We start from the raw sequence: 558,272 nt of genomic DNA on the forward strand, positions 1-558,272 counted from the left end.
CGTACCCATGGAGGCAGCTCTGCTTCACATCAGAAGATCCTGACTCCTGCGCAGCCAATGTTGCCGAGACCATACTGCTGGGAATGGATTGTTTCATTCCCAACACGGTAATAGCAGCGGGAGCAAAGCGACGACCTTGGTTTAATCGGCCTTGTAAAGAGGCTACAGTTCGCAAGCAAGCCGCTTAAAGGGCTTGGACCAAGGCCGTAGCTAATAAGGATCCGAACGTTTCTGATGTGAAACGCGACTTAAACGCTGCCTCGAGGTCCAGTAAAAAAGCCATTGCCAGGGCTAAATACGATTTCGTCGGCAGAATTGGCGACAAGCTAGCGGGCTATCCCTCTGGGAGTCGCGCGTTCTGGTCGCTCGCCAAAGCTGCCGAGGGAAATTTTTGTCAGTCGTCGTTACCACCTCTGCGAAAAGCTGATGGTGATCTGGCCCACAGTGCAAAAGAGAAAGCCGATCTTCTTGGTACTCTTTTTGCCTCGAACTCGACCTTGAACGACGACGGTAGCGCCGTGCCGCCCACCATCCCGCGGTGTGCATACTCCATGCCCGAAATCTCATTCACGCAGAGGCATATTCGGCGGGAGTTGCTATCCCTAAACGTTCATAAGTCGAGCGGGCCAGACGGCATTCCAGCACTTGTGCTTAAGCAGTGTGCTCCTGAGTTATGTTCCGTGTTGGCGCGTCTCTTCACACTCTCTAGCAACAAACGGCATGTTCCATATTCGTGGAAGACGGCCCTTGTGCACCCTGTGCCTAAAAAGGGCGACAGATCGGACCCATCGAATTACAGGCCTATCGCTATTACCTCCCTTCTCTCTAAGGTCATGGAGCGTATAATCAACGCAAAGCTCCTGAGATACCTAGAAGAACACGACCTGATCAGCGACCGTCAGTATGGTTTTCGCCACGGTCGCTCGACTGGTGATCTTCTAGTGTATCTCACTCACCGCTGGGCTTCGGCCATTGAGAGTCAAGGTGAGGCATTGACAGTTAGCCTAGATATAGCGAAGGCGTTCGATCGGGTCTGGCATCGGGGTCTCCTGTCGAAGTTACCATCTTATGGATTGCCGGAGGGACTATGCAAATGGATCGCTAGCTTTTTGTCTGGCAGACGCATACGAGCCGTAGTAGACGGAAGCTGCTCCAATAGCATGGACATTAACGCTGGCGTTCCGCAAGGCTCTGTGCTATCCCCAACGCTGTTTTTGCTGCACATCAATGACATGTTGTCTATCGACGACATTCATTGCTATGCAGACGACAGTACTGGGGATGCCTATTACGCAGGCCGTGCCAACATCCCTCGTTCCGTGGTGCTAGAGAGTCGTGAAAAGCTTGTGTCGGATATTGAGGGCACTCTATCCAGAGTTTCGGTGTGGGGCCGGGACAATTTAGTGCGATTCAACCCCACCAAGACACAAGTTTGCGCGTTTACCGCTAAGAAAACCCCATTTACTGTGGTCCCACAGTTCGAAGGCACAGCCCTTACCATGTCAGGGAGTATTGGGATCCTCGGTGTCGACATCTCCAGTGACGTCCAATTCCGTAGCCACCTGGAAGGGAAGGCTGATCTGGCATCCAAAAAACTCGGTGTGCTCAATAAAGCACGGCGATACTTTACTCCGGGGCAAAGACTGCTGCTATATAAATCGCAAGTCAGACCCCATATGGAGTACTGCTGTCACCTTTGGGCAGGAGCACCTGGATGCCAGCTTGGACCCTTCGACTCAGTCCAAAGGCGCGCTGTACGAATCGTCGACGATCCCAAACTCACAAGCGGTATCGAACCTTTAAGTCTAAGGAGAGACTTCGCCTCCTTGTGTGTGTTCTACCGCTTGTACAATGGGCTGTGCTCTGAAGAATTGTTTGACATGATGCCAACGGCCGCTTTCTATCACCGCACCGCTCGCCATCGGCAGGGTGTTCATCCTCACACCCTAGCACCTAAATGGTCGCGTACTGTGCGGTTTAAGAGGAATTTCCTCCCGCGTACGCTTCGGCTGTGGAATGAGCTCCCTGCCGAGGTTTTCCCGAGGGGCTACAGTATGGGGTTCTTCAAAAAAGGAGTGTACAGGTTTTTAAAGGGTCGGCAACGCGCGTGTAATATCTCTGGTGTTGCAGGCGTTCATAGGCTACGGTAACTGCTTACCATCAGGCGGGCCGTATGCTTGATTGCCACCGACGTGGTATAAAAAAAAAAAAAATAATAATAATTAATTAAAATTAATTTGGGTATAGTTTACACCAGAGTTTAGTAAACTAAAAGACTGCTGCTATACTAATCGTCTCTTTGATTCACGATATATATATTTTTATTATCCTTCATGGCTTTAATATTTTTTATTTATCGTATGGCAACATTGACTTATCTTGACTTATAATTTAATAAACAATTAATAAGGATAACAAGTATTTGAATAATTTAGATTAAGATATGGGGGGCCAAGTCTCATTTTGGGTCGCTGAGCCAACGGAGTAAGTAAGTAAGTATGGGGATACATTGCTATGCCACACTATTAATTGAGTTCTAACTCGAGACGAGAAATATTTCAAGCGTCGCTTCTTAGACTCTTAGGGAAACAAATATTTTTCAATAAGCTTCGGTTTGAAGTAGGTATAAAACTGGCTAAGTGCGTGTTGGACCACGCATAATAGAGGGTTCCGTACTTTCATACAAGCAAAAGAGCGAATCTTTGCGGCACTTACATCGTTTTAATAAGAACTATTTTTTTAAATCTCATTAATTGCTTAACCGATCATATTAAACATAATTTTCATGGAAAGTTTTTATTAAGCTGTATTTTGTGAATATTTTGCTCGCCCGATTCAAAAGTTAGGGAATATTTTTGACTCTCGGAGCGAAAACGTTCTCAGCAATCTTAATATGTGTCATTCTCAAGTAAAAGGTACCACATTGTCGCTTACCATAAGGGTGAAATTTGCTTGCATCCCTATACGAATAACCTGTCAGAGCGTCCTTGTGGTAAGCGACAATGTAGTACCTTTTACTTGAGAACGACACATATTATATAAAGATCTATCGAATTATTTGCTACACGTTGATTTAAAGTGATATTTTTACTTTTATTTACATGCATGGTGCATGGAGTGCCCAATAAAACATTTGTATAAATTTTAACTTCTAAACTATGTAGCGGCTCACAAAGTACACATAAGTACATTTCAAATGTCGCTACATTATGTCAGACAGACGGATGGAAAGACGGGCATGACGAAACTACAAAGGTTCCGTTTTTGTCATTTTGGCTAAACTTGGCCGGCAAGTTTTTGACAAGATCTTTTACACCAATGTGGTGGGTAGGTACTTTAACATCTTTAACAAAATGTATCAAAGGGATATTAACTATTACCAATTATATAATCTAGCTACGCTTTCTCTTATATCGTATACAGAATGAAATTGTTATGTTTGATCATACGCTATCTAGGCAAAAATATAGGTAATACTGTAGTGTTATTTTTTTTAATGCGGGCAGTTTAACCTAACCTTGTAACACATTCTTAACATACTGTTTTGGATAGACATAATTTGTCAGTGGTTTTGCAATACATTTGTAGTGGTTTTGCAATACATTTATTTGAATAAAAAAAATTCGGGTAAAGATATTTGTGGACAAAATAACATTGTCCAGTGATTTATTTGACAAAAATAAATTTGAGCGAACATTTATAGTTCAAGTAAACATTTGGGAAAAATACAGTTGGTCTTATAAAAGTTCAAAGTAACAGTTTGGGTAATGATCATTTGTCGGATTTTAAGTTTTTCAAATGTTTATATGAGAAAGATTGAGTTGATAAACGTGCAGTTGGTAAAATTCGATTGGGAAACGAAATTTGGTCTAAAAAGTTTCGGTAAATTAAAAGGATACCGAGTGAACGTAAAAGTGTTGCCCAAACCACAATCACTAAGTTTATTTCACCACTAAATCGCGCACCAAGCAAGTTGTTGCGAATGCAAATAAGGAACGAGTAAAATAAAATCCGCTCTCTAGAAACTATCAAATGAAGTGTAAATGCATTGAATCGGAACAATTCATACAATGCAGTATAACCGCCGGCATATCATTTCGTTACAAAATATGGGACACGGCGCGCGCTCAGCAAAATGTGTTGCATTGCTCTTTGTGGCGCCTTCTTTTGTTCGCTGATCTAGGTACTACGGATAGTACGGATGCAGTTTGTTTTCCATTTGGATACGCATTTCATGTGTAGATAAACATACCTAGCTGAAGTTTGAGACAGCTTGAAATGTGGGGGTTTTTAAATATGAATACTCTAGTCGTGTAGTAGATAAACATTTTTGTTAAATACAACACATTACCAGCGTTTGTATTTAAATTTTTCACCAATCTGGTGCAGGTTCTTTAAAAGAAAATAAAATAATGGTGAAATCTTGAAACTTGACTCGCTAGAACATGTTAGTTTATACAAAACTGAGCATCTTTTCAATTGATAGATTTCTACCAATCCTCGGTTTTTAGGATAAAAGTATCTTGAGAACCTACTTAATAATAATGAACAAAACTTTTGACGTTATTTGGCTGCTAAATAAAATAGGCAGTCTTCTTACCAGCATGGGACACGATTTTGATCGACACAACAAAACGAGCACATGAACTTTGTACTTCATTCTCTTTATTATTCACAACGACGGGACTTAATCGCGTAAAATAAGTTTTAAAATTCACCTCCGACGTTTAATAATGAGTAAAAATCGTGAAAGTTTAAATCAGTGTTTCATTCTCTTTGTAAAACATAATATAAAACGTCCACTTATCTGAATGTGTTAGGTTACGTTAGGTAGGTACCCCATTTTTGGGCTCATAAATAGTGGTAGAAGCCGATTTTAAACGTCCTGACTAAAATATCCTTCCGGCTATTAAACCTAGGAAACTAAAATTTTGTAGAGCCTCCGTAGAGAGTATCATTTCGTTCCATTTGGAGTTGAAAATCTAGGTAGTCTAGGTCCATGGGGTCCCAGCGCGCACAAGTTGTTTGCAGAAATCGCGAAGCGTCTGGTTGACGTAACTGGTGACCGAAGAGCTGGCGGCTTCCTCGCACAACGTATCAGCATTGCGATACAGCGAGGAAATGCCGCCAGCATCCTTGGTACAATGCCTCAAGGGCCTATTTTAGATTTAAGCTAGTTATTAATTTCGTTTACGTAGTACCACTGTATATATCTTGTATGTAAATAAAGAGTATTAAAATAACTTGTAAAAAAAATTAGTACCAGTTGATATTTATGTATCCCCAAGGTATGTAGTAGGTATGTACCTTTGTACTTAAGTGAAAAGTCCCACGGGGTGTGAGTTACTACATAAATTCGTCCGGGAGAATGCTTATAAATATTTAAAAGGCAAAGATTACCACTGATCTCTTTGTAGGTGGTCGAAAATAAATCTTTATTCTCTGTGGAACTCGATTTTATGTAATTTATTCACTTTGCAAAAAAGCGCATGTAAATATTACTTTATTTCTCTACCGACAAGTGTTAAATGCATTAAGTCAGTTAACAAATATTTTATTTTTAATTCATGATTATAATATAACAAGTAGGTGTTATATTTAAATCATTAATTAAAAATAAGATAACACCTAGGTATTATATTTAAAAGACGTAATTGAACATACAGTTTGCGTAATCGGATTTCCTTTTTATTCTGAATACTCATCGTTCTTAATTCCTCTAGGTATAATTTCGATAACTGAATTCGAATAAGCGTGGCTCTTGTCACAATATAGTATACGCCACGCATCTACATGCTTATAATTAAGTCTACATTAATAATTAAGTAAGTAAGTAAATATTCTTTATTGTGCACCTTAATTCTGCTTAGATGAAACTTCAAACATCCATCAAATAGAACAGTAACAAACGTTACTAAATACGTATTAAATAGCGTTATAAAGATTAAGTTCTTAAAGTTTTAAATTCAGTAATCTTTGTTTATTGCAGAATACTAAAATCATTGAAATTCTACCCTTGAGTTTTCTATGAAATGGCAAAGTTTGTCTTTCGGCCTTTTATCAAAAAGTTACTCTGACGTAATTTCATTATTTAAGCTACTTGACTTGAATTATTCCTTTTTGAAATGCAAAAAACGTTTCACCTTTCAACAAAAAATCGTGAAATAATTATTTAGTCGTCACCTCACTTTATTTGCCACTTCCGCAAATACGGATATTTAACCATATCGCACGGAATCACAGGAAACGCTGACAAATGGCTATTAGCTTAGAAACGATGTCGCTGTTTCCTTCGTACGGAGGAACTGGATAATAACTATAACCTGAACATAAATAATGCGGAAACACGCGCGAGTGCGGACGTCCTCCATCCTGCTAATATAACGGAAAAGATGTAATGAAAGGGATCATTTCTGAAACTCCAATATCTGTGAGATTGGGAACACAGGCTAAATTGAGGGATTATACGTTTTGTCTGTGTCAATATGATAACAGCTGGGAAAGGCGGAGACGGCTCGATGTGAAATGCAAATAAAGGACAAAGAGCGGTTCCGAAGATTGGCTGAACGCTATCGGCAACAGCTGCGACTTACGAGTACAATCCGGACTCGGCGCGGTGCTGCTGCGACCACCCTATACGCGCTGTCGGCCGCTATAGATAGACAGACCTGTCTCGTTCATATAATAGCTACTACAACTATATAACAAATTTTCAAATATTTGGATATGTGTTAATTGAAAGTAGAAACACTACTGACAAAACAAACACTGATTTAACTGTGCAAACAAAAATCCAATTAGGCGGGTTAAATCTAATTTAGACGTTAACATCGAACATTTTGTACCTAAGTTACGAGTATAATGGGAAATTTTTATACCTATATGTACCGATTATTTACTTCCTACAAATAACTAATTTAGGGATACAACGTGTAAAAAGAAAGAAATAAAATAAAAATACATTAATAATACATGAAGCTTAAATAATTATGTCGAATAAGTATGTTTTATAAGCAAGGAGCTATTGTGTTACCAGTTTTATTGAAGAAAAAAAAAGACCGAAATCCACACGTATCATGATATTCATGATACAGTCAAGTGTGAAAAATATGGGTGCATGAAACTTTTTAAAATTATGTCCCATAGTTCTCAATTCGCTGACATAAGAGCTATGGGACATATTTTTGAGTATGATGAGTTTTTATACTTGGCTACAAAGAAAAAAATGGGGTCAATGATAACGATAAACTCAGAGATAAAAGCTTTGTTCCCGTGATATAGTGGAAGCTGAATGACAATATATTTGTACAATAGGATACCTAATAATATAAAAATCGCGCCGTATAGACACGTCAATGAATAATAAAGCTGGTTCGATGCGCGTGAAATTCAGGAGCATCCTATATTGACGCGCTCTGGCTTATTGGCTAACGATGTCATGACACAGTGATGGCGGGAAATGATAAACTTTTCCGAGTTCAGACAAAAATAGTAAACGGGGCCAATATCGAGGACTAATGAAGCCGGCTATTAGTGTATTAGGTCATCTTAAGCGTTGATTTCTTCTCCTTCTCACTCACCTCAAATCGTATGTACGAAGCATATTTATAGGTATATTAGGTATAAGCTTCTTTAGAGACTAATAAGTTGTACATTTATGTACCTCTAGCGGTAATCCTATTTTGTTAAAATAATTATCAGAGAGCCGTAACTACAACGTGTCGAGATTAACGCCGAAGAGGTTAAATAATCGAAGCGGAAAAAAGAAGAAAACTGGTAGAATTCCAACGTAATTCGCACCCAATTGGTACTCGTATCTCATCGGAACAAGAATGGGACTTTATTCTCTTGCTTCATGTGTACCAAATTCATATCGAAAATGTATTGGATTGGTGTTGGTTTTAACTTCAGGTAATCGGAGCATAGATGCTTTACTATTAGGTAGGTACGATGTAAAAATATGTTAAGTTATTACAATTAAAAACCGATTTGTACAATCGAGGACATACCTGGTGAACCTTAAGGGCAAAAATCATTTAACACGTTCACTGCGTTACGGGGCTTTTGAACCCCGTACGATGTCATCATTCAGTGCGGAGGCTAAATAATCGTGTTTAATCGCTGGAATGGAATGGTGCAGAATCTGTATCTTGGTTATTTTTATGACTACGATAAAGACAAACATACATTTGAGTTTGAAAGTATAACTAAGTGTCTCAGGAACCCCGTACCGACCAGGGGACAAAAACTGCCTTCTAGTGCGATACGGGTTCCAGTGAACCCCGTTTAAATTTTAGCTAGCCCGTACGGGGTTATGACCACAGAGTCACTATAGTGCAGTCATCATTGCAAGACTTCTTATTGGCAAATTAAAAATAACTAATGTGTTCGAGACGCATGCTAGAATGGTCATGGAATTGCGCAGTAGTCAATTTTGACACCAATCAGTTCCAGACATGTTGTGTCCGAAAGTGACATTTTTAATATTAAAACTTTAGGTTTCAACCTGAAAAACGATATCTAATCATTAATATAGGTAAGCACTAAAATATCATTTGCTTTATTTCCCATCACTAGATAATTCATAATTAATTTATTGCATTTATAATCATGTGTTTACATAAGGTCTTACAAAGAGCATTTTACAGCTAAAGTGTTCACATGAACCCTGTTAGGGTATATAGCGAATGTACTTATTAAGTAAAACTTAATACTAAATACTAAAGCAATAATATTTCAACATTTATTTTTATATATATTGCATGCAACATGACACGTCAAAAATACATATTTTTCATTTTAACCAGATTAGGAACCATTTAACATCGACAATAAAATGATTAAATTTATATATAATAATAAAATTTCATTTTTAATATTTTACATAATTGCTTAAAATCTAAATTGATTCAATGTACAAGAAAATATGATTAACATTTTATTAACATTTACATATATATATTTTAATTCGATAAGGTTGTATCATTAAAAAATTCATCAATAGAGTAATAGCACCTTTTAATTAGCAGATCTTTAAGTTTTCGTTTAAACAATTCATCCTTGGTTTCGTTTTTTATTTCTTCGGGTATTTTATTTGCTATTAGTATACATCGGTAATACGGACCATTTCTGAACATTGCTAACGTTGAAGTTGGTAATTCTAGCTGGTTTATTTTATTTCGTCTCTGCGATTTTATTACTTTTTGTTCAAATAAATTCATGTTCAGATCAATATCTATCGACATAAATAAGGTATGTGCGTTACGGGGTTTGCTAAGCCCCGTAGGTTTTCAATTTTAGTGCGATGCGGGGATAAAATAACCCCTTTTTTTCCATATAATTTCATGAATTTTTATCGTGTCTACGTGCGAAGGGAACAAGACGTAGGAAATTTCATACTCTTTTAACTTGTAAAAAAAAAGTAACGGCCGCTCCGAATGGCAAAAATCTTACTCAAAAAATCAATTGAGTATCCCAAAACGGTGTGTTAATAATATTAAAGAGCTTCGTACATATTATGTAAATATGTTAGATTCTTATGAAGCCGGCTTCTTAAATTGATATTTTATTGGTGTTGAATTTTTGTTTCTGAATACAGGCACTGATCGCATAGCGGGGCGGCTTTGTCTAAGTCACCATATCTTAATGGCGGCTACTTTAGTCTGCTAGTATAGTAAAACTATTGAAGTTATTTTTGCCCATAAATTCTATGTCTAGGTTATTCACGTGAACTTCGTAACTTCAAGTTCTTCATGTGAAATTTAAATCGACACGACTATATTATAAGTAAGTTATAATTATCTTACCAGATTTAATTACACCTTAATCTCAGACGGTTGGCAAAGAAGTTGCGCGGTAATTTACTATTTAGAATTACTAGATAATACAAATACCTAAGTCAAAAACCATTTAAGTATAAGTGAAGGTTATGCTTCTTCACATCATAAAGTAAATGTACTTTACAACCTAATTTTCTTACTGAAGCCTTATATGCATGTTTAAAAAACCTTCTACTTCTTAATAGCTCTACGATGAAAAGCCTTAAAAGTAAAATGTATCCGAAATCATTAACTTTCATAATGTCCATCGGGAAGGCGCCCGCAGCCAAGTCCATCCGTAGTTGACCATAATAACTTCTTAGCAACTGCCTCAGTTAAATGGTAGATATAGTTACTCAAATTAGTTACAAGTTAAGTTAATATAAGTGTGTTAATAACCAGCCAGCCACCAGGTTTGTTGACCTTTTTATTATTAATCCTATTCGATTATGTCTAGGTTGCTGGAGGCGCCATTGCTTCCGCAATACATAGCGAATAGGATATTAATGAGTAATGGTGATGGCATGACTGGGTAAAAGGCTCTACTAACATAATGGAGGAAACTAACGTCCCTATACAGAGCTGCGTGTGATTTTTTGCTCTTATCGTAGGGGCTAGTAGGGTGGGTCGCTTTTGTATGGGGAATTTTTATTTTTATAGTTTTTTTTTCTAATAGTGATAAAAAGTTGACCCACACATAAAGGTTCAAAATTTAGAAAAAAAGTTTTGTAAGTCTGGTCCCAACCCGCGCAACGACTGAAATTTCGAAAATTTCAGAATTTCACTAATGTCTGAGTTAACATTTTTATAAGAATTCTTTCACAAAAAAGTGTATTATTATATAAAATGCAACGTACATGTTATAAAAAGTATATTTATTCAAAAACACATAGTATATTATGTTTGTGAAATTACCATACAATACGGTCAAAAAGCGTTAAAATCCTTATTGGCTCACAGTATTATTATTTTAGATTGCTATTGTTATTATTGTAGATGTAAAACTAGATAGGAATAATTTTTTAAACTGATTTTGACACCTATTTTCGAAACTGCGTTATAGCGATTTTCGAAAAATTTTAACGCAATAAGTGGGTAGAAGCCGTCATCATAAAAAAATCTAGTGTTTGTTTTTGTCAGGATCACCAATCCCGTACTATTAGAAATCTTAATAAATATTTTTATTTTTCCACCCACCCCTAAAGAATATTTAGGTACTTACTTACTTAGTCTATATATACCAATTTTCCTTGGTTTAAGTGTAGGGATTTAAATTTTTGCGTAGTGGTTGTGCCTTCAAATGTCCTTTTACTTACACTAATACATTAAACTTAACCACTACCTAGGTACGTTCGTAATGCGGTTGGTACCATTTTCATTCCAACGCACTCCGCTACAACGACCTATCACGAGGCCGAAATTATTGTGGCATTTTTGAAGTGGGAGTTCTCATTTATCGACTTCCGATACACATACATCGATAGGTACAATGCAGTCTTTAGTTAAGTATTTGCATGCAACATTGTATTTAAAAAAAAAACGTACTGACCAATAGTGTTATATACCTGTTTACAAATAAATCATTTGAGTTTGAGTTTCGCTAATGACAATTCAAACTGTCACGAGCTCACGAGAATCCCGGCCCCTTCTTATCACTTACTGAGTACTCGTCTCAACCTTGTTTCATCAAGAAGATTACAGTGATATCGCCCGAATGAACGCTGCAGTACCTTCGTAAAAATAACGTTGGCTGGTTCGCTTTAAGCGATTGCACTGCAAGCGATAAAAGCAGCAGCCCAGCCACGAGCAGTCGCGGCAATCAGACCCGATTGATGTATTTCGTACACAAACGAGGGCTCATGCACTCGTAAACCGACACGCAAACATGAGCTCCATACTATCGCGGATTCAGAAACCATATTGTTTGAAGTAAACGTTTGCCATGGGAAAATTTACTTGTCTGTTATTTAGTTAGTGGTGAGATGCTATTATGAAAAAGTATCTCTTTGTTTTGGTTTTTGTTTTATACATGAGATTTGATGTGATAATCTAAAAAAAATCTTACCTATCAGTTTCTCTGAGAAGACATCCAAAGATAGGTGTAAACATAAACCGAAAATTAATAAAGTTTTCCCGTTATCCTAAGTAGGCCGCGTGATACCATTGTTTCGTTTGATAACCATACTTTTATTTTATCGAAAAAGGTTTGGTAGGTTTATTGAATCGACTAATAACTAGGTATTAATAATAGCTGGAACTGGGCATTTATTTATACATTTCCTAATTAAATTGCTTGTAAACTCTTTAATGAGAAGAAAAGCGGTTCGTAGGTATTACATTAATATTTATGAAAAGGGTTATTGGGTAAACATTTCTGAATAATTTTAAAGTTTAATATAATTTTGTTTGTACTGGCACTAGGGGGAATTAAGTACGAAAAATAAAAAGAGTGTGACCTAAGACCTCTGCTTTCGTAGGCAGGGACTCTCACTATCGACTAGAGTAGGTATAGTCTGTTTTTTATTCACTTTGAAGCACTGCCTATAGGAAACACTTTACTTTTGAATATTGATTACGGTAGATAACAGCGTTAATAGTAAACGGAAACACGCTGCATTACATTTTAACTCATTGGATTCCCAATTTTCATTTATTTAGCAAACACGTAATAAACTGAAATAGATGTCATATACCAAAGAAAAAGTGACCAAGTCCACCGGTAGCCGAGGCAAGAATCGAACCCGCGTCTTCAGCTTACGCGGCTAACCACCACCGCCACTGGTGGACTCGGTCACTTTTTCATTGGTTTATGATATCTATTTCAGTTTATAATTTATATATAAGTAGTAGTGCGACTACTTAAAAAACACAAATCAAAATATTTCATAAAATAATTTGATTTGTTCCCTAGTTACGGAATAATTCTAGCCTCATTAATTATTACACAATTAATTTAAAATGTATTCACGAAATAAACCTTAACTAAGCTAAATCTAAGGTGCAGCGTTTATTTTCTTACTAGTCTACCTATATTTCAAATGAACATTGCCGAGCCCAAGCCGCGAATGCAGTAGTTAAACCATTAAAAACCTAGATACCTATCTAAAAATGCCAAACTGTGACTCGCACACTGAGCGTTCTGAACCGTCACAATTTTTTTGTAGATTTTTTTTATAATCTGGCCTACTCACGTTTGACCGGTTTGTATTATATCAGTTAATCGAGAGGTCGCAGTCTGTGGTGTCGCAGGTGTGGGGCTATAATATTAGTGTACTAGATCAGCCCGAGCCCAGCGCCGGTGACGGGCGCGGGCGCGTCGTCATGTCTGTCGATATGCAATGCAGTTTATTGCTTGATGACACAAGTTTGATGATTATATTTATTACCGTTCGGAGGTGCATAGCAATTTTCAAAGTATGTTTCATTTCAGTTTCATTTTTAGAATTCCGTACCAAAAAGCTACAAAAAGAACTCTTATGGTGCGGCTCTGTCCGTCCGTCCGTCTGTCTGTCACATAGCTAAATGTCTCGAGAACTGCTAAAGCTATCGATTATAAATTTGGAATAGTCATGAACAACGCTAACCCAGACACATTGAAAGTATTTTTTTATTTTTTATTTTATATGTAAAACGCCCCATATGAAGAGGGGGCAAAATGTCAAAGTCTAGTTACTTGACCAAGTGGGTAATACATCGTTTGAAAGAGCTGAAATTGTTCATTTCAAAACAATTTTTGATTTCATTTTTCATAATGAAACTAAAAAATGTATTTATGAAGGAAAATGTAACAAAAATACTATTCCCCCTTTATCTCCGAAGTTTACCAATGAAAAATCATGAAATTTTTACATAACATTAACAATATCATAAATATTATAGGAAAAAAATTATCACGCCTCTATCTTGAAAACTTTTTTTTAATTATCAAAAAACCTTTTTGAATTGAATTTCTATGAAATTACAATAAAACACCTTTTTAAATAAAATAAAAATTGTTAAAATCAGTTCACATATACTATGTACTACAAAAGTACTTTTAACAAGCTAGTCAATTGTGTCGCTTTACTTCAAACTCGGGTAAATCAGTTCGACCCTCTCTAAAAAATCTACCCTATTACCTTAAAGTATTTAAAATCAAAGTATTTAAAAGTACCTCAATTAAAGTATTTAAAATATTGTACAGTTGTACACACGACAGGACAGGAAACACGAGGCAGTTGAAGTGATTATCAACTTTGTTAAAGGAACTGAAGTGAAAGAAAAGAAGACCGAGGGGCGAAATTATATTTCTTAATTAAACAACAAGGTTGGGCAATAGGTTAACGTTTTCCCTAGATCTTGCGATTCTGTTTCAGTAGATCTTGCGATTTATCATGTTTGGAGGAACCAAAACTTTATCTCTCTAAAACGCAGTTCAGTAGAAATGGGTAAAAGAGAAAAATACAAACGAATTTACCGTTATTGTACCATTATTTGTTACTTTGAATTGCGTGCACTCATACGTATGTGTTAAATATTCATTTCATTCATTTCTACAAACATTTTGTGTTAATATTTTGCTACCAATGATATAATAATTGAAGGTTCGGAAAGCACCGCGTACAACTCGACCTGCGTACATTTCATACTTCGGTTACGAAATACTATTGTAGAAAAGTAAACTAGTTTAAATCATAATATTCTGGAGGGAACAAAATGAAACTCAGTTCATCCTCACTTCCTCAACACGTGGCAAACCAATAACAAGCGAGCATCTCGCTCGGTTTTGCCCAAAACGTGCAAGTTGTGGAATGAGCTACCTTCTGAGGTGTTTTCCTTGCGCTATGACATGGGGTTCTTCATGAAGCAGGTATTTAGGGTTCTCAAAGTGTGGCAACGCATAAATGGCTCCTCTGATGTTGCTTATGTCCATGGCCGGCGATGACTGCTTCCCATCAGGCGGCTCGTCTGCTCGTTTGCTTCCTATTACATAAAAGAAAACCGGACAAGTGTGAGTTGGACTCGCCCACCGAGGGTTCCAAATTTCATAGTTCTAGGTCAATGGGAAGTATGTACCTACCCTATGAATTTTGATTTCCTCGAGTGTGAAAATATTTATACATTTTTTGCGGCATAAACGGCTGTATATATTTTTTACCTTAACTTAGAAGTTTGATTTTTTCGCAGCTTCAAGGGACTGTAGATCTGAGAATATAGTTTTAATTTCAACTCTACACCTCCACGCGTTTCCGAGATAAAGGGTCTTGTACGATAGACAGACGGACGGACGGCCGAACGGACAACAAAGTGATAGTAGTAGTAGTAGTAGTAGTAGTGTACAAATTGTGTACATAAAATGAATGGTAAATACGAGTCTGTACTTACATACTCGTGTCTATCCTGTTTCTAAGATTTGAGCTTTACTATGGCTGTTGTCATGGACCGCTAATTATGTTGCAAGTTTACGACCGTCCGAGAGAGCCGTCACGGCAGTAACTCGAACATTACGCAGGTCATTTGCGACGGCAGTTGCACTGAGATGTACGATGTAGGAGCTTTATTGTTCAATAAAGTACTATCGTCCTATTTGAATGGCAAGGATAAACAGAGAAGTGTGGGGACAGGCGAGGGGGAAAAGTAAATGTAGCGAAAAACTTGGTCGAACGAGTATAGAACACAATGAATAGAAATTAGCCAACTTTTTGATTCAATGCAGCTGACACGTTTATCGAGACGTCAAAGACTAATCCAAATATGTAGATTTCGTATATGAAAGATCCTTAACGGCTATTGAGATACGAAAAATGGTTTTTTTAGACAATGTGTAAAAAAATCATAAAAAAAATGTATTAATTTCTTTCAAAATCCGGTGGACAAGAATGGAGATAAAATATTGAAGAATCGATAGCCGTTTGTCTTACAAATTTATCTGTAGTGAAAATGTAGGAGATACGACTCAAAACTTGTCAAAAATCGATAAAAACCGCGTGTAGCCCCATAAACTAAATGTTTTTGCATATTTTTGGAGCGCCAAATGCAAGTTTATTTTATTTTATTTTACATATCAACTATATAAAATGCCATACGCCATGCATAATATATTAGAATTCTGAAAATTTGAGCTCCCTTTTAATCGTAAAACAAAGTCCCTAGGAGCGTATCTTGAGAAATCTAACATTAATAGAGATACCGCAAGTACTCAGTTTAACTCAGGTAGGTACACTATTTTGACTTGGTGATTTAGTGAATTTCAAAGAATAAAAACTAGAATAGGTATTAGTTGGAGTTTCATTAAATTTTTCATATAAATTTACTGCGCTTTTGCAATGTTTTTACCCAGGAAAACTTAAGAAAAATAATAATTTCCTAATATTGATTTTTTTTTTACAAGATGTATACCTAACCAATCCGGCATCAACTAAAGATATAAAAAAATACCTCTATCATCTAGTAATTATGAATATATTTTATAAGAAAAATAACTTTAATATAACACGTGTGCAATATTATAACATACCTACCTATGTAGTGCATTTATTCCGAACTCTGGCTGTAAACAAGCCATTTTTGGCTTAGCAGTTAAGAAACATGAAACTGCGATTTATTTATTCTGATGCGCCCTAAGAATATGACTGGGGTTCACACGGCAATATGTCCCGTATGTTTTTGTTGCAGTATACGAATAAAATAAATAGTGTTACATACCTACTTTGTGCATAGAATCGTTCACACGTCGTTTGTACTGCAAAAAAACGTACACCGTCTATATAATAAGATAGAGCGGTACTGTCATAGTAAATTTTGTAACCACTGTAAATTCACTGCCATCTATCGACATACTTTAAAACTAAAAATGAAGATTTATAAATATACGTTAAAATGTATTTAAATATGGATAAATGATTTTTTTATTTGCATTAATTATTTTTATATGATTTTGACCCATGTTCTTTCACTGATATGCGTTAAAATTATAAATAACAAACGAAACTGTCAACGCCCTCTATACGAGAGTAGGCCAAAACTAGTGGCGCCATCTGATCGAGAATCAAATTTTCGTGATTTTCAAGGCACGTTTTTTCCTTAGACTGTATCCATCTATTACGGAGTTATATCTATCTTTGTTTAAACGAATACTCACCGAACTTGTCAAGCAAATCTAATTAACTTTAGATACTGTGACAACAGTGTTATGTGAAAACTGTGATAATTCATTTTTACTCGAATAGAAATTTAGCGCGTGAACACCTGGTTGATTGTACCTACGTTTATAATCGAATATAAAAAAAACATGCAAGACATTGCCGTGTGAACCCAGCCTCTGTTCTGATAATAGACAGCCCTGGTAGGTATCCTGTTTGTTTTACCTAATTGTAGAAATCTAATTTTCATTAAATTATGGTTTTGCGGTTTTGCGTTCATGGAAGTGGTTGCACAAATGCACACAAACCACTACAATTGTAATTTAATCCTAAAACGTTAACATTTCATAAGAATTAAGATTTATTAATTTGAAAAATATCCTGATAAAAACCAAATTACATTCGCGTACTAACCGCAAACTTGTTCAACATTGCCTACCATGCCCAACATTGCCTTGCTTAAAAAAACAGTGACTTTTTACCAAACCGCTGTCTTTTTATTTGCCGCTTCTCAGAGGGGAAACTTACAAAACCACACTTCAGAATTTTATATAACTTCTTATAATACTTTATTTGTTAAATAGTTTATCAAAATCGTCGACTTCATGACCACCTATACCGATAAATATTATAGAGCATCATCGTGAGGTTTACTTGAACTGACTATTTTATTTTTATATGTGCAATGTTGAAACACTTGAATATATAAGACTGTTAAATACGTGTTTTTGTGTATCGTGAAGTGAAAATTGTGTGTGTGTGCCACATGAGAGTTATCCTGAGGCTGACAAGCAGGGATGGCGCTTATTCCGTCAACGGGCAGTCGCATCTACGTGGCTTTCTTCGCGACAGTCTTCTGGGGAATGGGTGAGTAACAATCCTAAGGATAACGGATTGTGATATCTTATAATAGCTGTAAAGATATTTTTAATCGGTTTACCTATAGGCGTATTCAGAATCGTAAAATACTGCTACTTACTATACTAATACTAATTTGATTTTAAGAGCAATGGATACAAATGAATGGAAAATCGTATCATACCTAACTACGTTCCTGATTTCGCATCCCAGAGTTGCGAATGTCAAAGCAAAAGAGATTAGTAAAAATCCTCAAAAATCGGATATCTTTCGGTTCTTTTACCTACTCGTAATACTCGGTAAAAAAGAAGAACGAATCAAATACCGAAATAAACTCCGTCACAAAATTCTAGAAAAGGACAATACACGGAGGCTATAAGATACCCATTACTACAAAATATCGGTTGAAATGTGAGCCATCGCATTGGTTCAAAGCGTTCCATGAAGCCTTTGTTGGGAATCGTTTTATTCGAGGAAAAGAAACCTCTTTTACTTTCAAAGAATTGCCAATTATATTTACCCAGGTTTACCTAGGTAGTAGTGTTGCTATCGTATTTAATTTATTGTTCAAAATAGCTGACTAGGGTGCCAAGTTTAACCATACCTATGTAGGGTTCCGTAGTCAATAAGAAACCTTTATTATTTCACCGTGCCCACCTCTGTCCGTAGGTTCGTTCGCGGTTAGTGCAGATACCTACTCTAAGTATATACCTACTATTAGAAGCATATATCGGGGTTCTCGGTGCGGTGCGGGAATGATTTGAGCAAGAGATGAGATAAACAGATAGGTTAGTCTAAGAAAACGTCATATTATGCCTCATGAATAATTACCTCTCTGTGAATTTTAAACGCACTATGTTACATTTTTATTTTCACCATACAAGCTCATAAAGACCCTCTTTATCTTTCAAAAACGGAAGAGAAAGTTGCATTTTATCCACAAGTGTGGAAGTAATTTGATGCAAATTTTGAGTTGATTTCTGATGTCAGATAGTAGGATTGACTTTTAAATGGTGATTGTGAATGATAGGTATTAAATAACATTCATTTGGATTTGATTTGTAATTTATTACAGTTAGTATTTTCCTAGCGTTAGTTTGGTGAAAAAAATTGTGTTTCACTTGGTAGCAAAGTTGATTTAAATATAAAAAAATAATATATTTTAATTAATTTATTTGTTTAATTAATTATTCATTAGGTAGAAACTTAGTATTTTTGTACTTTTGCCCTTTGTATAAATTCAATATTAAAAACATCGTACGATTAGGTTAGATTTTTTTGCTGTCAAGGTAGAAAGTACAAGGGATTTAAACCATATTTCGCACAAACTAAATTTCATACCTGTGTATTTTTTTGGTTAACAGTCAGTAAATATAATTAAATTAAAATAGAATATTGTTATTACCTACTCGTATTTTACGTAATAGGTAGATCATTTAATATAACTTATTGGATTGAGTCGGGGTTCGAAATTGGAGCGTTTCATGTTGCTCAGCTGCCAGTGCTCAAATTATATTTAATGTAATATCCAACATTTTATTGACGTGCATTCTCGATGTAGACTCGCTCGTTAAGCATATTATCTCCATGCGTAAGCGTAACATATGGGTCGTAAGCAGAGCATTGTATACCGATCGCGTTAATTTCGCAATACTTATTACGAACCAAATAAAACGATACACAAACATTTTTTTCGTATTCTTTTACCCCATTGCTTTTACATAATATTCTAATATTGAGGATCATACATCACCGAGAAGACTTTCTATCACATTATGAGATTTCTCTCCTCGTCGTCAGATCGGCTTATGGAAATACGGCTATCATCCCACTCAACTACATACATACAGTCATAACGTACAATATTTCTGATAAAATTAATGTAACATTCGGTTCCTTTACCTACTGTTTGCTTCTCCTTTGGAATGAACCGATGGTTGGCTATTTGCGCATGAACCACACTAAAATTTGATTGGAACTGTAATTATTTTGTTTCTGCGCATAAAACTAACAGGCCTAAAACACATTTAGATATGAAGAAAATAAATTCAAAATGAAAAAGATATCGCTAACTCTTGTTAGGTTACCACCGGGTTGATGATGAATACTAATACTTTTACCAATATTTTAACTTTATTCGTTCGCTACCAACATAATAACAACCAATTTACAATAAATATTCCAAAACGTCTACACTATAACTCGTCTGTCCACGAACTGCCCCTTGTCACAGTGTACCCGCCTTTTAATAACAATTCAAGATGGCGGGAACCAGTGACAAGTAAGGGTCAACTGATACTCTTTTTTAAGCTAATCGTAAAAGTAAAAATGATCAAAATATAAGCTATTAATAAATAATGATCCTTACAAACAGTGTTGCTAACAGACGGCCATTCTGATGTAGGAATGTCCCTATTCCGAATTCCGATTAATGCTCGGCCATTCTACAAAAGGCGTATGGCCTCATACAATTATTTTGAATCTCTACAAAATTAAGGATTTAATTACAATAAACACGTCTAAACAAGACTAGTCTTCTAAAATGTAACTTTAATCTTATACATCATTAATTAGCAATAAGCATATAAAAATGAAACTAAAATAAAATAAGACTTTCTAGGACAATGTATCACTTTTATCATCCAATCCATTAAACATCAAACATTTATTCAGCAAATAGGCCACAGGGGCACTTTTACGTGTCAATTTTTACAAGCAATACAAAACCAAAATTTATAAAAAACTTACAAATATGGAATCAATAAAATATTAGATACTTTGTCAGAGATGTATCAAGTCTAAATGTCGAATTACACAAAAAAAAAGAAAACTAATAAAAAACAAAACATTATTTCAAAACTTGCACACTCATCGTCATCGATTTCTTTATACAATTTTGCAGCGTAGAGTCGATTCCTTGCAAGTGTGCACGTCACCTTAAACGTGATCACACGCTCCTTCTTTGGTGGACGTCACCGTAGACCAGGTCGCACATTTCTTCTCATGTGTCTAATTCACCGTAGACGAGATCATCTATACTTTCTTATGTGTACTCGTCACCGTAGACGTGATCACTCATACCTTCTTATGTGTACTCGTCACCGTAGACGAAATCTCACATTCCTTCTTATATATACGCGTCACGTCACCGTAGACAAGATCTCATGCTTAAAACGCAACTTGAATCATCTGATCATGACCTGGCACAATCAATTGCTTTAAACCTTTAATGAAATCAAGACTATTGTAGAGATAATATTAGAAAGTTTCATGATAGTATAAAGGCTCTCTCCTTTTGTGAGTTTATTAGCCCGAACAACGCTCAGGAAGCGTTTAATATCCTCTGTGACTTATTGAGACTTCTTTTTGATCTGTGTTTTCCCATCATTAAATTATCATCATCATCGACAAAAGGGAATTAAGTGATTATCTAAAGGTATCCGCCAGTCTTGTCACGTTAAACGACAGGTGCATTTCCAAAACAGAAATAATGATGATATTTCAGTACAAACATTCATTCTCATTTTGTCACAGATCACCGCATTACACGGCATATTTCAGAACAAACATTCATTATCGTATCATCACTGATCACCGAATTCACGGCATATTTCAGCATAGACATTCATTTTCGTATCATCACTGATCACCGAATTCACGGCATATTTCAGTTCAGATATATTTTCTTGTTTAATCACTGATCACCGCAGTATACGGCATATTTCAGCATAAACATTCATTTTCGTATCATCACTGATCACCGAATTCACGGCATATTTCAGCATAAACATTCATTTTCGTATCATCACTGATCACCGAATTCACGGCATATTTCAGTTCGGATAAATTTTCTTGCTTAATCACTGATCACCGCAGTATACGGCATATTTCAGTACCTGAATTGAATATAAATGTATTAAATATCACACCAACATAAATACTACATATAACGCAGACTATGTTGCGCTTATTCTAATCATGTAAATATTATTAGTATTATTTTTTAGTTACACTTTATTTAATGACATAAGTCAGCCAGTTTGAGTTTGTCATGAGTTTTTTTAACTATGTATTCTCAAATCGCCAGAAGTTTGCGATAGCAAATATATATCTTCTAATAATAATAAAGCAACCTGAAATAACATGTCCTCGCAGGTACCAAATAGAGATCAGACAACACATATACCTTATTATTAAAAAATGAATAGTAAGATCTAGAATAATTATCAAGACATATGTACCATCCTAAATAACCATTTCATTTATCAAATATTTTTAATAAGTTAACAACCAACCGTAACCAACAGTAAGGCAGTACTTAATGGTGACTATTGTCCATATTACGATGTTCCTATTGTCAACAGCAGTTAAGCAATAGTAAACCCTTTGGTATTGACGATATTTCAAGACTTCCTTTCAAATTATTATTGAATACTTAACTCGTGGTTTTATTAAATTGATTTATTTCATTTCTTGGTTTAGTAGTCATATCGATTTAAGCTTGTTATGGATTAATATTGCTACACGTTTCAGATATTTTCGTACATAAACGACATGGCTACCAAGTATTTTACCAAATTATTAAAGTCACATAGTCCACAATTTATTTGTCATTTAGTCATATATTATATCATTGTATTGTGCAATAACGTTTAATAATGAATGATTAACATAATAAGTCTTACACCTATATAAACAATGCATGGTTTTGATTTCATATCTTCGGGTCCAGCCCGTAGTCAACATGAATGCAAGCATATGCTGAGATAAAAACCTCTTGATAATAATAATAATTATTAGTAACCAATTATGTTGTTTGGTTTAGGCTACCGATTATTTGACAATATTTCATTCATATACTTAATAAACGGAAGTGTAAACGAGTAAGTCCCGTTTCAATATTAAAATTATTCGATAATTTCTTTATAATTATAGTACTTTGACGGTTACCCGCTTTAGGTTATTATTATAGCCATTAAAGACTTATGAATACTCAATCAAATTTAAGAACATCAAATAAACTAACGAGTGATTCATTACAAGAGCAAATTCTTTGTCACAAAAAAAAGATGGATTTAATTAATTACTTTATTAAAAGTATTTAATTTCCAAATATAATCGTATTTTTTTCTAAAAAACAAATTGTAATAGGTATTACGGTGCATTTGTTATCCTAATTCGTTATTTAGACTAAATTCCAGATTCCACAATCAATGCATGTGATTATTTCAATATGTATGCTTGGAATGTTTTTTTATTTAAATTATTTTGGCTTTACGAAAACAAGACTTTATTAATAATACTGTCATAATTCACGTATAAAACCCTGGACAAAATAGTGTGTGTATATATGTCGAATACCATTTTGTCTTGCAGATTATTTTTAATACTATTTTACTATATCGAGATAGGTATTCGTAAATAATTATTCAAACTAAGAACCGTTTTCTGAAACCTCATTAAATTGAGAATTTTTTTGTCAATTTATTAGTTGTATTGAAATTGACATTTGAATAAATGATACTTTCTTCTGAATTATCAGTTATCAAACACACTACATATTAGAATATAAAATATGAGACTAGAATTTACATCATGTTTACTTGTCAAGATAATATTGAACAGAAACAGCATATTGAAAGCTAAGCACCTTATCAATTACTATTTTATATGTACATAATTGCATGTCACTATGGTGATTTAAATAATGGAAGAAATGAGATTCTCTTATGAACGAAACTTATAAGATCATGTTATTTCTTTTGTAAAGATTTTATCATATCTCCTCAGTAATAAGCAGTTTTCATATATATATATATATATATGGAATGTCTCAACTCTATGGCTAACGCGCTCAAATTCAAATTGAATATTAAGAAAACAGGTATCACTAATGTACGCGTATATCGATTTCCTTTATATTTACGAACGAGCGATAATAACGCTGCGTTCCTTGTATTAGTCAAGTGTCTAATTCCTTCGTCTTATTTTTTTTAGGTGTACACAAAAATACAAGTACGAGTAATGTATAACACATGTAATATGATATTTCATTCACATAATCTGTAATTTATTCAGTTTTAATCTAAATTGCACTTAAATGATAACTCCACATATTAGCGTGTAGTGACATTATTAAGTTTTTCTTTTTATTATTATTGTTTATTTGTATGTTATACATATTTACATGGTTAACTCATTATTTTAGTGTTGTAAATATGTTTATGAAAGTTGTAATAAAAGTCTAGCGCCTTCATCCACGCACTTAAAGGTCTCACACGTTCATCCACGTGCGGTAACTATACACATCGATTTCACAAGATGTATGTTCGTATTTACTGACACTAGCGTCTACATGTACGCCATAATTTCTATTTATGAGAATTACTCAATATAGCTCTGACTGTACATATGACTCTACATGTGACTCTACAAGTGACTCTACATGTGACTACATGTCTCTACAAGTGACTCTACAAGTGACTCTACAAGTGACTCTACATGTGACTGCATGTGACTACATGTGACTCTACAAGTGACTATACATGTGACTCTACATGTGACTCTACAAGTGACTCTACATGTGACTACATGTGACTACATATGAGTACATGTGACTTGACTACATAACCGACTACATATTACGCATCATATTCTCTATATTTGTCTTTCATCTTAAGTTAGTGTTTTTATAATATGGATATTAAAGTAAAATATAAAAGCACTTACAAAACAATACAAAAAATATAAATATATGAACACATTATAAAAAAACCTAACCTGGCCGCCGGCAGCGGGGCAAAGCCCATTTTTTTACGCATTATATATATTATATGATTCCAATTAAGGTCCCTTATTTTTATTTTATTTACGTATGAATTAGTATTATTACAAAACAGAAATAATAAAATGTAGTTACTGCCATATAATACACTATACGACATTCAAAATATTATCAATAAATAATAGAAAACGGGTAAATGAGTTTTTAAATTTTCAAAATATGCGAGTTAATCCAATAATAATATCGACTTCCCAACTGTTTAATACAAAACATATAGAGTGTAAGCTTAGCTTAAGTATTTTTTTATATAGCAACATTTTTGCAGTTGCCTTTTAATTTGTATGTGGCAACTCGCTCTCTTCTGCTCCCGATCCGAACTCAACGACACGTACCGCGATCACTGTAAATTATTAAATGGAATAAAGTTCATTTAAACTTGAAAAAGCGCTTTTGTATTCTCCATGCGCAACCACCACCACCAGATATATTATTAACTAAATTTGTTACAATATTACATGTAGTACCTTCCTCGGGGATACTTCCTCCGACAATATATCCTAACATGGCATTGCTGGACACTGCGTCTCAAGGCAGTTTTATTAGATCAGATTTGGTAAGCAGGCTTGGCCTAAAACCTATGATTGAGCCAAATAATATTATTGGGTTCCGTAAACAACTATGTAAAGTAAATGAGTATGTAACTTTAACTCTTCAATCTTGTAAGAATAATGTTAAAATAATATTGAAATGTCATATTAGTGATGAAATTACTTCCAAACTGCCTCAAAGATCATTAGATGTATCTAAATATCATATTCCACAAAATATAACTTTAGCTGATGACACATTTTACATAAGAAATGATATTCCTCTGTTGCTTGCAGCCAACATCTATTTTGCTATATTGTTGCAGGGCTGCATAAAAACTGAAAATGGACCGGTATTCCAGAATACCATGTTAGGATATATTGTCGGAGGAAGTATCCCCGAGGAAGGTACTACATGTAATATTGTAACAAATTTAGTTAATAATATATCTGATGGTGAAAAATTGGAAAATGTAATGGAGCAATTCTGGCTCTCTGAAAAACTTCCTGAAATGGAAAAATCTACAAATGATGAATTTATACAAGCTGAAAAAATATTTCAGGACTCTGTATCACATAAAGACAATAGATTTTATGTTGATATGCCATTAGCTTTCCCTATGGAAGAGTTAGACCTTGGTGACTCATTTTCTGTTGCCTATAATAGATTCATAATGTTAGAAAAAAGGTTACAAAAAGATCCTTTGCTATTTGAACAATATAAAAAATTTATTGACCTATATCTGGAATTAGGACATGCAAAGATAGTTGATATTGAGGGTTATGATTTAAATGGTCCTGTGTTTTTTCTAGGACACCACTGTATTTTTAATCCATCGAGTCGAACCTCACATCATCGTGTGGTCTTCGATGGATCGATGAAATCTAGAAATGGGACATCGCTGAATCAAGTCATGCTGAACGGACCTGTTGTACAGAGTGAGCTCTTTGATATTCTTATTTTGTTCAGGACTTATCCATTTATTTTAACTTGTGACATTCAAAAGATGTTTCGCAATGTTTTTATAAATGAACATCAACGCGGACTTCAAAACATTTTATGGCGCGAGTCGCCCAAAGACCCTATCAACTGCTTGCAGCTTCAAACTGTTACATACGGTTTAAAATCGAGCACATTTTTAGCTACAAGAGCTCTAAATGAGCTAGCAAATATGCATAAGGATCAGTTTCCTTTGGCCGCTCAGGCTATTTATAAAAATACATTTGTTGATGATGTGCTTACTGGTGCTGATGATGTAGGGACGCTTCAGGAGCTGAAAAAGCAAATTGTAGAGCTTCTGAAATTAGGTAGTTTCTCGTTACATAAATGGTGCTCGAACCATGCTCCAGTCTTGAGCGATATTCCAGTTGAGCACAGACAAATTGATAGTGTAGAAATAGGTCAAAATGACACCGTGAAGACTTTAGGTCTTACACTCGAGGTAAATTCAGACAAATTGACTTTCTCTTGCCCTGCAATCGATGAGGCAAACATAATGAACACAAAAAAAAAAGCGGCTTCCATACGAACATTTGTTTCACAAATAAATCAACAGATGCATGCATTAAAAAATTTAGATGAACCCGTCGATAAATGGGACATGCTTTTAATATCAATTTTGACTAGAAAGTTAGATCAATTCACACACCGGGCATATCAATTAGACCGGGACTCTGACACCATGCCTACTATGGCTGGTTTCATTGAATATTTAGAAAAGCGTGCTATAGCGCTCGAAGATAGTCATCCAAATAAACATAGTACCTACTATGATGGTGCTACCAAACATGTTTATAATAAAAGTACTTGCTATGAAGGTACTCACAAATCAATACCTAAGGTTACAAATGTGGTATCGAAGTCGTTGCCGCCCTGTAGGTACTGTGATAACAAAGACCATCAGATATATAATTGTCCCATATTTAAAATGTTACCTATTGCTCAGAGGCAATCTTATGTAACTGAAAAACACATGTGTAATGTATGCCTCAATAACCATGATGGTAAATGTAAATTTACTTTTAAATGTAAAATGTGTAAACAGGGCCACAACACATTGCTGCATCAGGAGCGCAATGTGAATGTGGAGAAGCCCAGAATAAATAATGATGACAGTCAGCAGCCACTATCATCTGATGCTGGTGAGTTTGAAATTGCTGTTAATACTATTTTAAATTGTGTGTCCGATAATGGTGTTTTGCTTCCAACCATTAAGGTAAAATTAGCAACCAAAAATAATGAAGAGGTGGTATGCAAGGCATTGCTGGACACTGCGTCTCAAGGCAGTTTTATTAGATCAGATTTGGTAAGCAGGCTTGGCCTAAAACCTATGATTGAGCCAAATAATATTATTGGGTTCCGTAAACAACTATGTAAAGTAAATGAGTATGTAACTTTAACTCTTCAATCTTGTAAGAATAATGTCAAATTAAAATAGAAAGATGTGTAAACTATAAATTAGTATCACATGTAGAGCTAGTAGGGTATGCCGATGCATCTATTAAGGCTTTCGGGAGCTGTCTCTACCTAAGAGTTTTTATGACTGATGGCTCGATTCAAGTGAACTTAATATGTTCCAAAAGCCGTGTGTCCCCACTTTCTAAATCTCACACTATTCCTCAATTGGAGCTTTCTGCTGCTCTACTTTTAGCGCAATTGGCAAGTAGAGTCAGTAAGATTTTAAATGATAGAGTTCCTCATAAAATATTTCTCTATAGTGATTCCCAAATTGTTTTGTGGTGGATCAAGACTGAGGCAGCAAAAAGTACTGTATATGTAAAAAATAGAGTCAAACAAATTGTAGAGCTTACTAAAAACTCACAATGGCTGTATGTTAGGTCAAAAGATAATCCTGCTGACTCATTATCAAGGGGAGTTGAACCGCATAAGCTGCAGGAGTGTGATCTATGGTGGCATGGTTCGCCTAGTCTTTGTGATGTAAATTATACACATACAAATTTAGAAGAGTTTAATCATGACGATATCATGACACGCATAGACTCGCATAGTGCTTCATTGGATGCGTCTTCTGACGATGTAGAGGGAATTTTGTGCCATACCGCAAATTTAGAGCCTCTAGATTTATTAAGAAAATATTCCAACATAAATAAACTTCAAAAAGTGGTTGGTTTTATTTACAGATTTTATAATAACTGCTTGAACAAAGACAACAAAATAACAAGCAGAAACTTAACTGCAAAGGAATTGCGTGACTCTATGACGAAAATTTTACGTTGTACACAGGCAGAGCATTTTGATAAAGAATTAGTCCTGCTCTCAAAAAATAAGCCTGTGACAATTAGTGATCAATTAGCATTCCTAGATAAAAACGGAGTAATTAGGGCCGTGGGGAGGCTGCAAAATGCAGAGAACCTGTCTTATGACAAGCGGCATCCATCTATACTTCCAAAAAACTCCTTTATTACCGATCTTATTATAGAACGAGAGCACTTAAGACTTATGCATGCAGGCGCTAGGCTAGTATTAGGCTCTCTATCTCAGAGACACCATCTTGTAAATGGTATACGAGAGGTAAAAAAGGTGGTGCATAAATGTATAAAATGTATACGTATGAAGGCTGAAGCAGCAAAGCAGTTGATGGGAGACCTCCCTAAAGAAAGAATCACTCAGAGCAGACCCTTTCAGCATGTAGGAATTGATTTCTGCGGTCCGTTTAACGTGAAGGTCTCTCGCATTAGAAAACCTATTATTACTAAAGGCTATATCGCACTTTTTGTTTGCTTTGCTGTAAAAGCGATACACTTAGAACTTGTTTCTGATCTCACGACTGAAACTTTCTTAGCATGTCTTAAACGATTTATATCTCGGCGTGGCATGCCCACAAATATATTTTGTGATAATGCAAAAACCTTTAAGGGTGCTTGTAATACATTAAATGGCTTGTATGACCTATTCTCCTCCAAAGATTGTAGAGACTCTGTCAACAGATTTTGCTCAGACAAATATATAACATTTAATTGGATACCGAGTTACTCTCCAACATTTGGAGGAATTTGGGAAAGTGGTGTCAAAAGTGTAAAACACCACTTCAAAAGAATAGTAGGCAATCTATGTTTGACCTATGAGCAATTTAATACTGTAATCATAGATATTGAAGGAATTTTGAACAGTAGACCTATACTTGCTGCTATTTCTAATGATTGTGATTATATAACTCCTGGACACTTCATTTGTGGCGCAGCCTTAACAAGTTATCCAGAAATTGATCTCACTGAAACTCCAGTAAATCGGGTTTCATTTTGGAAAATGTGCACTAAGCTTAAGCAAGACTTCTGGAAAACTTGGTCTCAAAGTTATTTGACCCAACTTCAGAGCCGCCCCAAATGGAAATACCAACAAACTAATTTAAAGGAAGGTGATTTGGTAATAGTAAAGGATATGAACACCTCTCCATTAAATTGGCCAATGGCTCGAATAGTAAAAACGTTCCCTGGTAGGGACGGATTAGTAAGGGTAGCTGATGTTAAAATTAATAATAAGATATTTCGTAGAGCCATAACTAAGTTATGTCCTTTACCCGTAATGTAGTTTTAAGAACTTGTCCTATGTAGATTCCTAATGGCGGATCCAATATTTACCTGTATGTAATATTGCCTGGCCCCAACTATGTTTAATACAAAACATATAGAGTGTAAGCTTAGCTTAAGTATTTTTTTATATAGCAACATTTTTGCAGTTGCCTTTTAATTTGTATGTGGCAACTCGCTCTCTTCTGCTCCCGATCCGAACTCAACGACACGTACCGCGATCACTGTAATTTATTTAAATGGAATAAAGTTCATTTATACTTGAAAAAGCGCTTTTGTATTCTCCACCAACAACCTCGTATGAATGATGAATGATTTATTTGCATATGAATATTGGGTTACATAAGTAGGTGTTGGGTACAATATTTTGAGTTTGTTTCACCAAGATTTTACCTATACAGGTGTACATGCACTGTATATTGGCTTGATATTATTATTTCTCTATGATCAACATGGTTAATACACGTAGAATAGAATAGTTTATTTAGAATAGAAAAGCAACGTAAAGGAAAGAAACATGAAATATGGCGAAAAATAAATTACACAGTTTACACAAACTAATACAAAAAATAACGTAGATTTATATACATTGATTAAGTACTTGTGCCGAAATTACTGGCCATTATAAAGTTGTTATGAGGAAACTGATTATATTAGATAGCCAAAATAAGTGTTGTAGTGAATTGTTACATGTAGTAACTTACATTCGATAAACAAAAGGTGACCGATTATTAAATTGAATCCATTGAGATTTAAGTTCACGATGTCTAGTAGGTGTATAGGTACATTGACACAAAAATAATTGAATGCTCAGCGCATAAAGTTACGAGATATATATATCACGAGGAGTGTACAATATGGAAAATACGACATATGCTCTGCTCCATAACTTGGAGATTTAACATACCAGAGTTGGCAAAATTAGAATAAGGTTCGTTTTTCGACAGAAATATTTGAGGCTTATTTTAGTTTAAGAACAGATTACATTCGGGACTGACGCAAATCGCGTTTAACAACTTGGAACTCGAGGCATTTCTTATTCAAACGCAGCATTAATTAAGAGATATTCAATTGACAAGTTATAATTTTTAGTTTACTCATCGGTTTCACGGCTACTAAGTCAGTGTATTTATACAATAGGGATGATGACACATGTTAAATTTTATAACAAAATCTAATTTTATAACAAAAATAGATAGCAGTTCAGCAATTAATTGCAATAATATGGATATTAAAATAATATATGGAAATGATAAGAAAATACAGGATCTATGTTTCCAAATCTAAAGTTTTTTCAACTTCCAAAAAGGAATAAAGAAAGGGTACTATTCGATTCCTTACATTTTATCCAAAAAAAGATTTTATAGCAACGATATGCATAAACGCAATATTTCACAGACAAAATCGCAATTTTACTTATTTTCCATACATTCAAGTTGGGCTCCCAGTGACCTTGACGTCATGTTCATATCGTTTTATTATGACCGTTTCGCGAGTGAAGTACGACTGTCGGACTTTGACTATCAATTCTGACTTTTGTATTGCTTTAATGCAATGGGTCCCATATAGACATTGGATGAATTGTAATTAAACTGACATATGTTTACTCGTTAATATTTATGACATGTAAAATTTGTAATTTTATCAATAAAGGAATATGAATATAATCCAAAAAATAAACCTGATCGATTGATACCATTAAAGAAAATTTGTCATCTAGCCTATTTCAGTACCACAAACTGACCTCAAAGATGCAGCAGATCGTAAATTTTTAATGTCTATAAAACAATATCCTACTGTAGTCTGCTACTACACTACTGCTATGCTATGCTATTTTGCTACGCAGAAAACTAAACAATGAATCCTTAGCCTGAACTTGAAATAATCGATGTGTTACAGCATCGTACAATCGATTTTCATAAAATAAAAATAAGAAACATTCTTATGACACGATCGACTTTTCACTAACTCATATGCTGTATTCAAAAAAGCTTAATAGACAACTGTAGATTTTAAAATTTCATATTTTTAACTTTTAATTATTACTGAGAATACCTGTTATTTGTTCGTACGTTCTTTCTTCACATACATATGCCAAAATTACTACATTAAATGATATTGTCTTAGACGACGATAGATTATCTAACCAGTTTTATTTAAAATGAAAGAAGGTAAAAAAATACATAAAAATTATGACTGACTTACCATAATTTAACATACTTTCCGGTAAATAATGTTTTACTCACTGATACAAACGGAAAGAAAACCTACCGTCGTGGGGCGTGGCAAAACAAAATCTTATCGATTTTTGTTGGATCCAGCTTCTGATTGTTAGGTTACCACCGGGTTGATGATGAATACTAATACTTTTACCAATATTTTAACTTTATTCGTTCGCTACCAACATAATAACAACCAATTTACAATAAATATTCCAAAACGTCTACACTATATAATATTGTCTTCGGTTACCGCGATAGTTACTCATGAAATAAAACTATGAAAACGGATTATATCGCGTATATTGAATTTATAATACATCCCGACGTTTCGAACTCTTTACAGCGTTCGTGGTCAACGGGTGAACGGGTGGGTCTACACTATAACTCGTCTGTCCACGAACTGCCCCTTGTCACAGTGTACCCGCCTTTTAATAACAATTCAAGATGGCGGGAACCAGTGACAAGTAAGGGTCAACTGATACTCTTTTTTAAGCTAATCGTAAAAGTAAAAATGATCAAAATATAAGCTATTAATAAATAATGATCCTTACAAACAGTGTTGCTAACACTCTATACTCAAGATCTGAACAAGAAAACCGATTTTCTAGCCCTGAAAGTATAACAGTAGATATATTATATAGTATCACGCAAAGTTTTTGAGCATTTTAGCTCAATTGTATAATATTATACGTTCATATTCAACAACTCACTTTACTCTGAGACTGTAAGTGAACATAAATCGTTGCTTTTATCGCTAATTTACATGCTCCTTTTGTTTGCAAATGAATATGTAATGTTTTCAAAAGGTACGGGTAAGTCCTTACGGATTAAAATTTCAAACTCATAATCACCCCAGTAACATTGAGAGGCGGAAATCACTGTCAATAATAAATGAACAACTGATGTCGACGGGGGTAGATCCGGGGGTCGATTGGTTCAGAGGTGAGTAAGGTCAGTTTGATAGCTGTATTATATGAAAACAAACTAATCATTAAAGTAAACCTAAAGTACTAAGAAGGATATTAAACAAACTTACTCATGGTAAAGTATAGTCATACTTTAATTAAAATACATTGAACGTAGGTTACTGAGATCCTGGAAACCGACTCATGGGAACAACTATCAGAAAGGCAAGAAAAGAACTGAGTGCTCATTATAGATAATAAAAGCATTTTGCCAAAAGGTTGGCTAGTTCTGGCAGTATGTTTTTGTTATCTATTTACAATGGTGTTATTTATAAACGTCTGCTAAGTCTAACAGGCCACACGCATTTATATATGTATCTTAAATTGCTGAACTGATTTAGATGAAATTTGGTATGTAAATAGTTTGGCAGACGAAGTCGCGGGCAGAAGTTATGTTAAATATTTACGCTTGTACGTATGAAGAAGTTTACTACGAGTACAATTCTTAAGTTAATGTGTTAACATGAAATAACCAGACTTTTAGTAATAAATAGTTTAAACATTAACTTGACTACCTAGTCAAAAAACCTTTACGCATAAAATCTATTTAGAAATATAACCTTTTCACTCAAGACCAAAAAAAGACAAAATCAACATCTTATTCATCTACGAATGAAGTAGCTGTAGCAGCATAGTACCGGGTAGAAACATTACTATTACTAAATCGTTCTGTTTTACCGCTATTTAACCGTAGTTAAATGTTAAACGTACCGATCTCAAAACCAGAAGCCCTAAGGCGCCATGTACTATGTAACACCGAATACTCTGAATCTCTGAAATTCGAGAGCTCCGCTTGCATGCACCGAACATTCCCTTGAGGTGAACTTGCATTGTACTCTGTTTCAGCGGTGGCAGCATAGTTCCAATTCTATCGCCTGTCACTATGCCCGTCACTTTCGCACTTACATACTTGTTAGAACGTGACAGGCATGGTGACAGGAGATAAAAATGCGTCCGTGCTGCCGCCGCTGAACGCCTTACTGCGTCTATGGGGTATTGCCATTGTCGGAGATTCTTTACAGATGTTTCTCATAATCAAACACAAAGGAAGCTTACTAGATTAACCGAAAGTTTAGGGCACCACTCCCACTCTACGGTATATCTGCTGATATAACAAACGCGTGCACAAAAGAATTGGACACAATTTGCAGGGCCTGACACATCTTTGCCGTAGTTTCACTACTTATATTGACCGGGATATAGACCGTCTTTTGTATTGCTTATGAGCTCCCGATATTTCGACGTAGTTACATGCATCTTGTTCACGGGTTACTGAAGATAGCGGGTGGGTGTCAAAGTTGTGTAGACCGCGCTCCTGGCTCCCGGTCAATATAAGTCTAGTGAAACTAACCGTGAATCATTCAAAACTCTTTTTGCCGTAGTTTGTCTTGTAATATTTGCTGGTGACTGGTAGTCGTCGTCGTACTTATTTAATTTGATAAAATTACACGGCGCCTGCAGGCGTATTGTGGATGGATTGATCCACGTGATTAAATAAACGTCACTTTTTAACACCGCGGGATAGTAAGTGACGGACACCGTTTTATCACGCTGTCACGTAGACAAAAACGACCATCATATCTGTGATGTTCAGTACTTACGGAACAAACGAAAACCAATGACAGGTGACTTGGCTGGCTGGAAGAAATCCCTTATAGGGATAAGCTCGCCTTTGTACCTAAATTTATATGAATTTCATGTTATCAATTTTTGTTTTGTACAATAAAGTGATTTACTACTACTACTACTACTTTAAGACCTTTGACCCTTCTGTATGTTTAGCGAAATTAATTAGATTCGGAAAATAATCGATTTTGGTGTTCCTCTAAATTGTACTATTCTGCGGTATTCGTAATGTTATGTGTTAATTGTTATATTAGAAATAGGTAAGTACACATAGCAGAGCATTGTAATTATTAATTTACGTTGTATCTTAACTTGTGTGAAATATCTTTAGAAAGTTACTTGAGGGATTTCTAGAGATTTCAGCTTCAAGCTTATGTAGGTACCTACGTAAAATATTTACTTAAAGCTCTAATCTTACACCCATTTTCGTGCCATAAAAGGTATTTCTGGCATTTAACTTCGATATTTAGTATGGTACGTGAGCCCTCAGGCGTGCAAAAGTTTAAAAGCTATTTATTAAGTAAATGCGCCTCCACACTTCACATCGGGAATGCCCCGTGCATGCAGAACCGTATTCTGAATATCAATTGTGAATTTATAGGTACATTCCTTTATTCTGGTTTTGATATTTTCGAGTTTTCATATCGTAACTTGCAAGAATTGTAATCAGAAAGCTTTCTAGAATCACCATTACACCATGTTGTTGTTTGCGTTTATAGGTATCAACCTATAAACATTTAACTCTTACCTACCATGAAACAATTCATTATGGTTACCACACAATAGCGCAATTTGTATTATTTTCTGTAATGAGGACAGGTGTGCAATAAAGAGTATTTGTATTGTATTGTAATAGCGCTTACATGCTAATTGACTGAGCGAGCGCGAAACGCGAGCGAAGCGTCTTCGTCTCTATTTAGGTAAACATGCTTTCTTATATCCGGCTGTTCTCCAGGCGGCTGTTTTACAGGTCGCATTTCTAAATTAATTCTCGTGAAATTTTGCGAGCTGATTCGATACTTAAATTGTTTGTCGTATCCCTCGGAAAATTTTCAAAATGGCGGAGCGATGAGGATTTGATAGGTCCACAGCTCACTGAGTCACACAAAAACACAGAGTGCAGTGGCTGAAACTGAGAGCGATTCGGTTCGTTTAGTATTTTCGTCTACTGACAAGGTCTTCAAGTGCATGTTGTTTTATCTTAGGCACCTTGTAGTGTCCTTGTGACTGCTCCTGTATGTTAAATATGGGAATATTTTAACAAAGGATCTTACTTTTATTATGAGTACATTTTATACAGGATCTATTAAATTGAATGATTGCGGTAACGTAAGCGAGATATACAAAATTGCATACTTTAAATGTCAACACGATCGTTAAACAAAGTAAGCACACGTGATGAGATTACAGCGATAAGGTAGCATACTCGTTTTGACGACGGGAAATATTAGCATTTGTCTGGAGATAAATTTAACCCTTGTCTTGCTAAGAGTCGTTACTGTGACATTTGTATCACTCAAAGGCAGGAAACTACCAATTTCTCTCAGTCAGCGGCTGTTAAAGCAAAGTCGTCTTTATTTCAACATTGGCATAGTTTCGCGCGCTAATGTTTCAACTGTTGAAGAAAATGTATGTTGCTCTTGTATCTGATCTACATACCTTTGTGAAATGACTTCAATGCTAGCTGCATAAAGACTAATGACTGCTTACTTGTTGAACTTACTCCGTTTGGTTGTCTAAGTGTATCCTTAGTTACTATAAAATAAGAACCATAACGTTAATGTTGAAGGTGGCATATATTTCAGTGCACTACTGTAATAATAGATTCTGTCACAAGTAGGGGTCACAAACCCGGTTTCAACAAAATCGAAAAAACCGGAAAAACCGGATTTATAGCCAATTGCAAACACCGGGTTTCAGCTTTGATAAAACCGGGTTTTTCGAGTTTTCGATTTCAAACTGTAAAATCAAAAACTTACTTATTATGATGAGCAACAAGCACTTCAGAGTTTACGATTATATTTAGAACATTACTTACGCTCTAATTGTATAAATAAGCAGCTTACTATTTTCACTAGATACTCGTATCCCTTAATTTCCCGTACTACGTAGTTTAACAATGTAGTGGTAAAGCTAATAATAGATCTCTAGTTAAAAATGTTTATTGGAGTAATTATAACAAAAGTCAATCTATTATGTACAGGTTTTTACTTCTTTGTCGTATCATCATAAGGGGCAAAATTACATATTTGCGGCGTGGGCGTACATTGAATCCTAAGCGTAATGAGGAATTGAAGTGTTCATGCCCCATGTGGAAGCAATTTTGCTACCATGTGACACATACTGCTTTTCACATCACATATGAGCAAATTAGTTTCAAAATATTATTTAAGTAAAAAAGTTATGCGTTCGGTACCTACCAACTAATATGTTTGAAGTCGGTGCCAAGCTAAATTTTGAACCGAAATTAAGAACACACGGTCGAACCTACTTAACGCAGTCCGTACCATTTATTGCAGAGGTCAGGAAAGGGCAATTCGGGCAGTCTTGCCCCTCGAAAAATAAACTATGTTAGTCTTACCTAGCGCTGAAAACACCGGGAAAATTCCAAACGGCTCGTTTTTTTCAAGTTTCTTTCGAAAATAAACAATGTATTTTTCAATATACTTAATCAGGAATTTAAACATGTAGGTTAAGGATTTTAGGTAGATTTAAGGAAACTAGTGTCATTTTAAAGTTTTTTTAGTTGTATTTATTTACCTACAATATTTATGTACAGCTTTATGGCAAAAAAAGTTTACTTCAAAGAAAAAAAAATTGCTTGTCGTTTTAGTTAGCGGCTCATCCACCTAAACTAGACTTACCCCAATTAGACCCGAACCCCAGTCTACTTGGTCTTCAAACAGACAAAACGGAGTAGTTTTTAGTTTAATGGCCGTCTTGTCTAATGTAAAACATCACGGAATACGGCTATTTAGCAGCGTTTCAAATGAAAAATTACGTTGGTGTATTTCTATTTCTAAATGGAATACTTACCTGTAATGTTGTAGATTAATCAGAAATGCTCGTTTGCCGTCACTTTCAGGCTGTGTTGCACAATTGACTGTAGCAGCATACAATTTGAAGCAACATAAGTAATGTATATATGAAAGTTATTATTGAGTTTTGGGCAGAGTTATAACCATATTACAATTGTTGTTCGTAAGAGTAGGAAACGATTCCTCCGTACCAGTATAATCTGTATGACGGCAGGAAATACCACCACTCCCGGATCACATTTATCTATCTAAGTCTATACATTAGTACGCAGTACTTGTAATATATATATATGTATCATTATATACAGATAAAGAAAGAAAAAAAAATGTTGCAATAAAATGGTTGAAAAAAAAACAAACGGTAAGGGAAATAAGGTTTATGTGTATGTGTGTGTGTAATTGTCATCACTAGTGAGATTCTAAAGACCACCCGAGAAGCATGTATGGATGGATACGTGCATCCCTCACATATTATATTACATATAACTTAGATTAAAATACACACATAGACAGATAGTCCCCCATACGGCTAACCTGCCAAAAATGAAGCCGAAACACGATCGATGTGTGCGTGTGACGCTCGTGTTTTACGCTCAGCAACACACACACACACAAGGCGACATGAAGGGAAAGTACCTTATATAGATAGGAAATTTTGCTGAAAGAAGACTACGTTATTTTTAAAAGTTAGTATATAATACTGCATTCAAAGATTTTCTGAAAATTATTTGCTTCGTCTAAGAATCGAACCGACTTAAATGTGAAAAAAAATCACCTGTGTTTTTATGATGCCAATCGAAAGAATGGACAAAAAACCTAGAGCCATCACAAGAGCACAATTTTGCGGGTGTGTTCTTATTGACTTTCCGCGGCCGACGTACGTTATTCGTTGATAAAGTTGACAGAGTCTTTAGGATCTGATTTAATTTTAATTAGGTTAAACGGTTCAGTTTGAGGTTTTTTGATTTGACATATCTCTTTTATTATATTCCAGGTCTTTTAGGGTTCCGTACCTCAAAAGGAAAAAACGGAACCCTTATAGGATCACTCGTGCGTCTGTCTGTCTGTCTGTCCGTCTGTCACAGCCTATTTTCTCCGAAACTACTGGACCAATTAAGTTGAAATTAAGCATACATATGTAAGTTTGTGACCCAAAGACGGACATGTAACGTAAACAAATGAATTTTAAACACGGGGGCCACTTTAGGGGGGTAAATGACAAAATTAAAAAATAAAGTTTTTCAAACTATATAGTGTTACATATTAAATGAAAGAGCTTGTTGTGAAAATCTCAAATGTATTTTTTTTATAATTTTAGGATAAACAGTTTAGAAGTTATTTAAGAAAATAGGCAAAAAATGACCATTCCCCCCTTTATCTCCGAAACTACTGGGTCTAAAATTTTGAAAAAAATACACAAAATAAATCTTTACCTATAGATCACAGGAAATCCTATTAGAAATGTGCAGTCAATCGTGAGTCTGACTTAATTACTTAGTTTTTGATCCGACCCCCAGGGGTTTTTTAAAGACATTTCACTCACGTTTCACATAAAAAATACATTGTTTAAACTGTGTAATGTACGAAACCCTTGGAACGCGAGTCCGACTCGCACTTGGCCGGTTTTTTTAAGTCATTTTAGTGTTTATTGATCATGTCACGTTCATAATTTCGCTTTAGTTTATTAAGTATTTGATTACAAGTATGTCTATACCTCTTATATGAGTTATTGTAGTTATTATTATAAATAACTATATAATAACTTATTTATTATGGAAAAATAGCGCTAACAGGTCAGCCTAAATGCGTCGTCGTACTGTATTATAAAATTTGCGAAATGGATCCGTTCTAAAGAATAAAACGTGTTTACAATTTTACAATCTATTTGGACATCGATCCCGGCTCAGTCATGGACAATAAATTGCGACCGCCTTATCAGATCAGCGATTTTGTGCTACATTTTCCGTAAATCTTATTCTATAAATGTGTAATAGCTTAGAAGATATTTATATTCGCTGTCCAACAAACACGCTGACATTGGCCAAAAAAGCGGAGAGCAGGAAAAGCTAAAGCCCTGCAATGGAATCGGACAAGCGTGAGTAAAACAGTGATGAATGAGAAGGCAGCAAGAGTTACGTCAGCGCCAAAGCTAATTAAAATCCTTGCTGCCTATCTGTAGTGAGATAAACTAAAGCTGAAATTATTAGACAAAAATAGCACTACATAGTTCTATACAAAAAAATCGGTACGCTACCGTGCGTTGCGTTCCGCTAGTACCCATGAAAACGTGTAGCTACTCGTACTTAGTTTTACTCATTCAATATAGGTCTCTCATTTAAGTTTCTTCATATATCAAAATCGTAAAAATATTACGACACTCTTGAAAAATACAAATTTTATAAAAGTACTATTTTCGGCCTTATTAAACACTAGAAGGGTATTAAGGCCCGCAAAATGAATGTACATTTTGGAAGTTTTAACAGATTTTAATTGTTTTTAACTTTGAACTTATACAAAAAAACAATATTTGGTATCTTCACAATAGAAGGATGGTATTAATTAGTGAAAATAATTCGCTTTGGGCCTCACTATCTTAAAGGTATAGGAAATTGTCTATTTTACTCGAAAATACTAGGCTAAACCTAAAATTAAACCTTTATTAGGTACAGCTCTTTTAACATTAACTTTTGAAGAGAAATTTAAAAAAAAAACGCGAATTATCTTTCAATTAACTTAAATTTTCTGGGCTTTATTGAACTTAAAGCTTTTTAAAGATTAATAAAATCTAACAACATTGAGGCACTACACTTATACTTTTGTAAGTCAGTAAGTACTTACTTATAACTTCGGCCTGATCAGGAGTTAAAAAAAAACTCATAGGTAATTATCTTAAAATATTTAAATTTACTATTTCATCTCATACGTTCAATAAAGCCCGGAACCGGGCCTTGTTACCCGTACTGACAGTGGGTCTTCTTAGCCCTAGTACAAGTTCAAGTATAATAGGGAATACATGTTTAATTAAAAATATTCATAAAATTATAAATTTTCCCGTTCTTACAAAGTAACATTAATACTGTTCGCACCTATAATATCGAATAAATCATGAAACTCAATAAAAACACACTTTGTTTTCGTAAAAATAACATCAAGCGCAGTCGCAACCTCCCTTTCTGACTGTATGGATGCTATTGAGAAAATAGCGACGCGTGAGAAGACAAGCGTTCTTGCCAGCTCGTTATACCTGCTACTTCTATGTGTGCGTGATGTGTTGAACAAATAATACTAGTGCAACTGCTATTTTTAATACTGGGCCTTGTTACTGCCGGGCCTCATATGCCTCACCTACCTTATTCGTCCGATGTTTTATTTGCCAAATTTTAATGTGACCGAACGCGTTTTTTCCAAACCCCATCAAATTTCTAAACTTTTAAAAACGGCATCCTGTAGATTAATTTCTTAAGTTAGGTTACATAATTTGTGACCCTTACAAAAATACTATTAAAGAAAACGCGTTCTGTCAAATAAAACATCGGGCAATGTTGATATTGAGATAAAAATCTATGCGTGTAGGTACTTATTCTTACATAACTAAATTATGTTCGAAGAATGTGAAATATGAAAATAACAAAACAAATGTATATTTGTTTACAAAATTATCAATAAACTTGTATAAACTGTAATCCATAAAGTGTACACTACTGGCAATATAAGCCAAAGTCATCCCAGGCCCAACCTCATTGATACCCGGCCAAAGTGTCCGGTGGATTGATGGATGGACCAGCTCCATTCAACCATCGCTCTAGGGTGCTTAATACATTATTTAGATGTGAATTATACTGATAATATATTAATTCATCCAAAGTTCAATGGTAAAAGTGTATTAAATTTGTTAGTAGGCAATACTGATATTTTTGACATATGTACACATGAGACCTAGCGTAAATTTGTACTAATCTGTCAATATTTTGATAGAAGTTCAATGGCACTAAACACGAATAAATTCGTACATGTTAAAACGTTATTATTGCGTAGGTATTTAAGAAATAAGTTCACTTTACAAATAATAGGTAATCCTTCCCTTTGACGGAAGCTTGCTAAAATTAGCAGTGCCTACAAGTTAAATTAATTACTTATAGGTATACGCATTGTGTAATTTTCTTTTATATTTCAATAGGTACGAGTTGTAAGAGAAATTGAGAAATCTTTTTTTACGGTAAAGAATATTTTATTATTTTTCGGTGAAAGATTAAATTAACTCTGACGGAGTGGAAACCGCAATATCGCGCCTCCGCCTTGTCACCTCTTGTTCTGCTTTAAGCATTTTGATTGATATAAAACAGAGAAGAATTACAGGTAAAGACAGACAACAGTCGTTTTACAAACCTGCGTTTCTTATCAATAACAAAGAATAGCTTGGTTCGCACACGGTCTCACACCTTTATTATAGTATACGTTTAAGCCATGTATTGAAACACTCTTACAAACATAGTTTTTAAGGTACATATAAAAGGTATACTTAGGGTTAGATTTGTTAGAACTACATTGCCATGCGAAATTTCATTGTTACTTGTGACTTTGTTAAATAAACCTATTATTATAAATTTGTGATTTTGATTTGTAACAATGCCATCATCAAATATGATAAAACCCTTTTATTTAATAAAGATAAAAAAATATCGGTCTTTAATCTTTATTTGTCGTTGATATAAATTAAACATTATTAATGTACTTTCGCTTCGAAAGGCAGTGAGTGACGTGTGATTAACGATGCCAATTATTAATTCTGATGCTGTTTCAAATCGAATTGTTGTTTGGGTACATATTGATTAACAACGGCTTTCGTATTTGACTTCATAATTGTAATAGCATTATTTGTAAACATAGGTATTGATAGTGTGTAATAGGTACTTGATTACGGTGGCGCGTAGTACATTGTGTTGTGAGCTGGAGCCGTTATCTTTTGGAGCAGATAAGAGATCTCCGAAATCCAAAGCAAGGGTCGACACGCAGTTTTGAACCTAGTTACGAAACCACAAAGATTTATTCGTAGCGTTTTGTAATTTTAATGATTGTGTCATACATTTTCCAATATTAAGGCAATTCCAGGTAAGAATCCTGTGTAGGTAAGATTCAGATTCATGTTAAAATGATCACTTTGGAGAAGTTTGTCGTATCTAATGCTATATCAGAGCTCTCTAGAGGCCTACTCGAAGTTTAAAATGTTGACTTGATATTGATATGATATCAGCATGACAAGACTTGCACTGCATCTATTCTAGTCTAGCATGTATCGTATCTACCATACAGTCTACAGCTAAGTCGAAAAAGTGTAAAGTTTATATCATATAAATAACATACACATTCTTGCGAAATGTGACAGTGACAGCGGCAAACCGATGGAACGGCCTTAAACGAGTGACATTACGTCGTTTGATTATCGCTAAACAAGCTACAGTAAATGGTGTAGAGGGTATTTAATTATAACAACTAACTTGAACTAAATTCAAGAATTTTCTAAGCGTATTGATGTAATTACTCTAATGAATTAATGATGTTAACAGATTGGAATAGTTGATTACTTTGAATTCGAATAGTAGGCGACGAGTTCTGTGGTTTCAAAAGACCTTAGAGAGATCTCTTGTCATTGAAAATACTATTTTGGTATATCAATGTGGTGTGATCGTAATAGCAGAGAGATAATCCAAGTAGATAACCAAACTTTACATAGGTACTTTTTTCTCCAAAAATATACTCTTACTCTTAAGAGCATATATTTGTGTTCGAGTCGGTCTGATTCTAATCATTTCGAAGATTGAATGCAGGTATTAGAAACTACCAGTATAACTAGTTACTCCACAGTATCTTTTCGTCCAAATTGCCGCAGTGTCTTAAGTCAAAAGTCTTTGACCAGTGTGTGTTGCCAGTGATGACATACGGATCTGAGACGTGGGCGCTAACGATGGGCCTCATAAGAAGGCTCAAGGTTACGCAAAGGGCAATGGAGAGAGCTATGCTCGGGGTTTCTCTGCGTGATAGTCAGAAATGATGATATCCGCAGTAGAACTAGGGTTACCGACATAGCTCGCAGAATTGCAAACCTTAAGTGGCAGTGGGCGGGGCACATTGCTCGCAGAACTGATGGCCGGTGGGGCCGGAAGGTTCTGGAGTGGCGTCCGCGTACCGGAAGACGAACTGCCGGTAGGCCTCCAACGAGATGGAGCGACGACCTGGTGAAGGTCGCGGGAATTCGGTGGTTGCGAGCGGCACAGGATCGGTCGGAGTGGCGAGCCTTGGGGGAGGCCTATGTCCAGCAGTGGACGTCTATCGTCTGACATGATGATGATGATGATGATTAGAAACTATATCAAACTTACCTAGTGTTTTTTCACGTTATTCGTTGGTGTGTTAAATTTATACCATACGTAATGTTGTGGTGAAATTAAGTACCACGCCTTTTGTAAATTATTACATGCTATAAAAATATCTAGCAAGAACGCTATTAAACGATGACTGTCCATTGAGATTCCTCAGTTTCTAACAGAAACTAAAAACGGCGGCCAGTCGACCTAGTTTCACTGATTTAATATTTAACTAACGATTTCAATTTCGGGATCACCGCAGTTATTAACATTTAATAAGGAGTCGAATTCGCACCAGGGTTCAACTCAAACACTTATAGTATTTCTAGTTTTTAATTAACAGTCAAATCGGCAGATTTTTTTGATATAGTTATTCTTGGGTTATTCCGTTCAAAATAAAATAAAAATCGAAGGCGCTCGAGTAAGTCAAGGTCAAGTCAAGGCCATTTTTTTTTGCTACTGGGACCCTGCCACTCGCTTACGGATCGCTAAAATTTTCAGATTATTGAAATGGGCACTATTTAACAAGTAATTAATCCATCACATCTTAATCTGACGCGCTCGAGTATTTCAAGGTGGCGATTTTTTATTACTATTCTGACGGGCTGTCCTTGACTCCCTGCTCGGTGCTAAGGACACATACTTAGTGGAGGTACTTAACAAGATGCAAGGTATCCCCCATATTTTAATCTGACGCGCTCGAGTGACTCCATAAATCCCCTCTTGGGCTCCCCGACATAGAATGACGCTTACGCTTAAAGATAATTGAAGTGTGCAGCAGGGGATCAATCACCTATATGAACATTACATGAGTGCGAAAGAGATAGACTACAAATGAAAAATCGTGACCACTTTTGAGCTTCATTGTGGCCACTTCGCCGGCTTGAGTGCCGACTGGATTGGTGGAGATATTGGAAAATAAGAAAAGCTGTATTTAGGAGACACGGTGGGTGGTTATAAATCTTGGAATGTACTGTTATACAAGCAAATAATTTACACAATCACATATGGACGGCCGTTTCTCCATACAAACGTAATCCCCATTTTCCTCTCTGGATATTACATTATGGAAAATATTTTTACATAATTTGATGTATATTAACCGTAGCTATGCCCCTACGTTTAACTTTTTTAGATTTTTTGCTTATGTTAAAAATTACGAGCGCAAAACAGATTTCATACACATTTTTAAATGCTCCTAACACTTATAATAATTAAAAAAATCGAAAAAAAAAACAACGTAGGGCCATAGCTGAATTAGCTGTGGTTGATATACAATAAATAGTGTCAAAATATATTAAATGTTGTAAATATCAAGAGAAGAAAACGAGGACTACGTTTCATACAAACGCGATTTCGCGCGAGTGTTCCACTTTCGTCTTAAGTATTTCTTAATTAAATTCTTCCAATGGCACTTGACATCATTCCGATTTTGGTCGCACTTTTGATATTTGACAGGCAATCTTGTACATTCTAGACCTGTGGTATACACACACAACACAACATAAGTAATAACATGTCAATAACTATTCAACAACAGATTTTTGAAATTCGAATGTTGCTCCAAATCTTGGATGTTTGTGACGTTTTTCCCATTTTCAAATGGAGCTAAAGTTAGAAATAATAAATTACGCTACTTTACTGCCAATGTTTTGGCAAGCTAATTTTAAAACTAACACGGGTCTTAATCGCGTAAAAACTTACGTTTATTTATGGCCTAATGTTTCGAACGTGACGTTACGTTCGTGGTCACAGGCAGACTGGCGAGGAACTGTATCAACATCTTGCTGCGCGGGTTTTGCGAACTACCCGCACTTGATCTTGATTATTTACTGTACGCTAGGATTGTCACTGCCTATTTTTGCGTGTTAGTTTAAAAATTATGAGTGAAAATCGTGTTAGTTTAAATCAATATAGCACCAAGCTAGTCTGATGATGGGGAATGAAGAAGAATTTGTAGGAAAACAATGCAGCCTTATTGAGTATAGACTCGATAGAATCGTCTTGACGACTTCCTTTCAAACCCTTCCTTTCTTGATAAACTATGCTTATCTGAATAATACTATTAAATACTATTATTATTCTTATTTCGACAATGCTATTGGTAGACCGATTTTTGATTTAATATTTCAAATTCTAATTATACCTACCCATAATCCTGATTACTGTTACGTCCGACATTTTATGTGATTTCCGGAAATGAAATTATGTTTAATAACAACAACAGTGTTACCATGCCTCCATTAATTTACTAAAAACGTTTGTATTCCCAAACAAAAATTGTTTCTTAGAATTTAACAAAGTCCTTCCCACCAAATCCAAGGAAAACTCATAAGTTATTTACTGTGTAAGAAACGTTATTTGACATAGATTAAGCGAGTCAAGGAAAATGAAGTAGCACTGTGGACGTTGTTTGAGATCTTTTACATGAAACGGCCATAATTCCGCCCTGGAGGTATTCCGAGATTTTTCTTTACTTTCCTGGTGTTTGTTTCTAGGGTAACATTTTGTAGATTTTTTTATTAGGTATTAATTTTCTTCTTGGAAAAGTTGCGAATCTAAACCAAGATACAAAATACTTACAATTTAAATGAAAGTTGTAAGTAAGTAGGTAAGTTATATTTATTTGTGAAACACGGGTTATATACAGATAACAGTGAGTTGATACAGTGCTCTACCATGAAGGTGTACAAATATTTAGTCTTATAGATCTAACTTATTATCTAGATATTCTAGATAGCTTAGAAACTATTATACAGATTTACATCATAGCAAATTAGGTTGCCATGTATTTTTTTTAACAAATTAATAGAGAGGATACTTTTGGTCACGGGCGAAGTTTTTGTCAGATAAAAATTCAGAGATGTTCTAGTATGTTCCTTTGATGAGCTCTGTCTTTAAATTGGTTTTAAACATTTGTATCTCTTATATTTTAGGTAGTGAATTGTATATTTTAGATGCCATACCTAATATATACTTTGATACTTTGAGTCATAGCACGTAGGAAAAATATTTGCACATTTATTTAAAGTTAGTCTCCGCCCCATCGTACCGCAACAACTCGGATTCCCCTCGGGAACTGTTTATTTTTCTGGCACAAAAACTGTACTTACTCAGACTTATCTGCATATGCCAAATTCAAACAGCTGGGTCGATCTCGAGGCAGACAAGCGTAAATTCTATGGAACTCATTATATGGCAGCCAGATAAACAATGTCCTGGGAGTCATGCAACTTAAATAGTAGTATTGTATTGTTTGGAATCTAAGAGCTTTAGATTTGTAAGAATACTTAGGTATAAAAAGACGTTATAAACTGGCTAGCTATCGATTTACTTAGGTTGAATTGCGATTCAAATTAGCGACCTTTTTAGTAGTAAAGTACCACGTAGTTTTTGTGGCTTAATGTTTAGAGTGGGGTTTTAAAGGATGACTCACGTTAGACCGGGCCGTGTCCGGGCCGGAGCTTCCGGCGCTTCGTTTTCTATGGAAAGCATCACGTGATCACCTGTCATGTCATAGAAAAGTAAGCGCCGGAAGCTCCGGCCCGGACACGGCCCGGTCTAACGTGAGTCATCCTTAATAGTACATTGTGCAACGTGGGGGGGTACGTGAAATGTTGTGCGAGAGCTCATTTATAAATGACACTTGCTATGCACTAGCTGTTCGTCCCGAAGATTCCTTCAAAATTGCCTTGACTCCTCCCCGAAAATTAAAATCTTTGTTTTATATCCATAAAAATGTTGTCCTCAGGTGTCCGAGGCCTCCACAACCTCGAGATAAATGTGCCAGCGGCTGTGCTGGTGGGTGAAACCGTGACCTTGGAGTGCAGCTGGCAGTTAGAGGACGAGGAGGCGCTGTACAGCGTGAAGTGGTATCGCGGCAGAGAAGAGTTCTACCGATACATTCCCAAGGAGCTACCCCACACGAGAGTTTTTCCTTTGCCGGGGATTGAAGTTGACGTAAGTTTAAAAAAGTGCAAAAAAATAATATATTCTTTACTTAGGTAATACTTTCATGTCACTTTTTAATGACACTTTCAGAGTATGGAACACGCAATTAATGTCATTACCGGGTCTAACGCGATTAAATTCAATTATATTTAGGGAGGTCCATCGATTTTTCAAGGACGCTTTCATCATTGGCTTGACTAATAATTTAAATCATGATTGAAGAATTTTTCAATTTTCTGTTGGCAATGAAATCAACTTCATCAGATCACTCAAAGGCGGACCTAAAATTGTAGTACACTACGAAAGCTAATTAGTTAATATTGAAAGTATCCAAATAGGTAGGCTATTAATAGGTATGCCTTGCCTTTACTCAGTTGTCTTCCTTTTCTTTATACCTATAGATTCATTAGGAAAAATTTCGAAGCCAACTCGCAGTAGACATCTTTTTATATACAAACAAACATAACAAATACAGTCGCCTCCATAATTGGATGGACACAACTAGGTCGATTTTCGTATGCGTTCGCTTGCGCCCTAATGGCATAGGTTGTTCAAATACCAACCTAGATGGCGCTGCTGGCGAAACACATGAAGTATTTTGAAATTAAGAAAAACAAAAGCTATATCTGATACATCTTCTATATCTTCGAATACGTTTTAGTCATCAATAAGTCATTAATAAGTGCCTTGTGTTGTAACATTAACTAGTGTGCTTTTTCCTACCATTTTACGCTTCCCCACCATGCACAATAGCCGTAAAGTAATAATAAAATGTTACCGTAGCACAGTAAATTCCAAATTCCAACTACCTAGTTTCGAATGCAACTAGGAAACAAATCAAATTAATTTATGAATTTTAGTTTTTCTTTCCGCCTCTGGTGGACTTAGTCACTTTTTCTTTAGTGTATGTTATCTATTTCATTTTTAATTTCCAATGGCCGCCATGTCTGTAGTAATGCATGGTACGACGGTAAATTGTAAAATATAGTTAAGACGGAATGATTCCCATGACTCTTGAAAACTACTCGTAAACGATTTAACTCCCGTGAACTTGCTCTTTTGTTTCAATTCTGGAACACTGAAGGCTAAATGGTCCATTCAACGGTACAGATAAACCTGATATCGTCACGTACGATCTATCAAGCTGTTTGAGCGCTGAATAAACAATAGCACCTGCATTGCTAGATCGCTCTCTCTGAAAAGCAAAACTACCTTAGGCCTCATTCACAGATGTATATTTTACATACCAAAATTATATTGAAAACACATTGAATGCGTGCGCTTACCGGCGCAGCCATGTGTTATGCGAACGCAATGATCCGGTATTCACATTGAATTGGTCTTACATTGATATTATTTTCTTTATATTATGAATAAGGCTTCGTTTTTACTTCCTTCCCCTGAGAAAAGAGAGAAAAATGCGTTTCGTCACGTATTGCATACACTATCACAAAAAGGTACTGCTTCAAAAGGATCGTGCGTCAGCATTTTGCGAAAAAATAAATATTGGCGTAGTCTCTTTGAAGTATGTCTCATATTTCACCACATTTTTATGTCGTTTGACGCCATAGAAGAAAGAAAAACTGCCAGCCGTCCCTGATATTAATTATGTGGTAAACGTTTTTTAAATTGCGTTACTGATAGAAAAATTAAGATACTTAACTAAAACAATATTAAAACATAAGCTATGTAATAATATACAGAGAATAAAACGAAATAGGTTTTTAGGTTTAAGATTCTTTTTTCGTATAGTTAGATTCGGTAAAACGGTGAAAAATATTGCCCCCACTACGCATAACAACCGTAATATAAATATGAAAATAAATTAGAAAATCAGTTGGGAAAATACGGTAACAATCGAATTACTTTGTAATGTTATGCGTCGTCTGGTGGAAGCAAAATTTATAACTTTGTAGAGGTGTTCAAAGGTAATGATTGGTATTCAATAAAATCATGGGTTTTTTGATGTTTCTGAAGTAACTATTGCTTGCATACTATTGGCAGTGTGTAGAAACCTGCCTGGCGGCTAAGGGAAACATAAGATGTTTAGTATTGTGTGTAATAATTTTGAAAAGAATTTGAGTCCACATAATTCAATTCACATTTTTGCCATGTCGCACGCTAATCATACGTATTACGTGTTACCTACGTGTTATGTAAGAAAATTAAAAAAAATCTTCTACAGCAGACTTATCTTCCAATGACGGACTAGGTTGTTACTTTAAAATTATTAACTTATATTTTAATTAATATTTGCAATATTGATAAATCATATATAAAGTATTATTTACTTATTATTTCAAAATGTCAAAGCGATTATTGTGAAAAGTGTAGGAACATCATAATGCAGCAATCAACCCACTACGCCTCTGTTTGGTTAATATTAAACTCTGCGAAAATAAGTGTGTAACCTACATTTTGAATAAGTTTGTGCTTTACGACTAGGTACCTTCATTGATGGCATCTGAATGTGCATAAATGACTATATACCTACACAGGATCTCTATGAGTGACCACACATGCCTCTGCCGTTTCCTGCCTCTTTACCATAAAGTAATCGCTTTATCAAGAATCAGATGCTGTTATCTCAGCATCTACCCATTTTACATGTAAATGAAGCATATACGGTTATTTCAATTTAGCAATTACCAAATGCTCTGCCAATTAAAATTTAATGGATATTTATGTTTTACACCTAATTTTATTTATTTTAAATTTTTATTGCATTTGTAAAATGTAAATTATAGCTATGGATCAATGTTATCTGGAATAAATGATTTATTATTATTATTATTTCAGATCACTAAATAAAAGATAATGTAAATTTTTAACAAGCAGAAACGTCTGCGATCGATGCTATTAAGCTTAGAATAAATTGCTGACTATGGATGAGGTCTTGGTGGCTCAGTTGGCAGAGCGCTGGAGTATCGATCCAGAGGCCGTGAGTTCAAGTTTCACCCAAGGCAGTAATTTTTCCACTTTTAAATTTATTCTAAGCTTAAAAGATAATGTTGTTCTTAGTTTATTTCATGCATACTGGTATATTCCGTGCAATGTAACTCCCCAGAACTTTATCCATCACAGTTTTGTGCTCGTACATACGAGCTGGTAATTTCAGCAATTTTATTAGTGGTGCGTGATATTATAAACGGGAAGTTAAAAACTTAATTCCCCTATTACTAACTTGATAATTCGCTAAGTCTAAGCCCACGGACTGCAAGTTTTACGGGAATAACCAGTCATCGTAGTGTAAAACACCCCAGTCAAATAGCGTAATGGATGACTAAATAATGAGGCATATTTTTATATTAATTGAATAGGTACTAGAAAGTGTTTAAATATGTTAATGTCAACTATTTTACGTATGAGATAGTCAAATTATCGAAAACATAAGTCGCAATTGTTATTCTGGTGAAAAAGGACTTAAATTTTGACAATTTCAGGAATTCCATCTTAAATATCTTGTATATTATATCCGACTTTAGGTAATTAAGCGCCCTTTGTATAAACCTTTTCACTTCATTACCACATGCAAATGTTAGTCTTACATACATTATGATATTTACTGAAATCGTTTCTTTATACGTGAAATGATGAGAACGTAATCGAAAATGTAAGTATTTATTCATTTTAACCGCGGTAAGAGACATGGCAACGATCGTTCTGTTTTCTGTTTATCTAATTTAGATCGCTTTAATCCTTTGATTAATAAACCTTCGGCCAGAATGGAAAAAGCGGTGTTATTTGAGAGTTGTGTTTCCAAATTCTATTACGGTACACCTGGTTACCCAAATTACTTGACTATTATTCTTTTTTCTTCTTATAAGGACTATTGATTGATGTTTATGGAATCTAAACTGATGGTGTAAGTACTGAGCTACGCTAGCTATGGGATATAAATATATTAATAAGATTACTTATTAGTATATTTTAATTGCTCATCCTAAAACATGAATTACTTGATGTTATTTTTTTCTGTTCCAAATATGTAAGAATCTTGCCTTGTAAGATGATCGAGGCTGTTAAGAAGTATTTTATTGTATAGGTATAACACGTCAATGTAGTTTTGTCGAGTAACTGTTTACAATGAACATTGGTATAATATTAATTAGTGAACAAATTAATTTACTTACTTAATGTTAAATTGCACTCTTAATAGGTACACTAAATCGTAAAACAATATTGTGTTATTGTAGAGTAGTACGATTCTTGTAACATTGTAAATATTTAAAAGTGTCAAAGCATAATACAATCAAGAAAATAAACCAAGTTAAACACAACAGTCGGAGGTCCTCGTGGTAGTAAATATTTGAGTAGTTCAAGCAATTAAGTATAAAATAGGGCTGCAAGGCTTGAACTCTCTCGAGGCCAGACAAAACAACAGTACATCATCTGCCAGCAACGCGTTTTTGCGCGCATTAGTGATCTTCGTCCTGCTATTGAAACCTAGCATATTTTTTCCGTGTAAATAATTCGTCTTTCACAAAAAAGCTGTAAGTCAAGGGGTTCTGTTAACTGTTGTACCCTTTTTCATGCTATGTAATATAACGACGTGCCTAAGTAACGTGGTGATATTCGAGTCACGCGCGGGTTACGATTTTTACAACGGCAACGATAAACGCAGGGCTCATTGTTTTTAGAATTCACGATCTGTATTCCGTGATATTTTGTAATGTAGTGCCTTATGGCCCTTCATATGTCATTGACAATGTCAGATAATAACGTCCTACATAATTTCCGTTTAATTCACTGTAGAACATTAATATAACTTATTGCAGCTATTATTTATTTAGATAAGAGAGGTTACCTTGATAGGAGGTGTAACAATGTGATTTAGTTTCTGAATAATATTTACCTATTTGCTGCCCGTTTTTAATGTGTTATATGTTTCATACTAATTACTAATTAAAGTGTCTCTTTTAGTGCATATCTCACCTCCACGAATTAGGTTGAAGTGCCTAAAACTATTATTGCTAATGAAACGACAAATGACAAAGCAGCGCTTTGATCAATATGTCCTAATTTTCCAGTACTTTTTTTTCGTCCTTTCTATATTGCATTATCTGCAAGTAGTGAAAGTACCACACGAAAATAATCATTGCAATTAATCAACGCTATACTTGAATATTGTATGTATGTGTTGCTATTTTCCCATCTTAAAGAGCATTATCTAGTACCCTTGGTAAAACAAAGCCACATCTGCAAAATCTCTACTTTTGAGAATAACTTTTTGTCATTTAAATAAAATTCCTTATAATTTTGTATGACGTGTACTTGTGTAAATGCAACTAATTGGATGTGTTATATTCCTTTTTATTTAATGCATTATTTTTGAAAATTGTATGACGGATGTCCACATATGGCATTGTTTTACCAAGCAGTGATTTTATTATGGTCATGATCGAAACATTGTTATTGTTATTATTGAAACTTTTGACTTATGTATTTCTACAAAAAAATCCTTATCGTCGTATCTTGTTGTTGCATTAAAACACTGTCGTTTGATTAAGCTACATGTGATTAAAGTACTAATCATAACAAAGAAGTCTAGATGTCTTAACACATTTTTTTGCATTCCTTTCTTTGATCAAGATCTTTAGACGCAGATACATTGTGAATTTTTTGTAATTTCTTTGCGAACTTTAGGTGATCTCAGTTATTTAAAAAAGATTAGAAATAACAAATTATCTTTCGTTTTGCCGAATATATTAAGGTGTTTCAACTGGCCCCACATAGTGTTTCAATTAACACACCTATGGGGTCAATTAAACCACTCTTCCACATTCTCTTTAATTCCCTATCATTACGTAACCATGAGCGATAGGCTTTTCAAACACTTTTTATTTAAAAACTAAATAAATAACCTTTAATAATACAAGCACATACCCTTCTAACTTTAAACATAAAATAGTTACAGGCGCTTAAACATAAAGTGTTTCAAACGTCCCCGTCCTACCCGATGTAGTATGTATTATTGTATTGTTGTAGATTTAATATTTATAAGTATTTTCTTCGTAGCTTTGTAGTTTCCAATTTAGTTTTTTTGCACTTCCTAAATAGTAATAGTACCTAGTAATCACTTTATTGTACACAACACAGGTTTAGGTACATACATTATAAAGAAATAGAGTTTAGTTTAATTAATATTACCAATTCTCCACTACCTAAAGGTTGTCTGGGAGAGATCGCTCTTTAGCGATAAGACCGCCTGTTGTAACCACTGTCTTCATGTATTATGTGTGTTTCCCTGTAAATGTTTTTTTAGATTGTGCAATAAAGAGGTATTGTATTGAGCCATGTGAACGCAGTGGGAATGAGAGCGTTGAGAAGTGTGTGTGGTGTGAGATTACAAGATAGAATTAGGAACAGTGTGATAAGGGAAAAGTGTGGACTGAACGAAGAAGTAGTGACACAAATTTAGAAAGGTATGTTGAGATGGTTTGTACACGTGCAAAGAGTGTATAAGGGAGAGGTAGAAACGGGAGTTGGAAGGGGCAGACCTCGGCGGACTTTCTCTGATCAGATCGGGGAAATCCTGAAGAAAGGCCAGGTCAAGAGCACCCTAAACCGGCGAGCGTGTATAAGGAATGTTATGAAAGTGAAGGAAGCGAAACAGGTATGTCAGAATCGTAGCAAATGGATATTCGTGATCTCTGCCTACCCCTCCGGGAAATAGGCGTGATAATATGTTATGTGTATGTATGTATGTGTATTGTACTGTATAAGTGGCACATACCCAGCTCTTTCCTTGGGCCCAGTTGATCAAATCCTACCGAGATCCTTATCTATGCGTTAATATCTAAGGGAGGCTATCAACTAACGCTAAAATCAACTGCTAGATTTTCTTCTTGGGAAAAATCGTTTTCCGAAATTCTCTCGAGCATTTAGGTACGAGTATGGCGTAGGTAATATTCAGCACTGGTTGTCTTACATCAATTGAACATTATGTATAAACATCGCTTAAAGAAACTTAAAATTTATTTGAATAGAGAAATTAGAAATCATCGTCTCGAGCAGAATTCAGGCGTCCACCAATTAAACCGAACACCGCTCCGATAGCTAATATAAGTAATTTTGTTAGATCCACCTTTCTGAACATACATAGCCTAATTTATTTTTTCTCGTTCTTTTCCTATCTATTTATCTTATTTAGTTGCTATCTTCTTAACTTGTGACTGAATGTATCCAGAAACGATCATTAAAATGATATGTCAATTTTAAGGATGACTCACGCTAGACCGGGCCGCGGCCGGGCCGGAGCCTCCGGAGCTTCGTTTTCTATGGAAAGCACCACGTGATCAGCCGTCATAGAAAATGACATGTCGGACGCCTCGGCCCGAGCACGGCCCGGTCTAGCGTGAGTCATCCTTTATTCGGTTTGATTAACACATTCACTGCCTGTGACCTGCTAGGCAGGTTCTATGTTCGTGGGCGCTTTTCGCGACATACCTACGGTTTTCCCGTATTATCGGCTACGCTCGTAGCGCGTAGTTCGCACTAATGTGTTAATCAAATCTATTTAATAACCTACGTGTAGATATTCTTAGATATCTGAAAATCGCTATTATTGACGCCTAGCCTAGGCTCCTTTCTAGGTAGTGCAGGGATTCCTAAGTGGATCTTCAATGAAGACTTGTTATTTAAACTTGTGTACAAATATTTATTTTATAAATTAGGATTAAATTACAGTACAACTTTGTCCTTCAATATATTTTGAAATATTGTCGTTGGCTGCTGTCGGCGGACGTTATATAGGTACGCATCCGATGGTTACCGATCTTCGAATTTCGGACGCAATCGGCCGTCCGTGACGTGACTTAAGGGGCTCACTGACTATCAGTCCGCCGGACGATATCGGCCTGTCAATTAGGACAAAAATTTGACAGTTCCGAATAACTGACAGGCCGATATCGCCCGGCGGACTAATAGTCAGGGCCCCTTTAGGATGCGTTCTGAACAGCTGTCTACCTACAACTTTAGTAATTTTCTAGAGGTAACATAAGCAAAACGTTAGAGCAAACAAACGATTAATCAAAAAGTGGAGCAAACAGCCAATTAATTAAACCCCGAGCTTCATGAATTAAGTTTTTTTTTTCGTTTTTTCAGCACATACCCTTCTGGTTTGAAATATTTCATACAACAAATATAACATAATACCAAGATAATCATTTCGTGTCATTCCGGTGTAGGTTGTTTGTGGCTTTATGGCTTCAAAACCGTTCTGAAGGCAATGTTTATCTATTAGACTGTGGAGTTACTGGAAATTTTGTACGTCTTATTACGTGAGTTTTATTTTTTATCATTTCTAGTGTTTTTATATAACTGATACACGTATGAAATTATATTATTGACTATGTATGGGCTACCAACCGCGGGTTATTGTCTGTTTGGATCCTCATAATATTTTATAGTTAGCACGATGAATTGACAACTTCTGATGGACAAGGTTTATCACTCCCGTTGGATCTCCAGGGGACGTCAGTTCGATAACATTTATTTTGTAAACAAAAAACCTAATGCGAAATATGGAACCGATGTGTCTTCAATGCCCGTATCACAGTTTTTCTCAAGGGACAACAGTATAAGGTACGTTAAAAAAATGTACATGCAGATTTAGAAAGATCGGTAATCGGTAACACGCGTGTGATACCCCTGGAGTTGTTCGCGTCCATGGGATACGGTACGGTTTACCATCAGGTTGGGCTTTATGTTTATTTGCCACTAACGTGGTATAGAAAAAAAGTATTACAATTACCTTTAAGAGACCCCAGCAAGCTCGGTTCTCCATACAAACGTAGTTACGCTATCATTTTAAAACGACTGGCTAGATTGCTGTGAAACTTTGTACTTACAATTGGATAAGGTATATCTAGTCCTGCAATTACTTTATGCAGCTTCAGATACCATAGTTAAAAAATACAGCGAATTTTTTCATACAAAATATGTTTTTGCTCTATTTCGTTTGTTTTATAAACTGGAGCTATATCAACTATATACCTCATGTCTTTGTATGTGCAAAGTTTCATTACAATCCAACACGTAGTTTTAAAATGAGAATGTAACTCCGGTTGTATGGGAAGTTGAAATTCAGCCGAGCTTGCTGGGAACAACAATACCGACTGAACGTGGACTGAACTGTCAAACTTTCTGTCTTAAGAAATGTTAACAAACGTATAGGAGCTTTGGAACAACTGACACTCACAGTATTAACCTATAGGCTAAATGACAGGAACTTACATCAGAAAAAAAAATTTCACAATATTTGTAAATTTTTAAGTATTATAAAAAATCGAAAAAAATCAAACGAAGGAGCAAGCTACGGTGTAAAAATGTTATCTATAATATCAATATCCAGAGAGGAAAATAGGGACTACGTTTGTATGAAGAAGCGGTCCTACACTAACCTCTAAGTAGAACTCTAGCTTTTATTTTCAAAGCATTAATTGTATTGCTGAAAGCCATGATATTAAGGAAGTGTTATGTGGACAGATATCCCGATCCGGGGCGCGGCGCGTGGTGCTGCAGCAGGCCACGCCTGCGATGGCAGGCCGGTTCCGCTGCGAGGTTTCCGCGGACGCACCTACCTTCCACACCGAGATCCGCTCCGCGCCGCTAGAAGTTGTCGGTAAGAGAGATGAAGACAGATATTCCGGTCCGGAGCGCGGTGTATGGTGCTGCAGCAGGGCGCGCCAGCGATGGCAGGCCGGTACCGCTCCGCTTCGGCTGCGAAATCCTCTTCGCGTCGCTGGAAGTTGTCGGTAACATTAGCCCTTTTTATTTTGATAACCTAACTCTAATAGTAGAATTGTCGAGGCAGAAAGGAAAACCAATTAGGTATATGTTGTGTAACCCTGTACGACACAAACAGATAAATAGGCATGTATTTTGCAAACATCGTGAGCCACTGGGCTACACGGCGTACAACTGTTTAAAATTTACTAATCTCGACATTTAACTAACTTGATTTAAGGGAAGCGTTATGAAAACTGCGGTTGAAAACACAAAAGAATAAAATGTTAAAAGAAAACTCAAGAATCTTGGCAAATAATAAATAAGAGCTAGAATAATAAAATGCCGATTCCTGGTATAAATATGTTGAAGTTATTTAATTCGGACATATTATTTCATTAAATATCTCGTTAAAGTTGCGCTGCTATAGTTCTTTTGAGAAAAAGTTACGCAAGTACCGCAATAAATTGTTTTAACTTGGGGATTGCGGCTTGGTGATGTGAGGGTATTGTTCAGACATTTTGATACGCCCACCGCGGCGGCTTACGTACCTACTTAATTTGTGGTTCAGGTATCGCACCTCCCTTTACTCCCAGCTTCAATTAAACAACATATTATAACATTCTGGGCTTGTTGAAGTATATTATTTTCGTATTGTCTGCCCTCAGACAGTTTTAATAACTTGATTTTAACTTTTGCAGTCCTACAGACAACCTTTATCAGTTAAACTGTGTCTATTTTTAGGTTATTTCACATTCAAGTAAGTTACAGAATCAGGGAATCAGGGGTATGTCAGGATCGTAGCAAGTGGAAATCCGTGGTCTCTGCCTACCCCTCCGGGAAATAGGTGTGATTATATGTATGTATGTATGTAAGTAAGTTACAAGCCAATTGGAACGTACACCGACATCAGAACAATATTTGAATGATGTCATGTTATTTAGTTGTCATGCGTCTCGTGCGCCAATTTTTGTACAAACAAGTACGAGCAAAATGTACGACAACTGAATGACATCAGTTAGATTATATCAGAATGACATCAGTTAGATGTCGTTCTGATACCATTGTACGTTAGATTTGGCCTGTTAGTTATCAACCCCATTCAGATTTTTGCTAGATATTAAGAACCACAGATACTCGCTAACGGTCTACTTACTGGTCAAAATACCTCTGGTTTGCACAAGAATTATTTAATCACCATTTCTATTTTATATAAAACAATATACATAGTAAATCTTATTGAAATACCTATATGGAATTTAATTCTAAACTATAATCGTTCTGTAATCAGAACCAAATCCTTATCTAATGAGTATATTTAAGCTAGCTTAAGCAGTGATTATATAGTCTTGATGACAATGATCAATAAACCATGAGGCGTACGATACTGATTCCATCTCATATGAAACTAATAGACATAGACATGTCAAGCATTATTCAGTTTGTATAGTAAAACATTAAAATTTAATAAAATGTAAGGATTAAATTATTCAATTAAACACATTTATAATATTCATTGTAAAATTAAACACATTATTAAATTCCATTATAAAATTTAACACAATATGAAATTCAATGTATAAATTGTAATTGTAATATATTTTAAAACATGATGTTAATAATATAATTATGATTAACGCAAAGTAAGCTTCTGAAATCTAAATCCTCAAATGCTCAATATAAAAATTGTATCACGATCATTACATTTAGATTTAAGGCACTATGCATGAATAATTCAAGTCAGGGGTATAGTGCCCACGTTGCCAAAAGTGCTGTAAAGGGATGCGTGGGGTCGTGAGTCACCTACGGGCTACGGTACACCCAAGACATCAATAAAACGAGTAGTGTACTTTCGGTCATGGTCCATCGGTGAATATGTCTACGTGTCTTGACTTTGAATTAACATCGTATACATTGTATTTGTTCACGGCAAAAGTAAAGATTGTCATGCTAAAACCCCAACATTTACTCGAGATTTAGGATAGTACACGGTCCGCACGAGGAACCCGAAAGATTTTAACCACCCATTTCTGAGGCCAAAAGAAGGATAAACGATTTCTGATCGGGATAGACGCGTAATTGGGACCAATGAGCACGTCCAAGCTCAGCGATGTCTTAGGCAATTTACCCCATGTGCGCTATTGCCCTATTGTAGTAGATACGGACGGAAGGAAGGACAGACAGACGGACATGACGAACCTATACCTAAGGGTTCCGTTTTGCTATTTTTTCTACGGAACCCTGAAAAGTACACGTTAGGTAGGTACGCTTAGTAGATTTAATTGTAGTCTCAACTGAAACAATTCGATTACAATCGGGCAGATTGTTTCATTACGTATACAGTATTATTCCAGGCTTAGTATTCCGTTCAGGATTTATTACACAGTACACACGGCAAATAAATAAAGTCCAACCAAACCATCTGTCGTAAATTTATCTGCTAATCCATTCCCGTTTAATTTAATCCTGGTACAACTATTGATCCCTTGACGTTATAGTATAATTATGTACGGTCACGATCGCCAATAACAGCAGAAAGCAGAGAGGGTAGAGCAGAAATAACAGATCCTGAGAGGCAAGTCGGTTTAAATACTACGAATAACGCTTGGCACCTTATTTCGAGCACGTTTGTTTACATCCGCTGTACCTCCCTACGCTGCCTTTGCAAATGCCTACTAATTTCTCAATCATGTTCAGGTATCCCTAGGGAGAGGTGTGAATACCACACATACATACGTTCCAAATTGCAATACTACACACCTACATGTAATGGTAAATCTAGTACTTATAAATACGCTCTCATATCGGACAACCTCGTCAGTGGTCGTATACCCACTTTTTACGGGAAATAAAAAACCGGCCAAGTACGAGTCGGGCTCGCGCACGAAGGGTTCCGTACCATTACGAAAAAAAACGGCAAAAAGATCACGTTTGTTGTATCGGAGCTATTATTCTGTTTTTAGTATTTGTTGTTATAGCGGCAACAGAAATACACCATCTGTAAAAAATTCAACTGTCACGGTTCATGAGATACAGCCTGGTGACAGACGGACAGACAGACAGATATACAGACATACAGACAGACAGCGGAGTCTTAGTAATAGGGTCCCGTTTTTACCCTTTGGGTACGGAACCCTAAAAATCACCATAATTACAGCGTGGAACCGCTGCGAGTATGATCGGGATCTTTGGACCCAGCGGCGTGGCCAAGAACGAGTTTTAGGTTCTCACCGTTAATTTTAAAAACATTTTTGTATTGTAGGGGAAGGCCGGGTAATCACGAACGCTGGGTAATCGCGAACGCAGCTGTTTCACTATGTTACAGAGAGATAACATGATTTCACTCATCGCTATCTTAGAAATCACGACATTGCAACTTAAAGACTGTACACGATAAAACCCGGCCACGCATGATATGGTAAATCTTTTCAATTAATGTGCAGGGGTCCCTTTGTTTCACAAGTTTTGTCATAATTAATTGTTTGTCATATTATCATTAGTCCTAAAACTGAAACCGTGAACTTTTCAGGATTTTTGTAAGGTTATCCTATAAATATGTTAGGTTAGGTTAGGTTTGTTTTATGGCAACCCTGAAAAGTTACGCGGTTCTGAACCAAATAAATTATGACTAACGAAAATGCGGGAAAATGTGTTTTCGGCGGCTGCTGCTAAAGCACATTTCTTTAGCTTGGCGAGATAAGAACTATAGCGGAATTTTCGTATCGACGAAATAATAGTAGTTACATTGTCGTTTCGCTCGTCTAGCGACCAACTGGCGAGTATAACGAGATGCTGGTCGTGGATCTATTCCCATTCGCTGCGTGTGCGCGGTCACGCAAATTCTTAAGGACCAAGGTAATTCGACCTCCGGATGTCCAACAACTATGGTTTAATGGAGATCGCTCTTATAATGGCTCTTCCGACTTGCTGCGCTCGGCACAAGATTGGAATGGTTCCTGCTTTAGCGCAGCGGCGCGGCGATTCGTTATCCTGCAGCTTTTTGCAGGTAGCCCACAATCCTACTGTTCTTTTAGGTACAGTCGCCATCAGATATATCGGAGCGGCCAAGATGCTCATAAATATCTGAACAAGCCTCTATTGTCAAGGCATTAGAGTGCGTGTTCAGATATTATGTACACCTCGGCCGCTCCGATATATCTGATGGCGACTGTACTGTTGGCCTGCAGCCAAAATGTCACACTTCGATACGACAAATGGCATCCTTTTGTAGGTTATGATGGTAATACGTGTTTCATAACATTGTATGTAACCCCTTGGTAGTCTGCAGCGCTGAAATTACCTCTGTTATTAGGAACAAAACGGCCAATCTTTATATAATTGGAACGAAAATAGGTGCCCAAAGATGTACCTAATAAAGGCCGAAACTGTTCTTGAATAGCTGAAGGCTTACAACCGCAAGACACAATTTCGAAGTTTTTACTTGTACCAGATAATATTATTATTTATTCTTGCTCTATCAGCGAAATTCTTGAAGTAGTATTTTCACCAGTGGTAAGGATGATGGATGATATTTTTTTAAGATAATTCACTTAAGTTATCTTTTAGAAATTGAATGTCTACTTGGTTTCATCATTTGACCAAGCATTATTCATTATTATCCTTACAAGTCATTTCCAATTACATATTACATTAACTCCATTAAATCCTTACATACTACAAACTAAAACCTAAGGCTGCGTCTTACGTAGGCGAACAACTCGCGAACGCGAAGCGAAGCGGCGAGGAAGAAACAAACCGTTGATACGTATGGAAGTGTACTAGGTGAGCGTTCATCGCGCGAAAGCGAAGCGGCGCGCGGCTTCGCCATCGCGTCGAGATCGCTCACCTAGGCACTTACATAGGTATAAATATACTTATAAGAACGGGTTCCTTCTTCGGCGCCGCGTCTCGCCGCGCCGCGCCCGACGTTCGCGTGCAAATCGCAACGAGATCGCTTACGTATTTAGGACACTTCTATGAGTATCAAATAATTGATTTATCCGCGTCGCATCGCTTCGGTTCGCGTTCGCGCGTTGTTCGCCTACGCAAGATGCTACGTAACACAAAAACACAATACATAAAAAAAACACGAAAAAAAACTCTTACATAAGTATCGCTAACTAACCCTATTGTTGCCCGAGGCATTGTTCCGAAGACACTGGCCGCATTCCCTCTTTGCAGGGCTAAGCCTAGTCTTTGGGCAAAAAGCGCCCCTGCCCGGAGGTCGCCAGACACACCAGTAAGTTTCTGTGAAATTTCTTTCACTAGTTTTTTGGTGTCTGACGACCAAGGACCAAATGTCTCAACCGCCAGTGCCACAAATACATAATTGTTGTTCAATTATTTGCGGCACTTGTCGGTTTGGGCGTCGTCTGCGACTGTACCTGGCTTTCTGGCAGAATGCTGTACATAGGACGGGTGTACGCTCGACCAGCGTATCGACACACGTGACACACGTCACGTCCCATGCCAAGGGCCGCCTCAGAAACCATGGCACTAGCGAACACCCGTCAGGCCTTTTACCGTCCGCCGCGAACAGACCTACTGACCCTAGGGCCCTACGTATATATAAGGCCCTCTGATAAGGATCTCTTGTGATTCTGAGTTTCTACTCAGAATCACAAGTTCTATTGATTTAAAATTATGCCTAGTATTTAACGTCAATTTTTGTTTGGGACCCCTTTTTACATAAATTTTGTATGTACCGCCAGTAAACAGACACAAGTTTTTTTTTATTAGTATCTCCTCGTAAATTAGAAAAAAAAACTTAGGTAAAGTTAATTAATGATTCGAAAAATTTATGTTTTGTAATTTTGACGCTATCCGTTCCCGTAGTCGGGTATAAAATATTTGGAACATTACTGGTTATTTAGTGTCTGTAGTGGCTTTAGTGCCTTTTACAAAAACTTTTTCGTGGCAAAATACGCATCTGGTAAGTCGGATAGCTATGTATATCATATTGTATACGGAACCCTCAATATTGCCTGATCCGATACGCGATTAGCCGATTTATTTTAGGTTAGTTTGCAGATACATCGAACACATATCCAGAAAAACAACATCTAGCCTCATCCATATTGTCTTACTCGGCTGCAACACAGTAAAAAAAGCAAAGTTTCAGCGCCGAAGGTAAATTTAGTTTGGGTGGATTCTATCACGAGCAGACCCTGTATTCTCATCGCGTTCGGAGATTCTCGTAGGAACCAGAATAACCGTGACCTCAATATCTTAATGGTTGTTATTTATATAAGGTCACAACAACTTGGTTTCGCCGCCGGCGAATGTGCGTGCTTTTTCTCGGTAAACTACAGAAATAACAGTCCAGATCAGCAGTATCGTTGGGAAGGCAAAACCTACCGCTCTTTGTGGACTTTGTGGCTAAATCTTCTTTGTGAATTCTGGTAGGGTTTATTTAAAATTTAAACACGTTAGAACAATATCTGCTGAATATAATTAATAAGCCATGGTAGATATTTAATCTTATAATAATAAATAAAATAAATAAAATAAAATAAATAAATAATACGTAATGTGATAAACTCCTCATCTTAACGCTTTTTCAGTTGCTTCCTTGTAAACCCAAGATTTCATACCTAAACCAAAAAAAACGGTCGCAGGTAACTGCCAACTGACCTAAAAACACAGAGGAAACTAGACTTCATTGTAACTTTGTCATATGTGTTAAGCAATTTGCTGTGAGCTTTTAACCGGCCCGAAGGCTTCTGACTCGGGTTTACGACTGCTGTCATGAACAACCCGGACAAACGAAGCAAAGTTTCTTCCAAAACAGTGAAGCGCTTGTACTTTGAACTAACACCGGTCTAATATTCTATGCGCAAAGTGACCGCTTTCTGCGCGTCAAGGCTATGTCGTAAGCGTCTTAATTCGAGAAAGCTATTTGGATCATACACTGACAAAAACGAAAAATTACTACTATACCCGGCTGTTACTGAAACCTAATTCTGGTTGTGACCTATTTATCCCCAAACCGAAAGCGGTCCTAAAATAATTTTCGGGAGCATCAAATTTGTGGGAATTCATACCATCAATGTTCTCAATTTTCAGGCGCAGAAAAGACACATACATTTATTTATTTTTAAGTAAGTATATTTGAAGCAAGTGAAGACTCTTAGTTGATGAACCAATTTTTTAATGATTAACAATACTATTGTAGATTATATTCCATAATTATTAAAGTAACTAACTATAGTTGGGAAATTATTAATTTCATAAAATTTTGTACAAGTTTTTTTTAGAAAAGCTTCAATAGAAGTTGTCATTCTAAAGATTAAAAAATGACGTAAGTATATCGCTCAAAGAGGTGTTCTTAGTTAATCCCTATGGTAATACGCTAAGGTGCAAAATTGTTAAGATATATGATGACCATTATATATGTATATTAAACCCAACGCCAGTGCTCTATTTTCACCAAATCAATCAAGCCCGGCGCGCCGCTCTGCGGCAGAGCGATTTTCACTGAACATCCATAGTTAATTGAGCGATGCGACGGACGACCCTATGATACAATCATGCTCTCAATCACTGTTGATAATGCCATTGATGGTAGTGCAGATTACAAGCTGAGTCGTCTCTAACATTTTGAGAATAATGGCTTAGAACCATGATACTTACTTAATTTAAAATAGGAACGTCGGAGCAGATAGATGTTCATATTTAAAAATAAATGTTCCGTTTTTCTAAACAAAGTTTCGCACGGAACACTAAAAACGGATAATCTTATTTTGGTTGAGTCTCAGCGCATCACGCTCGTCTTCTTATCGTAGTTAGTTAACCTATTTACCTGAATTTAAGTAGCTTACACGTTCATTTAGCACAAATAGGCACTCAACTGTATACCTCTATACCTAAATATCATGTACGTGCGGGCGTATTAAATAAAATGATAATCTAACCGAGATGCTATTGAAATGTGTGTGTGGCCAATTTTTATGTGGAACAATTTTTTTATTTTCACTCATAACAGAACGGCCATCATAATATAATCGGTAGATATTAAGTTGGTACCTACAAAGCTGGAGGCCCTGGGCCTGAATCCCGATAAGGGCATGTTATGTCAGTAACTTGGTACCTATGTAGGTATTTACCCATAAATCTGTGTACTTAAGATTACCGTACCTATTGAATTGGTGTGTTGTTTCAGAACCCCCGGAGTGGCGGCCGAAGCTAGTGTCGGACCGTTCGTGGTACGGCGTGGGATCCACACTGCGGGCGACCTGTGCTGCGCCGCCCGCGCACCCTCCAGCCAACCTTACTTTAGCACTTAACGGCAGAGAGGTACTTTTTAGGGTTCCGTACCTGAAGGGTAAAGACGGGACCCTATTACTAAGACTCCGCTGTCCGTCTGTCACCAGGATGTATCTCAGGAACCGTGATAGCTACAGTTGAAATTTTCACAGATGATGTATTTCTGTTGCCGCTATAACAACAAATACTAAAAAGTACGGAACCCTTGGTGGGCGAGTCCGACTCGCACTTGGCCGGTTTTTTTTCAACTTATATTATCAACATTACACACACATACACACATTACACACGCATAGTATGCATATATTATGAAGATGCTAATTAGATAATAATAATAAAAAATTAAGTCCACGTAAAGTAAGTCCACGAAAAAAAGTGGTCGTGAATGATCTGGTATATCTTATTACCGTATGTACATTTTCAAGAAGTTTTTTATTTTAATAATTTGAATATATAATACTATATAACAAAAATTAAATCGTATTTTATCTAATGTATGGGTTTGTGGGAGTTTTCGTCAAATAAATTTCCTTTCATTGCTTGTACAGCGTTTTTTGACAATCTTCACTCGCTTCCCGCTACAATGTCACAACTGTATTTGTAAAATAAAATAATAAATAAAAAGTTGTTTATTAAAAGAAAGATTTTAAAATTACAACAGGCTCAGTGGTCCCACACTAGGCTAGGCCTGTATCGTGGTGACCGCTCTACAGATTTACTACATAACAAGTTTAGGGGTACCCTCTAAAAGTCTAAACTAAAGTAAGTCTCTTATCTTACAGTTCTTACATTGAATGAAATGAAATGAAATGAGATACATGCAAAACTAATACTAACATTACTTACTAACTAACAATTATTACATTGTAGTTACAATTTCAAGAGCGTACCAGAAAATCATGATGTGTGTCATGTGTGTGTGAGTATGATGTGTATAAGTGTAGTGATTGTGTCTGATGTCATTCAGTGCCTGTACGAGCGAGCCTGAAGGATTATTATGGAGTATAATTTAGACAACTCGTTTCATTATTTGCTCAGTTTCATGGTAGTTCTGGCTATTTAACCAGTTGAAAAGTTTTCTCTTGGCTTCGGATAGGGATGCGTTCTTAATGTCACAATATTTTGTGACCACATTGTATATGTATGGGTGGAGATGACTGGGGAAACGTTTTGCAAAAATTGTATTCGTGCTCGGAACTGGAATTTTGTACACTCTTCTGCTTAGCAGGTACGCATAGTTTTGGGAATCAATGGTGTTACGATGTATCATGATGAGAGTAACCCTTTGAAACATAACATTGTATTTTTACAAGCTGTTTTAGGCAGATTAGAATGTCATCTTATCAAAAAAAATACTACTTGATACTCATTTCTATTTGTGGTAGTCAGGAAGACTCTACTCCAAGCACTGAAAGTAGTTTTTATATGGGAGGCATTTTTTCGTCAAAAAGTCAAATTTACCAAAGTTAAAGAACCTCGGACTCAGAACTATCTCAATCTGAATACAATTAGAAAAATTGTTTCTTTTGTGAAAAGAGGACGTCATAAGGTATAATCTGGATTATCTAATAAAAAAAACTACATATTTTGCAGGAAAACTTTTTAAAGACTGCCAGAAGACGTTGTACAAGAAAAAATTGGTACCATGGGATATATATTGCTAAAATTCATAGAAAATCTAACGGTATATCATGTTTGTATAAAATTTTTAATATGTATTTTGATATCCACAAATTACGTACAAAACGTGCTGCTTGAGAATTCACATTCAAGAATTTTTCATTTAATATTTGACTGGTTGATTACGAGTTGCCTGACTTTATAAGTTTAATTCGTTTTTTTAAACATTGCATATTCGAAAATTAGTTATTATATTACCTACATGCTATAAGAAATTAGTGCGGAATAAGCAGGACTTAAAATGGCTTTTACTCATACTCGTATTTACTTATTGACAATATTCTTAAAATATTACATGTTAACATCAGTAAATACATTTATATCATTAAATCATTGCAAATAGTAACAAAATAGGTTACAATTTATTAATGAAAGTAATAATAAATCTACGGAAATAGAATAGGATAGATGTACAGTCAGCAATACTATTCGCTTAGCACCTTTGTATACAAGAAATTGCCGTAAAATGTATATATCATCTCGATTCAGAAAATACTAAAATAATAAAAATAGATAATCTTGCTTATCGCGTATCGCCCCTCGCGTATCTCGCTCACAGATACAAGTAGGTATGGGTGCGAGAGTGATGATTGATTACTTACTAACTATCATATTGGTATCTTATTTGTAAAACTGGATAGGTTTCTTATGGGTCCCCGGCAAGCTCGGTTCTCCATACAAACGTAGTTCCGCTCTCATTTTAAATCTAAGATTGCTCTGAAACTTTGTACTTACAATAGGATAAGGTATATCTATGTCTATAATAAAATTAGTTTATGTAGCTTCAGATACCATAGTAAAAAAATACAGCGAATTTAAGTTTTTTCATACAAAAGTTGTTTTTACTCTATTTCGTTTGTTTTATATACTAGAGCTATATAAACTAATTACAGACCTAGATATACCTCATGTCATTGTATGTGCAAAGTTTCATTAACACGTAGTTTTAAAATGAGAGCGGAACTACGTTTGTATGGAAAGGGGCAATTCGGCCGAGCTTGCCGGGGACTTAAATATATTTGGTCAAACACGACGTGGCCTAGTGGGTAGTGACCCTGCCTGGGTAGTGGGAAGCCGATGGTCCCGGGTTTGAATCCCAGTAAGGGCATTTATTTGTGTGATGAGCACGGATATTTGTTCCTGAGTCATGGGTATGTATTTATCTATTTAAATATGTATATCGTCGCTTAGTACCCATATTACAAGCTTTGCTTAGTTTGGGGCTAGGTCGATTTGTGAAAGATTGTCCAAAAAACAAGTAGGGTAAAGGTGTATGAGTTGATCCCAAGAGGTTAGGTGATCCTTTTCAATTGCGAGCAGACAACAAACTGCATCTACTAGGAGTTTATGCCATTAAATAGCTCTCGACACCCCCGCACCTCAGTCGAAGTGTCATGGCGGCGTACACGCTGTGTCGGATTTTTCGGCAAAATATATTTATTGTGATCGGTTGATATAAGGTAAGACGTAGGGGAAAGGTGTACAAGTTGATCCCATTAAGCGAGATTTGTCGTAAAATCATTATTTTAACTTGTAGTGCAGAAGTGTTATCGTTTATTACTAGCAGATTTATCTATATTTCTATTGTGAAACGACAAATATTAAATTTATTAAGGATTCATTACAATATTTATTTATTTTTTAAACCCCACCCTATGAAGGGATCATCTTAAACACCCAGGTGTTTAAGATGATCACTTCATAGGGTTTAAAAAAACTAAATATTGTAATGAATCTTTAATAAATCCTACGAACGATAACACGAGTTACCTAAATTATGTACAAATTCTTATACATAATACACATGAATGTAATTTAATTTGACATGACACAATAATATTAGACTACCTACTTGAGGTGTGTCAAAACAGTTATGCACAAAAAATACGTGACCTGAAAATAATAAAAACCCCAAATCTATTTTGCCGTATTCTATTTACTACGAGTATGTGCCAAATAGAGTCATGAATGGGTGAGTTATGACATCACTGACACAATATGGGTCGCAACGCATCCATTTGCCTAGGCTTCAGTTAGGCATTTACTATTTTCTCTTAAACCATCGTCATACAAGTACCTAATGGATGGATTGGATGCTATTACTAACTAGTTACACAATGTAGATGTTAGACCTAATTAGTAACATATAGAAGGGACTTCAGGGCATTATTTTCTAACATCCGCACTTTAAATCAATCACCGCGTGTCGCATAACCCATGGCATGACTTGAACAAGAATTATGTATAACAATAAGTCCGAAACGGCGTGGTAATTTTTGATTAACTTGCGCGGTTAAGCCTATTTCGTTTAAAATTATGCTTATTAAAATTACAAAGATTTTTCTATCAATGTATATTAGATTAAGATTTAATCGTAAACTTTGCAAACCTATTTGAAAACAGGATAATTACAATAAAGGCACAATATTTGGTCAATAAAATAACAAACAACGCCTTAATTCAGCCACAAACAATCAAATCAGAATTTAATTTAAAATATCTGAGAGACCGAGCTTCGCTCGAAAAACATATAAAAACTTAAAAATGCGCGTTTTCCTAAGAACCTAAGGAAGAATAAGACCTAGCTAGATCAATTTTTCGCCCCCAAAACCTCTATATAGAAAACTTCATCGAAATCGTTAGAGCCGTTTCCGAGATCCCCGAAATATATATATAAAGATATACAAGAATTGCTCGTTTAAAGGTATAAGATAAGATTAGCTGCGCATCACGTTCGCATGAATTCAGTTCCGTGTACATTTTTCAATTTAATTGTAATGCGTCAAATTTTCACGCAAGAATGACTGCAAAGCATTTCGTAGAAATTAATTTAATTTAATTTGTGATTTGATTGAAGAATCTTCGCAAGCATAATTACTTTAGCTAAAATCGAATGTTTTCGTAATTCAAACAGTAAAGCTTCGATGAATTAAGGCCGACTTAAACCAAATTTATTCGGAAAAGTGAAAATAAACATCCTCTCGAGACGGGATCGCCGATAGCTGCCCGCAGATAAATTGCTTTTCTTAAACAAAATGACGTGCGCGATTGAAAAAAGTTAACGAACTTCCATGAAGTATAATTTATTGAAATAAACTTTCGTCTCGCTTCAAACAATTTTCAATCAAATTGCCAAGAATATAGGTACATATCCTTTAGCGGCTCACCCCACCATACAAGCAAAATTGGCTAAGTTTGAATCAATGGTATTAGAAAATAGAATTGCTTAACAGGATGCGTATTAGGTATATCCGTCAAATTCAAACCAGCTAAAACGTAGGTATTTATAGTACTTCAAAATATAACCTTAAAATCACGAAATGAAACTCGATTATGTACGTTTTCCCGGGATGAATTTCAGAAACTTGGTAAAACATGATCTGCCCTTTATTTTCTTCATATAAACGGTTTAATGCGTATTCAAAGGCGGTATGACTTCCATACATAAAACGGCAATCTCCTTTACCTACTCAATTTTGTACATACGGTTGAAAAGCCTCAGCCCATTCATCTCCACGATTAAGGCATTCGACTCCCGAACATTTATTATTGCTAAAGACCAGTTGGAATTATAGATGGATATAGATCGGGCACTAAAGTGGTCTTCGGTAAATAGGCTATTTCCGTATTTAAACTTGTATGAAACCGAGTCGTGTTTTAGCTGCAGTGGAATTTTAAGTTATATCTACTTCTTGCATTATTACTCACGAATTCTAGTTGGTTCTCTAGAAAAAGACCCTAACCGTTTCGAATTTATTTATTTGTATTTCTTTCCCATCACGGAATAACGGTGTTCCGGACCTTTGGGAGGCGAGCGCGGAGCCGAAGCCAACAAGTAGAGGCCCCTTTGACACTTTAATGAATTGTAAGGGGTACACCGAGCGGATGCTGCCCTTACCCATGTCATGGGACGCACGCAGAGGCAGCACCCGCCAGGGTGTGAGGACTATTTGAAATGAGTTGAAATGACCTAAGCTGTTGGGTGAAAGCGATGGACTAAACTGGGCTATGGGATAAAAAACGGCCGCGTGCCTAATAAAACGGTATTCAATTTTATTTCCGGCAGACGGTGACTCGCCCCCACAAAAAGGGACATCTAGCATGGCATGGCTCAATGGCAACACCGGTGTGAGCGGCTCAGGGGTGTTGAGAGGTGTGCGCCGCTTTCTATAGATATAGGGTAACAGCCACTGTGCCAACTCGCGTCTTATGCATGTTTCACACCCTTGGAGCATATAGCTCTAACGACTCCTCTCTGGCCGGCCGACCAAGGCCAGCCAGAGGCAGAGAATTTATTTTATTATCAAATAAAGTTTTCAAAGCAACGCTGCTTTATCGTAAAACTTTTCCAGTCGGGATAAGTAAACAATGCTTTTGTTTAAACTTATTCTGTTTACTTCACTATTGTTCAAATAGTGACAGTGACCGGTATTATCGTTTGAAACTCTGTCGAGGTTTTGATATTAATATGATTGCTCGCGCTGATTTTTGCGCCCGAAATGCACTGCAAGTGGTATAAATGTTGTATGTCGAAACAATATCAAAACTTTAACATATTTAAAATCTGTACCTATATTGCTCAGTGTGGCAAACAAAAATGCTGAGTGAATAAAGGCGAAATATATGAGTGGGCAAGTTACCTCAAAAATTAGTTTAAATCCCAGACTTTAATAAAAATATTTGTCCACAAGTACAAAGTAACGGTAACAGTTCAGATGGGTTTGATCTGTAGCACCACTCTTGTATTATACGTGTACAAGATGTTTAAACGTATATGTACATAATTTTGACCAAAGAAATTATTTACATATCCAGATTTTACATTAAATTCACTATTATACGTATTTTGTGAGATGTGGCTATTTTGATTAAAAAAGAGGAACTTAAACATTGAGATACTGCTTTTAGCCTTAATTTAGTCATATACCGCTCCATACAAAAAATATATACATATTATTCGACATAAATACCTTGATGGTTGGTAAAAAAAAAATATCCAGTTATTGTTTTACAATTTTATTAGTAATAGCAACAAGGAACAGAAAAAAAACTAAGAATTATTTTGTTTTTTATGAAAAAAAAAACATAGTCAAATGTTGGCAGTCCCCGCCAAAAAGACATCCTATTAGCAGAGATTAAACCGTTTTAAAATATTTTCTTTTTTGTATAATATTTCCGCTGGGACTGCTTTATGAAATTGAAATTGAAAATATTTATTTCAGGCACAGAACAGAACCCATATAGTGTTAGTACAAAAATTATAATATGCTAAATTAATTTTACTTGGAGGTGGCAGTTTGTCTAATTTCAAGAATTTTGCGCCTACAATGTTAGCCTTAATGGATTCATCAACGAAACTACTTAATTCTGTAGCTAATTTCAAAACTGCCCTTGCTAACTTCCACTTATACAATGTCACTAATATAAGGTCGTGGTGACAACCGGGAAGGTTTGTATTGGGCCGTGCGTGTAGTCTTGCCACTCATAAAAGTTATCTGTCATCAGTTTTTTGGTGTTAACATTTTATTTTCAATGTGTACCGTCATGTCTAATGTGAAACGTAAGTGCGATGTGATTCTTAATATGAAAGACTTTACAGTCCATTTTAACACGTAGGTACGATGTATTGGTTTTGCCATATCTCAATTCTCAGAGAAAGAACAATATCGACAGTTACTAAGCGTAAAAGCGGTAACTCCGAAACGAGTTCAAAGGAAGAACTTAGCGCTTGTTGCTTTCGAAATTCTATAAAAATGTTATCGACCATTTTTAAGTGGTTTTAGCGTATGTCAATATACGGTTATTTGGCTTCATAAAATCGACATGCCGCCTACTCTCTTAGTAATTTAAGGAAAAATTGAGATATGCAAAATTTTCTTAGTGGTTTTATTTTATGTTTTAATTAAAATAGCCCTATTTGGCTTATACCATTAGACGCAAAATTGTAACAGCTATCGAATGGTTTAAAAAAAACAAAAAGGCGTATCTCAGACTTAACGCATTTCGGCTTAGCAGGGCAGTATAGTACATTTGCCAATATAGAACAATAGCAAGCTACTCGGCGAAAATATCTACTGGATCCCTTTATATCACAGTGCGGCGCACTTAAATGGCAATTCAGACAATGTACAAGGTTTGCAACTTTCATCCCCGATGAGTATGTACTGCCAAGCCAACATAGTTGCATTAAAGCGATACCTACTCGAGAGTTATGGGTTTAGCACTTATAGTTTGCCGACTAAAGCTGATCGAGCTGATCTATCGCTCCACTTGAAATAAGTGCTGATGTTCTGCAATATATGGTATTGCACTCAAATGGGGCAGTGAGGGAAAATATAAGAAATAGCAAATTATTAGTGTTCCGTGCAAAACTTTGTTTTGACAAACGGAACACTTATTTTCTTTGGAAATTCGAGGCTATTTTACAAATAAGACAATTTGACACCTTTATAATGCACAACTTTTCAAATATGGTCGTTTTCTGATATTTAAGAGTGCGAGATACCGTCAGCATCTCGTATATCAGTGCAATATGTCCAGCAGTAGCCGCCACGCCCCCAAGACCGCGTGATATGTTAGTAAAATAGTTTCCAATTGAGGAGATTTCTCCTTTCCGCTTCTTTTTATCTTGAATGTAGTTTACGATATGTGACCATGGGAGTAAATAATGTAAGTTGTTTGTCACCTTTTTGTATCTGACCGTGACAGTTTGTTCGTGATATGGCTACCAGGTGTCCGATTTAGTGTAAGTTAGGTATGGAAACCTCTAAATCCTTTTATAATTTTCTGTTCCTTTTTAGTTTTATTGGTATTAAATAATCCTCGGCCGGGTTTCGACTTGTCTGAAAAGTATCGTCCGTCGTATCAGCTTTCAGCATGCAGTATCAGCTTTCCTCGTGGCATCGTGACACTTGGACCGCAGAAGTGTTTAGGTAGGTGACGAAAGGGCAAAGGGCGAACTTTGGTGTGAGTAGAACCCGACCTGCAGGAGAGCTCGGACGCAAACTTACGGTTGTGTGTTAAAATTTTAACCCGTGGTCCACAGCCCGACGGCCTGACGGTGATTTTCAAGGTCCTACAAAGGCCAAAGGCCCAAAGCCACCGAATGTAATAGCCGTTAATACCTGCGAGGCCTAACCTAAGGGCGAACTACAGGATAGCCGAGATTGATCACTGGCTCTAGCGCGTTTCTCGTACTATCGTGGCTGCGCCCCAGATAACGATCTGTTTTCTTTACATAAAATACAAATATTTATGCTTATTATATAATAAAAGATCTTCTTAATTTTTTTTAATGTGAACAGCACTTGAGATTTACCGCTACGTCATCGTAACTCTAATGTCTAGAAACCGTTTTCGTAAAGTGAATATTGGCAAAGACTGCGAAGATAGCGTGAGTTCCGAAGTACGTTGCTTTAACGACCTGCTCAAGCTTTGAGCTGAGTACGCTAAAAAGGAAACTACTTAGTAAAATGTGTCACTAAGTAGTTTTTAGTTTTAGAAAGCTGAAATTTCGTTTAAAATTCTAACATTTACCTAAACACGCAGAAGTTGCCGCGTATAAAACAATAATACTTGAAGGTGTTTAAGAAGAATTGTTAGACACATTTTCGTAGAGCCTAACTAGGTATATCTCTTTCTGTCTCCTTTTTACCGTTAATAGTTTGACGAAAAATAGGTAATATACTTATAAAATTGTGATTTAGTATTTATTTTATAATACTCAATTGTGGCAGTAACATGGATATTTATTTCACCGGGAGACTTATGTTATGTTGTTGTGTTTATTTATGTGTATTGTGTACTTATTTTTTTTTGTTAATATTTTTTTAGAAGCATTACATATTTATTTTAACAATATATTTAGGCGAATAAAATTATTGAAATAAAATTAATAGTACTTAGGTAAACCATGAAAATAAAACTTAAATATATCTAATAATAAACTACAACTAGTATGATAAATAAAATATTGTATTGAAAAATATCCGCATGAGCTGTACCGGGTGTAAAGGTGCCCATCACACTTGCTACGTTACCAGGTTGAATGGCAAAGGACAACCTTTGCACCAGGTACGAACCCCCGCGAGCGTCGGAGGTCTTTTCCCTAATTCCATATCCCATCTCCCTTATAAACCCTATGGCGTCAGACTCCCAACACCCAGTTTTCTTGAAGGCGAGGGGTACGAAATAACAGTTCGCCTCAAAGAGAAAATTGCCAATATGATAATACCTATATATATATTATGTTTAAGCCAATATGAGACGATATTCAATATTAATAATGTGGTCGTGGTTACAAAAACGGCCGTTGTAACATTGGCCTCGCAACCTGCCCGCGTTTGGTAGTGCTGGAAAACAATGTTTCCAAATCCGGTTTCATTCTCTTTTTGTAAATATTTAATGTACCTACTTGTTACTGAGTTACTGTTTTAGCGTTATCGACTCCGTCTGTTTACTTTGTCATGTTCACTAAGTTAAACCATGGGTCTCATCAGCTTATATGAGAGTCCCACATAACCTTCCCAGGCCCGTACCCGCGTAGTATGCGTAACGCATTTCCCCTCTAAAAAAACAAGGTTAGTACTTAGTGAATCATGGGATATTTTACCTAACAGTATCATAGTTTCTTCATAGTTTAGGTACCGTCATTTCATTTACACAATCTGCACTTTTTCTAGATAACTGCTTTCTGGGTCTGATTCTGTCGATTCGAAAACGTATTTCAAAGCTGCGGCTGAAATGCGATTCGCATTAAAAGCTTGTTAAAGTGGCAGCGGACACAGACACGGGTCCGAGCCGCGAGCGAACAATGCCAGTTACTCCACTTTGACGTCGCTGTTGTTTTTGCTCGCTGCGTGGCGTGGGCAGTGCTGCAGTCCATTAATCACAAAACAGCACTGTCTAAACTAGATAAGCTTTACGGACCCTTTATCTATCAGAGATCGCTCTCCAGCCTACTTATAATATTACTATTTCTAATTCAGGTATATAGTTTTCCTCGTCTCGGCGTTATAATAAAGGGTAAATAAATTATCAGAATTCAACGTTCTAGACTGTATTTTATTTTTATTCCCATTGAGTAGGTACTGGCGGATATTCCAATTTAATAGAAATAACTTGAGTCTAAATTTAGTTAAGGTAATTAAATGTTGAATAGCAAAGAAGGAATTCAGTACAAAGTCCCTTTCATCATATCGCAGAAAGTTTCCCAAATGTAAAGTGACTAAATATTATGCCCATTACTCATTTAATTACATAATTATTTCCTTTTCCACCACTTTGATATCAAGTCAGGATCCTCTCTTCATTATAATGATGCCAGACGTGGCTAATACCGCTTTTATTACATTGTACAACTACAAGTACATGCGCAACCTATTTTTAACCAACTTCAAAAAAAGAAGGAGGTTATCAATTCAACTGTTTTTTTTGTATGTATGTTACCTCAAACTCCGTCATTTCTGAGCCGATTTGGAAAATTATTTTTTTGTTTGAATGTATAGTATAGTTCCTAGTGGTCCCGTTTTTGTAAATAGGTACATTTATTAAAATTTCTACTGCTTTTATTTACTAAACATTTAAAATTCATGTTGTTAGATTTCACCGTAGGTATACTTTATATATGTTTATTTATCCTACTGCCTCAGAAGGAGGGTAATGTTTTTTGCTTGATGGGTTAGAGGTGCTGTAAATATAAATAAATAAATAATACGGGACATCTTACACAGATCAACCTAGCCCCAAACTAAGCAAAGGCGACGATATACAGACTTATATAGATAGATAGTTGCCATTATCCCTTAGACAGTCCCAGTCGGTAGCATCACTCAAGGGAAAATTACATAAGTTGTGGCTTTCTGATGACTTGTGTTGTACATAGTTGAGTACTAAGATTATTTATCTAGTTGTGATAATATATATATATATATATATATATGTATATATATATGTATATATATAATATATATACATATATATATATATATATATATATATATATATATATATATATATTTATAGGTATATATTTGTGTTTATATGGATATGTATTGTATATATATATATGTTTATTTTATATTCTAGATTACAGGTTTTAATTATTTACGTTTGTAATAATTGAACCATAATTTACTTTCTGTTCATAGTGTTCGTTTGTCTATCTTGATCTGTTTATTGTTTCATTCTCAATTGCTCAACGGTTGACTGGAAGAGATCCCTTATAGGGATAAGTCCGCCTTTGTACATTGTACATATTTATGTTCTTTTATTGTGTTTGTAATCTGTCTTATGTACAATAAAGTGTTTACATACATACATACATAAATACATACTTATATACATAGATAACAACCAGTAACACCCATGACTCGGGAACAAATATTTGTGTTCATCACACAAATAAATGCCCTTACCGGGATTCGAACCGGACCATCGGCTTCACAGGCAGGGTCACTACCACTACCCACTAGGCCAGACCGGTCGTCGTACTAGCAAAAATGCTAGTTTGACTAGAAAGCCTAGCAGATCTTTATTGTTGCCAACGATTTCTCAGGACGGCTGTGATCTATAATTGTACCTACCGCTTTTCAGATCAAGTTATCTGTAATACCAAGGTTACAAGATCTAATCCAGGTAGTTTTGTTCCAGATTGACTTGGACTCCCTAGTACACGAGTTACCGGAGTGGTTCAAATGGGATTTGCCGCCAAAGCCGGAGACGACGACGACAGAACAGGCGGAGGATGAACACTTCAACGTATTCCACGACGAGGGCAACATCCAATATTTGGATGAGTCTTACATCAACCTGCATAAGGAGGAGATCCGACGACCTCCAAAGGTATGTAATATAATAAAATAAATAAATAAAATCATTTATTTCGGACCACAGAAATCCATAACAGGTTAGTCGAACATGCAGGAACTTAAAACTATGTTAGATAATGTGACAGAGTAAATTTTAAAGCTGATTAACGCTCGGATAATAAGTTTTCACCTTCGAAACAAATATTGTGGCAATGAAGAATGATCAGTGGATTTTCCAAAGAATGAAATCCAGACTGACACAAATTTTATTGAAAATTTTTACCACTTATCGTTGCTATAATGGTTTACTGATGTTTCGGCGAAAATCCGATCCACCAATCCGACAGAGCAGTACTATAGGTTCCTTTAAATCAAGACTCAAAGCGTACCTAATGGACCAACAAAGTTTTGCTGCCTGAAGCTAAATATTTAAAAAAATCCGGATCGTCATCGTCATTATTACCTATTCTGTTCTGTTCTTTAGTTATTCACCAGTTAAGTTATGTATATTTATATATATATATAAATTCGATGTATATATTTATATTAGTAGTACTCAATATTATTATGTCACGTCGTCCACAACGTGTCCCGTCCCGCACTATGCTGTCCCGCACACTCCGCTGGCTCCACAGAAAACCAGCGCCGTTGACCACGCTAGTCGTGCCAGCTGCATTGCTGAGTGGAGACCATTTCGGCTTCACATCTCTATTTCTACTGTTTCGTTTATCTTTGTCTTGTATTTGCTATATTTGTGTTGTATTGATGTGTTGTCTGAATAAATGATTTCTATTCTATTCTATTCTAAAATTACTTGACAAACTTTCAGTTCCCAAACTATTTATCCCATATTTTTAGTTGGGCGAAATTTCATTTCGCAAATTTACATAATCCAACCTAACCTAACGCAACCTAGTACGTCATTTTCATTTCGCAAGTATGGGGTTGGGAAATGAAATGGTTGCGAAGTAAGGTTATGCCAACGATTGGTTTGCCAAATGAAACTTTGGCGAAAAGTTGGTTGCCAAGTGAAATTTGGCGAAATAAATTTCGCCAAAAAGGAGGTACACCTGCTATAACAGTTGCCATTTACGTGGGCGACTTTTATCTGAGCGATCCTGAAATCTATCCGACTCGCATGTTGCTCTTAGAAACAATGTACCTAGTTTATTTTGTGTGTAAGATTACCTAATTAACCTATTATTATAATGAAACGCCCTCTTTCTCAAGGTATCACTCGCAAACAGTGAATACCAAGGATTACTGACCTCCATTCCATTTTGTTACAAAATTTTTGTTGTGTTATTTTTTAATATTCTCTATATAGAGTAATTTATAAATTGCATACCTTTACCACGCTTTTTTTCTAATCCCTACTAAGTAATATTATAAAGCGAATGTAATTCTGTCTGTCTGTCTGTGACCTCTTCGTGCTTAAACCGCTGAACCGATTAAGATGAAATTTGACAGCAGACAATTTGAGGCCCCGGGAAGGACAGGATAGTTTTTATGCGTAACACAGATTTCAGAACCTTACTACATATTTACCCAAAGTGAATCTTACGATAGTTTTCTTTATATTTAAGGAGAGTCCTAAGCCGGTATTCGAAAGAACGGGGCCGGACAACCGGCTGGTCTCAGTGGGAGAAGTATCATTCGTGGTGCGCAACGAGGCGTTCGAGCGCGGCAGCCTGCGCCTGACCTGCATCGCCAGCATATACAACTTGTATGCGGCGCGCGCGGAGCTCGTCTTTGATATGGAGCAGCCGGAGGTGGCCTCCGTGTTAGGAGTGCGAAATGGGGCCAAAGGTGAGTTATACCTACAGCAAAGCAAATTATACACCAAGTAGAAATTACTACTACCTACTACAAATTTACCGTCGTAAATTTTCCAGAATTGCGAAATTTCCACATTGAAAAATTACAGAAACTTTTCATACTTGTTAGGAGTCTTCTTTAAACGTATTTAGATATTATAGTTAACACTTTTTATAATATATAAAAAAATGATAGCAATTTTCATCAATTTCATTCTAATTCTAAAAACATCCATAATGCGGAATACAACACACCATTGAAGGATACAGATATGATATCGTGTAAGCTCTACGAAAATGTAAAACGTGTTTTTCTTTAATTTTCACAATGTTTATATTATTGGTAGACTCGTTGAACAACCGTTCTAGAATTTGAATATAATATTGTCATTGTGTACTTAAAAACTAAGCTGAACAACTTTGAATGAAATTGTTGTAGGTAATACTATCACAATTTCGTTGTTTTAAATATTAAAACAGAAAACACGTCTAAGTTAGTTTAAACGAAAAACGTAGAATTTTTCTAAGACCAGTTCCAGACGAGCTCCACTCTGATAAATTAAAATGGAAACCACTTAGCGCTGGTGTTGTTTTGGTAATCTTGTTAAAAATCTCAAGTATTTTCTCTTAGAAATATGTTGATGAACGATTCTCCACAAGTCGATCCGTCTTATTGCAAGATTTCGATTACTTTATCCACTTGACTCGATTCGGCAGTGCCTAGAAAAGTGGGTGCTATTTTTTACGTGGTTCGTATATTGGATTATTTTCTGAGGCTGCTGGACTGCATGCGGGTCAGTAGATTAGAGTACGAACGCTTAATTTTGTAAAACCGAATAAAAAAAATTATATCATAATTAGCACACACATATATAAAGTACAAAACTAATTATTAGGAGCACTACTTTAACTGAACTTTGGCAGTTATTTTTGTATTGAATACTGCTTCCTGAAAATAAGGTTGAAGGTGGCAATGGGTGGAGTGCTAATAATGGGTTTACGTAATACTTAATACAACACATATACAGTAGCGGCAAATGATCTATCATATTTTTTCAAATACATTTGCATATATTATTTAATAATTTCTCAAAAACGGCTACAGCGATTTCGATTTAATTTACAATATAGTATGAAAACGACGATTCGAGTAAGCTAGGGTTTATTTTGAAAATTATTAGTTGGCCCGAGTTTTCGCGGTAGCCCGGTGGGTACTCTAAATTGTAAAGTAGTGATGCGATTTAACTTTTAAACTGGAGGCTAACGAGGCAGAAAAATCGATCCATCTAGGTTTTATCGTTGGTAAGATTCGATTGTGAGTGACTGTTTTTGAAATAAGAAATACAATATTTATAAGTTTCACAACATACACTAATTGGGGTGTGTGAAGTCCCCAATCCGCATTGTGCTAACGTGGTTGCCCACATTGCCACGTGCAGTGGGACTTACGTATATATATATATATATATATATATATATATATATATATATATATATCATCACGACTATATATATATGGTCGTGATGATGATGCAATCATTGTTTACATGATATATATATATAGTCTAATTTCATGAATTTTCGGGTGAATGCCTGTAAAAAATTGCAGTATGATAGTTTTTGCCGCTACTGTATTGTTACTTAGTGAGCCGGGGAATATTTAGAAAATGAGCGATTTATGATGTACTTTTGTTTCAGATTCAAATATCTTCAGATCATGGCGGATACCAGCTGCGTTCGCCTCGCTGCTGTACAACATGCGGTAGTCATCTTCACGTTATTTTTAGTACAAAATCAATTCTAAGGTCTTCATACTGATTGTGATTCTCATTTTGTACAAACTCATAAAACATATCCAAAAGCATGAAATTTATCTTCCGTTAAGAATTCCAAGTTTGTTTTATATCAAACAGATCTTTAAAATAAGTATTAAATCTTAGTCATAGGTCACACTGGCCAAAGTATAGAATAAATATTTAGTAAATATAGGATGGAGACGGTTTTATTAAATGAATAGAAAGCTATGCATTTCAAACATATTATAGTTAATACATTGTGATAAATATAATGGTTCGTTTTTACGAAAGGTCTAATAGAACTTCCACCGACTGAAATCGCGCAGTAGTTATGTGCGATAAACGCATTTATGTTGTAGGTACACGAATTAATTACTACACCAATTGGTTTTAAAGACATCATTTCAGATAAGGGCCACGGATGCCACTGTCCTTCTTAATACCTATTTTAGTAACTTCAACGCAATGTAACTTTTTTTATCATTGTATTGGAATACATAACGCTGTACGGAAACTAAATAAATTCATTTATTTTCTACACTATTGATTAAGATTTTAGTATTTTTAGTACATGGTGAGTCATTTTATAACTTGTTATATAACCCATTGAAAATCTGAAAACACATTAAGAATCTCCTTCTTACTATACTCAGTATACACGGTACCTACGTTCAGAAACAAATGTGAAAGATAATTTTTTTTTGATCGAGTAGGAATATATGAAGGGAACTAAACATACAATTTTTACACTAATGACCGAATTTAAAATTGACAATTCTGGTTCAGAATAAAACAATCTGATGGATTTTCTATGGTTTTCAGTATCTACCAGTAACCAGTTTTCAGGACCAGTAGTCAATTAATGCTTGTCAGACGCATCGCACAATAAACCACGTACATCACAAAACAGTTTGTAATCGACCGTGACGTACGCCACTAAATAATATAATAATACTACGACCTCAAGGTTTCGTGGATGTGCCGTGCTCAACTAAAAGGGGTACGATCGCATAAGGTGCTCTTGCCATAAAAACATAATTAGAAATGATCCTTATCAACAACCAAAAGACAATGCCCTTTGAAAACCTCACCAATGATCATATTTATATTAGTTCGGTGATGGCGAGTAGTCGATATGAATATGTATTTGTATGTATGTGTTCTCGAAGAATTGTATTGGGATTGGCAGTGTTTAACCCTTTACCAGGCTGACAGTTCAAAAATGATAATCGAATGTCAGTCTTACTCATTGAAAATAGAACACATGTTTGAAGTGCCGTATGTGGGAAATATATATCCCTTAGCCTGGTAAAGGGTTAAAAAGTCTATTATGAATAGACGTTTCGTCTAAACAATAAAATTGTGTAAATAGTTTTTAGAGTCAGGCGTAAAAAGGTTCATTTTAAGTGAACTGACTTGCCTAAGTTTCTCTTGGCTGTTCTAAGCCACCCTTTGTTTTCGTAATACCCATCTTAAATTTTTTGGAACAATGGTAGCGAAGACTGATGGATTAAGTGGACTCTATTTTAGTATTTCTGACCAAAGTAAAGGGGAATTTGGTTTAACAATACTAAGAATTGACATAATTTAGTGAAATCTACGCAATAAATAATAACATTGTCACACAGTAGGCTAGCGAGAATGTTGAGCAGTTTGAGCATTATTGTGCTTTGTCATACTTTTTTTTTCAAACACTGCAGAACATGGTTGTCGGGTTCGCTAAGGCGCTCATATGTAGTCAACATAAAATATGAGTTTCATTGCCGCGGAGCTTTAATATTAAAAGAACAACCTTGTTGAGTTTGCTCAACATTTTCTCGGCCACTGGGTTGGCAACATAGTTCTGTCGAGAAACAATGTCAAATAGCGCTATCGGATAGCATTGCATATTGCATACATTAAGTCTGTGATTGAAAAATAATATTATACATTTGATTTTATATTACTAGAAGCCATCTTAAAGCGGCGTGTTTTAAATATTGTCTTTAATTCTGTCAAGATCGAAAACATAATGCAAAAAATAAAATATCATAAAACACTTACATTACTTGTAAAATGTTGCGAGCGCTACAAAAAGACACATGAATGTAAATCTGGTTCATTTCATTTCAAGCTATTTAACTTATAAAATCCTTAAAAGATTGAGTCCACATTTGGAGAAAATGTTAGTTCCATGAAATTATTATACTATGTTATGTGTTTCCCACACGTAACGTTTTTTGCTACGAGATTCCACTTTTAATTTAATGTCTAGTAATAGTTTTACCTAATTTATCTATATTGATTTAGAATAAATAGGTACCTATAGTTTGTATTAATAAATGGATTAATTAAAATGTGTAAATAATAATGAAACAGATCTATGTAAATTTAAATAAATACAGATTAGAAATTAAACGACGTTGAAATTATTGAAGTTTAATTTTCTCTATAATTTTACTTTCTACAAAATATAGGCAAGTATTTATTTAATTAAGGGAGTTGAAAATGGAGTGATTTAAAAATAAGGTATTTCTTGAATTCTCGGGTAGGTACATAGGTACTATTCATAATGGAGTTACGAGAATTATTCTTTCCTTTTACACAATGTAATTGCAATTACTAATTACAATTACTTGTAAAAAGTAATTGCATTTTCAATTATATTTATAAAATGTTTATTGTAAATAATGTTTAAATAAATGTTATTATTATTATTCCCTTTATTTATTATTTTTCTTACGTTAGGTTTTTTATAATATGCATATAAAAGTAAAATATAAAAACACTTACAAAACAATACAAAATACATATAAACAAATTATAAAAAACCTAACCTAGGGTGCCGCCAGTAGCGGGGCAGGGCCCAAGCTGCCGGTGGTTAGGGCCGCAGAGAGAGGAACCGGCGGACGCCGGGCGCCGTGTCCAAGATCACCGCCTTCTGCATCTGACCCTTGATCCAACCACCTAGCGAGAGTCTCTCAAGGTGTTGGTCGAGGCTCTTCGCTATGAGACCGTTCGCTGAAACGACTATCGGGACAACGATCGTCGAATCAACATCCCACATGGCGGTTATCTCCTGAGCCAAGTTTAGGTACTTACTGGACTTGTCCTTCTCGGCTTTCACGAGATTCTCATCATGGGGGATGGTGATGTCGACGAGCACGGCCCGGCGCTGCGATCAATCTATTATCACAATGTCAGGCTTATTGGCTACAATAGTCCTGTCAGTGATGATAGATCGATCCCAATAGAGCGTGGCACGACCATTCTCGAAAACTGGCGCAGGTAAATACTTGTAGTACGGTACTTCGCGGTCGACAAGGCCGTATAGAAGAGCAATCTGCTGGTGAATAATCCTGGCTACGAGATTATGTCTGTGCAAGTACTCGCCGTTAGCAAGATGAGAACAACCGGGAATGATATGCCTGAGTGACTCTCCGGGACGGCGGCATGCCCGACAAATGTCGACCGTACCGTCCTTCAGGATATATTTCCGATAGTTGTTCGTCATCATAACTTCGTCCGCAATTGCACAGGCAAAACCCTCGGTTTCTCCGAAGAGGTCCCCGAATCGTAACCAGTTCTCCGACGCGAGCAGGTCTACATCGGGTCCCATGAGGGCCTTGTAGAACCGCAAGTGTAGCACCTAACTCTCCCATACCGCCCTGCGGCCCGCACTTTGTACCACAGGTTTGTGCCAGTTCTCGTTTGCCAAGGAGAGCGGCGTGAAGTTCCTGTCCACTGCCACCACATCACGATGCATACCACACTTGTTGTTAAGGAAATAATTCCTGAGATTGCACACCTCGCGGTTGTGGAGATCTTTGGCGTTAAGGAAGCCTCGACCTCCACACTTCCGTTAGATGTACAATCTCATAACTGACGAGCGTGGGTGTAGCATACGGTGTGTGGTGAGCATTAGACGGACCCTCCGATCCAGGGCGTCCAGCTCGGTCTGAGTCCACCTTAGTATGCCAAATGGCCATGTAATGCGCAGAGACGAACACCACATGACGAGACTAGTTATGGCTATAGACGAGGGCAAGAGAGGCAGAGGCTGCCCGCCAACCAACTGGACTAGAACCATCTCCAAGGACATGACGGAGCTAGGCCTAACGCCAGCAATGACTAAAGATCGCAACAAGTGGCGATCAAGTATCAGGAGGGCCGACCCCAAATAGGGAATGCGCCAGGAGAATGGTGATGATTAAAATATTATAAATGCGAGCTAATGACTACTGGGAAGGTTTCGTCCATATACATCACACAATATTTAGATTTTTTACAACCAACCTAAAATTCAAAACATACCAATAGTCTGCACCCACCAATGGTCGATACCTACTAATAGTTGGCACATACCAATAGTTGGTACCTAGTCTACCTACCAATAGTCTGCACCTGCTAATAGTGGCACCTACCAATAGTCGACACCTACCAATAGTCGGCACCTACCTACCGATAGTCGATACCTACCAATTCTGAACTGATAACGACTGCTTGAATTTAACACAAACTACAAGATGATTTTTCTATGGATAATTCTCGGTTTGGTTTAAGTGTGTATTTGTGTGTGTGTGTGTGTGTGTGTGTTGTATGAGAAAGTAATTGAGTAATTTAATGACTAATTAATGTAATTGTAATTACAAAACTATATAGTAATTTCAATTGCAAGTAATTCAACTACATGTATTTCAATTACATGTATTTCAATTAATAATTAAATTACAGAAGTAATTAATTACACCCTACACTGGTACCTACTTCTTAAGTTCTAGTATCTATTAGTGGAAGTCTCCTTTCATTAGAAAGGAACTTTCTTTTGCTTTAATTGCTTATACAAAAACGTTATGGAAATAATTTCGTGTCAGCTCTTATGAATTCACCCATAGGCAATTAGAACACCCAAAGACTTCCCTAAATCTTAGCTCAATACATGTGTGTATTTCTTGCGCTTACAAAAATAACCCAGTAATTTCCCCTTGGACGAGTTCCTAAGCTTTAATCAATCATAGCTGGGGATTGAGTCCACAATAAACAGTAGAAATGCCGCTATTATCCGCGGAGAAAATCATTTATTGAGGAGTTACATTGTCGAGAGCAATGGATTACTCAGCTTAGTGCAAATGACGAGCGATTTTATTCATGCGAAGAACGCCAACAATAATGTGGCAGTCTTTTTGAATTACTTGAGACAATCTACCCGCGACCACAACATCACTCTCTTATATACAAAACCTTAATTAATGGTTTACTTATATTATTCGTCATTGTTTCCTTCTTTATTATCGTGAGTAGGTAGGTAACTTAAATTCACAGCCGTGACAATATATGTAATACTCGATAGCTCGAGTAGGTATTTATTCTAAAATATAATTATCCTTCTACTTTACCTCTGCTTGTCTGGTTCTACTTTACCCCTTGGCATTAAGCCCGACATTTGCTTGTGAAGATTTTATTTTGAGCACAATAATGGCCACATGGCTAATATATCCGCTTTCTGACTGAAAATAAATGCATTCATTATTTGATGCCTTCGGGAATAGTTATACATATATATAGATGATCACTGAAATGTAACATTAATATCATGAATAATGTACGAAGTGAGTATTGCATATTTCTGCCTTGTTATGTCCGTGCCTATTCATTCAGGAGTCCCTTGTGTAATAAATAATGCTAATTATTTCGAAGCAGCAATAAAATTAATTGTCGTAATTGAAGCAATAAAATTTCCCAAGCGCACTCAAACGTACAATCGTTAACGGAAAACGCATCTTCCAATATTTCCAATGGCGCGAAAAACAATAAACGGGAATTATTATTTGGTCGCGCAGCTCACAATGAAGCTAACAATTTATTTTCCATTACTTTCCATTGTGGGCAGCAACGCAAAACCAATAACAATCTGTTACGTTTTACAGTCTTAACGCTTTCGTCGACCACTATTGTTCGTCCCATACTTTGCACGGCCGTTCTTTTCATTTACTTCTACTTTATTGGAGAAAACCCATTACGCGGCAAGCTGTCACCATTCATGCAACGACTCAGTTATTCGGCTTAAAGATTTCCACAAAAAGAAAGTTTAAATTAAGTCTTACTTTATAAAGGAAGGTGTACACTGTACAGTCAGCAAAGGAAGTAACATAGAGCCTTATTACCTTTTTAATAACACTGTGAACCAGTCACTGACTAAATGAATAAATGAATCAGTTATATTTTTTTGCCAGAAAACATGGTAATAAATAAATAATAAAAATATTCATTTTCTGTAACTACTTATTGCTAAGCTACCTACGTTGTCTATTTTTTACATGCAGGCAAAATAAACTAAGTAAATATGCATATAAGTAACGAAGGAATCACAAATATTTTCACTTGTACTTTGAGGAAAAACTCGAGAAGCCCTAAATTGGCTTTTGACGAAGAATACAACCGAAATTCTTAAACCTGAAGACGAAATCGACACAACTGGTAAAACCGTCATGGACGCTTTGCTCCAAAAACATCCCCACGCAGTTAACGCCGATCCCAGCATGTTTACAACACCAGACGGCCTCTCCGAACTGCCCTCGCTACTAGAAGTAGACATTACATGCGAACACGTGGAATCAGTCGCTAGAAAACTACATGGCGGAGGTGACCCAACCGGCAGCGCAGCCGAAAATTGGAAAGACTACCAATAATTACGAGTTGGTGAGGCAAGCCAGCATTTGAGGACTGACGTAACTAACCATGAAACTTAATAACAGTATTGTATCGTGAAATCAAATACAAGCAATGGCAAGCCAACTTGTGGCTCGCGTCATGTTCTTGTTGTTGGTCATTTCTGTTTTTTATAATTTTAATTTTTTTATAATGACAATTGTAATAAATAGAATAGTAGTCATTAGACTATAATAAACATTAAAACATTAAAATATTACCTTTTTAATAAATGGAAATAAGTAACGAACATCCTGCTTACTTTTATTGCATTTCACTTTGAGTATTTACGTAACTAATTATATTTTACTGCTGACTATACTTACGTAAGCTTACTACAAATGGGACTGAATAAAAGACCAAGTTTAAGCGAGATTTAGACTAGCAAGAACTTGCATGCAATTTAAGTTACATTGCCGACTACTAAAGTAAACTGTATTCAAAAGTTTGATCAGATACCGCAATGTAACGAAAATAGCATGCGTTCTTGCTAGTCTAAACCTCGCTTTAGACTTAGGTTGCTTGCTTTCGTTTATTAAAAGCTAATATTACAATTTTCTTTATAAAGCCGCAAGCTCAAATTATTCATACAGTCACTACCTGTAAAGCTGAATAGGTAATATTTGTACTTAGTTTGCACTTTTCCATTTTCATTTGAATTTGCCATGACAAAAATTTTCATACTCGTATCCTAGGGCATAGAAAATTTGAAACAAATTGGAAAGTTTGATACAAAATGGATACAAGTTAACCTTCGTTTTAATATAGTTTTGTAACTGGGTCGCAACAACAAACTGACAAAATTGATTTAGTTTGGCAGTGTAATAGTACGAAAAGGTCGGTAATATGTGGTATTTTCTATAAAAAGGGACTTAATTGTGGATGGCGCTTACGCCATCATAAACGATGCTCCGATATAAATACAATGCCGCGCGACGCTGTGCGGCGTAAGCGCCATCGACAATAAGGTCCCTTTTCATAGAAAATGCCCCATATAACGAAAGATTAAATAAATTTATCCTTAAAAGCAAAGTTTGAGTTAAAAGGGCGGGTTCGACGCGAGCCGGGCCGCCTATGTCTTGCGGTCGGTTCCTAATGGATAATGCCTGTAGGGTCATTACTCTACCGAATTTATTTCAACTTGTTGGTTTGAGAAAATGTATCGTATACTAGTTACTTTGTCTGATTAGGGTTAATCATGATTTGCTTAAGGCGGATCTCAGGGGAGCCATTGTCGCATTAGCTTTGAGTTTCTAAATTAAGTATTGAGCACTTAAGCCAACCCGGAGCCCCTCGATACCTATTCAAGGATGAGTGCTCTTTTAACCGAAAGAAAATTCCTCAGAGGGAAGAATTAATCCACGTCTCGTTGAGAAAATTATACTTAAATCGGTTCACAATTTAGCCTATATTGCAATTTCCCGATTGGTATTTTTAACTGAGCAGCTTTATTAAAAATAGGTACCTTTGCTTCGTAGCGTTTTAGAATGCCGTTTAAGATATTCTTATTGGCAGACCTCTGTGGATATTAAATGTGCCAGTTAATAATGAGAAATATGGCCCGCGGAAGCAAATAATTTCCGAACAATAAATATAGCGCAGGCTCTGCTGAGGCGTATTCAGAAATGTAAAACCATTGATACCAATTTAACTTCAATTTCAATGCATGATGCCCATAAACGCCAAAGACGGATTAATCGGTCACAGACCGCAGGATAACATAGACCTATGTGCATGTGCATAAAGTTGAATTTCAGTTTAGACACTTTGGTGACGTGGCGTCCTAGTGACAGCTTTTGTGTTTGAGCGTCGAAAAGGTTTAAAGCGAACGGACGGGCATCCGGTTTCTTTTTGATGTTATGGATTTTTTATGATAGATTAGATTAGATATACATATTTATTTCACAACATATGATTACAGTACAAATTACATTAATGTCAATTTATAACAATCTACATTGTGATAAATTTAAATAATAGCAAAATAATCCAAATAAATTAATTTCATTAATTATACTCGTACATTATATGAAAAATTTACATTTAAATTTAAATTTAAATAATAGCAAAATAATCCAAATAAATTAATTTCATTAATTATACTCGTACATTATATGAAAAATTTCCCCTGAGAAGGAAGGAAGGGATATAGGAGGTAAATGAGCAAATCGCCTGATGATAAGCGATTACCGTCGCCTATGGACACCCGCAACACCAGAGGAGTTATAAGTGCGTTCCGGGCTTTAAGACGGAAGTGCGCTCTTTTCTTGAAGGTTTGGTTTAATTTAATGAATAAAATGTATTCGTACAGTTTTGGAACAATAATCGATTCTGCAGTCGTTATTGTATCAAAAATGTATTTTTGCTGGTCACTGCTCTATATAGCATTCAGGGTGCTGCGCTGATAAATAATAAATAAATATTTAGATCACTATACGGTTTCTCTCACTATTATTCTTAATCGCTTTTGGTGACATGTTTCGGACTCTTCGGGAGTCCTTCCTCAGGCACGAGTGTCCATGTTGCGGACACTCGTGCCTGAGGAAACGCGACTACAAATTATATTGAGTGAAACCGTAGTGATCTAAATATTTTGAAATACGTCTCACGATACTAAATTAATAAATAATAAATAAATAAATAATATAGGACATTTTTACACATATTTACTAAGTCCCACAGTAAGCTCAAGAAGGCTATACTTAGACAGCCATATATATAATATACAAATACTTAAATACATAGAAAACACCCATGACTCAGAAACAAATATTTCTGCTCATCACACAAATAAATGTCCTTACCGGGATTCGAACCCACTCACTACCCACTTAGGCCAGACCGGTCATCCGGTCGGCTGATATAAACGTTAAAATAAGATAATATTTTCTTAACATGCGCTTTGGTGTTTGAAATGGAAAGAGATAAATTTAAAATGAGCTGAATTCATTAACATGTGAAAAGTGACAATAAGGTATTTATAACTTTTTCACATCATCACATTTACCTAATACTCGTCGTAGGTACCGATAATATTGTGTTTTCATTGAACCATATTTTCTCGTTTCTCCTTTTACTGCGTTATAATCAATCAAGCAACATATATTTAACCAGTAGCAAAATATAGGGCGTGCTCTGGCCGTATTTACGTGGCAGAACTTCCAGTTACGAGTATGATATTATTGGTGATACAATTACGCGAAGTCGTCACACGGCTCCAGATTAACTAACGTCGAAGCAGATAAGTCACCCTTGAGACATGTACTCGAATTATTAATGCCGCAGTCGCGGCATACCCAATTTTTCCATTGCTGTTTTTTGGCGCGCGTCGAGCACACAGTCATTTCGATCTCGACTACTTATATGTTATAGTAGCGACCCGCCCCGGCTTCGCACGGGTCACGCAAAACCTTAACAAATTATACACTTAAACCTTCCTCAAGAGTCACTTTATCGATAGGTGAAAACCGCATGAAAATCCGTTCAGTAGTTTTTGAGTTTATCGCGAACATACTTTGGGACTTTGTTTTATAAGGTGTACGTGTACCTAAATAAATCTAGTAACTGTTAATATTGCTAATAAATGAACTTACTGAACTAGTGGAATAAAAACAATCACCGATAACAAAGTTGTTTCAGCGTTTCGTAACTTTCAGACTTTAGGTGGTCATCATTGTACACTCTTAATAAGAAAATAAATAATTAACCAGGACCAGGACCATACCTAAATTATCTCACTATAACGACACCATATGGTGAACACGATTATAGGTGTCATAAGAGGAACCTTGTTTACATACACTGTCATCATATTTAGTTCACCAAAAAAGCAATTTAAGGCCACTTGCACCATCCAACTAACCCGGGATTAAGCGGTTAAACCGTTATCCCAGTGTCAAATTGTACTGGTAACCATGGTAACTCCAGGTTTAACCGGTTAACCCTGGGTTAGTGAATGGTGCACAGTAGCGTTACTAGGGGGGGGGCAGAGGGGGCAAGTGCCCCGGGCGCAATCCAAGGGGGGGGGGCTAAATGGGCAAAAGGTAGCAGCAGGGAAAATTTTGTCAGTCGTCAGGGGGCGCAAATTTGGTGACTGCCCCGGGCGCCATATCCTTTAGCTACGCGTGGCTACGCCCCTGATGGTGCAAGTGGCCCTAAATTGCTTTTTTGGTGAACTAAATATGATGACATTGTATGTAAACAAGGTTCCTCTTATAACACCTATAATCGGGTTCACCATATGCCGGCAGAATATTACAGTATTTACAAGTGATGTATCTGACTTTGAAATCGCATAATCTGCAAGACTGACATCGCGGCGCAGGTCGCCCCCGGGGATTGCGGCTTTGGGAGGTGCGCGTGCGGCATAATACGACGCATGATTCAATCGAGCGAGACTATACTCGTACCTGAGTGTATCAATGGGATGAGGGTTCAATTGGTTTCCTGTGTTGAAATGAGTTTTTATATGTTGTTGCTGAAATATTGTGAAATGTACCTCATTGTTAAGTGGTATTTCAAGCGGTTAGAAATGTGAGCGGTAGGTAGTCTTTGAGAACATAATATAATTATGTGATTTTAACTTGTAAGTAATTAAGGGAATACGGGATAATTAAGGACTAAACAAAATATGATTGATAAAAAACCACCAACTAAGGAATAAACATATTATACCTAGTACGTATGCATACTTTTTAGGGTTCCGTACCAAACAGGTACAAAAGGAACGCTGTCCGTCTGTCTGTCTGTCACATTGCTAAATATCTCGAGAACTACTGAAGCTATCGATTTGAAATTTTGAATAGTTATTAACAGCGCTAACCTTAACAAACTGGGAGTGTAATTGTTTTATTTTATTTTTATTATTTATGAAAAATGCCCAATATAAACTGGGGGCAAAAAGTCAGTCTAGTTACTAGGTCGAGTGGGATATCATTTGAAAGAGCTCGAATTGAACATTACAAAACAATTTTTTATTTGTTTTTCATAGTGAAAAAAACACCCCCCCCCCCCCCCTTATTTCCGACGTTTACCAACGAAACTTTTTGAAATTTTTACATAATTATAACATTATCATTAATACTACAGGAAAAATATAATCACAACTCTATCTAAAAAAACCGGCCAAGTGCGAGTCGGACTCTCGTTCCAAGGGTTCCATACATTACACAATTTAATTCGTGAGTGAAATGTCTTTAAAAACCCCGTAAGGGTCGGATCAAAAGCTAAGTAATTAAGCCCGACTCACGCTTGACTGAGCATTTCCAGTAGGTTTTCCTGTGATATATAGGTAAAGATCTATTTTGTGTATTTTTTTTCCAAATTTTAGACCCAGTAGTTTCGGTGATTAAGGGGGGGAATGGTCAGTCATCATTTTGTCTATTTTCTTGAATAACTTCTAAAATTTTTATCCTAAAATTATAAAAAAATATATATTTGAGATTCTCACAATGAGCTTTTTCATTTGAACACGATATAGTTTGAAAAGCTTTATTTTTTAATTTTCTCATTTACCCCCCAAAAGTGGCCCCCGTGTTTAAAATTCATTTGTTTACGTTACATGTCCATCTTTGGAAATTTCAACTTAATTGGTCCAGTAGTTTCGGAGAAAATAGGCTGTGACAGACGGACAGACAGACAGACGCACGAGTGATCCTATAAGGGTTCCGTTTTTTCCTTTTGAGGTACGGAACTCTAAAAACTTTGTTTTAATTATCAAAAAACATTTTCTAATTTAATTTGCAATTTAAGCCCATTTGCGGGTGTTTGTTATACTTGAAATGTTTATGAGATTACACTAAAAATACCTTCTTTCAAATAAAACAAAAATTGCTGAAAACGGTTCAGATAATAAAGAATTAAGTACATATCCTTGAAAAACCAACATACATACAGGTCGCGCAAATTAGTTAGCCAATTTGCCGACAGATGGCGCTGTACATAATTATGCTTAGTATACTTCTGGCCAAGTCTTTCGTGATTATATTTACATGAGAAAATTTTAAGTTTGTACGGAACCCTCGGTGCGCGAGTTAAACGAACTCGCACTTGACCGGTTTTTTAATTTTAAGTTCTCTAAATATCAATATTTTCTACATATAATTCTGCCTACTGTTCTTTTCTTCTCATCTCAACTTGAACGACTTAATTTGCACGTTGGCTGGTGCGTTACCGGTGTGACATATGTGTTATATGATATAATATGTGGTAAGCACACTCGCAAGACTGATGGCGACAATAAATACATTTTCATAAGCTTAATATACTATCTTTTATTTAACATAAATCTGTTATTTCATATGAAACATGGTGTCAGGTGTGGGGTACGAACCCACGCTCCCTCTCGGGAACCAGAGCTTAAATCTGGAGCCTTTATGCTTTTCCGTTTCCGTCGTCTATAGTCTATACAGACATTCGTCATGTTATTGGCTAGGGAATAGCCCTTAGTTAATACATAATTACTGCAACAACGTTACCTTAGACCTGTTTTTACTTACATATGTAAATAATAGTATAGGTATTTAATAATGTTTAAATCTTCTCCTATGTCTAGGTAAGCTTATCATAAATGGGATATTCACACACAATAGTAAATTTACAGTCCCAATAAAGTATTTCACTTGTCACGTTAGCCATATATTCCCAACATTTTTTCTAAAAACATTTCCGAAATGTCTACCCGTGTCAACGGCGCCATCTCCCAAATTGCGCGCCGATGGCCGCAGGGTCTTTCATTATAAATAAATAACTGTGTATCGTATTGAAACGAGTTTCAATTTTCGTATTCAAAGAAGGTTAAATAAGATAGGTTTGCCCACATTTTGATAATTTTTCAACTGACACATTTATTTAATCAGTGCAATTTTTTATGCCGGTATTTTAGATATTTTATACAGGGTCTAGCTAAATAACAGTTCTACTTCAAGTTGTAATTGTATTTATTTACTGTAACGTCTTAATTAAGGGTCGCAATCCAAATTCAACTACTTTGGCTAAGCGGCTAGCGACTAAGCGCTGATGCTGGCCTAGTGGTAAGAGCGTGCGACTTGCAATCCGAAGGTCGCAGGTGCAAACCCCGGCTCGTACCAATGAGTTTTTCGGAACTTATGTACGAAATATCAATTGATATTTACCACTCGCTTTTCGGTGAAGGAAAACATCGTGAGCAAACCGGACTAATCCCAACAAGGCCTAGTTTCCCCTCTGGGTTGGAAGGTCTGATAGCAGTCGCTTTCGTTAAAACTAGTGCCTACGCCAATTCTTGGGATTAGTTGCCAAGCGGACCCCAGGCTCCCATGAGCCGTGTCAAAAATTCCGGGACAACGCGAGGAAGATAATGATGACATTATTTGCAAAAACATAATAAAATGGTTAGATTTTTACCATACCTGCTCTTATAAGGTGACCGCTTATTACGAGTAGGACGCAGATGTGGTCAAACATTGGTATTTACCAATTTTTAAAAAAACTTAAATTTTTTTTCGGAGAACATACGTAGGTAAAATATGCGTGGCGTAGGTTCCCGATTTCTCTAAAACGCTTGGGCCGATTTGGAAAATTATTTTCTTTTGTTTAAAAGGGCACTTCACAAAGTACCTACCATTGACATCAGGCCAGGATCTGACGATGGAATCCTGAAGAAATCAAGGGAACACTGAATGAGTGGTACGACTGGGTATTTTTGCATCGTGCATTTTCTCTCGGAGAGGAGGAATTACTGCTGATCAATATCATGAAATGATAGCATACCTACTGTTTTATGAAGTAGATTCGTTTCTGTTAAAATGTATTACTTAATACAGTGACTGCGATTATCATTACCTACAGTGACTTAAAGCGTACTTTTGTGTTATATTTATGTTTAATTAAACCAACCGAATTTTGCTTTAAACGTTGTATGCTTTAAGCAATCCGTTTTCTATTAAAATATAATAAATAGGTCCGGAATACTCATTACAAAAGTAAATTGAAGTTACCGGCACAATTGCTAGATGGCGCAATAGCGTACAAGTTGGCAAATTGGATTGTCGCCCCGGGGACGTCGGCCGGCGACATCGGCTAATCACGTTCACATCGCACTACGCCTGGGTGCTTGTTTATAATGCTCATATGAATATGTATCATAAACGGTCCTCTGACACCGATGTAGTTTATAGTAGGCCTGCGAAGCTTGTATCACATAATATATCCTAGCTGGATTTAGACAATATTGTAGTTTGCAGTGGATACCTAATGGCAAGTATAGATATTTGGCTATAGTGTTAGGAGGTACCTCTCCTTCCAAATGGAGTGTTAAAGGTACCTATACATAGGTAAATCTAAGAGTAGGGTAAGGGCGAATGTGTGTGTGTGTTTTTGTGTGCATTTTCATAGGGTGTTTGGTACCTAGCTTTAAGGGGGGGATTGATAGGAGTCAGGAGGTATTTTGGAAAATGTTATAGCTATAGGTATTTTATTCATACAAGATGATTCAGGAGGTGTGAGCAGGATAAACCCTAATATTATGCATTCAGTAAATGACAAGCTACTGTTTTGGTAACTAACGTAAATGTTTTATTTTTTGGAAAAAAATACGTTAAGCTCACTAATACTGGATTAGTGAGCTTAACGTAATTTTTTAGTGTTGAAAAAAAGTTCTACAAATGAGAACACTTCCGTCAACTTTGCTTTATCCGTGACGAGTGTCAAATTAAATGTATTCGAGTCTGGTTACTCTTGAGAAATCGTGTCTCACTCAAGTGTGACGGTGTGACTTCATTCTGAGAGTGTGACACTTTATTTTGTTCATATCATAATCAAAGTGCTATCATATCGGTAAAGAGGATGTTTTTTTTAATTAGGCGTTGTAGGATGAATACGATGAAAATCATTGTTAGAGAAGTAAACATTTAGACACAATAAATAGTTAAAAAACAGGAAAAAAACCGGCCAAGTGCGAGTCGGACACGCACACCGAGGGTTCCGTACTTTTAGTATTTGTTGTTATAGCGGCAACAGAAATACATCATCTGTGAAAATTTCAACTGTCTAATTATTACGGCTGATGAGATACAGCCTGGTGACAGACGGACAGACGGACAGCGGAGTCTTAGTAATAGGGTTCCGTTTTTACCCTTTGGGTACGGAACCCTAAAAAGGTTTGGTTGTTTTACTTAAATATGATGGTTATTATACTTATTATAAATATATTAACATTTAGTTGAGTGGGTGGGGTGGATGGTCCTGCTCACGTCTCTAGAATCAGCCCGTATATTCCAAATTTAAGCTTATAAAAATCAATTAAATCTATGAAAAATATTGCAGCGAATATTTCCATCACATATATCCTTATTGTTTTACATTAAATAGGTACTTTAAGAAAGCGCCTCGCGCATATAGTGTAACAGCATTATGTAGACTATTTAACGTCACTAATTTCTTAAATCTATCAAGTATGATTTTCGGTAAGTACACAGTATTTTTTCCCAGTTTTTATTAGGTTATTTTTCTATACAAATTAAAAACTCATAGGTAGGCGCTTTTCTAGGTACACCTATTCACATTTTGCTCTCACTTCATTTCTCTTGTAAGGTTGTGAGACCCGTTTTGCCCTAGAATAATTTTCGTAAAAATATTAGCTGCATTTTTTCAGTCCGCTGTTTTTGCTTCGCCTACGTACACAAGTTATGTTTAATTAATGGCAACATTCTCGCATTGTCAGCAGTAGCAAAAAATATAATAAAAAAAAACCGGACAAGTGCGAGTCGGACTCGCCCACCGAGAGTTCCGTACTTTTTAGTATTTGGTGTTATAGCGGCAATAGAAACACATCATCTGTGAAAATTTCAACTTTCTAGCTATCACGGTTCACGAGCTGCAGCCTGGTGACAGACAGACGGACGGATGGACAGACGGACAGTGGAGTCTTAGTAATAGGGTCCCGTTTTTACCCTTTTTTTTTAAGCTACTTTACCGAACGCCTTTGCAAGCTCCACTATTACTAAAGGAAATAATTGTTTCTACAAAATAGCCGTGAGAGCTTGGAGGGCTGTAATTCAACTACACTTTATATTTATAGCTTCTGATTGTGATATTGAGAATACAGTAAAATGGCTATGACACCTTTTCCTTCATATGATTGACGCTTAAGCAGGATTTAGGCCCACTTCCCACTTGCACCATTCCACTAACCCGGGGTTAAGCGGTTAAACCGTTACCCTACCCAGTGTCAAATTGTACTGGTAACCATGGTAACACCAGGGGTAACCGGCTAACACCGGGTTAGCGGATGGTGCAAGTGTCCCTTAGTTTCCAAGACATCGCCACTTTCATTATGGTCACAGTACCCATACGGTCCTAACATTACAAACTCAAATCGGCCTCATTAATTGTGAAAAACCAAATTTTACTTACTTAGTTGACCTAGAGATGTTTTTAGACTTACGTTTAGATTCAATCAAGAAAATCGCATCAGCTTGATAAACTTATTTTGTCAGAAATGCAAGTTAAATATTAACTTAAAGTCCCTTTGAGAATCAAGTAAGTTTGTATTTAAGAAGATTGACTGCCTAATGAGTTAGTGTTTAACAAAAAGTATTAAGTTACTTAATATGATTTTTATAACTCTGATGGACTGTATAAAAACTGGTTTGAATATTATGTATGAAATTCACGCAGTTTACAAATGTAACGAGCTGCATGGGATAAAATCAACCCAGCCGTTTAGCTGAATAGCGTGCCAACGATAAATAAATGTAGATGAAGTTCGATTTACCATTAAATAAAGTAAAAGGAAAAGGTAAGGTAGTGGGAGCCTGATTAGAATTACAATTTATTGCATATATTATAATGCTTATTAAGCTAATGTTTAACGCTCACACCCACACCAACCGTTTTTAAGTCAATGTATGTTGTTTACATGTTTACGCTAGTGGAAAGTTCTATTAGGCACAATAGAATTTCCCGCCATCACGCACGGGTGGCGCTGAGATGAATGCTGCCAGCATATATAAAGAACTACCGAACGACGAACTATCCGAGCAGCCGTCACACTATACGCCAGAAAAAATAAAACGAAGCCTTTACAAATAAAACAAAAGGGGCTCTTTCGCGTGCAAATTGTTACCTAACAAATTTTTTCACGTCTTGATTTATATACAAACATATATACAAGTATATATGCTGGCAAAAGTTAAATACTTTTATTAAAATAACTTGTAAGAAAATTAACGCATAAAATATATATTTGAAAAGGTATATAGGTACTATTGTCGAAACTTGAGACAGACAATAAAGGTCGACGAAGATGTCGTTGACTAAACTTGATGAGGGCCTAATAACGTTTACAATATTTAAAATGTAAGTACCTCTTTAAAAATACAATTATATACAGATTAAAAGTATGAAAATTGTAAGCCCATTATGTTAAATAATAATAATAGAAACTTGATTAATTAATCCCAGTAAGAGTCCAAAAATTTCCAGGTGGTTAAACATTTTGCGACAAGAATGTTCTGTCCACCAATCTACGAGTAGGTATATTATAATTTTTACAATTTTTCGCCTTATTCTATAGTAATAAGGCGAAAAAATACTTTTTTTACATCGACTGTGCCTTTTCCAATAGTCAGTAGCAAACACTAAATAAATCCAAACTCTCGTCAAGCCCAGTTTCAGTTTCCCAACCACTCAATCGCTGCAATGTTATTTTTGCAGTCCTATTTCAACGACGTATTATTCTACGACGTATAACTCATTTCGAGTTTAGTTGCGAACAAGCGTTTTGTTTGAAAACGCAGTAAACCAGATTGGTTGTTTTTGAAATAGATTTTTTTAATTTGAATTATAAATAATTGTTGAATTATTTATGGACAATATGTTGTCTCTCAAATAAAGAAATGTTATTTAATTTTAATTTAATTTATAAAGTATAACACACGAATAAGGGAACCTGGGACCATATGGATCCCTAATATGTGTGGTGATAAGTTAATAACGTAATAATACTAAAAACTTATATAGGTATGTATTCTAAAGTAGATATATAGATAGTAAGTTAAAGTAATCATTCATAATAATAAATACTTATTTTATCAGTACCATTTCTTCGGTGCCAACAGCCGATTAACAAAAAATACACAATGATTAAAAATTATTGTCTCGGTTACCGCTTCTGGTTCGAAACGTCGGGATGTATTAAATTATAAATTCAATATAGGTACGCGATATAATCCGTTTTCAAAGTTTTATTTCATAAAAATTATTGGTATCAGAGTAACAGTCTCCGAAATTCAATATTGAAGCAATTTTCCATCATAAGTAGTTCCCGTTTTAACTACGCTGCGAATAGTAACATAATAATATTATGTTATTACTAAAGTTTAAATACCGCTCATGTTCTATTTCGGAGTATTCATCAAGGAAAACTTTATTTTGTTATGATAATTTCGCAGATATCAAATATAATTAACACAAAATGACATCTTAATATCCCGGTTCACCCTCGTCAGACGAAAAGCTCATTTGTATATTGTTAGCATTTATTTTGAAGCGTATTAACAAAAACCTTTAAATATTTGTTAACAAAAGGTTATGTACCTATGTGCATATTATATGTATAATTAGTCGTTACTTTTATTTGATCATTAATTTTCTACCACTCTTTCCGGATTTGTTCTATCGGACGGAATGTATTGATTATAAAAATGTTTTTTCAGTGATATCGTTTAATTTTTATTACGTTATCGTTTATAAAATTAAATGAGCAGATGGATGGCTCCAAAGGGATTAAAGTACAAACTCTAATTAAAATTCAAATAAAACTCCTCTCCACTCAATCTCACAGCTAATCAGGGTTATGTCCACAACGCATTTATCCTGACTAATCCTTGAAACAAAATTAACAAAACATAATGGAGGATAGTTACTTTAAAAACAGCAGTAACGTTTAATTTTTATTGCGAGCCGTACGATAAATATGTTGTTCTTTGTTTCAACTTAAATTAGTGCTATCCGGGTATGTTTACTTACCTATTTGTCAGAGTTCTGTTAGCCTAGTTTACACAGAGCGAATGGCAGATTAACAAAAACTCCGAATTGTATTTGACACTAAAACTTCAGACTGCACCGGCGTTACTATAGCGGAAATATTAAAATCAATGTTGATCGCCTTGATAATTTACATTTCCTGCAGCAATACAGTCGGCAGCAATGCTGCACGGCAACTTTGCCGCAGTAACGCTGGCGCAAAATCAATCCTCATGTAACAATAATGATCAGCTCTTGCCTTTAAGTCACATTTTACAATAAATCAAAACATTCTCCTTATCACTTTCTAGTATTAATAGTTGTAATACTTGAATTACAGAAAATCTAAAATAAAATATTTTCGATACCTCTTTAAGACAAATTACAACAGTTGTAATTTGTCTTAAAGAGGTATCGAAAATATTTTATTTTGATTGACTGATTACCTACATAATACCTAATACTACCACCTGTATACCTAAGTATACTGAGACAAGTGATAATTTTATGATTTTCCGTTTTTTACAATATTTATTATTAAAATACGAATATTTACCTTCCACTGAAATTACATGCTGAAATTCGTATTAGTTTTGAAAATAAATTAACGTATATGGAGGCAACTAACTAAATTTTATAAACTCGAACATCGTATACTGAGGCAAGTCACTTGCACCACAGTACGGTACAGTTAATGCAGAGGAGGGTAACAAAAGTGTGGCATACTGATACAACTCACTGGGTCTACGTGGTAAAAAAACTGATAATAACAATTGAAATTACAATTATTTGGTGTATTTTAAATGTTTTCATAATTAGGTAATACATATATAATTCTACTTTGAATCAAATTTTATCGTAAAAATTGACATATTTTGACGTAGGAAACTGGAACAAGTGCTTGTTGGTTCGGCTAAAAAACGCGTGTCGCGTAGGAGGTATCGATAAGATCTTCCATCTAATCGACTCTAAACTAACAACAAACAAACGTTATACGTCAATCCAACTAATACGTGAGCCGAAATAGAGAGACTGGCAAATAATACTGATAAAACAGTTGTTGGCGGAGTTCCGTCGGTTCTTCATCAGCTATTGAAAAGCCATTGAAGTTACTTTAATCAGGTTACTGGCTCTGTGTAACTGGGCTTAAACTTACCACCCAGCGTGATGGATGCGCGCTCTCAATCTCTGTCTACTCCATTATTGAGAGCTTACCCAGCAACTTATAGCTTTTATAGTTTAAACGAACCTGGACAAACTCATAAATTGAAAAGTTTTAATAAAAGGTAAGAGTTAAGGCAGTTAACCGCTTGGATTTTTTGTTCAGCAAACTTGAGTCATAAATGCAAAATATAAAGGCGCCCTTTTGGTGACTTGTAAATTTAACCTTTGAGCTATGAGTCCAAAAAATATGAAAAAAATTGTGAAAGTAAAGACTCAAGGAAAACTATAGCGAACCTGATCGGTTGCCATTTTTGAGTTTTTGCAAAAAGTCTAATTTGGAGGGGCGGGTAACTACGGAAGTAAGTACGGAACCCTACACTAAGCATGGTCCGACATGATCTTGGCCAGTTTTATTTTTATTTTTGATCAACAGGTGACTTAGCTTGCTTATTCAAAACTAAAAATTTGAGATGATGAACAACTAGGAAAAAACGACGTTTTCTTAAATCGTCTATTTTTATCTCTTTGTTAACTTAAACATCCTGTAGCTCCTAAAGAATTAATCGTAAAGTAAAAATAAATATGACCTAATTTGTAGAAAATTTTATGTACAAACTTTTGTCCGAAGTAATTATAATGATATACGTCCAGGTATTCGAGATATGAACAGAAATCTGAAAAAAGGTACCTTCAACCCCCCCTTCCCCTACACGCTCAGCACACCCCCCACCCCCGAGGTCTTTTCGCATGTTCATCTGGACACCACGAGGTATAATTGTACCAATTTACAAAACAAATGAGAAGGGTACACGAGCTAAGCCAAGCAACTCTACATGTTATGCTACGCCGTAGCATAGTGTTTTCATTTTGCCGCTTGAACTCGCTATGAGTAAGTAGGTAGTAGGTACCTAGGTGTCATGAGCAAATTCTCATAAATACTTATATACTGATGATGATGTAAGCGAAAAGTCTAAATGGGATCAAATTGATCAATTTGTAAAATTCGATTGCAGCTCTAGGAAACATGGTCAGGTTTGTAAAATTAACAATTTGATTTTAAATTCACACGTGTATTTTTTTGTATTTACATATACATGCCGGTAAATAAAACAAAAGTTTTTGAAAAGATAGACGTGTTTTGAAAACATAAATGATATGCGGTTATTAAGTTAAGTACCGTAAAATGGGGTTAGTAGGGTTCGCGGGGAGAGTTGGGTTATGAATGGGGAGAGAAGGATTAAAGGGGGGTGAGATTGGTTTTTAAGGCTACTGCTACAAAAATAATGTATTCCAATTTAAAATGGAGCTATAGTAATACTCATAATAAAAAAACGATCCAACAATCTTCCAAAATCACCTTTGTATGAAAACCGATCTCACCCCAATTACGAGGGACTACGAGGTGAGGTGGGTTTTCCTTTTTATCGTCAAAGCTATGAAATGTAACTACCCAAAATAATATAAAAACTAAAATACAAACTTCCGGAACAATTATTATATAGGTATATACCATTCAGTTTACATATGTAAAAATAAAATGTTATCGAGGTTTGAATGTCAGTTTTGCTCCTACTCACCCCATTTTACGGTACTTAGGGCTTTTCTTATATTTTACCGCGATCAAAAAACAGCTTGCATCAAGACACAAGGCGTACGTGTCCCGCCAAGTTGGAAGAAAAATCCTTGAGGCACACATGAACCCCTTGGAGCCGCTTTTCCGACCTTTTTAACTTTTTACACGCTTAACACGCTTTTGTTTAGCTTTACTGCGTACGTATATATTTACATACCTACCTATCTTCTTTGTATACCTAGTAAATCTTGTAACTAAAATTTGAACCACTTCCCGCTATCTGATTCAGTTGAAATGGAGTACTATCGTAATTCCGGTGACAATGTAATATGCTAACATGGAGGTGATCTGATGATGCAGTCGGTGGGTAGCCAAAGGAACCCCTCGATGGAAAAACAGACACATCGAGTTTAGGCTCATTAGAAAGATCTCAAGAAGAACTCGATAGACATACAAATGAGAAGAAGTACAGCCAGCAATAAAATTGTGTCACAAAAGTATTTTTTTACAGTTACTTGTTTTCCATATGGCTTACGTAAGCCATCTGACACCGACGACATTTTAAAAGTTAAATATGATTTTACATAAAAATAGTGCGTGGAGTCCCTCCGCGCGGAAGAAGTGAAACTTCATAATGTATAAATGAAAATAGGAAGGGGTAGAAATTGATTTTTAGTCAAAAATCAAATATTATATTTGCATCAAAATGCACGCTACAAATCACGCTTGATTTGGAAGGAATCCAATCGGTTTCATGTCTGCATTTTCCTATAATATCTACAAGACGATTTGTCCAATCTTTATTTTCTTTATTAATCCTGCAATATATTAAAAAAAAAATGTTTTTTAAAGCCTTTATAAGTTTTTAAACCTGCGCAGCATAACTACTAACTCAAATTACATGCACTGCATGCAAACACTTTAAGTTCATAATATTTAAACATTATTTAATATACATAACAATAGTTATCTGTTATACAAGGGTGAAAGTTGTATTTTACCCGCGAGTGTCGAATTGAAACACGAGCAAGCGAAAGGATTCTATAGTTGAACCACGAGCGAAGTGAGTGGTTCTAAAATAGAATTCTGAGCGTAGCGAGTGTTTCAACACACGAGAAGTAAAATACATTTGCACCCGTGTGTAACACAAAACTTTTCCCCTCACTATAGCGAGGAAAGTGCAACATCCACAGGCGTTAGATCATCTTCATCACTCGAATCACTCATTTTTTTTCGATAATACGATATTATAACAGAAAACTGGAAGTTATGTAATTTTACGTGTCGGAGTCGGTGAGAAAATTTTTGTTGACAATGTTGATATTACTGACGATGCGTTTTGAAATTGCATCCACTCAACTTGTGCGTTCAGAATTACATTCAACATCATTTAAAAAAAAACAAATGTTTCTTATGGAATTTAAGGTTTATGACTTAAAATCATTAAATAAAGCAAAATTTGGTATTGTTTATTAAATTCTCAAACCATTTATTTAATGATAATTAATATCGAACGAACCATTATTATGAGCGTTTTACGTTTTGTTATCTGTCAAAAGCTACTTAAACACGCTCCATCCAAGGTCAAATTACTTTCCCCACTAGTGGATAAAATGTGTTTTTCCCCGCTTGTTTCAAAGGATAAAAGGCGGCTTTCCAAACTAGTGAGGGGAAAACAAACTTTCACTATCAAACATTATTCATGTAATCGTGTTTAATCTCCTTGTTATCGTGAAATTACCATACCGACCTAGTTTGAAATGCACAATCAATTATTTAGTAATTTACTTAAATGATCTCTTATATACATATACATATTGATTTAATAAGAAGAGCATCAATTACCCTACTTTCGGGAAATTATCCTTTTCAACTTACTGGTCACACTCTTGTTTCGAAGTGTGATAATTTATAATTTGAGCGTAAACCTCCTTCATAGTTATATTCGCCTGGTATGTACATGTAGTATGTATATTCAAACAAGTATTCACAGAGAGGGAGAGAGAGAGAGAGAGAGAGAGAGAGAGAGATAAGAGACACAGTGCTGGTCGAGCGAAAGTTAACTTTAGTGAGTTAATAATAGAGTATAAAATTAAATTATCTATAGGCATTTTCCCCTGTCACCTCTCCAGCTATATAATTCTAACTTCATGGAATGATTTGAGCGTTAACCTCCTTAATAGTTATGTTCGCCTGGTATATTACTAGTATATTACTATCTAAAAAGATTTAACGCAACAGTGCTTTCATACCCCCTCCATGGTTGCGTTAAACGTTTAAAACGTTAAACCTTGTTGGAAGTCGCATTAGAAGTTTCACTTCAATAAGTAAATACTCGTACCATACGAGTATGACACTCGGTAACATTGGCAATTTAGCTCAAATTTTCCCCCATATTCTTGAATATTCGCACCGTGATGTCGGAGTTTGTTATTCATATCATGTGCACGCGGTAAAAACATAATATTTCCATATATTTCATTCATGCTTTATTCTGCCTTTTAACACCTTTCGTCTTATTTTGATAAATAAGAAAATGATTGCGAGCGCTTAGTTTAAACATGTGTTGCCTTATTGCAATAATAATGACATTTTGTTGACAACCAGAAAGCGAACTAAAAGATGTGAATTCTCAAACACCTACTTGTATGTAGTTGGAATGTCGAATAAGTTTGAAGCGCTATTATTAAGCGTTAAGCAGGAACAACAGACCTAGCGTATTACATTACTTCCATTTTCAAGTACCTACGCAGCAAAGGCAAAAATACGACTGACAAGCTAAATAAAATAAAAAAAGTTATAGTGCATAATTATTTTCCATCGTATTTTCACGGAAACGTTCGAACGTGTCTTTCTAATATTTCAGTCAGTCTCGGTACAGAAAGTACTGAGGTTGACTGAAGTAGCAGCTGAAGTAGCTGACAAATACGAACGTTTCCGAGAAAATACGATGGAAACAAAATATTCTTGTATTCGTGCGACGTCACGCGTTGTCACGGGGTCACGTCATTCAGGACAATAGTTTAGCTCGCTGCGTTTTTGATTGCCCTCGATAAAAGTTTTGCTCATACAATTTAGAGATTTTTGTTTTACATTCCAGTTCTGAAAAAGGACGAGAGAACAAAGTATTTTATAAATTATTCATTGATCGAGTAAGTCTCCTGTCCTACTGACCTTATCAGTTCTATTGTTCATAAAATGAATAAGTATGCCAAGCTTCCTGAATTTGGTACGAGTAGAGATCCATTCTGCCGCCTTAAGGAGAAAAACCATAAGTGACAATTTTTGCGAAATTGAGTTATTGACACCCTCGAAATCAGGAAGAAAAATGTGATTTTTCTATCTAGCAGTTATTTCTTTATCTATAACAGGTCAAGATTTAGACAAGCATAACTACACGCCATTTTGGTAAAGTTAGTTCCTTTTTGAGAAAGAAAAAGCATAAGTATATATTCATAGACAGAAAAGTACTAAAGTGACGACTTGTGTTTTTTTCCCTTTTGTGTTGAATTTAAGCCCAACATCTATTTCATAAGAAGAAAAACCATAGTTTAGTATTACATAAAATTTCTATGTAAAAAACCCTTAAGTTGACAAAAATGTTCATTTTTGTTAATAAAAAAATATTATTAGCCATAACTCTTGGAACCTAAAAAAACATAAGTTGCACGTTATGTTTTTTTCTGTCTCGTATGACTCTTCCTTATGCTTTTTCTGCTTAGTGTCGATTTCAAAAACAGTGAACTTGTGGTTTATTTCTTAAACATTGTTGTCAGTTATGCTTTATCAGGCTAGTAGGTAGTCCCCCTCCGGTCTCCTCAAAGACAGATTTCGAGCGGTTCACTTGGCGCGCGCGGCTTGATCGGTTTTTTTCCTTTGGAAGAGGTTGCGAGTACGACGCAGTACGCACGTATTAATACTCCTGCCTATTTTGAAAAACATGAGAAGTGTTAACGTGTATTGGTGTACCGCATTCTGTTTCAACCTTAGATTTTAATACAAAAGGACATTTTTGCAGGTAAAAATTTTGGCTTGGCATTTGGTTTCAGTTTCAGGGTTATATTTGCCTTTTTAAAACTACCCCAGCCTGGTTCAAATACAAAAGAGCTCCCTTTTCATTTTCTCTAGATACGCTGTTTAGCTGTTTAGTTGGAACATCTAGACACGCGGCAGCGTGTCCAGCCAAGTTAAAAGAAAAAGCAGCAACCGTGTGTAATATTACACGAACCATTTCGAGCTACTTTTGACCCCTTCATAACTTGAAACCTTTATAAAAGCTGCACATATGAAAATTAGCACATTTATTCAAGCCCCTTAGCTTGTCTAGAGTACGAAATTTGGGTTGGGTATATTTGGAGCACCTAATGGCAATGTGTCATAAACGTTACTATTTAATTTTGTTATCAAGAGAGAGACCTTTTTTCTTCCGAAATGTCATGTATGTTCCTCGTAACTCCTCCAATTCCCACCACTAAATTTTTCTAAACTCGTAATAGGGAGCATGACTGGTGTGACATCTTAATGTTTTTGGTTTTTTCTTATTCTGGAAGCAATTTTCGTAAGTCGACGATACTCGAATTTGAGCCTGGCGATGATCGTAATTGTTTTATGAGTTGCGATAATGCATCCTTTGTTAATTCTTGTATTACCACTTGCAATTTTTATTTTAAATTCCTCTAGTAGTGACATTATCGATCTTTAGATTGTACCTCAGTTTCATTACATTATTACCTAACGATCTCTAAAAGCATCTGTACTTAGTGGAATCTAATTGTAATAAATTTGAGTTTTGTATTACATTATTACTATTATTAAGGGTATCTCAAAGAATTAGTAATTACTTAGTGCAATCAAATTGTGGCTAATTTTAGTTTTGTGTTACATTATTACTCAAAGATCTCTAAAAGTATCTTATTTGTTTTCTTTTAATAAATAATTTTGAGTCCTCATCGTATTGTTATGAATTCCTTTAACGAGATAAATCATAATTTGATTACTTTACTAAGCAAAAAAACCACAAAGTACCCAATTGTGCTTTTTCAGCTTCTAGATCGATTAGTAACATAAGCACAACTGTGTACTTGTGCTTTTATTTCTTAGACATCGTAGTGCAAAACTAACACAAAAAACATAAGTACGCACTTATGTCATTTAATCTTAGTAAAGATATTTTTATTCTGTTTGTTTTACGAGGTAGTAACTATTTTTTCTAAATAACTTATTTAAATAAATAGATAAGCGAATAAATTATAATGCATAAAAATTCTACACTATTACTTTGTTCATCAACAAAAGTTTCAACTTTGTACTTAGAATTTAACCTATTTGAACAGCGCAAAGTTTTTTGGCTTTTTCTCGAAACTTACTTTTTGTCAGTTATGGTTTTTTTCCTTGAGACGGCAGCATTAAGATACCACCGTAATAGTTCAATGACAACCAGAGGTAGACGTACCTACTTATATTACTTAGGTACTTACTTTATATTGTAAAACTTTATTAGTAACTTGAAGGTAAGTAGGTATACATGATTTTACGTCTAAACTTAGGATATCAGTTCGATTCCCTGGTTTAAACAACGTGTAGGTACCTACCCAAAATCCAGCTTGCTAATTTTATTCGATTTTCATATTTCATTTCAAATAGTGTGTACAGTTAAATAAACCAATTAACTACGTCACGATAAACACTGGATATTGTTTAACAGCAGAGAAAGTTTAAAATCAACTTCCCTTTACTCCAGCCTGAATATAATTATATGTACCTACATAAGTACCTATACGTATTATATGTACCTATACTCGCAGCCAGAGATTTGTCTTGGAAATTTTATTTTTTAATTCTACGTGTTTACGACGTGTAGAGGACATCAAATAACATACAGTACGCTTCTTCCCGTATTGTAGATTTTAAAAATATATTTATGTATCTACAATAGACACGCAATGGTTAACGTACATACAATTAATGTAAGTATCCACTCGGAGTACTCTTTATTATTTAATAAATGGGTTTTTTTTTGAAAGCTCGAGTTTTTTTTTTTTATAAAAGTAATTGCGTTTATTCAAATTTTTTTATGATACACAAAGCCCTCAGACCTTCTGTCTAATAAACTCGTCTTCAATTCAGCGAGAAACTTGGGTACTTACATAAGTAAGTATTTCGATTTATTTCGTGTTATTGAAACCTCTTCACGAGTAACAAAAAATCAACTTGCACAAAAAAATACTTTAAGGGTTAAATAACTTTAGATAAATAAGACTTACGAGTCCGTATAGCGTATAACTTTTTATTCGTTTTCTGCTTCTATTATGGAGATCATTAAAAATTGATTTATATCTAATTGGAATTTTCAAGGTCTCCGAAAGTTACTTTAGAACTCTTCGATCACTTAAAAAAAAGTAACTATGATATATATATGTTTTAAAATTGTGATTTGTTTTTTAGTCGTAGAGGTAAAAATGAGCTAATGGAAATGAGTCCTGTGAGGTATTGAGGAGGATTGATAAGGTAGGCAATTATTCCATTTGAAAAAGAAAACAGTAAAAAAATGTATTTTTGCCACTAAACCGTTTGATGATGATGTTATTTGTGTTTTATTTTATTTAAAGATTTGCGTTTACGGTTGCTGTTGTTGTAACGAAACTATGCGGAGCGGCCTTAAACCGGGAATGGCATGGTCTAGCGACTGTAGCGTGACGTAGGTACCTATTTCGCGACTCGATTAGACCTCAATTTTAGATCAAGGGCGTAAAGTACACTTTCAGCAATCGATCAATCTTGTAAAGGCTGTCGAGCGATAGCTCGCGCGTGATTGATACAGCGTCAATGCCTATTCTATCGTCCTCAAAGTGCATTACTGCGTAGACATTTCGTATCTTCACGATAGCCTAGTAGTTAAATAATTTAGAGGATAATTTAGTGATGATAAATTAAAACACGACTGAAGGGAGTGTTTTAAATCGACATGAGTTGGGAATTACCTATTTGCACATGTATCGTATATACAACGTTTTACAGTAGGCACATATGGCCCTTTAAATTTTCGACATAGTCACGTAATGTGCCAATTATCGCACTATTGCGGTAAAGTAGCACCATAATTATGTACTGTAAGGACATAATTATTCGCATTTTTAAATGTTCATAACATTTAGGTACATTTTATAAAAAGGAAAACTTACTCAGGCAACAGAAACACATTACGTGCCGTGTATTTTTATTCCCAAATAGATGCTTCGCCTTAAAAGTCCTATATTTTCTTAAAAGACTGGCTAGAATAGCTGAGTATATGCTAACACGCTATCATGGCGAGAGCTCTCGAGGAGCGAGTCGGCGTGCTAGCTTTTTGCCTGAAACATGCCACAAAGTGATCTTGCGTCCCTGTGCGGCACTGGATGGGCTTAATGCGTTTATTCAAATTTTACATAATGAAACATCAAATTCGAGGACTTACGAACAATCCATTTATTATGATTGACAATTTTATAGCTACTCTAGTTAGTTTAAGATATCCTAAAAAGCTGAAAAATTACAGACCGTTACCGTTTAGTACTATGAAATATCCAAGGGAAAAGAAACCCTAAACAGCTGTGACTGTACTGTACTGAGTAAATCAAAACAATTACACGTTTAATTGGAGTAATAGTTTGATCTTGTTTCGAATTTACTTGCAGTGTTTCTTGGTCGAATTAAAAGTCATATCAAATACATGCCAAAGTAAAATCAGATTTTTAAAGTTTCTTTGCCGTTTGTAGACATAAAATCATGCTTAAGTTGCAATTGACTCGAATAGCAACAGATAAATAAAGGTTTAATGACCAAATATTTTACTTTTATTTATCAAAATATGTAAAGAGGCGACTACAAAATAGGTACATTACGGTCCCATATTGGGATACCCTCCTCCAATTGAGGAGGGATTTAAATGCGTTTCGGGCAAAGGTACTTTTGATTTGACAGCTGTCAGATCAAACCCATAACAGTTTGAGAACAAAAAATTAAGGTCAGAATTAGGCTCCAGCTTGTTTTTTTAATGAAAGTACACGGAAATTTATAAAAAACTTACATCTCCATATTATTCGTTTATTTGGCCAGTAATCTTTTTTTTTTCAAGTATAAGTTAAAGTAAAAAAAATTAGATACTTGGATGATCTGGAACAAAATTAATATTTATAAACTTGCCAGTTTGATTTCAATTTCAGTGCATCGTGCAATCCGACAATACTCCCATTTCGCAACGAATAGTTTTACGAGTACCGATTAGCACTACGGTATTCGATATTCATGTGGCATCAATCATTATTACTTTTTACGCACGCCGAGCGTGATCGGCAAATTTACAGGCAGAGGGCTTTCGAATGTTAAACCATTATCGTAAATAGTGATTTAGCAACTGCCTACTAAATAATACCTGCTGCAAATTTATTATAATCAGATTGCTGATTAATGAAGTAAGCATTCAAAACTTCCCATGATAAATTGTCGTGTCAGTCTCGAGTCAGTAAATTAATTTGCTACACCACTTCTAACTATACGGCCAAACTTGAACAACTGAAATTATAAACTGAAATAAATGTCATATACGAAGGAAAAAATGACCAAAGCCTCCAGTGTCCAGAGCTGGAATCGAACTAGCGTCCCCCGTTTACCGGACAGGTGCCTGAACCGCTCGGCTATCCGGTCACGGTGGCATGGGTCGAAATTATCCATGTTAAAGAGTCATGTCGTCTCTAACATAATTTTCCCACATTTTCAGACAAAATCATTATTATGAAATAAAACTATGAAAACGGATTATATCGCGTATATTGAATTTATAATACATCCCGACGTTTCGAACTCTTTACAGCGTTCGTCCGTTTTCATAGTTTTATTTCATGAGTAACTATCGCGGTAACCGAAGACAATATTAAAATCATTATTAGTTAAAAGTCGATATATGTACACGTAATGTAGCTAACTTGTATGTGAACCGCACTTTTTAGAAGTACCCCTTCAGATATAACAAAAAATGATGAAAGTTGTTCAACATTCTAACATACCTATAGAATGTGTTTGTGTTTACACAATATGTTCCACACTTAAAATGTTACCTAACGACTTCGTCAATTTTCGAGCTATCAATCGCAGCTAGACTAAATTTCCAGACTTTATCTCCAATTCTCCTTGTGTGAAAGCTTCTGGAATTGTACCCCTAAGCGATCGTGATTCGAACAATACGAACATCCCATAATCGAATGACGTAATTGAAATTATGTAAGGGAGTTTACTTAGTAATAAGTAGTATCAACAAAACAGTCACGCGCCACACAGCACGCAGTACGAATACAAATAATCCGTTCAGACGTGCATCATTCTTGTTTGCTTTACTGAATATTTTACTTTTGATGTAATTTTAATTTCTGATGGCGTCGAAAATTTTATTCAGTGGAAGCATGGAAACGTTCTGTTTGTGGAATATTAAACAGAGTTAGATATCTTAAGTTTGATACTGTGAAGGGTTTGGAATTTATTCCAATCACACAGCTGGAGTAAGGGTTTGCTTAATGCCGAGTTGATAGGTAGGCAAGTAAAGTACAGGCGCGCTGTAAAGTACCTGTTTACCGCAGTAATGCGTATGACTATGTAATAATACAGGCTGTGTTAATTGAAAAAAAAAATGAAAATGGAGTAACATGAGTCCAGTGACTAGAGTCAGAGCGCAGTTGAGCGCAATGCTAATAGGTAAAATTGACGCGTATTTAGATTAACACATTTATAATAAGATATTAGTATCTGAATAGGCCTCATTATATTTTTGCTGCCTGTAATAAGTTACAAATAGAATAGAATAGTTTTTATTCGTAAACACAAAGACAATAGACATACATTAAAAGAACATAGTGAAAATAAAGTGTCACGAAATCGAAATCGCACCTAATTCAATTCAGCGATTTAAATGTAATAGCAATACATATAATAAACTTGATAGTTGATATTGAAGAAAATCGAACGTAAAAAAGCAAATGAAAACGTTTACAAAAGTATGTACCTACTTCAAAATGACATCTGCCTCGTGTTAGTTGTCCCGAAAGTCCCCGAGCTTAACACATGCATAAAATTTTCCACTCAAACAAAAAGGCTAATTTCATAATTCATAAGTCACCGAATCAACGAGTTCTCTCCCGGGGGATTAAATTTTATGGCTCCTACTTACACTAGAAACGGTACAAAAGATGTTATAATCTTATGTCACCAATTGTGATCCTCTGTTAAACAAAGCTCGTCCTGTTGAATTAGCCACGCATTTGTGGGGAATTAAAATAAACGTTTCCTCCCGCTGGCAACGTGAGCTCTGCTTTAAAGAGGGTGATTAGAGCTCACGTGCGCGCAAAATTACCTCAATACAACGCGACACGCATCGTCCCGGAGTTGCGGCTAGTGTTGTGCCTTCGGCTGATATTGCCCAAAAAAGACCCGGCAAGTTGCTAATTTAAATGAACGTTTTGAAAAATAGTATATTTTAGAGTAAAAGGCTCTTAATTCCAAAATAGGATTATTGATGGTGGATTTTGTACTTAATTAAATATCTACTAGCGACCGGATAGTCGATGGTAGTCCCAATCTCCCAATACAGGGAATGGCTATATAATAATAATAATGGCGAGCTGTTGGGGAGTGACGACCCCACGGACCCGAGTGCTCCAGAGAGTCGGTCAGGGTCTCCGTCTCCGGCGTGTCTTCGTCGGTCGGAGTGGACCCCAAGGGGACCCGCAGGACTCTCAGCTCTGGCTTGCCTTCATTGGCCGTCCAGAGGGGAGTCGTAAGAGCTATATGCTCCAGGGGTGGAAGTGAAAGATGCATAAGACGCGAGTTGGCACAGTGGCTGTTAACAGTCACTGGGTAGAAAGCGGCGCACACCTCTCGACACCCCTGAGCCGCTCACACCGGTGTTGCTCCTGGTCGTCTTCACGACGGCAGTTTCAGGGGCCCATCTAGTCAGCGGCAAGTCACCACCTGCCGCGATAACGTGTATTAACATTGTTATGGCAGGTGTCCGGAGTTCTTTACAATAGCCCAGTCTCATTGCCCACCCAAACTTCAATCCATAGACCGGTATACTGTTCACTTTTTCTGCAATAGTCCCAATGCCTGCTGCGACCGGTTCATGGGTGTCTATTGTTGCGCCTGTGAACGGGTTCCAGCAGGCGTTCTACATGACATTAAAGCTCTCCAAGGGGCCTCTACGTGTTGGATCTATATCCCCACGCAAGCCTATCAAAAGACCGGGATTTATAGGCCCGTGATATCCAAGGAGATACAAATAATAATAATAATAAAATACTTTATTGTGCACTACAAAGAAAAATACATGTAACTACTTTCCATGATTGAATGAAATTGATTTGTCACCTCTTGTACTAATAACGCGAGAACATAGATTAGATTAGATTAGATAAGTCAGATTTGCTGTTATTTAATAAGGAAAATATAGTACCCAAAATATAGGACGCTTCTATTTATCTGTACTGTTTATTTTTTGTACAGAAATTGTATTTAACAACACATAAAGACATGACGTTTTACGACAAAAAAAATTGACGGTAACGGTGACAGGCACAGTGGGAATGTTTTAATATTCCCAGCTACGGTACTAAAGTTGTGCCGTTCTCGATAACGTTCTCCGTTTTGTATGGCGAGTGTTCTCGCGCGAGAACATTCCCCATAGTAAACGGAGAACGTTCTCGAGAACGGCACAACTAACATCACTATAGTCTCGCCTCCCTCGCCGTCAAGACGGCTGTAAATGTATCACACCACGTAGCGAAAAACCTGAGCCTGCAGTAGCAGCGGCTATAGCGACACTTGTGTGGCGCTCTGTTCTATGGCTGGTTACTGAATAGAAAGGGGGAGGAGGGAGGAGACAACGTTGAAAGGATGTCAGTTTTCAGCTAATTAAGAGCAGGTTTAAAGTAATACAAAATCGGTACCATTTAAGAATGGAGTTATGCTAACGAGATTTTCTAACTAAAATAATTCCAAAATATATTTTTCTTTTACTTATTTATGCGCGAGAGATGCCGTACAAGTCGCGTCAAAGTCGTATAATATCAAAACTAACAAATTGTAAAAAATTGGATACCGCGTCTGATACTTACGCTATAATTGTAGCTGGCCACTGGTTAGGCCAAACAGTATGTCATATACAAAAAAAACTCAAAAGCGAAAACGTTACCCGATTCAAAAGCGCCTAAATGTCGCTAGCAAAAACCTGTGCTCGTAAAATGTGCAGTTGTATTGCTGGAGGCAGATTTGAAATTGAAAATACAGTCGGAGCGCTGCTGGTCGTTTATTTAGGCGAGAGCTTTGTTCTAATGCGACGGCCAGGCCGCAGGTACTCGGCTAATAGATTGTCATCGTTGGCTGCGTTAACTAACGCCTGGCCGAGTACTGCTTGCATTAAACAAGCGCTGGCAAGTCGAACACTAGACAAACTAGCGTACTGTCAGCCGAGATACCTATAACTACCTGTGCGTTAACGGACAGAGCTCTTACGTTGAGTGACTTGAAAGTTCGACTCAGTAGTAAATGGAACAGAACCTCTCCCCACAATTGTCAGAACGCTTCGGCCACAAATATTGAAACGTCCCAAGTTATTAGATAATGCCATAGCCAGCCAACAGTACTGTTGGATGTCGCTGTTGCAGCTCGGACAAAGTTAAACAACCGTTTTGCACCTCCATTGTTAATGACTTAATGCACTATTGGATATGTTTGATTTTACTCGGTTTATGAAGAATGTAATGTCGGGTAATGTAATTCGAATAATTTGTATATAATGTATACAAGTTTTTCTACCAATTTCTATCAGGCTAAAAAAGTAAAATAAAAGCAAATATGTTTTTTTTTCATTACATTCTTGTCGTTCACAACATAACTACTTACTTGTACTAGGATTTATTTGACTAGCTATTGTACTACTATTGTATTGTATTGTATATTAAGTTTGAGAGGCCGTGGATTCAGAACACTCAACTTCACTACTCCGGCTTAGTACAGGCCCAGCCAATCGAAACTTAAATAATGTATGAAAATAGTCACGTGGCTTTTCGTGTTCGTTTGGCGTTTGTCGATGTATGATTATTGGTATCTTGGCAAGGCCCTCTGAAGCAACTCAGCTACTGCCACTTTTCCGTCTGCGGCGAATTTATCACAAGAATACCACATTTTTTTAAATTTCAAACATTGCTATTGAGCAACTTTTTTTAATAATTACCTACTGTAAAATCAGCGTTATTCAAAAAATTCACGAAAGGAATAATTAAGTCATCACGCTAGACCGGGCCGTACCCGGGCCGAAGCGTCCGCGCCGGGCCGGGGCGAGTGATCACGCGGTGCTTTCCATAGAAAAACGAAGCGCCGGAAGCTCCGGCCCGGCCCCGGACCGTTCTAGCGTGAGTCATCCTTTACACGGTATAACTTCTAAAAAATTATCTGTTAAATTGTTCCAGTAATTAAATAAACAACCAAGTCTTAAATTGAAATATTTTCTTTAAAAGAACAACTCAGAGGCAGTTAATGCTTCAAAGCATTTTCTTCTTTTATAATTCATTCCGAGGCATCAACTCCCTAGCTAGTCCCTCTCGTCTTTTTTTTGTAAAATGTGGAATATCCATTATGTCATAGTCTTGGGACATTTTCTTGGCTGTAGTATCTATTTAAAGCAGCACTTACTCGTATAGTCTGTAGTTTGCACTAGTTATCTCCGGCATAGGCTAGGGCCAGTAGAACGTTTGTTGGACGGCTTAAATGTAACTTATTTTACTGACGCTTTTTAGGGTTCCGTAATACCCAAAGGGTAAAATCGGGACCCTATTACTAAGACTCCATTGTCCGTCTGTCTGTCACCAGGCTGTATTTCATGAACCGTGATAGCTAGACAGTTTAATTTTCACAGATGTTGTTCTGTTGCTACTGTAACAAAAAATACTAAAAACAGAATAAAATAAATATTTAAGTGGGGCTCCCATACAACAAACGTGATTTTTTTGCCATTTTATGCGTATCACAATGAACCGGAATCAAATTTGAAATAGTATTTTTCTGAGTACGACCTCCAATTTGTTTCCATAATTTAGACTTGGATTTCGCTATTCTGCACAGTTTCGCTTACAATGCTTTAAAGTTTATAGGTTTACTGACAAGTGTCAGAAGTGGGTTTAATTAAAATTAAAATTTAAGACCTAGAAATCACTTTTTATAATTATTTTACCAAAAAACTGTGTGAAAGAAAATATTGTTAATGCAAAATTCCATTTGCAAGTGATTAGAAAGCCTGGCTTCATAATTAAACCGCAAAAAAGTAGGTATAACAAAAAGAAATTTTATACAATGGAACTTATTCCATCATTTGAAGGTATTGCAACAAGTTAAAGCCTGCTACTTCCTAGTTTACTTTGCTTTTCTTCTCTCGGGAGCTCGTGAAAGTTCTGAAAACTTCGGGAAATTAGGTACAACGCGGCTTTGAAAACCTCGGTTATAATATGGGCATCTAATCAAAGAAACGGCGCGAAAGAACGAGGATTTATTATTTTGTTTGCATCCTGTTTATACTTCAAGGATTTTGGTAAAGTTACTGACAAGAAAGGCCAACTCGAATGGAAAATTTACGTCCTGCGGGCAAATTTTGAAGCGTAAAATGAGATAATAATTTTATTCAATAATCGCCATACCGCATAAAATATTGTTTTTTAATCAGTTTGATATTTTAACTGTATACGTGATTATAATCTTTAGATTCACATTGAATCGCTCGCACCTACATCTTACTTTATACATTTAATGCTGAGTGAATCGTCGCCGAATTTCATATTCAATGAGGTAGTTATTTTAATAGCACTGTTAATTTATCTCAGCCAATATTATTTATATAAAGTTATTGCCGGCTAATATTGCAGTCATTTTTTTAAATTACACTTGTGTACTTCATTTGGTTCCTTTGTTCTTGTTTTATTTATAATATAAATACTTAAGTACTATTTTTATATATAATTCAACCAATTCAATGATCATAGTAAATTATGTGCCTACATCTTAATCACCTAACTCTATAATACCTAACTGGACATCGTGGGTCAGCCGATAAACCATCAGTCCATCACCTATCTCCGGCTACTTAATTACAATGCATTAAATGCACGAAAGTTAATAAACACCATACAACGTCCTTGTATTGCTAAATCTCTAATCCAAATTACAAATTAAGTATTCAAAATTAATATTTGGTAAATTAATGCGTGCGTCCACACATGTTAACGGTCGACAGGAACTGTGCCACGGCACAGATTATATAATAGTTCTTGCCACGGCACCACCCGCGCTCGCCGGCGGCGGCGCTGGCGCAGCACTTGAGGTTAGATGACATCATGAGATTCATGAGGCTTGACCCGTGGTTTGTGAAATGGGTTCTTAACACATACAAATAATAATGTTTTAATTTGCCTGGATCTCACGAAAGTTTCGCAATTGGTTTTAATAGGTTGCACTACAATTTAAAGTGGATATTTTCACCTGCTCTATTCTTATTCAAAGAGTTCCATCGTCAGTCAAGAGGTGTTCACACTCTTATTAGAAGTTCGTATGTATACGAAAGCATTAAAAACTCACAAAGCGTGCTAAGTGTAACAATTAAAGCATCGTACAATCCATTACCAGCGCGCGAACCAAAAAATCTTTATTTTGGGTTGGGGAACCTGGAACCTAAATATCCGTTTTTTACCCTTCGGGGGAAAAACGCTTCTGTTTATTTGTCCATCATCTTTATACAGCACGCTGTAAGGCAAATATAGTTACCTACCATATTCTTATACAGTAATAAAACCTTTAGGTATTGTAATAACTCAAATTATAAGATCAATGCTTTAAAGTTTTCCTTGCTTTTCTCTATTGTACAAAATTTTACATCATAATTATAAGAGGAAGTCTGGCGCGCTAATTTCATATATACTTAGGTACTCGTATACGCGCTTTAGTTACGAGTATTTATAAGGCAGCACGCTCAGTGTAAAGGTAGTTTGGACCTAGATAGGCAGATTTTAATGCTTAGCGAGTCAGCTTAACGTGTCCTAGATACCTTGGGACAAAGCCCTACATGTTTCATCCACTATTGTTGTAGTGTATTTGTGACCTAATTACCTACTTATAGATATACGGACACGGACGCCCGAAGGAATAGCGTTGTTAAGTTTAAATTTGTAGTTTCTTTAATTACAAGCTTATATAAAGGAGAAGGGACCCTTTTTAGGGTTCCGTAGTCAACTAAAAATCCTTATAGTTTCGCCATGTCCGTCTGTCTGTCTGTCCGCGGCTTTGCTCGGTGGTCGTTAGAGCTAGAAAGCTGCCATTTGGCATAGATATATGTCTATTGTGCCGACAAAGTGGTAAAATAAAACCTAAAAAAATTTTTTTGTTGGGGTACCCCCTAGCTACACGTAAAGTGGGGATGTAATTTTTTTTTCGCTTTAATATCGGTATCATTGGATAGGTCTTTCAAAACGAATAGTGGTCCTCAACAATCATTTTTTGATAAAGTTAATATTTTTTTAAATAACCGCTCCGAAAGAAAAACGGGAAACTTTGATTCAAATGTTAAAAAAGTGTAACGTTATTTTGTGGAATCCCTGTCCTTAGTTAGGTGGCCCTTCTTGTCCATGTGACAGGGTTGTGCCCAGCAGTGAGACAGTAAATGGGCCACTGTATGTAAAAAATTCAAACAAAAGTGTCTGCTATCGTTCCATTCCCGTTTATTCAGATTACCTTAATGCCTGAACGGATTTCGCTGCCATTTTTATCATTGAAGAGCTTAATTTCCGAGGACCATTTTAAAATGTACAGAATTTAGTCATTATTATCTTTGTTAAGAACGAGCGGGTCGTTATTCTGCAATTAAGACAAATATTTAATCAAAGAAAGGGGTTGATGTTGGCACTTGCAATGTCATTTTGTTTGTCTATTCTGAACATAATAACTTTGGGCCAATTTAGTATTTTAAGCAGTAAAATATTGTACTGTAGCTACGCCCTACACGTGTTTATGTCTGGTCATTAACCATAAAAGGTTTTTTTTATCCTAGAGTCTAGGACCTAGACTAAAAATCCATAAGAGTGATAACTTGGTTATATTTTGACTGTTGCTCGCCTTTATCAAGAGAATGAATTTTAAATAAATTAATTGCATGAAAATAGGTGGAAATTATTTTAGAAGCAAAAGCTAGAAAAGTAAATCTTGATTTTGTAAATGCAGATATTTTTACGCTGGTGAAATATAAAGACATGAAGCCCTCTAGAAGCGTTTTTGATATCCTGCAAAATAGTTTCGAGGACTTTTTATCGAATGCCAATTAACAACTAGAATGTCAATATTCTTCCTTGTTTCCATATTGTCCTAGTTTCTCTTACGTCAACATGTTTTTAATCCGTAAAATTTATACCAGTATACACAATAACCTTTACATACAATCAAAAATATTAAGAGGTAAGGGGACGGCCGCTTCTCCATACAAACGTAGTCCCCATTTTCCTATCTGAATATTGACATTATAGAAAATATTGTTACATAATTTGACGTCTGTTTACCATAGATATGCCCCTACGTTTGATTTTTTTCGATTTTTGATTATTGTAAAAATTAGGAGCGAAAAAGAGATTTCATATCAAATTCAGATCAATTTCAAATCGATTCATATCGATTTCAAATTTTTAAATGCTCCTAACTTCACTACATAGTATAAAACAAAGTCGCTTCCCGCTGTCTGTCTGTTAATATGTATGCTTAGATCTTTAAAACTACGCAACGGATTTTGATGCGGTTTTTTTAAATAGATAGACTGATTCAAGAAGAAGGTTTATATATTATCTATAATACATCAGCATTGCACCCGTGCGAAGCCGGGGCGGGTCGCTAATTTATAATAATTAGAAATTCAAAAAAAATCAAACGTAGAGGCAAGCATGGCTGTGGTTGATACACAACTAATTGTGCCAAAATATTTTGAATAATGTTAATATCCAGAGGAAAATGAGGACTACATTTGTATGAAAAGGCGATTTCGCACGGGTCCTCCACTTTCGTCATAAGAAACTTTTAGAAGTATGGGAAGGAAATACCATCACTAGAAATTGAAAGCGAGAACTTTCCGGAAGAGGAGATAGTAGCTCAGATTGCCCGATTTTTTCATAAAGGAATGTTGTGGACATTTTATGATTCTGGCATGCCCGACTTTACTGTACGTTATTAAAATTGTACATGTACGTTTGGCTCTAAATAGAAAACGATAGGCAACACCATGGATGCTACATTTTGAGAAATAAAAAGTACCTATTTACTTTTCACTCGCGGATATTCAGTCGCGAAAGTGTTTCTGTAATTTATTGTTGGTATACCTATGTAAAAGTCACTAAATCCCAATTAGGTTTTACATAAAATCGACATTTTTTTTGCATTTTTAGGGTTCCGTACCTCAAAAGGGATAAAAAGGAACCCTTATAGTATCACTCGTGCGTCTGTCTGTCTGTCTGTCTGTACAGTCTGTTGTCTGTCTGTCCGTCTGTCACAGCCTATATTTTCTGCGAAACTACTGGACTAATTAAGTTGAAATTTAGTACACATATGTAAGTTTGTGACCCAAAGACGGACATGTAACGTAAACAAATTAAATTTAAACATGGGGGCCTCTTTTGGGGGGTAAATGAGGAAACTAAAAAAAATTTCAAACTACGTCGTGTTAATCAAATGAAAGAGCTCATTGTGAGAATATCAATTTTTTTTTTAATAATTTTAGGATAAACAATTTAGAAGTTATTCAAGAAAATAGGCAAAAAATGACCATTCCCCCCTCCCCTTTATCTCTGAAACTACTGGTTCTAAAATTTTGTAAAAAAATACACAAAATAGATCTTTACCTACAGATTACATGAAAAATTGCAATCAAGCGTGAGTCAGGCTTAATTACTTAGTTTTTGATCCGACCCCTACGGGTTTGCATTGCAAACATTTCACTCACGTTTCACATAAAAAAATACTTTGTTTAAATTGTGTAATGTACGGAACCCTTGAAACGCGAGTCCGACTCGCACTTGGCCGGTTTTTTTATTATTAGAAAAAAATTCAATGAACATTACCTATATATTATTATTTATCCTCAGTAGACGCTCAGTTAGTTCAGGTTATCTGCCCGGCTAATGCCACAGCAGTAACGGCACGTGTACATTTGACAAAATAAAATGATAGATATGATGAAATTTTAAGATATTTTCCTCATCCATACTCGGTTTACCATCTTTAAGGAAAACAGACACTCCTGTTAGCAAACTCGATTACGTAGATAGCGGTTTTATTTTCTTTTCCTCTATTGCTAGTAAAGAAAACAAAAGGTTGGGTTGTTTACAACCACTCAACTAAACTAATATGATAATCTGATTATTTTAACAGTTCTTTCAATTATCTTATTTTCTTTACTTGCTTAGGGCGTTTAAATCCGAATGAGGTAGTGCAAGAAAAATCTGAAACCAATATGAGAAATCGATTTTTAGAAGTAACGAGCCGAATTTTAGAAAAAAATGTAGGATAGCAAAAAAAACATACACCGCCTGAAAATGAAATGCGACAAGCTGTCAAACAATGGGAGTTCAATTTTCTCCGAAAATAAATAGTGTTTGCTGTACTATCTACGATTACATTTATGATGTGTGCTTATGGGGCTACCCGAGGTTTTCATCGATTTTTGACAAGTTTTGAATCGTATCTCCTACTTTTGCACTTCAGGTAGAATCTTTTATCTCCATTTTTGTTGACCGGATTTTGAAAGAAATGAATATTTATTTTTGTATGATTTTTTTTAAACATCGTCTTAAAAAAAACTATTTTTTCGTATCTCAATTGCTGTGAAAGATCTTACATATTTATACAAAATCTACATATTTGGGTTCGTCATTGACGTCTCTAAAAACTGGTCAGAGGTTTTAATTTTAAACTAATTATCACAAAAGTCATGGCCGGAAAACCAGTTTTTTGGCCTAACATTGTTCAACTTTAATGCCAAAAATCTCGAAGACAAGGACTTTGAAGTAAATATGGGATACTATATTGCTTAAAGTCGTTGCTGTTGATATGATAAGCTAAAAAAAACTTTAGAAAACTAAGGGACTCAGATCGAAGGTCATTGGGGCATGGGCTCCCCTTATCTCGTACAGTTTCCTATTTTCCCTCGCTGTCCAATTTGGAATAAACGCACTTTTTTTAGGTAAGTCGATTAACTAATACCACACAATGCCAACATATATTAGAATTGATATCCTATCAACCTCTAATCAGGTTTAAATAGAATTAATTTGGTTAATTAATTGGTTTTGAAATTACCCAATTGTAACCTAAATGCAAATGCAAATTTAAATGCCAATTCTGCTATACTACAAACAGAAAATACCTGTAAAGAAAAAGCAACATTAACACAAAGCGCTAATGTTTCGGTTTATATAAAAGCAACGCATTGTGTGGCATTCTGAACTTCAGGGTTCATTAGAACAGTAAGCTACTTTGTCAAACTCGTATTAAGTTTAACTTTGTTTTAGGAAATGCTACATTCGTACATTACCATAGAGTAATAAGTTTGTTGTGAGGTAAAAGTGTCATAAGATCTAATAATTGAGGTAGGTATTGTTTTCTGGGTTACTTATCTTCATTATCCTTATAGCAGCAGGATAGTGGCCAAACATGGCGACATGAGAAAGTGACGACGTGAGAGTAAGATCTAAAAGAGAAAGGGTGCTATTTGGAAAATGATGTGTAGGGCCAGAAGGGAGGATATTTTAGTTACAGGCATGCACCAAAGATTTAAGAGACCGGGACCGATGGTCGTTTTTGTGGAGGTAGGTATTAAAATCACGTTGCTGCGGAAGAGTGCTCCAGTGTTCCTGTGGCCTCGCCTTATAGCCCTGAGGCGGTCAAGAGGGGTTTTTAGTGGGTAAACCGTGGGTCCCATGAGCCTATACGGGAGTCCCACATAACCATCCCAGGCCCGTCCCCGCGCCTGGGTGGTATGCGAAAAGCATTTTCCCCTCTATAAAAAAAAAAAAAAAGGTATTAAAATCACAAATTAATGATGTGGTACTTTGATTACTAATTCAATAACTATTTTACATAGGTATCTGTTTCGTATTTTAACTATTTGAAGTTGCAACTTTTAACTATACATAATATAATATTGTCTTCGGTTACCGCGATAGTTACTCATGAAATAACAGCCAGCCAACCAACAACCAGCCTTAAAGTTTATAGGCTATGATTGTTCATTATTTTTAGTATGTGGGTATTTTTGCACTTTGTAATTTTTCTTCAGTCACCCGTTGACCACGAACGCTGTAAAGGGTTCGAAACGTCGGGATGTATTATAAATTCAATATACGCGATATAATCCGTTTTCATAGTTTTATACATAATATATCTATTATTTCTAAACAGAATTTGGTATCCAAAGACGGTATTTTCTTACTAAACTCTATTTGTCCTCAGAAACATTACCTACGAGACTATCGTACAACGCATTATGCACACAGACATACTTAATATTTAAGTAGACCACACACCTACTTTGAATGTTGACAGTCTTGCTCTTCAGAGAACTTTTATTTGAATAGTTTTAGAATAGAATAGAATAGAATAGAAATAATTAATTCGTTAGCACACACAAATAGAAAATTATACAAAACAGAGAAACATAAATAAAAAGAAAAAGTGCCACGAAATGGTCTCACCTCAGCATGTTGCTGGCGACTTCCAGCGCTGATCTTCCGGTGAGACCATCCGGTGAAACAATCACGACAGGTAACAAGAAAAACAACAAAATTAATATATAATATAACATACAAAAGACAGAGACAGAGATAGGTTAAAAATACATATTACAATAAACGCTTCACCACGTACAGCTAGCTGTTATATCCGGCCGAACTCAGCTTGGCCGTACATTATAACTAGCGCCATGCGGCAGATACGTAAACTAAACTAAAGTTACAGCTAAGTCAGGTCGATTTTATCAGAACTTCTCCTTGATTAGAACAAAAACAATACTGTATCAATCTAAATTTGACTGCTTAAGTGCTTACAGACAGTCGCAAGAGAGCGAGAACAGAGTTTTTTAAAGAAATGTGCCATGGCAATGCAGAGGGAACCTAATCTAAGTGGTAAGTAAAAGCAAAAAACTACAGGCAGCTCGTATCGTGTAAGCAGGTTTCCTGGTTAGCACTATATACGCGGCATAAAACGGTAGGGAGGATAAATTTGACGTAAATTAGGATTGTTCATTTTTTTTTAAATGTTCTATTTCGAAAACCATTTCGAGATATTAGGTTTTTAAACAGTTTCCGACATTTGCTGCGATATAATAATCGAGGATTGAAGATATTTCAACAAATATACTGATGACCTTAGTTTGACCTTCTCGCGAGGCTGAATATAATAATGTCATCGTATAGTAAAAGTTATCGAACCATAGTAAATAAATCCGTCACTCACGTAATTGTCAAAGATGTCATTGTCATCAATTGTCATAATAAAAAATTCAGTTAAACCGCTAGTCTCTTACGATTTGATTTATAATTTTTAATACCTAAACAGTAGATTTTGATTATTATATCAAAAACCTTGTTTCCACTTGTGGGAATGATTTACAAAAAATATAGTCCGCGAAGACCTACGTGAAAGACGGTGTTGTCGTGAAGTAAATGTGGAATGGAATACTTCGTGTTACACACAATATTGCTGTGAGGATCACGTCGATGTAAGTATAAAATTAATATTATTTTACTACGAATATTTAAAAGTCCATTTTGGTGGTCGGGTCACTATTACCTATTTATTTTCTGTGATGATGTGGCCAGAATATCTAAAGACAAACCGTTTAACACAGCTTGTCCGCTACTAGCTCCGTTTTACTAATTTGAAGTTAAATTCAACAAACAGACATACATATATGTAACTTATAACCATCTTGCAAGCAATAAATCATATACATACAAAAATACATAGTTATACTCAAAATACAACATGAAACTGAAAAGATAATTTCTAATTTCCAGGTACCTACAAGTTGCAGTTCAAGGCTCAAGCTGCTGATATCACGATCATGGCGGACAAAACTAAAGTTAATAAAGAGTTGTGAAAAATAAAACATGTCTTTTTTTTACTTTTTTATTAATTTACGAAAAACCTGTTTCCCAAAAAAGTGTATACATTATATGTTCAACATGTTCTGCACGTAAGGTTGACATTGAGGGCTTTGTTTAGTAGCATTCAGTTGAAGTTGATTTAGGTTCTACTCTTGTTGATCCAGAAAATAATTGTATAGTTTATTATTAAATCTATGCCCACGCCCAGACACTATTCTTGCTATAACTTTACATTCTCCGCCTTTTCTAGAAATTTGTACATTATATACATCCAATAAAACTAAGGTATATAACTTAAGGCAGATTTGTGGAATCAGCTTTCACAAATTTAGCGTATTTTGAGATTATTGATTTAGGGATTCAAATAATACGACGATATTATTTATAGAAAAGAGTTATACTAACATTAATGACATTAATGACAGATGACAATCACAATCAATTGACAACATAGAAGGTAGGATCCTGTAGAAGTGACAATAATAACGCTTTCTCTGCTACTCCTTCTGAAAGATACATAAGACTATCCCGTTCTGACAGTTCCCCCCACCACTCATGCCTATTCCAGATCTATACTAGATTCATGATTGACAATGACAACTACATATTTTTTAATGCTCGTTGTTGCTTGTGCTTTATCAACAGCCACGACATGTAATTTATGAGAAGTCGTATCTCATATTTTCAATAAATTATAAATATTCAACCGAGCCATGAATGACTAAATCATTCAAATTGGTATCTTAAATGAACCTATATTTTCAGAAAATAAAATAAAAATGGGGGGTTAAAAAAAATGAACAATGCTAATTCTCATTTAAGTAAAATGACAATAAGTAAAAAGTAGGTGTGTTCAGATATCGACACACTTATTATTCAAACCCAAATTAGAAAATTAACAATATCTTACAATATTGACACTAAAAATTAGTGCACTGATTGAATTACAAATGTTGTGTATGTATGACAACATGAGCGGTATTCAGATTTTTTATTAGCTTTTGATCTTATATATATAAATAAATTATAGCCTCTAGGATCCTAGTCAGGCACGGTTAGGTAGGGAACAGACAGTGTAGAGAACACCAATAAAATAATAAACAAGTACGACAAAACGACGCGACCCTCGCCATGATGGCGGCGGGAGCCTAGACTATCCGAAGGTCGTGTCATAACAAAATCAAAACCTTAACAAATTGTAAAATCAGAATACCGCTCCATGAATGTTGATGTGACCTTAGGTAGGTACATATATGTCTGTGATTATGAACTGTTACTACGCTGTATGTGCTTCGAAGCGTAGAGGACACGTTGGACTAGAACACGATTTATTTGCTTCAAATTCTCTTTGTTGAAATATTTAGACCGTAAATCTCGGAAGAAACTATATGTTCTTGAAATAAACTTTACATTTTAAGCCAGTATTATTCTCCATTATCTTCAGAAAAAAGTAGATGCCCCGAATAGTGGTTTTGGCCGAATACCGAATATTCTGCCCCTCTCTCGGCCGAAGCGCCGATTATTCGGCATATCATGCGTACATTTTGAGTCACGTTAATTATGAAAACTGTTCGCCAACAAAGCACAACGTTTGATAAAGTTTAACTTTTGTTGCTCAGAACTAGTGAATGTAGTTAGTCAATCAAATCAGACCTATGAGGCCATGATAAAAATAGAATTATTTGTAATCAACATATGCTGAAAAACAGGGTATTCGTATTTAATGTTCCAAGGAAACGTGTTAAAATTAAATATAGTGGTTTGCGGTTATTTTTATTGCGTATTTTTCTTTTTAGGTAGGTGCAACAGATTTTCGGTATTCGGCCGAATAGTACGCAACATTCAGCCGAATAGTACGCAACATTCGGCCGAATAGTGAATATTCGGAAAAATGGCGTTCATTTTTAGGGTTAAAAACGGGACCCTATTACTATGACTCCGCTGTCCGTCTGTCCGTCCGTCTGTCCGTCTGTCTGGCTGTCACCAGGCTGTATCTCATGAACCGTGATAGCTAGACAGTTTAAATTTTCACAGATGATGTTCTGTTGCCGCTATAACAACAAATACTAAAAAGTACGGAACCCTCGGTGCGCGAGTCCGACTCGCACTTGGCCGGTTTTTTTATTTATATTACCTCTTGTATTATGAGCTAATATATTTTTTCTTAATGAGTATAGGTATACGTTAATAACACAAACAAATATGATTCACTAGCTTTTTGGTAACGTAAAACATCGTGAGGAAATCTAGTAACATACATTCGCGAAGAAATTGAAAGGTGTAAGTGAAGTCCCCAACAATGAAGTCCGCATTGGACCAGCGTGGGGACTATAGCCCTCTCGTGTATGAGGGGAGGGCTGTGCCCAGCAGTGGGACGTATATAGGCTGAATTATTGCACCTATCATAATTATTATTATTAATATGTGTATGTCTTTCAATATCTCGGGACCATGGGGTCCCGGACCTTTGGGAGGCGTGCGTGCGTGGGGCCGAAGCCAACATCGCAGATGCCCTTTAAGATAAGTTTGATGTCATGTAGAACGCCTGCTGGAACCCATTCATGGGTACATTAATAGATACCCGTGAACTTAAATTATTCTTACTATGTTACTATTAACTAATAAGGCTATCCTTATTATTTATTTCAAACAGAAAACATTAATTTATACAAACCGCAATCTGTATTAATTTTGAATTCGTATTTTAGGTAATTAAATCATCGAATAATATTGATTATCTGTAGGTTACCATTCTGAATTAAGAAATTACTTAATTAATTAAATCGTTACAAGAAATACACGTTCCGTAACGCTGCTTTACTTTTCTCGTACTTATTCGTAGATGAGGCAGCTTACAATCCTTACGCAACGTTCAAAGGTCTGCCCGTGGAGTGCGTCAGCCTTGTCTCGAGCACACACTTCATATCACTACATCACACCGATGTATGGCACAACGATTTACAAAGATAGATGGCGCAAATAAAATCACATACATAATGGCCAGATGGCTCCCACAGTGGCTGTTATATAAAGTTATACAGTTATGTTGTATAACAGTGTGTGACGGGGACAACATAATAAAACACCATCAAAACTATCATGTCCCTGTCACACGATGTTATATAACGTTATGCAACAACCAGTTTGGGAGCACCATAAGCACAAGGTCTATTAAGATAGGTATATTATATGTATAGTAATTTCTTGTTATAGTTTGTTCGGAAAGAGAAGACTCGTGGAGTGTATTGGGCCCCATATATTGAGAATCTTTCCGCATAGACTCTCTCAAACCGTTATGGATTTGATCTGTCAGCTGTCAACAGTTACATTTCTAGTTTAATTGTCTGATAACAAGAAAATACTATCTGAATAAACCACCTAGATTGTTGTGTTTCAGATTTCTCCTATGTGTAGGGTGTAGGCGTTCCCTTGACATTTGGAGACTATAGTAGTACTCAAGTATTGCCGACAAGCATGGGATAAACAATTTAGTCAGGCATCTAAAACTTCGAGAAAGAGGTTTCTTCGAATACAATTCAATTGACAGCATTTTAGAATGCCATATCTGCTCGTCCAATATTGACCATGTTGCCAGACTAGAGAACAGGACATCCAGACTTCCAACTACTTTAAATGAAAAATGAACAACCCTGGAGTTGCAGGCGTCCGTAGACTACGAAGATCGCTTTCCATCAGGCGGACTTTATGCTTTTTAGGGTTCCGTACCCAAAGGGTAAAAACGGGGTCCTAATACTAAGACTCCGCTGTCCGTCTGTCCGTCTGTCCGTCTGTCCGTCCGTCCGTCCGTCTGTCTGTCTGTCACGAGGCTGTATCTCATGAACCGTGATAGCTAGACAGTTGAAATTTTCACAGATGATGTATTTCTGTTGCCGCTATAACAACAAATACTATAAAAATATAAATATTTAAATGGGGCTCCCATACAACAAACGTGATTTTTTTGCTGTTTTTTTCCGTAATGGTACGGAACCCTTCGTGCGCGAGTCCGACTCGCACTTGGTCGGTTTTTTTTACCACCGACGTGGTATTAAAAAAAAACAAAAATCCATATCGTATCGAAATCTAATTTTTGACGTTTATTAAAATTAGAATCAGGCCGATAGTTATCCGGTTTTGGCAGGCAGCAGTATTTAGATATGAGGGCTACCGCCCAAAAGCTTTTTAGGGTTCCGTACTCAAAGGGTAAAAACGGGACCCCTATTACTAAGACTCCGCTGTCCGTCTGTCTGTCACCAGGCTGTATCTCATGAACCGTGATAGCTAGACAGTTGAAATGTTCACAGATGATGTATTTCTGTTGCCGCTATAACAACAAATACTAAAAAGTACGAAACCAACTCACACTTGGCCGGTTTTTTTTATTTGATCAGCTGTAAAAGTTGCAGGAGTAATTTAGGCCGTTCGAAAACTACTTAACTAAAACAGTTAAAGACGCTGTTTATTATTTGCAGATGACCTTGAGTTATTTTCTTCTGTCGGACCTGTAAAGCGTCCATCGCAAAATCGATTATTGTGTCAAAACTACCTATAAAGCAGCAAATTCTCTTCAGCTCTTCACACAAGCGTTCCGCGGAGCAACAGTTTAATTGTGGCAAGAACAGTTTCACGGTAATATCAACAAACGCAGCATCAAAAGTAGCGAACCGGACTACGCGTCAAAAGTATGTAATATCTAAAAAAATATACTTATCACTGCATAGTATAAAAATATGTCGCTTTCCGCTGTCTATTCGTCTGTTCCTATGTACGCTTAGATCTTTAAAACTACGCAACAGATTTTGATGCGGTTTTTTTAATAGATAGAGTGATTCAAGAGGAAGGTTTATATGTATAATTTGTAAAGGTTTTGTGTAAATTTGTTGAACTACCCGTGCGAAGCCGGGGCGGGTCGCAAGTGTATCTATATCCTTCTAAGTCCCGATGTATTATAAAACGACAAAATCATATCGAATTTTGAACTATAATGGAATAAGAGAATACTTATATAATAAAGCAAACAAAACGCTTAATATAAACAACATTAGGGTCAATAAATAATTTCACGGTTTAGACTCACTTGTTTTAGTCACCCGCGCGACATGTTTCGGAGAGCCTAGACGTGAAATTATTTAATGTTAGTATGTCTCACAACAGTTTAAATTCGATTAGGGTCAATTTTCAATTAAAAATCTAAATTAAGATTTGGTTAATATCATTAAACTATACTGAAGCAGAAGAGTTATTACGAACGAAGCGTGTTCTAGTACAATCTAAAATAACCAGACACACTCGCGCGTAAACACACAGAAACACACACGTATCCCAAAAATCAGACACATAATACTCACTCACGCGCGCGTACATACACATCATAGTTAGTTTCACATGTTTGTTTCTTCTTTCTGTAATTTAATTTAAATATTGTTGAAATGTAGAGTAAGTTAGAGTAATAGCAATCATACAATTTGAGCATAAGCTAAATTGCTTGACATCAATTATCAGGCAACTCATCAAATCTCTCAATTTCACCCCCCTTTACACTCCCTTTAGGGATGATTTTCGACATAAAAACTATCCTGTGTCCTTCCCCGGGACTCAAACTATCTATGCCAAATTTCAACTAAATCGGTTCAGCGGTTTAAGCGTGAAGTAGTAACACACAGAGACAGACAGGCAGATACAGATACAGATAATTTATTCATAACGCCAAGTTACATGTCATCAGGTACATATTCAATTTAACTGTTACACAATTAGCACATTTTAATTGGTACATTTAATTTAACACATTTAATTTCACTATAAGGACAGACTTTCGCATTTATAATATTAGTATACCGACCGACGACCGGTCTGGCCTGGCCTATTGGGTAGTGACCCTGCCTGTGAAGCCGATGGTCCTGGGTTCGAATCCCGGTAAGGGCATTTATTTGTGTGATGAGCACAGATATTTGTTCCTGAGTCTTGGGTGTTTTCTATGTATTTATGTATTTGTATATTATATATATCGTTGTCTAAGTACCCATAACACAAGCCTTTGAGCCTTTGAGCTTACTGTGGGACTTAGTCAATCTGTGTAAGAATGTCCTATATTTATTTATTTATTTATTTATTTAGTATGGATTTGACATTTCTCACAACTCAGTCAGCATGCTGAGCCAAGTACGGTCTGTATTGTATGTCTGTACTGTATTGTCTTGTCTATTCGCTCGGCATCACTCGGCTCGGCTCGGCTATGTCATTGCTCTCACTGGTAATTAGGTCCTTATAGTGTCGCTTTAACCCTCGCCGCTAACAAGCAGTCTGATTTTTTAAGCAGAGCATTTTCAATTCAGTGGTTCCGTAGCGACATACAAGCATACGAAATTATTTGTGTGAGTTAGTGTGTATTTACTTACGTCATTATTTACACAAGGTGAATGTGTCAAAATGAATACCTAGAACTTACCAGAAAACTTCTATAAGTTTGTTTTACATTCACTACACATTTAATACTAAAAAACTTTAAAGAGATTGCACATAAATACTAAATATTCGGACATCATCAATCCAAATGGCTTAAATGATAAAAATTTAATACTAAAACTCATATTACTACGCTTTTGTTAATTTCTACGTATATAATACCAAATAGAAAACAAATTTTCCCTAGAATACGAAGTTATGTACCTAATTTAAATTGTTACCTTAGATATATATTTTATAATAGGGGACTAATTAAACCATTGAATACATATACATACGAATAGGTACCTAGCTATTTTTAAGAAAGCTTCTCGTCAAAAGCAGCAACATTATTACTAATTTCACAGACGCGCTCCACTTCATATTCCGTAAAGATATTCAGATAAAGATATCGCTCCGTGCAAAGCGGGTGGTGGGGGAAGCCGAAACGATCGCAGCGCTTGATGTGGCCAAAAATGGCAAGTTTGGTAGCAGTGTTTCTGTCAATTCCCATACTTCTCAGTTATTTTGTTCACGTTTTTAGCTTTAAAATCATACTTTCGATAAAAATGGGTCACGGTAGCTGTTGGGTGGTAAACCCAAATACTGGACGAAACAGTAATAGTAAATCCCACCAAAAACATTTTCATGTAAAATGTTGCCAAGACGAAACCATAAGGCTCGCACTGTAAAAAGTTATCAGATCTCTTGTAGAGCCAAGCTTCTAATTCAAGCCCTAACTTCACAAACTCTACACCTTAGTCAAAACTATGTGGCTTGGCCGTTGCGCTACCGTCACATGAACGTAAGGTGAAAACTTGATTAGTGATTAATAAATAAATAAAATAATGAATAGTGATTCATTATTTTTTATGATACAATAGTTCTTCTAGTAATAAAATGTGTTGATTAAAACCTGTGAAAAAGGGCAGTTTTTAAACTTGCAAGCATCATACGTATCCCCAGGAAGAGGATCACGAAGATAGCAATCAAAACATAATGAAACATACATTTTTTCATTGAAATTGTAACGAAACAACAACGAAGAAAATTGACCAAATAATATAAAATACACAGATAATTCTTACTATTTTCAGTAAAGCAAAAACCAAGTCACTTTAAAAATGAAAAGATTCCGCATTATTGTTAAGTGCATTATAGTATGGGCCGTATGCTTGATTGCCACCGACGTAGTATAAGAATTTTGTTGCGTTCATTATTTGACAGCGCCTACCTGGTTGCGAACGCTAGGCGGCGCTGCCATGGTGCACGGTCCCAATAAGAAAACAGCTTTTAATGTAAACCGCGGAGAATTCGTAATTAAGGACTTCATTTTAATTTCATGACGGCTGTCAACATCAAAAATTTCAAGCCATAAACCCATTGTGACGACTCAGTAAAATCTCACTCTCCGTTTTATGAAACATTTCTAACCTTTCCACGCTAAACCCGCCCTTAAATTTATTACATAAGGCTGTAATTTAGTTATACAAATTGCGCCTAACACCGGTTCGGGGAAATTTTAATTTAACGATATCGTAAACGCGTTCAGCTCTGACAGACAAAGAGCGACAAGTAAATTAATCGTGCCGTACAACCACATGTCGCTTTAAGTATGACACACTAGACCGGGCCGTGCCCGGGCAAAGGCGTCCGACATGTCATTTTCTATGACGGCTAATCGGTGGTCCCGTGGTGCATTCCATAGAAAACGAAGCTCCGGAAGCTCCGGCGCGGCCCCGGCCCGGTCTAACGTGAGTCATCCTTAATACTCACAAAGCTTAAAAATATTTACCTTGCAGTTTGCTTATAAAGTATTTTAAGTTTTAAAATTATGTAAGTAAATCATTTTAACTGAACCAATCGTGTACCTAAAGACAGGAACGAAGGAATATTCAGAGTAAAAAATCTAAACTTGATTTTTTTTATTGATATGATACTCTAGTGTGCGTAATAGGTCAGCAATGCTCTAGTCTAGTCTATTCTAGTGCATCTCGACTTCATTCATTCATGTCAATAACAAACCAAGTAAGATTTTTTTACTTCGAATAGACATTATATACTTGCATCAAACTTTATGAGTTTACGTACTTAATGCTTGCAAAATATATCGGAAGAGGCAAGCATAATATAGAAGAAGAAAATACCAAGATTGCGTTATTTGTTGACATAGTGAATAAATGTCAATGAAGGTTAGGGAAGTGGCGGTTTTTTTTTGCATAGACAAAACATAACTATGGAGCTTATCAGGGTATTATAAAAATAAAAAACCGGCCAAATGCGAGACGGACTCGCGCACGAAGTGTTCCGTACCATTACGCAAAAAACGGCAAAGAAATCACGTTCGTTGTATGGGAGCCCCACTTAAATATTTATTTTATTCCGTTTTTAGTATTTGTTGTTATAGCGATAACAGAAATACATCATCTGTGAAAATTTCAACTATCTAGCTATCACGGTTCATGAAATATAGCCTGGTGACAGACAGACGGACAGTTTGTTTCCCAAAGTCCGAGTCAAGATTGATTGAGCAGTTTTTGTTATTTGTTGTTTGTTGTTATGCAGTTTTTGTCACGCTGAGATTAAAAAGTGTATGTTTTAACCGTTTAATCAAAAAAGAATCAATAAAAATATCACAAATCACTGAGAAAATTTCAACTGTCTTGAAACTTTCTCAGTGATTTGTGAATTTTTATATTTTTGAGATCCGAGAGTCCTTTTGTCCGTCAGCGAGCCCTGCTGACGGACAAACGGACGGACGGACAGAATAATCTTAGTACCGATTATCATTGTCACCCATCAGATACAAAATCGTAAAATATTCGGATTTACATCATCATCACTAGGTACATAGTATAAAACAAAGTCGCTTCCTGCTGTCTGGATGGATGTCTGTCCCTATGTATGCTTAGATCTTTAAAACTATGCAACGGATTTTGATGCGGGTTTTTAATAGAGTAATTCAGGAGGAAGGTTTATATGTATAATACATCAGCATGATTGCACCCGTGCGAAGCCGGGGCGGGTCGCTAGTTTATTTAATTTTATAATTTTCCGAGATTGCACTTAAAACTGGTCCCTCTAGAACAACGCGCCTGGTTAGGGTCTAGAATAACAAGCATTGCCCCTTTAAATAAGCACTACGCCCACGTTCGGCGCGACTCCGTAGTTACGTTGATCAACGTCCCAAAATTAAATTAAGTTTACTTTGACCTTTAATTAAAGTTAGTAATAATTTCATATTGAGCTGTGGGCAAACTGTGCAATGTTCAATAAATAGAACAACGCTAAACTTCCAGGAACCTGGTTTAAGATAACAAGAAGAGGCGAAACTCATTAAAGTTTTATGTTCGGTGCTGGGCGCAGCGGCGCGAGCTGTTGATCTTATCTCCCGCTATTCGGGCCAAATTATAGCTGGTAAGTGGTCTTTACTATCCGGCTCCAGAAAATATACACTGCACTTCTTCGAGAACTTAGTGGGATCATTTGTAGGCAATAGCAAATTACATTTATTTCTTTAAGGCCCCGTAGGTTCGTGTTGTCCTCTCACTGGACATAGATGTGCGTGCTCGGAACCGGGGATATCATGTTTTTGAATTATAGTATTATAGTACCTACATAATCGATGAGTTCCCTCAAAAATATAATTGCGCATTTTAGAAGCAATTCTCATATGTGGTGTATATACAAAATATAGCTATATTGTGCAGAACAAAATGAACTCGCAATAGCGTTCAAATCATTGTACAAGTTCAGTACCGATGAAGGCATGGACAAAGTCTGGAGAACACATATTATGTACTTCTACGAGTACAGTCAGTAGCAGAAGTTGCTAAGCGGGCCAGGTGTTCAAAATGATCTTGACGCGACTTTATTGTTAAGAGAATAAGAGCCTGTGAAGGTAATTTTGAACACCTCGCCCGCTTAGCAACTTCTGCTGCTGTACTGCGTTACGAGTACATTTTCTGGATTTACATGTCACGAGTGACGGAATGAACCTTAAAACCGCGGCAGTAATCGGCGGCGAACGTCACGCATTTTAATATATTAAACCGGCCGGGACACTCACGTTTATAAATAAAGTCGATGATTGCTCGACATGTTTCGCTCCATAACGCAACATGACCACAGGGCGGACACGCTATACATCAAAAATCACTTGCGTTTATAGAAACGATTGACGGCCGAGCGAGGCGAGGGGCGAGGGGCGAGGTTTCGAGTCGGGGCGGAGCGGTGCGTGGCCGTTCTGTATGATAATACTATTACTTCTGTGACATGACGTCGAGCAATCATCCATCAATATTGAGTCTGCGTCGGCCCACCAACTCGAGCGCTCCTTGAAAATGCTCTTCGTTGTCACATGTCGAGTAATCATCGACTTTATAAACGTGAGTGACCCGGTTTAATATATTCAATATGTCAGTGCCTCACGGAAGTTTTGTTATTTAAGTCATCACGGAAGTTTTGTTATTTAAGTCACTCATTTTATCAAGGAAATTGACAGATAATACAGCGGCGGCAATAAGGATGCCGCAGCAGTAATGCAGCTGCAGTTGAAACGCGAACGTCACCTTTAGATCCTCCGTGAAATTGTTACCTTATATTATCTTTTACCATTGTATAGTTTCGCAACCAGTTGCCAAAAATAAAAATAAACTTGTTACTCAACCAGAGTTACTAAAGGATTAAACGTATATTTTTTAAGGCGAGCAGTATTCTAGTGCACGTCAGTTAATTTGTACCATTTGTGGGTCTACAGGTAGTTTATTTATACCATGGTCCCATGCACCGCACTGTTTCTTTTCAAAAAACATTTCCTTCACAATTTAACTAGACAAAGCCCCGCTTCGCGGGGCTCCTATTTCTGGGCGGTTTTCCTTTTGGGCATCTGAAGCTACCGATCGAACCTAACCTACCTACCTATTGATTTAGTGTCACGTCCGTGAAAACATTACACTGGGGAAAACGCGTAGGTAGGTAGGTAGGTTATTAGCTAGCCATACACGCACGGATTTGCCCGACGGATCTGCCTGAAAGATGTGTCTGGCGGACACATCCGTCAATGTGTGGCGAGAAATAGACACAGATGGGCAGCGGACGGGCATCCGGCGGACAAATCAAACTTGATTGAGTGATTTGGCTTTATCCATGACATGCTCACAGACTGCAGACCCAGGTCGACGGTGCTTGACATCAGCTATGTGTTCCTTCACCCGAGTGGAAATGGTCCGTTTCGTCTGCCCGACATATGATAAAAAAAACCGGCCAAGTGCGAGTCGGACTCACGTTCCAAGGGTTCCGTACATTACACAATTTAAACAATGTATTTTTTATGTGAAATGTCTTTAAAAAACCCGTAGGGTTCGGATCAAAAACTAAGTAATTAAGTCCGACTCACGCTTGACTGCACATTTCTAATAGGTGATCTATAGGTAAAGATCTATTTTGTGTATTTTTTTCAAAATTTTTGACCCAGTAGTTTCGGAGATAAAGGGGGGGAATGCATTTTTTGCCTATTTTCTTGAATAACTTCTAAACTATTTATCTTAAAATTATAAAAAATATATATTTAGATTCTCACAATGAGCTTTTTCATTTGATATGTAACACGATATAGTTTGACAAGCTTTATTTTTTAATTTTCTCATTTACCCCCCAAAAGTGGCCCCCGTGGTAATTTTACATTAATTTGTTTACGTTACATGTCTATCTTTGGGTCACAAACTTACATATGTGTACCAAATTTCAACTTAATTGGTCCAGTAGTTTCGGAGAAAATAGGCTGTGATAGACGGACAAACAGACGGACAGACAGACAGACAGACGCACGAGTGATCCTAAAAGGGTTCCGTTTTTTCCTTTTGAGGTACGGAACCCTAAAAATATAAACTATAAATTCAATATACGCGTTAGCGTATATTGCGGTGGGACCATGCTAAACATAAATTACCCACATTTTTTGGATAACTTTATGGTTCCTAGTTATGAACTGAGAATGTAATATAATTCCTGGTAAGTAGCAATACTTGAAAAATTCTAAGTTGACAACTATAGATGTGTAAGAAGAATAGTCACTCGTCTTTGGCAACTGGTTGTGTAGCAGGATTATTCATTACTTTCCAGCAACTGGTTACCAAAGTCATAGTAACAATAACGTTCAATTTCGTCTTATAAATCGATGAACACCGGTAGCATGCACGAATAAGTGTCACGTTGTGGATAGATCTCCATGGTAACGTTGTGGACAGATCTCCATAAATATAGATAGGATACAAGAGGATATAATAGGATCAAACGGTACTGTCATAGTAAATTTTGTAACCACAGTAAATTCACTGCCATCTATCGACCCACTTTAAAACTAAAAATGAAGATTTATAAAAATACGATAAAATGTATTAAAATATGGATAAATTATTTTTTTTATTTGCATTAATTATTTTCATGATTTTGACCCATGTTCTTTCACTGATATGCGTTAAAATTGTTAGATAACAAACGAAACCGTCAACGTCCTCTATACGAGAGTAGGCCAAAGGTAGTGGCGCCATCTGATCGAGAATCAAATTTTCGTGATTTTCGAGGCACGTTTTTTCCTTAGACTGTATCCATCTATTACGGAGTTATATCTATCTTTGATTATGACGTTATCACGCAAAATTATCGTCCGTAACCACTTCACAGACAACCATATTTTTTGATATCTAATTTGGATCAGAGTATTCTGTCGAAAGCTGAGTGTCGTAGGGCAATCCCTAATTTATATTTAACGAGTAGCACGTGTAGATATTTAATATTCCTTTGCCATTATAACTAGCTACCCTCTCAAAAGAATTTTCTTTCATGTTCTACGTAAGGGACATATTATTATATTACACTTTGTGTAGAAGGACGCTATATTTTTGCGGAGGAAGTAATACCCCGCAAAGGGCAAGAAAACAAAAACTTCACTTAGGAAACGCGTTTAGAAACCTTACATGTTATACCAATTTAACAGGAATAAATGCGGCATACCTGTAACAACAAAAACCGTTTTAGGATATTGATTAAATAAGTTTAGTTATTTTTTAAATACCTCAATAAGTTCGGCTTATTATTTAGTGTAGGTCTGCATTCTGTTATTCACACAGGGATTCCAACTGAACAGAAAGTAATTTATAAACAAACAGCAACTTCAAAAATCACAAATTTCCAAAATGTCTGTAATAATAATACTGACTTCTTATAACCGTTATTAAGATCACTGTCTTTGTCCACTTTGTTAAATACGAAGCCTTTATTTCACTATACCTGAAACTGTAATTCAAGATCAAAAAATCTACCACAAGGTTTCCATTGCATTAAAATGTTAGTGCAAGAGTATTTTCCTTTTTTACAAAAAAATACGCTAAGATAATTTATTTATTGGTAATTTTAATCCCATGATTAAAAGAAGTAATTGTATTTATTTATCCTGAATTTAAGTTCGTTAGATGTTAGTTGTCTGTTAAAAATAAATAAGAGTCGGCGACAAAAGTGTGTACCATTTTTTTGACAAAAAAAAACCTTATTTATCAATAGTGACAAAGCCAATATAAGCATATTGCAAAAAGGTTGACGAAACCTGAAATGTTTACTTGACAGTGACATAAGTGACTTTGACACTTTTGGCAGTGACGTATCTGTCGTAGATTTTTTGGTCCTGAATTCCAGTTTTGAGTACAAGTCACCTTTTGTTACCTTTGCACCCTGAAAGTTCTCTTGATAATTTTCAAATCGATATTGAATATTGCATTCATGTTAATTTATATGCCTTACAAACTGTTAAGAATTTATTTCAAAGAGAGTAAAAACTCGCATCACTCCGAATACTTCTCACGGCGCTCTAGAGATAGCTTGAAGATGACCTGACGGCCCGGGCACGACATCGCGCGGCGGCGTCAGCGGCTAGTGGCGGCCATAGGTTAGAGCGAGACACAGCTATCGGACCTTCAGTTCCCACCTATGGCTGCCGCCGCTCGCGCAACTGACTGGTAAAGTTGAAAGCATAAGGCCCTAAGAAATCCCAAATTAATGCAACCATGTCATTAAAACTGCACGAAGTACTTGGCAAGGGATAGAAGATTTCAGGTGCATGCATAATGTTTCGATTCTCAGGATTGAGGAACCTCTGATCATGGACGGCTGGGATAGGTTGTAACCGACCATTTAAAATATATCGGGATCCACAGCTCGCATTTAGGTACACTTCATATGGATGAAATCAATTCCACAAACAAACATTGTTTTTCGCATAAAATTTAATATTTGATTTATTCGATTTTACTTTCTATTCGATTGTTTATTGTTTATTCTGGCAGTTGGAGGTATATTTTCAGCATACATGTTAAATCAGAACGTTGATTGCTTAAAATCAATCTGGCGTTCACTTTGTTTTTTATTTGTTTTTTTTTTTTAATACCGAATAATAATGGATCGTTTTATGGGCTCCGTAGCCAAATAGCAAAAACGGAACCCTTATAGTTTCGTCATGTCCGTCTGTCCATCCATCTGTCTTTCCGTATGTCACAGCCATTCAATTTAACATAAAATGTATAAGGTAATTATATTTAAATTAAATTTCGAACGTAGGTGTATTTTTGTGAGCCACTAAAACTACTACTGCTAGAAGTTAAAATTAAGAAATAAATTATGCTTTTATATATAACCCTAACAACAAAAACTGTAACCCATAGTATAAAAAAACAGTTACATTGTGTAATAATTTTAAGAACTCTGAAACAAAATACCGAGCACAAAGGTCGACGTAAAACTGCGAATAAATAATATTTCCCTTGACTATTTCTTCTACATACCATTTATTTTAAGCGCCGCTTACTTGTAGAATGATAGCGAAAGGAACTAGGTCGTGAGAGCTGACAAATAATATAACAGTATATGAACAAAACGAAGTTTACAAAAGGTACAGACAAAGGCTTTTTGTGAATGGAGAAGTAAGAATAACAGTTCCTCAGGATCAGCATGCACTGAACAATGTAAAGCAAATGGAAATAGCCACACAGGTACCTACTAAGTTAACAAAGCGGGCTTGCTAAATGAACACTTGGGTGAATCAGTGTTTCAGTGTAGCTATGACCTCAGGTGATCCGTATCGACTGTGCGTATGTGAGCGTTCAGGAACATGACACCAATAAAGTGGTATTCTAAAAGAACTCAGTTTTATCTAATTTCCACGCTTTAACATTATTTCTATATGTAGTAAACATACATCAGATTATAAGGCAGGGAGCGAAACTTTGATGCCGATGACAGACGTATGACGTCAAGCATAATACAGTGTGTTTTTCTAAGTAAATGTAATCACTAACAAATATTTGGCCTCTTTAGTTTACCGATATTGACTCTTGACTGAATTGATATTGACACAATAAACATTAATATTGACATTATCATTATAGCATTATGAATGACGTTGTCATTGAGGTGTGTCGTAATGTTATTTATCTACATCAATATCATAAAATTACATTCAAATTTAGAACATCTCTGAGAAACAAAGAAATTTAATTTGGCCTATATTCTAATATCAGTTGAGATGACGTTTTTTTCGAAATGAAGTGTGTTGCATACAATTTTCTCAAATTTTTCATGTTACTTGATGTCGAACGATATGGCAGTCGGCACCCGACCCGACTCTAGTTTGTCTCCGAATATAAAAAAAACAACGGATGCGTGACATGCGCGAAAAAGTTTGCATTACCGCGATTTGACGTTTAATTAGTTTAATATTGTCTTCGGTTACCGCGATAGTTACTCATGAAATAAAACTATGAAAACGGATTATATCGCGTATATTGAATCCCGACGTTTCGACCCGTCACCCGTTGACCACGAACGCTGTAAAGAGTTCGAAACGTCGGGATGTATTATAAATTCAATATACGCGATATAATCCGTTTTCATAGTTTTATTTCATGTTTAATTAGTTTGTTAGTTTTATTGAAGCTTATGATATTAATGTAGATAAATCAGTGTATGTAACTGTACATAATTAGGCATTAAAATACTCGTGTGATCCCATTATGAAACTAATTTTATTCGTTTCATAAACCCACACTCGTATTGTAATGCCTTTCATTATGTACCAGTCGCGTAAACTACTATTATATAACAGCATCTTTTATATATGTGAATTTGCGTCATAATGATGTCGAAGTTTTTTTTATAATTAGGTACCTTATCAGTTAATATGACTCAGAGCATTCACCTGCTATCAATAAGTAATGTTTTCCCTTTCCGGAAAATATTTTCTATTGGTAAATTACCAGGATTTTTTATTCCCAGAAATATTTCCCTAAGAAGGTAATATTTATGAGGTTTTCAATCAATAGGTACCACATTAACTGCTGCTGCATTACTGCTTGTATCTTTATACGAAAAACCTGTCAGAGCGTCCATATGGCAAACGACAGTGCGACCTTTTGCTTGAAAACGACACATTTAATACATAGCCTAAACCTATTATCGACTTAACAGTCACCTGTTGATAGAAAAGTAGTAAAGCGCCATAAAAAAGCCGGCACTTACGCACAAATATATAGTAAAACACTACCTTGTAAGATAACGAAATAAAATACATAAATATATATTAAAACACTACCTTGTAAGATAACGAAATAAAATACATAAATATATATTAAAGCACTACCTTGTAAGGTAACGAAATAAAATACATAAATATATATTAAAGCACTACCTTGTAAGGTAACGAAATAAAATACATGAGCATGTCACAATATGCGGCATTATCAACACATTTAAATATGAGTTTTTACGTAAGCCGTTAAAAGTAATATTAAACTTTAGCGAGAAAATGGTACTTTTCGCCCGCCCAATTATTATTTCAGCCACGAAAATCTTTTAACAGACCGCGCGAAATGCAAAAACAGTGAGGCTTGTTAAGACTTATTTTGCCAAGGTTTAATTACCGTGGAAACTAACATAACAATTCACTTTCAGTTACGTATTTTGCAGTTTCGTTTTAAAATTAATGAGTAACATAAGAATTTAAAACGTCATACTTACTTATAATATTCAAAACAGTTATTCGTAATCGTATTGAAGACGAATTTCTTATAAATGTATAAATTCATTATGTATTTGATAAGTAAGTGATCCTATTATAGAACTACGATTAAGAAAGGTATGGGCACTGTGAATGTCATCTCGCTTTGTGTGGTATCCAGATCTGGAGCAGAGCCCAACTGAGGAAGTAAAAACCGCAGCCAAATAACACTAGACCCAGTAGGGTAGGGTAGGGTATGAGTAGTGTTGTGTTCCTGCTGGGGAGTAAGGTTGCCAGAGCTCAACGAGGAGGCGGAGTGTTAGGGTCGGCAACACGCATGTAACATCTCTGAAGTTGCAGGCGTCCATAGGCTACAGAGACTGCTCAGCATCAGGCGGGCGCATATAGGTATCATTTGAATTTGCCCCCAGTAAACCGATGTCTGTATGATATACCTATTGTTCAGTTACTTATTCAGTTGAAAAGCTATTTCGGAAACATTATTCATAAATGCAAATGCACAACCTCGAAACGTCTAATGCATAATGCTTCTTAAGATGCGCTCTGCTGAATAATGTTCACTGAGAACTCCATAAGAACGCTAAAACGTATAGACAAAGTCACAAAATTGGCTCGAAACTATTGTAAGAGCATCGAAGTTTCAAATCCTCCTCGACCTTAGACAAACACGGTTCGTACAAATTGCTAGGAGAATCTAGCGTTCCTTTTTCACAAGTTCATTGTAAAAAGGATAGATAGATATTATTTGTTCATTGAAGACTAAAGTTGCAGCAGTCGACGCTTTGTGTATCCCGACAGAAGTGTACGTTGATTGTTATTGGTTCCTGATGAAATGCAATGCTATTTTATGTATTTTTAACTCTGTATGTCCTACGGACCATCAGCTGCTAGTTTTTTTTTACTTTTTCTTTACACTAATTAGGCACTGGACCTCCCAACATCTTATTTTTCTTTTACAGATAGATTAATTGGTGCCATTCAATTTCGCGTTTTACCGAATTTAGATTTTTAAAACTCTTTTGTCTGATACCGAAAGTTATTCATTAGGTTCTTTCATTTATTTTATTCAAATAGATATCGTATAGGTTAGGTAAAGTTAGTGACATGCTAGAGGGCAGGCTTACATTTCTTCTTAACCTATTTCAACCGGCTAAAACAAATACAGTAAATTTTAAACTAGAAAACCGGCATCAGAAAATCTTGGTCCGAATTTACTAATACGCCAATAAAAAAAACTAGGTGGTTTATTATGTTTTCTCTGAAGCGTGCCAGAAAACTTGAACACTGCTGTTATATTCACTCACTAAATTTCAGAATCGCAATCGTGTACCAAATTCCAATGCACGTTCAGAATCAGAAGTCGAATCTAAAGTGTAATGTACACAGCGAGGTGGATAAAGACAGGCGCTACGCATACCTACTTATGGATAATACAAACAGTATGTACTTACGTCACCACCTAGTAAGTATGTATGTATGAATAGTCGTATATCAGACACATTTATAATTTGTAGCTTATCAAATGAAATTTTTACGAGTTGTTATCGATCGAAGAAGGAATGTAACCAAGGAGACCAATAAACATTTTTAAAGGTTCTTATGAATGTGATTGTGTTATACAAACTGCGTTTATTTCATTTAGTAACGAGTCAAACGAAGAATGTATGAAAAATACTGCAATTTTTAGTGACAATAGGCAAGTAGAGCGCGAGGAAGTAGTATCTACAAATGGACCAAATCGATTTTATTAATATCTATCATTACTATCATTAATCAAGTATCTCCGCTGGGTTCAATATATAAGATTTTTATTTTCGCCATACCAAGAGTATTTCTTGCGGGTGCGGGTGGTCTAATGCTGCTTATAAAAACTGGGCGGTTAATCAGTGTCACGGGACTACTACAGACCTTATGTCTAAATAGTTCACGCTAACATTCATCCAACGATATTGGTCGTAGGGCATGATGTAAAGATTTGTAGTTTGTCGTAAACTTCAATTAGAACATTTTTCAGTGTTGTTTAAACATGTTTTAAATGTTTTTGCCTGTGGATTAATAGTACAGCATAGGCCAGGCTGAGTTATATTTTTAATATATAAATATATTTTATAAAGTATTTTTGTTAGTTGTGCTAGTGTTTCCTCAACTTTCACAAAACAAACATATTCAATATATATATAGAACGGGTCACTCACGTATTATAAGTCGAAAAACGCTCGACATGTTTCACTCCGTAAATATATATAATATGTCTGTGTCTCACGGAAGTTTTTTTATTAAAATCTCACAAAACAAATTCAACAATAAGAGTCAATAATAAAAGTCAACATAAGGCAACTATTTAAGTATATGCCTGTGATCAGGACAAAAAGCAATGGAGTTGGCACGGACGCGTCCTAATTAGACCGCTCGTATCAATCTCTGTGTTGCCTTGCTTTTCGTCAACGGTTAATTGCCCTCTTACTATGGCATAGACATATTAATCCATTTGAACGTGAAACTTTCTTACTTATAGGATCAATTTAGGATATGCAGCAATTAGCTTGTAATTTTTACTGTTATTTTTGAATAGTGATTATTTTAGTTACCTACTACTTAAGCAATAAGAAATTATAATCGGTAGGTCAAAAAACATGACCCAGTTTTATAGAAAAAAAATATTCTACGGGCACTCGATCGGCTGTTGATGGATATCATCTCACCGCCGATTTATACAAAGTGTTTCTATCACTATCACAGACAGACGTTTCAGCGTCTTATAAAACATACCTAATTACGTCTTTTAATAACAGATACCTATTGGTTCTAAATAATTATAGTTACGATCGATGTTCTCAGCAGGAAAATTTATACACTTAATTTCATATTACCAACAATAAACCCAAAAACCCTTCACTTAGTAAGCTATAATAAATTTAATAATACCATATTACAAGGATTTCCAACCCAATAAATGATTTCCCCTAACTCCCTCTGAGGTATTTTATAAACCTTATAATGTACGTCCCAAACTAGAGGCGTTTTTAGATAATATATTTCAATACCAATCCAATAAGAACCAGTGCGTCTCGGCACAGAATAACTAATATTCGGCCCCACACAAATGTAGTTTGCTAGAAGACAAAAAAGGGAGAGCACAAACAAACAATTTAAATTTTGATACGTCAATCGCACATTCGTGTATTAGGCCCAAGAAAAGCTGAGCGTGGGATGGACGTAGCCCAAAATTCCTATTAAACATCGCAAACGTATGATACATAATATTATAAATAAACTTATACAGACAGTTTTAAATAAAAAGCCTAATTACGCTGTAATTAAAATGAATGCTATTGATAGATAGATAGATAGCGTTTATTCGTGGTAAAAAAGAGGAAAACACGTACATAGGAAACACAATATAAATAAATAATATAAGCCACGAAATGGTCCCGACTCAGCATGAAAACATAAAACAGGGAATTTTTGATTTGTGTTTTTAAAAAGTTACATTACTGGGTATACAGGGTGTATTTAGCCATTGGACAAACCCTGAAATCCCACATAGGGTTATTTCTCAGGAATGCTCTAACGTTAATATTTTTTAAATAGAACAAAAATAAAAATAAAAATTGAAACAAAAGTTATTTCCAATAATCGACAACAAAAAAAAATATACTGTATTAATCATTGGCAGTGTTTTTGACAATTTGTTAGAAAATGTGCGGCAATGATGACATTTGTCAAATGTCAGAATCTTATTAGTGTATTAAATAAAAAAGATGATTAAAAAGGTCGAAGAATTTCATACTATTTATTACCTCAGGCACTACTAACACATACAGGCTGCTCCATAGTAAAAAACGTGATTTGTTAATTTCTTCGTAATCGCTTTACCGGTCGTTCCGATACTTTGTATACTGGGTCTAAATACCCTAATGCATATGTACATTTCGGCTTTGTCCAATGGCTAAGGACATCCTGTATATAAATTGTAAACTCAAATTGATACCATATACTAAATAAATAGTGACCAAACCCTCCGTTGGCCTGGTAGTTTGGTCACTTTTTCTTTATTATACATATGACATCTTTTTCAGTTTAGATCATAAAGGTTCTTGGGGACAAAAAGACATGAATAATTCACATCCATTCAGAATTTATATTTATTTAAAAACTGTAATATATCCTTATGTATGTATGGTATATTTATTTAATTACTTAAGTAAGTATCACGTTTTGGATACATATTTATCTTGCATGTAAATTCGCGTCCAATATTCATGAGGGATAACTTAGTCACTGCTGAACCTGGTATAAAAGTATGCCGTTTGATTCCACTTGAATTAAGCACGAGCACAAAAACATGTTTAATACTAAGCACATCTGTTGCAATCGTCGCCGGCATCATTATTTCGTCGTCCCGTCGAGCGCATCTGCTGAACAGTCTGAACACTCTGAACCCAGCCTCGAACTTCACCGGGTTAGCCCAAAACTTACACAAGCACTATATTCTGTTTATCATTCGATTATTAGGATAAGCAGTTTATCAACCCATCTCGACCACATGTAATATATGAGGCTCCCCGAGTACTACTACAAAACTTTAGACCTAATAATTTATTCATTATATAGGCAAAATGCTCAAGGTCGTCTTCTAAGATCGCAATAATATATTATATGGTCAGAAGAGAACAACAATGTTTATTAGGTTGTATTGTAAACTTATATTTTTTTGTAAATTTGCATGTCGTTATGCGACTGAATACTGTACACCATATTTTAACAAAACAGCACCTGTATTTCAGAATTAAGTATTCTTGCAATTAAAGGAATTTTTATGTTTATCTTTATCTTTATCACTTATAAATAAGCTTTACAACTGTATACATGAAATTCATGTCGATTTTTAATTATTCATGTCATGAATAATTAAAAATCGCTACCTATTTCTTTTTATTCCGTGAAAACTCTGGTAAAAGAACTTAGTAACCAACTAGGTAAGCTAGAAAGTTAACACGCATTAGTTAGGGAGGATTTGCAAAATATTGTTAGGAACAACGAATGAAAATCGAAGTAGGAGGTATTTTCCTAACATCCAATAAAAAAACCACGTACAATATAACTGCACCAAAATATGAGGCAAAACAGAATTAACGAAGTAAGTAGGGCAAACCGTACACGTTGCGTTGGAGCCTTGCCCTAGATACTTGAACATGACTGGCAGACATCTCATACAGAGCCCATATCCAGAAAATTAATAATACATTTTAATTTCACGCCTCTTTGTTGGCCTATTGGGCTTTTTATAACGTTAGCTACGCATCATTTTCGGTATTCAGAAATGCTATTTTTACTTAATTCTTTCTGTTTTTTTTTGTATGCCTAAATAGGGTGAGCCCTGTGACACGACTACGAGGAAAAATAATCTTATCCATTTAATTCGTCATTATTTTAAAGCCGTTTAAAAAAGCTGTTGTTATAATTCATTAATCGCTGAGGCAATTAGTGTAACTCGTAATAATTAAGCATACTTCGCATGAGGACTTTCGTTTCGACCCCATCCCGCAGTGAACGTATTTTACAGTCCCCGTCCCCATCCTGTATAAGCGTATACTATAATTTAACATTATATGCGTATGCGTCAATGTATTTGACCCTTACGACTCTTTCATTACGAGTAGGTATATAGGTACCTAAATAGTAATCGATATATCTTTTTTTATCAGCATCTCATTACAAATTTTGTGACAAGTAAAATTTTTCTCTAGAGAGAAATGATACTACCGTGTTCAAATTTTTGACGATAATATAAAAATGTTAGTCATGGAACGTATAATTTTAAAATCTAATTATACCTACTTATGACAGTACCGCGTAATGACAGACAGTAAAATTTTTGCGATCTTTTTTATAGGGTGTCAGCTTAATCGCCATTTCCACGGGAGATTCACTGAATCCAACTAATTTGTCCTACATTATGCCAAAGTTCATATTTAGTCATTTTAATTTAGTATAAAAGCTCACCTATCAATTTCACCAACATAATAAGAATTCGGTTCTTACTTTTAGAATTCGCTTCAAAAATGGTGATAAATATACCAAACTAGCTTCTCATACTCTAAACGTAGCAATAACCATTTTGTTAGTCAGCAAGGCGTCAGGGCAGGTGCATTACAGCCTGACAAAGGCCTTTCATTTTCATCACTTAACGAACGCTCCTCTCAAGCAAACCAGAATAACCATGATCTCTGGATCCTTAATAACTATACACAATGAACTATTGCACTTAGACTGGTTCACGTAAGGCTATTCCTTCACCTGCGCTTCATAAGCCTAACGCGCTGTGGCTGTGGCCGGTCAAATATGCCGTTATTAGCCCGAAATTGTGAAAAGCCAGCCACGCGTACTTTGAATGGCCGCAAGAACTCCTATTACGTGTCTGACCTGGCTACGGAATGTGTAAGATCAGGAAGTCTTGGCGCTTTTACATCGTATTTTCACCGTACTTATAAAATAGGGGCAGTGTGCAAAGTTAGATTGTTATTAGCAAATCTTAAGTAGATACTTATGTAATTGTTCTCAACTATCCGGAACACTCGCGAACAAATTTCGTCACTTACTTTTTATTCACTACAGGATAATAGAGATAGGTGGCACATCGAATGCTTGTGACGTGAAAGCCCGTCAATTTGGCCGCCAAACTTCTTCAAAGTATCCCGGGCTATCTAAAGTTTGCTGCAGCAATATGCGCGATGCAAGTTACAGCTGTCGTATAAAAAGACAGTTGTTAATGTCAAATTGAACTCATCTGTCCATTATCTACTCTGCTTTAATATCCGATAAGCGTTCCTAAAGCACCATATTTATAATCATACGTATAATACAGTAGGTAGCAATCTTTTAGAAACTCTCACAATGGCAAAAACATTTAATCTCGCTTCAGCTAGGGGTATATTATATTGAGTATAGCCTTTCTAAGGCGAAGCCTAAAGCTTTTATAATCTAAAAAATAATGATTCGGCCAAGAGATAACTTTTAGTCTAGATCTGTGTCATAAAACGTGGTAGGATCTCAACTTGTATGAGATGTGGAGTTGTTAGTAGGTATATCTACCCATAGTAGATATATATATAGATACTTACACTGTGGCCTAATCATAAATGAAGCATAAAGTGAAACCTGCCGGGAAGTCATGTTCTCTGTAAATTAAATTACATAATTTGAAGCTGCTGCTGTATGTATATTAGAATAATAACATGATTGCCCCTTCATACTTTTACAATAAGTAGTCTCCATTTTTGATAACTAAGTGAATCGGCAACCGGTTTTCATATTTTCCTTTTCACAGCTTGTCCATGTCTTTACATGGGCCTCCGCTCCGCTTAAGCTTCCTTTACTCTTTAGTATTTTGTCTCTTTTCTTTAGGTACTCCTAGAGCACATTTTTTCATTCGGTTTTGGCATTTATTGTTTTTTCTTAATAATTTGCTCTTCGTTCAGTGTCCATGCTTGACTAGTGAGATAATCGAAATCAACTTGGCTCGAAATAGGCCGATAAGTTTCTATTATTCTTCTTAGCCAAATTATGTTTCGAAATAGCAAGACCCTATAAGGAAACCCAACTTTGGCAGCGGCAAGCCAACTACCTGCTGACCATTGTTAAGAGGCATTGTAAATTTAGACGTCAGGTATCCTGATTTATCTCAACAATTACAAAACTCATGAAAGTATTGTTTGGTGAACTGGTTATTATGGCATTGACTTTATTTCTGTGGTTGCCGTTACGATTGGTTAACATTTATAGCAGAGAAAATCGTATCAAAGATGCCTCTTTTTAAAGTTTAAACAAATATTTTCACTGTACCTGTGTTTCACTGTACAAGTGGGACCGATTCAAGCCTCTTAATTTTCCATGTAGATTAGTCTAACCTCACACGTCAATACTGTAGTTGTGATATTTCAATTAATTCTTCTTTTTTTACTTTAAATGGTAAAACCCGTTTTGCCGCATACGACGTTATATAATAAGCTAGCGCAAAAGCTAATTCACTATGCGCGAAGTGTCGGGATGAGCGCGGGTTTCGGGAAGCAAGCAAACGCCGCATTTTTAGATGCGTCACCTTAAGGGGCCCACTGACTATCAGTCCGCCGGACGATATCGGCCTGTCCATTGTTCGGAACTGTCAAATTTTTGTTCTAACTGACAGGCCGATATCGTCCGGCGGACTGATAGTCAGTGGGCTCCTTTTAAAGCTAGTCGAGTGCTCTGATGACGGAGTTCCGAAGTAACAAAAATAAAAAACGGTCGAATTGATAACCTTCTTATTTGAAGTCGGTTAAAAAGGGGCACGTACCTTAGTGTCGTAAGGACATCGTCACTACGTAAGTATGTGAACGAATATCAAGATATCAACCAACGACTGCACTTTAATCTTTAATGAGACAATTAGGATTTAGCAAAAAAGAACAAACGCAAATCCTCTCCCTTTTTGATATTCAAGCATTTATTTCATATCTTATCTTTTCGATATCTACAGGTCAAATTCGTATTTCAGTTAAGATGAAGAGCTTACGTTATTAATGAACACTCCTCTCAAAAGAGGACCCGAGGACCTTATTGAGTGCGGGTCTTGAATCAATCAATATCGCCCAATATTAATAATATCTTTTCTGGCCGTGTATTCCACCCGTTAAATGAAATAGCCGAGTCGATTGCTCAGTTAAACCAGTGCGACTGTAACTTTATATTGAAACGAAAATAAGTACTTAATACCTATTTTTTAGGGTTCCGTACCCAAAGGGTAAAACGGGACCCTATTACTAAGACTTCGCTGTCAGTCTGTCTAAATAAACCTTCAAGAGCGGATATCTCAAAAACTATACAAGATATCGATAACCTTGACTTAATAAAACTTGTAACAAATTAAATCTCTTTTCGTTTTGTATAAGTGGCCAAGTCGCTCAGACGCATAGTTTACGAGATATAATCGAAAAACCGAAAACTGAAACCTTCAAACCCCCCTCTCCCCCCAGCACCAGGGTTACGGCCGGGGACTTTTGATATGTTCACCTCCTAACTAATCCAAACAAAGCTACGAAGTCAAAAATTGTGTTCCAAGCATTTCCCTCTATAACTTATTTTGGGCATTCAATTCCTGGCCTAACTAGAAAGGTGCCAAATATGAAAATAGCGCGATACGATACGATCCGGCCCAAATCGTATCTTGGTGCGCGACACAACCATTGTACCTACACAAAAGATCTAAAAAGAGGCAAAGTGTACCCTTTGTCCAGTTTGTCCCTTTAGTTAGAACCATATAATAGTACAACCGGATTAAGTCTCACCTCGAAATCCTTCCAAAGATATGAAATTTGGTATGTATGTTAATTAAAGGTCTCTTTTTCATGTCCACACTATTTGACATTTGGGGACCTCGAGAAATCGCAGCCATCTTGGAAAATGTGTACCATCCTGGAGAAATTTGCGTTTTACTCTAAATATACGTTCTCTATGAAAATATGGTGTAAGGCAACATCAAAGCTTAATAAATTCTACACGAAATAGTCCTAGATATATTTGCGGAAAAAATACATCTTGTAATAGAAAATAATAGCTGAATCCAGATTTAGCGCTTATACACTTTCAGGGGATATTCTCTTAATATGAAACTTGGAGGAATATGAATTTCACTTTTGTCTATACATTTGTACACGTTCTACCCCAATATCAACATTTTACTCGACTACGACTTAAACAGAAAGTTTAAATACTGAAAATCAGTACATTCTGTAGCTCTGACAGGACAGGACAGATTTTTTAAATTGACATATCGGTAGATTCCTCTTGACCATCACAACCTGTTTACACCTGTTTTATTAAAGAAAGATCATCGCCATACACAGTATTCACATTAAACTCAGATATTTCGAGAAAAAGAGAAAAACCAAAAAGACATACTTTTCAAGATGACGTTTGATCCCCGTGGTCCCCGAAGCTCCAATTTTATGACACGCTAACAGGGATCCCTGAAATTGTAGGTGCCAAATTTCATTACTGTCACTATTGTTTAAACCCCATTTAAGACCTAAAATCTGTTTTTATAGTTACAATTTTAAGTTTTACACATTTTTCCTTCATTTATTTTAGTAAATTTGTATTGCATAGCACTCGTGTACCAATTATGGGTCTACTGATGTCTATTTTATTGAAATCCACTCAATAGTTTAGGCGGATTTTTACTTCTAAAATATGATTTACTATTCGGCGTCCTCTTAAGGCAGCTGTATTGACATTTCTTTAATAAAACAGGTGTAAACAGGTTGTGAAGGGCAAGACCGATATGTCGTTTTAAAAAATCCGTCCAGTATCCTGAGCTACAGGGTGTACTGATCTTCATTATTTAAACCCATAACCCTACTTTCTGTTTAAGTTGCAGTCGAGTAAAATGTTGATATTGGAGTAGAACGTGTACAAATGTATAGACAAAAGTGGAATTCCTACTCGTATTCCTCCAAGTTTCATATTAAGAGAATATCCCCTGAAAGGGTATAAGCGCTAAATCTGGATTCAGCTATTATTTACTATAACAAGATGTATTTTTTCCGCAAAGTTATCTAGGACTTTTTTGTGTAGAATTTAATAAGCTTTAATGTTGCCTTACACCATATTTTCATAGAGAACGTATATTTAGAGTAAAACGCAAATTTCTCCAGGATGGTACACATTTTCCAAGATGGCTGCGTTTCCTCGAGGTCCCCAAATGTGAAATAGTGTGGACATGAAAAAAAGACCTTTAATTAACATACATACTTACCAAATTTCATAACTTTGGAAGGATTTCGAGGTGAGACTTAATCCGATTGTACTATAAGTAACGATGTAATATAAAGAATGATTTCTGGGTCGTGATCCAAAACCACTTTTTCTGACTGCAAATGGTCCACATTATCATATAGTAGTATTTGATTAAAAGATAGTTTATTTTTTCTTATTTTTCAAGTAAAATTAATCTTATACTAAGTAATCATGGTCACCCTATGACTTTTGACAAACGCTGTATGGAAAGCAACAAGACGTCACATTAAGTAAGGTGACCAAATTGTATGCTTTTTGCATACAATCCTGAACTTTAATTACATCCCAAGCAAACTAGAACTTGGCACCCATATAGATCTCAATTCTTTTTCCGGCGAAGTCAACAACGACGCATATTCTTAATATTTAATTTGGCTCTCATTTCACGTTTATACAGGGTGAAATTTTAACCACCGTTCAAACTGTTAGTGACTTTATAGGTTTAGGTTACTTTTATTATGGGACCAATGCCGAAATCGCGAAAAATTATTTGACGTTCCCGTAGAAATCAGCGGCATAACATCAGCCGGAATGTATGAAACAGCCTAATTTTTTTCGCAATTTCGGCATTGGTCCCATAATAAAAGTTGTTCAGTATGACCTATAAAGTCACTACGTAGAGTATGAACGGTGGTTAAAATTTCACCCTGTATTTTTGATGGGATTTACATTACGCTACTAATCGGCATCCTTTGTAGGTATAAATATAAATAATATGATATCACATACGCATACGAAAACATACGAAGCGCTGGTGGCCTAGCGGTAAGAGCGTGCGACTTTCAATCCGGAGGTCGCGGGTTCAAACCCCCGGCTCGTACCAATGAGTTTTTTGGAACTTATGTACGGAATATCATTTGATATTTATACCAGTCGCTTTTCGGTGAAGGAAAACATCGTGAGGAAACCGGACTAATCCTAACAAGGCCTAGTTTCCCCCTCTGGGTTGGAAGGTCAGATGGCAATCGCTTTCGTAAAAACTAGTGCCTACGCCAATTCTTAGGATTAGTTGTCAAGCGGACCCGAGGCTCCCATGAGCCGTGGCAAAATGCCGGGATAACGCGAGGAAGATGATGATACGCATACGAAAACACTGTTTGTATACTTAAGTATTTATTAATTTCCATGTAAGTACCTATGTATTATACAATCAGTTGGTTTTGTACACAGTTATGCATATTAAGATTCGGTGGGCTCGCCAAGGGGCTAATTGAACCCCTTATTAGGCTTATGAGTATATTTCATAATCAATCAAAACCCTCCCGGTGCTTGATAAATGGCGACGCATTCTAGCCTTCGAACAAGAAAACGAAATTGCTGCATTCACACTTGTTTGTAAGCGCCTTTCGAAAGGGTTCATTTTAGTATAACGAGCTTACATTGTGATGAAAATTGCTTGCGATAGGCAGTTTATTTAATATCCAATTTTGACTTGAGTGTTATTGTTGGTGTTGGTAAATGGGTTACTTTTGAGGTTCCCGCCTAAAGTCCGTGACGATTTATCAGTCGACTAATTTAATTTAATTCGTTCTTATAAATTAAGCTTAGTTACTGATGAGTTGATGACATAAGTAGGTATCAACGACTGGACTAAAAGAACCTAATGAAATAAAGTTTGGTGGCAAATACTTCCACAACTAACTACAGGCGGTCTGACTTGAGTTCTCGCGCGCGCGTCCATACTTGAACCTACATCCGATATTGGATCGGACAATGTAAAAATGCTCTTAGAATAATTGTGTGACGATTCTGGGCGCAATACACGCGCAATACCTACCGGTTTAGAACCCACCTACTAAATACATAAAGAGTAGCGGAATATATTAATTCGAGGAATTCAACTGAAATTTATACATATTGGATTCAGTCAGACCACGCAATCTAATTACTTACTCTCTAATTCCAAAGTTTAGTATTTGCCAAAGACCACAAATAATTTGGCGACGTTTCAGTTCTAACGTCCAAGTACTTAAGTTAATGAGATTGAACTTAATGAGATTGGCTTTACGACTTTTATCTGATCCATTCACATGATTGAATTGTTTTAGATTGTTTATTAGGTAAAATCTGCTTGGAGCTACTAATTGTCATTAATATTTCGTTCCGGATTAATCCTAATGGCACAATTTCGAAATATCAATTTAATATAATAAAATGTAATGTGATAATTCGTAGAAAAATAAAATAAAGCCAATATTACTGTTCGGACACGGGAGTTGTTCTGTCTATGGGAATTGGATTTTGCTGGCATCGGAATTGGTTTTCTAAGATTTATTCCTAATTAAACTATGTTTTATTATTAGTAAAATATAATAAAAAAACTTATAGGATTATTAATGACCTAGTTCATATTTGAGATCTTTTTCATGTTTTTAATCATCGTACAAATAAAACTGATGACTCAAATAATTAAATAATGATTCAAGAATCAAATAATAATGAATGTTATTTTTTCGTTTAATTATGATTAATGATTAACAGGCATCATCTGACTTTAGGAAACATCATCATATTTGATTTTAATTCAATTTATATAATGGAATATTGTAGAATAGAATAGAATATATTTTATTTGTAGTAATTGTACAAATAAAATTATATTTAAACATTATTTTTGTAAGAACCTTTTTGGTCAGCCTTTATGTAAGTTTCTTTACAAGTGGTATATATTACTAATATTTATGAATAACATGTATATTTTTTGTTTTGCGCCCGGGCGCCGTTTTTAGCACACTACAATAAACATTATGCCTACACATACGCAACCAAACAAATATTATCGGTCCGACAGCCTGACGGGGGGCTCCGACATGGCTTAATTTATCAGAAGCGCCTTTCCGACATTGGATGTCGGAAGGCGCCTATGACAAAAACAGCTGCAGGAGAGTGCCATTGGCATTAAGTCCGCCTTTTTGCGTTATTAGACGTTTTTTAGTAATAATGATTTATTAAATGCATATATAAATACAGAGAACCACATATATCCTACATTTAACTTCCTTCCGACATCCGATATCGGATAGGACAATGTGAAAACGCTCTTAGTCAAGCCAAGGGCCTAAACATCCGTAGATAATCTATATCGTGTTCATAAAAGACCAAAAATAAAACCATGCTTGCAGTTATAAGCTGTCTTTTATATGATTAATGCAATACAGTTATATCGAAGTCTGATTTTACCTTAATCGGTAAACTCGCATGGGAATGCAACAAAACGGTTGTGTCACGCTTGTACGCTCCGGCACGTAGGTAGTAGGTAGGTAAATTTAAAATATGCCTGAATGAACTCTCGGCACAGCGTTTTAAATTAAACATAAATACGTGCATTAAGTGCATACATGAATCACAACTGAGCGTCCACGCCAGGGTACGAGTATGAAAGGGCTTTAAATTTTATATTTTACTGCCAACCGGCCTGTTTTACTAGCTATATTTGCTGTTTTACAGGAAAATAGCTACTTCAATTCTATTTTCCGCGCGATTAGACGATCGCGGCATCAATAGTAACCCTGTACATTTTTCATTCTATCGTTTCGTAGATCACTTTGACTAAATGCAAGCAATGAAGCGCGGTAGTTGTCACGACGCCATCCGTCGTAACAACAACAACCATTAGAAGTTTAATACATGATCGTCCAAGGCAAAGCGACTAGTTCGATTCTGCAACAGTATAAAAGATAGCCAACTTTTATATTATCGCTGAGTTAATGTGAAACAGCATTGATTGGTTTCGTCAGGATACTTAAGTCACCTGTTCGGACAGCGGCAAGAAAGCGATACAATAAACGTGTTTTCGCAGATGTCAGATGTAGATCCTGATAACGAGTCAACATTTGATGAGGTAGTGTTTATTTACTAGGTAGCTACAGAATTTCCATGGCCTTTCGATCTCCATCATGTATAGTTGATGGTACTAGAGTCGTTAATTTTTATATACTTATGCTAAATTTCAGGTCAATTGAAATCGGGAAGTGGGGCAAATTTAACCTAAAAGATTTGATTACAAACAAACAAACACCGGGAAATCTGAAAGTCAATAAAAGTTTGGAAATCCGTTGTTGTCTCCAAGTCCTAGAGCCCAATTCAAAATTATTTTTGTGTTATGAAACGGTTATGGATACTTACCTATCAACAGAGCCATTTCAGGACCAATATTTTAAATCATCATAGTTGATGGCATCAACATAATACTTGTATTCCCATCAAAGGCAGTGCCTAATCATAATTCTATCTCTCTGGCGTACCTAATCATAATCGTATTTGTATTGTCAAAGTCCCAGTTACAGGTGAGATCTACCAGTACTATACTCATCAAGCATTCAGAGTGCTGCTGCTTATACTGTACATGCCGGGAGGTTAACACTCGATTCAAACGTACCTTCTATATGAATGTGTAATTAGGCTTCAAATGCCCCTAAAGGTGCAATTACCTATGTAAAATTTACATTAGGTGGCCTTTTACAAATAAATGTTATATTTTAGCCTAGGTATTAAAATTGTATGGCGTAAAGATAACCACAGCTCATGTTCGTCAGTTCACGAAGAAGTTTTATGGTTAAAGGTATAAGTTATAAATAAAGGACTTTATTCCATAAAATATTATTTTTCTTACTAACTGAGCAATAAGCATTTTAAATCAGTCGTACACAACTAAACGTTATTCTCCTAAGTCAATGGGTGCTCAAGAACACTCAAGTGAAACGGTATTGTACAAAATATGTAACCAAGAAACCACGTAAAAAAGGCTGTTTTATATCCTTTTCTGCACCAATGGGTAAATGTTTTTAATGGGTCTCCTATACATTCCACATATAAAGTCATACCTGTATGTCTAAGACTTCAAGCTGTTATTTCATATGACTTGAAATTTGGTATGCAAAAAATATATAGGTAGGTAGGTAACAGAACGTTTTCAGGCCCCAGGTGGTTACATATCATTATATTAAGTACTAACACAGGCACCTTATTCATTTTGCCCGCATTCATTCTGCTTATATAAGTCGAAATGTCTAATAACAACGTTAATATTTGCATTCAAAAAATATACCAGTCTTCCGAACAGAGTAATATCGTCGAGCAAACATAAACCAGCAGACAATAAAGACTGGTAATTTCCATACTATCTTCTACGTGCCTTTTTTATATTGTTATACCTATAGATTATAGACTTATAAATAACAGGCCAATTCGAACTTGCACCCGACATCAAACCAATATTTGAATGATATTGGAATCGTATCAGTTAGATGTCATTCGCGCTTTCATTTCGCATACACATAATATATAATAGGTACATATACAATTGAGATAAATGTCGGATGCTGCAGATCAGATTAGGTAAGTAGGTACCTAAATGGAACTGGCCCAACACTTGTAGGTAAGCAAATTAAAAGGTCTTTTTAGTCGCACATATTTATTATTTATTTATATTAAAAAGCATTTAAAGCTCACTCAATAATCTAAAGCAAAGTCAAATGCCATATAAAATATCATCACATCAATAATTACCAGTATTTTTATTAACGTGTCTCTGATGCGTGGGATGTATGCCAAAACGAACGTTGATATTATTCATAAATTCACCTATCTTCGTACTTTGAAGTTTGTGTTTTACCGACTGCGAAAACACCTATTAGATGTGTTGTTTGTTAACTTAGTGTATTGAAGTGACAATAGACATCAATGGAATACATAATTGTGTAAAAGAAGTATAAATTCAAAATTTTGATTAGCCAGTAATTTACAACATGATGAAACGCTACTGGGCTACCTAACATAGTCAATTTAAACCTGCAATATTAAAAGGCTTACTGTTTTCCGTTTATCTGTCACGAAATAAATTATAGAGAAAGCCGAGACACACGAGTAGAGATGAAAAATATGAGCGCGCAAAATATGCACTTATTACGAATCTCAAGAAACTTGTAAGTTTATTTATACAAATAATCTACTAAATAGCCCCGTTGTTTTTAACCAATTGTATGGTCAATTAAATGTTTTTTATTGTCCATTATATCTTAAACTATTTAGACTTAAAATATCCCGTTATTTGGCCACTCCCACGACAGACCTTAGACGTACGACTGTCTTAATTACCAGACTCTTCCGGGCGTCGGCTGGCTAGGGATGTGCCATTTTAGTAAAAATTGTTACGGACTGGGTGCCGCGAGAGGGGCTGGCAGGCTGGATGACCTGGACGACTGGCCGAGGATTGCCCAAAATCAAGAGGGATGGAGATCGAGGTAAAGGGATTTGCCCAGTAATCGGACACTAGTTATATAGGCATTTATTTGTTAGATTTTTACTACAAACTGACCATCAACTGATCCTAAACTCCTCTGATATACCTATGTATCGTCCGACAAAAAATTGTAGATATTTATTGAGGGCGCCACTTCCTACGTAACTGTCACATTTTTGACGTAAAATGCTTAAACATGGCAACAATTTAGTATGGAATTTTTTGAGTTACATTTTATTTAATTTCGACTATTTTATGTCACACTATAGGTATAGTAAATATTTGTATTGTCGCTAAAATATTAAAATTAACAGATTTAATTTACAATTGAAGGGACCCATACAAGAATTGTAATATTTACGACGTTGTTTTGGTTTTCGTTTTGCTTGAAGGTAAGGGACGTGGTTCGTGGTCCGATACATACTTCATACCTACTTTTAGCAGGGTTTTGTAAAGGCTACTTTATCATTTAAAAGTTTTTTAAAGTTTGTTGGGGACATCAGTTAGCCGCGACCACGACCAGTGAAACCTGTGTCGAAACGTCGGTAAATAAAGGTAACAAAATAAATTCGCGATAGACCCGATTTTAAATGTGATTTAATATATAACAACTTTGGTTTCTATGTCAATGAGAGCCGAATTTCAGCCCACAGTGTGGCGTCGTCTGATGCGTGTACCTATGTTAAAAATTCTCGTGATGTAAAATTCAGGAAACGAGAATACTTCCTTGGATAATATTAAAAATTCTCATTATCAAGCGGGACTTCACTACTATATACTCCTAGTCCTGTATTTAGACACTTACTGAGCGCAAGCGAGCCTTTGCTTCATGGACCAGCAGGATTGCGGCCTCCATGTCCGCAACAACAACAACAACAACACAACAACAATAATTCTACAATCTTTGCTCAAACTCTGGCGTTTTCGTACTGTGGAAGGGAAAGTATTTGCGCCGCGCCGAATTACTGATGGCGGAGGTATTGAAGGAAAGAAGGGTGTTTTAATTTTTTTGATATTATAAGCTGTAATAGATGGTGGTATCTACTTGCATTATCAAATATAATTACTAGCACCAACCCTAATATAAAACTAATTTCCCACGACTGTTCGATTGTGGGGTGTAATTATCGAAGATCCAATTATACTGTTTATCTTGAATATTTTGCTCTTCCTGGTATCCGAATTTTACAAATTAATCAAAATTTGATCTCATTTTAACACACTTTTGTATATTGGTGCAGATATTATATCAAAATAAGATCAAATAGTAAAGTTCGAATGCCGCTCCTGCGCTCCGCTTGCGACAGGAATAACAGTCATGAAGACTGAAAAGGCTTCAACGGACTTAATTGTACAAAATAATTTAGAAGCGTGCACTTTGAGAGCTTAAGTCATTTAAATAATTTAATTAACAAAGAATCTGAAGCTTACACTGAGCTCATTTATTATCTTCTAGAGAAAATGCTTAAGTTACGTCACTGGAAGAGATACCGTTTTAATATTTAATGTTTATTTAGCACCACTTGCACCGTCCCACTAACTCGGGGTTAACCGGTTACCCATTGTCAAATTGTATACTAGTATGGTAGCTCCAGTTTTAACCGGTTAACCCCGAGTTAGTGGGATGGTGCAAGTGGCCCTGTGTCATAGAGCTTATAGTGCTCGCTCCAGGCATAGGTAGATAGTAACCCATTTATAATAAGTTTTAGCATACCTCCTATATAAGTTTTATATATAAGTAAAAAAAGCTATGCACTGAGCACTCTAATCTCACTTATTTCTCTATGACAGTATTTAGACATCTACTCGTACTTCGGTAAATATATAGGCATAAAGGAGAACAGGCTGTGATTTATTTTGATTTTATAATAAATTGTAAGGGTTCCTAATTTGATGTTGGAACCCTAAAATCGATTTTTTACCTACCGCGAACACTTACCAAATCGGAACATATTAGTATCAGATAATTATCGTGTCTATAAGCTGATAAGTGGTCGATAAGTGACTTATGAGTGTAATTCCCCAAGAGTCCCGTCCATCTCCGCTTTCATTGTTAATGATTATCCACCGACGGCAAGTATCATCTACCTTTATTAAATTTCAGAAGAATATATTTATGTTTACGTATAGTAAGATAGTACCTACCAAAAATAAGATAAACATTTTAAAAAGCGAGTGCTGCGCTACGCCACGTAGCGGGTCGTAACTCGTAGCAATTATTTTCATAACGTAGCCACCCGGCCCGATTTGAACAATGGTTATATTTAAGATGTCACAGCGATACGATACTAATCTGTCAGTATCAAAACAACAATTTTTGGTTGAAAAAAATGACACTTTTGACACTGAAAGATCAGTATTGTATCGCTGTGACATATTATCAACATTGTTCGAATCGGGCCGACAATCGTTTTTTTAAGAAACCCATGGAGCGGTATCTGGATTTTGAAATCTAAGGACTCATGCATCTTATTTTAATACAACTGAGTCGTATCATGAGGCAATCACATGTCTCATGACATGAGACATCCGGTCGCAGTTATTAGAGCGCGTGAGATGCCTAATGACCACAAATTAGAATCGGCCTCCCTGTTTCGGTTTTGATACCCATTTCAAACGAAATTCAAACGACCGCTCGCACTTTAATTATTGGTGGGCTGGTAAGCCTTTGCAATACAGCATGATACTAAAATCAAAACATTTTAGACCGAAGAAATAAATAAAATAAAATAAATACCAATTTCATTCCAATATGTGTAGACTCGGTCAGCAGCAGAAGTTGCTAAGCGGGCAAGGTGTTCAAAATGATCTAGACGCGATTATTGTTAGTAGAATAAGATCATTTTGAACACCTCGCCCGCTTAGCAACTTCTGCTGCTTACTGTACAGTCAGAGCATCAACAATTACTAGCGTATCAGACTATGCGTCAAAAGTATCTACCATTCTCTGAAAACTTAACAAAAAGAGATATATATGACATCAAACATCAAACATTTATTCAGCAAATAGGCCACAGGGGCACTTTTACATGTCAATTTTTACAAACAATAAAATTAACCCAGAATTACAAAAAACAATTACATAAATATAAATGTCAAATTACACAAGAAGAATAACTAATAAAAACTATACAAACAACAGAAGTACTAAAATTGTTTAGAGATGTAAAAGTCTTTAGGTGTCAGAGATAAAATGTATATAATAATAAAAAAGATCATCAAATTATCCAGAGATGTAAATGATCTCTAAGACTTGAATTGTTATATAATTAATAAAAACAAAAGATATTAAATCAGACAAACAGTTGTCTGTTTCTTGTGAACCGAATGAAGTGCCCCACGTTAATGCCACTCAAAAGTAAAGTTACATAGGTAAAATGAAGCCCGTGTAAACTTAAACAGACCTTGTCTCCACAAACAGCACCCGTTCACGAGTATGACGCGTATCTCAGCCATCGTCTCCCTTAACCTTCATTCGGGAAAGTGGCGACCCGATCAACGACGCCATCGTAAGCAAAGACTTTTAAGCGAGCATGACATGTTCAAGTTGCCGGGCTGTATTAATATATATAAAGTAAATTAATTCAGTGAGATACAACATTTGTGCTCGTATGTTACATTAAAGACGGCATAGCGCCACATAATCACAACATAATTCGTAAGAAGTATGCCTACCTATAAATAACTAAATTACAAATTTAAATTGACATAGAGATGTAAAGGTCTCTACCTGTCAGAATCATTAAAAATAAAGGTATTATTACATATAAAATAAATTTAAAACATAATAAAATCTTAGAGGTGCAAAATTAACTATGGTGGCAAATTTACTATGTCTGCGGGCACTTTGTTATAAAAACGTGTACAGTTCCCGACGAAAGACGTACTAACCTTACGGAGGCGGTGGGCGGGCACAGCAAGTTTATGTTTGTTTCTAGTGTTATAGTTATGGATATCACTGTTAAGCTTGAATTCGTTGATGTTTTTCCGAACATACATAATATTCTCAAGTATGTATTGAGATGCAACGGTAAGAATGTTAACCTCCTTGAATCTCTCTCTTAAGGATACTTGAGCGCCCAGTCCATAGATGGAACGTACAACTCGTTATTGCAGCACAAATATTGTCTTAATGTCTGCCGCTTTTCCCCACAACAGAATTCCATACGACATAACACTATGGAAATAACTAAAGTATACCAGCCTGGCCATCTCTACGTTTGTTAGCTGTATGTATCTATAATATAGAACAATTACACTATCGCAGATACTTTTAAACGCGAGCTATCGAAATATTTCTCTATTTAGAAAAGTATTTGAGTGGTTGTTTCATACTTATTGATGCTGACTGTAATCTGAATTGTAGAAGAGTGGCATTAAAACAGCCTAACAATCAGATTCAATGTATATGCGCCAAAGTAGTCAGTTTTCACTATAATAATTCATAAGCAACATGGTCACCAAACGTAGCCATATTCTATGTGTCAAACACAGGCGCTGACCTATAACGTCCAGTCCAAATGCCTCTGATCCCTTGCGGGCGTTTACTCAACCATATGTTACAAATCTTAGTTTAATGGTTAAGTAGTAGCCATGGATCCGAGGCTAGTGTAAATCACTTAATTCTAGAGATCGCCGAACCACAGGAGAGCTGCTCGGTCTGATAATAACAAATAGACCGATCGGGGAAGGAGTTCATCCCTACAATAATTCTCGCGTTCGAATTTTATAGGAACGTACGAGCAAGTACATGTTCATTAAAATACATACCAAGGTAGTTAAAGTGGTACAATGTATTTCAAAATTAATTGCTTGACGATGATGGTTTTAAATGCGACCATGATAGCAGGACATGAATAATGTGCAGTAAAATTGGCCTGCAATCCTGCATTGACACTATTGACAATGAGTGTACCGTAACACTTAAAGTGATATATGTATGTCCAAGCTGATTGGAAAGTACTAGGTATTTCATTATTACTGTTAAGTGATATACTATCGAAGCAAAAATAAACATGCAATGCAAATCATTTGATATGATTTCAAAAATAATTATATAATTATAAAATTCTGATTGTGGCGTAAAGCCAGTGGACTGTAGTTGGTGTTTTAGCATATATTAATCCAATCGACTTAGGTGGGCTTACCGGATGGTTTTGTAGTCTGCTGCTGGCAGAGGCCTCTGCTGGTGGATGCCTGGTGATATTCTTTCTTCGTATATCCTTCCTACGAGCACTTTAAGAGGGTTTTTACTGAATATTATTTGCTTTCGCGTTAGTTTTTTATCACGTTTTTGATGACACTGAAGTTGTCAGTTGTTATGTTTTTCAAGATCTCTTTTGTGACCGGCCAGTAGCCGCGCTACTTCCAATGAGTTAATATAGCATTTACTAAACACTGTTAAATTGAATAAATTCAAAAAAAGGTAGTAAGTAACCGCAGTTTGTTTTCGTGATCATTTTACTTAAAACTACCTTTTTTAATTTCGTAATTTACCTGGGTGCACTTAAATCCAATAATCATCACTATATAAACTTATTAATCTGATTATGTTATTTTAACAAAACGGAATTAAATAAAAATAAATAAAAATCGTTTATTTCAGATCTGCATTGATCCATAACGGTGATATTAGTATAAAAAATATTTCTCTCTAGGTAAAAACTAAAAGCTAGGTATTTGGTTAGACGTGGCCACTCGGAGACCAGGAGCGCAGGTTGCCATGTTTTATTTCGCTTTCCCAATGGCCACCTTCACCCAAAACTTGGTAACAGGGCAGTCGAGGCGCTCGGCCAACACCCTGAGAAGACTGTTGCTGCTGCTGCCGCGCACCCGTCTCAGCATGGAGGCGATTCTTTTCCGCCTAATGGCGAAAAAGTCATCTACTCGCGCCTCAGCGAACATGCCGGACGCGCTGCAGTGCTTCGGAATTGAACAGCATGTTTGTTTAAGTATTAACGTGAGTTAACGCCCGGGGAAGCATGAAGACTGAAATAAATATATTATGACAGGAGTAAGTAGATAAAGTACACACAATTAATTTCCACTTCGTTAACCCTTAAATGTATACTGCTGCCAAATGTATACAAAGCATTGGACAGCTCACAGATTCAACAGAAAAAAAAACGGCCAAGTGCGAGTCGGACTCGCGTTCCAAGGGTTCCGTACATTACACAATTTAAACAATGTATTTTGTATGTGAAATGTAAGTGAAATGTCTTTAAAAAAACCCGTAGGGTTCGGATCAAAACCTAAGTAATTAAGTCCGACTCACGCTTGACTACACATTTCTAATAGGTCTTCCTGTGATCTATAGGTAAAGAACTATTTTGTGTATTTTTTTCAAAATTTTAGACCCAGTAGTTTCGGAGATAAAGGGGGGGAATGGTAATTTTTTGTATATTTTCTTGGATAACTTCTAAACTGTTCATCCTAAAATTATAAAAAATTAAAAAAAAAATTTGAGATTCTCACGATGAGCTCTTTCATTTGATATGTAACACGATATAGTTTAAAAAACTTTATTTTTTAATTTTCTCATTTACCCCCCAAAAGTGGTCCCCATGTTTAAATTTTATTTGTTTACGTTACATGTCCATCTTTGGGTCATAAACTTACATATGTATACCAAATTTCAACTTAATTGGTCCAGTAGTTTCGGAGAAAATAGGCTGTGACAGACAGACAGACATCCTATAAGGGTTCCGTTTTTTCCTTTTGAGGTACGGAACCCTAAAAATGGGTTCAAAAATAAAAAATCATGCATTTAAGGGTTCAAACGGTCTAACATTAAATCGCCCATATTAAAAACACAAACAGTAATTTACCACAATGAACAATTACAGAACTTGTACTTATACAGAACATATGATACTTATATACCCAGCTTGGGTATTCGTCATTCGCTATCTGTTTCTGATTGGGTCGCGGAGACATCGTTTGCCATATTTCTCGGTAAATACAGTAATACATGCACCGCAACGCTCTCAGCCGGTATCGAAACTGCGGAACAGGAAAAGACATTTCTGAACTTTGCTGAATATTTATGTGTTTAACCCACTCTCGGAGGAAATAACAGAACACAAAGCGATTAAAGTTTATATTTGTAGCTGTGAAATTCGACAAGTATTTTCAGCACGCGCTACTTAATGGTAATGCTATAATTTATATTCCAGTGTTCGGGAGAAACCAGGAAAATGCTCGGAAAGATTCCGTTTCCTCCCACGGGTGACAATGTGTGACCCTTATATCCACATGCCGTCTCAAGACCCCTCATTATTGTAATCGGCAGACGACGGGGAATGAAAAACAATCGATCTACGGACTACTTATAGCCCATTTATAACACAGGGTAGAAAGAATATGAATATTGAACGAAGCTTACGAAAATGAACTTGTAATATCGAGTATATAAATAGATATAATACGGTAAGAGGTACGGTAGAGATAATAGAGCAGTTTAATTTTAGCAACTTCTTTTTCTTTTATACCTATAAAACTAGCTGATAACTGGGCGATAAAGAGGGTGGCTTCTAAACTGGAGGTCTTGGGTGAGCTAGCGTGTGCCCTATAGCCCAAAACCTAAAACCCTCCTTGTACCATGGACCATGAGAGGAGACCTGTGCCCAGCAATGAGGAAACCTAATATGTATGTAACGATTGAAAGTATTTTATTTCATAAAAGTCCGTGAGTAAATATAAACTACATACTTGTAAACTGGAAGTTTGTGTCTCTTAAATCCCTAAAAGATGGGTAGTACACCTTTTGTATTATTAATTGGCTAGAAAGGAAACTTTTAATTATAAAGAATGTATCTTAGAAGAAAACGAGTAGTAAACAAAAAGCAAAACGATTTTCTTTTCGTTTCAGTCGTGGAATCTCAGAAGTTCCAGCTTCCAGCCGGCTGTTTGTTGCGAGTAGGTAAATAAAATAGTTCTTCTTTGTAGGTGCCGAGCTTAAGTTCACGACAAATTTGGGAGCATTTAGCTGAGCGCGCGATAGCAAATGTCAAAACACATAGTAAGTAATGAGAGTGAAAATGCGCGAACACAGTCTCCACTCTGCAAAATCGAGAACTCATTAGCAAGTCGAACAACAAGCTCGCAAGTCATCGCGAACCGGCGCGGCGGGGTAATTCATCACAACGGTATAGTTTCACGCTGCGTCCTTGGTCTGTATTCGGCTACTGGCAATTCCATTCGAATTAAATTCAAACTGCGCTATTCGGGAAACTAATTTTTTTTATATATAGGTAGAAATCTCTGGCGGCGCAATGCTCGATTTTTCAAAGCAGATTGTAAATAGTACGAGTACATACAGCCAAGTTACTTACCTAAACCAAAACTTATAATCTGATCATTTGAAAGTAGGTAGACTTCATTAATCCTTCATTTGTAAACTATCAATGATATATATATCATTTTGTTATCTTTCGCGCTCGAATTTCTCTCATACTTGTTGGTACATGTCTGTGGTCCTAGTGAAAAAGGGTAGGTACCTACAATTCTCGGGCAGCGCAGTTGTAAAAGGGCGTGACTTCCACGTAACACTTATGCCCTTTTAGACCTACGCTTCGCGAGACTAGGGCCACAGATGTATTGACGCGAGCAAGACGCACGGGCGAATGATAACATCATTTTGTCATTAAAATGTAAGTTTTAAAGGGCCCACTGACTATCAGTCCGTCGGACGATATCGGCCTGTCAGTTAGAACAAAAATTTGACAGTTCCGAACAACTGACAGGCCGATATCGTCCGGCGGACTGATAGTCAGTGGGCCCCTTTAGTTGGCCTCCTGACATGTTATTGGCCCATTGTTTCATTGGCTTAATATTGACAAGGGTCCCACGTTGGCCAGAGTTGATCATCGTTGATTTTTTCATTGTGATTGACATCTCTATATACAATTTGTAGAGGGTTTAAATCGTTTTAACTTAGCTTTTATTTTATATGTTGTTCGAGTTGGCTAACAAAGTCAATAATTGATTAAGGATAAACGTGTCTGCTTTTACGCAAAATTTCTCTCAATTTTCTGTAGTAAGCCTCAGTTTTAATCTCATTAACTCTGTTATAACGTCAAACCGAACCAATGGGATTAAGGAGCATGGCACACTGCGTCCGATTCGCACCTCGACGACGTGCGAGCGGAATGTCGCAATAATATACGCATAGCGTTGTCACGCTCAAACTTCAGATCGACGTGCGAATCGGACGCAGTGTTTCATTCCCCTAAAAGTATGAGGTTAATTATTATTGTCATGAGAATCCATAATGCCGGTAGAATATATTTAAGGCATTCTGAGAAATGTTGAGATAACGTTTTAATTAGTGTTTATGAAATTCTTGAAATATAGACTTGTTAATATAATTCACGTACGAGTAATATAAACGTCCAGGTAACTACGCCATTTTATAATAAAGATAAGGTAGTATTTACTTATTATTACTTTATTTTGTTAGACTCAATTTAGTTAGTTTATATTTTATTATATTGTACTTTATAAGATCGTATCACGTGTATTTATTTTCACTTTAAAAAACCAGTCTTATCTTTGTAATGTTTAAAGTTCAGTTTGAGACCATAACGGGACTGGTGGGCGTGGTGAGCCTATAAATATAGTAGTTCGGGACCGGACTAACAATCACAGATATTAACTGTCTAATAATCCGAACTAAATAACTGACCGACTACTCTAAGGTTAGATTATTTGATGGGGTTAGAAGAGGTTAAAGAGGTTCCCCATAGGGATCTATGTTTACTTACTAATGTAACTGTAGTAAAATTCTGAATTTATCCAATTAACCTTAGTTTTGCGTTGTCACAATTTAGGTCACATTACCCTAACCAATATACAATTCGCATATGCGAGAATAGACACATTTAGACTACCCACATCAGAAATCTCGTTTTGCCGCACTGTCTTCGCTAATATATGTCTTCGCTATTTCTCATTCATGACGCCAATGAATTGGTGAACGTATAAAATACGAAAATTAGACTAAGTAAATAATCATACACACTAACTAAGCCTCATTAACTCAAAAAAACAGCTACCCTTTAGTATGATATAACTAAGCGTAGGCAAGGGCAAGGAGAAATCTATAGATAGTACATATTTTATGCCCAGTGACTCGTTGCTCTAAAGAAGTTTTAACGGGCTGTGATTTTTATAAAACTTTCATTAGTCGGAAGTCAGTTTAAAGCTTTTATATATCCCTAACACCTCGGTTATCACTATCGGCTCAGTAGTTTTAACGCGTCGGTGAAAGACACAACAGAAACATGAGGGCATTTTTCGTCCTTTAGCTGTCGGAGACGGGTAAAATTAATGTAAAATATAAATACGAGTATTTGGCTAAATATGACCAAGTGAGTTGGCCCGAGTAGTAAAGAGCACTCAGTGAATAGTTTCACGCGTTTTAGGATATCTAGGTCGTGCGTCGGGCTACGAGGCACTAATGATTATGATTTGGCAAAGTGGTGGCAAAGTGGACCCACACACTGCATTGGACTTATGGAAGTGTAGCGTTGCGTAAGCAGCGGACGGGAAAGGCTTTATTGATGGTAGAGAACAGTAAATAATAAAGACGCAAAGGTCTAATAGTACTAAGTATACACACCAGACACCAGTAATGCAAACTACAAAGTTTCACTTCTCATCATTGTTGTAGATGGCGTCAGATTGACGAGGTATCGAAGTTCTATATTTCTAGTGATTTGACATAACACAAATAAAAATTAATAAAATAAAATGCTACATATGGCTTGCTAGATGTTATGGCGTTTAACGGAGGCAGGGTATTTTGCAATTTGCTTATACAAAATATGTATATGGGACCAGACTGTAATAAATTAATGAAGAGTACAAAAGTGATTTGTATGTCAACTGCAGTTGTATTACAGTTGCGACATTATCGCCGCTGAACTGACAATTTCCTTGATAAAATGAGTAACATTCGCCGCTGAATTACTGTCGCGATTAATCGATTATGATATGAGATTCAATCCATCACTCAGTTAAAGGTGACGTTTACCCAGCGATCCGAACTTCACCTTTAACTTCCATGCAACGCCAGATACATACATACCTACTGTACCTCGTAGTTGATGTATGGAAGTATACTGAATAGGTCTCTGATAGGGTTAGTTAAAAGTGGATAGTGCAATATCTGTGCATAAAATGCATTTATTTTATTTCATTGTGTGATAGCGGCCAGGTAAATCAAATTTAACTGATCCTGACACCGCCGGGGCCGTTACATGTTACATGTGTTTTAGTGGTAAACTTGCTCCATTACACGTATAGCCGTGACAGTCCCTGACAACCATTTTGTGTAGGTATAACATTGCATGTAAATAGTCTTTATTATTTGCTCATCTCTAGTTTTATGGCGGCTGACGCTGACAAAATGACTCCCATCTGAACTGCAATCGCCCGTTACCGCCGACCTCTCGACTACGATTTTTAGGATTGATAGTTTAACTTTAGGTATATTACTTCTCAACTTGTAAGCCGCGGGTCAATATAGATTAAGGTTCTATTTTTCTTTGCTGTTCCCGAATGTTAAGAACGTCGGTGAAACAAACGGTCACAATTTTTGGACCGAGGCGAGGTTACTAACTACTTTGGTTTTGGCCAATTAGGTAGGTACCACTAGAAATTCGGTTTTAGTTTTTTTCTGTATAGCGTAGACAATAGTTTTGATGTATTTGTAATTCATGCGGTGGTTTTGTGACCTCGTCGCTCTAAAACAAAATTAACTACCAATTAACTACTCTAGGTCCATGGGGTCCCAGCGCGCATAAGTTGTTTGCAGAAATCGCGAAGCGTCTGGTTGACGTAACTGGTGACCAAAGAGCTGGCGGCTTTCTCGCACAACGTATCAGCATTGCGATACAGCGGGGAAATGCCGCCAGCATCCTTGGTACAATGCCTCAAGGGCCTATTTTAGATTTAAGCTAGTTATTAATTTCGTTTACGTAGTACCACTGTATATATCTTGTATGTAAATAAATGTTTAAAAACTACCAAAGCTTACTCATATATGCTATCAGACGACTCTTTCCATAACTTCCTTTCTGTAATATCGTCATTAGCATCGCACTTTCCTTTAGGTACCTTTACTAAATTATTATTTCCTTCAATCACAAACTGTAATTTTGTTTATACTTAACATTAATTAAGGACAGTTTATGTTCCGCACTAGGCCAAAAGGAAAGTTAAAGAAAAAACATGCCAGGCTCAATCACGCCCCGGGCAATGAATGCCCCTCGGCAACCAATAAAACAGAGGCACGTATAAATCTGGACGAGTGGATAGTTTCCGTATAATCTGAGCATTATCACCCGCCTTTGTTATCCTTAGGAGACGTCTAAAAAAAGATCGAGTTTTAATGTTGGAATTGGACACTGGGTAGTTTTAGACGGTGACCAAATTTTATTATGTGGGTTTTGGTTAAGATAGAGAAACTTTTATTAAAATAATAATATGTAATAACACTAATAAGTATGTATATAGTATAAATTTTATTTTAAGGCAGAAAAACTTGGGAACACAAAACCCTAATTTATAGTCTTGCCATGTTCAATTATTCATTGTTCGACCGTTTTTGACTGTATTAACTAGTCCTGCTTAACATAGGTATTTTGTAGTCACGAGTATACGAATTCAGAATATCATATTTAAAAAACATGATAATATATTCTAGGGCATCTTAGGTTTAAAGAACTTTATTTCCCAAAGAAATTTACATTTCGCTTAATGAGAAAATTGCATACAATACAAGTGTATCTTGAATTACAAGAGCATCAAAAGAGCAGTTTACATTAAATGTAAGTACTCACTATTATATCTATAAAATAAAAATAAAAAACTAATATTACATTTGTACATATAACTATTAACTAAGGCAATCATTCTTATAACAATGTTTATGCTACACAAGTGTGTGGGTATTTTGCAAAACGTAAAAGTTAACTTATAATACTTATATGCTAATCACTGGTGCAAATGCTATGGTGTGCTAATTTCAACCTTATAAACTAAGTGTTTAAATTTACAATCCTAAAAAAAAATGCAGTTGACTGCATGAGCTTATCGCACATTCTTTGTTGTCGATTCGCAAACTCCCAGGGCCGGACTTAGATATTAGAAATTACGTATTGATGCAATTTATGTTTGTATAAATTAAAACTTTTGCATTCTTTTACACATTTTGGCAGTTTGTTATAGAATTGTGCCCCTTCGAAACTTATATTCTTCTTACCGCTTTTAGTTCGTGCCGATTTAATACAGAGGTCGTTAGCATTACGTAAAGGCATGTTTCCTTGTTTAAATTTAGTTTTAAATGTTATTTCAGAGTGAATATTTTTATCTATTATTTTCCTTATTACTATGCACGTGTTATAATAGTAAAGCTGATTTATATTCATTATCTTAGTTTCCGAATAAATTTTGGAACTAGAAGTCAAGCGATCATAGTTAAAAAGTGTTTTTATTAGTTTATTTTGTGTTATTTGTAATTGTTTGAGAGAAGATTTGCTTGCACTTCCCCATATTTCTATAAGGTAGTTCAAATGAGATTTAACCAGCGAATTATATATGTTAGGGCGAATTTGCTTAGGGAGGCATTTCATTATATTATATAGGCAACCGCGCAGTGATGAAAGTTTTGATTTTATCTTTCTTATATGGGGTGTCCATGTAAGACCACTATCTAAAACAAGTCCTAGGTATTTCTCTTCCATTGATTTTTTTATTGGTGTATTATCGATAACGAGCTGTAGGTCCTCATTTATTTTTTTATTTTTAGCCTTAAAAAGTATGTAGCTTGTTTTTTGTATGTTTATGGTAAGTAGATTATTTTGAAACCAGGTATGGAGGGTATTAAGATCTTCTTGTGCCCTTTTTTCAATATCGTCGACCGATGATCCGAAATAAAATATACAAGTATCGTCCGCATACAAACTGATTTCTCCATGTAATTTCAACTCACAGATACTATTAATATATATTAAAAAAAGAAGTGGACCGACAATCGATCCTTGTGGGACGCCACATTTGATTGGTTGAGGAGAACTAATATGGTTGTTAATTTTGACAACTTGGATCCTGTTATTTAAATATGACTCAAACATTTTGTATGCAGTATTTGTAACACCTAGATTTGTGAGTTTCTCCAAAAGTATTGAATGGCTAACTGTATCGAACGCTTTCTTTAGATCGATAAATATGCCTAGTGATATTTTTTTTTTATCAATATTCTCTTTTATTTTCGTTACTAGATCAATTGTTGCAGATAGCGTACTAGACTTCGTCCGGAAACCATACTGTCTTTTGAATAAAAAATTTATATGTGTTAGATGACAATTTAGGCGGCTATAAATAATCTTTTCAAAAATTTTTGAGATAACAGGAAGCACAGAGACAGGTCGGTAGTTTCCAGGATCCATTTTATTTCCAGACTTGAAAATAGGTGTCACTCTAGCTACTTTTAAAGAATCTTACACTGGTAAATACAACAGGATCGCCTTATAATATTATTATGTTAATACATTATACATTACATATTATACATTTAATTATAGATATTATTCCTTTAAAACAACAGTTTAAATTCGATTAAGTACATACAATTATTTTTATATTTAGAGCTGGCGGCTTTCTCGCACAACGTATCAGCATTGCGATACAGCGGGGAAATGCCGCCAGCATCCTTGGTACAATGCCTCAAGGGCCTATTTTAGATTTAAGCTAGTTATTAATTTCGTTTACGTAGTACCACTGTATATATCTTATTATACATTATATATTACAAAATAGAACTTGTGGAAAGCTCAGTTTCAGGGCCCCGATTTCACACTTCGCACATGGATCTCTAAAACGTTGGTCGCTTGTTTGCATTATACCACCACCAATGTTAGCCTGTAGCACAGTATTACAATATCTCTAAGGGAATAATAATTGTAATACTGTGCCTGTAGTAATATACCACAGTGCTCTAAGCGCTAAGCTTTTAACTTACAGATTTTTGGCAGAGTTCTCTGTTTTCTAGTCTCATAATATATATTCTCCACGGTGACATAGCGTTTCGGGCCACGCTGTTAGGAAGTTTATAGCGAGGTTTGGACTAGCAAGAAATTGCATGCAATTTTTAATACATTGCGGTATCTGATAAACATTTTGAATGCAGTTTACCTTAGTAGTCAGCAATGTAACGTAAATTGCATGCAAGTTCTTGCTAGTCTAAATCTCGCTTAAAAGAGTCTGTCACGCGATACGTATCAAGCTATCAAGTGGTTGGGGAGATGCAACGAGATTGTTTGACCGCAACCACGGAGGATGCTCGAGTCTATTTATCTATCAATTTAAGTTTATGGTGCAAACCCCTACCATGCGCAATCAAAGGTAGAAAGTCATATAAATAAATAAAATACTAGGCGACAGTGTTGCAAAAATAAACCTAACTAGTCCCAAGTGTTAGCTCAATTAAGTAGGACAATAATTCTACGAAGTGCGTTCTCTCTCGAAACTTACTTACCATAGTTTTTAATTACTATTACAATATATCTATTAATATTTATTCGAGCCCCAATGCCCTTATTCACTCAAGGTCAAAAAAATATAATAACGTACCTAATTTCTAGTGCATAAACGAAAGAACTAATACTATAGGTATACTTTAACATTTTCTTAAGTTTGTAAAACTACACCTAAGACGTAATAAATGCCTAGATAAATTACATTGTCACCTAGAAAACTCCATCTGAAAGAATAAAATCAAGTCATTTCCAAGATATTGGCTCCTTTTCACCTTTAATATTATGCAGTTCCTGGAATACATTTAGTATCATGTGCACTGAGATAGAAAGTCATACCTAATCAAATTCAGCCAGGTTTACTTGAGTGGCCCGTATTGTAGTCACGATGATTAAACGTGTTAGGTAATATCTAATTGTCGCACAGACAAATATTCAAACTAGTATACTTAATTGTAGGCAGCTGCAGGAAAAGAGTAAGAATTTAAGGCATGGATAAAATATCTAACGCGTAGCTATTAATCTATGAGCTTAAAATTGATATAAATTACAAGGATTCGCGTTTAACTCCGACCGGATTCGTTCTGGCTGCTCTTATAGATAGCCGGCCTCATCTCTTTTACTTACTCCATTTAATTTTAGTCTGCGCCAATGGGATTACACTTCAATAAACGGCCAAGCTGGATGGCCCCCTGGCTTTCAGGCTATACAGAAGATCATAGTGGGTCATACATTGCATTAAGAAGCGTGAACGAAGAATCGTTGTCACCGCACATAGGCGCTCTGTGAATAAAAATATCACTGAACCGACACCATTGCATTACGTATTAAGGTGACAGTCCATTTCTGACCGCAGCTGCGCGACTGCACCGACACTACTGCAGCGGCCTGAACGCGTCGGTGTTATTGTCAATTTCCATAGTAAAATGAATGACGATATCGACTGCACGTAATATGGTGATTTTAACGTTTTCCCGACCGCAGCTGCACTACTGCTCCGACACGTCGGTGTTATTGTCAATTTCCATAGTAAAATGAATGACAAGACCGACCGCACGTAGCATGGCCATTTTTGCGTATTTGGTGTATTATTGCAACTGCGGCTGCAGACCGCACGTCAAATCTGTCACCTGCACTGAAATGTCTTTGGTCACAGATATTAGTAGTTCTAAGCAAAGAGGATATAACCACTACGTTCTAAGGAGCTTATTACACCCACGGACAAAGAATCCCGATGGTACAGTCGCCATATATCGCAGATATATCGGGGCGGCCAAGGAGGTCACACATATCTAAACACGCCTTTATTGTCAAGGCGCTAGAGTGCATGTTCAGATATTTTTAGCACCTCGGTCGCTCCGATATATCCGATGGCGACTGTACCTACTGTAAACTTTTTTGCTAATCTATATTGAGCCCTAGGAGGATATAACAAAACGGAGTAGCCATTGGCATTCCCCTCTGTCGAAAATAGTCGGCCAATGGTCATACACAATGTATGGACTGACGTTTATCTGACATGGCTATTTTGACGTTACGTATACATTCACGTTCCCCTCCCCCGCAAAAATTGGCAGACGTTTATGTACCGCAAATTACAGACGTGGCGGCTCCGTTTGGTAATATCCTCCTAGATTGAGCCATGTCACAGAGCCAGTCAGGAAACTATAATGATAGGTCCGAAAAGAGAGCGTCAAATTCGGAAGTTAACTATAGTCTGGCAAACACTTCGAGCAACACCGGCTTCCGACACGTCGGAAGGGAGGAGCCCAAGCAATATCTTACCGTACAAATCGTTCTGCCATTTTTTACGGAGGAAAACGTGCACACAGTCTCACTCACTACTTACAAAATCCAATCTCTAATGATGACACAAATCCATAGAAAATGACACACGTCAAAGACAAGTCTTGCACACCTCGATCTCTTTATAATAAAGAGCGCATTACACAATTATTGTGTGCAACACGAGGTGTGTGTTGTACGTACCGCGCTAGTTGTATGCATGCACAATTGATCTTGTACCTCGACAGAGGGGAAATAGTGCGAATGCCGACTCCCTTCCGTGTTGCTCGAAGGGCAAACCAAATCTGTCAGTAAATAAGAACAACCAAAAATCTACTCATCCATTTCCTTTGGGTGCTATAGTATACTAGCCCAAGACAAAGATAGTATATGATTCTCTCTGTCTGTTTCAATTGAGACAGTCCCTATATTTTCCTATGTGATTTTTTTAACATTTCATGATAAATACATTATATAAACTGTTCTTATATTTTTTCGTAGTTTTGCGAAGATAGCCATAAGGCCTATAAGCTCGACAGGGCACGAGCGATAGAGAGGCAAATAGAATACCGAATATTCGGCAAAGTGGCCGAATAGGCCGAATACCGAATAGTTGCGAATATTCCTGGCAACTCTAGTCGTAATATCATAGTATAGTTGGTTATCTAATGTTTGAAATGAGACAGTCCTTTGACAAACTATAATTATATAATGTCGTTTATGGTGACACTTTCTCATTTTGTCATTGCAAAGCCATTCCTGAGCTAAATAAAAGAAGCAATCATTAATTTTTATTACAAGGGGCAAAGATGTTGTTTAATATCTCATGGTATTGATACCCAAACGTAGGAAAGGATACAAAATTGAACTACGAGAGAAGCGAATGCTTTAAAATTTAGAATATTGACAGTTGCGGGGATCTCAAGGCATGAGGGTTAAACAAACTTTGTTACAGTGCAACACGTAATTTTTCATTACACCAACACGAGGAAACCATTTATTATTCAAATTAATTTATTAAAAGTTCTTTCTATCGGCCAAGGTGAGGGAAATAGCTTAAGGATTTCTTGTCTCGCCCGTCAAGTTTTATATGGATGGTGCGGTCATATCATGAAGAGTGGGACACCTGCAACACGAGAGGAATTATAAGATTTAAATTTGTGTTTCAGTTTGAAATACGAAACTGGACAATATGAAGTGTAAATTGCGCAATTACTTATAGCTCTTACAAATTATTTTATTCATCATACTTCATTGTTAGGTACCTAAAGAAAGTAAAATTGGCTTAATATGAATACTTAGAAAGATAAATCTGTAATACTTTGCTAATACGGAACGACTGTCTGCCCACCATTGGATAATTTATTGTTACGTGTCGCATCGCCATCTCCGGAACCCACGAATCACTGCAGAAATCAATGAAAGACCTGATAAAGAGCCTACCTGGCATGGTTTTGAGGGGACGTTTATCACAGACTTCTAAATCCAGCCGCACGTTTCTGACGGCCGAGTAGGTACCTATACTTGATGCAGGTGGATTAAGTAGTATATATCACGAACTACATGAGTCCCGTTTGCGTCGGCTTGCTGTGTGCGGTGGTCACGCATTCAGGCAAGAGGATGGGGAAGAAAATTTCACAATGTGATCTTACCTTAATGTTAAGAATAATATTTTTCTTCTGCATTAATTTCATTTGAGGAATTTGGTTGTATTTCGTCAATTATTAAGTCTCATTCAATGTTGAATTGCTTTTCATTTAATCGGCAATATTCCCTGAATAAACGATCACCATTAAATATCAGATTTTATATTAATATTGCGTAGCTGCCTTCGTCGGACTCTGACTATTGTACTATTGTAGAAAGGCAAACTGGTCTTCTTTTTCATGTAACATGTAGCATTATCGTCACTCGCTTCTTCTCGTAAAAAATACAAAACTAAAATAAGTATTTTATTTGTACGTCTGACATTATATGACTTGACATTGACAAGCCATCAACTAACGCTGTCGCGACTGCACGCCGCAACAGCAGCAGTCGTGCTGCTACAGTAGTGCTGGACCGCGTAACGTCGCAACTGCAGTGCAGCGGCAGTCACAAATGGACAGTCACCTTTACGTACATCAACCCGTGTGTCTTTACAACTCAGTTTTCTTACAGGATGTAAACGTGGAAGCAACTGAAATTAACGTTGCGTTGTCATAAGTAAGCCATTGAGTAGTGACCTCCAATTATTTTTTATGACTCATTTAGTAGGTATTTACATAAATCGATTCGTCGATTTTATATAAGTGCGACTTTTTTACATTAGTGCAATTATCTATTCCGTGCCCGCCGCACGTAGCCATGTTCCATTTCCATTATTTATGTCTATGGAAAAGTCATACCAAACATGCCTTTCGTATTATTCCGCTCGTTCACTGCCCGAGATTATCCATCTAAATTCTGTCTTATTACGCAATAAAAATGCCACAATAAAGAAGCTATGTAACCGCCGGTATACTTTTATTCGAAGTGTTTTGAGAATTTTAATATGAGGATTCTTTTTTACCGGACGTTCGAGCCGAAATTAATTCTTTATTCATGATTTCCGAGATTAATGTATCAATCTTGATAAAAAAGATTAAATGTAGATTGGGTAAAAATTAAACAAGGCGGGTATCAAGTCATCTTACGTAAACTAAGTTAAACAGGATACGAAGTAAAGTATAAGTTCAGAGTCTAAGATGCAAGAAGAAAATACTATTACACTTGCCAGTAAACGAGAATTTAGCTTCTTTTCTCTGCATTTATAATATGACCAAACTTGAGGAAACTTTCTTAATTAGATTCTTCTTGTCGGAAAGTTAATGTAAAGTACAGCTGACTTTTGCTCTCTTAATGTCACGTAGGTTCGCCAACATCTATAACTCAAAACTCTTTGAATGCACTCGACTGAAAACTTGAAATCTCGTTATTTTACGGGTCACTTAAATTCTGTTCCCGAATGTGCACTTTGTTAGGTACCGTTTCTGTGGAAATCACGTTCCTTTCCTGCGGGCTTAGCATGGTAGCGTGACAAGGCCGTGATAGGGCGAAATCGTGATAGTTATCCACATCTGACAGCGGTAGATGACAGAATGACAGCGGTAGATGGTAGCGTGACGGCCGTGATAACGCGAAATCGTGATAGTTATCCATATCTGACAGCGGTAGATGACAGAATGACAGCGGTAGATGACAGAATGACAGCGGTAGATGACAGAAGCTTGACAGACGACAATTTGCATAACATAGTCGTTGGATAATTTGACACATTGTCCCATTTTGACAGTTCAACTTCGTTAATGCTATCCAAGTGCTTCTTAGGTGACGATAAGTCTTGTCGTGGGTGCAAAAAGCTTGAGAAAAAACCTATTTTAAGGTGTAAATTACCAGTACGTACTCGTTTTTCAATAATTTTATTGAGTTACTAGTTAAAACGTTCCGCTGCATATATATAATATTGTCAATATTTAGGGATGGCGAGATTTTTTTTCTTCCGGTTCGCGGCTGCTGCGGAGGAAAAAGAAAGAAGAAGAATTCAGCGCCGAACTCTAAGGGATGCTGCAAACCCCTTTGATATGCCGGACAAAGAGTTCCGGCAAATATACAGAGTTCAAAAGGAGTTAGTATTATATTTATGTGGGGAACTAAACGCCGACCTCCAGCCTCGCAAGGGTGATGGATTGCCAACTCACCTTAAGGTAAAGCTATAACATTGCAGTGTTCCTCATATAGGTAGTAAATAGGTATTCTATGTAAAACAGACTTCTCACACAACTGCCAACTATAACATTTAGGACCATGCTACTAAATTCTACTAGGTATCTAATATTAAAAATCCAAAAGTTTGTATGTTAAGATATCGCACAATCACACAAAATCAGCTGATACAAATTTGGGTGAAATTGTTGTTTATAACAGAGGTTAGGTACATAATCTACTTTTTACCCTAAACTTTATTTCTTAAAGGGGGAAATGTACTTAAAAAATTAAGCAATTTACATCTACCTAAGTATTTGTTTTAGGTTCTAACAGCATTACATCTTCTGGCTGATGGAAGTTACCAACGTGGGACTGGTCAGGACCATGGTTTATCCATTGGTCAGACAACTGTAAGCCGGTATCTTGATCAATTTGTAGATGCTGTGAACAGAAGGTATGTTGTATGTTGAGTACTGAACTACTAGACATAAAAAACTGTGATGGTCCACAAGTGCTATCTTGGTAGTTTTTACTTCTTTGTAGTGTGGCTGTATTGCGCAATGAGATAGGTATTGTGTGATAGTTATGTTCATGTTCAAGTAGTTACATAATGTTGTTCTAAAATGTGCTACTTTTTACAGACTTAAAGACCAATGGATAATTTTTCCTGGAAATGAACAGTCCCGTCGGTCAGTTGCCACAGGATTTGAGGATGCATATGGTCTGCCAAATATCTTGGGTGCAGTAGACTGCACCCAAGTGAAAATATTTCCGCCACCTCTGCCACATGGAGTGCAATACCTAAATCGTAAAGGCGTTCATGCCCTTAATGTACAGCTGGTAAGTACAGTTACAAATTACAATATTAATCAGAAACCTCATCACGGGCAACAATATATGTTTATGTATATAAAAGAGAATTTAGTATAAAGGCGGATTGTCAAAGTAAATTTTTGTAGCCAAAGCAAATTTACTGCCATCTTTCGACACATGATTAAAACTTTTAGAGCGCTATTTGGCTTAGATCCTTGTTCTTTCACTGATATGTGTTAAAGTTGTTAAATGTCAAAAAGTGGCGCCACCTACAAGAGCATAGGCCAAAGGTATGGCGACATCGCTCGAAAAAACAATACGCCTATATTTTAAATTCTTTTTGTGTAAGTATATTATAATTAAATAAGTTTTTGGAAAAATTTCATTTTTGGTACAAGCTTTTATCGCTGTACTTTCCTTTCCACATGCAACTAATACTTATCGAGACAATTCTAAAAACCCCAAACACAATTAGGTTGCGTTATTTTATCACAGAGTTCCTATGACCACAGTCTGTCTCCATCATCAGATCAGCTTGATGGTACCATAATATTGTATCGTCACACACATGTGTATGCAAATTTTCAGCTTCATCGGAAACCAGGAAGTGGGTCAAATTTAACTTGCAAGATTTGACCCTTACAAACATAGTTACACATTACATACATACTTACTTACATAGGTACATTGCTAAAGGCTTGTAAAAAAGAAATGTACCTAAACACTATAGAACAATCTTACACAAATCGACCAAGATCATGATGTAATCTAGGTTGATCATAATAATTCATTAAAATAATAAATATCTATAGTTGGTCAAATCAAATTGTCAATAAATAAGAACAAAAAAACTATACTCATCCTTTTCTTTTTACTAGTGTAAGACAACGATAGTATGATTTTCTCTGTCTATGTTTGAAATGAGACAGCCTTTTGATAAACTATATGTGTGTCACTATGTACTACTTGGGTGTCACAAATTCTCAATTAAGAAATAAAATAAAAACCGGCCAAGTGCGAGTCGGACTCGCGCACCGAGGGTTCCGTACTTTTTAGTATTTGTTGTTATAGCGGCAACAGAAATACATCATCTGTGAAATCTAGCTATCGCGGTTCATAAGAACAGCCTGGTGACAGACAGACAGACAGACAACGGAGTCTTAGTAATAGGGTCCCGTTTTTACCCTTTGGGTACGGAACCCTAAAAATCATACCTCATATTTTTCAGATTGCAGATGTCAACTGCAAAATCTTGGCAGTGAACGCGAGGTTTCCTGGCCGTGTGCATGACTCGTTCATATTTAACAATTCGTCCATTAAGGATGAATTAAGAAGATTGTACAACGGTCACATTGGGGAATATTTCCTTCTAGGTAAGCAGAAAGTTATGTGTGTATCTATACTTAGATCATGACTTGGTTAATATACTTACCTATTATAAACTTCATAAAGCATTAGGAAGAGGGATGTTTCGTAAATTATTCACATGCTTAAGAGGAAAGGGGACGGTCGTTTCTCCATACAATCGTAGCCCCCATTTTCCTCTCTGGATATCGACATTATGGAAAATATTGTTACTGAATTGGATTGGATATTACATTAACCATAGCTATGCCCCTACGTTTGATTTTATAATTTTTTTGATTATGGTAAAAATTAGAAGCGAAAAACAGATTTTATAATCTGTTCTAAAGGAGGGTGCTGAGCTTAGTCATAACAACACAAATAGTCACAAAAAAGGCAGGCACATAACGGGTTGGAATAGATATGTCAGCGATGCTCACCGCGAGGCTCGGTTTTGGTACTTATGGTGGATATCGTACGGTAAACCAGCTTATGGGTATGTTTATGATAAGATGCACGAGTCGAGAAAGGTATTTAAATCAAGGCTTAAATTCTGCCAAGAGCAAGAACACGATATTAAAATGGACATCTTAGCTAAAAATCATGCTAATAGGGATTTTAACAAATTTTGGAAAAACACCAATAAATTCAATATTAAGTCGAGTCTTCCGGTGAGCGTGGCTGGCATACACGAGTTGGCCGGTATTGCTAACGCTTTTAAAGACCATTTTACTGTTACCTCACCGCTACCCCAGTCAACGGAGACGCTCGAGACGGAGGACCAAGTGGTGACTCCCAGTATAAGATTCTCAGCGAAACAAGTGGCCGCTAAGATTAAAAACATGGTTAAGGGGAAATCTCCAGGCCATGATGGCCTCAGTGTCGAGCATCTCAGGTACGCTGGAAGTCACCTGCCTAGAATTCTATCTCTTTTCTTTAATATGTGTATTGGCCACAGTTACTTGCCGGAGGATTTAATGCATACTGTTGTAGTTCCTATTGTAAAGAATAGAACGGGAGACGCTTCTGACATATCCAATTACAGGCCCATATCGCTTGCCACGATTGTGGCTAAGGTGCTGGTTGGTTTGCTTGACGACGTGCTGGGAAAACACTTGAACATTCATGACGCTCAGTTTGGCTTTAGGCCGGGCTTATCTACTGAAAGCGCAGTGTTATGTCTCAAGCAGACTGTCCAGTACTACACCACTCGCAAGACGCCAGTCTTCGCCTGCTTCTTGGATCTGACAAAGGCTTTTGACATGGTGGCATATGACAAGCTATGGCATAAGTTAAGAGACCATACCAGCGTACCTCGGGAGGTCACGGCTTTATTTAAGTATTGGTACGGCCACCAGTCGAATACTGTAAAATGGGCCGGCGTGCACTCTGAAGTGTATAGGATGAACTGCGGGGTGAGGCAAGGGGGGTTGAGCTCACCTAAGCTGTTCAATCTATACATGAACGAGTTAATCGAGGAGCTCAGCAGTACCTATGTCGGATGTCACGTGGATGGGGTGTGTGTTAATAACCTCAGCTACGCGGATGATATGGTGCTGTTGAGCCCCTCGGTTGGTGCACTGCACTACAGCAATTGGTGAAGATATGTGAATCATATGCAGTTGCCCATGGGCTAAGGTACAATACTTCGAAAAGCGAGGTAATGCAATTTAAAGCTGGGTCAAAATCATACAAAATGACACCTGTTGCCCTTTGTGGTACCGCTTTAAAAGTTGTACAGAAGTTCAAGTACCTTGGCCACTGGGTAACAGAAAACATGTCAGATAATGATGATATAGAGAGGGAGCGTAGGGCGTTGTGTGTTCGTAGTAACATGCTGGCCCGCAGATTTGCTCGTTGTAGTAATGAAGTGAAGCTAACGCTTTTTAAAGCATACTGTCAAACATTCTACACCTGCAATCTGTGGGTCAGTTTTACGCAGCGGGCATACAACGCCCTGCGCGTGCAATACAATAACGCGTTTAGAGTGCTGTTTGGGCTGCCGCGTTACTGCAGCGCGTCAACTATGTTTGCCGAGGCGCACACTGATAGTTTCGACGCAATAGTTAGAAAACGGTGTGCGTCATTAATCAACCGTCTTCGCCACAGCCCAAACTGTATTCTAAACGTGCTGGCGCAGCGCTGGGACTCGCCTTTGTGCGCGCGCCGGGTGCGGCTGCACGCGCCGCCGCAGGCCGCACCACGCCGTTTTTAATTTAAGTAGCTTATATGTTTGTTTTTATTTTATTTTATTTTTATCACTAACATAGATTTATAAGTTTTGCTGTGCCTTGTACTAACAATAATATGGATTTTTTTATTCGAAATAAAAATATTGAATTGAATTGAATAATAAAAATTAAATGCTCCTAACTCTTAGGGGCATGACTCTGCAGCGGCGCCACCATAATGAATATCAATGGGTTATATGGTGAAATGATGTACCTAAAAGGTACACCATGTACAGTCGCCATCAGATATATCGGAGCGGCCGAGGTGCTCAAAAATATCTGAACACGCACTCTAACGCCTTGACAATAGAAGCGTGTTCAGATATTTTTGAGCACCTCGGCCGCTCCGATATATCTGATGGTGACTGTACCTAGAATGTTCATGGCTGTACCTGTGATATGGAACAAAATAATGGGCATTTAGTACTCATAGTTAGAAATGATATTAGCTATTTTTTTCTTATGTAAATTTATGTACTAATGCTGTTTATTACGTACCTATTGAAAAACATAATGTTTTTTTATTAATTTGTGATTTTATTTACTTTATTTAGTTCCTAACCTTACCGCGGGAGCGCGGGAAGAATTTCTATCTCCCTCTCGCTCATACCGTTTAGTTAGGTTAGGAACTAAAGAAAGTAAATAAAATCACAAATTAATGAAAAACATTTTTTTTCAATAGGTACGTAATAAACAGCATTAGTACATAAATTTACATAAGAAAAAAAATAGCTAATATCATTTCTAACTATGAGTACTAAGTGGCGCCGCTGGAGAGTATGCTCCCGATCATATTCCGAGAGGAAAATGAGGACTACGTTTCTCCACTTTCGTCTTAACTATTGTGTAACCAAATCATTTTAATTTCAGGTGACTCGGGGTATGCTCTCGAACCATGGCTCATGACGCCAGTGCTGAACCCTGCCCCGGGAAGCCCAGAAGCAAGGTACACGGCCTGGCACTGTCGTGTGCGCAACACAATTGAGCGTACCAATGGGTACCTCAAAAACGTATTCCGGTGCCTGGGCCACGACCGCGTCTTACACTACAGCCCGGCGAAGGCATCGTCGATGATAAATGCATGTTGCGTATTATACAACATAATGCAACATTATAGGTAAGTGTGCTTAACATTGCAGATTGTTTTAATAATCTTTCCCTATATAAGCGTGTTGTTAAAATAATTAAATGAAGATAAGGGCAAATAGAATCCCATCAAAAACATTCTTTATATAGGTATGAATAAAATGTAAATGATGAGCGCTATGCAATTGAAATTTTTTATGCTTAAAAAATAAGTCTACTATTGACATCATATCCCGGAAATTTTGTTTATATGGTAATCCAGACCCAAGTTATGAGGGTTCAAAAAAACGACGAAGCGCTTCGTGAGAAAGGTACGAGTAGGTAGTGCCCTTGCGCTTCGCTTTGCTCGCCTTGGCGAGATAATGGAATAAATTTTATTGTTCGGTGATTGATGAAGAAAGTTCCACTTTTTTAGTCTTAGTCATGAATGATTAACATCTTCAGATTTCTTCTTTAAATGCTAATATACTTAGGTACCGATTTTCTCCCTTTTCTTGCAGAAATCTTCCGGAGGGAATCGTAAGAGAAATTGAAGAAGGGGCTCCTCAAGAACTTCCTCATCGTCATGCGCAAAACGGGCTCTTATTAAGAGTGGCGCAGGAAAAGCGTGCGCGGCTAATAAATACATATTTTGCTTATTACTATGTTTTATTATGATACAAATACCTACATAGTATGTCTTGCTATACCCAAGCAGAGACTAGTAAATATTATAGTTTCGAACGGCAAATTTGAGTGCCCTTTGGACACATTTTTGAGTGCATTAAAAATCTTGTTGTGTGACTAATGTCAGTGACCTCTTCCAGACAGCTAAATTAAATCAACAAAATACTTCTTTACTCAAATTTGTGCTCAAAGAAATTAACCTCTAGCCGCCCACACATCAAAACTTGCCAAGAAAAAAGGAACTTTGATTTGTCAAAATAAAGATTCAAATGAGAATAGAATGAGAGACCTTTTTTTAGGCCTTTAGGCACCTAGAGGTTAAGGAGAGAAATAGCTATTTACGATACTAGTGCGGAAAAGAGGAAACCCGAAACGAGTGGCGATAAATTAAAACACGACCGCAGGGAGTGTTTTAAATCGACACGAGTTGCGAATTACGGAGACCGGGACAGGGAGACCGCTTTTTACTTTGCGGACCTGGCGGCCAAAAGGTTAAACGTCTTCCTCTTCTATTATAGTAGTATCATCCAAGATCTCCGTCTCCTCCAAGTTTTCTAAGTTCTCCAATGTGTTAATACTGAAACAAAACCAAATGGAATTATAATAATAATTAAGAAGTGGTTCCTTTATTCAAGGTATGAGATATGAACTAGAGTCGGACCAAGTCTGCAACAATTTTGATAGTAAGTACATGCAGTGCGTGTTATTTTAAACGTAAAACTTCTATGAAATTATGACGTATAAATAACACTTGCATTGCGTGTGCTATCAAAATCGTTGCAGACTTGTCTTGATCAGACTCTAGTGTGATTACTTTTAAAGCCACATCCATCTATGTAAGTAAGTTGGGTCTCTCTGACAAATACTCAAAAATTATCAAATGATGGTAAACGAGCAAGATCTTGCTCCTAGGCAAGGTCAGACGATGGGCTTTTAATTAGTTAGGTACTTCTTAGTACAATATATATTACGTTTATTTGTTAGTTGATATCAGTATTAAAAATCTTACCTCTTCGCCATCATGTCGTTCCTCTCCTTTAAAATTCTTAATTTTTTGTTTTGAGTTTCGTTTAATTGTTTTAGCTCGTTTAGGATGTCCTGTGAACATAAAATATGTTATAGCATGCTGAAACTAAGTGATATTACAGATAACATAGTAAATAGCGCTATCTACAACAATGGGGATTGTCTGTTGTAAGTACATAAAGACTTATTTACTTGTCCCATACTAAAGTTACATCAAAAACCCTTCATATGCAACCCATCATATGTTTTCTTCGCATACAGAGTTAATGCGGAAAAACAGATTACAAATTAAACGTACACATTTTGACGGTTTTAACAGCCTTATAATCCTTATATCTTTCAGCAGCGCCATCTATTTCAGTTATCATAACTCACACAAAATATAACTATAATAAATTAGCAAATTGTATGTACATATTATAATTGATTTGACTATAATGGTACTACCAAACACTGATATACACCACACACGAATGAGAAGCTATTTGGTTACTTAAATAGGATTAAATAAGTCTAGTGTTATGAAATAGATTAGTATTTTTAATAATAAAATTACCGTATATTTCCAGCCTTTCTATAAAATGCATGTTAGAGTCTGTGCGGAAAGAGAAGAGTCGTAGAATGTATGGGCTCCCTTACATTCCACGACTTCTCTTTCCGCACAGACGCTATTTATTAAGTTTCATAAAAATCATAAATTCATAACCCTCTTATCGGTCGTTAGTGGCGGTTGTGTTATTTCATTTAAGGGTCTCCGGCAAGCTCGGTTCTCCATACAAACGTAGTTCCGCTCTAATTTTAAAACGACTAGCTAGATTGCTCTGAATCTTTGTACTTAAAATAGAATAAGGTATATCTATGTCTGTAATTCGTTTATGTAGCTTCAGATACCATAGTTAAAAAAATACAGCGAATTTAAGTTTTTCATACAAAACTTGTTTTTGCTCTATTTCGTTTGTTTTTTTAAACTGGAGCTATATAAACTTATTTCAGACCTATAGATATACCTCATGTCATTATATGTGCAAAGTTTCATTAAAATCGAATACGTAGTTTTAAAATGAGAGCGGAACTACGTTTGTATGGGAAGGTGCAAATCGGCCGAGCTTGCTGGTACTGTACGATACGAGCAATCCCGAAATGTAGATTTCGGGATTGCTCGTATATTTATAGAAATGACAAAACATATAAATAAGGTTAGATGGGGTAAGCAAAATATCGTGGCAAGAGTAACATTCGTAGGGAATGGTATCTAAGTGATTTATGGAGCTTACAGGGATATGTATGCATATGTATTCTTACTGCCAAGTTTGCAAAAGTTAGCTAAGGTGGTCAGAGTCTACTGTTTTCTTATACAGAAAAATAAACAATGTTTCTCTAACCCAACCCGACCTTAAGAGGCCGGTGTCGATTTTAGTCGCAAAAATGTAAAATTGATAGATTTAGTCGGTGAAATTGTACACCTTTTGATACCTAATTGAAATAACAAGTACTGGTTTCTATTAGCACGTCTTCTTATCCTACCTTTTATCAGATAAATTTTTTGAAAACAGACTCACAAAATTAGTAATGTTTGCTTTTCTGATGGACGTTTAGGTAAACGCGCGTAAAGCATTGAATTTGTCGCTCTTATTTGTAAATTTCTACTGCTAAACATGGTAATTTTGTATTACACATATTCTGTACTTGACGTTTATCAGACTACATTTTTATTATTATGACTATGAAGTAGTGTAAATGAAAGTTAGACGAAATCAATTTTCTCCAGAAATTACTTCAAAACAAGTGACAATATCTCTGACAATCCACTTAATTTCAACGTAATTTTGATACTTAAATCATCTACAACATCTGCTGAAACTATTTTTATACATCAATTTGTATAATTTACCACCATAATTTTTTAAGAATTTTTAAAAACTGCCTCTTCTTTTCATATTTTACCGGTGACGCACGCTCGCGACCTCATTATTAAAAGGCAAGATGAGAAGACGTGGTAATAGAAACCAATACTTGTTATTTAGATATTACGTAACAAAACGTGTATAATTTCAACGACTAAATCTATCAATTTTACTTTTTTGCTCCAAAATCGACTACGGCCTCTTAAAGCATAGAATGATTAGTTTATAATAATTAAATTAATTACTCTTAAAATATTATTATGCTCATGCTGCAGATGGTTAAATTGAGCTGTTGAAGGTGTCGGTTCCGTCGTGCGGTTGCGGGGCGGACGGGCGGGCTGTGTGGGTTGTTGTGCACGTGCAGGTCGCAGTAGCGTGGGGTAGGGATGTACAACTGCGGGGCGCGGATCCACATAGATGGAGCTGTGCATTTGACGTGCGGGTGCGGGCAGGTGCGGGGGACGAGCATAGGGGGCGGTAAGAGAGAGACGTTCGGGTAGTCCAGGACTTGAGGGGAGTACAGATAGCGTGGAGCGTGCGCGTGCAGGGCTGGCAGAAGGAAACGAGAACAAATGAGAGGCAGAGAAGTGGGGTTGTTCGCTGAGAATGGGCGCAGTAACGGTGGCGGGGGTTGGAACAACAAGGAAATTTTCAGAAGTCAGTTCAGCAGAAAACGTGCTGCTAGCCACACTGTTCCCAGCACCCGAAAACTCAGCGTAGTCTTCAATCTGAGGCAATCAGCACATGCAAGTTTAAAATATTTGATATGAGAAAGAAAACAAGCAAAACGTAAAAACTTTTACCCGACTACGGTTTCGTTTTTCTTAAATAAAGCACCTCTTTCTTTTCAAAAAAGTCAGTTAAATATTATTTTACAGTACATATGGTGCTACTTTCTCGCACTAGTGCGTAAAAGAGCAGTTTTCGTGCATATGTCGAAAGTTTAAAGGGCCATATGTACAGTAAAACGTTGTACGATACACGTGCGAATAGGTAATTCGCAACTCGTGTCGATTTAAAACACTCCCTGCGGTCGTGTTTAAATTTATCGCCACTCGTTTCGAATTTCCTCTTTTCCGCACTTGTATCGTAAATAACTATTGTAGTATATGTCCAGTCGCGCTTATACACACCTCATTCACCTAAACTGATTCAGTAATTTAGACACAACAAAAACCCCATACATAGACTGCTAAAATTATAACATTCCCATCCCCATAGTCGGGTAATAATAATTCCGCTTAAACCAAACCCAAAATTAAAGATCTGAAAAAGCTAGCTCCTGCAAGGGCGTCGCCAAGGGGGAGCAGGGGGAAGCAGCTGGCCCCGCTAGAGAATAAAATTTGTATTAAATATGTATGCCCCTCCTCCCCTCCGCCATATCGGCCATCAGCTGGCGACGCCCTTGAGCTCCTGTACCATATCAATATAAAACAAAAAAAAACCGGTCAAGTGCGAGTTTGTTTAACTCGCGCACCGAGGGTTCCGTACAAACATTCAATTTTCTCATATCAATCACGAAAGACTTTTGAACAGAAGCACAATTGCAATTGCTAAGCATATTTGTGTACAGCGCCATCTATCGGTAAATTGGCTTATTTGCAAATGTTCAATTTCAGCTCTTTCATTACTTTCATATGACATGATTGGGCATTTTCCATAATTAATAAAAATAAATTTAAAAAAATACAATGTGGCTTGTTTATCGTTATTCATAACTATTCCAAATTTTACATCGATAGCTTATGTAGTTCTTGAGATATTTAGCAATGTGACAGACAGACGGACGGACAGAGTCACACCATAAGGGTTCCATTTGTACCTTTTTGGTATGGAACCCTAAAAATATTGGCAAAGACTGTATATATATAGTCCTCCTCATCGGTTTCGATGACGGTGACCTCAGCAATTATGGATTACGCCTATTATGGGCTCGAATGTGGCTGGCCAGGCCGACTAGGCCTAACTAATTTAATGTTAAATCAAGTGGGACAAGCTTTTAAAACTATTATTACTTATACTTACATGACTTAAATTTGCCAAGCTCATAGTGAAAACCCATAGTTATAACTCCATGCGATTATGGAAAAATTTATGTACTAACTAGACTTACTAATAGTGTTAAAACAATTTTTAAAAACTTCACTCAGCCTAACATTAACATAACAGAGTAACAAGACAATAAACTCTTCACCTTCATCAGTCTTAGTAATAGGGTCCCGTTTTTACCCTTTGGGGACGGAACCCTAATAAGAAAGTTTAGAGTACTCACTTCATACATCGGAGTCCTTATATAATAATAATAAGTTGTGTAGGAGGTATATGGTAAAACATATTACACTACATTCAAAACTGGCTTAAAACTTAATAGTCGTTAAGCTTAAACCGTATTAAAAATAAGTTTTAATAAAGCATGCATTATAAAACTTATTTTATATGGCTTATTTGTAATTGAATGAGTGAACACGCTAAGCTTACTTATTTCTCTATGGTTTAAGAAAAGTGAACTTACATCTCCAATTCGTGATTCCCCCGGACCCACTCCTTCAGAAGTATCTCTGCCAATGGCAGCCAGGACCAGCTGCTCGTCCTCACTGATTTCCGGTATCTCTGCCGCATTACCAGTGAGGACTCTAGCCCGGTTAGCTGTAGCGTTGTTCCGTCTAGCCTTACGGCTCAAGTCTCGCCAAGTCTGACAGACAAAATATACTTAATAATTTAATATAATTGACACAAAGAAGAGAAGAATAGAAGCCTACAGAGGAACCTGTGTCAAGATCCTCAGCATTCAGGGACCGACTGAACAAGAAGATAATTGACACATGCAATATTACAACATTACTATTATTTACTAAACATTTAACAGCCAAATTATATTAAGTGATGACCCTGTGCAAAAGAATATAAAAAATAAATTGGTAAATAAATAAACAAAATTATTCATATTAAATAAATACCTTTTTGAAATAATTAATAAGCAACACTCTGTGACCTGTATTATCGTGGCCTTAGTAATCATTAAGATGTTCATTTTAAACTATTATACTTCCAAATGATTAAGTTGTGATAATGATGACACAAGGTACAGTTGCACTATAATTTCATTCAACATTATTACATACTACACTTCTATGCAGACAAGTCACAGGGCGATCCTAGTTATGGGAAGCAGATTTACTCACCACTTTCCACGCCTGCACTGACTTATCCGGCCCGTGCTCCCTCAACACCTGTGCGAGGGCTTCCCATTGCGCCTCGTACCTCTGCGCTCCGAGAGGCCCGTCATATTCTCGGTTCGCGAACCGTTGGTGCTGAGCCATATATTCAATCAACATCCTAATCTGCACTGGATTAGAGCGACTGAAAAAATAGTCAGATAAATTAAGTTAACAATAAAACGAAGTGCACGAAACTATATTTTTTCTACAAATAAATTATTATTGTTTTGTGCAACTTACATTTTGGTCGTTTTGGGTGTCATCCTTTTTCTAATATTGGGTTTGAAACATGCAATCGGAACTCTAATAACACGCGAACTGCCGGTTACAAGTTTTCGAATTTTCAAGTTGTCAAGTTATGAGTAGTTGAATTTTTTTAAACTATTTATTTTGGTCTAAAAAAAATCTTGTTTTGTGTCAATTGTAATATTAAACTTATTGCCACAATTATTGTAAACATTAAAATGCTTTGACCATAGACATAGTATATACAAGTAGTTATAGACGCTTCACCGAGCGACCGGGGGTAAGAGAAAGAATATTCATATAAAATTTGAGCAGCATAGGATTTTTTCTCTTTCACTCTTATATATATCGGTATTTCGCCATCGCATCCTACCTATGATGCCACCCGGTCGGTGATAAGGACAAAGCATGGCACTATTTACTCTTTTCTCTTATAGGAATCGCAATAAGACTATCTTTCTCTATCAAAGAGTGTCAGGCCCTTGGCTTTGACAGATACAAAAAAGTCATATTAATCCGAGCAAATTATTTAGATTGATTTGAAAGGGACGATACTACAGTGTTGCCACTTTTTAATTTCTACTCTTTTTGCCAGACTGTAAGTTAATACATTTAAACACTCATTAAGGCGCCATACGCACGAGAGCTTAAAAAGCATTGCCTGTGGGACGCACCCATATGAAAGAGCGAGAAAGAGATCACTTTCGCGCTCCCACCACCACACGCAATGCTTTTTAAGTTCGTAACACACCATCGCACCGAACCGTCAAAACGGTGCGATCCTAATGGGCGTACCACACCATCGCACCGCACTAATTCGGTCATTGTGCGACGCACCCATAAGTCAGAGCGAGAAAGAGATATCGCCTCTCGCTCTTACTTATGGGTGCGTCGCACAATGACCTTGGTGCGGTGCGATGGTGGGATACGGCCACTAGGCCGTAACACACCATCGCACCGCACCGCGACCTTGGAGCAGTTCTAGGAATAGGTAGTACTGGCGTGGGCTTCCACACTATCGCACCGAACCGTCAAAACGGTGCGATCCTACCTTACAGACTGCCGCACACGTGCGCCAGTGTTGCGAAGTGTCCCATATTTCCATGTTTGGAAATATGGGACACTTGGCAACACTGGCTAGTGTGGAAGCCCACGCTAGTACTACCTATTCCTAAGGGTCCTCCACACTCGTGCGCGAATCGCGGCGCGAAGCCGCGAACGCGAATGTGGAGTCGATTTCGCTGAATAGCGAACTAGACTCCACACTCGCGTTCGCGGCTTCGCGCCGTGATTCGCGCATGAGTGTGGAGGGCCCTCTAGAATTGCTCCAAGGTCACGGTGCGGTGCGATGGTGTGTTACTGCCATGAATCTAGTATAACATGGATCGGTCATGAGGGGTGGGGCGAAATGACCGAACGGGATAGTCTTATGTATCTTTCAGTAGTAGTGACAGAGAGCAATATATTACTTTTTGTCTTTGTCATAGTTTCACTTTTCCACCGCTGCCACAATCGAAATTGTGGCAAACAAATAAGTACGTGACATGTCATGCTTGTTCGTTGCTTGTTTAATTATTGTTGTTTTCTATAAAATTGTGCTTTCTCTTATAAAACATAGTGACGGTTAGCGTTTTGAATTGATAAAATAATGGTGAATTGTTCTGTAATCGGCTGTAATAGCCGCTCTGAGCAAAAATATGAGAACATAACCTTTCACACGTAAGTACGGTATTTTACACCTTTCTCTTAACGCTATATGTGAGAATAACATCGTAAAATTACGTTACACTCAAAGCAATGTAGAATCAAACGATTTCAATAAAAATATCACAATTATTTACGCAAATTAACAAAACATTATTTGTAAAATTATCCGCCCAAATCACGTAGGTTGTTTGTGGTAATATGTCAGCTACTCAGACGAGTCTGAGGTCAGCCGTTTTTAATCTTCTTCTTAGTTAAGCTACATAACAATCATGTTAGGGATACCAGCGGTGTCAGCATGGTTGCATTTCTATCACCTGTTACTATGCCTGTCACTTTCGCACTTACATACTTGTTAGAACGTGACAGGCAATAAAAATGTTACCGTGCTAAGCCCGCAGATGAAAATATCATAATTTTATGGGTAATTTTGACCTCGAAGTTTTTTCGTATTTCTAATTCCAAAAAATAAAATAAACAAATGTTGTGAAGATTAAATGTGGTGTACATTAATTGGTGTGAATAATGTGATTGTGATTTCATAAAATTAAAACTCATAATACATTTTTTTTTACGTTTTATTTACTAAACATGTTTAGTTTTGTACCACCTGCGCGAATTATAGGAGGTATTTCATTGTTCATACGCCTAAAAAGAACGGCCCATTGACATTTTATTCAACAATTTTAATACCGTCAAACTTTGCCTCCAGGGTATTCGCCCCAACGTGATATCAAATATTGGGGTAATTTTTACCATTGGTATCCCCACGTTTATGACGTCATCTATGTCTATCCCTTACGGGCGCACGCGGTAGGCCGCATCTATGTAATGCTAGGTCTATGGTTACGGCCTATAATTTCGAAGTGTAATAAAAAATCTAGCTATTCGCGTTCAAACTTCATCTGACACATGTCCGACAATTGAATAAGGCCACCTATTGAATGGATCTTTCAAAAACTCTAGGCATAGACAATCGTGGTCACTAACGAATGATTGTCGATTACTTGAAGTATTATCGACGGGAAATGACAGTTTTTTACGATAACGTTAGAAGACAGCAGTCCTATCACGCGCAATATGATAATAACCATTTCACGCGCAATATGACAATAACCGTGCTAAGCCCGCTGCTGTGTTTCAGATAGAAGAACGGGCAAGTAAAAATGGAAGAAGAAAAAAAATGTTGGGAAACGAAGGTGTGAAACAAGTGAAAATTTGATATATCAAGGAAAGCATCATCATCATCATTGTTTACCGTGTCATGTTTGACACGGTAAACAATAAACTTATTCTTATTCTTGTAATGTTTATTCTTATTCTTGCAAGCTAACAATATAAAAAGTAAAGAAAAAGACGATTTGAAGCTGAGGGGAAACTAAATAAACAAGTGAAGTTAAAAAGGAGGAAAAACAGCAGCCATTGATTGAAGCAGCCCGTAGTATATTTAGACTATGACGAAGACTGGATACAGTGCTCCAGTTGCCATGGGTGGGCGCAGGAAGCCTGTGCTTGACATTCCACAATGTTCAGTAGATTAAATTTCTGATCGGTGTCAAATGTTTTTAAACCATGGTGCTAGGGGTTCGAAATGTAGTCCATCCAATCCGGTACTAGGTGCCTCTTGCAAAGAATGAGTTTTTTTTTTCACTAAAGTTTACTTTTCATTTTTGAATTAATTTATGTAGAAGTTGCATTTGTGTTATTTTATTTTGATTCTAAAGTTTGTTGACTAAAGTAATTCATAAATAGGTAAAATAAATTTTCTAAATATTTTTTTTTCTTTTAAAAGGCATAGGTGTCCGCCACTGGGGGTCTTCCCCTACTAAGACGGAAAGACTTTTTGTGATAAGTGATAACTCAATAACTGCTTTCAATACAATTAAAACCAATCATGTTCGCTATAGTCGTTTTTTCAAATTTTTTCATATTTGTTAGATCCATGGTTTTAAACGTTAGAATGGGGAGGAAACATTTTTTATAGTTTCGGAGCGATTTTTTCAGTTTTGGAGCGATTTAAAGTTAACTAAGGAACCATAAAAAGGGTAAATTCATTGCTCTAAAAGCTATATAAATTACTAACTTAGGTAATAATGTGAGCTTGCTCCATTAAACAACACTTTTCTTAAGCTGGAAGCGACTAAAATAGTTAGTATTTGGGATGAGGTTCATATATTTAAAAAAAAAACACTTTAATGTCATATTGAAATCCAATTATCCACATCTTATCAAAATCAATAATAAAATTTCAGCTGGATCGACGGAAGGGACGAGCCAAGTCAACCGCATAAACGAGTTCTCAAAATACGAGTAACGAGCCCCAAATAGTTGGGCTGGAATTAGGGCAACCCAGTCGAAAATATGATGAATCCTGTCGGGATCATAATTTACTCGCGTCGTCTTTAATTTGCAGCCCATAATAGGGAACATGCAAAAATATATTTTTACATTATTTTTTGATTTATTATGACTTTGCTCATCACTGGTTCGCACTGAAGTCACTGTACAGTACAACATCAATATTAGTGGATGCAACAACGCAAAAGTATCTGTCACCCTAGAATATTTTTCCAATTTTTTTTTACCTAGTTATTTAATGTCATTATAATTACATTACAATACTATTCTGCACTATTCTATAATTATTCTTAATAATAACAAAAATCATCTCAAACAACCTCTTACAAATTACTACATATTACTACAAAAAAAAAAACAAAATTGAGATATATCTTCACAATGTTATCGGTCAAAATTTTTTGTCACAATCTAATTGTTCAACATTCGGAAACTTAAATTGTTATGTAAAGCTATTAGAGAATGGCAGATACTTTTGATGCATATTCTTTTGATGCTGACTGTACAATAAAAATAAAAGTGTAAGTACAATGATGTTTTTGCTTCATTGCAGTTTTTATGATCAAAGTAGCTCTCGCAAAAAGACTAATAATTACAATCTTACTGTTTTAGTTAGTATATCTACTTACTAGCATGCAAAATTTGTATCAGTTCCTGATGTCTAATAATTGTCTAATAATTTTGACAGTTGACGATACAATATTACGATCTCTTCTTGTCCTAAGCCTTATCCCATCATCTGGGGTCGGCTCTCCTTATCTGCATTTTCCACTGTTCCCGGTTTTGGGCTACGGTACAATATTACGATACGATTCTATTATGATCCCATCGAGCTGATATGGTGATGAATAATAAAGAACTTTGGGCTAATTAAAATCGCTTCGGTGATTGACGGGTGGGTGTTTAATAATGAGAAAATTACAATATACGATAAAAGCTAAACTTGTATAAAAAACTTATTTTAATGTTATTTAATAAAATATTTGCAGGTTCCAGGTTAGGGATAACAACCTCCAATAAGAGTAAATTTGGTCACAACTCGTTTTAAATAAGCCGAACAGGTTAATTAAGAGCTCCTCTGGGGTGTGAAATTGTAAACGTATGTGGAAACATTCGGTGGTTTATCTGCAACTTTCCCTTCCGGCATATTGCGGTTTATAACTGCGGATCTACCTACGTTACTGTCTCATTGTTTCCGAATAATGAGATGAGGGTTCAACTTTTATATTAGGTTCCGGAGTTTTTTTACGTCGCTGATAAATAAGGGATGTTCAGCTGTTTTTGTAGGCTACAGGTGCTTGTGATAACAGGGTATCGCACACACGTCATCAATCCTTTAGGTAAATAAAAACCTTTACTTACTTACTGTCTGCGCGCCAATTCCGTGCATTCGGAGGTCGAGGAAGTGGGACCCTCCCACGTACGCCGCGTCCGTACGTACAAAATGACACTACTCTCTCATGATGCCCAACATTCCTAACATTCCTCAGCCGTGCACGGAATTCGCGCGCGGACAGTACTTCCGATGGAGCTGCAACTCTTTGTGGGTCTTGGACCTAAGCTCAAACCCTAGTACAAATCTACGGAGTTTCCTGCTAACGATAAAACCAGTACCGCAATGTCCTTATCTTTCGGCACAACTGTATAACTCGGGCTTATCTATGGAGCCAGATCAAATCCTGAATTAGCCAACTAGCCAAGTCAAATCCTGAACTTTAATTACATCCCAAGCGAACTAGAACTTGGCACCCATAAATGTCAATTCTTTTTCCGGCGAAGTCAACAACGACGTATATTCTTAATATTGAACTTGGCTCTCATTTCACATTTATGTTTTTGATGGGATTAATTTATCTTCAATCGTTTCCTTTTACACTCTAAATCCATCAGGGGATTCATTCGTGTATAGAGAGCCATACACGAATGAATCCCTTGATGGATTTGGAGTGTAAAACCAGAGGGCTCTATACTAAATCTGCGAGTATACCAAGAATTAAAATCAAATTAAATTCGGATTCAAACGTAGCACTTTGTTAATAACTTGGGTTTTAGGGTTCTGTACACAAAAGGAGCAAACGTAACCCTATTACTAAGCCTTCGCTGTCCGTCCATCCGTCCGCCTTTCAGATAATATATAATCTAGGAATTGTACTAGGTTAGAAAGTTGAAAATTTTACAGATAAAGACATGTTAACGTTACATTGCCGCCATAGTAACAAATAATAAAAAATTTATCAGAAATATTTTCCAAAACAAGGTTTTTTTTGTAGCAATATTCATAGACAAACAAATAATGCGGTTAAATTTAAGTATATATTTTTAGGTACCATCAAATTTAACCAAATATTAATATTTAGTTTATAAAAACAAGAGACGCAGAGCCGTATTTGTGGAAAAGGCGAAGTGAAGTGAGCATTTAATAATTTAGTCAATTTAGCGTCAAATTTATGGGTATTTTTATTCCTAAAAGCTTCGCAAAACAGAAGCTAATTTAACAGTAACTGACTTACATTAAATGCTCACTCCGAGCCCCAGACAACATTTATCTAAATAAGTGTAATTAAATATTCATGTATTCTTTCAGTAACCTAATCGCTCGCAAGGTTATACCTACGGTTGTCATGTCAGAAATAAAATGTACCATTTAAGAGCATCAAAAAAAAGTGGACACTGAATCGTTGAAAAGTGAGTGAATTCCATTAAGGAAATGGAATTAAAACCAAGGGTGTTTTAATTGCTAAGCGAGTCCGGGCGAATTAAAAGTTCAGGCGAACAGTATAAAAAAAAAAAGTAGGAAAGTACACGGGCAAGAAGAAACTGTCCTGCATGAGCGAGAAATGTGCCATACAGGTGTATTCTAATCGGAACTCTCCGAACTCTCAGTGTCAAAAGTGACATTTCTTCAACAAAAAACGTCACTTTTGAGACTGACAGATCCAATTCACATGTAATGCAGATCGAATTGAGATGATAGTTGGTACCTTAGGTAGGTGCCTATTACTTTCTTAAAGCAGGAAATGCAGGCAGGTGATTTCCGCTCTTGCAGGACTGACAGAAGGAACTTAATTCCTATGAATTAGAATAATACGTAATATAGTACGTCGTAGGCTCGTAGGTCGCCAAGATGGCAACGGGAGTCCCCACCCCACTTACCCTGTCTCGCGTAAGTATTGAGAACACCAGCGCGCTTGCTAAAAGATAATTTAGCTGTGAAAGTAATTCCCTTACTGCAGTATATTGTTGAGTGATACGCGCTTGCCATTGCATTTGAATGACAGACATCTAATGGTGGAAACGTTTAAACGTTTAAGGCTAAGGAATAAGATATATATGCTACAAAGCTACTTCTACTGCTGGTCATACTAGTTTAAGTGTGTTCTCGGATTACACCTACCTACTTCTTAAGAATCTAAAGCCTTTGACTTAGTTTCCTACGACGTCTTATGGCAGAAGATGAGGGATAGGAACATACCAACGGAATTGACCAGCATATTTCAGTATTGGTACGCTAATCAGCGCAATTGTGTACGATGGGCTAGTGCACGTTCAGACTCGTATGGTTTAGAGTGTGGCGTAAGACAAGGAGGATTGTCTTCGCCTAAGCTCTTTAACTTGTATATGGATGGGCTTATATCTGAGCTCAGCAACACGCATGTGGGATGTCACGTGGATGGTGTCTGTGTAAACAACATCAGCTACGCAGACGACATGGTGTTGTTGAGCCCATCGGTGAAGGCACTGAGAAGGCTCCTGAATATTTGCGAGTCCTATGCGAGCAGACACGGATTACAATATAATGTAAAAAAAAGTGAATACATGATCTTTAAGGCCGCCGGTAAAAGACCGGAAATGCCACCTCTTAATGTGCCGGACATTTGTCTCAACGGTGCACCATTGCAGAGAGTCTATAGTTTCAAATATCTGGGGCATTATCTAACCGACGACCTTAAAGATCATTTAGATATTGAACGAGAACGCAGGGCACTGGCGGTGAGGAGTAACATGTAGGCCCGCAGGTTTGCTCGTTGCTCGGATCAAGTCAAGATCACTCTATTTAAAGCGTTTTGTCAGAGCTTCTACACGAGCAGCCTGTGGTACAACTGCACTCAGAAGGCGCTCAGTGCCCTGAGGGTTCAATATAATAACGGCTTTCGGGCGTTGTTGAAGCTGCCCCGCTTCTGTAGTGCATCTAAAATGTTTGCGGAAGCACGCACAGACGGGTTTCACGCCATCGTGCGCAAAAGAACTGCCTCGCTAGTCAGTAGGATGCGGAGCAGCTCTAACAGCATCCTAAAAGTGTTTATAGAAAAGCCTGATTCGCCCATGCACAAACACATTAATAACTTAATGATCATGGGTAGTCAATTGTGTAAATTTTAATTTAATTGATTTTATTTATTTATTTGTGAATTGTATTTTAATTGATTTTAATAATTTATTGCGAATTTTGATTCTATTAATTTAATTTATTGTAAAAAAAAAATCCATTCATTTAATTTATTGTAAATTTTTAAATTAATTTAATTTAATTAGTATTTTAAATATTAACAATAGATTTTAAGTCACCATGTACCTAACCCCAATGGATCCTAGTTATCTTAATAAAGAAATTATAAATAAAAAAATAAAAATAAAAATTAAGCTACTCAGGTTCGTTAGAAATGTACTTACACAGCTTCGCACGAGCAATGAGAAGATCATCTCACTTGCTAAAAGATATTTTAGCTGTGAAAGTAATTCCGACTTACAGCGGTATATTGTTGAGTTATATATACGCGCTTCCCATTTTAATGATGAACATGTAATGGTTTTTTGGATGGAGCAGTTGGACTGTGTGGGGGGGGATGGTAGCCTGGGGAAAATCCAGGACCCTTCCGCATCACACGAGACGGTTTTGCTACACTGACATGTAATGGTGTGGTAGTAGATTGTTAACCAAGGGCGGATGAAATAGTGCCTTTCACCCGAGTTAAACACTACTTTTCATTTCGAATACGAGGAAAGTAAAATATATGTGTATTAAAAAAACATGACTAAGTATAAACTTTCGTAGTACTTCTTAGGGGACTAGGGGTGCTTTAAATAAACAATTTAGGTAAAAGTATATCGTTATTTATGGAATGGGGTGTTAAATATCAGAATGGAAAATGTCCAACAAATCCATTCAAAACCAAATTTTAATTGCTTGTCGTAAAAAAATACAAAAACCTACTTGGAATGTAAAATGCTCTAGTGCAGAAACGTATCACTTTCTACATACCTTGTAGAACAACAATGACCCAATGTCAGAGCATGAGAAATTAAAAAGAAATACCTAATCTCTCGTTCGTTCATCTGTAAGAAATAAGATAGATATATTATATAGGTAGGTACCTACATAATATATCTAGGTACCTATTTATATTTGACGATTTCAACGTGTTGGTTGTCGATAAGGTTTATTTCAAATTGATGCTATATGGAAATAGCGCCTTATCGACAACCGACAAAAAGTACCCTTTTGTGCCTTTTGGTTACTTTTTGTCGGTTGTCAATACGGCGCTATTTACATATAGCTTCAATGTTCAATTAGACGTGATGACATGTTTAGATGGTCGTCTTTCTATTATCTCGCATCTTGGACGTCACTTTGTAACAAGGGAGTTCTTTAAAAAGTTGGTACGTATATAGCTATGCATGACACGATACACTATAAAATTAAATGTGAAACCATCATATCCGCACTATTTTTGTTGTAATACGAGTATTTGATACCTACAAATACATACTGATTAGTTTAACAGGTTCAAAGGCCGATCAGTTTAAAATCGTAACCTCAAGCGCCCGGGGCTATACAATATACATTAGCATGTGGAGAATTTTGTTCAAAAATAAATAATTTTACTATCATATTTGTACTGTTGAACAGGTATCTATTTATTCCGAAAAATAAAAATAAATGGTCAGTTTTTTTTTAGATATTTAAAGAAATCCAACGGTTGGTTATTTACTACAGTCTATTCAGAGACTTGATTGAGGCAAGTTGTATTCTATTTTATAACTATACATAATTGAATAGAATAGAAAACAGTTTACTCATATAAAATAGCATTTCTAAACCGCTTACCGCTTATTTAGTTTCACTTCCAAAAGCTGTTCCACTAATGCGAGCCAACTACAAATCATCACGTAAAAAGAATTGGGCAATTCTATCCGCCCGGCTTACCTATTGGAGCTAGAATACGGGGCGACGGAAAAATATTGAAATTTGAATTTATGACACTAAGGAAAAACAAATAGACCTGTTGAACAGTCTTTGTCTGATTTAGATTTACGCTCTATTACAATTAGGGGGATGATAAATATTTTTCATATCTCATGCTCTGAAAGTGGGTCGTTGTTGTTCTAAAAAGTGCGCAGAAAGTGATACGTTTCTGCTCTAGTGCAAAAAGTGGTGTACCTACTCCTCTGCGTCCCCGTTCCACGAGCAACTGGGTGGAAACAAAATGGAAAAATAGTGTCTTTATTTCCCCGCCTGAAATAGTTGGTAATTATTCTAATTTTACTAATCGGATTAAATAAAAAAAAAAACAACTCAAAAACTTTTTTGATCAAAAATGATGTACCTAAGTAAATTGTTAAAAATTCTTGATTTCTTTTGTTGAATTGTATTCACCCGATTTCATTAGGCGGGAACCAAAAGGAATACACAAAAATATTTTTTTTTAAACCTTACACTTGCATAAATAAGCAAAGGCGGAATCTTATACAGCCACTATTATATTAAATAGTAGATTGTTAACCAAGGGATGAAAGGCACTCATTTCTGCCGAGGTATTGTGGCGCTCGAACGCAGTGAGAGCGCCAATAGTCCGAGGCTGAAATGATGCCTTTCACTCGAGTTAAACACTCCTTTTAAACCAAGTATAAATTTTTATAGTATTTCTTAAGGGTACTTTCAGTTAACAATTTAGGCAAAAGTATCGTTATTTATGGAATGGAGACTCAAATATCAGAATAGAAATTGTATAACAAATCCATTTAAACTCAAATTTCAATTGCTTATCTTAGAAAAATTAAAAAAATCGTACTTAAAACGTAAAATACTATAGTGCAGACACGTATCATTTTCTGCACACCTTTTAGAACAACAATGACCCTCTTTCAGAGCATGAGAAATGAAAAGGGTTTTTAGGGTTCCGTACCCAAAGGGTAAAAACGGGACCCTATTACTAAGACACCGCTGTCCGTCTGTCCGTCGGTCCGTCTGTCCGTCTGTCTGTCTGTCTGTCACCAGGCTGTATCTCATGAACCGTGATAGCTTTCAAAAAATCCTTACGTGCTTTCTATGCTAGCGGAATGAAAGTTTCTTAGTGTATTTTTATTAGTTTCATAATGAGTCTCGTCGTTATTTATATATATTATATATAGTATATATGTATATTATACTTGTATATATGTAATTATATGTCATTTTTATTTTATTTTTGCAGTTGTATTTGTAGCACCGCCCACAATCTCTCTGCTTAGCCTTAAGGTTGACTGGTAGAGAATGCCTTATGGCATTAAGTCCGCCTTTTGTACTGTAAGGTTGTTTTCTTTTGTGCAATAAAGATTAAATAAATAAATAAATAGCTAGACAGTTTAAATTTTCACAGACGATGTATTTCTGTTGCCGCTATAACAACAAATACTAAAAAGTACGGAACCCTCGGTGGCGCGAGTCCGACTCGCACTTGGCCGGTTTTTTAAGTATTTAGCACTATATTCATGATAATAAAATAAAATTTAAGAAAATTGCTTATTTTATTCATTGCATTATATTGTTATTTAATATGTATTTCAATTCTTTAAAATATAGTTTGTCAAAGGACTGTCTCATTTCAAACAAAGACAGAGAGATGCATACTTTCTTTGTCTTACACTAGTACTAGCACCCAAAAGAAAGGGATGAGTATCGTTTTTTTTTTGTTCTTATTTACTGACAATTTGGTTTGATCAACTATACTTTCATTATGTTGGCTGAATGAGTAATGCCATTGACTATAGGGTATTTGACTGTATTTAAAATAAATTATTTTACACCATGCATGAAATAAAGCACCAGAAGATTAATAGATAAACGTAGACAGCAGTTACTTTTAGACACAATTTCTATTTTAAAACTCGTATAAAACTATAAAGAGTAGGTAATTTGATTATGACGTCACATGCTAGTGTTTTATATAAATTCCATAGTAGCAAAAACGTTTTTCGAAAAAACAAACTGATTTGACTAGTAGTCAAATACCCTATTGGGAGTTTTAGAACGAAAAAGTAAAAAATTAAAAAGTAAGAGGCAATCCCCCTGATTTTCATAATACAATGAACAAAAAATCACTGCAAATCATTTTAAAATTACTACGGTATGTTGAAATATGTGTGTTTTCGTAAATATTGCAATCTAAATGTTTTTCACTAGGGGTTATTTATCTTCAGATCTTCACACATTGCAAGTAAGTCCTAAGGAATAAAAATCACGGCCGCAGGTCTATTCTATTAGGTACTATTAGGTATTGCCTTGTCTTGTTTGGTTTCCTCGCAATCGATATGAAAAGAAGAGTGTTTAACTCGGATGAAAGGCACCATTTCCATCTCGGACTATTGGCGCTCTCCCTGCGTTCGAGCCCCAAACTACCTAGACAGAAATGGGTGCCTTTCAACCCTTGGTTAACAATCTAATCGTGGTAAACATGTCGTTTACGTTTACGCAATTGTTGAAATAATTAAACATTCTCAAAATATTATTATGGTTTAAAGTAGCGTTCATTTATTACTCTAAACACGAACGAAAAACATATTCTTCATGATATTGTCTTCGGTTACCGCGATAGTTACTCATGAAATAAAACTATGAAAACGGTGCCCTGAAATTTTTCGGAGCCTTATCAAAGAGGCTGGTGGATGTGACTGGGGATCGTAGGGCTGGCAGCTTCCTCGCACAGCGCATTAGTATTGCAATTCAGCGGGGTAATGCTGCCAGCATCTACGGCACCTTGCCGAGGGGTGAATTTTTATTTTAGTTAAGGTTTAGGATAGGTAGTATATTTTAGTTACGTTTAGTTTATAAGTTTTGTTACTATATTTTTATTTGCTTTGTTGCAATAAAAAAAATTAAATTTGAAAACGGATTATATCGCGTATATTGAATTTATAATACATTCCGACGTTTCGAACCCTTTACAGGGTTGGTGGTCAACGTACGTGTACGTGGTACGTGGTTCGTTCAATGTACGCGATATAATCCGTTTTCATAGTTTTATTTCATATTTTTCATGATTATATTTACTATAATCATTTCGTAGGAATATTTTACAAGGGTAAACATATCAGTCACGAGTATGTCATCATAACGTTCACAACAACAGTCAAATAACGTATAATAAATCAATTAATTACCCTTTTATATAGGTTCCTACTTTACTTTACTCCATACAAACGTAGTCCCCATTTTCGTCCCTGGATATTGACTTTAATGAAAATATTTTTAATTTTAGGTACACAATTTATTTATTGTATATTCACCATAGAATTATGCCCATTCGTTTGACTACGTTTGACTATTAACTAAAAACGACGTTATGCAGAATGATTAATTTTGGATGAAAATTTAAACAAAATGTTTACGTTCGTTCGAAACAATCAAAATTAATTGAGCTCTTGTCGTAAATTGCCTTTGAGGATATTATTGGATTTAGAATGAGATTCACCTATACTGTGAGGGCATATAAAACAACATTGTGGTCGTGCGATCGTCGTAAATCTGTACAACGGTGATTGAATTGGCTGTTACTTTATTCTCAATCGTTTTTCGTTGTGGTGTACCTTTGGTGGCTTCGGTCGATAATATGGTTGTAAGAACAAAATTACAATCAAGTAATGGAGGTGCTATACTCAATCAATCAATCAATCAATCAAAATATTTATTGTTGGTCATGAGTTACAGAGCTGTTATTCTAATGTACAATGGTCTTCATGTCCTGCCTCAGAGAGGCGTACAATATGGAAACTTAATTCTAAATGAGATCATTTATGTAAATATATTAGCTTAAGCTACACATTACAAAATTGGTTAACATAGCGTTTTATATTATTCTGTTAAAACATCGGAGATGCTGTAAAAACATTTCTCCACAAGCCATTGAAAAAGTTTTCTTTTGAACTCCATAGGCATCAACTTCTTTAGGTGGATTGGTAATTTATTATATATTTTTGGACACATAACCATAACACTCTTTGAAAAAAATGCCGATACTATATGACTTATCTGAAATACTTGTATTTGAAATGAAAAACAAAATGCATTTTTTTAAATTGATTTAAGAAAACCATCTTGTATTTCATTTGAAACAGTTTTTGGGTAGTATTTCGTTCAAAATACGAAATACCTACTTTTTAGTACGTATGTTACAATCACTGACTTTACAATTCTTGCAACTTTCTCATTTTTGTAACATGGAACTCTCGAATCTGTTTAATAACGTCGCACAATTAATAAAAGGGGAATATTGAGCGTTGCGAAGGTTTGCTGGTAAGGCAAAAAATTTGTAACCACACCAACGAGAAGCAAATACTAGCTGTAAATGAGTGTTTTCATCGTCAAACAATTAAAAGTCCATTTTACCGGTTATCATGAAGCAAACTCAAAATCTCTTTACAAAATATTCTGATTCCATGCATGTTTGAGATTTCATCTTGACCCAAAACAGAGGCAGATCCTATTCGTTTATTATCAACCACCTTTTTTGTGCCCGTAACGTGTATACGCTCTGATTATGAGATTGCGTAAATTAGAATTGAATCAGGAGCTGTAACCAACATGACAATCGGTTATCGACAAATGCATGACAAATGCCAATCGAAAATTAAAAATGTATCGGGATGACAGATGCGAACGAATATAGTCACGTGATCATTTCTATACATTATTGAAGTTTTAAGTAATTCCGAAATTCAACCCTAACAAGCAGAATAGGATCTTCAAAATTTATTTATTTCCGCGGAATGTTTTCCCCTTGATTCCCTTGAACGAGTTTTCTGGACGACAATGAGATACTCGGAAGGGGGCTGAAAGTGTTAAGTTGAACTCTCGAACAAACACGAAGCCTCAAATATTTAAGGAAACCGATTCTGTCGTCGCCTATAGAAGCTATTCCCATTACGACTGCAGTTTACCAAATGAAAACCAATCTAAATATGGTTTGGTCTGTTTTCGCAAGAATTTGGCCTATTGTAGCATTTCTATACCTAGTATTTTGTACACACTAACTTGTGCCCTCCCTCGGGGGAAGCCTATATCCCTAGAGGGCGCGTCCCCAGGTAGCGGAATGGGGGGGGATAGGGGATGCTCACCGCTCTTCTTTCGAGACAGGCGGAGGACAGGGGGGAAATAAAATACCTCCCGCAGACCGCACAGGCCGGAGAAGGTCACTCCGTTATCAAACCCCCTTTGCGGGCTTCTCTAGCATCTGGAGCCGAGGTCGTGAGGGTGTTGGAGCTGGAACAGTCATTAGGAACGGCAGCGGATGAACCCACAATGGGCCAACGGTGGCGTCCAAGCTTTGGAAAAAACCACAGCCGGTGTAAAAGGACTCGGGGCCTCACTACACTTACAAAATGCTCCAAGAAACCACCATGAAATACATGATCAGCCGTATTTACTTTAGTACGTCACAATCCGAATATCGCGAATCCGGCGAATCGGTCGGGCCTTAACTTAGAGAAGAAGAGCTCACGGTTATACTGGTTTACTTGAGTCGGCACTAGGTAAGCAATACAAGACTGGTGTTTCAAGACATTCCCTAATAGAAATATAAATCTCTCACGTTCCGGGGATTTATCGAGCTTCCGAACCGACTCAACCTTTTTATTAGTCACGTTTGCAACACGAAATTCTTTGCTCACAGGTAATTATTGAATTGGAAAATTGTATAAAAAATACAGTGTTTTATATTACTGGGATACAAAGAGAACAACTGAAACCGTGCTTATACCGATATATAGAAATAGTATTTACAGATAAGTTTTGCAATTTTTGACTATGACATGACTATAAGTATACCTAATTCCTAATTTTGTATTTGCACGTAGATAAGTAATAGAAACATGAACTTTTAGCTTTTTCCTGTTTGTCAGCGGGCTGCATTCCATGAACCATAATCGACAGACAGTTGAAATTTTCTAAAATTAAACAGAAAACCTAGACTACAAGTAAGAAGTGTGATTGTTTGCTTTTTTCGTAAATAATATATAAATATATGCGTAATTGCGTAGGGCGCCTACAACCCACAACCCGCGTGAGCATGCAATTAGCCGGCTTTACGCTAACAGAATTTTACATTAGGTATGTGGTAGATTCGAAAATTTGCTGTGAGGATGTTCAACCGCTTGTTATATCGATAAAATTAAAGCCTTAACTCTGTAAACAGTACATATGAAAGTTCAGCAGGATTCACTTTATACAGGAGTTAACATGTCTGAAAAAAAATTGTGTGTCTTACCTTAAGTAATTAAGTCGTAGTAAGTATAAATAATTAGCTGAAATTGACATGGATTTACATCTACATCTATTCATATAAGAAGTATACATATAAGTAAGTACTTGTTAAAAATATAAAATTCTTAAAATTATCTAGCACATTACATAATTTTAAGAGGACAGACACACAAATTCACACAACATATGAAGGGCGCTTTAATTTTAACCCCTATACTAGTAATTAAACATGCAAGAAAAAGCCAGAATTCATCTACGCCAATACTATCAACATGAGCAAAAGAACCGCGCTGCGGTTAAAAGATATTTTTTCAGTGCGGTTTGCAGGGTTTGCATTGGCGTGTTCAGATTCAGACGTGAATGTTCACCGCTTAAAAGTCACAAGTATTTTTTTAGTTTTAACCTACATTCAAAACGTAAACATCACTTCATATGAGGAAGGCAGCATTTCTGGCTTTTCTGTGCAAATTTGTAAGGACTGGTTCAAATAATGTCACCAGTGCTGCCAGTGCAGCAGCAAAGCACCCCCTCCACCCCCCTCCTCAAAACCCTCGGGTGTCTATGGGCGACTGTAATCGCTAACCATTAGGCAATTCGTCACCTCGTTTGCCTCCTATATACGTTATTGGCACTTAAGTCCTTTATGCCAATAACCGTGCATTTAAACATTTTTTTTTTCTTTTCCCTGTAGATTACAGTAAAACCTATAAAATATCAAATGTGAATCGACTAATCAAATCAAATCCGATATTTATATGCGCCACGCCTGTGGCTAGCCGCGTCGTATTCGCGTCAAAAAATCGCTCACCTAGAGCCCCCTCCACACTCGTGCGCGAATCGCGGCGCGAAGCCGCGAACGCGAGTGTGGGGTCGATTTCGCAGATCTGCAAACTCCATCGTGCCGCGCCGCCCGACGTTCGCGTGCAATTCGCGCCGCTTCGCGTCGCGTCGCGTTCGCAACGAGATCGCACGTAGGACACTTCTATGGGTATCAAAGGATTGATTTAGCCGCGTCGCGCCGTTAGTTTCGCGTTTGCGCGTTGTTCGCCTACGTAAGACGCTACGTTAGTCTAAGCCAAAAGCCTAATTTTCTAGTTCAACTTTTAGCTTTTGTTCCTGAAAATTAACGTTTACCTATTAATGAAGTTACTTAGTTTCATCCACATCGTGAACAAAATTTGAACTAACAAGTTTATATTGGCTCATGTTTTAGGAAATGAAGTGAAAATCCTTTGTTTAGGTAAAAAATGGGTTAAAACATTTTCCCCTCACTAGCTCGGAAAGCCGTCTTTTATCCTTTAAAACAAGCTGGGAAAAACGCATTTTATCCACTAGTGGGGAAAGTAATTTGACCTTGGATGGAGCGTGTTTAAGTAGCTTTTGACAGATAACAAAACGTAAAACGCTCATAATAAGGGTTCGTTCCATATTAATTATCATTAAATAAATGGTTTGAGAATTTAATAAAAAATACCAAATTTAGCTTTATTTAATGATTTTAAGTCATAAACCTTAAATTCCATAAGAAACATTTGTTTTTTTTTTTTAATGATGTTGAATGTAATTCTGAACGCACAAGTTGAGTCGATGCAATTTTAAAACGCATCGTCAGAAATGTCAACATTGTCAACAAAAAAAAAATTCTCACCGATTCCGACACGTAAAAGTCCTTCCGGTTCGAGCGCCATCTTGATAGTTAGCATCGTGATTAATTACTTTGTTTTTTGCTCATTAATATTGTTTAAAGTGTAATATCGATAGCTTATTATACAGTAAACTAATGTGGTAGTGTGCAGTGAATGGAGAATTAATTTTGAAGCGCGTTTAACCACCATCTTGGAGTCAACGGCCGGTAGTCCACGTGCTTCTTGTAAAGTCTAGCTATCGATTTACAAGAGCTAACAAATCACCGTACACTGTCTTGTACAACCGTACAATTTTTGTCGTTTTTAAACCTCTTAATACCTTGATACTGGCGAAATAGTCCCACTGGGCTGAAGCCATAATTTTAAAAGAAGAAGAAGAAGACACGTAAAAATTTATATAGTTATAATATCATATTATCGTAAAAAAATAGTGTTCCAGTGATGAAAATGATCTAACGCCTGTGGATATTGCACTTTCCTCGCTATAGTGAGGGGAAAAGTTTTGTGTTACACACGGGTGCAAATGTATTTTACTTTTCGTGTGTTGAAACACTCGCTACGCTCATGTTTCAGTTCCACACTCGCGGGTAATATACAACTTTGCACCCTTGTAAAACAAATAACTACTTCTATGTTAAAATCAAGAGGCATTCGAAACTTAATGAGGGCTACCGTTTTTGTGCTCACCAGTTGGCGCCACTGTAGATGTAGGTCCAGAAAAACAGATCTCAAAATTCTTTTATGCTTATTTTTATGGAATCAATACGTTCTAATATATACAAAGGTATTTTAACCAACCAAGGTGCCATTTTTTCAACCTGTTTGATTTTGCATATCTTTTAGTTGGCACTTTTTTTAAACCACTATAACATTTATTGAGATATACGAGTATCTTTTGTTTGCCATGATTAAGATGGACAAAGATTTACCACAATTATGAATAAAGAGTGAAAATTCCCGATAAAAAAGCTTGAAACCCCCAAAACTTCTATGCATTTGACATTTGGAAAGACCTCCATCTACACTAGCGTTCCTAGCGGCGAAATTAAACGCGGTAGCCCTCATTCCGCCGTGACATTCGCTCTCGCCGGGAACCCGTTTATCAGCTAATAAAAGAACACATTCCACGGGGACACTGCGCTCCAGAATTTATTGCCAATCAAGCGTACAATAACTAATTTCCGACTGTGGAACATAGTGAGGTGAAACGCCGTGCGAGCCTACCGTGATAACTTGTGTTAAACCGTCTCCGTAAATAAAAAATCAAAATAGTGTAAAAAGCAATCGCCGCGTATAAAGCGTGATATAATATTATAGACATACTAAAATGTGAACGATATGTGAAAAAACTGTGAAGATTGGAGGCTTAAGTTAGAAATAATCAACAATCAAAATTTAAATCTAGTGATACCCGTCAAGACACAGTGTAACACAGTGCGCATTTGGTGGAACGGATCGGGTTCTGTGCCGTCCGTGTCGATCGGTGAGTCATCGGAGCGAGCGCAGGGCCGCTCTAGCACTGCCCGGCACCGTGCCTATTTGTTGGAAAGAGTCGTGTTCTGTGCCGTCTGTGTCGAGCGCCCGCGCCGCGCTATAGATAACCGACTTAATATTGTATTGAATCGATAGTATATTTAAAATGAGTTGTTTAGCTTGCGACTTGAAAATTGAGAGAGGAGAACTATTGAGTTGCTCAAAATGTAAAGATTGTTATCACTTTAAATGTTTCAACTACACCTCGGCCTTTTTAAGGGAGCATGGAAATGAGTTGAGAAAGATTTGGACATGCCCTAAATGTGATAACATAACGCGCAGGCGTCGCGACGATAACACACCTGCGTCCCCTGCCGGCCTCGCCGGTCTGAGACAACATATGCATGCTTTAGAAGATACAAATATGTCATTGGATGAAAGTAACGTTTCATGTTTGGGGGACACATTGCCTACCGACATCGTGCATAAGGAGATGTTGATGGAAAGCGGCCTGCAAAGCAAATATGAAAATTTCGACAATAAAAGTTGCAAAATATCAAACCAAAACGAAATAACAGCAACTATTCTTACAGAACTTAGAAGCTTTCGCTCTCAAATCACAGTCAAACTAGAACAACAGGAGCAAAAGTTCACCAGTCTCATTCATAAAATAGAAACTAGTATATACGAATTAAACGATAAATATACGACCTTGAAAAATGACATCGACAACATTAAAACCATCACGGACCAAAATAATATAGAAACGGGCAATATTCGACTGTTAACAACCACGAATATAAATGACACAAACACAAAAATCACAATTTTACAAAAAGACTTGGCATCTTTAAAAGAGCATACTCATAAGCTAGAACAACGCATCAACAACCCTGCTACCTATTCCAATGTTCTTAAATCAAATGTTGCAGTTGAAAATAATATCTCATCTAATAATATAAGCATACATTCCGAACGCCCGAAACAATTACTTAAGCCAAGTAGCGCTAATTATTCGGAAAGCGCAAGGCGACTTGTCCTGTATGGTTTAAATGAATTTGATCATGAATCGGAATCTACATTAATCGACCGAATTGTAAGAGTCTTTTATGATATTTATAATATTGATTTATCACTACAAATCGAAGAAGCTCGACGAATGGGGCGCAGAGGCCCAAGGCGACCAGTTGTTATGGAGCTTTTAAGTAAAAGAACTACAAAATATATTATAGAAAATGCTATCTACTTTAGAAACACAGGTTTATATGTGTCGCAATTCTTAGACCCAGAGAGCTTGCGAAGCAAGAAAATACTTAGAGAGAAAATGCAAGAAGCTAGGCGAAGCGGACAAAGAGCAATGCTGAGAAATAATAAATTATACATAAATGGAAGAGAAGTTACAGTGCCACCCCTAAGAAATGACATACAGAGAGAATCCCAAAGTATATCATTAAATACACAAAACGTAACCTGCAACGACTACAACGCAGAACCGGTACTCCAGAGCCACGTCGAAGAAGAGCCACAACAAACACCACTAACAACCCACTCGCAACCACCAGCGCCATCTGTCAAAACTTTTCGTCCATAAACCGAACCAATCAGCGATACTGTACCAAAATATGTGTAGTGTGCGAAACAAAATTCACCAAATTGAGTCTCTTATAGATGATAAGCCGTCCATTGAAGCTTTTTGTATATCTGAAACCTGGATAACTATGTCAAAACTTGATTTATTAAAAGTAGAGGGCTATAATCTAGCGAGTTCTTACTGTAGGTCAACCCACGAAGGAGGTGGAGTATGTATATTTTTAAAGGATACTGTAGAGTACATAGAGTTAGCAGATATAAGAAAGTTATCCGTAGAATGTATTTTTGAAACTTGTGCAATTGAAATTCGTAACCCAAATTTAATATTAATTGTTGTATATTGGCCTAACAATTCAAGAAAACCCGACATATTTTTTGAACAACTAGATAAGCTCTTACAACTCGTAAATATAAAATACAGTAAAAAAAAAGGTTATTATCGGAGGAGACCTAAACATTGACGTTCTAAAAACAACAACCCTATCTCAAAACTTATTAAATCTCTTTCGAAACGCAAATTTTCACCAAAACGTAACAGAACATACTAGAATAACGCCAAATTCACAAACATGCTTAGATATTCTATTTACAAATTTTGGTATAAAAGATACTGAAATTGAGGTAGTTGAGCTAGGTTTTTCGGACCATCGAGGAGTTTTAGTAACCTTGCAAAGCATATCGGATAAGACAAAAGCTCAGCGAAGTCAATACTCATATGTATCCCGTCTTTATACTGAAAATAACATTAATAAATTTAAAACAGAACTACAAAATACAGATTTTGCATCTTTATTTAACCCTCAAAGTACCATAAACGAAAACTTTGACCGATTCCATGCAAAAATTAAAAACCTACTTGATCAATGCATTCCAAAAAAACCGTTCAAACCAAAACTCAAACCTAAAAGGCAATGGTTAACCCGGGGATTGAAAGTTTCATCAGAACACAAACGCCAACTAAAAATATTAATCAATCAAGGAGGCGACCCAGTTTTAAAACAGCATTTTAAAACATATGATAAAATTCTAAAACGAGCAGTATATATATCAAAAAAAAAATTAACAATATTAATAAAATTAATAAATCCAGAAATAAGGTAAAAACAGTGTGGCAAATTATTGGCGAACAAACTAATAAAGCCAAAATAAAAAAAAAAAGAAAATATGAGTCTGAACATAAATGGTAGTATTATAAACGATCCGCAACTAGTGACGAAAACATTTAATAATTTTTTTGCTTCCGTAGGATCAACTACTGCTAATAGTACACCGCGCGGCCGCCCGGTCATTAACCAAACCACCAACACATTTTTCCTGTCGCCGGTACATCCCTGCGAGACATTTAAATGTATTAAACATTTAAAGAATAAGAACAGCTATGGAATTGATGAAATTCCCCCTTCACTTGTCAAATTATGTGCCACCGAGTTAACAAATCCTCTTACAGACTTGATAAATCAGTCATTTTCCTCAGGAATATTCCCAGAGAGCCTTAAAACCTCACTAATAAAACCAATACACAAAAAAGGAGACCACTCAGACACCCAAAATTATCGACCCATTGCTTTGCTCAATACTTTTTCAAAGATTTTTGAATCCATTATGGCGAATCGACTCACATCATTTTGCAACAAATTCAACGTGTTTGATGAACGACAATACGGATTTAGGAAACAAAGATCTACTACCCTAACAGTATATAAATTTGTTCAAGAAGCCTTAACATTAATTGACAATAAAAAATATGCGTTCGGGTTGCTCCTAGATATGAGCAAAGCATATGATCGAGTCCGACATGATATACTTATAAATAAACTATACGGAGTAGGTATTCGTGGTACTGCGTATGAATGGTTCAAGTCTTACCTCAGGAACCGCCAACAAATAGTCGAAATAGAGTTCTACAATGACAATACTAAAACATTATCTAAAGTACGATCATCCACTATAAAAACAAGTTGCTCTATCCCACAAGGTAGCGTATTAGGTTGCATCTTATTTATACTATATATAAATGACTTACCTAAATTACTTGACACTATTAATATCAAATCCCTACTCTATGCAGATGACATCTCTATCATATTCCCTAGCACGAATTCCACTGAAGTTATTAATACCCTAGATACCATATTTAATACTGTTTTACCTTGGCTTGAAGAACATAACCTAATTATAAATCTGCAAAAAACGAACTTAGTTCAATTTAGACCCCACCAAAGATTAGCGTTACAAATTAATTATTCATACCAATCACAAAATCTTGAACTCACCAGCACCTGCCCACTACTCGGCTTGAGCATCGATGAAAACCTTAACTGGAAAGCCCACATTGATAAAATCTCGGCCAAAGTATCAAGTTTTGCGTATGCGCTCAAGCAAATATTATTAAGCACCAATCTAAAAACTGCTGTATCTGCGTACCATGCTTTTGCCCAGTCATGGCTCCAATATGGCATAATTTTGTGGGGAAATAGTGTAAACGTTAGTGACCTATTTTTACTACAAAAAAGATGCATACGAGTTCTAGCCAAGACAACAAGTGAAGAAAGTTGCAGACCACATTTCGCGAAATTAAAAATACTCACCCTCACATCCTTATACATCTTGGAAACTTGTAAATTTGTGCGAAAATACGAAGACTTATTTAAAATCCAAAACCCCAAACCACGACTACATAACTTACGTAATCGAAATAAACTTGTGCAAGCAAATCCAGCTAACCTCCAAATGTTCAGTAAAGGCCCTTACTCAATGTCCATTCGAATTTATAACCACGTCCCTCAGTTTATAAGAAATGAAACCAAATATTATAATTTTGTAAACAAGCTCAAGAGCTACCTTCTAACTGAATGCCCATACACCCTACAAGAATTTATGAATAATTAGACAAATAATAATAATAATAATGTACTTAATAAAAATGGAGCATGATAAATGTAATAGTGATATAATAATATAGACAATGTATGATTTTAATTATTGTAATACTATAAATATTTGATTTTAATTATCTATTCTATTTGTTATTATTGTTTATAGATTTATTTTATAAGACTACCTTAGAAATAAGTAGATATAAAATGTTGCTACGCCCTAGTAGGGTCCATGATTGTACTCACTTTATTTTAAGAACATCTGTAATACCATGGTTGCAACGAATAAATGAAAATGAAATGAACGACCAAGATAACAAAGGACAACCAAAACATGCACAAAACATCGAGATTCCAAAGATCTGGCCAATTGGACTAAGATAAAAATACGAAGTGCCGTGATTCAATCTGTGTCGCGCGAAACAAACAAGGAAACAGGGGTAATTCCTTTAAAACTTTTAAAGCAAAAACTAAGAGACATTCTCTCGGTAGGGTTCCGTAATGGCCCGGTGAAATGTTTATAGCGAGCGTGCTCTGCCCGCTGCCGGTGGAGCCTTTAGCTTAAACAAAAGAAACAAATCTCAGATGGCAATAAATCCTACTGGCTAGAAGATTTATTCCTTGATTAGCGTCTCTCTATTCGAATGTATGATACCGGCATGGCACAAGCTACGCTTTCAAAAAATAAAAGCTATCTCGAATGATAAAACTTAGTCACTTTGATGTTTTTAATTAAGAAATGAAAAAAGGAAATGAGAAATTTAAATTGATTTTTCAAAGGCGTCTAAGTAAACAAATATCAGTTGACCAGAGTTTATCTTCAAAGCGTTTTTTAGCAAAAGTAATCGAATGCCTGGGAAAGTATGCTGTTTTTACAAAGTTCCTGTGGCTTATTTGATTTAAATCAGGTAATTATTTATTTTTCATTTCTTTAACAATTATCCCCGTAGATAATGGCTTTTGATTAGAGATAGCTACTGGCCCAATGTGATTCCATCTGACACCTTTATTCCGAGACTGTATTCATAGAGTTGGCGCCTTGGCCTTTGTGGATTTTTTAATAATGCGACTTCAAGTACTTACCTACTGTATATACTATATACTGTCTGCTTAATGTAGGTATGTGTAATTTTCCTTACATATATATATCTGTAAAAATAATATCCCGCGCACATATCAATGTGGTTCAGTAAGGGACCGGACTGAAAATCAGCGCTGTGCGGTCAATTCCTGGTGAAGGGGCTGGCGCAGCATATGCTAAGCCCGCTCTTTTTGTCGCGCATGCCAATTTTTTATGTTATTCGTTTCCTGTAATTTCTCTTCTGTTGTGTGGCAATAAATGTTTTCTTATTCTTATTCTATTCCTCTAATTATCCTACACCACTTGTTATAAATACTTTCTGTTCTTTATATCCTGCTACCCTAAGGTTGTCTGAAAGAGATCGCTTACAGCGATAAGACCGCCTGTTGCTCCCAATTATTTACATTGTAAATCTGTTTTTAAACTTGATTTATTTGTGGTGCAATTTAGTTAATAAAGAATAACTTACCTAATTAAAAGTGATAACAAAATGTAGAGCAGCTATCATACATACCTATATATAAGTATAATATCAACACAGATGCGTAGACGAATTTTTTTTTTAATTATAAACTGATCGGCGATTGGCCCTAGTCACACCTGATGGAAAGTGAAGACAGGGCCTAAGATGGATCTCGCCGGTCCAGTAATAGCCTATTCACTCTTGCTTTAAAGGGACCGAGGTCATACTGATTATTATTTTTCATCTCTCCTGTTGGGAAAGTTCACCTTTCATAGGCTGATAGCCGGGTGGAAAATTGCTTTTCCCACCCTAGGGTTGAAAGTAATTCTAATATAAATATGCCTGGCAAAACTTTAAATTTTTCGATTTGTTCAAATTTTACCGTAATCTTCAACTAATTTAATTTATTTGTTGTTAGGTAGGTATGTGGTTTACCTACAATTTGTTCTAAAGAAATATACTTACCAATAAAAAACCTACATTTCTTGTGTTTGACTTTCCTCATAGTCGAAATGAAAAGTAGAGTGTTTAACTCGGGTAAAAGTAACCATCTCACCCTCGAACTATTGGCCAATATATCTCGGGTCTACTAATCATGTATTATTTAAGTAGCAAACCATGGACGCAAAGCTGAGAACTTCTCTTTTTAATGTTTAAGTAAATTCCAGGCCCCAAACAAAATGGGAAATCAGAACTTGGGGTGAGAATTTTCACCCGGCCCTTCTTGGAAAAGTACAAGTATAGTCCGACAAGAAATTGTAGAAATTAAAAAAAAGTGGCAATACTGTAGTAGTGTTGTCCCTTTCAAATCAATCTAAGAAAACGGGACGATTAGCTTTCTAATCCCTCCTTTTATAACACAAAAAAGTTATTGTCAGAATAATAGAAATTTTAAGATCGTTGATATTAGGTATCTATATAAATACCTAATTAAATAGGTGGCGTTAGATGGGACTATTTTGGGACCTGTGTGTACCTATTGTTGTATATTAATTTTATATGTTTTGACAACTAGTATATACTAAATAATTTTTACCGAATTAAAACCGACTTCAATGGGGTATGCCGTTGAGAGGTTACTTATTGTTGATGGTGCACTCCAGACAATGAAATGAACAAGACAGCACCGTTTGCCTAACTAAAAGGAGGTAAAACCACCTACTTTTCTAGTAGCATTTCGTTTCTGTAAGGGTCACAGTTCTAACCTAACCTAACCCAATATTCTGATAGCATTTCGTTTCTGTAAGGGTCACAGTTCTAACCTAACCTAACCCACTTTTCTGATAGCAGTTCGGTTCTGTGAGGATCGCAGTTCAAAAAAGTTCCACTTCATCAATTGTCACTTTTTTATGTAAATGCTGGATTTGTTGATGAAAATACAAAAATCACTACCTATATATGTATGCCTTTCACATTTGAGGAGTTTCCTCGGTTCCTTATGGATCCCATCATCAGAACTTGAGCTTGACGAAAATGTGTCTTTAAAACTTAACTTGCTTAACAAACATAAAAAAGAAGACAAATCGCCAAACGTGAACTATGCGTCATTAAAGAGTTCCATTCTGATATTTCTGATCATCATCAGCAGCTCCACTTCATCAAATGTCACTTTTTTAAATGGAAATGCTGGATTTGTTGATGAAAATACAAAAATCACTATATGTATGCCTTTCACATTTGAGGAGTTCCCTCGATTCCTCATGGATCCCATCATCAGCACTCGAGTTTGACAAAAATGCGTCTTGAAAACCTAACTTGCTAAACAAACATAACGAAGAGGACTTAGAGGACAAATCGCCAAACGTGAACTATGGTCATCGAAGAGTTCCGTTGTGATCATCATCAGCAGTTCCACTTCATCAAATGTCACATTTTTAAATGTAAATGCTTGATTTGTTGATGAAAATACTAAAATCACTATATGTTTGCCTTTAACATTTGAGGAGTTCCCTCGACTCCTCATGGATCCCATCATCAGAACAGCGTTTTGACAAAAACGGGACCAATCTGTATGTATATACTTACAATCAAAAAATAATTTTTAAAATCGGTCCAGAAATGACGAAGTTATGGAGTAGTAATATACTAATAGTGATTTTAGTGTTTTCATCAACAAATCAAGCACTTACATTGAAAAAAGTGACATTTGATGAAGTGGAACTGCTGATGATGATCACAACGGAACTCTTCAATGACGCATAGTTCACGTTTGGCGATTTGTCCTCTTCGTTATGTTTGTTAAGCAAGTTAGGTTTTCAAGAAACATTTTTGTCAAGCTCGAGTTTTGATTATGGGATCCATGAGGAATCGAGGGAACTCCTCAAATGTGAAAGGCATACATATAGTGATTTTTGTATTTTTATCAACAAATCCAGCATTTCCATTTTAAAAAGTGACATTTGATGAAGTGGAACTGCTGATGATGATCAGAATGAAACTCTTTAATGACGCATAGTTTACGTTTCGCGATTTGTCCTCTTCTTTATGTTTCTTAAGCAACTTTAGTTTTGAAGACATATTTTTGTCAAGCTCGAGTTCTGATGATGAGACCCATGAGGAACCGAGGGAACTCCTCAAATGTGAAAGGCATACATATTGTGATTTTTGTATTTTCATCAACAAATCCAGCATTTACAATTAAATGAGTGACATTTTATGAAGTGGAAATGCTGATTATGATCAGAATGGAACTCTTCAATGACACATAGTTCACGTTTGGCGATTTGTTCTCTTCCTTATGGACCCAGACCCAAACTTGGACCCGGACTCGGACCCGGACCCGGGTCTGGACATGGACCCCAACTCGGATCCGGACCCGGACCGAACTCTGACCCAAACTTGGACCCGGACAGCCGGACACGGACCCGGACTCGGATCCGGACCCAGACCCGGACCTGGAAATGCTACTAGAAAAGTGGGTTAGGTTAGGTTAGAACTGTGACCCTTACAGAAACGAAATGCTATCAGAAAAATAGGTTAGAAAAACGAAATGCTACTAGAAAAGTGGGTGGTTTTATCTCCTTTTCTATTCTACATTATTAGGCAATATTATAATAATTAGGCAATTAGGCAAAATTAGGCAAAAGATGGATTAGGATAATTAGGCAAAATATGCTGTCTTTTTCATTTCATTGTCTGGAATCTAAGAGTGCACCATCTATACATATAATAAAGCGGAAGAGGGTCGAAAGTCTGTACATGGAAGATATTCGAAAAAAAATTGGCTGGGGATACTTAGAATCGATAAAAGAACACATACAGGATACTGTAAGCAGGGCGTTCTCATCTATTACTTCGGATAAACTTATTGCTGACAAATTTGATACTAATTTTAAGGAAACTGTGCAGAATATAATACCAAATTGCAATGTTCCATTATTAAACCCTGATACCTATAGGAGGCCCACGGATAGGTCGATGTTACTTAAAAAGGCAACCTCGAAAGATGTCTACAAAATAATAATGAAAACTCATAGTAACAAAGCGCCAGGAATAGATAGAGTTCGAGTTGTGGATCTGAAACTCATAGCAGACAAAATTTCGTCCGCCATAGCCCATCTCATCAATAGCAGTCTAGCCGGTGGCTTGTATCCCGACGGTCTTAAAGTTGGGCTAGTACGGCCAATATATAAAGGTGGCGATGCAACCGACTGCACAAATTATAGACCTATTACTATGCTCCCTATTTTAGATAAAATTGCAGAAAAGTATGTGAGTAACGAGATACATAATTTTTATAACAAACATTCTATTCTCACTGCTAACCAATTTGGATTTCAGCCCAATAAAAGTACCTCTCTGTTACTATCTAGATTTACTGACGAAATAAATCATCACTTAAATGATAAATGTCATGTATTAATCATTTTTATTGACTACAGTAAGGCCTTCGACACATTGCGCCACGATACACTGATACAGAGACTGGAGGATACTGGTGTCCGGGGACAATTGTTAGATTGGTGTGGGAGCTACTTGCGTAACAGAATTTATCATGTCAAGATAGGGGATGCTCTCAGTAACAAAGTACTGGTGACAGAGGGCACAGCACAAGGCTCCGTGCTCGGCCCACTCCACTACTTAGCTTACGTAAATAATATGGACAATTGTGTCGAAGACTGTAGTGTGTACCAATTTGCGGATGATACTTGCCTCATTGCTGCAGATAAAAACGTAAATGTAGCAGAGAGGAAATTGCAATTAGATTTTGACAACATATGTAAATGGTCCCACGACGCAGGGCTGGTCCTAAATGCAAATAAAACCAAATTGCTTCATATACACTCTAGCCAATCAAGATCTGTAAGACCAGTTAGGATTATAGGGCATGACCACCAGTGTCTCCACTCTCTACCGAATGTTGGCCAAAATTGTAAGTGTGCGCCGTTGGAACAAGTTTGTAAACAAAAATATTTAGGTGTCATAATTGACAACCGCTTCAACTGGGGTGACCACATTGACTCAGTGTGCACTAAATTACGAGCTATAATGGCAAAGATATATATTCTACGAAATAGAATTCCATATAATATCAGATTGGATGTTTATAATGCACTCGTGGAAAGCATCATTTCATATGGATTAAGTAGTTATGGCCGTACATTTAAGTCATACCTTGACAAAATATGTAAACTACAGGTTAGGCTGCTAAAGTTAATAGTACCCCATAAAATTAAAGAGAGTCTTGTGTGTGATGGCGACCTGTTCACTTTATGTAATGTCCTACCGGTTCACACAAAGTTTAAATACCATATGTTAAAAGAGCAATACTTTAGAAGTGAAATTCAGAACTTAATCTCTCATCCAATAAATACAAGGCAAGTAACAAATCAAATGCTTCGAAAGCCCCAATTCAATAATTTTTATGGTAGAAGAACATCAGATTACATCATACCAGACCTAATAAATAAGTTACCTAAAGAATGGAAAGATAAGATAACACCAAATAATATAGGAAATATTCTTAAAAAAGAAATGCTTAAACAATTAAATTATTTTAACTAAATTGAATAATTATGTTATTTCGTATAGCATAAATGGAGCAGCCTGTATCGAGTAGGCGCCGACCGGTTCTAGTTTTGATCGACCGGCCGCGGCCGGTGTGATGAGATGCGCTCACTTGTGATTCTTTGCAATTATTGTGTTGTTTACGAACTGGATGTGTACCTAAGTATCGTATTGTATATTTGATTATGTAAGTACTGCGGAATGGAGTATCGAGACAAACCATTCTGGTTTAACGATACTTTTTATTAATTACCATGTAAAATTTGTGATTTATCTCTAGTAAATAAAAAAAAAAATTCCAACAGTTTTTAGAATTTTTGTCTGTTTATCTGTTTGTCTGTTTATCTGTTTGTCTGTTTATTTGACCGCGCAACTAATGAAAACGGCTGAACGGATTTTGATGCAAACTTTACTAATCTGTCGAAAAAATCCACGGCCAGGTTATAGGCTATAAAAATTTGAGAAATTTTACCCCTAAGGGGGTTAAAAAGGGGATGAAAGTTTGTATGGGGTTCAAGATTTATTTTAAGCTAGCAATTTGAAACTTCGTAAAAAGATATATTATTGAAATACAAGAAAACTAATTTCAGCGTTTTTGAAAATTCATCCCCTAAGGAGGTGAAATAGAGGTTGAAAGTTTGTATGGAGATCAATTTTTTTTGAGTGCGTTACTTGAAACTTTGTATAATGGGCATATTATTATAATACAGGAAAAGTGATTTTAGCGTTTTCAAGAATTCGTCCCCTAACAGGGTTAAAATGGGGTTGAAAGTTTGAATCCATTACAAATGCTTTGAAACTTCTTAGAAAGGTATGATAGACGATTACAAAAAAACTAATTTTGACGTTTTTGGAAATTTAACCCCTCAGGGGGTTGAAAAGGGGATGAAAGTTTGTCTTGGGGTGCAAATTTTATTTTAAGCTAGGAACTTAAAACTTTGCAAAATGTTATTATATTAAAAAGGAAGAAAATTACTTTCAGCGTTTTTAAAAATTCATCCCCCATGGTGGTGAAAAAGGGGTTAAAAATTTTATCTTGATAACTATATCATTTTAGCTACTAGGTCAAGTTAAGTATCGTTTTTGTATAAATCGGGTGTGCCGAATTCATTTATGCTATCGAAATTACACCATTCCCGAGTGAAAACACAAAACATATGAAAAAACTTTTTTAATTTCTCTTTACGCTTAAACCGCTAAACCGATTTAGATAAAATTTAGTATAGAGATAGTTTGAGTCCCGTGGAAGAACATAGGGTAGTTTTTAACCAAAAAAATGGAGACTGCGTTTGCATGGAGAAGCGTACGTGCCCTTTCCTCTTAATAATGGTCACGAAGGTGGGTACTTTAAAAAAAACATTTTTCAGTAAACGTCAAACGATTTGGGACTTAAACGCGTTACCATGCCTTCCCGAAAAAAATCGAATCTTTCGCGAAAGTCTCGCAATGCATTGCGGCTACAAGGGGCACGGCCTCAGGAGTCTGAGAAAAACCACGGCGAGAGACTCAGTGGCGCTCTAGCCAGGCAGGTCGCTTCGCTTTCGGCTGAAACGGCAAGCCAGCGCAAGTTCGATTGTGATCCCAAATACATCGTACGTAATACATATGTAGGCGCAGATTCTGACGGAGTGTGGCGCCGGAGAAGCCGTGTTCATCCCGCGTATCCCCCTCATTCCGAGCAACTTCCCGTTCCGCTTCAAGCGCCTACAGTTCCCCGTGAGCATGTGCTTCGCTATGACCATCAACAAGTTGTAGGGGCAGATGCATTTCCCACTCCGAAAACAAAAAAAAAGGGGCAGACGCTGCCCGCCGCCGGCGTCATGCTTAGACTGATTTGACTGGAGGACCGATTTGGATGACATGATTTTGATGGGAACACCCAAATATTCCGAAATACGTTTTTCCGATTTTTATAACCACGACTTTCATAATCCCGATTATTTATAAGTCCGAAATATCAAAATTACGATTTTTAAAAACACGATGGAATAAAATCACGAATGTGCTATTTCCGAAAACTTAAAATCCAATTTTCACTTGACAGAAAGCTTAGTTCCGATTTTACACTTTTCCGAAAATATTTTTTTTTCCGTATTCCTAAATTCCGAAAAATCATTGTCCGATCGGAAATAAAATAATTCGGTATTCAGAAATTCGGTTTTTTACAAGATCGGAAAAATGAAATCCGTGATATTCAAATGAAGACTCACGTTTTAGTAATTATTACGGGTACCTGTCGTGCCGCATCATGTTAAATTCGGCATAAAATATTTTTGGCATAAAAATTCGGCATAAATAAATTAGACAGAACTGCGAACCCGCGAACCCGAACTGTTGCTAGAAGTGGGTTAGGTTAGGTTAGAACTGCGACCCCCAAGAAAACGAACTGTTGCCAGAAGTGGGTTAGGTTAGGTTAGAATTGCGACCCCCAAGAAAACGAACTGTTGCCAGAAAAGTGGGTTAGGTTACGTTAGAACTGCGACCCCCAAGAAAACGAACTGTTGCCAGAAAAGTTGAAATTTAAAAATTGGGATATTTAAAATAGGAATCACGTTAATTCGGAATAAGGGCAATTCCGAATTCGTGATTTTGAAAATCGTAAATGTTAAATTCGGTGTTTGCCACCATCGGAATTGTTATAGTCGGAATTATGTAGTTCGGAATTTACAATATTCGGCTTTTTGGGTTTTCGGAAATATAAATCTTCGTGATTTTCATCATTCGTAATTATGACAGTCGGAATTTTGATGGGTCGAGCATTTAAAAATCGGAATGATTAAATTCGACATTCTAAAATTCGGAATAAAAAATTTCGGAATTATGTAGTGTACCCGATTTGCATAGGTACAGTCAAGGACGTAAAAATACAAAAATGGTACTGTATCGTTCGATATACACCTACTACTCTATGCCGTTTAAATCACGTCCAAAAATTTGAATAAGGGCAAAAAAAATATTCATTTTGGAGTGTAATTTTATTTAGTGGTAGCAAAGAGGATATAATATTATAGAGCGGTACTGTCATAGTAAATTTTGTAACCACAGTAAATTCACTGCCATCTATCGACACACTTTAAAACTAAAAATGAAGATTTATTAAAATACGATAAAATGTATTTAAATATGGATAAATGATCTTTTCTATTTGCATTAATTATTTTTATTATTTTGACCCATGTTCTTTCACTAATATGCGTTAAAATTGTTAAATAATAACAAACGAAACCGTCAACGCCCTCTATACGAGAGTAGGCAAAAGGTAATAGCGACATCTGATCGAGAATCAAATTTTCGTGATTTTCGAGGCACGTTTTTTCCTTAGACTGTATCCATCTATTACGGAGTTATATCTATCTTTGGTGGTAGGTACCTAATTGTAAAATATTTTATCTGGACTACAGTCCTCTAGCGTATCCATCTGTCAACTATACTTTAAGTTCTGTCTCCAAGGGACAGGGAGATAAATTAGGGGTGAATTAGCCGCTTACTGACACAGACCGAATTCCACGCAGGCGAAGCCGCGGGCACAGCTAGTCAACAATAAGTAAACTTTCAGCGGCATCCCCCATTGAAGTCGGTTTTTTTTTTCTTCAAAATCATGAAATCTTGAAGTCGGATAAAAAGGCAAAACGCATTTAATGTGGTATGAAATATGAATTACTAAGTGGCTACCCCCGTGGCACCTAAGTACGATTCCAAAGGTCTAAAATTAAGTAAAATGGGTACTTAGTTCATAAACTATACGGATTTATGCAGTTTACCCAGGCTGTGTTCGTAGTTCGTACATGTTTGCATTTAATCAAGTGTGCCAGTACCTAAGTACGTTTGGTCTTTGCAAACGTTCGCTTCATCCCGCGCATTTCCGTTTTAAATGTTGATCAATAAGAATCTTAGATCTAGTTCTATTGGCCCAGCAAGGTCTATAAGCAAAATGTATATACATAGTTTTTTGCAAATTGCAACGGAAAATCGTGCAAAATTATTTAAACGTGCAAAAAAATTCAAATTAACAAACATGATATCCGCGCTCCCGCGCTGAAAATGGAGACCTAGGCTTGCTCTCCGAAACATGTCGTGCGAGGGACTAAAATCACGTGAGTGAAACCGTAAAAATGTAATTAATGGTTAGTATGACTTACGATAGTTTAAATTCAATTATATAGTCTGTCAAGCCATTTCCGTCAGTAGAAAAAACCGGCCAAGTGCGAGTCGGACTCACGTTCCAAGGGTTCCGTACATTACACAATGAGGGCTATCGTTTTTTTGCTCACTAGTTAGCGCCTCTGTTAATGGTGGTTCAAAAGACTAAAGAACAGCTGTCAGTCATTGAAGTGACAAGTGACATTTGAAATTTCGAACTTTGCGAAGACCACTATCTACACTAGCGCCCCTAGCGGCGAATTCATATGCGTTAGCCCTCATTTAAACAATGTATTTTTTATGTGAAACGTGAGTGAAATGTCTTTATAAACCCCGTAAGGGTCGGATAAAAAACTAAGTAATTAAGTCCGACTCAGTTTTCTTGACTGCACATTTCTAGTAGGTTTTCCTGTGATCTGGTAAAGATCTATTTTGTGTATTTTTCCAAAATTTTAGACCCAGTAGTTCCGGAGATAAAGGGGGGAATGGTCATTTTTTGCCTATTTTCTTAAATAACTTCTAAACTGTTTATCCTAAAATTATAAAAAAAATATATTTAAGATTCTCACAATGAGCTCTTTCATTTGATATGTAACACGATATAGTTTGAAAAACATTATTTTTTAATTTTCTCATTTACCTCCCAAAAGTGGCCCCCGTGTTTAAAATTCATTTGTTTACGTTACATGTCCATCTTTGGGTCACCAACTTACATATGTGTACCAAATTTCAACATAATTGGTCCAGTAGTTTCGGAGAAAATAGGCTGTGACAGACGGACAGACAGACAGACAGACGAACGAGTGATCCTATAAGGGTTCCGGTTTTTCCTTTTGAGGTACGGAACCCTAAAAAGCAGCAAATTTAAAAAATGTAGGCGCGGGAGTAGTAAAGGACTGTCTCATTAGCATTACAAACATAGACAGAGAGAATCGTACTATCTTTGTCTTACACTAATACTAGCACCCAAAAGAAAAGGATGAGTATAGTTTTTTTTTTTGATCTTATTTACTGACAATTTGGTTTGAACAACTATAATCGTCCCATAGAAAATATAAATTTCGCCTCTTTCTACTGACTAAGTTGTTTGACCGGCTATATTTGGCCTTTTTACAACAAAAGGGGGCTGTTAATGTCAAAAAATAAAATGTACTCTAGTTCTATTCCATTAAAGTTTAATTTCGCTTGGTAAGAAAGAAGGACAAAAACGTACCTAACGAAGTTACCTTCTGTCCCTTTCTAAATGTTGCCATTCTGGAAAAGTAATGCTCTTTCTTCTTCTTTCCTTTCTTTTCTTTTTTTGTGGCAGCCCGGTAGTCCCATTTACTTGGGGTCGGCCCTCCTCGTCCGCATCCTCCACTGAGCACATACATAGTATATAAAACGGTAGAAATTAAATGAGGGCGCGACAAAACGTAGTGGTTATATACTCTTTGGGCGCGAAATTCTTCGTAACTGTCACATTTTTGACGTAAAATGCTGTAAAATGCTTAAATATGGCAACAATTTTGTATGGAAATGGACTAGTGTGTGTTGTATGCAAAAAAAAGCGCACAACTATGTACTGTGTGGGCTGCAACAAACCTGTTTGTTTCTCCCCTTGCTTTGTAAATATGCACTTATATTTTGTAAGTATCTGCTTACACACACTAAAATAAAGTATTTAGCTTATATACATTATTTTAGTGTAAGTATCATTTATGCATATATTACTAGATTTTGCCCGTGACTTCGTCTGCGTGGACTTAGTAACCACAGCTAGAGTAAGAATAGCGCCTGGATATAGTTTAATGGCAATCATTCAATTTGAGCGTATGCTTAATTGTTTAAACGAATTATCAGGCAATTCATTAATTATCTCAATTACATCCCGCTTTTCACCCTCTTCCTCTTATGGGACGATTTTCGGAATAAAAACTATCCTGTGTCCTTCTTCTGGACTCTATGCCAAATTTCAACTAAATCGGTTCAGCGGTTTAAGCGTGAAGAGGTAACACACAGACAGACAGATATACACACTTTCGCATTTATAATATTAGTATGGAATGGAAGTATGGATGGTCGTGTACCATATCTTTGTACGTTTCTTTGTATAATTTGAATCCCTATTAGATACACACATGTAAAAGTTTTGCATACGTTTGGTTACTTTAATTTAAAGCACTAGCAGATACAAACGTAAAAGCAGAAAGAAGCGGCTGCCACAGCTCTTCGTTTGAAAAATCTAAACCTATGGACATCTTTCAGCTCATCGCACAAGAAGATCTATGAAAATACGATCTCAAACTGCCCATGCTGGAAGCGCCTATCGACAAAATACCAAAAACTATGATCTCCTGGAGAGATTACGCCATATCGTTAACAGAAGATCCGAAAGAAGGACTAAACCAAATAAACCTAAGAATATTTACAGATGGCTCAAAAACAAATGAAGGGACTGTTAAATAATAGTCTGTAAAACGTTAAAAACATTTTATTTTGATAATTGTAGTATTTGTAGTTCGTTTCTGAACGCAACCTATTGAAAGAATCCTCTGAAAGAATCCTGTAGAATCTGCCTGTCATTCTGTCTCCGCTTTCTTCAATGTACACGAAATAATGTGTTTCATATAAAATAAATAAGTATTCAAGTATTAAAAACCTCTGATTTATTATTTAAAAAACCTCTCATGGTAGCAGAGGTCCGTGGTTCTTCACGAGTAAAACAAGTAAAAACAAGTACAACAGTAATACGATTTCTCTGTGACAAATGTGGCAGTGTTGAGAGAAGCTAAAATAAAGAAAAACGATGGAGATACCAATTACGGCAGCGGAATTAGCCAACATTCAACGCCTGGAGGACGCCGAATCGTTCCCGATATGGAAATTTCAAGTCGAAATCCTATTTAAAAGCTACGGTTTGTACGAAATTGTGTGCGCATCGACAAACGCCGTCGAAAGTGCCGGTTCGTCCCAACAAAGCCTGAAAGATGCGCAAGCTCAACGCATTATTATGCAAACTATTGATAAAAAACACTTAACCTTAATTATGACATGTGAAAGTGCCTACCACATGTATAAGAAACTATGTTTCCTATTCGAAAAATCTGATGATCAACAAAGGTGCAAATTAATGCAGAATTTCTTTCAATGCCATTATAAAAAGGGCACTTCAATGACAGAACACTTGGGTAATTTAGAAAATCTGTCATTTAAACTACGAGGGCTCGGTGAAAAAATCGAAGAAAAAATGATTATCTCAAAAATCATATCAAGTTTACCTATCGAATATAACAACTTAATAACTGCGTGGGAAAGCACTTCTTTTGCCGATAAAACTCTAGAAAATCTACAAGCCAGAATACTGAGTGAAGAAAAGAGACTGAACAAAAGCGAGCTTAATTCGTCTTCATCCGAAAAAGTGGCTTTCAAAGCATTTAAAAACAAAACTAAGGCGTGTAAAATCTGTAAAAAAACAAATCATCTAGAAAAAGACTGTTTTTACAAAAAGAAATGCAGCATCTGTAAAAAAACAAATCACGAAGAAAAAGACTGTTTCTTTAAGAAAAATAAGACTAAGGAAAAGGTAGCATTTCTAACAACATTTAATAAAACAAGGAACCTTGACGTCGAAGAGTTCGTCGTTGATTCAGGTTGTACTTCACACATGACTAAAAACAAAAATATGTTATCCGAGATTAAAAAAGAAGAAACCAGCATCCAAATTGCTAAAGAAAATGAGAAGATAATATCCACTGGAAAAGGTGTAATTAATTCGGAGAATGTAAACCTGACAGAAGTACTATATGTTCCTGAACTACCAGAAAACCTGATCTCTGTAAATGAAATCACCGAAAAAGATGGACAAGTATTGTTCACTAAAAACAAAGTAATAATTTCTAAAAACAATGAAGAAGTGTTAACCGGTGAGAAAAATAAAAATGGCCTGTACTTCATAAAACTGCAAATTAAAAAAGAAGAGACATCTTTATTAACACATAAAAATGATACAGCATTAAACTGGCATATAAAACTTGGTCATGCGGGCAAAGAAACAATGAAAAAAATGCTAGACAAAGTAGATGGCATAAATATAACTAAAAACGACATAGATCAACTCATCAACTGTGAAGTTTGCCTAGAAGCCAAACAAACCCGTTTACCATTTAATACCCAGAGAAAAAGAGCTGAAAGAAAATTGGAAATTATACATACAGACATATGTGGTCCCATAACACCCAACACCTGGGATGGAAAGAAATATATACTCACTGTGATGGATGACTATAGCCATTTTGCAAAAATATACCTGCTGAAAAGTAAAAATGAAGCGTTTGAATACCTGAAAGAATATATACAAGAAGCGGAAAGAACCCACAGCGAGAAAGTAAAAATGATAAGATGTGATAATGGTGGAGAATACACTTCTAATAACATAAAAGAATGGTGCAAACAAAAGGGAATATTACTGGATTACACAATCCCATATTCACCTCAACTTAATGGGAAGAGTGAAAGATTAAACCGTACAATTCTGGAAAAAGTAAGAGCATTGCTGTATGAGAATAACGTACCTAAATATCTATGGGGTGAAGCGACAAGAACCGCGACATATATAATAAACAGACTACCTACAGATGGAAAAGAGGTTACACCCTCAGAGCTATGGACTGGTAAAAGACCGGATCTGAAGAATCTGAGCTACTTCGGAAGTCAAGCTCACAGTAAAATACTTGGAAACCTGAGTAAATTAGACAAAAGATCTGAGAAATTCCTTATGGTCGGATACTCCCCTACTGGATACCGTCTTTGGGATGAAGAAAAGCGACGTATCGTAGAGCGAAGAGATGTAATTTTCTCAAATCTAATACAAAGATCTTTCCAACCTAAAAATATAAAACAACAACCTGTGGTAGAACTGGAAGTAATAAACCAGAACAGAAGTGAAAAAGAAAGAAACGAAGAAAACCTAATACAAGAAGAAAGAAAAGAAACTCTAAACCAAGAAAGAAGAGAAGAAATGCCAAACAAAGAAGAAAGTAGCAAAACTCAAAACCTCCAGAAAAGAGAAGAAACCATTGACGAAGAAGAAACACCTGAAACAATTCGAAGGTCTGGAAGAATAAGAAAACAGCCAGCAAAACTAAACGACTATTTCACTTACCTTACCTACAGCGAAGCCACAACCGGTTCTGAAAAAGAAGAATGGATAAAAGCCATCAACTCTGAAAAACAATCATTGAAAGACAACAGAGTATGGGAACTTGTTGATAGAGCTGAAGCTGGAACAAGAAAAATCTTGAGCAATAGATGGGTCCTGAAACAGAAAAGTGATGGAAAGTACAAAGCTCGATTGGTGGTGAGAGGATGTGAACAAAAACCTGGCATTGACTATGGAGAAACTTTCAGTCCTGTGATTAATAACAGTTCTATCAGAACTATGCTAGCTATTGCTGCAAATAAGCAATACCATATCATGAAACTGGATATAAAAACTGCTTTCCTCTACGGAGAGATAACTGAAGATCTGTACATGCAGATACCGGAAGGCTATGAAAAAGAAGAAGGAAAAATATGTAAACTGAAAAGAAGCCTATATGGACTAAAACAATCTCCTTTGAAGTGGAACCAAAAGTTCTCAATGACCCTAAAGAAGAAGGGATTATGCCCACTTAACACAGATCACTGTATTTTCAAAACAGAAAATGGAGATGTTATCCTTGGAATATATGTAGACGACGGATTGCTGATAGGAGAAAATAAAGAAGAGATGCTCTCATTGTTGAAGAAACTTGAAGAAGACTTTGAAATGACTTTTGTAGAAGGTCCTACTTCCTTTCTAGGAATGGAGATAGTTAGAACAGAAAAACAAATAAGAATTGGACAAGAAAAATATGCCAAAAGCATAGTGGAAAAATTTAAGATGGAAAACTCTAAACCATGTCCGACACCATTAGTAAAAGATCTGAAGGAAAAAGACAAAGAAGATACAGAAGATGTGAGATTTCCCTACCGTGAAGCTATAGGTTCTTTAATGTACCTAAGTAGCAAGACTCGACCGGATCTGGCATTCTCGGTTAATATTGAAAGTCGTAACATGGAAAAACCTACCAACACTGATGTGAAAAACGTAAAGAGAACCCTAAGATACATACAAGGAAGTAAGAATATAGATATCGGCTATGACACAAACTCAGACCTTACCAAATTAGAAGCCTACAGCGACTCCGACTTTGCTGGAGACCTGGAATCAAGAAGAAGCACTACCGGATACATTATTATGTACTGCGGAGGTCCCTTGCAATGGTGTGCAAGGAAACAACCTATAGTCGCACTCTCAAGCTGCGAAGCTGAATATATAGCTGCTGCAGAATGCAGTAAAGAAGTGCTGTATCTAAAAAGCTTAATAGAAGAAATGTTACAAATAAAAGTGCATGTGAATTTAAAAGTGGACAATCAAAGTGCTATAAAACTGATAGAGAATGGAGTGTTGAACAGACGCTCTAAACATATAGATGTTCGTTATAAATTCATTCATGAAAATGTTGTAAGAGGTAATTTATGTGTAGAGTATTGTATTGTAGTTCGGGCGATTTTCCGCAACTCGACGACTGGCGCCTATTTTGCGTGACATGGGGGTGGGCTAGTCCTGCCAGCCCAGCTCCTCGAGGAAACCTATCAAACCTTTGATGTTGAGTAGGACCTCGGGGAGGTCTCTCGGGGATCCGAGATGTTTTGCCCTGTATGGGGCCACTCCGCTGCACTCCAGCACCACGTGAGAGGCTGTTTCTTCTGTCTCCATGCATCCTCTGCATAGGGGACTGTCTGTGACACCTGTTATAAAAAGATGTTTGTTAAATAGTCCATGACCTGTTATGACACTGGTCACCATGCTCAGTCGGGTCTTTCCTAATTGAAGGAGCACCCTTGTGAGCTTTCCGCTGATGCCAGGCATGGCTTGTTTGGCCTGTCTGCATCCAGTCTGGTTTAGCCAATGTTCTGTGTGTAGTTTCCCTGTACGTGCCAGCAGCATTGAGCGTACCTTGCTAAACGGTATCGGGAGGATCGGTTCTGGGCCAATCGCTCCCGCACTCGATCCTTGCCTGGCAAGCTCGTCCGCAGCATCGTTACCCCGGGATCCGCTGTGTCCTTTGATCCATTGTAGGGTGATCTTATTGTTATGACATACCTCCATTAGTCGTTCGTGGCATTCGTGTATAAGTTTGGATGTGACTATATGGCTTTTTAGAGCCATCAAGACTGCTCTACTGTCGGAGAGTATGCGGATGGAGGATCCTACTACCTTCCTTGCAGTGATGGCAGCCGCCGCGTTTATGATGCCCATGCACTCAGCCTGGAATACCGAGTTATGGGCTCCTAGCGGAGTGGTAATTGACATGTTCAGGTCTTCTGAGAAGGTTCCAGAGCCCGATCCGCTGTCTGTTTTGGACCCATCAGTGAAGATTCTGAGCTCCCGAGGATTGAGTCCTTCGTAATTGTCGTCCTCGTATAACTGTATTTTGTACCTTTTGTCGAAGATAGCTTGTTTATGAATCCGATCCGTGCCCGAATTGAGCACTGGAAATTCGTCATATACCTTAGCCAGGCAAGTTGTGTGAAGAGCTCCTATGATGTTGGACCATATATTAAGGGCTCGCAGCCTTACCGCTGAGAGACTGGCCTCTTGTTGTATGTGTAGGTGCAGCGGTGGAAGGCTTAACATGACCTCCATGGCTGCAGTCGGTGTGGACCTCGTACAGCCAGTGGTGGCCGCGCATGCGAGCCTTTGAAGTCTTTGTAGCTTGTCTCGTACGTTGCCTAGGTTTGTTCTTGGCCACCAAACCAGAGCACCGTAACAGAGTAAGGGGCGGATTATTGTCTTATAGAGCCAGAGAGTAATTTTTGGGTTGAGTCCCCACCTCTTACCAATCATCCTTCTGCATTGCCAGAAGACAACTCCCGCCTTGTCTATACGTTTGTTGATGTGATTGTTCCAGTTGAGTTTACTGTCGAGAGTTAGCCCTAAGTACTTAACTTCATCGGTCAGCTGTAGCTCGGTTTGGAAAAGTGTTGGTCTGGTAAAGTTGCCAAGCGCTCTTTTATTGGTGAACATTACCATTTCTGTTTTGGTGGGGTTGACTGATAGGTCGAATTCTCTACACCAGCGTTCTACAATCCGAAGAGCAGCCTGGGTGAGATCGCAGACTGTACTGGCAAATTTACCTGATATTAATATTGCCAGATCATCAGCGTAGCCTATTGTGTAGAAGTGTTCCTCGTTCAGTTTGGTTATAAGGTTGTTGACTACTAGGTTCCACAGCATAGGTGACAGGACTCCCCCTTGAGGGCATCCTCGCACCGCCGCCACGGCCTGCGGTTCACCTGCATACCTTATAGTTCTTTTGTTTAGCATGTTCATAATCCACTTTGTTAGTCCGGGTTCCGCGCCGTGGCTATCCAAGGCATTCCCTATGCTGGTAAAGTGGGTCTTGTCGAAAGCGCCCTCGATGTCAATGAAGGTGCCAAGGCACAGTTCTTTGGCATGGATGGCTCTTTCAATGCGGCTGACGACCATGTGTAGTGCCGATTCTGTGGATTTACCTGAGCTGTACGCGTGCTGGTTGTTGTGCATCGGTGTGTTCTTTAGCGTTCGATCCCTCAAATCCCTGTCGCACAGTTTTTCCAGTGTTTTCAGCAGGAATGATGTGAGACTGATGGGCCTGAAGGATTTAGCCGCCGTGTAGTCATTCTTACCTGGTTTTGGTATGAATATCACGTTCACATCCCTCCATCTCCTGGGCACGTACCCCCAGGCTAGGCATGCTGCCATGATGTTGGTCAGGGTTTCCTGGATGAGCTCTAGACCCCACTGTAGGAGAGCAGGGAAGATCCCATCCGGACCAGCCGCCTTGAAGGGATGGAAACTGTTTATAGCCCACCTGAGTTTCTCAGCGGTGACGACTCTGTGCGCCATTTGCCAGTTGTTGTCTGCTGTACTGTATACCTCATCCTGCTGATCTTCATCGGCGAGACTTACGCATCCTGGAAAGTGAGTTTCCAGGAGAAGGCGTTGGGTCTCTGCAGGGGAAGATGTGTACGTGCCATCGGGTCTCCGGAGTGAGCCCAATTGTGATGTGGTCTTGTACGCTAATGTTTTCCTTACACGGTTGGCGTGGTCTAGTGTTTCGATGCTGCTGCAGAAGTTCCTCCATGATAAGGATCTCCAGTACCGCAGTCTTTTTTTGTAATTGGCCTTGGCTTCATAGTAGTTGTCCCAGTCTACCTCGGCCGTTGTGTTCATGGCCCTGTTGAAGAGTCTCCTGGTTTTCCGTCGGAGTCTCTCCAGTTCTGGACCCCACCACTTGTGTCCCGTTATGGCAGTCCTTGCCGGTGGTTTTAAGGGACACGCCTTGTGGTAGCTGTCTACGAGGGCATCGGTTAAGATGTTTACCTGCTGTTCTATTTCAGTCGGTTCCCGGAAGTCGTCCCTCGGAGGAAGCAGGTCGAGGCTTTCACCTAGGACATTCCTGAAGGTGGCTCGGTCCGTTTTCCTGGGATTCCTTCGGGCGGTTGGTGTGTCACAAGATGCTAGTAGATTGAAGCGAATCCATCTATGGTCTGAGCAAGAGGCCTCCTGGGAGACGTGCCATCCCATGACTAGTTCACTGACCACCTCCGAAGCCAGAGTCAGGTCAATAATCGTCCTGCATCGTTTGTTTACGAATGTTGGTTCGGCACCTACATTTAAAATGTTTAGATTAGTAGTCACAAGATATTCAACAAGTGTCTTACCTCTGTTGTTACTGGTCTCCATTCCCCACAGCGGGTGGTGTGCGTTGGAGTCGGCCCCGATGATTAATGCGAGGCCCACTCTCTCGCAGTGGCTGACCAGTCGTTGTAGTTCGGCGGGCGGCGGCTCGTCCTCTCCGGGCATGTACGCCGAGGCGAGGACTAGGTCGCGACAGCCTGTTGGCAGTGGAACTTGTAGTTTAATCGCACACAGGTCTCTGGAACAGAACTCAGTGAGCGGTTGTGCAATGATATTGTTAGTGGTTAGGATACAAGCCCTAGGGACGGCGTGTACCGTGGAGTAATAGAGCTTACCTTTCGTGTCGGAGAGCCCGCGTATGTGACCGTTGCCCACCCATGGTTCTTGTAGGAGGGCAACGGCTGTTGGCAAACCTACCAGGCAGCGTCTCAGTTGGGCCGTAGCGGCCACGCTGTGCTGGAGGTTTGCTTGTAGGACACTAGCCGGTGTCCATGTTGTCGGTGGTGGGGTCTCCGTCTTGCATCTCCCCTCCCTCCTTCAACATGTCGGCCAGCCCCGTCTCTATCCAAGCCGACAGGTACTCACCGTCGGATGATGTCCCGGCTGGTTCATCACCAGTGCCAAGGAGTTCATCCTCCGAGGGTTCGGCTGTCGTTGGCTTGGGCATCGATGGGGGGGCAACTTCCTCTCCGGAGGCAGATTTACTCTGACCGGGGGTGCCCGGGGCCTGTCGACTAGGGACCTGTGCTCCCGTTACCCTTAGGGTGGAGTCCTGCAGGGTGGGAGGCTGGTCCAGGTATTTGCCTCCGGGACCCCTGAACCTGAGGTAGACATTACCCACTCCACAGTTCAGGGATCTCCCCCTCTCCATAAAGGCGGGGACGAGGTCTTCGGGGATTGTGAAGGCGACAAACCACCCCTGGTCTTGCCGCAGTATCTCAATGATGGACCAAGTGCCGACCTTGGCCCATTCATTCTGGTACTTCAGTCCGTCAGCTGCCTGACGGACGTCTTCCCAGGACGAGTTGTCGCGACGCTCTCATAATGAACACTATAGACAAGCAAATATACTAGACTACCATAATAGTCCAGAACTCCGCGACAATAGGAATAAATGGTATTGTATGTGAGTGTTGAGGAGTGGTTAGTCCTACCTCACAGTCCAGTTGTAGTCTTGATAATCTGCTTCGCTCATCTGCCTTATGCACCATCTGTGGTTAAAAGGGTTTATATGAAATGACGCATCACTAAGTGTCTACCACTAAGTATGAGAGTTTAAACCTCTATCTTTTATGTCTATATGTTTCTAAGGATGATGGCATCTTCCATCAATCATAAATAAGTGTCAAATGATATCTATTAGCTACTATAACATGTATGAGTACCATCTCACTAGACCGGATGAAGGCTACCAAGTGCCATAGCTGCACATTTACAATCATAAGGGGGGCGCCTGGCGGCCGAAGCCGCCACCCTTTCGTGCTGATAAAGGAATACATAGCGACCGTAGTCACCTCTGCACTCCTGCACAAGATAAAGGAGAACCTAGCAGCCAAAACCACAGAACTCCTAGAGCCGGCCACACTGACGAAGGAGACGCCAGCAGCCGAAGCCACCTCTCTCCTACATAATCTATAAATTACCTAGTCCGCCTTACCTAAGATGGGCTCCAAAGAACTTCCACGACCTTCATCGTGAACTCATAGGTACAAACTTACTGGATCCACGGATTACCGCGTGGCAACCAGCAAGATGGCTATTAAGTTATAAATCAAGATAATTGTACAATAGTATAAGACAATAGGTACAAAGCAGTAAACACTTAGCTTTCAGGTAAACCAGCCCATGTGGTCACCGACTCTGCGCGTCGCCTTTCTTGGCTTCTTGATAATAACACTTGATAGCACACATTATATCAGATCACATTATTAGATCTATCTTCTTCTTCTTCTAATGAGAGAATGGCCGGTTATTACCCAAATATGAACTTTTGTCTCATCGAAATGTTAAACCATAGACAATATCTTATTTAAATCTTCGCGACACTGTCGAACCGATCCGACTTGACTCGATCGGATCGACTGTCGCGACACTGCCGACTAGACAGGAAAAATGACGATTTATAGATAGATATTCAATTTTGATTACGTTCTTTCTCTCTATCCATTGTCTTAAGGTCTAGGATCTTTCCTCTTTAACTGACCTTAACTTTATCGTCATCAAGTTTCCATTTACTTGTAGCTTCCTCTAAGTGTAGTAAAGTTGGGATAATAAGTCTCAGTCAGCTTTATTAAGTATGCTTATTTACTTACTTACATATTCCGTAAAAATACTTAAAAATGTGGGTACTCTAATTCAATTAATACTTTCCTAGAACAAATACCCAACTTTGGTATCTGAACTATCTGACATTGTACTACGAACAACTCTGTTTAAAGTCAGTCCTTCATTAACTAACTAATAGTCGTTTCGTCTGTCAATTTAAATCTCTCAGATATTCGCTCAAGGAATTAAATCGCGTCCTCTTCTAATATGTATGATTATTATAAACACTCATCATTACCAGGATAACCACCATATCATCCTCTAAGTTTAATGTTGCTAACAACTTAAGCAAACTCAGTTTCCTTTTCTTAGTCTTGAAATTGAATAATTATATGTTATTAATTTATTATGCACATAAAGTCGTATTCATCTCTATTTATCCAAATAATAACTCTGTATTGTACTTCTAACCCTGTTAGAACGTCACTATTATCTCACTTGTTAATATTATGAATCTAGACTATATTCTAAATCCACCCTTGGCTTTATACTCTGATACGAACCCACACTGTCACTGTGGGTCTTACTTGATTACAATCGTACTCGGATATCTTACGGGTCTTACACCCATTAATACAAACATCGATGCCACAGCGGGCCTTACACGATACAGAAATTGCATTAACCGCCTCATGCGTGAATAAAACCATCGATGCCACAGCGGGCCTTACACGATAGGTACAGATTTTACATTCACCGCCTCATGCGTGAATAAAAACATCGATGCCACCGCGGGCCTTACACGATGTCACAACAAAGTAGCTGCTGCTAAATCTAGCAGTAGCTGCAGGAATCTGTCTTCTGTCTTTCCTGCTGTCTGTCTTGGTCTGTCAACCTCATTCGTTACTATATGGACTTGTCCTGCTTGGCAGCCCTCCCCAATAAAAGGAAGAAGGCAAGTAAGTGCACTTTCAAGTCGTAATCGTTTAACATTAATAACGAAAATATCTGACAGTCTGTATACTAACAAGACTACTCATAAAGTGTTATTTGAACACCTAGATGTAAGTATCATATTTATGAGTTTTATCTCCAAGAGTATATTTTATATTAGACGTAAATACTGCCTTTAGGCATTTCATATAAGTACATGCACATGTACATGACAAACTAGAATTATTTAAATTCTGGCACAGATCTCTTTTGATCGAAAATAACAAGACTTCGTTGTAATTACTCGTATAATACTAAAATATTTAGCCCACATAATGTCCCACTGCTGGGCACAGGCCTCCTCTTCAGCGCGAGAAGGGCGTGGGTCCTCATACTCAAGTAAAAGCACAAATAAGTTAGATTAATAGCCAAAGCGAAACTTAAAATGGCTCAGAACCATACATCTTAATTGTCGATTATTTACGTAATTACCGTTGTTCTTAAGTGTGCCATTAATTCAGTGCTTAATATAGCGATTCCTATGTAGTGTTTTAACATGTAGTCTAAAATAACTGTTTCACATAGTATAAACATCGCTTACTCTTACCCACGAGACTAAAAAACCCGTTATGTTATTCTGTGGCAACATCATTTGCCTGTAAGCATATATATAATAATTCAATTAAATTACTATTTCAAAATCTAATTTGGTTACGAGAGTTTCCTTGATAGGTACATCAAACTTTAATTTACTTGTAACGATCTGCAATATTAATTCATTTTTATAATCGTTACTCCCGAAGTTGTATGCAAATTTCATACTCAATTTCAATTACGTCATATAATGTCTGCACAAATTCTCTTAATTTGTTTACTGAATATATTATCGTTCTCTACACATAAAGGCAAACTATATCATTGTAATCCATTACTGTTAACCAACGTGTCTGAAGTTAAGAACTTTAATGACATATATATTATATATTCAATAATATTCATCTACTTTGCACTCCATTTTGCTAAAGTTCTTGTTGTAACACATTATATTGTTACATAACAAATATATCATCAAAGCGCGGCGTTTATAACCCAAACGGCCAAAATGTTAACTCTTTATTCGTTTCAATCAATCGATGTGAAACGCTTCCGTATGTCAACGTAGCTATTATAACATAGGTATCTCCTTTTCAAACTATATGACGAGAAAGTTCACGTGCATCTGAGATGTAAATACATAGGATGTAAACGGCAATTCAAGAAAGTTTATAAGCAATAAATATGAATGGGTCAACAAGTTATTGCACCTAATACTAGGTGAATTGCTAATTCCTCAATTTCGCGGCTCGCACTGCTCTTGTTACGGAACCCATTCTAATAGAAATACTATAGGTATCTAAGACCATAACATAACTAATAAGAATCACATCTTCCGTTTCTTTCATCATCATATTGATCCTTCATAAGGCATAAGGATGTCAGAAATTATGCAAAATTGAACTCTATCACTTTGAAACAAAGTTCTCAATCATGGGAGAAATATATTCCCTCTGTCTTACAAAGGCTCAATAATTCAACATATTTTTCTATGAATCGCTAGTAATCTTCAAGAGGACATCTTTCCCTTCTGGAACTTTAAAACCACAATATACTATAGCTTTGTTCTTCGAATACATTCGTTCTGAATCTGAATATACTATAGCTTAATTCTTCGACTTCATTCATTCTGAATCTGTATATACTATAGCTTATTTCTTCGACTACATTCGTTCTGAATAACATCACTTAATCGAATTTAATCTGTCGTGAGACATATTAACATCAAATAAATTTTACGGTAGGTACGCGATACACAGCCGTCGTGAACGCTGCTTGCACTGTTAGTGCTTGAGAAACGAAACTTATGCTCTCCGAAACATGTCGCACGAGTGACTAAAACAAGTGAGTCTAAACAGTATAGTATATTTAACATCATTTAAGTTGTTGCCATTGATTCTATTGCGATTGATTACTAAATATCACTGGCTAGTAAGTAAGTTTCAACCAGATAATGATTTTTCTTTTCATTTCATTTCATCTCTAAGTCAAATTTCTCATTAATTCTCCAAAGACTCTTTTAAATTCAAATTTTTACTCAATACATAGTTACTTAAATTTATCAACTTATTCTCATTATCCAAGTAACTAATAAAACGGATGAACATGATCTCCCTGCCACAGGTTGCTACCTGTGGCAAGGAGCTAAAATCCATCAGGGAGCTAACTTTACTGAAGTAATCAATCTGAATATTTAGGCAGAAGGAACATTTTCCATTCTTATTTTATTTATTTTTTCTACTTCCAAATTTGTGTCTTTTTTACATGCTCAGCAAAACATCTAACTTCTAGATTTTAGGCCAACTCTCTATTCAACAAATTTCATATCAGGATAAAAAAAAATTGTTAGTTGTATGATGATGATGATGATAATGATCTCAAATAATAGAAACATACTGAATGTTTCTACCTCTGCTGACTCGCCTTTACTTATAGCAAAGTACGCTGTGCATGAACTAATTTATCACAATTATACTAATTTGTCATCAGCTCACAGTTTGAGCTATGCAAGAATGAATAATTACCTAATTATTACGGTTAGGTACACTATAGTCATTTCACTTTCAACTTCCTTACTTCTGACTCAAGAATTACTAAGTAGGCATGTATTTATTTATACCTATAAGGTAAAATTTAAATTTATTAGGTATATATATATATATATATATATGCTCTCTATATCATAAAGAAAACATAGTGAAGAACTAATCTTCTGTTATTAATATGATACTAATATATCACTTTCAAACAACCAACTGTAACAAGAAACTAGTTACAATTTAAATTCATTACATTATAAGTTCATGTATAATGCTAAACTTGTCGGTTATTTTACGAAATTTATTACTAATTCTTATTCTTCCCACGGAAGTATTCTTACATACTCTACACAATTAAACTTAACTTGACCAATTACAAATTTTAAGGTTTGTCACAAGCATTTGCGTTTAGTGACTTGTAAAATTAGGAATTATTTTCATATCTTTCATGTCATCATGCTCATAAGAGCTTATTGAGCTTATACGCCCATGCTCCTTTGAGCGCTATACGAAGGCATAATATTCGGTGTCCCGAATAATTTCTTGCATATGTCTAACGACTCAAGAGACTAAAATTTCCAATTATTCAATTAATCGTAGGAATTAGGAAAACATATATCCATACTTATTTGAATTGAAGTCCTTTTGTAACATTTCATGTCACGGGCGCGGGGCGAGACTTCTAAAAACTAATAAAAACAAAATTCGAATCGCTAATGTTCAGGTCCTTTGCCAACAGCAAATTAATAAAAAGTAATAAATTTTTAGAATTTAAATTTTCAACTATACACCGGACTTATTACAACTTGTGTATAATACTTTCCTTTATACAACAACTATTTTGACCGGACTAGAAAATAATACCTTTAATTTTCAAGCAAAGCCCTAACGGCCGACGACGATAACAAAACAATTATTCCCCGTAGTATCCACAAATAAACGAGAGTTTCATTTTATCAACAATCGCAATTTTTATTCAAGCGTCAAAAACGGTTACTCAAACGAACCTCAAGTTGACATATTCGCGGGCGAAAATAGCGCGAAGTAAATTTGACAAATGTCAAGATTGTCAGTCTATGTCCATGTCAAGATGTCATTGACCTCCGGCGGCTCGGTTGATTCCAATCTTTCTTAGCCCTTTAAAACTAAGAATGATATACTAAAGGTGTACGTTACGTACTTATGGGACATGTGTGTATGATGTTCTAGCAGTGACCTTTGTGCTAAATTTCCTTAACTGCATATAAAACCAGTGGATGAATCATACGTGCAATTAGCTGTGTTACTTAGGGAACAACAGAAACTCCTCTCAAATCGACCTCAGATCTAAACGCACTCAAATGATTGATCTGTTGTTCAAACAATACGCGATACAAGCCCCTTTCTCGAACAGGCTACCATCCGTGTGCAAACGTAGTACGTGATACCTTTTGTACCTTGGACAAACGTCAAAACTTTAAAATTTAAAGTGACTATTTAAAGTTTAAATAATCACTTTATCAACAAAATTGTTCTTCCAAATTTAATTGCATATTCTGCTATAGACACTCAAAACAAAATGTTAACAGAACAATTTCTTTTCACAACATTACTGTAATATTGAATATTAAACTATATTTTCATGACTATGTTTTTGTTTCATTTGTACCTTCGAATATCACCTTTCATTCTTTACATCATGCTGAATTAAAGAAATATACTGGAACACCAGACTGGTGTCAAATAAAATTGTCATTCCGTATATAAACATCCGTCAGCCCTTTATTCTTTAAATAGCATTCTATTTATGGTTAAGGTATGTATACCTTCTGATAATAATTGTAGGTATTATTTGTTAATTACTATTAGATAAGAATACACAATGCTTTACAAAATTTCCTGCAAGCATTAAGTGTAGGCAACGACTCTAGAAATTTGAAACTGTATATAAATGGATAATTTGTCCAATAATGCATTTTTTACTCAATACTTTAAAACAAAGTGTAAGAATATGGGTCAACATTCTATTTCAACATAACCCAAGTCGAATTCAGGCTTTACTCAACTTCACAAGTGAAAATTTCTTAAGACACTGTATCGACAAGCACGCTAACAACTGATAGCTTTGTTATTTTTTGTATTTAGCTACTCAGTGCAGCATATTGCTTTGTCACATTAGAATATGGTCTTACCCCTTTCTATAAACATTGTGAGAATTTAGAATGCAGTAACAATTTTTAAATGCTTATCTTATTATTCACTACAATCACAGCAAAGTACGACTTAGCTGTCCAAAGAAAAGTACATAGGGAATTCAAGAGTGTTATTCCCTGGGTCACCTTACTTACTTTCTTAAGGTACAATTCCCCTTAGCAACTTTATATTACATTCTAGTTATTATACTCTGACCAACATATACCAACTCTAGGGGCCCACAAGGAAAATTATAAAGGTTGAATATCCTTGCTACATGTAAATATTTTAGAACGAACTGAACAAGCTAGGCGCTACATTTATCTATTACATACTGCGGTAAATCTGTATACCTTTGACTACTTATAGGTAGGTATTTCATTTAATGTACATTTTCCTTCGCTTTATGTGTACAATCAAGAATATTTATTTCTTTACTTAATACTGTAGGTACTATGTACCATAGACCATGTATGGTCAGCAAAATACGTATGTTTAACACTTGAGTGTTTCTTGAAACTCCTGATGCTCAACTCTATAATTTAACTGAATTTATAGTAAATAAATTAACTGAATTTATAGTTTTGCAGGTATATCAAGGTAAGTTATGTACTATATAGTTTATCCGCCTACAGTCAAGCTGAAATCAAAGGACTACTTTGAACTCAAGAATCAGGAAAGAAGATGAGATACTCAAGCGTGTTGTGACACATAGAATAGAATAATCTTGACTTACTTACTGTCAGCATGTAATTTCAACAAGTACTAAAATGTTTTGTCTACTTCGGTAATAAAGTAGTTAGCTCAACTAGTTAGTTAGTAGGTAACCATCCTTATGTACGGACACATTTGTGCCGTCAACGGCTTACAACAATACTAAAGCGCAATAAAAAACAAATCTAGGCCCACTTCTCAGGTAGCATTTTCATTTAAATGTTACTGTCCAATTACTACAATCATGTAGGTATCTTAATGACTTGACATTACTATCTCATATATCATTGAAATTAAATTTATCTAGTGTGCTTCTCTGATACTTTGATTTATCTCTGTCCACTGTAATAAGTCAAGTTTGACTCTCCTTAGAAAGTTAGGTACACCTGGGACAAGAGAAATAAAATCAATTGATTTATTTGACACTAACAATCAGTACATGTAGGTATGCATAGCATAGCATGATGTGAATATCTACTTTCTAATTTATCAAGAAGTATTTTGACTATCATATTATTTTCAACAGAATTTAATAGGGTACATCTGTAGGTATGTAAAATTTCAATCCGTTTTGAGTCATACCTCATTAGTTAATTTGTGAATCTTATGTCGCTCTAGACAATTTCTTCACTATCAGTGTCTGTCGGGGTTCATAACATAGCTTTTTTGTCAGTCACTCAGTAATAAGTGCCATAGCAAGTGAACTTTAAGGCAATTTAGAAACTGATCATTTAGTACTTAAGTTTCATTACTTATTAATTTAGATCAAGCAATTGACTTAACAACAAAAATTCATTTAACTTTTGAATGTCACTACTTGTAATAGCCTCCCCGAAGCTACTCGTGAACTATCTAACCCATGAAGCAATGATAACAACACCAAACAGCCTCGGCCGCAGACTGAAAGATGCAGCGATTAATGCCTCATCCCTAAACTAATATTTCAAACAAATTATATTGAAACAAGCATTCAAATATTAGACTTTACAAATTTACTAGGTATTGACTTTTAGCACTTCCAGCCAAATGAGATTAAATTACATAGTCTATGAGTATCAATAATGAATTAACTCAATGTTACACTATACTACAAGTATTTACACTTGTTTATTAGTATTAACAGACTTGAAACTCAAGCAACTTTGCGACGCACAACTGTAAAGTAGTTAGAAAATCTGTCCGTCATCTCTCATAAAGTTTATAAACCACAAATGGTACTGGAAAGGTCCAAGGATCCAATCAATCCTAAATCTCAGCACACTTCACCATTTTGTCGCGACGCTCTCATAATGAACACTATAGACAAGCAAATATACTAGACTACCATAATAGTCCAGAACTCCGCGACAATAGGAATAAATGGTATTGTATGTGAGTGTTGAGGAGTGGTTAGTCCTACCTCACAGTCCAGTTGTAGTCTTGATAATCTGCTTCGCTCATCTGCCTTATGCACCATCTGTGGTTAAAAGGGTTTATATGAAATGACGCATCACTAAGTGTCTACCACTAAGTATGAGAGTTTAAACCTCTATCTTTTATGTCTATATGTTTCTAAGGATGATGGCATCTTCCATCAATCATAAATAAGTGTCAAATGATATCTATTAGCTACTATAACATGTATGAGTACCATCTCACTAGACCGGATGAAGGCTACCAAGTGCCATAGCTGCACATTTACAATCATAAGGGGGGCGCCTGGCGGCCGAAGCCGCCACCCTTTCGTGCTGATAAAGGAATACATAGCGACCGTAGTCACCTCTGCACTCCTGCACAAGATAAAGGAGAACCTAGCAGCCAAAACCACAGAACTCCTAGAGCCGGCCACACTGACGAAGGAGACGCCAGCAGCCGAAGCCACCTCTCTCCTACATAATCTATAAATTACCTAGTCCGCCTTACCTAAGATGGGCTCCAAAGAACTTCCACGACCTTCATCGTGAACTCATAGGTACAAACTTACTGGATCCACGGATTACCGCGTGGCAACCAGCAAGATGGCTATTAAGTTATAAATCAAGATAATTGTACAATAGTATAAGACAATAGGTACAAAGCAGTAAACACTTAGCTTTCAGGTAAACCAGCCCATGTGGTCACCGACTCTGCGCGTCGCCTTTCTTGGCTTCTTGATAATAACACTTGATAGCACACATTATATCAGATCACATTATTAGATCTATCTTCTTCTTCTTCTAATGAGAGAATGGCCGGTTATTACCCAAATATGAACTTTTGTCTCATCGAAATGTTAAACCATAGACAATATCTTATTTAAACTTCACGACACTGTCGAACCGATCCGACTTGACTCGATCGGATCGACTGTCGCGACACGAGTTGTTTATGTTGGGTATAAGGAGCCCGCACTTAACTCTCCTTGCCATCTCCGACTGGCGAACTGCCGTTAGGGAGATGTCTGGCAAGGTTAGGGACTGGATGCATCGCTGAGACCAGGCGGCCGAGTATTCGTCCTCTGCGAAGACCCTCAGCTGCCCCTCAGCGAAAACCGGTTTACCCTTGAATTTAGGTGGCCGGGCTCCCACGATGTTCTTTCTCGCCTCCACCACGATTGCTTGGTGCAACCCGCGGAGAATGGCGTGGGATGTTTCAGCGGAGATCTTACCCGACTTTGCGTCCGTGATGACGATCGTCAGGTCAGATGCCGCTGCTTGTGCGTACGACGCTTTCGGTTGGCTGGGGCTCACTAGTCGCTGCTTTTTGTTATCTCCTTGCGGGGAGAAGGACTCTTCTCGCGTCCTTTTAGCAGCGGCTCGTGCGAACTTGCCTGGCCGTCGTTTGGGTGGAACTGCAGGCGGAACAGCAGGGCTACTGGCCGACCTTCCTGCCTTAGGGGGTAGGATGGAACCTTTCCCCTTCGGCGGAGGCTTGCCAGCAGCATCCTGCTTGTTCGGCGCCGGTTCGGGTGCCGGCTTCTTGGGCCTGCGGTCCACTACCTGCCAGTCCAGGAATGTGTTTGGGCCAGTCTGCTCCCCAGATGAACTAGGTTGCTGACCAGCCGGGTGGTTTGCTTGACGCACTGTCTCTGGGACAGCTTGTCTCGCATGTGTGGCTTCACCATTAGCGATGAACGCTGCTGGATCAGCTTGGGGGTTTTCGTTCGACCTGTTATCCATAGTTCGTACGTTTATCTTCATCCTCATCGGCTCCCACTTTACAAGGGCCCACAACATTGGGAACGCTTACCGGCACATATAAAAGGTGCTTTCAGTCGTTAGGACACCGACTCGGGTATAGAAGTGAGAAGTTGGCTAGTTGCGCGACATCGGAAATTTGTGAAGGTGGGACGTAGGGTCGCCCAGGTCAGACGCCCTCCGCCCGAATCACCTAAACGAATCTCCTCAGCATGGCCTTTCACCACCACATCAGCAGCCGAAACTACCTCTGCGGCCCTCCCACTTCTTGCCGTGAGCCCACCTACGGTACCTCACTAGACCATTTCCCGGACTGTGGCTAGTAGCCCGGGCCACCGTTTCGCCCGAAATTCGGGCCGAAGCAGACGTGTTGCCACGCGGGTTGGCAATGGCTCAATCGCCAGGATCCCGTCATCCTTGCTTACGGCGCTCAACTGTGCAGGTCCTAGCACAGGTGGGTTGTGTGTAGGTTGTCAGCAGTAACCCACTCCTGCTGACAACACCAGTGTGGATGTTAGCCGTGACTAGAAAGAGGCACGAATGCCAGTCGCTAGTGACGTTGCCCAGGGTGGACCAGAGGAGACAGACGGACCTTTGGGCGGGCCGAAGCCCACCCAAACTTCCCCCTGTCTCCCGCTCGGGGAGGTCATCACACCACACCACCCCTTATGTGTAGAGTATGTACCTACTTCATATAACTGTGCTGACATTCTAACCAAGCCATTAGAGCCTGTTAAGTTTAAAAATGTTTGTGAACTAATCTACAATTAAGGGGGAATGTTAAATAATAGTCTGTAAAACGTTAAAAACATTTTATTTTGATAATTGTAGTATTTGTAGTTCGTTTCTGAACGCAACCTATTGAAAGAATCCTCTGAAAGAATCCTGTAGAATCTGCCTGTCATTCTGTCTCCGCTTTCTTCAATGTACACGAAATAATGTGTTTCATATAAAATAAATAAGTATTCAAGTATTAAAAACCTCTGATTTATTATTTAAAAAACCTCTCAGGGACAGGATGTGGTGTCTTCTCAGAGGACCTGAACATACACATCATAAAATCCCTTGGTGAACACAATACGGTATTCCAAGCTGAATGTGTAGGAATAATAGAAGCTTGCAATGCTATTACAAGACGACAAGTGAAACACGAAACCATACTAATACTGTCAGACAGTAAATCGGTACTACAAGCGCTATGCAGCGACAAACTTACTTCAGAGCTTATACTTGAATGTCATCGGAGTCTCACTGAAGTGAGCAAAGAAGGCAACAAAGTAACAGTACAATGGATAAAGGGGCATAGTGGATCAAGAGGAAACGATGCAGCGGATGAACTGGCCAGGAAAGGTTCAGAAACACATGGACCCGAGCCAATCATGCCCCTACCAATATCCTACATACACAACCAGCTAGAACAACATCACAGACAACTGCACAACAAGTACTAGAATGAAATGAAGACATGCAGGCAAACCAAAGAAATTCTACCGAAACTGAACCACAAGCTTACCAAAATATTACTGAAAACACCAAGAATTCAACTACGTAAAAAAGTAGGATTAATAACAGGACATAACACACTAAACAAACACCTACATAATATGACAGCCCCATGTGCAGAGCGTGCATGGCAGAAGAAGAAACAACAAAACATATTCTCCTAGACTGTAAACAGGTAGAAGTATATAGGAGCAAATACCTAGGGAATCCATGCACACTAAAGGAGGCAACTAGCAACCTGAAGACTTTGCTCGGCTTCGTGGAGGAGCTGGGGTGGTTAGAGTAGCGCTACCTCGTTTCACGCAAAATAGGCACATTGGATGTTGAGTTGCGGAAAATGCCCAGCAATACTAACTAACTAAAACGTAAAAGTTTCAGTTTGGCTATATTTGTTTTTAATCTAGCTAACCACTGGTTTTTTTATTAAGCTGGGCTAAAATTTGTACAATTTACCTCTTATTAGTAGTTCACATTCAACATAAAAAAAATATCAGAAGTCGTATCCATACTAATGTAGCCCTGGTAAAAAAGTGTTAGTAATATTTTTTTCGATTTTTGTCACAGTGTTATGCAGTTTTCTAATAAAAAAAGGCATTGTATTTATAAATTTTTGTAATGTTATTTAATGTAGTTGTAAAACCTACAAATTGTAATTTGAATAACTTTAGGAACTTGGTATTATGAAACAATGTACGAAGGTCATCTTTCTACTTTAGCTTTCAAGTGCCATATTAATCGACTCATTTTTTTTTTTAAATCGGAAGTTTTGTTACTAAAGTCGGTGAAAATACATATTTTATGAGGCATTCTGCAAAATAAATATATAATTTGAAACGCTTGATTAATAAATGATAACAAAACAAGATTTGAAAGATTACTCAGTTTTTGACTGATGTTTTACGTGACAGATTTCAGATCCAACTTTGACATGCTTGTAATGTATAAAAGATTTATGCAAAGGTATAATTTTATTACCTTTCCTTGTATATACATGTGTAATACTGTCAATAAAATTATTTTTCTTTGAAATAGTGCTTTTATTTTGTATTTCTAGACTCTTCTATATAAAAATCCGGAAAACTTTTGCTCGGCCTAGGTTAAATGAGGACTAGCGAATTGCACATATATCGAAAATATATGTTTGTCAACGTAATTAATAGCCTATCTCATACTTATTATAGCGCCATGCGTTTTATGTGTAACCTTCATACAAAAATAAACAATAATCGTCAAATTTGTAACAGCCGCCAATTTTTTATTGACCACCCGTCAGACTACGTCAGACCCTCTGACACTTAAGCATTTTCGCGCAAAATGGCGCCGCCACTTGACAGCTTTTTGATGTAACAGTGCTGCCACCCGAAGGGTTAACTGTTCGTTTTGGAACGCTTTATTTATGTGACAGTTGACAGTAACACAAGTGACAGTTTGAAGATAAATCTTATCTTTGTTTCCTTCCTTTAACTTGTTGTATTCTTATCACAGAATTTTATTGATAACTTTATCACTTTAAGCGATAGTTATTATTACATCAATTACCGAAGATATACCATACTAAGTTTTAGTCGGTAAATTACTTACTCAGCCACAAAGTTATAATAATGGTACAAGTAGTACAAAGTTTTGGTAAGTTTTAAAGTATCTTTATCACTATTCCTCGTTCTAAATATGGAAGATTTTAATCATAAAATTAAATTCCAGATCCTTCCATGTTCAAAAATATCCATATAAATAGAAATAGCGTGGATATTCAAGTTAAAACAATTTTGGGTAAAAACCCGGTGACCAGCACTGAGAACCTGAATGCTTGGCTACTTAAAGCTATCACCGTTATAGACTTGACTACTTTAGCCGGCGACGACACTGCATCTAACGTATCGAGACTCTGTATAAAGGTTTGTGCCAATAGCTCATAATAATAGTTTTATACCTACTTTAAACTAATACTACAGTTAAACTTCAATAGAGTACCTAAACTTATTATTTTTCACAAGGATGATAGTAAGCCCTTTATGACCCTCACAGCTGTAAAACCTTTCTACAGTTAAATATAAAAGTTCTAGTAAAGTACCTTATTGCAAAAAAAAGTAATAAATGAACTAATAGGTAGGTACTTTTACATTTAAAATTATACATTTTAATGGTTTGTTAATGTCCGCTATGTCCAGTAGGTAAGTAAATAATTTTACAAATTGAAGCAATACCAATGAGCCATTTTTACGGTCCGTACCCAAAGGGTAAAAACGGGACCCTATTAATAAGACTCCTCTGTCCGACTGTATGTCTGTCACTGTCACCAGGCTGTATCTCATGAACCGTTATAGCTAGACAGTTGAAATCAAAAATACTAAAAAGTACGGAACCCTCGGTGGGTAAGTCCGAGTCGCACTTGTCTGGTTTTTTATAATGGGTCTGACAGATTGGTCAAAAAGTAAGATTAAAATCACAGAAACAATATTTAAAATTATACTTGGTTTTTATTCTTTTTCTAGGCTGCCCATCCCTTATCAGCAAAATTAATCAGTGATTTGGGTCTCAGTGAGGATGAGAAGGTGCGCACAGCTGCAGTATGTGTATACCCCAACAGAGTTTCTGATGCATACAGCACACTCAAACGCATGGGCTTGACGGATGAAATACAAGTAGCTTCTGGTAAGTTCCTTACCAAAACAACATTTTAATTCAAACTTTGCTCAAACATTTCTTTTAAGACTTTACACTGTTTCAATTAATTTTATTTAATAATTCCAAAGTATTTCATTGGCATGTTTCTTTTATCATTCTCTAGAGTTCAGTACATCTACTTAAGAGATGCTGTATAGTCCTTAATCATCATCTGCCTCGCTTTATCCCGGCTCATGGGAGCCTGGGGTCTGCTTGATCCTGAGAATTTTACATACAAACTAAAATTTTGACACAAAATCACATTATCAAAAAAACACATTAAAAAAAACCGGACCATCGGATCATGGATCCGGGTATGTCCTTAAACTATATCCAAAAGAGAGGTATGGGCACTGAGAATGTCATCTTACATTGTGTGGTAGGGCACAGCATACGGAATGTCATTCCAGATCTAGAGCAGAGCCCAACTGGGGAAGTTAGTGGACCCTACTCATAGTGTTGTGTTCCTGCTGGTGAGTAAGGTTGCCAGAGCTCAACGAAGGTGCAGAGTGTTAGGGTCGGCAACGCGCATGTAACACCTCTGGAGTTGAAGGCGTCCATAGGCTACGGAGACTGCTTAACATCAGGCGGGCCCGTATGCTTGTTTGCCACTGAACTTATACAAAAAAAATCTTTAAAAACGAATCATAACCTAACCTTAGTGTTATTTTGTTCCAGTTTCTACTATTACAGACTAGTTATGAGACTTGTGAGAAAAAACTAGTATTTTGCTTACAATTTTTGTACACAATTTTCCAATATTCTTACTAAAAAAATATATTATTCCAGTTGCCACTGGCTTCCCATCTGGTTTATATCCTCTGCAACCGAGGCTCCTGGAAATCAGAAAAGCTGTAGGTGATGGAGCAACCGAAATTGATGTTGTTCTGGACCGCAGTCTCGTACTGACAGGGAAATGGGACGTCCTGTATAATGAGGTGGCACAGATGCGGAAGGAATGTGGGACGGCTCACCTTAAGGTCATACTTGGTGTAGGGGAACTAGGGACATATGAAAATGTAAGTAATATATAGACTAAACTTCTCATGATTTGGACACCTTATTATTTACTAAATGTAATACTCATACTCATTTATTTATAATATTCTTAAAATATTACATGTCAACATCAGAAAATAAATTATTATCATCACATAATTGAGAATAATAAGAAAATTATGTCTAGAATTAAAATTATAGGTATTTAGGTAAACTATATTGTGTACGCCGAGAGGCAAAACATGAAGGACTACTTTGTACACTATAAATAACATCTCCATAATACTTTACTCATGTTTGACAAATAAATTATCTTTATCTTTATAATAAATAATTATGTTCATTAAATTAAAATTACATTAGAAATAATAGGTCAAGATTAAAATATCATGTCATGTTAGTACCTACATAGGTAGTTATAGTTTGGTAATAATTAAATAGTTATTGCATTTGTCAATGTCGAATAATTGCATTACAGTATAAAAAGTTCTATCAGTAAGCCATTTTTTAAGTTTGTTAATAAACATATTCGTACTATCTAATATTTTGATAAGAATATTTTAATATACAAGTATCAACTGTAAACTAACTAAGCTAGTTTTGTACTATGGGTTAATTATTGACCTGTCATTTAAGAAACTTAAAATTGCCTACAGGTGTACAAAGCTTCTATGGTATCCATGATGGCCGGTGCCGACTTTATAAAGACCTCCACTGGAAACGAAGCAGTGAACGCGACCCTACCAGTAGGGCTGGTCATGTGCAGGGCCATAAGGAAGTTCTACCAAATGACGGGGCACAAGGTACGTGAATTCAGCTTGTTACTATACCTACCGAATAGGGTTGTTTCCACATGTTGAATTTTATAACTGAATCTAGTTAAATAGATAAAAAATAAGCAATTTATCACAATAAATTTAAAAATTAATAAATATATGTTCGTTTCAAAAAAAATGTTAACTTCCAAATAGGAAACAAAAAAATGATACAATTCGATTCCTTACATTTACGCAATATTTCACTGACAAAATCGCAATTTCCTTAATTTAAATAGCGACACATCTGACGTCACGATGTAATGCCAATTTGTTAGAAGCGTTTCGTCAGTAAAGTGCGGGTGCCAGACTTTGACCATCATTTGTGACTTTTGTATTGCTTTAAGACAATGGATCCCATACAGACATTTGATCCTCAAAACAAACCTGATCGACTGATGCCATTAATAAAAATTACTATTGCCATTAATATTAATTAAACCCTATTACAACGTTTTTGTTTTCTCCCTTTAATCCTTTGACCGCCAAAGACGTAAACTGACGCGCGCGGCTGCAGCCCAATATCAACCAAAAAATGAATAAATATACGTAAAACAATAGTAGATTGTTAACCAAGGGATGAAAGGCACTCATTTCTACTAATAGTCCCAGGCTGAAATGATGCCTTTCACCCTAGTTAAACACTCTACTTTTCATTTCGAATACGAGGAAAGTAAAATGCATGTGTTTTTTTTTAAACATGACCAAGTATACATTTTTATAGCATTTATTGAGGGTACTTTTAATTAACAATTTAGGCAAAAGTATCGTTATTTATGGAATGGAGAGTCAAATATCAGAATGAAAATTGTATAATAAATCCACTTAAACACAAATTTCAATTGCTTATCGTAAAAAAATTACGAAAATCGTACTTCGAACGTAAAGTGCTCTAGTGCAGACACGTATCATTTTCTACACACCTTTTAAAACAACAATGACCCTCTTTCAGAGCATGAGACATGAAAAATAATTTGCCTCCAGGTGGGCCTGAAGCCAGCAGGCGGCATCAAGACGGGCCGCGACGCTGTCAACTGGTTAGTACTAGTGTACACCGAGCTCGGACCTGAGTGGTTGGACCCCAAGCTCTTCCGCATAGGCGCATCCAGCGTTCTCGACGATATTGTCAACCATCTTCAAAATAACGCTGTGGAATTTAAACAATGATTCCAAACGTAAAGGAACACTCGCCAAAACTAATAGCTTAGTACCCCTGTATACAAATTGTATGTATGCAGGGGTGCTAAGCTAATAGTTTTGCTGACTGTACAAATACTGGCTTCCGTGCATGACAGCTATATTAGCCACCTAAAAATAAGTTGGAATTTGGACTTTTTTGCATCTGTTATGTATGGTGGAGCAGTATGTATAGTAAGTGAGTAGTAGGTGACCGTTAAGGGAGCACGAACATTTGTTGCGTAAACATTGTATTTTTATATAAAAATTTTAGACGTTTTAGTCAAGGGCAAATGCAATGAAATTAAGAATAACCATCTTATTTTAGTATCAAATAGCTAGTGATATAGCCGAGGGATCTGACGAGCAATATTTTAAACAGAAGTATATTTTCAGAGTAAAAACCCCCGCTATATCCATTTCTTCCATCGCAAGTTTAGTGCGGCGCGTCATATCTTTTGTTTCCTTCTAATTTCATGGCTTTAAACCCCCTCTTAAGTAAGTTAGGCTATATATGAACACGAATCAGCGCCTTGCAAATCGTACACGCAAAGTGTTATTTAGATGATTGCGAGGCATCTTTGGCACAAAACAAAATATTCAATGTAATGTGAATATTTTTAATTTTAAGAAATGTTTGTTAGAATTTATTTTCTTGGAAGTGCTAATGCCATAGTTACAAAAATAAAACAAGTGTCGAAATATATTTTATTTTATTTGTGGTTTTATAAAATTATAAAATAACGTAACGCGTTAACAAACAATTACTTATCATAAGTAAACATTAAATTAGATTAGATTTGTTTATTTCACGATTATGATCTATTTTATTTATTACAATATGACACCGATACCTTAATACTATAACGAGAGGTATGTTATACTTAGGTACATAATAATCTAAACATAATTTATAATCTAAAATTAAATTATAAATCACATTGAAAAATTACTCTAAACGCATAATACAGTTCTCATTAATATCAAGACTATTTAAATCAGTACGGTTTCACTCACTATTGTTTTTAATCGCTTTTGGCGACATGTTTCGGATTCGTCGGGAATCCTTCCTCAGGCACGAAGTACAACCGCCGCGGACACTAGGAAGGATTCCCGACGAATCCGAAACATGTCGCGAAAAGCGATTAAAAATAATAGTGAGTGATACCGTACTGATTTAAACATTTTGAAATACTTATGTTTCACGATAGTTTAATTTCGATTAATATCAAGACTATTTTATTCCATGTGAAATTTAAGCTTCTTGCATACAAATCTAGGGAAGAAACTTTTAGTCGTACCTACCAAAACTATGTCAATGTCAGGGTTTCAACACTGTGACAACTGTTACCTCACAATGACAATTCACTGTACATTGCTAGTCCAACTAGTAAATAATTCAGGTCCTCACTACAAAAAGTGTCAGGTGTCAGTATCAATTGTCAATGTGGTGAAATGGGCGCGTGAAAGACTTTGATTTGGGAAAGCTTTTGTCACTATAGGTACCTATTAGTAATTAAAAAAGGCACAGACAAATTAGATTACAACTGCTTAGTGGCTCGCAGGTAAACCTCGCGAACCTAAATGACTCCCCCGTTTTGGATAATTTTCTATAAGTAACTAAATCTACAAAAAAAAATTATCTAATTATTGAACCTACTCACAAAATTTCTCGAGAATCGGTTGAGAAATGCGACCTGTAGAGGAGCATCTGGACCTACGAAAGCATTTTTTGTCCAATCTAAAACGGAGACCTTCACTTCCGCTCGGTCAACTAACGTACTGATAGTTTAATATCTAACGAAATTGATTGTTTGCTAAGGTTGTTCAATTTGCGTCATATTAGAAACGTCGCTTTGCAAATTCGCAATCTATATTAAGTGCAGCGTCGACTAGGGTCATACACGCAGAGAGAAAAAGAAATTCAAAAACAGCCTAGTTTCCTGTTGTGACTTATATTGGTGAAAACAATTGTAGTAATATTTCACCAATGTCCTTTAACTTTCGCAAACTGAAGCGACACATTTAACATATGTGTTTGATCCACTTTTAAAATCTACTGGAACACCATAAGTCATTTTACACTCATATAACGTAATCACGGCTCAGTCTCGACGGGAGCTTCGGCCCGGAAGCCGAGCTTGGGGTCGGCGTCATAGTTGACCACGCGCAGTTTGCCGTGCTTGTCCACGTAGCCATAGTGCCCGCGCACGTGCCCGTCGTTGTCGCGCTCCTCGAAACGGAATTGGCGGTTTTTACTGAAAAAAACATTGGTTATCATTATCGTTTTCGTAAATATTGGTTGTTGTGAAAATGATTATTATCCGTCTTTTTAAATGTGTGGCTAAACTCCGGCTACGCTAACTCACCCCGCCAAGTTTTTCGTGAAGTATGGCCATATATTGTCACTGGCAAAAGGTGACAAGTCAATCTTTAGCTTGGTCGGAGTCTAGGGTAGGGCTCTAACACTAAACTACTTAATAGATAAAAAACACCTATCCAAAGTAATAGGTATTATCAATGTTCCTTATTCATGTAGGTAGGTGTACTAACATAAGGTACAGTACATTATGATACAAGTGCGAAAAGTAGGAAATTTGCAATGAGTTGCGAATGACCTTTTCGCACGTGTATCGTATAACGTTCTACAGTACATACCTAAGGCCCTTTACATTTTTGGCCTAGGCACGTAGTGCTAATTACGTAAAATTAAATAAATGAAATAATTAATAGAAATTAGAGATAGTCTTGTTTATAAAATATAAACATTCAACACTACCTAATACATTTTACCGAAAACTAAAGATTTTCGAACAGCAAATTTCGGAGCATAATAAACTTATTTTACAGATACTTTAGAGAAAACTCCCGATATTGTGGCAAGATTACCACAATACCACCTACTGGGTACCTACTACTTTGTCTTACAGAACATTCTCTAAAATGATCATACCTCCTTAATAATACTAGTATAATTATGGAGGCAATTATTATCCTTGTTAATACATATCATAATAATTGCCGTGCGTGACAACTGATGAATCGTCGCGACCTCAAACCACTTTAATTTTACAAGTCGAATAAATAGACAAAAGCCATGATTTATACAAACTTGTCTATCGTTGATTCCTATCTTTATCGCCTTCATCACGCGACCGACAATGAAAACTTCCAAATGATACGCTTAATGGTGTTACGTTAATTGAGTGAAATATAGGACCTTTGTGTTCCGTTTCTATGTCACACTGTGTAGGTGAATTATTGAATAAAGGTCAATTACATTCGTGTGCGTATGAGTATGTACATGTACCCGTTCAGCATCAAAAGCAGCGTAGGGTAATTCTAGGATAGATGCCCCACTTTTTGAAATAGCTTTAAGTATGACTCAATAATTCATTATTTTATAGAAATGTGTCCTATATGTATGATAACTATGGTCCTTAATCTATTATTTAAAGGTCGCATAGATTTTTTTTAAATCGTATTTTTGTTGACCTCTTAAAAATGGGATAGATGCCTACCGTGGGGGATAGACGACTCGCGAAAATGGGTCATAGGATAGATGCCCTTTGCAACAGAACAAGCTAAATTAAAAGTGTCTTTTATATTCATTATTTTGAAAACGTCGTCGTGTTCTAGACGGTATTCCACATGTTCTGGTTATTTCGTCGACTCATTTTTCTGCCTTCCTTATTTTCTCAAAGGCTGCTTGCATGCTTTCTCTAGCAGCGGCTTTGCCATCATTCCTATAAGATTTTAGGAAATGAGTGGTTTAGAAATGTACGTAAATTGTGTCTGGTCTGATTAATCAAACACATCTCTGGAAACAATAACGGATCAGTTGGAAACTAATTTCGACATCCGATCTACAAAAAATTGTCACACAAAAGTACTCGTACTCATTTGTACCGAAAACAAAGGGTGAACTTAAACTTTTTACCGGTACTGTATGTAGTGGAATTTATACCCACAGTCCTGCTACTAGAAATTAAAATCGAGGCATCTATCCCACTGGGGCATCTATCCTGGAATTACCCTACCAGACTAAGCGTCAAAATGATCTTACTATTCTCTGATAGCTTAACAAAATAAGATAGCTCTTTATAAAGAACTATTAAACTGTTGCATATGAAGGGTACACGGAAAGAACATGTCTAGTCACTTTTTTCGGAAAATAAGATTTTCATTTCAAAATGTAGAGCTCTTAATGAACTATTAGTAATATATTTTGCTACCACTGTATAATATATGAAACACAACTTTTTTTTAGTTAAAAATGACCTGGTCACGGAATTACCATACATTTTGACATGGATCCAAATTTTAAAACCGCGATTACTCGAAATGTTACTAAAGTGACTAAGTAGACATGTTCTTTCCGTGTACCCTTCATATGCTTTTAATCGCGAACTGTCGAGATATATCTCTATTTGTAAAAGTATTCGAGAGTGGCAAATGTTTCTGGCGCGTTGTTGCCGCGTTGCCGTTGCCGCTACTATTGATGCTGACTGTACGTGTACCTATAGACTACATTTAATACATTTAACATTAAATACCTCCCTAATCTTTAGAAAAGTAAGCTATATCCAAGAAGAGCCGACACGGAAAAAAGGCCGAAATTACCTATAATTTTGGCTGATTTGAAAGGATTGTATTTTAGTCCAATTACGCCCTTCATTAACAACAGTAATATTTTATTTTATAACATTATATACAACAAAGACACACCCTGGCCCGACGGTCTTAAAAATTGTTCCTTTGAAACCTACGACTAAATACATATTGACCTCAAAGTTTGTCTTTACTATAGAAAACTTTCTTCGATACTGAAGGCCGGTATAACCCAAATCAAAAACAGAACTTATAAGTAAAGAAACATTCCCTGAACTCACAAGTATTTTCCCTTAATCTGTCAATACAATTATGCCTCGTGATCGTGAACCTTTAAGAGTCCCCGGCAAGCTCGGCCGAATTTCACCTTCCCATACAAACGGAGTTTCGTTCTCATTTTAAAACTACGTGTTGGATTGTAATGAAATTTTGCACATACAATTAGATGAGGTATATCTAGGTCTGTAATTAGTTTATAGAGCTCCAGTTTATAAAACAAACGAAATAGAGCAAAAACAAGTTTTGTATAAAAAACTTAAATTCGCTGTATTTTTTTAACTATGGTAAGTATCTGAAGCTACATAAACTAATTACAGACATAGATATAACTTATCCTATTGTAAGTTCAAAGTTTCAGAGCAAACCAGCTACTCGTTTTAAAATGAGAGCGTAACTACGTTTGTCTGGAGAACCGAGCTTGCCGCGGGAACCCTTAAAGGGTCGGCAAAGAGCTTGTGCTGTGATAGATAGTTGCTAGCGTCTTTCGTCTGAGCTAGACGGTAATATTTGAACTGAGCAACGGAACTGGTTTCCTTCTACTCCTACTGAACTATTTATCAATCGCTATATTGATTGACGCTGACGACCGGTGTGGTCTAGTGGGTAGTTACCCTGCCTATGAAGCCGATGGTCCTGGGCTCGAATCCCGGTAAGGGTATTTATTTGTGTGATGAGACTGATGATCTATGTTCGGCTTGACGAGTACTCCACCTGTAGACCCTAAAACGTCATACTCCCGGTGTCGTAGTTAAACTTACAGCTATGTGGCCTCTTCATATCATGCATGCGGAACTCCTTGCGGTCTCCAGTCAGCAGACCTAGCAGAAGCCTTGGCCCTAACACGTCATACCTACTCGCTACAGAACATTCCCCATATATACAAAACCGAGAATGTTCTCGAGAACGGCATAACTGGTCATACTCTATTACTCACCCCTTGCCAGTATCGTAACCGAACTGATAGCTATGAGGCCCCTTCATGCCATGCATGCGAAACTCCGTGCGGTCCCCTGCCGGCGGCGGCTTGGAGGGCGCTCCGCCTGAGAGCGGCTGCGGTGGCGCCGTCGGCGGAGCTTGCCGGAGCGGCGCGGGATACACGTTGCCTGAAATCATTTATTATTTATCATGTTTATTCATCATCCTTCTTAGGCTAAGGTTTTCATAATGACATTCATCATTATTAAAGCCTATTGTCGATGCGCTTGTAAATTCTGCTATGTAATTTGTCAGATTCAAACTCAGAAGAAAATAAAAATTGTGTATTGTCAGAAGAAAATAAAAACTTATATAGGTACCTACATCTAGATAAATATATCTGAACCTTTGTCTATAGATTTAAAAGTCTTATTTTAGTTTTCCATAGTCGGACCCACGGCGAAATTTACTGGCGCAACGACGTTATAGTATATATCTCACTGCTTATTTTTTATATTCCTAATTCCCCTATAGGAAGGTACATATTATTAGCCCGAATTTCAAACATTACCTACCGAGCCCTTGTCTCATCTATCTATCTATACATATAATAAAGCGGAAGAGGGTCGAAAGTCTGTACATGGAAGATATTCGAAAAAAAATTGGCTGGGGATACTTAGAATCGATAACAGAACACATTCCAACAGTTTTTAGAATTTTTGTCTGTTTATCTGTTTGTCTGTTTATCTGTTTGTCTGTTTATTTGACCGCGCAACTAATGAAAACGGCTGAACGGATTTTAATGCAAACTTTACTAATCTGTCGAAAAAATCCACGGCCAGGTTATAGGCTATAAAAAATTGAGAAATTTTACCCCTAAGGGGGTTAAAAAGGGGATGAAAGTTTGTATGGGGTTCAAGATTTATTTTAAGCTAGCAATTTGAAACTTCGTAAGAAGATATATTATTGAAATACAAGAAAACTAATTTCAGCGTTTTTGAAAATTCATCCCCTAAGGAGGTGAAATAGAGGTTGAATGTTTGTATGGAGATCAATTTTTTTTTAGTGCGTTACTTGAAACTTTGTATAATGGGCATATTATTATAATACAGGAAAAGCGATTTTAGCGTTTTCAAGAATTCGTCCCCTAAGAGGGTTAAAAGGGGGCTGAAAGTTTGAATCCATTACAAATGCTTTGAAACTTCTTAGAAAGGTATGATAGACGATTACAAAAAATCTAATTTTGACGTTTTTGGAAATTTAACCCCTCAGGGGGTTGAAAAGGGGATGAAAGTTTGTCTTGGGGTGCAAATTTTATTTTAAGCTAGGAACTTAAAACTTTGCAAAACGTTATTATATTAAAAAGCAAGAAAATTACTTTTAGCGTTTTTAAAAATTCATCCCCCATGGTGGTGAAAAAGGGGTTAAAAACTTTATCTTGATAGCTATATCATTTTAGCTACTACGCTAAGTTAGGTATCGTTTTTGTATAAATCGGGTATGCCGAATTTATTTATGATATCAAAATGACACCATTCCCGAGTGAAAACACAAAAAATATGAAAAAAACTTTTTTTAATTTCTCTTCACGCTTAAACCGCTAAACCGATTTAGATAAAATTTGGTATAAAGATAGTTTGAGTCCCGTGGAAGAACATAGGGTAGTTTTTATCCAAAAAATGGAGACTGCGTTTGCATGGAGAAGCGGCCGTGACCTTCCTCTTAATAATGGTCACGAAGGTGGGTACTTAAAAAAAAATCAGTAAATGTCAAACGATTTGGGACTTATACGCGTTACCATGCCTTCCCGAAAAAAATCGAATCTCTCGAGTCTCGCAATGCATTGCGGCTACAAGGGGCACGGTCTCAGGAGTCTGAGAAAAACCACGGTGAGAGACTCAGTGGCGCTCTAGCCAGGCAGGTCGCTTCGCTTTCGGCTGAAACGGCAAGCCAGCGCGAGTCTCGATTGTGATCCCAAATACATCGTACGCAATACATATGTAGGCGCAGATCCTGACGGAGTGTGGCGCCGGAGAAGCCGTGTTCATCCTGCGTATCCCCCTCATTCCGAGCAACTTCCCGTTCCGCTTCAAGCGCCTACAGGTCCCCGTGAGCGTCTGATTCGCTATGACCATCAACAAGTCGTAGGGGCAGACGCTACGCAGATGCATTTCCCACTCCGAAAACAAAAAAAGGGGCAGACGCTGCCCGCCGCCGGCGTCATGCTTAGACTGATTTGACTGGAGGACCGATTTGGATGACATGATTTTGATGGGAATTGCAAATATTCCGATATACGTTTTTCCGATTTTTATAACCACGACTTTCAAAATCCCGATTATTTATAAGTCCGAAATATAAAAATTACGATTTTTAAAAACACGATGGAATAAAATCACGAATGTGCTATTTCCGAAAACTTAAAATCCGATTGTCACTTGACAGAAAGCTTAAAGTTCCGATTTTACACTTTTCCGAAAATATTTTTTTTTTCCGAATTCCTAAATTCCGAAAAATCATTGTCCGATCGGAAATAAAATCATTCGGTATTCAGAAATTCGGTTTTTTACAAGATCGGAAAAATGAAATCCGTGACGATATTCAAATGAAGACTCACGTTTTAGTAATTATTACGGGTACCTGTCGTGCCGCGTCATGTTAAATTCGGCATAAAATATTTTTGGCATAAAAATTCGGCATAAATAAATTAGACAGAACTGCGAACCTGCGAACCCGAACTGTTGCTAGAAGTGGGTTAGGTTAGGTTAGAACTGCGACCCCCAAGAAAACGAACTGTTGTCAGAAGTGGGTTAGGTTAGGTTAGAATTGCGACCCCCCGCGGGTTGCTCACCTTGTCGTGGTGGAGGGGCTTAGTAACCGTGGCTTGGTCACCCACGGTGAAGCGAAGAGGCAACCAGGGCCGGCCTGTTTGGGTCGCGGGCTGGCCCGAGGAGGACGCTCCAAGTGGGCTGGTTAAGCCCGCTTGTGATGCGCCGAAGGTGGACCGTCGAGGAAGAGGAGTGTCGGTATTGCGGTAAGCCGTTCTCCCTATCTTCGGCGGCCGAGGTGGGATCGCAGGGGAAGAGGAGTGATGGTATTTCGATATAAGGGCAAAAAAAATATTGATTTTGGAGTGTAATTTTATTTAGAGGTAGCAAAGAGGATATACCTATAATATTATAGAGCGGTACTGTCATAGTAAATTTTGTAACCACAGTAAACCACTGCCACTGTCACTGCCATCTATCGACACACTTTAAAACTGAAAATGAAGATTTATAAAAATACGATAAAATGTATTTAAATGTGGATAAATGTTTTTTTTTTATTTGCATTAATTATTTTTTATTATTTTGACTCATGTTCTTTCACTGATATGCGTTAAAATTGTTAAATAATTACAAACGAAACCGTCAACGCCCTCTATACGAGAGTAGGCAAAAGGTAGTAGCGACATCTGATCGAGAATCAAATTTTCGTGATTTTCGAGGCACGTTTTTTCCTTAGACTGTATCCATCTATTACGGAGTAATATCTATCTTTGGTGGTAGGTACCTAATTGTAAAATATTTTATCTGGACTACAGTCCTCTAGCGTATCCATCTGTCAACTTTACTTTAAGTTCCGTCTCCAGGGGACATTGAGATAAATTAGTGGTGAATTAGCCGCTTACTGACACAGACCGAATTCCACGCAGGCGAAGCCGCGGGCACAGCTAGTCATAAATATTCTCATAAAGTTACATAGGTAAACGTATTAGACTAATTTATTTATTTTATATATAATGTAAAAAAAAAACAATAAATAAAAACTACTTAAAATTACAATAAATCTAAATAAAAATAAAACTAACCTACAAGTAAATAAACCTTTTCACCTCACTCGCTCGGAAAACCTCAGTTTATAGCGCGAAATCTGCGTGCAAAAGTCTATTTTATCCGCTAGCGTGCAAAAGTCATTTGAATTTCGAACACGATGAATTACGGCAATATTACTTAAAAAAAATTATATGTGTGCTTTTCTCTTCTTTATTTTGTTTGGATTTGAGTGTGTTATGTCTTGAATTTGATATGTTAAATAGAGGGCAAAATTAAATGTGATTATTTTTATATTTTTATTGTTTTTCTTGCATCTCGCATTTGCCTCGCTGTAGTGAGGTGAAAAGTTGTGGGTTCCGCACGGCTGCAAAATTATTTGGCGTCTAGTGTCTTGAAAGCCTGGCTACGCTCAGGAATCTATCTTTGGACCTGTTAAAGGTACAGTATGTATAAGTTACTCTATGGTTTACTAAAGAGGCTAGTGCTGCACTCTGGTGGCAGAACATTGCAATAATACCCCCTATTAACCACAATCTAATTTTCATGCTTTTAACCACGTCTGATATCAGACACCTATTAATTACGCAAGCGATTAAATTACCATTAGCGGGGTGCGAAGCAGTATTGTTTAATCTGTATTAGCATAGCAGGCAGAGGCTAAATATTTGTTTGTGTAGTAGATATTTTGATTCCATGAAATTTGTTTTTTTTTTTAACTACATATTATTTAATTTTCCTCTTGTGCCACAAAAACTTAAAAACAGGTGCAGTGTCGTTCTAACGAGTATAACAATCCCTTACTAATATTGACATAAATAGGTAAAGAGCACTTTATAAAGTTTTTTTTTTCGCGTAGGTATGTACCTACGTACACCTACTGAAACATGAAAGATATGAATAACCAGCCAAAATATAACTCAATATTCATGAGCTCATGCCTCTCATGTTCAATCCATAACAATTAATCGTAAAATTGTTTATTTTTACGAAACGAGGCTTTAGGCTCACACTATTGGTTGCTAAATAAAATAACATTTTTAGCTCTCGCGTTTTGTGCACATAACTAATGAAATTTAATCGCTTTAGACCCGTTAATGACATGAATTATTGGTTGGTTGGGTGACAATGAATATTTTTTAAATAACAATATGTAATTGCAAAAATAACATATTTGACTTAACTGTGACTTTTACTTGTTCACCAATTTCACCATCGATTGCTATACAGGATGGAGAAAATTAATGGGTCCTGGAGGGAAAGTGCCTTAAAACCTTAAGTTAGCTCATTTTACTTAAAAGAAACATTCGTTTATTTTTAAAAAGTAACAAATTTGCATTCAAAGATTTTTCATATATATATTTTTTTTTTTTCAATTTTGCTTGTCTAAAAATATTCTTGAGTACTAAATATTCGATTTTATGGATATTTTGTACCACAGACGAGTGTGAGATCTAATGTTTCTTGGAGAAATGTTATCATTAACTGTATCGAATAGTAGAATAAAATACCGTCTATTTTTTTTTTTAGTCGGTCCGATTCCCGGGCGACTCAAGCGAATTTAAAAAAAACTGAATGAAGTTTTGTTTCTTTTTAAAAATATAAGAATGTTTCCTTTAAGTAAAATGAGCTAACTAAAGGTTTTAAGGCACTTTCCCTCTAGGGCGCATAATTTTTTTCCATACCATTCGTATCTAAAATTGGTATCTGAACGAGTTAAAACTCGTTGTAAACAGCTTCTTGCCTAAAAGTTTCGAGATACTTACGTCCAGGGTATCTGAAGTGTGTTTCGGAAGTTTCTTGCTCTGCCACTGGTTGATCACGTGTCGGTTCTTCTAAGGGCGGGAGTTGTTGCTAAAACCGTAAAATAATAACAGATAAGTTTAGCGAGTCTCGTTTCCATGTTACAACAACATCATTATTACAAAATGAAAAATTACCTTAGCGGCTTTTTCCTTCCTCAGTTTACGCTTTTGCTTGAGTTTCTCGTACAAGTAAGCATCGTTATCACTCGGTTTCGAATATTCAGATTCGGGATCAGCGGCTGGATTAAACGGTATCGCAGGCTTCGCTTTGGGGACTTCTGCTGAAGATTCCTCAGCAAACTGCGTTAAAGGAATCGGCACGGGCCTGAATTCCCCTAGATACTTTTTAGGATACAATTTTGTGGGATTTTTGTGCTTCGACAGAAGGGGCTTTGGTGGCGTGAGATGTAACGAAAGAGTCGGCTCAGCCGGCTTGAGGCGGAAATTTATAGGCTTGTTATTTAACGGATTAAAGTTATGATTGGGTCCCCTAATAGGTAGTTCATATACCTCCTCAGACGGACCTATGAACTGTTGATGTTGTTCTTGATATGGCAATTCCAATTCCGCTGAGGGAGTAGGCAGAAGGAAATGGTTTTCGGCGTCCTCCGCTGGAGGTTCCAGCTGTCTTGACGGCACAGGTACCTCTTGTTTTTGTAGCTGATGTGATTTTCCTGTTCTAGTATGCTCAAATCGCGGAGGATGGCTTTCTCCTACCATAAATATTGGGATATCGTCTTGTTGTGCGTGTGGTAAAACAAAGCTCTGACTCTGAGGAAGTGATTCAGGTAAAATGGTAATAGGATTTATCTGAGGTAAAGACTTCGGTAAGATGGCAGGGTTGTTTTGAGGATCTGATTGTATGGGGTACCACTCTGACTGTGTTCCATCAGTCGGCACAACATAGAAGTCCTCCTGGTTATCTTGTGTTGGAGGAAGGAGATATGTAGGGATTAGATCTTGTTTGTTCTCTGCAGTATGCGTGTTGGGCGGTATGAGGTAGCTGTCAATTTTAGGTTCATCTGATTCATAGTAAATGGGAGTATCTGGAGTTGGACTCGTGTCGTTGACTACCAAAGTTGTGGTTTCTTCTTTATTGTCAATTGGCACTTTGATCGCTGCTGCATAGACTATAAGCAGCCAAATCTGAAACAACAAATGAAAAAATATTAAATAGGTATTATTAATTTTGCAACGTTAAACAAATATCTTTAACTATGGTATTTTTTACAACCTTCGACATTTCATAAAAATCGGGACTTAAGTTATTTAATTTCCTTATAAAAATTATTCCTTATAAAATCGTGCCATTCTCCCATATTTCCATGGTCTGATTCGTGCTCCAATGGAAAACAATTACGGATCCAATAAGAAATATATAAATTAAATAATAAATTAAGAAACAACCAAAATTTCATAAAGCTACAGGAAGGTATGTAAAATGAAACACCGGATGCCAACTAAATCGAATCCACCGGTAAAATAATTAAAGCCGCTACAACAATTAAACCAACAAAGCCCAAGAAAGTTATGGTTGCAATTGCTTAACGAACCCAAAAGCCGGTGAACCGCCGACAAAAAATATATGACAATTTCTATTACATCGTAACACGTAATCATCAATTAAATTAAACTATGTCACTACCGGAGAAAAAAAAGTGTATTTGTGGGCAAAAAATGTACGCGACCATTGCACTCGCAGGTATTGGAGCGGCACAGACTACACTATTGGTTTTGTTGCTTCCATTTGGATGTCTCTGCTCTGGATTCGACCCGTTCGGTGTCTGACAAGTTGAACTGATTTTTTAGGTTTGTTGTGATGGTGTAAGAAAATCGGGGCTCGACGCTGTGTTACTTCTCAATTGGAAGTTAATGATGCAGTACCTAAGTAATCAATCGAGTTAAACACTAACTACTTTTCATTTTGAATACGAGAAAAGTAAACATGACTAAAGTATAAACTTTTATAGTTGTTCTTGAGGATGCTTCAATTAACAATTTAGGTAAAAGACTATCCTTATAACTATTTATTTATGGAAACGGAAGTTCGGATACTGATTCGAATGGAAATTATACAACCAATCCTTTTAGAAGCGCATTTCCAATACTTATCGTACAAAAATGAAAATAAAACAAAACGTAACTTGAAATGTAAAACTTCAACTTCAGAGTATCAGAAATGAAATAGTTATTTGTGCAACAAGAGAGGAAAGTTGGTTTTTCTTGCGAGTGTTTATTTTCCTCGCTACGCTCAAGATTCTAACTTAGAATCACTCGCTTCGCTGGTGATCATTATAGATACTTTCGCTTTCTCGGGACTCAAAAACACGAGACGTAAAATAACTTTGCTCTCGTGTTGGACATATAATTTTTCCTCGTGAGAACATATTAAAGGTTAAAATGTATTTCGAATTACAATGCTGAGGTGAAAAAGCATTTTCGATACCTACTAGCTTTCATTACCGACTCTGCACAAGCTTTAACTGGCCACTGATCATTAGGTACAGTTCATACAGTGATTATATACCTACTCCGAGTGACGAAAGTGCGACGTTCCTCACTCCAGGGAGTGACGAAAGTGCGACTTTCCTCACTCCAGGGAGTGACGAAAGTGCGACTTTCCTCACTCCAGGGAGTGAAACAAAGTAGCTTTTTAATTTATTGAAGCCCATGAACTGCCACTTCATACTTCTATTACAAATTCGTTTTTTTTTTTGTTTTTTTTTTCTGTGTAATTTGAAATACATTTTAACCTTTAATATGTTCACACTACTGAGGTGAAAAATTATATGTGCAACACGAGAGCAAAAATATTTTACATCTAGTGTTTTTGAGTCCCTCGCTATGCCCAAGATTCTAACTTAGAATCACTCGCTTCGCTCGTGATTCAATTATAGAATTTTCGCTTTCTCGGGACTCGAAATAAACACTCGCAAGAAAAACCAACTTTCCTCTCTTGTTGCACAAATAACTATTCCCAGAAGTGACAAGAATTGCTTTTTGTTCTTAGTTACATATAGTATCAAATCGATCGCCTCAACTTGTTCAGGAAACTACCTGCTCTTTAAAATTATGATAACACTTGGCTTCCGCCGAACTTGGTTAGTTACGGAAGTTCTTTCAAGTTTTCCCACTAGCGATGTAATCGGCTTATCTTCAAATTTGAATTATAAAGCATTTGCCATTTTATCCGACTGGAGAAGAAGAGTAATATTTTGAAGGAAATTTTTTAACCCTTAATTCGACAAAAGGTAAAGTAGGCATTGAATTTAAGCCTACTTGGCGCTCAATAGTCGTAAATATTCTTGTTTACAAAAATGCAGAGCGTCACAGGTCCAGTATTTTGTAGTCTGTCAAATTAAGAATTTAAAAAGTAAGTATGTATCTATTTGTTTTTCGTACCTATGACCTAAGTATATTTACAGAACAAACGTCTACGCAGATTTGAATAATAAATGTCGTAGATTTAAGCCACCTGTGGTCTGTGGTACCTATTTTGTTCTAAATGCTATAATACTTTTGCTATGAGGGCTAACGCTTATGAATTCGCCGCTAGGGGCGCTAGTGTAGATGGTGGTGTTTTCCATAGTTCGAAATGTCACTTGTCACTTCAATGACTGACAGCTGTTCTTTAGTCTTTTGGACCACCATCAACAGAGGCGCCAACTGGTGAGCAAAAAAACGATAGCCCTCATTAAGATGTTCGGAAACAAATGCATGGATTTTCAGGAGTCGGTTTATATAGCACTTATTTGTTAGTGACTTCAATAGGTGTTTATTATAAGCAGTTGAGTTTTAAAGTCCCTAAACTCGGCTTGTAATTAAACACAGGTAATACTAATATGTACCTGTCTATTCTTTTTTTAGTCCACTTCTGATGCAAATTTGCTTCATGCAAACGCTATACCGACCCCTTGAAAAACCCCACTCTCTTTTTAGAAACCCATACAAGCGATTTTGATTATTATTTTTTGACTCGCTTGAGAAAAACTTATAAGGATTTATGTGTAGGTATGTTGTTGGGTAGATATGTAAACAATATTACGGAACCCAAATAAAAACCACAACACTATTACCAACACCTAAACGCATGTTTAGTCACTGAACCGAATTGAAAGCCGCAAAAAACTACTGGAAGTATTTCATTGTCACGATTTGGTTGGGACATAATGGATAGCATAATACTATATGTAATAGAACCACACTGATAATGTTGCCGGTCTAACTTTTTCGCCGGCTGAGAACTAATTACACATAATTAGGACTATTGGACTTCTAAAGTAATGTCTGTGTTTGTCAACTAAAATTATTGGAATCTAAGAACATCACGCTACATTACTCACGGTGGTAAAATTAGGAGAACTTATATTGAACGCACAGAACAAACGGTTTGGTGCAAATCACGTTCCGTGACGGTGCGCCATTAAACTTTTGTATGACTTTCTTGTCGCGACCAGTATATAGGCTTAGTTAGCACGAGAGCGCCGCGACAGTATCTCGCGCGCGGGATAAACTGCCTTTCTTTTTCTAATAGTATTCATTAGATGCGACAAAGTCGCGTTGCCTTGGGTGTGTTCGGTTCCTCAAACCCCAATCCGGAGTAAATAAAAAACTAACGAAGCAAAAAACGGTAGGTACTCATCAAATTATTATTTTTTTCAAACTTTAATGCACATCAAAATAGATCCAAATGGCGAACTTAATGCCTCAAAAAATCTCTCAAAATTACTCTTTATTGCACACCTTATAGTTAGAACACAGGTAGAGGTAAATAACACTGACGGTATGTATTCTCGCTAAAAAGTGATCCTTACCAGTACCAGATAACCATTGACCAGAATTTTTTTCTAAACACGGGTTTCTAATTATAATATATTCTATATATTATATAGTACATAGTTTTTAGATATCATAACTTAGGGCGCGCCAGCTTAATTAAACTCCTGACTGGCGTATTTATTCTATTAAATAGTTTCTTGGTCTTAAGTAATCTCGCGAACCGCTTTACGCAAACTAAACTAAAAAAAATAACCGCGAACCGCTAATGATGTGTTTTCTTTGCTTCCATGTAAACCATGCTTCCGCGAAAAACCGCATTTATATATATACTTATATAATATGAAACGAAGCAGGTTCAATGGGCCGTAATATCTTGCTTGGGGTCTTGTAATCGCTTAATAATGTGTCGTCTCTTTACTAGGACAATCTGGTGGAAACGTTAATCCGGCGATTTTGATGTTCAGCGGATGAAAACCGCTTGGTATACACATCTAAATATGGCTAAACAATAGAGCTGCATACTTCTTATTTTGAACCCTTAGCCAAAAATCGTTTAATACTTTTATTTAAGTATTTTACAGCTGCAATTTAGTTTTTGTGATATCACAATATATGCGACAATCAGAAACTTTCAAAATGTTATACGCGTTAAATACGCGCTTTATGTCGTTATTTGCCAAGATCACAAAATTGTTGATTCAATGCTTTTACAGACACGGTAACTCACACAAAAGCTTTAAATTACATCAAAATTATCTCGATGTCTTACAAAGTAACCACTGTGGCGTAATCGTGCCAAAATCGACCGGAGTAACTCGATCGGAAAATCTTGCGTCAGGTGCAGGCGACGACAAAAGATACTGAAAGTGGTTCTGCTTTTGTTGAAGATCTATTGGTTTCCTACCTCGCGATTATTGTACACTTGACCTGACGCTCAAGGCCGGAGCAGCTTCTTTATAATTCAATTTATTTTTATTTAGAGTTCTAAAGTAACAAAAAGTAATTTATTGATTTGAAAGAAACGGAAGCACATCTAAGGAATATAATTCAAAGAAATAGGCAAGGTAATAAATATTGTTATAGGTCTACCACTTATCTCAAGCGGTACAGCGGTAGTAGGTAGCGCTTCGCTTTGCTCGTCTTGGCGGGGGCGTGCCCCCAGATATAGTAGAATCGCATCACGATTAGAGACATCAAACTAGCATTGTAACTGAAATACAAGGATTTTATAATTATGTGACTGAGCAAAAATGTACATTTTGAATGAAATACGAGAAGGTACCTATATATTTACTTGTATCGAAAATAGAAAATTCCGATGACATGGTTTTCAAAAATGCAATTTTTGTTCGCCACTAGTGTTCAGATCAAGCACACAAAAACATGTCATGTAGGTGGGTAACCTAACCTACACCTAAGTAAAATGCGGCAGTGGGACTTTGAAATTCGCGTTCTTTTCATTTAAAGCCGAAACGTTTATCAAAGCTGTTTAGCTAACACATTAATTCATTCATTCATTTATTTACTACATTATTTACAATTATTATGTACATTATGTAATTGTTTATTTATTAGAAATGTAGCGGTATGTGTACAATGTACATATCTACGTACTGCGTAATTATCTTTCCCCTCACTAGCTCGGAAAGCAGTCTTTTATCCTTTAAAACAAGCGGGGAAAAACGCATTTTATCCACTAGTGGGGAAAGTAATTTGACCTTGGATGGAGCGTGTTTAAGTAGCTTTTAACAGATAACAAAACGGAAAACGCTCATAATAATGGTTCGTTCGATATTAATTATCATTAAATAAATGGTTTGAAAATTTATAAAAAAATACCAAATTTAGCTTTATTTAATGATTTTAAGTCATAAACATTAAGTTCCATAAGAAACTTTGGTTTTTTTAGATGATGTTGAATGTGATTCTGAACGCACAAGTTGAGTCGATGCCATTTTTAAAAGGCATTGTCAGAAATGTCAACATTGTCAACAAAAAAAATCTCACTGGCTCCGACACATAAAAATACACAACTTCCAGAGTTTTCCGTTATAATTATCGTATTAACGTAAAAAAATTGTGATTCCAGTGATGAAGATGATCTAACGCCTGTGGATGTTGCACTTTCCTCGCTATAGTGAGGGGAAAAGTTTTGTGTTATTCACGGGTGCAAATGTATTTTACTTCTCGTGTGTTAAAACCACTCGCTACTCGCTACGCTCAGGATTCTATTTTAGAACCACTCGCTTCGCTCGTGGTTCAACTATAGAATCCTTTCGCTTGCTCGTGTTTCAATTCCATTGTATAACAAATAACTATACCTCAACTGTTGCCGATACTTTACCTCGCCGTTGTATTAAATCTCATATGAATTTGGCAGCCTTTGTATGTATGACTTGTAATGTAACTCATCCATTACTATTGAAGCCCGTTCGTCCATTGATAAAATATTTCTCTGTTTATCAGCCCTGGACATTTGTTTACGTTCGCGATCAGAATTAAATGGGGCGGAAATTTTATTATTAACTTTCCTTTGGTGCCGCTTTCAATACCACTGATGCCTCAAACCTCATGTTCCTCTTTTGTATTGTTTTCGGAAACTGCACTTTATTGCACCAGATACAAGTTAGCTTTTCCATTGCTCAGAAAGTTCAAGTAGGAGCTATATACAGCAAATGAGTGGTCAATAGGCGATTGTAAGCGATACCGTTGCGAGATAGATCAAGTGTCGGCGCTTTAGAAATTGCCAGGAAAATGTGGTGTGGTTAATTGCAGTTGCACTTAGTTACTAGGCTAATGGGGTAAGATAGTAGTAATGAAAGCGTGGTACGATTTACTTTTAAGTATATCCAATAGTTTTAATTTTAAATCAATAAAACAGCAGTTGTGATAAGAATGAATACTATGGCATCAGAACCGCAACATTTGTATGCCCCGCTCGTAATTTATGACAAAACTATTACCTACCTAAAAATATGATAGAGAGACAGCCATATCACTATGAAAATAGTTATAACATCATACATATGTAGTTAAAGTTAACAGATTTTGAATGAACAGTCAAAGTACAAAATAAATTACACCTAAATCTTTTTAGTTTGAACAAAAAAAAGAAGAGCTACATTGTTTCAGGTCTACCATATATATATATGACTTACTACCTGTTTAATAATCTACTAGTGGGCAGCTGCTATACTGCTGGTAATGGCATTAATATCATATACAGTGTGATACAGGTAACGATAGCATAATTTAAGGAAGAGTTAAAGTTTTATTTTAACCATTTTCTTAATTGGCAATACAACCGAATTGAGAACCTCCTCCTTTTGAAATCTTGAAGTCGGTTAAAAATACAAACTTTTCACCGTCTTTTTCCATTTTGTAGTTTTTTTTTTCCTTAGGTGCTAGCGAAACGATCTCACAATATTTTTATTTCGAAATGAAGGTTTTGCTTTTATTTATCTTCTATTTTCAAGACAATGTGTGATAACATTTTCTTGAACATAGAAAGCGCCTAGAGATTAATTGAATCTCGTCTCTTCTTCCTAATAATATCACGAGTAAGTAAAGCTGAACTAACAGGCAAATAAAATCCATTTTACTGACCATTGTATTTATAATGAGCCCTCTTCTTTGCTTGTCGAGAAATTGGATGGAAAGTGAGACTAATAGGCCACGGCAAGCAAAATATTGGTGTACCTAAGGAAAGTTCTGTAGAAATGCCCTTTTAACTAAATGGTTTCTTTTTTTCGTACATAACTTGGTTGGTCTGAGCTGTTGATGCTAATAAGTAATTGGAAAAGATTGGATAACGTGAATTCGTGGAATGAGATTTAAATATTGAAATTCTTTGGATAAATATTCTGAATTTATTTATAGAAACTTCGCCAAGCTTCAGGTAAATAGATAAGGTCCTTACTTTATATTATTTCCGGACAAACGATCTTAATCAAAATCATTTATTATGTTTGGGAGCTACATTACCACTGATCTGAGCATAAATGTATACATATATGTTACGGGTAATGTTAGAGGGTTAATTAAACTCAAGTTTACCCTGGTATAACTAGTATTATCCAAGCCTTTTGGGTAAAGCCGGAAAATTTAAACAACATTAATCTGTATTCGGCGTTTACCGTACCCCAACACTGGCTGGGTAATGTTAGGTGTTGCATCATCACTTCTGACATTACCTCCCGATTGTTGGGTAGATGTGTACGGGTAAACGCCGAATACAAATTAAAGTTGATTTAATTTTCGGGCTTTACCTAAAAGGCATGGGTAATACTGGGTATACCCAGGTAAACTTAAGTTAGTTTAAATGTTACGGGCAGTACTAAAAAGTTGTAGTTGCAGTTTTTTTTATATTTTTATATTGATAGGAGCAAAGTGAATTTAATATGGGTAAGCGTGTTAAAGAGAAAGGTCATGATGTCAAAACGAGGGTTATATATTTACATATACTATGGATCGCACGATCGGTTACTACCTATAAACCTACGTTGGAGAAATGTTACTTTCCTAGAAGGTACTTGAGCTGAAACTACATTAATGTAAATTGGTTGTTATTGAATTTGCTATATCCTAAAGACAATTACTTCGAATTACTCATGTATATAGTTCCATTTCGGTTCATCATTAACGAATAGACTAGTTTGTACATACTGTTATATATTACCAGCCGGGCTAGCACATGATTGGCGCGACAGTATGTCGCCGCGATAAAAAGACGGGTAGTATATCTCGCGGCGACATACTGTCGCGCCTATCATGTGCTAGGTAGGCCTACTGAGTGCTTTATTTATTCGAAGAGCACGTGGATGTAAGCAAAGAGGATATATAGGATAGAGCGGTACTGTCATAGTACATTTTCTAGCCACAGTAAATTCGCTGCAGTAAATTCGACACACGATTAAAACTAAAAGTGAAGATGGTTAAAAATACCATAAAATGGTTTTATATATAGATAAATGATTGCATTTATTATTTTTATATGATTTTGACCCATGTTCTTTCACTGACATGCGTTAAAATTGTTAAATAACAAACAAAACCGTCAACGCCATCTAGTCGAGAATCGGCCAAAGTTGGTAAAACGTGGTGGCGCCATCTGTTCGAGAATCAAATTTTCTTGATTTCCTAGGCACGTTTTTTATTAGACTGTATCCAACATATACGGGGTTATATAAATCTTTGATATAGGTAGGTAAGTAATAAATTTAATAATTCGCGCCAAGATACTTTGTGAGGCATGCGTGGGGCCGAACGCAACAGTCAATGACTGGTAAAATTTTACCACCTACGAGCTATGAAGTTATTGTAGAAACAAAAAAAAATAGGTTTTACTTAAATTCATTACATAAGTTGACATTATAAATAGATTTTTTCATGGTTTTTTTTTACAATAAACAAGATACCTACAACACAGTTTTTTTCCCTTGTCGATTAAGGGTTAAGACAAATTAATCTAAAAACAGAATACACGACATACACGTGGCGGATACCATCCCCGAGCGCACAATATGATACATCCGGAATTGGTTCCCGCCAGGTGCAGACTATTGTAGTGCAACACTACAGAGTCTATAGACGCGAGTGCGACGGGAACTAAGGTCATATTGATTTGTATGTTGGATGGACTGGATGATGGGCTATGGGAGGAGACTAGCTGTGAGATACCTACCGTGACAATCAGTCACAGAATTGTGAAAGGCAGGTGGTGACTCGCCAACCCACTGAGTGGGCCCCACAACGACCGCACGCACAGTGCGACAATAGGGCAACACTTCTGAGCGCCTGTGAGGTATTCGAGAAGTGAGTTGGGCCGCCAGCGTTATGACATTTTACACTTCCAACTTGGAGCGTAGGTTCCACTCTTGCGACTCCTCTCTCCGGCCAGTCAAGAATCAAGGCAAACCCAGAAGCGAGGACCAGATTAAAGGACTCTCTGGAATAGGTTCCCGCGGTGCCGCCACTCACCGCTCGCCACAAGCTGCCCTCGCAGGTGTAGTAACTGCCCTCGGCTGATTTTTTTTTGGGAAATTTCAACCAATTGCCTTTCAATTACCTCAAATACGAATTGTGTTATCATAAATTAAAGTTGTTTTTAAGTAAAGTTAGAATTAATTACATGTCTATTTTTAACTTGATATACAAAAAATATGAGGCGTATCCCTCACGACATATATACCTACTTTGACTTAACATTTTAAATAAAATCCATTACTCCCATGGGAGAAATCAATCTTCCTGTATCCCTGTGTAAAATAACACTCTTTATTTAAGAAGCACTTAGTGTGGTATAATGATTTTACGATAGTTTTCTGCAAGACAAAGCAATTATGCTCACCAAATATATTTGCCGCCACATCTCTTCTTTTTAAATTTAATCACTATTCAAATCACTGTCAAACGTCACACCACATTGATTGGGCAGGCTCTCGCGCCGATTTATCTTAGTATACTGCGCGCGGGCCGTCTGCGTCTGTGCACTCCATAATAATAATACGGGGGGAGGGAACCAATGATTTATATAAGATTGCCGCTCTAGAGCCACTTGTCCATTTAACTCCTTCCTTACACTAGCCCGATAGATTATTTTAAAATTATTGATGCATGAAATGACTGCTTTGGATGATTTAACATAATAATTAAACAGGTGCATAATTGAGTTGCTCGTTTTGTTCTAATGACATTGTCATTGCTAAACGGTCTTAAAAATGAACACTTAAACTACTTAGTAGTGATCTAACCTAATTACTACAGCATCTGATGCGTTCGCAATCACATAAGAATGTAATTTAGATTTGATATTGATTTGAGGTTTTAATTAGACTTAGGTGCCTAACATTTTAGTATTTTTTTGTATAGCATACATAGAGAAGGAAAAAAGAATACACCAAAGAATTAGTCTTACATAAATGTCGATCATTTAATGTAAATTTAAATTAATTTCATTATTGTCTATAATTAATAGATTTACAATAAATAAGTAACCTTAAACTAAAACTACCTACAAACCTAAAACTAATACCTAAAAAAACTAAAATATAAATAAATAAATAAATATTATAGGACATTCTTACACAGATTGACTAAGTCCCACGGTAAGCCTAAGGAAGCTTGTGTTATGGGAACCCAGGACCATTGGCTTCGCAGGCAGCATCACTACCCACTAGGCCAGACCGGTCGTCGAATATATAATAGTTAAACCAAGAAAAGTATGCAGCTGTCATTCAATTAAAAACTATATATGGCAATGTTTTTAGCAGTCACAAAACGTCATTCACATTGCATGTGTATTGTCAGTATCGTATAGAGTATTTGTTGTTACTTGTGTTTTGTGATCAACGGGAAAACCATAGTAAAAACCTTATAAAAGCGGCATGCGGGAGCTACTTTTCCGCATGATAAATAATTTTACAATAATAAAAAATCAGCACGAGGCTATTCAAGAAGAAAAAAGCAATGTTTACAATATTTGGAGTTGACGGGTATGAAATGAAATGAAATGTGGAATGAAACAAGTACAAGTAATAAGATGTTTCATTCCACTTACCCATTTTTATTGGTATAGCTTTAAATAATAATATTTCACCAAAATACTTTTTTAATACAGTTGCTCAAAAAGTGCTACTTTTCGTGACTGTTTAGCGTGCGGAAAGTTGGTTTTTGCGAACTAGTGCTTTTGACTTTTCCAATTTTTTTAAATTTATACTTGTTCCAATTCATGACTACTTATTGATGAGTGTTAATATTAGTTTATTTAAACGTCGTAACCAACATAAAAATCTACTGTAAAAATATACATATTTCATATTTTATTACTTACCTCTTCATCATTATATTATAACACGTTTATTTTTTAATATTGAAGATTGAAAAACCGGTCTTAATAAGTTGTCTAAATGGAATAGAATAGCTATGGATGGTAGAAGTAGGAATAGCTGCCGAAACGCCTGTCAAAGAAGAGGCGTTTTTTCTTACTGCAAGCTAAGTTTCCAAAGGCAACATTCGATATTGTTTTTATTCCTTACTCGATGTTTTTCTTATTATTTCGCAACTGTATTAAAAAAACGTCGTTCGATACACGTGCGAAAATGTCATATTTACCAGTAATTACATACTTTCCGCACTAGCATCGAAATGTACCATTTTAATTATTTGGCTGAATGGAACTATCATTGCCATGTTGGCTGTCGTACCTAAACAGAAAAAATTTAAAAGTAAAGCCGGCGCCCGGTATTTTCACTCAAAATTTACATGTATCTAAATAATTGAGTTTTTTTGTATAAAATGAGTTATTGTGATTTTTGTAATTACAGTGCTGAATTAACAATTCATTCTGGTTTAAGGGAAAATTCGTAACTGTACTACCTACGTACTGTAGGTATGTAAAGTAATATATTCGTGTGTAAAGTAGGTACTCGTGTAAACAAACGGACGTCACAAATGGACGCAAGGCGTTTTCGCTAGCTAGCTATAAAAAAATGCTATTATTTATGTTAAAACTTATGAGTATAGCTGAAATATTGTGTTTTTCAGAACCAATACAAGTGTAGCGATAATATTAAAAGGGATTTAAAAATTCGTCATCATGCCAATTCCCCCAATGAGGGCGCCACTGTACAGTCGCCATCAGATATATCTGAGCGGACAACGTGTTCACAATATCTGAACACGCACTCTAACGCCCTGACAATAGAGGTGAGTTCAGATATTGTGAGCGCCTGAACCGCTCCGATATATCTGATGGCGACTGTACGGTCGACGCAGGCTTAACCGTTTGGGAGATAACTAGAAACAAACAAACAAGCTTCACCCTAAACTGTTTCCTTTTCGACGTAGGTAATAACAACCATAATAACTAGGTAATCGCGTTGTCTCTAGGAAATAAGATGTTTGTCTACGAATTTTTAATGTACTTTCAGTTTAAGCTCCGGACTCGCCAAGTTTTATTTATGTTATCTAATCTGTGGCTTCGACCAAAAACACCAGTAACTTTTTTACCTATTACGGTAGTTTTCTTATATCGGTAAAGCGGTTTATGTTGAAATTTCTAGACCACAAGCTTGAAACTAGATAGACAAAAAGAAACCTAGTTTTTGTAACTTTTTACCTTTAGCTCTCTGTGGGCTATAGATGAATTGAGTACTAGTTAGTACTTTTGATAAAGATACGATAGATATATTTGTTTCCTATTACAACATTTGTGTGTCAGGGAAAACTCGGGGAAAAGTACAAAGTTCTCAAGAATTAAATCTACTTATAGGTATTTTTATATCATTAGCCGAGAATGCAGAAGACCCTGGTTAGATCCCAGCCTCGGGCACTGGCTTTGATCACTTTTTCTTTCGTATTGGATATGTATTTCAGTTTAGGCAAAGAGGATTATAATAAGATAGAGCGGTACTGTCATAGTAAATTTTGTAGCCCCAGTAAATTCACTGCCATCTATCGACACACGATTAAAACTAAAAATAAAATTATCAAAAAATGTATTTACATATGGATAAATGATTTTTTTTATTTGCAATACTTGTATTAATTATTTTTATACGAGTATTATTTTGACCCATGTTCTTTCCCTGATATGCGATAAAATTGCTAAATAACAAACGAAACCGGCAACGCTATCTATACTTACAAGAGTAGGCCAAAGGTAGTGGCGCCATCTGATCGAGAATCAAATTGTCTTGATTTTCCATGCACGTTTTTTCCTTAGACTGTATCCATCTATCTTTGGTTTAGGTATATTTGTAGTTTATCTTTAATGCTGTTTTTGAGATCAGAATCACATATATCTATATCACTTAGCCTCTGCTCGCAACTTTATTTTTATTTACGTAGAAGTAGTTTTATTTTCACAATGCGACAAGGGGTAGTTTTAATTTGGCGCCCAACGTGACGCGTCGTTTAGTTGTTGACATCTATATGAGTGCCAAGAATTGATATCTATATGAGTGCCAAGTTCTAGTTTACTTGGGCACGATTTGTCTTGGCTAGTTTTTATACCAACAAACTAAATTTTAGAAAAGTAACACAAATATAGCCTGTACGTAAAAACAAGCCAAGTCAATCCTGAACTTTAATCACAACCCAAATGAACTAGAACACTTGGGACTCGTCATCATCAACATCATCATACTATACCCCATTAAAGTGGTATCTGCAGATAAGATCAATATAGGATGGGAATCACCAGAAATAACCGAGTTGTAATGTTATATGCAGCTATACTTACCTATACCCTAGAAAGTTAAACACAAAAGAAAAATGATAAGTAGAAACCTGTCAAGTGTATACATATATAGCATGAAATATTATAATAAAACGTAAGTACAGTAATTAACTTTACAATTTCTAAGAGATGTATAAGATCTCCAAGAGTCAACAATGAAATGTTAAGTATCTCCAGCATTTCCAGCAATCTATAAGTTTAACAAACTCTCAGAACATTGTGTTTTAACGGATGCAGTACTTATGCCTAATATGATTTTTATGATCCGTGATAACGAAGTATTAAAACGTACTTTAGAGGCTGAAAATAATTAACTTTGTTAGGTAAGGTTGGTGTCTTGTTAATCTTATTATCCAGTGATTTTCACGGTAGTTAAATCCAGCTAATTCCTATGCATTTTACATTAAACACGACTCGATCCTTCCTATAACTTCAACTCAAGGATCGTGACAGCTGCGTGTATTTAAATATCATACTTATACTGGTTTTAGTGAGGCGAGGCGCTTGGTAGGCTTCATGAGTAAGACCCAGCCCTTGCAAACACGATGGGTAATAATTACTTATTATCTATCAACGTAATCGACTTCACGTAATAATGGCTAATGAGGTGCAGTCGAGACAATTGTGATAAAGACTGGTTATTTATAGGTCGTCTTCATCTAGCGGCCTATACTTATTTGTTTCCTGATTTGAATTGAAAATTATATTAGTGATTCAACTAAGTATCTATAACTATGTAGAATATAAATACAATGCAGCATTCATTAACATATTAATGGGTCGTACACATAAATTTGGTTCATGATTCTCCGGAGGATATAGAATAGAATAGAATATATTTTATTTGTAGTAATTGCCCAAGGTTTAAAAGCCTAATTTTGTTATTGAACCCTTCCCATAAAGGGGTACTTTTTCTATTAATTTAAAGCATGCGAACTGAACTATCATCCACTATGTAATGTAGGTACAGGGTAGGCCAGTGGTAAATGCATTTTAATTTTTTTTTATAAATAATCAATTTTTATGTTTTTAAATAAAAATTATAATTAGAATTTGGGATAAAGAAATAAATTTAACGTTTTAAAAATTAAATCATCAAGATATCGTCCGTAGCGGTTGCGGCACTCTTCCAGTCTTGCTTGTAAATTTTGGAAGACTTAACAAGACTTTCGTGTTAAGAGATTTCCTGACTCCGAAACTTCATCACGAATCCTATGGTTACAACAACAACACATGGTTTCAGCAAGACGGGGCCACCTGCCATACAAGTAACGTGACCCTGGAAGTTTTGCGTGAAATGTTTCCTCAAAAATTGATATCGAGGTGAGGTGACATTGCTTGGCCTCCCAGGAGCCCTGACTTAACTTCGGCAGACTTCTTTTTGTGGGGTTACTTGAAGAGTAAAGTGTACTCCAATAATCCGACAACCACAGCAAAATTAAAGGAGAATATTCGTCAAGAAATCCAATCAATATCTCCGCAACTTCTAACGAACGTCTTTCAAAATTTACAAGCAAGACTGGAAGAGTGCCGCAACCGCTATATACGGACGACATCTTCATGATTTAATTTTTAAAACGTAAAATTTATTTCTTTATCCCAAATTCTAATTATAATTTTTATTAAAAAACATAAAAATTGATTATTTTATAATATTTTTAAAAATGCATTTTCCATCAGCCCACCCTGTACTAGGTACCTATATGACCCTAATATCGACTTTTCGTTGTAGTTAATTTGACTTTTTAGTTTTCTAACGTCAATCTACATGGCAGTTATTGCAGTAAACGGGCATAAAACATAAGCAAAATTTATACATATTAATAAAATTTTATATTACACGTCTAAATTGTTTTAGTTTTCAAAATCATTATAATCAGCCGAAAATATCTTATGTTGTCCATCAGAAACTTATTAAATTACCTATCAGATTTTAATAAGTTATGTACATACAAATAAAACAGTTCTTATCAGACTAAGTTGCAAGATTACTTTGAAAATTTATAAACATATTAGGTACTTATAGACTTTTAGCCCACTTGTAACACATAGGTTATGCGACATACCAGTTAATTACATAATTTAGCTACCGTACAGAACTCTGCAGAATGTAGTATATATAATTCTCTAAAAAAACATTAGTTCACACAAGTATGGTTGCCAAAGGTCAGGATTTCCCCTGACATGTCAGGATTTTTGGTCCTTTGTCAGGATTAACCACTAAACTCAAACTCAAACTCAAAAATTATTTATTTCAAGTAGGCTTAAAAATAAGCACTTTTGACAAGTCATACAGTCATAATCGAGAACTAGAAGCGAGCTTTAAGTTTGGAGTTGGACAGAAGCAAAATAAGGTACAGAATATCGCGGTGCGTGAAGGGGCCAGTGGCCCGTCAAAGGTTCTGGATTATAGGAAATAATAAAATAATCTCACTACGCCTGAGCGAGAGCACGATTGCCACTTGGACCGATGATTTTAGCTCCGAAAAAATACCTAGTTTTAAAAACTTCGATTTACAGAGGTCTAATTAAGGTGGAGACGTCCGTCCACAACCAATTTAAGTTTCTTGTATAGGAAATGTCAGGGTTTATATAGTGATATCCGGACTTTTGTCAGGATATTCCATTTCTTCATATGGCAACCCTACACACAAGCAACTACCTTAATATGGATAAAGTATGGGACTTTCTCTACACTTACGACAAGGATACTAAGAAGGAATAGGTCAATACTTTCATTAACTCTTTGGCTGGCTTATGTCATTCTCTATATAATTCGCATTAGATATACAATAAGAGCAAACTAGGTGCGCAAAATTTCCAATAACTAAATCGACAAAAACATTTAATCATTGAACCTGCTAACAAAATTTCACGAAAATCGGTTGAGAATTGCATTGTAGAGGAGAACATCCGGACATACGAAAGCATTTTTGCCCAAGCTGAAACGGAAACCTTCGCTAACGCTCGGTCAATAATGTGATTGTGAAGACGATCGATTAGAACGAGTGCTCTTTTAAATATTCGCTTCTATAACATACCTACGTCTGAGATAAATAGATAGTATCTACAGATACATAAATAGTAGTTAGTACCCAAGGAAACCTCTGTCCCATGATGTTCCTAACTCCTAACCTCCCATTCGTACCAATGCAAACTCTTAAATGTATTCGTTTTCAAAAGTAAACGCTATTGTTCCTAAGAGAAAAAAAACTTAGTTATTTTAGTCTAATATAATACGAGTTCACCAAAGTAAAGTGTCTCTGTTTAGCAGCTCCTTTGTACGGGTCCTTATTCGCGCCACAAAAGAAGTTTTTGTTATCATTAGCGGTTGTAAAACCTCTATTGCTGGCTGTTTTAGCGAGCGGTTGCCTTAGAAAAACCAGTATAAAATGATTTCCAGGCATGCATAGTTGTTACTAATCTCGATATCGCAATTATTCTGGTTCGTAAATATTATTAGCACACGCCTGATTAATTTTGTACCCCGGGTCTGAAATGCAGGGCGTTGACCAAGTTTTGTTATTGTTGAATACGTGACGAATTTGTCGTGACGTGATTTTGTCGCAAACTTAAAAAGATATCATAATAGATAATAGATACTAAATTGTATGGCATAAATATGACCTTACGTCACGTGTGGTAAGGTTTTCGACCGGCATTGAAAAACGGCGCACTTTTTCCAATATTTGCGAGAGCTTTACGCTTTATTAAATGTAACGGTATCTTAAATCTAAAGATTACGAATATTGGTCAAAACGAGAAATCCTTTAAATTGCATACATAATGACGAAAACTTGATATCTTTTTTCTTGCATCTAGAAATAGATACCTATTGTATAAATACAAACTATGTTTCATTGATTTTGTTATTTGATGTGGAGGTTCTTATCAATTAAGCCTGTTCTTATAAGTACCTTATATAGAACACCAGCTTTGTAATTATCTCTTTATTCCTTAAACATCGGTTAAATTGGGCACAATCTCGGTCCCTCATTAGACAAGCTTTGAAAAGGCTAATCTTACTTATTCATTCAAAACCGTCGGACTCGGACATGAAGGTTGCGGAGAAACTCAAACATCTGCGTAATCTTATCGATTGAGGCTTAGGCGTAGGCTTACTTAGTCAATCCCACCAACTGACAGACAATCAATATTTTTTTAAATATACACTTTTTGAACCTATAAATAATTGAACCTAATACAAACGTGGATGCATCGGGTGCGGTTAGACGTTTTGGCGCTGTTGGGCCGTCCTCGGCTCCGTTTGGACCTCACCAGCACTCATCGGCTCTCGTCGGAGCTATTCGATCGTCGTCCGTACTGGCCCCGTAGACAACATGCCAATCGCTGACGCTAATACGTAGCGAACGAAACGACTGTCACTGTCACACTAATATGGAAGAGAGACACAAAGCGATGCGATAGCGAAGCGCAAGCGATAGTAACTTTGGCTAGGCCGCCTGTTCAGCCCTCGTCGGCGCCGATCTGCGGCACTCGGAGATGTAAGAATGCGAACGCGGGCTTTCGGCTTCTAACAGCGCCGTACGGATGCTTACGGATGCGAAGAGCTTTTCGGCAAATCGCCGTATTCCCGTGAATAGATGCCGATTCGCGTGTCGGCCGAGCCGAACGATTACTTAACGATGACTCACGTTAGACCGGGCCGTGACCGGACCGGAGATTCCGGAGCTTCGTTTTTTATGGAAAGCATCACGTGATCACCTGTCATGTCATAGAAAAGTAAGCGCCGGAAGCTCCGGCCCTGACACGGCCCGGTCTAACGTGAGTCATCCTTTATTCGCTCTTATTGCGCAAACATACGGTTTTTTTCTATCGGATTTTTCCGATTCCGCGACGACATATGTGGGGGAACCTTAGATCTCTTAATGACACAAAAAAATTAAATCCTTATGTACCTTTCCTTAGAGATAGAGATGTATAACGTCTCCAATAATCAAAACTAGTAATAATAATAAAAATACAGTTTGAGGTTGGAACTGCTGCTCCATTTGCCTTGCTATGTCTGATTAGTAAAATAAGCTCGCAGAAGCGGCATTCACACTTTACAACTAGTGGTTCTGTGAGCTGTAGGCTCCTGAAAGTCCTGAACCCCCATTGCACGGCCATTTAAAAAAACGGAAATTAGATCGTCATAATAATCCTCATAATTATCGAACCTTGCTTGAACAAAATTTTGCGAGAATCGTTTGAAAATTGCGACCTTATGAGATGCGGATTCGCGATTTTGCGACAGTTGCGAGAGTCGGGAGACTCGAGAGACATTCTCTCACTCGTTCAATTAATCTAATTTTGAGATAATTTTGTAAAGTTCGAATACCGGTCCTGGTCACCGATGTATTTCGTCTAGCGACCCATTGATTTGCTCTCATCCTTGGCAGGTATTTAACTTGGGAAATTATTGACACAAATATCGTTAAATAGGGACGTAACGTGCAGCTTTAATTTTAATTAAATTGCAAGGATAACGATTAAAAATTATTGTATTATTGTATTGTATTGAGATATCAGTAATCAGTAATCAGTAATTTATTAAATCAGTAATTATACAATAAGGTCTTACATTAAAATGGTGATCTAGCTATGAACCCTGTAAGGGCACTGCAAATTGAGCACGTAACTTAATACTATAATATTACATAATATATCCCATATATATAAATTTAACATCATGAGAGGGGGGAGGCCTTTGCCCAGCATTGGGACACAATAGGCTCACACATGAACACAACATACACGTAACAACTGAAATTACTGATCCAATCTAAATCTAAATCAGTGGGGTCAAATTGATGAACTGACATTATGTGCTGGATTTGATTGCTTTTCATATTTAACTGTTTTGTCCATTACGTTTGCGATGCGGGTCAAAGACATTTTAGTAAAAGGTCACTTCGGTGGATAACCGCAAAATGATGCTACTTTCCTCCCCCCTGGGTAACTATGCTCCAATTCAGTAAAATGACAACGTTTAATATAGGTATTCAGAGATTATCCAGCGGGGCCTATTAATTTGGAGCACAACGACGGGGTAACTATGCGCCCCTAAGTAAACTATGCGTCAAGATCATTATGAAAACCTCGCCCGCTTAGCAACTTCTGCTAGGTACTGAAATATATATCCCGTTTTTCTTATTTGAGTCTCAAGTAGGTACTAAAAAAAATATTCGGCATGTAAGGGTGCAACATAAAATTAGCTTTATATATATATATATATACTTTGCGATGTCTACAGAAAGGACTCAAACGAGTTAAGCATGCTATAAAATGTGTATGACCCGCACTTGACCGGTGCCTTCGTATTTTATCAAGTATTAGTTTAGTGTTTATTAAATACCTACTTAGGTTAAAAAAATGTTTATTCCCAGTTATAATTGAAAAACTTACTTTTGGAGTTAAAACTCTATGTCCATGGGGTCCCAGCGCGCACAAGTTGTTTGCAGAAATCGCGAAGCGTCTGGCTGACGAAACTGGTGACTGAAGAGCTAGCGGCTTCCTCGCACAACGTATCAGCATTGCAATACAGCGAGGAAATGCCGCCAGCATCCTTGGTACAAATGCCTCAAGGGCCTATTTTAGATTTAAGCTAGTTATTAATTTCGTTTACGTAGTATAGTCGAAGTTGAACCAATTGAGCTTGTTTACTCAAGTCTCAAGAATACAATACCATTGAGTGATAAACCACAAATTAGGATAACTACCTCGTAGTAAAAGTGATTATAACCGCCTTGAAATGTTAGTATAGATTAACGACTATTTTTTTACAATAGACTACAAAATACACTAACTAAATAATTAATTATTTATTAAAAATTAATTATTTATTATTGTGTTAATAATGATGAAATTGATAATTCAATGAATACCTATATTAGGTAATCCGTATTTTTTGACATTTAGATTTTTATTCTAGAAAGTTTCTAGAACTGTCTATACAATTTTGGTGTTTGACGATCCTTTTGTGAATTCTTATTATTAAGTTTGACATATCTATAATAATTCAATGTTTTTAAGAATAATAATAACTGCATCAATAAATTGCTCTTTAAAACTTGACAATTTAAAAGTGCTTGTTGCTAGGCCTATTTGAATAAAGAATATATTGAATTGAATTGAATTGAATGGCTAACATAACATTTTTTGCATTTTACAACCGTCGACACTCAAAATGAATGCACTCTGTAGAAAACGGCTACGGGATACCATAAAATTTCATTATATTATCGGCTCCATAGTCTTATCTTAAGAATAAAAATGCTTTGAAGGAAAAATAACACTTGAAACGTTTTGCATTTGGAGATAACAGATGTGCCGCCAGGGTCGCACTCGCATTACTACAATTGATTGGACTTCTTACTTATTTTTGTAAGTAACTGGTTGGCGGCTACGAGAACAAAAGCAGATAATAGTATTGTAATAATACAATGCCATTGTTAGTACAGGTAAGTGCATCGGGTCAGTTCAAAAAATTATATCTGTACCACTGTATATATATATCTTGTATGTAAATAAAGAGGCTTTAAAACAGATTGAAAAATAACTCCAATATCGATCTCATCTAACAGCGAATCAATTCTAAATTAGGTAAACGTATTTGAGTTTTATTTGGGAATTTTCTCTATATCATTTAAAATAAAATAAATTCTACGAATATAATGCTTTGGTAGGTAGGTAAGTACCTTAAGCAGTATACCTACGCACACTGAAAATAATTTTATACTTAAGGTACAGGGAGATAAAATTTGCTAATGTTACGTACCGAGTTATTAAAAAGTAATTTGCTCAATCTCTCAGTGAAAATTTTTCATCCAGTTTTTATCAATAATATAATTTTATTATAGGAAGTAATCTAAATATAGGGAAGAATATAGTACTAAACATTTATTATGATGAATAATGATGACCCATTAATTGGACATCACAACGTCGTGACTATTTTTTTTTTTCCCGTCTTCTATAACGACAAACTAATTACTTGTGGCGTACCTATTACTGGGGCCAATTTAACATTTTTTTTATTTACCTGGTGACATCGCAAATATGGTGCCATGCCCGCCATAATAGAAAAATTATATACCTACCCAATTCTACTTAATGTCCCTTTCGAATAGGAACATTAACTAGATAGATAGTTCGCCGGTAACAGCGCCATTGTCGACAAAAACGACTATGTTGCTCGTCATGTTCCGCGTTATCATTACACAAGTCGAATTTGTCACCTGTTGTTCTAAGGAAAACGGAATAAATATTTTAGAGCTTCCTTCATATTTAATTCGTTTCGGTAGATCACGTAAATAACATAAAGAAGATCATATTCGACCTTAACGCCTTCTTATTTATTTAGGTAGGTAGTACTTGCAGGACAAACATGATAATAATCATGTTTATTGTTTAAAAACAATGTTAGGTTACCTATGTTATCATTTAGATAGAATTGTGCACTGGTAGCCGAGCGGCAAGACGTTCTACTTCCACTCAGGTCGCGGGTTCGAACCTTACTTAAAAAAAAAGTAGATACGTACATAAAAAAACGTACTTTGTACCTAAAGTACAACGCCCTAGGGCAGAAACGTATCAATTTCAACCCGCTTCATAGATAAACAATGAGCATGAGAAATTAAAATATTTAGAATGTTAGGTACTTCAACAACGAACTGCTAGAAAGAAAATAAAAACTTAAGCTTGAATAGCTCCGCGTTGCCTTACTTATTAACCAGATTGTCTTAACTAGTTTACCGTCCAGATATATAAGGTGACGAGAAAAATGAAGATAAAACTTTTCTTTTTAATTAAGTCGATATTTTATAACTATCTAACACTGAAGTAGTTGAGTAATAAAAATAAAACACGAAGAAAAGGATTTCCTTTGCATGTCTTTTTAACTCGTAGTAAAAGAGTACCTATAGTCGGGTGGGGTGCTTTTATTTTAATCATCGACGGTAATAATTGAATTACCACTAAATACACTGTATCAGTGTATCTATCATAGGTAGGCAATGTTTAAATTTTCTAAAAATTGTTTAAATCTGGGGCTAGTCCAGTTTCCTCGCGATGTTTTCCATCATCGAAAAACAAAAAAATGAAACACCTGTATACTTATATACGCTTGTTTGATACAATAGTACACTTCGATGCTAGTGCGGAAAGCATGTCATTACTCCACGAGTACCGAGATATCTTGCCACGAGCCGTAGGCGAGTGGCAAGACTCGGGACGAGTGAAGAATGACACTTCCGCACGTGTATCGAACGACGTTTTTTAATACAGTTGCGAAAAAATAAGAAAAACAACAAGTAAGAAATTCGAAACTTATATTATTAATTCTGTGACATCATTGACATTGACATTTTTTTTTTTTTAACATTTATGGGACATTGACATTATGAAGAGGTGTTTTTTTAGCTTTTATTTGACTAGAATGGATTTTGTTATTATTATTGAACCCACTTCAACATCTTCAACAACTTTCAAATGCATGTTCTATAAGACAGAAACAATTGTAAATATAAAACATTGTACTATTATTACCTAAATATCGTTATTTTGTGTTTCGTACATTTATAAAAACAATATCTTAAAACATTCTTGCAGTAACAAAAACGCCTCTTCTTTGACATGCGTTCCGTTCCATTCAGACAACTTATTAAGAACGGATTTTCAACATTAAAAAATAAACGTATAAATCGTATAATAATACTTATAACAGTTATAATGATGAAGAGGTAAGTAATAAAATATGAAATATGCATATTTTTCGTATTCTTACATTAGCAGTAGGTTTTTATGTTGATTACGACGTTTAAAGGAAACTAATATTAACACTCATCAATAAGTAGTTATGAATTGGAACAAGTATAAATTTAAAAAAATTGGAAAAGTAAAAAGCACTAGTTCGCGAAAACCAACTTTCCGCACGCTAAACAGCCACGAAAAGTAGCACTTTTTGAGCAACTGTATTAAAAATAAACATTCATTCATTCATTCATCAGAAACGATAGGTAAGTAATATCAAATGTTTATTATTTTGAACAAATGAACATACGTCACGTCTGAAAGGTCAGTTATGATAACAAATACATAAATTCACAAAAACTGAAATACTTACCTAATTCTTGTTCTATCTATAATGTCCGTTTCAAATAACACAACTGCGTACCAATATTTACCCTGTAAAAAACCCTGGAAATATAAAAAAATATTGTAAATACGAGGCAAAGCATCGATTCTCCACAGTACCGCAATTAGAACAGTGACAAAAACTTGAAGCGTTAAATTTATCGGTCAAGAACCTGGAGGCCGAGTTTCTTACTTTTGGAAAACAAGTACGTAAAGCCTACCGTACAGTCGTTAACACAGTGTATCTAAGAACAAATATATCTAGCTTTAGATTTTCCTTTACCAATTTGGATTAAACACCATACGCGTACATGACATGTACTATTTCACAATAAAGTTGATGCCGCAGCCGTGCTTGAAAGAATGGGACTGCAAGTGCCGAGGCTGAATGTTGCGGCGGGCGTGCCGGGCGGCGGCTCCGGCGCGCGGTGGGCGCGCGCACGCGGCGCGGCGCCAGCGCTCCCAGGCTCCCACCCTCGAGCCTGAGCTGCTCTTATCCTAACCGCATCATACTGGATTGGAGTCAGATGATGTTGACATATTTGCTGATAGTGCTGGAATATTTTACGGAAAACTCTTAGTGCATAGATGTGATATGATAATTATCTCCTATCTCATTGTTATAAATTTTGTAGTTTAACTTTTTATTTCATTTTGTAATAACTATTTAAATTTTAATATGCATACCACATAAGTGCTTTGGTGTAATACGGTACGTACTGTTAACCTATATGTGTAAGGTTTAATAAATAAATAAAAATCTCTCCACGAAAAGATATCTAAATATATTAACAGCAACACGTTTGAAAAACACTGTATACCCATGCCATGTAAACCATGAAACTGTCAGGGCAACGCCCTCAAAAATTGTTTTTTTTTTTGCTGAAGGGTATTTTTTTATGTTTGTTACTCCATATCTCCGTCATTTCAGGACCGATTTTGAAAATTCCCCTTTTTAATTGTAAGTAAGGTGAAGGGGGCGAAGTGCGCCTGCCGTGTAAGTGCGCCTACTATATAGATTATATAGGTAGGCGCACTAACACTGAAGTTGCACTGAAGAGAATGTCTCCTGGAAGAGTATAAACGCTAAATCTGGATTCAGCGTTTTCACACCTCACAAGATGTATTTTTTCGGCAAAGGTGTTTGGGACTTTTTTGTGTGGAATGTGGAATTCAATAAGCTTCAATGTTGCCTTACAACATATTTTCATGGCTAACGTAGATTCAGAGTAAACCGCGAATTTCTCCAAGATGGAGGCGGTTCCTCGAGGTCCCCAAATGTGAAATGGTGTGGTCATTTCAGGACTGTTCCAGAGATTTCGAGGTTTGTCCTAATAAGATTGTATAGAAGCTATTTAACTGCGCGGTGCGTAAACAATTTATTCGAAACACGAAACTATTCGAGGCCGGACCAATAAATGTGTAAGCAGACAATAGCTATGTAACAACGTGTTACGTTGATTACCATAAAATTATCTATTGTAATAACGGCATTGCGGATGCAACAACATAGTGATATGATTAAAAATTATAACATTCCATTCGGAATATAAAACACGATTAATGTGTATGGATAACTACCATACGATTTCATCTAGTTAATTTCACGTGTAAATACTAACGCGTTAAAATCATCTGTTTTTCTTCTTCTTCCTCGCGTTATCCCGGAATTTTGCCACGGCTCATGAGAGCCTGGGATCCGCTTAACAACTAATCCCAAGAATTGACGTAGGCACTAGTTTTTACGAAAGCGACTACCATCTGACCTTCCAACCCATAGGAGAAACTAGGCCTTATTGGGATTAATTCGGTTTCGTCGCGATGTTTTCCTTCACCGAAAAGCAACTGGTAAATATCATGATATTTCGTACACAAGTTCCGAAAAACTCATTGGTAATACGAGCCGGGGTTTGAACCCGCGACCTCCGGATTGAAGGCGCACGCTCTTACCGCTTTTATGGTCATGTAAATGGGTATAATTGAGGTATAATTATAGGTAATTATAAAAGAAACAAATTAGCTACTGTTTACTGATTTCTTTATTAGATATCGCCGGTACAGTAATATGGATCAATTTAAAATGCATTGCTATGTATCACTTCGAACATTATCGCCGATACACTTATTTTGTACACAGGGTAAAACACGAATGGCTATAAATTTAAAAAATAATGTCAGCGTTATTTCTACTTTTCGTCTGGTGTGCGAGATTCAATATAAGTTATTAAAAAAAAGTTATACCTCTCGAAATATAATTTGCTTATTAGTACACAGCTTTTAGCAGAGCGTATTAGTATTGATATGGTATTTCAATTTAGACGGATCAAGAACATGCATGCGATTAACAAAACGCCAAGTTAGTTAAGTGTTTTTTAAACATTTTTAAACTTTGACTTTGACCATAATTAAATTTCTATGGAATCGTCACTCAATCCGCTACATATTTTTCCAAAAAAAATTATGACTGTCTGCTTTGAAGTGATACTTTATAAAATAAGGAATCCCCCCCCCCTTTTTGGGAGGTAGGCACGGTACGATCTCATGGCTTTCGGGCCAAATCAGCTTTGTTTGACCTTAGGAACAATCGTGCCAAGCGGCATCGCCTGAGACAAAAATGCATACTCTCTGCACTCACATAGCTTACAAGTTCATAAAAGTTATAAATTTTGAAAGGCCCTCGGAAACTATTAGATCTACAGAGACCTAGTCTCGTATTGTAGCAAGTTAGTCTACTTTAAAAACATCTTAAAATTTTAAAGTTAATATGTTAAGAAATAAAATTTAATAAAATATAAATTAATTTAAATAAAATTTCTGTAAATTTGTATGGACGTGGGGTACCTTTTCTCTGCAGCTGACTGTACTATAAAAAACTAGTCCTTTAGGGTTGTAATTGCCCAAATAAAAATAAATAAATAAATAAAAAAAACCCAAATTTTCGCGGCTGTTGCGTTCGGCGCTCGAGGTCTCAAACTTGGATTATTCATTGAGCCAACATCATAAACAAGCCCGCAAAAAATCAGAACTACCGGATTTGACGCAAACGAACCCCATTACAAAAAGCAACAGAGTTACTGGATTAGTATTGCATGCAAGTTGTCGCGCCGTGTAAACGAGCCTTTAATGTTGAACCGAACATAACTATAGCCGGGTCCACACAAAGCGAGCATACGCGCGAGGCAATTTCCTCGCGCACAAAACGGTCAGTGGAGACGTGCCTCGCGCGCGCTGCCTCGGCCGAGGCACGTCTACACGCCGTTTTGTGCGCGAGGAAATTGCCTCGCGCGTATGCTCGCTCTGTGTGGACTCGACTAATAGAGTAAATCTTGTAATAATGACCGAAAGTCTAATTGCAGCTCACTAATAGTCCCGATTTTTTAATGGGTACAATCAAGTATAGAGTTTCCACCAAGCATAAAATTGCATATGCAGGTAGGTGGGTCAAGTATCTCTGTAGATACGTCACACGAAACGTAAACCACAATAGTTATTTACGATACAAGTGCGGAAAAGAGGAAATTCGAAACGAGTGGCGATAAATTAAAACACGACCGCAGGGAGTGTTTTAAATCGACACGAGTTGCGAATTACCTATTCGCACGTGTATCGTACAACGTTTTACAGTACATATGGCCCTTTAAACTTTCGACATATGCACGAAAAGTGCTCTTTTACGCACTAGTGCGAGAAAGTAGCACCATATGTACTGTAAATGTATTATTTGAACAACTATTAGTATGTGTAGAAACTACGCATTTTCTATTACATTTTTTGATCTGGACCTTACTAAAAATTATATTTCGAGAACTATTCACAGAAAGTAATTCATTTGTTCTTTTGTTAGTCAATTAAAATGCGATTTTAACTATTTTGTAATCTATAGGTACTTTGCGAAAATCGTATACACAAGCAAAATAATACTGCTAACGTAAACGTATTATACATACGTTGTGACATAAATTATCAGACTATCACATATGTACATATTACATATTATATGTTGAGGAAAATTAACAAGCGTATACGCTAAACAAAGCTCATAGAGACTGTAAAAAGAAAGATTTTCAGTACTTAGTATCAGGTTACCAAAAAAGGAAATTCATAAATATCACATTTAGTCTTTCAATAATCTGGTACATTGAAAATCCGTCGCTTTACAATAAGATTACATGTATCATGACGATAATTATCTGTGGGACAGCATATTGTGTGCTGCTAATTACACATCAGTTAATTAAGGTCGACAGATATTGGTTACGTGCGAAGTGCATTAAGGGAAAGTCAATCACAGGACATGTCGTGGTATAAATGTCATGTTTCATATCATGTCTGTTAAATGTCAACTGATAAATAATTCATGTATCCCGAAGGCTTCGTGCACATAGCCAATAATCGTAGGAACATCAGATGTTCAATAGGAGTTCTGTCTCTAATCCCAGAAAAAGCTTCAAAGGACCTGGTCCGGCGTAAGTGACGTTTAAATTAAACAGCCCACTGCTATTGAGATAAAAATGCTGCCATTTTCGCTGTGTAGATTAAGTTTTTGTTGCCATGTGATTTAATAAAAGAAAAAACCCAAAAACCTATGCGATAATCACTTCTCTTGTAACACACCAAAGAAAAAATTGAAATCTATGTTGAAAGATTTTGTTTTTCGAGTTTGGAACACTTGAAATATTAAACTAGATTAGATAAATAGTTTTCTATGCAAGTTTGCATACATTCTATGTTAATGTTACACATATCACGGCTCTATTGAATGGATAAATGAGAACATTTCTAAGATATTTAATTAGTATAAGTGGGCATCCTATCTAAGCTAGAAATTACATAGATAAATACCATCATACACGCTATGTCATGTCTAACGCTAAGTTACTAACGTATCACAATCAAACATTCACGCATAGCCGCACATTGGAAAGACATCATTTCATTTACATTGTACCGACTAATGATTTACTAGTCGCATTTGACACTGGTTATTATGATAAAAAGGTGCCCGCGTATCGTCCTACTTAAATAATAAGTACCAAAGAGGCGAATTATTTCCATTTTACCTCGGTTACCATGTCTTAAGCATTCCTATACCAATAATATTCATTAAAACGAGGCAGGGGTGAATAGAAAAAAATCCAAATTAAGGACGTTTTCACAGCATTAGTAAATAACTTTATAAGACTCGCAGAAAATAATAAATAGAAGATAAAATACAATAAATTTTGCATACAAGTTTAGAAAATAAAGGGCTTATAAAAAGTCACAGCGCAGCATGAAGTACATTAAGTATAAAACTGCAACACAACTCGTAGCCTCCCTCGATGGACCGCGGCCTATACACATTCACACTCCTCGAAAAGAACATCTAAAATTACCTACATCACTCAATATTAGGATTAGAATCTCGAGTCACGTCAACACTGATCAATTTACCAGTTTCACTACGCTTTTACACTTCCAGGTAGGTACCACACTACCACTGCTGGTAAGTTAAAGTACACTTTTGCCGCACTGAGATGTACCGCACTTTTACCGTACGGGGTACGTTTAGTGAGTGCACTCGTGTTCTAACCACCTTCGGGTAGTTTGTCCTGGTTAGGAACCCTCAAGCGGCCTTACCACTGTGGGTTGGGCGGCGGGTAGTCGGGCGCGGCGAGGCCGGCGGGCGGCGCGGGCGGGTAGGGCGGCGTCGGCGCGGGCGCGGGCGCGGGGAGGGGCGGCACGTAGCCCGCGTAGCCAGCCGGGTAGCTGCCGTAGCCGTAGTACGGCGAACTGGGGTACGTGCCGTAGTTCATGCCGTAACCTAAAAGGACACAGATTACTTATATTAAGAGTCCTTATTCCTACAAACGAGCTTATTTTGCAAAATGCTTCCTTTTTCATTCAACATTACGACGTAACTATTAGTATTTATTCAAAAACTGTTAACGTTCTTAAACAATCATTTCCTAAACTAGCGGCTGAAATAGTTAGTTTTCATTTTCTCTTTTTAAATCTAAAATAAATGAGTTTTCTTGGGAGTATTTTTCAAAATTTGCAGTGAGAAGTGTCGTTTCGGTTGCCAATTTTGCAGTAAACAAGAATCATTTGGTACATGAATGATTACAATTCAATTCACCATATCTTGTACGAGGGGCTGAAATGATTGAAAATCAAAGATTCATTTAAAAAAATTGATTATATACCTTCCGAGTTTTCTTAATTTTTTCGGTGAAAACAGGGTCATATTATATTTTTTATCGCAAATTGTACTTATATTTTGCCCTCAAAATAATATTATAGCAAACTGTAACTATGTAAACCCATAAAAAAAATCATAACTATATAGGTAGGACCTATTTTGCCGTAAATTTAAATATTTTTAAAAGACGTATAAATCACGCTGCACCGACGCTGCGCGCTCAGTCTCTGCCGAGCGCGCTTAGGGGACGGACCTGTGCTCGATTGTCAGGCGTTTGTTGCGTTCGTAACCAGCGAGCTAGTTCCGAGAAGTGGTGTATACTGTGATTAGAAAATCTTGATCCTTAGGTGTTCATAGGTACATTTTATAGCACAAATATTAATTTTTTTCGCCTATGTGATCGGGTCTGCTCAGGGTGCCTAGCCAAGATGCCAACCGTTTAGGTACCTATAGTTTACATTAAAACCAAATCTGTAGCTGGCCTCTGAATGGGTAGTAGAAACGGGTTCCGTATGTCTTTCCCTTTCCAGATGACCAAGTTTCCGCTCCGCAGCGAACGAAACGCAACCGTCTCTGTCGCACTAATATGGAAGAGTGATAGAGAGAGATTACCCTATCGTTCGACTGGCATCTTGGCTAGGCACCCAGGTTTAGGTACCTATAATTTACACTTTACATTAAAACCAAATCTATAGCTGGCCACTGTAATGGGTAATAGAAACGCGTTCCGTTTGTGTTTCGCTTTGCAGATGACCAGGGTGCCTAGCCAAGATGCCAACCGTTTACGCTCCGCAGCGAACGATAGGGTAATCTCTCTCTATCACTTTTCCATATTATTGCGACAGAGACGGTTGCGTATATGGAAGAGTGATAGAGAGAGATTACCCTATCGTTCGCTGCGGAACGAACGACTGGCATCTTGGCTAGGCACCCAGGTTTAGGTACTGGCCTGGCCACTGTAATGGGTAATAGAAACGCACTCCGTATGTGTTTCGCTTCCAGATGACCAGGGTGCCTAGTCAAGATGCCAACCGTTTACGCTCCGTAGCCAACGAAACGCAACCGTCTCTGTCGCACTAATATGGAAAAGTGATAGAGAGATTACCCTATCGTTCGCTACGGAACGAACGACTGGCATCTTGGCAATAGCGTAATCTCTTGCTATCACTTATCCATATTAGTGCGACAGAGACAATTACGTTTCGTTTGCTACGGAGCGTAAACGGTTGGCATCTTGGCTAGGCACCCTGGTCATTTGGAAAGCGAAAGACATACGCGTTTCTATTACCCATTTCAGAGGCCAACTGCAGATTTGGTTTTAATGTAAACTATAAGTACCTAAATGGTTGGCATCTTGGCTAGGCACCCTGGTCATCTCTGGGTACAAGTATGTATATTTTCTTAACATAATAAACTGAAATTACTACTACCATGCATATAAAATAAAATAAAAGAGTGGCTATAACAATAAAAATAATGTTACTTGCTATTTAAATCGACAACGATCAAGATTATTCTTCTCTGCGTTCAAAACGCGTTATAGTTGCCGGCGCTCGCGTACCGCGCGTCAACGCCATCTATTGAGTGTAATTTCGTGAAATCGATGAACGCTCCAGGGAATAAGGGCTCTTAATATCGCTACAATATTATAAGAGAATTATCGGATATTAGTGCATGCATAATTTATACTTACTATACTACTATTTTAAATAATTTACTGTATGTCTACTAAATAATTATTTATTATATTTTTCATTATCCTGAATATCTTGATTTCAATTAGGGCTCGCGGTCGCGTCCGGGTTTCGTGTATCCGTCGCCGGGGCCCCATTCTCGTGTTACACGAAACCGGATTTGTGGCCCGTTCGGAACGGGTAATTAGGATACGTGTAATTAAGGTCCGTGTACCCGTGCAACCCGATTACTTATATTATAAAGTTCATATTTATCACGCCAGAAATACCGAAACTGGTTTCTATGAAAAGTAACGTAAACTTCAAGAAATTGACGCTTATCTTATGTAAAGTTTCGTAATAAATACTAACCTGGATATTGCGCGTAAGGCGCCTCCGGCGGCTGGCCCGGTGCGGGATAGGGCTGCTGGGGCGGCACGCCCGCGTCGGCCGGGGCCGGCGCCGCGCTGTGGTCGCTCCGCTTCGCGGCCGGCGACCCCAGTAGACTAGACACACTATGAGACATCCCGGAATTAAACTGACTCTGAGATTCACCCTCCTTGCTGGGAGACTTTTTCTTCTTCGACTTGGACCCCGGCTTTTCGTCGCTGCCGGGGGAATACGACTGCGTTATATCATCGAGGTTCCTCCGGAAGTCCGGCATGCCCTCCTTATTTAGCACGCTGGCCGTCCGTTCTAATATACTCAAGCTAGATTCCGTTTGAGGTCTACTGCCGGGTCTTTGATGCCTATAGTTTTTCAATAAATTAATTTTCCTCTCGACGTTATCCATCGGGGGCGTTTGTGAGTTATCTACGCGCGTCCTGGAATCGTCGCTTAAATGGGAGTCACTGGTATCGGAGTTTTTGACTTCTAGAGCCTCCTCCGAAGGTATTTTCTCATCAGTGGTCAAAACAATCGGGTCTGAAAGTTTTTCCTGAGTGTTGGCACTTCTCTTTTGGGTTTCAGAGCTCGTGGACGATTTTGAATCTTCAGAATGTGCCGCGAGCGACTTTGATTTTTGTTCCCTAGCTGCTTTATTCGCCTTTTCCGTTTCTTCGTCGTCGCTGTCTAGGATTTGAGTATCATCGTCGGAGTCTATCTTAGTAGGGGGATTAGAGTCGCTATTTTCATTATCAGACCTTCTGGCGTCCCTTCTGATTTTAGTTATGCTAAGTGATCCCGGGAGGTTGGGTCGGAGGATGCGGCCGGGGTGCGGGGGTAGCCGGTGTCGCACGGCGCCGTACGAGCGCATGTCCCCGAGCCGGTTCCGGATGTCGGCGATCTTCTGTCCGGGCAGCAGGGGCCTGGCGATCTTGTTGTGGCCCATTATGGCGGGCCTGGTCATGACCCGCTGGAAGCCGGGTCGGGGGCCGCTCTTGGAAGTTATTGTGATCGCGGAGTTATTTTTTAGGGAGCCCGGTATGCTGCCTGGACGGCTGCCTAGGACTGTAACAAACATAAATGATTAGGAACTTTTGCTTCATATTAAATATTTCTGTAGCAAATGCCAAATAATTGAATTTATTCTTGATAGTGATGCGACCGGAAATCGAGCGCAATACTGCTTGTATAAATACTTCCAACATATCTCTATAAGAAAAGCACAGAGTCCTCACTGCTCAGGAGTGTTTTTTATCAGGACCGCCCTTTGTGACAGATACCAAGAAAACATCGAAAAAAATCGATAGTTACTAAAAGTTTTTTTATTTAATCACATCTTTGGTTTCACAAATGCGTCGTTAAAATCCTTGGTATCCCTCCCAAGCATCTGTATATATTAGATAAACACTCATTAAACTCACTTTTCTTCCCAATAGGGCTGCTATCCTTGTTATCAGCCGCCTTCTGCCCCAGACCCTTGAACGAGGTCTTAATGGCGATGATCTTGCCCGACTCCAGCTGCATGTAGATGCCCTTCGGCGACTTGAGCACCATGACCCGCTGACCGGCCTTTAGGACGATGTTAGTCTTCTCAGCGGAGTTGGTTGGTATTACCACATCTAAGGGAAATATTTTATGTTAGACATTTTTTTATGGGGCGATAGTAACAAATCAGTTGTAGTGTGTGTGTGTGTGTGTGTTACGCCTCACCAATCAAATCAAATATAATTTATTTTCTCGCAACTGAGGCCCATACATACCTTACAGATTAACATACATACAATATCAATAGTGTCTACAATACAATATCAATGCAAATCAATAATCAATAATCAGTAATGGGTCTGTGCGTGTGATAGTTACCCAGCGGCAGCGTCATCTCCTGCGCGGTCATGCCCTGCCGGCGCCACACGTCGGCCGGGATCCAGCGCGCGCCGTGCTGCATGGGCCGCCCGGGGTCCACGGGTCTGTGCGTGTGTTAGTTACCCAGCGGCAGCGTCATCTCCTGCGCGGTCATGCCCTGCCGGCGCCACACGTCGGCCGGGATCCAGCGCGCGCCGTGCTGCATGGGCCGCCCGGGGTCCACGGGTCTGTGCGTGTGTTAGTTACCCAGCGGCAGCGTCATCTCCTGCGCGGTCATGCCCTGCCGGCGCCACACGTCGGCCGGGATCCAGCGCGCGCCGTGCTGCATGGGCCGCCCGGGGTCCACGGGTCTGTGCGTGTGATAGTTACCCAGCGGCAGCGTCATCTCCTGCGCGGTCATGCCCTGCCGGCGCCACACGTCGGCCGGGATCCAGCGCGCGCCGTGCTGCATGGGCCGCCCGGGGTCCACGGGTCTGTGCGTGTGTTAGTTACCCAGCGGCAGCGTCATCTCCTGCGCGGTCATGCCCTGCCGGCGCCACACGTCGGCCGGGATCCAGCGCGCGCCGTGCTGCATGGGCCGCCCGGGGTCCACGGGTCTGTGCGTGTGATAGTTACCCAGCGGCAGCGTCATCTCCTGCGCGGTCATGCCCTGCCGGCGCCACACGTCGGCCGGGATCCAGCGCGCGCCGTGCTGCATGGGCCGCCCGGGGTCCACGGGTCTGTGCGTGTGATAGTTACCCAGCGGCAGCGTCATCTCCTGCGCGGTCATGCCCTGCCGGCGCCACACGTCGGCCGGGATCCAGCGCGCGCCGTGCTGCATGGGCCGCCCGGGGTCCACGGGTCTGTGCGTGTGATAGTTACCCAGCGGCAGCGTCATCTCCTGCGCGGTCATGCCCTGCCGGCGCCACACGTCGGCCGGGATCCAGCGCGCGCCGTGCTGCATGGGCCGCCCGGGGTCCACGGGTCTGTGCGTGTGAAAGTTACCCAGCGGCAGCGTCATCTCCTGCGCGGTCATGCCCTGCCGGCGCCACACGTCGGCCGGGATCCAGCGCGCGCCGTGCTGCATGGGCCGCCCGGGGTCCACGGGTCTGTGCGTGTGATAGTTACCCAGCGGCAGCGTCATCTCCTGCGCGGTCATGCCCTGCCGGCGCCACACGTCGGCCGGGATCCAGCGCGCGCCGTGCTGCATGGGCCGCCCGGGGTCCACGGGTCTGTGCGTGTGATAGTTACCCAGCGGCAGCGTCATCTCCTGCGCGGTCATGCCCTGCCGGCGTCACACGTCGGCCGGGATCCAGCGCGCGCCGTGCTGCATGGGCCGCCCGGGGTCCACGGGTCTGTGCGTGTGATAGTTACCCAGCGGCAGCGTCATCTCCTGCGCGGTCATGCCCTGCCGGCGCCACACGTCGGCCGGGATCCAGCGCGCGCCGTGCTGCATGGGCCGCCCGGGGTCCACGGGTCTGTGCGTGTGATAGTTACCCAGCGGCAGCGTCATCTCCTGCGCGGTCATGCCCTGCCGGCGCCACACGTCGGCCGGGATCCAGCGCGCGCCGTGCTGCATGGGCCGCCCGGGGTCCACGGGTCTGTGCGTGTGATAGTTACCCAGCGGCAGCGTCATCTCCTGCGCGGTCATGCCCTGCCGGCGCCACACGTCGGCCGGGATCCAGCGCGCGCCGTGCTGCATGGGCCGCCCGGGGTCCACGGGTCTGTGCGTGTGATAGTTACCCAGCGGCAGCGTCATCTCCTGCGCGGTCATGCCCTGCCGGCGCCACACGTCGGCCGGGATCCAGCGCGCGCCGTGCTGCATGGGCCGCCCGGGGTCCACGGGTCTGTGCGTGTGATAGTTACCCAGCGGCAGCGTCATCTCCTGCGCGGTCATGCCCTGCCGGCGCCACACGTCGGCCGGGATCCAGCGCGCGCCGTGCTGCATGGGCCGCCCGGGGTCCACGGGTCTGTGCGTGTGATAGTTACCCAGCGGCAGCGTCATCTCCTGCGCGGTCATGCCCTGCCGGCGCCACACGTCGGCCGGGATCCAGCGCGCGCCGTGCTGCATGGGCCGCCCGGGGTCCACGGGTCTGTGCGTGTGATAGTTACCCAGCGGCAGCGTCATCTCCTGCGCGGTCATGCCCTGCCGGCGCCACACGTCGGCCGGGATCCAGCGCGCGCCGTGCTGCATGGGCCGCCCGGGGTCCACGGGTCTGTGCGTGTGATAGTTACCCAGCGGCAGCGTCATCTCCTGCGCGGTCATGCCCTGCCGGCGCCACACGTCGGCCGGGATCCAGCGCGCGCCGTGCTGCATGGGCCGCCCGGGGTCCACGGGTCTGTGCGTGTGATAGTTACCCAGCGGCAGCGTCATCTCCTGCGCGGTCATGCCCTGCCGGCGCCACACGTCGGCCGGGATCCAGCGCGCGCCGTGCTGCATGGGCCGCCCGGGGTCCACGGGTCTGTGCGTGTGATAGTTACCCAGCGGCAGCGTCATCTCCTGCGCGGTCATGCCCTGCCGGCGCCACACGTCGGCCGGGATCCAGCGCGCGCCGTGCTGCATGGGCCGCACGGTGCCCACGGGCCGCTGCACGACGCTGCCGTCCGCCGTGCGGACCGTTCTGTACGCCGTCGTGGGCTTGGGCGCTAGGGCTGCCTTCTTTTCTAATTCATATCTGCGTGAAACAAAATAAATAATATTTAAAGTTGAGGATATATCTACCAAAGTAATATGAGAATTTTTTGTGTACTTTATTCACTTATCACATATACAAGTCAACATTACGTTGTTCGTTACGCAAGCAAAATCAAAGCACCCAATTCGTAGTTTTTAAACTAGTGGCTCTGTGAGCTCTAGACCACGCAAAAAAAGAAACGACAATCCTCTATACTTCTCGAACCTGCTCATAAAATTTCACGAAAATTATGAAATTATTGAGAAATGCGACTTAAAGAGAGAACAGCCGCGCAGCCGAAGATACAAAAGCATTTTTGTCCAAGCTAAAATGGCGACGCAATAAATAAATATACTCAACAACAGAGAGATAGCTGGAAATCAATAAATCCGTATTTGTATAATTCCAGTACTCACCCTCTCCGAGCCAATGGTTTCTCCGCGCTGGACAGTTTCTTCTCCGTCCTATCGACCAGCAGCGACTCGTGCTGGAAGGGCTCCTTGCTCAGCTTGCTGTGGTGCTGTATGATACCTTGTATCAGAAGTCCACATACTTGTCTTTGTCAGGTCTTTAGGTTCAGATTCGTGTAACAATTATAGGTTACTCACCCTCTCTGAGCCAATCGTTTCTCGGCACTGGACAGTTTCTTCTCCTTCCTATCGACCAGCAGCGACTCGTGCTGGAAGGGCTCGTTGCTCAGCTGGCTGTGGTGCTGTATGATACCTTGTATCAGAACGTCCACATACTTGTCTTTGTCACGTCTTTAGGTTCAGATTCCTGTAACAATTATAGGTTACTCACCCTCTCTGAGCCAATCGTTTCTCGGCACTGGACAGTTTCTTCTCCTTCCTATCGACCAGCAGCGACTCGTGCTGGAAGGGCTCCTTGCTCAGCTGGCTGTGGTGCTGTATGATACCTTGTATCAGAACGTCCACATACTTGTCTTTGTCAGGTCTTTAGGTTCAGATTCCTGTAATAATTATAGTTTACTCACCCTCTCTGAGCCAATCGTTTCTCGGCACTGGACAGTTTCTTCTCCTTCCTATCGACCAGCAGCGACTCGTGCTGGAAGGGCTCCTTGCTCAGCAGCTTGCTGTGGTGCTGGATAATGCCCTGCATCAGCACGTCCAGGTACTTGTCTTTGTGCTCTGACAGGTCTTTGGGTTCGGATTCCTGCAACAAATAGTTTTACATCTGTTAGTACTTCTTTTAGTCTAATTATCCCTTTTAACAAGTAAGACTTCACCTAATCTTAGTCGCTCGTAGATTCTACAATAAACCCTGAACACCTGAACGAAAGGTAGAATGACGAATCAAATTAGTTCGTTTAGAAAAAAAAACATATATAACGTTTGGTTACGCTAGTTTTCAAGTAAAAATATTTCTAATGCCTTTCTTAATTGATCGTAGCGTCAGCGAAGGTCTTTTTAGGGTTCCGTACCCAAAGGGTAAAAACGGGACCCTATTACTAAGACTCCGCTGTCTGTCTGTCTGTCCGTCTATCACCAGGCTGTATCTCATGAACCGTGATAGCTAGACTGTTGAAATTTTCACAGATGATGTATTTCTGTGGCCGCTATAACAACAAATATTAAAAACAGAATAAAATAAATATTCTAGTGGGGCTCCTATACAACAAACGTGATTTTTTTACTGTTTTTTGCGTAATGGTACGGAACCCTTCGTTCGCGAGTCCGACTCGCACTTCGCCGGTTTTTTAACTCGGGCAATTTGCTTTCGTATGTCCGGATGTTCTTAACTAACTTAGCGGTTTCACTCACGTGTTTTTAGTCACTCGCGCGACATGTTTCCGGATGTTCTCCTCTACAGGTCGCCATTCTTAACTACTTCTCGTGAAATTTTGTGATCAGATTCTATGATTAAATAGTTTTTTTGGTCGATCCAGTTTTTGAAATTTTTAAAAATGCGGATTTTGGCTTGAAGGACTTAAGCGCTAATAGCATCTATTAAGGGCGCTTAAGACCATTGTGATAACGACTCAACCAACTAAGTATTTTTCACTATTACATTTTCTAAGCCTAAAAGGGCCCGACTTTGTTGCGTATTTGTTTAAGGACCTTAAACAAATACGCAACAAAGTTTTGACACACAATTGACTAATCACTCATTTTTTTCAATACAAATAAAACTAGAGACGGCCAACTGTGTGACTAATTCCAAATTTAGATCAACGAATATAAAGAAAAAACTTCACGGTACAATAACGCAATTTGATGATAAGTCGTCGGCCTTTATTGTATCTTCAGTAATAGAATTTTGTACTATGAAACAGTAGAAAGTAATAAGCCAAGGGCATTTCGTAAGAATAAATTGGATTTTATTATTTTTGCTGTATTGCGCAAATTACAAACTTGAAATTAAAAAATAAATTGAATAATTAATTTTAATAATCGTTTGCTTTCATTACGTATATTAAATACTAGCGACCCGCCCCGGCTCCGCACGGATTACACACAACCTTCAACAAATTATATACCTAAACCTTCCTCAAAAATCACTCTACTGATAGGTGAAAACTGCATGAAATCCGTTCAGTAGTATCTGGGGACACGGCAGTGCCCCCGCCAAGTCGAGCAAAACAAAGAGGCACGGCCGTACCATCCTTTTCTCGAAGCCATTCAGGCCATTTTCGACGTCCTGTAATTTTGTGCTGGCTAAAGCTAGAGCCCTGAATTTTCAGTGACATATAGGGCATGATATGGCTTACATATATTCCCAAGAACATTTAATTTGAACTTGTAGTTTAAGAATTATTGCACGTCAAACTTCCTTACTTTTGTCACTGACACGCTCACTCACCGATCATCATAATTCTAAGGTACTTCTAGCCAACCAACAAGCTTCAAATTTTAAACATAAGTAATTTTTAGCTTAACAAGCCATAAAAAACCTAAAAATATTGCAATATCAGTCACGTTTTAAAGATTTAGAACTGCATAAGTAAGTTTGTAGTCCCATATGAATATATGCTATTACAAAATTACTTTTGCAGTTCCAACAAATAGTCGTTCTAAGATGTACGATGTGAGTAGGTATAAAGATGTGTACAGTATGAGTATGGTATGGCTATGAGTATGGTAAGGATATGAATATGGTATGGTGTAGGCCAAGTCATTATACGTATTAAAAATTAAAGATATCTAATATTGATGCGGTTTTAACACCCCCCTGACTAAAATAACCGACTTGGTATCACATTACATCTCTAAACTTTTTTGTAGTAGAAGTATTGCGTTTCGAGACTGGCATCTTTTTACATGTAATGTTTTTGATGGGATTTGAGTTTATCCCGAACATATACATACACACAAACATTGTTTTATAAAGTATAGTGATAGACGTAATACCAGTTGGCAAAGCAATTACACCATGATGTAAATCAATTTCCATTTCATTTTAATTAAGCGTAACTAACATTTCTAATGTTTTTTTTAACAAATATATTAAATATTTAGTACCTAAGTGATATAGCTGTAGCGTCGAACACCGTACACATGTTAAAAATCAATGTGTAACTAAGTTTCAACTATTTTTTTTAATTTATTTAGATCACGAACTTATCATCAGTATCGAAATCGAAGTACAGATTAGTAATTTCCTTCATAGACATCACGACCACGCGGTTGGCCATGCCCTGCTTGTTGAATTGTATTCGTAGTACCAAGCTAGAAAGCGACTAATTTATTTAATTTCGTCATTATATCGTATTGTATCGTCGGGGTTTGCTCTCGTCGACCACGCGGTCGGCCATGCCCTGCTTGTTGATTTTCCGGTCGTAGTACACAACCAAGCTAAAAAGCAACTGACTCTTACCTTTTCGTCATTATCGAAACACAGATTAGTTATCTCCTTCATGGACAGCACGGCGTCTGGATTGCACTCGTCGACCACGCGGTCGGCCATGCCCTGCTTGTTGATTTGTCTGTCGTAGATCTTCTTTTCGAGGCACCAGTCCATGACGAAGCGGTATACGAAGCACGGTTTCTTCTGCCCGTATCTGTGTGAAAAAAATATTATGACTATTAATTTTAAGGGTAACTAAGGTATCTGTATTTCTTGACACAAGCTTTTATTCCGGTTGTATGTTTTTCTTTTTTTCAGATTCTCATCTGCTAGTTGACTGCAATTGACTCACGATCTAGATGTAGTGATTCGGAGAGTGTACTTCATAATCAAGTAAAAACGACGCTATAGAGCGAGCCGGCATCTGATCCAAGATAGCTTCTTCAAGCGCTAGTATTGTTATTATTGTGCTCTTACACTAACATTACTTTTTACCTATAAACTCGGCACACGGCCTGCGTGTCGTGGCACGGGTTCCACGACGCGTCGAACACGATGACGCGGTTGGCGCCGACCAGGTTAATTCCTAGCGAGCCGGCGCGCGTCGAAACCAGGAACAGGTAGATATTTGGGTTGGCGTTGAATTCGTTTATTAGTTTTTCTCGCTCTAGCGCATGCGTTGAGCCGTCTAGACCTGAAAGGGCGAAAAGTTTGAACAATGTGTTCGACAGTTGTCTCTAGTAAGCCTTTTAAAGTGTAATGAAGTGTGAAGAAGTAATAAAAATACAGCGGTGCTTCGATAGCATATGAGGGAAAATAATAAATAATGCTATGAAATTCAAAGATCATCAATGTATTACTTTTCAGATTCTAATTGTCGGAACAGAACTGAAAATCAAACGTCGCCTAAATTCAAAATCAAATATCATACGCCTATCAACAAAAACGGTAATAGTAATACTTACGATAGTAATTAGTGTTCCTCTCCCACAAACAGTTTGTGCCAGGAATATAATTCCTCTCTAAAAAGTCTTCAATGAGGTTCAACGTAAACAAACTCTGGCTGAAAAGCAGTATTCTATCGCCCATCTTTATGCTCTCATTCAACAAATAAAATAAAAGTTCCATCTTAGAGGAATTCTCTATAATACCAGGGATATAGTCTTTTAGCAATTCAGCAGCCCAATCATAGGTTACTTCTTCTGCTTTTTTCATTAGTGCTAATTCTTCTTCTCTGTTTAATTTTTCTTCTTTTTCACTATCCTCAGACTCGGAATCATCTTTCTCTTTAGAAGTTTTTCTGTCTTTCCTTCCTTTGGCAAGTCTAGGTCGACCCCTTGGCTTCGGTTTGTCAGATTTCTTGCTCTCCTTGCCTTTTCCTTTCTGTTTAGATTTTTTACCCTCATCTTCAGATTCAGAAGCATCACTTTTAGACTTCCTCGTTTTCTCCTTTTTGTCTTGAGGTTTCTTTGTATTGTCTTTTGCAAGACTGGATATTTCTTTAGTCTTTTTCCCTTCATCTTTGACAATCATCTTGGTGTCTAAATCGGCGATTTTGACTTCACCGTCAGATTCGGATTTCGTTTCAGTTTTTTCCTCAGCTTTGAGTTTATCGACTTCGGTTTTGATTGATTCTAAAGGCCAAGATGTGAGCGGACTGCCGGAGCTATTGCTTCCGAGTGGCGGCTTCGTTTCAAGGTAGGACGGGAACGGGTAATTCCCATTTGTACTATTATCTCCTTGGTTTGGAAAACCTGGCATGTTAGTTTGGTTATAATTATAACCTGGATTCCCGTAAGGCAGTGCATTTGGACCTATTTCGTTTTTGACTTCACCAGGTTGGAATCCAAGATTAGGTTCATTCTTAATCTTTTGGTTTCCTTGGTTAGATCCACTATTGTACCCCAAATAAGGTGATGTATTGTCGAACTGACTTTGTTGGAAGCCGCCGTTTGGCGCGGGACCAACGTTTGGCTTAACGTCATTGGTTGGGAAGTTACTCGGTTCAGATTTGATTAGTGGTTCTTCTTTAGGCGGCATGTTATTCGGATAGGCAGGGTAGTTGTAAGGAGCCTGGTTGTTTGCATATGGCGGTGGGTAAGGCTGGTTGTGGTAGCTTGGTGGAGGTTGGTTGGGAGGGTATGAGGATGGTGGAGGCTGATTATTAGAGTAAGACCCAGGTGGCGGTTGATTATTAGGGTAAGGTCCAGGTGGTGCTTGATTATTAGGGTAAGAAGATCCCGGCGGTTGTTGATTATTGGGATAAGGTCCCGTTGGAGGTTGATTATTAGGAAACGAAGCTTCCGGGGGCGCTTGGTTGTTGGGATACGAAGATCCCGGTGGGCCGTTAGGATACTCCGGGAATCCTGGCGCATTCTGGTAAGACCCTTGATACGGCGGTCTGGGTTGGTTCCCGTAGCTGGTCCCTGGTTGTTCCTGATTGTTTTGATAAGTTTGTAGCGCGTTACCAGGATAAGGTTGCTGGTCATTCGACGACGGGTTGTAGTTAGGCGGATATTGCTGATTGTTGAAGTCAGGTGGGTTTCCTGAGTAGTTTTGTGGTGGGGCATTGTTAGGGTATTGGGGATTATTATAGTAGCCAGGGTTGTTGTAGTAGTTGCCGTTGCTCCAGTAGTTCTGGTTGTATCCTTGGTTGTTTATGTCTGGGTTATTTTGGGGGTACTGGTTGGGGTAGTTGTTGTCGTAGGGCTGCTGCGGGTAGTAGTTGCTTGGGTAGTTTGGGTTGTAAGGCTGTTGGTTGGGTGGGTAGTAGCCAGGCGGCTGGTTCGGGTAGTTGTAAGGGTAGGAGCCAGGTTCGTCGGGTCGGTAGGGTTGTGGGGGGTAGGGGGGGTTCCCGTAGGGTGCGTCAGGGCGCGGCGGCGCGGGGCCGGTGGTGGTGTTCGGAGGTATTGTCGCAGCTGGTTTCTTCGGGGCACCCTGTGAACAAATATTTGAGTTAAATGGGTTAAAATACCAAATGCTAACTACAGAGGGTGCTTTAGCAATGGGTTCCAAGTGACAAGATGTTAACTGTGGTTCTCTCGCTATCTTATCGCGTTTGTCAACACAAACAAGCTAATTTTAGATGAAATCTCATGTGACACATGGGACCATTTTTGTAAGGGCATCCATGTTGAGTTTTGCGTATTTAACCTAGCTAATTCGCTGAATCTGGCCAGCTATAACGGGAATTTGTAACTTCTTCTCTTCTAACAGTATCGACACACAGTGAGTTACAGTGCAGCAGTAAGTCCTCACCTTAGGCCTGCCAGGTCTCCTGCCAGGCGGGTTCTTGCTGTTCTTCGCCCGTCCCGCCTTGGTGACGCCTCCTAGCTCTTCTAGGTCTAGGTCTTCTTCGATGGCGGCGTTGGCTTCGCTCCTCTTCTTCAGGAAGTTGTACAGGACGTCGGGGTGGTTCCAGATCTGGATAAAATATTACACATTCAACAAAATATTAATCACTGATTTAGAAAAGATATATTTTACAACTCATACAACGGGAGTTTTATAAACGTGTTACATAAAAAAATCAACCTTAAAATTAGACTTACAACTCTTCAGTTGAGTTGTACATTTAGAAGAAAACTATTCATGATGTTGCAGCGTATTGACTACAACGCGGGGTTTTAGGTTTTCCCGTGTCAATCGTCCTAAAGGAAGCCAAAAACCGAATAAAGTAAAAGAAATAATTATAAACGCAATACTAAAGTAACTAGAGTTACACATACCTTGCAGCAAATAGCGAACGCCTTCAAAGGGTTTGGCACAGACGTGGAGCGAACGACCTCGTTCATGAAACGATCGTACAGTTTCCTTTGCAACGGCGTCATGCGCACCAATAATACGTATTCTTCCTTCTGGGGCAGCGTCGATTGAAGCACTGCGTGCGATCGCCTGCAGAAAAAATTATACAATTATTAAGAACTGTGCGAAGCAGGCCGCGGAAGTAACAGTTATCAATTTTGAATGCATACAAGGATGGCAATTCCTATTCCAGCTGAGGTATGTACAGAGTACTTGCTAAGAAGTGCGCACAAATACCACCTAAAATCAATAAATTCATTAATAACCAGTCATAGGCAGACAAGTTTATATGAAGCATGTCTAATTAAAGAATATAAGGCCTATATTTTAGCACATGTTTAAGAAAATATAATCATGATTTGGCAGTTTTAAAGGAGTTGACCAGTACAGAATCGGGACAAGTCTGCGATCGAAAACTATTTCGTTTTCTTACCAAATCAGTTGCGGAAAGGCCACGTGTAATACGTTGTCAGCTCCGGTAATGTAAGCGTCAAATAAAGTTTTATTTGAATGCCGGTTACCTCTGCACGAAGCCGACGAGCAGCGAGTGCAGCACGTGCGCCCGGTAGCGCATGAGCCGAATGTCCTGCGGCTTGAATGTCGGTTACCTCTGCACGAAGCCGACGAGGAGCGAGTGCAGCACGTGCGCCCGGTAGCGCATGAGCCGAATGTCCTGCGGCTTGAATGTCGGTTACCTCTGCACGAAGCCGACGAGGAGCGAGTGCAGCACGTGCGCCCGGTAGCGCATGAGCCGAATGTCCTGCGGCTTGAATGTGGGTTACCTCTGCACGAAGCCGACGAGCAGCGAGTGCAGCACGTGCGCCCGGTAGCGCATGAGCCGAATGTCCTGCGGCTTGAATGTCGGTTACCTCTGCACGAAGCCGACGAGGAGCGAGTGCAGCACGTGCGCCCGGTAGCGCATGAGCCGAATGTCCTGCGGCTTGAATGTCGGTTACCTCTGCACGAAGCCGACGAGGAGCGAGTGCAGCACGTGCGCCCGGTAGCGCATGAGCCGAATGTCCAGCGGCTTGAATGTCGGTTACCTCTGCACGAAGCCGACGAGCAGCGAGTGCAGCACGTGCGCCCGGTAGCGCATGAGCCGAATGTCCTGCGGCTTGAATGTCGGTTACCTCTGCACGAAGCCGACGAGGAGCGAGTGCAGCACGTGCGCCCGGTAGCGCATGAGCCGAATGTCCAGCGGCTTGAATGTCGGTTACCTCTGCACGAAGCCGACGAGCAGCGAGTGCAGCACGTGCGCCCGGTAGCGCATGAGCCGAATGTCCTGCGGCTTGAATGTCGGTTACCTCTGCACGAAGCCGACGAGGAGCGAGTGCAGCACGTGCGCCCGGTAGCGCATGAGCCGAATGTCCTGCGGCTTGAATGTCGGTTACCTCTGCACGAAGCCGACGAGCAGCGAGTGCAGCACGTGCGCCCGGTAGCGCATGAGCCGAATGTCCTGCGGCTTGAATGTCGGTTACCTCTGCACGAAGCCGACGAGGAGCGAGTGCAGCACGTGCGCCCGGTAGCGCATGAGCCGAATGTCCAGCGGCTTGAATGTCGGTTACCTCTGCACGAAGCCGACGAGGAGCGAGTGCAGCACGTGCGCCCGGTAGCGCATGAGCCGAATGTCCTGCGGCTTGAATGTCGGTTACCTCTGCACGAAGCCGACGAGGAGCGAGTGCAGCACGTGCGCCCGGTAGCGCATGAGCCGAATGTCCTGCGGCTTGAATGTGGGTTACCTCTGCACGAAGCCGACGAGCAGCGAGTGCAGCACGTGCGCCCGGTAGCGCATGAGCCGAATGTCCTGCGGCTTGAATGTCGGTTACCTCTGCACGAAGCCGACGAGCAGCGAGTGCAGCACGTGCGCCCGGTAGCGCATGAGCCGAATGTCCTGCGGCTTGAATGTCGGTTACCTCTGCACGAAGCCGACGAGCAGCGAGTGCAGCACGTGCGCCCGGTAGCGCATGAGCCGAATGTCCTGCGGCTTGAATGTCGGTTACCTCTGCACGAAGCCGACGAGCAGCGAGTGCAGCACGTGCGCCCGGTAGCGCATGAGCCGAATGTCCTGCGGCGTGGAGTCGATGCACTGCCCGTTCTGGATGGGCCGCTCGAACATGTTGCAGAACTCCGTCTTGCTGCCGAGGTAGTTCGGACGAACGAAGTCCACCATGCACCAGTATTCTAGTAGGTTGTTTTGAAGTGGGTAGCCTGTTGAATTAGAACATGTATTATGTATTTTAAGAGTCAAAGGCATTTGAAGCTTATACAGGGTGGCTTTTCTTAGTGGGTCAGTGAGGGCAGCTACCAGATCCCGTGCTGCTACGCGAAAATAGTCTTAGAAAACCTTCCCTCGAGTTCTAATTAATGAAGATTGGCGTTTACAGATTTTGGAAAAAACATACAGGGTGCGAGAAACAGGGAATTTTTGGCAAACTTTTTTTTATGCCAATCGATCCTATTCCTTTCCAGGATCAAAATTTTGTATGGGGACCAAAAAAAAAAATACGGCTAGAAAAGCCACAAATCGAGGAAATTTTTTCCCATACAGTATGTATGAAAATGAAATCTTTTGTTTTTCACATGCTAGTTTTTTATGTCAATCAATAGTTTCCTATGCGTAAACTTAGGGTGTACTTAAAAGCCACAAATTAAAAAAAACCTTTTTCCATGCATTTACTATGAAGAGAACGTGAAAGTTTATTCACATTTTTCTATCTCGTCCATCAGTCATCCTACAGTAATGACTTCATACAGTATAATGGTCCTTAAACGTAACAGGACTCCGTGCCCTAAAGGAAGATGTCAGCAACTTGATAGCTTTGCCAGGTTTCGTGGAAAAATGCACTATCTGTATCTTTATAGTAAGTATTTATATTATCTGTATTTTTATATTTATCCCAAATAGTTCTAAGCTACCCTCCGGCCCGGGGTACCACAGAAAACCAGCGCTGTGGTATTTATTTATACCAGAGCATATGCTGAGTGGCGTCCTTTTGTAGCCACTATAGCAGCGCCAAAATTTATGTTGTAATTCCTTACCCCTTACCTTACTCCTTTTTCTATAACTACCATGTACCTAGCTTTAAGTGTTTAGTGAGTAAGTTCTTTTTTTGTAACTGAAGTGGCGCTGTTTGTAGAAGGTTTTTACAGTAAATGTCTTTTCTTTCTGCCTTTCAATGGCCATCGATTTGCGGAAAATACCCAGTAGAACAAAACTAGTAATAGCACAGAATAAATAATACACACACACAGAAGATTCACTCTAACAAAACGCATCTATTAAGACAGATATGACCGCTAGGTGGCGCAAGCGCGAGCAGGCGTCCGTTCCGTAGCGGTGCATAGCAACTACTAATGCTAGACACCAAAATTGGTGTGGGCCGCATGTACTTGTAGCGATGCGACGAAGTGAGCCACGCCTGGTAATAGGTGTCTTACCAGTAAGAACGACTCGACGTTTGGTCCTCATTTGTTTCAAGGCGTATGATATGTTAGAGTGAGAATTCTTGATCCTGTGACCCTCGTCGCAAATTACCAAGTCCGGCCCGGGTTTCACTAGCGCTTCATACATTTCTGAAACGAAACCAAAAGAAACAAATAAATGCTTTTAGCATTAAATCAGGGATCGAATACCAATATATTTCTCATACAAACTAATCGGTATTCAATTTTGGTATCTCGGTTGTTTATGTATATTTTTCCATTTCATTGTGGTGATCTGATAACTCAGTCCTTACTTAAATACCATTCTACAATATCAAAGAAATATTTCAAATGCTACGTGATATTTTTCTTCTTCATCTCTTCTAATTTCGGCCTCGAGCTTGCATGCCGCCTCGCCGTCCTCCAGTTTAGAGTCGTCGGACAACTTTGAGTGGAAAGCATCGGAGCCCTAGAAAAGTAAAGACTAACCGTCCAACAGTTTCTTATCCTCGTCAGTAGGAGCGTCCTCACTCTTCTTTTCTTCCTTCTTCATCTCTTCTCTAATTTCAGCCTCGAGCTTGCACGCCGGCTCGCCGTCCTCCAGCTTAGAGTCGTCGGAGAGCTTCGATTGGAACGTAGCGTCGGAGCCCTAGAAAAAATGCCTGTGTATTATTGCACGCCAAAATGCTTCAACATATACACTTTAGATAAAACTTAGAACTTCCCTGATCGTCAAAATGTGGTTTATCAAACCAATACAAACGTCAAAGTGTGAGTCAAAGACTAATCAATCTCGTAGTATTATTACTTCAATGTTGATTGTTGAGCTTGATAATTCAGTTGGCTCAAGTGATGTCTACATTTTTATATTCACGTGACAGTGACGCGATCAAAAGTTATGTAAAGATGCAGTGAATAGTCCTTTTTCATGCTGAGCAGGCGTTACAGCTCGTAGCCAATCATGAGGACACCTGTTCGCGCCCCTTTTCATTCATTGTCATTCACATTCATCCATCTCGCTCACTCTTTCTTTCATAATCATATTCGACCTCATTTTCATATCACCCGCCTTTTTGCCGACCTACTTAAACGCAATAAAGAAAATCAGAATAATTTGAATATATCAAAATAAAACACGCATTTTTGGTCTTCGTGAAATAATTATACTTTTAAGAGAGTGATAATTTTGAATGTGAAGGAGAGAGGAAAACAGAAGACACGAACCTATCACGGCGGCCGCCCCAAAACCACGGAGTTACACCGAGCAAGTACGGTCGGCCACATAAGTCCATCTAGTCATTCACAGCCATAGTCCCATTATTTTCGGACTGCGTTTACGGCTGGTCCTTCAGCCTCGCGTCCACAACACCAGTTCTAGTTCAGCAAACCTTACATATAAGAACCTAACCTGAGTATCCTCGTTGAGTGTGTCCGGTTTATCCTTGTTCTTCTCTCGTTCTTCCCTCTCTTTCTCTTCGGCCTTGAGCTCGGCTTTCTTTTTCTTACGAGGCTTCTTGTCCTTCTTCATGCTGAGCAGGCGGTACAGCTCGTAGCCAATCATGAGGACGCCACCGGCCGTTGTCCATTCCTAGTTTGAAACAAGCAACGTTGAATTATTCATAATTCTATAGTGAAAATTATAACATCATCATCTGTCGAGTACAAAACCTAAGAACCAACCCTGGTGTATTACAAATGCTTTACAGAAAACCGCAAATAAATCGGTTTTGTTTTGGGAATATTTTGAAACATTGATTTGTATGCAAAAACACACAAACAATTAAACAGCCTCCCACCCTAAAGTCATATACCGTCTCCATTCCGCCGGGGGTAAAAAATAGAAGTCTTGTCGTGAGGAAATTCGGGGGTAAAACAATTTGTTCGGGCACTGTTCCAACTTTTTAACAATTCAACCATAAGGGTGGTATTCCTTTTGTACAGTTTTTTTATCTAATGTGCATTGCGTCTCTCTCTCATTAAGCAAAATGTGAGATGCAAATACACATTGGACAGATGGAATACCATCCTACTGGGGAACATTACGAATGTATCCATCAGTTTTGAATTCTATTGCTTTATGTTATTTAGAGCCACCATTGATAAAGTACGCATTGCAATCGCAAGAAGATTGTTTATTTAGTGACCTTGACAACTTTGGCGCGCATCTGCAGGGTCTTGTGGCTGTCGTTGAGCACGTAGATGGGGAAGCTGCGCGCGCGCACCTCGCCGTGCGCCGCCAGCGGACTCGTGGCCGCGTCCAAGGGTAGCCACATATTGAATTCCGCCACCTGACAACACATAATATGTTTTTCAACACACTTGCTCAAAACGACGTTTTTATTCCACCGATTTTTGGCTCATAATCCTAGATATTAAACACGCGTGCTCTTTCAGTGTATTATTCCACTCGTGCTTTTTCATTATATTATCCGACTGAGTTAAGAAGCTAACTGATTGCTAATAATATGCATGGAAAGGGAGCCTTTTTTAATTGGTCGGATTGGCGGGCACCGGCGCGCTCCTCGCGCCTGCGCGGTGCGCGGCCCGCCGGCCCGCCCGCCGCGCCGCCCGCGGCCGGGGCGAGGGGCGGCCGGCAGTACGAGTATGACAGATGAAACACACAATACTAACTGTTTTAACTATTAAAATTTGATTAACATGAAAGTTTCTTTTTTTTCTCGCAAGTGTGTTGAAAAACGTCGTATGAAACGCGTGTGCATTGGTCATTACACACATCGGCTTTCTTATTGCGCGCTCGCTTACGCACAATATCGCCTCGTGTGTAATGACCAACTTAGCACACTTGTATCATAATGTACTATTTATTAATAGTGCTCGATAGTATCGTTTATGCCTTTCGAGCTTCTTAGATACGTCCCACGTGGAGGGTTCTGCTCGAAAACCTGGGACTGCCGCTGACCAAGCCCAAACAATAAAGCGCCGCAAATACTCTTTTTAGGGTTCCGTACATCAAAAGGAAAAGGTCTGTCTGTCCATCTGTCACAGCCTATTTTCTCCAAAACTACTGAACCAATTAAGTTGAAATTTGGTACACATATGTAAGTTTGTGACCCAAACACGGACATGTAACGTAAACAAATGAATTTTAAACATGGGGGCCACTTTTGGGGGGATATGAGAAAATTAAAAAATAAAGTTTTACTATATTGTGTTACATATCAAATAAAAGAGCTCGTTGTGAGAATCTAATTTTTTTTGTAATTATAAAATAAATAGTTTAGAAGTTATTTAATAAAATTACATAAAAATTACCCCTCCCCCCACCTCCCCACCCCTTATCTCCGAAACTACTGGTTCTAAAACTTTGTGTGGAACGAGTAATATGTTGGTGATTTCTTCAAACAATATGGTGAAATGAATGTCTATGAAAGTAATTCAACTCGGCAATAAGACAAGAACGTAGAAGTAGCAGTCAGCAATGAATGCTGATCATATTTCTGCATGAGCGGGTAGTATAAAGAAACGTGGTGATTTAACTATTTAAAAAGCACTTACCCAATTTTGCAAAGTATTGATAGGCATGATACACAGCACAGTCTTGGAGCTGGTGTGCCTCAGGAATATATCGCAGAAGCACACAATTTGCAGAGTCTTCCCAAGGCCCATGGAGTGTGCCAGGATACACCCGAAGCCAGTAGATGTTGAAAATCTTTCAACAGACTCGATTATGTTGTCGAATAAGAATCTGACGCCGCCGATCTGAAAATTGAGTGAGTTATCTATCAAGGTTTAGGAATTTTTACACCATGATTTTAGTAGGTATGCCTCGTCGAGAACCTTTCGCCGCGCCGGGAGTCTCGGCAAAAAACCGACCCAGTCGGAGAAGCGCAAGACGAGACGAGAAAGGTCCATCTCGGGGTCTCTCGACGAGTGTGAACAGAGACAGACAGATTACGTTTTATACACGATTAGGAGATAGTCCATTCTAACTCCAAATTAAGTTGTATAGTTGTATTAGTTTTTAAATGCTGCTCTGGTGTATAATTAGGTAGGCTTAAATTGAACTATAAAATAAAAGACTATAGTGATGCGATGTAATAACTATGTCAAAAAAATAAGGAGCCAATTTGATTGACGTTGTGGCGTCTGAATCTGGTTTTTCATTGGGTGAAACTCAAAAGAATCCATTACTGGGTAGATAGGTATCTGGCATCGTCTTTACAATTTTTCCATCATAAAAAAAGTAGTACCTGATGGGGTTTTATAATGCGTGCAATCTGAGGGGCTAAAAAGATGTCTTCTTCATTTTCGGGATGTCCAAGATTAATGAGTACTCGGCCTTGTTCGTCTGGCGTGTTGTAGGCGTCATTTACGTGGAGACCTGAAAAATAAAGATTACTTTATAAAAGCCGTAGACAAATTAATAAGAGTTTGTCTTTGCATAGCTTAAAACTCAATAGCCGGGTCCACACAGAGCGAGCATACGCGCGAGGCAATTTCCTCGCGCACAAAACGGCCAGCGTAGACGTGCCTCGGCCGAAGGGCGCGCGCGAGGAATGTCTAAAAATGTCGGATACAACACGCGTGCCTCGGCAGAGGCACGTCTACACTGGCCGTTTTGTACGCGAGGAAATTGCCTCGCGCGTATATGCTCGCTCTGTGTGGACTCGGCTAATCAACATAAAAATTCCATATAATTATCAAACGTTTTACGAGAATCAGTTGAGAAATGCGACCTGTGGAGAACACCCCGAAAGATTTACGCAAGCATTTTTGCCCCAGCTGAAACGGAGACGCCATACAAGGATGTGTAAAATATACGCTATATGTTTTGTGATAACTGGATTGTCCAACGTTAGCGCTTGGGTGTTTATTAAGTTGGAAGAAAAGTTCCTACATTAAAACCCATTTTTAGTCACCTGTGAGTGACTAATCCGAACTCTAATCACTACATAGTAGGAAACAAAGTCGCTTTCCGCTGTCTGTCTGTCCCTATGTATGCTTAGATCTTTAAAACTACGCAACGGATTTTGATGCGTTTTTTTTTTAATAGTGTTTCAAGAGGAAGGTTTATGTGCATAATATGTTAAGGTTTACGCGTGCGCAGCCGGGGCGGGTCGCTAGTAAAAAATATTTACCAGAATTATGAGGATCTTCCTCAACCTCCGGGCTCTTCGGGGCCTCTGAGTCGGACAGCATTATGCAATCATCTGAATCGGACCCCGACGACGAAGACTCCTCTCCACTGCTGCTGTCCACGATCTCTACCACCTGCAACATAAGGTACAAGTTTAGTTAACACATTCACTGCTAGCGACCCGCTAGGCGGGTTCTCTGTTCGTAGGCTCTTTTCGCTACATACGATTTTTCCTGTGATATCGGCTATGCTCGTAGCGCGTAGCGCTGGCACTGAATGTGTTAAACCGTAATCTTTCTGAATCCTCCCGAATTGGGCCGATTTCTGGCGAGTCATTGAGAAATGCGTCTAAGGTCGTCTCGCCATTTCTTATTGAGTCTACCACTCTACCGCTAAACAATATTACTATTACTTGTTAGTTGAATTATCCCACACAAAGATATAAGTGGCGTTCATTAACATTAGGTAGTTCCCTTTTAACAAATCTTGTGTACCTACTTACAGTACTTACACAGTACCGGTTTAAAATTAAAAGCATGAAGTAAAAATGGAGGGTTAAAGCTTTTTTTGATACTGAGGACGGAAGGAAACAAGCTGACGAATCGCCTGATGGCAAGCGATTACCGTCGCCCATGGACACTCGCAACGCCAGAGAGATTGTATTGGTAAATTGGCTTTGCGTCAAGGGCCTATTTTAGATTTAAGCTAGTTATAAATTCAGTTTAGTATTTGTACAATTTTGCAACAGATTAATGATCATGAAAAAGCAGAATAACCCACCTCTTTCTTATCACTCTTTTGTTCTGGTTTCATGGACTTGGACGCCCCAGACGTCGTAGGCTTCGGTATCTTGGTCACCTCCACCTGACCTGACTTCATTGTGGTCTTCTTCGTTTCGCCAGACGGCAGCTTCACCAATACTGTGTTTGGTAGGCTGTAAAAATAATATAAATGTCAGAGAACCAAAAAAATATGATAATTTATGTTAAAGAGTGGTAGAAGTTTCAGAAAGAAGTGCACATTCCATTCATATTATTAAATGTAACTTCAGACATTAACTTCGATACAACATTGTATTAAGGGGCGTCCAGATCAGGCGAATGCGCCGCAAGGTGATGTCTGCTTAAAATTGAGCACCTAAGCGTAAAGCGTTTGCTAGATGGTCGCTGACAAGCCTTCAGACCGTCTGACCTTGGTAATGTTTGTATGAAATTTTGTTGGAAACAACTGTCTACACGGTCCGTCCAGACCAAGGCCACGCGGTCCGAGGGGCTTGTCGGCAACCATCTAGCAAGGGCTTAACTCATGCAAGGCACGTATGACGCACGCAATCTACAGCAAACGTCCATGCGCATTCACTAGCTCTAGAGTCCAGACTCTGGACACACCTTGAAAGAACCAGGTAGTCCAAATAAAAAGCTACATTCTGACAAAAACATGTTTAGAAATACATACTTGAGCTTTCCAGGCCCTTTCTTCAATAGGGATGAGCCTCCTTGTAATAGTGATAACGTTTTCTGGTGTATTTTGTTCTGCCGATTTATTGCTATTTGTCTTTGTACCTGAAAAAAATATTCAAATATATTAAACAAGGGTGTACATGTAGGTATCAATTGAAAAATAAATAAGAAATGTTGTTTGAAAGTAACTAAACTATATTTCTTACATCTTACATCTTTGATCTTTGGTTCACCTTGTTAAGGTACTATTCTGACTAGGAAATGCTCCCGGTACTAAGTTTGTATGGCGAGAACCGGGAATTGCCGGCTCCAGTACTGTATTTGTATAGAAAAGAAGCTCTCCCTAATTCTGACTGCATCCTACATTCATCCATCCCATTATTAAAGTATATTTTGTAATTATTACCTCTCTGATGAGCCTCTGCTGCTCCTGGACTCTTGCAAGACGCTCTGACTCCTGCCGCTGTGCAGCCAGGGTAGATGCGTCTAGGTTCTTCTCGTCCATCACATCTCGGATGTTTCGTCTCATATTGAGTGCATTGGTGTTTTGTTTTTTCTAAAAATAAGAGGTTTTATCAATTAAATACAATAATACAACATAGGTAAGCAAAATTCTATACAAGTAGTCACAAGTAGGCAACTTTGAATAACATCTAGTGATTAAGCTCATAAAAATACAAGTAACACTCACATCTTCTTCATTCTCTGACTTCTTTTCTTCCTCACTGGGTGGTTTCTCTTCTTCATCATCTTTCTTTATTGGCTTAACACTAATCTCACCCATTTCTTTCAACTTTTCCGTAATGTCAAAATCTTGACTGTTCTCCTCATTTTTCATGTCTAATAATTCATCTGCCTTTTCTGGACACAACTCACTCTCTTCAACTTCTGAAATCTCCACATTTTTAGTTAAATCTAAGTCACCATCACTAATAATATCACTTATAGATAAAGTTTTTTTCTCTTCGGGTAAAACTGCTTCGGCAGGCACAAGCTCCGGCTGTGGACTGGCGGGTTTAGGCGGCTTTTCAACAATCTTCTTACTTTGTACAAAATCACCAGTCTCTGGATCTATGTAACTTTCATCCTCCTGGTTCAACTCTTCAACGGCAGTTGGGTTAACCACAAACTCCTCCTCTGACAAACCATCACTGTCCGATTTACTGTCCTCACTTGAAAAATCACTTAACTCTAATATATTGTTACCAACGAGACTTCTTATAGCTACACCAGTGTCTTTTTTGAGTTTTTTCGTGAAATTGTGAAATTGTTTGACTGCTTCTAGTTTTCGTTTATTGCTCATGGGCCGCGGGCGCGGGTTGGAGCGCCGGCGGCCGCGCATGGCTGCTGCCTGAGCAAAATGCGCCCGCTGTATCCTGGCTATAGTATCATCGTCATCGTCACTGTCCCAAGTGTCCTCATCAGAACCCTCTTCGTCGCGACCTTTTCCTTTTCTCTTGTTGCCAGAACTGCTCCCGCTCACGTCACTCATGGTTTTCTCGTTCACGCTTCAAAATCCAAATATCTCGTTCATGTCCCGCGACGCAAGTGGAAACTTCGTACTCAAAATGCCATTCTCATACAAGATATCCTAAAACAAATTACATACAAAATTAACTGAATTTTATATTTAAAAACATTGCAATCGTTTTTTATCATATATTATAAACAAACATAACACATCTCTCTTTAAGATCCTTACGTTCTTTGTAGTTATTTCACGGCTTAAGAGAAATTGTTATAAATAGGAGGCGAAATAAGCCGGATAACACCCTATAATATTCACCTAAAACAATTCCTCAATTCGGAAAACATTACTTTATATTGTTGTTTAATTATTAATTATCACTACAAAATAATATCTGCAATTAAATTTTAGGGAAGCCATTACTTCCGCAGTAAATAGCCTATTCGACAAGCGTGTGTTTACAAAAATTGTCAGAAGATGTCACAAGAAAAGCTATGAGATGACTCTTGAGTGACCTTAGTTCTTAAGGTGTGTAATTGCATGTCATTTGATAGAATTGTGCATGACACTTTAACCTCGTCATAAATAAATTGGGATACAAAACACATCCTTGTTGACTTACATCAATACGGTGTAAGTTACGGAAGCAATTTTTTTTAGACAATGGCAACATTATTGATTTTATTTAGTGTTGTCATTCGCAAACCATAGAGTCGTTGCTTATACTTTTCTAAATCATTACGAATAAAAAAATGTTAAGAGACGAAAACAAACTCACTATTTTTGTTATGTTGGCTTTCATGATTACTTATATTAATTTATAAACAACTTGAGTTAAAAGAAATACGGAACCTATACGGGTTTTTTTTCGGTGAACTGTATGGAAATAGTAGATTGTGTCACAAGGGCGCAAAATGACATATTTACAGCGAAGGCGTACATTGAATCCTAAACGAAGCTAAGGATTCTAAAACAGAATCCCGAGCGTAGTAAGGGATTAAAGTGTCAACGCCCAAGGTGGAAACAATTTTGCTACCATGTGACACATACTGATACTGCTTTTCACATCAGCATCACATATGAGGAAATTATTTTTTAATACAGTTGCTCAAAAAGTGCTACTTTACGTAGCTGTTTAGCGTGCGGAATGTTGGTTTTCGCGAACTAGTGCTTTTTACTTTTCCAATTATTTTTTTGAGGAAACGCCTGTCAAAGAAAAGGCGTTTTTTCTTACTTTTACTACCTAAGAGGCGTTTTAAGTTTCCAAAGTTTTTATTCCTTACTTGTTGTTTTTATTATTTTTTCGCAACTGTATTAAAAAACGTCGTTCGATACACGCGCGGAAATGTCATTCTTCACTCGTCCCGAGTCTTGCCACTCGCCTGCGGCTCGTGGCAAGATATCTCGGTACTCGTGATGTAACGACATACTTTCCGCACTAGCATCGAAATGTACAATTTTTTTATTTGCAGATTTTCTTTGCCCTGCCTGCCACAGCAAGCCTGCTGGTTTGCAGGTTGGTCATAAAAAGCTTAAATATCTAAAAATAATTTGTCATGAAATGAAAGGTTACTTACTAGGTATAACCCTTACTGTAACTGACAAATTCGAATAATTGCATTCTGTATAAAAATGCTATGTTTGATATGGAATGATTATATTTGAATTCTTCTTTCTTTATAATTATTTTATTATAAAAAAGGTTAAAAATAAATAGTAAATAAACAAGGATTTAATTGATGCTCTATTTACATTCACAAGTATGAATTGTTTTTTTTAACAAGTAAAACTACAGTTTCTTCCAATGATTTATGCTGCAGCACCAACAAGTCGCTGCTCTCGTTTTCGCAGGCGGCGCTCACGCTCAAATTCTTTCATGCGCAGAACATAGCTGTAATCATTTAAAAATAAATTAAAAACAGTTTTCTTAGAAATTATTTAACATTTTTTGAAAATAGAGATTTTAATTTATTAACTCTAATGAATAATTACAGTAAATTTTTTCTTGTTTCAGATTCATTTAACTCAAATATGCTACCAATATTACCATTGAAATGAAACATTAAATTGTCAATCACTTTATCTTGCCCCAAGGGCGTCACCAGCTGATGGGCTAGGGGCTAGGGGGGGGGAGGGGCATAGATTTAGTTAGAAATTTTGTTTCACCCCTTGGCGATGCCCTTGTCTTTTTTTTTATGGCTTTTCCCTCTTGTGGGTTTTGGCAGGAGGGATTTTGCCAATGACGAACTTTTATGACGTACAATGCACGAAGAGAACATTCGGTGAATAAAATAATATTGATTTGGCCATGTCTTGTCCATTGAGAAATAATAAAACGTTGTTTCCACAGGTCAAGCAAGAAAAGGTAGAATTGTACATTTTCCAAGATGTAACATTTCCTCAAATGCTACTTTCAACTGTAACTAAACAAACTGTAACTGTACTACTGTAGCATTACATGAGGTTCTAAGTAGGTATGGCTTATCAAATCATGTATTAAAGCTTTGAATTATATAATGAGTTATAATCATGGTTACAATCAGAAGTTTTATCTAATTTATAAAAAATCTACATATCTATATTAATTATGGTTGGGGAGCCCAAGAGGGGATTTTTGTAGTTACTCGAGCGTGTCAGATTAATATATGAGTGATATCTTGCTGCCCCCGTGGAGTTTACCTTAACCACTTTTAGCAGTCTATGTTGAGCCGTTGGTAGGTGGGGGTTGGTGTGGGTTCAACAACTTGTAAAGCAGATTGTGAATTTGGTCATATCATCTAATCTTTCCATTCCAATAGGTCTCTACTACGCTCGAGTAACTACACATTTAGCATTGCCGGCTCCTAGTGTGACTGAACGATGAGAGAGAATCAACTAAGAGGTACTTTTATTGATACTTCATTTCTTCTTATTTTATGCAGTGATTTAAGGGACTGTTGAATGCATGCAAGTTGATAAAAGTCATCACATATTTTCCATAATCATTCCTAGATTGGCTAAATCACTCATTGAACTCATTCAGCATCTATAACCAAAAATATGGCACAAATAGAAGGAACTAAGATTAATTTAGAGTCCATCTAAGTCAACTTTGGACCAACTCTCAACAATTTTCATAGAAATTTGACATTAAGGATGACATTGCCACACTTTGTCATTGCAAATTCCATGCAGTTAGCTTGGTCTGAATACACACAAAACAATATAGTTAGATTTCCAGAATAATTGTCACCAGAACTTAAAAATTATACAGGGCGGCTAAAAAATAAGTGTATTCCCGTTGCCAAGGAGGTTTTGGGATTATACTGGGATTATGGGACCAAAACCGAAATCATGAAAAAAAAAATTACCCTCCCATAGAAAATGGATCAACCAAAATGTAGGAAACAGCCAAAAATTTTTTCGCGATTTCGGGGTTGGTCCCATAATAAAAGTTGCTCAGTATAATCCCAAAACCTCCCTGGCAACGGAAATGCACTTATTTTTTAGCCTCGTGTATATTAAAAATGCTAAGAATCCCATGGACCGCAATGAGAACAAATGAGTCCATTCTGAGAGAACTAAAAATCGCCAAATGACTCTCAACAATCTGCGAGGAGAGGGCTCTCAGATTCTTTGGGCACATAATGCGATCGCCACACCACAGCCTCGAACGTGACATCATACTGGGGCAAGTTGAAGGCAAGCACGCTAGAGGAAGAGCCCCGGCAAGATGGTCAGATTCCATTAGACAAGCATGTGGTTCCATGCAGAGGGCAGCCCACATAGCCCTTGATCGCGTTAAATGGAGGGATATAGTTCTTGGTCACGATCCTCAGTCATGAGGGAACGACGAAGAAGAAGAAGAAGATAATAAAAATATTTTTCGTATGAAATACAACGAATATAAGACCAATACTTAATACTTACTCTTGTTGTTCACAGTTCAGATAATTATGTTTTTCATGGGCACACTTGTAAAGCATTGGCATCTTATCGTATCTGCACACTTGGTATTCTAGTAAATGGTGGGCACAGTAATCGCGGAATTTCGGGGGGATTCGAGCGGATACTAGATCCTCCTCCTTCGCTACCATTTCTGTAAAATCAACAAAGTTTGTGGTTATAACCTGAAGAAAAACAATTATATAATAGGCACTAAAACTTGTACCAGACCCAACGAACGATTAAAATTATTGAATGAATGAAGTACGAAGTTGTTTTGTGCCAATTTAAGTGTATTTAATCCAGCTTATCAGGTGAATACCTCGTTGTTTTCGCTGAAATTCAAAACCACTTTGCACGTCGAAGGTAGGCTTTTCATCCATGACAAGCCCCACATCGCGAGCGTTTAATGACCCCATGATCTGACCCATGATTAGAGTTTAGCCAGAACTGGGTTTCAGGTGAACAAGCACTCGGTAACCAATAATTAAAAATGGTTTGATGTGGTCTGGGTTTTGTTAAATTCCCTTAGATTTTTGATAGGCCATAGACAATATGACATTGACATGACAGCTGTATTTTTTTTTGATGTGACGTTTCATTTCACGCAGTTCAAAGTACCAACCGCAAGAAAATAAATTGAATTTTATCCAAATTCATTAAATGAAAACAAATTACGATACTTATAGTAATGTTATATTATTCTTAATAGCGTAGTAACCGAACTAAAGTAAAATCACTATTGTATAATAAATTGGAAGTCCGAGGGTAGATAAAAAGTAAACAGGAAATACTACCTACACCCTACACAAAAAATGAGGACAATGGTCCCTCGCATAAACCGTTAAGCAGCGGATTCTGCACCTTACTTTATTCAGACTCCTTTTTTACATTTTTTAGGTATTAATTGCAATGGATACTGTAGCAAGGTATAAAACGCATAATTTACATATTTTAAAAACCGTCGGAAAGGGCACTTATGGGTAGGTCATTTTTTGAACACCTGCCTATGTTTAAATCTTTGTTCTTTACTAAAGTCTAAATTGTAGTTTTAAAATATGAACGAACGGTTATTTTCAGAAATGTGTTTTTATGCGAAAGACGTGATATTCAATTAGTAACAATAGTGAAAGATATACAATTGGACATAAAGATACAAGATCACAAGAAAGTAAGTTAACAAACATTTTTACAGTACATATTGTGCTACTTTCTCGCACTAGTGCGTAAAAGAGCACTTTTCGTGCATATGTTGTACGATACACGTGCGAATAGGTAATTCGCAACTTGTGTCGATTTAAAACACTCCCTGCGGTCGTGTTTTAATTTGTCGCCACTCGTTTCGAATTTCCTATTTTCCGCACTTGTATCGTAAATAACTATATCATCATCAACATCATTTTATGGAATTTTTACTTTTTTAAGTACCATAAATACAGTGTTTTTTCACCATGTATCATTTTTTAGGACATTGAAAATGAAGTGGATATTCTGTCAGCGATGAACCATCCCAATATAATTAAATTCTATGATTGCTGGTATACTGACCGTCATGTTATGATATCTATGGAGTATGCTACTGGTGGTAACCTGGCTGAATGCATGTACCATCGCTATCCCAAATTAATTAAACAGCAGGTAAATTTCAGTTTACATTAGATCTTCTCCGATATTTTACATGTGCAGTTCGCCGTCGCGGTATAAACAAAAAGGCGCATTAATAAAAAGCAGTCCTTCACGATAAAAACTTACATAAAGTACTATATACATATACTACTCACTCCTCCTTTCCACTCCTTTTTTTGGACAGTTGTGTAATAACGGTACATCTCCAATTAGGAAGTTTACTACTAAGTAAAAGCCATTTAGCTTAACAAGCACTGTACGAATCGGGTTGTTATCCCAAGAAAAATCTTAATAGCGCGATTAAAACAATTGTAGGTACTACCTGGAACCAGAGATGGGCATTAATCGATTAATATTTTAGTTAACTAATCAATCGATTAAAAATATCAATCGTCATTTTTTAATCGCGATTAATTTAGTTGCGATTAAATTAGTTGTGAGAATGTTCGACTAACAACTAAATTAGTTTTAGTTTCAATCGACTAAATTTCACGATTAAATCTATATTAAAACTACGTAGTCGCCGGTTTTTGCATTTTTTATCTTGCAATATGTAACTACAAGTACGTATGTATGTAACATACGGAGGTACTCGTATGTTGTAACTATGTTAGTTTGGGTAGAATTTTGCGACTTATTTTGAAGCAGATATCTTCATCCGATTGAGCTAAAATTATAGTTTAACTAAATACATATCATGGTTGCTTTTATATTTAATACTAGCTGTGCCCGCGGCTTCGCCTGCGTGGAATTCGGTCTGTGTCAGTAAGCGGCTAATTCACCCCTAATTTATCTCAATGTCCCCTGGAGACGGAACTTAAAGTAAAGTTGACAGATGGATACGCTAGAGGACTGTAGTCCAGATAAAATATTTTACAATTAGGTACCTACCGCCAAAGACAGATATTACTCCGTAATAGATGGATACAGTCTAAGGAAAAAACGTGCCTCGAAAATCACGAATATTTGATTCCCGATCAGATGTCGCTACTACCTTTTGCCTACTCTCGTATAGAGGGCGTTGACGGTTTTGTTTGTTATTATTTAACAATTTTAACGCATATCAGTGAAAGAACATGGGTCAAAATAATAAAAAATAATTACCGCAAATAAAAAAAATCATTTATCCATATTTAAATACATTTTATCGTATTTTTATAAACCTTCATTTTTAGTTTTAAAGTGTGTCGATAGATAGCAGTGAATTTACTGTGGTTACAAATATTACTATGACAGTACCGCTCTATAATATTATATCCTCTTTGCTACCTCTAAATAAAATTACACTCCAAAATCAATATTTTTTTGCCCTTATTCAAATTTTTGACGTGATTTAAACGGCATAGAGTAGTAGGTGTGTATATCGAACGATACAGTACCATTTTTGTATTTTTACGTCCTTGACTGTACCTAGCCAAATCGACTACATAATTCCGAAAAAAATTATTCCGAATTTTAGAATGTCGAATTTTATCATTCCGATTTTTAAATGCTCGACCCATCAAAATTCCGACTGTCATAATTACGAATGATGAAAATCACGAAGATTTATATTTCCGAAAACCCAAAAAGCCGTTTTTTGTGGCAACAGTTCGTTTTCTTGGGGGTCGCAATTCTAACCTAACCTAATCCACTTCTGGCAACAGTTCGTTTTCTTGGGTGTCGCAGTTCTAACCTAACCTAACCCACTTCTAGCAACAGTTCGGGTTCGTAGGTTCGCAGTTCTGTCTAATTTATTTATGCCGAATTTTTATGCCAAAAATATTTTATGCCGAATTTAACATGACGCGGCACGACAGGTACCCGTAATAATTACTAAAACGTGAGTCTTCATTTGAATATCACGGATTTCATTTTTCCGATCTTGTAAAAAACCGAATTTCTGAATACCGAATTATTTTATTTCCGATCGGACAATGATTTTTCGGAATTTAAAAATTCGGAAAAAAATTTTTTTCGGAAAAGTGTAAAATCGGAACTCTAAGCTTTCTGTCAAGTGACAATCGGATTTAAAGTTTTCGGAAATAGCACATTCGTGATTTTATTCCATCGTGTTTTTAAAAATCGTAATTTTGATATTTCGGATTTATAAATAATCGGGATTATGAAAGTCGTGGTTATAAAAATCGGAAAAACGTATTTCGGAATATTTGGGTGTTCCCATCAAAATCATGTCATCCAAATCGGTCCTCCAGTGAAATCAGTCTAAGCATGATGCCGGCGGCCATTTTTTTTTGTTTTCGGAGTGGGAAATGCATCTGCGTAGCGTCTGCCCCTACGACTTGTTGATGGTCATAGCGAATCAGACTCTCACGGGGACCTGTAGGCGCTTGAAGCGGAACGGGAAGTTGCTCAGAATGAGGGGGATACGCAGGATGAACACGGCTTCTCCGTCGCCACACTCTGTCAGGATCTGCGCACACATATGTATTGCGTACGCTGTATTTGGGATCACAATCGAGACTCGCGCTGGCTTGCCGTTTCAGCCGAAAGCGAAGCGACCTGCCTGGCTAGAGCGCCACTGAGTCTCTCACCGTGGTTTTTCTCAGACTCCTGAGACCGTGCCCCTTGTGGCCGCAATACATTGCGAGACTCGAGAAAGATTCGATTTTTTTCGGGAAGGCATGGTAACGCGTATAAGTCCCAAATAGTTTGACATTTACTGAAAAAAGTTTTTTTTTAAGTACCCACCTTCGTGACCATTATTAAGAGGAAAGAGCACGGCCGCTTCTCCATGCAAACTATCTCTATACAAAATTTTATCTAAATCGGTTTAGCGGTTTAAGCGTGAAGAGAAATTAAAAAAGTTTTTTTCATATTTTTTGTGTTTTCACTCGGGAATGGTGTCATTTAGATATCATAAATGAATTCGGCATACCCGATTTATACAAAAACGATACCTAACTTAGCCTAGTAGCTAAAATGATATAGTTATCAAGATAAAGTTTTTAACCCCTTTTTCACCACCATGGGGGATGAATTTTTAAAAACGCTGAAAGTAATTTTCTTGCTTTTTAATATAATAATGATTTGCAAAGTTTTAAGTTCCTAGCTTAAAATAAAATTTGCACCCCAAGACAAACATCCCCTTTTCAACCCCCTGAGGGGTTAAATTTCCAAAAACGTCAAAATTAGTTTTTTTGTAATCGTCTATCATACCTTTCTAAGAATAAGAAGTTTCAAAGCATTTGTAATGGATTCAAACTTTCAACCCCCTTTTAACCCTGTTAGGGGACGAATTCTTGAAAACGCTAAAATTACTTTTCCTTAGTTATAATAATATGCCCATTATACAAAGTTTCAAGTAACGCACTCAAAAAAAATTGATCTCCATACAAACTTTCAACCTCTATTTCACCTCCTTAGGGGATGAATTTTCAAAAACGCTGAAATTAGTTTTCTTGTATTTCAATAATATATCTTCTTACGAAGTTTCAAATTGCTAGCTTAAAATAAATCTTGAACCCCATACAAACTTTCATCCCCTTTTTAACCCCAGGCCCTGGCCTAGCCTATAACCTGTTATAGGCTATAAAAAATTCTCAAATTTTTATAGCCTATAACCTGGCCGTGGATTTTTTCGACAGATTAGTAAAGTTTGCATCAAAATCCGTTCAGCCGTTTTCGTTAGTTGTGCGGTCAAATAAACAGACAAACAGATAAACAGATAAACGGATAAACAGACAAACAGATAAACAGACAAACAGATAAACAGACAAACAGATAAACAGACAAAAATTCTAAAAACTGTTGGAATGTGTTCTGTTATCGATTCTAAGTATCCCCAGCCAATTTTTTTTCGAATATCTTCCATGTACAGACTTTCGACCCTCTTCCGCTTTATTATATGTATAGATGTATAGATACAAAGTTTGATTTATATAATTGTGTTTTTTTAAGTGTTATTTTACTAATGCACAAAGTACCCAGTTCTTATTTACCCTTAGATAAGAGAAATTTAATCCAATTTCAGAGAGATGCACTACTTTAGTAGCAAAATAATAGTGAGAACAGATCTCACTCCTTAGAAACGGTCAAAATATCGTAAGTAATACATGACTATTTTATTTTTAAACATCCGTTAAGATGTCCTAATCAGTCTGTCAACATAGCCATACCGAGGTATTCTATTCAATTTGCTTCTAACATTAGTCGCGAGAAAATAGTCTAACTAATTAGTCGATTACAAAATTTAGTTGTCCGAAATCAATCGGCAACTAATTTAGTTGCAACTAAATTAGTTGCACTCTATACAACTAAGATTGATCAATCGTCGTTTTCAATCGTCAGTCGCAATTAATTCTTGTAATCTTAATCGTTAATCGTTAGTCGATTACATTTTGCCCATCTCTGCCTGGAACAGGGCCATCTAACGTACGTTTTGGTAACTACATAAAAATAAGGAGACTGGTCATTATTCCAAGAAAAATCGTGATAGCGCGATTCAGGATTTTTACTACATGGACGCGAACGAACCTAGCGAACGTTTTGGTAACTATACCAAAACTGTAATATATATAATAAGCCTTATGTTTGTTTAAAGTTAACTTAGAAGTTTGATTTTTATCCCAAATTCAAGGGACTAATAGACCTGAGTATATGGTTATAATTTCAACTCGATACCTTTTCACGCGTTCCCAAGATAAAGAGTCTTGGCAGACAGACAGACGAACAACAAATAAGTGATCCTTGAAGGGTTCCGTTTTTTCCTTTTGGGGTACGGAGCACTAAAAATATACTTACTACTTCTGACTCCTCTGAACATGTCATACTATGAATCTTGGTACCCATCTTGTTTCAGGAAATAATGTTTTTCTTGTCACAAATTCTGCTTGGCGTAAACTACATACACGGTCTTAATGTGATTCATAGGGATTTAAAAGCAGAGAACATTCTCTTAACTGGCAAACATGGAATTTTGGTGAAAATAGGTGACTTTGGAATTTCGAAAATGTTGGCTTCGTAAGTCGCTTTGATTTCTAAGAAGTATTTGATTCTACTTACCGAAAGATGGCGTTGTTAATATTTTAATTTTTTTAGTGCCAAGAAAACCTCAACAGTGATTGGGACTCCTTATTATTTGGCACCAGAGCTATGCGAAGGAAAACCTTATGATACCAAAAGCGACGTGTGGGCTCTAGGATGTTTATTATATGAAATGTGCACACATAAAAGGGCTTTTGAATCAGAGGTAAGTTGCCTTACTCATAACTTTACTAAGTCCTGAGTAACTAAGTACTGAGGATTGTATTTGTTTGGCGGGCTGTAGGTACAAACAAGTTTTTGCCACCATCTTGATATAATAGGTTAAGCCTGAGACCTACACTAGATGTCGCTATAATGCAATAAAGGCGGAGGCCCTAGCCTAGCACCGTACAAAATATACAGGCTGATTGAATATTAGGTGAAAAGTTTCGAGCTTGTACATGGACATACCTCACTTAACTTCGTTTATTTTTTCAGACATTAGTTGGCTTAGTAAAGGCAATAACAAGCGAAAGCGTACATCCCATAGACATGACGATGTATGATAGAGGTGTACAAGATCTTATTGACTCCATGCTATCAATTCTACCAACGAAGCGGCCATCGGTGCAGGAGCTTATGGGGAGACAGGTTATCCTGCCTATGGTGTATAGAGTTTTATTAGACGCTGGGAATGAGGAGTTACTTTATGAAGTTGCTAAGGAGTTCTAAAATTAATCAAAATTCTAGTTTCGTAAGGGCTTTATAACCTCGTTTTATCAACGACGTAGCTTTCCAAGCTGATGTATTATTTTAAATTTTTGGGTATTTGAAAATAATAAGTGCGTGCAGGATACGCTTCAGCAAAATAATTGAATTTAAGTTTAGTAAGTGACATGACGATATAATAAAATGAATAATGTTAATTAAATAAAACAATTTAATGAGTTTAAGCTTGATTTATTTAAAAAAAGGTTTCGCTAATAAGAAAGTGTGTATCTGTTCTTTTGCTAAATAAGGTTTATTGTGTAGTATCCACCTTAAAAGAAGTATTTGTAGTATGTTCTTATCAGCTCAACGGCACACAAGTATATTCTTAAAGTTAAAGGAAATGTATCTGTTCTTAACATTAGTTTCGCATTCTCACAGGCCATTCTGGTCAGTTTCCATTTCCTCTTCGTCTTCCTCTGAAATAAAAGAAAATGATCATTAGCATTGGTAACAAATCACATTGTTAAGATTAAGAAGTGCAGAATAACGAACCCATTATTTGTTGAATTTGGGAATGGTATTCTATTCAGGGTTATTTTTCAGCTAATATTTAGTTTTTAGAGCCCTCAACATTTGTTAAATTGTGGGTACCTATAATGTATAAACTATATTTTGAAAGCAGTTTTCATAGCAATACCTACATAACAGTGTAATAATTAGTGGGTTAACATCCCCTCTCTTTTTAAAACCCAACAAGAATCGATTGAAATTATTATTTAAGTAAAAACTTATGCAAAAAAACCCATTTGAGTGGGTTATAAGTAACAGCAAAATGGCTCATTATTTTCAAAAAACTGTCATATAATATTTTTTTAAACTGGTTTTGATGCTGTTTCCGGATTATATCTGGCAGAATTACAAGACCACTACGAAATTAATGGTTGGCCATAAAAATATACAGCCGATCCAAAAATGTATGTATGTAAGGCGGCTGCAACACTTGAATCAACCCAAATATGGTGCTGGTGCTGACCGCTGTCATCCCTGTGATTGAAAGTAAGTATTTTATTAAATTAAAATCTACTGTAGTTTTAACTATGAATAAACCAATAAATTCAATTCATGAGGCACCATCCATCACTTTCAGGAGTCTTTCTCCATCATCCAGGAACCACTTTCTGATGATGGACTCCTGTGGAAATTATTTGGTATCATTTTCTTTATGATGAATGAAAAATGAAACTATAAAAATAAAACTATAGTCAGGGCGCGTTCTAAGTGGATGGACTGCCACAGTTGATAACACAATACTAAAAATAGTACTGCAACAATGATATTAAAAACGTGACGAGCCAATGCGGCAGTCAAAACGAGAAAACGCGCCATGTGTAGTTTTACCAAGGTTCGATTAAGCTGATTTTTTTCCTAAGTACATATGTATGTTGGAGGACCAAATAATGTAAGTTAGCTTAACATGAAATATCCATCAAAAGTTATAACTTATAACATTTTTGGTTGCCTATGCCTTGCCAATAAGTGACACCTCAGTTAGCTACCTTTTGCTTGAAAACAGCACATTATAAGCATTATAAAAGGAAAATATTGTCTAAATAGTAACAAAAAGCTATCTTACGCTGGCCATTAGTTGGCTGTGCTTGCAACGGCTTCTGGCCAGGAATCTGCCCTGACTGCAACATCCTTGTGAGCTTCTCAACCTCCACCAGGGACGAAGCGTTCTTGATGGCTTCACGGATCTTGTGGATCTCTTGAGGAGTGAGGTCTGGAAGGTGAAATGATACAAATTAATAAAAGCATTATTACCATACCACCCAACAGATGTCTACTGCTGGACAGGCCACAAAAATCGTCACAGTGATCAGACTATTTGGGCATTCCTTCATCTAATGCTTCCGAGTTAATTTTATATGTAGCAAAACACTTCTTGGTGTTCTTTGCAGAATTTTTAAAAGCAATAGCTTATTAAGCCTTCAGGCTGCCATACGGGCATACACATGCCTTCATTCAGCTTTAACCTTTTGGACGCCAATGACATATACGCACCGTAGGTTCAACGCCAAAGACCGATTAATCGGTCATAGACCACAGAGCAATATAGACCTACATGCATAATATGCATAAAGTTCAATTTCAGTTTTGACACTTCGGTGACGTGGCGTCTGGATGACTGCTTTTGTGTTTGACACGGCGTCGAAAAGGTTAAATTTCAAAATGATTTGATAAAATACCAAAAGGAAGTTAAATCATAAATATTGATAGCAAACTATTCTACCCCATAAAAAGCAGATTTCATAATAAAATGATTTTAAATACAAGAGTTCCCACTAATGAATGTAATTGAAGTATTATTTGAAACTGGCCTTATATTTACATATTTTTGTGACTCTCCCATACTGCTGAAATGGTTCGTCGGTCGTAATGGTTAGTAGTAGCACAGAATAAGTAATAGTACTACCATATAGAAAGGATACTTCCTACAAACCCGAAGTTTGACAGCGATTCAGGGTTGAATCATGCCGTCCCTTTCCAATGTATGGCACTATCCCTTTCGGCTATTTAGGGTTGTCAAAATTCACGTCATTATCTTATCTGTGGTCGTGTAGGCAAAAGGACGTCAAGATCTGCCAACCCTAATAATTGCTTGGAGTTTGCCCTAAAGGAGAGGTGTCTCCCCACGTAGGCCCAGCACATGATTGGCGCGACAGTATCTCGCCGCGAGATAGACTACCCGTCTTTTACTAACTGTATTAATTAAAGAGGGACGGGTAGTCTATCTCGTGGCGAGATACTGTCGCACCAATCATGTGCTAGCCCGGCTGGTAGTAGTAGAAATGGTAAAAGAACTCACTAGTGACTTTGTTGTCAGGCATGTTTCCTCCGGGGACAAATGTCTTTGCCTTCCTACTGATCTCCTTTTGCATTTCTTTGCCCTTTTTACTCTTGAACAGCACGTTGGCATCATCCCTCTCTTTTTGCTTAATTTTTCGGTAATCAAGTAATCTTAGTTCTGGCATTTTAAATGCAATATAAGCTCTGAAAAAGAAAATTATTTTAATCAATGATAACAAACTTACACAGTATACCAGCAGTTCTCAAACTTTTTTGGCGACAGAACCCTCAAATAAAAAAAAATCGTTTGTCAAATTAACTGTGGACCAGAGATATAGGAGAGCTAGTTATTGATTTGTTTTTGCTTTTTCTCGCAGAGCCCCCACAGGGACTTTGCGGAGCCCTAGAAGGGGTCCGCGGAGCATACTTTGAGAATGGCTGCAGTATAGAATATATTAATATTTACTGATTTAATTACTGGAGCAACGAACATCTTAACTGTTCATTTTTGTAGAGGCATTGGGATAAGTTCAAAAACCTGGATTGCTTCAGTTTAGAATAAAAAAAGGAATATGTAAAGATCAGAATATTTATTGCCCTGGTATGCTGATTTTAGTTAAAATCATGAGGTACAGGTAGACATAAAGTAATAACGTGTAAATCAAATTGCGACCTTACATTTTCCAGGTATACCCTATTTTAACCTCTAGCAACCCACCATACAAGAAAAGTTGTCAGTCAAATTTGAATCATGGTATTACAAAATAGAACAATTACAAATATAACTAAATTAAAGCAGCTCTGTTCAATTAAATCAGCGGCACTTTTTTTTTTGGAGACGGAACCCTTTTGGAAAGTGAAATATTTGACCGAAACCAAAAAATAATAATTCATTTGTCATTATTTAACTGTGGACCAGAGATATAGAAGAGCTGGTTGATTTGTTTTCACTTTTTCTCGCGGAGCCCCCACAGCGGCTTTGCGGAGCCCTAGGGGTCCGCAGAGCACACATTGAGAATGGCTGAATTCAATAATGAGTTATATTTCATTGACGGCAATAAGTACAAGTATTAGGAAGGTGAGATGCTAAAGGTTAAAAATTACTTCAAAGAACCTTATCCACAGGGCATGTACATGTCATGTCTACACTGGCCCAAAACACACACAAAACACTGGCACAAAAGCGTATGCTCGCTCTGTGTGGACCCGGCTGTTGACGAAAAAATGACGTCATGCAACATTGAGTATGATTCCAATTACTATTTTCGTTATAAATAATCATTTGTCACCTCTTTAGCTAACTGATATAGATACTTGACAATCAGTACATAAACGTTTAACTGACTTTCATCTTATTGTCACTCAGCTAAATAATAGATTGTTAGTTTATTAAATAACACATATATTTGATTTTTAACATTGTATTTTACCAATTTATCCAAATTAACCAAATTAGTTATCCAAATTTGTAGTTTTATAAAATAACTATGTTAAATTACGTCATTTTTTCATCAACAACATGAAATGCCCTGCTTATCCATATATCATACTAACCTGTAATGTTGCTTGTTTGCCACTGGATTATTCATTAGGGACAGTGTTCTCAGCTTTGGCAATGTAGCTAGAGGATCCAAATCACCAAGTTCTGTTATATTGTTGTTGGGCATTATCAGAGACTCCAAATTCGGTAAATACTGCTCCAATGATTCACTAATCCTCCTGTAATAAATGGCAACATCAAATATATCAGCCGATACATAAAGATTTGTTTTGATCAAAGTATCTTACTATTATTTTTTATAATTTCATTTCAATGGCACAAATGGCACAATAGGCATCATGGGTTGATGGCGCAAAACGCAAAATAAATAATAAACATATGTACTTTTTTTTTTTTTATGCATGTACTTACACAATCCTGTTGTTGTTTAGTAGTATGCATTTCAAGCGTTTTAATAAAGGGAATCCATCCAACTTTCTTATATCATTATCTGAGAAATCAATGGTATCAAACTGATCGAGTGTAGCACCCAAGTTTTCTATTTGTGGTATTTTGTAACCTGCAAAGTATTCAGATGAGGATAGTCAATAAAGTTAAATACAATCAAACAAACCGAGATTACTATACCAATATTAAATACAATTATAATTACAGCACAAACAAAATCATTATTTAAAGGAGAAAACAAGTATAAGTATTAGGTTATGTATGAGACGATTCAGTTTTCTAACCTCTCAAGTCTAATTCGCGATCCCGACAGGGATTCATATACTGCATGGAATTCTGTATGAGCTCCGTTGTAAGCTTCACCATGATTGAATAACGTTAATGTTTTCTAGTAATTTATATGAGCTTTGTTTTTTGATAACGCCGCATAACTCACAAATCACACAAGACAAGAATAATTATGTGCATTATGTGTCAAATCAAATTGTCAAAATGAACGCCGAAGTCTATACCTACTCTATGGCCAACGACAGATAAGTAGTGTTGCCAGGTGTACCAATCTTATGCTAGGTATATGTAGTTTGTCAAAGGACTGTCTCATTTCAAACATAGACAGAGAGAATCATACTATCTTTGTCTTACACTAGTATTAGCACCCAAAAGAAAAGGATGAGTATTGAGTATTGTTTTTTTTTTGTTCTTATTTACTGACAATTTGGTTTGACCAACTATACTTCATTCGTGTAAATTGAGCCTTACACAGATCTTTTAAGGGAAATAAACGAAGCCGCGAACGCGAGTGTGGAGTCTTGTTCGCTATTCAGGGTCTTTAAAAATGAAACAGATGCTACCATAAATTGTCACAATCATGTCACAATACTAAAACGTCATATCATAATATTTTGTCCTGTCATTCCGTTTTGGTATTTTGAGGCAATCTTGGAGAAAAAAAAGCGATTTTTCAAATAAAATCTCAATTTCAATTATGTCGGAAATGGAAGTGGGTGATAACGAAAATGACTGTTCGAATGATTTGTGTAAGTGCCAGTTTTATATTTTGTACATTTTAAGAAAGCAAAACAAAGGATCAAGTTAACCTTATTATGTTTGGGCCGGCTGCTGTGGTTTTAATTAGCTTTGGGTGTATTCTTTTATAGTGTTGCTTGATCGAGTGTTCCTGCGACTTGGGAACGCGGAAACAGATGACCAGCTAGAAAGTTGTCTTGGACGTTTCTTACCTCCTGTGATGTTGAAGCTGTCCTCGGCGCATGAACAGGTATTTTCACCGAAATTAACAAATATTGGCCCAGACACTGTGTGTTAGTTTTATAAACTTATTGTTGTGCTATCGAGTAGGGGCTGCTGTAGAATAATTGTTATATTCTATTCAAAATGCATAATATTTTTAAATCAAAAACCATTATAAGAAAGTTTTAAACATTCATTGTTCAAATTTTTATTTTTTGTCTTGACTTGAGGACACTAGAAATTTTCTTTATTTGAAAAGCAAATTAATGTTTTAGATTGGATAAAGTAATTGCTCATGGAAATTTAATTAAAATACACACAGTCATCCTAGATACAAGAATTCTTATCCCAATCATATTGATCTTATTCCAACCATTCGGAGCTTTGAATAGTTAACAACTGTTAACTGTCATTATTATAATGTCTGTTGTATTAAAACAGGTGTTTTTTGATTCAACCTATATAGTAATGGTAATAGGTATATAACCATGAGACTAAAGTATTCATAAAATTTATTTGTGTTTTTAGGTAATTTCTGATTGAATTTTGCAATGAGCTGTGAAGATAACTGATTTTGATAAATGTTGTTAGAATATTAATGCATTTAATTTTAGATTCAATACAAAATTGCCATGATAATTACGTACTTACTTTAAAATTGTCTTTAAAGTCCTGAATCCTCAAGGGTGTTGGCTTTTGACAGCCTGTCAGGAGTTAGCTGAGCCTTCCTCACAATGCTAACTTTTCTAGGTGCGCACAAAAGTGATGGAGCTGCTGGTGCACGTGAACAAGAGAGTGAAGTGCCGTGCTGATGTACAGCTGCCCGTGGAGACGCTGCTGCAGCTTTACAGGGACCCTAAAGCTAACAGCTTTATCATTGTAAGTGCCTTATCATAGGTAATATCTTGTGTAAGTACCAGGTAGGTGATGCCATTAATCTTTTATCTGGAGAGATGAATGGAACAAATGATGAATGAATGGAATCACACCCTACACAGTGCTGAATTTAATTACTATCAAATGACTGCCTGCCGAGGTTTGCTTAAGAGACAGAGAGTTCCACACATCTATAGGCTAATGTAACCGCTTACCATTAGGTGGGCTTCATGTTTGTTTCCCACCAACTTGGTGGACATTCTACATGCAATACCTATTCTACTTTTAATTTATTTTATTGGAAAACAGACAGCTTTACATTTATTTTATTTTATAGCCTTTTATCAGAATATGTGGTATCGTTTGATTAATTATCTTCCATTGCTAATTCTGTGTGCCCTTTGGCAAAGGCCTCCCCCAACATTTTCCATTCTTCTCTCTTCTGTGCCAGACTATTCCAGGTTTTGCCAGCTGTCTTTACCAGATCATCCTGCCATCTTCTGAAAGGTTTTCCTCTCTTTCTCTTGCCTTCTCTTGGGTACCATAGTGTTGCTGATTTGTTCCAGCTTTACATTTACAAAGTATAAATTAAAGATTAAAACACAAGCCAAAACAGTTTCCACTAGTGAATTAAACAGAAATGCTCAATAGGAACTTAATGAAATACAAAAATCAAGTAATCAATAAACAGGAAGGTAATTACTTACATCTGTGATGACCTGTGCTTGTTTAAACGAGAAAAAAAAAAGATACAATACACTACTCACATAAGGGGGTTAGGAAAATGTTATTGTTTAGTTTTCAATGGTGTAACAAATTTACCCAGCTTCATGTTAGAATATTTTGAGTTATACATTGAGCATGCTCTAACTAGATTCTATTGTCTATCCAATCCTTAACTTTATATCTAAAAACTAGATTGATTATTATTTATTGAACTGGATATGTTTTCAGAATTTTACTATAATTTACATCACAATGGGATTCCCGAGGTTGCCTCGCGAGCGCCAACTGTCTTTGGTGCCATCTCTGCTAGAGGCCATTGAGAACAAGCCTCAGGGGCACCAGGATGGGTAAATAACTTTTTTTATCTATTTATTTCAAGAAGATCCAAAGGTCAAGCAAACTGCATGCTATTGTCAATGACTAAGTGTGGCATTGTCATCATTTATGTCAAATTTCCATGAAAATATATCATTCACACTCCCTCACATTGTTCTGTTTAAGTCTGTGGAAATCTTAGGCGGACTCACTTTTGCAAAAACTAGTCCTGCTCCCCCGCATCCCCAGTGAGCCATGGCAATAAGTAGCGTGGTAATAAAATAGCCGCTATACTATCCGCAAACCAAACTGAAGACTGAGTTCATATCACTATCTCTCTCACTCTTGCCATGACCACGTAAGCGTGAATGAGTTTGGTTTGCAGATAGTATATTTAGTATAACACAAATATATCTTTTTAGTTGCATTCATTAGTAATAGACGAATATTAGAGATGCAGGCAAGTAACTCTGTTTATGGAAGCGTATATGAAACGATTTTTTACAGAATATTGGTGTTGATAATGCCACTGTTGGGCAGCATTAAAGAAGCAGATCTGAATCTCAAGGAGAAGCCCAAACTGACCTCGATCGTACTGAAGTTTGCCACGGACATACTGTTGCTACCTTACAGGTGAGTGCTTTAATTATGAATGACGACTGGTCGTACCCAAAGGGTAAAAACGGGACCCTATTACTAAGACTCCGCTGTCCGTCTGTCTGTCACCAGGCTGTATCTCATGAATTGTGATAGCTAGACAGTTGAAATTTTCACAGATGATGTATTTCTGTTGCCGCTATAACAACAAATACTAAATAAACTGAAATAAAGTATTTTCTGTAAATAATTTAATTTGTTCTAATTCTTCTAAAAGTAAATACTAAATAGTACGGAACCTTCGGTGCGCGAGTCCGATCGCACTTGGCCGGTTTTTTGTCACTGATGTGCCGTCGAAAAATTGCGAAATTTACACTTTGAAAAGTTTCGGAAACTTCTTATATTTGTGTATAGGAATCGAAATTTTCCATGTCCTATATAAATTGTTTGTATCCTGTAAAATTTTCCTGAAATTTCCGAGACATTTCCAAGTTTTCGGAGACTTTCCGCAACTTGCCCATCTGTAATGATGTGTTTATTCCAGAGCTCTGCCAAATACAGGCGACAGTGAGTTCCAAGTGCCTCCAGGCATGAGCATGAGAACTTATAAAAGGATCGTGGACAAGAATCAACTCAATCCCAATCAGTTAGAAGAGGTAAGTACCTAAATACAAAAACATATTGGGATATTCATAATTGGGATAATTGTGGTTGGTGTAACCGGCCCCTTTATTTGTACGCAATACGCAATTACGTAACAACGTGCAACGTTACGATACGTTAGTTACGTTTTAATTAAGTCGGCTTTGCAATATACCACTTTTTGTTGTCTGTGTGACTCATTATTTCGTCATGTTTCAGATGAAATTATCGATAGTGAACTTGATAAGCAAGGACATATTCAACACTCAGGACGTGCTGCTGCCGCTGGTGGTGGCAGCAGCCGACTCTCGGTTCAGCGTCGCCAACCACGCCAACAGCCCGCTCATACGAGCTAATAGGTAACATTGTTAACATCGCGCTTGGCCATCCTAGTCAAAAGGGCACATTGCCTATATCAGATTCTAACCAAATGATACATAATGTTTTCGGCAACAGTACTTACGAACTTACATTGCTCATAAACATAATAACGACAGTTCCGTACAAATGTATGTATGTATCGTATTCGTATGGCATTTACAGTTACTGGATTTAAATTAAATTCTACTCTTGCTTCTATTCTTGCGTACAATTAAATTCTAATTTAAAGATACCCTCTATGTTGAGTTGTTGAGTAAGCAGACACGGACGGAAGGTCCAATGTCTCTTGTCATATGACGCGAGTAGGCGTCTTTCTTGACATTCGCTTTGAACTGAATGACATTCTCTCCGTACAAATGAGCTGTCGTTATTATGTATTATGAGCAAAGTAGTAATGTTAGTTAGTAAGAAACGTAGACTGGACAAAGCCTTTCTCAAGGATCTCAATCACTGGTCGGACGCTGTTCTCAGCTGTCAATAGACCACCGGCTGAAAGACGACCAGTGCTGGATAGCTCAATTAACAATAGTCAATACATCGTCGTTTGTTTTCCCTAAGTACTAAGAGTTTTTTTACTTTGTTGAGGATGGTATTCGATCGGATTTACAAGTTACTGAACTTACGTATTAAAAAGCTTTTTTGTTATAGTTCTGTGGACTGGTCGCAACCTTCGGTAGTGGCTCCCCTGTACTCACTCTATTTAGGCACTTGGGGAGGTCTAAAGGTGCCCCCAGATGACCGCAAGGTAAGTACTATGCTTCTTATACTGTCCATAAGGAACGCAATAGAGTATACATTTAAAAAAATCCGATAAGGATAATTGAAAAGATAAATTCTCTGTTTATCTGAGCTCTCTGCTTCTCTAATGTTTACATGCAGTATTTATATCTAAAATTTAACTAAATACATATTTCTAGGTGCCAGCGTGTACCAGACTTAGGCTGAAGATAATTCAGTACTTGAACAAAGCAACAGGAGCAGGCATCATGTTTCCCCATTGTGTACAGGTAAGTAATAACTTAACAGACCAACCAGATAAAAACGTCCGCGTTTACAGTTTCGAGGAAAAATGTATGCGATTTGACAGATTCTATGATAAATAGTTAGTTTTCCTCCTAATTACATCTCTTCGTTATAGAATCTCAAGCCTCACCCCATGTACAGTAAACTGCAGATAACTGACACCACCCCATATAAATTGGTTTGCAGGGGGGGGGGGGTCAGTATTCCGTGCAGCTTACATAAGATCTACTATTGCTTGTGTAAATTAAGTCATGTAATCATGTTCCCAGGTGATATTCTCGTCGTTGTTCGACCCGAATACAAACTCCAGGCTACGCAACATGGCGCTGATGTTCTTACTCAATGTCATCAACAGGTAACTAATGTTTTTAATTAAAATTCTTTAACAACACAAACCAAAAAATTACAAGATGTTGACGAAAATAAAAATACTTTTTTTTTCATAATTATATTGTGGCTCATTCTAGTTATCTTGATACTGTTAGTATCCCGAAACCCGTACCAACTTTGACTAAGTTTCTGGGCACGGTACCTAGGTACATGGTGCCGGGAGGCAGTATCGCAGGTAATCATCATCTTCAATGAATCATGTCCAATGACGTCATCAAAATGGCCGCCTCGCGATTGATACTGCGAATTACACCCAAATTTTACATTGCACATACAAGCACCGTATCTTCTTCGATCATTTCTCAGAACGGAGACAATTATTCCTTTGCTTCATCTTTACAGTGGGGATCTAGGACAACTACGGAAAGTATCCTCAGTGTTCCTACAAGGACTGCTGAAGATAATCCGTTCTGACGAATACGCCGAACACCAACCCAAAGCCTACATGTGTTTAGGTAAGTGACAATGGGGTTGGCAGAGTTCGAATACCTACCTAATGGCCCACCCGCATGTGACTCGCAAATTATTTATAAAATATACATAAGAAATGTTCGAAAATAATTAGGTACTACTGGTACAGTAAAAACTGTTAGAATTTTAATGAACAGGGGACTATTTGTGAGTGAGCGATAAAAAAATTACACGTCACCTTATTCCACCATCAGGCAGGCTAGCATTGAAGTGTCCGAAGACCATCAACAACCAGTTCGCGCTCCTCGAAGAGTTGGTCAAGAAGATTCCAGAAGCCACGCCCGAGATGAGGACGGCTTTGCGGGACGCTTTGCTTGAGATGGCTGTAGCTTACAGGATCAACCCTGAAGGTAACTATACTCAAACACACCCACTTTGTCAGTAGAAAAAACCGGACAAGTGCGAGTCGGACTCGCCCACCGAGAGTTCCGTACTTTTTAGTATTTGTTGTTGTAGCGGCAACAAAAATACATCATCTGTGAAAATTTCAACTGTCTAGCTATCACGGTTCATGAGATACAGCCTGGTGACAGACAGACGGACAGCGGAGTCTTAGTAATAGGGTCCCGTTTTTACCCTTTGGGTATGGAACCCTTAAAAGATACTTCTTTTAAGAAGGTCCCATTTTTCGGTTTTTCACATACCTATATTGGAAACTTTGCGTCTTAGCGACATGACTGCTTAGACAAACCGAAAGCTGACTAAATTTGCTACAAGCCCTAAATAAAGTTTCAAGACCATCTTAAAAACTTTTTTTTTATACCACGTCGGTGGCAATCAAGCATACGGCCCGCCTGATGGTAAGCAGTTACCGTAGCCTATGGACGCCTGCAACACCAGAGATATTACACGCGCGTTGCCGACCCTTTTTCAAGAATTTTCAAGATATCGAAAAACTTGACTAAATAAAACTTGTAACAAAATAAATTAACTTTCATTTTGTACAAGTGGCCACGTCGCCAAGATGCATAGTTAGGCTACGGCCGGGGACTTTTGATATGTTCACCTAACTAGTCCAAACAAAGTTACGGCGGAGAGTCAAAAGTTGTGTTCCAAGCATTTCCCTCTACAACTTTTTTGAGCATTCATTTCCTGGCCTGTAGTATAAGGATTAGGAACCCAAATTCACTGAATGAGATTAGCACAGGACCGCGGAGAGTAGCGAAATGAAGTTACTACTGTATGCCGCAAAATTTTATAAAATTTAATGACTTCAAATGTACATATTATGATGTTATGCATAGCGCGATTCTCGTTGATTTATATCCGTTTTCAGATAAACTCGAAATAATGGACACGATATCCGAAGACCCGGGCACTTCGGCGGTGCCGATGGAGACTGACGAAGGATCGGAAAGCAAGAAACCCAAAACAACCGCCTTTGACGAGCTTCAAGCGTTGGCACTCTTCGGCTTACTGGAGCAGTGAGTACTAGTCTAAAGTTTATATCAATTTGAACTTAAAAAGTATTAAAATAGAGGTTATAATGCACTTACGAGAGATTAAAAGAGCAAGAAACCCAAGGGAACTGCTTTTTATGAACTGGAATCAATGGCACTTCTTTACTAGCCCAGTGAGTACTATAGTTCGTCCGCGTTAAGAATGCAATAAAACCATCTTTTTCCACCGGCCTAGCCACGCTCGTAACCAATCAAATCGTTCTTAATTACAAAGTATGCCTTCAACTGGTCACTGTGAACTAGGAACGGTTTGATTGGTTACGGGTCTGGTTAGGCCGGCGGACAATGATGATTTTACTGCATTCTTAACGCGAACAAACTATAGTGCCAATGTTCTATAAAATTGCACTTAAAACGTATTAAAATAGAGGTTAGAATCGATTACCAATAATGTTGGAGACCAACGAAGTTTCAGAGACTTAAGAAACCTAAAACGACCGCCTTTGACGAGCATCAAGCGGAGGACGCACATGTTATTTATCAAGTACCAAATATACCCTTTTCCAGGCATAGTACGATTTATCGACCACATACGCGCCAATAGAATTTCAACTTTAGCATTTCGATTTAAGATTCAAATTAGATTGCACTTTTAGGAAATGTGACTTGTCTTCAAATAAATCATCAAAGCTGGATTAATTGGAATACTCGAAATTATTGCGAAAACCTTGTAGAAAGTGCGGCCTTGAAAAGGTTTAAACCCACTGCGGGTAAAATTTAACTTCGATGCACAGCAAAAATCACTTTTCTCAATGACAAATGAATCCTATATGTTTCTCTTTGTAACAGTTACATGCACAGCGAGGAGTCAATGATCCGGTACATCGCGATGCGATATTCCGCGGCAGTGTACCCGCAAGACTACATCCCGTCTAGATATCTGCTCTTACTGGCCAGTGGAGACAGGTGAGAACATAATTGGGTTTTCAAGTACTGTCAGCGGCATAAATAATTAAGCGGGTAGAGCTGTCAAAATGATATATTGTTATGCTCAGATCATTTTAAACACCTCGCCCACTTAGCAACTTCTGCTGCTTATTATTTGACAGATGCTAAGACAGACTACTTTTGCTTTATCTTAACTTTGATATCAAACCTCTTGATATTATTTGGACATCAGGGTTATTCTGTATCATTGTTGTATTTATTTATTTTTACTCCAATAATTTCATGATTAGTTTTGATTTAAATATTACAGGATCATTTAACAATTTATACTTTTGAATGTTAAGTTCATACACCATCACCATAATATATCTTTATCTTATACATTTTAAACGAGCAAGTCGTGTATATGTATACAGTGTGGAAAAAATGTATGGGCCCTGGAGGGAAAGTGCCTTAAAAGCTTAGGTTAGCTCATTTTACTTAAAGGAAATGTTGTTTTATTTTTAAATTTAAAACGTGTATATTTATTTATATATTTGGGGGATATCGGAAACGGCTCTAACGATTGCAATGAGATTTGCTATATGGGGGTTTTCGGTGGCGAAAAATCGATCGATCTAGCTAGGTCGGTCTTAAAGCTCGGTATAATTGTAGTATGCGCTAAGCCACGCATACTCTTACGTAGCCTATTTTATTATATGTACAGTCAAGTGTAAAAATATGGGTGCATACAACTTACTCAAAAATATGTCCCATAGTACTTAATTCGCTGACATAAGAGCTATGGGACATATTTTTGAGTATGATGAGTGCACCCATATTTTTACACTTGACTGTACCATTCTCAACCAAAAGGGTACTATTGTCAGTTGTCAATAAGGCACTATTTCCATGTAACTTCAATTTGAAACCAACCTTATCGACAACCGACAATGTGGTACCTTTTGGTTGAAAACGTCACATATGTTCGCTAGCACTTAGGAACATTATCCAGAATAAAGATATACTTATAATCAATTGGTTGTGTTAACTAACGACACATACCACATGGCGATCCTGCCAGTGCGGCCTTGTGCAAAAGGAATAGGTATTATATAATGATAAACATAAAAGGGTAAGATATGGTGTCAAATACTTGTCGGTGTAATAAACAATTCTTTCTCAGCCAAGATGAGGTGTCCACAGAAGCACTAAAATGCCTCTACGGAACATCCCGTCCTAGCGAAATAGACGATGTCGTAAACAACGTGGACAAGAAAGAGACAACCACAGTCAACTTAGACGACGAAACCTCCAAGAAAGACAAGGAGAAAGAACAAGAGGAGGAGTTCAAAGTGCCAAAGTTTGGGGATATAGTGAACTACGTGTGGGATCAAATGCAGAAGAGGAAAAAGGGATCCAACTCGAAGCATCGTTATGTGGTCAATAATCAAGTGTTGCAGTTTCATCCTTTGACTTATCAAGAGGTGAGTTCGGATCTTCGAATTAGATATTCCACTGTAGATATATGTTACCCAAACACATCTTCGAAATTAAACTATCGTGAGACATATTTCAAAATATTTAGATCACTATGGGGGGTGGGACGAGGGCGGGGGCGCGACTAAAAATACTAGTGAGTGTAACCGTAGTGATCTAAATATTTTGAAACACATATTTGTGTGTCATTTACATTAGCTTTAAAACCAAATTCCTTTTAACCCCTCGTTTCCCACGGGATATCGCCTCTCTAAATTACGAGACCTAAAGTGTCATTACTAAGCATGAGTTAACGCCAGGCACCATTTTATTATATGATATATTCATTCATAATGAAAGTTTGAGTGTAAGTATCTCTAGATAAGCGTGATTTTTAATCCCTAGATATATTGTCACTTAAATGCATTATCAAAAAAAAACGCAATGAAATCGTGACTCGCGTTCTTTTCCATCCCTATCGAAATTGGTATGACGATACGTCATTTACATAACAATATTGTCATTCATTTCATTCCCGTCAGGTTTAAGTTTTCATATATTTAACATGGTTGCGTTAAGATTTGTCTGACGCAGTCATCACGAAAGTGTGCACGCAACCATATTAAATGTATGAAACCGATTACCTTTCTGATGCGTCACGACAACACAACACGACACGTCAGACAAATGTGAATCCGGCATTTGTCAATCGTTCTGTAAGCGGTAGGACATTGTCAGATGCTCCGGTACCTCCGCATGTGCCTGAACCGCGAGGCCGGGCTGCGCGACTGCTCCGAGCATCCCAACGCCACGTCGCCGCTGCTCGCCAACTACTTCTACGAGCGGTTGCTTGATTCGGAGGTTCTGGAGCGATACCTCTCTATGATCACCTCTCTACTGAGCGCTAGTGCAGGTAAAATTGTTTTTTTTTTTTTGCCAAAAATTAAATTTTTGATACAAACTTTTATCGCTGACTGACTGTACTTTTTTTCAATAGGCATCTAATACTCATAGAGACAATTCTAACAGACCCATACACAATTAGAGTGCGTTGTTTTATCACAGATTTCCTACGGACACCTCCTGTATCCATCATCAGATCGGCTCCATGTCATCATAATATTGCATTGTCATCCGATTTACATATGCATGCAAAATTTCAGCTCAATCGGAAATCGGGAAGTGGGTCACATTTTGCTTCAGAGATTTGACCCACACTAACACACGTACATACTAACAGGACAAGTTACCTAAAAGCTTTTAATAATAATAAAATAAAATAAAAACATTTGAAATACTCACAAGAAGCCCTTTCAGGCCATATGTTAGAGTTAGAAACTTTTTTAAATTATATGTAATTTACCATCTCAAATGGCCGCCGTTTAAAACTAATTTGTTTACTTTACACGTCCTGGTTTAGGTCACAGATTTACATGTCATTGTGTGCAACAAATTTCATTTCAATCGGTCCAGTAAATTCGCAGCTAATTAGCTGTGACAGACGGATGGGACGGGAGTATTGTTTTTGCCTAAAAATTGTAAATGTTTTACGTCCAATTTGGTGTCAAGTCTGCCGTTGATTTTCTAGTGTGAACATTTTCATAAAACACAAATATTTTGTTCCAGAATTAATGCCCCTCACATGCTTCCTGGACATCGTCGGCTGCGTGCCCGAAAAGATAGCCTCCAAATATACGAACCTCCTCCCATTCCTCAAAAACCTCTTCGTGACCAGTACCAAGGAAGACATCAGAGAAGCTGCCTCTGTCATTTACGCTATAATCACAGTACATACTAGCGAAAAATCAGCGATAGAGAGGGAGTTGAAAGAGTTCGTGGTACAGGGTGATAGTAATAGAAGTTTAGAGTCGCAATGCGGTTATCTGTGTGTGTTCTCGCACATGTGTGAGCGGTGTTTGGTGTTGGCGAAGAGGGGGAAGTTTGGGGGGAAAGGGTTTAGTGGGGCAAACTGGGAGCCGTATCAAGAGGGAGTTAGGAGTTTAGGTAAGTGGTTTGTCTGCTGAATTTGTACTCAATATTTTATATTCACTTTGGGTTGGCTATACAAAGGAAACAAAGTGACTAGGAGAAACAATACCATCGATTCAAAACGGTTTGTTATGGAAATGCAACTAGTGACGTCACAATGAATCTTACTCCTCCTTTCAGTTTCTGCCGATTTTATAAGCGCGAAAACATGCTTGACATTCTTTATTATTTTAACTTTGTAAAATTTTAATATTAGTCTATTGAGTGTATAACCGAGTCACGTGGTTTTGTTTGTTTAATATCTAAATGGACTTATTACTTTATTTCTTAAATGACTTAGCGGTTTCACTCACGTATTTTTAGTCACTCGCGCGACATGTTTTGGAGAGCCTAGGTCTCAATTTTCAAGCACACTCACTCAGGCACTCTTAGTGCTTGAAAATGGAGACCTAGGCTCTCCGAAACATGTCGCGCGAGGGACTAAAAATACGTGAGTGAAATCGCTAAGTTATTTAAGTTAATATGTCTCACGATAGTTTAAATTCGATTACTTTATTTCTTAGTTATGCAGGTGGCATACAGGAAACAGCCAAATTTTTTTTCGCGATTTCGTGGTTAGTCACTTAGTGAAAGTTGCTCAGTATAATCCCAAAACCTCCCTGGTTCCAGGAATGCACTTATTTTTTAGCCACAGTGTATAATGAATCACACTTTATCTTGCAGCGAAATTCCTTTCTAATCCGCAAGCGCTACTTGTCAGCACATCGGTATCGGCTATATCTCTCCTTGCGAGAGTTGGACCGCTGCCGCTACCTGACTCTGATCCTAAGCAGGCCGCAACCATTCAAAGCGATACCCCGTTCAATGTCAACAAAACTGGCACTGAGGACACTATTAACAAGGTGTGTGACGTCAAATAATATTTAAATTGTTTGCCTTATTTAGGTGTCCTGCCTAAGACCATACACTCCATTTCTTGTCTCCTTTCTACATTATAAAAAAAACATGGATAGACAAGTACTCAATGAGTGGGGCGCGTCTTCGTGAATGACACTATTTAGACACAACAATGAGGCAAAAAGAATTAAACAAAAATGACAGTTTTTGTTAGCATTTGACTAATAATATAACCTCTAATATTTTTACAAGTTATTTTTATTGAAAGACTTTTAATTAACATATAACTAATAATTGATGTTGATGATATCATGGTTGTCCTTAAAAAAGTGCGAGATTACGAAGTACACACACACTTCATACGGCCACACTGGGATTATCGCAATAATCAACGGCGTATCCCGTTAGTGTGGCCCAGGCATATTGAATTCCACATTATATTTGCCATTTTTAAATTATTATATAAAAATTGTTATACAAAAAGGGTGTTTTAAATAATGTTTTGTATTCTAGTTCACAGTAGCGGACAGCCTGTTCCGAATAGTCGGCAACGCTAAACTTCAGTCTAAAATAAAGGAGCGGGCGCTGTATACGCTTGGTTTACTCTGTTGCGGGGATCGCTTTCCCTTCGCGAAGCAAATCGTTAAAGGGTTTCTGCAGATGGCTAAAGATGTAAGTATTACTTGTCCCTCACAGGCACATTCGAGTTTTAGTGCATGCATGAATTGTAGGAGCAACCCCACAGGGGTGAGGGGCCGCTTGTTTATTAGCGCGAAGTGTAAATATTAAGTTTAAGCTTCCAATCTAGATCACAGGATGGCAGAACCTACCATGCACGTAAAAACGTATGTGAACTGTAGAGAGCAGCACCTACTTTGGCATGAAGTGTCAATATATACTTTTAATTTCAAACCATGTGTTTTTTTTTTCAGAGCAAAGAGTTTGAAATACATTTACAAATTGGTGAGTCGTTAGTGCTGTGTGTTGAGGGTGTCAACTCAAACGAAAACAGGGATCTCTGGACCGAGCTACCTAAAGAAGTAAGCTACGTCATTATTAATATAGGTATCGCCACTGGAGTTGATGTCACGCACACGACAAAACAATCGTGCAATGACAGCGAGATTTTGAAATAAGTGTTCTTATTCGTACCGATAGCAGGGGGGCGTCCTAGCTTCGGGCAAACTCGGCTCCGTTCGGCTCAGCATTGCTCCGAGCAACTATTAGGGTTGGCACAACTTGACGTCCCTTTGCGTGCACACCACAGATAAGATAATGACCTGAATTTTGACAACCCTAAATAGCCGAAAGGGATAGTGCCATATATTAGAAATGGACATCATGATTCGACCCTGAACCGCTGTCAAACTTCGGTTTTGAAGGAAGTTTCCTTTCTGTACGGTAGTACTATTATTTATTCTGTGCCGATAGCAAGTTGAACTGCCAACTGCAAGATGGATCAAAAAGTTTATTCAAGGTTTTTTTTTAGCTTAATGTCGTGCGCTTACGTCACATTCACTCATTCATTCATTCAATACTGTTTTGGCGGTTAATAATCTGTGTAGCTGTGTGTGTACTCATTCACCTTAACTCTCCTGGCGATACCTGTATTTGGAGTAGCGTTTGTAATCAAATAATTCCTACTAAGCAAATGCGAATTTTTAGGGTGACGCAAAGATAAGAGATCGCGAAGCATTGAAAGAAAACGACGAACTGTTGGAATGGCTAATGCAGGAGTTGTTTAAGATCGGCAAACACCCCCACCCACACTCGAGACAGGTACTTGTACATTGTAGTACCTTTAATTACCAGAGCCCGGAATTTTCGCGGCAAAACAAAAGACTGCAAACTCTAGCAAGATCTTTGTCTTTTGTTTTGCTGCGAAAATTCCTGGCTTTGTTAATTACATATATCCTGCGAAAAAAAACTATTAATTTGAACCTATTTAATTTCATATTTATGTTTAGTTCAAATCATGCAACCTACATTTTATTGACTTGCTGAAGTGTAGATATAAGTAGATTAATTGCTTATCATCATGTTCCTTGCATTGTCCCGGCTTTTGCCACGGCTCATGGGAGCCCTGGGGTCCGCTTGGCAACTAATCCCGAGAATTAGCTTAGGCACTAGTTTTATTGCTATACAGGGTGGCCAAAAAATATGTGCATTCCCGTTGCCAGGGAGGTTTTGGGATTATACTGAGTAACTTGTACTAAGGGACCAACCACGAAATCGCGAAAAAAATTTTTACCCTCCCATAGAAAATGGAGCAGCCAAAATGTATGAAATAGCCAAATTTTTTTATTAGCTCATCCCAAAATCTCCCTGGCAAATCTTTGTAGTCATTGAGAAGGTCTGTTGATCCCACGATCCCCTCCAATCTAAGCCTACGGGCGTCCGCTAAGTGGGGCGGTGGCACGGAGCGGGTGAGCGTGAGCGGGATAATGAAAAATAGTATGACTCATACAAATAGTATGACAGTATGAGCCGGACGCCCTAAAAAAACTCCTGAATTTTTCCCTGTTTTGCTGCATTTGTCAGTTTCAAGCTCTTTAATGTCCTGGGGCCCTTATAATTGTCCTTTTTATTTTTATTTGGCCTTCGTTCTAATGCTATAGTGTTTGTTTGACAGGCTACAAGTATCTGGCTCCTGGCTTTACTAAAGAACTGCCCCGAACGGGCGCCTATTTCGAACAAGCTGCCAGCTCTCCAGGAAGTGTTCATGGATTTCTTATCCGAGAACAGCGGTAAGTCAAATAATAACTACTAGTTGCTCTGTGAGGCTTAGAGTTGGGCGTAATCAATTACTTTTGGAATTAAATTACACTTGAAAGACTGAGATAAATAAATCATCATATCATGATAAAAGTGATAAATAACATGAAAATAAAACAAGATCAAGTGTTTGTTATTGTGAGCCCAGTGTGATCAGCTGTATACATCGCATTAAGCTTAAAAAAATAAAAAATACTTACTTCGTTGAGTCATTATCCAAGCGAACTCCCAATAGTATTAAGTGCCATAGACCATACTGGTGCTTAAGTCCTTTATGCCAGTTTCCGCAATTTTGAACTTTTTCCAAAAAACTAAATGACAAAAAAAATCTATTTAACTACCGAACCTGCTCACAAAATTCACGAGAATCGCTTGAGAAGTACGACCTGCAGAGGAGAACATCTGGACATATGAAAGCATTTTTCCCCTAGCTGAAACGGAGACCTTCACTAACGCTCGGTCAAAAAGACTTTGGTTATTACAAGGACACAGATGATAAAAAAGAAAAAATGAAAATTATATTTTCGGTTCAGAACTCTTAAACTTACTTTTACCCATTTGCCGTTACAGGAAAGCTAACATTTTACGTAAATTTGTGTCACTTAGCATATTTTGACTCTCGTCAGACCATAATCAGATTACAGCCTCATATAAAGATCTATTTTATCTGTGTAACTTGCACAACTGAGTAATGTAAAATTTAGTTATGTGGTCTGGTCTCATTGTTGACTTTTTATCTTAACAGAAATAGTGCAAGACGTCGCCAGCAAGGGCCTAACTCTGGTATATCAGAATTCAGACAAGCAAGCGAAAAAGGCCCTTGTGGCCCAGATAATAGATCAGTTCACCACTGGCAAGCGCGCTGTGGCTCAGGTCACAGAGGACACGAAGATATTCGAGGAGGGGCAGCTAGGGAAGGCTCCCACGGGGTAAGGGTAATGTTTGCCGAGTGAAACAGGCCCTTGTGGCTTAGATAATAGAGCAGCTCACCAGTGGGAAGCGCGCGGTGGCTCAGGACGCAGAGGACACGAAGATATTCGAGGAGGGGCAGATAGGGAAGGCTCCCATGGGGTAAGGGTAATGTTTGCCGAGTGAAACAGGCCCTTGTCGCTTAGATAATAGAGCAGCTCACCAGTGGGAAGCGCGCCGTGGCTCAGGATGCAGAGGACACGAAGATATTCGAGGAGGGGCAGATAGGGAAGGCTCCCACGGGGACCACGGGGTAAGTCTAATGTTTACCGAGCAAAAAAGGCCCTTGTGGCGCAGATAATAGAGCAGCTCACCAGCGGCAAGCGCGCCGTGGCTCAGGTTACAGAGGACACGAAGATTCGAGGGGGGGCAGCTAGGGAAGGCTCCCACGTGGTAAGTTTCGCTAGTAAAATAAATAGTAATAGCAGTCCTACGGCTAGTTTTATTTGGCGACCGCTTTTTAATATCGTAGCATCAATTCCGTGGACTTGTTCATTAAATTGATCAAAGCGACTGTACTCTACGACTCTAGGAGCGTCCGATAGCTGTAGACTTTTGTAGGTAAGATTCGTCCACGCGTCCGCACCAGTTAGCAACGCTCATACTATTTTTCCTTAACCCGCTTACCCGCTCCGTAGAAATAATCCACTATTACAAAGATATATATAATGTATGTGATACCAAATGTATTCTGTAAAGTAATTAATTAATTATCGTTTATTTGTGACGTTTTCAACCAAAAGGTACCACATTGTCGGTTGTTGATAAGGTTGATTTCAAATTTAAGCTAAATAGAAATAGCGCTTTATTGACCGACAATAAGTAGCCTTTTGGTTGGAAATGGCACATTTAATTTCTAATAATTGATTACAGAGGTAACCTGTCCACATACAAAGAGCTGTGTTCGCTCGCTTCGGATTTAAATCAGCCGGATCTACTATACAAGTTTATGCATTTGGCACACCATAACTCCGTGTGGAACTCCAAGAAAGGTGAGTAACCATCTAGTCTAGACGCGGAAGTGTTCGATAAAACACTGGTCTGATCACATTATCATTATTTAAGTAGTAAGAAATTGCTTATTTTGATACTGACCTGATATTCACTCATAATAACGAATAATAACCTTTTATGGCGTTTTCCATAAACGCGCTACAAGCCTCAATTAGCTATTCATCGTTTGTCTTGTTTATTCATTTTGACTTATGGATTTGTAAGAAAAGGATAACACATGAATTAACTAATTGAAGCTTGTAAAATCCATTACTGGTAGCAAAAAAAAAAAAATACGTTTTTAATTACACACTACCTACTACTTGAGCTAGTGTTTGAACTGTTATTTATTGTTCAGGTGCAGCATTCGGGTTCCACTCTATAGCTCTACAAGCGGGCGCCCAGTTGTCCGAGCACTTGCCCAAGATCGTGCCGCGCCTGTACCGCTACCGGTTCGACCCCACGCCGCGCATACAGAACTCTATGGCGAGCATATGGCACGCTCTAGTGCCCAACACGCAGGCTACCGTAAGCATTCAGTTGCAGACTACTCTGTAGTTGTCTGTACTTGCCCAAGATCGTGCCGCGCCTGTACCGCTACCGGTTCGACCCCACGCCGCGCATACAGAACTCTATGGCGAGCATATGGCACGCTCTAGTGCCCAACACGCAGGCTACCGTAAGCATTCAGTTGCAGACTACTCTGTAGTTGTCTGTACTTGCCCAAGATCGTGCCGCGCCTGTACCGCTACCGGTTCGACCCCACGCCGCGCATACAGAACTCTATGGCGAGCATATGGCACGCTCTAGTGCCCAACACGCAGGCTACCGTAAGCATTCAGTTGCAGACTACTCTGTAGTTGTCTGTACTTGCCCAAGATCGTGCCGCGCCTGTACCGCTACCGGTTCGACCCCACGCCGCGCATACAGAACTCTATGGCGAGCATATGGCACGCTCTAGTGCCCAACACGCAGGCTACCGTAAGCATTCAGTTGCAGACTACTCTGTAGTTGTCTGTACTTGCCCAAGATCGTGCCGCGCCTGTACCGCTACCGGTTCGACCCCACGCCGCGCATACAGAACTCTATGGCGAGCATATGGCACGCTCTAGTGCCCAACACGCAGGCTACCGTAAGCATTCAGTTGCAGACTACTCTGTAGTTGTCTGTACTTGCCCAAGATCGTGCCGCGCCTGTACCGCTACCGGTTCGACCCCACGCCGCGCATACAGAACTCTATGGCGAGCATATGGCACGCTCTAGTGCCCAACACGCAGGCTACCGTAAGCATTCAGTTGCAGACTACTCTGTAGTTGTCTGTACTTGCCCAAGATCGTGCCGCGCCTGTACCGCTACCGGTTCGACCCCACGCCGCGCATACAGAACTCTATGGCGAGCATATGGCACGCTCTAGTGCCCAACACGCAGGCTACCGTAAGCATTCAGTTGCAGACTACTCTGTAGTTGTCTGTACTTGCCCAAGATCGTGCCGCGCCTGTACCGCTACCGGTTCGACCCCACGCCGCGCATACAGAACTCTATGGCGAGCATATGGCACGCTCTAGTGCCCAACATGCAGGCTACCGTAAGCATTCAGTTGCAGACTACTCTGTAGTTGTCTGTACTTGCCCAAGATCGTGCCGCGCCTGTACCGCTACCGGTTCGACCCCACGCCGCGCATACAGAACTCTATGGCGAGCATATGGCACGCTCTAGTGCCCAACACGCAGGCTACCGTAAGCATTCAGTTGCAGACTACTCTGTAGTTGTCTGTACTTGCCCAAGATCGTGCCGCGCCTGTACCGCTACCGGTTCGACCCCACGCCGCGCATACAGAACTCTATGGCGAGCATATGGCACGCTCTAGTGCCCAACACGCAGGCTACCGTAAGCATTCAGTTGCAGACTACTCTGTAGTTGTCTGTACTTGCCCAAGATCGTGCCGCGCCTGTACCGCTACCGGTTCGACCCCACGCCGCGCATACAGAACTCTATGGCGAGCATATGGCACGCTCTAGTGCCCAACACGCAGGCTACCGTAAGCATTCAGTTGCAGACTACTCTGTAGTTGTCTGTACTTGCCCAAGATCGTGCCGCGCCTGTACCGCTACCGGTTCGACCCCACGCCGCGCATACAGAACTCTATGGCGAGCATATGGCACGCTCTAGTGCCCAACACGCAGGCTACCGTAAGCATTCAGTTGCAGACTACTCTGTAGTTGTCTGTACTTGCCCAAGATCGTGCCGCGCCTGTACCGCTACCGGTTCGACCCCACGCCGCGCATACAGAACTCTATGGCGAGCATATGGCACGCTCTAGTGCCCAACACGCAGGCTACCGTAAGCATTCAGTTGCAGACTACTCTGTAGTTGTCTGTACTTGCCCAAGATCGTGCCGCGCCTGTACCGCTACCGGTTCGACCCCACGCCGCGCATACAGAACTCTATGGCGAGCATATGGCACGCTCTAGTGCCCAACACGCAGGCTACCGTAAGCATTCAGTTGCAGACTACTCTGTAGTTGTCTGTACTTGCCCAAGATCGTGCCGCGCCTGTACCGCTACCGGTTCGACCCCACGCCGCGCATACAGAACTCTATGGCGAGCATATGGCACGCTCTAGTGCCCAACACGCAGGCTACCGTAAGCATTCAGTTGCAGACTACTCTGTAGTTGTCTGTACTTGCCCAAGATCGTGCCGCGCCTGTACCGCTACCGGTTCGACCCCACGCCGCGCATATAGAACTCTATGGCGAGCATATGGCACGCTCTAGTGCCCAACACGCAGGCTACCGTAAGCATTCAGTTGCAGACTACTCTGTAGTTGTCTGTACTTGCCCAAGATCGTGCCGCGCCTGTACCGCTACCGGTTCGACCCCACGCCGCGCATACAGAACTCTATGGCGAGCATATGGCACGCTCTAGTGCCCAACACGCAGGCTACCGTAAGCATTCAGTTGCAGACTACTCTGTAGTTGTCTGTACTTGCCCAAGATCGTGCCGCGCCTGTACCGCTACCGGTTCGACCCCACGCCGCGCATACAGAACTCTATGGCGAGCATATGGCACGCTCTAGTGCCCAACACGCAGGCTACCGTAAGCATTCAGTTGCAGACTACTCTGTAGTTGTCTGTACTTGCCCAAGATCGTGCCGCGCCTGTACCGCTACCGGTTCGACCCCACGCCGCGCATACAGAACTCTATGGCGAGCATATGGCACGCTCTAGTGCCCAACACGCAGGCTACCGTAAGCATTCAGTTGCAGACTACTCTGTAGTTGTCTGTACTTGCCCAAGATCGTGCCGCGCCTGTACCGCTACCGGTTCGACCCCACGCCGCGCATACAGAACTCTATGGCGAGCATATGGCACGCTCTAGTGCCCAACACGCAGGCTACCGTAAGCATTCAGTTGCAGACTACTCTGTAGTTGTCTGTACTTGCCCAAGATCGTGCCGCGCCTGTACCGCTACCGGTTCGACCCCACGTCGCGCATACAGAACTCTATGGCGAGCATATGGCACGCTCTAGTGCCCAACACGCAGGCTACCGTAAGCATTCAGTTGCAGACTACTCTGTAGTTGTCTGTACTTGCCCAAGATCGTGCCGCGCCTGTACCGCTACCGGTTCGACCCCACGCCGCGCATACAGAACTCTATGGCGAGCATATGGCACGCTCTAGTGCCCAACACGCAGGCTACCGTAAGCATTCAGTTGCAGACTACTCTGTAGTTGTCTGTACTTGCCCAAGATCGTGCCGCGCCTGTACCGCTACCGGTTCGACCCCACGCCGCGCATACAGAACTCTATGGCGAGCATATGGCACGCTCTAGTGCCCAACACGCAGGCTACCGTAAGCATTCAGTTGCAGACTACTCTGTAGTTGTCTGTGCTTGTGGTACTAAACTGTATCACAAGTCTGTACTTATGCTACTAATCTAGCGGCGTTGTGTCACAGGGCGGACACGCTATACATCAAAAAACACTTGCGTTTCTATGTGTGAACGGCACGTCTGTACGCGCGTCATGCGTCATTGTGTGAGTAAGTTGCTTTAAAATAGTACTGAGCGGCCGGCAAACGGCCGTCAATCTGGTGTCGCGGGGCGAGGTAATTCGAGTCGGGGCGGGGCGGTGCGTGACCGTTCTGTATGATAATAGTATCACTTATTCTGTGGTTGTGTGTTAACTTACTACAATGAATTCCTTGTTGTCCAGGTTCACAAATACCACAAAGAAATCCTTGACGACCTCGTAGAAAACATGACGTCAAACCAGTGGCGAGTGAGGATGTCCTGCTGTAACGCCCTTGCCGATCTTCTGAGGTATGTTATTGATTATTGAATTACACCCTTTCTTTTCACTTATTCTTTTTAGGGTTCCGTAGCCAAATGCCAAAAAACGGAACCCTTATAGATTCGTCATGTCTGTCTGTCTGTCTGTCCGTCCGTCCGTATGTCACAGCCACTTTTCTCTGAAACTATAAGAACTATACTGTTGAAGCTTGGTAAGTAGATGTATTCTGTGAACCGCATTAAGATTTTCACACAAAAATAATAATAAAAACGATAAATTTTGTGGGTTCCCCATACTTGGAACTGAAACTCAAATTTATTTTTCATCAAACCCATACGTGTGGGGTATCTATGGATTATGGATAGGTCTTCAAAAATGATATTGAGGTTTCTAATATCATTTTTTTCTAAACTGAATAGTTTGCGCGTGAGACACTTCCAAAGTAGTAAAATGTGTCCCCCCCCCTGTAACTTAAACTGAAAAAAACATATGATGTACACCCTGCAAACTTCCACCGAAAATTGGTTTGAACGAGATCTAGAGAGTAGTTTTTTTTTATTACGTCATAAATCGTAAACCGCAATTTACCTTTCACTCACGTTTCACATAAAAAATACATTGTTAAAATTATGTAATGTACGGAACCCTCGGTGCGCGAGTCCGAGTCGCACTTGGCCGGTTTTTTTCTTTTCTAATTCTTTGTAGTTTTACACATGTAAAATGTATAATTATTGGTGCAGTAATAGTACATTACTACAGAGGCCGGGAAGTAAGGGGTTGCCGGCCGAATGCATATATACGGCCGAACGTAGTGAGGCCGGATAGTTATGAGGCCGACAACCCCTTTTCACGCCGATGTATGTATAGTGCTTTTCTCAAACATGCAATGAAATAAAGAAAGAAATCTCCACGAAATCAAAGTTTTAATTCTAAAGAAACTAAAAGTAAACTAGGCACAAAATATAACTACCACCTGTACCTATCTTTATCACACGTGTCGTATATTTTACACATGTAGTTAATCAATTTATTACACAAATGTTCAAAGGTATATTTATGTATCTTTGATTTTTCGCCTTGCATCCTTCTGACTGTAGTTTTAGCCACATAACTAAGATTACATCGTTTTTTATGTTGATATTATGCTTTACATACATCGTTGCCTTAAACATGGAGTATAATTAACAGGTATTCATTTAATATTTATGTCGTAACTCATATTAAATAACACAATAAACAACGCACAATAAATCCAATAAAATAGAATTACAGATACACAATGAAAAATGTTCAACTTTACCTCCAAAACGATTAAAAAAACACCAACGCGTGTTTGAGTAGACATTTTTACCGCTAATATTTAAATGAAATATAGTTTGTCAAAGGACTGTCTCATTTCAAACATAGACAGAGATAATCATACTATCTTTGTCTTACACTGGTACTAGCACCCAAAAGAAAAGGATGAGTATAGTTTTTTTGTTCTTATTTACTGACAAACTGGTTTGACCAACTATATTTTAAATCTGTATTTGTAGGTAAATTTGCAATTCAATATTATTGGAATTTGTTAATAATGTTTTATTTATATATTTTTTGTAAATTCGATACAAATAAAACTGCAAAATATATTAATTATCGTTTATTGTTTTTTTTAAGGGGCAGAATGTCATTCCGAACCATAAGCAAATATTGGTTATAGTTTTTTTTTTGGCTGAATGCCATGATGCTGTGTCACAAATATATGTGATGTGGAAATTAAAAAAGAGCCACTTCCCGGCCTAGGCCTGCAACTTTGTATGAAATTTCATTACAGGCCCCTCGTCTAGCCGCGCCGGAGTCGTGATACTTCCCAGCCTAATATAAAGAACGTAATATCAATATTACATAGCATGTTTGAGAAAAGAATATTTACTTACTTACCCTTGGCGCGCTGTGAATTAAATGTCCGCTCTCGTTAGAATGCCTTGTACCATTTTTTTATGCATTGTAACATAATGTTGGCGTATTTTCCGTTGATTCTCTTTTGTTAGCAAAATACGAGCATTGTATCTTGTCTGTATTACGCGATATTTCAAACCCGCTATGTGAGCTGAGATATTCGTGACAATATAATTACCCTACTACGGTGTACATGTATCCACATAAACGCTCTTGAATAAGAGATCCTCTTCAAATTGTGTTTCTTTTGTAGATAGTGTGTGTGAACCATATTCCTTACAAATGCACTGTTTCAGAGGAGCTCTGAGTCTTCACGAGTCCTTGGCACAGCTGCCCACTCTGTGGGCCCAACTGTTCAGAGTCATGGACGACGTCCACGAAGGCACGAGGCAAGCCGCCACAACCACGGCTAACGTGCTTTCTAAGGTAGTTTCACAAAAAATACACGAACATTGCGATATTAAAATGCGAACGGAAGAACTGCAGGCCAAAGAAACTGTAATCTCTCTCTATCACTCTTCCATATTAGCGCGACAGAGTGACATTAGCGTATCGTTCGCTGCGGAGCGAACGATTTTCACTTTGGCTAGGCACCCTGTTAGGACAAGATATTATCCTGCAAGTGGACGACCAAACGAATGAAACAAACAAACTACTAAAGTAACCCTAACCGCGACGGGTTGCCTGAAATTTTGGGTTGCTTGATTCATCATACAAGTTGTTCGAGAGATCGGTGCAAATTTTATGTCAACTACTATATAATACATGGAAATTTATTTGCAAAGTCGTCGTCAATAGAACATGCAAATAATGTAAACAGATATGACAGATTTCGTTAGCGTTTGACACATAACCTTACATTTTTACGAAGGTTATTTCCCCTTAAATATTAATAATTAACATTTAATTTAACTAAAAATTTATATAAATAAAATATTTAAGGCGGTTCCCTGAGCCGGAAGGCGAAAAATCTCCTTATATGATCCTGTTTTTCTAAGAGGAGTTGATATTCGTAGACATGGAAAAAATATGTGTAGTTCTTGACTATATTATCTTTAATATCATAGCTTCCGATACACGAATTATGACACTTCGCTCGATACAATTAATTCCCAAAGTAACATCTAACTCGGACTTTTAATCCAATTTTACTCGGTTATTTATTATGTGATACCATAAACAAAAAAAGAAGAAAAAACAATCTTAACTTAAATAGTAATTTCATAGCTTCAGAATTTTGATATTGTAGAGTAACGTTTTTAAAATAAATAAAAATCGACAAAATTCGATCAAAATTGACACTTGGCGCGCATGATCTTTCCCGTTCTTTCTTGCGAAATGTGACAGAGACAGCGGCAAACCGATGGAACGGCCTTAAGTATATAGACTGTTGATAAGGTCATGGTTGTCCTTTTGTAGAATGGTTTGTTTACATTATTTGCAAATTCTATTGACAACGACTTTAGTTATTTTATTTCGTAATTTATCACTTGAATTATGTTCGTTTCTATATGCCCGAAAGTAAAGCGGACCATCTTTGGTTTTTACTATACACACACACACTTGTACACATCAACAGCTATGCGTCCGCGCGTCCGACGTGAGCCAAGGCAAGGACGGTAAGCAGATCGTGTCTGCCATCCTGCCCGTGTTGCTCGACAACGGCATTACTAACATCGTGCGCGAAGTCAGGAGTGTCAGGTACGGAACATGGAGATCAAATAGATAAAGATCTCTCTTCTTCCTCGCGTTATCCCGGCATTTTTGTCACGGCTCATGAGAGCCTTTAGTCAGCTTGACAACTAATCCCAAGAATTGGCGTAGGCACTAGTTTTACCAAAGCGACTGCCATCTGACCTTCCAACCCAGACAGTAAACTAGTCCTTATCGGGATTAGTCCGGCTACCTCACGATGTTTTCATTCACCGAAAAGCGAATGGTAAATATCAAATGATATTTCGTACATGATTGAAAGTCGCACACTCTTACCGCAAGGCCACCAGCGCTCTTAACTTTGCTTAATACTTATCTTTATCTATTTGATAAAAAAGTTTAAGAACAAATAGTGTGTTATGAGACTTGCAACATTGGATAGCATAAAGATGGGTTAAATTGCTCTTAAGTACATTTTTGACGCTCTAAGGGTCAGTTGCACCAACCACAGTTAGCGGACTATAATCATTATAATCAACGTCACTCGACAGTAAACTATGAAACTTCCTGTACAATAAAATTTTGCGAACCCTTTAACGGTGACAGGTTGTTTGGTGTAAAGTTGTACCTAATTGTCAAAGGTGGATGATGTTTGTCAAACAGTACACAATTAGCAAAAATGCTCAGCCACCGTCACGGACGATTAATAAAGTTATCCACATAAAACCTTAACCAACCGAATAAAAGATATGATTATAATCAAGTCATCTTCAGTTTACAGACAGTATCAAAACTAGTGGGTGCGGCGGGCGACTCACTCGCGCCGTTCCTACCGAAGCTCATACCTGCTTTAGTTGGCGCGGCGGGCGAACTGGAATCTGCCAAACTTTCGTACCTCAGTACGGCGATGAGTACTGACAGCGGCACAAGAGACCTTATCGATGATATGCGAGCCAATGCGGCCAGGCAGCACTATACTACTGATACTGTTGTTAAGGTAAATAAATAACATAAATCAGTCTCTCTCGCTATAACGTAATTCCGTCAGGAATTCGTTTAGGTGCTGCAAGCGCGCACTGCTTGCCCTTAGAGCTGGTCAAAGACGCCTAGTCTTACTAAGATGGCATATAGTCGAGAAATTGTGTGGCGAGGTGGCCTAGGGGTTCATGGCGTTAGCCGCGATAGCTAAAGACGCCGGTTCGAATCCGGCCTTCACCACTGGAGGGCTTCGTCTTTTTCTTTAATATATGACATCTATTAGAGTTTTTAATTTATATATAGTAGTGTGACTAGTGACTACTTAAAAAAAAAACAAATCAAAATATTTAATAAAATAATTTGATTTGTTCCCAAACTTTTTCTAAATTGATTTTACTATTTAAACTTAAATACTATTGAAACAGCAATTTTTCAACATGGCCTAATCAGTACCTACTTTATCTAATTTCAAACATACTCTTATGAAAACATATCGTTTTCCCACAGTGTATGCCGTTCATAAACATCGAGGTGATGAAAGAAACCCTCCCCAAAATCCTGGAACTGACCAAATCGCCCCAACTCTGTACCAAAGTCGCCTGCACGCACTTCATAGTGCTGGCCGCGCATTACTTGCGGAGTGACATGGAGCCGGTCGCCGGGAAGATTATGAGCAACCTGCTCAATGGGGCGTTTGACAGGAACGCGACGGTTAGGAAGAACTATGCGGAGGCGTTGGGGCAAGTTTCAGCTTACGCTAAGGTAAGGTTTAAATTACCCTTCCCAAAATCCTGGACCTGACCAAATCGTCCCAACTCGGCCCTAAAGTCGCCTGGACACACTTCATATGCTGGCCGCGCGTTACTTGCGGAGTGACATGGAGCCGGTCGCCGGGAAGATTATGAGCAACCTGCTCAATGGGGCGTTTGACAGGAACGCGACGGTTAGGAAGAACTATGCGGAGGCGTTGGGGCAAGTTTCAGCTTACGCTAAGGTAAGGTTTAAATTACCCTTCCCAAAATCCTGGACCTGACCAAATCGTCCCAACTCGGCCCTAAAGTCGCCTGGACACACTTCATATGCTGGCCGCGCGTTACTTGCGGAGTGACATGGAGCCGGTCGCCGGGAAGATTATGAGCAACCTGCTCAATGGGGCGTTTGACAGGAACGCGACGGTTAGGAAGAACTATGCGGAGACGTTGGGGCAGGTTTCAGCTTACGCTAAGGTAAGGTTTAAATTACCCTTCCCAAAATCCTGGACCTGACCAAATCGTCCCAACTCGGCCCTAAAGTCGCCTGGACACACTTCATATGCTGGCCGCGCGTTACTTGCGGAGTGACATGGAGCCGGTCGCCGGGAAGATTATGAGCAACCTGCTCAATGGGGCGTTTGACAGGAACGCGACGGTTAGGAAGAACTATGCGAAGGCGTTGGGGCAAGTTTCAGCTTACGCTAAGGTAAGGTTTAAATTACCCTTCCCAAAATCCTGGACCTGACCAAATCGTCCCAACTCGGCCCTAAAGTCGCCTGGACACACTTCATATGCTGGCCGCGCGTTACTTGCGGAGTGACATGGAGCCGGTCGCCGGGAAGATTATGAGCAACCTGCTCAATGGGGCGTTTGACAGGAACGCGACGGTTAGGAAGAACTATGCGGAGGCGTTGGGGCAAGTTTCAGCTTACGCTAAGGTAAGGTTTAAATTACCCTTCCCAAAATCCTGGACCTGACCAAATCGTCCCAACTCGGCCCTAAAGTCGCCTGGACACACTTCATATGCTGGCCGCGCGTTACTTGCGGAGTGACATGGAGCCGGTCGCCGGGAAGATTATGAGCAACCTGCTCAATGGGGCTTTTGACAGGAACGCGACGGTTAGGAAGAACTATGCGGAGGCGTTGGGGCAAGTTTCAGCTTACGCTAAGGTAAGGTTTAAATTACCCTTCCCAAAATCCTGGACCTGACCAAATCGTCCCAATTCGGCCCTAAAGTCGCCTGGACACACTTCATATGCTGGCCGCGCGTTACTTGCGGAGTGACATGGAGCCGGTCGCCGGGAAGATTATGAGCAACCTGCTCAATGGGGCGTTTGACAGGAACGCGACGGTTAGGAAGAACTATGCGGAGGCGTTGGGGCAAGTTTCAGCTTACGCTAAGGTAAGGTTTAAATTACCCTTCCCAAAATCCTGGACCTGACCAAATCGTCCCAACTCGGCCCTAAAGTCGCCTGGACACACTTCATATGCTGGCCGCGCGTTACTTGCGGAGTGACATGGAGCCGGTCGCCGGGAAGATTATGAGCAACCTGCTCAATGGGGCGTTTGACAGGAACGCGACGGTTAGGAAGAACTATGCGGAGGCGTTGGGGCAGGTTTCAGCTTACGCTAAGGTAAGGTTTAAATTACCCTTCCCAAAATCCTGGACCTGACCAAATCGTCCCAACTCGGCCCTAAAGTCGCCTGGACACACTTCATATGCTGGCCGCGCGTTACTTGCGGCATGACTTGGAGCCGGTCGCCGGGAAGATTATGAGCAACCTGCTCAATGGGGCGTTTGACAGGAACGCGACGGTTAGGAAGAACTATGCGGAGACGTTGGGGCAGGTTTCAGCTTACGCTAAGGTAAGGTTTAAATTACCCTTCCCAAAATCCTGGACCTGACCAAATCGTCCCAACTCGGCCCTAAAGTCGCCTGGACACACTTCATATGCTGGCCGCGCGTTACTTGCGGAGTGACATGGAGCCGGTCGCCGGGAAGATTATGAGCAACCTGCTCAATGGGGCGTTTGACAGGAACGCGACGGTTAGGAAGAACTATGCGGAGGCGTTGGGGCAAGTTTCAGCTTACGCTAAGGTAAGGTTTAAATTACCCTTCCCAAAATCCTGGACCTGACCAAATCGTCCCAACTCGGCCCTAAAGTCGCCTGGACACACTTCATATGCTGGCCGCGCGTTACTTGCGGAGTGACATGGAGCCGGTCGCCGGGAAGATTATGAGCAACCTGCTCAATGGGGCGTTTGACAGGAACGCGACGGTTAGGAAGAACTATGCGGAGGCGTTGGGGCAGGTTTCAGCTTACGCTAAGGTAAGGTTTAAATTACCCTTCCCAAAATCCTGGACCTGACCAAATCGTCCCAACTCGGCCCTAAAGTCGCCTGGACACACTTCATATGCTGGCCGCGCGTTACTTGCGGCATGACTTGGAGCCGGTCGCCGGGAAGATTATGAGCAACCTGCTCAATGGGGCGTTTGACAGGAACGCGACGGTTAGGAAGAACTATGCGGAGACGTTGGGGCAGGTTTCAGCTTACGCTAAGGTAAGGTTTAAATTACCCTTCCCAAAATCCTGGACCTGACCAAATCGTCCCAACTCGGCCCTAAAGTCGCCTGGACACACTTCATATGCTGGCCGCGCGTTACTTGCGGCATGACTTGGAGCCGGTCGCCGGGAAGATTATGAGCAACCTGCTCAATGGGGCGTTTGACAGGAACGCGACGGTTAGGAAGAACTATGCGGAGGCGTTGGGGCAAGTTTCGGCTTACGCTAAGGTAGGTTTTTATTGGTTCTCCCTTAGTTTACGTAAGTAGTTATTTTACTGCTACTATGACGATGGGTATCCTGAAAAGGTCTATGGAAAGGTACCAATACTTAGTTAGACATTGGAAACAAGTGTGCTCTATCTCTAAGTAAACTTGTTTAAATCTAGTAATTGTAACCTCTCGTATGCTAAGACGGATCCGTGCGTGGGAATTTAAATCTATCTGTCCTTCAAGGTCATATGTTCAATGATCAAATTTGACAGGCAGCATACGAGGGGTTAAACCTACTTCTAATAGTCGATCGTTTTGACATTTGGTAGATAAAAAATACGGCAGTAAAATAATAAGATACTGTATGCAAATAGGCTTGTTCGATTAGATTTTATTACACTTGCGCGCGGGTGATGAGACGTAGTCACCTATATAAAAATGTTAGGCGTGTGTCTGTTATGCACATTTTATTATTTGTAGGTGAAATCAACTATAAAACCTTTGTTATCAAAAGTTACAATGACAAAGGAGTTAGATATGCATCCTAATATTTCGTTTTTTTCTGACATGAAGATTAATGAGTCTCCGTTTCAGCAATCGTCAATCGATAAGCTGATGAAGAAGCTAGTAGGGCTATACGAGACGAAAGAAGACGACACGGCGCGGTCGGCCATCGCGCTCACACTCAAATCCATCGCCAAGGCCAAGATAGAACACGTGAAGGACAATGAGGCGGTCTTGGCGCCTATGGTGTTCTTGGCTATGCACGCGCCGAAGGATGACGGTAAAATACCTACCCTCTTATTCATAAAACTTTACGGGCCTGATTTAGTTAAATTATGTTTTATCCCTTTCTTACAAATACATAAGTCAAAATGACAGATAAAGACTAACGATTCATAGCTAATTCAGGCCTGTTATGAATAACGCCATTAATGTTGTTATTCACTCATTCAAAAGCTGATGAAAAGACTAAACGGCACGTTCAATTCGATTGCAGTTATCGTATCTGTACCATTATATTTTCATTATTTCTTGAGGGCAAGATAAGTCCAGCAGATACTGGTAAAGATATATATTATCTATTTACTACAATCTTGTGTATATGGTATAATATAAACTGCCCCCATTGTTGTACAGACTCTTCGACTGTGGAGATGTTCGAGGACATATGGTCGGACATCAGCCCGGCGCGGGCAAGCGGCATCCGCCTGCACCTGCCCGCCATCCGCGAGGAGATCGACCGCGCGCTCAACTCCAGCAGCTGGACCAAGAAGATACAGGTCAATGCACGGATTTAAATATACCATAGATGACGCAAATGCATCTACTTCGCGTGTCCGAACCCCGAAAAATCCTCGGGGTCGACAGTCGCTCTTGACAGACTGTGCGGTTCTCCAGAAGCTTCCTCGCACAGCTAAACTGTGGAATGAACTGTCGCCAGCGGTATTTCCGGACCGATTCCACATTCAAACCCTCAAGAAAAGAGCGTATTCAAAGGACGGCAAAGTGTACGTACATGGGCGACGGTAATCGTATACCATCGGGCGAGTCGTCTGCTTGTTTGCCTCCTATATCTTAAAAAATCGTCCCTGATAATCCCTGGTGGCAAAGCAAAGCATCTTCCTTTTATCTAGAAAACCCGATCGATTTTATTATGGTGTTCCAAAGCATAACTTAGGCGTAAAAAAATCCCCAGGCGGCGAACGCAGTAAAGACGATATGCAAAGACCTCCCGGACGGGCTGGGCGGTCAGCGGGAACAGTTGATCCGGGCGCTCTTAGCGGCCGTCCACGGGAAGACCTTCGATGGGAAACAGCACATGATACAAGCACTCGCAGAGTGCTGCAGGTCAGTTTAAACTTTGTGTATTATCTGACAGTTTATAAACCTTATTTCAAAGACATAAGATTCACCGATGGTGATTCTAGAGTATTGTATTGCGATATGTAAAGACCTCCCACGGCTTAGGCGACCAGAGGGATCAGTTGATCCGGGCGCTGTTAGCGGCCGTCCACGGGAAACCACACATGATACAATCGTTTGCTAAGTGTTCTATAAATTATCGAATTTAAACTATCGTGAGACATATTAACTTATATAGCTTGGCGGTTTACCGCTACCGTCCGTCGTGATTGCTACTCACTCGGGCACTGTTAGTGCTTGAAAATGGAGACCTAGGCTCTCCGAAACATGTCGCGCGAGTGTCTAAAATTACGTGAGTGAAACCGCCAAGTTATTCATGTTCTATAAATTAATTAATTTATAAATTAATGAATATCTGAAGCACTGTTCTCAATTTTATCAATCGACTTCAAACTAACAGAAGGTTAAACATCCAGACACCTGTTCCGAGACATCCTGACCAACGAAACCGTGCTATATTATTAGGTTATATATTTACCTTTAACCACTGCCTTCGCGATTAGTACCTAACTCTTTATCATTTCGATTAGTACCTAGCTTTGAAACCACTCTAAGAGCGGCGAATGAGACACAATATCTAGTCACATAGTCGATTTATCGTATCTAACTTATCAATATCTTCCAGCGTAAAAGACGGCGAGGCGCCTATATCCCAAGCGCTCGCGTCAGAATGTATCAACGCGCTGCTAGTAGAAGCTCGGAAACAAGAAATGGTGTACAAGAAACACGCCATCGCCGCGCTAGGAGAGGCGCTCAGCGCCGTTGAGACGGACCACTTCAATCAAGTCTATGAGATCGTCAAAGTCATACTATCCAAGGTAAATTTCAGATCAAGGTTATTTAAAAACCTGGTTTAATTTTAATTTTAAGAAATGGTGAGGCCAAGAAATTCACATCTACCCTTTACAATTCACGCAAGGTCCCTTGCGCGTTTTAGAGACTATCTTGTAACCTAAATCAGAAAATTCAACTTGAAATGTAAACAAGGGTGCTGGCCCCTGGAGTTCATGCACGCTCCATATGACTAATTATAACACTCTTCATCATTCATAAATTTTGATTATTCATTTTATAAAAATGACGCCTCATTACAAAAAATAGTGTTATTCACACACACAATATCTTTTAGGACGAGTTATCAATGGGCAAGGAATCAGACGAGGAAGACAACGAAGGCGCGCGCTTGCGGCGCGAGCAACTCGGCGCTTTGAAGGAGACCGCGTACGAGCTGCTGGGCAAGGCGTGGCCTAAGGATGCCGCTACGCAAGGTAAACACAACAGAAAGAGACTGCAATTATGTATCTGTTAAGACAAGTTGCCAGGCCGTCGGAGGAGTCCGACGAGAAGACAACGAAGGCGCGCGCGTGCGACGAGTTATCAATGGGCAATCGGAAGACGCCACCAAACTAGGTAAACTCGTCCTATAATGTTGACTAATTATAGGACGAGTTGTCAGACGAGAATCGGACGAGAAACAGAAGAGCTGCTCGCTGAAGGAGACCACCTCCGAACTTTTAAGCAAGGCCTGGCTTAAGCAATAATATCCTAGACATAACCTTCTGTTTGAATGTAAGGTTCTTAGGGCCAACGGAGCGTTTAATTCAATGTTCCAATGAAGCGCAACATTGACATGCCGCTTTAGTAGTAGTAGTAGTAAAACTCTTTATTGTACAAAAAGAAACATAAAGCAAGAGAGAAACGCATCATTTGTACAAAGGCGGACTTATCCCTTTCAGGGATCTCTTCCAGTTAACCTTTGAGCAATTGAGGGAGAATTAGCTCCAAGCTAGATCGCGTCCGCAATGACAATCAAGATTAAACTCTTCATATAAAACCTTTAGGTCGTTTTTTGGCTGGCCATTTCTAATTTAGATTTCTGGGACTCAAGGGTTTAACCGACAATAAAATTAACCTTTACAAATGCGATAACCTTAGTAAAACGTTTTTTTTATTTTTAGAAAAATACCAAGACGTATTCTTCGAACACTGCGCGACCTCATACTCCATGAGTTCACGCCCCACACAATTATCTATTCTCGCCGCCGCCACGCGAGTTGTCGAAAGACTGGTCGTGCTTAACGCCGAGCCTATGGACACGGACAACGTCACTGACAGTAGGAGCAAGGCTATAAGCAGCGTCGTTGGACATGCGGCCACCATTATTGACTACACGTTGAGTAAGTTACACTTCACACACACACAGTTGTCTATCTTCGCCGCTACGTGGGTTGAGATGCTGGTCGTGCCTAATGCCGAGCCTATGGACACGGACAACGTCACTGACAGTAGGAGCAAGGCTATAAGCATCGTCGTTGGACATGCGGCCACCATTATTGATTACACTACACACTTGAGTAATTAACAGTTCACACACACTATTTACCGCTACACAGGTTGTAGAGACTGATAGTCCTTAGTGTCGACCCTATAGACAGACGAGTCCGACAGTAGGAGCAAGGCAGCGTAGTCGGTCATGAGGGCGCCATCATTGACTATTCATTTAATAAGTACTTATTATAGACAAAAGAATAAATAAATAAATGCCATATCTCATGACAAAAACTTAATTGTTACATTGTTTTATCTCGATGCAATGTTGTGGTGCATGAATTAATATAAAATAATTTAATTTAAAGAAATATGAACTCAATTGTCTTAAATAAATTTGTTTTATTTTTTATATCACAATTGTGTTCTTGCAGAAAACAACAATCAAATGAGGCACAGGCGAGACGCGTTGAATCTCATGGAAGTGCTCGTCAAAAAGCTCAAAGGTAAACCTAATCTAATCTTATTTAGTAGCACAGTCAAGAGTAATCTTTACCTCTCAGTCATTGAAATTTAAGGCAGTATGATATTAAGAAATTTCTGAATCTTAAAGCAAACTCCAGTTTCGTATTTCGAATGTTTGACCTTGCACAAACGCATGACGGTTGAAATTAATTTGCACTCGTTTTGTTGTAGATTAAAAAAAACTAGTTCGTCTATTTATAGTGTGGAAAAAAATTAATGGGCCCTGGAGGGAAAGTACCTTAAAACATTAAGTTAGCTCATTTTACTTAAAGGAAACTTTTTTTTTAAGAAACAACCAATAGTAGATTGTACAATAAGGGCACAAAGGGATATTTTATATACGAGGCAATTTATTAGTCCGAGCGTCAGCGGGGACCAATATAGCCGAGGATAAAAATAGGCGTTTGTGCCTGAGTTATACACACTGCTTTTCACTTCGATTGTGAGTAAAATAAAACAATGGCAAGCAAATAAAATACATTTTTTTTTTTGTTTTTAACACGTCATATTTACCTTAAGCCAACTGCACACTCGTGCGCGAATCGCGGCGCAAAGCCGCGAACGCGAGTGTGGTGTCGATTTCGCTGATTAGCGAACTGTCCACACTCGCGTTCACGGCTTCGCGCCGCAATTCGTGTGGAGGGGGGCTTTAAGTCTTTATTCATACTGCCAAATTATAACTACATTTTGTAGTTTATTTCTATAATAACTATGCTGTATTGTAAGATTTTAATGATTTAGTAATATATAAAACACGGATTATTAAAAAAATGGGCCAAATTAAGTGGAATAACAATATTATCCGATTATGTTTTATTGTGTACTATGGCAGTGATAATTACTTTGTGCACTAGAGCATAAAAGTAGCATTTTGTGCAGCCTACATTTAGCACAAAGGAGAACTTTACGAGCATGAGAAGTGAAGTTTTTTTTTAAATTCACTTGTCACGCCCGGGAATGAACCAACTTAAAATTCAAAAATTACTAAATATTCGATTTTATGGATATTTTCTACGATAGGCGAGTAACATTAAAATGAACTGTATCAATAAAATAGAGAGTGTTTATTTTTTGTCGGGCGAGACTTAGCTAATAAAAATAAAAACTTAGAATGCAGTTATGTTTCTCTTTTAACCTTTTGGACGCCAATGGCGGATATATCGGCACCGCAGGTCCAACGCCAAAGACGGATTAATCGGTCAAAGACTACATAGCAACATAGACCTACGTGCATGTGCATAAAGTTCAATTTCAGTTTTGACACTTCGGTGACGTGGCCTCCGAGGTCCAAGTGACAAGCTTTTGTGTTTGTCACGGCGTCGAAAAGGTTAAAATAAAAGATTAAGTAAAATGAGTTAATTTAAGGTTTTAAGGCACTTTCCCTCCAGGGCCCATTATTTTTTTCCACCCCGTATAATTGTTTTATATATTCTTTAAACATATTTCTATTTTTCAGATTTAAACAAATTAGAGGAACTGGACAAACTGAGCAGTATTTACAACTTGTATTCAAAAGATCTATCGAAGGACTCTTCACATGAAATAAGGGCAAAAGTTGATAACATTAAAGTGTACTTGAAATAAACTTCTATGTTAATATGTAATAAAACAATTCTGTAAATGTAATGTCTTTTTATTTCATGATTGTGGTTACAGTAACAAATACGTTAGGTAATGTAATTTTATTAAATTATACAACAGTTATCACATCAGAATATATTATGATTATTAATTTAATTAAGAAAAATAATATTAGTATACTACTGGAGAATTAATATATTTGGAATACATAATAAAACTTGTTGATTTTGAATTTGTCCCTATGCTTCTATCTAGCGGGTTTTAATTTTAGCGCCAATTTTACTAACCTTCGCTCATTAAAAATAACATGGCTATGACAGAAAGTTGATATTTATATTATTTTTGGTAATTACTTTATTTTGAAGAGCAAGAAGACTTCTGTACTCTAGTTCTAAAATATTCCAGTAGTATAAACATTAATGAACTACAGATAAATAAACCCAATTTTGCTAAATATAAATTATGTACAAGCAGGTTAATTAGGATGGTGTCATATTGAAATGAAATATTTAACAAAAACAACACCTATTTTAGGTAAAAAACCTAAGAGGATATAACCAAACGGAGACGCCACGTCTGTTATTTTCTGTACAAAAAAGTCTGCCGATTTTTGCGGGGGAGGGGAACGTAAAATGTATACGTAACGCAAAAATAGCCATGTCAGATAAACGTCAGTCCATACATTGTGTATGACCATTGGCCGGCTATTTTCGACAGAGGGAATGCCTGTTTATGGCTACTCCGTTGGTTATATCCTCCTAAATAAAACAGTAGTAAATCAGTGTCAGTCGATAAAATATGGCATGACGTGAAATTAAATTGCAATTAATGACTAAGAAGTATTAAACGGTACTAAATATAAAATTCAACAGCGCCAGTTCTAAGTATAAAGCGATGATGATGATGCTACCAGTGCTATTACATATGTGAACAATTATACAAGCTGCACTACGTACCTACTAATCTCTCAACATTTTAAGTCTGTTGGGTTGAGGTTTAGGTAATCTTAAGAATGGCATGTTTTTATTACACACTTTTATTTAGCTTCACTGCGTATATACCTTTGTGTGTATGTATGTATATATATAGCTTCAAATCTTGAACCTATTTGAACCACTTCCCGGTATCTGATTCAGTTGAAATTTGGAGTATTATCGTAATTCCGGTGACAATGCAATAATATGCTAACATGGGGGTGGTCTGATGATGCAGCCGGTAGATAGCCAAAGGAACTCCTCGATGGAAAAACACAAACACGTCAAGTTTAGGCTCATTAGAAAGGTCTTAAGAAGTACACGATAGACATGCAAATGATAAGAAGTACAGTCAGCAATAAAAGTGTGTCACAAAAAAAAAATTGACAGTTACTTGTTCGTGGTACGAATGGTTTGAATCTGGACCTTTTAATTATTTGTACATAAAATGGTGCATCTAGAATCTTGCTGCTTACGCTAAAATATCAATAAATTAAATCCAAGATTACAAATTCCGCTAAGCGCTAATAGATGTATCACACAAAAATGAACCTTAAATAATAAAAAACAAAATGGCATTTACCTTTCCAAGTCGGCATTTGCTGTTGCTGAAGAAAAATATTGTTTTATTACATGTTATACCTATTAAGCATTTTATGTGCCTACCCTATGTTGTATCATCATATGTGGCTTTCCATCAGAAAAGGGTCCTTATGCTTCATGCACCTCACCTTTTCATCAGATCCTGATGATAAGCTACATAGTTTTCGTTAATTGTTAAAACAGGTTACATGTTATTTATAAACTAAAGCGCTATTAACACAGTTATTATATTTTTTTACAAAGGTTAACAATGGCGATAAATGAGTCTCTTGATTTATGTATTTTTAGTTTGATTTTCAACAAAACTACAATTAAACGAAATAAAGGAAATAATCACTACCTCTTCTCATTTCTCTTACGGTAAATGTCATCGCGATTCCGAGCGAATTGAAGCAAATTAAAGGGAGGGCCAAGTATTTCAACATATGTGCCATTTTCAATCAAAAGGGTACTTATTGTCGGTTGTCAATAAGGCGCTATTTCCATTCATCTTCAATTCGAAATCAACCTTATCGACAAGCGACAATGTGGTACCTTTTGGTTGAAAACGTCACATATTAATTTTAAGCAGAGGTGTCCAAAAATCTTAATCACGGTTAAAATGGTTAAAGAAAACATAATAGCCCGTGTATCTACATAACTCGTCTTCAACAGGTTCTCGTTTTTAATTGACGTTAATTTTAGGCATTAAGCAAATTCGCTATTATCTCCTTAGGTTTTTACTTTCTATGATAAATACACATTTTATTATACAACTGGTTATAAAACGTATAAAAAACAGGAAAACACAAAAATTATTAATTCAAGCTGCCTTGAGACATTAAAAAATCTCCTTAACAATTTCACTAAAATACCTACAGATGTATTATTTCACTATTATGCCCATGGTTTGTAATAAATAGCCATTGGTCAACCAATTTGAATTAAAAATTAATTTCGCAATAGTACGATAAACGATTCTGGAGCATTCCACAAAATAGTCTACCGTTGTCCCGCGCGCGTGTCGCGTTGAGTTTCTTTTTCTGTGATAAATGGGCAAAAATACGGCCAGAAAAATAATCATCAGCTTAAAACGCCCAAAAAAAGTTCTAATACACAAAATAAAATGCTTTTGTACGGGACAACCCGTGGAATGCTCTTTCTATGCCTGTTACGGCTGTTAAGCGTTGTGAGGCCGTATTTATCTAATTGACTTACATAACGGGCTAACAGTTTCTATCGTTTCTAACTTTAATTACAGTGGGTACTGTACGTACCTATAGGTTTGTTATTATAAGCATGGTCAAGCCGGCCTGGTCTGTAAAATTTTGTTAAAATATACCGTCTCGTGAATATCATATAATATTACCCAGGTTTTCACATTAATAATTTAACTAAATTCCAGTTACCTCAAAAGTATGTTTTTTTCATGGACTATTAACTAACTCTAAACCCTCGAATCCCGCGGACGCGATATCGCGTCGGCAGAAAAATTACCTCTTAAGTCCCACGGACGCTATTTGCACACGCGATATCATACAAAATGTACGAAGTCAAAAACTCCCGGGACTTAGATTTTTTAGCAGCTTGATACAGGCCTATGTCCAGCAGTGGACGTCCTTTGGCTGATATGATGATCACTATGCCCATAGAGTAACTTATACTAGAGCGGTACTGTCATAGTAAATTTTGTAACCCCAGTAAATTCACTGCCATCTGTCGACACACTTTAAAACTAAAAATAAATATTTATAAAAATACGATAAAATGTATTTAAATATGGATAAATGATTTTTTTATTTGCATTAATTATTTTTATATGATTTTGATCCATGTTCTTTCACTGGTATGCGTTAAAATTATAAATAACAAACGAAACAGTCAACGCCCTCTATACGAGTGTAGGCCAAAACTAGTGGCGCCATCTGATCGAGAATCAAATCTTCGTGGATTTTCGAGGCACGTTTTTTCCTTAGACTGTATCCATCTATTACGGAGTTATATCTATCTTTGCTATGCCTCAACTCGAGGGTTTAATGAGTAATAATTCAAATGTACCTAAAATAATTGGAATATATTAAATTATTCACTACGACTATTTCTAATAAAATTATTACAATGGACAAAAGCAAGTACTTTTTTGTACAAAAAATAAATCTCTTATAAGACGCAAGCATCCACATTTATTAACACAATAATATTATGTATTACCAATGCTATACTATACTTTAGAATAATTTACTGTACAACTTACTACGAGTTTTCATAAACAAACTTTATAAAAGGTTGGGTTTCAGTTTCTAGTATACATTTTAGGCTATGGCTCATAAGCTCAAGAAACTTTTAAAGAATTTAATGTCCGAACACATGACTATATTTGCCTAAACAAGCATTAGCTTTTGTAATCCAACACCAATACTGAAACCACGTATAGTGCTATAATCCGTACACACTAATCCAACTGTTATAACAAACTACAATCCTGTATGCTATTAACGCTATCAATTTACAACATAGGCCTCAAAATATATTAAACCGGGTCACTCACGTTTATAAACTCGATGATTGCGTTGATCGGCCGCGGAGGCTGCAGCCCGTAGTCTGTGTCGGTCCACGCCGCCAGCGCTTTTTGAAAATGCTGCTCGTTATGGAGCGAAACATGTCGAGCAATCATCGACTTTATACACGTGAGTGACCCGGTTTAATATAAAATATGTCAGGAAATTAATATTAATAAATCTGACAACAATGCGAGTTTATATATGCTTACTTGTAAATTTTGAATCTTTATTGTATTTTTTGTAACCAGTGTGTAACCGCCATACGATAAATAAATGTCAGTGCCTCCCGGACGTTTTGTTATTAAAATAGGCCTCAAAAGTCCTTTACAAAAACCCGCTCTATATTGCACTTCACACGTCATCGAAAAGCCCCCGCGGTGGCGCGCTCATCTTGTCCCGCCGTCGCTCGTCGAACTCGGATTGTATGGCGGGCAAGGTGCTCGCACCGAACCTCTGGTCTAACTCATCGTCCACCGTTGTCCGGTTGTAAGGCAGCTCCGCGCGCTGGTACGCGGATACCGGTTGGGATCGTTCGGGACTCGGTTGGACGTAGTAGTCTGAGTCCACGTCGTGAAGGAGCCCGGTGTGGGCTGAAATGTGGTACCATGCACAATAACCGGTATAAAAAATATGGTAAAGTGAGTTGGAGTGTTAGTAACAGTCTGTGAAGTGTTGGTGTTAGGTGACGAAACTGATGTCACAAATAGAAATCGTGTTTAATTTAGGCCGACAAATTATTATTCTTATAGTGAGTCCCCCAAAAACTACTGAACAGATGTTCATGCGGTTTTCACCTATCAATAGAGTGATTCTTGAGGAAGCTTTAGGTGTGTAATTTGTTAAGGTTTTGTGTAACCCGTGCGAAGCCGGGGCGGGTCGCTAGTAATAACTAAGTAAAATAAGTAATAACTATATTTGTTTAAATAAGACTGAATGTCTGTGAAGATGTTTATTTGAACATCTTTGCACAAATCAGAAATCTATACCTATTGGCATGTTTTACCTGTCAGCTTTAAAGCTGATCAGAGACAGCTAAATACGTTGCTGGTCTTAAAATTATTAAGCTAACTGCATTTGCTGACTATTCTTTGTGACTGAGTGTCAATTCAAAAACGAATTAGATGTGATGTGTAACTTTCTTCATTTTTAATTTAAATTAGTTAGATCCCTATGTGTTCCATTGTAAAGTGTTCAAACACCGTTAGTTTCACAAAAATAAAACCAAAATTATAGTCAGTGCGAATGAGATGTAGTGCGTAACAAATTTCATATGAAGGCTTATTTTTATAAAGTTAGTGTCAGCTCTCAACCAGCAACTCCAGTCATAAACACTTATCACTGGCCAAGCAATGTTGCTGGTTTAGACTTCTAAAGTTGTAACTTGTACCTAGATTAATAGAATATGGTCCAAAAGTCCCATTAAAACCCATACATAGCACATTACAAAATTAAAAGACTCCGTAATACCAAAGAGTAGTAAATTAATGTCAATAAGAAAACGTGACAGCAGCCAGGCAAGTCCAAATTTACGTTTCGTATTTATAAATAGCAATTGGGTGACAGTTTTTTTAAAAACAGAGTGCAAAAATAGTAAATAGCGCCGCCTACGACGAGGCACGTGGTGTTCTGTGAAGGTTGTCTTTACTGCTGTGAAACTTGTGAAGGCAAAACCAACGCACTGGCAGGGCAATTATAATTAAGTGAGAAAGCTGCAACACGCATCGTTAGAATGCGAGTGAGACGGCCGGAATGTTGATTTTGACCCGAAAATAACCTCTGGTAATACGAATTTTCAAAGATATCCATGAAAAAGTAAAAACGTTGTAGGTATTACCTCCATCCTGGTTGTCCCGTTTGGTGCGGTAGTTGGAGTACCGCTCGCTGTAGTCGCGGCGCCGCGTCAGAGACTCTTCTGCGCGTTGCCGCTTGCGTTTTTCTAGACACGATACGACGATATATAGGTAATATAACGTAATGCCTCCTCTACACTATCGGCAATGACCGTTGTTAGTATCATCGTCTATCATCGGCAAGATCATCGTGCAACCATCCGGCAACACAACTACCCGGCGATTCCCTTTGATGCGTGCCCAAAAAACCGACAACGGCGACAACTCACAGGTCGCAGGCGATCATTGGCGATGATAGACGATGACTGCCGAGTATGCCTCTACACTATCGTGCCCGCCAGTCATCGTTTATCATCGCCGATAGTGTAGAGGAGCCATTGCTAATGTTATCCACCCGAGCTGTTAGGCGAGGAGTCAAAGTGTCATTTGTTAACCGATGATATATCTGATTAGCGACAGGACAAAATCGGACACTGAGTCTTAGGGTAAACTTTCATGTTTGTATGCTCTATGTTTTTAGATGATAGATATTGCTTAAATTTGCCATGAAGTTACCTTAATATTTCAAGTTTGAATATGATGAGGATCGAAATATAGGTTACCTTAACTTAACAGTTATGAGGATCAAAATGTATATTCCGCGTGATACCTATCTGTTTAGGACAACCTAAAAAAATACATGGCTACTACTAAAATACCTTTACAGTACACATGGTGCTACTTTACCGCACTAGAGCGATAATTAGCATATTACGTCACTATGTCGAACATTTAAAGGGTCATATGTACTGTAAAACGTTGTACGATACATGTGCGAATAGGAAATTCGCAACTCTTGTCGATTTAAAACACTCCCTTCGGTCGTGTTTTAATTTATCGCCACTCGTTTCGAATTTCCTATTTTTCGCACTTGTATCGTAATGTACTATTAGGCAATTATAGCTCAACTAGCTTTTGCCCGCGACTTCGTCTGCGTGGACTTAGTAACAGCAGTATAGCGCCTGGAAAAAATCTCATAGCAATAATTCAACTTGAGCATATTATTATTATGCACACAAATTAGCAGGCACTTCATTAATCATCTCAATTCCACCCCGCTTTTTACTTTCTTAAGGTGATGATGATGATGATTTTCGGGATAAAAACTATCCTAAGTCCTTCTCAGGGACTCAACCTATCTCTATGCCAAATTTCATCTAAATCGATTCAGCGGTTTAAGCGTGAAGAGGGAACACACAGACAGACAGACAGACAGACTTTCGCATTTATAATATTAGTATGGATTGTTCATCTAACACACATTTTTAAATCACATGCCTGTTAGCTACTACAAATTCCTATTTTTATATGGTATCTCGTGTATTGTTGATCCAATTTTATTGTAGGTCTGAATGGGATTTCGTAACACACTGAAATATTATTAAGCATATGCTGTAGTTGCTGTATTGCGAGGCGGCATGTCGATAATGATTGCCGGACAATAACAAGTGATAAAGTTGGTCAAGCAAATCTTATCAGTAGAAAAAGGCCTGAAATTCAAATCTTCTATGGGACGATATCCCTTCGCGCCTACATTTCTTAAATTTGCCGCCTTTTTCTACTGACAACATTTGCTTGACCAACTAACTAACTAACTAATATGGCTCACAGCGACCCAAAGAGGGTATTGGCCTCCAAAACGAGAGCACTCTACTTTTCCCGATCCTGCGCCGTTTCCTGCCAATTATCGGCTTGAAGCTGACGCAGATCCGCTTCTACACTGTCTCCCCAGCAGTATCTGGGCCGACCTACCGCGCGGCAACCAGTCGGTATTCCCAAGTACGCCCTTTTGGCAGCCCGATCCTCTCCATTTCGAATTTCGATATTGTAAGGTAACGTTTTTAAAATAAATAAAAATCGATCAAAATTGACACTTGGCGTGCATTATCTTTCCCGTTCTTTCTTGCGAAATATGACAGTGACAGCGGCAAACCGATGGAACGGCCTTAATAGGTGACCGAACCAGCGAAGTCTGTGGGATTACGTTTCCTTGCTGCGTTTAGAAATAATGTTTGAAAACAAACCTCGCTTGACTATCTCCCGGCCCTCATCAACGAGATCAGTCGTCAGCTCGTCGTCACCGACGAACTGGTGGAAGCCGCAGAGCGAGAGGAGACGACTGCCGAGCGAGAGGTACGTAGCCGCGCACAGCAGTACTACGAGCATCGGGAAGTAGATGTTGAAACCTTCGGCGATGATGCCTAGAACGTCCATGTGACCCATTATCTGTGGAAAATAGGGATTTGGTAAAGCTTTGACGACATGTGGGAAGTTCCACGGCGTCATAACACACCGTCAGCCACCAACGTCGAAAAGTATCCAGGTGAGAAAATGGACGACCTTGACTTCTTCTTCTTCTTTTTCTAGGGGCTATGTAAGGCTCCAGAGCCTATGTATCACTGCGACCATCTCTGATCTATTGTGATCGCCACCTACTACATTTGGTTTCGAGAGACTTTAACTCCTCCGGGCGCAATATATGTCCACCCAGGATCAAGTCACGAGTGCGCATTAGGCAGGGGCACTCTGTGAGGATGTGTAGGGGCGTCTCCTCTGCCTCCATACAGAGTCTGCACCGCCCCATGTCACGTTTCCCCATAGTGTGCATGTGCTTATTTAGGCCGCAGTGCCCGGTAAGCACCCTAACCAAGTTGCGCAGTTGGTTCCTTGACTTAGCTTAAATCATTTATTTGGGATGATGGGATCAGAAGAGGAAAAATAATCGTAGTGCGGATGATAATTTATTCATATCTCGTGGTACAGAAGGTGAATTTTAATTTTAGTAGAAATGGCTTTACCGCTATCAATCTCGACGTGTTTTTAAATTAAAAAATGCTTTTTAAAAATCAGTAACTATTACTTATGAAAGCAAAAAATGTAAATGATCGTATTATGATTTATAATTGTTGCATATTTGCCGTGACTTATTTTTCAAAAGTGATTTTCAATAAAAAGACACGTCAGGATTGTTTACCTTTTTTTGTAATGCAAAAAAATGAGGTATAAAGTATGCATACGAGTAGATGTGAGTACGTGCTTATGGTACGTAAGGTGTAACGCACGCACCACTTTTCTATTACCTGCAATATGAAACTTACCTGAGTATAATAAGTCTCCATCACATACTCCTTAATAACGTGCGAGTCCATATGCACAAGGCTGAGGAAGTTGAGACACATGGCGGGCGTGAGGCGGCACACCATCATGCCACTGAAGATGAGGCTGTACTCGTTGGTCTGATGATGAGGTGCCAGATACCATAGGTTCAGGAGTCTGATCTTCAGTACCGTCGAGTATGCGCAATAGAACATGTACGCGATCACGAGAGTCGACACCCACTGGAATTAAATAAGTTTTTGGCAAAAATTTCATTTTTGGTACAAGTTTTTATCGCTGATTGTACTTTTCTCATTTTAAATTGATGTCCTACCCTACAAGGTGAGAATAAAGGGGAACGAAAGATAGCAATACTCACGACAATAGCCGCATAGTTGTAAGTGTATTTGGCGGCGTTGAGGATGTTGGCGAAGATGGACAGCACGGGCTGCTTGCTGAAGAACGTCATCTCGGACCACACGAGCGCCAGCGACATGATGCCCGTGACCACCGCCATCGTTTTCAGGAAGTACTGCTTTAGGAGGCACTCCCAGTACCATTCTGAAAAAAAAAAATGGGATTAAGTCTAACGGACCCATAAACTTCGATTGCGAATTTTCTATTATTTGTCAGTTCTTTTCACAAGCTTTTTATTAACTTGCAATGTACCTATGTAAATAAGTATGTATGTAGTATGTAACTATGTTTGTAAGGGTCAAATCTTGCAAGATAAATTTGATCCACTTCCCGTCTTATTGTACTTTATTGTACTCGCTAATTTTTTAAACCTCACGATTCCCGCCATCTCGGGAATAAGCCTTTTCTTATTTTTTCTTACATAGGGGAGGGTTCAAAATCTGCCAAAAATCGTCTTACGTAATAAGTGAATGGCGCCTAACGCGTATTTGTTCTTCTTTGTCTATGCCGTCTATGGTATGACGTGGTATGACCCATAGCCTATTCGCGTATTGCGTAGTCGCTGGTTACTAAAAGTTCGAGAATAAAATAAATGAAATAGTAGAAATTAGATAAAATTAAACTAAAAAAAATAAGTACCGTACTAAATTGTTGCCATGTTTAAGCATTTTACGTCAAAATGTGACAGTTATAACGTAGGAAGTGGCGCCCTTAATAATTTTCTACAATTCCTTGACGGACTATATGTACAATATGCATGTCATTTGTACTTAGTAATAAGTTTTTATTAATATTTGTTTACATATAGGCAACTATAGGTCTATTACTAGAAAAATGTTACTTTATACACTCATCTGTTTCATAAGACTGTTTTTTTCTTAATAGATAAAAAAGCCGGCCAAGTGCGAGTCGGACTCGCGCACACAGGGTTCCGTACTTTTTAGTATTTGTTGTTATAGCGGCAACAGAAATACATCATCTGTGAAAATTTCAACTGTCTAGCTATCACGGTTTATGAAATACAGCCTGGTGACAGACAGACGGACAGCGGAGTCTTAGTAGGTAGTAGGGTCCCGTTTTTACCCTTTGGGTACGGAACCCTAAAAAACCGGCCAAGTGCGAGTCAGACTCGCGTTCCAAGGGTTCCGTACATTACCCAATTTAAACAATGTAGGTATTTTTTATGAGAAACGTGAGTTATATATTTGAGATTCTCACAATGAGCTCTTTCATTTGATATATAACACGATATAGTTTGAAAAACTTTTATTTTTAATTTTCTCATTTACCCCAGTGGCCCCCGTGTTTAAAACTCATTTGTTTACGTTAAATGTCCGTTTTTGGGTCACAAACTTACATATGCATACCAAATTTCAACTTAACTGGTGCAGTAGTTTCGGAGAAAATAGGCTGTAACAGACGGACAGACAGACAGACAGACAGACGCACGAGTGATCCTATAAGTTCCGTTTTTTTCCTTTTGAGGTACGGAACCCTAAAAAAGAAGTATAAAAAGTTCACCAGTAGTGGGCGGGTACAGCAGCCGCAGGGCGCGCGGGCGCGCTGTGTGGAACGTGTGCGCGAAGCGGCGGTCCGGAGAGCGCAGGTTGGTCGACACGTCCTCTAGGTGGAACACGCGCTCCAACGTTATGCCCCATTGGGTCTCGGTGCGTTGGAGGACGTGCAGTGCTTTGATCATCTGACGAAATATGAACATTAGAAAAACATTTGTTTCATCGTGGGAGGGAATATTTAAATAAAAGTTTAAGTAACCATATCTGTTTGTTACTTTTTACTAAGATATTTAACTAGTAATTTTAAAACTAACACGGGACTTAATCGCGTACAAACTTACGTTTATTTATGGCCTGACGTTTCGAACGTGACGTTACGTTCGTGGTCACAGGCAGACTGGCGAGGAATCGTATCAACATCTTCTTGCCGCGCGGGTTTTGCGAACAACCCCGGGTCATTTCCCCCCACCCCTCATGACCGATCCAGTTATACTAGATTCATGATAAACAAGCATATTGTTTATTTATTTATATCAATCAGACAGCACTAACAGATAAACCTTACGTGCTATTTGGCATTATATTACTTATTATCTAACATGCATTAATTACTTTAAAATAGAAGGAAAAAATACAATATTTGGCAAGACAAATAGGGCCGTTAATTACCGTAAATAAAATAAATTTAAATTAAATTAGATTGAATCAATAAATTATAGATAACCGAATACAGAATTAGGAATAATGAGTTAATAATAATGTCACAATTTTCACAATTAAAAAATAAAATAAAATTAAACTCATCTTTACAGGCCTAAGTAAATGTCACATTCTACTCTAATAAAATTAATAATGAATTCATTTCTACATAACAAAATTAAGAAAATTAGTCAAATTGTACAAAAATAATAATTAATGATATTTTTTTTATATGCACTCATTAGTAAATAATGGAGCTAGGGGTAACGATTTTTTCGATATAACGACATGATGCAGCTAGGAATTTGGTCTCGGTTGTTATGAAGATGTCAATACTCCAAGTTACCTTCTTATGTAAGTTGACGAGCGACTTGAGCGACGGCGCGGCGGGCCGCTCGGGCGCCTGGCGGCTGTTGAGCCGGTCCCGCAGCTGCACGGGCAGCTTCTGCACGATGGTCTCCACGTGCCGGTGTAGGGGATGCGGCGGCCCGACGGCCGCGGTGATTGCCGATAGACTCTGGTTAAGGGGAATAAAGTTCAATATCGATTGGGATAGTTGATTGAGCGTTGGCAGGCGGTTTAATTGTGTATGGACTGTAAGTCAAAGCAGCAAGGTATATTATTGCTACAAGTTATCAAACCCCTATTCAGGTGGTCAGTCGCGCAACTGAACGGGTAGCTTCTGTACGATGTTTTCTATGTCTATGTGTGCGTGTAACGGGTGTCCGGGGCCCACGGTCGCGGTGATCGCCGAGAGACTATTTAAAGGCAATAAAGTTCATTATCGACTGCGATATTTAGTTTTTCGTCGCTGGCTTTGGGTTCTTGTATGCTGGCTACAGGTTCTAAATCAAAACAATAAGGTACATTATTGATTGCTATAAGTTATCAAGCCCAGGCTGTTAAGGCGATCAGGCAACTGAAATGGCAGCTTTAGCGGGTGGCCGGATTATAGCCGATAGACTCAATAACAACTAAATAAAGTTCGTTAAAGCCCACGATGGGTCGCGGCTCTGATCTAGAATAAACTCCATTTGAAGAAAATAAAGCTCTTTATTAATTAAGATTAGTTTTTTAGCAGTTGGGGCAGGCGTCTAGACCAATATGGACTCTTTAAATCAAGGGAGTAAGGGTAGATTATAAAGTAAAACTCACATCCAATATGTCGTCCATATTTTCCTCCGCCTCACACTTGTCGGTACTCAGCTTGGCTATCTTGAAGTAAGTGTATGTCAGAGTATAATTCTTCTTAGAGTTGTTCCACAGATTTCTTGGTACCTCCACCAGCGCGTAGCCCAAAAGAAGAATCAGGAGAAACAGACCCCATGTGTTACTGGCTGAAAAAAAATCGAACATGTACAGTTACTAAATTAGTTGACTCATCATTGAATATCAAATGAAATAACACTGTTTTGATCAAAATTGACATGTAATTTTTACTTATTGTCGGCTAAAGTCGCAAACCATGTAACTCCTAACTACGTAACTTTAGGTATTATTGAATGAAGTAGCAAATCCCTAATGTCCTTTAATGGAATTACGAACTTTGCGACTTTAGCTGACGATATGTCAGTTAAATACATTTTGTGTCAAAATTGATATTTGTTACGCAAAATGTATTGAAGGGACAGTGCATACAGTGAGTCAAAATTGACTAAGGACACTCAAGAATGGTTTATACAATTCAATTCAATATATTCTTTATTCAAATAGGCCTAGCAACAAGCACTTTTAAATTGTCAAGTTTTAAATATTACCTTAATCTAAATATCAGAGCAATTTATTGATGCAGTTATTATTATTCTTAAATCATTAAATAATTATAGATATGTCAAACTTAATAATAAGAATTCACAAAAGGATCGTCAAACACCAAAATAAGCTACAATTTGTGCTTAAACGAAAGATATAATATAAACTAGGGGAATAGGCGAAGTAAAATAGAATATTTAGCCCAACTACTGCCAAGGGCAAGTCGGTTACTTTTTTCCCAGTTATGTATTTGTCTATAGATAGACAAATAAGTCCATAAATTTGAATGACACATGCACTGATAGACGTACAGATCTGAGGACGCGATAGCCTTGATCTTGGCCCAGTCCAGGGACACACTTCTGCGCGATGTAGATGAGTAGTATGCCGCAGATGAACAGGTACTAGCCATAGTAAATGGCATTCTCGACTGATATAAACCTACAGACTACAGACCTGAGGACGCAATAGCCTTGATCTTGGCCCAGTCCAGGGACACACTCTTCAGCGCGATGTAGATGAGTAGTATGCCGCAGATGAACAGGTACTAGCCATAGTAAATGGCATTCTCGACTGATATAAACCTACAGACTACAGACCTGAGGACGCAATAGCCTTGATCTTGGCCCAGTCCAGGGACACACTTCTGCGCGATGTAGATGAGTAGTATGCCGCAGATGAACAGGTACTAGCCATAGTAAATGGCATTCTCGACTGATATAAACCTACAGACTACAGACCTGAGGACGCAATAGCCTTGATCTTGGCCCAGTCCAGGGACACACTCTTCAGCGCGATGTAGATGAGCAGTATGCCGCAGATGAACAGGTACTACCCATAGTAAATGGCATTCTCCACTGATATAAACCTACAGACTACAGACCTGAGGACGCAATAGCCTTGATCTTGGCCCAGTCCAAGGACACACCCTTCAGTGCGATGTAGATAAGCAGAATGCCGCAGATGAATAGGTATGAGCCGTAGTAAATAGCATTGTCGACGAGTGCTGACTTAAGCTTGCCCTTAACTGTGAAGTCACCCGCTTTGCTGTACGACTGCATCATTGGCATTATCAACCTGTAATAGAAGGAGAGAAAGACTGTTTTACTTTGTAGGTACCAACTGTGTCAAAGAGATCTCATTGAAAATTAACTATTGTATTAAAAACTGTAATAGATGTCAGAAAAAGTGACGAAGCCCTCCAGTGGTGAAGGCCAGATTCGAACCGGCGTCTTTAGCTATCGCGGCTAACGCCATGAACCCCTAGGCCACCTCGCCACGGCGGTACCCGTCCCAATTTCTCGACTATATGCCATCTTAGTAAGACTAGGCGTCTTTGTATCTTCGTCTAGATGTGACTGGTATTAGGATTAGAGTTGGGCCGAATATGGATTGCCGAATACGAATATTCGGTTGGGCGAAAACTGCCTAAAACGCTGAAAACAAGTTCATTCAGGTCGGCGGTCTGCACTCGTAACGTGTTTTTGACTCTTCGCCTACCGACCGACCGGGAATGTTTATGAAAAGAAACGGAAATGTCACATACCTGATCGCGAAGTGCATCCGCGCTAACTAGCGGACGCCCTTAAAAAAAATTGGTTTATTCGGTAAATATTCGGCAGTCCGATCCGAACTATTCGGCCGAATAGGAACATTGAAAAATATGCCGAATACCGAATAATTAGCGAATATTCGGCCCATGTCTAACTAGGATAAAGGAGGTCTCACAAAATATATGTGATAACCGGCCAAGTGCGAGTCGAACTCGCGCACGAAGAGTTCCGTAAAAAAAATCACGTTGTATGGGAGCCCCACTTAAATATTTATTTTATTCTGTTTTTAGTATTTGTTGTTATAGCGGCAACAGAAATACATCATTTCTGAAAATTTCAACTGTCTAGCTATCACAGTTCATGAGATAAAAACGGACAGACAGACGGACGGACAGCAGAGTCTAAGTAATAGGGTCCCGTTTTTACCCTTTGGGTATGGAACCCTAAAAAAGATGAATGTATGAAAAACTAACAAAACCAAATGATGATATGTATTAATAAACTATTGGATTAACAGTTGTTCTTCTAGACTATTATTAAATGGTTTAAAAAAATACATTTCATTCAAATAATTGACCTAGAGCCCCTAGAGGTCTGTAACTAACAATGTAAGTACAGAAAAAGTCTTCTTTCTAGTTGTTGCCTCATGCCTGAGGATACCTATACACAACAGCTTTCCATGCAGCCCGGTTTTTTGATAAATTAAGGTTACCCGGTTTTTTGATAGAGGCTACCATTAACAGCTCTCTAAATTGTGTCATACTATAAAAAAATACTAGTTATAATGAACACGCAAAAAAGAAACAATCATTACCAAGTCAGACATTGTGAAGTCCAATAGACGACCCTCCAGAGATTAGGGAACACACTATCATCAACAAAGCTCCATGGTTTCTGACATTTTGTGACTGCGGGGGCAGTTGTGGTTGACTCATTGTGCAGCGGTGACACACTCGGGGCCACTGTAGTTGAGTTGCTGTTTTGCATGCATTGTCGATATACCGTCTGTAAGATGCAGAGTTACGTTAATTTTGTACTGAGCAGAGTAGACTGCGAGTATTACCATATTTTGAAATAAAGGAGAAATGGGAAATTTACTGTCTTGCATAAAATAAACTCTCACTTCTCTTACAAGATATGCCAAAAAACCAACAGCCAACAGTAGCAAACAATAAAAACCAATAGGTTCATTGCACTAGTTTTCGTCCACTCCTTAAATTTGAATATAAAACTACCCTGGATTTTGATTTTTTGTCTAAACAATAGATCTATCTACATAAAAAAAATTATTTTGCAAGCAGTAAATTAAAAATTAAATATATTAGTTGTAACTCCGTCAAGTGAACAAAAACTATTCCTATGTAATGTGGAACCACTAAATGAGGTTTTGAGTTTTGATGCCAGTTTTAGTAAACTCGGATTTTTCTATAGTAAAAAAAAACTAATTTTGTAATAGAGTATAGCAGTGGTAAAATTTGCGAGTTGTTATTTCATTTGGTATTATAATAATAATAAATAATCAATTACCAGCTAAGACTAAAAAGGGGCGGAAAATGTTTATCAATCAATGATAAGACTTATATCCAACTGAGGTAATTAAATAGTTTTGTGTGCCTAAGTTTACAAAACCACAATAAGGATTAGGCAGTGATGCAAGATTGTGCTATATGATACTTGGATTAATCAAGAAACTAATAAGAATCAAGTAGTATATTTTATAGTAATTTTTCTCACCGAAGACACATCCAATGGCAATATAAACATAATAACAAACGAGAAGTACCATGCTGTAACTACAGCCACTGTCACTATTATGTGATTTCTGTAAACATCTCCATATCTGTACAATAATGTAGCTGCCAATATGAACGCTGATATAATCTCTATCACAAACAGTGTGTAAGCCATATTGACAGGCTAATTTGAACAAGAAATCTTTGGTTGCGTTAGTTTTTCTTAGCCGTTGCCGCTGTTCTTTGTTTATTTCTCCACACTCGCGCCGCTTCGTGCTGAAGCTGTTCGAAACGCACTTGAGTCGATGATTTCAACGGCAACAATATCGGCTTCTCAATCTCATACTCCGCGGGACATTCCTCGTAAAACAAGACACCAGTATCAGGCAAAATCGGATCGAACTCTATACTTGTGTTATCAGACATTTTAGACACTCGTTGGAAATAATAACATTATTGTTGGTAAGTGTAAAGCAAACAATTAATGAAAATCAATGATTTAGATACACTTTAAGCATTAGTTTTAATATTTTGATAACAAGATAAGACAGAAAATTAGGTCGTGTTGTGGAAAATGTGGATGACGTTATTGACGACATTGACGTTCGTCTGAATGAATCGTCTCTTCACATCATTCAATAAGCTGCGTTTAGTTTAGATAGTTCAAATAGCCGGCCAAACAACTTTGTCAGTAGTAAAAGGCGTGAAATTCTAATTTTCTATGGGACGATAACCCTTAGTGCCTACTTTTTTTTAAATTTGCCACTCTTTTCTAATGACGGAAATGGCTTGACAGACTATAGGAGTGAACTGAACGTTCATATCGCAAAAACGTTGTACAGTCTGGCAAAAAAGAGTAGAAATTAAAAAGTGGCAACACTGTAGTGTCGTCCCTTTCAAACCAATCTAAGAAAAACGGGACGACACTACAGTGTTGCCACTTTTTAAATTCTACTCTTTTTTGCCAGACATATACCGCGAAAACGTTATGGATGGTATTCATGGTATAGAAAGGATGTCAATCTCTTATGGCAGAATTGTTTCAAAAGTGACCAGCTTTCAGCTGTAAATAATAGTTCCTAAGCTCTCCGGTGGCGCTAGGTAGGCTCTGAGACCAAAGAGTATTGTATTGTAATATATAGGAGACTATGACATAAACCATAGAGGTATAATAATGTAGAGATGAAATGGGGGAGGGGCAGCAAATAACCTGACCAAATTACGTAGGTTGTTTCTGGTATGTTGTCAGGAATGTTAAAACGTGTTTTTAATTTTGTCACATTGCGTATGTTCTGTCCCTCACGGTCGCACGGGTGCACATCTATATAAACACTAGATATGGTCTAGGTACTTCAGTGTATGGTGGCGCCGCCTATTTACTGTTTTTTGATGGACACTTTTCATATATGGAGATTGACATCTTTTTTATATTATCCATAGAAAACGTGTTGACGAAGCTGTCATTTTTTACGGACCACAGATAGTATAAAATCGTTTAGGCCCCATTCGCACGAGAGCTTAAAAAGCGTTGCGTGTTTGACGCACCCATAAGTAAGAGCGAGATAGAGATATCGCTTTCTCGCTCTTACTTATGGGTGCGTCCCACACGCAACGCTTTTTAAGCTCTCGTGCGAATGGGGCCTTACTTTACTATTATAGTTGGTCAAACCAAATTGGCAGTAAATAAGAACAAACAAAACTATACTCATCCTTTTCTTTTGGGTGCTAGTACTAGTCTAGACAAAGATAGTATGAGTCTCTCTGCCTATGTTTAAAATGAGACAGTCCTTTGACAACTTGCCGTTTCTATCTATAGTAATCAATAGTACCCGCTAGATGACGCTGCCTGCTACTTATAACATCGGCCCACGGACCTAGAATAATAAGCCGTACCGTATACCAACTAACCAACTATACCATTCGGATTCAGGCTGCACCTGTGTCACTGCTGCAGCGTTGCGGCGCTACATTGTTGCCGACGGTGCATCGCTACCGCAAATGTCAAAACCATAGGTCAAAACCAATGTTCATGCCCGGATTATTTAAAGTTTTTTTAATATGCTGTTTGATATCTCTCAACTGGTTAATACCTAACTCTTGTGTTCCACTACTTTCTCATAAACATGAAGGCAACGAAACTCGTTCATATAGTTGACTAAAACCGTTCGAGAATAATTCCCTCGTGAGCGGTAAAATGCTCCCGCACTGGAACAGATTGAAAGAATGTAATTGTTATTGAAATAGGGAAGGGGCTTATCTAGCCAGCGTGAAATATTTCTAACAAGATGTTCGGGTATTATGTGTGAAATCTAATGGTAATGGAATAGGTTGTACTTGTACCTATGTAAGTATGTATGTAATATGTATGTAACTAAGGGTCAAATCTTGCAGGTTAAATTTGACCCACTTCCCGGTTTCCGATAAAGCTGAAAATTTGCATACATATATATGTAAGTCGTGTGACAATGCAATATTATGGTACCATCGAGCTGATCTGATGATGGAGGTGGCCATAGGAACTCTGTGATAAAACAACGCAACCTAATTGTGTTTGTTGTTTTTAGAATTGTCTCGATGAGTATTGGTTGCCTGTGGAAAAAAGTACAGTCAGTGATAAAAGCTTGTACCTACCAAAAATGAAATTTTTGCCAAAAACTTATTTTAATACGGTTTATGGTAGGTAAGCGTCCACGTCGTATGTAATGTATGGATGATTGAAATTTAGTAGCAATTAAATTTTGTAGGCCTTTTTTTATTTGCTGACGTTTTTTTTCGTCAGATCATAAACCTATGAAAGCAATAAACACACTGATTACTGATAATGATCTTACTTACATTTTTATTGGGACCCATTCCGCCCAGAATAAGAGTTCTTCAAACCTACCAAATTTTATACTACAAATCAACGAAAAATAAACCAGCCAAGTGCGAGTCGGACTCGCGCACGAAGGGTTCCGTACCATTACGGAATAAAACAGCAAAAAAATCACGTTTGTTGTATGGGAGCCCCATTTAAATATTTATATTATTCTGTTTTTAGAAAAGTTTTAAAGCGGCAACAGAAATACATCATCTGTGAAATTTTCAACTGTCTAGCTATCACGGTTCATGAGATACAGCCTGGTGACAGACAGACAGACGGACAGACAGACGGACAGCGGAGTCTTAGTAATAGGGTCCCGTTTTTACCCTTTGGGTACTGAACCTTAAAAAGTAATTTTCTCGCACAACGTAACATCAGTATTGCGATACAGCGAGGAAATGCCGCCAGAATCCTTGGTCCAATGCCTCAAGGGCCTATTTTAGATAAAAGCTAGTTATTAAAGTAGTTTAATATTTGAACCTCTGTATACATATCTATTCTGTAAATAAATGACTTAATCTGGTATTATATTAATATGTTTAAAGTGATGATGGCTTAAGGGGCAAATGCATATACGAGTATCTCACCATCAACAGAGAGCAAGATTGAATTATGGGTGATTTTCCAGAATTCGCCGACATTTTGAAGTAGTCGAATTTTGGTAAATTAGAATTGTTTTAATAAGAGGTGAGAGGAGAGGGGACACATGAAAAATAGTAGCAACCTAAGTACAAAGAGGATATAATAGATAGAGCGGTACTGTACTTGAAAATAATTGTAGTGTATAACTAGCCTTATGAACCGATTTTGCATGTACAACCAGCCTTAAAGTTTGTAGTCTATGATTGTTCATTATTTTAGTATGTGGGTATTTTTGCACTTTGTAATTTTTCCTCAGTCACCCGTTGACCACGAACGCTGTAAAGGGTTCGAAACGTCGGGATGTATTATATATTCAATATACGCGATATAATCCGTTTTCATAGTTTTATTTTATGGATAAATGATTTTTTTTATTTGCATTAATTATTTTTATGATTTTGACCCATGTTCTTTTACTGATATGCGTTAAAATTCTTAAATAACAAACGAAACCGTCAACGCCTTCTATACGAGAGTAGGCCAAAGGTAGTGGCGCCATCTGATCGAAAATCAAATTTTCGTGATTTTCGAGGCACGTTTTTTTCATTAGACTGTATCCATCTATTATGGAGTTAGTCTTTGCTAACTAGAATAAGCCAAATCCCAAGCAATAGCGCCTTTAGACAAGATTTAACACTGCGGCTGCCGAGCGAGCCGTTTCATTGGCTACTTTTCTCGGGTTCCGTGTAAAGCTATAAAACACGCTTACTGCCGACAACCAACTAAGGCTCTCTGCCGTTTTAACGTTAGCTCACATCGGCCTTAATACGGCAACAAAGCCAACACACAGAACACACATGGCCGTATTGGGATTGGCCTACCGTAAAATGGTCCTAACTACTGTGCTCCGTGTTGCTGTATGTGTTAAATGATTTAACGTTTAATATATTCAAAATGTGGGTATAAATCGTAGTAACCACAAGTATATGAAAAATAAAATAAGGAGCAATAAAGAGTATTTGGGTTGTAATGTATTGTACTGTATATATGGATTGAATATTATATTGAAGTGCTACGTTGTTCATAATTTCCTTAATTTGAAGTTAATATTGGAGCAAAGTAGGACTATTTATTTACGGTAATTACTTATATAAGTATTTGTGTTTGATCAGCTTAATATCAAGACTGTAGTGACGAGCCTTATGAAGCAAACACGAATCTAGAAGTAGATTTTCAGCATCACTATTTCATAAATCTGAAAACTTCCCAATGTTACAAAACAAAAGTAGAGATTTGTACGGGTAGGGTTTGTAATTGTAACTTGTATGTATGTATGTTAATATGTAATATAATACCATACGATACGATACGATACGATACGATACGATACGATACGATACGATACGATACGATACGATACGATAACGATAACGATAACGATAACGACACGACACGACACGACACGACACGACACGATACGATACCATACGATACCATAATAAAAGTATGAAGTGGCAGTTCATGGCCTTCACTAAATTAAGAAGCTACATTGTTTCACTCCCTGGAGTGAGGAAAGTAGGCTTGTTCGAGCTGCTAAGGTGAAATAGTTATTTGTTATATTTTAAAGTGCAAAGTTGTATTTTACCCGCGAGTGTAGAATTGAAACAAGAGCAAGCGAAAGGATTCTATAGGTGAACCACGAGCGAAGCGAGTGGTTCTAAAATAGAATCCTGAGCGTAGCGAGTGTTTCAACACACGAGAAGTAAAATACATTTGCGCCCGTGTATAACACAAAACTTTTCACCTCACTATAGCGAGGAAAATGCAACATCCACAGGCGTTAGATCATCTTCATTACTGGAATCACTCATTTCTTTACGATATTATAACAGAAAACTCTGGAAGTTGTGTATTTTTACGCGAGTCGGTGAGAAAAGTTCTTCTTCTTCTTTTAAAATTATGGCTTCAGCCCAGTGGGACTATTTCGCCAGTATCAAGGTATTGAGAGGTTTACAAACGACAAAAATTGTACGGTTGTACAAGACAGTGTACGGTGATTTGTTAGCTCTTGTAAATCGATAGCTAGTCTTTACAAGAAGCACGTGGACTACCGGCCGTTGACTCCAAGATGGTGGTTAAGGTGAGAAAAGTTTTTTAGTAAAAAAATTGTTGACAATGTTGACATTTCTGACGTATGAAATGTCAACGATGCGTTTTGAAATTGCATCGACTCAACTTGTGCGTTCAGAATTATACACATCATTATAAAAAAACAAACTAACATCATTATAAAAAAACAAACGTTTCTTATGGAATTTTAAGGTTTATGACTTAAAATCATGAAATAAAGCTAAATTTTGTATTTTTCATTAGATTCTCAAACAATTTATTTAATGATAATTAATATCGAACGAATCATTATCATAAACGATTTACGTGTCGTTATCTGTCAAGCTACTTAAACACGCTCCATCCAAGGTCAAATTACTTTCCCCACTAGTGGATAAAACACGTTTTTCCCCGCTTGTATTGAAGGATAAAAGACAACTTTCCGAGCTAGTGAGGGGAAAACAAAATTACCTATCGGAAAGCCATAATTTTTTAAGCCTCTTCTTGAGTGTTCCTACAGATGATACCTGTAAGTCTTGTTTGCACCATTTTATAAGAAATCTTTGTTAGATAGAGACACAAAGTGCTAACAGGTTACAACTCACAAGTATAGAGCACTTAGCCCTTGTTTATTAGCATTCTGCTTTATCTCCCTTCGCGGCTGTTTATTACATCACCCATCTATCGAAGCAGTAAACATTTGGCCGTTTCATTGCTTTATTTATGGCCGAATTAGCATTCAAAGTCAAATGCAGACAATACAATAGATAGGCTCGTACTGTTCGTACGCAAATGAATTTCCTTTAGTGCCCACAACCGCACCATTACGGATTGAACTGTGCAATAAAACGCAAATAAAGGAGGCTTTTAAAAAATATGTTATCGACTTGATATCAATCTCGAAGCATATCGCTCACATTTAAAGATGAAGTTTCTTTGTATATATGAATATGGATGAAGCTTGACTACGTATGGTCGAAGGCAAAAATATCGATCCGACAAATGGCTCAAAAATATGTGAACACGAAGGTGTATGAGCGTACACATATTTTTGAAAGTTTGTTAATGTATATACAGGGTGGGAAAAAAATATGCGCATTCCCGTGCCCGTTCCCGTTTTCATATAAATTTTGAAAATGGCGCCCGCTAATGAAAAAAGGGAGGGGGGAGGGGGGGATTGTTTTTTTCTTACTATAGCAATTGGGTACCAAATGAAAGCTAGTGAAAATACCATTTCAAAAATATATGTAAACAGTCTGGTTTTTTGTTTGTTTTAATAATAGTTGCAGTTTATTGTAACAGAAAATTAGTCTTTTTCCCCTCACTAGCTCGGAAAGTTGTCGTTTATCCTTCAATACAAGCGGGGAAAAACGCGTTTTATCCACTAGTGGGGAAAGTAATTTGACCTTGGATGGAGCGTGTTTAAGTAGCTTGACAGATAACAAAACGTAAAACGCTCATGATAATGGTTCGTTCGATATTACTTATCATTAAATAAATGGTTTAAGAATCTAATAAAAAATACCAAATTTAGCTTTATTTAATGATTTTAAGTCATAAACCTTAAAATTCCATAAGAAACGTTTGTTTTTTATAATGATGTTAAGTATAATTCTGAACGCACAAGTTGAGTCGATGCAATTTCAAAACGCATCGTTGACATTTCATACATCAGAAATGTCAACATTCTCAACATTTTTTTTACTTAAAACCTTTTCTCACCGACTCGCGTAAAAATACCCAACTTCCAAAGTTTTCTGTCATAATATCGTAAAGAAATGAGTAATTCCAGTGATGAAGATGCCTGTGGATGTTGCACTTTCCTAGCTATAGTGAGGTGAAAAGTTTTGTGTTACACACGGGCGCAAATGTATTTTACTTCTCGTGTGTTGAAATACTCGCTACTGTAAGGTTACCACCGGGTTGATGATGAATACTAATACTTTTACCAATATTTTAACTTTATTCGTTCACTATTCACTACCAACATAATAACAACCAATTTACAATAAATATTCCAAAACGTCTACACTGTAACTCGTCTGTCCACGAACTGCCCCTTGTCACAGTGTACCCACCTTTTAATAACAATTCAAGATGGCGGGAACCAGTGACAAGTAAGGGTCAACTGATACTCTTTTTTAAGCTAATCGTAAAAGTAAAAATGATAAAAATATAAGCTATTAATAAATAATGATCCTTACAAACAGTGTTGCTAACAGACGGCCATTCTGATGTAGGAATGTCCCTATTCCGAATTCCGATTAATGCTCGGCCATTCTACAAAAGGCGTATGGCCTCATACAATTATTTTGAATCTCTACAAAATTAAGAATTTAATTACAATAAACACGTCTAAAGACTAGTCTTCTAAAATGTAACTTTAATCTTATACATCATTAATTAGCAATAAGCATATAAAAATGAAACTAAAATAAAATAAGACTTTCTAGGACAATGTATCACTTTTATCATCTAATCCATTAAACATCAAACATTTATTCAGCAAATAGACCACAGGGGCACTTTTACATGTCAATTTTTACAAGCAATACAAAACCAAAATTTACAAAAAACAATTACAAATATGGAATCAATAAAATATTAGATACTTTGTCAGAGATGTATCCAGTCTAAATGTCGAATTACACAAAAAAAAGAAAACTAATAAAAAACAAAACATTATTTCAAAACTTGCACACTCATCGTCATCGATTTCTTTATACAATTTTTCAGCGTAGACGTCGATTCCTTGCAAGTGTGCACGTCACCTTAAACGTGATCACACGCTCCTTCTTTGGTGGACGTCACCGTAGACGAGGTCGCACACTCCTTCTCATGTGTCTAATTCACCGTAGACGAGATCATCTATACTTTCTTATCTGTACTCGTCACCGTAGACGTGATCACTCATACCTTCTTATGTGTACTCGTCATCGTAGACGAGATCACACGTTCCTTCTTATTTGTACACGTCACTGTAGACGAGAGCACTTATGCATTCTTATGTGTACTCGTCACCGTAGACGAGATCTCACATTCCTTCTTATATATACGCGTCACGTCACCGTAGACGAGATCTCATACTTAAAACGCAACTTGAATCATCTGATCATGACCTGGCACAATCAATTGCTTTAAACCTTTAATGAAATCAAGACTATTGTAGAGATTATTTCTAGAAAGTTTCATGATAGTATAAAGGCTCTCTCCTTTTGTGAGTTTATTAGCTCGAACAGCGCTCAGGAAGCGTTTAATATTCTCTGTGACTTATTGAGACTTCTTTTTGATCTGTGTTTTCCCATCATTAAATTATCATCATCATCGACAAAAGGGAATTAAGTGATTATCTAAAGGTATCCGCCAGTCTTGTCACGTTAAACGACAGGTGCATTTCCAAAACAGAAATAATGATGATGTTTCAGTACAAACATTCATTCTCATTTTGTCACAGATCACCGCATTACACGGCATATTTCAGAACAAACATTTTCTTTCATTTATTCACTGATCACCGCATTGTACGGCATATTTCAGCAAAAACATTCATTATCGTATCATTACTGATCACCGAATTCACGGCATATTTCAGCATAGACATTCATTTTCGTATCATCACTGATCACCGAATTCACGGCATATTTCAGTTCAGATATATTTATTTGTTTAATCACTGATCACCGCAGTATACGGCATATTTCAGCATAAACATTCATTTTCGTATCATCACTGATCACCGAATTCACGGCATATTTCAGCATAAACATTCATTTTCGTATCATCACTGATCACCGAATTCACGGCATATTTCAGTTCAGATAAATTTTCTTGCTTAATCACTGATCACCGCAGTATACGGCATATTTCAGTACCTGAATTGAATATAAATGTATTAAATATCACACCAACATAAATACTACATATAACGCAGACTATGTTGCGCTTATTCTAATCATGTAAATATTATTAGTATTATTTTTTAGTTACACTTTATTTAATGACATAAGTCAGCCAGTTTGAGTTTGTCATGAGTTTTTTTAACTATGTATTCTCAAATCGCCAGAAGTTTGCGATAGCAAATATATATCTTCTAATAATAATAAAGCAACCTGGAATAACATGTCCTCGCAGGTACCAAATAGAGATCAGGCAACAAATATACCTTATTATTAAAAAAATGAATAGTAAGATCTATAATAATTATCAAGACATATGTACCATCCTAAATAACCATTTCATTTATCAAATATTTTTAATAAGTTAACAACCAACCGTAACCAACAGTAAGGCAGTACTTAATGGTGACTATTGTCCATATTACGATGTTCCTATTGTCAACAGCAGTTAAGCAATAGTAAACCCTTTGGTATTGACGATATTTCAAGACTTCCTTTCAAATTATTATTGAATACTTAACTCGTGGTTTTATTAAATTGATTTATTTCATTTCTTGGTTTAGTAGTCATATCGATTTAAGCTTGTTATGGATTAATATTGCTACACGTTTCAGATATTTTCGTACATAAACGACATGGCCACCAAGTATTTTACCAAATTATTAAAGTCACATAGTCCACAATTTATTTGTCATTTAGTCATGTATTATATCATTGTATTGTGCAATAACGTTTAATAATGAATGATTAACATAATAAGTCTTACACCTATATAAACAAAGCATGGTTTTGATTTCATATCTTCGGGTCCAGCCCGTAGTCAACATGAATGCAAGCATATGCTGAGATAAAAACCTCTTGATAATAATAATAATTATGAGTAACCAATTATGTTGTTTGGTTTAGGCTACCGATTATTTGACAATATTTCATTCATATACTTAATAAACGGAAGTGTAAACGAGTAAGTCCCGTTTTAATATTAAAATTATTCGATAATTTCTTTATAATTATAGTACTTTGACGGTTACCCGCTTTAGGTTATTATTATAGCCATTAAAGACTTATGAATACTCAATCAAATTTAAGAACATCAAATAAACTAACGAGTGATTCATTACAAGAACAAATTCCTTGTCACAAAAAAAGATGGATTTAATTAATTACTTTATTAAAAGTACTTAATTTCCAAATATAATCGTATTTTTTTTCTAAGAAACAAATTGTAATAGGTATTACGGTGCATTTGTTATCCTAATTCGTTATTCAGACTAAATTCCAGATTCCACAATCAATGCATGTAATTATTTCAATATGTATGCTTGGAATGTTTTTTTTTAAATTATTTTGGCTTTACGAAAACAAAACTTTATTAATAATACTGTCATAATTCACGTATAAAACCCTGGACAAAATAGTGTGTGTATATATGTCGAATACCATTTTGTCTTGCAGATTATTTTTAATACTATTTTACTATATCGAGATAGGTATTCGTAAATAATTATTCAATTTAAGAACCGTTTTCTGAAACCTCATTAAATTGAGAATTTTTTTGTCAATTTATTAGTTGTATTGAAATTGACATTTGAATAAATGGTACTTTCTTCTGAATTATCAGTTATACACAGTTATTAGTAGTTACACTACATATTAGAATATAAAATATGAGACTAGAATTTACATCATGTTTACTTGTCAAGATAATATTGAACAGAAACAGCATATTGAAAGCTAAGCACCTTATCAATTAATATTTTATATGTACATAATTGCATGTCACTATGGTGATTTAAATAATGGAAGAAATGAGATTCTCTTATGAACGAAACTTATAAGATCTTTTATTTCTTTTGTAAAGATTTTATCATATCTCCTCAGTAATAAGCAGTTTTCATATATATATGAAATGTCTCAACTCTATGGCTAACGCGCTCAAATTCAAATTGAACATTAAGAAAACAGGTATCACTAATGTACGCGTATATCGATTTCCTTTATATTTACGAACGAGCGATAATAACGCTGCGTTCCTTGTATTAGTCAAGTGTCTAATTCCTTCGTCTTATTTTTGTTTTGGTGTACACAAAAATACAAGTACGAGTAATGTATAACACATGTAATATGATATTTCATTCACATAATCTGTAATTTATTCAGTTTTAATCGAAATTGCACTTAAATGAGAACTCCACATATTAGCGTGTAGTGACATTATTAAGTTTTTCTTTTTATTATTATTGTTTATTTGTATGTTATACATATTTACATGGTTAACTCATTATTTTAGTGTTGTAAATATGTTTATGAGTTGTAATAAAAGTCTAGCGCCTTCATCCACGCACTTAAAGGTCTCACACGTTCATCCACGTGCGGTAACTATACACATCGATTTCACAAGATGTATGTTCGTATTTACTGACACTAGCGTCTACATGTACGCCATAATTTCTATTTATGAGAATTACTCAATATAGCTCTGACTGTACATATGACTCTACATGTGACTACATGTGACTTACATGTGACTCTACATGTGACTCTACAAGTGACTCTACATATGACTACATGTCTCTACAAGTGACTCTACAAGTGACTCTACAAGTGACTCTACAAGTGACTCTACATGTGACTACATGTGACTCTACATGTGACTACAAGTGACTCTACAAGTGACTCTACAAGTGACTCTACATGTGACTCTACATGTGACTCTACATGTGACTCTACATGTGACTCTACAAGTGACTCTACATGTGACTACATGTGACTACATATGAGTACATGTGACTTGACTACATAACCGACTACATATTACGCATCATATTCTCTATATTTGTCTTTCATCTTAAGTTAGTGTTTTTATAATATGGATATTAAAGTAAAATATAAAATCACTTACAAAACAATACAAAAAATATAAATATATGAACACATTATAAAAAAACCTAACCTGGCCGCCGGCAGCGGGGTAAAGCCCATTTTTTTACGCATTATGTACCTATATATATTATATGATTCCAATTAAGGTCCCTTATTTTTTTTATTTACGTATGAATTAGTATTATTACAAAACAGAAATAATAAAATGTAGTTACTGCCATATAATACACTATACGACATTCAAAATATTCTCAATAAATAATAGAAAACCGGGTAAATGAGTTTTTAAATTTTCAAAATATGCGAGTTAATCCAATAATAATATCGGGTTCCCAACAACCTCGTATGATGAATGATTTATTTGCATATTAATATTGGGTTACATAAGTAGGTGTTGGGTACAATATTTTGAGTTTGTTTCACCAAGATTCTACCTATACAAGTGTACATGCACTGTATATTGGTTTGATATTATTATTTCCCTATGATCAACATGGTTAATACACGTAGAATAGAATAGTTTATTTAGAATAGAAAAGCAACGTAAAGGAAAGAAACATAAAATATGGCGAAAAATAAATTACACAGTTTACACAAACTAATACAAAAAATAACGTAGATTTATATACATTGATTAAGTACTTGTGCCGAAATTACTGGCCATTATAAAGTTGTTATGAGGAAACTAATTATATTAGGTAGCCAAAATAAGTGTTGTAGTGAATTGTTACATGTAGTAACTTACATTCGATAAACAAAAGGTGACCGATTATTAAATTGAATCTATTGAGATTTAAGTTCACGGTGTCTTGTAGGTGTATAGGTACATTGACACAAAAATAATTGAATGCTCAGCGCATAAAGTTACGAGATATATATATCATGAGGAGTGTACAATATGGAAAATACGACATATGCTCTGCTCCATAACTTGGAGATTTAACATACCAGTGTTGGCAAAATTAGAATAAGGTTCGTTTTTCGACAGAAATATTTGAGGCTTATTTTAGTTTAAGAACAGATTACATTCGGGACTGACGCAAATCGCGTTTAACAACTTGGAACTCGAGGCATTTCTTATTCAAACGCAGCATTAATTAAGAGATATTCAATTGACAAGTTATAATTTTAGTTTACTCATCGGTTTCACGGCTACTAAGTCAGTGTATTTATACAATAGGGATGATGACACATGTTAAATTTTATAACAAAATCTAATTTTATAACAAAAATAGATAGCAATTGAGTAATTAATTGCAATAATATGGATATTAAAATAATATATGGAAATGATAAGAAAATACAGGATCTAAGTTTCCAAATCTAAAGTTTTTTCAACTTCCAAAAAGGAATAAAGAAAGGGTACTATTCGATTCCTTACATTTTATAAAAAAAAAAAGATTTTATAGCAACGATATGCATAAACGCAATATTTCACAGACAAAATCGCAACTTTACTTATTTTCCATACATTCAAGTTGGGCTCCCAGTGACCTTGACGTCACGTTTATATCGTTTTATTATGACCGTTTCGCGAGTGAAGTACGACTGTCGGACTTTGACTATCAATTCTGACTTTTGTATTGCTTTAATGCAATGGGTCCCATATAGACATTGGATGAATTGTAATTAAACTGACATATGTTTACTTGTTAATATTTATGACATGTAAAATTTGTAATTTTATCAATAAAGGAATATGAATATAATCCAAAAAAATAAACCTGATCGATTGATACCATTAAAGAAAATTTGTCATCTAGCCTATTTCAGTACCACAAACTGACCTCAAAGATTTACGATCTGCTGTAAATTTTTAATGTCTATAAAACAATATCCTACTGTAGTCTGCTACTACACTACTGCTATGCTATGCTATTTTGCTACGCAGAAAACTAAACAATGAATCCTTAGCCTGAACTTGAAATAATCGATGTGTTACAGCATCGTACAATCGATTTTCATAAAATAAAAATAAGAAACATTCTTATGACACGATCGACTTTTCACTAACTCATATGCTGTATTCAAAAACGCTTAATAGACAACTGTAAATTTTAAAATTTCATATTTTTAACTTTATTATTACTGAGAATACCTGTTATTTGTTCGTACGTTCTTTCTTCACATACATATGCCAAAATTACTACATTAAATGATATTGTCTTAGACGACGTTAGATTATCTAACCAGTTTTATTTAAAATGAAAGAAGGTAAAAGAAATACATAAAAATTATGACTGACTTACCATAATTTAACATACTTTCCGGTAAATAATGTTTTACTCACTGATACAAACGGAAAGAAAACCTACCGTCGTGGGGCGTGGCAAAACAAAATCTTATCGATTTTTGTTGGATCCAGCTTCTGATTGTAAGGTTACCACCGGGTTGATGATGAATACTAATACTTTTACCAATATTTTAACTTTATTCGTTCACTATTCACTACCAACATAATAACAACCAATTTACAATAAATATTCCAAAACGTCTACACTGTAACTCGTCTGTCCACGAACTGCCCCTTGTCACAGTGTACCCACCTTTTAATAACAATTCAAGATGGCGGGAACCAGTGACAAGTAAGGGTCAACTGATACTCTTTTTTAAGCTAATCGTAAAAGTAAAAATGATAAAAATATAAGCTATTAATAAATAATGATCCTTACAAACAGTGTTGCTAACACTACGCTCAGGATTCTATTTTAGAACCACTCGCTTCGCTCGTGGTTCACTTATAGAATCCTTTCGCTTGCTCGTGTTTCAATTCTACACTCGCGGGTAAAATACAACTTTGCACCCTTGTATAACAAATAACTATTTTTCAACTTTATGTACTCTTCTTATTTTTGGTTATATCTGGTTAATTAGTTTTTAACATTATATAGAGGATATTCACAGTCACTTTGTATATATTTTGGAATGATCCATTCAGTCATTTTCAATTTAGAGCAGTTCAAAGTCATCTGTGGATAGTGAAATTTTTGAACGTTTTCTAATAATTTGTTAGACGAAGTAGCGAAAATGTTACAGTATGTTATATATTTGTGATCTACTCATAAAGCCCTTTCATTTGTTACTCCACATGGTATGATAAAAAAAAAGTAAAAACTTTAATCAAAAGAGACTTGCTTATTTTGCTTTTGCGCGAATACCGGAAAGTAGAAGAATAAAAAATGTCAGTGTCAAATACAATTCGATCTAGGTATCAAGACCTGTTTATATTTTTTCCCCATATTCCTCAATTGTAGTTTATTTTTCAACTCCGAAATCACCAAATGAACAAAACTATAACGCGCGCGAGTGTTCACTCCACAAGTCCACAATGGTTCAAGGCCCCTCGTGTGATCGTCACGCCCACATTTCGCGATTGCTAAGTATAAACACATCGAAATTAAAGGTTTGGTATCCAGTGAAAATACAAACATTACAAATAAAGTTATCATAGTGATGTAGATAGAATCCTTCGATATCGACAACTGAAAAATCTTTTTGTTGAAAACCTTAAAAAATGCAATATTTACCTACTTATTCTTTTTTTTTTTGGATACGAGTAAATTAGATTTACTGCACAAATTATTCAGTATGAACTTGTAGGTTTATTAAATTTTATGTTCTTTATTAAACCATAAATCGTTCTTAATTTCTAAGTAATATTAGTTATTGAAAGAATTCTACTGCACCTATATATAGGTATGTAAGTACCTACAAACAATATTGTACTGCAGTACTTACAGTCGGTAAACTAGTTTTGTCAGTAACTCATATCTCTTTTTAGGGTACAGGCATGTAAAAAGGGAGTATAATTCTCTCTGCCTATTGCTCTAATGAAAAAACCAGCCAAGTGCGAGTCGGACTCGCGTTCCAAGGGTTCCGTACATTACAGAATTTAAACAATGTATTTTTTATGTGAAATACGAGTAAAATGTCTATAAAAAACCCGTAGGGGTCGGATCAAAAACTAAGTAATTAAGCCCGACTCACACTGCACATTTCTAATAAGTTTTCCTGTAATCTATAGGTAAAGATCCATTTAGTGTATATTTTTCAAATTTTTAGACCCAATAGTTTGGGAGATAAAGGGGGGGGGGATGGTAATTTTTTGTTTATTTTCTTGAATAACTTCTAAGCTGTTAATCTTAAAATTATTAAAAAAATATACTTGATATCCTCACAATGATATATAACACGATATAGTTTGAAAAACTATTTTTTATTATTGTCTCATTTACCCCCCAAAAGTGGCCCCTATGTTTAAAATTAATTTGTTTACGTTACATGTCCGTCTTTGGGTCATAAACTTACATATGTGTACCAAATTTCAACTTAATTGGTCCAGTAGTTTCGGAGAAAATAGGCTCTGACAGACGGTCAGACAGACAGACGCACGAGTGATCCTATAAGGGTTCCGTTTTTTCCTTTTGAGGTACGGAACCCTAAAAATGACTGGACAAGCCATACTAATCGCTCAACTAAACCAATTAAGTATAACCGTTACACCGTATAGAATTTGTTAAAGATATACTAAAACGTCATTAAACGATCGATTGATCGTTGATTTGTCGTTCCGTTTATGTTAAGTTGCTAAATTATGTTTATTAAGTATTTTTAAACTCCACTAAAAAGCTAACAAATAAGTATTTATTGCTTTAATAAAAACTGAAAATGGGGTTGTCAATAGTTGAAAATAATACCTTCGCACTACGCTGTGATTGCTTTACTCACTGCGGTAGAAGGCTATAAGCGGGGTGAATATATAAATGACACAGTAAATATTTTTCTATGTCACTTTTCATCAGACCTTGATCAAAACGGGTTCGAAATGATAAAAGAAATGCTTAAAGAAAGCCTATTTTGGCTATTTGAAAGTTTAGAAGATCCAAACAGACCTCTTTTTGGTCCAAACTATTGGCTTTTAAATAAAACTGGGCTGCTGCTTCCCAAGAACAGGATGGATAGAATCTGGATAATAATCATACACGAGATTGTAATGATTTTCGTAGTCACCCAGTTCATGGAACTCTATTTAATAGGAACAGACTTGGATCTCGTCTTGTCAAATCTGAAGATGTCTATGCTAAGCTCCGTTTGTGTAATTAAAGCAAATGCATTTGTATTTTGGCAAGAAAATTGGAGTCAAGTCATTGACTACATAACTGAAGCTGATAAATTCGAAAGGGATAATCAAGATGAAGCTAAAGGAAATATTATCAACAGTTACACCAGATATTGTCGACGCGTAACTTATTTGTACTGGGTTTTGGTATTTACTACTTTCTTTACTACTGTTACTTCATCATTAGTGAAATATTATTCATTGGAGAAAGGTTTTTACAACGGAACTGAACCATTTCCCCACATACTCAGCTCATGGATGCCTTTTGATAAAGATAATTCCCCAGGGTGTTGGATCACTGTTATGTGGCACACATGGCTATGTGCTTATGGGGCGGCTATAATGGGTGCTTATGACACTAGTGTCATGGTCGTAATGGTGTATTTTGGAGGAAAATTAGAACTTCTTCGTATAAGATGCAGGGAGATGCTGGGCACGGAAGGGAAAGGAATTAGCAATGAAAATGCAGAAAAAGTGGTCCGACAACTCCACGGAATTCATGTTTTACTTCTGAAGTAAGTTAACCCATTCTAACTTAGCTAACAAATGCTTCAAATTAATTTAAAAAAACTTATTCATTTAGCGCTATAAAAAATCCATACCTCGCATCTAAACACACATACTTTTGCTATTTTCTTCTCTCAACTAAAAAGATTGTAGGTATTAACTAGGTAAGCTGTTTAGCGACAGACCGCTTCATTATGTCGTTTTAGGTGAATTAGGCCCACTTGCACCATTCCACTAACCCGGGGTTAATCAGTTAAACCTGAAGTTACCATGGTTACCAGTACCATTTGACACTGGGCTAACGATTTAACCCCCTAACAGCATTTATACGTCATAATGACGTCAGAGACGTCATTATAACGCCATAATTACGTCATTATTACGTCTTTATGACGTCGCTGACGTCACTTTGCTGCCTGAGCCGGGTTAGTGGGATGGGTCAAGTGGCCCTTAATGAGTAATTTTATTATATTTTAATTATTGCAATGCATTTAGAGAAACCAATAGATATGTATTTCAATGCCAGCGCCATCTTTCGGAATATAGGGTAAAGGCACCAGTGCTCAGCCATGCACCAGTGGTCAGCCTATCTTGCTTACTAATAAACTCTTAAACATGAATAATCGACGCATTCTACATTTTGCTACGCTCCTCTTTGGTATTTGTAACAGTAAAAGGCCGGTGTACTTATTTGAGAAATTGACCATCTATCAACACATCAGACGTGGTCCCAGACTACTATGCCCAAGGCACAGAACCGCTGCATTCCGTGGCAGCTTTCGCTACGCTGCCACGAAGTGCTGGAATAATCTTCCGCCACCAATCCGACAGAGCAGTACTATAGGTTCCTTTAAATCAAGACTCAAAGCGTACCTAATGGACCAACAAAGTTTTGCTGCCTGAAGCTAAATATTTAAAAAATCCGGATCCCGTCATCGTCATTATTACCTATTCTGTTCTGTTCTTTAGTTATTCACAAGTTAAGTTATGTATATTTGTATATATATATATATATATATATATATATTCGATGTATATATTTATGTTAGTAGTACTCTATGTTATTATATCACGTCGTCCACAACGTGTCCCGTCCCGAACTATGCTGTCCCGCACACTCCGCTGGCTCCACAGAAAACCAGCGCCGTTGACCACGCTAGTCGTGCCAGCTGCATTGCTGAGTGGAGACCATTTCAGCTTCACATCTCTATTTCTACTGTTTCGTTTATCTTTGTCTTGTATTTGCTATATATGTGTTGTATTGATGTGTTGTCTGAATAAATGATTTCTATTCTATTCTATTCTATTCTATTCTATTTTTGGCTGTAATTATCAAACCTTTTCTAATTTTCATGTGAAAAGTAGGTGATATTATAGATTGATAAACTATTAATTTAAATATAGTAAATTTTTTGAAATAATTGTCTAGCATAAACCACAACACTACTTCAAAGAAGTGCCGTTTTCTGACATGAAGGATCATCTGATATGCGCCATTTTTTTTGGAGTGTCACATGGTATTTTGTTAAGTCGTTAACAGCCGAATTATGATGCGGCGTATCCTGACGGAGGAGTTATTTAAGAGGCCGGTGTCGATTTTAGTCGCAAAAATGTAAAATTGATAGATTTAGTCTGTGAAATTGTACACCTTTTGTTACCTAATTGAAATAATGGTTATTTGTAAATTTCGTAAAGTTTGGACTGCTAAAAATGGTAAATTTGAATTACCCACATTCTGTACTTGACCTTTATCAGATTACATTTTTGTTATACAACTTAAGAGTTCGAGGAAATGAAAGTTAAACGAATTCAATTTTCTCCAGAAATTACTTCAAAACAAGTGACAATTTCCCTGAAAATCGACTTAATTTCAACGTAATTTTGATACTTAAACAATCTACAACATTTGCTGAAACTATTCTTATACATCAATTTGTATAATTTACCACCATAATTTTTTGATGAGTTTTTAAAAACTGCCCCTTCTCTTCATATATTACCGGTGACGCACGCTCGCGACCTCATTATTAAAAGGCAAATCGAGAAGACGTGCTAATAGAAACCAATACTTGTTATTTAGATATTACGTAACAAAACGTGTATAATTTGAACGAAAATCATCGGTGTCGATTTTGCTCCAAAATCGACACCGGCCTCTTAAGTGAGCATGCCTTATTGAAATATTTTTTCTTTTTCTTTTATGTATCTTCTATAGTTAATTTCGAATTATAGGTAAGTTTACTATAGCTTTGGCGTTAAAATGTAGGAATCGTGCAATAGTGCTAATCACCAATTGTTTTTGTTAATATGTAGCTACTGGTGAGAACCTGTAATTGGCTTTTTGTATCATATTTATAAAACCTATAGACATGTTAACAGCTGTTGGATCTCCGAATAATAATAAATAAATAAAATAAAATAAATAAAATGATTTCTTGTTAAAAGAATGTGGACCGCATCACATGATTAATACTTATTCTATCTGAAAAAAGTGAAAAATAAATATAAATCCATATAAAAGTAACATTTTTAAGGCGGCTGACTATTGGGAACTACTATTTGTACGAAATCCAATAGTCAGCCTCCCTTGGCTGAATACTGGGTTTATGGCAGTAATTTTGAAAAGGTCGTAAACCCAGAAGTCAGCCGGGGGAGGCTGACCATAGGAATTAAGCTAAGCACCTTTAAATATTTACATTATTATGACTTTATTTGATTGCAATAAGTAACTACCCAGTAGTCAGCCTGTGGCTGACCAGTGGACATTGACATCGCGGAACTCAGAACCCACTAATCAGCCGTTAAAATGGGATGGCTGGGCACTGGGTACTTAAAGGCTGTCTATTGGTACAGAGGGGGCTGATTACTGGCAAAAACGAACTTTCATTATATTTAATGAAATATTTTTAAAAACGTTTTATTCTTTACAAAACTTAAACTATATGAAATTCTTGAACAGTTAAAACATTAATAATTCTTATAGGTAAATTAGTAAGCAAATGAAACGATCTTGAACATAGAAATTTCGTAAAAAGGCTGACTACTGGTGCATTTACCCTTGTAATAGTAATTTATTTGCTTTAAATGTAGTACAATTGTGGTATTACAATGGTTGAGTGAGCGTACATTCAGACTTTAATAAGTCATGCAAATGATTTCCTTAATACCTAAAACTGAACTTATAATTACTATTTAAATATACAGGCTGACCTTAGCCATTGGACAAACCCTGAAATCCCACGTAGTGTTACTTCTTAGGAATGCTCTAACGTTAAGGTTTTTTTTAATTAGAACAAAAGATAAAAAATAAGTTCAAACAAAAAATAAATCCAATGATCGACAACAAAAAGAAACATACTGTATTAATAATTGGCAGTGTTTTTGACAACTTGTTCAAAAATGTGCGGCAATGATGACATTTGTCAAAAGTCAGAATCTTATTAATGTCATAAATAAAAAGATAATCAATAATTTTTAAGAAAAAAAAACCGACTTCAATGGGGGATGCTGCTGAAAGTTCACTTATTGTTGATGGTGCACTCTTAGATTCCAGACAATGAAATGAAAAAGACAGCATTTTGCCTAATAATGTAGAAAAGGAGGTAAAACCACCCATTTTTCTAGTAACATTTCGTTTTTGTAAGGGTCGCAGTTCTAACCTAACCTACTTTTCTGATAGCATTTCGTTTCTGTAAGGGTCACAGCTCTAACCTAACCTAACCTACTGCTGATAGCAGTTCTGTTCTGTGAGAATCGCAGTTCAAAATCTACCCACCCACCTAACCCACTTTTCTAGTAGCATTTCCGGGTCCGGGTCTGGGTCCGGATACGAGTCCGGGTCCGTGTCCGGCTGTCTGGGTCCAAGTTTGGGTCAGAGTTCGGTCCGGGTCCGCGTCCGAGTTGGGGTCCATGTCCAGACCCGGGTCCGGGTCCGAGTCCGGGTCCAAGTTTGGGTCTGGGTCCATAAGGAAGAGAACAAATCGCCAAACGTGAACTATGTGTCATTGAAGAGTTCTATTCTGATCATCATCAGCAGTTCCACTTCATCAAATGTCACTTTTTTAAATGAAAATGCTGGATTTGTTGATAAAAATACAAAAATCACTATATGTGTGCCTTTCACATTTGAGGAGTTCCCTCGATTCCCCATGGATCCCATCATCAGAACTCGAGCTTGACAAAAATGTTTCTTGAAAACCTAACTTGCTTAACAAACATAACGAAGAGGACAAATCGCCAAACGTGAACTATGCGTCATTGAAGTTCCGTTCTGATCATCGTCAGCAGTTCCACTTCATCAATGTCACTTTTTTAAATGTAAGTGCTTGATTTGTTGATGAAAATACTAAAATCACTATATGTATGCCTTTAACATTTGAGGAGTACCCTCGATTCCTCATGGATCCCATCATCAGAACTCGAGCTTGACAAAAATGTTTCTTGAAAACCTAACTTGCTTAACAAACATAACGAAGAGGACAAATTGCCAAATGTGAACTATGCGTCATTGAAGAGTTCCGTTCTGATCATCATCAGCAGTTCCACTTCATCAAATGTCACTTTTTTAAATGTAAGTGCTTGATTTGTTGATGAAAATACTAAAATCACTATATGTATGCCTTTAACATTTGAGGAGTTCCCTCGATTACTCATGGATCCCATCATCAGAACTGCTTTTTGACAAAAACGGGACCAATTTGTATGTATATACTTACAATCAAAAAAAGAATTTTCAAAATCGGTCCAGAAATGACGGAGTTATGGAGTAACAAACATTTAAAAAAAAACAACCGAATTGAGAACCTCCTCTGAAATCTTGAAGTCGGTTAATAAGGTCGAAGAAGGTTTCATACTATTTATTACCTCAGTAGCTACTAACACATACAGGCTGCTCCAAAGTAAAAAATCGTAATTTGTTAATTTCTTCGTAACCGCTACACCTGTCGTTATGATACTTGGTATACTGATTCTAAATACCCTTATGCATATGTGCATTTCGGCTTTGTCCAATGGCTAAGGACACCCTGTATAGTTAAATTATTAACGGTAATTACATGTAAACAAATAAGAATAAAAAAAAACAAAGCAACACAATCGAATTACAATTTAATAATGGAATTTAAATTAAATTAAATTTTAAGTTTTTTCTCGATTTTGGCCACCGTAGCCTATGGAGACTAACAAGCAACGCTAATCGGTTTTCGTAGGGTATGGATGTTGCTATATGAAGGGTGTCACATGCGCGTATCTGACTTATGAAGCAATTGTTTCTACTACAACATAAAAGAAAATGTTTTTGTTGGCCAACCAATCACAAAGCAGATGCGACGCAGCAGCGTGTTTAAGTAGGCTAATTTGCATTGAATCGAGTCTCCTTAAACAAGAAATATTTTATCGAAATATATGAAGTTCTATTTTCAAAATTTTTATAATTGACTAAACCGTATCGATAAAATTCTTATGCTTAAGTCGGAAGTGCCATAGACTATCCAACGTTGAAAAGAGTAAGGTTGTAGTGTTGCATATGAAGTTGTAATACACAGATTATACTCGACGAGTAGAAAACAATAATTATGTTACGCCCTAAATTTTGTCAAGCATGAAACGATACAATTTTTTTTCAGGCATTCCAGATTGTTCAACTCAGTTTTGTCACCTGTGATGTTTTGCTATGTCGTCATATGCTCAGTGATGATCTGTGCCAGTGCTTACCAACTAACCGTTTGTATACTCGTTATTTAGATATATGCAAGCGAGAAATAATTTATAAAAACATTTAATTGAACTCAATTTTTGCAGTCTACAACAAATACAGCGCAAAAACTTTTGATGGCAGAGTATTTGATATTTGGCATTGCTCAGCTGTTTATGTTTTGTTGGCATAGCAATTGTGTTATGTACAAGGTAAGAGACGGAGAAATTAATTATTCGGTAGGCTGGAGGCCGCGAATTGCAATTATTGCAAACCGCGGTTTTTTTTTACACACATGGAGACATAATTCAAAGTATTGTATATATATCACTATTATTGTTCTAATATAACGTCATAAATATCGCTACACATTAAACAGTTATACGGTATATCTTTGCGTAAAATTAATATTAAAATATTTACTGGGACTGGGACTGCAAAAGCCGAAGTTTGTCAGGTCAGGGGCTTACGCAAAATTGCTGTTTTTAGGGTTCCGTACCTCGCAAGGAAAAAATGGAACCCTTATAGGATCACTCGTGCGCCTGTCTGTCTGTCCGTCTGTCACAGCCTATTTTCTCAGAAAGTACAGGACCAATTAAGTTGAAATTTGGTACACATATGTAAATTTGTGACCCAAAGATGGACATGTAACGTAAACAAATGAATTTTGAACATGGGGGCCACTTTTGTCATCAGTCACGAAAACAGGTCTTTGTAATGTTTTTCAGAGTCAGGATGTAATGATGGGGCTGTACGAGAGTGACTGGTGGGCAGCCAACCTTCAACAGCGGAAAAACGTTCTGATTCTTCAGGGGCAGATGCGAATCGTACACATCTACACGGCAGGACCTTTCACTAACCTCACACTGCCTACATTTATTGCTGTATGATTAATTAATAATTTATGTAAATCAGCAAATGTAGTTTGGCAAACAAATTTTGTCAGTAACATTAGAAGTTTAATAAAAATTGTACTCATTCCTCTTTTAGGGTTTAAATACTACATAAGAAAAAATATTATTTCGTAAAGACGGGCAACAAGAATGGGGCCAGGGGGTCTACCGCGAAAACCGAAATTCGCAAATTGCGGGGATCTTTCTCTTTTACTCCAATGAAGGCGTAATTAGAGTGACAGAGAAAGATGCTCGCAATTTGCGAACTTCGATTTTCGCAGTTATAGTCCAGCACACAAATGCGAGCCAAGCGTGCAATCCAAGGCAACTACATAGTTGCGACTAATCGCGCGCGTGATGCGAACTCATGAACCAATCGCGTTGTAGCATTCCACCCAGGCACACCAAACGAGAATGTTCGATTGGAATTATTATATGAACGGGCCTATCTTTACTTTTGAAATCTTTGGATAGAAGAAGAAGATTTAATCAGGTTACTACCTGTCCAGAATTATACCGAATTTGTCTTAATAAATGGAATAATTTGTAAATTTAGATTAGATTAGGATTTATAGACCTGTACCGCTGGCTATATTTTGACCCCTAGGTTATAAAAATATTAAAGTCAATTCTGTTTTCGCTTATGAATACTTTGTTAAGATGTAAATCTTACATTTTGTTTTGTGTCATATATATAATTTGCTTTTCTAGTAATTTGTTATTTTGTGGTAATTATTTTTTATTTTGAATTATCTTGGAGAAAAAAATATTCGAGAGAAAACATGTAACTGTGTTGCATTTAGGATAGTGTTTTTAGTGTGAAAACATAGTTTGTGTCAATTACGTCCACTGCAATCTGATACTATGTCATAATATTCTAAAAGACACAAAAAAAAATTAGAGTTAAAAAAAATTACTTAGGTCGAATTTAATCGTTTAAATAGGTCCATTAAATGATTTTGTGTCTTATTAAGGCATAGCTTCATAAGATATTTGATGATTTTGTTGTAACAGGCTGTCACCGTTACAAAAGAATATTAAAGATATTAGAGTTTACATCTTATTAATTTGAAATGCGGGATAAATAAGATGTATGAATTTGTGTCACTTTCATCCACTGCATAAACAAATATTACAAAAATATTATTTGCGTTCAAACGAAGCTAGCGGGCGGTCTGAATGGGCAACGGAGGCCGTGCAGGGTGGGGCCGCGGCGTGACCTTGCCGTACGCAACGCATGTTTACTTCGCCTGTGCGCCAAATTAACGCAACTTATTTAAAGAAGTTACGCAAACAACACAACAACAAGCAACAAGCAAGCAAAGAATGCGTCGAATTATCTTTTACCTATTTAAAACTCATAGATATTGTACAATGTCACCATTATGCAAAAGAACTGTAAGTACATGTTTGATTTGCGAGCGAGCTGGCAACATTGCGCAGGGAAATCTTAAAAATATCGCGTTTACGTGAACGCCACATACATTTGTGACAGTGATAGGGAAAAGGTACCACTAAAGTAAAATTTGGTTATTAATACCGTGACTTTCTTTCATTCTTTGATAAAAAAAATTGCTATTTATGCAACAAGTGCGGAAATCATCTTTACGCACGTGTATCATACAATGTTTTACTATGCATTGTGCGAGTAAATAAAAAAACATGTCATGGCAAATAAGTTTAATTATTAAAAGGAGTGTTTTAAATCGACACGAGTTGCGAATTACCTATTCGCACGTGTATCGTACGTTTTACAGTACATATGGCCCTTTAAACTTTCGACATATGCACGGTAAGTGCTCTTTTCCGCACTAGTGCGAGAAAGCAGCACCATATGTACTGTAAAAAAAAATTGAAAACAAAAAGCACTAGTGCGGAAAAGCAGTACTTTCCGCACGATATGGCTCCGTAGGAAACGCACTTTTCGAGCACATGCATTGTAAAAAAAAATATAGGACTGTATCTCCTAAACCATGCGTCGTAGCGCAAAAATAATAAACATTTTCGTTCCCCTTTATGTAACCCAAAAGTAATACATGAAAAATACAATGAAAAAAAAAAGAAACAAAATCTTTATAGGGCTGTATTAGCTGTATCTCCTATATCGTGCATCGTAGCGCAAAAATAATCAAATTTTCGCTCCCCTTTAAGAAGCCCCTAATTAAGATTTAAAAACGCAAAAAAGAAAAAAAAAGAGGAAAAAATCTTTATAGGGCTGCATCTCCTAAACCGTGCATCGTAGCACAAAAATAATCAAATTTTCGTTCCCCTTAAGAAATCCTTAATTAAAACTTTAAAAAAAACCAGGAAAAAAACTTTATAGAGCTATTATAGCTATATATATAGATATAATATCTCCTAAACCGTGCGTGGTGGCGCAAAAATAATAAAAATTTCGTTCCCCTTTATGAAGCCCCAAAGTAATATAATAAAAACACAATGAAAAAAAAGAAAAAAAAATAACAAAAAAACTTTATAGGGCTGTATCTCCTACACCGTGCATCGTAGCGCAAAAATAATTAAAAAAAATCCCTTTAAGAAACCCCTAATTAAGATTGAAAAACGCAAAAAAGAAAGTGGAAAAAAAATCATTTTAGGGCTGTATCTCCTAAACCGTGCGTCGTAGCGCAAAAATAATAAAATTTTCGTTCCCCTTTACGGAACCCCAAAGTAATATACAAAAAAACCCAATGAAAAAAAAAACAAAAAAAAATCTTTATAGGGCTGCATATCCTAAATCGTGCATCGTAGCGCAAAAATAATCAATTTTTCGTTCCCCTTTAAGGATCCCTTAAAATAATACTTTAAAAAAAAACAAAAAAAAACAGGAAAAAATCTTTATAGAGCTATATCTCCTAAACCGTGCGTGGTAGCGCAAAAAGAACAAAATTTTCGTTCCCCTTTACGGAACCCCAAAATAATATACAAAAAACACAATGAAAAAAAAAACAACAAAAAAAATCTTTATAGGGCTGCATCTCCTAAACCGTGCATCGTAGCACAAAAATAATCAAATTTTCGTTCCCCTTTAAGAAACCCTTAATTAAAACTTAAAAAAAAAAACAGGAAAAAAAACTTTATAGAGCTATTATAGCTATATATTAGAGATCCACGCCGCAGCCAAAAAACCCAGCGGCGGCGCGCTGGGTTTTGAACCCGGCGCGGCGCGGCGTCGCCGGCGTGAGGACATTTTTTAGGAGGAATAATTAAAAAAAAACATAACTATGCTAGGAATAAACATTTATTTCTTATCTCCATCAATCACTGACTAAAAATTGTTTACAGTACAGCTACAGTGGTTGTAATTATCGTGAATAAAAAATATTTTGTTCACCTTTGCCGGATTTAAGCGCGATCGCTTAGCAGTCAAAACCATCCCAGCTACAGAAAACACCCTTTCACTGGGTGTACTTGTAGCTGGAATGCTTAAAAGTGACCGCGCCAACCCTGCAAGCTAAGGAAACATTTTTTTTTGTTCCCAATACAATATCGCCTACCCTGTTCGTTCTGCATATCAATGATATGTTATTTACTAACAATATTCATTGCTATGCGGATGACAGCACTGGTGATAGCTGTTATACAGGTCGTGCAAACGCCCCCCCTGAGCAGGTGTCGGAGTGCAGGATGCGACTTGTGTCTGAGATCGAGACGTCCCTTGAATAGGTCTCCAAATGAGGTAGACGTAACCTCGTCCAGTTCAACCCTAGTAAGACACAAGTCTGCGCGTTTTCCGCCAAAAAAAACCCCATTTGTCACGGCGCCAAAGTTTCAGGGCATTCCCCTTACCACGGCTAAAAGTATCGCGATACTTGGTGTCGACATTACGAACGAAGTCCAGTTTCGTAGTCATCTGGAACAAAAAGCCAAACTGGCCTCCAAAAAACAGAGCCAAACAGTACTTCACACCGGGTCACCGACTTTTGTTATATAAAGTGCAGGTTCGACCTCATATGGAGTACTGTTCTCATCTCATCACTGGTCTGGCGCTCCACAATACCAGCTCCTTCCCCTTGACTCCATCCAACGGCGGGCAGTTCGTATTGTCGGCGATCCCGAACTTACTGTACAATGGGGAATGTTCCGAAGAACTTTTTGATCTGGTGTCATCGTCTCGTTTCTATCACCGCACGCACCTCCCGCCAAAGGAGCAAAACTCATCCTCACTTCTTAGACACATGGCACACCAAGAATAAGCGGGCATCTCGCTCGTTTCTTCCCAGAACGTGCAAAATGTGGAATGAGTTGCCTCCTGAGGTATTTCCTTTGCGCTTCGACATGGGATTCTTCAAGAAGCGGGTATTTAGGGTTCTCAAGGGTCGGCAATGCTTAAGGGCTCCTGTGTTGTTGCTTATGTCCATGGGCGACGATGACTGCTTCCCATCAGCCGGCTCGTCTGCTCGTTTGCTGACTATCACATAAAAAAACTAGTCAAGCCAAGCACTGCAATGAAGTGAGTGAGCCAGCGTTCGTTCTTTCACTTCACTCACGCGGCGTGATGGATAGATGATGCGGTGGGGATGGGGGTCAGTGGAGCGGGCGGGAGTGATGCATGCAGCGACCAGTCGCTAGCGCACGGAATGGCGACAGCGCATTGTTTGTTTTGGTCGGTTTGTTCATCATATTTATTCGAATTTCGAGGTCGGCGCGAAATTTTGAACGAATATAATATCTCCTAAACCGTACGTGGTGGCGCAAAAATAATAAAATTTTCGTTCCCCTTTATGCAACCCATAATTTATATTTAAAAAAAAAAAGCAAAATTTAAAAAAAAAATCATTATAGGGCTGTATCTCTTAAACCATGCGTCGTAGCGCAAAAATAATTTAAAAAAAGCCCTTTAAGAAACCCGTAATTAATACTTAAAAAAAAAAAACAAAAAAAACCAGGAAAAAAAACTTTATAGAGCTGTATCTCCTAAACCGTGTGTGGTACCGCAAAAACAATAAAATTTTCGTTCCCCTTTATGCAACCCATAATTTATATTTAAAAAAACGCAAAATTTAAAAAAAAATCTTTATAGGGCTGTATCTTCTAAACCATGCGTCGTAGCGCAAAAATAATAAAATTTTCTTTCCCCTTTATGCAACCCATAATTTATATTTAAAAAAAAAACGCAAAATTAAAAAAAAACATAGGGCTGTATCTCTTAAACCATGCGTCGTAGCGCAAAAATAATTTAAAAAACCCCTTTAAGAAACCCGTAATTAATACTTTAAAAAAAAAAAAACCAGGAAAAAAAACTTTATAGAGCTGTATCTCCTAAACCGTGCGTGGTACCGCAAAAATAATAAAATTTTCGTTCCCCTTTATGAAACCCGAAAGTAATATACAAAAAACACAATGTAAAAAAGAAAAAAAGAAAAAAAAAACAATAAAAAAATCTTTATAGGGCTGTATCTCTTAAACCATGCGTCGTAGCGCAAAAATAATTTAAAAAACCTCTTTAAGAAACCCGTAATTAATACTTTAAAAAAAAAACCAGGAAAAAAAACTTTATAGAGCTGTATCTCCTAAACCGTGCGTGGTACCGCAAAAATAATAAAATTTTCGTTCCCCTTTATGAAACCCCAAAGTAATATACAAAAAACACAATGTAAAAAAGAAAAAAAGAAAAAAAAAACAATAAAAAAATCTTTATAGGGCTGTATCTCTTAAACCATGCGTCGTAGCGCAAAAATAATTTAAAAAACCCCTTTCAGAAACCCGTAATTAATACTTTAAAAAAAAACAAAAAAAAAAAACCAGGAAAAAAAACTTTATAGAGCTGTATCTCCTAAACCGTGCGTGGTACCGCAAAAACAATAAAATTTTCGTTCCCCTTTATGCAACCCATAATTTATATTTAAAAAAAACGCAAAATTTAAAAAAAAAAATCTTTATAGGGCTGTATCTCCTAAACCATGCGTTGTAGCGCAAAAATAATAAAATTTTCGTTCCCCTTTATGAAGCCCCTAAATAATATACAAAAACACAAGAAAAAGAAAGAAAAAAATAATAACAAAAAAACTTTATAGGGCTGTATCTCCTAAACCGTGCATCGTAGCGCAAAAATAATCAATATCCGTTCCCCTTTAAGAAGCCCCTAATTAAGATTTAAAAACGCAAAAAAGAAAGAGAAAAAAATCATTTTAGGGCTGTATCTCCTAAACCGTGCGTCGTAGCGCAAAAATAATAAAATTTTCGTTCCCTTTTATGAAACCCCAAAATAATAACAAAAAACGCAATGACAAAAAAAAGAAAAAAAAACAACAAAAAAAACTTTAGGGATGTATCTCCTAAACCGTGCATGGTAGCGAAAAATAATCAAATTTTCGTTCCCCTTAAGAAGCCCTTAATTAAGATTTAGAAACGTAAAAAAGAAAAAGAAAAAAATCTATATAGGGCTGTATCTCCTAAAGCGTGCGTCGTAGCGCAAAAATAATCAACTTTTCGGTCCCCTTTATGTAACCATTAATTTATACAAAAAAAAACGCAAAAAAAATAGTTTTTTTTTTATAGGGCTTGATCTCCTAAACCATGCGTCGTAGCGCAAAAATAATTAAATTTTCGTTCCCCTTTATGAAACCTCAAAGTAATATACAAAAAACACAATGTAAAAAAGAAAAAAACAATAAAAAAAACTTTATAGGGCTGTATCTCCTAAACCGTGCGTCGTAGCGCAAAAATAATCAAATTTTCTTTCCTCTTTATTCAACCCTTAATTTATATTTAAAAAAAAACGCTTTCACTAAACTGCTGTAACTCGGAAACTTAGAATCCACAAAGGGGACTTTACTAAATTATGACACATATTAAAGCCTGACCAGTAATATATGATCATTGTCAAGAGGGCGCTGTTCATTCTCATGTATAGGGTGACAGTTCAGTATAGTATGAAAAAATATTGTATTTAATGAACATCATCATCAATGTAATTAATGTTGCTTGCCACGCTTAAACATAACAAAAATCACAATAAATTGCGTCTTAAAATAAACTTAAAAAGTCTACTAAAAATCGAAACAAAAGTAATTTTTAAGTCGCTGTTGTGACATTCTCAATCAAAAGGTAGGTACCACTTTGTCGTTTACCATAAAGACGAAATTTGATTATATCTTTATACAAATAACCTGTCAGAGAAAGTGGTACCTTTTGATTAGGAACGTCACAAATGTTGGTCAGTATGAGGAGTGCAGCCTACAGTTTATTTTTAATTATATTTATATACCTACTACGGTAAGATTAAGACAATGTAATTATGCCTACGAATGAAATAAATACACTGTATCGCAAAACTAAGTGGCGAGACAGCTCATAATGCCATCTCTTGGTTGGTCTTAACAAGGGTAAAGGAGATAGTATTAAGATCTCAGTCGCCAGCTGATATTGCGGCAAGTATAATAAGCACCCCACCCGCGTAGGTACCCTTCCCCGCGCACGCCCTTCTTGCTCAATTGAGTTTTATTTTGCCAGATAGTAAAAAAACCGTGGATCAAAATGACCCAAATTATGAATGATGTCTCAATGTGGTATTATAATATTGTAGACGTAAACTTAATAACATGAATTTTTTTTTGTGGCAGATACAGGGTGTTAATTAGAAAAAAAATTTTTTTAAATAAAAGCGGTGGATGAATTTGACACAGATTTGTTTGAATAACATATAACAATGTTCTGTAAAGTACAACACTTCACTTACCGACTCTAATATTTTTTTAGGCGTTTTAGGATCAATATTAGGTATTTATTAAATGCCATTATACCCGTGGATGAAAATGACACAAAATGCGTGTGTACGTCGGAAGCCACTTTGCCTTTACAGGGAAACAAAGAATTTCGTCTCGAATATTTTTTTTACAGAATGCTGATTGAAAAAAGAAATACCTAAATTTCTACCTAAGCAAATACCTAGGATGACACAAAATATTATTTTTAGGTTTAGTATATGGTCTGGAAACTATATATAAAAAATAAGCAACATTAATATTCTTATAACCTCAGAAGTTATTGGTACAGGTCTATTAGGAGTGAAGCCATTGTAAATAACGTTATTTATTCTGTGAAATCTGATCTTTATTGTTTTAAAATTGTAATTTTGAACAGCCAACTTTTCTGTGAATGCTTTATTTAATGATGTTTTTTTTTCTTTACAGATTTTGAAAGGAGCTTACAGTTATTATACCATACTTAGGAAATAAGATAGGTACTTCAAATAAAAATAGAACATAAAACTATAAAACATTATCTAATCATGCTTTTAAAAAGACTATTTGGACATGGTTGTGTTGCTTTTAAAAAGACTATTTGGACACACACACACACACACACACACACACATGCATGCAAGTTGTTGAATAGCGTTCCCGCTAAGTACCTATATTGTTGTTTGTACCTAAATTAGATATTATATAAAAGAGTTATTTTGTCAATACTTTTTATGTTACAAGTCTAATTGTTCTTTCTAATTCTAACTGATTATATAATACGGGCAACCACTGGGGCTGCAGTATAGAGTAAACTAACGCAGTCTCCAGGGCTCCAACTTCATATGTACCATGTTGTAGGTATGTTTTGAACAATAAAGATTTATTTATTATTATTTTGTGTCTTTTATTTTCTCAGCATTTCACAGAATACTGGTGTAATGGGATGCACGGGCTGAAGCCAAGTGAATTTCATATTAATCTTCGAGCAGGTAGGTGTTGATCGTTTTGGGTTTGGTTTGATCCGGGTAGAGTTTGTGTAACTGATGGACGTTGATTATGTGTGTTAGGGAACTGTAGATCATTCTGAAGGAATTTCCTAACTATTCGGCATGTGTTCAGAATTACTGCTTTTTGCATTACTACATATGAAGACGGCGGCAATGATAAGGTTTGTATGGAAGTATGTATCTGTTGTGGGATAACACCTGTAGTGGACAAAACGGTTCTGAGTTTCCACATCCTGGCTATTTCATCCTTTAGGTCAATATATTTGTAGTAGGGGGTGGCTGGTTGCTAGTCTCTGGTGTACAATGTTGGCTACCTGATCGTGTCTGTGCTTATAATCGGTCTGGACTATTGCTTTGCATGCTCCTGTTATATGCTGAATGGTTTCTCCTGGGCATTTCCTACGAGTGCATAAATCTGCGGTTCTATTTTTCATGATAAATTTTTGGTAATATATTGTCGGACCTTTCAACTGTTCCGGTGCTAATTTCTTTTTGTAATAACTTTTTCTACAGGGTGACCTTAGCCATTGGACAAACCCTGAAATCCCACGTAGGCCACTTCTCAGGAATGCTCAAACGTTAACTTTTTAATCAGAACAAAAGATAAAGAAATAAATTTTCAAACAAAAATTAATTCCTATGATCGGCGCAAAAAGAAACATACTGTATTAATCATTGGCAGTGTTTTTGACAACTTGTTCGAAAATGTGCGGCAATGATGACATTTGTCAAAAGTCAGAATCTTATTAATGTCATAAATAAAAAAGATAATCAATAAGGTCGAAGAAGGTTTCATACTATTTATTACCTCAGGAGCTATTAACACATACAGCTGTTCCAAAGTAAAAAATCGTAATTTGTAAATTTCTTCGTAACCGCTACACCGGTTGTTATTTATTTATTTTATAAATACGTTTACACGACTACAGTAAACCAATACGTCATGAACCAATACGTTATGATACTTGGTATACTGATTCTAAATACCCTAATGCATATGTACATTTCGGCTTTGTCCAATGGCTAAGGACACCCTGTATAGCTTACTATGCGTGGAGGCCTTTGCACAGCAGTGCACACAGTGCACTTATGCTTATGTCAATGTATTTATGTATTATTCTTTATACTCGGGTATCTTCGAGGAGGAGTGGGTTTGACTTTAGTTTTTACGGCCGGTTGTCACCTGACGCCAAGGCTGTATCTTACTGTAAGTTGTGGGCGCTGCCGTTGACCCATTGGGAGGATTCTTCCGCCACCATCCCTTCTGAGCGCTCCAGCCTAAACACCCAGCACTGCAGAGACCTCGCCTCCGAATATGTCGAAGAAGCCCTCTACAGGGGTTTGATAACGGAGTGTCCCTCTCCGGCCTGTTGGTCCGCGGGAGCTATTTGATTTCACTCCTACCCATTAGGCGACACTTGCGAGTCGCCTACAAGGCGTTCCCCTATCCGCCACCTGGGGACGCGTTCTCTAGGTGTGAGGCTCCCCCGAGAACGCTAACGAAGATCTTTAATGCTATACTCAAATCCAACGAAATACCTAAAGCATGGCGCCATAGCTATTTAGTACCTTTTTACAAACATAAGGGAGATGTGAGTAGCTGCGGTAATTACAGGGGTGTCAAGCTTACCTCCCATACTCTGAAGATCTGGGAGCGTGTACTTAGTAATCGCCTAGATGAACTTACTACCATATCAAGCAATCAGTGTGGCTTCGTGCCGGGAAAATCCACAACCGACGCAATCCAAACCTTGAGGATATTAATGGAAAAACACCGGACCAATAAAGAGGACCTCCACCTTGTGTTTATCGATCTAGAAAAAGCGTTTGACAGAGTACCGCGGAAATCGGTCTGGCAGGCCATGAGAGCGCAAGGAATCCCAGAACAATATATCGGACTAGTACAGGATATGTACAGAGATATTAGCACACAGGTGAGAGGACCAGCGGGACTAAGCAAACCATTTGAGGTTAGAGTTGGTGTGCACCAGGGATCGGCACTTAGCCCGTTCTTGTTCAACCTGACAATGGAATATCTTACAAGGGACATCCAATCCCCACTACCTTGGTGCTTGCTGTACGCAGATGATGTTGTTCTGGTGGATAAGTGTGCAAACCAGCTACAGACTACTCTCCAACAATGGCAAGACGCGCTCGAAAACCACGGTCTCCGTATTAGTCGCAGCAAAACCGAATACATGAGGTGCAGCTTCAGTAATCAGATCACACCCGACACCAATAGTATCTCCATTGATGGTCAGCCCTTGCCCAAAGTGAAACAGTTCACGTATCTAGGATCTATACTGTCGATAACGGCAACATTGACTTAGATGTAGCTCACAGAGTAACCGCAGCATGGTTAAGATGGAGAACCCTTTCAGGAGTGCTCTGCGACAACAGTATGCCAATAAAACTTAAGGGTAAAGTCTACAAAACGGCAATCAGACCCGCTATGCTGTACGGCACTGAGTGTTGGGCGGCAAAGAAGACCCACGAGAACAAACTGCACGTGAACGAAATGAAGATGCTGCGATGGTCGGCGGGTGTAACTAGGCTGGATCGGATTCGCAACGAATACATCAGGGGCTCCTTCAAAGTCGCACCCATAGGTGATAAGATAGTAAAGAGGCGAATGCGCTGGTTCGGGCACGTGATGAGAAGGAATGAAGAGTACCCAGTTAAAAAGGCTTTAGCAATCCCGGAAAAGAGAAAAGGCGGAGGGCGCCCCCTAGCTACGTGGTGGACAACCGTATCCAAAGACCTGGAACGGGCTCAGCTTGAAACGCAAACAACCCAGGACAGGCGATCCTGGCACCTAAGGACGAGGAGAGCCGACCCCAAATGAAGGGATAAGGCTAGGAAGAAGAAGAAGAAGAAGACTCGGGTATCTTCGAACTTATTCTAATATTGCAACGCAATATTTGAAAGGCGAGGCGGCTTAACATGTGCTCGTTTGTCTAAATATAAATGTTTTGCATAAAATAAGATCCACTAAAAATTGCGGGAGTCTAGCACACGTAGCACATAATATAAACTACTTGTGTTCTCCGCGTGTGTCTTCTTAGATGAATGGAGTAATTTTTCATGTCCATGTGGAGATACGCGGCAAGTAATGGCGCCGCTCCGTCTCCGTCCGCGGCCAGTTGACGCGGGGTAATGATGCCACGAGGATCGAAGGGTCAGAACGGCATCGGCATCGTCCTACTTATTTTTTACCTTTTTAGTAAAAAGGAGAATTATCATCATATACTATTGAGAATAAATGATCTTAAGGCTTAACTTTTGAATGTGCAATATTATTTGTATACATAAAACATAATATCGTCTTCCTAGCGTTGTTCCGGTATTTTTGCCACGGCTCGGTATTTATTTAGCCTAGAGAGCCTGGGGTCCGGTAAAAGATAAATATGTACCTATTTGTAAATCTGTTTCCAATAACGCCTACGACATTTTGACCTGAACAATGCGTAACATAAGCAAAATGCGGAAAACAAAAAAAGTCTCTCATTTTTATAATGACTTGAAGGTAAAGCTGTTTATTGAACTGTCGTACTTCATTCTTTTGGAACACATTTTGGAAAATAATGGTTTCTTTTCTTCGTATATAATTTTCGTCACCTAAACACCTGCTAGTTAAAATAAAAGAGATCTCTGAAGCAACATAACAAAACTTCCATGAGACACAGACATAACAATAAGTATTAAGTAGGTAATTAATATTTTTAAAACAGGTCACTCACGTTTTTTGTTTTTTGGTTTCAGTCTGCATCGGTCCGCCAATGCGAGTGGCTCCTCTTGAAGCTCCTCGTTATGGAGCGAAACATGTCGAGCAATCTTCGAATTTCAAAACGTGAGTGACCCGTATATTTACATGGCGGCAACGTATAGTAGTAGATATGTGTATGTATGTATATCTAGCGGCTTAGATAGGATCACCCAAGTTTGCACGCCTAAGGCTAGGTTCACACGTCGTTAATTTTTTCCGAATTCCGTATACGGGATTTTATCGAATACCGTAGTGACAGCAAAATTTGTATGGCAACGGCAACGTTCAAAATCGTTCACACGTACACGGCGTCAATGCAGGAAAGCCGTCTAGCCGTTTTTTGCTCTAAGAACAAATTAAATTATTTTCTATGAAAATATTTTTATTTGTGTTTATTCAAGTAGACACACTACTATTTAAACTATAAACTGAAATAAATGTCATATACGAAGGAAAAAATGACCAAAGTCTCCAGTGTCCAGAGCGATTTTTGCTGTCACTACGGTCCTACTTATTCGATAAAATCCCGTAAACGGTATACGGGAAAAAATAATGCCGTATGAACCAAGCCTTCGCTCAAATTATGCATCCATTGCGGTATGCCCGCGGGGTGTGTAAATCGGGGCTCTGAATAAGTAGTTGGCAACTTTACAATTGGTTCCATTCAAACCCAGTTAGACCCACGTCTGTTCGCCGTCCGCTTTGCGTTTAAGAACCTCTGCATAACCCGGTCGTAATAGAGGTAATAAACCTAGTCTAGGAATTAGATAACTCGACACTGGTTAAATGTTACAGAAGTTCAAATCGCAATTGCACCATGCAAAAATCTCTGGCGCCGGTAATGTAATTAGGACCCAATACTTTACTACGGGATCAACCCCAAACCTGGTTCCTGATTAACCATTGACTTAACACCTAGAGATTAGTTCACAATTAGGGAGTGACGGGAGTGTGCCGCTCGCGCACTGAGTGCGGGGTCATATGTCCTCTACACGATGGCCCAGCGTAGGCCAGTCCAAGGGACGCATTTATGCGTTAGAGGGATATTGCTATCTCATTCCACCGCATAGCTGCGTCCCTTGGACTGGCCTACGCTGGGCCATCGTGTAGAGGAGACATCAGATTGCGTGTGCGGTGCTATAGCGTAGCGTGTGTAGGTAAAATGTTACCTACATATGCTAGTCTTGATACATCGTAACAGGAAGACTCGATTAAAGTTTGTAACTTATAAAAAAATTACGATCTCTGACTACATTTGATTGTTGGATTATCCGTTGACGTAAAATATTTATAAAGCTGAAAACCACGAAAGGGTAAAATATCATGAAATAAAAGCGCATTTTATCACTAGATAGTATAAAACAAAGTCGCTTTCCGCTGTCTGTCTGTACATATGTAAGCTTAGATCTTTAAAACTACGCAACGGATTTTGATGCGATTTTCACCTATCAATAGAGTAATTCTTATAATTTGTAAAGGTTTTCTGTAACCCGTGCGAAGCCGGGGCGGGTAGCTAGTTGACTTTAAAATTTAAGTGACAAAATTGTACAGCCGCCAGGGAATGAGCGCTGAATTCAAATGGGAAAACGAAATGAAACGCAGAGTCGACGTTTAATGTTCGTAGACGTCAATTTAGTAGAACTTAATTCAAAAAGCCGGAGAACTTTGTTTAACCTACATATTACATATCTACAATTCTACATCTAGCAGTATGCTTGTGTCCAATTGAGCTGGTATAATATAACATATTTATTTGTGTTAGTTTGTTGAAGATGCAATTGTATCGTCGATCATTCACCAAAAAAAACAATAAATGTATATTTCTATGTATGCATATCTTTCTAACCCAGCAATCCTAGCATCCAGTTATAGAACAATAGGTTCAACAAGGTGTTATGTTGTTGCTAAGCCAGCTTAATATTAATCGCGTTAATCGACAATAGACCTTCTGCCTGTGCAATAAGGTACAGTGGTTCATAGAAGCTGTAACTGGTCACCTATTTACGACGGTTAGCCATGACTCATGATGGTCTAGTGGCGCGCAGGCTGGACTAGTAAGTTGAAGGGCCGACGTTCGATCCCCGGAACGGGTGAGCTTTTTGTATGTTTTTTGTATGTTTTGTCGTTCGTGCTCAGCTTTGGAATTTGTAATTTAAAATCAAGTTTGCGGTCAGGTCGACAAAATGTAGAAGCCATCACTGGGACTTGCAACGGCAAGTCATATAGACATTCTTCCTCCACTGGTGCTGTGATTTGAGATTAATTATAGAAATAATTTGGAATATGAATCTAGACATATCCTACCAGTGGAAGTGAAAATTTATTTTGTTTGTTTTGTGAGTGCCGTCTCAACTACACCAAAGGGGTAAGTTTTAATAATAAGGAAATCCTAGCTTTGTGTAATTAGCCGTTGACGTTGTTGATTCTTCCTTGTAGCGAGAAATAATGTAAGTTGTATTTTGTTATAGCGTATGGTCATGCCCTTTTGGTGTACGGCTATAAAAAGTATAATCAAACGACTGAGCTAGCCTATACATTGGCACTGGTGCGGCTGAGTACCTCGTCGATCACCAGACGAAAACTCACCTGGCGTCCAACACTTAGAATAGTTAGTTATATAAGTAGGATTAGTTATCGCATTAAACATAGTTAGTAGCTATCTTGTGACCTTTATTTTTTAGACCTGTACCAATAACTTCTGAGGTTATAAGAATATTAATGTTGCTTATTTTTTATATATAGTTTCCAGACCATATACTAAACCTAAAAATAATATTTTGTGTCATCCTAGATATTTGCTTAGGTAGAAATTTAGGTATTTCTTTTTTCAATCAGCATTCTGTAAAAAAAATATTCGAGACGAAATTCTTTGTTTCCCTGTAAAGGAAAAGTGGCTTCCGACGTACACACGCATTTTGTGTCATTTTCATCCACGGGTATAATGGCATTTAATAAATACCTAATATTGATCCTAAAACGCCTAAAAAAATATTAGAGTCGGTAAGTGAAGTGTTGTACTTTACAGAACATTGTTATATGTTATTCAAACAAATCTGTGTCAAATTCATCCACCGCTTTTATTAAAAAAAAATTTTTTTCTAATTAACACCCTGTATCTGCCACAAAAAAAAATTCATATTATTAAGTTTACGTCTATAATATTATAATACCACATTGAGACATCATTCATAATTTGGGTCATTTTGATCCACGGTTTTTTTACTATCTGGCAAAATAAAACTCAATTGAGCAAGAAGGGCGTGCGCGGGGAAGGGTACCTACGCGGGTGGGGTGCTTATTATACTTGCCGCAATATCAGCTGGCGACTGAGATCTTAATACTATCTCCTTTACCCTTGTTAAGTTAAGACCAACCAAGAGATGGCATTATGAGCTGTCTCGCCACTTAGTTTTGCGATACAGTGTATTTATTTCATTCGGAGGCATAATTACATTGTCTTATCAATCTTACCGTAGTAGGTATATAAATATAATTAAAAATAAACTGTAGGCTGCACTCCTCATACTGACCAACATTTGTGACGTTCCTAATCAAAAGGTACCACTTTCTCTGACAGGTTATTTGTATAAAGATATAATCAAATTTCGTCTTTATGGTAAACGACAAAGTGGTACCTACCTTTTGATTGAGAATGTCACATCAGCGACTTAAAAATTACTTTTGTTTCGATTTTTAGTAGACTTTTTAAGTTTATTTTAAGACGCAATTTATTGTGATTTTTGTTATGTTTAAGCGTGGCAAGCAACATTAATTACATTGATGATGATGTTCATTAAATACAATATTTTTTCATACTATACTGAACTGTCACCCTATACATGAGAATGAACAGCGCCCTCTTGACAATGATCATATATTACTGGTCAGGCTTTAATATGTGTCATAATTTAGTAAAGTCCCCTTTGTGGATTCTAAGTTTCCGAGTTACAGCAGTTTAGTGAAAGCGTTTTTTTTTTTTAAATATAAATTAAGGGTTGAATAAAGAGGAAAGAAAATTTGATTATTTTTGCGCTACGACGCACGGTTTAGGAGATTCTTTATTCTTTATTCTTTATTCAAACAAACACAAGTATAAGTTTACAGCGACCTACGCCAAGACACTTGTATAAGTGTTAGTGTTAATACATAGTCAGTATCATAAACATGTATACATTTTTCGAACTACGAGTATCTCTAGGAACTTAAATTAAACATACATACTACAAAGTTACATAGGTAGAGTTTAAAAAAATCCTGACACTACTTTGTAAGGACGGCCACTTGTCTGCGAATATGTCTGCGTTTTGGATTGAAGCTAAGAAGTTATTTAGTAATTCTATTGCTCGGTACGTGGGTGCGTTTGAACCGTGATAGGTGCGGACATTTGGATATGCGAAAAGGTTTCTGGCTCTACGTGCGCTACGCCCTACTGCAGCTATGTAGTTGTCTGGGGTAAAAATACGCATACGCTCCAGAACAGATGGGTTGTCAATTTGATTTCTTAGAAGTAGACAGTAGTGTAAGGCAAGCGTTTGCTTACGCCTTAGCTCGAGAGACTCCAACCCTACCATTCCCAGTACAAAGGATGACGGAAATAAGTACGGGTAGTATCCATAATACCTTTTGTAAAGATGTCTAGTAAATTTACGTTGGACGCGCTCGACCATGATGTTATACTTTGCTTCCCGAGGGTCCCATGCGATGGAACTGTACTCAAGCTTGCTACGGACATAGGCATTATATAGAATTATTGCAATTTTTGGGTCACGAAACTCTGAAGTCGTTCTTATAATGAAATACAGCCCTATAAAGTTTTTTTTATTGTTTTTTTCTTTTTTACATTGTGTTTTTTGTATATTACTTTGGGGTTTCATAAAGGGGAACGAAAATTTAATTATTTTTGCGCTACGACGCATGGTTTAGGAGATCAAGCCCTATAAAAAAAAACTTTTTTTTTGCGTTTTTTTTTGTATAAATTAATGGTTACATAAAGGGGACCGAAAAGTTGATTATTTTTGCGCTACGACGCACGGTTTAGGAGATACAGCCCTATATAGATTTTTTCTTTTTCTTTTTTACGTTTTTAAATCTTAATTAAGGGCTTCTTAAGGGGAACGAAAATTTGATTATTTTTCGCTACTATGCACGGTTTAGGAGATACATCCCTAAAGTTTTTTTTTCTTTTTTTTGTCATTGCGTTTTTTGTTATTACTTTGGGGTTTCATAAAAGGGAACGAAAATTTTATTATTTTTGCGCTACGACGCACGGTTTAGGAGATACAGCCCTAAAATGATTTTTTTCTCTTTTTCTTTTTTGCGTTTTTAAATCATAATTAGGGGCTTCTTAAAGGGGAACGGATATTGATTATTTTTGCGCTACGATGCACGGTTTAGGAGATACAGCCCTATAAAGTTTTTTTGTTATTATTTTTTTCTTTCTTTTTCTTGTGTTTTTGTATATTATTTTGGAGCTTCATAAAGGGGAACGAAAATTTTATTATTTTTGCGCTACGACGCATGGTTTAGGAGATACAGCCCTATAAAGATTTTTTTTTTAAATTTTGCGTTTTTTTAAATATAAATTATGAGTTGCATAAAGGGGAACGAAAATTTTATTGTTTTTGCGGTACCACGCACGGTTTAGGAGATACAGCTCTATAAAGTTTTTTTTCCTGGTTTTTTTTTGTTTTTTTTTAAGTACTAATTACGGGTTTCTTAAAGGGGTTTTTTAAATTATTTTTGCGCTACGACGCATCGTTTAAGAGATACAGCCCTATAATGTTTTTTTTTTAAATTTTGCGTTTTTTTTTAAATATAAATTATGGGTTGCATAAAGGGGAACGAAAATTTTATTATTTTTGCGCTACGACGCATGGTTTAGGAGATACAGCCCTATAAAGATTTTTTTATTGTTTTTTTTCTTTTTTTCTTTTTTACATTGTGTTTTTTGTATATTACTTAGGGGTTTCATAAAGGGGAACGAAAATTTTATTATTTTTGTGCTATGACACATGGTTTAGGAGATACAGCCCTATAAAGATTTTTTTTTAAATTTTGCGTTTTTTTAAATATAAATTATGGGTTGCATAAAGGGGAACGAAAATTTTATTGTTTTTGCGGTACCACGCACGGTTTAGGAGATACAGCTCTATAAAGTTTTTTTTCCTGGTTTTTTTAGTTTTTTTTTTAAGTATTAATTACGGGTTTCTTAAAGGGGTTTTTTAAATTATTTTTGCGCTACGACGCATGGTTTAAGAGATACAGCCCTATAATGATTTTTTTTTTTAAATTTTGCGTTTTTTTTTTAAATATAAATTATGGGTTGCATAAAGGGGAACGAAAATTTTATTATTTCTGCGCTACGACGCATGGTTTAGGAGATACAGCCCTATAAAGATTTTTTTTTAAATTTTGCGTTTTTTTTTAATATAAATTATGGGTTGCATAAAGGGGAACGAAAATTTTATTGTTTTTGCGGTACCACGCACGGTTTAGGAGATACAGCTCTATAAAGTTTTTTTTCCTGGTTTTTTTTGTTTTTTTTTTAAAGTATTAATTACGGGTTTCTTAAAGGGTTTTTTTTAAATTATTTTTGCACTACGACGCATGGTTTAAGAGATAATGATATGTTTTTTTTTAATTTTGCGTTTTTTTTTTAAATATAAATTATGGGTTGCATAAAGGGGAACGAAAATTGTATTATTTTTGCGCCACCACGCACGGTTTAGGAGATATTATATCTATATATATAGCTATAAAAGCTCTATAAAGTTTTTTTTCCTGGTTTTTTTTTAAGTTTTAATTAACGGTTTCTTAAAGGGGAACGAAAATTTGATTATTTTTGTGCTACGATGCACGGTTTAGGAGATGCAGCCCTATAAAGATTTTTTTTGTTGTTTTTTTTTTCATTGTGTTTTTTGTATATTATTTTGGGGTTCCGTAAAGGGGAACGAAAATTTTGTTCTTTTTGCGCTACCACGCACGGTTTAGGAGATATAGCTCTATAAAGATTTTTTCCTGTTTATTTTTGTTTTTTTTTTAAGTATTAATTAAGGGATCCTTAAAGGGGAACGAAAAATTGATTATTTTTGCGCTACGATGCACGATTTAGGAGATGCAGCCCTATAAAGATTTTTTTTTTGTTTCTTTTTTTCATTGTGTTTTTTGTATATTAGTTTGGGGTTCCACAAAGGGGAACGAAAATTTGATTATTTTTGCGCTACGACGGTTTAGGAGATACAGCCCTATAAAGTTTTTTTTGTTTTTTTTTCATTGTGTTTTTTGTATATTACTTTGGGGTTCCGTAAAGGGGAACGAAAATTTTATTATTTTTGCGCTACGACGCACGGTTTATGAGATACAGCCCTAAAATGATTTTTTTTCCTCTTTTTCTTTTTTGCGTTTTTCAATTTTAATTAGGGGTTTCTTAAAGGGATTTTTTTTTAATTATTTTTGCGCTACGATGCACGGTGTAGGAGATACAGCCCTATAAAGTTTTTTTATTTTTTTTTCTTTTTTTTCATTGTGTTTTTAGTATATTACTTTGGGGCTTCATAAAGGGGAACAAAATTTTTATTATTTTTGCGCCACCACGCACGGTTTAGGAGATATTATATCTATATATATAGCTATAATAGCTCTATAAAGTTTTTTCCTGGTTTTTTTTTTAAGTTTTAATTAAGGGTTTCTTAAGGGGAGCGAAAATTTGATTATTTTTGCGCTACGATGCACGATATAGGAGATACAGCTAATACAGCCCTATAAAGATTTTGTTTCTTTTTTTTTATTGTATTTTTCATGTATTACTTTTGGGTTACATAAAGGGGAACGAAAATTTTATTATTTTTGCGCTACGACGCATGGTTTAGGAGATACAGTCCTATATATTTTTTTACAATGCATGTGCTCGAAAAGTGCGTTTCCTACGGAGCCATATCGTGCGGAAAGTACTGCTTTTCCGCACTAGTGCTTTTTGTTTTCAATTTTTTTTTACAGTACATATGGTGCTACTTTCTCGCACTAGTGCGGAAAAGAGCACTTACCGTGCATATGTCGAAAGTTTAAAGGGCCATATGTACTGTAAAACGTACGATACACGTGCGAATAAGTAATTCGCAACTCGTGTCGATTTAAAACACTCCTTTTAATAATTAAACTTATTTGACATGACATGTTTTTTTATTTACTCGCACAATGCATAGTAAAACATTGTATGATACACGTGCGTAAAGGTGACTTCCGCACTTGTTGCATAAATAGCAATTTTTTTATCAAAGAATGAAAGAAAGTCACGGTATTAATAACCAAATTTTACTTTAGTGGTACCTTTTCCCTATCACTGTCACAAATGTATGTGGCGTTCACGTATATTTTTAAGATTTCCCTGCGCAATGTTGCCAGCTCGCTCGCAAATCAAACATGTACTTACAGTTCTTTTGCATAATGGTGACATTGTACAATATCTATGAGTTTTAAATAGGTAAAAGATAATTCGACGCATTCTTTGCTTGCTTGTTGCTTGTTGTTGTGTTGTTTGCGTAACTTCTTTGAATAAGTTGCGTTAATTTGGCGCACAGGCGAAGTAAACATGCGTTGCGTACGGCAAGGTCACGCCGCGGCCCCACCCTGCACGGCCTCCGTTGCCCATTCAGACCGCCCGCTAGCTTCGTTTGAACGCAAATAATATTTTTGTAATATTTGTTTATGCAGTGGATGCAAGTGACACAAATTCATACATCTTATTTATCTTGCATTTCAAATTAATAAGATGTAAACTCTAATATCTTTAATATTCTTTTGTAACGGTGACAGCCTGTTACAACAAAATCATCAAATATCTTATGAAGCTATGCCTTAATAAGACACAAAATCATTTAATGGACCTATTTAAACGATTAAATTCGACCTAAGTAATTTTTTTTAACTCTAATTTTTTTTTGTGTCATTTAGAATATTATGACATAGTATCAGATTGCAGTGGACGTAATTGACACAAACTATGTTTTCACACTAAAAACACTATCCTAAATGCAACACAGTTACATGTGTTCTCTCGAATATTTTTTTCTCCAAGATAATTCAAAATAAAAAATAATTACCACAAAATAACAAATTACTAGAAAAGCAAATTATATATATGACACAAAACAAAATGTAAGATTTACATCTTAACAAAGTATTCATAAGCGAAAACAGAATTGACTTTAATATTTTTATAACCTAGGGGTCAAAATATAGCCAGCGGTACAGGTCTATTTTATATTCCCTTGTCAACCCGTAACAAATTGGCGCCCAACGTGGGGCCCGAACCCACGACCCTGAGATTAAGAGTCTCATGCTCTACCGACTGAGCTAGCCGGGCAAATTAGCGCCCAACGTAAAAAATAAAATAAAAACGGTTGGTTGGCAAGCGGTCGTCACAGGTCAAAGGTCGTTGAGGTGAATTTTGCAATTCTTGCAGCGTAATCTTTGCATGTAATGTTTTTTTTTTTGCTGATAAATGGTTAATTTTAAGTTTTTAAGGTTATGATTAAGTTATTTTGTTTATATTAAGATGCGTATAATATTTTTGTTTTATTTTTGTTTCTAAGTTGTGTTATAAAAATCTTGGTTTTATTTTTGTTTTAAATTGTTTTAGTTATCTTGGGTAATTGTTGTAAATTCTAAACAGGCAAGACGTATTTTTGTTAAGTCTTAATTTAATTGTTTGTTTAAAATTGTTTTTGCGTTTTTTTTATTTTATATTCATTGGTTATAGCTACGCGTAAATAGTGTTAAGCATGGATCCTAATTTTTTGTTGAAGGATGAATTAGAGTATGAGCTTGCGTGCCGGGGGGTTGTTTTAAAGGCAGCGACAGCTCCGGTTATGAAAAGGCTGTTGACTGAACTGTTGCGATCAGAGCTGGACAAGGATTCAGGGTTAGAAATTAAGGCACCGAAATCAGTTTCTGTAGAATATGACCTTGAAATATGCTCGGCGAAACTGCGGGTTCTGTCAGATTACATTGCAGAGTTGACAAGCAAGCCAGATAGGACTTTGTTTAAACGGTTAATCTCCAGGCTGTATCATGTTCAAAACAGGTTACTTTTAGTGAATCAGGCAACCGAAGATGAGGGGATTCGTAAGGAGGGCTTATTACAACAGTGCCAGGTTTTGGTAGATAAGCTGGAAGGGCAGGATGACATTGTCGAGGGAGAAGACTTGACAGTAGATGATAAGGAAATTTTACACAACACTTTAGGGGAATTAGGCCATTTAGTTATACAGAAATTGGAGGGTCAGGCTAGTGTTCCTAAGGGGATAGGGGGCGTCTCTACGAGTAAGGTGGAGTGTGAGCGTAGGGAGGTTTTGGATAGGGATAGTAGGCCCAGGTTAGTGCGTCACTCGACCATTGCTGAGGATGACATCTTACCTAAACGGAAGTTAGTGCCGGTTCATCAATGGGGTCTTAAATTCACGGGGGGAAATAAAATGAGTGTGGACGCCTTCTTGGAACGAGTTGGTGAATTGAAAGAGGCTAGAAATGCAACTGTTTTAGACCTATGGCGTTACGCGATTGATTTTTTTGAAGGGGATGCATTAGTCTGGTTCAGGGCCAATAAGGAGTACGCGAGTAGTTGGGATGAGCTGGTCATTCTCCTGAAACGTGCATTCCAGAGACCGTATTATCAGGAGGAGCTATTAGCGGAGATAAGGGCCAGGACGCAAGGCAGTAATGAGTCTGTGCTAATATATATTTCTGTGATGCAGAATATGTTCAATCGATTGCCTAACAGGGTTTCAGAGGGTGAAAAGGTATTAATCATTCAGAAAAATTTATCACCTTATTACCAGCGCGCCATCTGTAGGGATATCTTTGATTCTGTGTCCGATATGATGAACGTACTGAGAATTGTAGAACGAACAAAGATTAATTGTGAAAGTTTCCAACAACCTAAAGTGACGGTCAACGTTTTGGAGCCAGATCTAGCGTATAGAGGTATGGCAAATAGTGCAGAGGGCGATAAGCGGGTAGGCGAGATTGCGGAGGTTAAGACGACACAAGACCAGGGACCAGTTCAGACAGTAAAAAGGTGCTGGAACTGTCGGGAAGGTGGCCATGTGTTCAGGCAGTGTACAATACCGAAACAGAGACTATTCTGCTACAGGTGTGGGAAGTTCGGAACAACGACAAAGGAGTGTTGTTGTCAGGGTCAGGGAAAAGAGCAAGGGAGAAGTTCGAGTCTTGCCAACTGAATTTCTCCCTCGGACGTGAAACTTTAGAGTGGCAAACGTGGTTGGAGACAATAAAGAAGTTTTTCGCCCATAAAGATGGGGATTTATGCCCATTAGTAGTTACAAAAATGAATGATAATAGAAAGTATGTAGAATTAAGTATTTTAGGTTATGATTGCGTGGGGTTGCTCGATGGTGGGGCATGTCGCACGGTTGTTAATGCACGTTTTGCAGAGACTCTTACGAGACTAGGGTTAAAGGCCTTTAAGAGGGATCCGATTGAGATGTCAGTAGCCGACGGAGCGGCACACCAGATTACGGAGATTTTTGATGTACCCATAAACTTCGACGATCAATTTAAGGTAGTGCCGGTCATGGTCATGCCAGCCTTAAAGCAGAACTTTGTCTTAGGCCAAGACTTCTTTGATGAGTTCGGCATTGGATTGAAGTTTAGAGGAAAAGGGGAACATAATAAGGTGGAACTAGCGGCGATGAACATAACGAACGCGCCTGTAATCATTGATAGAGATAATCTCACTTCCAGTCAGCTAGCAAGTTTGGAAGAGTTAATAGAAGAAATGAAAAGCACGGTCGTAAATGGGTTAGGGAGAACGGACATCCTAAAACATAGTATAGACACTGGTGACAGTAAACCCATACATCAAAAGCAATACAATTTCTCGCCAATAGTAAAACAAGCCATTGAAAAGGAATTGGATGACATGCTAGCAAAAGACGTAGTAGAACCATCTTACAGCTCTTGGTGCTCGCCCGTGCTGATAGTTAAAAAGCCTAACGGCGAAAACAGACTATGCTTGGATAGCAGACAGCTAGATAAGGTTACGAAACGAGATACGTACCCTCTACCTAGGGTAGCCAACATACTAGATAGTCTACGTGATGGCAAGTTCTTAAGTACTATCGATTTAAAATCTGCCTTTTGGCAAATCCAGCTAGAGGAGGGCAGCAAAGAGAAAACGGCCTTTGCCGTTCCGGGCAGAGGTTTGTTTCATTTTAAGGTGATGCCGTTTGGGTTAGTGAACGCGTCTCAGACTCAGCAGAGACTTATGGACATTCTGTTTCATGCTGAGGAAGGCAAGGTCTGGGCATATCTAGATGACATTGTTATATGTTCGGCGACCTTCGATGAGCACTTACGCCTGTTAAGGAAAGTTATGATGGTTTTGAAGAAGGCTAACTTAACAATTAATGTGGCCAAGTGTAAATTCGCTAGACCTAATCTAAGATACCTTGGATACATCGTAGACAAGGATGGTCTTAGAACAGATCCGGAAAAGGTGGAGGCAATATTGAACTTTGCTAGACCCAAAACGTTTACGGAATTGAAGAGGTTTATAGGGCTTGCAAGTTGGTACAGGCGCTTTGTCAAGGACTTTGCAATGGTGGCGGCTCCACTTCACAATTTAACTAAGAGAAAGAAGAAGAAGTTGGTCTGGACTGAGGAAGCTGAAACAGCCTGGTTAAGTCTAAAGACCTTGTTAACTTCGACACCGGTGATGACGTGTCCCGACTATACGAAGCCGTTCGTCATTCAGTGTGATGCTTCCGGTACGGGCATCGGAGCTGTGCTTTGTCAGAGAGTGGCCGAAGTTGACAAGCCAGTAGCTTATTTAAGTCGGAAACTTAATGAAACATAGGTAAAATATTCGGCTTCAGAAAGGGAACTGCTCAGTGTCGTCTTTGCAATTGAAAAATTTAGACCTTACATTGATGGGACTCATTTTACAGTAGTGACGGATCATAGCGCACTACTCTGGCTTCATAAGATAAAGGACCCACATGGCAGATTAGCACGCTGGGCTATGAAGCTACAGCAATTCAATTTCGACATAATACATAGACCGGGGAAATGCCACATTGTTCCTGATGCTTTATCTCGAGGGGTACCGCAAGTAGAGTGTGATATTGAAGTTATAGAAATTTTGGACAGTCACAAGGACCCATGGTACAAGAATAAGGTTGCAAAGGTAGCCAGTGAGGACTGCAATTCTAGTTGGATGGTTAGCGATGGACTGTTGTTTAAAAAAGTACCCATGAAAGAATTTCCAAATGAGGAGGACATGTGGAAGCTCTTTGTACCAGAGCCGTTGCGGAAAAAAGTTCTTCAGGAATGTCACGACATTCCCACGTCCGGTCACTTAGGCATAAGGAAAACCTTATTCAGGATCAAACAGAAATTTTTTTGGCACGACATGCTGCGAGACGTGAAACAGTACGTAAAGGCGTGTGAATGTTGTGCCAGTCGTAAAGTCTCACAAACGTTACCTTTAGGACATATGGGACAACACAGGGAAGTAAAGTGGCCGTGGCAAGTGATAGCTATGGATTTCATGGGTCCCTTTCCAAAGAGCAAGAAGTGTAACACCATGTTGTTAGTACTAACCTGCTTGTTCAGTAAGTTCACAATTTTATTTCCTTTGCGTACGGGTAAGGCGGATAAAATGTGTGAGACATTGGAAAAACAATTCTTATTATTCGGTGCGCCAAAAGTAATTGTTTGTGATAATGGGAAACAGTTCGAGTCACATTTGTTTAAGGACTTGGCTTCTAAATACGGTGTGGATATTAGATACACCCCGCACTATCATCCGCAGAGTAACCCAACCGAGAGGGTAAATCGCGTTGTAGGAACAATGATTTCATTGTACATAACATCTAAAAAGCATAATGAATGGGACAGCAACATAAATGAGATAGGTCATGCAATAAGAACGGCTGTTCATGAAACTACGGGGCGAACTCCATCTTACTTATTTTTTGGTAGGGAAACTACGGTCTCGAATTTGGCACCCTTGTCACCAGCGTATCCAAAAGTTATTCCGACTGATAGTGTTGCTATAGACACGGGACCCTATCTCGATAGTCTGGAAGCAAGGAGTGCTATATTCAGAGAGGTGCAGGATAAAATAAAAAATGCGCACCTTAAAAGCAGTTATCGTTATAACCAGAAAACAAGGCTGGCGACCTTTGAGGTGGGTGATATAGTCTGGAGAAGAACCAAATATTTGTCTAATGCAGGTAATAAATTTATGGCTAAGTTGGCTCCTAAATTTGAGAGGGCTGTCGTAGTGGAAAAATTGTCAGATATTGTATTCAGATTAAATAATGCTCACGGGAAAAATATTGGAGTGTGGCACATTAAGGATCTAAAGCCCTACTATAAAAAAAAAAAAATTCTTTTATTTATTTTTTTATGAGGGACGGGGCATGTTATGTTGTTGCTAAGCCAGCTTAATATTAATCGCGTTAATCGACAATAGACCTTCTGCCTGTGCAATAAGGTACAGTGGTTCATAGGAGCTGTAACTGGTCACCTATTTACGACGGTTAGCCATGACTCATGATGGTCTAGTGGCGCGCAGGCTGGACTAGTAAGTTGAAGGGCCGACGTTCGATCCCCGGAACGGGTGAGCTTTTTGTATGTTTTTTGTATGTTTTGTCGTTCGTGCTCAGCTTTGGAATTTGTAATTTAAAATCAAGTTTGCGGTCAGGTCGACAAAATGTAGAAGCCATCACTGGGACTTGCAACGGCAAGTCATATAGACATTCTTCCTCCACTGGTGCTGTGATTTGAGATTAATTATAGAAATAATTTGGAATATGAATCTAGACATATCATACCAGTGGAAGTGAAAATTTATTTTGTTTGTTTTGTGAGTGCCGTCTCAACTACACCAAAGGGGTAAGTTTTAATAATAAGGAAATCCTAGCTTTGTGTAATTAGCCGTTGACGTTGTTGATTCTTCCTTGTAGCGAGAAATAATGTAAGTTGTATTTTGTTATAGCGTATGGTCATGCCCTTTTGGTGTACGGCTATAAAAAGTATAATCAAACGACTGAGCTAGCCTATACATTGGCACTGGTGCGGCTGAGTACCTCGTCGATCACCAGACGAAAACTCACCTGGCGTCCAACACTTAGAATAGTTAGTTATATAAGTAGGATTAGTTATCGCATTAAACATAGTTAGTAGCTATCTTGTGACCTTTATTTTTATATTCCCTTGTCAACCCGTAACAAAGGGTTGGGGCATTAAATATAACTTTAACATATTGTGTTTTTCTATACATATATTTGATTTACGGTGACGCTAAGGTAACGCTAATAAAAAGCAAGGGCGAAGTAAATATCTAGATCAAATTTCCAAAATTTACGACATTATTATAGCCATGAGTAGTTATTATTGGTTGAAGACAATTGATATCGAACAAGTAACATAAGCTTGCATCAATAATTAAATACTGACTGAAGCTCTCCCTACCTGCCTCCTTACATACGATAAACTGAACTAGGTATTTTAAGAACTTTTGAGATCGGCTCGTCTGCCCGTTTGCTGACTATCACATAAAAAAAAAAACATAATCATACGTACGCTGTAGTACAATAACAACATGCGTTTGAAATCGGATATGTCAGTATTTTTTTCCTATTCTAAAACAACCTCAAACCTAATTTAAAATAGGTACAGTCGCCACCAGATATATATCGGAGCGGCCAAGGTGCTCAAAAATATCTGAACACGCACTCTAACGCCTTGACAACAGAGGCGTGTTCATCAGATATTTGTGAGCACTTTGGCCGCTCCTATATATCTGATGGCAACTGTAGATAGGTACACTTGTTTTAGTTCGAATTTGTGAACCATATAAAAGTAGCATTATTGCATTCGATTTGAATCAAACAAAAAAATTCCAAAAAATTTAAAAGTTCGAATCAATTGTTTTCATTCGGTCTAATTATTCGGGATTCAAGCTGCATCCGTCCTCAAACTGTAATCAGTAATTTGCACTCAGACAGGGCACATATCAGTCATAACACTGTGCACATTCTTTACTTCCTTATCCTGATATCTTACTTAATTGTGAAGCCAGAGAAACAACTTTAAGTCGTGAAGTATAAAGTTCAAGTTACTAATTATAAGTACAGTTCAGTCAGACTTGTTAAGAATTTGTAATTCGGGGATGGAAAATTGGACAATTCACTTGGTGGTTTTTATCTCGACCACGTACTCGTGTTGAAGTCGTGGGTTAAATCATTTTACGAAAACGTATATATAATAAAGATAATGAAATGGTGCAGTACAATTATATTTTTGACATATAGTCGTTAAAATGAAGTAAGTTAAATTGTAGAATGATTGAAAAGATGACTAGGCGCCACCTGAGGCTTCGTTGACGAAGAAGCGTTTATACTGCTATCATTATATCAAGACTTACACGATGACAGAGAATATATCTACCATATCCTTCATACGCGCCTTAGGGAGGCGCTTAGCGAGATCCACCTACATTTACCGATACCGGAACAATATGGTGTTCCGGACATTTGGAAGGCGTGCGCGTACATGTAGAACCCCTTAATATAACGCCATTTAGAAGCCCTTTTGACACTTTTATGACATTATAGGGGTACACCAAGCAGATGCTACCCTTGCTCGTGTTAGTGTGTAGCGAAGGACTATTGAGTGTTGATGGAATCTTAAATGAACTAGCTAGGCTATTGGGTGAAAGCGATGAACTAAATTAGAGCTATGGGATAAGACGGGACGCCTGCCCAATAAAATGGGATGCAACTATCTATGCAATTTTATGTCCTGCAAACGGTGATACCTACGCCCCACAAGATGGGCACCCGCAAAAAGCGACGTCTAAGATAGCTCAGGGGCAACACCGGTGTGAGCTAAGGCTCGCCACACCCCAACAGCTCGCCACACGCCTGTCCTGAGTTGACTGATTGCACTAGAAAAACTAGCGAAGATGAGGTCGTCACATCCCTACGCCCCAATATTTTTTATTATTACTCCAGTTGCTTTCAAATTGTTTTTTATTCTGTGCAATCACATACAAGCAAGAGCTTAAACCTTGTTATTTTTGTGTATTTACGTTGTCAGCCCACATGTGGCCCCTGCTCGGTGCAAATGACGACCGGCTCGTATACTGCGGGAGCACCGGGAGTAAATGAGAAACGGAGCTAAGTGCCGCTCGAAGCTGAATATATCGTGTTTGGTTAATGGGAGACGCTGCGGCTTATGGACTGAATCTAGAGTATATTTATTTCAGATAGGGTTATGTATGACTGTTATGAGCAGAGGTCGGCGGGGTGAGCTATTTGCCTTATAATATGACGTAAGGCATGTCAAATTGTAAGATAAATAGCTCACCCCCGCCGATCTCTGGTTATGAGGCCGCACTTTTATGGTGGCTGTGCATTCGACTGCAGCGCCATTAGTTATTTGACAACTGACAGCTAACTAGGTTTCAAAATTTAGACTCAACTCAATTTTAAGTTTTTGCTAAATTAAGCGCAATATTTTTTCCGACTACAAATTTCGCATGTGTTAGTTTAATAATAATCTATGTGTTTGAAACTTTAAATGAATAAATAAAAATTGCAAGGTAAAATAATTATTATATGAAAAGAAAAATTGTATACATTAAGAAACTTGCACATTCAGGGGCTGTTTTAAAAGAAAGACTGGGTTAAATCTTTCGACTTTGCCTAAAGTCATTATTTTCTTTACTTAACGCAAAAATATGTACTTATATATAGGCGGTTAATTTTAAATAAATGAAACGCACGTAAAACATGTAATAAATCATAATATACTGACCCTTTTTATTTCGCCAATAAAGCCTGTTGAATAATGGAAACAGCCATTAAAACCCAAATTATACGTGCGGTGAATAGCTAATCTAATCAGCTATCACCATACAATTTTGTACTTTTGAACACTCGTTAGGACGTGACGCCAATGAAATACTTAAATTTATACATCGTTTCCCTCACCTCGTTGCAATTAGGTAAATATAGGTGATAGTGTGATAGTATTTCGTGCAACTTGTAAAAACAGGCCCGGGAATTTTAAGATCTACTTATGTACCGTTGCACACAATATTAATTTCTAAGACAGCAGCAATTAAATACATACCTAAAACTATCAATAAAATCTGTTCGGTATATATGCGCTAGATTTTAAACAATGACATGTAAAAATAGTGTCACTTTTTCGATTTAATCTTGTACTAAAAGCACGTTATTTTATACTTAATAAAAAACCAGCGGGAAAAAATATGTGTTTGATTCAATATAATTCGCTATATATACACAATCCACTTCATTTTAGGTCCTTCGAGCCGGATCAATTTTGTTTGTGGATTTTTCTGTTATTTAATCTATTAAGAGTAAGACATAATTTGTTACCAGAAAAATTCACAAAAAAAATTGATTATAACGGTACATAACTAGGTCTTAAAATTCTCGAGCCTATAATTACCTACAAAACTCAACTGTGCACGTCTCGTTTTGTAACTTCGCCCCCCCCAAACATACATACAAAAGATGTTAATATAACGTATAACCAGGTATAAATAATCTCTAAGCTCCATAAATTGCACACCTTCAATTGATCTTTCAGACCTTTTACTGTCCCGCATTCTTCACCGATTAACAGCTGTCAAGTGCCCGGATCAGGTGCAACATCGAGGGGTTTTGTTCACCTATAAATTGTACAGCATTTTTCGGGACTTGCTCTTGAACGGGGCTCGGCTTATAGACCCGAGCGAGGATGATGAATTCTAACGGTCCCACAGTTACTTTCCTGATTGGCACAGCCCTAGTGAAATAAGTTCGTATTTTTTGTAAACGAAGCGAGTATCTATTGGCAAGCAAAGAACCAAAAAGAAGATCTTATTTATTCTTTTGTACTTGAAAGGATAAAAGGTGCTATTTTATCTATTTCGGCTAGGAAATTCTGATCTGAACATACTTTTACATACATTACCCAAATTGCAGCTTCCAATCAAGGTTTTAATAGAGGATCGACCCGATTGCTGAGTGGGCGTAGATAATGGGATGAATTAACATAATTATACGACTGCTCCTTCGGTTATACAGTGACTTAACTACAGACTAAAGCGCCTTGCGCAGGTATTCTAATGAAATACAGAATAAAAACAAATCAAATTCAAAATTCAATTCGTCAAATCAGTAAAATAAATCATTACCATACTCAGTAATCATCCTACCACTTTTGCAAGATCCATTTCTGGGCAAAGGTCCGCCCAAAGGGTGACCTATTTGTCCACAAAAACTGATCATCCTGGAGCTGCGGTTCCCCGCAATCTTGACAAGATCGTCGATCTACTTTGTTGGACATCAAAGTTTTTAGATACAAAGAAATGATCCAAGATTCTAAAACATTTATTTCTCTTACTAACTTAGCTAATTTTGTGGTTTCACTCACGTATTACATTTACAATTATTTCGTGCTGGGGACGATGCCCCATGCAACTTTAGGTTTTTAATGTTTTTAATTTATCTTGTAAATAATTGTCTTGTCTTATTAATATAATAAGAGTATTAATAATAAGAAAATAACACAAAGCTTAATTTGTAAAAAATTAGGTAAGTTTACATTTTGCAATTTTTTTTACTGAAAACAACTGATTTTATTTCTTATCAATTTTTTATTGCAAGCTTTTCTATTTAAAATAAGATAAAGGTTTCATGGTTTTAAGTCCTGGTGCTTCAGTAATGGTTCGGTACCATTAGGCAATTTGAGAAGCGCAATATGTTATGGCTGTCGATATTTGGAAACAAAAAATCCAATACAACACTAAACAATTCAATAAAAGTATTAGCTTTTTAATGGTTGTACAAATAGCAAATAGCGCACCAGCGTTATAAGATCAAGCAAATGCACGACACCGATACTTTTTACAAGCTTTTATTTGCAATGTTCGTAGGTGTAATGTACTGTATTTACCGCAGTAAATCATACGATGTAATGTATTTCAAACGGCTCGCCAACACAAACATCACGTGACACGACTGCTCTGCTCGCGGTCTGTCATCGACTGACTCCTAACTGTCAGTGACATCACTATGACGTAAGCGCCCGAGACGCCAATACACTACAGTAGGTAAATAGTTCATTACCTACTGTAGTGTATTGGCGTCACCAAAAAACTTGCAATTCATTTTTCGGTTACGTTAGTCTCCTTTGGCTGATTAAAATTTTGCATGGTTATGAAAGACTAGTGACAATATAATATTATGAAAATAGTCGGTGATAACAGCTTGTATCAAAAATACAACATTTAGAATTACACAAAAAAACCTCGAAAAAAAAAACATTTTTGATACTATTTACCTACCTTATGGTACCTACTTTATGTTATTATGTGCAGTCAAGAATGGCGTCCCAAGCTGCGGCTATCTGATTGGCTCGAGGCAATATCGGATCACAATGCACTCATGACTAGCGGCCGGCCGTGTTTTGCTATACTAGTTTGCAGGCTTTCATGCCAATATTTTAGGTTAAAAGCATCATATAGAACAATTCACTATGTAATATTGTCTTCGGTTACCGCGATAGTTACTCATAAAATAAAACTATGAAAACAGATTCAATATACGCGATATAATCCGTTTTCATAGTTTTAATTCACTATGTAGTGAAATATGTTATCATATATTAGATTTGAAGCACATATACAAATATACGCGGTGAAGCTAAGTAAACACAGGTATTAAATGCATAATGTATAGGAACATGCCATAACACACCTGCCGATCACAAAGTTAACGAAACACGAAAGGACCACACCATAAATTCGAGTTTTGATTAAAAAAGTTTGACGCCTGATGTAGAACTTTTTTCATAAAAATTGGAATTTTGCTGGTCAGGAATAACTATCCGCTTTTAATTATAACAAAGCAAGTTTGAAATTGTCAGACACTAGCGAAGTCTGAACTGAACCAGGCAAAACTTATATTTTAGCTGGCGGATATTTTAACTTACGGTACCTAAGTAAAAAAAACTTTTGTCAGGAAGGCTATTTAAAACTGTTAAAGAGTAATATGGAAGCAGTATAGTTCCTCGCCCGAGAACGTCACGAAATAAGATTTGTTTTTGGTAAATGTCATTCGTTAATTGTCAGAGTTGTGTGCATTAAGTAAGCCGACTACATCCGAATATACGAAAAACATAGGTACCTACAGTTACCTAAAAAGTAAACATGCTCAAGCTATGGATAACCACTTACCTATTTAAATATTTTGTAAAATACCTGAAGCTTAAATTTGATCTGACCGTTGGTTTGTGAATGTATCGTATTGATAAGGACATTGTGCGTAATATCATAAAGTGTTACTTGCCGCTATTCAGGCGGACACAGGGTTTAGCTTAGCTGACATTATTAATAAGATACTAGCGAACCAACCTGAAATCCATCCAGTCGTAAAAAAATTGACTAAGTATAACATACCTACGAGTCTTTGTACGTGCAGCGCTTATTAGTGTCCTCTCTAATAATTTTGTATACAGATAGGTGATTCAGTTCGTATTAATCGTTGTATCTTATTTTTGAAAAAAAGTGCTTAAAATACACTATGATTTTATTAGTCAACATACAACGTACTTTCACGTGTGAAATAACACATGTCTTTGTGCGCGAGTCATAACTCATAAAACAAAACATAAACCGTACTTTATGAGCTTCTAAGAGGGTATTATTGCATCAGAAGAGCATTTTAACACGCAAAAAAGTAGTACATTTAGAACTAATGTGTTATGTGATAACATAAAATTATACTGTAATTCAGTGGCATAAAGTTATTTTTTCAGGGTCTTAAAACTTGAGCAACTACTGGTTAACTACTAGTTTTGTGAATAAACTTTTATGGACTCTATACTCCATTAGCGTCCCACTGAGCTTATGATTTTATTATAAGTGTATTAGAACTCTTAACAGTTCTATTATGGGTTACGTGAGCCATATTTCTACTGCGTTGTTGTTTTATCATAAGATAGCAATGTACACCTGAAAACGTTACCTGTTAGGTCAATATGAGATAGGTACCCTATTTATCATTATCATAATTTAAGAGCATGGCTATTTATACTAATTCTTATTTACTGTGTAATTGTAAGTACTCTCCTCATCGTACAATGCAAATTTATACAGATAATTATTAAAAATCAAAACTTGTTAAATTAGAAGAAATAAATTGGAATGTCGATGATATTTATAAATATAATTTTTTATGACAAAGGAAGCTGCAAGCGTAACCTGTGTGGCTACCACCAGTTGGGCACTCACATGAACGCTATCGAGAACGTACCTAACTTACTTTCTATGCATCTCGATCACGCTCGTACCAGCTTATTAGTGCCAATGAGGATATAATAAGATAGAGCGGTACTGTCATAGTAAATTTTGTAACCACTTTAAATTCACTGCCATCTATCGACATACTTTAAAACTAAAAATTAAGATTTATAAAAATACGTTAAAATGTATTTAAATATGGATAAATGTTTTTTTTATTTGCATTAATTATTTTTATATGATTTTGACCCATGTTCTTTCACTGGTATGCGTTAAAATTATAAATAACAAACGAAACAGTCAATGCCCTCTATACGAGAGTAGGCCAAAACTAGTGGCGCCATCTGATCGAGAATCAAATTTTCGTGATTTTCGAGGCACGTTTTTTCCTTAGACTGTATCCATCTATTACGGAGTTATATCTATCTTTGTTAGTGCGTTAGCGTATATGTCAGTTTTGACACTGTCAGTGACTCATGGTAAGGGCTCTGACGTAGCCTGTACCTGTCGATAAAGCGAGACCGTATTTCCAAATTGCCCGGATTCAATACTGAAGGCAAAGAGAAATTCCCAATTTCCGCAAGGCCGATGCACTAATCTAAAGAGTTCGGTCTAGCGAACAAATAGATTTGGATTTTGTAGTTCTAGAGTTGGGTTTCGTAGCCAAGAAGCCAAAACTTAGAGCGTTTATAGTTTTGTTATGTTTATGCATGTCTCTCTGTTGTTTAGTAGGTATACTAGGTATGTGGTAGATATAATGACTGCATTATATCTTGTAAATATACATAGTTAGGCGGTCAATATCGTAAAGAATCATTTGCATCAAAAAATCAGCAGCATTTTTAACGGTTCCCTGTTGTGTTGCAGAAAGGTTTTTGACTGATTTATGTATCGCATGATGTTATTTGGCAGAAATGTCGTTTGGTAAAATTACCTTTCGCATAATATTACTTTGCAGAATTTCTTTTTGAACTTAGAAAATTCTGCCAAATGAATATTATGCGAAATGGCAATTATGGCAAGTATATATTTATGCGAAAGTATCATTCGACTAAAAGTTTTCTGCGATACGTGTTGTGCGAAGTGTATTTCTGACAAATAATATTCTGCCAGATGAGGGGAACCCATTTGTAACAAATTCAGTGCCATCACGAGCTACGTGCTACGAGCGTAACCGATAACACAGGAAAACCGAAAGCGAAAAGTCTACGAGAATCCGCCGCGCCGGGTCGCTGGTAGTAAATGTGTTAAAGAACCATTTTCTTCCACGCAGTTCGGCCCGCGGAGGCCAGAGAAGTCGTGGCCCTAGTATCAAAAAGTTTGGAAACCCCTGCTTTATCCGATATTATTGCAGCTGACTGTAGCTAGGTACGTACAGAGGTTAGCCGAGAATTATGCTGCCTCATCAATAATCCGGCTGTCGTTAATCTGTCTGTCTATAATCCAGTTGGTTTAATTAATCGCACAGAAAAAAATAAAAGCAAGCCCCTTTCTGATTTTAATAATAAATCAATTTGTAAGCGCATCGTGGGATTTCAGCGCGTCTGTTTGGAAGCATTCGAAATTATTTTATGCAAATTTCCAGTCGCATTTTAGTTTTTATTTCACTATGCTTTGAAATCGTGTCTAATATTGGTCTGTAACGAATTCGATTATGTTAATTCCAGGTACATATTTTATGAAAATAATCATTTAAAAAGTTGTGCATTGGTGGTAATGGTGGTATGCTCGGTCTCGCACTTAATTGAATTTATTCCAATTTCTTTATTGCATTCCGTCGCAGATGTATAATGTATACAGGTTTCCGCATGAAGTGTTAACGACATTCAACGGTATATTGACGGCTTATCCCCCCCCCGCCCCAATTGCATGGCCATCTTGCTGGTCCAGCGCTATGCCATCGTATAGATGAGCCATAAAATAGATAACGACTCTATTATAATAGCAACTCCTTTTGTTAGTTACTGTCACGGTCCGAAAACAGCATCTCCAGTTAAAATATGCTCAGAGTATTTATCTTGAAATTGCGCGAGTTAAAACGTTGTGAAGTTTGTCCGCTATCTACGGAGTTGTTATCAAACTCAAATAGAAGGGAAGTTACGAGCATCGGAGACCTAGGTACAGGAAATATTAAATGCAGAAGATTGACTTTAATTAAACTGGCGAACAAGTTATGAACTAGGAGTTTTTAGTTAACTCTAAAAACAACAAATTTTGACAATAAACTATCAATAAACACAAACAAGTTATGATGATAAAAATTCAAATAATTGCTTTATTATGCATGTTTAGTCGCGTTTTAGTTCATAGGGCAAATTTTCGTCTTCATAATCACTCAATAAGAAATTTGACTGGTAGTTTATCTTATGGCCAAGATAATAATTATTTATCTATGAAGCACAGTAATTTAGGTAGGTATGAGTATTTTAACTAATTCAAAGTAAAAGAGATGCCATGTTAATTTAAAACTAAAACATTTCCTTATATTTGTGTCTATTAAAGCATTTAGTTTTAGTGTTCTTTACATGCCCCGCACCGTTTCTCTGTTTGGCCTAAAGGTTGACTGGTAGAGAATGCCGTGTAGCATTAAGTCCACCTTTTGTCACTGTATATTCTTACTGTGCAATAAAGTTTAAAATAAATAAATAAATGAAACGTTTTCTATACTAGGAACCTAGGCTTGATTCTTCTTCTTGTTCGTGTAAAGGGATCTAACTTCTTACAACTAAATTTTTGTCTGTCTGGCTTGATTTGTACTTGCCATTGAATTTACATTGTTTCAAAACGAGATTGAAACGATTTGTTGTAGGTTATTTCACTTTTATTAGAAAAAAAGCTTATCGGGTTGACACCAATTGTAAGGTCAAATTCAAGTTGAAGAAAGAGAAAAGTGTAGTCTAAAAGGTGCCGAATTGCCCAAGTCCCGTTTTGTAACAAAAGCGTTGCGAGTCAGGTTTTCCTCTCACTCACTGAGCGTGAGCGTGAGCGAGACGGCAGTGCGTGCCTGGGATCGCGGCTGGCTATCATCTTTTTAAATTGTTATTTTTAGTTAGTTTTATAAAGAAAAAAAAAAGATGAGTTCGAACAAAAATAAAATTGCGCAGTGTTAGAAGCAATTTTCATATTTGTAGCTTTTGTGCTAAAATAGGTACCTACACATTTTTAATGGTGCGTTTTAGACCTATGGTCATGATTTTTTTCTATCGAGCGAAAGTTGTTTTAGTAAGGTTACTATAGAAAGGTCTCAAGATTGCTATTGATATTTGTAGTGATATAAAAAATGTGCTATGATTTTTCAAAAACTACGGCATCTTTAGCATACAAAGCACGCTGTGACTCTCTAACTGTTAGAGTATAACACATAGCACAATCTTTTGACTATCTTTGGTTGGTTTGGTTGTTATCCACCACACTCTGAGAGTACCTAGTGAGTCTTACCCCTGATCTTCGCTTTTAATTTCTCCGAGTAGAGAAAATACCTAATAATACCTACTAGATAACAATAATTCGAATCTTAATTGACAGTGATATTGCGTACTAAAACGTAAATTTCTTACAGAAAAATAATGTCCTTGGCCCAAGGTCCACGAATTCCAATCCCTAATGAACCGTGATGATCGATCAATCAAATGGACTGCTATTAATTTAGCTCAGATGCTAACCTATTTGAGAGCACTTTCATCAAAATCTGTTTTCAATGTACATAAACATAGTAGTATAGGTATGCATTGACGTATACCAGTATTTTTAGGGTAAACACCATAAACAAAACAAGGTAGGTTAGGTTGTCGTAAAAAAGCGTTCTCCTCTTTCAACGTCGTTAGTGTTACTGTAGGTATTATTTATTTCGAAGCCTTTAATAATTAAGTTATTCTTTGTTTTTTCCTGTGGTTAAGTATATGATAAAAAAACGGTAACTTATCGATGCTACGAAAATCGGATCGAATCGATCTTACAGAATCGCACTGCGACTAGAAAGGTGGGTTAGGTTAGGTTAGAACTGCGACTCTTACAGAACCGAACTGCTACCAGAAAAGTAGGTTAGGTTAGCTCAGGTTATTTAAATATCAGACTATGATATCTGAATAATAACTGTTTCTTTTCAGAGTTATAACTGTATGGACACATAAATTATTTAGCAAACATTACTACAGAATTTCAAAATTTCAAAAAGTTCAAAGACTATGATATCTGAATAATAACTGTTTCTTTTCAGAGTTATAACTGTATGGACACATAAATTATTTAGCAAACATTACTACAGAATTTCAAAAACTTACTTGTGAAATAAACCTGCAATTCTGCTGAAATATTTCGGGCAAACAATATTAAAGTCAACTAAAAAAAGGGAAACCTTTTCGGGATTTTGATAATCGGATTAAAAGTTTTCGGAGATGAGACGGGTAAAATAGTAGATTGCTAATGTTAACCAAGGGATGAAAGACACCTATTTCTGTTGAGATAGTTTGGCGCTCGAACGCAGCAAGTTCAGTAGGTAATTATAATAATTAATAATCACTTTGGCGATGCAACAGTTTTTACTGCATCATCTGTCCTGGTGTAGGATTCATCAGATTACCACGTAAGCGCAAAAATACCACTCCCTTCGTCTACGCTCACGATGGTACACAACAGCGGACGCGGCACGCGCACACTCAAAACTTGTTCAACAAGTAATTACCAATGCAATATGGCAGCAAGTGCAGCAACTGCAGCCTGTTAAGGTGAGGCCAATTTTTGTCAAATACTAATTTTCGATTAGATTTTCTCTTAAGTTAGCAATATCAAAAGTTTCAAAATAGTGACATTGTTAAACTCTATAAAAATTAAAATCGAAAATACCTCACATCGGCCCACCTAACAAGACGCCATTTTGGAAAGGTTATGTAACCTTTACTAAAAGGGCCCATAGTCCCTTAAGTATACTTTCGAAATTAGAAAATATTTATAGGATTAGTTTTATAATGTTAGTTTTATTTTTTTTCTTTTTATATTTAGTTTTAATTTAGTTTTAATATAGTTTTATTTAACATTAATTAAATTTTTAAGTATATATAGCTATATTTATTCATTAATCGATTATATTTTGAGAATCTGTAATATATTTTATTCTTAATTTTTAATTTTAATTTTTATGTTTCACAGCTTTTCTGAGCCATGTTGATTGATGAATAAATCATAGTACTTTGTTTTATTTTTAATATGTATAAGCCCGTTCATAATTATTTTCGAGCGAACATGCGCACCAACGACACCAATGAACTGGCCCACTTCGTAGTGCCCGCAAGGGCCCTACGGGCACTACGAAGTAATATAGTCTTTTGAAGTAATATATGTTAATGGACTATTCAGGAACCCACATTTCACATGGATTGGCTATGTGCGAAGTGCGTAGTGGGGGAAATACAAGCGACCGCTACGGCGGCGCCATTGTTATGCACAGAGCAAGTTTAGTATGTTTGTAACATATATTACGTTTCCAAGTACACACTACAATAATCAGTTTCCTTTCGCCAGAACCACAATCGCTTGACGACTGGATAGTTTCTAAATGTATCGTATTTCTTCCCAGTTTCTGTACCGATACATTTAAATTGACAAGCAAATTCTATTCCCCGTCGAGGCTGTACCGCACGGATTTAGCTGTGAGTGACATTCCATCAATCACAGCCCGATAAACGTAATAAAGGGAATCTGAAGTCAGCCAAGAAGAAATTTCGCGGCTATCACACCGAATTTTATCATTTGAAAATAATAATAGATTTTGGTATGATACAATTTGTGTGGGTATTTTTTAAGAAATTGTCAGGTAAATCATTTAAGTTTTGACCCCAGCCGTCCATATTCACCCCGGTTGACGGTACTGTCTTTGCTTTTTATAACGTAAAAAAGGTTTAGGTAAAAGCTTAACTAATGCCGCTTCTTGCAATGTACTTAGTTAAATACAGTTTAATATAGACTGCTATTCCCGTTCAATCTTCATTAAAAGTACTTTAAAGTGAAATTATTAAGTTGACAAGATTAAACAAACTTGTTATCTAAGTACCTATATAGATATTTAATAAAGATAATAACTGCCTGCAATCGTCGTCCGTCGTCAGTGTCGTACGTCGTATTACAAATTTCAAACATGACATGCTTCTTTTCAAAACACACCTCTAACATTTTATATCTAGTTTAATTTTGTGCATGTGAGGTTGACCTTGTATTTTAAGTGTTTGTTGTTATTTTAAGAATATTTTAGCGTGGATATTTCAGTATAGTTATATTTTTATATCGTACGCTGAAAGGCACACCATGGATCATGGATCTATGTATTACCAAACTGACACCATATGTAAACCATGATGACGAAATAAATGAATCTGAATCAAAATAAAGAACGTCTATTTGAGCACCGCACTGACACACAAAAGGGGCATGAGCTAAGTTTTTACCTGCACTTTTGCAAGCGAAATGCGTGTTGTAAAAAATATTTCTAAAAATCTGTGAATTTAAATAAAGCACACCCGATTACACAATTGGGTTACATTACACGTAACTATAGGTACACATAAAAGCAAAAGTTGTGGTTTCTGATCCCGAAAGTTAAGAGGCCGTAGTCGATTTTGGAGCAAAAATGTAAAATTGATAGATTTAGTCGTTGAAATTATACACGTTTTGTTACGTAATATCTAAATAACAAGTATTGGTTTCTATTAGCATGTCTTCTCATCTTGCCTTTTAACAATGAGGTCGCGAGCGTGCGTCACCGCTAATATATGAAGAGAAGGGGCAGTTTTTAAAAATTCATCAAAAAATTATGGTGGTAAATTATACAAATTGATGTATAAGAATAGTTTCAGCAAATGTTGTAGATTGTTTAAGTATCAAAATTACGTTGAAATTAAGTCGATTTTCAGAGAAATTGTCACTTGTTTTGAAGTAGTTTCTGGAGAAAATTGAATTCGTTTAACTTTCATTTCCTCGAACTCTTAAGTCATATAACAAAAATGTAATCCGATAAAGGTCAAGTACAGAATATGAGTAATACAAATTTACCATTTTTAGCAGTCCAAACTTTACGAAATTTACAGATAAGAGCGACAAAATCAGTGCTTTACGCGCGTTTACCTAAACGTCCATCAGAAAAAAAATCATTACTAATTTAGTGAGTCTGTTTTCAAAAAATTGATTTGATAATAGGCAAGATAAGAAGACGTGCTAATAGAAACCAGTACTTGTTATTTCAATTAGGTAACAGAAGGTGTACAATTTCACCGACTAAATCTATCAATTTTACATTTTTGCGACTAAAATCGACACCGGCCTCTTAAGAATACTCGTACTGGGGCTGAATTTCTGCCTTTGACCTACCTATATCGGCCTAAACCGCTCTGGACTTGTTTCAAATTTGCAAGTAGGTATTTGTTTTAGCAATGTTCGTCGCTTTCTGAAAAAGAAAATACAAATTAAAAGCTAATTTTGAATATTATCCATTACAGTAGGCAGTATATTGTCACACAATAAAGGTATAAAAAAAATTAGTTATTTGTTTTACAAGGGGGCAAAGTTATCGTTTAACCTCTTGTGTTAATATTGATACCCGAGCAAGCGATGCATTCCAAAATTGAATCAAGAGCGTAGCGAGTGGTTCGAAGTTCGAAAAGTGGAATCTTGAGCGTTGCAAGGGTTTCAAGGCACGATGGTTAAACAAATTTTGCCACCGAGTGAAACACAAAAAAATTCACCACACTAAATAATAATTAAATAATAAGGAGACAAAATTTATTAACAATTATTTTGCAGTATAATGTTCTGTAAAGAAATAATTTAAAGTTACGCCGTTATGGTGAGTACTAGAAAAAGGGACCTTATTGTGGATGGCGCTTACGCCATTATTAACGATGCTCCGATATAAATATAATGCCGCGCGACGTAAGCGCCATCGACAATAAGGTCCCTTTTCATAGGAAATGCCCCAGATACCTACAACGTTTTATCAAGTACATAAGCACTTTCCATAATAAATTTGAAACCTAACCTACCTCAGTTAAAATAGCCTGGCAAGGAGCCCAAACGGTCAAAATAACATTTTTCGGTGAAAGGTACGGTTGAACCAGGCCAGCAATATTTCATAAACGCTTTTTAACGCCCTGGCCTTGCTGGCTTGCTGACGTTGGGCGGCCAGGAGTGTGGCAGAGTTCCAAATGTACCGTCACGGATCAGATAACAGCCTCATCTGGAACTATGTCGCTGTATCGCGTCGCGTTACGTTGCTCTCTAAGTGGTGCAGCGTCTTGCCGAATATTACGAGTAGACAGGTTATTTTGATACACTGAAACAAAGCATTTTGCCCTCCGCGGCCCACGCGTAACAACCCTATATTGGAAAACCAGCTCGAATGTGGACGTTATTGTGCAAGATTACGGTATAAAATTTATTGAGTTTCTGAATGAAACATAAGATTTTTAAGCTTGGTAGGGTACTAAAAAACGCCGGGTAATTCAACTGTACCTATGTGATTGCAACCTAACAAAATATAAAACTGTTTTTATGCGAAAAAAGTATCCTATTAACATATGCTAATATGTGCAAGCCCCAAAACCTATATAAAACTCATTTCTTACTACCGAGTCTTAGCTAAATACGTTCGTTCGCTCCCTGAGGGTGTAAAGTGCAGACGTAAAATTTTAATAGTCTCTCTACGGAGTAAATCTTCACTTGCTGTTTTACATACAAAATGCATTTGTGTTCCTTGAGGTTTTGTCTGTCTCTGAATGGAGATACTTCAATATGATACTGCCACATTGAAACACTTTTTTTTGACGCAGGGGTAAATGTATTTACGCATCTCGCCCCCCGGGCAATGGGGAAGCCCATTAGGGGGGCGGTATGTGGGACTCGCTACTCCCAAGGCTCCCTCTGCTAGACAGAGGGAGAGGAGGAGAATACCCACTTTTCCGTCACCTGCCGTTGACAGGTGGCGCCATGTGATCGCTAGCATTCTAACCACGACGCCTCCCCACATTGAAACACTTGCAACGTCGCATTAATACTTGTGTAGTGCGTAAAATAAAGTGATTGAGTTTGTTGTTTTATATTAAATTTTTTGGATGACACGTGGTGAGTACAGTTTGTTCGTTTTGTCAATTGCATGAAGCTGACGTTTATTGGTTCTAGTCCCGTTTTTTTTTTCTTTTTTTTACCAATTTGTGCAGCACGAATAGTTTAGTTAAAGTACTTAGTTATGTATTTATATATAATATTTACAATAAATTATGCATCTATCTATGCTAACACTATTGTCCCTAATACATAATCTACATATATCCCCCCCTCCCTATATAACGTCATCCCCTCTTGTTCTTTTTATATATTTATTTTGGTTTAGGATAAATAAAATTGTTGTTTCTCACCTATTTCAATAATATTGAGAGCAAAAATATGTAGTGTGCTTGACAATAATGAAAGGGTTGATAATATACAGAATTACTTTAGTAGAAAGTATTGCACAATTTGTACTTTTCTCGTGGGTAAATTCGAAATGAAACTTATAAAAAAATATGTATATATAAATATAGTATATATATATATATATATATACTCTACTGTGACTGTGTCGACTTGAGAACCTCCTCCGTTTGTTTTTCGGTTGAAAGTAGATAAAATCTCTCTTAAAATATGAGAACATGCTCGTTACGAGGATAATACTTCAGGCAAAAACGAATGTGCTCTGGAACTAAGCAGGGTTAGACTTATTATGTATCTTATCAACGATAAGAACTTACGTGTATTCTCATTAAAATGTACACGAAAGGGGTTGTGAAATATATATATTTCAGTATTCTACCGTTGAATCCTGGGACTGACTGTCGACAAGACATTGTTAAGGCCGAAAGAATAATTATCTTCCTTTTCCAACCGGGACCTCGACTAAAGAAGATTGATTGTTAAGCTTTGAAAAAATGGGAAAATATAAGGTCGCAGAATTCGGATGAAATATTTTGATTTATACTGAACAAAAGAAAAACCGTTTGAGATGGTATATTTTATAAGCCTTGGGAAACGACCAAAAAATTGTTTGAATGTCTATAAAACTTTAAAAGGGATTTTTAATTGATCGCATGAAAATAAAATAAGGACTTACATATGTTTCTAAGTAAATATTGGTTATTGTTTTTATAAAACTTTACATACGAATACCAACAAGCGTGCCAAAGACGTCTTATCTTATCGATGTAACAAATACTAAAGCCGGTAAAAAACCTGGTACAAAGTGTTTATGTACAACATATTTCAAAAAAGATTAAAAAAAAACCATGGCAAGTTACTTGAGTAGGTACGTGCCTGTCGTAGCGAGTAGCATCCAGTAAATGTTTTCATTACATTTTATGCGTCTCCCGGTCCCGTGTATCTACGCGTTTGAGAGCGCGAAGTCAGCGCGAAGAACAATTTTAAACATAAGGTTTTCAGCACGACTTTGTTGAGTTCTTTGGAATAAGGTAGCGTTGTTCCGGCTTTTTGGCACGGCTCATGGGAGCCTCCGGAGCCTCGGTTCTGCTCACAAGAATTTGCGTAGGCATAGGCAATATAATTTTTACGATCGCGTCTGCTATCTTACCTTCCAACTCAGAGGGAAAACAGGCCTTATTGGGATTAGTTCGGTTTCGTCACGATGTTTCCTTCACCGAAAAGGGACTGGAAAATCAAGTGATATATCGTACAATATTTTCGAAAAAAATGGTACTACGAGCCTTGGTTTGAACCACCAACCTCCGGATTAAAAGTCGCACCGCTAGACTACCAACGCGTCGAGACTGGCTAGCACGACTTGCGTTCTCACGCGCGACTCCATATATACCTACATAATATCTAGCGCGATTTCAAATATAGAGTCAACAGTCATTCTCAGCAGTCAAATAATGAGATATGTAACAATGTCCACTTTTATTAAGCACTTATGCTTCAGCTTCTCATTTCAGAAACGACGACAACTTCAATCCATACGGTTAGCTTCAGCTTAGTACTTTTAGGTATTAATATGTTAAAATATTTTCTTAAATTCTACTTATTTGCTTTGTCGTATTTTCGCAAAAGAAATCCAACGAAGAGAAGTGCAGAACAACATCATTCTGGAATTCTTTTCTGGTATCTGGATACGAAGATAAGAATTAAAGAAGATTTTTAAACAGGTGGCTCGTGTGTTTTGTTTGTCAAGTGTTATCTTGTCGATTTCCGCTTCGGTTAACAGCTTTGCACTTTCTATTCGTGTCAAGCCTTTGTTATTTTGTGGTTGTTTTTGTGCTTTGTGTTTAGATGATTTTCAATAGAGGTTGTTTGGGAGCCTATTGTTACCTATTGTGTGGCGTGGTGTCATCGACAGAATTGATGTTCCTCGATGGAGATTGAAAAGTGCATTAAGCTGAAAGGTTGATGTATGTATAACTGTATTTTGTTGTTCGTTTTAATTTATTGTAAATCCAAGAGTAAGAGTAACCTAAAAAAACCGGCCAAGTGCGAGTCGGACTCACGTTCCAAGGGTTCCGTTCATTACACAATTTTTAACAATGTATTATTTTATGTAAAATATGAGTGAAATATTTTTAAAAAACCCGTTGGGGTCGGATCAATAACTAAGTAATTAAATCCGACTCACGCTTGACTACACATTTCTAATAGGTTTTCCTGTCATCTATACGTAAAGAACTATTTTATGTATTTTTTTCAAAATTTTAGACCTAGTAGTTTCGGAGATAAAGGGGGGTGGTCAGTTTTTGCCTATTTTCTTGAATAACTTCTAAAATGTTTATCCTAAAATTCAGTGTTAGTTGTTGATAATGCCCCATATCACAACAAATACGCCGAAAAACTGCCCAATTCTAATACCCGGAAACAAGACATGATAGATTGGTTGACAACACATGATATTCCAGTAGACCCCAGCTTAACAAAACCATGAATTTACGATATTATCTTGCAACACAAACACGAACATATACAATATTCCATAGATAAAATAATGGCTGAACATGGTCATTCTGTTCTGCGTTTACCTCCGTACCACCCAGACTTTAATCCTATTGAGAATATATGGGCCCAATTAAAACTATACGTAGCTCAACGTAATGTTGACATGACTTTGACAAGCGTAAAGAATCTACTGCAAGAGAAGGTCAATATGATTGGTCCAGAAGATTGGAAAAAAGTTTGTCAACACGCAATTAAATGTGAAGAAGACTTCCGTATATATGAAAATAAAATAGACGATTATAGTGACCGATTTATAATTAATACAAATGACTCTGATGTTGAATAGGTAGTTTTAAAAATTACAATAATATCACAATTTTCCAATTGTATAATTTTACCATAAAATATGAACTGAAATATGTGACTGGTATATAACTTCCGCCAGAAGTAGTAAATGACGGTGTGACGTTCTGTTTTCAAATTTGGTTTTAGAATTTCAAATTCTGATTCTATTTTATATTTAGAATATGACAAAAAGTCAAATCGCAATATAGTCATCAACCGAATATTAAGCATAATGTCATTAAATTAGGGCTTATTTTACAATGAGACAATAGGTATCCTTAACTTTTTGTGAGTTAATAAGAAAGCAGAACCTTCGCGTTTTACCGCCGATACCCGATGTATCTTTCTAAAATCCGAAGGTCGTTCTCAGAGTTAACGGACTGTACGTACAAAATGACACCACTCGGTCATGACGCCCAACATTCCTAACATTCCTCAGCCGTGCACGGAATTCGCGCGCGGACAGTATGAGCATTCTGGAAATAAGAGAGGCGGTTACTGGAGATAGTCTTAGTCATACGTCATATTGGTTTCTGTTATAGGTCCCACCCGCTTTATACAATACGGACCAATTTTGCTCTTGACTAACAGATTTTCTGTCCTTGAAAAGGCTCCTGCTATTTTCTAAATTGTATATTTAGAGTGGGTTCTTAACATGTTCTTAATAAGGCATGGAGCAAATAGACGTCGTCTTTAAAAGCGGGCACTTAAGCGTCAACAGCTGCGACGCCCTCAGCCCGAGGTAATTCGATCAAACCGTACACTGGATTAATTTTATTTCGTTCATTCTCTCCTTATTTATTAGACGATGGCTATACTTTTGGATTTTCATCTTTCTGTTATAAGAATTATTTGGTTCATCTTAAGTGAAAAATCTGATTACAGAAACTGGTAAAGCAAAAAAGGTTAGCTATTGCTTCATTTAGAAATATTATATTTCTGAATCGGATAATTCTAACAGTTTTATAGAAAATATCGACGTCTCATCAGCCAACTTATTTTCGCTATTACGGGGTTTGTAAAAGTTACTCGGTATTGTCTAGGAATTCACCTCGCAAAATATGGCTAAAGGTTGAAAAAACATCATGTATTTCATAGCTTGTAGCTATGGTGTTAGCATGCGCGTTTGTATTTATGACAAATGACGGCCACAGGGATGACGTAATGAATGCATAAAGAAATAAAAACCGGCCAAGTGCGAGTCGGATTCGCGCACGAAGGGTTCCGTACCATTACGCAAAAAACTATTATTTTCCTCTTTGCTAACCTATTTTTTACGTCAAAGCCGGCTTTAAAAACTAAACGTTTGCTATTGTTTTTCTTTATTGTTGTTTGACACTGACATAATGATGACATTTTTTAAACAAAAAGATTTAATTGTTATTCTTAGTAAGTAATAACTAAGATGTATCCATTACTTCATGATATTTATGACAGTAATTTTGAAGGTTTCAAATACTATTTTCTATCTTTATAGTTTTCATCTTGTGGAGAGTTTCCTCACTAAACTAAAAGACGTGAAGACACAGCATGAATATGACTTAAAATAAAATGCTATGCAGCTAACTAAATATAAAAAAAATCTTGTTTTTAACCTGCCTTTCAGCACGAAATGCTTTTGCTGCTGTGAAAATCTGTTGACATAATCAGTTTATGTGGATAGCGCCGGTTTCGCGCTAATTGGCCTTTTCCGAATCGTGTCGTGTCGTATTAATTCTCATTTATTTTATTTAGGTAATTAATTCGGTGCTGTTTATATTTTAATTTTCTGAACGTGGTTTCTATTGTGTTGTAGGGACGGAGATGTGTACAATTAATAAAAGGGGGCAATATATGAAAACGGTACAAAAACTAGCAATAACCTATCCTACCTGTGCCATCTCTACTCAAGTGTTGTGCTGTGACCGTGACAGTAATTATTGTTTATAATTACTTACATATTTTTATTTGTATAATGGTAGTCCATTTTACTGGGTCGATGTCTTCTATGCCTCTTTTATTTAAATTTTTTCAACCATAAAGATAAAGATAAAAAATGTTTTTATTGCACAGAACGAATACAATTGTAGTACATAGTAAGTACATATCACAAATTACAGAAAAGAGTTGGTGCATAACTGAATTGACATTCGGAGGTTCCAGGAGTCCCCGCACTAGGCTAGGCCTGTATCGCGGGAGACCAGATGTACATTTTTATGTCATGCGAGTTAACTAGAATAATATTTTTACAATTGAGGACAAAAATGAGATTCAGGTTCATATACCTGGAATAAGATAAATACAATTTCTGTTATTAGTTATTACATTATTGCTATTAAATTTGTGTCTAGGTACAACTTTAGTTTAGTTCAATTATATTCGAATGATATTTAGTCTAATCTAGCTAGTTTTATATCTATTACAGTTATGTGTTACACAGTTTTATAAAGTTACGGTATTTTAGTCTAATTTAGTTAGTTTTATATCTATTGCAGTTTTGTGTTAAACAATTTTATAAAGTTACAATATTTTAGTCTAATTTAGTTAGTTTTATATCTATTACAGCTTTGTATTAAACAATTTTATAAAGTTACATATTTTAGTCTAATTTAGTTAGTTTTGTATTTATTACAGTTTTGTGTTAAACAATTTTAATTTAATATTGCACAAAACTAGTTGAAAAATTGCAGAAAACAAGTATTTTATTAGTTCAGACGGGCTCGGTCTTTAAGTAATATGAAATTCGTGATAAAAATAACACTTATGTTACTTGTAAATTGCTTGATGGCGAATCACGAGCGGTCGCCTGAAGCAATTAAGCCACACAATTAAAAATATTTAATGACGATCCAGTTATTCAACTTTCAGAACTTAAACCCATTACGGTCGGTCAAGCAGAAAGTTCATTAAATATACCCTCAAATTAATTTCTGCGACTATCTATGTTCCATATGTTTCAATAAAAAAAAGCATTTCGTTCCTAAATCTGTCTCTTTTGTAGGAACGAATGATCGAACGTTAACAGTGGGATATCTGTTATACCTATATACCTACCTAATTATGCCTGACTGCCTGTTGTTGACTTCTACTTGTGTTGCTGTTTTCTTTCTGTATTGTATTTTATTGAAGTGTGCAATAAAGAGTATTTGTATTGTATTGTATGAATTTCTTTCTACCCTCATCTGATATTTGAATTAAGCAGAACTATATGTGAAATGGCACATGCGTTGCCTAGCTAATCTGGAACGAAGACTACGAAGTGGGTGACATAAAATGTAGATATCTGCATTGGTTGCCATCCGAGAAAAAGATATTTGACAAAATATTTGTTTGACGCAGTTTATTGTTTAATTTGCCTAAATAACGTATGAACAAAAAATATATATATTCTTTTATTCATATATTTATGTTAAAGAATGGAAAATGTCAAAAACATGAAATGAACTATTGCAGGTATTATTACAAAACTCATTTGTCATTCATGCTTTGGCAACTCATGTACAATTTGACAATATTTATTATCAAATATGTGGTGTAAGTCTGGATGAATGTTGAATGAATTGATAAATTCGTAGCACTACTACGCAGGCAATGACGAACAGACTGCGAACAGAGAATCGCTACGAGCTACGGCTAACGATACAGAGGGAATATTCTTTGGTTTTTTAGCCAATACATAGCCTTTCAATACGTTAACGGATAACATTAGTTTGTCATTCGTATCAATTACTCTTTAATTGTCTGGTGTCGTACTTAAAAAAAAACCTAAATAAAGTACGTCTACCTGGACGCCTTTATATAGTACCAGTCAGGGTCATCAGATTGGTATTTACGGAGCGCTTCGCTCTAAAACTATGCTGTGAGTCACACAAGAACGGTTTATTTTCCCTGTTGGTTGTTGTAGGTTGGTTTGACCCTGCGCGGTATCATGCCACTTCTGTTAACAACCAAACAAACTAACCGTAATCGAATTTTTGATTCCGTCATCCATGCATCTATTTAATTAATGTGGGTGATATTTATTTACCACGCTCGAAATTTCATCGAATCTCAAATGGGACAGCAGTAGCGCTCGCGTCCAAAGCCAAACAAGGATAGCTTGTTTTGCTGATGATTTACAAACAGACAACGCCGCATTGTGTCTATCTCACGAAACCTCGGATCTTCTTTACTGTGATCATACAAAACTAGTCTTTCAGTTCGACGGTGTAATGTTTAAATTTAAAACGAAACCATTACAACGTATACGATCAAAGGATACTTGTTTGTATTAGTGTTTGTGGATTCGGGTCAAGGTTGTGACTTTTGAACATTTCAAAGGTGCCAATTATAAGTATTTTGGATTGTTGAAGTGCCTTTTGGGTTTAAGCTTACTAATTTTTTAGATTAAAGCCAGTTTTGTTAGGTTCTGTCCCTTATAGAAAAAATGTTACCTGTATGGTTTCCTTAATGGTTCAAAAATAAACTATTCCCAAGATTGGTTTCTACCGTTATAGATACTCATATAATCCGCACATATTCTGTTACTATTTGTTCCTCGCTAACATTCCGGAGACCCCCTTAAGACGACACATGTCGGATTCCAGCTGCAGTGTTTGCGCACTTAACACACACACATCTTTCTCTGTCCGTGTAAGAATATTTTGAGATATTTAATTGCCTTTCTACGTAAGCAAACCTAAAGCAATTATTAAACTTTAATTTACATAGCAATATTTATTGAAATGCAGTAAGTATTCGTATTTACGAGAATATTCGAATACCGCTCTAATACTTTTGGATTTATTCAGCTTCTACATAGCTGTTAGCTTCTGTGTTAATGACGTGAGCTTATGTTAAAACGCGACTCGCCGCTTACACGTCACGAGCAGATGTAAAGAGTTCGTAAATTAGTTTTTCGAGTATTTAACATCAGAAACATGGAAAGCTGCGCATTGTGTGTAAACTTTATAAAATAACGAATTTTGTTGGTATTGCGCTAATCAGGCCTTACGTTGTCATACCTATAGTTTAGCAAAGAGTTGTTTGTCATTGGAGCATAGGCAGAGAGAATCTTGCTTCTTTTGAGTATTATAACCCCAAAGGGAGGGAGCAATATTTTAATTTTTTACTGTTACTTACATGCGTATTAGATGTCCGAGTACTCATCACCCTTCCAGAGATTCCTAGCAATAGAGGTGATAACGGGCTGTCAACACTGTCAACCCTATAGTTGACAGTGCGCTTTCCTATGGCGAGACGAGATATTTTGTAGAATATTTCCATATGGAATTTATATAAATGTTTAAAATTTAACTACTTGCTCATCATCTTCCTCGCGTTATTCCGGAATTTTAGCCACGGCTCCTGGGAGCCTGGGGTCCGCTTGACAACTAATCCCAAGAATTGGCGGAGGCATTCGTTTTTACGAAAGCGACTGCCATCTGACCTTCCAACCCAGAGGGCAAACTAGGCCTTATGGAGATTAGTACGGTTTCCTCACGATGTTTTCCTTCACCGAAAAGCGAATGGTAAATATCAAATGATATTTCGTACGTACATAAATTCCGAAAAACTCATTGGTACGAGCAGGGGTTTGAACCCGCGACCTCCGGATTGAAAGTCGCACGCCCTTACCGCTAGGCCACCAGCGCTTGGAAATTTAACTACTTACTAAAGTAGTTAAATTATAAACATTATTGATTTTTTACGAAAGTGACTGCCATCTGACCTTCCAACCCAGAGGGCAAACTAGGCCTTATGGAGATTAGTCCGGTTTCCTCACTATTTATGTTTAGGGCTGGTCACTATTTCGCGCAGCGTATCAGCATAGCTATACAGCGCGGAAATGCGGCCAGCCTTCTGGGCACCCTACCACACGACTGAGACCTAGGTCAGATTTTTTATTTATAAGTTTTTAGTTTAGGTTATTAGGTATTTTTTTTAAATCTAAAACAATATTTTTGTACAAATGGCAGAACCTTAGAAAATGCTCTGATCTGACTAGACGAGAACATATACATCGGGGCTTGTATACTAAGGATACAATTTAATTAGGAAATCATATATGAAACAAAGATTGATTATGTAGGCATTTATTTATATTATTCAGCACTTACTCAATCATTATGAGATTAATCACAATTTCACTTGTAACTTTTGGCTTGTGCTTGTTAGAACGAGACTTAATTTAACCGAGGGCTAAGTTAAATTAATATTGGGGTTAGTCTTTAACATAATGATACTTAATCTTAGTGGCGTAAGTAACGTTAGGTACCGATTTTATAATTCTACGATTTTTTATAGCTTTATGATGATGATGTTTGTTTACAATCACAAATTAAGAATTTTCTATCTCTTTAGACATTTATTTGAGTGTCTGCACGAAATAATTTGAAAAATCCTAGATTTCTATAGATATCGCTATAGTTTTAGAGAATAAATAAGTGACAGCATCTAATCTCGATTCTTTAAAATTACTTGCTGCTTGGCAAATCTATAAATAGCAAAAGAGAAAATTGAAAAATCTTTTTTATATTGTAGAAAATGCTTACGTCTAGTCTCACCTCAGTGAAGCGCTTTAATTGAGCGAGTTCTGTGCTGCACTCATTATGCTTTGATTGCCGAGGCGGGCGAAAGGAAATATCTTAATAGGTCCCTACTCGTTTTATGACTTCATATTTAATGTTTATAGTTAGTTGGTGGACATCATCCACCAGACTAAAATTGAAGAAAATTAATAGTTTAATTGGTTGAGGGCAGCGAATCACCGTTCGTTGTGGAGACCCTTGGGGGAGGCCTTTGTCCAGCAGTGGACGTCTTTCAGCGGAAATGATGATGATGATTAATAGTTTAATATAATTTAGATAGTATTTCTAGATATTGAAGACGTGACTTGTTATTGAAAAACGCTTTGAAAAATAGGAACTATAACTATTGCTTATTAAACTAAAAGAAAGTAAATGCAAATATCCTAATTGTTTGCTGTGACTGTTCAAAAGAGTTTTTCAATAAAGAGACGCGTCAAGAATGTGTATTTTTTTAATGCTAAAAAAACGAATTATGGCTATAGTATAGCTGAATCTACATTGTATGTAACTATGATCTCTAATAAAGTTTCTTACTGCGGGAATTGCAATACTTAATATTACACCAAACACAGGACAGTACAGATTGTCGCAATGAACTAACTGCATTATTAACTGTTCAAAATACAGCACAGACAGTAGTAGTTTGCAGTTCGTTGATTCTAATTGCGAGGAATTTGCAATACATTTTCTAAATTATGATGAGAGAACCCTTACTGTTCAGTGTTCAATATTATTGTGCAATGGAAATTAAAACTTTACGTAGGAAATAATGTTTCCTTCGCATCAAATAACTTCACTAAATTACTGAATGGACTATAAAGAAAAGCGTGCCTAAATTATTTTCACTCTTCTCTTCTCTTTATTCTTCAAAAACTTATGAGAAAGTTGCATGTTATCTACAAGAATGGCAAAGTATTTTAATGCAAATTTTGAGTTCCTTATGTTGGCTGGTAGAATTGACTTGTTGAATATTTTATAACCTTCTTTTGGATTTGATATGTAATTTGTTTAACAGTTAGTTTTTCCCCGCGTTGGTACGGTGAAAATTTTGTTGTTCACTCAGTAGCAAAGTTTGTTTAACCCTCGTTATTTGAAACCCTCGCAATGTTCAAGATTTCACTTTTCGAACCTTTTTCTTGCTTGGGTTTGATACCCACACGAGGGGTTAAACAACTAATTTGCCCCCATGTAAAACAAATAACTATTTTCAGTGTACTAAATAAAATATGTTTTGAGCAATAGTTTTGCCATCAGTACCATCACTCATGTTGCACACAAGAAAAACTACACGATGTTTACTAATTAATAACTACTACTTGATAATCAGGGGTAATCTCGTATACACATACATACACTACGCACATAATAACGTATACTATATACATAATAAAAAACACGCGGGCGCCCATTTCATGATGTCATCGCGCTATTGTACCTATAATATATTATATTATAAATCATAAAGTAACGCAAATACCTACATAACCTAGATATCTTTATCATTACGTATGCATAAGTACGCATATTTGCTGCTACAAGGCAAAGTAAGTGTATTGACTTTTGCACGCCTCGTTTCAATATTTACTGCATTCGACGAGGCATGCATAAACAACTTGAAGCTGTAGAATAAAATTTACAACTCGGCTTCTACATCACAGTGACTCGATCAAAATCAGTAAACTAAGAAGTACCTATAACCTACATTAATCAGCTCTAAGTACGGATATGCAAGATGCGGAATTTATCAAAAACATTGGAAAAGTTCTAGGAAATTTCAGGCAATATATATTTTGAAACGGAAATTTTCTATTCTTATAGTTTCAAAATTTATATTAAATGTAGTAATTTTCGGGTTTTGGAAACTTTTCGAAGGCACGTACATGACGTACATAGAGCTGCAAGTATAATGTCCCTTCCGTGCAGCTCTGACACGTTCGGTCAGACAGTCGTGTGTTGACTGCATTTATTGTTTGTTTAAAAGAAATCTTGTCCGCCGCTAAAAACAATTTCGAGAATTAATTTGTGTATGTTATTAGAAAAGGTATTAAAATTTGTACGGTGGGTCTAAGACTTCGTTAATTTTAATTCGTTAAATTATTTTGTGGTGTAGTTTTTCTTAGTATTCAATTAATAATAGTATGAAATGATACCATATCCAATTGTCCATTACGCAGTCTTATTGCTTAATTACGCAGCCTTAGCGCCCGATTTGTTTTTAATGCGATTGGAACGAAAATTGCCTCTGTTCATGATATATCTACTGCGACAAGAGTTTACGGCACCTGCAATACGTTCAGAAACCGCCAAAGGTTCAAACTTTGAAGCTCGAGTCTCCGGTGAAGATTTTTTTTAAAAGTTTTAAACTCCGAAAACGTACAAGGAGTTGCGTAATTAGGTTGCTTTGGATTTGACGTGTTTCCGTGGGTTTGAACGCGTTCTAGAGATTTAACTTTCCTATATTGAAGTTAAATTTTAAATGAGATGCCGGAAGTTGCTGAATATGTTAACGAGTTATTTATTTATTTAACTTTTATTACACGAAAGAATAACTTATAGTACAAAAGGCGGACTTAATGCCATGAGGCATTCTTTACCAGTCAACCTTTAGGCAAAGCAGAGAGATTGTTGTGAGAGTTATGTAGACACAAATGAGATAATTTAATTAAGAATTGAGAAATGCATAATGTCTACTGCTTAATGGTACATGTAGGTATGCTAATAAGAATATGTACAATGTTTAATCGCTCTATTTTCTTTGTATTGTACTGTATATGTATGTTCATATTGTTACATGCTTACCTGTTAAAAGTTGAGTTGTTATTCAGGGAAATCATAATATTATAGATATAGTCATAATTTATTGGTAATAAGGTATTACATTACAAGTCACAATTTTCAAACTTATTTCTACACATCTTATACATCTATTTTTAGCCTTGTTTTAGGAACTAAGCGTTAACGCTTCTGTGATAGCAACCACCAGCAACATATTATATAATCATTCATTATCATATTAGTTACGTAAGTTACTTTCCGCGTATTGAGCATACTCCTAAATGTATTAATATTATCATCAACCGACCAACGTTTTGTATAGAACTTTGCCTTACACGTGCCAGCGAAACTGCCGAAAGTGGCCAGAACAACTCGATACATAACATACAGACGTTGACTAACTAATCTATCTATAGCATTGTGTAACTTCTCAAACTAATAAATAGTTACCAAACCAACAAGTTACTAAGAAAATAATTCTATTTCGAGGTCGGGAATGTTTAGTGACTCAATTAGTTGGATGTTGTTTTTATTAAAAAAGAAAGAGTAATCTGCCGACGGGTTTTTATTTAATTTTGAGATACTGAGGTTAAAACCACGAATCAACATTACAAGATTAAAATGAAAATAAAACTTAGTTATGATGAACAAACTGCAATATATGTATGCAGTTGGAGGAGGAGGCGTCGCCGCAGCAGCCACGCCACCTTTAAATCTAAACAATTTGTCCCCCCCCCCCGGGCATGTGGTGCAGAGGATGATGGCAGCCTTTCGCCGCCAGCCTATCATAAATGGAATTGGATAGCGCGTAAAAACCAGCAGCCAGCTCGAGCATTAGCAGTCAGTCAGTATTATAGACAGTTCTTAAAAAATATGAACGGTGAGCTCCTCAAAGGTAACAACCTCAAATGTCATAAAACTGTACCCAAGTGTTTGGTTAAGATGTTTAACTCGCCCTAATGTCATCGAGTTAAGCCCTTCTCTCATTAGCTATAAGGATTGTGTTGTTCGTTAAATAAAGATACTAACAGCGCTGAGAAGCAGTGCGTTCCTAGTAAGCCTGGGCTTACGGTCTCGAACGGCACAGATTACTCTATACTGGCATATTATTTAAAAAAATCTTCTAAATGCGACGAGTAACTAACATTAGAGTGCTTGTTACAGCGTAAATGTAAAAAGCATACATATATTGGCATTGGCACCGTTGACTGTTGTTATATTATCAAATATTCCATTCCATTGTTCCACCAGTTTGCCTTTTATAACAAACTAGCGACCCGAGCTTGGCATGGTTAGTTCAACTAATTTACACAAAACCTTTACAAATTATACATATAAACCTTCCTCTTCTCCTCTTCTTGAATCACTCTATTAAAAAAACTGCATCAAAATCCGTTGTGTAGTTTTAAAGATAAAAGCATACATAGGGACAGACGGATGGACAGACAGCGGAAAGCGACTTTGTTTTATACTATACTATATAGTGATAAAAACAACCTTAGTAACTTAGTATACGTTGTTTAGCGTTCCTCACTGGTCGTCAGCCGCATGCCTTTTACAATAGCAGCTATTGGACATAAATAGTAGTTTTTTTTTGAGTAGCGTATCTGCTATACTGTTTTGTAATCTGTGACTCCGTTCTAAGAGAGCAAGCCGTTAGCTTAATTAACTCGAGGCATTACACTTTACTGTACCTATAGCAAAGAAAAAGTACCGCAAGCCAAGAGATTTGGTTGTACTATCTATAATAACAAAAGGATATAGGTAGGTATTTAAGCTATAGAGTGTGCAATTATTTCTAGCTGTTCCAAAACATTATTTCAATATATTATACTCTAGCATAGCAAAAGCGGCAAATTTAAAAAATGTAGGCGCGAAGGTTGCCTTCCCATAAAAAACTTGAATTTCGCTCCTTTTTCTACTGACAAATTGGGCGTGTTTCAGTATATTATAGTTATTTAAGTCGCGTTTAAACAAAGGAATAGGTACATATTCGGCATGTAAATTTTTAATGTTACTTTTGTTGTTTCATATTATTTGCCTGGGTATAAAAAATGCATATTTTTTAAAATAAATACACCCGAAACTTAATACTAAGTTAGGTGCTACTGTATATTATTGCGTTTTCTGTATCCATATTCAAACCCAGATTTTTTCAACGATAGTTATAAGAGTTTTATTTTATGATACCGATAACTTACTCTTCTGTCAAACTGTCTGTATTCTGGGCATATGCCTATAGAGGCACCGGGCTATAGGCACATTAGCTAGTAAACTTTTAGGTACCATCACAAACCTAAATCTAAAATGCATTAGCACGCCTGCAATAGCCGGAAACCTTAATGCCTTAAAGCCTAACCTCTCTAGAAACTACCTAGATCTTCCCATACAGTGGAGGCCAAACTAATTGTATACAAAAGAAGACGAAAGCAGGTATAGGTGTGTAAGTTCACAGGCCCAAGCTACAAAACATTTGTATGTAGGTAATTTATTGAAACAGGCTCAGGCAATAATTTGAAAAATTTCTTGGCTTGTTTGCTAATTTGATTAATTGTTTCATGTCGTCGTTTTCTACATCAATTTCAAACTGATTTTCAGTCCGTCGCGTTCGAACAAATTTGTGTGCGTGGGAGCGTGAAACAATAGGATTTAATTTAAAACCAATAAATCAAATTATTCTGATTTAACCATATTTGTTACGGTTTATATCTTGTTTTTGCCGCTGATAGGTGTAGACGAATGCAATGATAGTCTTGCGTGAGATGCGCACTAATCACCAAGACAACAATGATTCATTTGATTTCATGTTAACAATTTTTGTTTTGTACAATAAAGTGATTTACTACTACTACTACTACTACAATCGTTAAGGGCGTCTCAAAACAAGATAAACTCCGTAACATATTATTGAATCTGAATCGGCCCCTAGCTGACCAAGGGGCCGATTCAGATTCAATAATATGTTATGATGATTGCGTTTATAAAATTTGCGCTAGTGATCATAAATGCACAGAGACAGAGGACATCGATTCTTCCCTAACATTTGCTGCTGAAGCTTTTGCTTTACGCCAAATTTGGGACAAATAACGTTAAAGAATAATATTTTGAGTCAGAACCGTGTGCATCGGTATGTGGTCTTACAGTAAAATTAAACGTCCATAGCGCTAAGTCGTTTTGGCGTGCTCGACCCAATTTCCATTTCCACCGCCTTCGCCGCTGTGCAGTCAATGAATAGAATAATACTAGCCTGGAGCCCGGCTTACACGACTATTATTGAGAATATTCTAGTATTTGATCGGAAATTTGCCAGATCAAAGGTATAAATTTGTTAGCACGTGAATTGATAATGAAATACCTGACCTTACCTAAACTTAATCCACTTCTTCAAGTCATACTAACTAGATATTGGCAATATTTTTTATATCTATAGTTCGTTCGAGGGTTCGTTGCTCGCTTAGGTCTTGGGAAGCACCAAATTCCCAGTGGTTGGTATTTGGTATTAACATTCAGTTAAATGCTCGGATAGTGTAACAAAACATTGAGTATATGAACGACATGGTATGGCACGCTTATCACCCTAGCATAGAAATTTTAGTATATAGAAGTTTGTCAATTGTAGACTTGTAGAGTCTAGTGTAAACACTAAACTATTTAAGTGGCGTTAGGACATGGTTGGGACTAATGAAGTTGTTTAGAACTAATTTTAAACTTCCCCTATCGGGCTCGACTCACGAAATGCTTTCGCGCTCTAGTTAATTTGCATATATCTAGTTTATGTTGACGATTAACTGTGATTTGAATAGATATACAGGTCTTAAATATGTAGTTAAGAGCAAATTTTTCAGTCGTTTCCATCATAGATACTCATAATTTAATCCTTAAGTAAGTACTCCATATTTATCAAAAGTTAAATTCTGTCTCTTTCTAACAAACACTGTTAGAATGATATACATATAAGGACAAACGATTATTAACGGCTTGCTAGGTTTCACAGTGATTTATGATTTATGAACGAAGTTATTATTTTGTAATATTGGCTACTCCTTCTTGTATCGGCCACATAATATTGTTACTGTTAATTCGTAATATTTTAAAATATATACGAGTATGTGTAGGGGTTTTGCTGCCTGATAATTATTTACAAAAATATCAATAATAAAAAAATTGTACACACTATTACTACTTAAGTAGCCTTCCGATATTGGGGGACATTTAATCTGGGGGATAAACATAGACTCGGACAGTGATGGATGGAGCCATCCGTCTTGTTGCTCAGAAAACTGAGTGGCCGGGGTTAGTGGAGACAAACATTTGAGCACTCTTTCACTTTAAGTTGTTGGATTATGTTATGATCACTTTTACAAGAACTTGGGTTTACCACAGAGTAGATATATAGAGTACGTACATAATTCTCACTGTGACGTCATGAACTCATGAACCATAACTGTTGTTCTTTTTGTTACACACAATTACTTCTCGGATCAGTCGCAATCTGATTTAGTGTTAACATGGAACATCGGGCAAGGAAAAAAACATGACGTCTGCATTTTTTTGAAAGAAAAAACATTAAACTTGTCAAAAATAACGTGAAATTGAATCAATTTGTTCTCTCGTTTACAAATAAAATGATAAAAGTTTGTGCACGGAATCTTGAGCCAAAGTACTTTTACGACGAATGAGCAAAAAACGGTCAAAAACTTAAAGAAAATGTCTTTATACCGATTTGAAACATTGAAAAATGTTTGTCATGTTTCGCGAGGTCAAGGAGGATGTCAGCTACACGGATCTATTGTGTAATAAAAAAGTGTTGGATTTTTCGGCTCTTCTGACTTGGTACCTATTGCATGACACTTTTGGTTTGGAATTTTCCTGACATGTAAATCATTATACCGCGCTACACCGCATAAATAGCAAATCAGGATTACACCTCTGATATTAGACCGTTCAGTGTGCCTCCGTACGCTTATTTTCAATAATTGAGCGTAAAATGCTGCCATTTAGATGCCAATGAGTCCAAAATGCGAGGAGCTTGCTAGCAGAGCGTCATTCGCTGAGGGTTTTTGTAGCTCTTGGAATATGATATTCCAAATAACTAAGCATTACAAAAGTCATGCCCGAAATGATAAAGAAGGTATTACAATATGGCTCTAATATTCCCGAGTCCATTTCGGAGTCATCCGGCGCCAACAAAAGCCACATTCTTCCCGTAATTCGACGCGATCCCACTACAGCGATGCAGCCACTTAAGGTAAGAGAGCTTTTTATTTTTATTTGCTTTCCCTACCTTCCTCATGAGAATAAGACAAGTTACCTCTTATTCTTTTTGATTGTTTTCAGTGTTTCGCACTTAGCCTATGGCTTGAAACTTTATGCTTTAATATTTTGGAAAAATACACTTGAATTATTTTAGAATTTTAACATAAGAGTAGATTCTAGCTGTTTTTGTAGGTGGTTTTGAAAATGTATTTCCACCAGTGCATGAGTTTTTATGAGCCTATCTAATTTGACAAACATAGTTAATATAAATATGAACTTGAACTAAGATAAAAAAACCGGCCAAGTGCGAGTCGGACTCGCGCACCGAGGGTTTCGTACATTACATAATTTTAACAATGTATTTTTTATGCGAAACGTGAGTGAAAGGTAAATTGCGGTTTACGATTTATGACGTATTAAAAAAAACTACTTACTAGATCTCGTTCAAACCAATTTTCGGCTGAAGTTTGCATGGTAATCATATATTTTTTTCAGTTTTATAATTCTCTTATTTTAGAAGTTACAGGGGGGGGGGCACACATTTTATCACTTTGTAAGTGTCTCGCGTTAACTATTCAGTTTAGATAGAATATTAGAAACCTCATTTTTGAAGACCTATCCATAGATACCCCAGACGTATGGGTTTAATGAAAAATTTTTTTTGAGTTTCAGTTCCAAGTATGGGGAACCCCCCAAATTTATTGTTTTTTTTTTTCTATATTTGTGTGAAAATCTTAATACGGTTCACAGAATACATCTACTTACCAAGTTTCAACAGTATAGTTCTTATAGTTTCAGAGAAAAGTGGCTGTGACATACGGACGGACGGACAGACACAGACAGACAGACAGACAGACATGACGAATCTATAAGGGTTCCGTTTTTTGCCATTTGGCTACGGAACCCTAAAAAGTGTGTGCGTGTAATCTTTACGCGCGATGAGCGATTGAAGTAAAACTTATTTGACGATGACGTTTATAGCTATGTTGGCACTTTGATGTGTGTCCTATTGTGCGTTTGTCACTACTGAGCGTTACTTCCGTCAGAAAAAAAAAATCTGAGACCCTCTAGTCGCGCCTAAAGAAGAATAACTTAAAAAAATATTTTTTTCGCGAGCCGATAATTGCGGTTTTTATTTATATTTAATATGCCATAGTCGTTGCCCTGCGTTAACTTGAGTACTTACTAGTGCTGGTAGGGACTAGTATCTTTTGAGTCTATATACATTTTAAAAACCACTCGTTTTTGCGCCAAAAAAACTTCCGTATTAAGTCCCAACTAGAGTCCTTTATTGAGTCTTTTTAAGCGCAAATTAAAAGAATTAGAGCCTCCGAATAAAGACTCTGTCAACAATTTTGTAGGTTTTATCTAAATACTGGTAGCAGTAAAAAAAATAAACGTTATTGTATGGTGTACATAACCCATGAATTTTGCACGAAAATAATGCATTTTGTAAAAAAACCTTTTTTTACTCTAAGAACAAATTAAATTACTTTCTTTACTAACTTTTTTTTTGTAAAAACATGAGAGTTTTCCGAAAAGAACTCGTCTCTACAAAACACTTATAGATTCGTAACAGTTGCGTTTCAATTTTCAAAGCACGTCTTTCTCTCTAATATAATACAATTCAAAAACAATAGAATCAGCCAGTATTCCATTGTAGCAGCATTCTAACATTCTAAGCAATGTCTTGCCCGCTGCTGCTTAATTCACAAAACATTTTATCTCGACTGTTAGGCCGTTTCTTGTTTACCTTGACCTAACGTTTACCTGGCATTCGGAGTATGTAAGTCCTATTCTGGAACGCTTCATACTCGTATATATAATACTCGTAGTTTATCACTTTAGTCACACGGTTGGTGAAAATAGTTAGGTAGTACTAAAGTTTGGTTGCATGCAGATTATACAAAGTACCAGGAGCCGCGTAACTTGGTTGCCTGTCAATGACCTTTTCGATACCCAAATGCATCGGTGTAATATCGAAGACGTTATACGTAAAAGAAACAGAAATATTTCCATGAATGAGAAAAGGAAGATTGGCAAAAAGGCACCAGTTGCCACAGGCGATGCGCTTGAGCATTTTGTGACTTGTGAATAACACTCGCTGATCTGCCAGTATGAAAGATTAATGAGCAGCCCGCGAGACAAAAGAAATTTGAAAACAATTTCACTGTTTCCTTGCGAAAGCCGCCTACATAAAACATAATTTGCGGGCTAACCGGTTCATTATTTAGTAGGGTACCGCCTAGCACCCTGAATTATTATTGGTAGTTTTTTCACTGTTTTCAGTCGCAAGGGAATTACTTAGTAAATATTTATTTTATTATACCTACTCTTAGTTTTGGTAAAATATCTTCGGTAGGCACCAAATTAATTAAAGATTTTTATTCTGTTATAGATGTCGTTGGCGTGATTCTCAAAATCTGATAATGAAATTGTTCTTTTTAGGGTTCCGTAGTCAACTTGCAACCCTTATATTTTTGCCATGTGTGTCCGTCCGCGGCTTAGCTCACTGACCCTTATGCTAGAAAGCCGCAATTTGGTAGGTATGTAAATAATAATTATAAATCAGTTGCCCCGACAAAATGTTAAAATAAAATCTAGAAAAAAATGGGTAAGTAACTACCCTACAAGCTACACTACACTTACATGTCAATGAGGGCTACCGCGTTTAATTTCGCCGCTAGGGGCGCTAGTGTAGACGGAGGTCTTCCAAAATGCCAAATGCATAGAAGTTTTGGGGGTTTCAAGCTTTTTTATCGGAAATTTTCACTCCTTATTCATAATTGTGGTTAATCTTTGTCCATCTTAATCATGGTAAACAAAAAAAACTCGTATATCTCAATAAATGTCAGTGGTTTAAAAAAAGTGCCAACTTAAATATATGCAAAATCAAACAGGTTGAAAAAATGGCATCTTAAAACCATTTGTAAAATATCATCATCATAACTCTTAAGAGCCTGGCTCTTGTCGGTGGAGTAACCGCCACTCCGTTCTTCCTTCTGCCACTGTTTTGAGCTCCTGATACGTCACTACGTTGATTTTCTCCTTGGCTTGGTCCAAAAACGCACGTCTCGGTCTTCCTCTGCCTCTCCTTTTTTCTATTCTTCCTTCTATTATAGACTTTATGTAAGTATTGTGCCGTATCAGGTGCCCCAACATGTTTCCCCTTTTGTTTTCAATCATTCTCAGCAGAGATCGCTTCTCACCTACCAAATCCAATACTTCTGCATTCGTTTTCCTCTCCTTCCAGCTTATACCTTCCATTCTTCTCCATGTCCACATTTCAAAAGCGCTTTGTAAAATATATGCATAAAAATTATAACTTTAAATACATATGCTGCAATGCTGTGCGGATTCGCTTGCAGCGGGTTTTTATGGCCAAATAGTTATTATAATCTCATGATTCGAAATTTTTCTCCCACGTTCTATCCGTCGTAGATTGTATCGTGATTAAGTTATCACCGGTTTACCTATTTTTGCCGCTCCTATTTCAGCATTTACCCGTGATTTTGCTTTATCCCTCACCTGTGTCGTCCCAATGGCCGATAATCAGATCTTGCGAGTCCGACCCACGTCCCGTCATCTAATTTAGCTGTTAGCAACTACTGCCGATCACGTGTTCTGCGTCTTATGTCTCAATTCTGTCGTCTATCTAAAGTTTATTGCTATTTACGTGTAGTTGTGTGTGTGTTGACAACTAAGCCTAAGAATTGACGTAGGCGCTAGTTTTTACGAAAGCGACTGCCATCTGACCTTCTAACCCAGAGGGGGAATTAGACCTTGCTTGGATTAGTCCGGTTTTCTCACGATGTTTTCCTTCACCGAAAAGCGACCGGTAAAATATCAAATGATATTCAGTACTTAAGTTCCGAAAACCTCATTGGTACGAGCCGGGGTTTGAACCCGCGACCTCCGGATTGAAAGTCGCACGCTCTTACCGCTAGGCCACCAGCGCTTCCGCCGGATACCATTGGGAAATATTCTATCCTGTTGTATGAAAATCTAAAAGAAAGAAAATCATATTTATAACCACATTAAGAACCTTCTCTTTTTGGAAGTCGGTTATAAAATATTCAACATTAACACATATTCCAAAGGTCGTTATGCCGGCGTTTCTGACACACGCGGCTGTCAGCCAAGATAACATTCTGTGCAAACCAGAAAGGAAAATATTATGGTTGAGACAATGTTTTATTTTAGAAGTGTCGATGTGTGAAAACAGTGTTAGGGAAAATGGGTGCTATTTTAAAAGTATGTATTCAATTAAAACCTTCATTGTTTAAAACAAACTTCATTGTTTATTTTTAAGTTTTGAGTCATAGATGTGACGTGACTTTATTTAAAAAGATTCTGAAATTAACCGAAACTACCTACCTAGTTTAGTTTAGTCATGTACTACCGTCGATACTGTTAACCCTCTAAGCCTCCTGTAAGCCTCTATTGCAACTATACGACGTCTACTTATGGTCATATGAGTAAGTACCTACATTCTGAAAGCAGGATTCCGTAACAGCATCACGTGTCGCTACGAGCCATCCCCCGTATCATTAGGACCACCATGTGTGGGTTAAGGTCGACTTCGTCGACTGGCACATGATACAGATGTGGCTTCATTTTATCTTTGCAGTTTTTGAAGTACCTATGTCCTAGGTATGAGTTAACAAAAAAGATACGAAAATAATAAGCAACGCAAAATCATTTGACATTAACCAATTAACAGCTAACATCAAGGAAACATATTGGAAGTAAATTATAATTTATGTACTAAATTATTTTTAAACGGGTCACTCACGTATTATTAAGAGGGGGGTCTGGTCGTGAGTGACCTGTTTTAAAATAATTTAATATGTTTGAGTCTCACGGGAGTTTTATAGTTAAAATTATGATTTATGATTGATAAGGAAACCTTCCGATTCGTATGTTGAGCACAACAGCCTTTGGAGAAAGGTGTATTTGTGTTGGTATAATTTGAAAATTTCTGTAGGAAGGGATTTTCCCTCTTATAATACAACGTACCTTCCAACGTACACTGACATCAGAACGATATCTAAATAATATTATTCAGTACATTTACACTTTGATTTCTGTGTACGTTCGAATTGGCCTCTTAAGCTCAGCACGTCTCATTTTGCTCCCACTGCTCATTTCATTAGCTAATTAAGTTCGTCTCTTGAAAATACATTTCTCAACGACATTCTAACAAGATTAAGAAATAAGAAACTTGTCTTTAGCGAAAAGTATTTTAGAAGTAGAAGTATTATTCAAAGGCTGGAACGAGTTCGGATGTAGAAATCTATTATCGGCGCAGAGTTAAATGAGGCGCAATTTAAGTCTGTAAGCGCCACTAACACCATCCCACTAACCCGGGGTTAACCCGTTAAACCGTTAAGCCAGTGTCAAATTTTACTGTTAACCATGGTAACTCCAGGTTTAACCGGTTAACCCCGGGTTATTGGGATGGTGCAAGTGGCACTAACACAGAATAACTAATGCACTAAGACGGATGTGGATATAGAATTAGTATGTATTATAATTAACGTGATATGCTTACACTTAAAAATGATGTTTAAATTTGTGTTCAATTCATGTTTTATGTTTTTGGACCGAGGGTTCCGTAATTTTTTTAAGTATTTGTTGTTATAGCGGCAACAGAAATACATCATCTGTAAAAATTTCAACTGTCTAGCTATCACGGTTCGTGAGAGACAGGACATACGGACAGAGAGATAGACAGACTGACAGACAGCGGAGTCCTAGTTATTACTATTACCCCTATTGGGTCCCGTTTTTATCCTTTGGGTACGAAACCCTAAAAAGATAAAAGTGTGGTCTAAAAAGATAAAATTATGATGATGGGTTGCGAAGTCTCTCATAACGTAACGGCCGTAAGGAGTGAATGTCGTACTTATAAACTTCTGGAATAAATATTGGCATTGTATGAGTGCAAGCGCTCGCTCAATCAGTTTTACCATTCTCATGCAAATGCAGCCCGCTCCGAAAAGCCAGCGCTTATGAATTGAGGGCATATTGAGAATTGCCAAATATGGTATGAATTTGATGAAGCATGATCACAAAATCTCAATTCGCGCTTGAGTGCGAGTATCTTATCTTCTGACAAAACTTCCGTGAGACATAGACATATTAAATATATTAATAACGGGTCACTCACGTGTTTTAAGTCGAAAACGCTCGACATGTTTCACTCCGTACCGAGGAGCGTCATCAGGAGCTTGCGTCGACGGTGACGTGTTCCGTGTGTGTCGTGTTGCTCCTGTGGGAAAAACTACATAGGAGAGACGGGCCGAAACATTTCCACCAGATTGTCCGAGCACATACGTAGTATGAAGAACAGGGATAGCCGGGGTTCTGCGGTGACGGAACACGTATTGGATTCGGATTCGACTCACTATATACGTTTCGATAAGGTAACTGTGCTGGCGAAAGAAAAGTTTGTGATTCAGCGAAAAGTACGGGAGGCTAGATTGGTCGTCATCCGAATTTTAACCGTGATTGTGGTTGGTCAGTGCCTCCGAGCTGGAAAACTGTTTTGGGTACTACGTCGGTGGACAGTGTGGACGAACCATTAGCGAATGACGTAGTGAGTGTTGTGTGCAACCCATCATTTGACAATAATGCCGTAAACGAGGGTAGTTTCTCGCCGCCCCTGCCGCCACCGGCGCCCGCGCCGAGTCATCGGGCGCGGAGGGCTGCGGCCCGCAGTCTGCGCCGGTCCGTCACCGTCGACGCAAGCTCCTGATGACGCTCCTCGGTACGGAGTGAAACATGTCGAGCGTTTTCGACTTAAAACACGTGAGTGACCCGTTATTAATATATTTAATATCTTATCTTCTGGACTAGAACTGGGTAGAATATCGCAACTTGTGTGTGAGCGGAACGTGTATTATAAACAAATTGGTGTCATAGTTTAATGTTTCTGAACACGCCTCTTGATGTGTATCGTGCGTATATTGTTCATCTTCTTTAGATATCAGATCGCTTACTGATGGAGTAACTGAAGATTTATAGTTGTTGTTGTAACAAAATAGGGGTTCCTAAAGTAATGTTACAATCCGCTTTGATAAACTTCTGTTAAAACCTGGACATGCACTAGTTTTTATGAGAATATATCATTTTTCCTTCCAACCCAAAGGGGAATAGGCATTGTTGAGATTAGTCCGGTTTTCAGGGAAATCTAAAAACAAATATTTGTACAAGCTTTTATTTACGATACTCAAACTACGAATAATACATAATATGCAGTGTTATAGATAACGACCTCAATTTATCACTTGCTGACATAGATTAATTACTAAATGGTATACCCTATCGAAATATTTTAGGACGATCAGATTTTTTCACCCTCAAGAGATGGTCGCATGACATCAGCATGACGACACAATAACATTTGAAAAATCTAACTGTTTCTACATCTACCTACTCGTTTTTTTCGTTGGTATCATTAATTAATCATTCTTATACAATCCAAATGGGTCAGTATGGAGAAGTCATAAACTATGAGAGATAGCGAAATCTGTTCTTAGGAACCATGGCGTCGATTTTAGATTTAATAATAATGACATTTAAACTTTTTTTGAAACTCATACACAACCGGGAATCGAACCTGGTCAATATTCTTATCTAATCGCGTGTAGTAGGTATTTGTTTAAATTTAAATAAAAAAAAAATAGAAAAAAATTGAATGCCGTCATCATCTTCCTCGCGTTGTCCCGGCATTTTGCCTCGGCTCATGGGAGCCTGGGATTCGCTTGGCAACCAATCCCAAGAATTGCCGTGGGCACTAGTTTTTGCGAAAGGGACTGCCATCTGACCTTCCAACCCAGAGGGGAAAATAAACCTTATTGGGATTAGTCCGGTTTCCTCACGATGTTTCCCTTCACCGAAAAGCGACTGGTTCAAAGATAATTCTTACATAAGTTTCGAAAACCTTATTGGTACGAAGCTGGGGTTTGAACCCGCGACCTCCAGATTGCAAGTCGCACGCCCTTACCGCTAGGCCACCAGCGCTTTGAAAAAAAAAAAAAAACTGAATGCCATTATTATTAAATCTAAAATCGAAGCCATGGTTCCTAACAACAGATGTAGATAAAGAGATATTGTATGCACAAATTATATATTATATGTAATTACTAATCTGGCACTAAAAATTATTTATTTAGCATTGCTTCATCTTTGCAATTGTGTTACTTGGGGATGAATTGAAAACCAATTCTGCAACAGCTAGCCCGCACTGCAGCAAATGCTGAGTCCATCACTTTTACCACATTATTGTTATTTTTCTTTAAATGACGTTAATCATGTGCTTATAGATAGAGATAGAGAGAAATTTATTATTCCAAAATTATACATACAATTTATACAGTAATTGTTGCTGCTCTTGTGTCTAAATTAGCTACCTATTTGTTTGTGTGTGGCAATAAATCATTTTATACTAGTTTACTTATTTATTTCTTCCTTGTAGACAGTCATTTTACTTTAAAATCAATTCAGTCCTCAAAATTTCCAGCATCTAGGCGGAAAATAAAATAATATATCCATATCTACTTATATCTGTTTACATATTTATTTTATTTCAGGTCGGGGAAATCCTGAAGAAAGGCCAGGCCAAGAGCACCCTAAACCGGCGAGCGTGTATGAGGAATGTTATGAAAGTGAAGGAAGCGAAAGAGGTATGTCAGGATCGTAGCAAGTGGAAATCCGTGGTCTCTGCCTACCCCTCCGGGAAATAGGCGTGATTATATGTATGTATGTATATTTATTTTAGAGCCTACACAGAAATGCACTTATATGTGGTGTGGAATATTGTCACGAATCTATCACCTCACCTCTTACCTACGTACGTTATACTTCAGTTAAGCTGTATGTGAAGTTATTTGTTTCCAAAGCTAATAAAATATTAAACTGTAGCAACTCTTGTTTAATATCTGAAGAATGTGCTCTCACATATGGCAACAATTCTCGCTGTCTCCGACTGCCACCGAAATAAATCTTTGCTCTATATATTATTCACGCGAAAAAAGACGCAAATAGGCGTACAAATGCTTCGTGCGCGTTTAATAAGTAATGTTGAATTGTAGAACTTCGGTTGCAGTTTTTCAGACGTTCAAGAACTTGTACGTGAACAACCAATTACATTAAAATACAAAAAAGTTAATTTGAAAGAATTTGCATTTATTTTAATAGATAGGTTGTCCATCGCGGTTCAACGCGGAAACGCAGCAAGCGTGATGGGCACCTTTGCGTTGGGAGCGATGCGGGGTGGGTTGCTCGAATAGGTTTTATGGGTTAGTTTAGGTTAAGTTTTATTTATAGTTAAGTTTATTGCTAATTTATTTCTTAGTTTTTAAGTATTTTTAACGATTGTTTTTTTTTTATATAGGTAATAATTAAATACGCTTACCTTTTGATAGGTTTGATGAATTTAATTTGCCATCAGAGTATAAAATCTTTTTATTGCATGCAAGGGCGGCCCCCATATTTATTATATTTTTTTACAAAATAATACAACATTTATGCATGTAGATTAACTCTTCCTAATCAATCGAATCTGATACACATTTGTTGTTATTGATTAGTGATAGAAAACCCTCTTTTACCGTCTTTACTACAGTAATTAATTTACAAATTAATTCTGGAAAAACTTACAAAATATATACATTACTATCCCCGTGATCATACCGTTACCGTTACCTACCGTTGAGCAATAGTTCGATTGAAATTAACACTGAGAATGTGGTCCAAATATTTACTTTGAGGGTGCAAAAACACATTACTTCCTCTCATGTCGCTTGCGATGGCTGCGTTGGCGGCTAACTTCGTGGATACCTTACTCTCGCCAATGGCTACTTATACACGCAAAGCTGTAATAAATACGCTATTCTGATATGCTGTAAGAGTGACTGTATGAAGCTACCCCGTGTATGAATGGTGCCTATCTTCCCCTAATGTAAAAAACTTACTCGAGTCAAGCGGTAATAACACAGATGGCCGCCTGTAGATTTAAATCCATCTACATTATGAAAGTCTTAAAATAGTAAAAATCCTATAAAAATTATAAGCAGTGAATAACGTTTCCAACTTGAAACCAAAATGTTCCGATAAATTCTGACAATTTGTCGAGGATACCCTGTTAAACCCAAACCGCAGGTATTTATGTCGATAAAGGTCAGGATAGGGATAGGGGATCAAATATGAAAAGAATAAGGCATGAATTTTGTAAGAAATATACGAAGGACGGTTTTTACGAATAGTACCGGATTCAATTTTAGTTTTTTACCCGACTACGTGAAGAGTTACGATGTTTTTGATCGTGTTTTCTGACGTATGTTCTCCCAAAGCGCCAAAATTTTACTAACTTATTATCTTAACCAAATTACTAAAAGAAGAAAAATCTGTACATAAAGGAAAACCGAAATTGTATTAGAGTTTTCATTTGTTGTCTATTTATAATATATGATTGGACTGCACTACTTACTACTACTTACTATATTACTTTTACTACTACTACTACTACTTTGTAGCTACTTTTTAGGGTTCTGTACCCAAAGGGTAAAAACGGGACCCTATTACTAAGACTCCGCTGCCCGTCTGTCTGTCCGTCAGTCTGTCACCAGGCTGTATCTCATGAACCGTGATAGCTAGACAGTTGAAAATGATGTATTTCTGTTGCCGCTATAACAACAAATACTAAAAAGTACGGAACCCTCGGTGGGCGAGGCCGACTTGCACTTGTCCGGTTTTTTTCTTATAGTTGGTAATAAACCTTTTTGTCAGTAAATAAGAACAAAAAAAACTATACTCATCCTTTTCTTTTGGGTGCTAGTAGTGTAAGACAAAGATAGTATGATTCTCTCTGTCTATGTTTGAAATGAGACAGTCCTTTGACAAACTATATGATTTTTAATCTATTGCGGTGTATAGTTGTATTTATTTTTTAGTTATTTTACTTTTTTATTTGTTTTACAAAAAAAAATACAAAAAGATTTAAAAAAAATATTGTTATTGTATTCTTTTAATTTTACAATGGTTTAAAAAATATTGAAGGATCAACAAAATTTCGTTGTAATCAACCTTGTTGCAGCATCATCAATTTAGCTATTAGGTAGATTATTGAAAGTCAATTTTGTACGATGGAAATAAAACACGTACCTTAACTGTAGGTACCTACTTTGTCAACCTTCGGCAAAATTTCTAACATAAAATTACAAACGAAATTCGGCCGCAAGTGTTGTAACAAGAAAAGTTTCTTCCCCACTGACTGAACAAGAAAAAGGTGGGTCCTATAAAACCGCTTTACATGTAATAAGCTACGTTACTGAGCTTTGAAACAAATAGGTACCAAAGGACTTTATCTAGTTTTGGTATGTAGGTTTAGTATAGCGGCAACAGAAATACATAATCTGTGAAAATTTTAACTGTCTAGCTATCACATCACGGTTCATGAGATACAGCCTGGTGACAGACGTACAGACGGGCAGACGGACAGCGGAGTCTTAGTAATAGGGTACCGTTTTTACCCTTTGGGTACGGAACCCTAAAAACATACAACACAGTTGAGAACCTCCTTTTGGAATTTTGAAGTCGGTAAGTGTTTTTGTTTTTGTAGAAAATACCTGTGACGAAACTTCAAAGGATAGAATAGTTCTAAGTAGGTGTGTCAGATCGATTTAACATGCTTTGTAGCAAATGCGGGAGCAAAATGAAAAACAAATACTGGTTTTTACGGTTCTGAGCACATTCCCTGAGAGAAGGTTTGTTGTGACTATATAAAAAAAAACACGTTCACGCCTGAATATAGTTTTTATTTAGTGTGGTACACGTGGGTACACAAGTTTTATTTACATACCAAAAAGCTCAAAGAAAGTATGTTGTATGTAAATAACTACACTTATAGGATAATATTGACGGCATAATCAATATAAATAATAAAAATATCAGCCGGGACCTTCAAGTTCAAACTCAAAGTAGTAATTACATTAACTGCGTAAAGTCGATAAATAAAATAGCATATGATTTTCGAAGTAACATGTTATTAATGGCAAAGTTACCAACAAAATGCCGAAGTTTGAATATGATTAAGACTGTTTTCAGAAGTTGTTGAACAAACGCGCGCCGATATAGCCTCATTCCATGAGTTACTTTGCCCCCATCGAGTTGCGAAGGCTCTCTTCAGTTACGAACTAACGTTACCATGATCAGTATCTTGACTTTTTACAGTGACGTTTTTTGATACTGACATTTTTGGTATCATATCGGAAACAGATCGAATAACTAGAGGTGCCCACTGACTATCAGTCCGCCGGACGACATCGGCCTGACTACCAGACTAACTGACAGGCCGATATCGTCCGGCGGACTGATAGTCAGTGGGACCTTTAAGTTAAAGTGCATTTCGTCTACGTAGTTGTATTTATGCACATAACTAACATAGATTTTACGTTGACATTTTATTGAAATGAGTATGACTCAATAATTAGGTGTGTGTATATGTTTGCTTTTCGATGTTTTTGTGAGCTTTAAATACTGACCGTGATACTTTTACTGTAGTTCATAAACTACAACTACGTGCCAAAACAATAAACTAGCAGATTAATCACACTGATCACTTGAAACAACTGCACTCAAGCTGGCCCTTGTTGTTTTCACAGGCATCAACTTTATTCTCGGCTTCCCCGAAATTGCGCGAAAGGCACTCGAGACCGCGGAGGGATCCCGATTGCCTTCGTAATTGACTCGCCTTTTGATGACGGTGTGGAAATTTATGAAGATACTACTTACTATTGGATGTAGGTTGGTATTTGGTTAACAGATTTGAGTGTGCTGCTGTTTAGTGTGAACTGGAAGATACAGCTCTGGATACCAGTGGAATTCAAGATTTCTTTTATTGCAAAGACCGTATGCTAGAAAATTCTCACACCCCTAAACCTTTATAGAATTTTACTCCCTTTGCTTCAAGTTCTCACTTGATAGCAATTCTTTACGTATTTCTTGATGTGCTTTTCGGAATATTGTCGTTGCGCTTACCAAATCTGATATATGTGCTAGATTATAATCAAATTAATTGTTAACTAATATGTTTTGTAGCTAGGTAATTACTTGTCAATCAAAAATTAAGCACGTATCAGCGTTGGGAAGTGCAACGACGATTATACTACTTTGCAATCTTTGCATCGCTCGTATATTATTATTGAAGTGTTATCGTATATTTTTTGCATCCTATGCTAAACGGTGATTACTTACCTATGTAAAATATTTTTTACAACTTCTTTTATTATGTGCCAGTTCGTGCTGTCCCAGCTGATAAAAACACGTCTCAATAATCAGCAGATGTTTTATTTTTTATTACATCCATCTTGCGTTTCCTAATGTATGAATCCTTACATTTTGTTAACAATGAAAATATTAAAAAGACAGCACGTCCGCCTCGAAAACATATTATACCTACTGTTCCAAAGATCAAAGAAAGCCCATCACGATTACATTGATTTGGGACGTGATTTGGATACGCGTTGTGCTTTTGTTTTCTTCTAACTGGATAGGAAATAATTTTTTGCACAGTTTTAAAAAAACCGGACAAGTGCGAGTCGGACTCGCCCACCGAGGGTTCCTTACTTTTTAATACCTATTTGTTGTTACAGCGGCAACAGAAATACATCATATGTGAAAATTTCAACTGTTTAGCTAATCTAGCTATCACGGTTCATGAGATACAACCTGTAGTCGTAGCACGGTACGCTTATCACCATGCCTGTCACGTTCTAACAAGTATGTGAGTGCGAAAGTGACGGACTTAGTGATAGGGGAAACCATGCTGCGCGGGCTGGTGTCAGACAGACTGACAGACAGACAGACGGACAGAACGGACAGTAGAGTCTTAATAATAGGGTCCCGTTTTTATCCTTTGGGTACGGAACCCTAATAAGATGCCAGTACTAACCATTGTTATGCTGTAGAACTTAATCTGACGACGAAAAAAAATCATCAATTCTTATAAAATAATAATGTTTCAGCGTGCGCGTTTAACGAAATAATGACAACGATATATAAGATAATAAAATTTACGTAAATATTTTTATGCTAAGTAACCTTTTAAACGATCAACATGTCAAATGCCCGCTTGAGCGTATATTTTGCTTCAAGATTTTCAGCCTAAAACGTGCGATAGACATGTTTTATTAAATGTGCTTAATCATCGCTGCCGCACCTGCGAGCGTGCCAGTAATTTTGTCAAACTGTTTACTTTGTTCCACAACTGCGATGAGAAAAATTACGGATATTACGTTCACTTCAACGGGTAACGCATGTACGGATTTATCAAGAGCATCAATCAACTACACACTTAAAATACTTTTTTATGGGTGCCTTTGCTCGTGGCTTCGTCTACATAGAAGTCGTTAAACTGACCCTACACTCACTTCTAGTACTTCATTTATTCATATATCCCTTATGTATGTACGTATATATGTCACTTTATTGCACATAAATAAACAGGTTTACATATAACGGACAAAACAAAACAAAAATAAAAAAGGTTATGTACAAATACGAACTTATCCCTAAAAGGGATCTATTCCAGCTAACCTTTGAGAAAATGCGAAAGGTTCAAACAATAACTGGTGAAAGAATTTTGGATACATACACATAAAGTAAGACGATAGTAATAAACGAATAAAAAAAGTACTACCTATAAATACGCATAAACTATAAACATATACATAAACCTATATACACATATACTTATGTGTATACATTAACATACCGCTATGTACTAACTACAGTAACTATGTAGTTAGTACATAGCGGTATCAGGAGTCTAATAATCATAACTTTTTCAACTTCTCCTTGAGTGACGCAACAAATTGCGATTTCATTACGTCTACTGTGGTAGATCGTTCCACACTTTCCACAGCCTAACTGAGTAGGTAGTGAATGACCTAGAGTACGCACGCGACTTTTTCGGTGGAATGGCTAAAGTCAGATTTGCACTAGATCGCCGACGGTGAGTCCTAACGGTAGCCAGAAAACTAAATCTTTCTCTTAGATACGTAGGGGATGCGGGATTAAATAACAGATTAAAGAGTAATGATACAACATGCACATCCCTACCACGCCGTATCGGAAGCCAGCCAAGCTGCGAGCCCAACGTAACCCAAATATATAAGTAATGCAGACATTTTGCAAGCGCTCTAGCTTGTCAAGCCGTTACTTCCTGAGGTCCACAAAAGCAATGTCCCCATAATCGAGGAGCGGCAGTAAGAGAGAGCGAGCAAGACATATTTTAGTAGAAAGAGGAAGAATGTTTCCTCAGAGAGTGTAGCGAAGCAAACAGCTTCCTATTACTGACCTCCGATATATGCGGCAGCCATGAGTGTCTGGTCAAGTTCTTGATAGTATAGGAAAGGGGAATCAAAGTCCCGTCATAAATAACATTGGGTAACACCATATCCGCTAGTTTGGAGACAAAATGAGGACTGCCAATTACAATGGCTTGTAATTTTTTTAGCGTTCACTTGTAACCCGAAATTAAAAGCCCAGTTGCAAATAGCTCTTAGGTCGCAATTAATCTTACTGAAAAGAGAAGGAAATTCATCAGTGTTAGCCGCTGCGTAAATCTGTAAATCATCTGCATACAGACGGTAATTAGACCTTAAATAAACATTTGGTAATGCCGTCAATAATTATAGAAAAAAGAAGAGAAAGAGCACACCACCCTGGAGGACACCAACGGCAAGGTCACACCACCCGGAGACCTCGTCGTCGACCCTTACTCGCTGCCCTCGCTGGCTTATTTTACTCTACTAAAATATCCTGGTTATAAACTATTATAAGCACACAATTGTGTGCTAAATTTCACTTTACTTTTAAGACTTCACTTTCATTCAGTCGTTTTTGCATGATTGAATTGAATCATCCGGACAGTCAAACTTAAAAACTTTCACATTTGTGTTTAAATAATCTGTGTGTTTCTGAAATATACGAATACCTCGAATTATATTTTTTTGATAGTATATATGTAGAGGTAGGTTAATACATTAATACGAGCAATTTTTCCAACTATTAAACCAATAAATTGAACATTGCACTTGCTACTTTTGGTGTCCATCTTGATTGGCCGTATTTTCCCTATAGCCTAATATTATTTCAGCCAGCTTTGTAATGTAAATATGAAGCCAGCCCTAGTGACGAGCACGAACGAGCATCATCTATCGATTCCCGGAAGATCCCGTCGAGTTAGGGAAAAATATACTCTCTCTCTTTAATATTAATCAGCGACTGTAATATACATTTTCTAAAATAGGCACCTATACATCTCTACTCATTTATCTCAAGGTAACTCCGCCACCGAATGCTGTCTGTTGCTTCAAGGTATATTGTTGTGTACTGTTTTGATAATATTTTCAGGTTCTTATTTTAAGTAGGTACTTATGTTCCTTTATTTCCTTACTCGTGTTTTAACAAGATATAGGTATTTTCAACGTGAGCCGAAATGAAATTTGCATTTATGCTTCAAGTATTTCACCTTATTTAGTTACGTAAATGTCTGGAAGGAATTGAGTCACTATAATGTCAACAAGGTTTGATTTTATAATTAAATCATTACAAGTGACATATTATAAGGCTCGTGAAAATAACTCCGCTAGTGCGAAGTTCACGATATGAAGAAATTGTAATTTTTATGGCGGAATACTAGTAGGCGTGTGTTTAGTTTTTAAAGTACTGTAAGTACGTCGTGTATCGTTTAAAACTCGAAAACATATAATAAGGTTTAGAAAAAATACACTGTGATGTTACATATCTGCGTCTTCCACATACATTGGTTAAAAATTTAAACCAATCTCTCAAACCTACCGGTGGGCACATGTGGATTCAAATTAAAGTACGAGTAGCATAAATGCAATTGCAAAATAAGAAATTTCTAAACATATCTACTTCGTCTTGCCAATATTTTATGGATAAGGATAAGAGCCAAGAATACTCCAACGACAGATCACCTTTAAATCAATGGAATTTCGCAAAAGAACTATTACCGTTATCTTTACAATTTATTGATGGTTAAAAGGTGAATAGAAAGGTTCTTTTTTCCGGTTTGCAGAATAAAATTGACGTTATCATTTTACCGTTAAGGCTTTAGCATTCCAAAGGAATCCTTTCGATCTAGTCTTCACTTAGCATACCCAAGTTATAGACACAGATCTTTAAAAGTGCCGTTACTGCTATACCTAGTGTTAATTCGTATTTAATCGTTTTTGTTCGAAGCAAAATTACAGGGTAGGGACTTTTGGCGGAGTTTAAAATCAGCAGCATAGCATAGTAGCAAGGGACTGTAATTATATTGTATTTTGCTTTGAACAAGTATGGCTAAGTACTTTAAAAAACGCATCACCTACTCAAAAATATAAACCATTCCAGAATCGGCTTACAAGAACACAAGACGTGTAAATTTCAGATGCTCATAGAAAATAAAACATTTACAAAACTCTATCAAAACAATAACTTCGATGGATAACAACTCGCATTAGAAGATATCTTATTGTTTCTATCCACAGCCTTAGCTTACAAAAAGAAAATGTTTTTTGTCTACTGAAAGTATAAAGAGAAGTACTCTTGGGAACACGCCTGCAGATGCGATGCGGAACTAGAGATAAAATATTGAAGGCAGGCACGACAATATTGCATTGTCATCGAACTAAGATGTCTGATAGGGAGACATCGGCGCGTCATATATTTTTAGTCAACACGTTTCCCGCGATATCCCTTGCAAGAACATAAAGGGGCCCACTGACTATCACTCCGCCGGACGATATCGGCCTGTCATTTGTTCGGAACTGTCAAATTTTTGTTCTAACTGACAGGCCGATATCGTCCGGCGGACTGATAGTCAGTGGGCCCCTTAGTTAAGCACTTTAAGGCGCTCGTGGTCTTTCTGCACCTGCATTTTCGGATCGGCCGACCGTTGGTTAGGCTTACACGTTGGTGGTTGGGAGAGCGGGAGTATTTAGCGATGAGTGAGTTCGCGGGTGAAAAAGAGACTGCACTGTCGGCACTGACATAAAATTCCCTGGTGGTCTTTTATAGTTTTTGTCATAAACCAAGTGATCTTCGGGTCGAGCTAACGAAAGTCATTAATAATCTATATAGGCATCGTTAAGGCATTTGCCAAGTTTTGGCAACTGCTTTAACAATGCCTATTATTTGTGATTTGATTTGATTTAGCATAAGTTTACGATAGTGCTTGAATTGATGGGTTCGAATTTATGTATTTAAAGGGGCCCACAGACTATCAGTTCGCCGGACGATATCGTCCTGTCATTTGTTCGGAACTGTCAAATTTTTGTTTTACGTGACAGGCCGATATCGTCCGGCGGACTGATAGTCAGTGGGCCCTTTAAGTCATAACTCGAAAAATGTTAAGATGCAGCGTAATATATCAAAAGACAAGAACCCGGTGATGGGTCATACACATTTCATAATACCTTAACTTGTTCGGTTTTTTTCTGTAGAAATCGGAAAGTTGAGGAAATCTAGAGATAATTTTTACGCTGCACCCTCACAGGGAAATACATTTTTTCAGTACTTGAGACTGACATAAACGGGATATATATTTATGTCCCAGAGTCGTTAACTTTTATTGTATTGTATACAGAAGTGACCCTTTTCTAAAATGTTTTGACCAGCTGGTAAAGGCTCTTGATTGTTCAAAAACTGATAAGAAAGTTGCATTTTATTCACATGTGAGGCAAAGTAATCAAATGCAAATATTAAGTTGTTTTCTTATGTTTGCTGTTAGAATTGTCTTTTGAATTATGATTTTGAGCTACGCTTGTGGTTCAATTTTGGAGTCTTTTGCTTGCTCGGGTATCAATATTAGCACTAGCGGTTAAACAACAACTTTGCCCCCTTGTAAAACTAATATTCTATAACTATTGTTTTCTATTTGTATTGTATTGTTGTATAAATATTGTTCTCCTGATTTAAGCTCCTATAGAAAGAAGCAACCCAGGGCAATATGAGCACGATTCACGTTACGTGGTGCCGAGCCCGACATGGGGCGTCATCCGGCGCTCGGCCACTTAACGCTCGAACCTGGCCCAAATATTGGCCGAAAAATAGATGCGTTAAATTCGTCAAATATAAAATATTTCTTTAGTTAGTTCATATTTTGCTTACGTAGCCAATTTTATATGTTTTAAGCTTGGTATGGATCCGCAGACTCTGTGTATAATTATAACATGGAACAATTGTATGTAATAGAGTATAAAATGTAATACTCTAAGCATACAGATTTGTTATACAATATGTACAATGCACCTCACAGTTCAGACTGAACTGGTATCTACTGTACATATAAACCAACTTGAGGTTTACTGCGAGGCTCACAATCGGAGATCTATTTTGTTGGAGCAAAACGTATGTTGCTAGAACGGTTGCTTAGACAAACGTCTTTTTGAAAACTATCATAGCTTCTGATAACATTGCAATCTGCTAGTGTAGTGCATACGAGGGTAAACGCGGGCCCCTGTAGAGTATAGTAAATAGAAGGTGTATTTATATTAAGGGTGCAAGCAGAGTGATATTTCTGGATATTCGTCAAGTTTCCTATTCATATCTATCAAATTTCTTAATAACTACCCACACAAATTGTATCATACAAAATCTACCATTATTTTCTATTTGTGTGGGTTATTTTTAATACATTGTCAGGTAAATCACTTTTTAAGTTTTGTCCCTATTCACCTCAGCCATCCCTATTCACCCCGGTTGATGGTACCTATTTATATTTCCGATAGATCGTTACTGTCGCAGCGCGTAGAAATAACAAGATCATTAATCATTATCATCATAACCGTTATTACGCCAAATCAAATGTAAATTTCTGTACAAAAGTTCAATGAATACGAATATAATTGAAATAGGGGAAACCAAGGAGAGTGGACACAAATTTTACTTTTTCGGTCATAACTCTGTTGTACTTATTAGAAGCTAGATTTACGAAGTCTGTATCTACTGATAGCAAATTTCATAACTATTTACCACCCAAAACAGAAACACTATAATGTCCGAGCGGTGTCTCCCGACACAGCATTTTTATGATTTAAGGGGATGTTAAATCATTTTGTAAAACTAATTTATTAAATAAATAATTTTCCCCTCACTAGCTCGGAAAGCCGTCTTTTATCCTTTAAAACAAGCGGGGGAAAACGCATTTTATCCACTAGTGGGGAAAGTAATTTGACCTTGGATGGAGCGTGTTTAAGTAGCTTGACAGATAACAAAACGTAAAACGCTCATAATAATGGTTCGTTCGATATTAATTATCATTAAATAAATGGTTTGAGAATTTAATAAAAAATACCAGATTTAGCTTTATTTAATGATTTTAAGTCCTTAAAATTCCATAATAAACGTTTGTTTTTTAATAATTATGTTAAATATAATGCTGAACGCACAAGTTAAGTCGATGCAATTTCAAAACGCATCATTGACATTTCATACGTCAGAAATGTCAACATTGTCAACAAAAATTTTACTTAAAAACTTCTCACGTAAAAGTACAGAATTTCCAGTTTTTTGTTATATTATCGTAAAAAAATGAGTGATTCCAGTTGATGAAGATGATCTAACGCCTGTGGATGTTGCGCTTTCCTCGCTATAGTGAGGGGAAAAGTTTTGTGTTACACACGGGTGCAAATGTATTTTACTTCTCGTGTGTTAAAACACTCGCTACGCTCAAGATTCTATTTTAGAATTTATTTCAACTATAGAATCCTTTCCCTTGCTCGTGTTTCAATTCCACACTCGCGGGTAAAATACAACTTTGCACCCTTGTATAACAAATAACTACTGTATTTTGTACTTGGAACTATTTAAAAAACATTTGTTTTCTGCATCAATCCGATCTGTTTCAACTCTCGTAATATCTCGGTAACTTGAAACAGCTACTGAGGTAAGTTAACACACATTTTTTTTTGTTCACGGAGTGGGCGAATGCATTTACGCACCCCTGACCGCGGGAAGGCCATTGGGTGTGTGGGACTCGCCGCTCCTGTCTCCACTCAACTGGCGAGAGGGGAGGGAGAACCTGGCCCTACCCACTAAACCCACTCCTGTGTTTCATCCTCATCGAGTCCCCCCCCCGGGGACGTATGTGGAGCCGTGCAATGCGGGTCCCGCACCCGCTGGCCCCACTAGCGATCATATATATTCGCCTCGATTCGCGCGTATACGCTCTTCGCCTTCGACCCCGCCGCCTGCGTCGGAGAGGCAGCGCGTCAGGATCAGCTTCGCAAAATATGCTACATTACTTAATCAATATTTTTGTTGAGTAAACTGTTAGTGACTGAACCCGTATGAAATACACGTATATTTCAATAAGCTTTCAATTGGTAATCAGTGCTAAAATAAAATTAAAAAATATGATTTTAACAGCCTCTGCCAAACTCATACAAAAAATTTACGAGGTAAATTGCAACAAGGTGTTTCAACATACCTCAACCCTTGTATTTTTCACTTTTAGATTATAAAACATGGACTTTACTTAAAAACGTTGTTTAATCCAAATATATGATAAAAAGCACTGCCAGAATGTCTATTTAATGTCTTATTATAATTATTAGTAATATAAAAAATAAATAAATAGTATCTACTACCAGAATTTTTCAAATAGAAAAATGCGAAAACTGGTAAAGATATACTAACCATTTTATGGAACCTATGTTTTCTGAATTAAATTTTTTTTTTTTTTATAGCCTTCAAAAAATGTCGAGAAACTTAGCAATATTTTAGCTCTTAGCTCTTACCACTGTAACACCTCAACTGCTCATCTGAGGCCTAAACCATGTATGATGAAGTTGGTTAGAATGGAAAATGAAGCATTTCATTCTTCTGGCGTCTATAGTTTGCGAGATATGGACGCTGTGTCAACTTATCTTTGTGTTAACCTACCTCGGTCTCCCCTACGAGTATGGTCGACTATTCAAGTTGCCGCCGTTCCGAGCAGAATAGAGATCCCATTTAATTTCTGCACAAGGTTTTGTCTCAGTATTCATAATTCGAGATTTTATGGCACCCTGGAATGTTAGAATATATATTTGGAAATAAAATAAGTAAATAAATAAAATAACTAGAATTAAATTGTTAAGACTTTTTTAAACAATTCTATGAATTCTTAATAAGTTTCATTGGCGCGTGACGCGTGAGCGGAGTTTGAACGAGCTTTTGATTGATTTATTACTTCAATACTTGTATTTACGAAGATTTACGACGAAGACACTTAAGACTTAGTTTTATTTTATTTTATGTATTTGTTCTTAGGGGTTGTCCGACAGCATAATGTGGCAGATGTCGGTCTTGTCACATTTAATATGCCTAGGAACGATTTTACGATCTGCCGCCGAAATATATATCCCTTAAAGGGGCCCACTGACTATCAGTCCGCCGGACGATAGCGGCCTGTCAGATAGAACAAAAATTTGACAGTTCCGAACAACTGACAGGCCGATATCGTCCGGCGGACTGATAGTTAGTGGGCCCCTTAAGAAGCTATATATATCACCTACATAACATAATTACTCTTAATTAATTTTTAACAAGCAGAAACGTCTGCGATCGATGCTATTAAGCTATAATTACTCTTTACGAGACAATGCCATAAAAATTATCATACTTTTCATTCATTCATAATTTTGAATTTAATAAAAGCTTACTATTGGAAATTAAACACCGGTGCGAGTGGCCATTACCATCCTTTCATTAGAAGCTTTATTGTAAGAATAATCGAGATATTTTAACGAGCCCGTTCTGTATAAATTAATTATGATTCCCGGCATTAATTATTATATTATTCTGCCTAAAACAAGTTATAATTGGAAGGGCCCTATTTCAATATTTTGACAAATTTATCTGTACAGCAAAGAAACCAAGTTAAAATTTTATTAAAAATCATTGTTCATTCTTAGAATAGGTACGAGTACAGGTAGTTGTCATGATAAATAAAAACAATTAAGAATTTTTTGAAAATACGTAGTTTAGGGAACATTTATTGGTGATTATCTATTACATTTCACATTTTTAGACGTTAAGGTACTTTTTTTTTTTTTTTTAATTTATTTTCAAAAAAGTATAACACATTTTAAACTTATACAAGTTTCGCCAAACTTGCGTTTAACGGCGAAATGGTGCACTCATTTTCAATGTTACAAGTTATGAACGTTATAAGTTTGGTTTTGAAAATACTCATGCTTAACATTTTAAGGGCCACTTGCACCATTCACTAACCCGCGGGCTTAACCGGTTAAACCTGGTGTTACCATAGTTGCCAGTACAATTACTGGTTAACCCCCTGTTAGCGGGATGGTGCAAGTGACGCTAAGAGAGATATCTTTTTGACAGATTGGTCTAAAAGTTGCAGGTATAATTTTGAGACAATATAGTTATTGCTTTTACTACATTGTCCCTTATTGTGCGAGCAAGCTGTAAATACGATTTATCTTTTGTCGTTTGCTGAGACAATAGGCTTAACAAACCACGTCGAGATCACAACCCGACGAGGCGAAAACAATTGCCTGTAACTAAATCTATCAATTCCTTCCTTGTGTTTTGGATTTATTGTGAGAAATGAGGAATTGAGGAAACATCCGCAAGCCAAATGATGAATTTATAGAAAATTTTATTTAAATAAATAAACTGAAATTATCTTTATTGTACGAAAACTTACTGGGAGACATTTGAAGTGAGAAACCGTTAACCGTGAATTAACCGTTTTGGTCCCCTTAATTTAAAATAACGCCACGCGATTTTTAAAGGGAAACTTTTATTCTATCGCCTCAAGTTTTTTGGTCTGCCTATCAGCATGTCGCATTACGTAATTACTGCATTAGTAAAATTCTACTTTATTTGTACTAGAGCGGTACTGTCATAGCAAAGAGGATATAATATTAAAGAGCGGTACTGTCATAGTAAATTTTGTAACCGCAGTAAATTCACTGCCATCTATCGACACACTTTAAAACTAAAAATGAAGATTTATAAAAGTACGATAAAATGTATTTAAAGATGGATAAATGTTTTTTATTTTTATTTGCATTAATTATTTTTATGATTTTGACCCATGTTCTTTCACTGATATGCGTTGAAATTGTTAAATAACAAACGAAACCGTCAACGCCCTCTATACGAGAGTAGGCCAAAGGTACTAGCGCCATCTGATCGAGAGTCAAATTTTCGTGATTTTCGAGGCCCATTTTTTCCTTAGACTGTATCCGTCTATTACGGATTTATATATCTTTGGTCATAGTAAATTTTGTAACCACAGTAAATTCACTGCCATCTATCGACACACATTAAAACTAAAAATGAAGATTTATAAAAATACCATAAACTGTATTTAAATATGGATAAATGATTCTTTTTATTTGCATTAATTATTTTTATATGATTTTGACCCATGTTCTTTCACTGATATGCGTAAAAATTGTTAAATAACAATCGAAACCGTCAACGCCCTCTATACGAGAGTAGGCCAAAGGTAGTGGCGCCATCTATATCTGTCAAGTTCTACGGTGAATGACAAATAGTCATATCCTAATAGGAAGTTTACAGTCACATACGACTTTTTGTTTTCGATCGCCACGGACGTCACGATTCCGTCAAACAATTCTCAACAGTTGGCTACTCGCAAGCGTGTAGACATCTCGAAAACACCAGTGTAACGTGACCGAGAGATCCTTAACAACCTATGCATAATCAGAGAGCTTACTTATACCGGTTTCTTTAGTCCTTGACTCGCGTATGATAAGTAAGCGATGAGATTAATAATTAATTACATCGCCATTCCGTGTTGCGTCACTGAATTACGTTGTCGTTGGGCGAGCTTTTGTAAGATAATTAAAGAGGATATTTATTAATTTAAGATTAAAAACTGAATCACTAATCAATAAGTGAATCACTAATCTCGGATGAAACATTCGGCACTTCGGCCGTCTCATTACCACTTTGGCACTAGGTAGGTACAGTCAGCTGTATCTAAATAGCTTTGCTTATACCACATATTAGGAAATCTTTTTGTAGAAGATAAGAATGGGTATGGTAAGTTATCCTTAAAAGATAGACATACACCATTGCGGACTTTTTTGTAGACCAATGAAAGAGAATTCCACCATACATTGTGTTGTTATATCTCAAACGGATTGGACAGCGTTTTCGATTAAAGCTCTTAGCCAGTGTGATTTTTTCTGACTTCATTAGCAAATATCGTCATATTTCAACCAATTTACACAAAACCTTAACAAATTATACGCCTTAACCTTTCTCAAGAATCACTATTCATAGGTAAAAACCGCATAAAAATCCGTTCAGTAGTTTTCACTGAAATTATTACGATTACTTACTTATCGCTTAATAGTTGTGACAAAATACGGGCATATAGTTGCAACCGCTGAGTGGCGCTGTCGTCGTGCTCGGTCCCAATAGCATGTTGGTCGTCTGTCTTCCATATCACGCTAGTGGAATCCTGCAATTTCCTCCTACTCCAATACCTATCAAATCTCACATACCTCGTAATTTACTACAAAAACATGTGCGCAAATCTATCTGTCGCAAGGGGCAGTCGGTTTTCCGTATTACCAAAAAGTCATATAAACTTTGGCAATGTTCTGTTCGTAGAACTTTTTAGTTTAGCAGGAGCAGTTGGCGTCGAGCCATGTGACCTACATTGTAGGGTCAACGGACTTTTTGCCAATAAATAGTTTTTGTTTCCGCCACCCAATTATATGAATACCATTGTGGGAATATGCTGAGCCTGACGCTAATTGACTAGGGACTATGACCCTGTTGATTAAACTACTTCGAGTTCGTTAATATATAAGTAAGATAATTCATATGTATTAACATTTATCTACTTAATTTTTAAATGTAAATAGTTTTATTTAGCTATTATTCTTGCTGACCAGTTTCTCCTTCCACTTTTGTTACTTACGTTAGTTAATTAATTTTATATAATTATTTGAATTTATGGTCATTTAATCACATCACCAACAAGCCTTTATTTAACTTGCCCTGTTAGTATGTAAGTATGTTTGTTAGTTAGTGTGGATCAAATCTTGGTAGCAAAATTTCACCCACTTCCCGATTTCCGATTAAGCTGAAAATTTGCATACATATGTAAGTCGGGTGACAATGCAATATTATGATGACATGGAGCTGATCTGATGATGGAGACAAGACGTGGCGATGGGAACTCTGATAAAACAACGCATACTGATTGTGTTTGGGGTTGTTAGAATTGTCTTGATGAGTTGCCTGTGGAAAAAAAGTAAGGTCAGCGATAAAAGCTTTTATTGTACCAGTTTTTTTTGCCAAAAACTTATTATTTTCATACTACCCAAGTAAAAGTATTTTTGATAAAGACATTGAACAGTGTTGTCTAAAAGATTATTTTGTAACGTTTTTCAAAGTATTTCTTAGCTTGTGCGGAAAATATTTTCCTTATTAATTCCCTCTAAGGCAACGAAGGTGAAGAGGCCACATTTATCTTACATCCATCATTTTGATATATTTTCCGGGCTTTGGCAGCATTCAGAGTTTTGCTCGTTAATAGAATTTATCTTGCAAACATCTTACGAGAATAGCTTTGCTGAATTTGTGAACTTTGTAGGAGCGCGGATGTATTTACGTGATTTTCCCGTCACATTTAAATCACAGAAACCTGCACTTGAATGTCTGTAAAAAATTTACACATTAGTACAAATCGAAAGTAAGGTCTTGCGAAACTGCTGACTTCACTTATACGAGTACATCCAGCTGCAAAAGTGAATGTCCAGATTATATGAATTCCTTTTATAATATATCCTTCCAATTTTGCAGCTCGCTGTACAATATCATTGGCTAGGTTACATTATTATTAGAGGCAAAGCGTCTATAGAAAATGATTGAACCTAATTATGTAAATTCTTCTACAGCATAATGTACCTTACCTTGTTACTAATAAGTACCATAGAAGGAAATCAACCGCCATGAATATAAAATCTTTTACGTCAAAGCATTGTTAATTTAACGTGAAATATCTTAGAAATCAGATTGTTGAACCGCTTTGAAATGACTATATAGGTATATACCTACGAGAACTTGCTTTGAAAAGTACACAATCAACCTCCCAGAAGTTAATTAAGAAGTTTGAAAACGTAGCTATCTTGCGTCAGGGTTAAAATAAACATTCGACTACGGAAAACAACTTCAACCGAATTTGCTTCTTACGTACATTAAACGCATCTGAATTTGTTTGGCACTTTCACTAAATAAGAAAAAAAGTCGTAGGTTGTGGCAATTCAACTCTACATAAGGGTACTGAACATATATTTAGTTTGTAAATAGTTGTAGATACAGGTTATTTTTCTGAAATTATAGCATCATAGCGTAAGGTCTTGCTTGTACCTTTTAACTGTTAATATAGTTGAATTCGGTGAAACTGTAAATATAGTTTTTATAGCCAAGTGTTAGTAGAGCTAGTTAAAAATTGTTTTAAGGGTAATGAGTAATAGGGCTGGGTATTGTCCGGCCGACTCTAATATCTATGTAAAAAAATGTGCAAAAAGAGGTTTCAAAATGTTAGTCCTGTCTCGGTCGCTAGTTTTTAATGGCTTGCAAACGCTTAAATAATTTGAATGCCCAGAGAAAACTTTGCGAATCCATTATTTCTGATTATGTAGGTACTAAAACTCTATTTTTTTCTAAAAACTTGAAAATAAGACTCATATCAAGTAGCAACAAGGTTACACTATTAACGTATGACAAAGTTTTATTTATTTATTTTGTTAGCCTTCCAGTGTCTCACTGCTGGGCAAAGGCCTTCCTTCTTTCCCGCCATTTGATCTATCCAATACACACTCCCGCTATTCTTCAGAATATGTGTCTAGGACAGTTATGTTATACATTTCAGACAAACGCCGCTTTATACATGCCTAAATTAACTCGAAGAATGCCGGCCGAACTAACTTCAGCCTGTCGACACGGTACGAATTCCGAAACTACCTGCCTAGTTTTGCAAAACTTCCGCGTAAAGCGGAACATGGTTCCCATTTTTATTTAGTTGGTAAAATTCGCAAAGTTCTTTAAAAATGTAGTTCGTTTTATGGGAATAAAACAAACTGTTGCTACGCTTCACATTTTCCTCATTAGAACAAAATGTTAATGTGGTTGTATCCTATTTTATTTCCGTTAAGTATAATTTAAAATATACTCATTTATTTATTGATGAGAAGCGTAAGTGATATTGCATTTGAAAGCGTTTTACTTTACTTTTATAACGATAAAATCATTGTTTTTTCATCATAGACGACCGGTCTTGCCTAGTAGTGATATTGCCTACGAAGCCGGTTCGAATCGCGGTAAGGGCATTTGTGTGATAAACTCAGATATTTGTTCCTGAGTCATGAGCTCATGAGTGTTTGCTTATATATATATATATATATATATATGTATCGTCGCCTTGTACCCATAGTACAAGCTTTGCTTAGTTTGGGGCTACATAGATCGATCTGTGTAAGATCGTCACCATTTTTTTTTTGTTACAAAATAAATACATTTAAATATTTTAACACAAGTTATTTTCATTATTAATGAAACTCCAGAACTCAAAAGGTTTGTTGTGTTGTTACGCTATATCGCGCACTCGTTACAAAAAGTGAGCAATACCGAATGTTATTACCTCAGCCTCGCTCGCTTTGAGTAAATGTGAAGGTTTGATAAAGTTATCTCGCTGAGTAGACTTTTCTCTGTAACCGTCCCTAAGCTTTCGACGCTTTACTTATCACATTTGAGAGAAATACGTAAAGGTACGGTTTATTTTTCGCAGTCAACGCTACGATCTTACGAGTATAAAACATTTTGTCTTGCAAATCTTGGCCTGTAACTATTCTGTATGTATGCCTAAATAACCTAACCTAATCCAAACATTGTACCAATGTCATAACTACACCACAGGGCGGACACGCTATAGGTATATCAAAAATCACTTGCGTTTCTATGTGTGAACGACACGCGGCATGCGTCATTGTGTGAGTAAGTTGCTTAAAAACAGTACTAATAAAGAATCCTAAATGCATCGTAATTGGTTATCTCTATGGGAGGCAGAGTTTAGCTCGCTCGTGAGGATCGAGGTAAAAAAAATCTGAAGTGATTCACCGCCGATGTCCCCGATAGTACCTACACTAGACTCGAAACATGTCGAGCTATTCGACTTAATAATACGTGAGTGACCCGGTTTAAAATAATCTAATACACTAGACTACCTATATTATTAGGTTTCGCGTTAACGTTGCCATTTTTCATCAGAATTTATAAAAGCAGTCTCACTAGCATCATTGACTGGTATAAAAAGAAAGTTTGTATAATTTGTACATCTTGTTTTGTGTTTGATCCCTTAGGGCCTGTTTCACAATGTCCAAGTAAAGTATTGGATAGCTAATTAACAAATAAATTAACTGCCAGATAAAATTTCCTACAAAAAAGCACTTTATCCAGCAGATAAAGCTTATTTGGAGATTGTGAAACGCCAACGATGACTTTATTCGTCAGATAAGTGGCAAGTAGCTTATTCAGGACTTTACTTGGACATTGTGAAACAGGCCCTTAGTAAAATAAATTTAGTATTCAGCTTTAAAGCGTTGAAGAAATTCCAAAATCAAATGCCGTTTTCATCACAGCGGCTAATCAACCTCCCAATCAAAGTCAACCCTTTTCTAATCTCCTATTGAATCGATTTTAGTCTGAACGTTAATTACTTACGCTTATATCCGCGATTTGTCTTTAAAGCTTGTTTGAGATTTTGCGTAATTTTACGTAACATCCCTTTAGGCCATGTTAAGGGTTAATTTAAAAACAAAACAAAAATTTTGGTTGAGAAGCCTAATTAGTTACGGACATTTGGAAATTTTATTGAGGTTTGTTCTTCTGGTAACATGATCGGCACGCGACAAAAAATAAGGGTTAAAGTAAATAATGATACCATATTTTAGTACCTATTTACCTGCTTTCATTTAAACCAGAGCAAAACTAAAGTTATAGCGTCAAAAAACTGCGAAATGTAAGTTCAATGTAAGAACTTCGCTTTGCTCGCTCGTTCGATAAGAAATTGCCTTTTTAGGGTTCCGTACCCAAAGGGTAAAAACGGGACCCTATTACTAAGACTTCGCTGTCTGTCTGTCACCAGGCTGTATCTCGTGAACCGTGATAGCTGGACAGTTGACATTTTCACAGATGTATATCTGTTGCCGCTATAACAACAAATACTAGCTATCACGGTTCATGAGATACAGCCTGGTGACAGACAGACAGACAGACGGACAGACGGACAGGAGGACGGACAGACGGACAGCGGAGTATTAGTAATAGGGTCCCGTTTTTACCCTTTGGGTACGGAACCCTAAAAACAGAGTAAAATAAATATTTAAGTGGGGCTCCCATACAACAAACGTGATTTTTTGCCGTTTTTTGCGTAACCGTACGGAACCCTTCTTGCGCGAGTTCGACTCGCACTTGGCCGGTTTTTTTAATGTAATTATTTTTATAAATGCTATTTGTGATAATTAAAATCATTAGAAGGGTTATTTTTAAGATGTTTGCCGTCCTTCCTTAAATTTACTCGTAAGACGTTGGCTTCAGTGACGCATCGAAAAATCCAGCCTGTATTCATTTTGCCTGTTGGAGGTTTTATAAATCCAATGCATTCAAACCTCACCCTTCAAGATTTGGTACTGTAGTTTGTAGGTAAAAAAATAAGCGAACTGCTTACTTGAGCTACTACTAACTTAGGTTAAATTGAGATGAGCCAAATGCCTTCTTAAATGTACCAAATGGCCTAACTCGGTTGCCAGATAGACAAAGGAGAAGCCAAATGTGAAATCCATGCCCGACGACCTAGTTATTTTTCTTTAAATGGAAATCAAGAAAAGCCACAAGCTTTTCATGTGAAGTTTGTCAGATTTTGTTTCTAATTGGCAGAAAATTAAAACATTTCAACTCAACTTTCCATTTATTATTCGATTGTTTTAGGTTGATCGAAAGTATTCTATTGCAATAACAGTTTTGAATGATTCACGGTTAGTTTCACTAGACTTATATTGACCGGGATATGGACCGTGATTACCTTTTGTATTGTTTTTGAGCTCCCGATATTTCGAAAACAATCGAAAATCGGGAGCTCAAAAATAATACAAAAGTAATCACGGTCCATATCCCGGTCAATATGTCTAGTATTCTAATGCAATTTATAACCAAAGTTTAATAAGTATTTTATTGTGAGTACGTACCTAGGCAACGATATACATACATACGAGTATAAAGCCAGTAATACATCTATACAGGGTGATTCATGAGACGTGAGCAGGACTAATCCTGCACACTCAGTAACTGTTGATAGATCGATCACCACCGTATTTAGTTGAAACATACCACACTTATTCTGATTTTTTAACTTTTTGGTGAGGACAAATTTAATTCTCTACAATCATGGTTACCCTACAACACATAATTAATAAACATAAAACTTCTTTAACCGTAATGACATTTTGATTATGAATAAAATAATAAAACTGTTAAACGAGTGAGATACGAGTTTTCAAAAGTAACCAGACTCTGATGCCAGACTGACTCGGTAGTTTAATACTTATTCTAATTTTAGGGCGTCCATACATGTCGTAAATAAATTAACATTTTTTTTAACACGACTAAAAAATTTACGTCTCACTAATTCTGATACGAAACAGTTGCTTGTAATTTACGAAATGCGCAGTGTTGATCCTGCTCACGTCTTCTGAATCACCCTGTATATAGTACTATTAATTAGAATGAAGTATAGAACACTCCCATGACTCAAGAATAAATATTTATGATCAATACACAAAAATGTAAATGCCCTTACCTGGATTCGAACCCCGGACCCATCACATAGGGTTTCTATCGATTAAGATCGACAGGTCTGAATATTCCCGATATTCCGTCTGTTTACGTCACACCCTTTTTCTATTTGATATGGATTTAGGTACATTTTACTTCAGGCCACGTAAATTGTAATGTGATTTACAAAATTTTAGCATGTTTGTTCACACACACAAAACACTCGACCGTTTATATTGGATTTAGATTTTTCAATGATATCATTTAAATTTCGGGAGTTTCTCATGGAGGTATTAAATTACTTAAACAAAATGTTGTTAAATGACGGAAAGGTTTGAAATAGTTACCTACGCTACGCTAGTCCTAGCGGTACACCCCGATATTCAGTAAAATGCAGCAAATAGTGTTAAAAGTATGAAAATCGGTACAATTGATCTTTAGTTCATTTGAATTAATTTGATCCGTAGCACCAGAAAAAAATGGAGAGGAGTTATGACGTCATCTTTTTTTGCATGGAAGAAATGTTTTTGTTTAGAAACATAATGAGCTTGAGAAGTTGAGCGCGTAGCGCGTAGCATGTTTATTTAATGAGTTCAAACTTTGCGAAACAACCCTTTTGCTTCATAGTTTGTAACAACAGCAGCAGAAGTTGCTAAGCGGGCGAGGTGTTCAAAATGATCTTGACGCGACTTTATTGTTAAGATAATAAGAGCGTGTCAAGGTTATTTTGAACACCTCGCCCGCTTAGCAACTTCTGCTGCTGACTGAGTGTACATAAACATTCGTTAGTATACGATGTCAGTTGTTTTAAGTGCCTTTATTTATGTTAAGTTTTAGTTATTTTATATTTAGAAAAATTGTTATAGGTACAATGGAAGGTATATTTTCCGTAAAATAATTAAATCACAAATCACAATACGTAAATGTTTTAGTGTAAATCTAACGGTAATATTTACCAAATACGAGTGCTACGCCGCCTACACCGTAGCCGCATGTAGCAACATTACCACTATTCGACAAAAGCCAACCACTGCTACACGAATTTAAAATATAAAGTTGACAATCGGATTGAAACTACCACTCCGAATATCACTTTTAAGAAGCACAGACTATGATTTTGTCACTGCTCAGAAGCCGTATTCCATCGTCACTGAATGGCGATACAAGGGGCCCACTGACTTTTAGTTCGCCGGACGATATCGGCCTGTCAGTTAGAACAAAAATTTGACAGTTCCGAACAACTGACAGGCCGATATCGTCCGGCGGACTGATAGTCAGTGGGCCCCTTTATTCGCTGTGCGAAATAGTCGCCAGCCTTCTGATTACCGCGGTGCGTAGCCAACGTGCAATTGTTAACGCTCCGTGCCGTTTTAACCTCAAACGCCGCAAAAATGTTTTATTAGTCGTCTTATTTGCAGCGTTCAAGGTCTGCAAGCAATTAGCGTTCCAAACTTAACGACATACGACACAACATAACGACGAGGTCCATACTTAACGACATTTGATCAGTGAACCGTCGGGCCTCTTGCCGTCATCCCTGGATAGTTGGCAGGAGCAGATATAGTACACAGTACACATGTTGTTAGCGACGCTCTAACACGACAGTAGATGATTCTAAGTTAATTTAAATCGAATAGTTTAAGATTGTATTCTTAATAAAGATTTTATCGTTTAGGTAGGCAAATTCGCTCTAGATTGTTATTAGTTCGTAAGTAACATGTTTATACGCGTTATTTTATAGCCTAGGATTAGTTATGTATCTAGGTTTCATTCGATTTCATAAGAAAAGGTCAAATTATTTCCCTTGAATTCCTAATCCCATAGTAAAAAGAGTGAGATAAAGCATTAGAAAGAGATTAAAATGTAGATTCGTTAATTGGCTCACGAATTATAGCCAATCATAAGAAAATGTAGACAAGGATAGGTAAGAATGAGCAGGACGCACGATCAACTTCTCATTGGTCACACAAAATCCGCCGAGCATTTCGATATCGCTCAGATTTTACTATGGAGTTAGTACGTTCGATCAAATATCACGTAAATTATAAATATCCGACCATAATAATGTATGTAGAAATCGTAGAGAATAATATCGTTTATCGATCAGTGCAGGTACTATTGTCATAGGCCTAGCCAAAGTATTGTATTCGGCCAGCGAAAGGGCAAAAAACCCGCGCTATTGTCCTCGACGCGAGCGGACAATAGCCCGTATTGTGTGAGTATTACCGAGCAGAACAGAAGAGATTCGCTAATCGAGTAGCCTAATGGTTTAGATGTTAGGATACATAAGTTTTAATTCGATAATTACGTGATTAATTAAGTAAACATAATGTAAGCGATAACGAGATAACTAAAATCGAGGCGATGACGGCCGGATAGCGTCATTAGCCAATCAGAGCCCTTCGAATCGAACGAATGGAAATCGATCTTATCTCCTTATCGTAGGAGCTTTCCTTTTCTTAAATTTTCGTATAAATACAGGGAAGGACGACTGGGAAAGCACAGTATCGGAAAAGCAGCTTCTACTATCAAAAAGTCCTCAAGAAAACCTGAAGAAGTTTAAAGTGCTCAGTCGTTCTACTCTCAGTTACCGTGTTAGGAGTATTTTTATACCTTGTACCGCGATTAATAAAAGTCAGTTTTTACAAGTGTCGTAATTAGTTTAATTCGAATTCGTGGATAGTTATCCTGGTCCTTCGAGGGTGAGTCGGCGTGGGAACGGACACGTCTCGGCAGTACGAGTGGCGGCGGCAGGGCGTGCCAGCGACCAGACTCTACAACTGAGCTCCGGAGGCTATAGTGCGTCGCGGACTGCATTACATGTATAGGTATAGTACATATACCTCATACTTACAACAAAGGTCAGACTAATGCGGACCCTTGTTTTCTCGATCTTTTTGTACGCGTCCGAAACCTGGACCATCAAAACCGATACCCGTCGCAGGATAGATGCGTTCGAGATGTGGTGCTGGCGGAGAATGCTCCGGATTTCATGGACTGAACGCCGTACAAATGCGTCTATTCTCGACGAACTTAACATTACAACGAGGCTCTCCACTGTTTGCTCCCAACGTGTACTTGGTTTCTTCGGTCATCTGAGCAGGACAGGGCCAGATAGCCTGGAAAGGCTCATAATTACTGGCCGCATGGCAAGGAAGCGTAGGGATGGACGTATGGCCACGCGTTGGGCGGACAGAATAACATCAGTGACTATCGCCACACTGCAGGCTAGCATGCACTGGGCCCAAGACAGAGCGGCCCGGAGAGCACTGGTGAAGAGTGTCCACACTCGTCACGTCCCTCAGCCATGAGGTTACGACAAAGAAGAAGACCTCATACTTACCCAGGATGCTATCAGAAAAGGATAGGTTTTTACACGGTAAGGATACGGGATTTTATCGAATACCGTAGTGACAGCAAATTTTGTAAGGAAACGTTCGAAGTCGTTCACACAGCGTCTATGCGGGAAAGCCGTGTGAACGATTTTTAACGTATCTATTTTGCTGTCACTGTGGTATTCAATAAAATCTCGTTTACAATTAACGCCGTGTGAACCTAGCCAAAAAGAGTAAAACTTAGCTAAAGTCGTAGATCAACAAAACTAATAAAACCGGCCAAGTGCGAGTCGGACTCGCGCACGAAGGGTTCCGTACCATTACGAAAAAAACAGCAAATAATCACGTTTGTTGTATGGGGGCCCGATTTAAATATTTATATTATTCTGTTTTTAGTATTTGTTGTTATAGCGGCAACAGAAATACATTATCTGTGAAAATTTCAACTGTCTAGCTATCACGGTTCATGAGATACAGCCTGGTGACAGACAGACGGACAGACGGACAGACGGACGGACAGACGGACAGCGGAGTCTTAGTAATAGGGTCCCGTTTTTACCCTTTGGGTATGGAACCCTAAAAAGTGATAGTTTAAATAATCTCAACAAACAATTCATACAACGGGATTTTTTTAGGCCCCTTTTCCAAGAATTTCTTCTTAATGCAAAGTTTCTGTAAGATCCCTGGAGATGGAATAAAAACACATAAAATTGAACGCCTGTTCCGGAATAATACCAGGTTTTATGAAGAAACCCAGTCTAACGGAATAATCTTCTTGTTAGAGAAGATTGTTGCAACCTACGGCATCCGCGAAAGAGGCTGACATCAAAATGGAAGATTGAAAGAGGTTTGAGAAAAAACTAAATAAATCTCCTGAAGGCAAAAATATCTCGGTCGATGTAGGATTTAGTTGGTCGTAATATTCTATAGCTTTTTAACTGCGTTTTCTAAAGAACTGCATTGCTGTAGGTATTAGTCAAAAGAGACAGCAATAAGAATTCAGCAAATGTTTGCCTGCTTGTTTCAACTCAATCGGTTCAGCGGTTTAAGCGTGAAGAGGTAACAGACAGACAGACAGACACACTTTCGCATTTATAATATTAGTATGGATTGAGAAAAAATTTGCTTAGAAATACAATGAAAATATTAACCATACAAAATATATTTTTGTAAGTGGGTATGTGTAATTTTTCCTCAGCCACCCGTTGACCACGAACGCTGTAAAGGGTTCGAAACGTCGGGATGTATTATAAATTCAATATACGCGATATAATCCGATTTCATAGTTTTATTTCATGAGTAACTATCGCGGTAACCGAAGACAATACATACAAAATCATTCGGCCCGCTAGTGGTTCCATGTGGAGTAGGAAAGTTTTTTGGGAAATTCGGACGACGTTTTGTACAGTCGAGTACTCTATTATTGACTAATTTTAAAATTTACGAAATCGGCTCTTGTCATGTCACGAATCATTTTCGCGATGGCAGAAAACGCAGCGTATTAATAAACAGCTCCTGCGGTGTCACAAATGGCCGGTCGGATTACCTTCCATCAGGGACGCGGCCCTTTAGTCTTGTTCCATCTTATCATCGTTCGACCCGCGAGTATAATGTTAATATTATTCGCCGCATGATGTCTCTATTCGTATTCGTCAGATAAACTATGAATTGAATTTATGATTAAAATACTCAAATGAAGAGAAAGGAGATATTATTTCATATTACGCTAAGTAACTCCTCGAAGTCCTGCGAATAATAATGCCGCAAAAAAAACGAAAAAAAAAGTCATCCCTAGGGAAAGAAGAAAATTAAATAGGATGAATAAAAGGGAAAAAGTCCTTCGATGTTTTTACTACCAACACAACGCGGCGAAATCAGTGTTGCCATAGCAAGGTACGAAAACATGTATCCCAGTTGAGCGTTTCTGCTTAGAGTTAGATGAAGAAAAGTCTGCAATGGGTTACAGCAGGCGTTCTACATGACATCAAAGCTCTTCAAATTGCCTCTACGTGTTGGATCTATATCCCCACGTACGCCTTATAAATGACCGGGCTTGAAAACCCGAGAGTTTGTAAAGGAGATACAAATAATAATCATATTATTCTTTGAACAAGTTTGGGAACAAATCAAATTATTTTATTAAAGATTTTGATTTGGTTTTTTAAGTAGTCACACTACTATATATAAATTAAAAACTGTAAAAGATGTCATATATTACAGTTTTTTCATATTATTCTTTATTTTTTTATATATCATTTTTATTCTTCAGCAAGTTAACATAATTATGAAGTAGTGTCAAGATCATTTTGGTCATTTCGCTCACTTAGCAGCCTTTTTTTATATCACGTCGGTGGCAAACAAGCACATACGGCCCCTGGCCTAATAGTAAGCGGCCACCGTAGCCTATGGACGCCTGCAACACCAAAGATATTACATGCGCGTTGCCGACCTAGCAACAGCTTCAATTAGCAATCAGTCTATGACATGACAGGTGATCACGTGATGCTTTCCATAGAAAACGAAGCGCCGGAAGCTCCGGCCGGGACCCGGCCCGGTCTAACGTGAGTCATCCTTTACCCGTTAACCTATGTGAGCGAAGGAATATATTTACACAGCTCGATACATTACTATATTAAGACTCAATTGTGTTAACAATATGTTGCCTTGCAAAATCACACAATTTTGAGATTTTGATTTGGCTGAAGTACCCAAACTTTCCTTCTGTGTTCGCGACAGTCTATGGCGTGACCGCTCTGTGGTTTAGGTATGGATCTAGGTGATAGTTTCCAATTAAGCGATACAATGCAGCGAGTAAAACGGGCGATCAAGGTGGATATCAACCGTACCTCTATTTCCGTATCTACATTTATAAAATACTTAGTGAACCCTTTTGGTTCGTAGTTATTACATATTTCCGAGATAAGATGCTTAAGACTGTAAATAGGTAAATAATGGTCAGTCAAACCTCGAGTGGTAGGCAAAGGCTTCACATTTCCATTTGCTACGACTGCGACTCATCTCTTTTCCTCCAGCTTAGCATACCTATGTGAAATGCAGGCTAAAGCTGAGCGTCTTACTCGCGCCTTATAAAGCATGAATTTATAATTACAATGAATATGCAACACCCGCTTGTAGAACGGTGGAGCGTAGTTTTATTTTTCTGCTTAAAGAGCTACTTTGCTTTTTGTGTTCAGTAATGCTCACATTTCCTTTACACAACTTTTCCACGTTGCGTAGCGTAGCTTTTTGAATTGAAAGAACCGGAATATTAAATAAAATGTAATTCAGTTGAGTTGTTTTGTTGTCAAAATCTAGACAATATATTAATATACTTTTATAATATTCATTATACCTCATTCATTCATTATACATTAGTATGTCAACTTCATGTGTGAAGTTTTTCATAAAACTACATACATGTAAAATTAAATATTCCAAGAAAAATAAATTTGTGTAAATAAAGAACGTTCAATCAATTACAAACCAACTCATTATAGTTAAAGTCAAAAAGTAAATGATCAGTAATATAACTCCGATAGTTTACAGACATAAATTAGAAAATTTTCCGCTCAAAAAGACGTCTTTCTCTTAATTGAAACGACGTCCGTCGGGTATAAACGTATATATTATATGCCCATGCAGACGATCCCGGCCAGATAACGCCTCAATGTTTGATATAAAAAATGTTTAGGGCTCTTTTGTTTTACTTCAGGGACCCATTAATATCTGGCCGTATGTTAGAAAATACGACTTTGTACGGAATGAGCGTCATAAAATAAAAGAAACTTCTTACATATAATTTGTTGTTACCATAGAGTAACTTATAATAGAGCGGTACTGTCATAGTAAATTTTGTAACCCCAGTAAATTCACTGCCATCTGTCGACACACTTTAAAACTAAAAATGAAGATTTATAAAAATACGATAGAATGTATTTAAATATAGATACATGACTTTTTTTATTTGCATTAATTATTTTCATGATTTTGACCCATGTTCTTTCACTGATATGCGTTAAAATTGTTAAATAACAAACGAAACCGTCAACGCCATCTATACGTCTGTAGGCCAAAACTAGTAGCGCCCTCTGAACGAGAATCAAATTTTCTTGATTTTCGAGGCACGTTTTTTCCTTAGATTGTATCCATCTATTACGGAGTTATATCTATCTTTGGTTGTTACGTTTATACAGTTACCTGCCAAGAATTATTGAGCTAATTGCAGATAAACTCGGTCCATTAATGTATGGCAAATAAATTTAACAATATCATGTCAGATTTATTTATAAAAGTACAATAATGTGTAGAATAATAGTAGTAAAGGTGACGAGGGTATTAACAAGGCGACGAGGTGGAAGTCCGGGACCCCGCAGTTTTTGCAAGCCTCCTCATGCCGGATATAGCTCGGAGCCCCGGAAACAACAACCGTGGAAGAATATTAGAGGGATATCGATTTCGGCTACGGAAAATCTCACACTTCATTTTTGTGGTTGTTATTTTTGGCCAATAATTGAAATGGGCGAAATAACTTTGGGCTGTCTGCCAAAAATATATTTATAAACGTACCAAAGTCAAAGAAGGGTAAGGGGTAGATAAAGAATAAGGTCAAAGCTTACCTACCAAACACATTTTACACCGGTGCCAAGTTATAAATTAAACTAATTCAGGCAGGGCAATAAGCAATCCTATTTGGTGAATATTCTACTGTCTAGCCGTGGAGCTTAAATTTAATGCACCTGGAAAAACAAGTAAGGAACAATTCGTAAACAGTTCATACATTAATACAATATTATAGAATATTATTCATGTGTAAAATGTGCGCAGTGAATAACAATTTAAAGTTTCAAAGTCTCTATTTATATCATTATCGATTTATATCTTTTAGTTTTGTGTTGAAAAAAGGAGGAGCATACTAAGTACTAATGCATAATAAAATTTTGCTCGGATTGAATTGGTAACATACAAATAAGTAAGAAATATATAGTGACCAACTTCCATGGGCTTAACAAATCCAATAATCTAAGATAGAAATGTAGGTACGTTTATAATTAAGTAACAAGAATATCCAGAAGTACGTAAGTAGTTCTGCAATATACAATGACAAACTTATATCGAGAGCGCCTAAATAAATAAGGCTTTGTTATTAAGCGGGTAGTGTGGATCTTAACGGGTTTCTTGTGTATGTTATTGCTGTGAGCCGTGCTTATGAATATATTTCACTTATATTTGCCTGCCTTCCTTAATAAAGCCTGGAGTAGGTAAACATTGGGATAAATTCTACAAGTTTGATACATGGCGACTGTGTGGCTATTTATGCAAAAAGTAGCAACGTCAAAGTTGTATTACTGCCTGCTAAATCAAATAAGGTGAAAACAGTTTATATTTTTCCACATCAATAACGTAGTTATCGAAAAACAATGTGTGTCAATTATTCAGTTTACAACAGATACACACAAAAAGCATACATCTATCCCAGCAACGTTCAAAATACCGCACGTAGGTAACCTTTGACCCTCGGTAAAATACAATACCCGATAAAAATTACCCGACAGCGAACTTCAAGTCGATATTAAGGACCATAAAATGGCTAAAGAAACTTACAGATGATTTTTAGATCCCTATAAAATTATACCCCTCTCGACGTAGTACTTCAACTTTCATTTGTTTCTTTTCACAATATATGGCGTCTGCTTGTCGCAATTTTGTTTAGTTGAGTTAGGTACGTATGTAATATATACACACATTTACCCATTGAACGGAAATAAAACCTTTACCCTCCTTTGTGTCGCGCTATCGGGTAAAAGTATAAAGACATACACGGGTCAATTTTTTTTGTATTCATTTGTTTGGGCCAGCTCAGCTGTCAACCTCTTTTCGAATTTGACGACGCAATCCTACTTTTTTCCAATATTTTCCTACATGTACTTTTTTATGCGCTATACTTGTCTAAGAAATATTGACACCCATAAATATTGATGATACCGGTTTATGATTCACTGTCTTCGAACCAAAGAGTAGTATAATATATACCGTCGGAATATTTGGACGACTCAATCACAGCGAAAAGGAGGCGCATTCAGATTTTTAAAATATGGTACCGATATAACATTTAAAACTTTCGCGGTTTGAACACATATTAAATCACATTTAGACGCCACTTCCACTGAATTCCACTGAACGCCATTATTATCCTCGAGTTGTGCGAGAAGCGATTGAAATCAAGAAGCACCCCAGAAATTTTAATAGGGAAGATGGTTTTAACTTATCGGCAACTTGGGGACCAGTGATCCAGAAGTTAAAGCCAAGGGATCTATCTTCGGATGTGTGCGCGGATGTTGTGTGTTGTGTGTCGGACTATTGACAATAATTAACTTTTATGTGTGTGGTTTGAAAATGTGATGTCTACCTCAAACTTTAAATGCACTTTTCGTGGGGTAGTCACACAAATCTCTGTTTTGACATTTTGCTGGGACGGCAGTTAGCCGCGACCACGACCAGTGAAACCTGTGTCGAAACGTCGGTAAATAATGGTAACAAAATAAATTCGCGATAGACCCGTTTCTAAATGTGATTTAATATGGTACCGATATTCAAATCAGTGCATCTTACACTCATATTCTCATACCCATTCTTAAACCTTAAACAAGTAAATAGTGCTAAGAAATGGATGTGATATACTTGATTGACTGGTGGACGACTATACCGTCGTAATAGATCGATTTTCAGAGGATTCCCGCTCTGCTCTGATAATATGTCTAATCGCGCAAGAAGGACTGAGTGAAATAAATATCATATTTTTTATATCTGAATGTGCCTCAAGCCTAGGTGTATTAATAATGCTTACAGACTCGTAATTTCAGTCGTACCAGTATAAATCTATCTCCAAGTATGCATAGTAGTTACACATGTACAGATCCAGTTATATAAGTGATAAGCTGATGTGAAATAGAAAATGTTATTCAGAGGGGAAGGCAAACAAATCCAATAGATACAATAAGGAAGAAGAGTGAGCGTCTGTTAACTTATAAATAAATCTTATATTACTTGTACCATTGACATTGCTAAGAACTTTGATTTCGGGGATGGCTACTCTTGATTTATTTACGCGTATAGATTTATAATAAAGATTCACAGTTTTATTTTTGCGGCGGCAAAAAAGTATTACCGAATGAAATGAACTCCTTAGGTACTGAGGTTTGCTAAAGCAATTACAGTATGGAGTTTTTCAAAAAAGTGCACTTAGTTACCGATCGGCGATACTTTTGGAGTTACAAGCCTCCATAGATTTTACCATCCGACGGACTGTATGATATTTTGCCAATAAAAAACAATAAGTACATACTAATGCTTCAACTTGTAAACGAAATAAATTCGATATTCGGATTTAAATAAATTGAATGAATCTGATACAATAAAAAGTTACAATAAAAGGCCTTAAAATAAAAATTGCAAACTAAATACTAATACTAAATAATCAATATATGATCTGATATTGATATGTTGTTAATCTCAGTACATTTCGTTTGCGCTTATTTATAGGTTTAGGCTCGCTACATAGGGAGTAATATAATATAAATATCAAATAAAATTAAAAAAACAAATTTCTATAATCTGAATGCCTCAAGGCGTGAGTCAAGGCAAGGTCCCAAAACGGCAACAAGCTTTAGGCAATGTTCGGCTGTAGTTGAAGTCGGCGGGGGCACTTTATTGACCTACATTTGGAATCATATTCGAAAAGTAAAAATCTATCTGAACTTCATTTATTATTGTGTGGAGTGCTTTTCTCTGGCGCTTATTGGCAGCAATAAGATGCACTACGAGTCATGTCATGTTCATATCATAGTGCATATCGCTGGCGCTTATTGGTGCGCGCATGATTTAAAAATTTGTTATCATATGATTGCTCGCGTCGATTGGTGTGCGCGATACGCACTGTGAATCGTTACAAGGTCGTTATCATAACAAACAATATCAAAACTTTAACAAGTTGTCAAATCTGAATACCACTGAGTCGGGGTGTGTTCGTATCCGATTAATAAAAAATAAACTATGTTGCGAATTGCGATTTTATACTGCAAATATGCCTCCCTGAGATGCAGCGCTGTCGCCTAAACCGTTTAAGCCCAAAGTGCTTCCCTGGCCCTTATAAGTCAGGGTAATCCGTTCATCTGTCACTGCGGTGAGCGGACATAACCGCTTTCTGGCCTGTATAGTAATAATATTTCGGTAAAAGGCCCATTTTCTAAATTACTGACAATTGTTTTGTCATTTCAGGCAAAAGGCCCATTTCCTTTATAACTATGGGTATAGGAAGGTATTTTTTTATTATATAGAGTGCTTAATCCAAAAGGGGCAGTGAGGCACAATCTAAGTAACTATCAAATTAAGTCATCAAACTATAAAAAAATCTAAATTTATTTTTAAATGGGAACCACGAAATCCCTTCTGGGAATGACTTCCGAGGAAATGCGACGAGACTTAAACTACCTCGGTGACAAATTTAATAATCCCGAAAGTAGTTTACGCTGAAGGAAAATTACGACGTAGAATATTTCGGTGGGTCATAACTGTTGGGAATAAAAACGGAATTGACGCGGCTTCTGGGTACTTTGTTTTATAAGGTCTAGTGACACCTACAACAAAGAAGTTTTCATTTCTCATGCTCTGAAAGAGGGTCATTGTTGTTCTAAAAGGTGTGCAGAAAATGATACGTGTCTGCACTAGAGCATTTTACGTTCGAAGCAAGATTTTATAATTTTTTTTACGATAAACAATTAAATTTTGAGTTTAAATGGATTTGTAATACAATTTCCATTGAGAAATTTGACTCCCCATTCCATAAATAACGATACTTTTGCCTTAATTGTTAATTGAAAGTACCCTCAAGAAATACTGTAAAATTTATACTGTCATGTTTTTAAAAAAACACATGCATTTTACTTTCCTTGTATTCGAAATGAAAAGTAGAGTGTTTAACTAGGATGAAAGGCATCATTTCAGCCTCGGACTATTGGCGCTCTCACTGCGTTCGAGCGCCAAAATACCTCGGCAAGAATAGGTGCCTTTCATCCCTTGGTTAACAATCTACTATTAATTTACATTCATGTACCTATATCTTGTTCCAAATAAGCCGATTTGAGGAAATTAAAATAACTTTACGTAGGTAACTCACTAAGTAAATTCTCAGTGTACTTACAGATGTGGTGCATAATTGTTTTCCATTATTTTCTCGGAAAAGTTTGTATTTGTCATGTTAGTTCAGTCAATGTCAGTACTTTTTGTACCGAGACTGACTGAAATAGTAAGACACGTTAGTAAGTTTTCGTGAAAATAATAGGGATGTTGACATGAATCGCGAATATATAAAATGTTATGTTTTTACCATTGCAGGGAATATTTGAATGCTGAAAATCATATTTTGTAAGTGTAAATATGCGTAATAAATTAAAAATAATTAAAAGTATTTAAAATAATGCCCAGCATCACGTGATTGCAAACGCAAATCGGAGCGCGTGACGTCACGGTGTGAGAAACCCGCACAGACAAGTTGTCAAACGGTGGTCCTCTGGCACTGACAGCAGTTTGTTTATCACATCGTTACGTCATCCAGATCATGTGACAGCTCGGAGCGTTTTTGCGCGAAATTTAAACACTAAACTAATTAAAGTCGATTTTTCATTATAAATTAATGTATTTTTTTTGCAAAAACTACGTTAGACACGTTCTATAAAATGAAAACAGTTCTAAAAAATTGTCAACATCCCTATTATGCGCTACATCTGTAGATATGTACTTATGTACCACATTTTAGGCAGAATAAATGATTTACTTACAAAATTAAAATAAAATCTAAAAAATTTCACGTTTATGATCTCACTATATATATTTAATTCAAGTTAAGCGAAAATATATTTTAACTGCGTTCGCGTTAATCACAAGAACACCTGACCCGTTTCCAAATATGGCCGCCGCATTATAAAAACTGAAATGTTCAACGCGACCTTTAAAACTTTACAAACTCGCGACTCGCACCGCGCACGACATCCCGGTAATCCTACATCGGGGACGATAATCCCAATTCACGAAAGTTTTTGTTTTCACTGTAGAATTTTCAACCCAAGTAAGTATTATAGTTTTTTTAGTTGTAATTTATGTTGGTTGCTCGAAACCTGTAGAAGTAGCATTAACTTCTAGGAAAGTAAGCAAACGAGCGATAGCTGAACACTTTATGAGTGCAAACTAATGCATTGCATCAACCCGCTCGAGTCTAACAACTAATTTAATTGTTTAATTATTGTAAGTATTATACGATTAGTCATCAATTACCCAAGTAACAAATGACTTAATAAAAGCTTATTTTAAGAGTAACAATTTTCTAGTTAAAAACAAGATATTTTTACAGTTACCTATATATATATTTTATTCGTATCCTTCCTTTCATTATCTTAACCCTTTTTAGGGTTTCGTAGTCACCTAGAAACCCTTATAGTTTCGCCATGTCCGTCTGTCTGTCTGACCGAGGCTTTGCTCCGTGATTCTCAGTGCTAGAAGCTGCAATTTGGCATGGATACATAATTCATGCATTGCAACAGAACGGTAAAATAAAAACAAAAAAAAACTTTTAGAGTATGTAGGTACCTCATAAAAAATGATTTTTTTTAATGCTTTGTTCCAATAGTGTGGGGTATCGTCTTCGGTCTAGCACATGCTGAGCTTGGTAGTACCTACGGCCAACATGTATTGCTAAATTTGATTATCTATCTATTAGATTAGACTATAACTTAGTACTAAACCTAGAATAAGTTACAGTAGGTTATGTATTGCATTGTTTGTATTGCTATTTTTTTGTAATATCAACCTATCATGTTTTGGCAATAAAGTGATTTGAATTTGAATTTAAAAGGTACATTTATATATGTCCGTAAATAAGTGAGTTAAATGCTCAGACTCAAATTCAATTTACCAACTAGATTCTTGTCCAAGACCTCGGATTTCTTTTCAATTTCTTTGAATATAGCTTTAGGCATTTTACTGCCTCCGGCGTTCGTTTCAAACATGTAGGTGAACGTCTCCCTAATTTTAATTTGGAATCGATATATCGTGATTCAATATTCGTACATTCGTATATGTTTGAATAGGACTAGTTCCATTTCGATTAAGTAATCAAAATTGCGGTTAGGTACTTACTTTGAATCAAGGTTGTTTCTATTACACTTTGCTTAGAGATATACCTTTTTATGCTTAATGAACCAATTGTTTTCGAAAATGATTCTAACAATTTACAAGTGTGTTGAAAATCCAGGTCGGTAATTTAAATGATGGGAAAATTTATTGTTTCCCGTTTTTGTCGTCCACCCAGATATTAATTATCTACGTTATTAGATATACATTTACTAAGTACCTAAATATACAAGTTTGGTCGCCATCTTGGATTAAAAGCGGCGCCTGCCCCGCTACTTTTGATAACCATTTCGTCGACTAATTAGCTTTCTACGCCGCCCTTTGACATTTACGCTGTGTCCTGGCCTGGCTTTGTGCTTCTCCAAATAGGGCTGCCATTCACACTGTAGATGCAAAGCACCTGGCATGCAAAAATTCAACATATCAATGGCTTTGTCATTAAAATAAACAACGTTATTGTTATAAAGTAAGAAAGGACTCTGCAATGCGCATTAAACACCACTGAAAATTAGCGTCGCCATTTTATACGTCATAATATTGCATTCCTTGGTCGGAATCTTTCTCTGATGGATAAGAAACGCGTATGGTCTTACGATAGATCTTGACAAAGAAATGGAGTAGACAAGAACTTGAAATTGAAGCAGTTATCGGAGCAGAAAACGGTATAAGCTTTTTATCTTACATAAAAAATAATTGTTACGTACGGTTAATTTTAAAATAATGCCCGTATTTGTTAGAAAAGCAAACTACTCCTAATATTTGTATATTTCTACACTTACACAAAACCTCTCACGTCTCTCTACGACATCGTTTTCACAGGCAGACTCAATTTGCAAATTAATTTGGATTTCCACACCATCAAGCATTACAATTAAAATACGTATTTCATCCATTTATCCAAGTGTTATTTTAGGCCCAAATTATCTTCCACCATATATCGCGAGAATGAGATGTGTTTTCATAAAATGTAGGTACTTTAAAAGGGGTGGTCTTGGAAACTTAAATTAAGATATAAACAAACAAGGATGCGGTCTTTTAGTATAAACAAAGATAGATATAACTCCGTAATAGATGGATACAGTCTAAGGAAAAAACGTGCCTCGAAAATCACGAAAATTTGATTCTCAATCAGAGGGCGCCACTAGTTTTGGCCTACTCTCGTATAGAGGGCGTTGTCGGTTTCGTTTGTTATTTATAATTTTAACGCATATCCGTTAAAGAACATGGGTTAAAATCATATAAAAATAATTAATGCAAATAAAAAAATCATTTATCCATATTTAAATACATTTTTATGTATTTTTAAAAATCTTCATTTTTAGTTTCAAGGTATGTCGATAGATGGCAGTGAATTTACAGTGGTTACAAAATTTACTATGACAGTACCGCTCTATCTTATTATATCCTCTTTGGTATAAATTAATCGTTTTTGCATAATCTTCTTTATTTTTGACCGACAAAATATTTTTCTCTTGTCTACTTAGGTATAAAAACATGCTAGTAGGGCATTTAATACTTTATACGGGACATAACTACATACAATGGTTCAGTGGGTTGTGGTGCAGTAGTGGTGGCTCTTATGTACACTGACATTAGAATGATATTTTAATCATGTTATTTAGCTACGATACATACAGGCCAATTTGAACGTACACTGATATCAGAATGACATCTAACTGGTGTCATTCTGATATCAGTGTACGTTCGAATTGGCCTGTATGTATCGTGTCGGTGTGTAGGGTGGTCATATTCTAAGTGCCATTGTCCGAGACCTTGCCGGACATGTTGTCCCAACTCGGAACGTGTTACTTTGTGTTAACGCCTCGTGTCCCAGGCAATTACAGTTTTTACCAGCGCAAGCCCGGAATTTAAACGACTTTTCATGTTACAGTAGGCACTTTGCGGTTCTTGAAACTGCAGTTATTACGAAGGTCTGTTTAAAGTACGGTTTTATAACATAATTATTATTGTTTTGATGCTTTGCACAAAGAAAATTATGATGTATCAACATTATAGACACAATGTTTAAAACATGGTGGATTTCTGTCCGATGACATAGACGCTACTTGAAACATATTTAACCTCCACGAAGCAATATTTCAAGAAGTTTCATTTGTTGTTTCAGCCTTTGACACAAAAAAAACAAACAAAGCAAAGCGCGGTAATGACTATAATAACGAGGCATATTGTCAGGGGTGCGAAACTCCTCCTTTCGAGTATTCTCGGCTCCTTTCGGCTGAGCATTGCTCCGAGCATTAGGGTTGACACAACTTGACGTCCCTTTGCGTGCACGACCACAGATAAGATAAAAACTTGAATTTTGACAACCCTAAATAGCCGAAAGGGATAGTGCCATATATTAGAAAAGGACAGCAAACTTCGGTTTTGTAGGAGGTTTCATTTCTGTACGGTAAGTACTTACTATTATTTATTCTGTGATATTGTGCGGTAATTTGTGTAGATACTCGTAATTCCAATTTGCACATTACAAATGAACTCGCCTCACAATGCTAACACCGAAAATTTCATTAAGTACAGCAAGCGTCAACTTCGTTTGCGACACATTGTTATTTCAAACAAAGCCTCCGGAGCGGTGATAAGGTTATGAAAATTACTTTCAAATCTGATTAGGAACTTGGTGTAGAACAAAATTGGTATTACTTGCAAATCTTTGAGCCTATAGATTTGACAGCTAACTCAGGCGTTTGTCAAAAGTTATAATGGTTGAAGGTTTGACTGCGTACAGCTGATTTGTATAAAGGCGACACTACTGCGGCGGCCCAAACGCGTCGGTGTTATTGTCAATTTCCATAGTAAAATGAATGACGATATCGACTGCACGTATTATGGTGATTTTTAACGTTTTCCCGACCGCAGCTGCACTACTGCTCCGACACGTCGGTGTTATTGTCAATTTCCATAGTAAAATGAATGACAAGACCGACTGCACGTAGCATGGCCATTTTTGCGTATTTGGTGTATTATTGCAACTGCGGCTGCAGACCGCACGTCAAATCTGTCACCTGCACTGAATTGTCTTTGATCACAGATATTAGTAGTTTTAAGCAAAGAGGATATAACCACTACGTTCTAAGGAGTTATTACACCCACGGATAAACAACCCCGATGGTACCGTCGCCATATATCGCAGATATATCGGGGCGGCCAAGGAGCTCACAAATATCTGAACACGCCTTTATTGTCAAGGCGCTAGAGTGCATGTTCAGATATATTTAGCACCTCGGTCGCTCCGACATATCTGATGGCGACTGTAGTACTACTGTAAACTTTTTTGCTAATCTATATTGAGCCATACGAGTATCACAGAGCCAGTTAGGAAACTAGAATGATAGGTCCGAAAAAGAGAGTGTCAAATTCGGAAGTTAACTATAGTCTGGCAAACCCTTCGAGCAACACCGGCTTCCGACACGTCGGAAGGGAGGAGCCCAAGCGATATCTTACCGTACAAATCGTTCTGCCATTTTTTGCGGGGGGAAACGTGCACACAGTCGCACTTCTCACTCACTACTTGCAAAATCCAATCTCTAATTAGGATTGTTCATTTTTTTTAAATGTTCTATTTCGAAAACCATTTCGAGATATTAGGTTTTTAAACAGTTTCCGACATTTGCTGCGATATAATAATCGAGGATTGAAGATATTTCAACAAATATACTGATGACCTTAGTTTGACCTTCTCGCGAGGCTGAATATAATAATGTCATCGTATAGTAAAAGTTATCGAACCATAGTAAATAAATCCGTCACTCACGTAATTGTCAAAGATGTCATTGTCATCAATTGTCATAATAAAAAAATTCAGTTAAACCGCTAGTTTCTTACGATTTGATTTATAATTTTTAATACCTAAACAGTAGATTTTGATTGCTTAATATATCAAAAACCTTGTTTCCACTTGTGGGAATGATTTACAAAAATTATAGTCCGCGAAGACCTACGTGAAAGACGGTGTTGTCGTGAAGTAAATGTGGAATGGAATACTTCAAGTGTTACACACAATATTGCTGTGAGGATCACGTCGTTGTAAGTATAAAATTAATATTATTTTACTACGAATATTTAAAAGTCCATTTTGGTGGTCGGGTCACTATTACCTATTTATTTTCTGTGATGATGTGGCCATAATATCTGAAGACAAACCGTTTAACACAGCTTGTCCGCTACTAGCTCCGTTTTACTGATTTGAAGTTAAATTCAACAAACAGACATACATATATGTAACTAATAACCATCTTGCAAGCAATAAATCATATACATACAAAAATACATAGTTATATTCAAAATACAACATGAAACTGAAAAGATAATTTTTAATTTCCAGGTACCTACAAGTTGCAGTTCAAGGCTCAAGCTGCTGATATCACGATCATGGCGGACAAAACTAAAGTTAATAAAGAGTTGTGAAAAATAAAACATGTCTTATTTTTTACTTTTTTATTAATTTACGAAAAACCTGTTTCCCAAAAAAGTGTATACATTATATGTTCAACATGTTCTGCACGTAAGGTTGACATTGAGGGCTTTGTTTAGTAGCATTCAGTTAAAGTTGATTTAGGTTCTACTCTTGTTGATCCAGAAAATAATTGTATAGTTTATTATTAAATCTATGCCCACGCCCAGGCACTATTCTTGCTATAACTTTACATTCTCCGCCTTCTCTAGAAATTTGTACATTATATACATCCAATAAAACTAAGGTATATAACTTAAGGCAGATTTGTGGAATCAGCTTTCACAAATTTAGCGTATTTTGAGATTATTGATTTAGGGATTCAAATAATATGACGATATTATTTATAGATTCATTAAATAAACTGTTCTTTTATTTTTTCGTAGTTTTGCGAGGATAGCTATAAGCTCGACAGGGCACGAGCGATAGAGAGGCAAATAGAATACCGAATATCCGGCAAAGTGGCCAAATACCGAATAGTTGCCGAATATTCCTGGCAACTGTAATTGTATTGTAATATATCATATTATATAATGTCGTTTATGGTGACAATTTCTCATTTTGTCATTGCAAAGCCATTCCTGAGCTAAATAAAAGAAGCAATCATTTATTTTTATTACAAGGGGCAAAGATGTTATTTAATACCTCATGGTAACATATTGATATCCAAACATACGAAACGATACAAAATTGAACCACGAGAGAAGCGAATGGTTTAAAATTTAGAATATTGACAGTTGCGGAGGTCTCAAGGCATGAGGGTTAAACAAACTGTGTTACAGTGCAACACGTAATTTTTCACACCAACACGAGGAAACCATTTATTATTCAAATTAATTTATTAAAAGTTCTTTCTATCGGTCAAGGTGAGGGAAATATCTTTCTTCATAAAGGATTTCTTGTCTCGCCCGTCAAGTTTTATATGGATGGTGCGGTCATATCATAGAGTGCCGTCGCCCATTCACACCTGCAACTGGACAATATGAAGTGTAAATTACAAATTATTTTATTCATCATACTTCACTGTTTGGTACCTAAAGAAAGTAAAATTGGCTTAATATGGATACTTAGAAAGATAAATCTGTAATATTTTGCTAACACCGAACGACTGCCTGCCCACCATTGGATAATTTTATTCTTACGTGTCGCATCGTCATCTCCAGAACCCACGAATCACTTTGCAGAAATCAATAAAAGGCCTGCTAAAAGAGCCTACCTGGCATGGTTTTGTGGGGACGTTTATTACAGACTTCTAAATCCAGCCGCACGTTTCTGACGGCCGAGTACCTATACGTGATGCAGGTGGATCAAGTGCGCACTCCCCCCGTATATATCACGAACTCCATGAGTCCCGTTTCCGTCGGATTGCTGTGTGCGGTGGTCACGCATTTAGGCAAGAGGATGGGGAAGAAAATTTCACATTGTGAACTTACCTTAATGTTAAGAATAATTTTTCCTCTGCATTAATTTTATTTGAGTAATTTGATTGTATTTCGTCAATTATTAAGTCTCATTCAATGTTGAATTGCTTTTCATTTAATCGGCAATATTATCTGAATAAATTATTATTAAATATCAGATTTTTTATTAATATTGCGTAGCTGCCTTCGTCGGACTCTGACTATTGTAGAAAGGCAAACTGGTCTTCTTTTTCATGTAGCATGTAGCATTATCGTCACTCGCTTCTTCACGTAAAAAATACAAAAGTAAATTAGTATTTTATTTGTACGTCTGACATTATATGACTTGACATTGACGAGCCATCAACGAACGCTGTCGCGACTGCACGCCGCAACAGCCGCAGTCGTGCTGCTACAGTAGTGCGGCACCGCGTAACGTCGCAACTGCAGTGCAACGGCAGTTACAATTGGACAGTCACCTTTATCCTAACAAAGGAAAAATAAACTAGATTTAGGTGGCCTAGGGGTTCATAGCGTTAGCCGCTATAGCTAAAGACGCCGGTTCGAATCCGGCCTTCACCACTGGAGGGCTTCGTCACTTTTTCTTTAATATATGACATCTGTTACAGTTTATAAACTAGATTTAGTTTCTAAACTAAGCTTCTATTACAAAACCCCCGCTTAACTATGTTATCAACCGTCTGAGTTATTGTACAAAAAAAAATTGTTAACATGAAATTCATATAAATTAATTACTGAGTTAACTGGCAAAATAGTATTTGGCTCTTATTTGTTAATCTATCTCAGGGCAACTAGATCTAGCTTCTTTTCTTGTTCGTGGCGACATAAATCTGAATGGTCGTTAGTTCTAAATAATCGTAGATATGAAACAAAACCAGATTGTTGTTGAAATTAATGTGACGCGGCCAGCAATCATCGTTAGCAATACAATCACCATTAATTACTTCAGCGCGTGGATAGACGTCTTTTTGGATTGTGCTTGCGTCTTCACATGTTAGCCCTACAATTAAGTACTCACACACAAAGCGGCTCAACCCCTGTGATAAGCGAGTCATGGCGCGAGGTCGTCACGTTAGTTCTTGATTAATGCGTCTTGCCAACTTGCGCTAATGACATGGACCTATCTGTTTTATTATACGAATATCTGCTATACCTAGTAGGGTCCATCTAAGCTAACTTTGTGAGAGTGCCATTATAATGGTCAAATTTTCATTGAAATTTGAAATTTGTCATTGCAAATGACATGCAGAGTTGTCTTGATCCGACTCTATTCGTGTTATAGAATAGAATAAAATAAAATGTGAATGTTTATTTTTACCCCTTATGTCCTACTTATTAATTTTACGAAATCTAAGTACCTACTCCTAATCAATGAGCTTGATGGAGCACTCCAAGGGTTTTTGCGCCGGACAAGTGGGCCCGGTTATTATCGGTCCATCGGTCGACATTGGTAACTTTTTCCCATGCTTAATCCCGCATTACTGGCCCAATCTGTCGCTCTGTCGAGCCATGTTGCCCACGGTATTAGATCACTACAGTATTATCATCCAGATCTTGACTGCACTCGACAGTTACTAAGTAGGTATCATCCGAAAATTGTATTTAGAGATGAAGATGTTTTTTTTGTATAAAGGTCAAATTGCATAAGTATTTTGGGCATTGGGGCCTGATGATGTATTTAGAATAAAATACGAGTAAGATTATTCTAAGTATTTAGTAACTAGTAAGAATCTATCACGTTTAAGACTAAAGGGGACGATTAGCGAGAAAATTAGTCTGCATTTTCAAACAACCGTTTTCCTCTCGGGATATAATATAATTACGGAATATAATTACATTATTTGATGTACATAATATTATATTAACCACAGATATGCCCCTTCGTTTGATTTTTAGGGTTCCGTACCCAAAGGGTAAAAACGGGACCCTATTACTAAGACTCCGCTCTCCATCTGTCCGTCTGTCTGTCTGTCACCAGGCTGTATCTCATGAACCGTGATAGCTAGACAGTTGAAATATCCACAGATGATGTATTTCTGTTACCGCTATAACAACAAAATACTAAAAAGTACGGAACCCTCGGTGGGCGAGTTTGACTCTCACTTGGCCGGTTTTTTAATTACATATTATAGAAGTTAGGACTGTTAGGAGCTTTAAAAAATTGTTCGTTTTTAAAAGCACCTAACATTCCTCTGCCATCGTCAGTGGACTTGGTCAATTTTTCTTTGGTGTTTGATATATATTTCAGTTTGTATTTAATATACTTACATGAAATTGTGTTAAAAGTAGTATGGAAAGCCATAATGTCAATATGCAGAGAGGAAAATGAGGACTAATACGTTTGTATGAAAAAGCGGTCAAACACTATCCAGTTAAAGCTACGTTAGTTCATATTGCGACTGCAGTAACGTTACTGAAGCGTTACTGCTGCACGCCGCCGATGTCACTATGTCAGTAGTTGACACTAGCGCTATTCTGATTAGATGCTTTCATACAAATATATAAAACAATATAAAATACCTATATAGGTAACTACATATTTTATTACATATCTATATATATAAACGTGAAAGTCCTGACTGACTGACTGACTGACTCACTTAAATCAACGCCCAGCCCAAACCGTTGGACCTAGAGAGCTGAATTTTTCACAATTAAATAGGTAGCTTTTATGACGTTAGTATCCACTAAGAAGGGGTTTTTCAAAATTCATCCCCTAAGGTGGTGAAAAAGGGGTTGAAAGTTTGTATGGAGATCATCATTTTTTCTTAGTGCGGGACTTGAAATTTCGTATAAAGGTATATTATTAAAATACAAGAAAACTAATTTCAGCGTTTTTGAAAATTCATCCCCTAAGGTGGTGAAAAGGGGGTTGAAAGTTTGTATGGAGATCAAACATTTTATTGAGTGCGGGACTGGAGTCTTTGTATAAAGGTATATTATTAGCATAGAAGAAAAGTGATTTCAGACATTTTAAAAATTCACCCCTTAAAGGGGTTCAAAAGGGTTTGAAAGTTTGTATAGGGTTCAAATTTTATTTTAAGCTAGGAATTAGAAACTTCGTAAAGAGGTATATCATTAAAAGAGTAGAAAACTGATTTTAGCGTTGTTGAAAACTCATCCCCCAAGGTGATGAAAAGGGGGCTGAAAGTTTGTATAGAGATCAAACATTTCTTTGAGTGCGGGACTTGAATCTTTGTATAAAGGCATATTATTAGAATTCAAGAAAAGTATTTCAGCGTTTTTAAAAATTCATCCCGTAAAATGGTTAAAAAGGGGTAGAAAATTTGTAGGGGTCCTAATTTTATATTAAGCTAGGTACTTGAAACTTCGCAGAAAGGTATTTAATTAAAAGGGAAGAAAACTTATTTCAGCATTTTTGAAAATTCATCCCCCAAAGTGGTAAAAAAGAGGTTGAAAGTTTGTATGGAGATCAAACCTTTTTTTTGAGTACAGGACTTCAGTCTTTGTATAAAGGCATATTATTAGAATACAAGAAAATTAATTTATGCGTTTTTAAATATAAATCCCCTAAAAGGGTTAAAAACGGGTTGAAAATTTGAATCCATTACAAATACTTATTGAAACTTCTTAGAAAGGCATTGTATAATATTTAAAAAAAAAGTTATTTCAACGTTCTTAATAATTCTACCCCTAAGGGTGTTAAAAAGGGGATGTAAGTTTATATGTAGTACAAGTTTTCGTTTTAGCTAGGAACATGAAACTTGGTAAAAGGGCATTATATTAAAATAGACGAAAACTGATTGCACCGTGTTTGAAAAGTTTGTATTAATAAAGTTTGCATTTTTTTTAAATAGTGGACTTGAAAATCTAAGTATTGAGAGGGATTATATCGAAAAAAAATTTTTTCAGTTAGGGGCTTGAAACTTCGTACTTTGTGAAAGACAAATTTCATGCGCTGTATAATTATTAACAAATGATTTCCCGTCCCTACTGATTTCTTTTGCTGCATAATGTTCTATGCTCATTTAAAATATATAACCACCAACATACAAATCCACGCGTACGAACTGTACGAAGTCGCGGGCAACAGCTAGTATTTATATATATTTAGTTTAACTATCTACTCAAAACACACATCATTAGAATAGTTTGCAGTGGGTATTAAGAGGCACTATAACTCCCGCGCAAAGTATGTACGGATGCGGCTTACAATTATAATTTAAAGCATCAACCAGGTAAGGAAGATTAAAATTATTTCTACCTAGGTAGGTACTTAGTAGATATTCATTTCCTTGTCATAATAATTTTAGTCGCAAAAAGGGAATACCTACATAAAGCGTCGTTTTTGTACATTTTTGTATTATACCTAAGTATTTTTTTAGGTTGCCAGAGCTCAACGAGGGAGAGGAGTGTTACGGTCGGCAACGCGCGTGTAATATCTCCGGTGTTGCAGGCGTCCATAGGCTACGGTAACTGCTTACCATCAGGCGGGCCGTATGCTTGATTGCCACCGACGTGGTATAAAAAAAAGTATTTATTTATTTATTTTGCTCATGGTAACTGATACTTAATATCCAAACCTCTAAAAGGTATTCACGGAGCTGCAATAAAACCCTGGCCAACGCTTTATACTATATCCTAAGCCTGCGGTTTATACCTTTCATTGTTACCACTTATTACCACTTTGGAATTCGGCTAGAAGTGTACTAGCAGTACGAGTACCATGAGTAGTAGTGATTAGTAATCAAAATAAACTCACCTCATTCCTACTTTCCCGGACAAAAAATTTAATCGTACCAAATATTTCTCCAACCTGTTTTTGCTCGCGGCTAAAAGTTCTACGAGTATGTAGTTACGTTGCGGAATATTTGAATAATTCAAAGGTTGTATAACTACGTGGTTTGGTGTCAAAAATGGAAAGAATTTTTACGATCCACGGGAAAATTTTCCTGTTAGTATTTTATCGATATTGGCCGCCTCATTGTGAATGATCAGCATGAACCTATTTGAAAGCCTATCAGTTTATTTCCCCAATGTTGTTTGCTGAATATTTAAAAACAGAAATATATTATTTATTTCGATTTATACGCAGGTATCGTGACAGTAGCAAGAATAAACGGTAACAAAACAAAAGTGACAAAATTATCTAGTTTTTGTTAAATAAAACTTTACTACGTATTAAGTCAAGGTAGTGGTTTTGATTTACTTTGATCACGTGTCTGTACTGAATCGTAAACTTCCTATACCTACGTTTTCAATAGGATTAGAGCAGTGCATTTGCTTTGGATCAAAATATGGATTGAACCACTTATCTATGAAAGCAGACCGTGTTCTTGCCAAAGATCATTGCTTCAACTAATCGCTTATCGCGGACACAAAGCCAAAGGAGATGAAACTACGTTAACATATACCTAAAATATGTTTGCATTTCCAAATACACACGATCTTGTAACTTATTGTTTGAGAACTAGGTATAAAACTGTAGGTGAGTTAACTGGATATAGGTAACGCAGCAGCAAGTAGAATGGCATGCACGTAAACGCACCGTTAGGACGATTCCTATTCTAAACAGTCAGATAAGCGTCGTTGTGTACACATGCCGGCAATAACGTATCGATCCTTACACCGTAACCATTGACATACACTGTACATATGAACGACGTGTGTACAGTCAGCATCAATAGTAGCGGATGAAACAACGCTCCAAAAGTATCTGCCGTCCTGGATTTTTCCCAAACATATATATGTCTACAGTTCGCGTTCTTGAGTAAATATTCGTTACAGTCTACTTGTTCTACAGATAGACACATATGTCTTTTTAGGGTTCCGTACCACAAAAGGAAAAAACCTAACCCCTTATAGGATCACTCGTGCGTCTGTCTGTCCGTCTGTCACAGCCTATTTTCTCCGAAACTACTGGACCAATTAAGTTGAAAGTTGGCATACATATGAAAGTTTGTAACCCAAAGATGGACATGTAACGTAAACAAATGGATTTTACACATGGGCGCCACTTTTGGGGATAAATGAGAAAAATTAAAATATAAAGTTCTTTAAAATATATCGTGATACATATCAAATGAAAGACCTCATTGTGCGTATCTCAAATATATATTTTTTATAATTTTAGGATAAACAGTTGAGAAGTTATTCAAGAAAATAGGCAAAAAATGACCAATCCCCCCTTTATCTCCGATACAACTGGGTCTAAAACCTATAGATGACAGGAAAACCTATTAGAAATGTGCAGTCAAGCGTGAGTCTGACTTAATTACTTAGTTTTTGATCCGACCCCTACGGGTTTTTTTAAGACATTTCACTCAGGTTTCACATAAAAAAGTACACTGTTTAAATTGTGTAATGTATAATGTCTTGGAACGCGAGTCCGACTCGCACTTGGCCGGTTTTTTTTGTTAAGTTATTAGAGAATGAAAAGTATCTACACTTTCACTACACTAGTTGGTTCTTGCCATTGCCAAATCCCATAGAAAAATCAATTTGAATTTGAAATTTATTGCGTGATAATAATATGGAAAAGGATTAAAGGTATTTTTCTGAAATGCTTGTTCATATTCCTTTTTGGTTCCTGGTCGCCGATTGATTTCGGCTGCTGCGTTCGGGTATTGGATATTTTACATCCTGTTGTGACTTTTTGAACAACCGATATTGCAAATATATCGGCTTAATTACTCCAGTGTTCAAATAAAATTTTATGTTGTTGGATAAATCGTAATAAATATTTAATGAGCTCTCGGGGTTTATTGATGTTTCTTATAATTGCGCATAGTTCTCTCAAAATAAGGTTTGTTCATACACCTTATTAAGCTTATTATGACAGTTTATCTTTGTTGTCTATCCAAAAATAGTAAAATTATGATTCCATCATAAAGGAGTTTCATTGACCTTTGAAAAACATTGACTATATTTTTTTAGGTCTTTAATGTTTTCAATAACAACTAATTAAACATTATTGAGAATAGCGGATCTCATTATTTATCTAACACCACAATAGTAATTAGTGTCGTATGTTATCCCGCCATAAATCTATCGAGTATGGCGGGTAAATATTGACTCATTATTGGCTAATATCCCGCAATTCCCATGGTCACTAGTCAACGAAATACTATTTCACTCAAGGGCCTGACACTCTTTGATAGAGAAAGATAGTCTTATTGCGATTTCCATAAGAGGAAAGAGAAAATATTGCCATGCTATGTCCTTATCACCGACCGGGTGGCATCATAGGTAGGAGACGATGGCGAAATACCGAAATTTATAAGAAAGAAAGAGAAAAGATACTATGCTGCCCAAATTTTATATGAATATTCTTTCTCTTACCCCCGGTCGCTCGGTGGCGCGTCTATAACTACTTGTATATACTATGTCTATGATTTCACTGGATAGCTAGAATATTAAGCATAGCGAGGTTACTACAAAGGTGGTCTAATTTATTTGTAGAAAATAATTTATTACTTTGTTGCATATTATATCGGCCTCGATATCGGCCTGTCAGTTAGAACAAAACTTTGACAGTTCCGAACAACTGACATGCCGATATCGTCCGGCGGACTGGTAATCAGTGGGCTTCTTTAGAATTGTTAGTTTTTGGGTTAATTCCCCATTTCGAACTAACAATTTGTACATCTGGCACGTTAAGTTAGATATATAATGTATGCTGAGTCAATAATTTGATAAATGACACTTCTGTAATACGATTGGTAATGGCTTTCCTTACAAATCATGTCTCGCAAATGTACAGAAGAACTGACATATCGTTGAAGTTAAATATTCTGATTTTCGTAGATCAAGCTATCACAGTGGACGCCCATTTACTACTCGCGCCCCTGGTTGATGCGCGCGCGCCTCGACATCGCTGATCGCTCTCCCTGACGGATCGACCACACTCCCTAGGTACCTATCAACCTATGTAAATCACTCGACTTGTTCGACTGCCTCACCATTGATGTATTCGGAACTGCATAGAACCAATAAATTGTTTCTTTTGTGTTGTGTCGTGATTACATCAAACATCATCATCTTACTTCAGACGAGTAAATCAATCTAGACCTGACAAAAATGGGCGGATGAGAATTCCAATTGCTGATTGCGATGTCCCTTTTCTGTGATGATTATTAATGAATTGTCATAAGTAAATAACATATAAAGTGGACGCGATTCTCTATTTCATATAATCATCAACGTGTATCTCAGGTGAGTTGCAAGGATAAAAGGTCGTAATATTTAATACAAAAATAATAATGTCACAAGTAATTCTATTGCCAACAATTTGTCTCTGAAGATTAACGAGAGCAATTCCAATTTGCTCGTAGGTCTAGACGTTTTGGTAGTTCTTTAATGCGGGGAGCAAAAAGGTCGGAGGTCGGATTTACTGCCAAACCATAAATTAGTCATTTCAAAAATATACTCGCCAAGATATATCATTTACACATATTTCAAGATATGCGCAGTAGTGTGCAGTATAAAGAAGCTTCTACACAAGTCGTAATTTTTTCCAAAAGTTGTACATATAAAGCAGACTGTGACCGCCCGCGTAACCTTTGCAGGAGTAGCAACGGCAGTCGCCAGGTCGCCACCCGATTGTAACATTTAGTGGATGAAAATAGTATAATATGTACTGGCTCAGGAGGTACGTATTATTCTATCATTAACTGTTACACAGTATTCAATTTAGTTATTGACATGTATTTAAGCTACATTTGATGCTGACTGTACAAGGCGTCAATGTTTACTTGTCGGACTATCAATGTATGGTAAATTATCGCTGTGGTGAAACTGGGGTCTGAAAGCTTACGATCTCGCTCACACAACCCAGTACGCCACGCCACCATAGTCGCCTTCGAGCAATATCGGCTTCCGACACGTCGGAAGGGAGGAGCCCAAGTGATATCCTTGCCGTACCAATCGTTCCGCCATTTTTTGCGGGCGGAAGCGTGCACACATTCGCACTTCTCACTACCTATACATACAAAATCCAATCTGTAATGACGACACGTATGTGCACGTATGTATATAAAAAATTACACACGTCAAAGAAATCTTGCACACCTCGATTTCTTTTTGTGTAATGGGCGAGACACAATACGCACCACGCTATGCCCAGTTGGGCATATGCTCCAGGGGGGAAATAATGCCGACTCCCTTTAACTGTGTCGATACCAGTTATGAAATAATGATTATGTGACATCAAGTGTACCGGGCCTTTCAGGCATCGTTATTTGATTTATAATCCAGACATCTGACAAATGTCTCATATGAAAACAATAAGTGAAGCGAGTGCCTGATTTTATATTAAGTATATTCCGAAACGATCACGAAATATTTTATGAGTAACGTATCGACGGGGTGACTCGAGTGAACATTGAACTAGAAAAATGACATCTCTGAATACTAAGTAAATATTTTTACAATCTAACGAAACTTTATTTTTGCTTTGCCATTAAATCAATTTTAAACCTGCTTACCAATTTAGTTAGGTAGGTATGAATTCAGTCACCTAGGCGATAAGCGATAAATTTAGGTCTCGCAGTTTACAGAAAAGCTAATGGAATTTAGGGTTCTCAAAGGTTGGCAACGCATCATAAGTGGCTCCTCTGATGTTGCTTATGTCCATAGCCGGCAATGACTGTTTCCCATCAGGTAGCTCGTCTGCTCGTTTGCTACCTCATTATCTTCCTCGCATTATCCCGGCATATTGCCACGGCTCATGGGAGCCTGGGGTCCGCTTGACTACAAATTCCAAGAATGGACATATGCACTAGCTTTTACGAAAACGAATGCCATCTGACCTTCCAACCCAGAGAGGAAACTAGGCCTTATTAGGATTAGTCCGGTTTCCTCACGATGTTTTCCTTCACTGAAAAGCGATTAATATCAAATGATATTTCGCAAGTAAGTTCTGAAAAACTACGAGCCGGGGTTTGAACCCGCGACCTCCGGATTGAAAGTCGCACGCTCTTATCTCTAGGACACCAGCGCTCGTTTGCTACCTATAACATTAAAAAAAATTTGAAGTCGCTTCTATTTGGATCAAACGCACAGACTTCTGTAGACATAAAAAAGATGCAAACGAGTTAAGCATACAATAAAAGGTGTATGACCCATTTTTCGAACACCTTAGACCCAGCGACAACGCGAATGAAGTGCACAACTGTTTTCATCGCGATACGTATACCTAATGTTTATGGACCGGCGTTTCGGTGAAAAATCTCGTTCGTTATTTTCACATCGCTACTTGGGTACCACCTACAGCAAACAGAAAAAAAAGGAACGGAATTTGTAAAACATTTAAACGCCAGCCGCATGCCAAGCCAAGCAAATAAGTTTCTTGACGAAATTTGCTTTTTGATACAAGGTTTCATCACTTGTAGCTTTTTCTTACTCATTACTTTTACAACTCGAGACGATTCTATTCTTGACACTGGATTTTAATAAGTACTTTATACGTATGCCAAATTTTAACTTAATCGACGAAAACCAACACGTGGTCAAAAATGGTTTACAAAATTACATACATTCATAGTTACGCACATACGAACATTGCAAGTTCAATAAAAGCTAGTAAAAATATGATACGGAGCCCTCTGAGCGCCAGTCCGGCTAACTCTTTCCTGGTTTCTGTTATTGTCACGTTTATATTACGCTTTTAGTCTCGCAGCCGGCACGCATGGCGCGTTCCGGGAAAAAGATAGTCAACACTTTATTGTTTCAGTATGCGGGCTGGGAACTATAGACATTATATTTTGCGTTTCATGCGGGTAGGATAAGCGATGCGTTTGTATGGTTACATACTTTAATTGTCGATCCATCTAACGTTCAAGCTAATTTGGTAGTCAATATTAACGGGTATAAAATGTCCAATGTAAACCCTAAATGGCTCAAAAATTAAAGTCCGTGACTGGACTGGGTTTCCAAAATGTGCAAACATACCAACCATTCTATTAAACGAGAAAAAGTATGAACATATTTCTCCTAAACGGCTCTTACAAAATTAATAATATTGAAGCTATTCAAATTTTGATGTTTCATTCTTGGGAATTTTGACTACCAAATTTTTTGCTGTGACTATTTATTAACTATACGAGTATGGAAATGCTTTGCAATCCTTGATATTTTTGTTATGACAGCGTTGAAACATTTCTACAATATGCCAGAAAATACTTGTAGTAGTAGTAGTAGCTAGTAAACACTTTATTGCACAAAACAAGTACCTACATACTCCGGCTAACCTTTAAGTAACAGAGAGATATACATACGAAATGGAAGTCAAACTAAGATAATATGTACATGACATCGACTTGTCGAGTCTATAGAAAACAATTTTATTTTCTTTTAAGTTAATGTGTCCCAAAAATTTCGTTTTAGTATCTCTAACACATTAACTACCAGCTGCGCTTTAAAGTAAAAACTCGGCTTATCGGCTACGAACGTAGCGCGAAGCTACGAGTAGCGCTGCTGGCAGCTAAGACGAAAGTGGAGGACCCGCGCGAAATCGCCTTTTCATACAAACTTAGTCCTCATCTCCCCCTCTTGATATTAACATTATTGAAAAAAAATTGACACAATTTGACACAAAAACAAGTAAAAAGTACAAAAAGCGGACTTAATGCTTTGAGGCATTCTCTACCAGTCAACGACTGGGCTAAACAGAAATTAGTTAAGGTGGGTATAGTGTGAAAAAAAAAATCCAAATATAATGTCTAACGAGACAGAGCAGTATAGAGTTAGGAGCGTTTAAAAATTTGTATGAAATGTGATTTTCGCTCCTAATTTTTACTATAATCAAAAAATCGAAAAGTCAAAAAGTGTAAAAAGTTTTGCCTGTAATTGTTATTGAAACATTTTTTAAATAACTTGTTTTTTAGCGATCCGCCCATATTTTATCAAATCATACCAGCAAAGTTAAAATGAAATGGCAGAGTGCTTCGCCCGATAATAAATCTGTCGGGCGTAATAATGACGAATGAATTTGTGCAGATAGTGGGCGGATGTTTCTTTGACAAATGGCGTTGACATTAACGCTTTTCATTATTATTTTTGTGTTTTTGTATAATTTACTAGGAGGATATAACCAAACGGAGTAGCCATTAACAGGCGTTCCCCTCTGTCGAAAATAGTCGGCCAATGGTCATACACAATGTATGGACTGACGTTTATCTGACATGGCTATTTTGACGTTCCCCTCCCCCGCAAGAATCGGCAGACTTTTTTGTACAGAAAATAACAGACGTGGCGTCTCCGTTTGGTTATATCCTCCTTATAAGCACAACAACATGATATGAGTTATAAAGATAATCCAGATTCTTGTATAAAAATGTTATCCCCAAATTGTACCTGAACAAAATAATAGGAATTTGTTCACCAAAATTCTTATAATAAAATTCATTAATGTAAAAAGATGGAACATTTTATTTTCATACAAACCGGGAGACAATCAAGGAACACCGAGTTACTGTGAATAAGAATATTTGCAGTTGTTATTTATTGAACATAGCTATCAGGATTGGTAGCCTAATTAAGCCTCTTTCTTTGTCACAAAATTAACCGAAAATGAAAGTAATGGCCAAGTATTCTAAAATATGCCTTTAAGAGTGTCAGTGTGTCAAAAAATGAAGTGTCAAAAACGTATGTACAGTCGCCATCAGATATATCGGAGCGGCCGAGGCGCTCACAAATATCTAAACACGCCTCTATTGTCAAAGCGCTAGAGTGCGTGTTCAGATATTTTGGAGCAACTCGGCAACTCCGATATATATGATGGCGACTGTACAACAATAAGTAGAATTGGCTCATTTACCATTTGTTTCCCAATTTGTTTATACTTGTCAAGTATACATACTTCCACAAAGAAATACTTAAGTACGTTCGCATCGTACTGCAGAAATAGTTGAACTCCCCTGCATATAAATTTGTATCCAGCTGACTCCACAATAGCAATGCAAACTAAGGAGGATTAGGTCGATATGTAATACTTCTTTAAATTGTAGTGAATACACATACACATAAATTAGCGTATAAGACAACAATAATTTAAACATTTTAAAGCGCTAGAGATCCATGTTATGAATACATTAAATATGTAAATACAAACTAAAACATAGAACATAATATATGGTTATTATTGCGTCGCTCGCTCGGAATTACCGGAACATGATACCCTTAAATTACGATGGCAGGTTTATTAATAATTAATAATATGCTAATCTGTAAAATAAAACTATGAAAACGGATTATATCGCGTATATTGAATTTATAATTCATCCCGACGTTTCGAACTCTTTACAGCGTTCGTGGTCAACGGGTGACTGGTGGGGATACGCGATATAATCCGTTTTCATAGTTTTATTTCATGAGTAACTATCGCGGTAACCGAAGACAATATTATGCTAATCTGTGTTAAATTTAGTACTCGCAAACCAAGGAGCTGTAAATACTCTAGTCAAACTGCCAATAAATTCAAAATTCAATTGCAATCGTGCTGTCTTCTACAGATAAATCGTGTAAGTAAAGACTTGAGAGAGACAGTATGAAGCTTCGATAAACTACGTTTCGATCAATTGTATCCTATGTGTGTAAAACCAAAACGTCATATAAGATGGAGGTGTGTATCCTTTTAGGCTGTTTTGTTGATAAGAGTTATCATGTCTGTTGGCGGACAGTACGGACAGAACCTAGTGACGGGCCGGTATATCATCGAGATTAACCGACCGTTCTATTCCCTCTGCGGCGGCAATGATGAAACCACAGTGTTTAGAAAAACAACGACAGAGGAAGTCCGTGAAATGAGGGTTAAACCACGTCACAAAATGTGAACAGTGAGCTAATAAAACGATGGTATATACAGATAATAATCACTGAATACAGCTTTCTTTTTGCTACCATAATCTACCAATCACTAATAACAGTTTTTAAAATGGGTTTATAAGGGAAGTAAAGTATTTTTTATTAAGTGAAAAAAAAATCTCCCTCCCGTAGAAAATGGACCAGCCAAAATGTATGAAACAGCCAAACTTTTTTTCGTGATTTCGGGGTTGGTCCCATAATAAAAGTTGCTCAGTATAATCCCAAAACCTCCCTGGCATCGGGAATGCACTTATTTTTTAGGCACCGTGTCCCAGGCCCAGACCTCAGGGCCCTCCTCCCACTAGATGGTGTGCTCAAATTACGGCACCTATGCAATTAAAACTGCACGAGGCCATGCGCTTGGCGAGGAACAGAACCCTATGGAGGAACCTGGTCTTCAGCAGAAGGACATGATGTCACGATCCTCAGTATTGAGGGACCGACTGAAGAAGAAGAAGAATAACGCTCAATGTCACAGACAACTTTATATTAATTATGTTTCTAATTTTATTACCTATATAGTTTTATAACCACAAATTTATAAATGTACATTCATTTAAAAAAATTACCACATCATGCGTGGCCGGGTTTCATCGTGTACAGTCTTTATTTACATACCTATACATACATTGCATGTTAAATAAAAGCTCGTAAAAACATTGGGCGGCAATGGGAAATCATTAAACAGGATGACATTCGCACAATGATGGGCGTCTTTTGTTTATATCAGCAATGAGGATATAATAAGATAGAGCGGTACTGTCATAGTAAATTTTGTAACCACTGTAAATTCACTGCCATCTATCGACATACTTTGAAACTAAAAATTAAGATTCATAAAAATACGTTAAAATGTATTTAAATATCCATAAATGTTTTTTTTATTTGCATTAATTATTTTTATATGATTTTGACCCATGTTCTTTCACTGATATGCGTTAAAATTATAAATAACAAACGAAACAGTCAACGCCCTCTATACGAGTGTAGGCCAAAACTAGTGGCGTCATCTGATCGAGAGTCAAATTTTCGTGATTTTCGAGGCACGTTTTTTCCTTAGACTGTATCCATCTATTACGGAGTTATATCTATCTTTGATATTAGTAATGTCGGACTCTGGTCGTTAACTAGAAATATTCTGCTTGATAAATCTAATAATAAGTTTTTGGCATAAATTAATTTTTTGGTACAAGCTTTTATCGCTGACTGTATACTTTTTTTTCCATAGGCAACTCATCGAAACAATTCTAAAAACCATATACATAATTAGGTTTCGTTGTTTTATCACAGAGTTCATATGGCTTCCTCCTGTCTCCTTCATCAGAACAGGACGATGTAGCATAATATTGCATTGTCACCGACTTACATATATGTGTAAATTTTCAGCTTCATTGGAAGTCGGGAAGTGGGTCAAATTTAACTTGCAGGATTTGACCCATTGCAGCATAGATATATTGCAAGTTCATATATATATATATATATAGCTCCATGCCGTAATCGGCAACGGCGACCCTAGCTAATTACGAGCGTGGGCTCTGACATGGCTGGCAAAGCCGAACTTATTTTTAAAAACTCTATCGCAGGTGGGGCAGTAAAGCTGACCAGCATCATTGTAAGTGTAATTATAGGAGGGTTTCGGCCGGGACTTACGTATCTGACGTTTCGTATCAAGTTCAATGAGACGAGCGTCTTCAAAGTTCTTTACGCTCATCTTAACACGAGAACGCCATTCTGGCCGCTGAGAAGCATACTCCTCCCATTTGTCAGGTGGTATACCGCAGGCAGTTAGGTGATGCTTAAGCATGTCCTTGTAACGTAGGTGCTGCCCACCTTGCTTCCGTTTACCAGCTGATAGCTGGGAGTAGAAAACGGCTTTAGGTAGTCTACAATCACTCATACGCCAAACATGCCCACACCACCTTAGCTGACCCTTCATCAAGAGCGCCTCCATGCCAGGCATTTTACAACGACGAAGTACCTCTGTGGTGGGGACACGATCTTGCCATTTTATTCGCAGAATGGAACGTAGACAGCGTAAGTGGAACATGTCCAGCAAGCGAATGTCGCCTTTGTACAAACACCATGTTTCCGAAGCATACAAAAGAATCGGAAGAACCATGGCTTTGTACACCGACAACTTCGTCTGCAGCTTTAGATCATGCGATCCCCAAACACGATGCGTTAACCGACCGAAAGTGGACGCAGCCTTAGCAATCCTAGATGGGATCTCGGAGGATAGTCTGTTATCCTTTCTGATCTGGCTCCCAAGATACTTGAAAGAGGACACTTCTGTCAAGGGTTTCCCTTCTATAGTTAGGTTGGAAGTGTCCGCTTCGCAATTACGGGCTGGTTGTTTTAGCACTTGAAACTTGCAAGTTCATAAAAAGCTTGTGAAAAGAATGTATGTGATCGTTTTAATTGTTGTACCATATAATTATGTTTTAAGGAAATTTAATCCAGTTTATTTAATGTAATATTTCATTACAGGTCTAACTCCAACCTCCAATATCATCATCATTCGCTTGCCCTTATCCCATTCATTTAGGGTCGGCGCAGCATGTCTTTTTCTTCCATACTTCTCTCTCGCCCGTCATCTCATCACTCACTCGCATTCGTTTCATATCATCTCTCACACAGTCCATCCACCTTTTCCTCGGTTTTCCTCTCCCGATACTTCCCTCCACATTCATTCGTAATACCTTTCTCGTCACATGCCTTTCATCCCTCCGCATTACATGTCCGTACCACGCTAGGCGATTCGCTCTTACTTTTTCTACTATAGGTGCAACTTTCAGGCTTCCTCCTATATACTCATTCCTTATCCTATCCATTCTTGTCACACCACACATCCATCTTAACATTCTCATTTCCGCTACATGCAATCTCTTTTCATCCGTCACCTTTAGGGCCCAACACTGACCCATACATGACGACAGGTCTTATGATGGTTTTATATATCTTACCCTTCAATCGAAGAGACATTTGAGCATCGCAAATGGTTCCCGTGACCTGTCGCCATTTCATCCATCCTGTGCTAATCCGGTTTTTCACGTCACTCCAACCTCCAATATAAAAATTAAAAATAGTACAAATGGTACAAATTTACATATCTACTTAAAGTTATGTAATAAGTACCATCCGGAGTCCGGACTTCTTGCAAAGCCTGCGGTAACGTAACGTCAAATCCTAAGTATCTCAATGACTCAGTGCATCAAAGTCTGCTTACTATAAAGAAAATACTTCAATTATTATTTTCCCTATATCAACTACTAAAATAACGTTTACACCATAAATAACTTCAAGATTCCCAGTTGCGGAGTTGTGCTTCGTGATTGAACTATTCAGGCAACATGTAGGTCAAGTTTGTATGACTGAAGGCAGGGGACGCTTAGTTTGGTCCCTTGTGGCGTAAGAAACATTCGTGACAAGTCTGTCGACGTAGTCTGAACGTAGTAGAACTTAAGCATCTTCTCTCTGCCAGCCTTTCTTAGGTACCTACATACATGCTTGATGCATACATGTTTGTGTTGTTTCAGAAAAGAACATCAAGCATATGTATGTAGGTACCTAAAGGCTGGCAGAGAGAAGATGTTGAAGTATACTGTTATTTATGTGTAAAATACTCCGATATAGACTCAGACTACGTTATACAAATAATCAGTCGAGTTTAATACCTACTTTTAATACCTAAACCGTAGTAGGTATTTATGAAATATATAAATTTATTTGACACAAGAGAGTAGGAGAATGGTATGTGGATACCATGCTGCTATCATATCGAACGGTACTTCACAGTAGTCGAAATGATAAAATTTGTCATATGATTGGTCGTCTCATGATCTGTGTCTTGTAAAATTTTATAGACCTGGGGCCCGTTTATCAAAAGCTTGTAGCTTGTACTACAAGTGGAAGTCCCTTTCTAACAAAAGCTGTCAAAAAGACTTCCACTTGTATTACAAGCTTTTGTTAAAAACTTTTTACAGGGGACCATAGGTATGGTAGCTATACTTAAGAGGCCATGTCAACTTCTTTCACTTTATACAGTCAACTGTTTGTCCCGGTATAATAAACTGACTGGTTTTAGTCGACACGGCTGTTCATTGAATGTGTATGCACCATTTTGCGGAGGCGAAATGGAGGATTTATTAACACATTTGCTTTTATGCTGTTAGGCAAGAACCGACTTTAGTATCGCACAGCTAAATCGAATTTAAATAATAACTGTATTTTATCATTGATACTCTTGCTCACGTAATTACCAAATTGTATGTAAAACAAAGTTATTATAAGTAGGTATTCTACGTTTACAAGTATTGTAACTATTTTATTGTTGCAATATATGTATAGGTAGATATGAATTTTTAGAATGCATTAAAAAGAGATAATAAATGTAGGTATCTTGGTGAATAAAAAAAATAAAATAACAAAAGTATTAATACACAATTACAATAATATGGTTTCGCAAAACTGCTTGACAGTTTGTTGGCGAAATATTCAATTGTATACCTAAATAACTTGTAGCTACCAACATTGTCATTTAAATTTATCATATAGTGTAAAAGGGCCGTCTGATTATCAGTCCGCCGGACGATATCAGCCTGTCAGTTAGAACAAAAATTTTACAGTTCCGAACAACTGACAGGCCGATATCGTCCGGCGGACTGGTAATTAGTGGACCCCTTAACACTAAATGCTACAAACACGAAATTCATTATGAATGCAAACACGAACACGAATGGAACTGATGAATTCACACAATTCACAAGTTGGCGGGTCACGTAATGAAATTAGGGAACTTCGTTTTTACTGGATTCTGTAATAAAAACTGATGCAGCAATCCTGTCTTATTTCCAGCATTAATTTTGCGTGGGCGTCAGTTCAATCATGTTTCTCGTAAAATCTGACGAGTTTTTTTCTTATAAAACTCTTACTAACCCTTATGACTTGGGAAGAAGGTTTATACTTAATCCATTGTAATTTCGCCCCATTATTATTACCGGATCTGAACGCGTAAATGCGATAAGGCGCGCGGATAATTTCACTGCATTGCGATGGATTTTTTTATGTGCGACATAAAGATGTGATTATGAAATTTGGGGCGCGATCTCAGTTGGCACGGCTTAGGAGTACCTATATTATAATGAATAAAGGACATATCCAGAAATGTCTGTAATAAGCAGTTATAGCAAACTTTATAAAATGATTCTAATTAATATCTTTGACAAGTTTTGCTCCCATACTTAAGTTGGAGTTTTATGCCTTATGGGATTTATTGGAAACAGATAAAATTTTAGGGAAAGTAAAACATTAGGTAGGTATAATCTTCCAGCTAGGTACCTACTTATACTCGTACCTAGTTCCTTGGTACAGTCTAGTGTAAAAATTTGGGTGCATACGGGTTACTCAAAAATTTGTCCCTTTTATACCTATGGAACATAATATATTTTTAAGTAAGATATGTGCTCCCATTTTTACACTTGTCTGTAATATGAAATAAAGAAAGTGGATATACCTACATACGTATTTATCTAATATAAGAATGTATATTGAACAATTTGAAGAGAAAGTGTGTAAAGTAGAAATTTGCAAACACGATAATGCGGTCATCGCCCCCCCTGGCTTAGCTTATTCATAATTCTTGGCTAAACCAGCTTTCAGCAAGTTCTGAGCGCCATCTCCTCAAGTTCGCTAAAGTTTCACACTTCTCTCATACCTAAACTGTATAAACACCCCCTTTTAGACTAAAACAGTTGTAAAACAAATATATGGGGTCGTTTACGTTAATTTTGTAAGTTTAATAGCACGCACTGTCTTTGTGAAATTTGTAACATCTGTCAACTTCGTTTGACTTTGAAGTCGTACAGCCAAGTGTAAAAATATGGTTGTAGGCAACTTACTCAGAAATATGTCCCGTTCTTAATTCGCTGACATAAGAGCTCTGCTATGGGACATATTTGTGAGTATGATTTGTGAACCCATATTTTTACACTAAACTGTACATTCAATGTAGAGTGAAAGTGACCGACGATAAAAAATCCATCTTTTGGAATTACAAAAATAACATCTTAAATAAAGCAGTTGTAGATGGTAGTAATGCAAACTTTCATCAGCCAGGTAGTCTGAATTTGTCTATGTTAAAAATCCACCCCTATATTTTTTTCTGAAATTTTAGAGATTACTCGTATTTACCCCAGCGGATGAAATAAACCCGGTTGACCTACTTGACCTTATCTAGGGAAGGTGGCTTTGGGGCCAAGATTGTTGACCAACATTTACGTAAGTGATTTATTTTGTGTCGAAGATCTTTGCGTAGCTACATCCTCTAACCTATACGTATACATTATTTTGATCTTCATCCACGACAAAGTTCTAAATTATTATTAATAACAAATAAACAACAAAAGCTCCGGTAATTCCATCCGGCTCTAGGCTGCTGGGCGTCTAAAATAAATTGCTGGCTCTTTCAAAACTTCCTGAGCACTTTGCTTCTTATAATTAATGGTCGTACTTTGCCAGCAAATCGGTTCCGTATGCAAGATGTTAGCTATTTATTTTGTGTCAAATGATAGGTGGAGGTATAGGATAATAATAGGAGTTCGCGAAGAAGTTTAACAGCTAATGGATCTGTTTATTTTAAACGCATAGCACATTTTTCTCTAGGGTTATCAGGTTTGCGAATCATACGCCTAGCCTATTGGGGCACCGTTTCGCCTTGAAAGTGATTTATAACCACATTTGGCTCGATTAACTACTCCAATGAACACGAGATCCTAATATTCCTAATACGCCCGATGAAGTGAATGATGGTTGACTTTAGTAACTACTGATGGCGAAGTAAACTAGCTTATAAGCTGCAAAAATACATACCCACTCTATGACTGTTTTATCTGTATATTTTTTCTTTTCTGTCAAAAACAATAACAGGATAGCTTGTCAGACATGTGAATAATGTATTGACCAAATGATACCATTATAGGGAATATTACGCGAAATCCTGCATAGGTGGCGCACTACCACAATCTGAGGGTCTATCGCGAAACAAGAAAATCAAAATTTGGTTATCTAACACCTCTGTCACGTGCATATTCGAGCGATAACGAGGCAGAAAGTGTAATATAGGATACGCGTTTCCCGATATGTCCTCTGTAACCAAATCGCCTTGATGCATCAATGTCATATTTTATTACCTCTGAAAACTTGTCAAAGTTACTCTATGGTTTACTAAAAAGGCTAGTGCTGTACTCTGGTGGCAGAACATTGCAGTAATATCCCCTATTAGTGCCCTCGTAGGTATACACATACACAAGTCAATGTGTTTGCGTGTGTGTCTAAATATCGATGCTACCATTTTGCAATTTAGTTAACATCACAATTATGCATATTTGCATTCGGGATGGATCGACTGTGTTAGCGCAACGAACGTGGTTAATAATATACATGCATATGTATGCTAAATTGTTCGCACCAAAAGGTATTATAGACCTTGACTGTAGGTATTGGCAAAGTAACTATAATATATTTGTATTTAGTTACGTCTAGTCATTTAAGTAACTTTGATTAACAATACCTACATGAAGCTACTTGAGTTTCTAAACATTTTGACTGACGTAAATTGCTTAGGTAGGTAAAAACAATTTTCCAATAAAACTGAAGAACCGAGGTGTTTCTTTGTTACCTATACAATTCAATTTAGTTCCGAAGTTCGTAATGGCTAAGAAATTGGATACGAAATTGAACGAAAAGGCAATTTTGTCTTCAGAAACAAAAGATATAACAAATTAAATTGTTTGTTAAACGTAATATCTACCCGGTCCTCTGCCAATAAGAATTACATAAGGTAGCTTCTGGAGCAAGTTTTTCTTATTCTTTTGTTTTTAGTCAAAGAGCTTGGGTATTTTAGCAGAGTTGGTGGAGTCTTGGGGTATACCGTGAACACCGAAATTGCGGGGATCTTTCTTTTTTACTCTCATTAAGACGTAATTAGAGTGACAGAGAAAAATGCCCGCAATTGACGAACTTCGATTTTCGCGGTTATAGCCCTGATAGATTTAACACTAGTTTACGTGGGGAGTAATAATATATTGCAAGTGACAATAGACAGCAGTAAAATTATATAAATAAACCGTTTCTGTAGTAATTTGAATCGATGTCACCAAGAGATATAATAAGATAGAGCGGTACTGTCATAGTAAATTTTATAACCCCAGTAAATTCACTGCTATCTATCGACACACCTTAAAACTAAAAATGAAGATTTATAAAAATACGATAAAATGTATTTAAATATGGATAAATGATTTTTTTTATTTGCATTAATTATTTTTATGATTTTGGCCCATGTTCTTTCACTGATATGCGTTAAAATTGTTAAATAACAAACGAAACCGTCAACGCCATCTATACGACAGTAGGCCAAAGCTAGTAGCGCCCAATGATCGAGAATCAAATTATCTTGATTTTCGAGGCACGTTTTTTCCTTAGACTGTATGCATCTATTACGGAGTTATATCTATCTTTGATGTCACAC

At 37.2% G+C, this 558,272-nt stretch overlaps 13 protein-coding genes and 1 non-coding gene across 18 annotated transcripts; 7 read left to right on the forward strand and 7 right to left on the reverse strand.

The window, feature by feature from the left end:
* The first annotated feature begins 17,561 nt into the window (after nt 1-17,561).
* On the forward strand, nt 17,562-84,386 carry LOC134743238 (uncharacterized). Its single transcript, XM_063676645.1, has 7 exons — nt 17,562-17,806; nt 47,681-47,889; nt 57,370-57,505; nt 65,771-65,904; nt 78,205-78,396; nt 79,949-80,171; nt 81,878-84,386. Exons 1-7 carry the CDS (start codon nt 17,737-17,739, stop codon nt 81,943-81,945), a joined length of 1,032 nt encoding a protein of 343 aa, XP_063532715.1. The 5' UTR covers nt 17,562-17,736; the 3' UTR covers nt 81,946-84,386.
* Nucleotides 27,598-309,521, forward strand: LOC134743223 (uncharacterized). Its single transcript, XM_063676625.1, has 2 exons — nt 27,598-29,736; nt 309,508-309,521. Exon 1 carries the CDS (start codon nt 27,708-27,710, stop codon nt 29,715-29,717), a length of 2,010 nt encoding a protein of 669 aa, XP_063532695.1. The 5' UTR covers nt 27,598-27,707; the 3' UTR covers nt 29,718-29,736; nt 309,508-309,521.
* LOC134742794 (putative nuclease HARBI1) lies at nt 183,018-189,392 on the forward strand. Of its 2 annotated transcripts, none has more exons than XM_063675979.1 (6): nt 183,018-183,240; nt 183,565-183,695; nt 183,883-184,081; nt 185,283-185,427; nt 188,500-188,746; nt 189,216-189,392. In XM_063675979.1, the coding sequence occupies exons 1-6, from the start codon at nt 183,118-183,120 to the stop codon at nt 189,370-189,372; spliced, it is 1,002 nt and encodes a 333-aa protein (XP_063532049.1). In that variant the 5' UTR covers nt 183,018-183,117; the 3' UTR covers nt 189,373-189,392. The 2 variants fall into 2 exon arrangements, with proteins under 2 accessions (XP_063532049.1, XP_063532050.1); XM_063675980.1 differs by having other exon boundaries at nt 188,500-188,575.
* On the reverse strand, nt 189,503-234,900 carry LOC134742849 (uncharacterized). Its single transcript, XM_063676033.1, has 6 exons — nt 234,879-234,900; nt 231,854-231,986; nt 195,494-195,671; nt 194,824-195,003; nt 190,391-190,479; nt 189,503-189,958 (listed from the first exon to the last, which is right to left on the reverse strand). The coding sequence occupies exons 1-6, from the start codon at nt 234,898-234,900 to the stop codon at nt 189,874-189,876; spliced, it is 687 nt and encodes a 228-aa protein (XP_063532103.1). The 3' UTR covers nt 189,503-189,873.
* On the forward strand, nt 255,195-260,096 carry LOC134743203 (deoxyribose-phosphate aldolase). The gene is made up of 6 exons (XM_063676582.1): nt 255,195-255,376; nt 255,452-255,645; nt 256,243-256,402; nt 257,204-257,433; nt 258,070-258,216; nt 259,213-260,096. Exons 1-6 carry the CDS (start codon nt 255,352-255,354, stop codon nt 259,393-259,395), a joined length of 939 nt encoding a protein of 312 aa, XP_063532652.1. The 5' UTR covers nt 255,195-255,351; the 3' UTR covers nt 259,396-260,096.
* LOC134743202 (uncharacterized) lies at nt 261,461-282,091 on the reverse strand. The gene is made up of 5 exons (XM_063676581.1): nt 281,958-282,091; nt 270,965-271,975; nt 270,791-270,878; nt 265,229-265,397; nt 261,461-261,662 (listed from the first exon to the last, which is right to left on the reverse strand). Exons 1-5 carry the CDS (start codon nt 281,976-281,978, stop codon nt 261,503-261,505), a joined length of 1,449 nt encoding a protein of 482 aa, XP_063532651.1. The 5' UTR covers nt 281,979-282,091; the 3' UTR covers nt 261,461-261,502.
* On the reverse strand, nt 299,367-328,494 carry LOC134743250 (uncharacterized). Its single transcript, XM_063676659.1, has 23 exons — nt 328,116-328,494; nt 327,021-327,920; nt 326,736-326,885; nt 326,325-326,431; nt 325,650-325,803; nt 324,871-325,003; nt 323,983-324,113; nt 323,288-323,491; nt 321,916-322,059; nt 321,180-321,359; nt 320,261-320,420; nt 319,787-319,921; nt 318,349-318,556; nt 316,273-316,438; nt 315,803-315,967; nt 313,510-315,481; nt 313,040-313,238; nt 312,575-312,758; nt 309,735-309,913; nt 308,547-308,740; nt 305,645-305,842; nt 304,212-305,288; nt 299,367-301,788 (listed from the first exon to the last, which is right to left on the reverse strand). Exons 2-23 carry the CDS (start codon nt 327,819-327,821, stop codon nt 301,601-301,603), a joined length of 7,029 nt encoding a protein of 2,342 aa, XP_063532729.1. The 5' UTR covers nt 327,822-327,920; nt 328,116-328,494; the 3' UTR covers nt 299,367-301,600.
* A 1,013-nt stretch (nt 328,495-329,507) lies between these two features.
* Nucleotides 329,508-332,253, reverse strand: LOC134743204 (NADH dehydrogenase [ubiquinone] 1 beta subcomplex subunit 7). Its single transcript, XM_063676583.1, has 3 exons — nt 332,044-332,253; nt 331,707-331,875; nt 329,508-329,688 (listed from the first exon to the last, which is right to left on the reverse strand). Exons 1-3 carry the CDS (start codon nt 332,150-332,152, stop codon nt 329,607-329,609), a joined length of 360 nt encoding a protein of 119 aa, XP_063532653.1. The 5' UTR covers nt 332,153-332,253; the 3' UTR covers nt 329,508-329,606.
* A 297-nt stretch (nt 332,254-332,550) lies between these two features.
* On the forward strand, nt 332,551-339,258 carry LOC134743205 (serine/threonine-protein kinase Nek8-like). The gene is made up of 6 exons (XM_063676584.1): nt 332,551-332,704; nt 332,802-332,892; nt 333,189-333,359; nt 338,149-338,309; nt 338,388-338,538; nt 338,811-339,258. The coding sequence occupies exons 1-6, from the start codon at nt 332,634-332,636 to the stop codon at nt 339,042-339,044; spliced, it is 879 nt and encodes a 292-aa protein (XP_063532654.1). The 5' UTR covers nt 332,551-332,633; the 3' UTR covers nt 339,045-339,258.
* Nucleotides 339,259-339,279: 21 nt separating this feature from the next.
* Nucleotides 339,280-344,277, reverse strand: LOC134743207 (U2 small nuclear ribonucleoprotein A'). Its single transcript, XM_063676585.1, has 6 exons — nt 344,103-344,277; nt 343,783-343,930; nt 343,425-343,589; nt 341,890-342,074; nt 340,657-340,803; nt 339,280-339,499 (listed from the first exon to the last, which is right to left on the reverse strand). The coding sequence occupies exons 1-6, from the start codon at nt 344,182-344,184 to the stop codon at nt 339,456-339,458; spliced, it is 771 nt and encodes a 256-aa protein (XP_063532655.1). The 5' UTR covers nt 344,185-344,277; the 3' UTR covers nt 339,280-339,455.
* A 446-nt stretch (nt 344,278-344,723) lies between these two features.
* Nucleotides 344,724-380,647, forward strand: LOC134743251 (proteasome adapter and scaffold protein ECM29). The gene is made up of 38 exons (XM_063676660.1): nt 344,724-344,855; nt 344,976-345,094; nt 345,817-345,945; nt 346,897-347,015; nt 347,491-347,616; nt 348,125-348,236; nt 348,442-348,581; nt 349,252-349,348; nt 349,521-349,610; nt 349,896-349,981; nt 350,359-350,471; nt 350,682-350,837; nt 351,764-351,911; nt 352,737-352,853; nt 354,001-354,301; nt 355,032-355,206; nt 355,920-356,297; nt 357,006-357,184; nt 357,693-357,851; nt 358,112-358,219; nt 358,845-358,958; nt 359,812-359,926; nt 360,700-360,883; nt 361,797-361,915; nt 362,275-362,444; nt 366,129-366,235; nt 368,444-368,573; nt 369,727-369,848; nt 370,575-370,797; nt 371,286-371,540; nt 374,901-375,090; nt 375,447-375,589; nt 376,006-376,157; nt 376,858-377,050; nt 377,362-377,500; nt 378,191-378,409; nt 378,935-379,006; nt 380,482-380,647. The coding sequence occupies exons 1-38, from the start codon at nt 344,804-344,806 to the stop codon at nt 380,607-380,609; spliced, it is 5,679 nt and encodes a 1,892-aa protein (XP_063532730.1). The 5' UTR covers nt 344,724-344,803; the 3' UTR covers nt 380,610-380,647.
* A 4,170-nt stretch (nt 380,648-384,817) lies between these two features.
* On the reverse strand, nt 384,818-397,702 carry LOC134743222 (LMBR1 domain-containing protein 2 homolog). Of its 4 annotated transcripts, none has more exons than XM_063676621.1 (11): nt 397,378-397,702; nt 396,458-396,648; nt 394,974-395,167; nt 393,494-393,675; nt 392,685-392,855; nt 391,647-391,824; nt 390,088-390,269; nt 389,711-389,950; nt 388,637-388,838; nt 386,558-386,659; nt 384,860-385,313 (listed from the first exon to the last, which is right to left on the reverse strand). In XM_063676621.1, exons 1-11 carry the CDS (start codon nt 397,549-397,551, stop codon nt 385,075-385,077), a joined length of 2,055 nt encoding a protein of 684 aa, XP_063532691.1. In that variant the 5' UTR covers nt 397,552-397,702; the 3' UTR covers nt 384,860-385,074. The 4 variants fall into 4 exon arrangements, with proteins under 4 accessions (XP_063532693.1, XP_063532694.1, XP_063532691.1 ...); XM_063676622.1 differs by having other exon boundaries at nt 384,861-385,280; nt 397,378-397,701; XM_063676623.1 differs by lacking the exons at nt 394,974-395,167; nt 396,458-396,648; nt 397,378-397,702 and adding an exon at nt 394,402-394,512 and having other exon boundaries at nt 384,818-385,313; nt 393,494-393,671.
* Nucleotides 397,703-414,546: 16,844 nt separating this feature from the next.
* LOC134743208 (odorant receptor 4-like) lies at nt 414,547-430,100 on the forward strand. The gene is made up of 5 exons (XM_063676586.1): nt 414,547-415,343; nt 420,960-421,056; nt 421,135-421,239; nt 421,756-421,911; nt 430,056-430,100. Exons 1-5 carry the CDS (start codon nt 414,547-414,549, stop codon nt 430,098-430,100), a joined length of 1,200 nt encoding a protein of 399 aa, XP_063532656.1.
* Nucleotides 430,101-443,669: 13,569 nt separating this feature from the next.
* Nucleotides 443,670-443,742, reverse strand: Trnak-cuu (transfer RNA lysine (anticodon CUU)). The gene has a single exon. It is a non-coding gene; the product is annotated as a tRNA-Lys (tRNA).
* Between the last annotated feature and the right edge of the window lie 114,530 nt (nt 443,743-558,272).

This window comes from Cydia strobilella, chromosome 7 (assembly GCF_947568885.1).
Source record: "Cydia strobilella chromosome 7, ilCydStro3.1, whole genome shotgun sequence".
Classification (NCBI taxonomy): domain Eukaryota; kingdom Metazoa; phylum Arthropoda; class Insecta; order Lepidoptera; family Tortricidae; genus Cydia; species Cydia strobilella.

What these genes read in the sequence shown, in the direction of transcription:
- LOC134743207 (XM_063676585.1), bottom strand. Translation starts at nt 344,184, where the DNA reads ATGGTGAAGCTTACAACGGAGCTCATACAGAATTCCATGCAGTATATG. An exon ending in CTAAACAACAACAGGATTGT is followed by an intron (nt 343,590 to 343,782) that starts GTAAGTACATGC and finishes CATTTATTACAG; the next exon opens with GAGGATTAGTGAATCATTGG. An exon ending in GCAAACAAGCAACATTACAG is followed by an intron (nt 342,075 to 343,424) that starts GTTAGTATGATA and finishes TTTCTTTTTCAG; the next exon opens with AGCTTATATTGCATTTAAAA.
- LOC134743202 (XM_063676581.1), bottom strand. Translation starts at nt 281,978, where the DNA reads ATGTGGCGGCAAATATATTTG. An exon ending in TGTGGCGGCAAATATATTTG is followed by an intron (nt 271,976 to 281,957) that starts GTGAGCATAATT and finishes TTGTTGTTTCAG; the next exon opens with ATTTGGCTGCTTATAGTCTA. An exon ending in GGAAGGAAAAAGCCGCTAAG is followed by an intron (nt 270,879 to 270,964) that starts GTAATTTTTCAT and finishes TTACGGTTTTAG; the next exon opens with CAACAACTCCCGCCCTTAGA.
- LOC134742849 (XM_063676033.1), bottom strand. Translation starts at nt 234,900, where the DNA reads ATGGCTATAGTCATCCATCACA. An exon ending in CATTTAGAAAGGGACAGAAG is followed by an intron (nt 195,672 to 231,853) that starts GTAACTTCGTTA and finishes CTATTTTTTCAG; the next exon opens with TCGCTCTAATCCAGTGCAGA. An exon ending in CAGTGCAGGCGTGGAAAGTG is followed by an intron (nt 195,004 to 195,493) that starts GTGAGTAAATCT and finishes TTTGTCTGTCAG; the next exon opens with ACTTGGCGAGACTTGAGCCG.
- LOC134743205 (XM_063676584.1), top strand. Translation starts at nt 332,634, where the DNA reads ATGGATACTGTAGCAAGGTATAAAACGCATAATTTACATATTTTAAAA. An exon ending in ATTTCGAAAATGTTGGCTTC is followed by an intron (nt 338,310 to 338,387) that starts GTAAGTCGCTTT and finishes TAATTTTTTTAG; the next exon opens with TGCCAAGAAAACCTCAACAG. An exon ending in AAAGGGCTTTTGAATCAGAG is followed by an intron (nt 338,539 to 338,810) that starts GTAAGTTGCCTT and finishes TTATTTTTTCAG; the next exon opens with ACATTAGTTGGCTTAGTAAA.
- LOC134743250 (XM_063676659.1), bottom strand. Translation starts at nt 327,821, where the DNA reads ATGAGTGACGTGAGCGGGAGCAGTTCTGGCAACAAGAGAAAAGGAAAA. An exon ending in ACGTCGAGTCGTTCTTACTG is followed by an intron (nt 318,557 to 319,786) that starts GTAAGACACCTA and finishes CTAATTCAACAG; the next exon opens with GCTACCCACTTCAAAACAAC. An exon ending in AAACGATTGGCTCAGAGAGG is followed by an intron (nt 308,741 to 309,734) that starts GTGAGTAAACTA and finishes TGTTTCACGCAG; the next exon opens with ATATGAATTAGAAAAGAAGG.
- LOC134743222 (XM_063676621.1), bottom strand. Translation starts at nt 397,551, where the DNA reads ATGGCTTACACACTGTTTGTGATAGAGATTATATCAGCGTTCATATTG. An exon ending in TGCCATTGGATGTGTCTTCG is followed by an intron (nt 396,649 to 397,377) that starts GTGAGAAAAATT and finishes TGCATCTTACAG; the next exon opens with ACGGTATATCGACAATGCAT. An exon ending in ACTTCACAATGTCTGACTTG is followed by an intron (nt 395,168 to 396,457) that starts GTAATGATTGTT and finishes CTTCTATTACAG; the next exon opens with GTTGATAATGCCAATGATGC.
- LOC134743203 (XM_063676582.1), top strand. Translation starts at nt 255,352, where the DNA reads ATGGTACAAGTAGTACAAAGTTTTG. An exon ending in TGAAATACAAGTAGCTTCTG is followed by an intron (nt 256,403 to 257,203) that starts GTAAGTTCCTTA and finishes ATATTATTCCAG; the next exon opens with TTGCCACTGGCTTCCCATCT. An exon ending in ACCAAATGACGGGGCACAAG is followed by an intron (nt 258,217 to 259,212) that starts GTACGTGAATTC and finishes ATTTGCCTCCAG; the next exon opens with GTGGGCCTGAAGCCAGCAGG.
- LOC134743208 (XM_063676586.1), top strand. Translation starts at nt 414,547, where the DNA reads ATGCTTAAAGAAAGCCTATTTTGGCTATTTGAAAGTTTAGAAGATCCA. An exon ending in ATTCATGTTTTACTTCTGAA is followed by an intron (nt 415,344 to 420,959) that starts GTAAGTTAACCC and finishes ATTTTTTTTCAG; the next exon opens with GCATTCCAGATTGTTCAACT. An exon ending in CACTGCCTACATTTATTGCT is followed by an intron (nt 421,912 to 430,055) that starts GTATGATTAATT and finishes TTTTCTTTACAG; the next exon opens with ATTTTGAAAGGAGCTTACAG.
- LOC134743223 (XM_063676625.1), top strand. Translation starts at nt 27,708, where the DNA reads ATGACTGATGGCTCGATTCAAGTGAACTTAATATGTTCCAAAAGCCGT.
- LOC134743238 (XM_063676645.1), top strand. Translation starts at nt 17,737, where the DNA reads ATGGCGCTTATTCCGTCAACGGGCAGTCGCATCTACGTGGCTTTCTTC. An exon ending in TGCCGGGGATTGAAGTTGAC is followed by an intron (nt 47,890 to 57,369) that starts GTAAGTTTAAAA and finishes TTATGTGGACAG; the next exon opens with ATATCCCGATCCGGGGCGCG. An exon ending in AGATCCGACGACCTCCAAAG is followed by an intron (nt 78,397 to 79,948) that starts GTATGTAATATA and finishes TTTATATTTAAG; the next exon opens with GAGAGTCCTAAGCCGGTATT.
- LOC134743204 (XM_063676583.1), bottom strand. Translation starts at nt 332,152, where the DNA reads ATGGGTCAGATCATGGGGTCATTAAACGCTCGCGATGTGGGGCTTGTC. An exon ending in ATTTCAGCGAAAACAACGAG is followed by an intron (nt 331,876 to 332,043) that starts GTATTCACCTGA and finishes TTGATTTTACAG; the next exon opens with AAATGGTAGCGAAGGAGGAG. An exon ending in CTGAACTGTGAACAACAAGA is followed by an intron (nt 329,689 to 331,706) that starts GTAAGTATTAAG and finishes AAATGATTACAG; the next exon opens with CTATGTTCTGCGCATGAAAG.
- LOC134742794 (XM_063675979.1), top strand. Translation starts at nt 183,118, where the DNA reads ATGCCGGACAAAGAGTTCCGGCAAATATACAGAGTTCAAAAGGAGTTA. An exon ending in TGGGGAATATTTCCTTCTAG is followed by an intron (nt 185,428 to 188,499) that starts GTAAGCAGAAAG and finishes TTTTAATTTCAG; the next exon opens with GTGACTCGGGGTATGCTCTC. An exon ending in AACATAATGCAACATTATAG is followed by an intron (nt 188,747 to 189,215) that starts GTAAGTGTGCTT and finishes CTTTTCTTGCAG; the next exon opens with AAATCTTCCGGAGGGAATCG.
- LOC134743251 (XM_063676660.1), top strand. Translation starts at nt 344,804, where the DNA reads ATGTCGGAAATGGAAGTGGGTGATAACGAAAATGACTGTTCGAATGAT. An exon ending in CAAAGCCTACATGTGTTTAG is followed by an intron (nt 350,472 to 350,681) that starts GTAAGTGACAAT and finishes TTCCACCATCAG; the next exon opens with GCAGGCTAGCATTGAAGTGT. An exon ending in TTACAGGATCAACCCTGAAG is followed by an intron (nt 350,838 to 351,763) that starts GTAACTATACTC and finishes ATCCGTTTTCAG; the next exon opens with ATAAACTCGAAATAATGGAC.